General features: G+C 42.9%; 5 protein-coding genes and 2 long non-coding RNA genes across 17 annotated transcripts; 4 read left to right on the top strand and 3 right to left on the bottom strand.

Annotated features, from left to right (window-relative positions):
* Window positions 1-35496: 35496 nt before the first annotated feature.
* LOC310663983 (proteasome subunit beta type-5-like) lies at window positions 35497-36393 on the bottom strand. The gene has a single exon (XM_083412482.1). It carries the CDS (start codon window positions 36390-36392, stop codon window positions 35538-35540), a length of 855 nt encoding a protein of 284 aa, XP_083268608.1. The 5' UTR covers window position 36393; the 3' UTR covers window positions 35497-35537.
* Window positions 36394-43436: 7043 nt separating this feature from the next.
* On the bottom strand, window positions 43437-47156 carry LOC310663984 (noggin-2-like). Its single transcript, XM_083412483.1, has one exon. It carries the CDS (start codon window positions 45348-45350, stop codon window positions 44700-44702), a length of 651 nt encoding a protein of 216 aa, XP_083268609.1. The 5' UTR covers window positions 45351-47156; the 3' UTR covers window positions 43437-44699.
* Window positions 47157-102928: 55772 nt separating this feature from the next.
* Window positions 102929-129239, top strand: LOC310663988. The gene is made up of 6 exons (XR_014504719.1): window positions 102929-103683; window positions 108788-109062; window positions 122333-122492; window positions 123212-123507; window positions 127344-127563; window positions 128292-129239. It is a non-coding gene; the product is annotated as an uncharacterized lncRNA (long non-coding RNA).
* On the bottom strand, window positions 122599-451306 carry LOC310663962 (ankyrin repeat and fibronectin type-III domain-containing protein 1-like). 10 transcript variants are annotated; one of them, XM_083412404.1, is made up of 26 exons: window positions 451098-451306; window positions 438549-438696; window positions 402600-402854; window positions 385400-385520; window positions 384329-384522; window positions 380509-380738; window positions 246011-246051; window positions 190568-190696; window positions 157104-157305; window positions 156388-156595; window positions 153534-153728; window positions 151519-151632; window positions 147708-147805; window positions 144548-144638; window positions 140645-140752; window positions 137877-137976; window positions 137478-137610; window positions 136959-137078; window positions 135200-135415; window positions 133592-133758; window positions 132650-132800; window positions 131707-131875; window positions 130822-130988; window positions 128201-128411; window positions 125604-126259; window positions 122599-123491 (listed from the first exon to the last, which is right to left on the bottom strand). In XM_083412404.1, the coding sequence occupies exons 5-26, from the start codon at window positions 384399-384401 to the stop codon at window positions 123204-123206; spliced, it is 3867 nt and encodes a 1288-aa protein (XP_083268530.1). In that variant the 5' UTR covers window positions 384402-384522; window positions 385400-385520; window positions 402600-402854; window positions 438549-438696; window positions 451098-451306; the 3' UTR covers window positions 122599-123203. The 10 variants fall into 10 exon arrangements, with proteins under 10 accessions (XP_083268530.1, XP_083268528.1, XP_083268526.1 ...); XM_083412402.1 differs by lacking the exon at window positions 385400-385520 and adding an exon at window positions 431879-431970 and having other exon boundaries at window positions 438564-438696; window positions 451098-451248; XM_083412400.1 differs by lacking the exon at window positions 385400-385520 and having other exon boundaries at window positions 451098-451300.
* A 14-nt stretch (window positions 451307-451320) lies between these two features.
* Window positions 451321-454770, top strand: LOC310663992. The gene is made up of 2 exons (XR_014504724.1): window positions 451321-451440; window positions 453297-454770. It is a non-coding gene; the product is annotated as an uncharacterized lncRNA (long non-coding RNA).
* Window positions 454771-482474: 27704 nt separating this feature from the next.
* Window positions 482475-492942, top strand: TEDC2 (tubulin epsilon and delta complex 2). 2 transcript variants are annotated; one of them, XM_083412455.1, is made up of 10 exons: window positions 482475-482647; window positions 483156-483254; window positions 483630-483685; window positions 484460-485138; window positions 485503-485547; window positions 488485-488569; window positions 489470-489578; window positions 489977-490090; window positions 491121-491338; window positions 492619-492942. In XM_083412455.1, exons 1-10 carry the CDS (start codon window positions 482622-482624, stop codon window positions 492766-492768), a joined length of 1581 nt encoding a protein of 526 aa, XP_083268581.1. In that variant the 5' UTR covers window positions 482475-482621; the 3' UTR covers window positions 492769-492942. The 2 variants fall into 2 exon arrangements, with proteins under 2 accessions (XP_083268581.1, XP_083268580.1); XM_083412454.1 differs by having other exon boundaries at window positions 485503-485556.
* Window positions 492943-510245: 17303 nt separating this feature from the next.
* Window positions 510246-513914, top strand: LOC310664121 (transmembrane protein 100-like). Its single transcript, XM_083412704.1, has one exon. The coding sequence runs from the start codon at window positions 510477-510479 to the stop codon at window positions 510849-510851; it is 375 nt and encodes a 124-aa protein (XP_083268830.1). The 5' UTR covers window positions 510246-510476; the 3' UTR covers window positions 510852-513914.
* The last annotated feature ends 11906 nt before the right edge of the window (window positions 513915-525820 follow it).

Genomic DNA, 525820 nt, shown 5'->3' with positions numbered 1-525820 from the left:
TTTGGGAGCATTGCTCCCTTTAAAACAGCCATCCATGGCAAAACTTAACCTTTTGCCATGATGTGCTACCCTTCCATTTGCTATGATCTAAACCACAAGAAATGCCACACCACCTATAGTCTCCCAACAAGCAATATATGCTCACGATCAAGATAAAACTATGAGACAATCTGTCAACAACAATGAAATGATCATGTCGTAGGACTCGAAAAGTCACACTATCGTGGATTTGGTGCCATGTGACAAACACAAATCCCTGCGGATGCATGGAGGAGAATTCAACATGCACATCGAATAGCAGCTTCCTATTTAAATTGCACTGAGCATTCCACAAGTGGTCAGCCTTTGAGCACAGACCTGGATCTGACAGATATTTTAGCTTACTTTCGTTTTGCTGCACACTCAGGATCTGGAATCAACAGCCAGATGCTTCCTCCTTCACACCATACAGAACTACAGGATGTTGCAAATGCTGCTACAACAGTCAAAAGTTCTAAAAGAGTCACACGAATTTGATCGGTGACAAGTAAGTTAGCAAGGAATGGTGCCACCACATTCAGGTGCAATATATCCTGTCTGATGACCAGATACTGGAGGTAAAAAAAACAAACATAAAGGTATAATGATCTCCATTACTGGCACCAGGACCTGGCATCATCAGGAAGCTGCTGGGGCCTCATTGACACTGAAGCCTTCCTTCTAGCCCCCTTGCCAGGTGGCAAGCAACTACAAATGGCCATTTTAAATTTTAGACATTGTGGGAATTTTTAATGGTGGCCCCTACTGGAGCATTCCAGGGCATTTATGGGAGAGTTAAAATCAGGGGCCAGCAACCTTTTTTCAGCCATGGGCCGGTCCATCGTCCCTCAGACCATGTGGTGGGCAGGACTATATTTTTTTTGGGGGGGGAATGAATGAATTCCTATGCCCCACAAATAACCCAGAGATGCATTTTAAATAAAAGCACACATTCTACTCATGTAAAAACACGCTGATTCCCAGATCCTCCATGGGCCGGATTGAGAAGGCGATTGGGTCGCATCTGGCCCATGGGCCTTAGGCTGCCTACACCTGGTTAAAATGGTAGCTCGTTGTTGCGTTACCAAAGCGGAAGGCACAGATATACAAAGGAGTCCATGGAGGGCACTCTGCCAAGATTGGAAGCAGCCCTGACTGTCCTACATGGAACTTTGGTCTGGCTCAGTCTAGCAATTCTTAAGACACCAGCTAGCGAGGGGGGGGGAGGGGGAGTGGCATTTGAAACCATCTAATAAGAACCCCACTCAGCAACTGCACCAGTTCTGAAAAAGCTGTGGTTTTCCAGAAATCTGTTGGACTCTCAACTCCCATCAGCCTCAGCATGGTCAGTGATCTGAGTTGATGGAAATCAGTGTCCAGCAAAGTTTGGAGGGCCACAGGTTCCCTATCTCCAGTAATTTACATTGTTGAGGTTTGCTCCAAGGTAAGTAGATACAGGACTGCAGTCTTAAGCTGCAACTCTATATACACGTACTTGGAAGATACTTCTGAGTAAGCATGAAATACAAAAACCATGTGTATGAAGGATAGATGATGGCTTCATCAGACAAGCCAGTCTGAGAAATGTAAGAGTCTCTTTCCCAAATTGGTGGCACATTGGTTGCCAGAACTTATAACCATGGGGTGGAGGGGCAGCTGTCATTTCCATGTCTTACTTCGTCTCTGACAAAACTGTAAGTCTTTTCGCAATGTATTTTTTCCAAATATACTTGCAACTACCAGGACTACAAACTTGCATTTAAAAGAAGAAGAAGCTATTCTTCTCAGGGTTGTAGCTAAAATCCAGGGACTCTATTGTGCCTTCTAATGATTTATGAAATGAAAGAAAGAAAGAAAGAAAGAAAGAAAGAAAGAAAGAAGACAGAAGATACCAGTCCAGGAAAAAAGAGAATAGGAACTATTAATCTACAACTGAAATTATTATAAATTTATTAGTAGTTCATTAACAATACAATCCAAATAAGGATGGGGGGAGGAGAAATTCCATTCAGTTTGTATTTAAATCTACCTAATTCACAAGTTTACAAAACAACATGGGAACCAAAATACAGCCAAACTTTGAAATTCTCACTTTTCAGAATATTGCACTGCAGCTTTCCAGTCATGTAATATGTATTTAAAAGGTGTAAAGGTGGCAGAAAAATTCAAAGATTAGTGAAAATGACATTGGAGGAGTTGCTTTGCACAAATGTGTGTATTAGGCAATACAACGTAACCAAATGTGTATTTTAGGAGAATTTTGCACTAAATTGCTGATTTATTTTCAGGAGGGCTTCTTTTTTACAACAAAACAAAACAAAACGCTAATGGATGTGGATATGCAGAGAACAAACCTAAAGACTGAAAAATGAGAAACTGTAAGAAACCGAAATTGACATGAGTCACCTACCCCTATGCTTCACACAGTGCATGACTGAATGATGGGATTCACTACCACAAGGTGTAGTGATGCCTGCCAACTTGGATGGCTTTAAAAAGAAGGTTAGTCCTCCTCCAACCCTAAGCAGCATGCCTTTGAACACTACTAGCTAGGGAACAGCAGCAGGAGAGAGCTATTGCTCTCATATCACATTGTGGGAGCTGGTGTGGTGTAGTGGTTAGAGTGTTGGACTAGGACCTGGGAGACCAGGGTTCAAATCTCCACTCAGCCATGCAACTCATTGGGTGACCTTGAACCAGTCACCATCCCTCAGCCTGACCTACCTTATAGGGCTGCTAGGGGATTCATTGAAGGGGGAACCATGTACGCCACTTTGAGCTCATTGGAGTAAAAGGTGGGCTTATAAATGCAATGAATCAAATAAATAAAGTTCCTGTCTGTGAGCCCAGCAGAGGCTTCTGGCTGGCCACTGTGAGAACAAAAAGCTGGCCTAGGTGTGCCTTTTGATTTAATCTAGCTACTCCTGATCTAGAAGCACTGCCTAAAAACGTTTTAACCAGATCTGTCCTTCAGAGCAAAAAAAGGATACCCTGAAAATTGAGGATTTCTAACATGGTTATCTTCAGAAATAATATTCATAACGCAAGTGGTCCCCTCCAGTGGATCTCAATCCATGTTTTCCCCCTTCTCTCCCTCTCCCTTCTTCTCTTCCTCCCTGTTCTCATCCATAGATGTAGGAAGTAATTTAATCAGCTGTTTCTGCAAGTGAAAGGGGGATACAATGCAAACTGCACTTTCTGAACATTCACTGAGGCTGAAATGTTAGCTAGGCATTAGGAAGGGGCTCCTGTTGACCTGACTGCTGCTGCCACCAGCTCCAGATTCAACACACACACACTCTTTCCAAATCCTGCGTGAGATTCTACTACAAAACCCCTGCAATCAGTATCACATGAAACAGGAGCTGGAAAGCACGAGAGGTAATTTATATAAGGCACTAGAGGACTGCTGGTACCACCAGCTCCATGGATTAAGGGCGCACACATAATCTGCTCCAGTTCTACCAAGGCCTCTGAGGCCAGGATAGAATCCTCCCCACCAAGTGCTACTGTGTTCAGAGACAGAGTTGTCTAAATTCCCTCCAAAATCAGCCATTGAAAGAAGAAACGAACCTGGCTGAGGTTCCCCACCTGTTAACTTTCTGTCAGCTCATGGAATCGGGAAGTTGGGAACAGGCTGGACATCCAATTGGGAAGTGCCTATGGAGGAAACAGGGGGAAAGCATCAGCGGGGGAGGAAAAGAGGCTAGGATATTCTATTGTTTGGGGCTGTGGCTCAGTGGCAGAACACCTGCCTTGCAAGCATAAGGTCTCGGGTTCAATCCCTAGCATCTCCAGGTAAGGCTGGGAGAAAGCCCTGCCTGAAACCCTGGAGAGCTGCTGCCAGTCAGTGTACACAATACTGAGCTAGGTAGACCAATGGTCTGCCTCGGTACAAGGAAGCTTCCTATTTTTCCTATTTGTTTTCTGCCCTACTCTTCCTCCCAAATAACCCCCGGGCAGGGGGCCTGCATACACACACACAAAGAGAGATAGAATCTTAAAGAAAGATATTGAGATTCCCCACATCTTCTCAGTTCCCTGTACACTTATTTCAAGAGTCTGGAATTAATGGTTCAGCATTCACATATCTCCTTCATAGAACCATAGAACTGTAGAGCTGGAAGGGAACCCCAAGAAATCTTTTGCCCAACGTAAGGCGCAAACCCATGACCCTAAGATTAATAGTTTCATGCTGTACTGGCTAAGCTACGCACAGGTTCTTTCCAGAGGAACTTAGCAGCAAAAGCTCATTGAACTGAGTTGCAAGGGACATTGGTGCAAGATCTGGCAACTACAGCATCCTTAGCAGCTGTCCAGCCTCACATTAAGAGCCCACCACTTCCAGAGGCAGCCAGTTCCACTGTTGAACAGCTGATACTGTTGGAAAGTTTAACCAAAACTTGCCTCCCTGCAATTTTCAAACCCTCTGAAGCAAAAATAAGTAGAGAAGGTTGGTTCATTTGGGCAGATGGAGCACTGCCCCCACCCACCTCAGTCTGCCCTTTGTCTGCCATACCTGCCTGCTTTCTTAAATGCATCCAGTCGAGGGGGTGGCACAAGCCATCAGCTTCTTCCTCCTTAGTCTCAGTGTTGCCCTTGTAGAATTCAGCAAGGAGGAGAATGGGTGGGAGGGCACTAGAATTAGCTGGCTCTGCCTGTCATTGGCTCTGGCGCCACCTACAGTTCGCCTCCCAGCCTTCTGCCCTACCAGTGCCAAGGAGCACCAGCCAGAACTGGAACAAGCCTGTGCCATCTTAGAGGCTGACTACAAGAGGTATGCAAGTCGGCAACTCACAGGCTGTGTGTCACTCATACACTTCCAAAAGTATCCCTGTCCCAGGACCAACCATATGCTGATACGCTGCTTTCAACCTGCAGACCACTGCCATGTGCACACACATAGACACCCTTTTTACAGAGATGTCCCACTGCTGTATTCAAAAGGAAGAAGGAAGGAACCGATTTTCAACTCTCTCATCAACTGATGAGACATGTATGTATGTATGTATGTATGTATGTAGGCTCCAGCTGGTAAGAGGGCACTGCAATGGCAAAAGCAAAGGACAGAAACACCTTGGGTGGCAGAGCGTAGGAATGATGGGAGGGCAGGTATCCAAGACTAAACTGAATCCTCTCACTCAACTCTAAAGACAGACAAAGGGGGAACCCAGCAGCGGATTTTGTGATACAGAAGCACAGAAGCGTATGATACGGTATAGCAGTGACATGAATAAGGCCGAACCTACCATTAGGCAAAGTGAGGCAACCACCTCAGGCAACATATGTCCCCTCTGTGCTATGTACCTGTTCCCCTCCTTTGACCTGATTTCTTTTGCTGTTTCCGGTATAGTGGACGAAGCTGATCCATTCAGCAGGTGTCCAAGCGACTGCCAGGCCAGTTGGCTTCTATATATGGAACAAAGCGGGCAGGAGGCATCCTTCTCCTTTGTCTCAGGCGACAACATTTCATGGGCTGGACTTGAGACACAACTTCACTGTGGCAGTTCTGTGGCTGTTCAGTGTCCCCTCACTCCAAGACACTCAGGAAATATCAACCACGCCAACACTGAATATAAGCTGCAAGAAAGAGAGTGTGGCATTTTCCAGACTGTCACTATCTTGCGAGTATGAATATGTGATATACTACCAGCAAGTAGTATATAAGGGACGCGGGTGGTGCTGTGGGTTAAACCACAGAGCCTAGGACTTGCCGATCAGAAGGTCGGCGGTTCGAATCCCAGTGACGGGGTGAGCTCCCGTTGCTCGGTCCCTGCTCCTGCCAACCTAGCAGTTCAAAAGCACGTCAAAAGTGCAAGTAGATAAATAGGTACCGCTCTGGCGGGAAGGTAAACAGCATTTCCGTGTGCTGCTCTGGTTCGCCAGAAGTGGCTTAGTCATGCTGGCCACATGACCCGGAAGCTGTACGCCGGCTCCCTCGGCCAATAAAGCAAGATGAGCGCCGCAACCCCAGAGTCGGCCAACACTGGACCTAATGGTCAGGGGTCCCTTTACCTTTACCTATACCAGCAAATTTGTGTTGGCTTAGGTGCTCTTGTGCTACAAACTTACTTAAAAAAACAAAACCCCTGATTTTTTTGCGATAAGATAAGTGATGGGAAAATGCACTGGAATTTGTGGCAATGCTAGGTGAGGTTATAACAACCTCTGTGCAAACAAATCAGAATGAACGTTCAGCAAACAGTGGCTCTTTACAACCTCCCTGCAATTTTTGTACAAACAAGCCAGGATGAATACTCAACAAACAGGTTGCCTGAAAGACCTGAGAGAGAGGAATAATGTAGTTGAGTTCACTCAGATTACTTGCTATGTGCAAGTTTCATTTCAAGAGGCTAGTATGTTGCAGTGCACATGTGTAAATGGGCAACAGTCTGTGCAAAGGCAGGACTGAATGTTTGTGGTGTATCTCCACCTAATGATAGTCTGCCACAACCCAATACAGGAGGCTAAGCAATCTGGATTTGCAACCTGGTACTATCTGCTTTGGGAGCAGTCAGATGATAAGTTTTCCTTATACTCAGTGTCCAACTGATTGCGCTGGTAGAAGCTGCTGTAATAAGAAAAATTAATCCCCTTTACCTTTCTCAGTCACAACCAACAACCTTGAATCAACTAGAAAGGATTTCTGTGAGCTTAGCTCACCCCCTGCTGGTTGAACAAAGATCCTCTGGCAGTTTTTCAGAGCACACATTATATGTATTAAATGGATATTTTATATGAGCCTGCAATATGCGCACATGGCAAATGTGTGTTTCCATTTGCATGTGTGCATTTGTGTGCGTACATCTCAGGAAAGTGAGACTGGCCACCATCAGCAAAAGCAACCTTTCCCAGGCAGTGCTCCAGAAAACACGCCAACATTCTTCCATAGCCTCCTTCCTACCATCTACAGGTGAGCCATTGTATAAAAAGCCATCTTGCTTAAAACTGCATTGATTTGTGTGTGTGTGTGTGCATGTGTGTGTGTAGCATTTTACCTACACACACACACACAAACAAACAGTTCTAAAGCACACACACACAGTTCTAAAGCACACAGAATTAATATTTATTCAAGCAAAGGTGTACGGCATTGGTTTTTTATGCAGTCTTAACCATGCATAAAAGTGCATGCCTGCATCTTGTACTCTGCACCAAGGGAATACTGATGCAATCATGCGTATGATCACATCAAGATTGCTCTTTTGCCCTGCACATTGCTAATGCATGGGAAGGAACTAAAAGCCATGGCAAGGAGTTTGTGCAAATGATTCTACACAGAATTTGAAGGATTTATTACATTCTGGTTCCACTCCAAAACAACCAAATTTCAACTGCCTTTGCGATGGAAATACCGCCAGGGACCACTTATTAAAAAGGTGGTTTGACAAATTATGGGAATTGCTTATAATGGACAAAATATCCATGCAGATTAGAGCTGCTTCGCATCGTCATTTCATTTCACGGATGATTTATTGTGAAATGGATCCTGCCTCTAGGTCCCCATCTGGAATGCTCTCCCTCGGGAAACATGCCTGGCACCAATGCTGCCAGCTTCTAGGCACTAAGCGAAGACATTTTAGTTTGCCCAGGCTTTTGTGGTCAACTTAGCCTCTACAGTGGTGCTTGTCTTTTCAGTGATGCCATGGGGGGGGGGTGTGAGGGGACACAGGAAGGGCAGTTAATGATAGAGTACAGCAATGAGGGGGGAAATTGCAGGGGGTGCTTGCACAAACACCCCCCATCTGGCACTGCCCATGGGTAGGTTAGCATTTGTCCTTCTTGCTGTATTGATGGATGAGCATTTTAGGAATTTCGTATTGTAGGTCACTTTAAATTTGGCTTTTAATTGGTTTTATCAGTCCGAATATTATTTTGTTGTCAATTTGCTTTGAAACATTCCTTTTTTTGTACAAAGCAACTAACAAGGAAGGGTGTGTTGCTGTACATAGAAGCTAGTTTACTGTACGATGTTAAAATTTAGATTTATTGCTCTACTCACTTTTGCTTCCCCACTCTCTGCACTGGCCTGTGGCCTCTGAAAGGCTACCCAGATATAAATGCATCCTTTGGGCTGAAAAATGCTTCCCACCTCATCCTGCAGAGCTCCCCAAAGATCATTCAGCCACAATGAGAATGCTATAGCAACAAAGGCTATGCACACACATTTTATTCTAGAACCAATGGAGAGTACTTGTCTTTTTTTCTGTGTGGTCGATGCACAATCTAGATCGACTGCAAAAAAATAATTAAGTTTATTTGGGTTTTCAGATTTACAAACAATCATAAAGAAAATAAATAAGACAATATCCATAAATCCCCTTTGACTTCCCTCCTCCTGTTTTGTGGGCCTTATGTTCTCCTGCATCTTCTCTGTTAATCCAATTCTATTAAATCTTCCATAAAACCATAGTCCCACTTTTAACTACAAGTGTCATTCTAATCCTGCTAATAGTTTTAATTGCTGCAATTTGTTTTTTGCCCCTAAGGAGCACTTCATTTCATTCCACATCACACAAGTCACAAAGCTTCCAAAAACAAATAACAATAATACAAAAGAACATCACAATTACAACATAAACCATATAAAATAATTAACAAATCATCAGTAAATCAATTACAAATCATAAGCAAAACAACTGCCTTCTATAAAGCACTGTTAACAAAACAAAACAAAACAAAAATAAGCTAAACAGCACAACCTCAAGAAAAGTCATATTATGAAATCCACAAAGCGTTACATCACTCATAATCCAGAAAACAACATTAACAATACTAACAAACTAACTTCTTGAGAAACTGGCTCCATTCAAAAAATAAGAGCTCATTGCAGGCTCGTTCTGCATTACCTGGCAGTGTGTCCATTGAAAACAGATGAAAAGAGACACAAGCAGTTCCCAGCAATTGGAGGCAGAGGGTGGGGAAGCTACCCACACCTGCCTAAGGATGTGGGTGGGCGTATACCAATATTGCAGTCACCACTTCATTCTTGATTTATCTGTGGCATGTTCAGCGGGGAGTGAAAGGTATGGATAATCTAATCAAGGGGAGCATTTTCAAATGCATTATTATCTAACTATATCCCCCCTTGTGGGATGGCAGGATCTAGAAACAATTACAGTGGAAGCAGAACGTTGAGTATGGTTGAGCATGGATGGTTCCAGGCTCAAACCCTACATTTTTGATCCAGAAGTGAGCCAGAGGAGGGCAACGAAAATGGTCAAAGGCCTGGAAACGATGCCTTATGAGGAACGGCTAAGGGAGCTGGGCATGTTTAGCCTGGAGAAGAGGAGGTTAAGGGGTGATATGATAGCCATGTTCAAATATATAAAAGGATGTCACATAGAGGAGGGAGAAAGGTTGTTTTCTGCTGCTCCAGAGAAGCGGACAAGGAGCAATGGATCCAAACTACAAGAAAGAAGATTCCACCTAAACATTAGGAAGAACTTCCTGACAGTAAGAGCTGTTCGACAGTGGGATTTGCTGCCAAGGAGTGTGGTGGAGTCTCCTTCTTTGGAGGTCTTTAAGCAGAGGCTTGACAACCATATGTCAGGAGTGCTCTGATGGTGTTTCCTGCTTGGCAGGGGGTTGGACTCGATGGCCCTTGTGGTCTCTTCCAACTCTGTGATTCTATGATTCTATGATTCTAGTGTGGGCACAGCCCAAAGTTTCCTATATCACTTCTCAGTAAGTGTTGTACGAGCCTTCGTGAGCAATTCTTGCTTATTTCCCCAGATGTAACAGGTAGCATTGTTTGGAATTGTGCTTGACTGCTATAGTTTGCCAGGGAAAAGGCTGGCCTATAAATCAGAAGCTGGAATCCTATTTACACTGATTACTATTGTAAGCACAACAGAACGCCAATGAATTTGCACATGAGTAAACATGAAAAGAGTTGAGCTGCGAAGAAATGGTGGGCAAAGCACTAGCAACGGTTCAGACTTGCTGCTGCACAGCAGTGAGACTGATCTGAGCGGGGATGGTTAGCCTGTGACCCTCCAGAGCACAGCCCTCAACATTCCTGGCCACTGGCCACTAGGGTTGGCGAGAGAACGTCTGGAGGGCCAAAGGGTTCCCCATCCCTAGAGTAAAGAAAGCGTTACTTGGGTAGCAATAAGCATTTTGGCCACTAGATGTCTCTGCCGCTCTGCAGGCAGCAGGATTTCGGCTGAAATTTATCAGCCACTCTTTGAAGGCAAAAGAGATTTCTCACACAAATAGGGTTTTAAACAATTCCGCCCTCCTCCCCATCAGGCTGGATGCTAAACAAACAAACAAACAAACCCAAAACCCAAATAGGGGTGAGGAGGAGGATTTTTTGTCTACTTTAGTACACGTTCAATTTCTCTTCCAAATTCCAAGCAACATTCATATATGGTAGAAATAGCGGAAAAGATGCCCCAGTTGTGCTTTTTGGCACAAGAACTCATTTCTTGTAACAAGGGAATTTGCAAGCCACTGCCTAGCTCTTGTTGCAAAAGAGGATCTTGCAAAAAGTTACGTAAACTTTAAGGGCTCCATACCTGTTTTGCCACAGGAGACCAAGGGTGGAACAACACCAGGGTGTGGAACCAAATCTAGAATGCCACATGGTTTCAACACCAATGCCCACTGTCCCTGACCATTGGCTATGCTGGCAGCCTTAAGAGAGAACGAGATGTGTCATTTCCAGCACACTGGGAAGTTATTAACTAATCACACCCCAAAAACAGTTGCTGGGAGTATCAGGAATTGCTTACAAGCAAACCTCTTTCTCACAAGTAGACCAACAACTCTTGGTTCCTTGACTCGTACTGAGCCGTCACTCTTCGGCTTGAATCTGAAGCTTTTGGAGTGCCAGTGGCTCCACCTCCGCCTCTGATAGTTTCAGTTATCAACCTAAGGGGATCCTTAGCATTGGATTCAGGGGGGCCCTGCCTGCTCCTCAAGGTCCTTGATTTGTAGGGGTGTCTGCTCCGTCCTCTGATGACTCCACGGCCAGTGTCAGGCCAGGACAAGGCAGGGCAGTTTGTTTCAGGCAACTGAAGATGTCTTTCTTCAAGACACGGGCACAGGAGGCCAGGAACAGGTGAGAGTAATGGAGACTTGAGTTTCATTGATTCACACACTGGCACGGAGCATTTATTAGCTCCCACTGTGTGCTGTGCTGGACTCCCGCTGCAGGTACAAGCTGTGATGTCCTATGAATGCATTTTGCCTTTCTGCCAGCAACTGAGACAAGCTGATGAATTCCAAACACCTAAAACACGGAGAAGGGCTCAGAAGCTTAGGCGTAGAGGCAGGAGTTCAGAGGCAGGAGCGGCTTCCTCTACGTTACAGCAAATCCACCTCCCCTTGCTGTTGTGCCTTGAGTTTCTTTTAGCAGAAATAGGGCATTTAAAGATGCTGCTCAGCCTTGTTTATTTTAACATTGGTTTTATTTATTTTACGTGCCTTCCAAGGCAAAGCCTCCCAAGGCAGCTCAGAATGCAGAAATAAAATGCATGAAATCCATAACAATAACAATCCCCCAAATGCTTCGTGCCCAGAATCTTAGTGATACTGGAACATAGGAAGAGGCCTTATTCTAAGTCACTAGTCCATCTAGCTCAATATCTTTTTTTTTTTTTTTTAAATAATATTTTATTGAGTTTTACAACAGAAACTTGAAACAACATTAAACAAACAACCTCAGAAAAACAACATAAAGAAAAAGAAAAGGAAAAAACAGAAAAGATAAGTGTTACAACACACAAACACAAAACAGCAAAATACAACATAGAAAATAAAACATATTAAAAACAATTTTTGTCTCCTTGTATTCTTTACATTAACTTATTTCTCCGACTTCCCCAGACCTTCCTTCTCTGTATTCCAAATCATATATTCTGTCTGCAAATTCTTGTCCTCTATCGTACTTTGATTTTCTAATACTCTTAAAGACTAATAGATAATTGCATTTCCTTAGTCTGACAAAATATTAAATCTTTCTCTGATCACTTTTTCCCAAATACCCATTCATCCTCAATCCGATGTCATCAAATGTTCGTTATCTTATAATGTTTCTGTAAATAATCCTTGAATTTCCTCCAATCTTCCTTCACCGTCTCTTCTCCCTGGTCTCTGATTCTGCCGGTCATTTCTGCCAATTCCATATAGTCAATAACTTTCATCTGCCATTCTTCCAGTGTGGGTAGCTGTTGAGTCTTCCAATACTGTGCGATGAGTATCCTTGCTGCTGCTGTAGCATACATGAAAAATGTCCTATCCTTCTTATGCACCTGTTGGCTAACCATACCCAGGAGAAAGGCCTCTGGTTTCTTCAAGAATGTGTATTTAAAAACTTTTTTCAACTCATTATAAATCATCTCCCAGAATGCCTTTATCCTTGGGCATGTCCACCAAAGGTGAAAGAATGTACCTTCAACCTCTTGACATTTCCAACACTTATTGTCAGGTAAGTGGTAGATTTTTGCAAGCTTGACTGGTGTCATGTACCACCTGTATATCATTTTCATAATATTCTCTCTTAAGGCATTAGATGCTGTAAATTTCATACCAGTGGTCCATAACTTTTCCCAGTCAGCAAACATTATGTTATGACCCAAGTCTTGGGCCCACTTAACCATCACTGATTTCACTTCCTCATCTTGTGTATTCCATTTCAACAGCAAGTTATACATTCTTGACAGAATCTTAGTTTTGGGTTCTAACAATTCTGTTTCCAATTTTGATTTTTCCACCTGGAAGCCAATTTTTCTATCCATTTTGAAAGCCTCCATTATTTGGTGATAATGAAGCCAATCTCGAACTTTACTTTTTAATTTGTCGTAACTCTGTAATTTCACTCGATCACCATCTTGCTCTAAAATCTCCCAATATTTTGGCCAATTGGCCTCCATATTGAGTTTTTTTAGTGCTTTTGCTTCCATTGGGGACAACCACCTTGGAGTCTTATTTTCAAGCAAGTCTTTATACCTCATCCAAACTTTAAACAATGCATTTCTGACAATGTGAATTTTAAACATTTTATGCACTTTAACCTTGTCATACCATAAGTATGCATGCCAACCAAAAGCATTATTAAATCCTTCTAAGTCCAACATGTCAGTGTTTTCAAGAAGTAGCCATTCTTTTAGCCAGCAAAAAGCTGCTGCTTCATAATAAAGTTTCAAATCTGGCAGGGCAAAGCCCCCTCTTTCCTTAACATCAGTTAATATTTTAAATTTTATCCTTGGCTTTTTGCCCTGCCAGACAAATCTAGATATATCCTTTTGCCACTTCCTGAAACAGTCAGTTTTGTCTATAATTTGCAACGTCTGGAATAGAAACAACATTCTTGGCAGTACATTCATCTTTATCGCGGCAATACGACCCATTAACGAGAGTTTCAAATTAGACCATATTTCTAGATCTTTCTTTATCTCCGACCAACATTTATCATAGTTATCTTTATATAAGTTCCCATTTTTAGCAGACATGATAATTCCCAAATACTTCACTTTTTTCACTACTGTCAATCCTGTCTCATTCTGAAACCTTTCTTTCTCAATTTCTGTTAAGTTCTTTGTCAAAACCTTGGTTTTAACTTTGTTTAATTTAAACCCTGCCAATCGACCAAACTCTTGAATCAATTCTAAGACTCTTTTTACACTGGATTCTGGCTCCTGCAGTGTCAAAACTAAATCGTCTGCAAATGCTCTTAATTTATATTGTTTAGATCCGACCTGTATCCCTCTGATCAGTTGGTCCTTTCTAATCATATTCAGCAGCACCTCCAGGACTGATATAAAAAGTAAAGGGGAAATTGGGCACCCTTGTCTTGTACCTTTCTCTATTCTGAACTCCTCAGTTATTACATTATTTACAATTAATTTAGCTTTTTGTTCAGAATAGATTGCACTTATACCATTCTCAAATTCTTGGCCTACTCCCATACCTTGGAGATTCTTCTTCAAAAAGCTCCAAGAAATATTGTCGAAGGCCTTCTCCACATCCACAAATATCAAAACTGCTTTTGTATTTATTTTTTCCTCCAAAAATTCCAATATATCAATTATATTCCTCACATTGTCAGATAGATGTCTTCCTGGGAGAAAACCTGCTTGATCTTTATGAATCTCCTTTATTAATACTTTCTTAAATCTTCTAGCCAAAATGTCTGCAAAGATTTTGTAATCCACATTCAATAGCGATATTGGGCGGTAGTTTTTGAGTTTATGTTTTTCAGTCTCTATCTTCGGTATAAGCGTGACAAAAGCTTCCTTCCACGTTTCTGGTGCTTTTTTCCCCTGAAGTATTTCATTACAGACATCTTTCAACGGCTGAATTAACCAGTCCTTCAATACTTTGTAGTATTTAGCAGTCAGTCCGTCCGGTCCTGGGGACTTGCCTAGTTGCATATTCTGAATGGCACTCTGAATTTCTTGATCTGTTATCCTATCACTCAGATTCAATCTGCTTTCTTGAGATATTTTCGATAGCCCATTCTCTTTCAAAAATTCCTCTATATCTGCTTCATTCTGGGGTTGCTGAAAGTAAAGCTGTTTGAAGTATTTTTGAAAGGCAGTCCTTATTTCCACTGGGTTCTGTATATTTCTTCCTTCCACTTCCAAATTTGTTATCGTGTTCTGTTTTTGTCTCTTCTTTATTTGCCATGCCAATAACTTTCCACATTTGTTTGCTGACTCAAATGTCCGTTGTCTCATTTGCCTTATTTTCCATTCAATTTCTTGATTAATCATTTGCATATATTCAACTTGATATAACTTAATTTCTCTTAAAATTTCCTGTGATTTTGGTTTTACTCTTAGTCTCTTTTCTCCCTCATTGATTTTCTCAAGGATCTTTTCTCTTTTTTCCTTTTGTAGTCTCTTCTTGACCGTGTTCTGTTGAATCAGAAACCCCCTCATAACAGCTTTACTTGCGTCCCATACCGTTCTTTTCTCCACCGTAGTGTTTAAATTTATCTCAAAATAGTCCTTCAAGGTTTTCTGGGCCTTCTTAGTTATTTCCTCGTCTCTAAACAGAGCGTCATTCATCCTCCATCTAAAGGAACCAGTTGGTATTAAGTTCATTACCATCTTAACAGCATTATGGTCGGAACAAGTCTTTGGGCAGATTACCGCTTTTTTTGTCTTCGGTGCCAGTCCTCTCGTGATCCATATCTGGTCGATTCTTGTCCAGGTCATTTTGGCTTCAGAGAAGAAAGTACCCTCTTTTCCTAGAGGGTTTTTGGTTCTCCAAATGTCCACCAAATCCAGGTTATCAGTCAATTCAAAAAAGGTTTTTGGTAGTCTCCCATCTTTGGTGACTACCTGTCGTTGTGCCTTGTCCATATTTGTCGAAACTACTCCATTCATGTCACCCATCAACATCACATTGTATTCCAAATAATCCATCAATGTCTCATGCAACTTCTTGAAAAACTCGGATTTTCCATCATTAGGTGCGTACACACCTACTATCAGATATTTTTGTCCATGGTATTGGATTTCAATTGCCAAATATCTCCCTTGTTCATCTTTGAACATAAACTTTGGTGAGAGGCTCTCTTTAGCATATATTACAACCCCTCTTTTTTTTACTTTATCAGATGAGATAAATTCTTGGCCCAATCTTTTATTAATTAAAATTTTCCTATGGAGCCTTGTCACATGTGTTTCTTGTAAGCAAATTAAGTCCAATTGTTCCTTTTTTAAAATATGAAAGATCGATTTCCTCCGTCGAATCGAGTTAAGACCATTGCAGTTCCAACTTAAAATTTGCAGAGACATGGTGAATTTATTCTATTATGTTCCTCCAGTTGCTCCCAATGTCTTATCCTTATCTGTCGAATCCGGTGGTGTCTTTTTCTTCCGAGTCCTCTTTGGTTTTGCTCCTGTCACGCCTTCACTCCCTTCCTCTGATGATTCCGATGGGTCTGTTACTTTTAAAGTTCCCTTCTGTAGGTCCTCCTCGTAGGTTTCTAGGAATATATTCTTATCCTCCACTGATTTTATCTTTATCTTTCTTCCCTTGATACTGAAAGAAATTCCTTCCGGGAATTCCCACCTGAAGATGATGTTGTTTTTTCTTAGTTGGGTAACCAGATCCTTATAGTTTGACCTCAGGTCCAAAAGAAATTTTGGAATATCTTTAAAGATCTCAGCTTTAGATTGATTAATTACCAAGGGTTTTTGAAAATGTAGTCCAAGAACCTTGTCTCTTTCTTCTTTGGTTCGAAACGTAATCAAACAGTCTCTAATTTTGATCCTTTTGCTTGTTCTTCCCAATCGAAAGGCACTCAAGATCTTGAATTCCTCTTTCTCGGATTCCAAGTTCCAAAATTTCTCAAATTCTTGTGTAAGAAGGTCCCGCAGGCTTCCTTCCTCAATTTCTGGTATATTTCTAATTCTCAAATTCGTTTGTCTCTCTTTCAGGTCCAGCATAGAAAATTTTGCTCTATATTCCTCTAGTTGTCTGTTCATCGGTGGTAATTTCTCCTCAGTGGCAACTGCAACTTCCTTTGCCTCCTCAGCAATTTTTCTTGTCTCGGCCGATACTTCCAGTAATTCCTTAATTGAAGCTGTATTTTGCTTTATATTTGCAGAATTTTGTTCTATTTTTTGGAAGGCCTCTGTTACTCCTTTATTTGTTTCAGTAACCTGGCTTTTTAATTCCGTAACTTGTCTTTTAGTGTCCGCCAGTTCTTCTGTCAGTTTGTCTAAGGATCCCTGTATCCTTGCAAATCCTGCCGTAATAAGGTCTTCTGCTCCCGACATTACTTTAACTTTAGGTGTAACAGAGGCACTTCCTGTAGGTTCTGGGAAGGATCCCCTCCTTCCCGTGTGAAAAGATTTGCCAGATCTTGTTGTTTTGTCTTGGAATTGCTGTACTTTCCCTCTTTCCTCTGCCATAAGCCGACTGTTTCAAGGTTATTCTGCAGCTGAAACTTGTTATCTACTCCAAAATAAACAGTGGAAGTTTTTCTCAGTTATTTTGTAGCTCTGTAACAATTCCAGTAACCACCAGGGGGACCTAGCAGATGTTGCAGCTGAAGGGATAATATGTCTCCCACTCTCCTTTCACAGCAAACTTGTATCAGTAATGTTCCCTCTCAATATCCACAACTCACAACTCCATATCCATTACTCCAGTCCTTATAAAAAGTCCTTTTGAGCACTTCCACAGTCCATATGGCTTAACTTTCAAATTTGACAGATCAGGACCAGGAGTCCAGGCAGTGAGCTTTATAGTAAACTTCTTTCAATGCAGGCAATAAAAAAAAAGTTTTTTAAACTCCCCCCCTCTTTCCCTGCTTCCCGAGGGGGGGGGGATTTCTCTCCAAAGACTTCAGATTTCAACCCTTTCGAACTTTATTTTATAGGGTTTTTAGTCCTCACGTCTTTGCTTTCCAATGTTTACAGGCGGAAGGCTGGCTCCCTGTTTAAACCTTTCCGCTTCGGTGTCATATTACGTTGTTAATTTAAGTCCGATTTAAGTCCAATTACTTCTCAATTCTTGCTTAATTTCATCAGATCCTTTAAAATATTTGTATTTTTCCTACTCACGGATCCTTCTTTTTAGTCCCGATTGCACAGGGAAAAGTTGAGCGCTGCTCTGATCACAGCTGCGCGACGTCACTCCGAAAAAGAAGCGATTGACTCTCAGCACCGCTTCAACCCCCGCCACGCTCCGGAGCTCTTACTGAGCCCCGGAGACGTTTTGGGAGAGCGCTGTTGGTGCCCGCCGAGTCCCACGGACGTAGACCTCCTCCGTCCACGTTTCCAAGGGTCCCCCGCGTCGCCGTAGCGGTAGAACCCTGTTTTTTTCGGAGCTTCCCCCTCCGGTGCTCAGCAGGGGGCCGCCATGATCGATGGTGCTCAACCAGGAAGTCTGTAGCTCAATATCGTCTACATTGACATGCAGTGCCTCTCTCAGGTTTCAGGCTAGGGACATTTCCACCCCATCCAAGGATTGAACCAGAGACCTTCTGAATACAATGCAAATGCTATGCTGCTGAGCTATGGCACTTCAATCGTGCACAACAACCCTGTAAGGTAGACCCACATTTGAAATCCCAATATTGCAGTGGGGGGGGGGGCAGACGTCAAGAGATACCAGGCTTGTCTAAGGCTACCCATTGGGGCAACATTTGAGCCAGGGGCTCTCAGCACACACTCTTAGCTACTATTTTTGGATCAGATTCAATCACATGCCAGCAAACTCTGGCAAATACATATATTTATTTGGAGGGATGTCCATGTTGTAAGGGACGCGGGTGGTGCTGTGGGTTAAACCACAGAGCTTAGGACTTGCCGGTCAGAAGGTCGGCAGTTCGAATCCCCGCGATGGGGTGAGCTCCCGTTGCTCGGTCCCTGCTCCTGCCAACCTAGCAGTTCAAAAGCACATCAAAGTGCAAGTAGATAAATAGGTACCGCTCCGGTGGGAAAGTAAACAGCGTTTCCGTGAGCTGCTCTGGTTCACCAGAAGCGGCTTAGTCATGCTGGCCACATGACCCGGAAGCTGTACGCCAGCTCCCTTGGCCAGTAAAGCGAGATGAGCGCCGCAACCCCAGAGTCGGCCACGAGTGGACTAATGGTCAGGGGTACCTTTACCTTTACCATGTTGTAAATCCTCTATTGCTCCCTCTAACAGTCAACGCAGGTAGTGAGTGTTAACAAAAATGGGACCCAAGTTGAGAAATCTTGGGGGAGCCTAAGAAGGCACCTTCGCCAACAGCAAAGCAGCCAATTGAGGACTGAGCTTAATAGTCACAGAGGTCAAATCTACACCATACATTCAAAATGCATGGCTTCTCCCAAACAATCCCAGGAACTGCAGTTTAGCACGCACAGTTACGTTTCCCAGCACCCTTAACAAAGTACCGTTTCCAGCACTCCCCACATGCATCATATCTTGACTGAGGGGGCACCTTTTGCAACATCTCTTGGGCCAGCCTTGCTTCTGGTGTTCACCCAAGTGCTTCAAGCCATTTCGCTGCAGCATCGGTTTGCTTTCATCCTCATATTTGCTCTTTCAGCAGCATAAAGAAGGAAGGACCGGGAGAAGCGTATGACCTCGTTCCATGATGTCCCCAAACAGATATGTACTGTTGGACTCTCTCTCCTCAACGACTGCTTGCCAAACACTATCCGGTCTCAGATTTCACATCTGCAAAGAGGTCATGGAGAAAGAGAGACAGAGAGGGGGAGAGAGCATCTTCAGATCATCTTGGCTCCTGATCAGTCCAACACAGACATATATATATGCATCAGGGTGCTCCAGGGATATGGTGCTTGGAGCTGAATGCCAGCTGCTTATACACTACCAAGGAGTTCATGGGGACTTGTTTTCAGAATGGTTGTGTCCTTTCACTAGGAGGAAATGTGGCCAGCACCATCCCACTCCCTTTTGTGCCTACACCGCAGATCCAGCGGATGTGAACAATTTCTGGCATTTACTTACATTTCACCCCACATGCCACCAAGTCAGTGAATGGCAGATTAATGCCACAAAGGCATAAGCAGCAAGCAAGATAACTTCAATAAAGTACAATAAATTAATAATCAATCAAAGAAGAAGAAAAAAAGATAGCAGAATTGCAACTTAAGGGGGCAGGAATAAAATCAAGCTTTTTCTCACCCACCCCCACGATAGATAGATGATAGATGATAGATAGATGATAGATAGATAGATAGATAGATAGATAGATAGATGATAGATAGATAGATAGATGATAGATAGATAGATAGATAGATAGATGATAGATAGATAGATAGATGATAGATATAGATGATAGATAGATAGATAGATAGATAGATAGATAGATAGATGATAGATGATAGATAGATAGAGATATATAGGAAAAGGAAGAAACAGTGTTCCTGCTAATAATAAGCTCCACTCCTGAGAGTCTGCATGACAATTTCACCTCTCCTCGGAGAAATTTTTGTAAAACGATTCCCCCCTGCACACAATTTCTTTGAACACAAATAGGATGGAATATAGGAACATAGAAAGCTACCTCATACCAAATCAGAGTGTTGGTCCATCTAGCACACCGTCCTGTTGACACCGACTCATTGGAGGTCCATGAGTTCTAGTGCTATGGGACAGGGAGAGGAAATTTTCTCTATCTGCTTTCTTATACACTTCTATCTGACTTTGAAGAAAGCTGTTTCTTGCCTGCTTGTATTCAGCAAGATTCTGATTTCTCAGCCCATGCAGGGGAATCATTATTTTGCACCACATGTGCCTGGCTACATCAACCTGTCAGGACCCCAAATTTCAGCAAAGCCAAGGACACTGAATCAGAAGCTCTGGTCCTACCAGCTAAGGAGCCGGACCAAGTTCCTGGCTCTGAGCCTGATGCTGGTGATGTAGGGGGCCATTGGCCCAGCCCTAGCAGGCAGGGACCCACTGAACCAGATGCCACAGAACCCTTTGAACCAGAGCCAGAAGTCATCCTTTCCTTGGGCCCAAGGAACTAAGTGATTCCCACAGTTCCTTGCCAGTGTAACAGCACATAGAGTGCACCAGGCCATACACACAGGCGAAGTACCCATCTACACACCAGAGGTTGGCTCTTAAGAGACTACTGGGGAACCTTTGGCCCTTCAGATGTTGCTAAACTAAAATTAGCATCATACACAGCAAGAATGGTCAATGGCCAAGAATGATGAGAGTTGGAGTTAGCAACATCTGGAGGACCAAAGGTTCCCCACTCTTGCTCTAGTTCTCCACAGGGAAAACTATTCTTCCTCTTGTCCCACTGCTTTCCCCCAAGGAAAACCACTCTTTAGCACTTAAGTAGTGCAAATGGCAATTCAGGTTTTCCCCGGATTGCCATTTGTTCTGAACTATCACTAAAGAGCGGGTTTTCCCTTGGAAAGGAGTGGGGCAAGGGGAAAACTGCTCAAACCCATGCCTACAAAGTGTGGGCCAACTGGAAAATTGCTTGGAGCCATGCGTTCTAGGCACAGTACAAGTGGAAGTCAGTTTAGTAAAGGTGGACTGGAGGCAGAGGGGTTAAAAGAGCCACCTCCAGCCCTTATTGGAGCAAGTTGCTCAGCAGGAGCTCTCCATGGTGCTGCAGCCTTGCCCTACGGGCTCCTCTGCAAGACCAGAACAGAACACAACCCCCCAAGTCACATGGCCCTCAATAACAAGACATATTACATGAATTTACAATGGTTCACTCAGGGTACCCTTTCTCTCTCCCCCTCCCATCCCCACGATCACAAACTATTTGGCAAAAGACCTGTGTGTTTGGTGGACATGCATCCTGCAAGCCTATTGTGTGAAATGCAATTCCAAGAAAGAGAGATTTCCTTAAAATGTAAAGGTAACCATCCTGGCCCATCAGGAAAAAAAATTCCAAAATCCTTCTTAGTGCAATGCTTTTACCAGAGCTAACAAAAATGCCACAAAATAGGCACGAAAACTTTCAAGTTCCACAGAGCTCTTCATAAGGCTAGAACACCTGTTGCCAGTTCATTGCCCTCCAGCTGCTTTAAACTATGACTCCTATCAGCATCACCATGCCGCTTGGGGCTCATGGAAGTTGCAGTCCCAAACAACCTGGAGGGCACCAGGTTACAGAAGGAAGAACTAGATGGCAAACAAAACTATAGGAGGAAGAGCTGGGTGATGGCGAAGCCATGGAGTCTGCACCTGGTCACAGTCCGAAGGTGGAACGTGGGAGGAGGTAGCAGCCATTCAAAGCGAAGCACAGCTGGGTGCTACACGCTAAGAGGACGTCCCCATCTCAGTGCAGTTTGGGTTTCCCCCATTTCAGTGCAATTTAGCTTTCTGCCACGAGATGGCAGGTTTATCCCAGGGATGAGAAGCCCACTCCGCAGCTCCGCTCTGGAGGAGCAAGGTTTTCTTCCCTTCTTCTCCACTTTCTCTTCTCCCTGCCCCCACTTTCTGTTGAGAGATACATTCCCTGGGGATAATCTGTCCGGGGCTGCATACCAGCCGTGGGCAGCCGGAGTCAAAAGTGGGTGGTGCCAGGGCCAAACTGGGGCTGGGGTGTGGGTTGCCCCCTTTCTCTCAGCTACTCCTTTTTCTCACTGGTCTAAGCAAAAACCCACATAAAAAGGGAGACTAGACCTAGACATCCGTGGTCCCCTCGGCACCCTCAGTGGGTGAGGAGGGCAGCTCTCCAGCAGGTGTAGCTGGAGATGGGGCACGGAGGTGGCATTCTGCAAGGGGAAATACCTGAGCAAGGGCAGATGAATCACGAAGCAAAGCTGGTGTGGAATAGGCCTGTGGACATAGAATCACAGAATTGGTAGAGTTGGAAGGAGCAACAAGGCCCAGTGGCGTAGTGTGGGTTGTCAGCACCCGGGGCAAGGCAAGTAATTTGCGCCCCCTAACCCGTGGATTTGCGCCCCCTAACCTGTGGATTTGCGCCCCCTAACCCTAACCCCCAGATGTTGCGCCCGGTGCGGCCGGCCCCCCCGCACCCCCCACGCTACGCCACTGACAAGGCCCATCTGGTTCAACCCCCTGCAATGCGATAATCTTTTGCCCAATGTGGGGCTCAAACCCACAACCCTGAGATGAAGAGCCTCATGCTCTACCGACTGAGCTATTATGATGATGGGCAGGCACAGGTACATAATGCAGGCTGTTTCAGAACTGTTGGCAGAAGCAAGGTCTATGATACATCCTTTGCCTGAGGGGCGGGCAAGTCTTTGCAGAAAGCAACTTCGGTGGTTTGTGGCCTAAGAACACAACCTTAAGAGAGCAGTATGCCAGGGACTGCTGAGAGAGAGAGAGAGAGAGAGAGAGAGAGAGCACTGAACTGGTTTGAAACTTCCTCTCACCAGGTAATGGGCAGAGAATTTATTCCTGCTGGCTGCTGCTTTGTCAACTTGTTCCCTGCAGAGAGTCCACTGGTGAGGCAAACCCTACAGAGGCTGCTTCTGCCTCTCCTCCCTGACCCCACTGCCCAGCCACTCCATCTTTTGATGGCCCCAGATCATTTGGGTTGGGCTGACCTGACCCAGGACAACCTGAGGCTGTCTCATCCCGATCCTGTCAAATCCCAGGTGTTTGCACACAGTCAATAGGGTGCCCTTCAGTTTTGCCCCAACCTAAAAGGGACGCCTTCTTCCAGTACTGCACTGAAGTAGTTTTATGTAGACTCTTGGGCTTAACGATCTTACAGTTCTCACCTAAAATTATATCCCGCTTGATGCCAAAATGGACTTCTAAGCAGTTAACAAGGATAAAGAACCAGTTGCATCTCCGGGAAGAACTTCCTGCCTCAACACTCTCGCTTCTGGGTTCGACTTGCCCCGCCTCCAGGTGGCACATCCTGATGAGGTCACACTTGCAGGCGCACATAGATGAGCCACCCATCTCAGTGTCTAATCCCCCTTTAAAGTGATGGTGGCTGTACAGTACCTCCAGCATCAAAAGCTTCTGAATACCAATAGCTGGAGCGAGTGCTGCTGCATCCATGTCCAGCTTGTGGCCTTCCTATGGGCATCTGACTGACCCCATTGGTCTGATCCCTCAGAGCTCTTCTTACGTTCTTGCACATGTTGTAAGACTTGTGAGCAGAGGAAAGCTCCACCTGCCTTAGGATCCAAACCCAGATTCTGCCTGGTCCTATAATGGCAGCATCTTATTTCAGATCATTGAGGTTGCTTAAATCAATAGAGAACAACTAGATTGCATAATGCTCCATTTTAATGTATAATAATAATAATAATAATATCATCCATCTGTACAGAGCCATGATGGCACATCATGGAAGGAAAAGCTAAAAGCACTCACTGTGAAACAGTGAAACATGTTGGGCTCTTGACCCAGTTTCTCCCAAGCGCCCTCTCCGGCATGTGGTGCCCATTCTGCACTTTGGTATACAAGAGGGCAATGAAGCAGGCCAGACAACAGCTAGAGCGCAAGTAGCAAAAGGCACATTGCAAAGCTGACCAAGCCTGGGTGAAGCAACATCACCCTGCTTACTGCACAGGAGTGTGGATGTCAAAGAAGGACCACTTCTCTGCCTCCATTGCATCCCAAAGCATCCCAAACCAGTGGAGCTTTTTTTAATTATTATTGTCCAGGGCTTGTTTATGCTGCTGCCCCCCTCAGAGTAGAATGAACAGGGGGACTTGTTTATATTGACTCTATGGAATGAACCTTTAAAGCCCTAAACGGCCTTGGTCCTGTATACCTGAAGGAGCGTCTCCACCCCCATCGTTCAGCCCAGACACTGAGATCCAGTGCCGAGGGCCTTCTGGCGGTTCCCTCATTGCGAGAAGTGAGGTTACAGGGAACCAGACAGAGGGCCTTCTCGGTAGTGGCGCCCACCCTGTGGAACACCCTCCCTTCAGATGTGAAGGAAATAAGCAATTATCCTATTTTTAAAAGACATCTGAAGGCAGCCCTGTTTAGGGAAGTTTTTAATATTTAATGCTGTACTGTTTTTAACATTTGATTGGGAGCCGCCCAGAGTGGCTGGGGAGACTCAGCCAGATGGGCGGGGTATAAATAAATTATTATTATTATTATTATTATTATTATTAGACGCTTTGAAAGCCCATTGTGACCTTGAGCCAGTCACTGCCTACCTCACAGAAATGTTTCGGGATAAAATGAGGAGGAGAACAAGCTCTTGAGCTCCTTGCAGAGAAAAAAGATATAAATGCAGGAAATAAATAAACATTGCATTTCTCCCTAGGAGAGTTAGGTTGGTTTTCCACCCACATGATGGCAAATGCAACTTTTCTCCCCCAAACAAACAAACCTGGGGACAAGAGTGGGTTTCAGATTTCGACCCTGGGCAACAACAACAAACATTTGCAATAAATAATCATGGGAAATGATTTGACTCATAGCAGAGAGAGAAAAAACTCACCAAAGCAAAAGACTGGTGGTCTGGTCATGTAATTCGCAAAAAGCAGCAAGAGCTTTATCAGAAGTAAGCAGTTAATATAAGATGAGAAGAGCTGCCCCATCTAGTCCAGCATCATGTTCTCACAGTGGCCAACCAGGTGCCTGTGGAAAACCTGCAAACAGGAGCTAAGCGTAAGAGCTCTCTCTCCCCTCCTGCAGTTTCCAGCAGCTGGTATTCAGAAACATAGTTGTTGTGGCTGGAATTCATCGATAGCCTTCTCCATGAATTTCTCTAATCCTCTTTTAAAATCATCCAAGTTAGTCGTCATCACTGCCTCCTGTGGCAGCTAGTGAAAGAAGGTCTGCCCAGCTTCTGAACAAGGACCACACACCTGTGCAAAATCTCACTCGACATCCTAAGCGGGAGAATTTCTTCTAGGGCTGGGATGGCACTTTATTTGCAACACAGCAAACCATGACAAACTGGACAAATTCATATATGGAATCATATGATGATGATGAAGTCTGGTAATGCCACCCCTTTGGTCAAGACTAGATAGCAGAGAGGCAAAAATCCAATGGAGAATACAGTGGTACCTCAGGTTACAGACGCTTCAGGTTACAGACGCTTCAGGTTACAGACGCTTCAGGTTAAAAACTCCGCTAACCCAGAAATAGTACCTCGGGTTAAGAACTTTGCTTCAGGATGAGAACGGAAATCGCGCGGCATGGCGGGAGGCCCCATTAGCTAAAGTGGTACCTCAGGTTAAGAACAGTTTCAGGTTAAGAATGGACCTCCAGAAGAAATTAAGTTCTTAACCTGAGGTACCACTGTAATGTGTTGCCCCTCCAGCACAGTACATCAACAGAGCATGGGAAGTATAGTTTTCCATGTGGTAGTCTGTCCCCTGACCTAACTGAAGCATGTCTGAAGAACAACAGAAGCCTGGGGTGCATAGAGCAATGTACTCCAATGCCTTATGTAATATCTTGTGCTTTCATAAACAGGCCTGCCTCACTCTCTGGAGGACAAAGGCCCTTCATTAGACTTACTAAAATTAAGCCATGCAGAATTTCTGGGGCCTGGAACATAGTTCTCCAAAATTTACCAACCACAGCTCATAAAAGTCGCTGAGCTGTACAAAACACTTATGGCAACAGGCCACAGATATAAATCCCAGTGCACAAGCCATCCCATAAACACTGGACATAGGCTTTCTTCCTTCTCATGAATTTAAAGCATTAAAGATTGAACAGAGGGGAATCAAACATCCAGGGGCAGCCCAAGAGGGGCAGCAAATGGTACCTCTCTTTGCCCCCATCCAAGTCTATGGTCCTAATCAGTTATGCCCATTGAAATTAATGGACCTATATTGGTTGTGTTTATTAACTTTGATAGCTCTACTGCAGCCTTTCTCAATCTTGGGTCCCCAAATGGTGTTGGACTACAACTTCCATCATTTATGACCACTGGTCCTGCTCGCTAGGGATGATGGGAGTTGTAGTCCAACAAAATCAGGGGACCCAAGGCTGAGAAAGGCTGATCTACTCTGACTAGGATTAGCATTGACTATCACCCAAAGTACACAGAGCCCAGCAAAGTTATTCTGATACCTGAGGCAGAAGCACCCTAAATCAGGTGCTCAAGGTGGTTGCCCCTCTCTGCTGAACAGTAGAGCCGGCCAGTCAAATACCTAAGATTCATAGATGGATAGATCCCATCCTGAACCCTTCTCCTCAATTTCTTAATGAGCTTTTATTAATCAGCGGAAGGTCACAAAGCATTGCCTCCTTCATTGGAAGTAAAGATTTGCTCAGTTACCTAGTACCTTCAGAGGTTTTTTCCAGAAGAGTTCTGCATGAGAGTAAATGAATGCCCTGCTGCTGACATGCTATGCTTTCTGCTGCCCTCCGTCACCCTGTGCCACAACTTGATTTGAACCGGGGCTGGTGCTGATTAGAACCCTGTTTTCAGCACCAGGCTTCTGTCCTATGTTACAAGGCACTACAACATGACCGGGGATCCTGCAGGCCTTCCATATGAAGCTGGACTACAACTCCCATCATCCCTGACCACTGGCTATGCTGGCTGAGGCTGATGGGGACTAGCGTCCAGCAACAATGGGACTCCCAACAGCTGATGGGAAATAGAGTCTGACATCAATGAGTTACAGCCAGATCCCTGTTTTCGCTTGAGAAGTGTTGAAGGCTATGCCCCAGCAAAGAGTTCTTTCTTCGCCCCGGGAGTGGGACCAGGCTCCTGATTTCAGACTGTTTGACGAGGAAGTCCTTTAGAAGCCAGTGGGATTGGTTTAAATATTGCTTTTAGCATGTGAGTCCTTCTTTCTTCTTCTTTTTTCTGGGCACCATTCAGGGGGTTGTTGTTCCTTTTAAGTCACTTTCATCCCTCGCAGCCTCTCTCTCTCTCTTGCTCTGTGTAAGTTAGAAGGGGTTAAGCTGCTGATCCTCTAGCTAACCGCCTCATCCTGTTCTGTCGGCTAAGTGGCGCCGCAGATAGCGAGGGGGCTTCCAAAAACCCCTGAGACTTCACCATGTGAGCCAGCCAGAAAAGCCAGGGCTCCCCTCCCCAAAGGCTTTGTTGTTGTTGTCATCGCTGCTGCTGCAGGAAAACACACTTTGAAATCACAGTGCATATTCATCAAGAGCCCTTTCATCCTAAAACAGGGTGGTGTGTGTGTGTGTTTGAAAAGTTGTACTGGAGGGAAGAGAAAGGAGAGGAAGAAAGAGAGGCAGGGAGCATGACATGATGGGCAGAGTCTGGAGAACCAGGGCCTAGAGTAAGGAGGAAACACAAAGGGAGCCGAAGAGGGTGCTTTGCAACATGTGGGGAAGTGGCAGGGGTGTGTGCAATAAAAATGGGCAGGGAAGGGGAGGAAATGAAAAATCAAAAAGGACTGTGCAGCAAATGAAGAGCTGGAGGCAGGCAGCAGCTTTTAAGTGTGTTGGAAGTGATATGTTACAGGTTTTCATTGCCACTGTTCCACACACACACATTTTGCACCAGTGTTGTTTTGTAGGGTTTCCCCACATTGCAAGCCCTTGCAAAGCCTGCCGAAGCAAAGGGTGGTGGTGGAATGAGCCTGCACTCAAGGGGCAGCAGCTGCTGTCTCATAATAACCCACCCTGGTGGGGGGAGGAAACGCTCGTCTGGTTCCAGCTGCAATCTACTCTGGCTAAAACTTACTTGAATACCACCTTCTCTCTGCACCATCTGTATCCGGAGAGGTCCTCCGCTCATGTGCCAAGGTAGTAATGGACTGGATGAGAGATAATACAGTGAAACTGATTCCAAGTAAGTTGGAGGAACTGTGGGTGAGTGGTTTGGGTCCAGGTTTTGTCAAGGAAGCCTGCTGTGGATGGAGTTGCACTCCCATTTGCAGATCAGGTGGGTAGTTTATGGGTGTTCCTCCAACAACTGCTATCTCTGGAGATTCAAGTGATCACAGTGGATAGAAGGAGTTCCTATGGCCGACATCAGCTAGGGCACCAACCATGGCTCTTACTTGGATCAGTATAGCCTGCTAATACTGATCCATGCTCTAGTATCCTCCAGGGTCAGGTTGCTGTAATGCACTCTGCATGGAAATGTAGAGTTGAGAAGAGTTGGGAAGCTTTGATTAGTGCAAAACGCTGCAGCGTTCACATAACACCAATATTGAAATATATGCATTGGCTGCTGGTTATCTTCCAAACAGGATTTATATTCCAAACATGATTCTCTGCTGGATGGGGGGTGATGGGCACAGTAGTCCAACAATATCTGGTGGGCACCCTGTTGGCTAGTCCTGGGATAAGGAATTTGTGACATTGTGTGTACAGAAGCAAAAGAGCAGGGCCAATTGATTCCCACACTTCTGAGCCACTGAGAAGAGAGTTGTTCTGTTGCTCTTGTGAAGCGGCAAGATTCACACTGCCAAATAAATAAGATTTACATTGTGGGGGCAGGGGCGGGGGGGGGGGGCAGACTACATTATTTTAAAAACCAGGGAGCAGCATTTTTTTTTGCTCTGTTTTAAACTTCGCAGGAACTCCAAAATGGAAGGGAGTCCATTGATGAATTTTGTTTTCTCTCAGTTCTCATTGTTGTCCAATCGCAAATTCTGGCTCATATGCACAAATTTTTAAGCAGTTCCCCCTAATATAATTCCTATAATGTTATTTTTTTATTAATAGACACGTTCTTATGTACACTTTCCCTTAAAATACGCATTTTGTACACGCTGCTTGGTTGTGCATCGTGAAATTCAGAAAAGTGTACATTTCGAAGAATATCTCCGTTTCAGTTCACATATTAATTCTAGAAGGTTGTTTCTCATTAAAATGCAAACAGAATCAAATTTCTCCCCCATCCTTCTTTCACCAGCACATTCAGCAATCTGCACCAACAAATTTTAAGGAACTCTTTTGTCTAAGATCACCCTAGTTTCTTATGCCTCTCATTCCTTGCCACTCTACCTTTTTTCCTGCCCTCCTCTGGAGGGATGGTTGCGGAGCGTAGGGGCAAAGCCACAAAGGACCTAGGAGACTTTTAGACTCTCCTATCCTTCTGGCAATCAGCATGCACCAGGGATGGGTGGGGTGGGAGAGGGGAAAGCCTCCACCATCCCCCACAAATAAATGTAGCCATCAATTCCACCCAAGGTTTATTTCCCAGGTTAGCACAATACAAGGGGTCTCTGGGTGCCCCTGGAACCTAGCAGAACAAAACGCACTAAGACGTTAAGGGGCCATTTGTAACCAAATCCCACCACACCAGATACTGCTGGGATTAGGTCAGAAATATTTTCCCAGAATACCCTCTCCGCCGAAAGAAAAAAGGGAAAAAATCCCTCCTACAGATGTTCAGCGTCCACACCACAGATGTTGTTCCTCTTACAAGACAAGCTTCCCTAGTCGTTTGTGCACTGCAATAGAAAAAGTTATATTCCCCCTCTCAAATCTCTCTCTCTCTCTCTCTCTCTCTCTCTCTCTCACACACACACACACACACACACAAACACACACACAGAGCAGTGGGTAAATTCAACCACTTTCTGAAATTAATAGTAAGCAGGGAGGATTACAAATTAGGAACTTCGCTGAAAGGTGCATAGGCTGTTCCCCCATCCTTAGCATGTGATTTTCTTTTCCTTCCTCTATCCTCATTTCTGCCTGCAGTTTTCTGCACAGCTTCTAGCCCCTGCCTCCTCCCACGTCAACATATATCCTACAGAAGCAAGTACAATGTTAAGGGACCATTTGTAACCAAACACCACCACACCATATCAAGATCACAGTTGAGGATCAACCCACCTAATGCCCAAATTGTGCTTTTGTACTGATATAAACCGGATCGGGCCATCTTCAACCATGTCAACAAACGCAAGGCACTTCTAAACTGTGCCTGTCCCATGGGAGGGAGGATACCCAAAATTTAGGTGGGTTTTTTGTGTGGTTTTTTTTTTTTTTTTTTTTTTTGGACAGCAGAAGTTTAATTCTGAACAAGCAAAAAAACCTCAAATACTACATGAAACATGGGCTACATGCATGAGACATCTTTCCAGACAGCGGCATCTGTGAGTCCCGCCCTTCCTCCAGCCAACAACCCTTAAGAGTGTTGGTTTCTGTTTTCCTTCACTGTGCAGCGAAAGGGCTTGTCACGAGACAGGTGTTTACATTCCACAGTCTGTACTGTACTGTTGGAGTTTCTCACGGGAAAGGGAGACTGGATGTGACGTACACTGGTTTCCTGTTTTTCACTGTGTTGTTTCTCTCCAAGCTGTCGAGGAGAGAGGATGCTTTTCTGCTCCGGCAGAGGCAAGATGTCTTTCTGTAATATAACTGCTTTGAACTGTAAATAAAGCAACCAAGAGTATGCAGCACGTACTCCTCATCCTTCCGCTGGGCACGGAACTCTGCTTTAACCAACACGTGGTTATGGGCCCAGCACGCTTCCGCTGCGCCAGAAGTCGAATCGGAGTGCCGGCAAAGGATCGGAATGCAGAGGGACAGATCGGATTGGAATCTGCTCTGCGCATAAACATGATTGATGAGGTATGTTGCTACTGCTCCGGGCAGCCTGCCAGCTTCTAGTTAATGGCTTTATGGCTGGACTTTGAACTGTTAAAGCCGTTTTGCCGGGAATAGGAAAATGGCTCCCAGGCTCATGTTACTATGCTGGGGAAATCGAAAGTAACTTTTAAGTGCGCTTTTGGAATAAAGCAGGTGCAGCAGTGACGCAGCAAGATTTAAAGCAGCATATATGACGCTGAAGGCTAATGCCAGAGTCATGATGGCCCTTCAGGATGCTTGTGGGATTCCTAAGCTCAACAAGAAAAATTATGCCGACTGGGTTTTGTATGCAGAGGCAATTCTGCGGAAAGAGGGTTTGTTTGAGGTCATTACAGAAACCCCCCCAGCTCCAGTTACAGATGCATGGAAAGTTAAGGATTCCAAAGCACGGGGAACACTTACATTGATAGTATCCCCAGAAGAGCTCTGTCTATTGCGTGATAAGACCTCAGCCAGAGAAATTTGGGATTCTTTGAGAGAGGCTCACTTAAGGACAGAAGCTGGATCTACTATGTTTTACTTTAACAAGCTGCATAATATGGCTCTTGCTGAAGGTGGAGATGTGCGTTTACATCTGATGGAGATGCAAAATCTGAGACATGAGCTGCAACAGAGAGGACTCAACTTTCCAGAGGCTGTGTATTCTTTCATGATACTACAATCTTTGGGTTCAGGTTGGGAGTCTGTTGCAACCCAGATTGCTGTGCAGCCAACAGCTCAGCTAACAGTGGACTTTGTTACTGCCGTGGTGTTAAATGAAGCAGATCGCCGGGGTGCTAGCTGCATGGGCAAGGGGGAGTCTTCACAGACGTCATCCCATAGTGCAGTGGAACCACCAGATGGCGCCAAAGCTTTGAAGGCAGTGAAATGCTACTCGTGTGGACGTCTAGGCCATATGAAGAGGGAATGCAGATATCCCAGGGCCAAGACAGAGCAGCGCAGCGAAAGCTCATCGCGTGGAAAAGGCCGAGGCAAAGGCAAAGGTCCGGTGTCTAGGACAACGCAGCACAAGGCTATGGTTTCACGCTTCACTCCAAAGGTTGCAGAGGTCCAGAAGACGTCTAGATCTTTCTTCGTTGTTGATTCGGCGGCGACCCACCACATGAGCAACGATAAGAGACTTTTTGTGTCTTTTACACCGCAGGAAGGTGCGATTCACCAGGCGGATGACCACACTATTCCCAGTAAAGGCTACGGAACTGTTGTTCTTCACAGTTTGGACTTATCGATACAGAATGTCCTTTACGTGCCAGACGCCAAACATAATCTGCTCAGCGTTGGACAACTGAATGAGCGGAACATTGACGTTTCCTTCAAGAACAAGAAGTGCATCATCACAAAGAAAAATGACTATGAATTGCATGCTGAATATGTTGATCGTTTGTTTGTTTTGTATTATGATGATGTTGTGCAGGATGACACTTGTTGCATTGCAGGTTCTAACAAAAGTTTGCATGCAGGATGTATTCATGATTTTCATCGAAAATTTGGTCATTTGCATTTTGAGGCAGTATCTAAAATGCCTGCCTTGGTTGAAGGTATGACTATTAGACCCTGCAGGTACCACATGAAGTGCAAAGCATGCGCAGCAAACAAGGTGAAAATGGCTGCGAAAGGTAAGGTGTCTAGTAGGCAAGCTACGGAACCATACCAGATTATTCATGCTGATTTGGTTGGACCACTAGCGCCCTCTTTGGGTGGAAATAGGTACTTCATGGTTCTCATTGACGCATTTTCTAGATATATTTTTGTGTACAATCTCAAGCAGAAATCAGAGGCTTTTCCTAGGTTCAAGGAATTCTGTGCTTGGTTGGAAAATGTGCATGGTAAGAAGATAAAGACTCTTTTCAGTGATCGCGGGGGAGAATTCACTTCTCAGCAGTTTGAAGCTTTTCTGACTGAGAAAGGAATTCAACACGATTTGTCTAGTCCTCGCTCGCCATGGCAGAATGGACTTGCGGAACGGGCAAATCAGACATTGCTTCAAGGGTTAAAAACCTTGCTGCATGATGCCAATCTTCCAGAGAGTTATTGGGCCGAATCTCTCTCGTGTTTTGTTTACAGTTACAATCGCAGGTTATCTTCAGCGATTGGTTGTACCCCCTATGAGAAGATGTTTGGCAAGAAGCCATACATCAAACACATGAAAATTTTTGGTTCTGACATGTGGGTTCATTCACCACAAAATTCAAAGTTAGACAAGCGTGGATTGCATGGTATCTTTCTAGGTTATCAGAAAGGGTCTTACAGAATAATGATGACTGACTCTAAGACAATTAAGCTCACGAGAAGTGTTGAATACAATGCAAAGTGGGGGGAGAATGTGGGAATTTTCCAATGTTATCCTGATGACAGTGATGAGACTGAGGATAGTCAGAAGCAACCACAACAACCCACACCCACTGATGAAGGTTCTGAGTCTGAATCTGAAACTGAATCGGGTGATTCAGAGGATTTCAAGAGTGCGAAAGCCTCTATGCGACCCTCTGAAAGCTCTGATCAAGAATTGGAAGAACCATTGTTCACAATAGGTCGCTTTTCTCCTAAGAAGGAAGAGGAGAGTGTTGAAGACTTAAGGCTAATTCGTAGGTCACAGAGAGCCACAAAAGGCAAACCTCCAAAGAGATTTGCTGATGAATTTGCTACGATAGCAGTAACAGCTGTTAAAAGCTCCAAGAAGGTATTTGAACCTTCAAGTTTCCAAGAAATCCAGGGTTTGGATTCAAAGGAAGCTGAACCATGGTTAAATGCCATGAAGGCTGAGCTTGATTCCTTGGAAAGGAACAAAACATGGGAGCTAGTTCCAGTAGTTCCAGGAATGAAACTGCTTGGAAGCAAATGGGTCTTCAAAGCGAAGACTGATCAAAATGGCAAGATAGTCAGACACAAAGCCAGATTGGTAGCCAGAGGTTTTGCACAAGTACCAGGTGAAGACTATCACGAGACCTACTCACCCACAGTGAGGTATGAAAGCATTAGGCTTATGCTCAAGCTAGCTGCAGAGGAAAATCTACACATTAGTCACCATGATATTAATACAGCTTTTCTGTACGGATCTCTGGATGAATCACTTTATATGCTTCCACCTGATGGCGTACAGGTAAAACAGGGATTTGTTTGTGCTCTGAAGAAATCCCTTTATGGTCTCAAACAAAGTGCACGGTGTTGGCACACAAAACTCACTGAAGTATTGTTTTCTCTAGGTTTTCAGCAAGGGAAAGCTGATCCATGTGTATTTGTCAAAGAGGAGGGGCAAAAGAAACTGTACTGTTTGTTTTATGTTGATGATTTATTATTCTTTTGGAAAGATGTCGCAATGTACAATAACGCCCTAGCTCAACTGAAAGAGCACTTTGACATGAAAGATCTTGGTGAGGTAAACAACTACCTATCTCTGGAAATAGAAAGAGATCAAGATGGTAACATTCTAGTACACCAGTCACGGAAAATTGCTGATGTGTTAAGCAAACTAAACCTGATGGATGCTAACCCTGTAGACACACCGATGACAACAGGTTATCAGGTAGATGACACTGGAGAAGCATTTTCTGACTCTACACTGTACAGAAGTGTGCTAGGCAAGTTAAACTTCATTGCCAGATGTTCAAGACCAGACATTGCTGTTAGCTGTAATTTGCTAAGCAGACAAGTCAACAATCCTAGTGTCAAGGATTGGAAAGCTCTGAAACGCATAGCGCGGTATTTGAAAGGCACTATGCATTACAGACTGAGATTTAACAATCAGAAGTCTGGTGGTCTTGAGATATTTGCAGATGCAAGTTTTGGAAGTGACACTGAAGACAGGAAAAGTACGTCTGGAGTTTGCTACATGTACAATCAGGGTCTGTTTGATTGGTCATGCAAGAAGCAAACAACAGTTAGCTTAAGTACTTGTGAAGCTGAACTGAATGCACTGTCTTATTCACTTAAGGATTGTGAATGGTTGATACAATTGTGCAAAGATATGAAAATTCCTGTCAAATGTCCAATCCAGGTTTACCAGGACAACAAAGCATGTTTGGCTTTGCTGAAGTCTGAAGGTTGTAAGCAAAGCACGAAGCACTTGCAATTAAAATTGCAGCATGCTAGGGAATGTATTCAGAAGGGACTCGTAACGGTGTCCTATATGCCAGGTAATAAAATTCCTGCTGATGTATTATCCAAGATTGTATCAAGGGATCAACACTGTACCTATGTGCAGAAGTTGGGTTTGTACTGATATTGTACGAACACGCTGCCCAGTGATGTTCACAGAAAGGGGGAGGATGTTGGTTTCTGTTTTCCTTCACTGTGCAGCGAAAGGGCTTGTCACGAGACAGGTGTTTACATTCCACAGTCTGTACTGTACTGTTGGAGTTTCTCACGGGAAAGGGAGACTGGATGTGACGTACACTGGTTTCCTGTTTTTCACTGTGTTGTTTCTCTCCAAGCTGTCGAGGAGAGAGGATGCTTTTCTGCTCCGGCAGAGGCAAGATGTCTTTCTGTAATATAACTGCTTTGAACTGTAAATAAAGCAACCAAGAGTATGCAGCACGTACTCCTCATCCTTCCGCTGGGCACGGAACTCTGCTTTAACCAACAAAGAGACCCCAAATCAGCACCCCAGCTTTCTCCCAAAGTCCATCATCTCAAGCGACTGTTTCTGTGGCTTTGTCATTATATAATTCATGCAGTTTGGACACGTCGTCGCTGGAGACACGGACCCAGCCATCCTGGCGTACCTGGTAGAGGTTGACTGTGCCCCCAGAGTAGGCATCGCGGTATGTAGCCTGGTAGATGGCGCGACGGGCCAGATCACAGGCTTCTTCAATGGTGAGATCATTAGAGTAGCCACGGTCCATTACTCCGTAGGCGTAGACAGAACCGGAGCCCACCGAGAAAACTTTGCCTGAGATGCGGTTCCCTTCACTGTCCACGTAATAAAGGCCTGGCCCTCGCTTGTCCCAGCCACAGATCATGGTACCCATAGAGAGCCCCATTCCCTTGTACTGATACACCATGTTGGCCAACAGCTTTGAGGCAGCAGCCACCGATATCTGCTCCTTGTTGCGGAGTTCATAGATGCGACACTGCCGTGCCAGCAGCCGCTCCCAGAAGCTGCAATCGGCTGCACCACCAGCCACAGTGCCCAGCAGGTAAGGGTTAATCTCGATGACCTTCTTGGCCCTCTGAGAAGCAATGTAGACACCTGCTGTTGCCCGGGAATCCACAGCCACTATCACACCATGCTGAAACTTGAAGGCCAGGGTTGTGGTGCCGTGCAGCAGCTCGATCTTGGCATCCCCCGCGGCGGTGCCTCGGTCCAGGCCAGGACAAGGGGCCGCCAGAAGCAGGGGCATCCTCGAGGCCTGGGCCTCCGCCCCATGGCCGCCCCCACTGCAGGTGCCAAGCGCGGGGAGTCGGAAATTGTTGCCGGCCCCAAAACTGAAGAACCCGGCCCTGTTCACGGGCAGCTGCGGCTCCAGCAGGCTGGCCGGCGCCATCTTGGATAAGGGCTAGTCCAAAATTTAGGTTTGTTCAACCCAAGTGGGTTAAAGGATTCTGCTGCTCTGCAACAGATCTCCTCGAAAAAGGGGAAAGAACCAGACTCTTTGTGACTTGGAAAGTGAAGGGGAAATGCATTGAAAAGTGTGGGATGAATGAATGAATGAATGAATGAATGAACAAATGAATGACTAACAGGAAGATGTATATACCCGCAGGCAAATCAAAGCAACTACAGGGCACATGCTCATTGTTGTCTAACTGCCCCACAAACAAATCAGAACAAATGCTCAATAAAAGCAGGATACAATGTAACCTCCACGTAAGCTTTGTACAAGCAGATTAGGAGAAATGCTCAATAAATAGGGTGTCTGGAGGAACCCCACACGGGCAGATTCAGGTTGCATGGCTGAAGTTGTTTTGATGCTCTTGTTCAGCCCACCCACTTCCACTCAAAAATGGACTTGTTGCCATAAGGAAAGCACATCCAATACCCTTTTAAAATGTGGCTCTTCTTTTGGCGGGGTTATTGCTTTTATTCTTATTTTATATACTGTGATCTTTTTATGTCAGCCACCCTGAGACCTCTGGGTATATGGCGGTATATAAACTCAATCAATCAATCAATCAATGGGAAAGTGCACTGGGAAGTGTGGGATAACATTTGCTAGATACAACATAGTTCTCATCCACACTAAACATTTAAAGCAGTATCATGCCACCTTAAACAGTCAGGGCTTTCCCTAGAGAATAGTGGACGTTGTAGTTTGCTAAAGGTGCTGAGAGTTGTTAGGAGAGCTACAAATCCGAGAGTTCCCTGTGAAGAGGGATTGGTTGTTAAACCACTGGGAACTGCACTGGAGGCTGGTCCATTTGGGCAATTGGGGCCCGACCCCACCAACCCCTCTGCTCTCAGTTTGCCCCCACCTGCCTGCCTGCCTTACAATTCATCCCAAGGTTGACACCACCTGTCAGTTTCCTCCTCCTCAATCTCAGGCTGCATTCACACAACAGTTTGTTCCATTTCCCCATCATTTCCCTAACTGTTAATTTCAACGTTTTATGTGAGCTTCCACACAATGTAAAAGCCACTTCTAGAAAACTAACGAAATACGTTTGGCACTCATTTCTGTGTTATTTGATTCCATTAAAAATCTGTTTGCAGTCCCCTAAGCTGGAAAATCGAGCATGTAAAATGGTTGTAAATCAAAGATTATCGTGACAGTCCATGAAGTTGTTTGAAAAATTGGGTAAGAATTGCGGAGTGCCAACCCGGGAGTAGTAGGTCTGAGATGGATGCACTGATGTATCGTGAAAAAGAAGTGAACTGGTACTCTGTTGAACTCTTCTGCTTTCACATTGCATCTTCCATTAGTCAATTCGTGTGAAACGTCTGGCACGCAACGTACTATACGCCCGTTCTTTCACACAACTTCATAGATTGTCACTGTAATATTCCATTTACAGCACTGTTAACCCGGCAGTGACTGGTGCCCATTGGAACCAGTAAGGCGGAGTGCAGGGAGCTCAACAGCCCCATGTTGTTCGTTCGAGTCTCACGTTGGGCAAAAGATTCCTGCATTGCAGGCGGTTGGACTAGATGACCCTCGTGGTCACTTCAAACCCTATGATTCTATTAATATAATTCCACAACCACCACTCCATTAACAAACAGAGCCAGAAGCAGTGACAGGTAGATTCAGCTAATTCTAGCCTCATTCCCATCCTCTGCTGAGGAGCAACACTGAGACTGGGGGTGAGAAAGCTGACAGGCAGCAACAACCCTTGGATGGATCGTAAGTAAGGCAGGGGAAGTGGGGGTCAGCTGAAAGCAGATTGGGGTTGGCAGGGCAGCGCCCCCATTTGCTGAAATGGCCCAACCTCCACCAGCAGGAGATTCAGGGTCCTGTGCAAGAGGACTGAGGCTCATGATAGTTCACAAAATTATGTATGGCATAGAGAAAGCAGATAGGAAACCGTTTTTCTCCCTCTCTCATAAAACCACAGACATCCAATGAAGCTGAATGTTGGGGGATTCAGCACAGATAAAAGAAAGTACCGTATTTTTCTGTGTATAAGACGCCCCCATGTATAAGATGCCCTCTACTTTTGAGGACCCCAAATTTAGAAAATGGGCATATGCACTATCCGTGTATAAGACACCCCCATATTTTTAGCCTTATTTCAAAGTAAAAAAAAACCCCTAGTCTTATACATGGAAAAGTATGGTACTTCTTTACACTTGTTCCCAGAGGAGGTAGTGATGGCCACTAGCTTGGATGGCTTTAAAAGAGGATTGAACAAATTCACAGAGAAGGTGCTCAAGGACTAGTAGCCATCATGGCTGTGCTCTGTGTCTCCATTCAGAGGCTGCAATGCTTCCAAATGCCAGTTGCTGGAAACGCCCCCAAGAGGAGCGTACACTTGGGTTCCTGTCCTGCTTGTGGGTTTCTCACAGGCATCTGGTTGGCCACTGTGAGAACAGGATGCTGGACGAGATGGGCCATTCGGAGATCCAGCAGGCTCTTCTTCTGTTCTTAACCATCACATCATCATCATCATTTATTATTTATACCCCACCCATCTGGCTGGGTTTCCCCAGCCACTCTGGGCGGCTTCCAACAGATTATTAAAATACAATAATATATTAAACATTAAATGCTTCCCTAAACAGGGCTGCCTTCAGATGTCTTCTAAAAGTCTGGTAGTTGTTTATTTCTTTGACATCTGGTGGGTTGGCGTTCCACAGGGCAGGTGCCACTACCGAGAAGGCCCTCTGCCTGGTTCCCTGTAACTTGGCTTCTCACAGCGAGGGAACTGCCAGAAGGCCCTCGGCACTGGACCTCAGTGTCCGGGCAGAACGATGGGGGTGGAGATGCTCCTTCAGGTATACAGGACCGAGAACATGGGGAAAGCCCGGGTGTGTGTGTCCCAGAGCACAGGTCCTTATATCCGGCACCTTCTTCCTACAGTAGTCTAAGCTCACAAGCAGGGCACAAAAAATCCCCATCCCTCTTGCAAAGTTTCTCCCCAGCAGCTGGTATTCACTGGCATAATGCCTCTGAAACTGGAGGGTGGCTATTAGGATGTGCATATTTCCGCCCCCTCCCCCACCGCTCTATTTTTGCTCTGAGAGTTGGCTCTGCCCCTGTGCTCCATGCTTATGATTTCTAATTTAACCAGGAGCATTTCTAAAATTAATTCTGGGGTTGGAGAATGTAGGGTGTGCTGTACACTTGTATCTGGATTCCTGCAATGCACCCAGTGCTTTCCTTGCATTTGATGCAAGAAACAGCAATTAGTGCAGAATGATGCAGCACGATTGCTGACAGGAGCAAGACCCTGTTAGCTTATAGCACCTCTGCTCAGAGATCTGCACTGGCTGCCAATTTGTTCCTTGGCCAAATTCAAGGTGTTGCTATTAGTATATTAAGCCCTCAACAGTTTGGGACCAGTTTACTTGAAGTACTGCCTTACCCCGTATTGACCCACTCAAGCACTTTGATCAAGTGCCACATAATGTCTGTATCACACTTGCAAGGAATCAGTCCTTTAGTGGGGCAGCACCTACTCTGCAGAAACCCTTTGCCTATTGATATTATGCAGGCCCCTTCATTGTATTTCTTTCAACGCCTGCTGAAAACACTTTTTTGTTTAAGCAAGCCTGTGAAGATATGTGGCTTTCTTATGCATGTTCATTTTTAAACTGCTGATTTAATTTTGATACCTTGTATGTCTACTCGTTTTTAATGTTTGATTTTATCAGTTGAGGTTTCTGCTGATGAAGCGGTACATACATTGTGTTAAGTGAGTCAGTAAGTCTCACCTACCCCACTGCTCTCTGTGTTACTGTGATGGCCACCAAACTGGATGGCTTTGAAAGAGGATAAGGCAAATTCATGGAGCACAAGGCTATCAACAGCTACTAGTCATGATGGTTATGCTCTATGTCCATTGACAGAAGCAGCAATGCCTCTGAATACCAGTTGCTGGAATTATCACAAGTGAGCAGAATGCTGTAGTGCACATGCCCAGCTTCCTGGCTTCCCATAAGCAGTGGCATAGCGTGGGGGGTGCCTGGGGGGCCGGTCGCACCGGGCACAACATCTGGGGGTTAGGGTTAGGGGGCGCAAATCCACGGGTTAGGGGGCGCAAATTACTTGCCTTGCCCCGGGTGCTGACAACCCACGCTGCGCCACTGCCCATAAGGCACCTGGTCGGCCACTGGGAGAACAGCATATTGGGCTAGAGAAGCCATAGCGTAATATGACAGGGCTATTCTTATGTATGTGCACATTGGGCATGTCCCTGAAACCATACAACTAAATAAATAATTTTTGATAAGGTTGTATAGTTAATTGCACCAAGATCCTTGTTGCACAATGTTTGAACAATATGTGCATGCGCTCCTGCCCATGAATAAAATACCACATGAGAAAGAATCATGATACAACCAGTCGTACAATCGCATCAGGATGGTTCTTGTGTCGTATGTTCTTCAACAGGGCTGGACCAAGACATTTAGGCACCTGAGGTGAGCCACAAAATGGAACCCCCACCTCTGCACCAGAGAAGAAGGAGGGTTCTACTCCAAAGCAGTAACTAAGGGGCAATAATGATCTACACCTGAATCTGATGCCCAAGTGGTTCCTGCCGCCTGAGGTGGCTGCCTTGCCTCTTGGGTGGCCCGGCCCTGTTTTTCAGTACATGCAAACTATGTATGCAAGCCTACTTAGAAGCCCGTTCTGCAATTAAGTGGCATATAGGCCAATCAACGATGTGCATTAGTAAAACATGTACAATGGCATCAAGGGCCAGTTTCTTCCCCCTCCAGTGGTTTATCGGTACATGCACACACATTGCTAATACAGAGCTGGGGGGGGGGGGAGAGAGAGAGAAGCAGATGAATGGAAGGAATTGAAAGCCACACCAAAATGTTCACACATTGCACTGTAAAATTTGAAAATAGAACATAGAATTATGGTGAATTCCTAATGTGGCTGGTTTCCACTTCGGAAACAAGAAAGGCTTATTAGGCCACAAGGAAATTCAGATGGGAAGCATTTTAGAAACACCCATGGTCTGTAGAGCCATCATGGCTAATAGCTATTGGATTTCTCCTGTGTGCACTTCCTGGGGAGTAAGTCCTATTGAGCAATGGTGCCTGTGTCTGCGTAGCTTGCACTGCACAAGAGCTGTATACAAGACTGGTAATAGTCATATGCTGGGAGATGCAAGAGGTTACTCAATCTGCAGTAGAACTTTCCCCCAGGCTAACAAATTCCTTCCAAGGATGCAAGTCATTATTCCAACACATGGGCTCTTCTGTTTAGTTTAGGCACTTTAACAGTTCATCAGTGAAGACTGGTCCATTAGGACCCTGTGGAGCACTGCCCTACCAACCAACCCCCCATCTGCCCCCAGCCCCCTCCTGCCTGCCTTCCTGTTTGCAACCAGTCCAGAGTGTGGCACTGGCTGTCAGCTTCCTCCTGCTGCTTAGCCTCAGTGTTGCCATTATAGAACTCAGTAAGGGTGCGGGTGGCGCTGTGGGTTAAACCACAGAGCCTAGGACTTGCTGATTGGAAGGTCGGCAGTTCAAATCCCCACGACGGGGTGAGCCCCCGTTGCTCGGTCCCTGCTCCTGCCCACCTAGCAGTTCAAAAGTACATCAAAGTGCAAGTAGATAAATAGGTACCACTCCAGCGGAAAGGTAAATGGCGTTTCTGTGCGCTGCTCTGGTTGGCCAGAAGCGGCTTAGTCATGCTGGCCACATGACCCGGAAGCTGTACGCTGGCTCCCTCGGCTAATAAAGCGAGATGAGCGCCACAGCCCCAGAGTCGGCCACGACTGGACCTAATGGTCAGGGGTCCCTTTACCTTTAAGGAGAAGAATTGGGGCAAAACTAGCATTAGTTGGCTCTGCCTGTCATTGGCTCTGGCACTATATACTGTTGGCCTCCTGGTCTCCTGGCACAAGTGATAACCCTGTAGCCCAACAGGTGGTCAGCTCCCATCTGCCCCAGCTAGCACGGGCAATGGTTAGGGATGATGGGATCTGCAGATCAGCAACATTGGGATAGCCATTGCTTCTCCTTCCACTGTTCTGCTGCAAGAGGGAAAATGCAAACTGAAGAATCCACTTGCCGAATGCTTCCTCAGAAGTCAGTCTCCCTGTGGAGCTTACTCTCAGTGTTTACAGGGTTGCAGCCCAACTGACTCCAATGGAAAGCACAACAGGGAGGGGAAAAGAGTGCCAGAGATCTGCCAGAACATCACCCTTGTTTTTCCAAAGTGGTGGGACAATGACGACCCGTGGCTCCTCAAGTCCCATCAGGTGGAGCCAGTGGTCAGGGATGATGGAAGTTGTGGTCCAACAACATCTGCAGGGCTCCGTGTTGACTAACTCTATTCTAAATCATGCCTCATCATTTTCTATCAACTTTTCACAGATACAACATTTAAATGATGATAAATTGAGGGTCTGGGACGCGGGTGGTGCTGTGGTCTAAACCACTGAGCCTCTTGGGCTTGCAGATCAGAAGGTTGGCGGTTCAAATCCCCGTGACAGGGTGAGCTCCTGTTACTCAGTCCCACCTCCTGCCAACCTAGCAGTTTGAAAGCATGCCCAAAAAAAAGTGCAAGTAGATAAATAGGTACCGCTCCGGCGGGAAGGTAAACTGCGTTTCTGTGCGCTGCTCTGGTTCCAGTGTTCTGTTGCACCAGAAGCAGCTTAGTCATGCTGGCCACATGACCCAGAAAAACTCTCTGTGGAGAAACGCCGGCTCCCTCGGTCTGTAAAGTGAGATGAGCACACCAACCCAGAGTCGTCTGCAACTGGACTTAACTGTCAGGGGTCCTTTACCTTTTTTAAAAAATTGAGGATCTAACACTTATCTGAGGCCTAAATATACCACACAGATTGTTTAGCATTAATAGATTTCTTTGGATTTCATACCAGCTGGGATCTCTGTCTGATACACAGGGTTTATATAAGACACAACCCGCTGAGACATTTTCTCAGAGATCTGTAGAACATAGTGGAAGTATTTTTTCAAAGACAGAGTTTATTGCTAAAAATGTTTTGATCAGTCATGGTTGATATGTACACTGATATGTTGCAAAAGGAATATTCAAGTAAACATTTTCAATATTTTCTGGCATAATCTCCTGCTTCCCCTCCCCCAACACCTCCTATACACAAACATTAAAAAATAAATAAACTGTACACAAGAAATTTCTTTTTAACGTCTCTACATTACTATATGTATTCCAAAACAAAACAATCCATCACTCTTTCATAACTTCATACATTTTTTTTAAAAAAAATCTCCTTAATCAATATACATATTTTTTTTAAAACCTAGACAACTTTGAATATTAGTCTGAAGATCAGTGACAAGTTCAGAAGATAACAAACAAACAAAAATATACAGGAAACGGAAATTAAACACCTTCCCAAGGGGTTTGTGGGGGAAAGACGGGCATCATAAACCATCTTTCTGGGGAAAATATCTCCCTTCCCTTATGCTGAAGGAAAGTGTTCCATTTTGAAAGGGTTGGGCTCAACATGTGGTCCTGCATCATCACCATTTTATTATTAATAATAATTATTATAATAATAACAATAACAATAACAACAACAATAATTATAATTATAATAAAAATAACCAGAAAAACACAGCGGATCTTTCCCCCCCTTTTAAATTCTCTATATTTACAAAGGATGGTAATTTTCCTCTTGTTAGAATGCTATATATATATATGTGTATAAAAATAAACATCTTATTGTAGTGCTTAGCTTTTCTTGGGCCTGCACTGCAGTTCCTTTCAGGTTTTGCTTTCCCCATTTCAAATAAAATAAAATAATTAAAAAAAGAAATACAGTGCAAGGGGTTGCTGGGACAGGGTGGGGTTAGGACTGAGAAATGAATAAGCAAGGTCTCGTGTGTCAAAAGTTTCTATGTCCCCTTATCTCGGGAGCACAAGGTCCACCAGGAGACAAGCGAGTTCTTCATTCAATCGTAAAATAAAAAAACCCTAATCAAAGTTGCAAGATTACTGACACCTGTCATATCCATCAACAATCTGATTGGAGGTTCTCAGGATGCCAAGGCCTCTTGGACAAGTCCCCCGTGTGAGATTTCCAGAACAGTGTCTACTCCACCCCATCTCAAGGGACTGGGGTTGTTCTGAAAGGCAGTTCTGCTAGAGCTGATCCACATATCCACATGCAACACGCACATATATATATACACACACAGGAGCAATGAGGTCTCTTAGATCCAGCAGGACACCCCAAAGCTGAGGCTAGCAGGAACATTTGCATTCTGAAATCACAGGGTACTGGACAGGGATCCAGGTGCAATATTTCTGCCTCGACCACCCTTGGCAGTACCATCTCAGAAAGGTCTTGGTGACTGACTTGACTGGCTTACAGGACATGCCCTCAGGGAAGGAGCAGGACTTCTCCGCAAAGCAGTTCCCTTCCTTGATGTAGCGAGGCCAGAACCTCAGTCCCAGATCCTTCCAGGTGTACAGCACCGGGCAATAGGTGTACGCCCAAAGCCACTGCAGAAACTTCCGGCGGGCTTTCTTGCCCATCTTCAGCCTGGTCCCATAGGGAGTCTCGCCCAAGTCCAGCTTCTTCAGCTCGTTGGGCAGCGGGCCAAGGCCTTTGAACCGGTGCAGGGCATCCGAAGCAGACAGGTTGTTGGCCTGGGCTGGGGCCACCACGGACATGAAACTGGGGTCAAAGTTGCTGCCCAGCTTCTTCCTCAAAGTCCGCTCGTCCAGGTCTTGCTCCTTGGGGTCATACTCCGGGTCGGGATGCTCGATGATGTCCTTGACGGGCAGGCTGTCGCTGGGGGAGGGCCGGAGCCGCAGGTAGGGCTGGCAGGAGCCCGGCTGGAGCAGCAGTGCTAAGCAAGAGCAGAGCAGGAGAGCTTGGGGGGCCGTCATGCTCTCCTCAGCCCAGCCCAGCCCAGCCCCAGGGCGCAATGTAAGACAGGGGGTCCCCACCAGCAGCCCCAGACAGCACCCAGGCACTACCGTGGACTTGCTTCTTCCTTGCCTGCCCCCTTTCGCCGATTGTTAATACTCCACGGCCCCACTTGCCAAGTCCAGGGGGTTCATAAATAGGCTGAGACAAAGTCCAGCAAGGCCTCTGGCTTTAAATAGATCGCCAAGGGGTTAGATGACAGACGCATGTAAGGTCCCCCTTGGCACTCCCTCCCTGCTACTAATCAAGCATGGTGAGCGGGGAGAGGTGGGGGGGAGAGAGAAAATGGGGTGGCAGGGAAAGGAGAATCGGGGTGGGCGGGAAGCGGCCGCCCCCTCCTTGCGAAACAGCCTCCCCAAAGGGCAACCCAATTCTTTCTGGCTCTTGGCCGTTCCAACCCCCCTGCTTCTCCTTCTCCTTCTCTCCTCTCTCTCTCCAAAAAATTCACAGCGGACCGACCTCCATCCCCATGGTGACAGCTGGACTTAGACCCACGACAACATGTCTAGACGGTATGACAGGGTTTGGCGTGAGACTGGAGCCCAGGAATAAAACCCTCTTTTATAGATGGGGAACTGTGGAAAAGGGGTGGGGGGAGAGCGGGCGTAGCAAAGGGGTGGGAGGTGGAGGTGGGGGCTGGAGGAGAGGGTTTTTTACAAAAAGAGGGAGAGTCACAAGAAAATGGGGCCAATTTTTTGGTGGGGTGGGGGGCTCCCCACTTTTCCCTGTTCTCCCCCGCCCCTTCGAAGTGCAGTCAATTTCTTCTTGTTGCGGTTATTGTTATTATTATCTCCTCAAACAGCCGCAGATCCCCAAGGAAACTGCCAAACGGCCCCAGGAGAACTTTTCTTCATTTTCGACGTCTTTTCTTCGAGAAGGTGCAGCGTGTCCGAGCGCAGTGGGGGGAGCGGGGATCTTGCTCGACCGCCGAGGACAGAGAGCAGAAACTTTCCGCGCTCCCTTAGTAGGATCCAGCTGCCCCCGAACCTATCTCCGAGGTCATCCTCCGCGCCACTCCAAAGCGCAGGCACGCAATAAAATCCCAAAAGCCGCGGGTGGGGGGCGAAGCACGAGCCACTGCCCCAAAAGACGAAACTCAAAAAGCCTCCGAGGAGATCGCCCCCCGATGCAACTCCGAGGGGCGGCGAGTCCGGGAGCCGAGAGAGCGCGAGGATCGGAAAGAGTTGCCTCGCTCGCCTTGGCGGGGGTTGGGGTTTGTTTTTCAAGCCAGCCAATTGGCAAAAGTCAAACGCGTCGCCCCGCCGTCGCCAGGCTGATCTCTTTCTCCAGGAGCTTCAGGATCCCGGGAGTCGGGGGGGGGGGAGCTGCGGGGGGCGGAGAAGCCGCCTGGCTGGGTGCGCGCGGGGGGCTCGCCTCCTTCTCGCCGCCGCCTCGCAACGTGCTCTTCTGCGGGAAGAAGGGAGCGAGCGAGCGAGCGAGGTTTTGCTGCAGCAGCCTCGGCTCGCCCCGTCTCCAAGGCTCGGCTCGGGAGGAATGCCTCGATCCTCTTGCTGCTGCTGAATCTGGTGCGGCGGCGGCGGCGGCGGCGGCGCCTGGCTGCCTCCTCGTGGGGCGCCGGAAAGGCGGCGAGGTCCTTCCTTCGCTCCCTGCCCTGCCGGGGTGGCTGGCTCGCTTCTCCGGCGGAGCGCCTGGTCGCCGTGCGCCTCTCGTGCGCTCCTGCCCGCGCTCTTCCTCGCCCAAGCGCCTCGCTCGCCCGCTCCTGCGCCCAATGGCTCCGCTGCCCAGCCAGCGCGCGACTGCTGCGCTCGCCTCGCTCAATCCCAAATTAAATATCCCCCCTCGGATGGAGCCAAGTGTCAACGGGAACGGCCCACCTCTGTCACTTTCACCACGTTGCCTGATTGACAGCTCCCGCTCGCTCCCTCCCCTCCGCTCCGACGGCCCTAAATTGAAGCGCGCGCGGGACCCGCTGCTGGGTCCTAAAGAAGCACCATGTTCACCGGCGTCCTGCGCTGGGGGCTCCCTGGCTCCTTCTCTCTTGCAGGCTTGCAAGGGAGCACACAGGGGCAAGGAAGGTTACGTGTGCGGGGAAAGCGCGGGGGGGACTGGTTTCCATGCGAAAAGTATTGCTAATGAAGAAGAAGAAGAAGATGATGATGATGATGATGATGATGATTAACATAGGAAGCTGAGCTGCCTTATACTGAGTCAGACCACTGGCCCATTTGGCTCAGTGTTGTCGACACTGGCTGGCAGCGGCTTTCCAGGGTTTCGGGCAGGAGTCTCCCCCAGCCAGACGTGCAGATTCTGGGGCTTAAGCTAGGTGCCCTTTCCCTTCTTAGTATTTATATCACTCCAGTGTTGTTGAGGCACCGATTTCGGATTCTATAAGCGACTGTAGGGTCGCGTTGTTATTGTGGCTCGAGCGCTGGTGGACAACCCCAGTGGGCAGACCCCAGTGTGTGTACAGACGAAGACAGACAGCACACAAACTCGCGCAGAGGTATGGGGGGGGGCGCGAGAAATGCAAGATGCACAGCCTGTGACACGTCTGCTCTGCGTAAAGTTCAAGCGTTTTATTTTGCTTTAAAGAGACTAAGCCGGCTACCCCCTGGAATTTACAAAAAGCACTTGTCTCGCATTTGATGTTCCAGCCAACCTTTGAGATAATAATGGACCGGATTCCGGTGGAGCACTCCAACTGTCAGGATGCAGGGGCGGCGCGGGCGGGGTAGGGGGAAGAGTGTAGGAGAAGCGATTTTTTGTTCTTTGCACGCGTCTGCCTTGTGTCTTTGCTACAACCCTCTCAATGTATCCTCCTCCGGTTCTTCTCCGCTTCTTCCCAATAGAGGAGGCTGGGTGTTTAATTTTCTCTCTACTTTCCAATCCTAGACTAGGAAGGAGAGGGTGGAGACTATTTGTGGCTGAATTCAAGGCACTCTGCACATGCCCTGTCTCCATATAACATCACATGCCCCCAAAGCTGAGCCCTGGCACACTTCCTGGCAAGAAGAAGCACTGATATTACCATCACAGAGGGAGGAGGAATTTACTTAGAAAGATTGATAAACTGCTTAAGCAGTGTACATAATCAAAAATGTAGATAACCCACAGCTAGAATCCACAGAATCATAATTATTAAAACAGATCAGTAAAATAAAAGCTTTAAAAGTGAATATGAATGCAGGTAGCTAAAATGACCTTGTATACGTTGTGGCAGATATGACTTCTGGAAGGCATCTGAAGTGGAAAATTTTGCCGCTGTGTGTTGCTCACACCACATACAACAAGCAATTACTTTTGTGGCTTTCTGGTGAGGCAACAGCCTTTAATTTGCAAGATTTGATTTCCATTAAACGTTTAAATTATGCTTTGGATTTCATGTTCACAAGCCTGTGTGTCAGAATACTGCTTGTACCATTGGTTGCCTCGCCTCAATGTCTCATCACTGTCAAGAGCACTGAAGTGTTATTTAATAATAATAATAATAATAATAAGTATTATCCCCCAGTTTATAAGTCACTTGCTACTTAAATAGTCCCATGAGTGACTCACAAAGTTTTAAAAACATACAGCGTAACATGAAAATGAAAAAGAACAATGCATCACAATAAAAAACGCTACAAAAATCCACAGAACAGATTCTGAAACAGCTGTGAAAGAACCTTTGCTAGCAAAATATTTTGCCTTTGCTTTCTAAACAGTGTTATTTTTTGATGGTTGAATCTATGCTTTAAATTGTGTATACTTTATCTTTTAATTCTTGTAAGCCATGTGTGGTGAAAAGCAGGGAATAATAATAATAATAATAATATCTAGCAGATCAGACTCATTCCTTTTTCAGCCCACCAACACCCACTTCTTTTGCACAACAGCAGGCCACTCTACCAGGAGGCCCAGAGTTCTATCTTCTGGGATGCTGGGTCCCTGAAATCTCCCTGCTTTACCCCCCTTCACTAAATTTGAGAAGTGGTGCCATTTTTAAAGTTGCGTTTAGTTTCACTGCAGTTTCACTCAGATACTCAGAAGTAAGTTCCACCGACAGCAAAGGATTGAAGGTCATGTGTTTAGGATCAGGATGAAATGAAAGAGGGTGACTTGACTGTCTTGAAATCTGGGGGTGGGGGCACAGAGAAGGCTCAGTCCAGTGCATTTGAGCTTACTCCTCGCTAAGTCCTGGGAGAGTCCCATGGTCTTCGCTCTTTCCCCCTCAGCATGGAATAGGGATCATTTTGATAAGCGCATTTCCTAGCCTAGGTTCAGCTCCTGCCTCCACCGAAGCTTGTGGGCAGCAAAAGGGTTAATGGGGGTGTGAAGGAGATGGAGAAAACCAAGAGGCAACAGAGATGAGAAACTCAGCACAAGCTGCTGGCCGACCGCTGGGCGCTGCTGTAGGCACTTGTTTAGAAAAACCAGGCGGGGGAAAAGATGCCTGCGGTCTCGGCTCTCCCGGTTTTTTGTAAGAGGGCCAGCTCAGCAGAGAGCCTCGTGGGCTGCTCGGACTAGGACACTTTTCAGCTTCCTCCGCACCAAGGATGGGGAAGCAGTGGCCCTACGGATATTGCGCGGCTCCCCAGCTCCCTTCCGCCCCAGCCAGCATAGACAATGGCCAGGGTGATTGTAGCTCTGCAACATCTGGAGGGCCACTGGTTGGTACAGCAATAAAACTGCTAGCACATTTGCAAAGCTAAGCAGGGTCCGGTATGGTTCCAAATTGGATGGGGAACCACATGTTGAAATCCCTGCATTGCAGGGGGTTGGGCTAGATGACCCTCCAATTCTCCATCTCTGTGCTGCTGCAACATGGGAGATGCAGACTTGGGAGTCCACTTGTCTCATGCCCGTACATGTTTCCTCAGTAGTAAGTCAAGGGGGCTGACTCTCAGGAAAGTGTTTATAGGACTGCAGCTTGTGGAAGCAGGTTCCCATTGGGACTAGTAGGCTAGAAGGGACAGTAGGTGGAGCCAGAGCTACTGACAGAGCCAACTAATTCTAGTTTTGCCTCCATCCTCCTGCTGCTGCTGCCTGCCCTGAGTTCTACAAAGGCTGCTAGTGCTTTGCCGCAGTATCGCTGCTGTTGTACAAAAGGATCTAAAGCATACATAAGGTAAAGGTAAAGGAAAAAAGAAACATATAGCATTTTCCATAAGTTATAATAAGGGGGTGGTTGGGTGTAGGTGCCTCTCTTTAGAGGTAAAAAGGTAAAGGGACCCCTGACCATTAGGTCCAGTTGTGGCCAACTCTGGGGCTGCGGCACTCATCTCGCTTTATTGGCTGAGGGAGCCGGCATACAGCTTCCAGGTCATGTGGTCAGCATGACTAAGCCACTTCTGGTGAACCAGAGCAGTGCATGGAAATGCCGTTTACCTTCCCGCCGGATTGGTACCTATTTATCTACTTGTACTTTGACGTGCTAGGTTGGCAGGAGCGGGGACAAAGTCTTTGCACTGTTGGCAAATTCTGTTAACTTGTGCCATTAATTTGTTCAGAAGTCACATCCTCTCTGGGGTCAGCTGCTATATCTGCTTGCATGGCACGGTTCAGCTCTGGAAACAGAGAGCGCAATAGAGTAAGAACCCTGGTGCAGCAGAATTAGGACCCATCTCTAGCCCAGTTTCCTGTTTCCAACAGTGGTGAGCTAGATGCCTTTGGGAATATCACAAGCATTTTATATTTGCAAATGGGACCTGCAACAAAGTGTTGCAGTGTGGAGTGCTCTTGTTCAGTGTTCTAGTCTGCCAGCCCTGTCCTGTTCTATCCCCCTCCCCCGCCCCAAAAATATCATTCAGTTTTCAATGGCCACTTGAGCACACTCAGTCTTCATTGGGCTAGGGCTTTTGCAGGGAGCGGGGAGACCTTAAAGGGTTTGTTTTTAGTTTTTTGTTGTTTTTTTTTGAGGGGTAGTTCTGTAAATCATAGGGATCCCCCAACCCTTCTGACACCTACTTCTTATCCACAAAGGCTGCTATTTTTGCTATGTCTGGGTCCACACTCAAATTAGTTGACTAGTATATGGAATGTTGCCTGGATACAGGGATATTTCACCTAGTTGTCATAGCTAAGAACTGTTGACAGATCTCTCCTCCTTGAATTGTGTTCTCAACACGTGTAAATTAGTGTTCTATAAATATCTGAGGTTCAGGGATGCCTTCATGACAGACTCCAATCCTGGCATATCCCAGGGGCACTGGGAAAGTCTAGAAACCTTGCCCCAAATCCAATTTGTGTCTAGACTGGCAAAGGTTTCCTGGTGATATAGGAGGGGCCCTCTGCACGCGCTAAGAGTGGTTTTCTTCTTTTTATTGCATTCCAGGGCTGAGCTCTGGAATTCAAAATTTGTTCCTGGGCTCAGCCAGTTCTTCTGACTTCAAATTAAACCTACTTCTGCTGGGTGTAGAACAGCCGCAGTGCCAAATTTCAGAATTGTGTGTGTTGGACAGTGAATTGCAATTCAGCACTTGTGCCAAACCTATTTAGAATCTGGCTCATGCTACTTTGAGCATCAACCCAAATTGTAAATGGACTCAATTCTACACCACTACCCTTTCTCTTCAAGGTGAGAGTCAGTGCAAAGAGGTTTTGCAGAGACATAGACCTCAATGCACACCAGCATCCAATTCACACCAGGGCGCACAGGACATTCTCATTCTTTCCAGGGCCAGTACACACTGCTGTAAGCATACACAACAGAGACAAGTGACATTAAGAAACATGGGAAATGGCGGAAGTCAAGCCAAGGCCAGCTCACCTATCCCAGCAGAAAACAGCAGTGAGAGTGCTGAGTGGAACATGGCCTATCAAAGACTTTTCATCAGTTTTGAAACAATTACACTGGATGCCCACCCAGTCCTGGATAGGATTCAGATTTATAGGTGCATACCTTTAAATCCCCAAATGTCTAACAGCCCAGGTGTACTTATCTGGCATGCTCTTGCCTGGCTACTGAAATCATTCTCAAAGGTTCCTCTCCGAGTTCCTACATTTTCGGGGGTGAGTGGGAAAAATTGGGCTACCTAGCCCAATTCAGTGTGCTATTATTAGCATATGAAGTCCTAAGAAGTACCTAAAGAAGTGATTTCTGCAACAGAAACCATTTTGGGGCACATGATTAACAAGGGATGCCCTGCAGGTGCCGCCACCTCTGGCTACTGCCTGGTTGGTGATGATTCATGACATGGACTTCTTAGTGGTGGTTCCCCATTTATGGAATGCTTTTCCTGGTGAGGTGTGTCTTTCCCCCTCATTATTGACTTTACCCAGGCATTTGACGGCTGATAGATGTTTACCACTGCACTCTTGACATAAGGAACTGTGCTTGCTTGATGTTTATTTTAATTAGATGTTTTTAATTGTTTTAAAATATGTTTTTATTTTATTTTAAATTACATTATTTTTTTACATTTTGCCTTTTGCCACCTTGGTCTCCTTTGGAAAGAAGGGCTGGATAGAAATGTAATTAATTAATTAATCTGTTGCTATTGAGTCCCAGCTATGGAGCACTCTCCCCACAGAGGCAAACCTGATGCCAAGTTTATTGACTTTTCTGTGTCAGGCATAGATGGTTTAATTTACCAAGGCCTTTTAGACCTGTGGGTTTTAGATTTTCTTCTTTTTTATTCTGCTTTATGCTGAGCGTATTTTAGCACTAGTGCTGTTTTAATTGTATTTGTTGAAAAAACACAAATTAATTTATATGAGCTACTTAAAAAGTACTTGGGGAGCTGTCATTCCCCCCCCCTCCAATTTCATTGTGATTCAAAGTAGGCACACCATGTTGTCAGATAACAGCACTCTGTGAGCCATAGCTGACCTGCGAGTGCCAATTGGCCATTTTTTCTTCTTTGATGGTACAGAACGTTGGTGTGTAGAATAATGGGTACATTCTTCCACATCAAAGGAGATGTTCGTTACAGCAGACAGAAATTTTCCACATATAACAGAAGAATTATGTGGAAAATATTAATTTATCAAAATCAACATTTTTTAAAAAAGCTTGTGGGGAACGTTTAACCAACTGATTGCTTTTGGGGGTTCCCAGTTAAGAAAACATAAACAAGAAACAAATCATTTGGCATTGACGCATTCAACATATATATATATATATAATGTTATTCGTGAGAATATATTGGCCAGGGACAACTGATGCCGTTTCAACATCAAACCTACTATTTTGATAGGGAATGCCAAACAGTTTTGGTTTGTCATATCCCATTAAAGTTGTTCTTTCTTGTCTTTTTTTCTTTCATTTTTCACAATCCTGCCACATTTTTGGGTACCTCTCTACGGTTTCCGCCCTAAACTGAAAAGGAATGGAAGGAATCTGAACAGTGCAACCTCAGATAATCACACATGAACATCTTCCAAAAAAACACTTTCTCCTCTTCACATATTTCTGCAGGCAGTTTCATCAGGCGTGGAGAGGAGAATTACATCAGGTAGGGGAGAGATAAGATTCGTCCCACAGGGTTTTATCCAACGCTAGTCCTACTCAGAGTAGACTCCTTGACACTGATGAGCATGATTAAGGTTAATTCATTTGAATGAGTCTACTCTGAGGATAACTCTGCTGGCTATAACCACATACAGTGGTACCTCGGGTTAAGTAATTAATTCGTTCAGGAGGTCCGTACTTAACCTGAAACTGTTCTTAACCTGAAGCACCACTTTAGCTAATGGGGCCTCCTGCTGCTGCCGCGCCGCCGGAGCATGATTTCTGTTCTTATCCTGAAGCAAAATTCTTAACCTGAAGCATTATTTCTGGGTTAGCGGAGTCTGTAACCTGAAGCAAATGTAACCTGAAGTGTATGTAACCCGAGGTACCACTGTATCTCTGAAAAAGAGAGGAAAATCTAACAATCGCTTTAAAAAGAATACTGTAATACAGTGGTACCTCGGGTTAAGTACTTAATTCGTTCCGGAGGTCCGTTCTTAACCTGGAACTGTTCTTAACCTGAGGTACCACTTTAGCTAATGGGGCCTCCCGCTGCTGCTGCGCCGCCGGAGCACAATTTCTCTTCTCATCCTGAAGCAAAGTTCTTAACCTGAAGCACTATTTCTGGGTTAGCAGAGTCTGTAACCTGAAGCGTATGTAACCCGAGGTACCACTGTAATAAAGTTTCCCATAGATTACTTGGACCAGCTAACTTTTAAAACTACAACAGTGCTGCTCAGCAACCCTCCTCCGTTCCCCCCCCCTTCCTCCTCCAGCCATGACTCTTTGTCTGCCATTTGTTCCCGGGGTGTAAATTCATAGAATCACATTTTCTGGATTACTTCATAATTCCAGGGGCAGTAACTTAACATGCTGAAAGCACCAAGCTGCCCAAAGACCTGGAGATACTGGAACGGCAGCAGCTGCAGACAAAGAAGGGGAGATTTGGTCTTAATGACTGTAAAGTCCTGCCCTTGGAGAAAAGGAAATAAACAACATAGCTACAGTTGTTGGGCGACCCGCAGCTTCAGTCATCACATTAACGTGAGGTTCTTTTTCGCTTCTTCCTTTAATTTGCTCATGACTATCCTTTTTCCAAAAGCCAACTGTGCAGTTGCTGCAGGGGAGGTGAGGATTAAGGGATGGAGAGGAATACATTAAACAGTCTGCCATGGGGATGTGTGCAAGTAGACCGGAGTTATCCAAGGATTGCTTCCTGTACACATTGCTAGGACTATAAAGCCAAATTCTGCATGGCTGGACAACTGGTGTGGATTTGGAATTCTTGTACAATAAATCTGCTTCCCTTGCTCCCCTCCAAAAAACCAGACATTTTGGGGAAAGTGATGGGAAAATGCACTGGAGAGGGTGGGATGACTAGCGCTTGACACAATGTCGTCCAACATCTCTGCAAACAGATCAGAATGAATGCTCAGTTATCTCATCTCCCCACAAAACTTTGTGCAAATGAATCTGGAGGGATGCTCAATTAACAAGTCACCTGGGAGCATCAACTCAGCATACATGGATAATCTTATCACAAGTCTTTTAACTGTCCTCAGAAGTCCAGTAAAGCAGAGGGCCTATAGATTTTGTTGGAATTACAACTTCCATCATTCCTAATCATTGGGCATGCTGGCTGAATTTACCAGGCATGGTGGTTTGGTGGGCCCGATCCATAGGCTTACGATCTTTGCTTTAGATATTTGGGCCCCCAAATCATTTAGAGCATTATGCATGTCAACACCATAACCTTGCACTGGGTTCAGAAGCAGATTGGCAACCAGGACAGGTTCTTCAGAAGCAATGTTATATGGTTCTGGATTGGCCATACCAGTCAACATCCGAACCACTGCATTCTGCCGCTTCAGAGCAGATCACTGTGACAGAGCAATCTCTGTCCAGGAACAGCTGTAGCTGGTGAAGTGGTCAAGGCTCATAACAGGCAGTTCTTGCTATTGACGCTACTTCGAGTTCCAGTGATGGCTCTGGATCTAGGAGCACCCCCAAGCAATGCACCTGCTCATTCAAAAGGAATGTAGCCCCCTTCAGAATAGGCGGCCTACCCAATTCCTGGGTGCAAAAACCTCCAAACTACACCCATAGGCATGTGCAGGGTGTGTGTAGGATGTATTCAAGCACACCCATTTTTTTAACAAAGGGGGATCAGTGAAAGCAGACAGAGACACAGGCAGAATAAAAGGGCTGTTATGGATCTGCAATGTCTGCCTGTGTCTGTCTCTGGAAGCAGCCGTGGAGTGATTGGCTCCAGCAGGGAAATAAGGGAAGAGAGGCTGCCTCTTCTGCGGACATAAGCAGCAGATCCACCCCAGCCTTTTTATTATGCCTGCATTTGTCTCTGCCTCATGGTTGTGTCTCCATCCGCTCACCACCTTTTGTGGAGAGAGATCAGTGGGGGTGAGGGGCTGCTTTTGTGGTGTGCAAGCAAGGAAGAGGAGGAGCCATCCCACTCTCAGGCCTGCCTCTGGTCACCTTGGCACAAGTTTTTTTCTTCTTCTGTGATAATTATTAATTATTATTATTATTATTATTATTTATTATTTGTACCCCGCCCATCTGGCTGGGTTTCCCCAGTCACTCTGGGCAGCTTCCAACAAAACACTAAAATACAATAACCTATTAAACATTAAAAGCTTCCCTAAACAGGGCTGCCTTTAGATGTCTTCTAAAAGTTTGGTAATTATTTTTCTCTTTGACATCTGGTGGGAGGGCGTTCCACAGGGCGGGCGCCACTACCGAGAAGGCCCTCTGCCTGCTTCCCTGTAACTTGGCTTCTCGCAGCGAGGGAACCGCCAATAGGCCCTCAGCACTGGACCTCAGAACGATGCGGGTGGAGACGCTCCTTCAGGTATACTGGACTGAGGCCGTTTAGGGCTTTAAAGGTCAGCACCAACACTTTGAATTGTGCTCGGAAATGTACTGGGAGAGGGGGGAAAGTCTCCTGTTTCAGCTTCTTCTTGTTTTGTTAGCTTTTTATCCTTCGCAGAGGAGAACAAATGACAGTTCCCAAGATTATTTTGGGGAAACGTCGTACACTTTAAATGTGCATTGGATGTACAGTGTGGATCTGCCTTTAGTCTTCAGCACTGGCCTTAATTATGCTTAATTGCTCCTGTTATTTCGTGATAGGCTGCTACGGTATTGCATTTTTGTGCTTTTATTCATGTACCCCTCCCTGGGATCTTTTATAGTGAGGGGTGGGCATAGAATATTTTATATAAATAATAAAGCATTATGTGTAAAGGGCTGAGTCCAAGAGCATGCACCAACAGATGTTTGACATGCCCTCTAGCCATGAGATATCTGAAAGTGGATATCAGCAGGGAAGAAGAGCAAAGTGAAAAATTATGGCTATTTGAATCTACAGGAAATCTTAAATCATTTCATTGTGGGGAGGAGGGGTAGAATATTGAATACAGCTACTTCCTCATTCTTTGCCAGAAATTCTGAAATGGAGAAGCAACAACAATTAATACATCAGCAATAAAATAGATCCAAATCGTCCAACGCTCACATTGCAAAAGTCGAAGCAGTGGCAGTATATTCTGGGTTGCATCCAACTACATTTCCCTCCAAGTAGACCTACTGAAATTCAGGGGCCTAAGCATGTTAAATCCATTCATTTCAAAGAGTCGGCTCAAGAGTATGACTAATAATGGTTAGAACCCTCTCACTGCAATATTTGGGGTGGTTTGCCACAAAAGTGGCTTCATCAGTGCTTCTGGAACCTTCCAGAAGGATCAATCCAGTGTAGTATAGTGGTTAGAGTGTCAGACCATGACCTGGGTAACCAGGGTTCAAACCTTCACTCGACCATAAAGATTGGGTGATATTGGGCCAGCCACTACCTCTCAGCCTAGCCTGTTTCACAGTTTTGTTGTGGGGACTGAATGAGGAGGGGGAGAACCAGTGCTATTTTTCTAGAAAAAGAGGGGCCAGAACTCACCGTGAACACTTCCCTTATTCTCTTAGAATGGCAATGGTGCCCACCTGAGAGGTGCCAGAACTGAGTTCCGGCGAGTTCTGGCTGAAGAAAAGCCCTGGGAGGAACCATGTACACCACTCCTTGGAGAAAAAAAAGTGGGAAATAAATGTAGTTAATAATAAATAAATAATATTAATCCTAGTTTATTCACTAGAGCCATTGTTGAGGCAGCAAGGGTCTATTTCAGCTCGTGTGGGCTGGAAAGCATCAGACATGGAGAAAAAGCATGAGGAGGAAACCCTTTGCCAACTTGTCTTCATGGCACACTTGCCATCATTACAGCACAGAAGTCTGGCACACACCAAAGCCGATGAGTTCATGTTCCAGAACGAAGGACTCTTAAGTCACTTCCTAGAAATCGGACTTTCACGCCACTAAGCAGGTGCAGTCAATCCTGGGAAAAAAGGTGATGTCAGAATATGGCAAACATGGTTCAGGGTAAGCAAGTGTGAAGTGAGGCATGGTGGGGCAAAATATCCGAGCATCACACATGCTCTAATGTCTTTTTTTTGGGGGGGGGATCCTGAACTAGTGGTGGGTGAAAGCAATCTTGGGATCATGGTAGATAACTCAATGGGGGGGGGGGGGAATCTCATTTCAGAGTGCAGCTGCTATGGGGGGGGAGGTAAATCAAGGGGAGGGGCATTGCAAAGATGTATATAAATATGTATGTTGTGGGAAAAGCAGAAATATTTTTTTTCCTCCCTCAATTACTAGAACCAACACATTGTCATCTGATAAAGCTGAGTGTTGAAAGGGTCAGGACAGACAAAAGGACGTTTGCATCGTGCCTCGTTGAACTGTGGAATTTGGTATTGTTGATGATGGTTGTCAGCTTGCCTAATCGCAAGAGTATAAGACATATTGGCAACCATTTACTGGTAGTCATGCTTACTATATACAGTGGTACCTCGGGTTACATACGCTTCAGGTTACAGATGCTTCAGGTTACAGACTCTGCTAACCCAGAAATAGTACCTCAGGTTAAGAACTTTGCTTCAGGATGAGAACAGAAATCGTGCTCTGGCGGCGCGGCAGCAGGGGGAAGCCCCATTAGCTAACGTGGTGCTTCAGGTTAAGAACAGTTTCAGGTTAAGAACGGACCTCCGGAACGAATTAAGTTATTAACCTGAGGTACCACTGTATTGCCTCCAGTATCAGAGTCACTGTGAGAGTATTACTGCGTTCATGTACAGTGTGAGAGTGCCATTGTGTTCACCTGCTTTGTGGGCTTCCCAGAGACATCTGGCTCGCCCCTGTGCAAGCAGATTATTCAGCTAGATAGGCCTGTGGTCCAAGGGGTGGCTTGTCCCCATTTGACTGCCTGAGGTGAAACAGGAAGGTGCCACCCCCCCAAAAAAAACCCCCTCAAAGTCTCATTGTGAGATCTTGCTGGAAGCCACTGCTGTGCAACCCTGGTGGTGACAGCAGGGGTAGGGCGCCTGCCCTGCAGGGTTCCACCACCTGAGGCAGGCTGCTTCCCTCCGCCTCATGGGCAGGCCGGCCCTGCTGTTGTCTCATCCAGGAGGCCTCTTCTGATATTCGCGTACCTCTCTGAATAGACATGACTGAAATGAATAGGAAAACTCCTAGCCAACCGTTCATAGAAAATGGTGTGCCATTACGCATTGTGCTCTGGAAAGAAGCTTACTAACATTGGGGCAATTCTGCCCAAATTCTCAACCAAGAAAAGCAGAAGTCCACAACCTGTATAAAACATACCAGCGGAGCAAAAGGAATTACAGCTGTTTATTTGGCATCGTTTGAACTGCTGCTAATCATGGGATTTACTTATTTATTGCATTTGTTGCTTTTCTCACAGAGGAACCCAGATGGGAGAAATGAAGACTGAGAAACAGGAGTGGGCTAAGGACCACATGACAAATCCTGACCCCTCATATTTCAGATCTGTCCAGCATCAGCACTTGCACATTACATCACTTTCTCACTATTTACTGGAAATTTTGGAAGGCATGATAGAATTGTAGAATCTACTTATGTGGTGAGGACTACCTCTAGCGCTGTGGTGTCCAAACTTTTTTCAAAGAGGGCCAGATTTGATGAAGTGAAGGGCCGACCAAAGGGCTGACCAAAGTTGTTGACCTTTTTTTCAGATTGAAGTTGTTGAGGAAATAAACTGCGACAGGGGCAGGATTAAACCGACCAGTTCCACATGTAAATTATGGAATCATTAATACCTGGCTTCATGATCCCATTGTCATGGTCCGGTTCACAGGCAATCGAAGTCCTGGCTGGGGACGTCGGGACGAGGGGCAAGATGGCAGGGTGGGAGCAGGAACGGGAGTCCAGAAGCCAGGAGTCGGGAAGCCAAGAGTCTGAGGGTCAGAGAGCTGGGAGTCAAGAAGCCAAGGGCCCGAGGGTCAGGAAGCAAGGAGTCATGAAGGCAGGGGTCCGAGGATCAAGAAGCAAGGAGTCACGAATCAGGGGTCCAAGGAGCAAGGAGTCAAGGAACCAAACACAGCAAGGCAGGGAACGTGTTGCTGTGGCAAAGAGCCGAAGGGAAAATGCTGACCTTATATCCCTTCCTGGCTCTTGCCACTAGGCCTCACCTGTGTGGCCATGCCTTGCCTCTTCAGAACAAAGTTAGGAAGGCCCCAGTCCTGCAGAGTCCTATTGGTCACAGGGCCTGGCTCCTGCATGCACACCTGATGCCCATGCTCTTCCAAAATAGTCGATATTCAGGAAATCAGGTGGGCTAGGCCAAGGTGGTTACTTTACATGCTACTGTTTGCATTCCCCTCAAGAAAGAATAGCACTGAATTGGTGCCCAATGTTGGTGCTGGACAAATCAGGGAGACCAGGATTCAAGTGCTGCAGATTTGCCAGGTGACCTTTGGAGCACCGCTGTTTCTGAGTCTTCATTTCTGCTATCTGTGAAATGGGAGTCACCAAGGTTGTCACTAGGATGTTGCTGGCATCCATCTGTCTCAGGAGGCAATGGAGAAGTGTGTCTTTGGAGGTGAGGTAAAACTGTCACTGAGGAAGAAGAAGAAGAAGAAGAAGAAGAAGAAGAGGAGGAGTTTGGATTTGATATCTCGCCTTCACTCCCCTTCAGGAGTCTCAAAGCGGCTCACATTCTCCTTTCCCTTCCTCCCCCACAACAAACACTGTGGGGTGAGTGGGGCTGAGAGACTTCAAAGAAGTGTGACTGGCCCAAGGTCACCCAGCAGCTGCATGTGGAGGAGCGGAGATGCGAACCCAGTTCCCCAGATTACATGACCACCGCTCTTAACCACTATACCACACTGGCGTTCATTGGTGTGAACATGTTGGGAAAGTGGGCTTGGGAGAGCACATCTTCATTTGAAACTCTGTCCTCCCATGCGATACCCCTAATCCTCCTGATGAAAAACATGAAGGCATTGAGGTGTCGTTCCTGATGGTTGTAAGCTGCCTACAACTCACATCCATAAAGCAGGATGCTCAATACGCAAGCTTGATAGACCGTCCTCTTGATATTGGGTGTTAGCATCAAGACTGAAAAGTAAACAAGCCCATTTTAAAGTTTGTCATCCTATTGGTGATACGTTGTGGTAGCAGCTGATCTCTTCAATTAGAGGCATGCCCTGAAATGCCCTTAAAATGAGAACACCGCTTCCTATCATCACCCCACCCCTTTTCAGAGTCGGAAGGTGAGGCTGTAGAAATAAACCTGTCAACCTGGGGGCTCCGTCCTGCAATCTTCGACTCAAGATGTTGCAGTATTGAGGCAACATGTGTGCCAAGACGGGGGGGGGGGGACAAACCCAACCCCTCCTCACCTCCTTAACCTCTGCATTGCTCCCCACTGACATCAACATTGAACGAAATCCAAAGATTAGACACACAGCTGGCTTTTGCTGACACCATAAAGGGAAAAGAAACATTCTTCCCAATGCCAGTCACTTCCTCCAAAAGGCATGAAGTAACCATTCAGCCACCAGGCCAGAGCGAGGCAAGCAAGTGGGGCAGCAGGAAAGGAAAACAGTGCATGATTTTTTAAAAATATGCAAAGAAAGATGCTGGAGCTCAAACTTACTCAGAAAATTTAACTTCTTCCAGGGGGAATTATGACCTGCCTTTGCCCCCACCCCCAGTGCAGCAGCATTTTGCTTGACCAAATGCTAATAGGTGTAGGGAGAGAGTTTTCCTCCTTAAGAACATAAGCTTGCTGGATCAGGCCAATCATAAGAACATCAGAAGAGCCTTGCTGGGCCAAGCCAATAGCAATAGTCCAGCGTCCTGTTCTCACAGTGGCCAACCAGAGGCCCCATAAGTAGGACTTGAGCACAGCAGCACTCTCCCCACTTGTGATTCATGGCAACCAGCATTCAGCAACACAGTGGAGGTAGAACACAGCCATCTCTCATAATACAGTGGTACCTCAGGTTAAGTACTTAATTCGTTCCGGAGGTCCGTTCTTAACCTGAAACTGTTCTTAACCTGAAGCACCACTTTAGCTAATGGGGCCTCCTGCTGTTGCTGTGCCGCCAGAGCACAATTTCTGTTCTTATCCTGAAGCAAAGTTCTTAACCTGAAGCACTATTTCTGGGTTAGTGGAGTGTGTAACCTGAAGCCTATGTAACCTGAAGCGTATGTAACCCAAGGTACCACTGTACTAGAAGGCCATTCAAAGAAGCTGACTGCTGGAAAACACATCAAGGCAAAATAAAGTACAGTGGTACCTCGGGTTAATTTGTTCTTGAGGTCCGTTCTTAACCTGAAACTGTTCTTAACCTGAAGCACCACTTTAGCTAATGGTGCCTCCTGCTGCCACTGCGCCACTGGAGCAGGATTTCTGTTCTCATCCTGAAGCAAAGTTCTTAACCCGAGGTAATATTTCTGGGTTAGTGGAGTCTGCAACCTGAAGCTTATGCAACCTGAGGTACCACTGAAGTTCTTCACACAGCAGGTGTGTGAAGAGGTAGTGATGTGGCCACGATCTTGGATGGGTTTAAAAGAGAGTTAGGCAAATTCAGAGAGGATAAGGCTGCCAGTGGCTACTAGGCATGATGGCTATGCACCACCTCCAGAGTCCGAGGCAGTTCGCATCTCAATATCAGATGCATTCAGGCCCTGCTTACAGGTCCTCAGCTGTAAACTGGGATACAAACATAATGCCGGGGGGAGTCCAAGGGGTGCATTTACTTCTGAGTAACCTTCCAGGGCCACATGGAACATGACATGACATAATCACTGGTGTTGATTTTACTTATGTTTTGATCATTTTATTTATGTATACTGTTTTTAAAGTCTGTTTTTATTGCTTTTAAAATGAACATTTTGTATTAGTTTTTGTAAGACATATAGTTAGTTAGTTTTATATAATTTCCTCCCCCCCCCCCCACACAGTATAATGCATTTATGTTTGTAAATGTAAGTTGTTTGGAGACCTTTCAGGTACCAAGCGATTAATAAGCCTTAGATATAACTGATGATGAATATGACAATTATATAGAAGTATATAAATCTTGCTAGATAAACAAATTAAATAAAAATACACTTGACTGAGATAAATAAACCCCGGCTTGCAGTCGGAAACTAAAGAAGGTCACTGAAGGAAAATCATACTCTGGAAGAATATCTAGCTTAAGCAGCGAAGGAGAGAGAGAGACAGACGGACTGCATGATAAGTTGAGTGAAGCACGACAGCTGTTCAAAAGCACAGTCTGGACGAAGGAGCAGAGCCCAAGAGACACAAGAGGGAGAGGAAATGACAAGTATCATCCTAAAGCAAACAATCAAAGGAGTAAAAATAGATGGTGAGATTTTGGGATAGAAGGGAATCAGATTTACCATCATCTGACTGGCCAGAAAAAGCATGCCGTATATTTTAAAGCCTCTCTGCTCTCCTCGCAACAATTTGCCATTGTGGCAGGGGCCGTTCCACATAAACTTTGGTGCATGCACACCCACACCTCTAGTGCTTAATTTCTGAAATGAGAGGAGCAGGGGCTAAAGGTCATGCCCCTTGACCTGGAAGCACTTCCTTCCAACACCAGGGGAAAGGTCAGTTCAAAGATTTTTGGCCGCCTTAAGGCACATGCTCCAAGAGTCTGTTTATTGGGGTCTAGGTGACCATGTGTCCTGCATTGCCAAGGACAGTATTCTATTTGAAGGAGTCTGAAGGGCTCTGAGTCCATTTTTAAAAGAAAGTACCCTAATAAGGTTGAGCAGGAAGAGCTTTGAAGTTGTCCATCAAACGTTAAGTCCTCTTCTCCTAGTGTGACTTACAGAGACTACCCTTGAATTCATGTCTGTCCGGTTGCCACCTTTTAAAAAATGTAGAACCATGAGATTCCTACCTACCTACTGCAACATGACATCCTCCCCATCACGCATGCTGATACAACATAATATTGCTGCATCTCTGATGCGTTGTGGAAAGTGACTGATGGTCAGCACTATGTGAATGGCATGAGAAATGTTAGTGGAAGATTCCATTGAACAATCAAGTAATGCATCTTGCTGCCAGAGGGTAAATCGGAGTGTGTGAATGTTCACATGAGTTGTTCTGCCCATTGGCCTCTGGTCCCACCAACCACTGGTATGTTCCCCCTCCAGGTGTGGATTTTTGATGAGGAAATGCAGTGGAAAGTGTGGGATAACAAACCAGATTTAATGCCGAATCAGTGTTGTCTAATCTCCCTGCAAGCAAGGCAGAATGAATGGTTGGTCGGTACTTTAGGAGCTGCACAAAGCAACTTTCGGGCAAGCTCCATCCTTACCTACATGATGTCAGATGTTGGAAGGTGTAGGAAGGGTGCCCAGAATGACCTCCCAGGCCAAATGGCGGGCCAAGTCCTCCACCCCAATCTAGAAATGCAAAAATTCACCTCCAGAGTGGAAGTTTGCTTGCCTTGCCACAGAGAGCAGAAAAGCCTTGTTAAGAATTGAGGGCAGACCTGAACACAAAGTGTAAATGAATTTTTAATTTAATTTTTTAAATTTAAATGGAACATCATGAATACATGGAATAATGTCCCTATGGAAAATACGATTATCCTGAAGAAAAGCACAGAAACAGAAATGGCTTCTGAACGCTGGTGTCAGCCAGCAATTTTGTTATTGTCTAGTTTGAGACAGAGAAATGGAAATGAAAGTTTGATGAGCAGGTGATGGTGGTACGACGCTCAAGAATACAAAATCCAATTCTTTCCTTTTTTTAAGGACTTCTGTGGCATTTGTCTTTCCTGCAAAAGATTACAAATGTTGGGTTGAAAAGAAAGAAAACATTAGGGTGTTGCAGCAGCCAAGTGTAAGCTCCTGCAGGCGATACAACTTTCCACATGGACTAAGTGCTGACCTACAACTTGTGAGTACATAGTAAGGAGCCATATGCATAGGGTCTTGCTTTGGAGAGATTTATTTGTAAGTGACTGTCGATGAATTCCACATGTTATGTTGGTCACAGGCAGTGCTTTTTTCTGGGGGTACACAGGGGTACATATACCCCTAAACATTTTGTGAATCTAAGTTTGGCCTCATTGAGGGGCAGTTTTGCCAGAAAACCTTTTCCCCACAGTTTATTGCCACGAATGGATTTTTTAAAAAAATAATTATACTGTTAGAGAAAATAGTCGTCCAAATTACAAATAAATTCTTGAGGTTGCAAACCTGTTACATTGGTCACATTGTTTAAAACACAACAAAAAGAAAGCATTTAAACCACCTGTGGCATACTTCTTGATTATTTTTTTGTAGGGATAATCAAGCCAGTTAACACACAACTAGCTTAATATTGATTGGAGTTCAAATAATAATAGCCAAAACACAAAATATTATGTAAAGAAGCTTACAAATGTTACATTGGTCACAATCTTAGCAAAAATTGCTTAGCTAAAATGAATATTTGGCAAAATTGCACATAATAGGAGAAATTCACTCTAAAATGCTGGTGGGTTTTTGTGAGGAAATAAAAAAAAAATAACAGACTGATGTAGAAATGTGGAGAACTGAACTTAAAAGTGGGGGGAAAATGATAAACCAAGAGAAGCTGAAATGGACTGATTCACCCATCCCTAGCTGTTGCCAATCAGCGCAGGCAATACTGAACTAGATGGACCAAGGATTTGATTCATTAAAAGGCAGCTGCCTAGGTTGCATTTGGTCATGAAAAAGTAGCCCCTAACAGTTCTTGAGGATTCTCAGTCCAGAAACCTCAGACAGGTGGATAATATATGAGAGGCATACTCAAGTCTTTAAAAAGCAACAGCAGGAGCCCAGCTGACTGCAGCTGAATAGATACAGCAAGTTTGATATTTTTGGGTGATAACGAGGTTGATGGCTGGTTGTAAAAAAAGACAAAGTTTCTTTTGTTGTTTAGCTTTCTAGTGCAGAATCTCTGACAAACTCAGGATGGTACACTAGAGCACTTTTGAAATATAAGCTCCCCGACCCAGCAATTTGTGCTCAGAAGGGAAGCTTTCTCTGTGTGTGGATCATCTTGCCAGATGTTCTTTGCCTGTGTCTGCTCTTGCTCCACTTGGCACAATAGAATGCATCTTGACAAATGGTCGACCTGGTCCACGCTTCTGATGGTGGTTACCACCTGATTAGAGGCCAGGGATGGAGGAGAACTTCAATTCAGAACACCTTTTATAGCCGAGGCTATTAAATTCACACTTTGCAAAGCAGGAATGCGAACCAAAACACAGCTCTCCGTAAACATTTCCACTACTCTGAATATTGCAATGCAGTTCTCCAACTGAACAGTATTTACAAAAATGCGTGTATTAGAGGAAATAGAAGATACCAGTGAAAATAACACACATAAATGCATTATATTAGGGGGAAATGCTTCCCAACAAATGTACATTAGTCAAAACTGCATATAAACATGCATTTATTACGATAAATTTGCACCAAAATGCTGCTGAATGTTCATGTCTATATGATCTTTTTTTAAAATTAAAAAAACCACCATAAATTGCTGGGAAATGTGGAGAATTTAATTTAAGACTAGCGGGGGAGGGAGAGAAATGGAGACAACCAAAATGGAGAGATCAATCCCTATAAGAAGCTGGTGGGAATGGCTTTGGGTTTTCCTTTTCTGGCTTGACCCCAGCCAAGTGATATATGCACATAACACAAAAATCAAGGTTTAAAAAAGCTCCAGTAATAAATATTCTGATTCTTTTTACAAAGTAAGCCTAATGGCTAAAATGCAAATAAAAACAAAAATGCATTTGAAAGCTTTTGATGAGATTTAAATTTGACCTTACAATGAATATGAAAATTGGAATGAAAGATGCACAGCTTGGAAAGCTCAGGAAGAACAACCTTGTGCAGAACCATTTATAGTCCCAAAACCTCAGGTCACTAAAGCCATGAAATGAGATTACAATAATGGTCATAATATCAACATGTATAAAAACATTAGAAACTCAGCACACTTGATAAAATGCAATCAATATTATTCAGTGAAGTTCTGTGAACCTGTGGAATACCATGTGATTTCATCACCCTCAAAGTTCCTGGCGCCAATCCCTGGTGCAGCAGATGTGTACATAATGTGCAGATACCATTGCACATTGCAGCATGAGAGCATGCAATTGCCACATGTTACAACCAGCAGATGGAACTTTGGTTTGAAAGAAGATGCTTGCAATCACCCTTGAATAACCATTGCTATCTAGAAACCGGTAACGGAACACATCAGCCTGAAGAAAGAAACTTTCAGACAGAGACTCCAGTGTGAAACGACTGAATTACAATTTATCATTTATACCATTTGTGACTTGGATCAAGATTATGGGTTTTTATCACAGGATGTTAGTTAAGCAGCTTACCAATGTCAGGAAAATTGCATTATCTCCGTCACTACCTACTTAGTCACTTATTTTTGCCTTTACATCATTATCTGTGTCACATTTTGCATGTGCTTCGATGCACACTGATTTCACTTCTTTTCATTTCTGCAGCCTCCCCTTCCCACCAGTCGCCCGTCACCACCCCAGCTTATAAATGCCTCAGCCAAGTGAAGAGAGCACTTTATGCACCTGAGGAGGGGGACGCTGGTCTATGAAAGGTTACGCCCTAATTAAAGTGTTCGTGGCCAAGCTTTCCCAGTCCATGAATGATCAAAGTTGTCACACCAATTTCAATTAGTAAAAAGCAGCGGCCTTCCAGGGTTTCAAAGAGGAGTCTCTCCCAAACCTACCTGGAGATGCCAGGGATGCGACTTGGAATCTTCTGAATCCAAAGCAGATGCTGTACCATTGATTTATGGCCATTTCCTCGCGACGGGGTGAGCTCCCAATGCTTGGTCCCTGCTCCTGCCAACCTAGCAGTTTGAAAGCACATCAAAGTGCAAGTAGATAAATAGGTACTGCTCCGGCACGGCATTTCCGTGCACTGCTCTGGTTCGCCAGAAGCAGCTTAGTCATGCTGGCCACATGACCCAGAAGCTGTACACCGGCTCCCTCGGCCAATAAAGCGAGATGAGCGCCGCAACCCCAGAGTCGGCCACGACTGGACCTAATGGTCAGGGGTCCCTTTACCTTTTTACCTCTAAAGATAGGCACCTACACCGAACCACCCCCTTATTATAACTTAAGGAAAATGCTATATATTTCTGTTTTCCTTTTATTCCTTTTATTTTCTGAAATGTATGCGGTGCTAATGATAAACATGCATTCCTCTGTAATGAATATTGATATGAAACTAACAGGAGGAAGAAAAAAGCATCTGTAAAGCCACCAATGAGGAGGAGGAGGAGGAGTTTGGATTTGATATCCTGCTTTATCACTACCCGAAGGAGTCTCAAAGCAGCTAACATTCTCCTTTCCCTTCCTCCCCCACAACAAACACTCTGTGAGGTGAGTGGGGCTGAGAGACTTCAGAGAAGTGTGACTGGCCCAAGGTCACCCAGCAGCTGCATGTGGAGGAATGGAGACTGGAACCCGGTTCCCCAGATTACGAATCTACCGCTCTTAACCACTACACCACACTGGCTCTAAGTCTACCTAAGTCTAGAGCCTGAAGCACACGGACAATTGCTTTGATCCAGAGGCCCACATTAACCTGAGCTCAGATAAGTGGAGCATTCATGTCAGTGCACGAAGGAGATCCTTGCTTGTTGAGGAATGCACACACACACACTTCATTCTGCCATCATTGAAATAAAGGGTGAACCTGAGAGATCCATGTATGCATTGGAGCAACTGTGCCGCCCATTAAAAAAAACCTCTGGCCTGGAGCGCACACCTGCAAAACCATGGATGCAAATTGTAACACGCACTTAACAACTAAACACTGGGGATCTCCGCATGCATCTTCATTCCTTTGAAAGAAGGCAACTTCCTAATCACTCATCGCCAGGCGCCAGGCCAAGCTGTGATTAATGAATGGCAAATGCTTGTGAAAAATCATGCCAGTGCCATGACAGGATTCCAACAGCCGCAGGTAAATGTCAGAATGAAAGACCAAGGGCACTTGGCAAGCGCCAGGGTTCACAAAGACCTCTCTGCAGGTCAGGTAGTCTTGCCACAGCTGGTATGTAGATTGCCTGCTGTCTGATTGAAGCGTGCTTGCTTTCCCCAGGCAATGAGTCATGCCATGCATACGTTAAAATGAGTTAAAAGGTTGTGGAAACCGCTGCTGAGGTATCACGCACAAATAAACGTCACCATCTTGCACCTGTTCTTCACCCAGGTCTGGTGTCACCATGTGACATCCTCAGGGCCCCATCACACCAGCAGGGCCCCACCCCACCCCCGCTGGCACTCTAATCCAGAGTCAGGAACTTGGTCCAGGGGCCACCATTTCAGTTTCCCACAGTGTCCCTCAACATGGCACCACTCAGGCATTTTCTGGGAAATAAAAATGGCAGCTGCCAGACCCAGCAGTCCAGTCCTGATGGGAACACCATTGCTGCCCAGCACTTCCACAGCTATCAGATGATTTGAAGAGGGATACCCACTGACAAAGGCTGGGACCCACAAGAGGCTACTTTGCCAAGAGGTGGAGCTGTTCCCTGCCTCAGCCCAGCTGGAAAGCCCAAGGCATTTTGATGCCTGAGATAAAACATCCGAATGGCACCCAGGGGCCACTCAAATGGAACAAAGGATACTGCCTTCTACTGAGACCACTGGCTCATCTAGCTCAGTTCTGCCCATGATGACATAGCAGCTCTCAAGGGTTTCGGATCGAAGGACTCTCTCAGCTGTAGCTGGGGATTGAACCTGGGACCTTCTGCATGCAGAGCGGATACTCTATCACTGAGCTACCCAAGGACAACTTGGTAAGCGACAGATTATGTGGGTAGCAGCAAACAGGCCCAGAATCAGCACCTGAACCAGCACAGCATTCCAGAGCCCACCAGGGCTGATGCTGGTCATTGCAGCACCCTTCATTTCCCCTCCACGAAGCATTTTATAATCAAAGGGTGGTGATTTTTGCTTTAAACATATATTATGCTTTTTCCATAACAAAATCATGGTTTTTGGTTGGCTTTAAAAAAGGGATGGATGCTAAGGATTATGGGGACAGAAATTCCAAAAAAGATTGTTAAGTTGTTTATGTATGTAACTACAGCAGCTAGGGACGAGGGTGGCACTGTGGGTTAAACCACAGAGCCTAGGACTTGCCAATCAGAATGTCGGCGGTTCGAATCCCCACGACGGTGCGAGCTCCCATTGCTCGGTCCCTGCTCCTGCCCACCTAGCAGTTCGAAAGCACATCAAAGTGCAAGTAGATAAATAGGTACCACTCCGGCAGGAAGGTAAACGCCGTTTCTGTGTGCTGCTCTGGTTTGCCAGAAGCGGCTTAGTCATGCTGGCCACATGACCTGGAAGCTGTATGCCGGCTCCCTCGGCCAATAAAGCAAGATGAGCGCCGCAACCCCAGAGTCGGCCACGACTGGACCTAATGGTCAGGGGTCCCTTTACCTTTACCTTTTTACAGCAGCTAGGGCTCTTTTTTTCTCAGAAATGGAAAGATGAAGGAATTCCCACCAAATAAGAATGGATAAGTGATGGAATATACTGAATCAGCAAAGTTAACAGCTATAGTAAGAGAACTTAATTATGATTGTTTTATTGGAGAATGGAAGCCTTTTTTGGATTACTTAAAGAAATATTATAACACGATGAATCTGAAAGCAGGATTTGAACTATGAGCAACAGAGAGAATCAGATATTACTGTATTAGAGTTATGATATAAAAGAGGGAAGATACAGTGCAGCAAAGGGTGGAAAAGAAAAGCACCATGGAAAATGGGATGGGAAGTTGATAAAAGAAAAGAAAAACTTATTATAGATTGGATCTTGATGTGGAAATTTTATGTATATATATTTGATGGAACGAATTCACCGAGGTCAAGGCGACTGATGGCTGCTAGCCACAGTGGCTGTCCTGTGCCTCCACAATTTGAGGCAGTAATGCTTTTGAACCCCAGTTGCTGCTAAGCTCAGGAAGGGAGACTGTTCTTATGCTTGAGAGTTTCCCATTGGCATTTGGTTGGCCACTGTGAGAACAAGGCGCTGGACTGAATGGACCATTGGCCTGATTCAGCAGGCTCTTCTAACGTTCATATGGCCTGATTCAACATAAGGCAGCTCTCACCCCTTTCCCTTATTTTATGTTTCTCCTACAGAATCTCTCTCTCTCTCTCTCTCTCTCTCTCTCTCTCTCTCTCTCTCTCTCACACACACACACACACACACTCACTTACTTCTCCCCATTCTGTCCCTCACTTCCCCGCAGCTGGTCCTCTGCCCTCTCTCATTCCGCCTTCCCAGGCCTGGGAGTTACAAATGATTAGATTTTCAGCCCAATTAAGGCAGCCTGTCTCCTGGCTGGAGGAGAGAAAGGGTTGGCTCTGGAAGGTGGGAAACGCACTTTGACAGGCCCTGGCGTCTCCAGCGCCCTCCAATGGCACTGCCTGCTGGGCCCCTTTGTTGGCCTGTGGCAGGAGAACGGCCAAGCACAGTTGGGGGGGTGGAGAGGGGTGTCTCTCTTACCCCTCCTCTTCCCAAGCTGAGCGAAAAGAATAGCTAATTAAGAGGTCTAAATGCGGGCAAAACTAATTCCCTATTCAGGCCACTGATGGGCAGTCAGGGGGCCAGTGGAGTGGGAGGAAGGACAGGCTGGAGAGCATGACATCATGTCTTTTTTTTTTCCAGGGTTCCCCCCCCATACAAGAACCTGGGGACTGAGTTAACCCCTTCCTTGCTGCCCTCCAGGCATAGGCAAAAATGGCCAGTCTGAGGAAAGTCCAGGGATGCTGTGAAAGTAGGCTTGTCCGATGACCTTTTCTGCATATAGGAATGAAAATCATTCCAATCTCGGAGGAGTAAAATAAAATACAATCAGAGGCTCCCTGAATGGGAAGGAAGGACCTCTGCCAGAGACCCTGGAGAATCAGGCAGGGAATAAATAACACGAGACTAAATGGACACATAGTCTGTGAGCTGTTATAAAACCTTTATGAGATGCTTACTTCTCTGGTTTGTGAAGCAGGTAGTGATGGAAGAACCAGAAAATTTTGGCTTCTTGTTCTCCCAATCTTAAATTCAATTCTCCACATTACTGCAGCAGTTTTCAATTTTTAAAAAAATAATAATCCTAAGGAAAACTCATCAACATTTTAATGCAGATTTATCTTAATATACACTTATTTGCAAGTGGCTCCTCTAATATAATGCATTTGTGTATGCTATTTTCACTAACATATGCATTTTTCTACACTTTTTTTTTTACTAGTGTCAGAATTCAGAGAAGTGCTGATTTCAAAGGATAATTGCATTTCAGTTCGCATGCTTTGTCTGAAAAGAATTAGATAATTTCTCATTAAAATGCGAATAAAATCAAATTCCTCTCCAACACAGACAAGATGCTTTATATGATGTGTGAGCCTTGCCTCCCCATGCACACACACAATAAGGGGAAGCACTCAGAATGTATGAGCTGCCGTTGGACTTGAACCCCATCACCTTTCATTTTTAGAAATCGAGAATTGCAGGCTCCACCCTTGTACTCTTTAAAAAAAAAAAGCCTTCATTACGATAACCTTTTAATACTGACTCTATATTTATAGTGATTGGTCTTCATGAGTCTTTCACTGCTCACTCTCACTTTAGGCTGCCAGATCCCAATGAATCCTGAAATTTATCTGTAATTAAATATAGGAATGTGTGTGCATCTAAAAATATAATTAGCTAAATGAAGCAACGCAAATCTCGGGCTCATTGGGAGAGGAAAATTGGTTCCAAATAGCAATCAGGACACACTGGCTTGCCAGATTGTCAAGAGTGCAGTAGCCAAATCAAGGCTAAGGAGATTTCCAAGTCTTTACAAAGCTTTCCAGGCCATCAGTGGGTGAATGTAGACTCCCCCCTCCTTCATATTCCCCACACCAACAAACAGGATTGAGCTGTTTTGCAGTCAGTCCTTCTGGGTTTGCTGGCGTTTCTGGCAAAGAGGAACCAATTTCTCCCTCCCAGCTCTAGATGTTTCTCGTCCATCTTCCCTCTGTCAACATTCCAAACAGGGAAAAGGATTACGTGGTTTTACTCTGAATAGGTGGCACAGACACTGAGCCTCTATATCTGCAAACCTGTTTGCAATGTGCAACGACTACGTTTTATGGATCCAGCAGCAGTCCTTCAGCAAAGCTCTTGCAGGGCCTCCAGAGACCATTTATAGAGTCTCCCTATCATTGAATATGCTGGAGAGGTAACCTTCATGGATGCTTGTATCAAATTCTGACCGAGGTTGCAACAACAAAGGCAACGAGCCGCTGCAAAGATAATGGCTGGCAGACCAATTCAAACCCCCTTTGTACCAAATCTATGCCTCTACCTGCAGCATGACACAGCATCACTCTGTCAGCATTATTCTGCCTGTGCAAAGCTCTCCTTTGCACTTGCTAAATGGGTTGGCAGGCAGAATTGCTGTAATTCGGATCCCACTGGCAGCAGCCAGCAAGCGGCCCTGAAACAGGACATTAGAAAGACGGCGAGTAGGGGGGCTGAGATGGTCTGGGATCTGTTGAACGTGTGGTGGCATCGTCCAGTCACTGTGTTTTACCGCCTTCTACCCCAGCTGGCATGTTTGGCAAGGTCTCCATATTCAGTGGTGGTCCTGCCACTCCATTAAGGCTCACCAGGGAGTGGCTGGGATTAGGATGACATACTAAAACATTATGGCCTTGGCTCAAGCTTGCATGTTACTTATTCCTCCCTCTGGTCCCTTCTCTTCTTTCTTCCCTGGTTTGAGCAAACCATAGTGACTGGGGAAACCCAGCTAGATGGGTGGGGTATAAATAAGAATAGTGACATTCGAACTGGGCAAACTACGGTTTGGCCAGTTTGAATGTCAAAGCAAACTGTGGTTTGGACAAACCATACTTTGCCTCCAAAATATTTGCAGTGATGGCACAAGGGACTATCATGTTAGTTTTTATTAGTTTTAGTATTAATAACATTATGAAATGGAATTGTATTATACTGTATAAAGGTAAAGGGACCCCTGACCATTAGGTCCAGTCATGATCGACTCTTGGGTTGCGGCGCTCATCTCGCTTTATTGGCTGAGGGAGCCGGCATACAGCTTCCGGGTCATGTGGCTAGCATGACTAAACCGCTTCTGGCGAACCAGAGCAGCGCACTGAAACGCCGTTTACCTTCCCGTCAGAGCAGTACCTATTTATCTACTTGCACTTTGATGTGCTTTCAAACTGCTAGGTTGGCAGGAGCAGGGACTGAGGAACGGGAGCTCACCCCATCGTGGGGATTCAAACCGCCGACCTTCTGATCGGGAAGTCCTAGGCTCTGTGGTTTAACCCACCGCGCCGTCTGCGTCCCCATTACACTGTATAACAGCTAGGTATTATGGCGTAAACCTTTTATCAGCTGTTGCTTTGTACTTTTGGTATGTTTACATTTTAAAAAATAACAAATTTTTAAAGAAAAATGTGAGGAAAGGATCCTGAACATAAGGGAGTAAAGAAAATAACATAACATAGGAACACAGGAAGCTGCTTTATACAGAGTCAGAGCACTGGTCCAGTGTTATCTATTCTACACTGAGTAGCAGTGGCTCCCCAAAATGTCAGCCAGGAGCTTTTCCCAGCTATACCTGGAGATGCTTCCAACTGAACCTGGTACCTGTGTACTACATGATGATAACACATGAGCCTAAGGCACAGCCCTGATGGCCAAAATGTTCAGCCACTGCATTAAACTGACCCAATATATCTCTTGTTCCAATTTCCTGCATGCCACAAATATCCTGTCTTTCCTTCTGCTTTTTCTGTAATATGCTTTATTCAGAACAACACAAATCAATACAAACGAAACAGGTATAAAGCAGCATCAATATTACAAATACAGTCATAGAATGGCATCATATTTTCAAGAGTTTCTCAAACTGAAATGTAGAGAGCCTTTTTCAAGGTAATAATAAAAGCAAGTACCCTAGTCTCTCCAGATAATAATACATATCATACTGCTCACATAGTAGTGCAATCTCTTATCTACAGCCCTGGCGGGGGCAGGGGAACCAGGGGGCAGGGCAAAAAAGAGACCACAGGAGACTGGAGGAAGTGGGCCTGCAGGTGGTCATGAAGAACAGATGGTTCCCTCATGGATACGCTGGTCTTGATCATCTATTGCTTTGCTTTCACATGTTGCTGCTCTTTCTCGTGGGCCAGCAAAAATACTTGTAAGGAAGTCAGGAAGAAGACTGGAAGACTCCAAAAGCAAGTCACTGGTCAAATGACTGCCCATGGAATCCACTGCACAAAGGACTAATTCAAATGAAGTAACAGGGACAATGAATATTAAGGAGCAACATAGGAGCCAATATTTGAGGGGGCTGCCCCCCGCAAAGTTGATGGGCACTGCCATTCAGATGGTGTGCGTGTGCCACATCTTGTCATCAATTATGTGGGGCTTACCTGTCCCCCCCCCCAATATTTTATGGTAGTTGGCCCCCTGAGGGGCAGCCAGGAACAAGGATGTAGGGGAAGGGCCATCATAGCTCAGGGAAGCAGCAGGGAACCTACTGTTAGAGGAGGACACTCTCCTATTGCTATTCTGCTCTCCCTTTAAGACAGGTTGGCAACTTCCAGCAACCTTGAGTCTTAAGTCTGCTTTGGGGTTTTAGAGGAGGCCTGGCGAGGCTGTTTTTCCTACAGAAATTCCCAGCCTTTTCTCATCACCGGGAACATAAGTTTCAAATAATATTGTTTAGTCACCTCACTTAATCAATTCTTACACCATCCCAAAGTTTACTTTCTCTCTTATTCTCCCCACCACTCTGTCCCTGCCTGACATCTTTCCCACCCAGAGTCTACAATACTTATCTCTGTTTTGTTTTGTTTTGTTTTGTTTTTTGTTTTCCTCCCCTGGGGTGGCAAAGGTTTCCAGCTGCTGGTCTCCGTAGGCTGCGGAGCCTCCAAATTAGATGTCTACTGGGCCCTCCCCTCTTGCTATCCACAGAAAGAGTGGGGCACACACTCTGATCCATTTCCTGTCACCCCACCACATGAATTTCTCACCCAGCATTGTTCATACCTGGCCACAGTAAGGCCAGGAAAGCCTAGAAACTAGAGTTACTTGTCTACAGTTCATCACACCAGTATTGAAATAAGATTCAGCTGCCGATCCAGCTTAGTTCTGGACACTGGAAGGTGTATGGGTGCCATCTTGCCCCTTGCCTCAGGAAGAAAAAAATGTCTTGGGACAGCCCTGACAAGGAACATAGGAAGCTCCCTCACACCAAGTGAGACCACCGGACCATCAAGTTCAAGGAGTGTGGTGGAGTCTCCTTCTTTGGAGGTCTTTAAGCAGAGGCTTGACAACCATATGTCAGTAGTGCTCTGATGGTGTTTCCTGCTTGGCAGGGGGTTGGACTCGATGGCCCTTGTGGTCTCTTCCAACTCTATGATTCTATGATTCTATAATTCAATATTGTCTACACTGAACAGTAATGGCTCTCCAAGGCTTCAGACAGGAGTTTTCCCCATCTCTATCTGAAGATGGTGGGTATTTAACTTTGGACCTTCTACCTGCAAAGCATGTGGTCTCCCATTGAACTATGGTCCTTCTACTATCTGCTGATGCATTTCTGTGTGCTGTGCATCCAAGTCTTACTGCGCATAGACAAAAGCACCAGGCGTAGTACGTTTTTCCCTAGTATTACTACCCCATGGCCAAGTTGGCAGCCTGGTATCATTACCCCATGGCAGCAGGCACTCATACACCCCTGCATTGAGTGAGGGTATGTGAAGGGTAAAGTAAAGGTAAAGGGACCCCTGACCATTAGGTCCAGTCATGGCAGACTCTGGGGTTGCGGCGCTCGTCTCGCTTTATTGGCCAAGGGAGCGGGCGTACAGCTTCCGGGTCATGTGGCCAGCATGACTAAGCCGCTTCTGGCGAACCAGAGCAGTGCACGGAAACACCCGCCAGAGTGGTACCTATTTATCTACTTGCACTTTGACGTGCTTTCGAACTGCTAGGTTGGCAGGAGCAGGACCAAACAACGGGAGCTCACCCCGTCGTGGGGATTTGAACCGCCGACCTTCTAATCGGCAAGTCCTAGGCTCTGTGGTTTAACCCACAGCGCCACCCGCGTGTGAAGGGTACTACCACTGAAAAGGCCACTCTGTCAAGGTGGTTAGAAGTGATAAGCTCTGCTGTCTCCTAGAATTGTCATTGCTGTCTGTTTCAAGCACCCTGCAAGACCAGCCATAATCTAACATGATACTATTGCTTGTTAAATTGGAAAAACCCTGCAGCAGGAGGGGCAGCTGGAATAGCTGCCAGAGAGCGATAAAACACCATATGCTCAAACCATTCTTAGTTACTAGGCACAGTCTTCATTTTCTGGTCCCTCTCCCTGGGAAATCACTCTTCCTATTCAGACCCTATTTTTGTTTTGGGGGCAGTGGCATAGTAATAAAATTTGAAGTTTAGGAACTCATAACGACAGCCTTCATATCCCTGACCCAAAGAGAGCCCCCAGTTGCAAAGCAACTGTGTTGATCACACACATACATTCTAGGCCTGTGCACTGGATTCAGCCAAAACCAAATTGGACTTTTTTTGGGGGGGTCCAGGCGCTTGGGCTGAGCTGCACTGAGACAGCTCTGGGTGCCGCAGGGTCACCTCAAGGTGCCTGGAGCCATGTGGGGCTGTCAAGAGGTGGAGGAGAAATGGGGTGCAGGGGTCTGCCTTGCCATTGTATTATCTGTGGGGAATGCACTGGGAAAGCAGACTCCAGCAGGATCGAACCCTTCTGCTCTTGGTCCTGCGGGGGAAGCAGGGAGGAGACACAACATCTCCTTCCTCCACCTCCTTCTTGATTGCATGTTTAATTAGGGCTTTTAATTAAAAACTCTAATTAAACATTGGTCATGTCCCCAAATTGATTTGGAGCTGGACCCAGGCTGGGATGGGTGTTCCTACCACATACACAGACCCTGAAAAGCAAAGCATAGAATCACTTGACAGCATAGGAACCCTAGGGGCCAAAGTCCCTTCGGCCCTCCCTATAAAATATTTGAGCCCCCACCCCTAGTTAAGGGGCATTGCCATTCAAATGGTGTATGTGTGTTGTATCATGTGATCTATTAAGGGGGGTTCGGGGCTTACCTGCCCCCACTGCCCAATGTTTCATTCAAGTTGTCACCCGTGCTTGACAGCATGGAGGTGATGTAGTGATTACTATGGATGCAATTCTAACCTGGGCGTAAGCCTCATTGAATTCAGTAGAATTTATTGAGCCGCGGTTAGGATTGCCATGTGGCCTGACTGCAATCCTATGCAGTGAGCAAGCTCCTGGGCATAAACGCCATTGAATGCAGTGCTACTTACTGCATCGTTTCAGCTTGAAAAATGCATGCAACTCTTAACAAAAGATCGTCAACTGGCCAAAATGCAACCTTTAGCTTTTAGTTAGACATGCAAATAGCATTGCAAAGCAGAGTCACCTTGCAAAGAAGTGTCAAGACATTCAAGCAACCTTGTCAGTAAGTGTTAAACTGGTTGCATGAAGTATGAACCGCATCAATGGAAAGAAGTATCCAGCCTTCCTTTGAATATTTTCCTTTCTCACTTCTGTTAGGCTAAGGTAGCCTAAACAACAGTAAAACTTGAAAGACTCGTTATCCCCTCATTTGAGGAAGATCCATCAGTTACCTTAGCGCTCCAGAAGATGACATAATTCCTCCTGCTCTGCATAAAGTCTCAGATCAGCATCCACTACCCTCTCCTGTTCCTTCTCCGCTACACCACTGCCTTTTGTGGGTGTTTTGTATTTAAAAGTTCAGTGTGTGACTTGTTATTCTACGGGGGTCAGATGTTCCTCTCACCGAAGTGCCTAGAAGTTAAATCTCAGGATGCAGTCTATGTATCACATATCTATGGTACACGCATGCACATGAACTCTATGACAACATGTAGCCTACCCAGCCTGCCACTGCACACATTGCTGCTTGTGGGACAATTGTGTTCCTCTGCTAGATCTTTCTGGCTTTGAAAACAGTGAAAGACTGGCTGCTATAGATAAGATATAGCATACAGCACACTTTTTTAGCAGAGCTGCCATTTTTGCATCACCCCAAAATAGGGTGAGAGTTAACATAAAAAATCCATATGCACATGTATGTGTATAGATATAGATCTAAAAACAATTACTGTGATTTAAATAAAAGTGCATCATATATCACACTATCTCACCATAGTGAGAAGACCATGAGCAGGTGACCAAGGTTGGAGGAGAAATTTGATCTTGTTTGCGTTTTGATGAGAAGCTCCTAATTTGCACTTCTTGAACCGTTATGTAAACTGAAACACAGCCATCCTGTGGAATCTGAATTTCTCTGAATTTTGCAGTACGGTTATCTAGCCAAATCATGTGGTACAAAATGCATATCCTGGGGTAAAGTGTGAATACAGGGGTGTGGGTGTGTGGGTGTGTGTGGGTGTGTGTGTGTGTGTGAGAGAGAGAGAGAGAGAGAGAGAATATAAGCTACAAAATGCATTGCATTAGGCAAAAAAATGTGTATATTAGGCAAAAATGTATATATTAGGAGAAATATGCATTAAAATGCTGATACATTTTCATGAGCCCTTTTTTTAGTGCACATAGTGATGTGGAAATGTGGAGAACTGAACATAAGATTGGGGGGGACGGATGAGAAACCTAGAAAGCCCAAGATTGGACACAGTCGCTCTTTTGACAGGAGTTGAATCCTACAGCTCTTCCACTAGACTCAAACCGGGGTACTGCCTCTGAATCACAGCACTGACTTGCAATACATGTGCTAATATATACACTGAACAGGGAAGACAAACAGAGGGGCTGACATCTTTTAACAGCATTCCCAATAAAAATCCTTGTATTCTTAAGGCTCCAGCTTGACCATCCTTTTTCCCCCACGCCCCAATTCTTTTTTTTTTTTTTTTTTAAGCCAAAAGGGAAAGGGGCATAGTGGAAGGCATGGTGCTTCATGCCTGAGAAGATTAGCTCTCCGAATTGCATACGGACCTGCGGTGGGAGTGCAGGCGAGGGGTGGAAGCAGAGGAGGGAAAGGAAGCCAGCGTCCCTTGGCAATAAATAAGCTAGTTCATTTAATAAAGAGGAAGGGGGTGGAGGGGAAATGGCTGAAAGAAAATGAGGTGGGTGGGTGTGGAATTAGCCTTGTCAAACAAGGGGCTTTGCTGTCCCAGAACTACATCTTTATTGTTGCCATTTTCCACGCTTACTTAGTTCTGAATGCTGCAGAAGACAACAGCTCATTACGGGGAGGGGGCTTGGGAGAATGGGAGAGATGATGGGGTAGAAATGCAGCGGAGGTGGGGAGCCATAGGGCCCAGACTAGTCCTGGAACATGAAGGGCCTGGGGTGGAAAATAGGAAACTTCCCCCTAGGGTTTCTTACAGCCTACACAGAACAGTAGCTCATAGGAAGCGGGATGGCTAATGATGAACAGGGCGGAGTGATATTTTCTCACTGAAGCTGTGAACGTGATGTTAATTTTTTAAAAGGGTTCTTTGAAAGATTTAAACTACTAAGGCCCAAATATCTGAAAGGCCATCTCCTTCTCCACAATACCCTCTCAGGTGCTAAGATTGGCAATGGGGCTTTCTAATTTTCTTTTTGTGTTTGGATCTCTGGTGGTTACCCTAGATTAATTATGGAATTACCATGGAGTTCGTTCAGCTGGCTATGGATCAGGTCCTTATACCCTCCAACATTTCTCCGATGCAAATAGGGACATCCCATTCCATAATGATAATTGTACTCTTTATACCCCACACATCTTACTGCGTTGCCCCAGCCACTCTGGGCAGCTTCCAACATATATAAAAACATAATAAACATTAAACATTTAAAATATTTCCCTATATAGGATTGCCTTCAGACAACTTCAGATAACTCTATACCCTCCAACATTTCTCCCCAGAAGCCTAAAACCTATGGAGAGAGAAAAAATAGGTCACAACACAGCTCCTCAGCCAGACCTATAGAGGCTGACAACTTTCCCTCTTCCTGCCCCCCTCCTCCCCCAAATTCCTTTGTTTTGCCTCCCAATAGGGAGGACCAGATTCCTCGGTTCTATGGCTGTGTGTGTTGTGTGAAAAGGGAGGGACTGGAGTCAAGATGGGAGTTGCTCTTCATCTGACTAAGAAGACCATAGAGCCTACGTTCTCGCTGGAAATTGAAAGCAGAAGCCATGGAGCCGTGACAAAAATCTGCATTACGTTATGGCAACTCTTGGCATATATATATATATATATATATATATATATATATATATATATATCACATCGATTTGAAACTCTGCCAGTGATCATCATCAAAGTGATATCAGCGCCTTGGAGGAAGAACAATGGTTCTGGAGCCTGGAGTTTAAAAAGGCACTAGGATGGAGGAGGGAGGGGGACTGGGAGGGCAGCCGGGAAATACAAGGGAAGAAGCCAAATGTTTGTGCCAAATGCCTCCCCCCCCCCTCCACCCCTCCAACTCAGTACCAGCTCCAGAGACAACATGAATGTGGGTGGCTGGGTCTTTTTGTTGTTTTGTTTCAGAAGGTGTAGATGCAATTGAGTGTGGATAATGGGAGCCAGCCAATAACATCAGAGTAGGAGATAAATGGACACATTGGGTTCTGTTAAGGCTGGTGTTGCCATCTCACTGGCCCCTTTCCTGAGCATCCTTGGAGGGCATCTCTGGTCCTAATGGCTGCTACCCGTATCTGTACTGCTTCACAAAGCCCTAAACCAGGATTTGGGGAACCTCAGGATGAAGGTCCAAATCCATTCCTCCAGGTCTCTCTATCTGGCCCTTGGGACTGTCCCCTGGCCCACACCCCCTCCCTGGCCTTGCTTTGCTCCCCAAATATGTTTGCCTGGCTGGAATGTGCCCTTGAACTCTGAGAATGCTGCTGGCATGTGCCCTCCTCCGAAAGTTTCCCAGAAGGAGATGTGACTCTCAGGCTGGAAGAGATTCCCCACCCTTTCTCTAAATGGCTGGGGGCCCAAATATCTGCAAAAGCACCTTGTCCTCTACTCCTACTTGGTCCTTAAGTTCAGCAGGGTGTTTGGTGCTGGTGTGTGAGCTCTGCTGGCAGTCCGCATTGGGATTTACGGGGACGGAACACATAAAATGGCCTTCTCTATTGTGCGCCCGACTCTGGAATTATCCTTCCCTAGACATACATCTGCTGTTGTCATTGCTGGTCTTCAGACATCAACTGAAGACATTTTTATTTCCCCTGGTTTTTGTGGCTTGATTCTGGGGTTTTTAATCCTCAGCAGCAATATTTGCATTTGTTTTTTTGAAACTATTGTTAATATTTCTGTCTACAATTGCACTTTTTCACCATCCTGAGCTTGCTTGGAAGAAGAGTGATCCTAAATATATAAAAGGTAAAGGGACCCCTGACCTTTAGGTCCAGTCGTGGCCGACTCTGGGGTTGCGGCACTCATCTCGCTTTAATGGCCGAGGTAGCCGGTGTACAGCTTCCGGGTCATGTAGCCAGCATGACTAAGCAGCTTCTGGCAAATGGAAACGCCATTTACCTTCCCGCTGGAGTGGTACCTATTTATCTACTTGCACTTTGACATGCTTTCGAACTGCTAGGTTGGCAGGAGCTGGGACCGAGCAACAGGAACTCACCCAGTTGTGGGGATTCGAACCGCCAACCTTCTGATTGGCAAGCCCTAGGTTCTGTGGTTTAACCCACAGCGCCACCCGCATCCCTCCTAAATATATAAATAACATTTAAATAACATTGCATCTGGTGGTACAATTAGGGCAAGTTTAGATTCTGGGCTTAATAATCTTAAATGTGTTTTACTTCACTGACTTCAGAAAGTGTTTGGCCAACCTCACAGTGTTCTGGGGATGATCCTGCTCATTCTGATGAGTGGTGCTAGTGATACCTTGCCATGCAGTACATGGGAGCTGCCTTATACAGAGTCAGACCATTAGCCTATCCAGCTTTAGCACTGTCCCCATTCACTGGCAGTGGTTCATCAGGCAGGAGTCTTTCTCCTGCCCTATCTGGAGATGCCATGGATTGAATCCAGGCCCTTCTGCATGCAAGGCAGGTGCACTGCCACTGAGCCATGACCCTGTCCTAGTACAGGAGCTTTGCTTCAAAGCTGATTCCCAAAGCCTCAGCCTCAAAATACTTATCTATAGCTGAGACACCCCAGGCAGGAAGGCTGCTGGGTGGTTTTCCTTTGAGCTGACTTTTTCATCTTATGGTAGCTATTGATTTAGGAGGAGTAACAGTTTGCACTTTAATTAACAAAGAGAAGCCGGCATAGGGACTCACACATCTTGCACATCTGCTTTTCTAATGTGGCTGGGTTCTGCAAAAACAAATAGACAGCCCTCGTTGCATAAATTTATGCACTCACAAATATGTTTCTCTCCACTTCACCACCACAAAATTCCAACCCTCCAAATGCCGCATTTCCAAGCACAGCTGACAATAAAATTTTCTCTCCTTTTTCAGCCTTTGAAAAGCTCCTGTTATAAATAGTTGAGATGCAATTTTGGAGTGTATCTCTGAATTTAAGGCCCAGCCTAAAGCATCCAGAAAACTAGATAGATTCATCAACGTCTGCTAGCCACAACTGATGTTCTATCTCCCCTGTCAGAGGCACTATGCTTCTGAATGCCAGTAGCTGGAGACTGCAGGAGAGAGAATGCTGTCAGGCTCAGATCCTGCTTTCAGGCTTCTGGGCTGGCCCACCCATGAAACAAGGTGAGGCAACAGGATCTACAGGGGCAGCAGATCTGGCCTCCAAGGAATGCATCACCTGCCACCGCCAGCATGGTGACACGCTCCTTGGAGCTCGGATCTGCTGCCTTCTCAGCATCCCCAATTGGACTTCAACTCCCAACAGCTGCAACTAGCCTAGCCAATGAGGAATCTCCAACAACATCTGGAGGTTCACAGGTTCCTCCATCACTTATTCATTATAGTATGCTGGGAGAAATAGATGTATCCAATCATTAAAAGCTCTTGCAAGCTCACCCAACAGGGAACTGTCCAGCAGATGATGGGTCTGCCCTTGACTCCTTCCAGTGACCCTTCTGTCACTGGGTATATGTTATCATATCCCTTAACAGCTTGGGACCAGCAAGATCACCTTACCCCATATATGCCCACTGGATCGCTTCGATCTGCACTGTTACAAGTGCCACATAATTCTCATTCTACCTTTTTAAGAAATCACTCTTTCGGGGTGGCAACACCCCCACTTTGGAACTCCTTGCCACTGGACATCAGGTGGGTGCCTTCTCCATATTCTTTTTGGTGCCTGCTAAAAACAAATTTGCTTAGGCATGCTGATCCAGACATGTAAAATGTTGACATGTGCTTTAATCCATTTTTTAGCTTATTGTTCTTTTTAATTATGTTTAAATATTTTAAATAGTAGTTGTTTCAATCATTTAATAGTTGTTCCAACTATTCTTTTCATAAATCACTTGGAGCTTTGCTCTTTTTTTTAACAATCATGGGACATAAATTTTATGACATTTTATGAAATACAACAAAAATAAAATATATTTGTACTTGTGTGACAGAATGATTCAGTTAGTTTCCAGAAAATGGTGCAGGGTTCCTCACACACAGAAGGGGCAGCCCAGACCGCTGAAAAGGTGAAAAAGATCACTTGCTGAATGTGAGTCAACCATACATGACGTTAAACACTTTCCTTTATTTTAATTTTGCATAGGAACAACACAGAAGGCTGTCTTACACCAAGACAGACCATGGTGCCCATGTAGCGCAGTACTATCTACACTGACTGGCAGCAGCTCCCCAGCGTTTCCCCAGATAAATATTCTGTCCCAGCCCTACCTGGAAATGCCAGGGATTGAACCTGGAGCCTCCTGCATGCAAAACAGATACTCTACCTACTGAGCTATGATCCTTCCCAGTGGTTCACCGCTGCATTTACCAACCCAGTTCTCCCACAGACAGCTGCTTTTCTTTTCTGTTTCCACAAGTACCCAAGCCTTCCAGTTGGGCAGACTTGTTTTACCCTTGTGCTACCCAGCCGCTAGGTGTGACAGCCTCCAAGCACTGTGTGGGAAATGGTGGTAAAGCATTGTGGGAATCTCATTCTGAAATAGCCTGTCTGTCAGCTTTGCTGACTACATCTGGACTGACCACCCAATGCAAGTTGGGGGTGATCTGATGCACTGATTCCTCATCCGCTCATATAAGCACACAGGCCTGGCATCAGTGCACAACTCCCTTGGGCAGCTGCCTTGGGGCCAGCATTGTGGCATGGCCCATGGCTAGGGTTGGGGTGAATCTGTCCATTTCAGCATCCTTGCAGTTTCTCGTTTTTCCAGTCTTCAATTCATTTTTCCACATTTGTTGTTGTTGTTTAGTCGTTCAGTCGTGTCCGACTCTTCGTGACCCCATGAACCAGAGCACGCCAGGCACTCCTGTCTTCCACTGCCACCCGCAGTTTGGTCAGATTCATGTTTGTAGCTTCGAGAACACTGCCCAACCATCTTGTCCTCTGTCGCCCCCTTCTCCTTGTGCCCTCCATCTTTCCCAACATCAGGGTCTTTTCCAATGAGTCTTCTCTTCTCATGAGGTGGCCAAAGTATTGGAGCCTCAGCTTCACGATCTGTCCTTCCAGTGAGCACTCAGGGCTGATTTCCTTAAGAATGGATGCGTTTGATCTTCTTGCAGCCCATGGGACTCTCAAGAGTCTCCTCCAGCACCATAATTCAAAAGCATCAATTCTTCGGCGATCAGCCTTCTTTATGGTCCCGCTCTCATTTCCATACATCACTACTGGGAAAACCATAGTTTTTACTATACGGACCTTTGTTGGCAAGGTGATGTCTCTACTTTTTAAGATGCTGTCTAGGTTGGTCATTGCTTTCCTCCCAAGAAGCAGGCACATTAATTTCCACATTAGTCTGCACGAAAACTCACATTCTCGCCCCTAATGTACACACTTTAATGCAATTTTTGCAACCCAGGCCAGAGAGTACACACACCATCAGAACTGTTGGGGCAGCTCCTCCCTGACTATCCCTGGGGCTGCCACAGCCCTGCGTGCCCCAAGGGAAGGCAGAAGGAAGGGAGCCCAAGTCAGGGAACACACACACACACACACACACACACACACACACACACACTGTCAGTGCTCAGTTGGCATGAGAGGACTCTTGTCCCTCAACATTTATATAATGGACCTGTTTTAAAAATTCTTAACTGCCTTGGGTACCGTGAGAAAAAAGGTGGTATAACTCAATTAAATAAAGTGATTTTTTTTCTAATATAATTCATTTCTGTTATGTTATTTTCATGCATATATGCATTGTTATGCACACTTTACCACAGCACGTTTATTTTTGCACACATTAAATGGGGAGAGGTGCGAATTTTGAAGGATAGCTGTGGTTCAGGCCGGGCTTCCTCAAAGTTGATGGTCATTGCCATTCAAACAGTGTGTGTGCACCGTGTCTTGTGATTGATTATGCTGGGGGGGCCTACCTGTCCCCAATATTTTATTCAGCAGTAGCACCATTTTAATTTTTTGAAAAATCCCATGGACTGTTTGCCTTGCCTTGGAGATGGAAGTTTGAAGGACCATTGATTCCCCATCCCTGTTCAAAATGGAGGCGAGCAGGGGGGTTGCTGAATGTATGTTTGAGTGTATCCTGTACGTAGCAGAAAGCAAGGTAACAATCACATAAGATATGTGTGAGGAAGAATATGCTTTGGACACCCAAGTCCAGTTAACAACACAGCAGTAGCACCATTTTAATTTTTTGAAAAATCCCATGGACTGTTTGCCTTGCCTTGGAGATGGAAGTTTGAATCACATCATGTCCACAGCACCCAAGAAAACAGTTTCCTGCTTTGGAAAATGAACCACAGTCAGTGAATGGAAAGATCAATGATCTGAGACCACCAACAGCTTTCTGTGGGATGCTAATGAAGCCTGCTGAGATATCTCTGCTTTTTAGGGACAATCCTCCTCAACTAACAGTAGACTGATAATTAAGTTCCACCTTTTTCTACCAAAGCAAGGCCTCTTCAGACCAGATAATCTTGTAGGTAAATATTGTAAAAATTACTTTTGCCATAGCCAGCAAAGGGACCAGCCTGTGAAGGCCAGATTCTCTAGTATGTGATATCCTCAAATCCCAGTCCTGTGCATTAAATCTCTTCTTTCTGGAGAGAACGTGCAACATACCTCTGCCAGATGTTAACTCAGTTGGGGCCAGGGTTGCCCACTTAGTGAGTTGATAAATTCTGAGAAACGCCCAGCTTCCTTTGTGACTGATGCCTATGAAGTGATTTGATCAGTACATCAAGGTGGTCCAGGGAATGGGTGGGAGATGGTGGTCAAGAAATGTTGCAGCCTCTTGTAAAATAGCTCTTCCATTAGCCTTGTTTGTGTCCAAAATTGATTTCTCCCACCCCCGCCCCCCACCAAAAACCAGGGCAGGAAAGAGAATTTTTGTAGGGGCCAGCAAAGTGGTAGGATAATTGCAATTAGCAGCCATAGGCTGAAGGAGAAGACTGGGACCACAGTGGATGTATGGCATCCTACCCCACCCTTCTCAAGGTTCTGATCCAGAATGAGCTCACTGTGCTTGCTATTTATTCTAAAACAGAAAAGCAACAACCCCCATACATACCAATTCTAATTGTGTGGATGGTGCCATGTCTGAGAACATCTGTTTTGAATGCAGAAGGCCACAGGCTCAGTCTCTGGTATCTCCAGATAAGGCTGGGAGATACTCTGCCTGAAACCCTGGAGAGTTGCTGCTGGTCAGGGTAAACAAGACTGTGCTTGATGGAACAGTGATCTGACTCAGTAGAAGGCAGCTTCCTATGTTCTTAATTCACCCTAAGCTGCCTTACACTAAAGCAGGCCATCCACTCCTGCATATCAACTCGTCAGGGAAGCCCTTTTCCGTCCACAGTACCCTAAATATTTTCTAACTGGAGATGTTGAGAACTGAATCTATGACTTCATATGTTCTTGACCACTGAACTACATATGTGTGCATATGTGATTGTGTACATCTATCCCTTCATTTAGACTGGTGATCTTCACACTGGAGACAAACAGCTGCGGGCTCAAAGAGAGGATGGATATTCTGGGTTCTGTTCCAAAGCAGAGCATCCTCAGACCTCTGGTTTCGGTGTTATTTTCAACCCACTTTCAAGGAGTGAGGTTTACTCTAGGAAAGGAGTCCATGAATTTCAGGGGGAAGCAGCAGGTCTTCAAGAGATGCACACAACTATATTAAGTGAAATTCCTTGCAAAAACGTGTATGTCAGTGAAAAATGTTCATTAAGGGAAATTCACCCAAATGATGGCTTCTCATGAGAATCTTTTTTTTTTTTTAAAGAACCCTATAGATTGCTGCAGAAATGTGGAGAACTGAATCTAAGGTTGGGAAAAATGAGAAACTGAATTGAAATTGAAATATTTGTCCATAGGATTATATGTATTCACATTATATTTGCTTAGGATGGCTTGGCCCATGGTAGGGTTGTTGTTTTTTTTACAGTCTATAAATCACCACTAAGCCCCTCACTGCTTTGTATATTTATTATGTTCTATGATTTGGAGTTAATGTTGGTTTTCACCCCCAACTCACCTCATTCTGAAACAGGACAGAACACCCTTCAGAATTTTTGGGCTACACCCACATATCTGGTTTGTTGCTATATTTTGGTGTGCAGGTGCATTATACATATCCACACAGCATTGCAGGATGCCTACTATATGGCAAGCCATTAATTGCCTTGGATACTGTAATGGTTCTAGGGGTTGCTCGTGCGTAAGCTTGTCCCAACGTCTGGCTGGGTTGCCTGAGTGAACCTTTCCTGTCCGGGCAGCCACTCGCCTGTGACCGTCTCAATCGCTGGCAGAATCCGTCAGTGGGCGTTTCTTAAACTTCTTCCAGCAAAGAAGTTCTTTGACGCCAAGTCTCCTCCTACTCTCCCTGCGCGGAAGCCTTCTGTGCAAGGAGGGCGTGGGCAGCGGAGGACCCCTTCTCTCCCCGCTGGTCCCCGGCAAGGAGTCATGGGATCGCCTCGCCGATTCCCCCATCTCCCCCCCTTCTCCACTGGAACTACGCTGATTCTCTCCCCCAGAAGATGGGCTGCCCCTCCCACTCCCAGGACGCTCTCTGGGATCCCTTCGGAGCTTGCTCTCTCCCTCGGACACTGATGGCAGTTCCCTGACAGATACATAGGTAGAAAGGCAGTATATAAAATGGGTAAACATTATTGTGATTCCTCATCAGTTGTTTGTGTTGCAAGCCACTAAAACCAGGAATGCTTTCCCCCCCTTTACTACTACTACTACTTCTTGGCTCAGTCACCTCCAGCCTTTGAAGTTAATGGTCATCACCAGATCCAAAGAGCAAATTCATGGGCCTCACTGCTTCACATTTCAGCGACCATGACTATCTCAGACCCTCCAAGTGCCCCTATTTTCCAGGGACAGCCATTCCGGTTTCTGACTTGATCCCAGAATGTCCCGCTTTTCCTTTAGGACACCCCCATTGTCATCGGATGTCATGAGTGGCAGGACAACGGGGAGCGAAAAGAGGGTCCCGGGGCAAGGGGTATAGCTGGGACTGGGACACACTAGGGAAAACAGGGGATGGAGAAGGAAATACTCATAGGGTGACAGAGAATGACGAGGGAATGGGGGCCAGTGCACAGGAACCAGAGCAGAAGGACCCATCACCAGAGCCAGAGGAGCCCCTGTGTCCACGAACAGGACACTCTAGGGGGCAGAGGCAAGCAAGAGCCCACAACCCAGCTCACTAGCTAACTCTGGGAGGAGGGGTGTGATTCCTCAGCTGGAGTAGGCTTGGAAGAGGTGAGGGTCACATGCCTCATCAAGCCCAGATGCTGCAGTCGTAAGGTCCAAACAATCCACATGAAAGGTTGTTACAGTTCCACAGAATCCTCTGTGGAACTGTAGCAACCTTTCATGTGGATTGTTTGGACCTTATGACACAGACAGGTGGAATAGACACTATTACACGGATGGACCTTATGCATGAACTGACTAAAGAATGATCTGATCCACTGGGTCTTCCGCTTTGTTCATTTGTTGAACTTTATGAGTTAACTTCTGTTGAAAATTATGATTTGATACATGAATAGTATACCTTATTTATCTAAGAACACAGCCGGTTACGTCTCGTGCGTTTATTCATATGCTGCAATCAGCATGCAAAGAATAAAAGGGCAGCAGAGCTGAGGTGCTGGGTCTGTTCAACTGCCCATGTTGATGGATCTCAGCTTGGATGCTTCAGGATTTCTGTGGGACTGTGCTTTGGTTTGGACTTCGGGCATGTGGATTGACCCTGGACTGGAGATTTGATGTACTGACATGCTGCCAGGTAGGCCAGGGGTTCAGGACTTTGGGAAAATGTTGGAGGGTATGGTAGAATGTCCCTATTTTCATCAGTGAAATGTTGGGGGGTATGGAGTTATGCAACCTCTGAGCCACGGAGATATGTCCATAGGGTTGCCATGTGTCCTCTTTTTTCCAGGATGCGTCCTCTTTTTCAGGGGTAAAATTTTTGTCCACTTGGATTTTGAAAAAATTGCCCACACATCTCTTGCAGGGCCGTCTTTACCCAGGGGTGCAAGGCACCCGGGCGCCGAATTCTGGGGGGCACCAAGCACCCGCCACTGAAGCCGCCTAAGCTCTTAACTATCTACCTGTTATGAAATAATAATTTTGATCAAGCTAGAAAAACAAAATACATATATACCTAGGTATTACCGAAATGTATACCTACTATTTCACTAAAGGACTTTAGACTTTGTGCGCTCATTCACCAAAGACTTGTCATTCACAACGGCGGCGCTTGACATTCGCAACAAGAGATAAAGCGTAAGTGTGGTGTCTGACATAAGCATAATAAAAGTTAATTTGGGGGTGCTGGGCGGATCTTTGCCCCCTGGCGCCACATATGCTAAAGACAGGGCTGGTCTCTTGTTATACTTTCTGAATGAGAAATAGTCATAACTAGTGGTTGATGACTTGCTTTCCTCTTTTTTTCCTGCCCTCCTCAACAATATATCACAGCTTCTATAGCCTACATTTAGTAGGGGTATTTAAAATGAGCCGTCATAGCACCCTCGTTTTTGCTGTTCAATATATGGCAAACATAAAAATACAACCTTTAGAAGACATCTGAAGGTAGCCCTGTATGGGGGAGTTTTTCAGTATTTAATGTTTTTGTGGTGAGTCATCAAGTTATAAGGCATCAAGTGATTGCATTCATGTGTGAAACTGCTCCTATACTTCTATGATTAGCTTGACTCCAGGCCTGGGGAAACCTTGAAGCAGTGCTGAGGTTAATACAGTGGTACCTTGGGTTACATATGCTTCAGGTTGCATACGCTTCAGGTTACAGACTCCGCTAACCCAGAAATAGTACCTCGGGTTAAGAACTTTGCTTCAGGATGAGAACAGAAATCGTGCTCCGGCAGCACGACAGCAGCAGGAGGCCCCATTAGCTAAAGTGGTGTTTATGGTTAAGAACAGTTTCAGGTTAAGAACGGACCTCCGGAACGAATTAAGTGCTTAACCCGAGGTACGACTGTAGACAGGAGTGTGTGCATACATACATACATACATACATGCATACATCTATGCTTGATACTGGGAGATTATGGCATAGTTTAGATTTAGAAGGCGGAATAGGGAGGAGGGCAGCAGGGACAATGGACTGTGGGCTCCTCGCAAACCTTTTCTGCTATTGACAGGTGGAGCCTGACTGGCTGCCTGCCTCTATTCAGCTCTGGGAGGAGTGACTTTTTAAACTCAGCAGGGAATTCCTCACAGCTAGCCCGCAGCTCAGATACTAACCAGCAAGCATGCTGTCCTGGCTCAAGCTATGTCTTTCACTTTCACTCTTCCGGTTTTTCCTAGGGCCAGTTATCACAAGTCTACAAAACACACAAAAAAGCATTGTAAAAGCTTCTAAAAACAGTTAAAAATATCATCTCTGCCAGGAACAGTATGGTTCAGCCATCAAATGCCTGGGTATGCCCTTTGGCATTAGGTACACTTGTTTTGCATTGATCCAAATGGGGTTTTCATAACAGAGTAGCCAATGAGCCAAGTAAGCGAGCCACTTCCATGGAGTGTTATTAGGCTTTTTATTTATTAATGCACATTCTGCTTAAGGCCAAAATAGGGTTCTGAGCAGTTTATGAAATGTAAAAGCCTCTTAATGTAAATATTAAAATATAAGCATCCATAATTAATGCATAAGAAAAGATATCCATAAAAACATTGCAGTATAAACACTCATACTTAAAATACACAGTGAAATAATCCCTTTAAAACAGGCATAGGCAAACTCGGCCCTCCAGATGTTTGGGGACAACTGTTCCTACCATCCCTGACCACTGGTCCTGTTAGCTAGGGATGATGGGAGGTGTAGTCCCAAAACATCTGGAGGGCTGAGTTTGCCTATGCCTGCTTTAAAACATAAAGCATTAAGCCAGGGGTGGGGAACCTCTGGCCCACAGGACAAATTTGGTCTGCCAGGCCTCCCCTTTTGATGTACAAGGCTGTTCCCCCCCCCCAATCCACACCCACCTGTCATATGTGGCATCAGCTGTGGGGCAAGTAGAGACATGATTGCTTTCTCTGCAGAAGGCAATATTGATACCCCCTCTCATTGGCTGATGTGTCCGGGGTTCAATGCTGCTTGGTGACTGTATCCCTGGCCAATATTGACAGAAGAGTGAGGCACCACAATGACATCAAAGAAGCCATAGAGATGCGGGAGATAAAGATCTGACCTACAGGGCCAAAAAGTTCCCCTACTTCTTCCCTAAAACCTCGGTTTCAAAATATTATATTCTACAGCTCAGACATGACTTTAGGTACGCATGGAGAGCTTTCCAGCGAGCACGTTTTACATAGCTTGCACTCTTCCCAAGCATTAGCACCTTGTGCCTAGGGATTGATTGGGAAGCAGTTAATGCTTTGGCAGTTTAAGTTAGCAGATGCACTTCACTCCCTTTTAGACCCTTGGGTGAGAGACCCATGTAAAAGCAGGACGCATAACATGTAATTTTGGTTTCTGCCTCCCCTCCTCTAGACTGCAAACTTTGGGGTAGATTCAAACATTACAACATGGGAGGAGGAGGAGGAGGATAACTGCACCTGATCTATGTTTTCTTTTGCCAGAGCTGGATGTAAAAGGTTCCTTCCCTCTGCATTTCATCTGCTGTCTGCAGATTACAGAGTGTGTATGGGCCAGTTGTGATTCTGAAAGGGGCTGTATTGGGAACTGCTGGGGCTTGAACCAGGAGCTTTTGGGGGCTGTGTGCAGCTACCCTGTGTGGTGAGCCGGTGAGTTGCAGCCCCTGTTTTGTTTCCTCAGCAGTGGCGTATTGGCAAATTCAGAAGTGCAGAGTTCCTTCATGATTGTCACAGCCACACCCCCTTCTAAGGTTCTACTGCTATAATTATACAATAATAATTAGGGATGCACCACAATGATCCATATATTGTCTGTCAGCTAGATCTGCTATTTTTTTGTGCATAGGCATGGGCAAATGATTTGGAGTGCTCCAGTATCTTATTTCAAAGTTTTATTCTTGATGTTCCATTGCACGTAACAGAACCTGCACAGCATTATCTAGAAACTGAAGTACCCTGCTTTTTCAGGGTCCCCAAATTCTTAGCTGTAGAGCATACAGAACAACTCCTCCTTGGTGTTCTCCATATGAGCCTTCACCAGAGTGACCCTATGGCTCAATCCTCAGTGGTTGACTAATCCCCTTTCACTCTTGCTCTAGCCAGCACAACAGGTGAGAAGACTTCTTCTCAGTGGCTAAAAAGGACCCATCACGTGTCACTTGGGTGGCTGTAGGACAGTGATTCCCAACTGGGGGCCCTCAGGATATTACGAGGGGGCCATGGGTGAAAATCGCATAAATGGGGGGCCACCTGCCCTCCCAGCTATGCCTATTGGGGGCTACAGGAAGGAAACAAGGTTGGAAGGGTGCACGGTAGGAAAAAGGTTGGGAAACACTGCTCTAGGGTGCTGGAGACAAGGATCCTGCTGAAGAAATAGGACACCCCCCCCAACCCCAGACCACTACACTTCTGATTGTCAGGTCCTGGACTGACCTCATCTATCTAGGCTGGATATTCAGTCCTTCCAGAAGTCGTCTTCTCCCAGTTTATCAGCTCTGTTCTTTTAGTTATCCTTGGGTGCTGATATCTGGCTTGGTTCTCAATCCTGCTTCCTAAATAGCTCTCCCGTCTTGACTTTTGGATTGCTCCATGATTATGCCTGCTTTCGATTTGTCCTTCGGTCCTGGCTATAGGCTTGTTTCATGGTTCGTGGTTTCCTAGCTTCTGCCCCCCCCCCCGACTGCAGCCCTGTCACACATTGAAGCTTACTCCAATTACCAGTAGTACCAGTAACAGCAGTGATTGCACTACCGTCGTTCTGTTGGGTGCCAGTTTTAAACCATTTTCCTTTGTTTCTGTCATAGGATAGGATGACAAAATGCCAAGACAAAGATGCGTTTCTGCACATTTAAAAGTTTAGAAGAGGGTTTGGTTTTTTCAGGTGCAGGTTTTCTCACCCTGCATGACTAATTCCAACTACCAGTATTCCCTCTGTGACCTAAGAGGCTGAAAGCCCCCATTGCATCTGGTCATTCTAGTGAGGAGGACCAGTGGAAATACTTTAAAGGGGGGAGAGAGATGATTAGCTTTAATTAAATGCAACAGAAGGGTTTAGGAGGCAAGTTCTTTCCTCCGGGGCAGGAGGGGTAGAAGAGCTTTCAATGGGGTCTTTAAGTGGGGTGTGTGTCTGACTCTCATTCGAGTTCCTTCTGCTGTGTGCCTGCAATGTCTTCCCAGGCTGGTGCCTTGGACAGGGCCTTTTTGCCAGCTGAGCAGGTCAGGGAGATGAAAGCATGCCTTTGTAGGCCTGCCCCAGGTTCCTAGGCGACGGACATCACTTCACACTGGCACAGAACAATGGCCAGCCCTGGTCCCTTGGAGTTGTCTCTAGCTGATGTCACCATCTATCATGGCCATCATACTTAGGGGAGGGGAGCAAGCGCGCACACACAAGGAGGACTGCTTTCAAGTTCCCCGAAGGAGCGTGCCTGCTGCCTCCGCCCGTCCACAATCTACCTCCCACTCTCAGGGTTGGGAGCAGGGTAGAAAGCATGTGAACAAGGCTTTGACAGTACCATAATGTAGACTTCTCAGTCTCGAATGACCAGGGTTTTTACATTGCATTCTTAAACACACACTTCCTTGGGAGTAAGCTCCAGAACAGGGACTTAACATCTGACTAAATGTAAAGTATTTGAAATACGCATGCACCACCTTTGACAGTGAACTCGTTCAAGTCAGTTTCCAATTCACACACAACACACACAGAAATGTTATACGGTGCAAAATACTGGCAGTTAAACACAAGGAGACTAGCAGCTAACGTGTGAGACAGTGTGATGAAAGTGTTGGACTATGACTTGAGAGAACAGGGTTCAAATCCCCACTAAGATATGAAGATCGCTGGATGACCTTGGGACCCAGTCACTGTCTCTTGGCTTAGCCTACCGCGCAGGTTTGTTGTGAAAATAAAATGGGGAAGACAAGGAGGAGGACCATGTATAAGGAAAGGTGGGCTATGAATGAAATAAATAAGTCAGCCAACCAACCCAACCCAGAATGATTAAAAGATGATAAAGCTCAGCAGCAAAACCAGACCAATAGTTAAAAACTCAACTCTTAAGAGAAAGCCAGCAATAACAGGCGAGTTTTCAAATATTTCTGAAAGGCATACAGTGGTGTGGTCTGGTGGAGCCCCCTTGGCATTGAGTTCCAGAAGTGTGAGGCTGACACAGAGAAAGCCCTCTCTGTATTGTCCATGCCATGAACGACTTCTGGTGGTGGGCAAATGAGAAAGGCCTCGGTTGCTAGTTGAGGGCTGTAGAAGTGGTACTGCTGTAAGCAGTCCTTTGGATAAACTGGACCCAAGTAAGGCCTTTTCAGACTAAGGGCTCTGTTCCCTTCTAGGCTATGGGTCAGAGGTGGATGGGGCCAGAGGCAAAAGTGGGCAGAACAGCAAATTTATATTTTATCTTTATGCAGCAGGGTAGTTTCTACATGCATTCATAGTCAAGCAAGAGGTCTTGCCAGAGTTCAAGTCAGACAAAAACACTAAAGGAGTGTTAGGTATTGTACCTGTGGAGAAGGGGTGTGGTTGTGGTAGGAGTTTCAAGGGCGAGGAAGAGAGACCTAGAGGGCTGCGTTTGACCTCAGGACTGTAGTTTCCCACTCCTACTTTAAAGTTTACAACCAGCCTTTTAAACTGGGCCTAGAAGCATGGCAATAAACAATGCAGCTAGTACTGTAATGGTGCCACACGATCCAAACTGTCTGGCTCCCAGGAAAACTCAAGTGACCACATTCTGGACCAGCTGGAGTTTCTGAAACATCTTTAAAGTCCATTCCATTTAGAGCAGGCTTCCTCAACCTCGGCCCTCCAGATGGTTTTGGCCTACAACTCCCATGATCCCTAGCTAGCAGGACCAGTGGTCAGGGATGATGGGAATTGTAGCCTCAAAACATCTGGAGGGCCGAGGTGGAGAGAGCCTGATTTAGAGCATAGAGCTGTTTTGATGCAGGGTTGCCGTGCTATGAATTTTAGCCACAGCTCAGCCCTGGAATCTGACCCTGGCAGGGCTGGGTGGAATTTCCCCCTGTAAATTTCCGAGTTTTCTTGGAATTCTTGTAGCTTCCCTAGAAATTCCTTAAGAAATGTTTTTTTCCTAGGGATAACACCCCTACCTCCCGCTCACACTTTGCTTTGAAATGTCACTTTGGGTGGCAAGGCTGCCCTGGAACACATGAAGCAATAATAAAGAGGTCACGTTTCTGAATGTTCTCTCAGTACCTTGCAACACAAAGTTGAAACCATCTTTACCTATAACATTATAATCCTTTTTAAAGAAATGGTCTTAAAAATGTTCTTAAAAACACACACACAGCACCACCACCATCATTCTGGTCACCACCATTAACTATGTTGCTAAGATGGTTGTGACCAGAAAGGTGACTTTTTATTATTACCATTCTAACATTATAGTACTTTAATGTTGTAGCATTAACTGGTATGTTTGTAAATATATTCTTGGAAAGGGTTTTCAGTGCTCATTGAAAGATTGATTTTTTTAAAAAAATATAGGCTGTTTTATGTCATTGCAATGTCAGGCAATTAACAGGTGGAAGCCCCCCCCCCCCCTGTCAAAATGAGCCACAGAGATAAGAAGGTCAGGATATGGGCCCAGTAGCTGGATTCTCTTCCCCACTCCTGTTACAGCAAATGTGTATGGCCGCTCTTGTGACCTGGACTTTCTCTACCCCCATAGCTATGTCACATCTGCTGATCTGAGTGGAATGGAACAGAATTAATGTACGAAGAGAGCAATGATTAGGACAGCACTAGGAGCCACCCATTTGGAAGCAGACTTGCCCAGTCAATCTGGTTTTCTATTGGTTTCAAAGTTGAATCAATGGATGGAGGTCAATGTATAGATTCACAAATGCAGGCAATATGGCCCTGATACAATTTAGTGTGAAAGCACCAAACTCTTAATATAGGGAATCTACAGTATGGAATGCCTTGTGACCGTCTCTATTCCATAACAATCCAGTATGGCGCAGGCTGTAAATTGTAGCATCACATCATCTTGCACTCCATAGATAGCATGATGGATGAGTGGGAGGGAGAGATTCTTTCTCTCCTTAATCCTTGAGGCACCTCACTGAACACACACTGGATTGAGCTCGAGATGAGAGAAGATGGGAGAAAGAAAAGCTGCCCTAAAACCCTGGAAGAATTTGTGAGCCTCTCACTGCTAATCCAAGCTGAAGATCAGGAAAGCCAGTGGAATAACTTGTTGATCTTTTTGTTATTTTTATTTTGCATGTGCCTGAGTAAAATTAGTTCCCATAAAAGTGAGGAGTTGTCAGCGCTGACTTTAGAGGCAGGCACGGGGCAGACAGCTGTTATGCAGAGCTTGCAAGACAAAGCCCAGCTGATGCCCCTCAGTCCTGCCCTAAAACATCCCCTGCATTTTCCACCCCCAGCCCTTCTCTCTATAAAACATTTGCTAGAGCTACCCTCTGTTGCTGCAGACTTCTCCCTTCTCCATGGATAGGCTGTTCCTATAACTATGATTCAGCATTGCTATTTAGTACTACTAGGGATGCCTGAACAGCTTATTGTTCACCCTGAAAGCATCAAATCGCAGGGTTGCATTATGGTCAATCCTGCTCATGAGCATTTTGTGAAGAAAATAGATACAGTCATACCTTGGTTCTCAAACGGAATACGTTCCGGAAGTCCGTTTGACTTCCGAAAATGTTCGAAAACCAAGGCTTCCAGTTCGCTGCAGGAGCTTCCTGCACTTAATCGGAAACCGTGTAAGCTGCATTAGACGTTCGGCTTCCCAAAAATGTTTGCAAACTGAAACACTCACTTCCGGGTTTGTGGCGTTTGGGAGCCAAAACGTTCGAGTTGCAAGGTGTTTCAGAACCAAGGTATGACTGTATATAGATCACCCATGTGACCACCCAATAAAAGAATTGGCTGGCTCTCTAGATCCAAAGCATAGGGCTAAACTTTTTAAAATATCCTGTTCTGAGTTGCTACCAGAGCTTCCCCGGTTCTACCCTTTAGCACTGAACAGACCACACATTCCAAAAAGGTTTTTAAAATGCTTTACTTACAAAGTTCCAAAGGCCAGGTTCATGCATTCATCCATGCAGCAGCAAATGAACACAGGCAGAAATCTTGGGATACAAAATATAGTGAAATAGCTGCAATCATGCGGTTTGAGCAAGCTCAGGCATGTCCTATCACATGGTGAAAGAGAACAAAAAGGGAGAAAATTTAACTTACTTACATCCAGGTGAGGGATGTGACCTAGCTGACTCTAGGAACACAGATCTGTGGTCTTAACACCTTCATGCATTAACTACCCTCAAGCTTGCTAGGTATAAAGGTAAAGGGACCCCTGACTGTTAGGTCCAGTTGCAGACGACTCTGGGGTTGTGGCGCTCATCTCACTTTACTGGCCGAGGGAGCCGGCTTACAGCTTCTGGGTCATGTGGCCAGCATGACTAAGCCGCTTCTGGCGAACCAGAGCAATGCATGGAAATGCCGTTTACCTTCCCACCGTAGTGGTACCTATTTATCTACCGTACTTGCACTTTGACGTGCTTTCGAACTGCAACATCCCTAAGCATACCCACTTCTCTAGCCACCATCCCATTTTGAGATCCTGTTCAGTTTCACTGTCTGCCAACATGTGAATTTTGGGGAAGTTCCATTATCCACCAAAATAAAAAATATAGATGTGCATTCACCAGCGGTGCTAAAAGCGACTTGGATGCCTCTTCTTACAAGTGCTTGTTTGTATGCCATTGATTTAAAATATTTATTTTTAAATATTTGTCTAGGCATGGCAGCCCTGCAGCATATGATCTCACTTGATGCTTACAACACAAATTAAAACATTAAAACCATGCACATGCAATTGATAAAAGATCAGGTAAAAATACAACATTGTTCTAAAAAATTATAAAAAGAGGTGGGGAGAGAACCCATAAGATATCTCACCTTCCACCCAAAACAAGGCGACAGAAGCTCTTACTTGTATAGTCAGGCCAGTAATGGTACAGGTTCAAGAGCAGACATAGCAGTAGGAGTCAAGATTAGGAGCCAAGCAAGTATTTCAGAACTGAGTAGAAGCAGCAAAGATGTCCTAACCAGTTCCACATCCCTTTGACTAAGCATTTCAAGTGGAGGCATGGCAAACCTACCAGCAAGACTCGTATGCCTTGCAAGAATGCCAGGTTTGTAAATGCACTCCATTTGGATGGTTGACTCTGTTTCCCTCTACAGAGACTGAGCCTGGATCTTGGCAACAAGGCTGCACCCTACCTTTCTGACTCTTTGTTCAGCCTCTGCCACCTATGGCTCAGCCATTCCCAGCAGGTGGCCAGTGTCCTCCTCAGCCCCCAATGAGGCTCTCCACTCCACAGGAGAGGCAGAACTTCCATTCCTCATTCCCACAGTTTGCCCTGCCCCTTCTGCTTCCTCCTAATCTTCACTAGTCTGAGCCTGCCAGTCCATGCCTGATCCTGACAGGACTGTAGGGCTTGTGTCATAAGAGCTACAAAGGAGGCTCCTAACTTTACACCTGTAAACACTAGCACTAGTCTCCTACAAAAACCTGAAGTATAGGCAGGTCTGCCTGGCACTGAAAACAACAAAATCTAGGCTTATCTTGCTTTCTGGGGGAAGGCATTCAGGCAATGGTGTGCCACCACAGAGAAAGTTTTATCTTGCATCCCTGCATATCACACATCTCTCGTTGGTGCTACAGCAAGAATACAAGTACATGCAAGAGTTGTGTTAACATTTAACTTTTGGACATGCATCACATTATAGGCAGGGGAAGTGTGTGAAATTACCCTTGGGGCTGAACTTCACATTACTAGATGCTGGTCAAGTGGCAGGAACTGAAAGGATTTAGTAGCCCTTCTCCTGTGGCGCTAAAGTATGAAGGTTCAAGATGATTACCATAGGCTATGGCCAACATTTTCAGTCTGCTAGCAGAAAGGCTGTTGTGCTAAGCTTTGTGGATGACTACAACAAAGGCAGATGTACACCCCTTTTTTTGCACTCTTTCCCCTTCTCCAAATACATCAGATTTGTAGACGGCAACCTCTAGCAGGGTTGCCCTTCTGAATGGGCCTAATGTGGTGGCAGATTTGGGTCAGAACTAAAGGGCAGCATATTATGAATTATTTAGTTTATTACGTTTTTAACACCATGGGGGTACCAATCAGAATTTCCACCTCAAACATCACAACATTATAAATGGTGTTTCCACTTTTGTTTTGGTATATTCGGTTCTCAGAAGAAGAAATCCTAAACACATAGGTTAAAAAAATGAAAACCCTTAGAAAATGATGCATGTTTCTTTTAACACTGTCCACCAACCCTGGGATCTTCCTTTTCTCCTCCTAACTCAAGAGAGACTAGATTGTATTTATTTAATTTATATATCTATGGTATTTTTACTCTTCCCTTCAGCCAAGTTGGTTTCCCAAGGGTGGCTTAGTCTTTACAACAATAAAATCCATAATATAAAAATTCAAGACAACACGGTGTCCATTTATTGATTTTTCGAAAACAAAATATGAAATTGAAGTTAACAGTGATATTTGTTTTATTGCAATAATGGATACTCCCTTTTAGTATTACACAATTGTGTACATAGGCTGCATATGAATTAGATTAGATGTATATATTTTCCCTGTTGTGTGTGTGTGTATACCTGTATATATACATATATAGTTAATAAAATGAACTAAAAAAGAATTGGCATCTGCCATGTAGAGAAGGGTGTGCAATAGACAGATATGCTATTGTCAGTGTTCCAGTATGGGCTGGCACAGACCTTGTTTGTTTTATTTGAGAACTTGATCTCACAACTTGGCAAATATAAACTGAATTTTGGCATTCTGAAAATGTTAGGTTTGGAGGACTTAAATCGGCTGTGGGTGTAAGGAAGAATAAAAACGTACCTTTGGGTTGCAGAAAAAAAAATATATTTTGAAGTTAACATCCCCAAAACTATTTAGCAATACGTATTGCCAGGATTCTGCTTGTTCACTGCCATGTTATGAAATATCCTCCGCCCCATTTTCTTAATATAAAAACAAAAGTAACTATTTTTCTTCGAGAATAATCTGTGTTTTAGACGCATACGAAGTAAAGATAGCAGCGTTGCGAGACAAAAAGTCCAGCATCCCACAGTGGGGCCAAAATCTTTATTACAACTGAACAAGATGTCAGTAAAATTGTGTCTATGAAGAAAGATCACAGCATTTGAGACTTTTTAGTTTGGAGAAAAGGCAAGTAAGAGATGAGCTGATAGAAGTTTATAAAATTATGCATGGCATGGAGAAACTGGATAGGGAAGTCTTTTATCCCCCTCATAACAAGAGGAGTCATGGACATTCAATGAAGCTGAATGTGGGAAGATTCAGGACAGATTGAAAAAAAGCACTTCTTCGTGAGTGCATAGTTAAACTATGGAAATTGGTTCCCAGTGAGGCAATGGTAGCAACCAACCTAGATGGCTTTAAAAGAGAATTAGACAAATGCATAAAGGAGAGGGCTATCGATGGCTACAAATAATGGTGGCTATGGTATGGAAAGGGAAATTGTTTTTTTTTTTTGTGGGTTTCCCACAGGCACCTGGTTAGTCACTGTGAGAACAAGATGCTGGATTGATGGGCCATTGGCCTGATTCAGCAGGCTATTCTTATACAATATCTATTCACATATAGGCCCCATTGAGTTCAGCCTACTCCCAGGTAAGTATGCATAAGATTGCCGGCTTGATCTGTTAGCTAATTTGGAGTAGGTTTTTAAATTTTTTTTTTAAAAAACCTCATTGCATTTATTATTTCCTTTTGATACAGCCAAACTACAGGGTGAGTCTTTTAAAAGAGGTCCCGTGGAACATGTGTACTCTGTATCCACAAGGCCTCTTTTAAAGGACTCACCCTGTATAATTAACAACGTTTTGGAGGAGTAAGAATGGTATCAGGCAAAGCTCTCTGAGACGGATACCTTGTACAGCCAATCAGAATCTGAGAAGAAGCAGAGAGAGCCAATTGGAAGCAGACCTGTCTTAAGTCCCAGCCTTCGTGTGCTGTGGTGATTCTGAGGGGAAATTCCTGAGAGGGGAAATCTGCTCTGGAACCTTCCGTATGAAAAAGCTATTTGCTGCCTTTCTGAGGGAAGTGGTGAGCCCCTCATCTAATTGTGGCTGTGGTGAAGGGAGGGCAGCTTGCAGTGCCTGGAAGCAAGTTAGGCTTGTGTATCCACAGCACTGACCAGAAGAGGAATGACCTCTGAGAAGAGGGGAGAAACGCCATGGCGCACCTGTAGCAGCAAAACCAGAGGGCTTCATCTGCCCCAATAAAACATGCCTCTCCTGTCTCGGTCTCTACAGCCACAACCAGTGCTGTAACTCTCCAACGGTTTGACTTTACTCCCGAAGGGGCACTCTTCCATGGTCTTCTGAAGCAGACGGATGCCAACAGCACAAACCCAGAGGCAAAGAGGAACAGTCCCTTTGGGGAAGATAATTGAAATGGGGCCTACCAGTTTTGCATGGCTGCTTCTATCCAGGGGAGAAGTGTGTGACAGACCAGGAGGGAGAGAACTTGCCAGTCGGGCCTCTGTCTCTGCCAGGGTCCTACACGCGAGTAGGACGATCCTAACACTTCCACTGTTCGGATTCCGTTCTTGGACTGAGGTAAAGTTCTCAAACTGGGACACTACTAGCGGTTTTGCAGAGTTCATAAACCGAATAGTTTGTGAACAGGGCTGTTCTTAAACCGAGGTACCACTGTATATTGCAGCCATGTAATATGTTTCAGTGCTATGGAAAAACCCTTGTTTTGGAGATTGTTTATATGGATAAGCCCTGACTTTGCTCCACACATCTGTGTGGAGATGAATTCAAGTAGCTTAAAAATTCTGTCAGGTTCAGGGTATGTGAGAACATGAGAAGTGCCTGGTGAGCAGAGCTGCTTCTCCTTTTTGCATAGCAAGACGTCCAATTTCAGTCCTTGAACAAAGATTCATACACAAAGCCTCACGACAGATATAGATGGTTACAGTGAAAGCTATAGAATATAGATCCATTGGTGTTTATTAAAATTAATCACTTGATCTCCGGCAGTTTCTGCACTAGCAGCTAGTGGATTATATCATTCTTCTAATGCCCACTACCTCTCAGGTCACTGGCAGGTAATATATTTGAGCATTCATCCTGATTTCTTTGTGGGGAGGTTATACAGCATTGTGTCAATCTCTTGCTGTCCCTCAATTTACAGTGCATTTTCTGATCTGATTTTTTTGAGGTGGGTTTGTTGCACAAGAGGACCACAAATCAATTCTGCTAGGAAGCACTTCTTTGATAGTCAATATTTTGCACAATACATTATTTTTGAGAGGTGGAAGGTTTGGTGCTTTACAGCAGGCGATAGTGGTTTGAACTTACTTACTAGGAAGACAAAGCGTTTAAAGTCTTCCTCCGCAGGCTTATGCTCAAATCATTTTTTAAAGTAACAGGGTGTGTGTGCCATTTTGTAGTAATTATTTTCACATAGTAGCATTATATTCAAATCTAGCTTTGAACATTTGATTGGGTCAGGTGATATAGTAGTTTTAACTCAGAGCTGCCAAATGTTGGTATAAAAGGAGGATGCTGGAATGTACTTTTGCTGATTTGGTGTCTGCTAAAAAGATGTTCAAAGGTGGCAGATCTAAAGCAGCCACTAGCTTATTAGAACAAAGCGTCATGTTGATCTGAAAGCCTGATGTTTCTTCAGAACTCAGCTTCGTTTCAGGGGAATAGAGTAACTCTTGCCGATTGCTGGTTCCAATTTATTCACTACTTGGAGGAGACAATAATCAGGGAAGGAGATAAATAATCTTCAGATGGAACAATTAAATTTAATTGTCTGAAGACTATTTGTCTCCTTCCCTGACTATCGTCTCTGCTGCACGCCTAAATTGAATCCAGCTATCAAGAATATTAAGCTTTGCTTTACTTTGAGACTTGTCTAGCTGCTGAGACCAAAACCCTGGGTTAGGATTAAGTGATCATCGTTGGTCTTAATACAGTTTGAGGTCATTTTGAATCTTTCACCCATGGAATTGCCTGCTTTGCAAAATCTTTTTGAAAAACTCAAGAGGCCCTCCTTGGCTGCTGGGTGCTAGTATGACTCAGTTGAAGTCAGAGATTTTACAAACATATGCCAAATAAAAATCTAGTCCTTGGAAGGCTAGCAACAGAAGCAGACCCAGAGAGTGGATCTGACAAAGCAGATTCTTCCCCAGGTGTTTGGGGTTTGGCCCTGTTCAAATTCAGGTTCTATCACAGAATCCTTAGTTGGGCCTTGGTGACTAGCTAGTACATAACCCCAGTTCCCCAGCTGCAAACTAGAATTAAAATGATCTTGCATAGATGTTTTGAGGATGACTGTGGAAAAAATTGCAAAGTATATCAAATGTTAAATGAGGTAGAAATGAATAGTCATTTTAGGACAAAATAGCAACAACCATAAAGTTATTCACTCAAAACAGTTTATTGATTTAATCTCCACAGAATATTGTGATGACCATTAGTTTAGATAGCTTTAGAATGAGTTCTAGATAAATTAATAAAGGAATTAACCATGTCAGCTAATAATTGAATCTCAGTCTTCACATTTAGATCTCTAGTTGGAACTCTTCTTTAATATCTCTGCAGTTAACAGAAAATAGGAGAACTAGGAGCACTAAATACAAGGCACACATTCAACCCCTAGTCAGCATGAAAAGTGCTATCTAATATTAGTACTAAATACATCAGAAGCACTAGATGCCAGGATGCTAGCTTTTTACACTGGCCTTCTTCACTTATTAAATATTAATAACTGGGAAAAGCACAGCAAAATGGTTGCCAGGGCTGTGCTTCCAAGAGGCTGTAGTGCTTGTGGTGGTGCTAAGGATTGCAGAGTTGAACGCAGTTTCCCACACAACCTGCCCCTTGAGACCCTGAAAATAGGTGTATTGTTTTTAATTACATTTTAACCTGATCTGATATCATGTAATGGGAGACAATAAATGAGTGAATGAATGAGGCCATGATCCAAATCTTAAAAAATATAACATGCAAAGCCATCCACAGACGTTTAGTTTAACCTAGGTTAAAATTGTTGGAGGTGTCTATGCTCCTGAAGCAAAATGGGTATAATTTTAGATCACCAGTACCATTCAATGCTCTAACTAGGAACACTGGATTACACAAGCAGTTCTTGCCCTTTATAGCACAAATACTAGACAATCTATTAAGCCTAATCTTTCAGAGTGAGTAATGGGCTGGATGAGAACCAATAATCTGAAGCTTAATCCAGACAAGACTAGGGCACTATTTATAGCTGGTTCCCTAGATTGGATATTATTATTATTATTATTATTATTATTATTATTATTATTATTTCTACCCTGCTCATCTGGCTGGGTTTCCCTAGCCACTCTGGGCGGCTTCCAACAAAACACTAAAATACAATAACCTATTAAACATTAAAAGCTTCCCTAAACATGGCTGCCTTCAGATGTCTTCTAAAAGTTTGGTAGCTTTTTTCCTCTTTGACATCTGGTGGGAGGTTGTTCCACAGGGCGGGTGCCACTACTGAGAAGGCCCTCTGCCTGGTTCCCTGTAACTTGGCTTCTTGTAGTGAGGGAACTGCCAGAAGGCCCTCGGCGCTGGACCTCAGTGTCTGGGCAGAACGGGATGAATAGGATGTGGCATACTCTGGATGGAGTTATGCTATCTCTGATGGAGAAGGTATGTAGCATGGAGTACTTCTGTATCCATTACTGTTGCTTGAGGCCCATGGCCTTGGTGGTATGGATTGCCCTCCATCAGCCATAACTTGTGGTACAGCTGTGCTAGGACAGCTACTTCTGTTGTCTGCTCTGGTAACCTTAGGATGGAGGACTGCACTGTGTTATAAATTGGGCTGCTTATGAAGATAGGTTGGAAACTGCATCTGGTGCAGAATTCTGTGTCCAGATCGTTGACCAGAGTATGATGGTCTAAACATATACTGTAACCTCAATACTGACATGACTGCACTGGCTAGTTTCCAGGCTCAATTCAAAATGCTGGTTTTGAGCTATAAAGCCTTATGTGGTTCAGGAAGTGGTCCCCTCGGCATACCTAGGTTACCTTGTGCACTTAGCAAAAAGCTGTATCCCCCCCCCCCCCGTCCCTTGCATCCTTGGCAAGGAGTTGTATTGGCACTTCCGAAGGCGGGAGAGCCCGTAGACCAGAAACACAAAAAGGTTGCTCTTCATCTATTTTTGTGCTCTGCCATTGACTGCCTCCGCTGCCATCAGGGTCGGGTCTGCCTCCCACCCACCCCATTGGTCCTTCCTGCCTTCCTCCCCTCGCTGTTTTCCTTCCTAGCCACTCCGAGCCAGAGTGAAGAGGCACAATTTTTGCACTCTCCTTGGCCTATACCCTTGGTAAGGGCCAACCTAGCCAACCCCTAGGTACACCACTGCTCCCCCACTTGTAGAATGCTCTCCCCAAGCAGTCTTACCTGACCCCATCTTTATCCAGTTTTAGGCACCATGTGAATACTTCTCTCTCTACCCAGACCTTTGGCCCTTAGTTAAGGGGTGGCATTGTTGCCTCATTTAGTGGGAAAGTAACCTGCTTTTTTCCATATAGCTGTATTTTTTGGTTTTTATTGTTGTACTTGATCGGTTTTAATGTAAGCTGCTTTGGGTTATTCCATAAGAAGAGTGACTGGCAAACATAATAAATAATAATGAAACTATAATGCTGCACGTGGTTTAGATTGCAACTGAGCAGCCAAAATTTTGACCCCATGGTTCATATATTAAAACCAATGAGATAGAAGAAAACAAAAGTGTTACGGTTCTTCTGATGCACACACCCCATTCATTTCATTACGGGGATCTTTGCACACAGATGTTTCTTCCATAGCAATTGATCTTAGGGCAGGAGAGCTGTATGTGCCTTTGAGAACTCCCACATTTGCACAAAGTGGGTTCTCATACTCTGATTCAGGTTCGTATTTGCAGCCTCCCCTTGCTTCCATTTTTTCCATAGAAACTATACACAACCTGACTTTAGCTCCAGCTTGCCCTATAAACTTAGTGTAGAAAAATTATTTCCAAGGAAGACCCATGACCTGTCAGAACTCTGCTGCTAAAACCAGCTGCCACAAGATACTCTGGAAGAAGTATTCCCTGTGTTATTTCAGTATTGAACAATGTAGTTCTGAAGGAATCTAAACTAGTAAAATTGCTTTTGATCTTGAATTCCCATTTTTCATACATTTTTCTATTCCTTTATTGACCAGTGTTCCTGTATTGCAGCCTTATAAATAAGTTCTCAAAAGTTATTAGCTTGCAGAGAAAAGAAAACACTAGTCTGCTGGGGTTTGTAGGAGAGAGACAACAGCCAATTGGATTTATTTGCTGGACATGGGGGAGGCATCTTTCCTCCTTTGGCAACGTGCGTAGATTCTATGCTGAGTGCAGAAGAGCTTCATCCTTTCTCTTCCTGCCTGATGATTTGTCTGTATGCAATAGTAACGTCACCTGTGGCTGTCAGACTAGTATTTTAATGCAAGACTGTGCTACTGAATATTAACCACATTCCATAAAAGAGCATTTCAAAGTTCAGTGCTGGTTTAATTGACATAACTTATATTGTGCAGCAATGAGGCTGAAATGACCCTAAAAATAAAACAGCAAACAGTCCGTAAAAATATACATACTTAATTTCATAACGATTCTGATCTTATTTTATCTCTCTTTTTCTTCTTAAGGCGGTGGAGGCTCCAGCATTTCAAACAGCTTAAGAGACAGTGTGAATTCCTCATGCAGGTGCTATCAATTAATGCCTTCATTAAACACCAAGATCAAAGCCATCCACAGATGGAGCATGATGGAAAGAGAGGCTGTTGAGCCCCATAATGTCACCCACCAATGCTCACAATTTCAAAAGAATTTGACTGGGAGGACACCAGTTAGTCTTGGAAGATGGAGCATATTAATAATATAGAAGCCAGTAAAGAGAAATAACGTTTGTCCAGCATTTCAGGTCAGTTTTGCATGTTGACTTTCCCCTAGTATCATCAGAGATGTACATATGGTATGGAGGAGTAATAAAATAATAAAAGACCCCTTGAATAGATACTGCAATAATTTTCACAACCCAAGTGCATATCAATAAAATCCCTGCTCATGATATGGCAACCTTGAATGTTGCATAGTATATTGTCGGGGCAGGGGGGGTGGGAAGAGTAGAAAAGCAGCAGACATGCAAGGGTAAAGAGCATTTGCCCATTCTGTTCCTAATAAAGGGGCTGAAGAATTCAGGGGAGATTTGAGATAATTCCAAAACAAAAATGCTTTGAACTCTTTCTACCACTTTATTTTTTAAATCTCCCCACAGATCGGTGAATTGCAGTATTTTTGGCTTGACTTCAGCTATGAAGGGTTAAGATTACCGTATTACCTTTGTAATTACCTTCAGTACTTGGAAAATGAACAGATATCCTTACATGCTGAGGATTCTTCCCTAGTGGATGGGTGTTCTGGGTAGTGGCCAATCGGGTAGAGACATTGTGTTGGTTTGTGAGGGGCTTGAATACTGTATTATTTATTAGCATTACTATTACTACTTCATGTATGCACCACGTTATGGTTAAGGTTTCAAGACGACTTGCATAATAAATACTATGAAAACGTACAATAATAACTAAATAATAACTAAATGAAACACCTCCCTGCCCAGTATACATTTGCTGACATTAAATAACCACAAATGATCCCCATAAAACAAGCAGCTAAAAACCATCCTTTGAGTGAGAGACTGCTATCAGCATTCCAATACTTGGGTGTATGAAACTGCTTTTGCCTGGCACTGAAAAGACTTGGGGTCAGGTGCATAGTAACTTTTTTGCCTGTTGTGTATGTTGCAGATGTCACTTGTCATTTAGCCTTTTATACAGTGCTGGGCAAGAGTCAATACTTGCAGTGCATGCTGGTTGGAATGATGCTGAAAAATGTAGTCACATGTTCATGGAAGCAAAATTTGCTAGGCAAGAAGTTTCAGGAACTTCAAAGGCCACTTTCTCTGAAATGCTACCACTCCATGCACTGGGCCAGCTAGACAGGCAAAGTCAAGGAGTTCTAGTGCTCACCTGATATCTGGTGAGAGAGGAGTTTAGAACTAGTAGGGACTGAGGAATGTTTTGAGGCAAGCCTGGCCTGCAAAAAGGAGACAGGATCCACTGGAACCAAGCAGAACCAGACTCTTGGTGCTTAAAATAACAATAAGGTGGAAAAGCAGCATTTAACTGCTGAGGAAAAAGCAGCTGGGGAACATTTGGTTTGGGATAAATTGTCTCTAAGATATGAGGGTGTAAATGTTTGATTGTCCAGATGGAGGTGGGATAGAGCTAGGCAATGGAAGTACAGGAAACACAATAGCCATTCAGTGAGGCTAAAGTGCTGTAGCAAAAGATGCATATGTCAGAGACATTTGGAAAGAGACATAATGATGTATAGATATTTATGTGCTAATGCTAGAAGCCTCTGAGGCAAGCTGAGCAAGCTGGACTGTTTGGTTTTAAAGGAGAGTATAGTTATAGTGAGCATAACAGAAACCTGGTGGAATGGATGGAAGCAGTGGGGCTTGGCTATCACTGGATACAAACTCTGTACTGTTTATATGTGACAGCCTAGTTCAGTAGGAAATATGCTAAGAAAATGTTTACCTTTCTACTGTTCAGCTGTGACTACATTTTTTCAGATTACTGTCCTGATGAAAACCTCATACTCCAAACCTTTTGATGGCAGCTCAAAGTACAGAATAGCTTGAGATCTTTGAGATCTCAGTTCTTATGGTGACATCCAAACAAATATTGATAATGTAAGTTTTGTGGTCTGAGGTAAATGAAGAAAAAGTATTTTAATGCATTTCCTGAGGGCTTTTTTCTGTCTTTACCTCCCTCTGAAGACCCTTAAGTATTATGCAGAAGTTAGGGAGGGAAAGAGAAGTGGGTATAAAGAGTTCTGGCATAGTATTGAACACAGACAAATTTGCCTCTGTCACTTAGCCAACATCTTCTTGGTGTCATAGCATATATATGTTTGGCTTGCCCTATAATGTATGGCTTGTCTCAAAACTTTTGTCATAATGAGCCACTGGCTTGCATGCAGTTTTACTTATGCTGTCTAGAGCATTCATCCTAGAGTTTATAGGAAAGTTACAGTTATTTTGTACTAGGCAAGTGTTAACCCCCCCCCCCAATTTTCCAGTGTATTTTCCTGTCACTTATAAAGTCCAGTGAAATGGGTTTGTTGTGCAAGAATGCCAAAATCAACTTTAATTGTGGAAACCTGAATTTGCTGGTATGTGATTGAATTCCACTTGAAAATATTACCAGTCTAGAAGCATCCTGTATTGTGATGGCCAAAACTGACTGCACCCCTGGGGCCACCCACTCTTTCACAGGAGCGTCCTCGTTTTCATCTGTGAAATTGATGCTACATTTAAAATCCCATAGGAAGGTGACTTTTGCTACCACAAGCTTCCTCAACAGCAACAGCAAACAGGATTTTTCTTTGTTCCTTGCTGAGATGCAATAACGTGAATATTTAGATTCAAGGGGTTCCGATTCTCCCCAGAACAGGATTTTGTTGTGATAAGGAAGCCATGTAGGAGTAGGCCTATTCTTTTGATCTATTTATACTCAATAGCCTATCGTACTCAGAAGAAGAAAAAAGTCATGTTTCTAGATAGGTTGTCAGTGTGCTTATTTCTGGATGGAATGTCAGATGTATGTTTCCATATTAAAATGGAAATAAAAGGATGCCTTTTAAAATATATAGAAGTATGCTGTTTCAAGCTCTTTTGAACAAACAGTAGGATACAAATGCGATAATTTCACATTTGCCAGAAGCTGTTATCTTGGGATTGTTATAACAACATCTGTCTACAGTTTGAGCCACACACTTCGAGCTATTCACAAGCCAAATGCATTTCCCTGGGGAACTATGAACTCCACTTAACTTTGAAAATAACCATGGTTATTTAAAGAGCCACTGATTCTTATGGTGTTTATTTTCTCACTTGCCACAGCTTCAGGATGACTCTTGAATAAAATAAACAAGTATTAGATGCAATATTTAGGAGCTGTTTTCATTGAAGGTCTGATAGGCAGGAGAAGAGTATATTACCAGTTTAGTGTCCTTGGGGGCATTCCCTTTTGTCAGTGTTATTAGCATTGCAGGTGAAAAAATCTAACAAGGCCTCCTGCTGACAGTGCCTTGCCTCCTTGTCCTGCAAACCTACTTGAAGACATCAGCTAAAACCTACTTTCACTGGTAAGGCACTCAGTCGTGGTTCAGAATACATGTGAGATTAAGATCACCCTAGGCATGGTGCACCAGCACAAGGCGTATATATATTGTTTGTACCTGATGAAATCAAAAGGGAGAGCAGGTTTACAGTTGTTGCTGTTGTTGTTGTTGTTGTTGTTGTTGTTGTTTGAGAACCCATCACTCCTTTGAGTCATATAATATCAAGACATAGTGTGCTGGGCTGGAACATGCAAGATGCAGGATTGCATGCGAGAAAGATCTGAACAAAGCCTAGGCTGAGAATGGCGCAAGGCAGGTCCATTTTGTGGGGGATAAATGCAGCATCAAGCCAGAAAAGGGTAATCAGCACCACAGATGGAGTTTAGGCATTGTCACAAGTAGGACTTGTCAAGGGGGAATTCTAGAGTAATGTATACATTGACAGAAATTAAGAAAAATCAGAATCTCTTGTTGACTGCCTCATTTCCTAATTGCTGAAGTAACTGGCACAATGAATGTCTGTTACCAATTCTCCAACTGGATGATTACACTTTTTGCCATCTCTTGCTATGTAAAAGTTATATTCTCCCTGGCCAGTTTGCTGTTTGATCGGTCTCAGACCAGAGCGAGCAGGATAGTGGATTCATGTTACAGGGAGCATATGTTTATGCAAATCTACTTGTTGAGGAGTCCTGTGGTAGGGAACTGATTTCCTCTTATCTGCAACCTGCACAATTGCTGTGGGTTGGAGAGACTCACAAGAACTGTCATTTAATCACTGCTGTTACCCTCTGCTGAGGAGCTATTGCTGTCACAGACCCAATCCACCCATAATAAATCTTTTGAAAGAAGCCATGCCTTGTGTACTCTGGAAGCAGTTGTTTTTGCCTGTTAGGGAAGACAAGCCACCCTGAGAGTCAGCAATATCTTCTAGTGAGCACCCCTCCCTCTCCCCTAAGCAATTTTTACCTGGCTGTATGCATGTTGGGGCAGGGGGAGCATCAATTGTCCTTTTTTTTGGTGTGTCATCACACTGGATTTTAATAAGAAGGCATTCAAATTATGGCAGGGAGAATCAAAATTGGTTAAAGTGTAGAATTTGGAAACTCCCTGATTGTAATCCTGTCTCTGACACTGACTTGCTTTGCCACTTTAGACAACTCATTTAATGGATTTGTGCTTTAACCTGTCTTCCATCAAGATATAGGAGGAAATAGCTGGATAGTGAGTGCAATAGTAAAATCCAGTGTGGTGACTAAGATGTTGTGTTTGGATACAACTTGATTCAAATTACACCACTCAGCCATGAAGTTTACTGAGTGGCTGTAGGTGCATTACTGTTTCTCAGCAGAACCTACCTCATAGGGTTGTGAGGTGAAAACACCACCACTTTGAGCTCCTTGGATGAAGTGCAGGATGTAAATGTGATGTATAAGCACACTTTGATATGGCAATTGAAATGTATGGAATTATTCTACAAACTCGTAGTTTACTTTTGGAGCATTGTTCCCATAAGGATTGTTCTGGTGAGCATTATGTCCTTTCCATAGCTGTTTGGGCTACAAAACAATTTATAAACTGAAAACTAAAGCTGTAACCCAAATAATGTATAAAGCATTTCTGAGCAAGACCACAAATTCATCAGTTTACCCTAGCTGATTTTCTGGTCAGTGCTCTTTGGTGATGTAGGGACTAAATGCTATTGCTGTGCTGTGCTCTTTGTGCTGCATTAAAGTGTTATTGGATTCACTCAGCAATGCTATTTAAAATAACATTTAAATGCGGATGGCTTCAGGCAACCCTCAAGATGGCAGCATGTGCAGACACTATGGCACCAATCCTGCAGGGAGTTCTGCACAGAGAAACTCCAATGGACCGTTTCAGGACTGGAGCCTAAACTACAAATAAAGAGAGCTTGAGCAATTAAAGGGGATAGGATCAATGTTATTTATATACACACACACACATATACACAAGCTCCAGTTGCGGGCTGAGCTCATTTTTATAAAAACTTTAATCGTGCTTGGAAGAAAGGAGACTTGTCAGTTTCCCTGTATGATTATGATTGGTTTCATTTTCTCATCCTTCTGCTCAAGGCCTACTGGCTGTTTTTTTCTGCTCTGAATTCCAGCACTGCAAAAGAGGATCCAGCTCTCTGTCCATGATCTGTTCCTTGCAGATTTAAATACAACAGACTAACAACCCTATTTCCATGCTTGTGCATGGACAGGCATTATTTTTCTAGGAAAGCAACAACATCCTTCAGAACTTACACTTCAGAATTATCTCAGTGACATCGTTTGAAGACATTCATGAAAACAGCATCATGGCACAAGAAGGAAAGATGGGATCACTCTCAGCAGCACAGCCATGTTTACTACAGACCACAGTTTTGATAATAGTTGCAGCTAACAAAGAGGCTTAGCAGCCAACAAAACATCATGCTATTGGATGTACAAGATCAGCCAATCACAGTCATAGTAACAAAACACCAACAAAGGAGAGGAAAGGAAAAGTTAAGAACTAAAGTGTTGTCACAACCAATACCTTGAAGCACACCTATGACAGCAAAGTCAAATTTCGCATGTCTGATTTCTTTTTTTGCTTTTAAAATGAAAGGGAACATTGTACTTACCACAGATTTCTGCTCATATACAAGTGCAGAGACTTGTCTCTATATCTGGAATAGCACCTACTCCTGGTAGGAAGACAGGTTCAACCTTTGATCTCACTAAGGGAAGGAGTTCCCTGCTCTCCCCCATCAAGAACAAATATGGAGACTTAGGGAAAAAGTATTACCACAACCATGCAAAACCAAACAAAGAGAACTGAAGAGTAAAGAGACAGGGCAACTCTATATGGACATTTGTAGTTTCCCCTTATGTGCTTTTGAATACATCATTGCCAGAAGCTCAATCCTAGGTAGGTAGATCAGCTTCCCTACTTTTAGAAGAATGAGAGTTTATAGTAAGTAATTTCTCACTCTGTCCCTCTCAGGAATACAGAGACATGCCTCTCTATCTGAGATGCAGAAAAACTGTAATCTCCTCTGAGTGGACTTATAGTTTGTTTCCGGCATACTTCATGAAATTAGCACCCTCTGCAGAACATTTTGTCCAAAGTCAGCAGCAGCTGAGGACAAAGACCCTCTTTATAATGTCTGGTAAACATGTGAACCAATGATCAGACTGCAGTTCTGCAAATCACTTCCAAGGGGGATTGCCCCCAAATACTATAGCAGGTGGTGCTCCTCATAAAATGAGAAGTAATTTGAGATGGTATAATTTTTCCCAGTGCCTTCAAAGCTCCAATAATGGCACCAAGCAATCTAGACAAAGTACCAATGACTATTGAATCACTCAGGAAGGACTACTGGAAGGATATGAAAAGATCCTCCTTCCCAATAGCTTTCCAGACTGAATAGATATGTCCTTTTGATAAGTTTTCTCCAGAATGGACCATGATGGGGGGCAAGGTTTAGGCAAAGCTAATTTCTATGAAAAATTTAATTGCCCTTCGACATATAGTCCTATTCATATGAACAATACAGAAATCCTTATTTGTGGACAGTGAGCCCAGGCTCTGAGATTCTTCAAGCAAAAGTGATGGAAAAAACTATCTTAAAAGAATCCCCTCCAGGGGAACACTAGGTGAAAATTTGGAGAGGACTGATCAAATCATGAGTGTGTAGCTGAAGTTCCAAGTAGGATATCCAAGTAGGATTACTTAAGGAAACCTATGTATGTGAGGATGAAAATTCTTAGGACTTCACTCAGGACTAAGACCTGTCTCTTAAAGGTATTGTACTGACTCCTTTCTTTAGAAGTTTGTGAAGAAACTTCAGAACATAATTTGCTTTGCCCTTTTTCCAGGTGAAAGCTCTTCCTGGTAATGCAGTTGAAGACTTTCAAAGTACTGTATCTCAATAGTATTTCTATTGGTGGAATCCCTTGCAAAAGAAAAGAGAGCAGAGGAAATTACTCAAATAATTCATGGCCCTTAATGCCTCTTTCACAATGTCTAGGCTGCTAGTTGGTAACAGATTTGGCTGCAGGTGAAATGCGAGCCCTTGCAACAGAAGGCCTGACTTGCTTGCAACTTCCAGGCTCTGCTTATTGACAGAAGGGCTAATGCTGAACACCAAGGTCTCCAATACCAAAAGAAAGTTCCCCAGGATTACTTTACTGTGTCAGATCCAAACTTGCTAAACTGAGGAAGAAGTGGGATAGAAGTAAATGCATGAGGTTTTTTAGATCAATGCAATGGGAGCATCCCACATTAGGGGGACAGTGATTGTAAATAATGTCTAGCAGATTGTTTTCTGAACTTTGTGAAGAGCTTCATCACTGACATCACTATCAGCTGGAACACCCAAAGGAGTATATTCTATTCAGACTGTAGGGTGTTCTGCTTGCTGAGCCAGTCTTCTGTTAAATTAAGAATTCTCATGTATTTCAATCTGGAGGAAAGGCTATTCTCCCATTCAGTCTATTTTCTATAGTCTGGATGTAACGGTGTTGATTGAATTCCTTCTTGCATGTTTATGCACATCTTTGCCCAGTAATTGTGTGGGCATAGGACTGATCTGTATTTGCAGTTGGTCAGTTGATCGTTCTGGGTTCCAGGCTGCTGGTGCTCATTTGATACTCCAACCATGTTCTCTGGGCCATCTTTGGTTGAGCTCCTCAACCAAAGAGGCTCACATCCATGGTGATAAGAATGTGGTGGATTTCCAAGAGATAATCCCTGAAACTTCCATTCCGAAGCCAGTCAATCCAGGCACCAAGCACTTTTGACATGAGCCTACATTGCAATCTGTTATTGGAATAAGAGAAACATCTTATACCCGAGTCCATCATGAAACTTGGTCTATGCTTTTACACCTGGCAGAATATCATGTTCTCCAGAAGTTGACAATTCCACAGAGTCTGCTTGGTATGAGTGTTGAATGGCTCATGAGTGGATGGAAACATCTGGTTCCTCTGGGTCCAAGACAGCTCAATCATTGTACTAGTTTACAAAACCAAACTAGAATTAGAAACTTGTTGAGTCTGTTTAAATCAAGCAAATCACTTAAACTATAAGAATAACTAAAGTGTTTGGGAAAGGAAAGCTGGTTCTATGGCTTGAATGTCTGTGAGTTGCTTCGTGGCTTTGAGAAGTTGTTGATGTTTACTTTGGCTCCTGGACATAGTTTGTTCACCTTTACTTTTGTATTCTACATAATCTTGCCTCCGAGATAGCAGATTCAATGAAACAACCCATGCGGATTTTGAGGAACTCTTCGACATCCTTCTTCCTGACTTTTGTTGGTGCTTAGGTAACTGATGTGGACTTGAATCACCTGGGAAGAAAGTGCCAGAGACCACCCTCTATCTGTTACGGGGTGGGGGGGGCTGGTGGCAAGAAGATTAATATATTTTCCTTCCCCATAGGATATGGGACTAGTTTATAGGAGCGGATAAAATATTTACTTTGTTAGCATGTTTGAAAATGAAGCTTTTAGATTGCTTGGATTTGTAGAATGGCTTGAAGACCTGAAATGACTTGTTTGGGTGTGAATGTTGTCATCTTAGCCATACAGAGGGATTTTGTATTAGCCTTGTCTCAATTTGAGCAGTTTGAAGGGGAGCCCAAACACCATAGAACCCTCAAAAACGATAGCTGGCCAAACATGTTAGAGTATGTATAAACAATGAACTTTTTAAAGTCTAAAGTTCCTGTGCTCTACTATATTGGAAGCATTGCATTATGTTCCAAGTTACATAGCATCTGTGGAAGAATCCATCAGCACAATAATTATGGGGGAGATCTAACGTTCATCCTAGATGGTTTTGAATGTTTCTGTTCTGCAGCAGTAAGATTTGCCACCCAAAGGTGAACTGCTTTGGCAAATGGAATTAGTCTTAAGGCCCTTGATGAAGGCATAGGATGCAGACACTTTGCAAAAGCTAAGCAGGTCTAGGCCTGGACAGGAGAGACCACCTACAAACCCTTTGCATTCTGCCTTTTGTTCCATGGAGGAAGGGTGGGATACATCCAAAATAAATAACATGTTTGTATCATCAAGGCTGAGGCCCCCAACTTTGAGAAGTATTGCTGTGTACTTGTCACTGAAGTTCTCAAGGGACCCCTTTCTCTCTTTTTTGTAAATAATTTTTATTCATTTTCCAATAAAAAAAATAATATTAATAGCAAAACAGACCAAATCTTACCACATTAAAAAACAAAAAAATACAGCCAATTAAAATAATTTCAAAGGGGAATTCCCATGTTCTGAATTTCAAGAGATAATGTCATTCATTTATTTTCTGCTTTCTTCTTGGTTGTTTCCCAGTTTTTTAATCCTGATATTAACTATCCTCATCTCTCAGTCCACCAATTGCTGATATGTGGCTCTCTGTCTTTGTTTGACGAATCCATATTTCTATAATCACAGAGGAGGTAAATTGTATTCCATGTTGTTCTCAGTCATATTATTTTGAAGCACAGTCCTCTTTTGATAGGCCCTCCTTTCTCTGCCATTTCTTGCTCTGAAAGGCTTTGGGCTTCCATCCAAGATTAAAATTAATGACGCCATGTTGTCTTTGATATCTCTTAATAAGCTGATGTTTCAAACTGTATCATGGGATGTATTTGGCAGGCAGTCAGTTATATAAATATTGTTTCTGGTTTCCCCAAGAAATAACCACGCCAGCTTACCTGGACCCTAGAAAAGCTGGCAGGCACCCAGAATTCACCATCACTCTCCAAACCATATATGAAAATATTCCATGCAAGCAAATGCATCTTTTGCAAAGTACATCCCTTTTGTGGTTCAAATAAAAAGTATCTCCAGCCTCCCTCAGATAAAGGAGACTCCTTTTTCTTTCTGCATCACAACTGCTACTGCCGCCATTTCCCCTCCTTAGCCTGAGCCACTTTCATATCTGATTTTACTCTGCCAATTTTGATTAGGGCTCTCCGCTGAGGACTGTGGTGCCATACAGCCAATTAATTTTACACTTCTTTCATTTCCTTGTATAATTAATTCTTTCTTGGCAAGGTTCACCAAATCATGAAATAGCAAATATAACAAATACAAAAGTACGGCAGCCCCTCACCTCATTAATCAACATGCCAAGATGGGAGACTTTTTGAACTCCGAAACTTACCGTAGTTTTCGCTCCATAACACGCGTTTTTTTCCTCCTAGAAAGTAAGGGGAAATGTCTGTGCGTGTTACGGAGCGAATGCTTCCCTCCTCTGTGGTTTCCAGCGGGAGAAGAGCCGCTGAATGGGGAGGAGAAAGGGACAGAGTGCCTGCTTCTTTAAAGGAGCAAAGTGGGAGGGTTGGCTCCTTTAAAGCAAGCAGGCTCTCTGTCCCTCCGGCAAAGGTTTTCAGCTCGCTAAAAGGGGGGGGGGGAGGAGGGCAAGAAGCAGAGCCTGCTCCACACGTGCTTCTTGTCCCTTGAATGCTTTTCCTTCCCTCCCCACTTAAAACGTGGTTACAAAGCACAGATCCACATGGATCCTCAGGATTTTTGCACTGGGTCACCCCAAATTCACCATCAGATCACATAGCATGTCCATGGCTACAGTTTGCACCAAAAAAATCATGCACCCACTGTTGCCTGGGGCTGCAGTGGTGCAAAAACGTGGTTACAAACATGGATCCACATGGATCCTCAGGATTTTTGCATTGGCCTACCCCAAACTCACCGTCAGATCACATGTCTGTGGCCACAGCATGAACCACAAAAATCATACATCCACTGTTTCGTTTAGAATATTTTTTTTCTTGTTTTCCTCCTCTAAAAACTATATGCGTGTTATGGTTGGGTGCGTGTTATCGAGCGAAAAATACGGTAACCTCCAGTGACTGTAGTTTAGCAGATTTTTCTTTTATCTCTTTCCGTCCAGAACACACCTGTTTTTTGTCCAAATCTTTTTAATTTTTAGAAAACAGGTATCTCCTGCTCATGGGATTGACTCGGGGGGGTTCCTAGTTTGTGCTATGCATCACCCAGCGTCCCAGGCCCCACATCTTGTTGCGTGAGGCAGATAATGGACAATCTGAGGGCAGCAAGTCCCCCCCTACCCTGGGGGGGGGGTCAACAGGGCTAATTACACTCATATTAACCCTGAATTTATTGCACTGCTGGGGGTCCAATCTAATGGGAGACAGCCATTTCCCTTGGCAGGAAACAGGAAGTCAAGGGACCCCTTTCAATCACCTGGTATGGTATGGCTGTCATTGACATCAAAGCTGCTATAAGAGCACCCACTTGTAAATTTCTGAGTAGTTTGCAGAACTACAGACATTTACAAAAAACTAAGGAGAAAAACCTAAAGCAAGTAGCTTGATGAAGCCAGAACATGCTCAGTAGTTACAGAATGTTGAGTGGTAGTTGGAAAAGAAAAATTAGGAAAATGCTCTGCTTCAGTTGCTTACAGCTTATAGTATCACAAAAGATATGGCTGGCTAGCTTTCTAAATGCTATTATTTTAGAAAGATCTGGGAAATGGGCAATATTTGCCTGGACGCTGAGGAAAGAGATCAGGTCCCCTTGGGTTACTGAGCCAAGGATCCTGCCTTCATAGATCCACCTCACCCTCTTTTTCTCAGATGAGTGTACAGGTCATTTTTTATTAAAAAGTGAGTAACAGCTCGCCTAGGGACAGTTACACCTGGTCTCAGATTGGGTACCTCTCTCTTCTTTTTAATGTAAAACAAAAGGTCTTTCAGATTGCAGAGCTGATTTAAGCTGTCAAAGTGCTACAAATGATTATGCCCCCCTCCCCGTGTGCAGCCTTTGTAATCTAATTCAGGGTGTTTTTCAGTGAATGGGAATATGCCACTCTCTAGTAGGACAGGAGAACAATCTTATAAATGGAATTTGCCCTTAATTCTGGAGTAAGATGGAGTCAAAAAATTGTGAGGGCATGGAATGGGAACTTAAGCTTCTAGAAGGGAAGCAGTGCATAGTGTCTGGGGAAGCCCAGCCAGATGGGTGGGGTATAAATAATAAATTATTATTATTATTATTATTATTATTATTATTATATTAAAACCTACAATTGGTCCAACTAGCTAAACACTGTCCACATTGATTGGTAGCAGCTCTCAAAGGTTTCAGGCAGGAGTCTCTCCTAACAGTACCTGAAGATGCTGGTGATTGAACCTGGGACCTTCTGCATGCAAGACAAATGTCTCGGGGGGGGGGGGTGAGAGAAAGAAATACGTTCACACTAGATCTTCATGGAACAGCTGCCGGGCAGACATGATCTGCAGCAGAGAATTGGAGAATGTTAGCATTGTTTAACTCTTAATCAGCTGCTTTCCCTCTGCAGCCTCTTTCCTTCAGTGCAGGAAAGTTTTTTGTGTGGAAAGGGGTGCTCTAAGCTTGCTGTCCAGAGATCAGGACTTGTTTGTACTTTCTCCACCCAGAGTGGCTCACATGAACCTTGGGAGAATCATTTCTTCCTCAGATATTCTCTGCTTCTTTCTCATGGGATTGGACAGAAGAGAATCAGTGCCTCCGCAGATGTCAGCTGGTAGGATTGGACAGAAGGGAAAAGAAGGAAGAGAGGATCTTCTTGACTTTGGCACTAAACTTTGTTACCACCTTTTCTAGAGTGGGGAAGGGTACTGTAGTCAATGCTCAATTGCATGGGCTCTATGCACTGCTGTGAGGGAAGGCAGGAATGATCTTTGTTGAGATATTTTCCTGCTTCTCAACTGCTTGGGTGTGTGGTGTGACTAGTCATGGGATTTAGACCAACTGTGCACATATGGGAATGGTAGCCCATGTCCAGTGCTACTTCTGCTTCTGTGGAGGGGTAACATCTGGCTTACATGATAGGTGTTTCATTTACAATCTTCAACTGCTTGCTGGGAGATGGAAGAAAGAAGCATTGCTTCCCTACACTGTAGGGGAAGGTAGGCAAGTGAATAGCTTCCTGAGAGGAGTTAACTCTAGACCTAATATGCAACAATCCTTTCCTTGTGCTCCTTTCTAGATTCTTGCCTAGGTAGAGGAAAGGGGAAAGCGGAAAGCAAAGCTGCTTAAAAATAAAAGAGAAACTATAGGACTGAAAATAAAGAAAGCAGAGTTCTCAGGAACCTTCTTCCAGACCCACAACACAGCCAGCCTGGGGCAGCAGGGAGTGCCTCTTTCTGGTGAGCTCAAAGGTTGGCTTCATCTTACCCCTAAGAGAAGGTTTCTAGTCCAGATGTAAAGTCTTGTCTGTCTCTCCCAACAGTAGAAAGGGCTTTACAGTCCTGCACAGTTTGAACATATTTTATATATTGTGCTGTGTATATTTAAGGTGGAATTAAGAAAATGAAAATACATTTTTCAAAGAACTATGTGCAATTTCATATTTCTCCAGGTACAATGAGAACACAGATAACAAAACATGAAGTCTTTGTGAGCTCCCTGTGCTCCTCCCACCTCCAGGCCCCAACTCTGGGCCCACTTCAGTCAGAATCCTTCAATGTCACATTCTCTCCCTCCCTTCAACATTCAGAATGAAAAATATAATTAAGTATTGCTTCTTTATCCCCAACCGGCTCTTCTCCTTGCAAAAAGTGTCTTCACAAATTTAATTCCATTACCCCAAAGGCTCCTGTACCCCACCCACAGATCTTAGGAGTCATAACAAAACAAATCTTGACATCTTTGGTTAAAACAACACACACACACACACACACACACACACACACACACACCACAGAGCAACACACTGCCCAGTATGCTCCTATTTTGGCCTGTGGTGTCTGGCACAAAAGTTTCTTTTCAAGAAGGAAGCATTAGTGCTGAGCTTTCTGCTCACTGGAAGTTGGATATTCTTCACTTTTCCTTCCTAATCCAATCCATTCCTCCTCCTCTCATACAGTTGTTGCTGGCCCATACTGAAACAGGAGAGGGGAAGTCTCTTTGATCCGAACATAGAACCTCCCATCAGGCCAAGCCTTTTGGAGCGAGAGGGGCAGGAAGTCATTTGGAAGCCACTGCTCAACTTCATCTGACACGAACACTAGTCCAAAGTGTTCCAACTGGTCTTCACTGTAGCAGAAAGCATCTGCATTTCCCAGGACATCGCGTGAGACCTCGTTCATCTCCTGCACCACCAGCTTCACCACATCTTCTGCCGACATCTTGTTGGTGAGGTGCAGCTGTGCAGAAATAGAGGTAAGTAAGAGCAAGAGGAAGGACAAAGAAAGACGAGGGTATACCCAAATAAGCTGGCTCCCCCTAAAGAATAAAGCCAGATACTTAACTGAGAAATTAATGTGTCTTCCTAAACTTATTCCAGTCCCACAAGAATAAAAACTGAGGGCACTGTACTCTAGCATAATTGAATTTGGTGAGCTATCCTAGATTCAATTTGAGATCTGCATATAGTATTGGTGTCCACAGGCCTTCTGGATAAACAAGAAAAGGACTTTTGGCCATGCCAAAAAGAGCAGAACATTGAAGATGTTCTGCTGATGTGGCATAAAAGTTGCCTGATCACTCTTTTTAGGAGCATACCAGTGAGAAATGAGGATAGAAATAGTGATACCATGAAAGCAGCTTTGGAAGATTGCAGTCCAACCACATCATTTCCCCTTGCTTTCTATAGCAAGGAGTATTGTCTAAATGCAAAGAGCTATACGCCATGGCCATATTCACCATGACACCACCACTCCAGAATAGGTGGTCAGGTTTGGCTTAGGTTTGAGTAAAGCTTAGGCCAGGCTTTTTTTCAGTTGGAACTCACCAGGTGGGCACCATTGCCATTATAAGAGAGCAAGGGAGGCATTCATGATGAGTTTCAGCCCCTCTTTTTCTAGAAAAATAGCACTGGCTTGGGCTACATACCAGTCATGGCTACAACCACCAAGAACGATATAGAGTATATGACTGCCACCCATTTGGGCTCTATATGATAATTCTTTAACAAACATTGTCTCCTGTCTATCTATTCATTTGATCCGACTATCCAAAATGTAGACACTGTGAAGCCAGACTGAAGTTCAGCCCAGTACAATCTATGTATCTACACCCGAATGGAATCTTTACAAAGCTCTTTGCTCCAGTGACTGCAGTGTGATTTATCTTCAGAACAAATGCTGTTAGCTAGAAGGGTAAAGTTTATTGGTCCATAGTTTGAACCAATATGACTCGTAATGTGGATGGAAGGTTAATCCTTAACAAGTCAATGGATGCCTATTGTATTCATATTATTACACCCTGAAGGCTACACTGTAATACCATACCGTGTTCAGATCTACACTGTACATTTCCACCCCATTTACTCCATTTGAAAATTTGGCTATTTATGATTCATGAAGCCCTTAGTTAAGAGCATCATAATAAACCACCATAAAAGTGCAGCATTGCAAGCCACAATCAGCATTGCAAGCTCAACAACTGAACCTGGCTGATGTGGAAATGAACAACTCACTGGACATAATCCCCAATAAATAAGGTAAAGGTAAAGGACCCCTGGACGGTTGTCCACTCAAAGGTGACTATGGGGTGCAGCACTCATCTCGCTTCAGGCTGAGGGAGCAGGCGTTAGTCCACAGAAAGCTTTCTGGGTCACGTGGCCAGCATGACTAAACCGCTTTTGGCGCAATGCAACACCATGACGGAAGCAATGACGGAACACCGTTTACCTTCCTGCCGCAGTGGTACCTATTTATCTACTTGCACTGGTGTGCTTTCGAATTGTTAAGTTGGCAGAACCTGGGACAAAGCAATGGGACCTCACCACCATCACGTGGATTCAAACCGCTGACCCTCAATTGGCAAGCCCAAGAGGCTCAGTGTTTTAGACCACAGCACTACCTGCTAATAAATAAATAAATAAATAAATAAATAAATAAATAAGGTACCGGAGGCAGGAACATTATGTTTCGGGACATGTTAGGTTGTGTCTATAGTGTGGTTTTATAGTGAAAAGGATGTATAATCTAATAAACATAATACATATTCTTTTTGCAAGTGCAAAAGTAAAAGTACAGGGAGCTGCTGTCTGAATGCATCCTCAGATCATATGGAATAATTAACAACAGCATTCCAATTCTCTGTGGCCTACTGACACTACCATTGCCAGTTCTGGGACGCAGCCCCAAAAGAAGCAATAGTGAGAAACCCATTTAATGGAAATTATCAGGAAGGGGAAGGGTCACATAGCCAAATCAAGGAAAAAGGAATACATCTTCTTCCTGCAAGTGTTGCCTCCATTTTCAGTACTGCACTATTGTATTGATGAGCCAAGACCAGGATTTTAATGATACCTTAACGCTTGTTTCTTTGGAGAGCCCTGTTTCATACTGAGGGCACACACGTAAGGCGAAGGAGCCTGTTGACTTGACCCGGTTTGCTACATGTCCTGGATCTGCTGCCTCCTGGAAGGTCCGAGTCCATTCCACTGAGCGTGTCCGAAAGACAGGCTCAGAGCTCCCTGCAGGACAGCCATGCCTGGGGCTGAATTCTGAGCCTGTCCCAAGTCTCACAGGGCTGCAACGGCCTGCAGTTCTGCTTTCAGTTGGTGAACTGTCAACAGAGCCAGGGCAAGACTTTCTGGCCCCATGGCAAAGGGGTTTTGGGAAATCCAGACTGCTGGTGCGGACACAGTAGGCCTGCCTCTTCTCTGTGATGCGCAGCAGCTCTATCTGCCGACTAGGAAGCACAAAGTCACTGTCATAAAGCTCTGGGGGAGGCCGAGGCTCCTCTGGAGGAATAGGGGGTGTCTTTAGCTCATGGTTCTGCAGGACGTCAGGGGCACTGTCCCTCAAAGGGCGTAGATTTCTTCTACTGCAGTACTCAGGCCCTGAAGAGGGGTAAAGAAGGTCAAGCTCTCTGGGGCTTTGGGCTCTGCTGGAGTCATAGTCACTGTCTGTAGCTAAGAATACTTCTGATGAGCCCTCTTCATCTGAGATTCCGTGTGAATCTGAAAGAAAATGATAAAAAGATTACTTCTTTATTGTACTAGTGGACCTGAGGGTCAAACCTGCTTCTACTCCAAGCCTGGGAGTTCTGATTGGCTAGAGCAGGGGTGAGGAACCTCTGGCTCATGGTCAATCTTGCTCTGCCAGGTTGTTTTCCTGGTAACACAAACTGAATGGCAGTTGCGTTACCTGTACAATCCTGGGAACAGGATGTAACCTGTTTAAAGCATTTATGGGCAAGAGCACAACATCATCAGTTTACTTGGAAGTGATCATCTGGCCAATGATCTTTGTAAGTCTCTCCCTAATCTAGTCTCCTTCCTCTTTCTTTTTAAGATTGGAGCAAAAGGGATTCTGACACTCCACTCTTGCCACTCCACATTTGCCCAGTTTCTTTTCACTGCCAATTTTTAACCATTTTTGCCTGGAACATGTTTATCCCACAATCCTAAAACAGATTCTGCACATGCCTTCCTCATTTTTCTAGAAAATATATATGTACAAGGGAGGTGAATAGTTTAGGTGTCGTTACTAACAAGTAGCTGGCAAGAGGTACTAGAGATTATATTAAAGATTACAATGCATCAGATTCTGACAACTCCTAAATTGGTGCTGTCAGGATATCTGGAAGGCCTCATCAAGGTTAATGATAGAAGTTTTCTTATTAAAATGCTTGTGACAAAGATAACTTGGTCTAGATAATGGAAGTTGTGATAGCACCTTCAGCTTTACATGCAGTGGTTAAGGAGGGAAAGACTGCTTTCATATGTAAAGGCCTATAAAGTAGATAAATCCAAGGAAATCAATAGCAAAGAAAAGGATGCATTTATTTATAAAAATATTTCTATACCGCTGTATCATAAAATATACATTACAGCGGTTTACAACAATATAAACAGAAAACCAAATAGTAAAATTATAAATGTTAAAAACAAGTTAAAAGCAGAAAGAAGTTAAAAACAAACATCAATAGACCATTGTGGGGATGTACTATTAATTGCCTGTGTAGGCCTGGTGGAATAGAAAATTTTTCAGCAAGCTTTGAAAAGTTGACACATAAGGTGCCCACTGAATCTCTATTGGCAGGGTGTTCCACAAGACTGGACTGAGGACACTGAAGGCTTGATTTCTTGTGGTTATCAATTGAGCCTCATCAATTCAGGGAACAACCATAGATGCTTCTGCAGATGATCTCAGTGATCGAGCTGGAATATAAAGGTTCAAGCGATCCCCAAAGTGCCCTAGACCCAAGTTGTTCAGTGCTTTGTAAATCAATACAAGAACCTTGAACTTGGCTCGGTAATAGGTGGGTAGCCAGTCCTGCACTTTTAACAATGCTGTCACATGTTCTTGACTAGAAACTCCTCATCAGCAATCTGGCTGCAGCATTCTGCACCAGCTGGAGCAGCCCCACATAGAACACATTATAGTACTCTATCCTTGAAGTTACCAATGCATGGACTGCAGTGGTTACCAGTGCATGGACTATCCCTGTCCAGGAACAGCCATAGTTGGCAAACCAGATGAAGCTGGTAAAAGGAACTCATAGCCACAGGGGACACTTGGGCCTCTAGTGACAAAGATGTATCCAGGAGTACCCCCCAAACTTCTTCTGAGGGAATGCAAACCCATCCAAAACAGGTAACTTGCCAATTTCCCAAATGTGGGAACCACCCACCTAAAGAGCCTTTATTCAGTGAAACAGATTTATCTGTAAAATGGATTTTGAAAAACATCTGGGCCAAGAGAATAAGTGAGAATAAGCTATCTAGGGAGATAAAATGGTAGAATGTCCTTGTCAGAATCCTTCCAGAAGAGGTTGTCCAGACAGTTACTGGGGAGGTTTTAGATAAGATACCTTGTGTTAGAGCAGAGGGCTGGACTAGGAGAGGGGATTGATTAGCAGTTTAAAAAGTCCAGAAAAATGCAAAGGAAACTCTCACCAGAGTTGAGCTTGCGGCTCATTTCAGGAGAAGGGGTAGGTGAGGGAAGGAAGTCCAAATGGGAAGAGGTTGATCGTGTTTTCTCCTTTAGTACAATGCTAGATTCTCCAAGAAACCATGTGAGTGGGATGCCACCAGAAGGCTGCTTGTACCGGGCATGCTGCAATGCATCCATCATCCAGCGCATTTCTCGCCAAATCTCCTCCATTTGCTGTCCAAGAGAAAGACACAGAATCAGCTCCTTTTTTGACACTGAAAAATCGTTCAGGAGGCTGCGCAGCAGGCTAGCCACAAGTTTTGCCATCTTTGTATGAGAAGGAGTTGTACACACACATTGATGGATGCTCTTAGAGATCCTCCATGTGGGGTGGATCTGGTTTCTATATACTTATGTTAATACACATGTAGAGCTTATGCACACTGGGGTGTAGTCACTTGGTGTGGCATGGGTAACTTTTTACAGCCCTGAAACTACCCCACACATTCCTTGAAACTCCTTAAGACTGCTGTGCTGTGCTACCAATCTGGATAAATAGGGTTCATTCATTGAACATGTCTCAAACAGGAGCACTTTCCTAGGATTGCGTCATTTCTCATAACTCCCCCTCTAATCCCCACTCCATACTTATTCCCTGAATTCAGGATTTTGCAGAGAGGTAAATTTACCCAAGGCCATAACAGAAGGTGGCATAAGATCAATTTCTTTTTAAACAGTCATTGAAATTCCCTCACATCTTGGCCCTTTGCATTCAAACTGCCAGGCAGTTAAGATCAATCTCAGGCAGGTAAGCTTCATTTTGGTGGTCCACAGCGTGTCTTTAGATTTGTGGTTGAAGACAGGAGATGGCCCATCCATTGCATGAAATATTCAAATTGATTTTTAATTGTATTTTTATTGCATGCTTTCTTATTTTGTATTTTATTGTGTTACAGTTGGAATTCAATGTAATTCAAATTGTAATACAATATATAAAAAATAAAAGAATAAAAATACAATTAAAAGCACAGTGCGTTACAATTGCTACAACAGGAAGAAAAAGCATTAAGTGGTCTGCCAAGACCTTCAGCAATTTTCAAGTGGTCCATGGGGGAAAGGTTTTGGAGTTCTAGAGGACAAATTTGAATTTGACAAGAGACAAGCTTAACACTTAGATGGGCTTGCTGGCTAGAGCTGCTGCATGCCTTTGAGATCCTTCATTATTGACAATAAATAAATCTTAACGCAGCACAACACAGCTGAAAGCATGCTGGCATCACCAGCCAGATGCTTTGACTAGTAAGAAACAAAAGTGGGAGTTCTGGGGTAGGAGCTATCCTATAAAACGATGTTGGTTACTTACTACTAATGTTCTTTCTGGTGTATGCAGCAGGATCCAGTAAACAGTGAACTAACACTCCCACTGCCCTAGAACAGCCAGGATCATGTTGCTATATATTTTCAGAGTGTGGCTGGGCATCTATATGACAGCAGAACAGGAAAGATCTGCTTCAAGGACCAGCTACCAAGCAGTTAGTGTTAGCCAGGCTGGGTCTGGATGGTATATATGCCTCTGGGTTAATAGGTCATTGTTGCCACATACCCTGAAATGCCAGGTGAAGGAGGTTGAAAAACAAAGGTCTACTGGACCAGAAAGGTACTTGCCAGGATGATGTGGGTTTCTTCCTCAACATCTTGGAAATCAGTGGGGTTCACAGAAAGGCATATAGAAATCCTCTTGTCACTGAAGATTTAGGGTGCCCAACCCCTCTGCTCCTTCATCCAAAGACCTGGAGAACTTGTGGTTGTCCATGGTCTCCTGAACCACTGCTGAACTTGACTTAATACTAACTAGGGAAACTCCATTCTGATGTGCTGGTCATTCTTGTAGAGAAGGCTGGCCTCCACCAAAGTCACCCAGCAGGAAGGATTCCTCCTGCTGCTATACAGACCTGTGTGGCATGTCTCTCCTTGCATGTTCAGGTGCACTTTCCCTGTTATGGTGTGGACTAAGCCATAGGTGAAAGTGAAACTGTCATGCAAATGCCTAAAAGGGTGAATAAGATCACTCACAACTCCAGCTAGTCTATGCTGTGAGGTCACTCATGATCGTTTCACATCCCCTGAACCATCCTTCCCCAGCAGAGGAGACTGGCATTGGATGTCATCACTATGGAGGGAGGATTGTGAAGAGGTGATACCTTTGCATGACTGGATATACTTGTCCTTCCCTTCCCTTTTATTTTAGACAATAGGCAGAAAAAAAAGCAAATTAATAAGGAACCGGGAGCTGGCAAAGTAAGAACAAAAAACCACGAAGGAATAAGAAGCAGGATCTGTAAAAAGCTCTGTCTTAAGGCAAGGCCGGCAAGGTATGGAGCCAGAGACTCAAGAGTTGACTGATACAATCATTTTGGTTCCATGTGACCTTGCCTGTCCCAGAGCAGCGAGAATGTTAATCCCCTGTTTACTGGAAACATTTTGCATGCAATCCCAAGGCAAGAGAGCTATATTCCAGCAATTAGCCATATAAAGAAGATAAACTGTATTGGATTGGTTATACAGGGGATCAGCAATTTGTCACCTAGCATATCATGCCGAGCATCTCACACTCAATACTTTCTATTATTCCTCTGTAATATACCTGTATATAGTCCTGAACTTGTTGATGCCTCTGCTTGGCAGTAGTTAATTCTGAGTCTGAGAAGGCCTCCCTGAGGCTCTGTTGAGAGAGAAGTGACTCTAGCTCCAAGAGGGCAGACACTTGGCAATACTGACTAATGAACTCGTGGTCATAAGTGAAAAAATGAACTGGAAAACAAAGGGAGAGGAGAGGGTCAAGGATTACCAGGGGACCATCACAGAAGCAGATCAAATCATTGCCAACAGAACTGGAGCTATATAAAGTAGAAAAAAGCTCACAGATGAATCTGGACTATCAGTAATTGTTTGATTTTATTGCAGTGGCCAACATGTATCTCACATCTACCCCTCCCCCCAAAAAACCTCAATTTGTTACTAAAAGAAAAAGTTAAAAAATATTAAAACTTGAACTTTAAAAAAAATCTCTTTGACTGCTCCTATAAGGTCCCCAGTGTTGTGCCATGATGCTTAAAAAAATGTGTCCACCTTAAAAAGAAATATTAAACTGACTGCTCCCATGGTTCCCCCACTGTGATAATTTGATGGGGAAAAGGTTTAGTGACACCCACCCACACATTATGTCCTTAAAAGGGGACCACACCCACTTTTAAACTGTAGCCACACCTATTTTCATAATTTGGTCCAGAGGGTTAGCCATGGGTCAATGTAGCCCCTTCAACCTGAAAAAAAATGGTATATATGTGGTCCTCAGGCCAGGGCTGGATTAAGACCTTTAGAGGCCCCAATCATTTTTTGATTTTTAAAGTACTTTTTACGAAACTCATTGGATTAAGGATGACATGAGACAGTCCCTTTGTGAAGAAGCAGGAAGCAGAGGACAACAGAATCGATACATCCCAAAGGGTCCCCATGCAGCCATTCTCACCTAGCTCAAAGATCTGAAGTGGAAGTGTGAGAAAGCCAGACCGAGGTGTGTAAGGATTGTTCTGGCCAGGGGCAGTACACACATCCTCGGAGGGAGGCAGAAGAAGGAGAAATGAGACCTGTCCTCCGAAGTCCAGAACTTCCTGACTGTACAGGCGAAAATCTTTGGCCTGTAGAATTCAAACATGAGAAGGCAATGTTTTATTGATGTACAGCCACAACTTAGCAACCAGTTGAACATGTATGGGGGATGATTCTTTGAACTGAAATGGCTTTTTCCTAATATTGGGATATTTCTGGAAGACATCCTTTTAGATCTTTGCCATTGTTCATAGATACATTCTTACTAAGTTTTGGCAAAGTAACATAGAAGGCCAACAGGCTTTACATAAGAAGCAAATGAACTTTTGGGAGGTGGATAGCAGGATCTAATGTTTAGACTGTCATTTCTGCTGCTGTAAGACTCTCCTAATCCTATAGGGTAGAATACCCGCCTCCCCCCGCCCCCTAGATATTTAAACTTTTTTTAAAAAAAAATCACTCCCAGGGGTTCATCTTGCAGGCTTCTTTTGTTCAATCATGCCAAGAAAACTAGGTACAATAGTTTTAGCCAATATTTATAAAGTTGACCTACTTTAGACATTCTCTGAGGTGCAGTCCTATCTTACCGTTTGCACTACTGTCTGAGCAGGGGCTGCTTACACTGCAGTACAGAGAATCTGCATCAGAATGGGAATCATTTCAGTGTAGGGCTCACCCTTGGCTACATTGTTCTGGCTTATAAAGAATAATTTCTATCTGTATATTGGCTTAATATTCATGATATGAAGTAGAAATGTAAAAAAATGTAAACTGGTGCCAGTACATTAATGTTTCACTGAGCTACAAAATCAGCAATACCTCTTTCTCCTCACACACGCAATACAGCGCCACCTAAAAGTTACCTCATGCAGTGGGATATTGACCAATTGCATCAGCTCTTTGATTGCCACTTGAAGCTCCTGAAGGAAGAGATTCTGGGTGGTCTCGAGATTTTGCTCTGTGGGAATTGGCTCCTCCGCACTGGCTTGGTGTTGCAGCCACTCCCATTCCTCCCTTGAAAAGAAGACATAGGGATAAATGCACAGATAACTTACATGCAGTAAATGCCTAGGAAAAAACTTACATGATTATGTTGTTGCTTGCTAGGACATGCATTTTCACACTTCTTCTGGAAGTGCTTTCATGTAGGAAATGTGTGATGTCTAAAGAAGCCCTCAACGTCTGCATATCATCAGGGCATTTAGTATGGGAATGAATATGGACTTTTGACATGAAGCCTGGCTTTTTCACTTGGAAGGTACTAGGGCAAAGAGCTAGGAGCAGGAAAAAAATCATTTTTGGACCACTAAGTTAGGTGGTATAGGGCATACAACCCTACAGTTCTTATATTGGACCCATGAATCAGCAGAGCAGAGAGAGTTAAAAATATCTCACTGCCATAGTCTGAGATCAGAATAGGAACCTGCATTGCTTCAGAAGTCACAGATTGGTTATACCACCCAGAGCTGCTATCACATGATTAATATGCAGCCAAAAGATCTCAGTTCATTATGTGACTTTTCCTTACTTAGTACATATAACATCATTTAATGAGCAATTCATCAGATATCTGGAAATATCTTCTTTTAACATCACCATCTCAACCTGCTGGCAAACCTGTCTGCCCTGTCCATATATTCTCTCTTCCATTTCTCTTGACCGTATCCACTTAGCTGTAATCAAACCAACAAGGGATCTCCCTAACTCTAACCCTCTGACTGAGAGCAAGTGATGTAGAGCACAATGGGATTAAGAAATAAACCTGTCCATCAATTTATGCTGCAGGCCTGGTTTGAAAGCCCTACCTGGAGATGTTTGGGTTGCTTCGTATCTTCACATGACATAATATGTTGGGTAAACGTTCAGGCACCAACACTCGGATCTGGTCAACAGCACTACAGAGCTTCAGATAACCCAAATAGAGACCTGGGGGGAGAGCCTGGCTGCTTCGCTGGTGGTAAACCAGCTTGTCCTAAAGGGAGAAAATGACCATAAAATGGCACATTTTGCTGCAGAAACCTGACAAAATTCAACTGAGAAAGAGGGACCCCACAGCAAGGCTAAGATCCCAAGATGCTGCTGTTCTAGCCAGTAAGGGTTAAAACAGTGGTGGATTTTTTTATTTTTTTTTAAAGAAGCAGATCAAACTTAACAGTTTGTGTGGCTTGAATTCAAAGTTCAGTCTAGCTATTTTGTCTGCAGCTTCCTGGATCCAACCAAGACCAAAAGCCTCAGGAGACAGACTGGCACGGGGCAGGAGGCACCAGAAATTTTACAAAGGAGACTGTTGTTGTCAGATATCCAGACTAGTGCTGCAATCTCCAGGAACAGAGACTGCGTTGAACTGGCCCTTTAGTGGTTTGGCCTTTGCTAATCCTGGCAATGGCTTTGAATAAGCACTTTCAATAGACCCTTGTACAGGTGCTTGAGTGCCTTTTGTTGCTGGAGACACTTGGCTGACTGAGAGGAAATGAAAAGAGAGAGGAACAACTAGAGGAGGGGTCAAGAGGAGGAGGAAAGGCTGGGCACTCACGGAAGGGATTCTTTGCTAAGACCTGCTAACAAGCTGGGAAAACAACTGCAACTGGATGCAAGAAGAGTAAATGTATAAAAAATAGTTATCTGAATCCCTAGTGGGAAAACTTATACCTGGGAAACCAACTTTTCCTTTGCCTCAGCAAAGTGTCACGTACCTTGAATAAAAACTAATCAAAAAAGAAGCTGAACTTCTGCACTCCTAAACAGGGCTTAATGTAGTCACCACAATTTAGCCTCAGAATCCATTTTGAATGCCCTGGAACATGTAAATAAACAACAGCAACATCTGCAGGTTCCATGTATTGCCAGACAGTTGGTCTGTCTAGACCAGTACTGGTTAGTCCAAATATAGGGAACTTCTTTTAACCTGGGGTCCACAGCCTATTCTGGCAACCTTCTGGGGAGCACATGATAGTGGTGGGCAGGACCAGAACAATGAATGATAATTTTATATTTATATAGTAGTCCAGTCTCTCCACATGTACACACCCCTTTCTATCTTACATCCAAACAAGCAAGAGACATTAACAGAATTCAACGACACATTCTTTGTAGCAAAAGCAGCCAAGTAGGGCCACTGAGTGTGGCCTCAGAAGAGTCCTGAGGATCAGAGAGGGACTTGAAGGGTTGCATTTGACCCCTAGGGGTTCTCCATCCTTGTTTTCTCTGACTGGCAGTGGATTTTCAAAGTCTGAGGTAGTGGTCTTTTCCAGCCTGCCTTCCTACAATCCTTTTAACTGGAGAGACTTGGGACTGCATCTGGGATTTTCTGTATGCAAAGTATTTGGTCTGTTACTGAGTGCCTCTGAATATGAGCACAGCCTTTCCATCACTAAACACACACACACACACACACACACACACACACCAGCCACCTGCATGGTCATCAGCAGCACATCCAGAGCTGTAGGCTCTTCTGGAGATGAGATGGACTTGCGGCTTGTCTGCAGCTTTGAGAGGGGGATCCAGTGGACACTTTCAAAGGTCTGGTTTGTCTTCACCTCCTTTAGGGTCACAACTAAAATATTGCCCTGCTTGTCTTTGATGGGCTCAAAAAAGACATGTCCCAGATCCTGAATTCCCAGCAGACCCTTCATAATAATAAAGAGAGGAAAAAGTCATTTATGGAGAGTGGAGTCTGGCTCTAGATACCATATCCTCTATACTCTCCAAGGGTATACAGTGGTACCTTGGTTCCCGAATGGCTTGGCTCCTGAACAAATCAGCTCCCAATGCCGCAAACCCAGAAGTGAGCGTTCCGGTTTGCGAACGTTTTTTGGAAGCCGAACGTCTGACTGAACAGCTTCTGTGGCTTCTGCTTGAGTGCAGGAAGCTCCTGCAGCCAATCGGAAGCTGCACCCTGGTTTTCAAACCGTTTCGGGAGTTCGAGAACCAAGGTACCACTGTAACAGTAAAAGGTATTGAGCATTTAAATATTCAGACAGAAGTGCTCCTTTGCTACCTAAAACCAAAGGCACCTGACAATACATGAATAATAAGCAGGGCTGTCAACAGATGAAAGCATATTTTAACAATTAGCCAATTAAATTTACATATATTTATAAATTACAACACTTTGGCAAAGTTGTTTTTAGTGAATCTGAATGAACACAATGTTTTTTACTCATGAAGAGTGACTAAGATGGCCATTGGCTTCTTGAAATCTTTGCTTTCTGCTGTCTGTCAATGCAAATATTCATGGTACATAGTTAAAAAGTTGCTTGCGAAAAAGCTTAACCACATATGCGACTGGCTATACATGATAGCCAAAAGTACAGCCATTTCAATATGTCACTATCATTTATAATACCACCAGGCTGAATAACCTTTCATCGGGAAAATGGTAGGGAGTACAAAGTCTGCACCACTGCCTCCCCCATCTTCATCAGTCACCCCTATTTTCATATTTGTTACATATTTATTTCTGCTTATTCTCAGCCACCTTGGAGGTCTGTTGTCAGGCAGAAAGGAAAAATAAGTTAATATTTTCTGCAATCTATATCACTTTCCTCAATAATTACTTTACTGGCATTGAAGGAATCTGTTTTGGAGGACTACTCCCAAGTACCTGGTATGCATTATATATTTGCAACTAAACTTTTAACTGATGAATTGCACTAGTTAATCAAGTAAAGCTTGATCTGTTAAGATACTTGTTAAAACATGCAAAATATAGCATAAAAATAGAAATGTTTGTTTGCTCCCAATAATGTAGCACAGAGACAACATAATGGCTTCACAATGTGCATGTTGGGTATGAAACAAATGTTTGAACAGCTAACCATTTATTATTAGGATTTTCCCCAAGAGGTGAGTTTATGTTGGAAAGGAACACAGAAATTGGCCCCTGGCCAGAGACAAACCCAAGAAACTCTGAACGTTATCAGTTGCTTCTGCTTCAAACTCAAATGCCTTCTTAGTGATGGCTATATCTCCTTGACTTTTCAATCCTACTCACCTATCCGAGTTGCTTAGTATATGAAGGGCATTAGATCTATCTAGCTGAAGTTCAGATCTAATGATTTTGACCTAAATATCCATGTATTGAGCATCAGATGTATGAGTGATATGTGCCTGGCTGGCAAAATACCCATCTTTGGCACTCCTGTGCCTTGAAGAGGCCTCTTTTCTTACCTGCATCTGTGAGATGGCCAGAAGCATCTTGAGACGTGTTTGCAGAATGCAGGAACACGATGATTGGGAGACAGTGACACACTGACGCAACCACAGGATTTCATCCCACATGCACGATACCTACATCAAGTATAGCAACAAGCCATTTTAGGATTCTCAGGTCTGCCCAGTTCTCCATACCTGCCCATACAGCAGGTATGGAGTTCCCCAAGTTCAGCATTTTTTTAAAAAATGAATAGAGGAAACATGTTTGTATCCTAACTAGAGTCCCTCTCTCGCTGCAACTGTGCACCTTTTCATATTGTCCTGTGCTAGGTTCCCTCTCCTTATATTTAAATTTGTCTTAAGTAAAGTAACAATATTGTTTTTTATTTACTAGAAATAGGAAGTCAAAGGAAAATGTTTCAATGGACTACAAAATATGTATTTAGATGTAAATTTATTATGTTCTTTTAAACATATTTATTTAACCTTAAATAAAATGACACACATTCAAAAGTCACCCTACTAAGCGGTCACCTTAGTGAACCAGAGAAAGTCCTGCATGAGCAGGCAAGAATAGGTGTCATCTATCTCGACCACAGGGATCTGATCCTCATGCGTGACCAATATGTTGTCATCCTTGTAGAATATTGATGCCAGATACAGGCCCCTGGGAAGATAGAAAAAAGTTAGCTTGGGAGGGATTCATCATCATCATCATCATCATCATTGTTTTTACTGGGAAGGATTCTTTCCACCATGGTGAGGAGTGGGGAATGGAAGAAAGACACAGCAGCTTCCCTCCCTGTTTCCCTTGTTCCCCTGAAGTGCTTGGGAAACAGTGAAGTGACCCACACACCCGGTTTCTGGGAAACTCAACAAGTGTAGCAAGGGAGTGCATAGGTGGACAGATGGCATATTCTCCCCCCACCTTACCTTTTCAGTGTTTTTAAGAATTTGCTGCCAGGGTGGAAGAGATACTTCAGACTCTTGGAGACAGAGTGTTTTCTGCTCTGTGGCTGATTCTTACAGGGTTCTGAGGAGCAAAGCACATGCAGAAGGCATTACACAAACCATTATTTATAATACTGTCAACTCATCCTTTTTCTTATTATCTAGCCTTGTGTATATATCTACTAAAGATTCAAGATAAAATACTAGGCTGGTTAGGTAAAATCAAGAAGATATGACATTCATTCCCCATTTCCCCCTTGGTGCAAACTATTACTCTGCCAAATTCACATAGCTCTTCCTCCCCCTAGCTTTTGTGTGAGGGTTTCCCAGCACCTTTTCCCCTTGACCTCTCTTTTCTTCAGCTTTCTCTGTTCCAGTCCCTCTTTTCTCTCAACACTTTACTATCACCCACATTCATTCTACAGGAACCTGCTGATTTTGTAGCATGCTGGCTATTTTGTCCTATTTTTCAGCCATGCTACCAACTGGATCCCTGCTTTCTTTCCACTGTTCCTTCTGTAACTAAGCCTTGCTCCTCAAAGGTTGTGAACATTCCATCTCTAGGGAGGGCTAGCAGACAAGTGGCAACCAGTTTTTAACCTATTAAATATGTACAGAAGATAAGGATTGTAAAGCACAATTAAAGTTCCATATATTACTTTAATTGTGCTTTATAACTCTTGTTTCACTCATCTTAATAACCCTGTGAGGGATGTCCTAAGTATTTTAATTTAAAAAGCAGAAGATAATCAAAAGATCCAGCAATCTATGTTTGTTTGGGATTCAAAGAGAAGTAAAAAGTTGTAGTTGGATTTGTACCCTTAGATCACATAGATTGTCCCTATAGCAATTGCCTGTAGAATTTGAACTCAGTTCCCAAACACCACTAACAGACCACACTAGCATACAAAAATCAGTTAACCCCAGTGCTCAAATTGCAAGGGAGGTAGAGGTGTCCCAGTCTAATGGTACCATTAGCTATTGTTTCTAGAAGGGTATGAAGTATAACTTAGCTAAAATTTGGGGGAGTCAGACAGCAGAAGATTTCATTAAGATGCTTCATAATATTTCATCCATAATTAAGGGCTGGTTTCCACAGTTCAGTATTATGGCTCTGGTCAAGATTTGTTTATTGCATATCATAGTTATATTAGTCAGCAGATCCAGGTAGGAACAACAAGGAGGAGAACTTCGACCAAGCTGGAGATTCTCATATAATTTACAAACTCATTTTTGAAAACAAGAATATACTGGGACATCAGCTGTTAGCCTCACTCGACCCTGTGGTTATTTATATACACTCTCTTCTTGGTGCATAGGAAGTTGGCTTGATTATTTTTTTTCTGAGGGTTTCAGCAGCTTATTTCCTTCATGAGCTTTTCCATACAGCATGCATAGTTCTCCAAAATACAGCATCTGATTACTACAAAGATTTCAATGATTCTCTTAAAACCACTGGGAGCCTGATACAAGTACAGTAGCGCCTCGGCTTACATAATCCTCTTTACATAAACTTCACATTACGAAAGCATCAAACCCGGATGTATCGGGCCAGGTTTTGCCGCATGCACAGAAGCGGTCTACCGCCCCTAAGTGCATGCGCAGAAGCGGTCTACTGCCACGTGCATGCGCAGAACAGTGATCCTCGGGTTGCGGAAACCTCGGGATCTGGCCGGACCTCCGGAACAGAACCCATTCAAAACCGGAGGTATCACTGTATATTTAAGTCTTTTACCACTTAGTTGGGGGAATAGTACTGGTCAGACAAGACTATAATGTGCAGAGGAATTTCCATAGGTTTCAACAGGAGTTTTCATTTAATATGCTAGCAGTGGCCTTATCTATTCACCATTTCTCCTTCCCATCAATTCTAATTCTTCCTTAGCAAACTATGAATGTGGGATGTAATCCACTGAGAGCAGTCAAATACAACATTCCTTCTTTTGCTAGAGTGGACATGCAAAGGAATGTTTGGACCAGCCAGTTGAAATTTCCTGTTCCTCCTGGCCTGGAGCATCCTTCCTTGCATGTGACTAGTGGGTAGGCGTGACCTGGTAAAAGGCCAAGGTAGGTTTGAATCCCTGTTACGGGGTGAGCTCCCGTTGCTCGGGCCCTACTCCTGCCAACCTAGCAGTTCGAAAGCATGAAGTGCAAGTAGATAAATAGGTACTGTTCCGGTGGGAAGGTAAACGCTGTTTCCGTGCGCTGCTCTGGTTCTCCAGAAGCAGCTTAATCATGCTGGCCACATGACCCGGAAGTTGTAAACCGGCTCCCTCGGCCAGTAAAGCGAGATGAGCGCTGCAACCCCAAAGTTGTCCGCAACTAGACACAACGGTCAGGGGGCCCTTTACCTAACTTTAAGCCTAAAGCCTGCCTTCAGGGATCACACTGTGCCCTGCCCGATCGTGAGTAAACTTTCTTTTTGTTACTTATGAATAAGACTGTGGTGTCTTTATTCTTTTAGGAGGGATTCAAGGGGTCTTACCAGGAAAATCTTAGAACACATTTCAATCTGGACAAGCCAGACTGAATTGTGTATTGTATTAAGAAACCCACACAAGTTTGCAACTAGTTTTTTGCTGTGTAAAGGGGAATGTACTCTGCTAAGTAAAGGAACTTGCTAGTGCAAGTTAGGAAGGATATTAATAAACAACATATCCTTTCCTGCCACTCTGAACATTCCCACAATGAATAGGCTATTCAAGAGAACTGGTATCTAAACTGCCTATGGACACAAAAGTGGGACTCACCGTGACACACACATTGTTGGTGCACCATCTTCACCTGGCTTAGAAGATGGTCCAAAGCTTCAGCTTGACCTCTTCGCCTTGGTGCCCGCCCATCATATTCTCTCCAGTCTGAAGCGGGAAGCAAATAAAATACACAGAGAAATAGCAGCACAAGCTGTTAGCAGTTCCAATCCATTACAATATTTTCCTCTCACAGTTGTTTCATACCCATAGTACACTACGGAACAGCTTTCTGGACAAAACATTGCTCAAAACACAATTGATCTATTGACACTAAAAGCTAGACTTGATGAATGGGTGAAGATCATCACCATTTGAAAGCCTTAGTCTTAGATAGTGGTTTTCAATTTACAGGTCAGACCCACAACTGGGTCCAATCCTTACCTAAATGGATCAAACCAGCAATAGCACCACTACCAACTTTTGTATGACCATTTTCGAGCTTTAGACCTGGTTTGCACATAATACCAAATCACGAATGAGCAAGCATGAGGGTGCCTGACACAAAAGAGTGTGGCTGCAACCCTCTGTCATATAACTGCCATGCTATCTGGGGCTGTGTCATTATGTCTGAACCTGGGCTCATGGTTTGTCTCTGCCAGACAGATCATGAGTAGTAAACCAAGAACAAACCTTGGTTACAGCTTGTAGTTTGTCTGGAGTGAGAAACCTTAAGCCTGGATTTAGACATATTAAGCTACACCATGGTTTAGCCCTGGGTAGCACAACAAGGAAAAGACTGGGGAAGGAGTAAAATCATTACTGGTAACCCACATGTTTGCTTGTTCATGCTAAGATATGGTTTCGCTTAGTGTTACATGCTAAGTAGGTCTTAATTGGTTTAAGATTAAAAAAGAGAAAGGTGACAGTGAAGGGGGGAAGGGGAAGAACACAGAGGAAAAATATGGCTATGTACAGTTAAACATTAACAGCTAGTTTCATAAAGTAGGTTGATGTTTAAAAAGTCCCGACTTTGCAAAGATGGAAGATAACTATTTAAGACTGTATCTGCAGTATGAGTAAGGTTACATATAGTCCTTGTTTTAGAAATCAAAATTCTGCACTGTGGTACTCCAAGTTCTGGAGCAAGGAAAATCATATTATGTATCTTGAATAAATTACACTAATTAAAGAAAAATCAGTATATTTATTTATGTTCTATTAATTATCATGCTGCTAGACATGAAGCTATGAAAAGCACTGCAGCCCCATCCCCTGATAACTGGAAATTGTATTCAGCTTCTGGGATTTCACCAAGCCAACACCAAGCCAAGTATATCACTGAAATCCAGAGTCTAGTAACTGTATTTCCTGTTTTAATGAATGCTGAGATTTTTTTAAAGATGCCGATTCTTTCACTTAATAACAATTTCTCTTATTTAGCACAGAAATGCAGATAGTTCTGCCTAGGATTCCTCCTAGCTTTACATGAGAGTTCAGTCTTAAGAGGTGCAAATCATGTTAGGCAACACAGAAGCGATACCCCAAAAGCAGTAACCACTGGTGGGAACTGCTCATAAGGGTGATGGAATTTAACAGCTGCCGCCAGTAGGAGGAGACGACAAATCATAGTAACAAACAAGGTTGGGTCTGTTGTAGCTCTTTTCAGTATTTCCGCAGCCTCATGTCGGCTGCTGGCCTACAACTGGGCAGAAGTTTCTTCATACTACTGGTGAGAGTTAAACTCACCTAGACAAATAAATAAATAGAACCTCTTCCTTGTGCTTCTTAGTTATGAGGTGGCAGAGCTACTGAGCAGCACAGGCTAGTGTGGGGGAAGCAGCCCTTTTACATTAACTTTACATTAATTGGTTTATACACTCCCCTGTGCTGCTGTTTTCCATGGAAAGATCAGCTCTGTTAACTTTGGCTGGGACCTGGTGCTATTTTTAGGTGCTTTAAAAACACCCAGGGAGGTGCTGCACACTTTTACGTGACAAAAGTTGGTTATTTTTATTTAGGGGAGAAATATTTTCTTTAAAATTTGAAAGCAAGGAATAAATTACTTTATAACTCAGGCTGGAATGTTATAGTTATATGCTATATTATACAACCCAAAGGTAAAGGGTCTAATCCATCGATCTGAGCTCCATTAACTTCCAATTTGGTCATGATGGATTTGCATCCCTGGACCACATGGACTGTCCTTAAAGGTATTGCCTTGTGGTTGATGGAGCAAGATGTGTAATTAGCAGAGGAGAGAATGACATACAGTTGTTGAACTATGAATGTCTCATCGTGTTAGAGAATGACTGACCATGAAAGACACAGTTTACATCTCTTAAGTTGTACACAACAGCAGCATTATTTACAGAAACCTTGTCTTGTCTTGGCTGTTGTTAAAGGGATGGAAATCCTTCTTGGCCTCAATGACAGGAATTCTATGATCTAACTGCATTGTAAACAGGGGAAAATATAACTATTAAGTTTGGAATTTTTCTTTTACTTGAATTCGGCTTTGCTGTACTATGTGCATTTCATATAATACGCTGGGATGAAAATCATACATCACCTTCATTGAGCCTGTGAATGGGGGCATTTTCTGCCACTGTCTCAGGGGAGAAGGAAAACTGATACATTTTAGGGGACACAGGCGTATGTATACCTATGCAAGATGAGATGGCAGAAGGCTTCCTTAAGTATTCCTTTATTTAAAACAAAATAAAGCAAAAAGAGTTTCCACCATTCAGAGTGGCAGAAGAGCTCTAATCAGCTGCCCATTCTGCAGTAAGGGCAGCTGTCTTTCCTTTTAACCAGCAATGCTCCTGGGAATGAAGCTATGTCATGACATAGCATTGTTCCCATTTAGGAATCATATACAACCAAAGTGGCTGCTGGGCCAAATCCCTAGTCCAAATCCCTGCAATACAGGAATTCTGTCCACAAAAGTCCCTGGGTAGGCTCAAACCACCAACCTTTTAGTTGATAGCCAGGCATACTGATCCACTGCACTACTGAGACCTGTATTAGAATTAGAACTCTGATGCTGCTTCAGGGGCAGCAAACCTCTCTTATCTAAAAGGAAGAAAAACTTAGGAAAACTGCTCCCTCAGCCCACCAGAATGTATCAGAGCTTTCATCCTGTAAAAACCCAGGTTACAGGTGAAGTATTAGCTTCTCACTCCCCAAAAATAAACCACTGAACCCTTCAGGTTAGCTGTACGTAGGGATTCTGGTCCCTTCACGACTCACCAAAGCCCAAGCTTATACGGTGTAAAATTTATTTCAGTTGGCTTCTAGCGATAGGTTATATTAAGTATCATACTGTTATACATCTTGAGCTCTTGGGATGGGAAAAGCAAAAAAATCTAACAACCTAAACAAAATAAATATATAAGAGAGTAGAAAGGAGATTAAGGATACCAAAATAATATTTTAAATATATGGGCCTTTTTTGTGTAAGAAAGAAGGATAGAGAACCATTTAATAATTAAAAGTTTAGATAAAAAGAAGCATTGCTATTGCAAATTGTGCTGCCATGGGAATCCCTGAAGGGTATGTTAATTTGTAGGACTTTGGTGTTTCGGATAACCAGAATTTGGAGACACAATGTTCTGGTGTTTGTGTGCTGTGTGCTGTGTGCCTTACAGTATATCCAGGGTATACCTTCTCTTCCATCACCACTGTTGTTACTACTAGACCTATCTGTCCTTGGCACATTTCGAATGGGGACAGCGTGTTTGTAAGTCAATCCTGCTTTTTCTTTAAAAAAAATTGCAATTCTCAAAAAATTATCTTTGAATACCCCATGAAAGTTGGTGCCATAATAATTAGTCTTCAGAATGCCACAGTACCCTTTGTTATATACCATCGAGTGCTCACTAAGCTCTAAAACATGAGCAAGACCAATGAACTAGCCTTACAGTATGAACAATGAGGTGTATGTTTGATGTTTCCACTTACTTGATGGAATAGCAAAGGGTGGTATTGAAGTTTGCGGAGGTCCCCATCCCTTCATGTTGTAGGCAGATACTTGGACGTAGTAAGCTGTACCCTGTAGGGAAAGGAATAAGGAGTCACACGGACTAGAGAAAACCTTGTTGCTCAGAAGGATGAGGGGTGGTTTCAGTTTCCCTTCCACTAATATAGTCACCAGGTGTTCTCCATAATATGTCATTATTGAAAGAGAGGGAGGATGTGGAGCAATACTGCCTATGGCCTATGAACTTGCAGAAGCAGTGCAGGCCATCACCATCTTGCACAATCTTTCTGTCTTTTCCTGTGTCATGGGTTTAGACTAAAGTTGCTGATAAACTGCAGAATAACTCAGATGGTCTGACAGATTTTGGAAGTTCAGCTTTTGCAGATTTAATTTCTGATTGAATTCAGACAAGCTGTAGTCTGTATTATATCTGATTAAAAATAAAATCAGTTAGGGCTTCAGGGTAGCACTGCAGCTCCACAGAAATCTCTAAACCCTGCTGTGATATTTGTGCTGTGTGCCAGGCCAAAAGGACTCAGCATATTCCGCATCCTTCCTACCACAAATGGAAACCCTACTAACCCTCCCATTTCATATTACTTAAGTGGGAATCATTTGTGATATGACGATAGAAGCAGAGTTTAATGATGTTGTCTCACATTAAAAGTATCCAAAGATCATATGCAGATCTAATCCAAGTCCACATAAATTTTCTGGATGTCCAGCAGATACCCAGGAAATAAATCTGAATTCCCCTCTGCATCCAGTGTTGCCCCATAACCTTGCCAAAGAATATTTGTTATGTATTCAGTTCCTGGATGCATAATATTGCCCTAAAATAGGAATGACTGCTGGTTGTGCCCAGCAAAGCAGTGTACAGTGGTACCTCAGGTTACATACGCTTCAGGTTACAGACTCCGCTAACCCAGAAATAGTACCTCAGGTTAAGAACTTTGCTTTAGGGTGAGAACAGAAATCATGCAGCGGTGGCGCAGTGACAGCAGGAGGCCCCATTAGCTAAAGTGGTGCTTCAGGTTAAGAACAGTTTCAGGTTAAGAACGGACCTCCAGAACGAGTTAAGTACTTAACCCGAGGTACCACTGTAGACAGCCTTCAGTCTGTACCAAATTATCTTGAGTCCCAACCCCCAACTTGATTGTTCCTATCAGTTCAGTTTCACATGTGGAGTATGTCTTTCCTATTAAATGTATGATCAAAATCAATCCAAATTCTTTTTTGGGCCACAGCCAATTGAACCATGTCAGCTGATTGTCAGCCTAGTGGTATCACATAACTAGCTTCACAAGCAAACATTTCCATTGGGTATATTGTGTGTAATGTACGTTTTCTTAGGAGGATAAGGGAGCAGAGCAAGGCTACAGGCCATTTGTTGCAAAATCATATCCCTTTGCAGCTCCCAGTCTCGTCTCCCCCATAACTTGCTGTTTGTTCAGAAGTCTGGCTCCTGTTTGAGCTCTTGGAAGCTGTCCACCACACAATGGGGAGGGGACAGCTGACAGGCAGTGTGGGTCCTGCAGTTCCCAGAGAGATAAAACTGCAGGGGTGGGGGGCAGGTCCCAGCCAACCCATGACCTCCATACACTTGAGGGTTGGAGTGGAGTCACTGATTCTCATCTCCAATTAGCCATGGAGCTGGTGGAGAGTTTGATCTTTGCAGGTGGTGGGGGTATAAGATTTATTGGCTTGGAGTGGGGGGGAGAGAAGGAGTGCCATTGGGTAGAAATCACAGAAAAAACTATGGATCACACGGTTTAGTGACTAAAGCTCAACTGCAAGACCCTGAGATTTCAGCCTAGGGGTGGCTGCTCCTTCCCATGCATACACTGAAAGCTATGAACTGCTCCTGGCATTTAGCATGTTGCATTTCATGGGGAAACGGTAACTGTAAACAAATTATTATTATTTTCTAAAGATACTATTTTTATTATGTCTGCATTAAATGTTTCTTAATTGTTTGACAGCCTTATCACATCATTGCAAAATCATATGGATAGCCAGTGTGGGGAAATGAGTGGGGAAGCAGGAAGAAGGGAAGAAAGTGGTACCAAAAGAACAGCCCTGAAATTACAAATATGTTCACAACAACAGGCAAAAATAGTTGCACAAGAGGCACGTCTCAAAACTCATGAAAAGGAACAAAAATTAGTTTCATATCTTGCTAAATTATTGAGACTGCTTGAATTCTTCTTTATGCTCAGGGGCAACCTCAGACATTTTGGTTTCTGAAATATAAGTAAAATATTCACCACAAGCCTTTGTACTGGACTATTTGGCCCAGAAGCCTCATGACCAGGCATGGAAATATGCACTCATTTGTGGCAAGAAAAAGCCATGTCCTGATAAGGAGAAACCTAAGTTAGACCCCCTTCTGTTTCATATATTATTGTTGTATGTGCAGCTTGATTTTCATTAGGAGAGAACAGACAAATATTTGGTCTTTCTTCTGCAGTCTCAGTTGGTACAGCCTAGTCATAAATTTATGACATGTGTCTGCATATCATGTGCCTCATTTCAGACACCTACTTTCTCACACTACAGCAACAAGAAGCTTGTTGCTGGAGCTCTTACCTCAGTTATCTCCCCCACTCCAAAAAAACCATATTCAGTTTTATGCCACACCTCTATTACTACTACAAGAAAGGTATTGTTCTAGCTGATCATTCAGATTTGTGAGTAAACTCTATTTAGACCATAGTTATCTCGATCAGGAAGTATGACAAAATCCACTTAACCAAGTTTCAGAGGAAAAGAATTTGGGGCTCTTTATCCCCTGCTTGCAGCCACTGCTTAGGGCAAATGCTGCATCTTGTTGCCTTGTAATGTAATGATTGGGTCCTAAATAGGCCACACACATTTCAGGGAACTTAAAATGGCTACCTGCATGCAGTTAACTTAATAAGTTCAGTGTTGTGTGAAGAAGTACCAATCCCTGAAATGGGCACTTTACTTAAGAAAATCATTCAGACATCCTCATATTCTGGCTGTGTGGTGAGCAGAGGTTCACTGCAGTTAGCTTGCACTTTGGTGAATTAGAACAAGAAGTATGGGGTGAAGGGATCAATTGGGGTCATTCCCTGAAGTACCCTTGTGGCTCAGCACACAGCACAGTAACTTACTCACCGAGAGGAGGCCATGGATGGTGATATGTAGGTTTTTCAGCTTGTTGATCACCACTTCACCCAGCAGTGGGGAGAAGGTGGGGGAGCAGCTCCATTCGACTGCAGACAAAGGAAAAGCACAGCCACTCCGTCAGTAATTGGGAGTCTTTCATCAGTAAGGCAAAGGATGTAGTGCTTGGCAGTCAGTCAGGGCTAGATTAGAAAGCTAGGCTGCCAGGGATGGTACAGCTGCTGTAAGGGGATTGACTGTGAAACTGAAGAACCAGCTACAGCGGGACCAGCTGTGCATACTGGAAAAATGTATTGAGAAAAAAGGCATGGAAGAGCTGGGGGATGGGGAGGGAAGGTGTCAATTGAGAGAGAGAGAAAGCGAGAGAAAGAGTGCAACAACACGGCACACCTTTTTCATATTCAAAGGACTTAACTCCCTGCCAAATGTGCAATGCAGGAGCTGCACACAGCGCAGCAGAGAAGTCTCTATAGCTAGGGTTACTTCAACTCTTTATCTCAACACAGGAGATGTAACAGAAAGAGTTAAAGGCAAAAAAGGCAGGCCAAAAGATGAACAGTCAAGCTGATGAACCCAGAGATAAAAGAGAGAGCACAACAGATGGACCAAACAAAGGCAACAGAGAGAGGGTGGGAAATAGACAAAGTAGATTAAGTGGCAGGATTTGGTGGAGACTGGTAAAGGAAAATTCTTCTGAAAGCCAAAGTTATGATGACAGGACACAAAGGATTTAAACTGCTGGGAATTCTATGTTGAGGGAGCAGGTGTTGGAGCCAAAAAGGGACGTGCTTTTATGGGATCCAAATAGCCTGAAGATGGGACAGCGTTATGGCATTCAACTTGAGTGAGCACTTGGGAAGACATTTCTAAAACTTTTAGCAAAAAGCAACTTGCCTAGTGTAGAACCAGCACCATTTAGACACTACCATAAATCAGCCACATATTTCCTTCTCACATTACAGAAGAAGTGTAAGGCACTTTCTACCAAATTTCTAGAATAGCAGATTCTGGAGAAGTGGTGAGATTGATTCATGTCACAAGTGGCCACCAACCAAGATGGACTAGAAGAAAGGCATGGAAATATTTCAAATTCAACAACTAGAAAACTTAAGTTCGGTAATCTCCATGAATTATGCAAATTTGGTGGATGCATAATGTCTAAATATTTCAAATGCAAAATCAGTTTGCAAAATTACGAAGAGCTTGGCAGTAACTGAGATGAATCTGCACACAGGAACTGCCACATGAAACCCTGGACTATTTATTTATTTAAGTAATCTCTTAGCCTTTCTTTAGCCAGAAGTCCTAAAGTAGGTAACATAAAATAATTTTTAAACAAATACAATAAACCAAAGAAAACAAACAGTAAGCATATCTTTAAGAATTCAGTTTAAACTCTTGTGTGCCTGTGCAAATAAAATAGATAAAAACAGAGGAAATGGAATTCCAGAGGTGGTGCTTATAACTGAGGCCTTATCTCTTATCACCACTCGTCTTCTGATCCTAGACAGCAGCTCAGCACTTCCACAGCTTCCCCTGAGGTGACTGAACAGGATAAACAGCTGGGTATAATCTGCATTCTGATGACATCTCATCTCAGATCCTGGAATGAACTCAGTGGTTTCATGTATACGTTAAAACAGCACAGGGGATAAAGAAGAGTCCCACAATGCAATGGATCAGACTAATCAAAATGCCATCCAGACTGGAACAGAAGCACGGTGCCCTTCGTTCCCATACTGGACAGTTAGTCCAGAAAGATGTTTAAAGGTACTGAACACCACTGAAAGGTCCAGGAGAATCTACAAGGTCATACTTTCCTGATTTATCTCCTAGGATATCATCCTTCAGGATGACCAAAGGTGTTTCCGTATTAGACGTTAAATTGAAATCCATTTAGATACTTGGTCTCATTCAAGAGTGACTCAAGTTGCCTAGCCAACTCATCTGAGCATTTTGCCCCAAAGGGTCCATGAACAACTAGCTGTTATTTCCTAGGTTCAGTGAAGGTTTTTTTTCCCGGGAGCCACTACACAACTGCCTACTTCAAGGTGACTGAGAATAGCCACTTTTGCAAGCTGGCCTTTATAACATCCAGGAACAAACCTGTCAACCCTCTGCACAAAGCAAACTATAAAGCAAACTAGGCAAGTTATAGTAGACGATACTCTTCCAAGCACCTATCAGTGTCATTGGACCTCAATAATCAAAACTCATCCAACAGTATTTAACTAGATGGTGTTCTGAAATTATGAACAGACTGTACTTCAAGAACTGTGGTATCCAAATTGCTGTAGATGTAAGCAATTTTATCCTCAAAGAGCCTACTACTCTTAGCAGGCATCTAAGTGTTCCTGAACATGGAAAAGGTCTTGGGCTATATTGGGCAGCAAGTTGAGGATGCAATGGGGAAGCAGAAATATTGCTTCATTGCCAAGACCTCTACAGAGTAGGCTTGAAAGCTGGTCCCCCAAGCCTTCTGAAATGGCCCATACATGCTAGGCCAGCACTTCCCCCCAGAAATATGAATAATTTATTTTTATTATGGCTCATCTGGCATTCAGCAACAGCACCATCAGGCCTGATGTGTTGATAGCAAGGTCATGTATTTCACAAAGCCTGGAGGAAGGACTGCAGTGGGAGACGGTCACTTCATTCCTGACCTTCCTTAATTATTTGAAAGCATTTTTACCCTGTTCCTTAGTCAAACAGACTCAAACAGTAGTCTACAAAGATTAGTAGTAGGGCAGTCTCTGCCCTCAGGTTCATAATCTATACATCTAAGTGGCCTTTCTACCCCACCTCATCTTTGCTACAACCTGCTCATAAAGATTTCCACAGGGACATCCCTCACTTTGTTAATTTCACTGCGCAGGAATATCATAAAACCAACCAATCAAGGGCACCAAAGCAGCCTTCCTTGAGCTCTATGAAATAATGGGCCTGGTGTAAAGTCTAAATATATAGCAGCTTTCTATGTTCCAGGAGTAAAGCAGGGAGATGGGTAGGGAGGCCACTGTGAGCCCCATACAGGTTATAGTGCCTCTGCCTTTAAAATAGATTAGTTTGACAAATCTTCAGACTCTCCCAACAACCAACAGGCTAGGACAGTGTAACTTTTGAAACTAGGCCTAAGATTATGCAATCCATCAGACTGGTCTATTATAATCATAATTCATATAGCACCCAAAGTATTCTAGGAACTGTAAAAAGATTTATGACTGGACAATCCCTGCCTGAAGACCTTCAAATCTTAAAAGACATGAAACAAAAAGAAAAAAGGTAACTTACCATATCTTAATAAGTTACAATTGCCTTGAAAAAGATGTATTATATGTTATGCAAGCTCTTCATAACATTAATATATAATTAATAATTTTTAAAGGCAGTGGTAACTGATTAAGGCTTGGAGGATGCATAGATGGATCAGTAATTGATGTCCATCTCCCAGTCATTATGGCAGTTGTACTATATATGTTGTGTGATATAATTGTATGTAAGCAGATTTTAGACCCTGTAAACTACAGTTCAGTACCACTGAACTATGCTGATGCATTCCTTTTTTCTCTTTGGACCTTCACATCTTCAATGTATATCCATAAATTATTCACCTCAAAATGACAGAAAACAAATAATTTAAAAAAGATGAATTTTGCAATTGAATCAGTGGGCCCTTAGGAATTTACTTGGATCAGATTCCCAGTCAAGAAGGATTGTTCCAAAAGAGGCGGGGAAATCTATTCACAGGTCCATGTAAGTTTAATTCTTGGGTAATATGGTTCTGAGCATCCTTTGGATTTACCTTTATATTTGGTGACAATGGCTGAATTGACACTTAAGGGCTCCTGGAAGGAAACATCCACCGAAGTGCTGCTGGCCACTGAAAGGTGAACATTCATGGGTGGATCTGGAACACCTGAGAACAGATAGTACAGGTATAAGGCCTCTGTGGAAGGAATAAATCTTCAATATAAGCCTAATTTACAACTTAACTGCCAACCAGAATGATCACAATAACAGAGACGAGGCGAGGTAGGAAGGTATGTTTCCTTTGCAAAATAAAATAAAATAAATTCTGAGAAGAGATATGGTGGCAATTTGCATGCACTGAGATGGGTTCAATCAGCAGAAGATGCAAGACCACAGAATCCCCCCTTAGGTTCAGTAGTCAGATTATGTGGGATAGGTACGGAACCCTTAATGAAATCCACAAGCTGCACCCTGCCTCCCACAATTTTAGCCAAATCATACTCCTCCAAGTTTGCCTTCGAATGATAGTAGCTAAAAGAGCCATTACAAAACAAAGCCACTTCCACCTTAAGGAGGAGGTGGGGTTGCTGGCTTCACGGCCCCTCCACATGTGCGGTGGGTGGAGGCCAGCCCCGCGCGATTGGGGGGATTCCCGGCCGTGTCACCCCCTAGCCGGCCAATGGCTTGTTCGGGTGTGTGGCCTGCCCTATAAAGTCAGGACGCGGCCGGGGGTCTCCCTCTTTGCCACCCACCAGCTGTTCCTGTTTTCCCCACCCTGTAAGGTTTTCATTCTTTGTCCTTGCTATGGACCTTGCTTGGTCGCTGTTGAGGGGCCTGGTAGGAATTTTTCCACTTGGCAAATTGTCACTTCCACTTGGTTTTTGCCTACCTCGTAGCAAATCGTCACAACTTTCTGGGTATTGGTGGTTAGGCATTGGTATAATTCTGTAGATGGAAGAAGGGAGGTAGCGCCATCATCTGCCCCGCATATTGAAGGGTAGTCTGTTAAAGGATTCGGGGGGGACGGGACGTGGCCCTGTCCGAAGCCTATGGAGGTTAGGGCCTAAGGCACGCCTATTGGTGACCCCAGGGGAGTTCCTAGTTGATGTGCATCAGCAGGACTCCCCCCCTACTGGTGGGTAACCCTTCCCAGACTTCAAGCAGACGGGCTGGAGTCAGATATAGTCAGTTAGGGCCAATGCCTAAGCCAGTAGCGCTCTTCACGTGTAACCAATAACGGGGGGGGGGGGGCGGAAACTTGCCATGCAAGAGACAGACCTCCCTCTGCAAGTCAAGACATTGTAGAGTTTTGAGATTTTTTTATCTCCCCCACCCCGAAGAATCAGCCATTGCTACAAGTGAGAACATGACACCAAAAATAGTCAACTTGTCATAAAGAAAAGTGAGGGAAACATTTTCTTTTGTGAAGCTTAGCACCTGGATTGGCATTCCTAGTCTAGGGGTCACTATGATAATTATATCTGAGCTAGGAAATTAATGCTTCCGAAAATATCAAATGGGTTAGAAAGGTGGCAAAAGGTTGCTTTTATTTGTAGCAGCCACTGATATTTGGGCTATCTGAATATGTTCTACTAAACTCATTAATTACAAGCACCCTCTGCCATGGTGTAATTAGATTTCTCTTATTAATGCACTAAGGCCACTATAGCTTTACAGGATACCTTCATTTATTATATCAACCAGAAAGATCTAGAATATTGGTCTTGGGTGAGAGAAGCAGTTTCAAATCTGCTCAATGAAGGTTGACTAGAACAGCACGGGGAAAGCCACATTCACCTAGCATGGACCTACCGATTTCATTAACTAGTGACTTGCTTCAAGATTCTGTGAATCACTAAATTAAGAACTTTACCATGTGCTGACAACAACATGGGGTTTATTATGGCAGGTCCTAAGGCCACTTCTTCGTTTCTGTTCTGGACTAATTACATATTGTAGGACCCAATTTCCTATCTCTAAAACCCTGCAGTGACATGCCCACTGTTCCCATCCCTGATCTACTTAGAGGGTCAGGGTACATTGCATGCTGCTATTTCAGACACTTACGAGCATGCTCAAATCCAGCATTCATGCGCTTGTATAGCCGATAACGCCATTCCCATGCTTTTAACTGTTTCTCTTTTTCTGAGCCATCTGCACTGGGTAGCTCATTCACCACCTGCGCAGTAAGGTCATTGACACGCTGCTCTGCCTCCTGGACCAGTGTTGACAAGTGCAAAGACCGACTCTCTAGACTCACAACTTTGGAAACGGAACAGAGGGAAAAGGAAACATTTAATACATTGCACAAGAAGAGCAGGAAAAATACATGACCAGGCATAAACCTGCCTGAAAATTTCTGAAGTGTATTCTCTTTGCCTCTACCCTCAGAAAACCTCCCATGCTAAGCAATCCCTCAAGCCGAAGAAGCACAGCTTGATCCTCATTTCCCAAACAGCATGGGATAAATGGTTGGTGCAGCTGGAGTTTGAGCTATTAGATAAAACCACAAAGTTGCTTCTCCACAACTGCTTCTGCAAATTTGTGATTCTGGATCCTCTTAAATGCAGATTTAAAGGCCAAGCTCAAAGGAATCCCAGCCCTCCCTTCCCCCAGAATCTGCTGCTTATCAGGGAGCAGAAATCCTGTCTTGTTACACAGCAGGATGCACCCACCAGTTCAAAGCAAGTCTTCCGATAGCAAGCTAGAACTGAATTCTGAAATTTTGCTTCTAGTACAGTGGTACCTCGGGTTACATACACTTCAGGTTACAGACTCTGCTAACCCAGAAATAGTACCTTGGGTTAAGAACTTTGCTTCAGTATGAGAACAGAAATCATGCAGTGGCGGTGTAACAGCAGCAGGAGGCCCCATTAGCTAAAGTGGTGCTTCAGGTTAAGAACAGTTTCAGGTTAAGAACGGACCTCTGGAACGAATTAAGTACGTAACCCAAGGTACCATTGTATTTTATTTATTTATTCAAGGTATTTTTATTTAGTAGGAGCTAACATACCCTGGAAGACCCCAGAAACCTGTTGGAAAATGGCAACTATGATCCTCTTTCCATTTCCAATACTTAGAGGAAAAGGTAATTAAAGGATGAGCATTCTGCCCTTCACTACCAGAATGAGCCTTAAGCATTACCAAAACAAGGTTTTTTTTTGCATTTTTTACATTGAATGAAAAACCTACATTGACTAAAACATACTGTATTTAAAAATGGGTTTTCTGCTTTTAAACCTGGATTAACAGCATTCACATTTAAATATCTATTCATATTAGTTATCATGATGACCTCATGACTAAAATATGAAAATATCCTCATTCTGTCAGAATATTGGAATGGGTCTGACTTTGTTTCCCACAAGCACAGGGTTCCAAATCTGCTTGCCCCCACATCCCTACCAGGACCCAACATACCAGTGTGTGTGTGCATGCCCCCCCCCCCTTTACCTGCCCCACGGTCGTGCCTTCAGTAGACAGCAGTGTACCAGGGTGGCAAATGCGGCAAGGGACCCCAGCAAACTATTGCTGGATATCACTGCTCACCGCTTGTACTAGGGACAATTTCTTACCATTAAATGGGATGGCCAGGTCTATTACTTCATCCAGCTTTTGTCATGACTGTTTGAGAAGTAACATATGCACAAACCCACAGCTGGAGCACAATCTGTGTGCGGTATTTCCCTTTCCTCAGTCTAGATATGTTAAGAACAAGAGGAGAAGACCCCCATTGAGGATCAGAGTGCATATACTTTATTCACGGGAATCTCTTGGTTTGCCTGACTCCTATGGCTAGGCAGCAAAGAAATACACACCTCTTTTCTATCTCCTTTCACTGAACTCCATTATTACACACAGTGCCAGCTAGGCCTGTGGCTACTCTCTGTGTGGGCCACCCAGCAAGCAGAGACCCCAGTGGCTGCATCTAGCGCAACCTATTTTTGTGTGTGTGTGTGAGAGAGAGACACAGACAGAGAGAACACAAACTTGTGAGAGAATACCCCCCCCCCAATCTCCAGGGAAAGAGTACTAATAAACACTTATTCAAAGTCACTCCCCTTCTGCTCTCCATTCACAGAAATCCCTTCATTTGAAGAAAGGGCAATCTGTTCCTGACCCTAATACCAGAACTGTCAGCTTATTCATGAGGCAGACTACCTGCAAATAACCAGCAGATGAAGATTTTCCTGTTGCTCTTAGCTAGTCATCTGAAATGAGGTGAATTCCCTTCTCATCATTCTATTCACTTCACCTGATCAGGCAACATTAATGCTTCTTGCAGCAAAGCTGTTCTCTTCCAAGGTAACACTCTGGAGGGTAAATTTTGGCATCCCTCGGGTGAGGATTCAAACAGTACAAACGGCTCGGCTTGAATCTATCCTGCAGCACCACTTCTTATTGTGTGCAAATCAGCTGAAATAATCTCTTAGGAACATGCCACAAGGATGTTGTGACTCTTTATGGTTGTGCCAGTGCCAACCTCCTTTGGTATTCACTCTTGGCATCATTCCTAACACCAAGTCAGATTGATAACTACAACTTCTAGGATGATATACTGCTCTGGAACCTTTTAGCTATAGTTTTCATTTTTACCATCATGTTTCAAGAAAACGCTACTGTAGGCACAACACAGAAAAATCTAGCAATGTGATTTTTCCTGTACTGAGAGAACATATCATCCAACTATGAAAGACACAGGAGCACGCTAGGCATCAAAAACCCTAGTTCCAGGGTCCTATATGTTCTCTCTTTTACAGCTAACTCCTTTCAGATGCTTTTCATTTTCCACATTTCACCAAAAGAGAGTAGAATTCCCATTGCTCATGATATCAAGAAACCCAAGTGGCCAGAGTTCCTTAAGCATCCACGGGAAGGGACAAATTGGGTCATAGGATTGGGCCATTGACTGGTTACTTACAGTGAGGGCTTTCTTTGGCTCCAGCCAGCAACAGTGTCTTGGCGATGGGTGCATTGTTGGTCATGATGGCAATATCCAGTGGCAGAAGACCCTCACTGTTTGGGGTGTTAAGATCCAGCTCCTCTAGGCTAAACTGCTTGAGCAGCTCCTGCACCTTATCAAGGTCCTGCAGCTCAACAGCCTCAAAGAGTGCAGCATTGCCTTGAAACTGCGGAGAGGAACAGAGTCACACAAATGTAAGTATGCCACTCATTTCACAGTCTGCTCTGCTCAATTGCTTTCACTACAGTAGCAAGATAAAATTGAAATGAGGGTGGAGTAGATCAGTGCAGAGGCCAAGAGAAGAAGACAACACTTTGCTTTCCCACTGCAGCTCAAGCCAAATTTACCATTTCCATAACGCCTCTAACGAGATAGGGTAAATGTGGGTTGCAAGAGCTCAGAGTCAGGAAGATATGACACCTCTAAAGTTCCTATCAAAGTCCAGCAGTCTGCTTGCCTCCTTTTCTTTACACCAGCTGCACTATGCATTCAGAGTTCATGACACAACAGTGGGTAGGTAGGCAGCCAAAATTCAAAGCTATTGCCACATTGTGGCAAGGAACAGCCAGGTAGTCTTTCAGCAACCATGGTACGGATGGAGCAGAGGTTGTTCTTCTAACATAAAAATTCTAAACACCCTCAGAGCTTTTCAGTTGTTAGAGCAGTGTACTCACGGGATAGGATTTGCGGAGCTTATCCTTTTCACTCCTCCCTGCTATGCTCCCTTCATCAAATGACATGTAGTTAACTCTGAATTTCCCAGAAAGGTTCCGGTAGAGCCTCTTAGCAGCATTTGGAGATGAGGGTCCTGGTTGCTTCCTAGACTGGGCTAGCTGCGGGTCTCTCATTTGCTGTGTCATTTTAGGTGAGGAAGACCTGATGAACAAAAAAGAAAATGACTGATGAATGTTAAATGTCTAGAAATACAAGGAGAGGGTGGCCAATCCAGAGCCATGCACAATGGTCTGATTTGCACATAATGCTAAGCCAAGCTAAGGTTTGGTATGAACAAGCAAGTATGCAGGAGCACAGAGCGAAAATTGTGGTCATTTCATTCCTTTCCTGGCCCTGCTGCTGCCACACTAACAGCAGCTAAGCCGTGTGTGTTCAAATGCGTGAACCTGGGCTTGTAACCTTTATTTTGCTCCAAACAAACCACAAGCTCTAGCCAACAAACCATGACTCTGGATTCACATGTAACATTAAGCCAATGAATGGTTTAGCTCCTGGAAGCATAGCAGCAGCAGGTCCAGGGAAGGAGTGAAGTGGCTGTGATTTTCACTGTGTTTGCTCAATTATGCTTAGCCATGGTTCAAATGAGGCTGCTATAACAAGCTGGCTAAAAAAAGGGGAAACATTTAAACTCCAATAATTCTAAGCTGTGAACAATTACTTTTTTGTCTTAATTAGATTTGTTTAAAATTGTAACATGGAAGAATTGTGTAAGGACACAAGTCTAGGCTTCAAGCTGACATAATTCACATAACAGAAAAAAAACCTCTGAATGGAAAATTTGGCACATGCAGAGAAAAGTGATCTTTATTGATTCAACTCTAGTTTTAAAACCACAAATATCTAAACCATGCATATATTATGCTTAAGTCTATCCTTTACCCTCCAAACTATGAATATTCCCTCCTCACAAATCAAAACACTGACTAAAATAGCTGTCAGTGCTGGCCGCCTCAAGGTAGGCAAAACAGTAGTAGTTCGGTAGAGATTTAGGCAGGGATGCGAGCAGTCTTGGGAAATGGGTGGCGCTGTGGTCTAAATCACTGAGCCTCTTGGGCTTGCTGATTAGAAGGTTGGCAGTTTGAATCCGCGCAACAAGGTGAGCTCCCGTTGCTCCGTCCCACCTTCTGTCAACCTAGCAGTTCAAAAGCACACTAGTGCAAATAGATAAATAGGTATCACTGCGGCAGGAAAGTAAACAGCATTTCCGTACACTCTGACTTCCGTCACGGCGTTCTGTTGTGCCAGAAGCAGTTTGTCATGCTGGTCATATGACCCAGAAAGCTGTCTGTGGACAAACACTGGCTCCCTTGGCCTGAAGCAAGATGAGCACCACACCCCATAGACACCTTTGACTGGACTTAACTGTCCAGGGGTGCTTTAACCTTAACTTTTTTTCAACCCGTCTGTTGGCCTACACAAGTTGCCCAAACCTAGGAATCAGATGAATTATATAGGGCTAGCTAAGACTCTGCTGGTTACTCAGGTCACCTGATCCTGCTGGGCTGACAGCTGCAGTATCTTCTCCAGCCATCTGCAATGCAGTATAGTTCAGACCCACAGTGACATTTGCTTGAAAACTACCCCATTGGCACAGGGAGAAAGGAGCCTCTACCCTGCTGCTTGAGTCACCCAATCAAGACCTTAAAATAGTGTTGCTTTGACAGATGTGTACAGTTCTTGCTTATGAAACCACAGGTCAGAATAATAAACTGGTATGTCTCTGTGGTACTACAGCATCTTTCGCCTTCCTGAATTAATGTGAATTAACATATGATCCATCATGAATGAGGGCTGATCTGTAATACAGCCATTCTGAGGTGGTGAAATATAAGCTGAATGGATGCAGTTTGATTTGTGCCTCCTTTGGGCTGATTGTCTTACATGAATCCAGACTCAATTTTTAAAGCTCCAGACAGATTTGTATCGCCCAACCATCTGTTGAGCTGGCTGGAATGAACTAAGAAATGTAGGTGCTGAAGTGGTTTTGGGGGATGTCCAGTGCATCAATAAATTACAGTTAATGTGAAACAACCTTGATTCAGCTCAATGCTGATGAAGCACATGCTGAACAAGAGCCAACTCTGGCAATTAATATTTACAAAGACAGCCCCACAGAGGGTGTTAATAGCATCCTTACTGACTCACTCAGTCACTTTGATTTTATCTGAGACATTGTGGGCAGCAGAATTATATCAACTATTTTACCTTTTATTATGTTGCTTTCTTAAGAGCTCAGAAACTAAGGAAGATTGGCTCCTGCCAGGCATTCTCATGGGATAGGCTGTGAAGATTAGCATGTCTCTCTACAAATGTGGGTGAGCCTGTGCTGTAAGAAAAGCAGTAATTCTTTTGCACCTAGGTTGAGAGGAATGAAAATTTGTGAGGGAACTTAGGTTTTCAGCAGTTTCTTGCCTAAAATAGGATAGCTCAGTAACTAGATGTCAGGTCCAAGTGATTTGACAGCACCAAGCATATTACTGTATGTTTAATCTGGGTAGTAGTGTATCTGAGTTCATCACTGTCTGGTATTGTTATTGATGTGATCATATGCAAATGGGGCAAGTTTGGACATGTGAAAGATTTGTTCCATTGTTAAATAAAGGGTTGACATACATCTATATCACACAGAAGTTCTGGAGGGCTCATTTCTAATAGCACGCCATCAAAAAGTATGCCATGTGTGCTGTTCAGTTGTGTGATTTTCTGTAAGCACAACAGAAAATGGCCAGAAATTAGCCCTTCAGAATATGCCTAATAGAAGCATGGTAGGGAATGTTCTAACTCCATGAACCATCCTAAAACAATAAAAAGAAGCGTAGGAGTGATATATAGCATCTAATATTCAAATCTTAACATTTGATCTGATACATATAGTATGTAACTGGGCCTTATACCAGGTCAGACTAATAGTCCATCAAGCTCAACATTGTTCTCCAATAGTGATCTTCCACATCACCTTCTATCTGCTCCTTTAACTGGAGAGGCAAGAAATTGAACCTGAGATCTTCTGTCACCTGTTCTAGAGTGGGAAAACACTTGGTGGTTCTCTAACAACATGGCTAGAACACAACAGCCTGTGCATAGTGATCCCCCAAGTTTGAAAGCATACCAGTGCAAGTAGATAAATAGGTACCATTGTGGTGGGAAGGTAAACGGCATTTCCGTGTGGCCTGGCTTCCTTCATGCACCAGTAGCGGTTTAGTCATGCTGGTCATATGACCTGGAAAGCTGTCTGTGGACAAATGCCAGCCCCCTCAGCCGGAAAAGCGAAATGAGCACCACACCTCATAGTCACCTTTGACTGGACTTAACCATCCAGGGGTCCTTTACCTTTACCTTACTAGCTAAGAGTCTTTGTTGATGCCTAAAGGTACAGTGTAGTGGCTAAGAAATTGAGCTGTGAATCAAGAAATTCCAGCTTGAGTAAACCACTCATAGGTTGTTGATTAATTTAAAGCTATATACATTTTGTTAATTAAATAATAATAAAGTGGCATTAGGCAAGCCATTCTTTCTCAGCCTCAGTCCCCACATATACAGTACAACACGAGTGATAACAGCACTGACTTTATAGGGTTGTTGCAATGATTACAACAAGATAATGCATGTGAAACAGTCTGAACACTTGAAAGTGCCATACAAACATTAAACATTACACTGGTCAACAACAAATTTGTTGTCTGCGTTTTTTCAGTTGATTTAGGATGAATCTGATGCGCTGAATCCAAAAATCACATTGGTTTTGCTCAATCAGGTCAAGTTTTTGAGCTATGGCCACATGTCTTTTTTTACGTTTTTGTTCACATGTACGCTTGTGTGGAGCGTTTTAGAAGAAGTTGGTGGGGGTAAGATGCCATGTCGAATAATTGTTTTGATTGGAAATTATTATTTTAATGACAAGAAGTATTCAGGTCCGATAGTTCTGGGTGCTTATGTCGAAAAGGGATCAGTTTGAAGTCATAAAACCTCGAAATCTTCCATAAATTGGTGTGGCGAAGCATAAAGTTGCTTACCATGCTTATTTTGGTATTAAACTTGGTGACCAGGATAAAGCTTGGGCGCCACACATGGTGTGCAAGGCATGCACCGAGACTCTACGTGGGTGGACCAATGGCAAGAGGAGTCTGAACTTTGGAATTCCCATGTCCCTGACTGCTACTTCTGCGCTGTTGATGTGACTGGGATCAACAGAAAGAACTGTAGCAGCCTCAAGTATCCTGATCTTCAATCAGCACGTCGTCCTGTAGCTCATTGTGATGAAATTCCAGTGCCTATCTTCGGAGAACATCCTGACATTAGTGACGAAGATGCCTCCAGCTCAAGCTTGGAGTGCCACAGTACGAATCCAAAGATTGGAGACTGTTCATTGACAGCAGCAAGCGATCACTGAAATGTGTTCTGCTACACAACGGCAACCAGTTTGCCTCTATACCCCTGGCTCACTCGACTACACTGAAGGAGAACTATGAAGCGGTGAAGTATGTGCTGGAGAAAATTGGTTATGATCAGCATAAGTGGTTTATTTGTGTTGACCTGAAGATGGTGAACTTTTTGTTGGGACAACAGTCTGGCTTCACCAAGTACCCATGTTTTCTGTGCATGTGGAATAGTAGGGACCGTGCTCAGCATTACACGAAGAAGGGCTGGCCTGTGCGGGAGGAATTGGTGCCTTGCAAAAAAAGGAACGTCATCAACGACCCTCTGGTGGAATACTCTTCCCACCGCTGCACATCAAGCTCGGCTTAAATCAAGCAGTTCACCAAGGCTCTGGACAAGGATGGTGACTGCTTCACTTACTTGTGCCAGGCGTTTCCAGGATTGACCATGGAGAAGTTGAAAGCTGGCATCTTTGACGGTCCTCAGATCCGTCAGCTCATCAGAGATCCAGAGTTCGGAAACTCAATGAACGAAGTGGAACTGGAAGTGTGGAAGGCATTTGTTTTGGTAGTGAAGAACTTTCTTGGCAACAATAAGGCCAGAAACTACGCAGACCTTGTCAACAACATGCTGACTGCTTTCAGAAACCTGGGCTGCAACATGAGCGTCAAGATGCACTACCTATTTTCACATATGGACCAGTTTCCTGAGAACCTGGGTTCAATGAGTGACGAGCAGGGGGAGAGATTTCATCAGGACATGAAAGAGATGGAGACCTGGTATCAGGGTTGCTGAGACGCAGTCATGATGGCTGACTACTGTTGGACTCTGAAGAGACACCTCCCTGCTGCTGAGTGTTCCTGGAGTTCCAAGAAACGGAAGTTCAAGCCCTGAAGTTTGAAAAATGGTGAAGCAACATGCAATTTACGTGTACTTACCTTCATCAATGCCCACCATTCAGTTTACAGTAAACCTGACCTGATGGAGAGAAACGGATGCCATTTCCTGATTCAACAGTGCAAAAATACCCTAAAGCAGTTGTAGAAATCTAGACAACATTCAAAAAGTAAAAAATTGTTGCCCAGTGATCTATGTCAGTATGGAAGCCCCACACAGTTGTAAGCGTTCTCTATTAGCAGGCGTTGATGTAGAATATTTGGCGGCCACGTGATTTACACCGACTTTCAATAGCTGACCTCTCTTGTTAAAGGGCTGTTAACAGGCTATTCCAAGGGTAGGCAAACTAAGGCCCGGGGGCCAGATCCAGCCCAATCGCCTTCTAAATCCGGCCCATGGACGGTTTGGGTATCATTGTGTTTCTACATGAGTAGAATGTGCTCTTTTATTTAAAATGCATCTCTGGGTTATTTGTGGGGCATAGGAATTCATTCATCCCCCCCCCCAAATACAGTCCAGCCCCCCACAAGGTCTGAGGGACAGTGGACTGGCCCCCTGCTGAAAAAGTTTGCTGACCCCTGGCCTATTCACACAAGCCATGCTCCAAAGATGGGGTTGTGTTAAGTGCCTCAGAATTTTCTCTCAATACTCCGCATGAGCCCCATTTGTGTTATGCTTACTGTGATATCTGGTCCCCATTTCTGCATTGCCATTTACATGAAACCACAAGTCTTAACCTAAGGAGTACCATTTAGGTTCTGGTCACCAAACCAGGAAGCAAGAATCTAAACCTGGTTCAAGAGTTACACAAATAGAAAGAACTGGGTGATTCAGCCTCTAAAGCTACCACACTAGCTATTATGTACTATGTCAAGGAAAAAATCAACAGCCATAAAGTTCAAGAAGCATCAGTTAATAAGGACAGCTCCCTTTAGAAGCTGAAACAGAACCATCAGAGAATAGATTAATCTGGGGCTGAACAAACAAGTCATGGTAATATCACAGAACCAGATCAGAAGAAAAAGAAGCAGGAGCAAAGAACAAATTGGAAATGAGCAAGGCTCAGCAGGAAGAATTTATTGTCTATTCAGGAATTAGTCTGGTCTTGCTGAATCAGGACCATAAGCTGAATCAAGATTTCAAGCTGCAGTTCACCAACTTAGTCACATCACAACATAGAGGCAAAGAAGAACAAGCATCCTAATCTCTCTGAAATTCAATTAGGCAGGTAGCTAGGAGTTAGTTCACACCTCTCTAATGAGGTGTAAATTGCTATGGATTTAGCATCAATTACCCCCAAGTGTTTGGGTTCTCACACTACAGCTATGATTGAGTGACAGACTTGCTGGCTCAGAATGAAGCCACATGTGTGCCCAAGTCCTAGAAGAACTATTAAAACCTACTTAAGTGATTTATGCAACTAACTGAACCATTTGTAAAGAATAGCAGGTTAATTTTTAGATTCAAATTGTAAAGATTTCTAAGATGATCTTGAGGGCATGTGCAGCTGCAGGTTTTTTAAATGTTAAACAACATAATTCAATCAGAAACAATATTCCAAAGATACCTCTAGACCTCTCAGTCCCATAGTAAAGTGAGCCAGAAGACTGTAACCTGCCATGGCCCTGGATCCCAATTCCCCTTCATCCGTACAAGGAACAAAAGACATGGAGGGCAAGAATAACTGGTTTTATGAACACCCGCAGGAGGCAGTCACCAAAGTAAGCATCCCATTAGACTCCCATTAAGGAGGTTGAGCCCAAGGGAACAGTGATGTTTCCATTTGCTGCTGCTGCTACACCTCATCCTCTGACCTGAACTCTTCCCTGGAATGATTTGCAGCTCATGAGGACACACCTCCACAACCATATTGAATCCAAATGCAAAATAAAGCACCTCAGCTCTGCCAAGAGGACATACCTCTGGGAATGGCATGTGGTCCTTTTAATTCTGAACAGTTTCTTCTGTGGATGTATGGCTTGGAACCCAAACTTCACAGCTCAAAAAATTTAGCTCCAAGTCAACTCTAGACCTCTCAGTCCCATAGTAAAGTGATCTGTAGGTACTTGCATGTGCGTAGCCAGGATTTATTGGGGGGCAGGCTTTATGTGGGGAGGGAGCAGAACTGAGATATCTGTGGTGCAATTGGTCAGTTAGTTAAGTATTTCTATTTATTTACTTGGTTGGGGGAAGGCAGCTGCCCACCCTGCACCCCCCTGGCTACTCCCATGGGTACTTGCCACAGACTGTGGTCTTCAGCCAGGAACAAGAAACGACCCCAGTAAAAGCACAGGACCACTACAGTTCTGTTACTGTGCACATTGGCCATTGGCTGTTCATGAGCAGAGCCACAGAATGTATCAATTTACATGAATAATAAGGAAAACATAGCTCAATGAAATTCATTTGCCCATCTGCCTGATTCTATTCATGCAAATTTCAGGACCTCCCCCCCCCCCCCCAAGCAACTAGTGAAGCAAATACAGAAACACCAGAAGTAGAGAATGACCTTGGTTAACTAGAAAATAACAACAACCAATCTGGCATAAGTCAAACTATATATAAAGATACAGAAAACATAATTGTGGGCAAAGAAGCCTAATGCTGAAGGCTGCTTTTGCCTCCTGCACTTGACTAGAAAGAATGGTGGAAAATAGTAATAAGAAAGAACTGGTTAGGGCAGAGTGGGGGAGAAATTGTGTTGTTTTGACTCTTAACACTCATCAATCCCAGCAAGCATGTTAATAGCAAGGGATAATGGGAGTTGTAGTCCAACAACATCTGGAAGGCCATCTACTCACCCTTGGGTTTAGTAGGAGTAACTCCAACTGGCAGTTATACAGTATTCCAATATATTCCACATCTGCCTATGACACTTTTATTTTTATTATTTATTGAATTTAAATACCCCCTATACCCGAAGGTCTCAGGGCGGTAAACAAAACAAATCGGAATATAAAATCAGAAAATATATAATCAAAATAAAAACAACAACCCAATAACCCTCCCCCCAAAAAACCGCATAATTTAAAAGAGCATAGGATTTTATGCGGCATTATACAAAACAGTCTGCTTGTCAGAGTTACTTCATGCATTATTTTTTAACCTTAGACTCGGGGTGATGCTCAGGCCTGGGGGCTGAATGTGACACTCCAGGCATCCTCTTTATCTGGACATCAGAACTTTGTCTATACCAAACGCTTTCTTCACATGCTACACTCCTCATTGGCCCTGCTTCACATGTCAGGTGTTTTTGCTTGGCTGGAATATGTCCTTGAATTCACTGGCGGGGGTGATGAGAGTGAGGGCTCACTCCCATTTATTGTTTCGTCAGGCATGGGTTTGTGTGTGGTCTTGTTTGTCTGGGGAATTTGTTATGTTTTCTGTAGGCCATTTCCGAGGTGAGAGGCTGGATGTGGTCTGGACCGGGGCATGTGAAAGTGGTTTCATGTCCTTGGAGTGAAAGCCCAACCCTGCACTGAACTGTGTCTTTCCTGGTGTGAGACAGGAGGGAATACAGAGTTTTTGTCCCATGTGAGAGCTTGGGTCTCAGTTATGTATGTCTGTTGTAAATGTCTCCTTGTGGATGTTCCCCCAAACACTGTTCTCTGCTGTATATCTATTGTCTCTGAAGTGGGCAAGCTGCCTTGTCCCCGCAATTGAAGAGGATGGGGCTGTGCGACATCAGCACGCCATGCACACAGGGTACGCTGACATTATTTGTGCATTCTCTGCAGCATGCTGCTTTGTTGTGCACATGTGCTGTGGTGTGTGCACACAGCTGCAATTTAATTTTGAGGGGGCCCGGCCCCCTCCTTGAAAATTTTGGGGGCCCTCAGCCCCTTGCCCCCTCCCCCATGACATAACTGGACGTGGGTAGTTATGGGAGGCTACTGTTCAGCACCATGGGAATTGTCCTGTGGTGTCCCACAGGGTTCCATCTTATCCCCCGTGCTATTTTAACATTTATATGAAGCTTCTTGGAGCTGTCATCAGGAGATTTGAAGTGAAGTTACATCAATATGTAGATGACACCCAGCTCTGTCTCTCTGTTCCATCTGAATTAGGAGAGGTGGTTGAGGTGCTGGACCAGTGCTTGGACTCAATGATGAGTTGGATGTGGGTCAATAAACTGACAGAATCAGAAAAATACAGAGCAGTTTCGTAGTTTGGGGATGCTCCTGGATCCAACATTGTTCATCTTAGTGACTAGGAGTGCCTTTTTTTCAGCTCTGATTGATTTACCAGCTGTAACCTCATTTGATGACTTGGGCACTGTACCCCATGCTCGGTGCAATGCACTCTACATGGGGCTGCCCATGAAGATGACCCAGAAACTTCAATTGGCCCAAAATGCAGCAGTCAGATTACTTGCTGGGATTCCATTTAGATCTCATATAACCTAGGGTTGCCATATTCCGAAGAGCAAAAAAGGAGACACATTGGGGGAGGGGTTTGCAGGAGTGCATGCGCACCAGACACGGCATCACCATATGAATAACATTCTATGTTCAACTAAAAACACCATGAACAACAATAATCAATGAAACACCCCCACACACACACACACTTCACCAATCTCTTCATCTGCCTTGCCAGTGGAGCCAGGGACAGCCAGTGTAACATGATGCCAGTATTTTGTTCCAGGGAGCCATCAAGTAAATGCATTTTGCACACGTGGCAGGTTCTGGGCCAACCTCAGGGGTAGCTGCACATAAAGTGCAATTCAGTAATGCAATCAGGAGATCACCAGTATATGGACAACAGTGGTCAGTCTATCCTGGCCCAGGAATAGCCACAGCTGTCTTACCTGCCAATGTTGGTAAAAGGCACTTGTAGCCACTCAGGTAACATGGGCTTTGTGTGACAGAGATGGATCCGAAAGTACCCTAGACTACAGGGGGAGTATAACTCTGTCCAAAGCAGGCAATTGACCTGTTATTCGGACTTTGGAACCTCTCACCCACAGCACTTCTGTCTTGCCAGGTTTCAGACTCAGTTTGTTGGCCTTCATCCTTCCCACCACAGAGTCCACACACTGGTCCATGGCTTGCACAGCCTCTCCTGATTCTGATGTTAGAGAGAAATAGAGCTGGGTGACATCACTGCGCTGATGATAAGGTAAAGGTACCCCTGCCCGTATGGGCCAGTCGTGTCTGACTCTAGGGTTGCGCGCTCATCTCACTTAAGAGGCCGGGAGCCGGCGCCGTCCGAAGACATTCCGGGTCACGTGGCCAGCGTGATGAAGCTGCAGCTGGCGAGCCAGCACCAGCGCCGCACACGGAAATGTCGTTTACCTTCCCGCTAGAAAACGGTACCTATTTATCTACTTGCACTTAGGGGTGCTTTCGAACTGCTAGGTGGGCAGGAGCTGGGACCGAACGATGGGAGCTCACCCCGCCGGGATTCGAACCGCCGACGATGGGAGCTCACCCCGCCGGGATTCGAACCGCCGACCTTACGATCAGCAAGTCCTAGGCACTGAGGTTTTACCCACAGTGCCACCCGTGTCCCGGACAGTACTGGGGACAAGATGGTACCCTGTGGCACCCCATAGCACACCTGCCGGGGGCCTGAAATATAATCAACCAGTGCTGTTATCTGAAACTGATCTATGTAATGTGGATGTATGGCATTAAAATCTATTTTGAAGGCATGGGAAATCTCTATATATCCATGAAAGGCTGGGCTCAGAATTTTGTTTCAAAATCTGGCCTTTACTTCATCCTTCTCCCATTTGGCAAACCATCTTGTTTTGAAAAGAGCTGAAGTTAACATGCATGTTTGGTCTTGTAAGAACAATAACTTAACTTATAGAGCTTCTACTCACGCCAAAAATATTTTTGTTTGTTCTCCTGCATCCCTAATGATGCCAACGGAACTCCAGGAGAAGAGGCCTGCAGTTAACCACAAAGCAGGAGCCAACAGACTGTGGGTTTGTTTGTTTTCTGTTGTTGTTTAAAAGTGGTGTCTACTATAGAATGAGTAGTAATCTTAGCAACATTCATTGTGAGGGAAATCCATTATGAACAAGCTCACATTCCCTTATTCTCAGATAATGAATGAGAGGAAACTTGAGAGACACATGCAAAGGGGAGAGAAAGGGAGAGACGTCTCAAGATCATGCAAGCCACTTGAAATATATTACTTCCAAGAAAGTTGCAATATATTTCCTTACAGCTTTTACATATACACAAGTTATTTGCAACTGAAAGAGTTCATTAAAAGTCTAAGGGGGCATTTGGCAAGTGCGTTCTTTACTGCTTTAGATACGTGTGCCATCTTCATAGTCAGATGTTATCATAAAGCTTAAACCAATCCCAGTTAAACAAAGTAAACTGTTTCTAGTAAACAGCTCTTAAACTGCACAAGATTTTGTACCAAAAGTCTGCACCCATTTTGCCAAACTGGATTCAGCTCTGCAGGCAGAAGAGACTGCAGGCTTTTTGCCTCTACAAGTGTGTGCCCATCTCACATAATTAGCAGCATCACTATCATTGTTAATCCTAATTGGAGGTCTTGTGGGTGGTCTTCACAGGGATGTCAGAGGTTAAGGAGAGAAATCATCAGTGTCCTACACAAATATAAATGAGGCAAATTCTTACATCCCAGAAATATGCTGAGTGTAGGAGAACCTCAGTGGAGAAGGATTTATTTCCTTTCTGTGCATAACAGGGAGGGAGTTGCCAACAAAAAAACAAGTCACTCTCCTTGGAAAACTGGCCTGCTTCATCACTAGCAATTCCTCCCCTTCCCACCAAACCATGCCATTTACTTATGAGACAAAACTGCAAGGAAGTAAATAAACCTATGTTGTCCTCAGGGGTTTTTTAGGGGGTATCTTTAAACATATATAGCATACCATACATTTCCTCCTTGAACTATGATTCGTAAGAATGATGCTTCTTACTAACTAGGTTCTTCTGATTTTATAAAGCAGTCTCTTGAACTGGGATTTTTAGAAATCCTTCCATTAGAAGAAGCGGCAGTACTGAAAGGATTTCTCTTAGAGGCTTCTGGAAACCTGGCATATCTGTCATCTGTGGTTTCTATTCTACATGTACAAACACAGCTTATCAATCATCTCTCTGTCTTCTTAATGAGCGCCTGCAAATGCCAGTTTGCCCTACCCGTAACACTTCTCTCATTTATCAGAGATTTCTCTGCAGCACAAATAATTAAATTGATTTTATTTTGTCATTTATATAAGCTAAATAGAATTGCTATTGCTTCCTGCATCTTCTCTCTCAACCAGGTGTCTGGACGATGCCAAAGGGAATCTCTGCGATTCCTCATTCCCTTTCTTCTTCCCATTGAGGGACTAATTTATAGTGCCTGAAGCTTCAAGAGACAGCAAGGGATAGATACCTGGCTTTAAACCAAACTGACAATTTTACAGGATTCTTATAGCATTAATGCTGCTTGGTCTTTGTCCATCATTGAATGCTTATACAGCTTTACTGAAGAGCATTTGGTGTGCTTGCAACCCAAACGATCATGGCTTGATGTAACATAGCACCATTTTTGTTCATATTTTTATGATGGGAAAAGGAGGAAGTCCCTCTACTACTAGCATTCACTCAGCAAGTTTACACAGTACTTTAATGTTGTCATTATTTGGGGGGGGGAGGTGGACAGGATAAATAGTTCCTCTAGTTATTTTATTCAATAATGAAAACAGCGGTATAATCTTCGGCTAGGATAGAGAAGTATATTAGCATTTCTTGTCTCCGCTGTGCACAACATGCACTGACACTTTGGAGAAAGCATATCTAGTGACAAGTTTCCCCATGAGGCCTGGTGGCTGCCACACCCCATTATGGAAATCTCGCCACCTTAACTTCATGTACTACCCACATTTATGGGATTATAGCCTTTGTTTTTGCAGTGTGCCACACAAACCTAGCTCTCAGTATAACTTTCAGAAATGTATTAGTAGAATTGTCAGGTCCAGGACTGAAACCAGGATGATGTTATCCTGCCAACTAAACAGGTATATTTAGAGACTAAGCTCCAATATTAGGGGTATGAGGTTGGTACAAATCAACAACTGGTATGCACAGGGAAAAAAAGTACTGCACCTATTTAATCAGTATGGTTGAACTGCATGCCATCCTTGCTAGGAGAACCTGGATGGTATGCTTGACGGACTGTCTCCTTCCCTTTTCCTCAAATTAGATATTGGAGAAGCTCAGCGGGTTTTCCCCAGTGCATTCCTCATCGCCAACCCCTAATTGCTGCTTAACATTAAATAACGAAGTGAGGAAATGTTGGGCAAATGTTCTTGCTATGGGAACACACAGTTCCCTTTAATTACATTGTTTTTGTTTGGTTTTTTTTTTATTAGTTGTGCTGTGGGTTCCCCCTCCCTGACAGGGCCAGCAAAGCACATGCTAAATATGGCCGATTTTAAAATCCACAGTGAAACCCGAATCTCGGCACCAGACTGACTGGAATCGGTGCAGCCCAGGGTTACGAGGGACACACATTCCAACCTCTCTACTGTTCTCACTCAGATCCACAGTGAAATAACAGCAGGCCCCTCCCTTCCTGGGTCAGCTGGAAACTGCTTCAAGTCTTTCTAAAGAGACATGCTGCTGTTGGTGGTGAGCCAGTTCAATATGCTTAGCATTCTATACAGACAAAGAGTATCAGCCCTTGCACATCAATTTCCTCTTCAAACACTCTTCCTGACCATTACTCTTACTTATTCCCCCCACCCATCATTTGCCAGACCATATCCCTTAACCTGTTGCTTCTTCTTCCTCTACTCTGTATCAAGTTCAACATCTCAAGTCAAATTCTCTCCACCCTAGAGATAAGTTTTCATCTCAGCCCTTCGTGTATGAAAGTATATGTGCGCACGTGCCCACTCTGATTTTAAAAGTATGCCGACATGCTGTCAGGCTTTGGATGTGGCTTGCTTTGATTATTTGTTTTTGAACGGGAAGTTTTATGATTGCATTGGGAATCTGTCCTAATTGAGGCTGAGTCAGAATTATAGTAAATGAGTATGTGTTTTAGTTTGTTGGATAAGCTTTAACTACTCTATAATTAGTTTGTGGCATGTTGGGATTTTTTTTAGATTTTTTTTTTTTTTTAGGAATACGATGAACAGAGAACTAAGCAGCAAGTCAAAGTGACCCTAACCTATCAAACTATTTAATTAAGTCATTGTTTGGCCTTGGGGGTTTCTGCAGGAACTTGGGGCGGAGTTCTAAGTTTGGGAGGAGACCATTCAGTAGATTCAAAACACCTTTTCCTGTATCTACAAAACTGTAGGTAAGAGACTGGTAGCAATGTCTGAGACAGATGAGAAGCAGATAGTCTTAAATTGTAATTTTACTTCATTCTTATCTTCAGAACGCAAAGGAATCTGCTTTCCTTTGGAATGATTGCTCTCTAAGTCAGCCTTGCAGTGCACCTGTTTTCTCAGCTTGTGACAAATGGATTGTGTAGGTCAGCCTGCATTTATGGGAATGAATGCAAGGTCCAGCCGTGGCAAGGGGGTTGGGTTAGATGGCATTTTCTTCCTTTCTTACTCCATTACTTTTTACTCCACATTTTAAGTGCTTGCCCAAGGGAGGGAAAAGCAGATTTAGGACATACCCTAAATCAGCACTGTATCAGTACTGACCTCTGATCCAATTCAGTAGAATGCTCTCTGCTTTTTTAAAAAACAACAACAACATCTTGACATGAGATCTTTACCAGTGCTGGACAGGGGATTGCACGAACTTCAACAATAAAACTGGTTGAGAAAATAGCAGGGCACTGCTCTAGAACACGCACCCCTTGCTGGTTTTTGCCATTATTTTGGCTAGGGTTTTTTAGCTTTTTCAGGAGCTTGACAAGTACTCCCACAGTTGAATGGTATGTCAGGGAAATGATAACGATTTAAAGGGGGCAAGCGGGCTAATTACAAATGAAAACAATTTTTAACATGAACACAAAATGGTTAAAATAAGCACCACTTCTCTCTGAACCATTTTGTTTTCATGTTAAAATAGAAGTGGTGGGCATTGATTGGTGCCAACAACATGTGTGGGACCACCAATGTGAAAAAAGTTGATATTTGACTATTAAAAAGTTGATATTTGACTATTAACATACTGTGGGCTTGAGTGCTGGGAAAATGCTATATCCTCAAAACAGAAGAACATCCTTGAGGGAAGATGTCAAGATTTTGTACAAGATCCTGCATTTGTTACCCATCTGGTGTTGCCAGGACACCTAGGTCAAAACCACCAAATATGAACATCTGCGTTTCAATGATGAGGGTAAATGGTCACTCCCCACCTGTTCTAGAAAAACTCTTATGCTTTAAATCGAGTGCATTCATTCATTCATTCATTTATACATACATACATACCTCACTTTTATCTAAATAACTGTAAGTGGCATATCTGCAAATGGGATGTTCCAGGATATTTGTTATGAGCTTTCTCTAAATAATAATAATAATAATAAAATCCTATGGCAGAAAATTCTCTGGAAATCCTAGTTACAGGATAAACTTCAAAAAGCAACAAAGTGGGCTTTGAAGTCTTTGAAGCCAGAAAATAATGAGCTCAAAATGCAGAAATAGTTTCCACAAAACCCTCTTTGTAGTTTTAGGGCGTGGTGCATGCATGTGGACAAAGGGATATTAATAATAATAATAATGGCAGAATAAGAAGGGTGTTTGCTTTTATGTGGAGCTTGGTGTCATGAAGTGCTTACAATGAGGGGCATTTGTTATGTTCTCAGGTCCATCATGGTGCAAAGTAAGGGACAATGTCTGAAATAAGGAACAGCGGTTCAAATAAGGTGCATCCAAGGAGAGGCAGGACTGAGATGTGGAGATATGCTTCAGAGGTCCAGACTATGGGGAGCTCCGAAAAATCAATAATTATAATTTGGATTATAATTTGGTCTTTTTAATTTTAGTTTTTTATTTTAATTGGATTATGATTGGATGTATTAATTGGATGTTTTTTATTGGGAAATTAATAAAAATGATTTAAAAAAATAAAAAATAAGGTGCATCCAGCAATTCATGGAAAATTGTGTCAAGATATGTATTAAATATGGCTTTTGCTATGTCATTCACAATTTCTAGAGGTTTCTTGTAGCCTAACATTGTGTAAATTTAGTCATGATAATTTCAGCTTCCTTTGATATTTTTGTTAAAGAGTAAGTTCTAATTTTTTATGTTAGACATGTATCATAATAGTTATGAAACCAGAAAGTACACAAGGATAGGTTGGGGAATGCAAGATGATACAGTATTTCAAGGATATTGTTATAAATTTGTGGAACTCACACAATTTCTGAACATTTGGAGTTAGAAACTGTAGCTGTACTGCTCTGAAAGTGAGGAGAAGGGACAGGCTGTTAAAACAGGTTGTTGTACAAGTTGCTGTGGTTACACAAGCCTGCTTGGAGCCAACAGCTTAATCTGAGAGTCGTCACAGCTTGAGAAGGGGTTTGTGGGGAGGGAGGGGGCAGATTGTGCTTTGACAGCAGGCAGCCAGCCTGAAACTCTGTCGCCAAGTGCCACAGACAAGTACCCGTGCCTTGAGCTAAATACAGGAGACATCTCTGAGATATCAAAAGCCACTGGTTTCTCTCTCTCATTCCTTCCACTCAAAGCCATCTCCAGCTGCTGAATCCATATGCCAAATGCCTTGTTTGCAACAACTGAGGGTACCGCCTTGGGAAGAAAGGCGGGTTTTGCCATAGACACATCTTACTCAGTCAGCTTAGCGAAATCTCCTTTAGTCCAACAGGGAAGACCTCTCACTGTTTGAGATCTGAGACACTGCCATCCATTTTGGACAACAATTCTCTTGCTAAGAGAGGAGACAGTTGAGAGTTTTGTTGCTGTACCAATGCCAATGCTCATTAATCATGGAAATGCAGCTATTCTGGTGCCTCTGTCTTCACTGTCAGCCTAATTAGAGCGACTGTTTCCTATCCTGGCTACTCATGCAGCTTTGGCAAGGGTGAAGCACAGTAAGAGTTTCCTTTCTCTCTCTCTCTCTCTCTCTCTCTCACACACACACACACACACACACACACACACATGCACGCACAGGAATATGTCTCCCCCCTGCCCATTCCTCTGCTTTTGTTAATTACCTGGCTTCCAGACACCCAAAAACATTGCCAGGATCATAACCCTCCATCTTACAGAGATATAGCTACTGTAGTTAGTTGCCACAAAATCACAAACTTGTGCCAAGATTTATTGTAGTAAAATCTTTAGTTTTTCATAGAACCAGAGAGTTGGAAGGAATCGCAAGGATCATCTAGTTCAACACCCTGCAATGTAGGAATCTTTCACCAAATGTGGGGCTCAAACCCACAACCCTGAGATTAAGAGTCTCCTGCTCTACTGACTGAGCTATCCCTTTTGTTCCATATCACAGATTTTCTGAGGTACCTGAAAGCTAAGCTAACACTTTCATATTATAGAAACAAACAGTTCTATGGCTTTTTCTCAAATATTGCATTGGAAGAATCATTTCAAGTTAATAAGAGCAAGAGGCAAAGCTGGCAGAACTGCAGTCTCCGAGGTGAAGATTGGGGCAAGTCGGCATATCTCATGTCTCAGAAGCAAGGAGGGAAGCTGTTTCTGCTAAGACCAGCAAGAAATCTCACATCTCCAAGATACAAGTATTATCTTTGCCCAAGTTGTACCTTTTTTAGTTAGTCACCTGGAGGTAGCACAGGTTCAAAAACAGAATGATGAAAGGGGAGAATAATGCACTGTAATTGATTAAGATGTCCCGAGGAAAGTCTTTGTGAATAGCAATGAATGTTATTTTCTTGATTTACGACTGTCCAAAGTCAGCATCTCTGTTTCCAGCCGCATGTTGGCAGAGGTCCTGTTCATTATTTTACACCCAAAATAGTTTGGCTACAAGTTTCCAGTGTCCCAATTCTTTTCATTCTCACTCTTCTCAGAATTCAGTTCAGAAATTAACTTGGCATTGTCCAAAACCATCTTTGGGTGAGGGGTGGGGTGGGGAATGCAAGTCTTGTCTGGTTTTTAGAGTATTTTCACAAATGAAAATTAAATTGCTTCAGAGTCTCCTTTTGCAAAGCCTATGCTGTAATGCACTTGGAGATTTTGTGGCAATAAAGATGATGAAGGCCTCTGTCACTGTTTGGCTCAGCTGTTGTAATGTAACTCAGAGAAATGGGTGACATTGGCTAAGCGGCTTTGATCTCAGGGTAGATAATAGGCCTTTGTGTGTACCTCTGTCAGCTGAGCTATGGTTAGTGGGAACACAGAAAAGGGCCTTCTGTGTGGCAGCTCCTAACTTGTAGAATTCACTACCCTAAGAGATTTAATAGAATCATAGATTGGAAGGGGCCCTGAGGGTCATCTTGTCCAACCCTCTGCAATGCAGGAATCTCAACTAAATCATACATGATAGATGACCATCCAACCTCTGCTTATAAACCTCCATGGGAGTTCACCACCTCACTGAAGTCTGTTCCAGTGTCAAACAGCTCTTGCTGTCAGAAAGTTCTTCCTGATGTTTAGTTGGAATCTCCTTTCTTGTAACTTGAAGCAATTACTTCGAGTCCTACTCTCCATGTGACAGTCCTTTAGATATCTGAAAATGACTACAATATCTCCTCTCAGTCTCTTTTCCAGACTAAACATACCCAATTCCCTCAACTGTTCCTCATAAGACTTAGTTTCCAGACCCTTTATCATATTTGTTGCCTTCCCCAGCAGCTTGTCAAAGGCTTCTTAAATTGTGGTGCCCAGAACTGGAGACAGTACTCTAGGTGTGGTCTTACTAAAGCAGAATAGAGCAGGACTATTACTTCCCTGTTTCAGAACACAAGACTTCTGTTGATGCAGCCTAGAATAGCATTAGCATTTTTTGCTGCTGCATCACACTGTTGACTCATGTTAAGCTTGTGGTCTACTAAGACCCCTAGATCCTTTTCACATGTACTACTGGCAAGCCAGGTGTCCTCCATCTTACATATGTGTGGCTGGTTCTTCCTTACATTTGTCTCTATTGAAATTCATTTTGTTAGCTTTAGCCCAGTTCTTCAATCTGTTAAAGGACAGTGGTACCTCGGATTACAGACGCTTCAGGTTACAGACACTTCAGGTTTCAGACTCTGCTAACCCAGAAATAGTAGCTAGGGTTAAGAACTTTACTTCAGGATGAGAACAGAAATCGCATGGCAGCGGCGTGGCAGCAGCGGGAGGTCCCATTGGCTAAAGTGGTACCTCAGGTTAAGAACACCAATCTTTGTTGGTACTTCAGCATATGTAGGCTCCACAACACTCTTAATATGTTTTAATAGAAACAGAGATACATACCACATATTTATAGAGCAAAATTTAAAATGAATCAAACATTATTAATAATTGGCTGACACAGAGCTATTAGTATTAATCAAGAGTGGGGAATCTGTGGCCTTCAGAGTGGCTGGGGAAACCCAGCCAGATGTGCAGGGTATAAGTTGTTGTTGTTGTTGTTGTTGTTGTTGTTGTTGTTGTTGTTGTTTGTTTTATTTTGATGGATAACAAGTTCCACAATCCCTTACCATTGACTATGCTGACTGGGGACTGATGGGAGTTGGAGTGCAATAAAATCTAGAGGGGCACTATTTCCTCATCCATGGTACAGATAATGATTAGATAATTAAATGTGGGAAATAGATGTATTTTAACTCCCAAGCAGTTTGCAACAAAGAAGAAGGAAAGAGAACGGCAGTGCATGATTTGAAATCACCTGAAACAATGTGTTAATTTTCCTATCACCATCTAAACATGATGCATAGTAACAAGTTACTATTTTTTTCTCTGTAAGAGATACAAAATGGGCATTAGCCAAATAGGCAACATGACAGCAATCAAATTGCAGAGAAAGTAATACATGTGTTGCATTCAGAGATAATCCCACTGGGGCTCCCAGTAATGTCAGCAACCGTCAGGATGCAACAACTTGCCAGGAACAGTAAGATGACATTGTGTCACTTATAACCTTACTGCTTACTTTCACAAATGATGATTATATGTTTCTCTTTTCTTAATGACAAGTGAATCCCAGAATGGACTCAAGCTTCCAAACATAGAGAACCTGGAAAATATTTGCCTTGAAAATAGTCATTATTGTGATCTGTTATTTTCCCAAATGGCCTATTTTCTCTTGCTGGAGTCAGATGACAAACAAAAGAGATTCTTTTCTCTTTTCTTTTTTGTGGAGGGGAGAGTAATTGTTACACAGTATATCCACTATCATTTGACAGACAGAAATTGCTGCTCATGTTGCAGAAAATGAAAGCCTGTACCACGATGAAGAGTAATGAGTGAACAATCTGATTTTAAAGAGTCTGGCTGCACTAAGCCATCCTGAATCGGTATGAAGTGTGAACATTTGCAGTTTCCTGCAGTGAAGAAAGTATCTATCACACAGATGTATAGAGATTTCATAATATCAATGAACCCAATGTTTCAAAGAAACATCAATAATGAAGAAGATAATGAAGAAGCTATAGGATTTCAGCCCAATAAATGAGGATTATGGGCCCTGGCGTGCTCTGGTCCATGGCGTGCTCTGGTCCATGGCGTGCTCTGGTCCATGGGGTCACGAAGAGTCGGACACGACTGAACGACTAAACAACAACATGGGCCCTGGATTCTGTTTTAATTAGTTAAGATTAACTCCCATTCTCTCCTTTAGGACTCCTACTCATGCACGCATACTAGTCCTCTAAAAGAAGACACACTTGATGTTTAATTTATTTAAAATGTAAAGTAAAGGTAAAGGGACCCCTGACCATTAGGTCCAGTTGTGGCCGACTCTGGGGTTGCGGTGCTCATCTCGCTCTAAAGGCCGAGGGAGCCGGCGTACAGCTTCAGGGTCATGTGGCCAGCATGACTAAGCCGCTTCTGGCGAACCAGAGCAGCGCACGGAAACGCCGTTTACCTTCCCACTGGAGCAGTACCTATTTATCTACTTGCACTTTGACATGCTTTCGAACTGCTAGGTGGGCAGGAGCAGGGACCGAGCAACAGGAGCTCACCCCATCGCAGGGATTCGAACCGCCAACCTTCTGATTGGCAAGTCCTAGGCTCTGTGGTTTAACCCACAGCGCCACCAAATGTAGGGATATTCAATAAAACTGAATATGAAAGGATAGTCGAAACACATTAATCCCAAATTAAGTAATCTTCAGATTACTTAATTAGATTTACAGAAGCATTTGATTGAACATCAGTTAATCTAATTACTGCATTATCCTAAGAATGCCCCCAAGGTACCCTCTACTTATACCCATTCACAGTTTTCACTCCCCACCTAGCAATCTGGCCAGATTAACCAGATTACAGTGGTACCTCTGGTTACGTACTTAATTCATTCTGGAGGTCTGTTAACATGAAACTGTTCTTAACCTGAAACACCACTTTAGCTAATGGGGCCTCCTGCTGCCACTGTGCCACTGGAGCGCGATTTCTGTTCTCACCCTGAAGCAAATACCCAAGGTACTATTTCTGGGTTAGCGGAGTCTGTAACCTGAAGCGTATGTAACCCAAGGTACCAGTGTATACCTAAACAGCTATCATCTCTCTATCAGGACTTTGTCCACAGCATCTCCCTGATCTACCAAGCCTGACTTGTTTTTGAGAAACCCATGCTGGGTCATAGTAATCACAGCATCATTTTCTAAGTGCTCACAGACAGCTGTTTATCTGTTTGAGAACCTTTCCTGGTATCGTCAAGCTCACTGTTTGGTAGGTACCTGGGTCATCTTTCCCTCCCCTTTTTGAAGATGGGGTCACCATTTGCCCACCTAATCTGCAGGGACCTCAGCTATTACAGAGAGAGGGTCTGAGATTACACCTGCAAGCTGCTTTAATACCCTTGGGTGCAACTCATCAGGCTCTGGAGATCTGAATTCAGTTAAAATAGCAAGGTGTTTCCTTACCACCTCTTTTTCTGTATTGGGTTCAGCTCCCTCCCTGCATCATTTATTCTATTATCACCAGGTTGGGCACTGTTTTCCTTTTGAATGAAGACTCAGGCAAGGTATAGCATGATTTTGCCGTGGTGTAAAGAAAGTAAAGTAAGTTGGTGAATCAATAGTTGCTTGTAAGCCTGATTGAGATGCATGTGATGCACAACATGTATTTAAGGCAAGAATCTCCAAAGGGATAACAACAAAGAAAAGAACTGGATGAGCCTGTTTGGACTTACAATCTAATATTTTGAGATGGATATTGCCAACAGATCAAAGACTTCCCAGTTTGCTAAAAACTGGAAGGTGATAAAAGACAAAAGCCTTGCTTTAAAAACAAGACCAGTCTTTTGGAAAGAACGTAGAGTCTGGGAGGATGAGAGATCCATATATATTTATTTATTGGCCACTTTGCTCATCCAGGCATTTCTGCATAATGGAAGCCAATTTTCAATCATTCCAATCCTAAACCATGTTAACCAAGTTTTCAGGATCAGGCCCTGCTCTTTGTTTAGCATTTTGGCAAGCTCTAACCTACACCACAAAGAATCACAAGCTTTGGCAGACCACAAGGACAGTGTCAAAGCTCAATTCCATACAGTTAATTCAATAAGTCACAGATACCATTACTTCATAAGGCAGAGAGACTCCAACGTTATTAAGGGAATTGTAGAAGGGGGAGGAGGGGGGAAATGGAGAACGAAAACAGAGAGGGTGGAGGGCGAGGGGGCGCGTTAGAACAGAGACAAGCAGAAGAACAAAAACATCCCATAAATCATGCAAAGCTGCTGAAATACCAGAACAAATGACTCCTGATCTTGGCCATTGTTCCCGTGCAATGGTTTAATGCACATACACATACAAGCAAAAACAAAGTGCCTTCAGTTTCATTTCAGCCTACTCCTGTGTGCTGGGGGAAGAACTGCTGAATTTGACTTAGTTTGGGAGATGTGTGAAGAATTCCAGAGGAGATGCAGCTAGTTTGAACCAACAGTGGATGGGATTTATAAAACTGCTCAAGTGATTAGGACATTCATTTCCTATTAAGGTGAGGTGACTTTGGAAAGTAGAGCTGATGTCAAACACTTAAATAGGGTCAGGGGCTCAGTCCAAACAACATCCTGTACTCCAGTGTCACAATTAAGTTAAATTAATATCTTTTCCAATTTCTCTCTTGGTGAAGGCCTCCATTGTACATTATGCACAATATTTTTTTTTAGTATAGCAAACACATAGTTTACAGTCTCATTTTCTTCCACCCCCACTGCCTCCGATGATTGTTCAGGGAAGGAATATGACCATGGGCAGTGTTTTTTCATTGTAGCCTAGGCAATATAGAAATGCTTCACTTTCTTCCTGCACTGTGTCTAGGCTACTATGGGATTCTCCACAGCTTTTTGCACTGTGCTATGATCAGCTGGAAGGATAGGGAGTATTGCTCAGTTGCTATGCAGGCAGGCAACTCTCTCTATATTCTGGCATTATGCTGTGTGCTGTTGCAGCAAAGTATGAGGCAACAGCAATAGTTACTTGGTTCCTAGGCAATCAGGTGAGTCTCCCCATCTTCCAGAGATGTTATGTGGCCTTGCTTCTTCTGCAGCTGTGCAAACAGCCACAAAAAGAACTAAGTAAAGGTATATTTGGTGGGGGGTTCAGGGAGCATTTTGTGCCTCATTGTCCCATAAATTGAACCTGAAATCTTGTTAAATAATACTGCACTGGTTTCAAAACTATGTTACCATGTTTCAAAAAAGCCAGATCAAAAAAGTCCCCCCACATTTCCCTTGAAAAAACCTCTGTCACAGTGAGAGTAATTATAGCCCTTTTCAGAGGAGATGTTCAATAAACCCATCACCTCCACTGCTACATATTAATATCCATGAGAAATGTGAGCTGGTTCTAGGAAGTAAACTGACATCCTTGCAAAAGTGGGGCATATTAGAACAAATACAGGGCAGCTTCTTGTATCTGAGCTGTAGTAGGAATTACAAATGTTCTCTGGTCTGGTTTTCTTAATGGATACATTGAAGGGCTCATATGTGTTTGTCAGTTCTTAAGTGAATGGAAGAAGATGGATGAGCTTGTTCTGGTCTACACTTTCATTTTCTGTTGTTTTTGTACAAGGGTGTCAGAGGCCTGACGTAGGCACAATGGCACTCACAGAAGATATATTGGTAGACATGGCTTTCTGTTAACTATCACTACTTCAATAGGAGGCACTTGGTTGCATGCTTTGATACTAGTTTTTCCATTCATATTATTCTGAGAATAGATCAGCAAGAAGAAAACTGCAAGTGTTCTTTAATCATTTCTGTTACATTCTGACAGTTCTCCAACCTTTCTGCATTGAAACTCCTTTTATTAAGGGTAAAAAGATGGCAACGCTACAGTTAGCAAAAATATTACAAGTATAAAAAGAGTGAACTATAATTAATCATTAAATAAAAAGATTTAGAGGAATAAAATTGGATAAGAGGAACCTATCAGTACAGTGGTACATCGGGTTACAGACGCTTCAGGTTACAGACTCTGCTAACCCAGAAATATTACCTTGGGTTAAGAACTTTGCTTCAGGATGAGAACAGAAATCATATGGTGGTGGCAGCAGGAGGCCCCATTAGCTAAAGTGGTACTTCAGATTAAGAACAGTTTCAGGTTAAGAACAGACCTCCAGAAAAAATGAATTTCAATAGCAACAAATGTAATATTCTGCACTTAGGCAGGAAAAACCAGCTGTGGAAATATAAGATGTGAAACATGTGAAAAGGATCTAGGGGTCTTAGTAGACCACAAGCTTAACCAGAGCCAGGGCTTTTTTGGCTGTGGCTCCAATCTGGTGGAACGCTCTGTCACAAGTGACTAGGGCCCTGTGGGACTTGACATCTTTCCACAGGGCCTGCAAGACAGAGCTGTTCCACCAGGCCTTTGGCCAGGGCACAGCCTGACCCCCTCCTTTGGCAATCCTCACATAACTCTAGCTCAATGGTTGCCATTAATCTAATTTGAACTGATTTTAGAATTAAATGATTTTAGAATGTTGTATCATTTTACTGTTGTTAGCCGCTCTGGGCCCGGCTTCGGCTGGGGAGACCGGAATATTATTATTATTATTATTATTATTATTATTATTATTATTATTATTAACCTGAGTCAATAGTGTGATGCAACATTAAAAAAAGCTACTGCCATTATAGGCCGCATCAACAGGAACACTCCCTCCTGTAATGATATGTTGAACACACACAGGATCCATCTAGTCATACCCTCTTAGCATGCTTTAATAAGCCAAGATAAGTGTAGTGGGCTGTATCATTGCAAGCACCTTGTCCAGATCATCAGGCTGCTTCTGAAACTGAAACTGCTCCCATGATGCCACAGCATCCTTCACTGCCATGCAGTAGACACAACTGTATTCTGTTGGTTTTGCAGCACATATTTCACCACTTGCATTCTAGCTATCCAGCCTGTTTCACTGCCCTTAGTTCCCTTTTATAGAAAGAAACAGAATGGGTTCCATAATGCTAGAGAAAGTACTCAGGGAGTTTGTGTCAAAAGCCTGGTGCATGTCACTGTTCTACGGCAAGACAAGAGCTTCAACAGGATTGTCTGCTCTATGCACTGGGGGGGGGGGAGCCTAAGAGCATTCAGGAATGCATTGGGTTCCACTAGTTCCTGGTGTTGGACCATTTAAAGCAGTTCATGAGCTCTGCAAAGAGGAATTGGTGCCATAAATCAAACTACATCAGGAAATAATCTATTCATGAAAGTGGGGTAATATCCAGCCCCTCTATTTCCAGAACACCCCTTCCTCCATATGGAAGAAAGACCAAATTAAGAGATTGCCTGCCCTATGAACTGGAGTGATTACAACTTTTTTTTACTCTAAAATTGAAAATCCACACATCAGTATGCATGCATCTGTGAGCACATGTGAGTGGACAAATCCACCTTGCCCAAAACCCCTCTTAAAAGCATGCAGCTTTTGGGGGGATGACAAACCTTTAATCAACTTTCAGGCCAAAAAAAGTTAGCCATCTTTGCTTTGCAATATTTTTAGAAACAAACAAACAAACAAAAACCCAGACCCCTCTCCCATGTCTATCTTCCTACACATTCATCTAGCAACCAGCTTGAATATCTGGCCTCTGGAAATTTAAGTAACTGCCTTTGCCAAAGGCAAGATCCAAGAACACTGGAAGGACCAAAAGTCTGAGATGGTACAGCATATTCATATGTCCCTAACAGTAAGGACTTTGTGGCACCAGATTTTAGGGGAAAAAACACCTAAGAAAAGTCTAATAATGAAGTACTTATTTTAGTAAATATCATATGAGTGAAATAAGTGTTTCTCAATACTTCAAGTCTCTCCCTGCCATTTCCCCCCATTTTTTTTTTTTTACAAGAGGAATTCGGCAGACTTGTATAGTTCATGCTAAACTTTTGAGGGGGGGAGGAGCTGTTTTCCTCACTTTTCAAAGTACATAAATGTGTGCTGCGCTAGCTAAATAAAACAGTCACTGTACCACAGGAGGGACAAGTTCCTTTTAATGTTCCACTTTTGACAGGGCACAGGCTTGAAAATGTGGGTTGATGCTTGAGATTTTGACCAGATCTGAGAGCTTGAGTGAGAATCTTCACTGGTTCCCAGTATGTTTTCAATTCAAAGTGTTGGTGCTGACCTTTAAAGCCCTGAACGGCCTCGGCCCAGTATACCTAAAGGAGTGTCTCCGCCCTCATTGTTCAGCCCGGTCTTCTGGTGGTTCCCTCACTGAGAGAAACAAAGTTACAGGGAACCAGGCAGAAGGCCTTCTCGGTAGTGGTGCCCTACCTGTGGAACACCCTCCCTTCAGATGTCAAGGAGATAAAGAACTACACAACTTTTAGAAGACATCTGAAGGCAGCCCTGTATTAGAAAGTTTTTTATATTTGATGTTTTACTATGTTTTATATATGTGTAAGCTGCTCAGAGTGTCTGGGGAAACACATCCAGATGGGTAGGGTATTATTATTATTATTATTATACTTAAAAATGCAGCATGGGAGATGCCTCCCAGAAGAACTCTGCTTTGCACACTTTGGGTAGAATGCATTGTCTTCAAATCCAATAAACAGAGCCCCAAAGGGACACTATAACCCAGTGTTTCTCAAACTTGGGTCTCCAGCTATTGTTGGACTGTAATCCCCATCAACCCTAGCTAGCAGGACCAGTGGTCAGGGATGATGGGAGGTGTAGTCCAACCTGTGCCTCCATGTATAGCTGTGAGTCCAAAATGACTGCCAGGCTGCACACCTGGTCATTCAGGGGCACAGTTACCCCGTTCAGGACCAGGGAGTACCCCACACCCACCTACCCCATCCCTCCAAAACAGCATCCTCAATCCGTTAGCCGCCATCCATCCTCCAACTGCCTCCAGAGAATTGTGGTGCAGTTGATAAGACTGTAGCATTTGGAGATGAGAGGGCCAGGCTCAGAGGCCTCTTCAACCCCATGACAAAATCCAGAGCACTCTTGATCATGGCACCTGGGCTCAAAAATCCCCTCCCTTCAGGAGACTCAGGGCCAAACTACATGTGACATTAAATCACAGGGTTTGCCCTGAGTGCATAATTATTCTTTCAGAATAACCAACCAATCTGCATTGGGAACAGAGGATGGGGGGGGGAGGGCTAAATCCCCCACCCAAGGGTCCAGATCCCTCTCTCACACATGCTAGCACACTCAGGGGCAAACCACATGATTAGCATCACCTGCAATTTTGGCCTTTCCCCTAACCCTTCAGAAAACTTGTTAACATTTATTCTGCATTTTGATCCCCAGTCGGTTTTTTAAATATAATGTTGAGGTGTTTAGTAATTTGATTGTTATTTTCTAAATTATTTTTATTGTTTTTTGTTTTCTATTGTATTGCATTTTAATGCTATTTTGTGAACCACATTGAAAATTTTCACTTAAGGAGTGGTATATAAATCTTTTAAATAAATAACATAAAAAACAAAGCAGCGCGTGCACACAAACCCCGGTGTAAATCAACAAGAACATTAATGTTACAACAAATACACTGAAACCAGCATCTTACATTATGCCTGCAGCTGCAAAGCCAGTGTCATGTCAGCATAGTGAATGTTGACAACAAACTCCAAACCGCCATATAACCACACCCAGTTGCTTATATGTGGATTAAAAGGGGTGTATGGAAACATGTTGCAGAACTCTATGGAATTTAGGAATGCTTGATCAATTCTACTTTTGTGAATTCAATGTGAACTAACCTATTCAACACCTCACTGACTAATGTGCTGGCTGGAATATAATTTCTCCTCTTTTTTTTAATCCAGGTAAATGCAGAACAGGCTTATGAATCAACACAAGTGAAATGGCACATAATGATCCATATATCTGTAGTAGGATTCCACAGGGAAGATACGCAATTGCTTATCACAACCCTGCTAGAAACAAGTAGATTAACACTAGAGTAGTCCCACAAATTCTTGCCAGGCCCCACAGTAAAGTGACTAATACCTCATGATCAATGGCATCAAAGGTCACAAAAGGGTCTAACACATCAGCAGGGTGCTATTACCAATATTATTCTCAAGGTGACAGTCACTGATAAAGTGCAGTGTTTAATGGATCCAGAAAATTTTCAGGATTTAAGCATGCCTGAAGCTGGGTACGTTACAACTCAATAATCATATCCAGAAAGGGTAGGTTGGAAACAGCTTGATAGCCAGTTGGGAAATCTGCATTCAGAATAACTATTTTTGGGCCACCAGAATTATTTGAGTAGTAATACCTTATCTCGGTAAACCAAGGAATCCCTACATTACAAAATGTGCTCACTTTCACACACCCCACCATGATTTGTCCACACTGAGATTCATAAGAGCATGCCTGTGCCTTTGGTCTGGTTTACACATGTAACAGAATGAAGTGGAAATAATGTTAACAAGAGTAGCAGAAATATACTTCAATACTTGAAGCTGCTGGTAATGGATCACATTTTTAATGCTTTCCTATATGAAAAAAATCCCTGGAAGCTGAACTCTAGATAAAAAATAAATTGTTAAGCTACAACCTCTCTGCCTGTGCTGCTAGTTTTTTACTTGCACATTAGAGATTTTTTTGTGGAGGAACACTGAGCAACCATGTCATTTCCCAACTGCACTGGTATAGTTCACTCTACGAACTCATAATTCAACCACCTCTTTTTGCTACATGTGTAGATGTTACCAAGATTATAACATGGGGAGCAGTGTTGAAATTACATTTTGAAGAGCTACAACTAAATTTGTTGAATGCTCACTAGTCTCTGCAAAATTTGGTATTGTTTGTGGGATGCTGAGCTTGGAGGTCCTCAGAAATACGAAATTTCTCAGCTTTTATTGGCATCACACATGTTCAGTATCACTGAATACTAGGCCTTGGGAATTTTTTTTGTCTGTCAAAATTAACAGCTTCCATCTCTATATGTCTTAATTTCCATATGGGGAATAAGGAGACACACACTTAATCTACCTAACAGAGCAGGGCAACATTTAATGAATAAATTGTTTATGTGAAGGGCTCCATAGAAAAATATTAACTGAAAGGTGTGTCACAGACTGCTTACATTGATATAGTCCCTTTGACTCCAGTGGCGACCATACTAAAAATAAGTGATTTGTGAATAGACCCTTTTATAGAGCTACTGGGGTGGGACTGCTTACATATATGCATGTGGGTGCGTATTTCAATATTGCTAAGCGTCAAGGCTGAAATTAAAGAAAAGATGGGGCAACTTACAATAGGAACCACCTCCTTATTTATTCTATTAACTTACCACCACAAACACACACATTTTATTGATGACCTAGCTGTGAACACCTAGTACATTTGGGAACATGTACCATCTTTTCCCTAAGATCAAAACAGTTCTGCTTCATGATGGAAGAAGCTGTACAAGGAACTCTGATGAGTGGGGAAGAACTAAGTGGTGTTGGGGGCTGATGAACAGAGTATATGAGTATTCATTTTACAAAACGCATGTGTCAGCTGAACAGCAAAGATTTGGAGGAACCAGAGCACATCCTTCAGCAGACGAACCTGCACTTGCTCCTGTTTCCACACCATTCACTATAGTGGCTTACATATAAAGTTGTCAGGATCATGACTGACCCAGACCCTAGAGAGACCTCTTAGGAGGAAGAGAACTGGGGTTCCATGCAGCACTTTGCTCCCACTCTAGATATGGAGAAACCTGTACCTGTCCAAACATTGATTAAAGGCAGTGGCAGACCAGACAAGTCCGAAGATGCTGTCAGGCAGCTCTATTGACAGAGCTCCAGTTGGGAAGAAGAGTACTCAAAAGGAAGGAGAAGACCAATAATATCATTTGTTATGCACTAAAAGATATTGTAAAGTGACATCCCAGTGGTGATGGTTTCCTAATCTTTCAACCCCTGGCTCTTTTTTTTTTATCTCAGTAGTCTAACCACAAGGCTACACTGCTTCTTCTCATAATAATAATAATAATAATAATAATAATAATAATAATAATAGTTATATTAATTAGGTATGTATGACAAATTTCTGATGAGCTGTCAGTTATAATGATGCTCTTCCAGGATGGCAGCAGAAGGGGTGGGGAAATAATGAGCCTGGATATAGCTGGGGAACCTACCAGTAAAGTGCCTTATATATTTTCAGATCTTCAGCCCATCCAGTGATGTATGAATGATGGGCAATATTTGGAGGCCCCTTGCTTTATAGTCAACCTTCGCTGTAGAATGTGTGGGCTTGTTCACTCAGAAAGTAGAATGTGTCTTCATTAAAAGTTTTGGTGGCACTACATCTATCCTACATAGTTAGCACTCACTCATCACTTACTTCCCCCATGAGCCCCAGACCATGCCTGCTGCACAGGCTAGAGATCAATTCATGGACTATCAGGATAGGCAGGAATAACTCTGCTGACTGAAGCAAGACCTCAAAAGTCTTTTAACTCCAGAGACTCCCTCACATGCTAACAAGGAGGCTTGCTACCCTCCACCATCACACTAAGCAACAGTAAATTCTAAACTGTGCATTTGAACAAATTAAATTTCCCTTGCCGTGCAAGAAGTGGGGATTCTTTGGGTAAGGGCTAGAATTCTATCCCATTCACAGAACCAAAGGCCACCTATATCACCTATGGACTAAGGAAGTCTTCAAATCCAGCATCTTTAACAGTATAGTTGTTATTATGGACATTACAAAGGGCCAAACTAGATGTTATACACATGGCTGCTGCTGAAAAGTGGACACCTATTTGACTTTGTGTTTGTAACCACTGATAGAACTTAAGCATGTCCTGATTTTAGAGCTGCACCAAACCCCTAACCTCCTTGGACCTTTCTTTACAAAAGGAGCGAGCTATTAGGTGACACCCATAGAGAGAAAGCCATTTGATGTTCAGCAGTTATGAGGTAGTCAAAGGTTTTCTTCTCCTTCCCCCATCCCATCTTAAGAAGCATTTTTGTTTAAAGATAAGAGCCATTCCAAGTGGCTCTTAAATAAATTTCTTTTTTTTAAATAGGGAGGAGCCCTCAGACCACTTCCATTTCACCTCCCCCCTTGAAATTCCACCTCCTGGAGCTTCCACTCCCACTGCCTGAACTTTGAAATCAAATATGTGTTTATGGGAGGGAAGTATTGGTTTGTTTTTGTTCCATTATGTATTTTGTGTTCTTATTTTTTACTTTTAATGTTATGAACTGCACCGTGATCTTCTGATGAAGATGTACACATTTAATAATAAATATATATATAAATTGGGAGAGGTTTTTTTGCTGCAGCTTCCCTTCAAACATCAAGAATTTGGGCCATTTTGGTTGACCAAAATGTCCAGCCGAGCCCTACTTGATATTATAGCATTCCATGTTTCTCTGTCTTCTGCAAGCAACAGCCATGAAGTGGAGTAAGGTTGGGGAAGGAAAGGATAGGATATGGGTAAGATTTTTGAAGATGCTATGGAAAGGGAGGGAAGACATAAAGATGTAGTTACTATTTCAGTGGGAACTGTGTGCCACTGGTCTAAAATATCACAAGAGAGAAACTTGTCATTCACGCTCACCTGCCTGAACAACTTTCTTCCTCATTTGGGCCTTGCTGAGCTTGCTTTGTTCCAGTCCTGAGTCCCTCCTTGATAACTTGCTGTCCATCCTGGACCTGATCAAGGCCCAGCTTTGCTTTAAGCTTGGGAAAATCCACACAATCCAGGGATAACTATTCATAAACTGATTTCCATTTTTGATCTTTGTAAAATTTAGATGAGGTTATGTGAGTTGAGAGAGAGTTAGTTATCAGATTCTAGCTTACCACTCTTTTACATTTAAATAAATGACTGTGTCACAGTAGGTGGTGTGGCTAAGGGATCGAAGGATTTTTTATTTTTTTTTGTAATAGACAGGGTTTTCATGTGATATGAACTGTGCAGTAATATCCTCTGACTCTTGATTGTATGAAGAATTTTTTGAACATGGCCAGCTGTTTTATTTTACGGCTTGAACTAAATCTTAAGATGGTGAGTGCATCCTCTGAACAGTTCATCACAAGTACAAATTGCAATTTGGCATGCCATCATGAACCTTTTTAGTTTGAACTGAGCAGCCATGTGCCAAACTGCAGTCTGTACTTGTGATGAATGATTCAGATGATCCACATGCTGTGAATGTGAAGCAACAGACTGAAAAATAAAGTATTCTGCTACAAAGCAGTTCTGAGAATCAACTCTTTGTTTAGCTTGCTTCTGACTGTGTGGCCTGTTAATCTTGGTCCTGTGGTTTAACTTGGAGTGAGTTTGCAGAGTTTACTATTTGCTTTTTGGAACATGTGAAATGCAGACATGCACCTGTTAACACCCTGGGACACTACTGGCAAAGACACATATCTATTTGGAGAAATGCATCTCTGCGCACTAGGTGCATCTTTGAGCTCCACTAGGATCACTGTTGCAAATGCATCAAGGATGTCTGCTGTTTTAAATGTGACTTGCCCTCAGATGGATTCAATTTGCTTTAAATGTGCTGGTTTCTCCCTGGCATGGAAAAGTGTGACAGCAAAAAGGTCAAAGTGTGGTAATGCATGGGGTATGATTTTGTTCTGTCCTGAGCCCAACACTGCATCTCTTACCATTCAATGCTCAGAGACCTGGGACGGAAGGCAGACAGCTCAGCCGAGGCATACTCAGCTTTCCTTCTCTTCTCCTGCTTCTGTTTAATTGATAACCGGTGTGTGAACTTAGAAAGGCTGCCCTCAGACCTGGGGAAGGGGGAAAGGAGAGGTGTTAACTTCATCATAGCATGACAGTAACCAAAGGGAATGGCAGGAGCAAGAGGCCAAGATGGAATGGTAGGTGGCGGAATCTTAGAAAAGGAAGGAGCAGAGCAATGAATTCACAGGACCACCTACTACTATAGGTGGTTCATTGCATGTAAAACAAGCCTGATTTACTCACATAGCTAGGCTTCCATCAAATAAGTGTAAAGTGTGGCTTTCTTCTACACTTGCATGGAATACTGTTTCAAAGTGGAGAAACAATTCAACAATAGCTATTTGAATGCTGGTTCGAAAGCTATTTGAAATCTGCTCTGAGACCCTTTTTGGCTAAAGGGTGGGGTATAATTACTATAAACAAAAAAAATGTTGAAAACTGCATATTTTAACTAGGCAAGTAAAGCATTTTTTTAAAGGCGGCAAGACATTTTTATTAAGGAGTCTGGTGGCATCTTTCAGTCTTAAAGCACAGGTTGAAAGTTTTGAAGTCACCGATTTAAGGGATATTCAGAATGAAGGTGAGGGAGTCAGCAAAGAAATTGCTAAAGGTTAGTAAAACAAAAACAGCAACTTCGTGGTCCTCCGTGTATGCAGCCATATTGGTATTTGCATGTGTGTTACGTATATATCTAAGCCAATACATTTTTGTGACTTACTTTAACCAAGCAAATTACCTCAGAAACATTTCCCAGAAAAGCAGCCCCACTGTCTCTCTCTTTACAATACTGGAATAAACCTCAAATAGCTAGCTATTATTCAGATATGTTTTTAAACATTGGCATCTTCAATTCATTAACTCTGGTTATTGATATATTTTTCAGTTTATAAATTTGCTGTTCTTCATGACAGAGTGAAGGCAGTTTTTTGGAGGAAGAAGCCAAATGTCTAAATATTACCACTGAGAAAGAATAGGCTTGGGCTTTTTAATATCATTCTTTAGAAATAATCATTTATTTATTTTTACTTTGATGGAAGGAATGGGTGATTGCCTTTTTTATGGGGGGAAATGAAACAGTTCTAAAGCAAATACTGGTGGGAAAGATATCTGATTAGGAACAATTACGTATCTCATTAAAGCCTGCAAAACAGAACCCACAGCTCAAAAGCTATCTCTGTCATTAAATTTCTCCCCTGCAATTCCAAGTCAAAGCTCAGGTGGTAATGAGTCATATTTCAATTAACTAGGTCTCAGTAAAACCAAACTATTACCTCGCAGGCTGTTTCTACATTCAGATTCTGAACAGAGCAATGGGGAGATACCCAAGTGATATGGTTTAAAGGCTTAGATGAAAAACTGCTTTCAATAAGCCAGCCATTTCACACACTGCACAGGTAGGTAAAATTTCACTGTAATTTCTATTCATTAACCACACACACATTTACCCTTTATTCTGTTTAACAGCCATTCAGTACATCAGGAAAGAAGGTAGGTTATCTGGCAGCACATGATGTTCTGTGATCAGTCACATCTATCTGTGATCTCCTGAGGAACTGTTCTTTGGAAAAGGTATCGCTGCCAGCATAAGAGCCTGTTGGATCAGGTCAATGGCCCATCTAGTACAACATAATTTCTCATAGTGATCTGAAAACTATAGTCTGAAGTTTACAAGGTGAATCCAGACACCCCAAAGAGGACCCTGATAATTACTGCCCTGTGTGTTTAAGATCTATTACAGGAAACGTTTGTGCCAGCTTTCCATGCAATAAAACATAATGCCTGCATTAGTGACCGTAATAACTTTGGGTGAAAGTAGATGGTGTTTACATCAGGTCACTCTAAACAAGATCACTGCCTAGTACTGTTATACTTGGCAGAGTAATAAAACAAAACCAAAGGAAGACAGCCTGCACTGATTTAAAAGCAACCTTTGGCCTTATTTACTGCCAGAGATTATAGAGCAAACTGAATTAGACTACTATGTTTAAGAGACAGTTGCTGTTGATCCAAGCTTATATCAAAGCACATCAACCTAACTATACAGACGTAAAAGGTAAAGGTAAAGGTACCCTGCCCATACGGGCCAGTCTTGCCAGACTCTAGGGTTGTGCGCTCATCTCACTCTAGAGGCCGGGAGCCAGCGCTGTCCGCAGACACTTCCAGGTCACGTGGCCAGCGTGACAAGCTGCATCTGGCGAGCCAGCGCAGCACACGGAACGCCGTTTACCTTCCCGCTGGTAAGCGGTCCCTATTTATCTACTTGCACCCGGGGGTGCTTTCGAACTGCTAGGTTGGCAGGCGCTGGGACCGAACAACGGGAGCGCACCCGCCGCGGGGATTCGAACCGCCGACCATGCGATCGGCAAGTCCTAGCCGCTGAGGTTTTACCCACAGCGCCACCCGCGCTGTAACTATACAGACATACCCTCACTTAAAGTGTGATCAACTCGTGTGATCGCAGATATGTGTAGTACTGGGAAATAAATAAATAATTCAATTCAAACCTGGAAATGGTGGGAGAGCTGGAAAGTCTTCGTGGCTCGCAAGGAGACCCTTCCCAGAGCCTAAAGGGGATGTCAATGAACCAAATTCCATAAATAAAGGTTTAAAAGGCTTTTTAAAAAAGGAAATTGTGGATTCCAAAATGGTGTGCAGGAGCTCTCACTGCTGCCACACAACCCCATTCAACAGCTGTTGGGTGCAAAGCTGTATTGCAGTGGGCTTGGACACACTGTTCCCTGCCCTTTCTGGCAATCTAGATGCAAAGGTATGAAAGAAAAAGGTACTTCTGGTGCCTCTTAAATCACCCTAGTTTTAGAGGCTTCTCCTCACTTATGCACTTTTTCTTTATGCACACAAGGCCCCCAGAATGTAACTCCCATGTAAGTGGGTAATTGCCTGTGTTGTAGTAACAGTGGTAATCTATTTGTAGTACTTTCTTCCACACATGGAACAAGTCAAAGATATGTACTTGCACCCACTTTATTTAATTTATACTTTGCTCATCTTCCCAAATATTTGGCCTCAATATATTTTCATCCTCTTAAACTAAACACTGCTAAAGTTAACTTCCTGTTATATGCAAATGAGTCCATCTTAATCTTGCAAACCTGGTTATGACTTGCGGCATAGCTCATTGGACTGGCAGGTTAGCATAGGAGAAAATTATAACTATTAACTATGCAAAACGGTGCTTTCAAAAAGGTAGACCAAGTATTCTATGGCCATGGATAGCCACAGATTAAAATAAGATTATGCCTACAGTCATCTCAGGATCTAGTTTCATGACTCTACCAACTGGGCTATGCAGGGCAAATCATCAAAGGTCATAGCAGAGCATATAATAAGAGCATTACTTTGATTTTTCTTCGCAAAAGCAGGTAAATTTGTTCCGGGAGCCAAATGACTATATACTACAAAGGCTGTGAAGCAAATATTGTATGAAACTTCAATCAGATTTCCTTGGCTTAAAATTTCCTTAGAAAAAATCTGAATCATTATTTATGTAGTAGGTACACCTATTTATGTAGTAGGTACACCTAAATGTGTTGCTAGTGACACTAGTGACCTTAATCTGGAAGTTAAGCATAGCTCATTAAGTAGCTTGGCATGCATATACACTATTCATTATTAGCTCCAAATCTGCTCCTCTGCCTCTCCAAAGTCTATGGCACATCAGGTGCTGCTTTATTATTTTGTGTTTGCACTGAAAAGTGTGTTAATGAGAAAAAACAGTGATGCTGGTCTGTTTGTCTCCTCCTTATCTGCTGTCTTTGGATCTAGTGCAAACCAAAGAAATCTGCAGTTGAACAGCGAATATATGGTTATATAAGTGTTATGTTTCACCTGGACCACAGACACTACAGTCACTGGGCCTGACTTGGTCTGCCTCCAACAAATGAATGCCATATCTAAATTTTCTAACAATCTTGAATACAAACAAAGCAGTTTTGTCTGGTGTTGGGGGAGTCATCCACCAAGTGCCCCGTTAGCCAGCTGGGCTCCCCTCTGCATGGGCAGGCAGGAGGCGCAACACAGCCTCACTTGACTCTGGTAGGTGGTTGCTCCAGCAGCGGCAGCAAGGGCTGGGCTGGTACTGTGAGCTCCATTCACCCTCCGCACCCCACCTTCCCAGCACAGCGTGTGCCCTGGGCACTGGTAAACCATGCTACCACTGATTCCATGGCAAGTTATTATTCTTTATGGTCACTGCTTCCTGGTTCTGATGAGTCCAGAGGCAATGCAATAATGAACAAGAACAACTTGATCCAAGAGAATGACATCCACAAGCAGAATTTTGCTATACCTCTCAGGAACATAGAATTATTATTTTCTATGGTCATTCGGTCCTTTATGGCTTGGGCCACAGAAATGGCTCTTATAGAAGTTATTCCTCTGTTCAAATTTTTTATCTGTGCTTGTGAATACTAAAGTGGTGCTTGCTGAAATCTAGTAGAATATACAGCAGTGAGCTCAGTCTAATTCAAGACTTACTTAAGTAACCAATATTTAAACACAGATCCCACAAATTAGTGAGCATATTCAGTAAGAATAATAATTTTACTTTATTACCAAGGAGATGAACTTATCAGAGTTATCAAAGACAAATGTACTCTTTTCTTACGTGGCGCTCAATATACACTTCTTGATCAGCTCTTCTGGCAAAATGGAGAAACCCAGTTTGCCTCTGCTGGCTCTCCAATAATTTGTGAAGGTTATCAACACCTTACTCTAACCAACTGAACTATCTAGGTGGACTTGGGGGGGGGGCGTTCCTATTGGCTGACCTGCACTGGGCACCAAGAGGGCGCTGCAGGGGATACTACAACAGTGATGAACAACAGAAGGAGAGAGGTGGGGTGTGTGTGCTGAATTTTGGTATTGCACAGGATGCCGCTGAAATTTTAAAGCCCGAAGTCTGCCACTGTTGGGGGCTCTCCTCTCTAGGATACAAGGATTGGGACTCTTGAGATGTATGGGAGTTTATTTTAGGAACAAACTCACTGTTGGGTCTGCAGTAGAGAGCATATTTAGGTTTCTGTGGAGTAAGTCTTTACTTCAAGGATATTCCTACTGAGAATATCCTTCAAGGTCCTAATCCTAATAGGAAGCAGTAACTTTCAAGAACAAATAACATGGCTTCCTAAAAACAGGCTTTAGAAATGTCTTTGTCTTTCAAGGGCTTAACATGGAATTAACAGCATGTAGATATGTGATAATGCAGATCATTTACACTGCAAAGAGATTCTAGTTTATATATTGTGAAGTGTAATAATAGTGCATCCAGGATGAATGGGATAACCACATCTTTTCCTCATCTGCTATTCAGTTTATTTATTTGCTTAATGTTTGTATTTGCTGATTTTGCAGTTAGACCCCTACAAACTATCACCCTATATCATAAGTCAAAATTCTGGAATTTATCATCACTCAGAAACACACAGGGTGTTCAAGTAAGGATTCAAAGTACAGTAAGCAGATTTCTGCAGTCATCATGCAGTTGGGACTTTAGTACTACTTTGTTTGTTTTTTTCTGAAGGGGTCCAATACAGGATGGACTTTAAAGCCAATTGTAATTTAAAAGCAATTTGTGTCTAGTTTGCCCAGTTAATGCTGGCTGTGCAGCCTACTGTGTATGTGATTTCTTTAGAAAACTTGTACTGAATTAACAATGTACAGCACCTGCAATAGTGAAAACATAGTGTGAAAAACAATGCATTATAAAACCCAACCAGTCTTTTCTACACACACAATATTTTGGTTCCTTTCCATATAAAAGTGGCTCCTCACATCACAGCTTACAGCTGCGTCCTTCTTAACAATGCCCTAGAGAACACTTAGTATGCTGAGCAGGGGGTGGGAATTATTTCTAAAAATAAGGGTGAAGGATATTATTATTAGTTTGTTATATTGTAATGTCAATGAGGATGGTTCATATGTCTGTGATAGAGCACGTGCTGAGAATGGAGTAAGTTCCAGGTTCAAATGTGGTGTCTCAATTAGGGATGCAAAGATATGTCAATCTATTCTCTTAGTTTCTCATTTTTCTAGCCTTAAATTCAATTCTCCACAATTCTGCAGCAACCTGAATTTTTTTTTAAAAAACCCTCATAAAAAACAACCTACAATTTAATGCCAATTTCTCCTAATAAACACATTTTTGTACACCTTTTGAATAATGTACACATATTTGCAAGCAATTTCACCAAATATATTTTTATTTTTATACATATTTCCCCCCAACATTCTTACATTCCCTAATTTATCAGGGAGGCCCATTTTGTGACCTGGTGCAGCAGGGGAGAGAGGAGCAATTGGCATCTTAGGTCTCCTGCACAGCTGTGAAATGCTTTGTGTGCTTTGCAGCTGTGTAGGAGGCCAAAGGACATGGAGACTTCAGGGAGCCAATCAGCAGCTGCACTGGGCTCCCTGGAGGATGGCATATTGGAGCATCTGGCTGGATTCTTACGAGGAAGGGGCACCCAGCCCCATCCAATAGGAGGTTCCACTTAAAGGATTCTGCTGGGCAGCACTTTCTATCCGGAAACCTAGTCAGGCTAACAGGCCACAGAGCCCTCTATTAATGGCCTAATGGGTACCACAAGAAGTGGTTCATGCCATGGGGGACCCCAACATCAGCCAATCCCCATCTGTCAGCTAACAACAGATCACCCAGTAGGCAGGCTGGGTGATTAAGGGATCCATGCCCAAATTAGTGGCTTTTGTTGTTATTCACCACTTGCTGCTCCACACAGAGCTTCACTACACCTGCAAATGTGTTGTTGTTGTTGTTGTTGTTTTGTAACCATTTAGTTGGATAACTTCATTGGAAAATTCAGATTAGTTCAAATTCCAAAGAGATAGCTGGGTTTCATTTCTCATATTGTTTTGGAAAGTGTGTAATTTGATAGAGTCACCGCTAAATGCAAACCAAATCCCTAGACTCCATTTAAAAGGGTTGGGATGCGAAAGACCTATGGTGTGAGACCCTAGAAAACTGCTGTAAGAGTAAACAGCGCTGGGACAGGTGGACTGTCTGCCCTGGTATTGTGCAGCTTCATACAGAAAGAGGAGGTAACATCGCTTAGTGGTGCAGCATGTGTATGCATTCTACATGCAGTAGGTCCCAGTTTCAATCCATAGTATCTCCAGTAAAACAGATATAGTAGTTGATAGGAAAGTCCCTTTGCCTGAGAATTTGGAGATCAGTTGGCAGTTAGAGCAGACAACAGTGGATAAGATAAGCAAAAAATCTCACCTGGTATAAATTCTTATGTAGCTTTGCATAGGTTTCTGTGGCAAGACTGCCGAAGGTAAAGATGCTCAACATGCTCCCAAATATTTGCTCTTCTTTAGGAGCAAATCAAACTGAAGCAGACTGATATCAGTCCTTCCTAAGGTCAAGGGTTATTAAAGTACAGTGGTACCTCGGTTCCCGAACACCTCCGTTATTGTACGTTTCAGTTTCTGAGCGCTAAAAACCCAGAAGTAAATGCTTCTGTATTCAAACATTTTTCGGAACCCAAACGTGCGGCATGGCTTCCACTGAGTGCAACTAATGGGAAGCAGCCCCTCGGTTTTCGAAAATTTCAGAAGCTGAACAGGCTTCTGAAATGGATTCTGTTCAAGAACCAAGGTACCACTATACTAGTACATCCTTACAACAGGAAATGTGTAAGCGAAGCATTCAAAATGATGAAGTAAACCACAGTTAGATGAAAGCCAAAAAGTAGTTATTCTCCATTTAAAAAGAAGTCAATTTCCTTTGTTCCAAGTATTCTTCAAACCTTTATTTGTGAACAGAAAAATAGGAAATAGAGACAAAGAAACATCTTTGTACCAGCGTTATGCCAACTTCAAAACACTAATTATTCATAGTTCCACAAAACTACCCTGATGTTATAATATTTACATTGTGGAAGTAAGTTGCACTGATTTAAACAGAGCTTACTAAAGAAACATATTTTGTAATGCTGAGCCAAACAAGTGTGGGGGTTGGGTGGGGAATTTCACCTAGCCTTAGCATTTAGCAGCACAAAGTACATCTTTTAATAGCAAGACATTTTGGCAAACAGTATTCACTTGTTTGTTTCAGGAGCTTTGGAATACTGGCTTTTAATTAAGAGCACAAGTTATGGACTAGGTACCTTTTAAGTGCGTCCCTTGCCACTTACAATTCTGTGATTCTGTGATCCTTTACATATTTATTTTACTGCTGCATTTGTTCCATGGAACTGAAAACAGTGTACAGAGAATTTGCAGAAACTTACAATATCATGCACCAGTGACCTCCAGCACAGACTACTGCAATGTGCTCTACATGGGGTTGCACCTGAAGACAGTCTAAAAGTTGCAGTTAGGGCAGAATGCAATTCCTCGATTGATGAGTGGGGTATCCTGATGGGACCATGTGTTGGTACTGCCACTGGGCGCTGCACAGTTGGTGCTCATCCATATTTCCACTTGTCTCATGCCTAGAAAGCATGGGTCCAGGCGGTTTTCAGTTTGCCATTGCTTTCTAGGCCGAGGTCTGAGTGTTTTTCTATTTGTCCTGCCACTTTCCCTAGGAAAACCCACTCTTTAGTGCGGAGTCAGAGCAAACATCAATCCATGGAAAACCCAATCCATATTTGCTCCAATTCACTGGCAAAGATCAGGTTTCCTTGGGGGAAAGCAGAGGGAGAACCAGAAGTCTGGATAAGCCCTTGGTGCTGCACAAGTCTTTTTTTATGGCAGTTCCCTATTTATGGAATACCCTTCCCGGCAACATGTGCTTCTCTCCCCCTTTGTTAACATTCAGAATGAATTTTAAAACATTCCTGTTCACCCAGGCATTTGATCGCTGAAATATACTGTCCCAAGTAACCTTAAACTTATTACCTATGAGAATATTTAATTGTTTTTGTTTTATTATTTATTTATTTCTTAAAAATAAACTGCTTGATTGTTAAAAACCTCAAAAAAGATTTCAAAAAGGTAAACCAATAAAATCAAGAAAAAGTTATGCCCATACTTAGAAGCATGTACAAATTAAAATACTAAAACAGATAAAAATTACCTCAGTTTTCATCTGGGTAGACTTATTTAAACACGAATGTTTTTAGGAGGCGAGAAGAGTACAGTGACGGTGCCTGCTTTATATCAATAGGCAAGGAGTTCCAAAGTGTAAGTGCTGTCACACTAAATTACTGGGTTCATATAAATGCAAAACGTGTATTATGTGGCACCTCTTGTAGTGCCAATTCTGCCAATGGAAGCGGTTGAGTGGGCACATGTGGGGTAAGATGATCTCATAGATACACGAGTCTCAAGTTGGTAAGTGCTTTATATGCTAATAGTAACACCCTGAACCTGGCCTGGTAGCTAATCAGCAACCAGTGCAGATCTCTAAGCGCAGGTGTTATGGTGACAAGGCCTCACTCCTGTCAGCAAGCATGCTGCAGCATTCTGCACTAACTGCAGTTTCTAGTTCAAGCACGAAGGAAGCCCCACATAGAGACCATTGCAGTATTCCAGTCTTGAAGCAACCAGTGCCTCAACTGTTGTGACAAGGCTCCCCCTATCCAGGAATGGCCATAGCTGTCAAACCAGTCACAGTTGTTAAAATGCTCTCACTACCCGAGCCTTCAGTGACAGCTGAATCTAGAAGTACCCTCAGACTACAAACTTGCTCATTCAGAAGGAGTGCAACCACATCCAGGATAGGCAACTGACCAATTTCTCAGACAATACAGCTTCTCACTCACAATGCCTCCATCTTGCCAGGGTTCAAGCTCAGCTTGTTTTTCCTAATTTTGTTTTGTTTTTAAAAATGTGTGTTCTTGGGCTGTTTTATTGTGTGCTACCCTGGACTCCTTTGGGAGGAAGAATGAGCTACAAATTTTAAGGACTGAACCGATAAAAAATACATAAAACACAGATCTCCTTAGCTCAGCTACATCATGTGCATTCAAACCATGCTACCTTTAAAGTTATACTGAGGAGGGCCTGTTAGTAAGCTGTGGCCATTTATTTACAAAGAGTTTTGTATAGTTTCAGTAACCTTACACTGTAACTGACATTTCACTTGCTTCAGATTATTTATTCTGCTTCTGCGAGTCACAGATAGCAGAAAGGGGCAATACAAGGCAGTGAATTTACACTCCTGGCCACTGGAAATATCGTTCAGTAGTTCCTCCAGCTTCCGACATTTCACCATGCATTGCTCATGCATTCTGTACCAAACCTTAAGGACTAGAAAGCCCCACACTGCTTTAAAACAAAAGCCTAACTTTCAGAAAGCCAAATTCTACAATCAGTTCCACATTGTGCAGCTTTTTCAGTGCTCCCACAGAATCAAAGCATACACAAGCCCTGAATTCAGGTAACTGGCTGACTTAAAGTTGCTCTGGAACAAACATTCAGTTATGTGCCTCTATCAAATGGGGAAAGTAGCATTGTTATCTCTTAAGGAACATTCATGTGTATCTGATACACCCTTTCAGCAAAACAAACGCACAAAATACTTTAGAACAATGTCCTACAAGTTGGTTGATGAGGTCAAATGTAACGAGTTTGTCAAGCTTCCTAACTACTTGTGAGCACAGACAGTCCTAGGCAGAAATGTCCTCCTGAGATACATCAAAATATTGCCATGGATGTACAGTGCATGCTCAGGTAGCAGCTATGCAGGCACACCTTTTTTGCAGGTATGCCATTATAAGCATAAACATTTTTAAAGGACTCTTCTTTCAGGAAGGAAGTTCAGATGAGAATTAGTTCCCCTTTCATTCAGCCTGAAGTAAGAATCTTGTGTAATGTGAAAACCCTATCCTCAGAAATCAAACCAAGATATAATGATTTTTGCATTTCCCAGGGTCAAAACAACCATCACCTACCCTAGCTAACTATTAGTAAAGACATATGAAGCCCTGATAAATTTTCTTAATTTCAGTAAAGTTATCTTCAGCTTTCTTTGTAATTACTATAGTTGTTTCACCTGAGCAGAATTCTCCTAATTGCCCTAAATTTTGCTTTAGAATAAATTCAGTGGCAGCTCGGAAATTTTATTTTAAGAAAACTAGGTTTCACTTGGAGCAAAAGAAAATAAAGCAGCTTTTCTATAACACCTTAAAAAGTAAAAGGAGCCAAGGCACCACAACCAAGAAGGCTGTGCTTCAGAATATCACTTCTGAAGTAGGGCATGCATTATTATGGAGCAGGATGCAATCTCTGTCTAACCAAACCTACCTAAATATCATATTGTCTTTGGCTGGTTCATCATGCTGCATTTATTTTTCCACTTGCTCATCTCTCAAAACAAGACAACATATAGGACCTAATATTCTCCTAATTTATATATGTAGAAGGCAATGGAAATTATCTCTCATATCCAGAGTTATAACACTTTTGGTTTTATGAGGATGAACAGAGATTTATTATTTCAGAGAACCCTGTAGTTCTATCCAGCTGAAGTCAATATCACAAATGGAAAATGAAATCTTCCACTCTAAGAAATCAGAGTTGTTATCCCCAAACACCAAGGAACCACAAGCCAATGTCTTCCCATATTCCCACTCCAGGAATTTTTATATGTGCATTATATTTAAGTTACTACCTTGGTATTGCTTCACTTCCAAAGTTATACAACACGTAAATCCATCACACAACCAAAACAGCTGTAAGGACTGATAACCCCTTTTATTACAAAAAACAGAAGCTAAGGAATCCAAAGTCACAAAACTCACAATAAAATCACACTAATTGAACACATTCCTCTGGTGAAAGAACACATAAAAAAATCCTACAAATGATATACCAGGGTCTATCATTAGGCTGCTCTATAAATCATGAATCGGCTAAAAAAAGGCTATGTGTCAGGAAGGTGACACACAAGCAACTAGCCCATGAAGTTATGCATTCATCTGTGCCATTATTACATGTAAGCTTAAGTCATCTGTATGTAAAAGATGCACAAAGTAAGCCACTGTCATATACTTATACATGGACATCGTTCTGCACATAACACTACAGCTCTGGAGTTGCAGTGTGCTTATGCAATGAAAACTGGAAGGATCAGGATGCATGAATGTAATTCTTGAAGTAGACTATAAGTCCCAAGGGTGGGCTTATGTACTTATAAAGGAGTTTTGAGAAGTGCACATGCAACAAGCAAATTCTGAAGGACCTCTCTACTGCCTGTACTCAAAAAATATAGTCCTTTTTAGGCATGAGGGGTACCTACAGCACATACATCTCTAGCTAAAGCACTTAGCAATCTGCATGGCAGTAATACTGAGAGACAAATTGCTGAGGGTGCTGCTGACTTCATTCATCACCAGCCCAGTGGAACCTTGCTTACCATGGCTTCTAGATGTAAATCAGGAGTAGCCATTGTAGTGCTCTCCAGATGTTGTTGGACTGCAACTCCAAACAGCTTCAGTCAACATGGCTAATAGTCAGGAATGAGGGAGTTGTAGCCCAACATCATCTGGAGTGCACCACATTGGTTACTCCTGACATAGATGGATGAAGGCAATAATATCAAGTTGCTGAAACGCAGCCATATGGATCAGAAGCCTTTTGGGTGGGTGAATTGAAGTTCTTCAGGATTTGTACAGGAAATTAGTTAACTGAATGCAAAGATGCTATCCCCCCTTCAAATCAACCTATCAAGAAACAAACACAATGTAAATTTATCTAAGCTAGAACCCTGTCACACAATTGGATGGCCAGGAGTGGCATCATACATGCACATATCTAAATAGTAAGACAAACTGCAGGTAAATCACAATATTCTGTCCCTCATCCCTAAGCTAATGTGCTCAGAGCTTTGGTGGGTTGGAAGTGGGGTGGGAAAGAGAATCAACCAATCAACATCCTGGGGAATGAGACCCCTTGCCAGCTGGCTGCGCCATCAGTAGGGAAAGAGTGCCAAAAATATGGCTAGAATGGGTGTCACTTTAGCTTTCCTCCCTAAGTCCCCCACCGGTACTGCTGCTTTCTCACTCACCTGCTAAATACTTGGGGCTTGTTCTTTTTCTGATGCCTCCTGCTCAGGATGATGAATTCACTTCAGGAAATATTTTGAAACACCTTCTCTCCAAGATGCACACATGCACACGTTCCATCATAGACAATAACCTAAACTGAACTACTGCTGGCCAAAATTCCCATTCAGGGGCTGCCAGTTTTCCCTAACAGCCTATTCTGGCTGCATTTCAACCCCACCCACCAAAACAAGACCTTCCTCTTCATTTGCCACCCATATTTTCCTCTCCCATCACCTTAATTCTCTTCTCTCTCTCTCTCTCTCTCTCTCTCTTCTTTCTCCGCTTGTCGTCCCCCCCCCCCATCTTGTTTCTATAGAAACGAGATTAGCAGAGGGGGGAATAAAACAGCCCCATGTGACTCAGATTCCAACACTAAAGAATCTCTCTCTCTCTCTTTCTCACACACACACAAACACACACACACACACACACACTGGTGTTTTACATAACAAGTCATTGTACAGGGATTTTAAAAAAGAGGGTGGTGGTGGTGAAAGAAAGAGGCAGCAGGGAGTTGTAGAGTCAACAGCAACCCATACTTCATCATTTCAGGATGGGTCTGTAAGGTAAAAGCAGCTACATCTTAACTTCTCAAACAATTTCAATATCATTCAAATGAAGCTACAATCCAGTTTTGCTTAAATTATCAACTAAATCAATCCCATTCCCTGATGTGATGTGCTGGGAGTGTAAACTGTCTCACTCATTTGCAGGTCCTGGGCACCAGTGCCCTAGTCTCAGCTTCTATATTTTGTTGTGCAACTGTGAGAAACAATATGGGGAGGGGACATGTGTTGGGAAGGAGACACAGAGAGGGCAACATGGGACCAGCTTACTGGGTAACACGGCTATAACCCATTATCACTAGAGATAACTTGAAGCTATTCAGTTTCTTAAAATTTCCCTAGCTATGAAGACTAGTTACTAATCATGGGCTCATAGATTTTACAAGTGAGAAAAGTTGGTAGAAAACTACATAAAGGTAAAGGGACCCCTGACCATTAGTCGTAGCCGACTCTGGGGTTGCAGCGCTCATCTTGCCTTATTGGCCAAGGGAGCCGGCGTACAGCTTCCGGGTCATGTGGCCAACATGACTAAGCTGCTTCTGGTGAACCAGAGCAGCACACAGAAACGCTGTTTACCTTCCCTATTTATCTACTTGCACTTTGATGTGCTTTCGAACTGCTAGGTTGGCAGGAGCAGGGACCAAGCAACAGGAGCTCACCCCGTCATGGGGATTTGAACCACCGACCTTCTGATTGGCAAGTCCTAGGCTCTGTGGTTTAACCCACAGTGCCACCCGCGTCCCAGAAAACTACATACGAGGTAATAAACTACATACGATTTTAAGTGTCTTTCGCCCCACCCATTTATGTGTGGGTTATGTTCTGCGCCCCCCCCCCCCGCTCATAGACAAAAATCGTGTAAGGGAGGAGCACCTTTTAATCACCCTCTCTGCTGCTGTCTTTCTCCCACTCTCTCTCCAATCCAGACCAAAAATACTGTATCTAAAAATATTTACAACTAGAATTGAAGTTCATGGGCTGGCTGGAGCATGTGCGGAAAAGTGGCTGCTACTGCTGCTGCTGCTGTGCTACCACATGCATCAGCTGTTAGGCAGAGAGGCTGAGCAGCCTAAACAAAGCCCTGCTCTACCTCCGGTCTCTGGGATTTCCTCTGCTCACATTGACATCCTCTTTGGGTGAGTCACAAGGATTCTCCAACTATCTCCTGTAATTTCTTGTTTTGAATATATTTATTTTTCCGGCACTGTGTATATACATGGTCACGCAAGAGTCAATCATGTGTAAGTGGGGTGCCTATATTATATACCCTCCAAGTGTCCTGATTTTCCAAGAACAGTCCTGGAATTACAAAAGCCATCCTGGCTTCTGATCCCATTGCCTCTCCATGGCTGCCACTGCCGGTAGGAAATGCTCTGGTGGGGGGTGGGGTATTTCCAGGTTTTTGAAAGTCTAGGTACACAGTGTTTACTGTGATCACCCCTATTTATATGCTTGTTGACACTCTCAAAGAACTCTTAGTGAGATGGGATTTACCTTTGTAGAAGCCATGTTGGTTCTGCTTCAGTGAGACATGGTGTATCTAGAAACATTACCTGTTTGTTCGAACTGGAATATGCATTGACCTTGTCTATATGAGGACAATTGAAATCACCCATTACTACCACACTTCTTTCTTTGGATGTGGATGCCACCTTGATTTCATTGTTCATATCAACACCACTCATTTTCAATCTCGATATCACCGTGGGCGTTTTGGTCAGGGAGGGGTGATAGTAAGTCCCCAGTACTAAATTACTCAGCAGACACAAGCCACAGTAATTCTGCCCCATTTGGGATTTCTAACTTGTTGAGCTCTATTTCCTGTTTGATGTATGGAGCCATAACACTTCTCTTATAACCTTCTCTGTCCTTCCTATAGAGCACGTATCCAGAGAGAACTGTCTCCCACTGGTTTTCTCCATTCCCTCAAGCTTCCGTTCCACCCACTATATCTATGCTTCCCTCTAAGATCAAGCACTCTAGCTCACTTACTTTGGCTCAGAGGTTTTATGTATAGAAACACCCATACTTGTTAACGCTCTCCAAAAGTATTTGGCACATGTGTTTTACCCTACAGTGCTTTGGCCTCTTTGAATCTCTATTGCTAGACTCCATGGGTCGGTCCCCCTCCCTCGGATGCTTGCAGGCTCACTGTGGATAGGCCCACAAGCCATGTGCTTTTATTTCTACTGTGCACCTGTGGCACTAGTGCATACTTACATCAAACAAATCTGATCCTTACAATTTATGTTGAGCTCAGACTGTTCTTCCCTGCCTTCAGATCTGCTTGCACGTGTCTCTATTCATTGCATTGTAATGCTTGCCATATAGCATTACAAACTGAGATTAAACTATCTATACCAATGCATTCACTATGCTATTAACCTGTAAATCAGTGGTTTTAGGAATCTATAACACAGAATCAGAGAGTTGGAAGGGGACTTGGAAGTTATCTAATTCTCATAATGCAATGCAGGACCCAACTACAGCATTAGTATGTTTTCTCCTCTCTCCCATATGGATGCTCATTAGACACAGTTATGCTATGTGCATAGGACTTGATAGACAGTGACTTGTCTAAGTAATAACACTTAGAGAATTTACAGCTGAGATTATATTTGATCACTCCCAGATGACAATTTGAACCAATATACTACCTTCACTTTAAATACTTGCCATCTGAAAGAAACTCTGATGAAACTGTGACTGAGAGCGATGGAGAAGTCACTGTGCATTACCAAATACTGAGCATACTAAAGTTTTCTGCCAACATGCATAGCCAATGTGATGGGCCCATCCTGAAAGCTCCTTAGAGAAGTAGGAAGCAGCAAAAACAGTAAGTGTAAAATAGTAGTAGCATCAGCTTCTCCTGCAGATCCTCCACCAGAAACATAAATTTCATTTTCACAAAAAGAATGGCAGAAATTGGTCTAGTGCAGAGAATACTGAGGATAAATGTACAAGATGCTGGATCAATCAGGTTTTGAGCCAAAATTTGTGTTGGCTTATCTGTGTGTAGCAGGGAGGATTGTTCTGCGTATAGGGTGCACTTAAAAGAGTGCATTTTGAAAGAGAACATTGTTTAAGCTTCATGGTTCTATTTCAATTTTAGCAAATTTCAGCACCAACCCTAATTTGAGATGGGCTAAATATGTACAGGTAAAGGACCCCTGGATGGTTAAGCCCAGTCAAAGGCAACTATGGGGTGCGGCACTTATCTCACTTTTCAGGGAGGGAGCCTGTGTTTGTCCACAGGCAGCTTTCCGAGTTATGTGGCCAGCATGACTAAATCGCTTCTGAACTACTTCTGGTGAAACAGAACAGTTTGACGAAAGCCAAAGTGCATAGAAACGCATTTACCTTCCCGCCGCAGTGGTACCTATTTATCCACTTGCACTAGTATGCTTTTGAAATGATAAATTGGCTGGAGCTTGAACAGAGCAACGGGAGCTCACCCTGTCACACGGATTCAAACTGCTGACCTTCTGATTGGCGAAGAGGCTCAGTGGTTTAGACCACAGCGCCACCAGTGTCCCTGGATTAGAGATGGGAAATATATTTGAAGATATATGGAAAATTCACTGTGGACAATGTGAATCAAAACTTCATAATGTATAACTAGAATACACTGCAATGCAGACACCCCTTCAGCGTTCCAGAAACAGCAGAGTTAGATATTGCAAGAATACACACAGGTACTGCACCTGGTGTAGCCAGGTAATTTTAAACTGTGAACTTACTGGACTTATGGGCATGTGTTTCTCTTCTCCACCATCCCAATACTATGTTTTACAACTGCTTCTATATTCCTCATGCAAAGTGGACAAAATGCTTGCTAATCCCAATTTTAAAAGGAACAAATAGGGCTGCAATATATCCAGATTTTCCCAGATATTATCGGGATTTCAAAGGTGGAATTGATATCCAGGGGGAATTTCCAAAAGGCGGCCCTTTGTCCTGGATTTTAGGCAAGTCAAATGAAAAATCACTTTGGGGGGCATTTTTGGGGTGTCCTGGTTTTTACTTTTTCACATTTTAAATTCCCTTAAACTCATTTAAAATCACTTTGAATGGGCTCTGCCCTGATGGCAAACACATTTACTGTATTTTGAAATAAGCACCATTTTTACATAGAAAATGTTTTGGTTTTTTTTAAAGAGGAAATAATAAAATGAGCTGGGCATTTTTGCCCCTGCACATATTTTCTACCACTCTCTAGCTAGTCATTTGAGGAGCTGTGGACTTCAGTCCCAAGGTCCAGCCCTATCTATCCTCAAAATTACTCTTTTAACAGAGAGTTACAATTAACAGCCCTGTGGATATGGTCTATTTTTAAAGGCAGGCACAGAATCCTAGAGCAGAGCCAAGGGGGGTAGGTTGCTGTGGGTTACCTTCATGGGGAACCTAACAAAGGTATTGGAGCAGTTCTTGAGACTTACTGGCAAGCTGGTTTTAACCAAGGGGGAAATTCGGCTTTGATATGTGAAAATATGATGTCTTCTACTAAATCAGGCTCTTGTTAATTGTGTCTGCTCTGACATAATGGCAGCTTTACAAGGACCTAGGCAGAGAGGTCTTTCTCATGTCTCATCTTTTGGTTCCTTAAGCACTGAGAATTGAAACTTGTGACCTTAAACATGCAAAGCAAGTGTTCCAATAGTTAAATGCAAAAAAGGATAGGAAATTGGCTTCCAAAGCAAGCTACACTTAAAAAACAAAAAACAGTTCAACCTGAAGCCAGCCCCAAAGTTCTAGCTAGTTTTGTAGTGCAAAAATAACCATCATAATTTCTGATGGTTTTGGAACAAAATTTTGCAAACAAAAATATATGAGAGTTTTTTTTAATCAATATATGTAATATTTCATATAGTTGTAGGAAACAATGGCAGATTGTCATTCTGACACCAGAAAAAGGCAACCCAAACATCATGTTGCAGTTAAATTGGCTTTTAAAATGGGGACAGCCTTGGAAAACAAACAAGACAGAAATTTGTGATGTGAATATCAGTATTCCTGTTCATTTTATTTTATTTTATCTGAGATCAGAGGAGTTGTACCCACTGCTGTCTAGAACAATCTGGAATGTTTAAAGGTTTGCACATTTCAGAGAAATAGAGGAATGTCGTGGGACTGACTGTAAGCTACTATTGTGTTGTTGCCAGCTCCATTTTCTCATTGTTGAGGAAATATGTTTGTATCTACCCATTTAACAGAAAGCTAACCAAACAGCTCTATGAAGATAACCGTTTACAAAGGTTTCTCTCGCTGATAATTGGAAAGTAGCAGTGAACATCAAGATATAGCCCATGGTGCCAGGTTGAAAAATATAACACCTTTAACAACACTGAATGCTAAAAAAATAGGAAAGAAGTAGAATACTAGCATTTCCTGAATTACAGGCGGCTCCCCACTTACGCAGGGTTACGTTCCAGCACCCCACACACATAAGTGAAAATCGTGTAAGCGGGGAGAACCTTCTTAACACCTTTTAAATGGCCTTTCTGCCACTCTCCCTCCAGTCCAGACCAAAATACTGTATCTAAAAATATCCACATCTAAAACTGAAGCTCTGGGGCTGGCTGGAGGCTGGAGGATGTATGGAAAAGCAGCTGCTGCTTCTGTGCTACAGCATGCACCAGCTGTTAGGCGGGGAGGTTGAGCAGCCTAAACAAAGCCCCCTGTGCCTCCAGTCTCTTCTCCGCCCTCACTGAAGTTCTCTTTGGGCTCCTGAGAGGGTCTGTTCAAGAGCTATGAAGATTCTCCAGCTCTCTTCCTCAATTTCCTGGTATGAACTAAATTATTTAATTATTTCCTGGTGCTGCATGTATATGTGGCTGCACATGAGTCAATTGCACACATGTGGGAGCTGTATTGCTGGACCACTGTTTACTACCTAGACTCTGCCAGAAGGTACCTGAGCACCAGACTTTTTGCCATCTTTTTGCTGCCCTATTTGTCCATATTGCTAAGGTTATTTCTCTTGTGACTACCCACCTTATTTCTGCCTGCAGGAGAACACAGAGAAGCGCCTCTGGTGGTTATCTCAGGACATGGGTAAACAAAGCAAGTAAAATAGTTGAAAGATGACATGTGTTGTAATCAGCTTTTTAGCTTATTGCTCATTTTTATTGTTTCTGAATGCCTTAAAAATTGTTTTTAACAGCTTTTACCAATAGTTTCATTGTTTTATTCTTTTTGTAAACTGCTTTGAGGTGGTTGTTGCTTTAACACTCAAACAACTTTTACAGTGTATTAAACACACAAATTGTATATACATATGGGAAGAGGAATTTCCCTACATGCAGACTGAAGCAGTATAGTTCATTCTACCAGCTCAAGACTGAACCACCACAGAATCATTGCGCTGCATGAGTAGATCTAACCTAGGAGACACAGCTTGGAACATTAAGACTAAGGTAGGAAAAGACTTTGGCTCTGTACTTCGGCCCAGGATTTTGTACAATGCTTGAGAAACACAATTATAAAACTTATTCTTGCTTTGAAACATAAATCACTGTTGTCATTGTTTGAAACATAAATCACTGCTGTTGTTGTAAACATAAATTACAGTTGTTGTGGTGGTGGTGAAGAAGAAGAAGAAGAAGAAGAAGAAGATTTATATACCCCACCCTTCCTCCCAAAGGAGACCAGGACAGCAGACACTAAAATGATTATCAACCATATTATCAACCAATAATCTGAAGAGTTGCTAGGAAATAGCAACTCTGTGTCTTTCAGCCAAAACGTCTTGGTAAATGAGAATGATTTTACATTTCTCCTGAAAATCAGTACTGAGGGAGGCAGACACATCTCACTAGAGAGGGCAGTCCACAAACAGCGAACTGCCACTAAAAAGACCATGTGACAGATCAACCCTAACCGGGCAGCCTCAACGGCAGTGTCATCAACAAGGCCTCACCTATTGATCATAGGGGTCCAAGATGGTTGACACTGGATGAAATGCAGGATGATGTGGGTTACAGGATGCAACAACTTGGCTGAAAGAAGAGTGCCATGCACTAGGAAATATAAATTAAATTATAGAAATAAAAATTATGTAGAACTCTCATATATGGAGAGCACAGAGCAGCCAAATAAAGATAAGAGAAGTAGAAAACAGTGCCTGTTGGTGTAAATTTTCCACTTGGTACATTTTCTCAATTAACATGTCTATTCTGTTGAAGAATATATAGTCTGTTGTCAAGACGCTGTTTCTCAAGAAACATATAAAGCAATGAGAAAGGATAGTGAGCCTGTTAGCTGCTATAGCAAGAAACCTGGAACCAACTGAATAACTGGCAACTCCAAAGAGTCCTAATGATTTAGCTCCATTCCCCATCTCCCCGGAATGCGCAACGTATGCTGCTTCCATTGTGTATGCTAGAGTTCATGCAAATGTGAGCCAGGAACGACTGGGCTGGACATAATGCACTGAACTTTAGAAAAGGAATAATTGTAGTTCAGACTTTTGGCCTTGTTAGGCATTTTTCTGAAGATCACTGCTCTTACCACCCCCCCCCCCCGGCAGCACCATTTCCCCCTATAAAGAGCAGCTAGTGAGAGATTGAACAACATGCCATGAAGATTCAATATTCTGCCAGATGATGTGGGTCCCTTCTGAAATCTGTGGCAAAGTTAAAAAAGAATTTGCTCATTTCATTAATTACTGAATGATGTCTTTTGTAAGTCATTATCTGTCACTCGCATGTTTATAAAGCTGGAATTTGAGTTTCAGAATCAACAATGTACTGAGGAACACGGAGTAACTATTATTTTTATTTTTAAAATATTTGTAAGCAGCATTTCTGGGTCATGTCTGGATTACTTTAATTAATTTATACCAAATGACTGAAACACATACAACATCCTATAGAGGATAGTCAGAGAAGGAATACTTAATTATTCCATTCTGTATAATGGAGATTCTATTGCACAAGCATTTTGTTGCAAAATGGTTATATGTCAGAGTTATTCTTGCAGTTAGACCCAATATTGAGAATACTATACTCAAGGAATTGTAATAAACAGGCCTTGCTGTTACAATACACATTGTCAAAATCAGAAAAATACTAAGAATTTATCAGCTGATAAGGGAAGACAACAAATATATGAAATAGAGATTATGGATTAAATCCATCTAAGCCGGGGGGGACCTGTGGCCTGCCAGATGTTGCTGGACTACAATTCCCATCATCCCTGACCATTGGCCATGCTAACTAGGGCTGATGGGTGTTGGGGTCTGATGATATCTGGAGGGTGACGGGCTCACCACCCAATATCTAAGTCATACTCAGAGCAGACCCTTGAAATCAACAGACATGACTTCAATGGATCTGCTCTGAGTATGTCTTAGTTTAATTTAACCCTGCATGTTTATATAGTAAATTCTCCCAGGATACATTTGGTTGACCACTTCACCTATTTTATTGGCTATTTTATTGGCTTTTAAAATTAAAATACATTAAAATACAGTTTTCTTATTTATACACTGCCTTTCTGCCAATGCATTCAAGGCCATTTACAATCTATTTTACCAAAACTAAAAAATATGACAGACATAATAGAACAGTTACCTCAGGCTGATTTTTTTTTAGGGGGTTGGGGTCCTTGGTGCGTGTGTGTGTGTGTGTGTGTGTGTGGTGGCATGGACACCCCTGGCTTTTCCTCAGTATACACTGATCTAAATGTTTTTTTTCAGAGCAAATCATCCAGATACAACATATGGTTTCCCCAACATATCCTTCCAACAAAATCTTTAGATCGTCACATGCATTGAAAATGCTAATTCTGCTGATCTGTCCGACAACTTAGAAAAACTTTTTGATCAAATTAGAAGAGACTGGAAGTGCCATATAAAGAAATGCAAGTATTCTAGAACAACCTTAACACTAAAGTGAGCATTACATGAGACTTAGGTCACATTCACACCACACATTTTAAGCACTATGACACCAATTTAAACTGGCATGGCTTCCCCCAAATAATTCTGGGAGCTCCCAGAATTATTTGGGGGAAGCCATAATTGTTTAAACAATGTCAAAGTCCTTACATATATAGAGTGACTGTGGCCTTAGTTCATAGGAGCCAACTCCTAGGCTGTCCCCCCCGCCCCCAAGTTGATGAGTATTGCCATTCAAATGGTGTGCATGTGCCATGTCATGTGGGGTGAAGCTTACTCCCCCCCCCCATAATATTTTATTGAAGTTGGCACCCCTGCTTTAGTTTCTTGTGTCCTGTCTATTCAATACATAAATGCAGTGGGAAAATCTTGGTAAGCAAACATCACAGTGTTGGAGACTAACACTGTGAAACCAGCTAGTCATTAAATCATCTAGTTACTCAGAGCTCATCTCCAGCAAGTTTCCTGTTACAGGCCAGAGCCCAAACACAGCTCCAATGATTATCTCTGTCCCCAACTTACAGTGTCACTACCCTTCCTAGTCCTCTGATTTCATCAGCTCCACTGGTTGAGATCCTGGAGTTGTCATGCTGGATGTCTCTGAAATCTAACCTGCGGTAGAACATATGCCTTAAAACATTTCCAATCTTTCTAGGGGAGTTATTCTATTGTTTAGTCTGAGCCCAGTACTTGCACTGGAGCCTGTTCTTGGTTTTGGAGGCCAAGCCTCCAAAGATCCTGTCAGGAATGGAAAACTTTTGTTATTCTGGGCTGCAACTCAGCCAGCATTTTCCAAGTTCAGGAAAGCAGTGATGTGGTTACACAGATTTAGCCACAGAGTCTCAATGGTTTTCCTCTTTGGATGTGCATCAAGATCCTTTAGTGGACCACACTGCCTGATATAACCAGTCACTATCTGGAATTCCAGGCAGGTGCCAGGAAACATGTGCTTGCTTGTGCATAATGTATAAAACAAAAGAATGAGAGAAGAGACAAGCATACTGAAAAAGCTGGAAATCTGATAATTCAGCACACAATGAAACCTTGAATGGGACGGGGCTGCGTGGAAAGGTAGTGGGACTAATTTGAAGGGACTCTTACACAAGGACAGATGGGGTGAACTAAGGATTGAGACAGAACAGGGAAGAAAGGTGCTACTTAGCCTGATAAGAAAAGCAAAAGAAACCAATTGAGAATACACCACACATGCAACAGGTTCAGAGCACTGTCAGACTTGTTCCATGCTTTCCTCAATTCTTTATTTCCTGTACAAGCATGATGAGGCTCTTTTGAGTTATGATGTCATGGAAAGGTAATGATCATACTGGATGTTACTGTTTTTGCTCATGGATAGACCTGGGCAATGTATCAATGCATCACCCAGGACCAGCATGAGGTGCAGATCACAATGGTGACTTTATGTGGGAGTATATTGCAGGTGAAACTGAGGTTGCTCCTGAGTCCCTCTGCTACCAGCACCGCTTTCAACATCGGGTCACCTGTAGCAGAGGGACTCAGGAGGAGCAGCAGTTTCACCTGCTATATACTGCCAGGTAAGGCCACCATTGCTCGGTCCTTCATACCGCAGAGGAAGGAGCAAGCTGTATTGCTGAGCCGAGACAGCTTGTTCTTCCCTCAGAGTCTTTAAACTGCTCCTGCCCTCTAGCAGAGTGAGCCCTGATGCCTTGCACATGAACTGGAGATATGGAACCTTTCCACCCCCAGCTGAGCTGCGCAAAGAAGCTCCAAGGTCCCTCACACTCGCAAGCGAGTTGCAGGGACAATGGGGCTCGCTCAGCTGCGTTCCCGTAGGCTCGCAAGGCTTGCGGGCAGCAGCCTGCAGCCCGAAGCACGGGGCGCGCTCCAGAGGGCACCCCGTGCTTCGCGCAGATGTCCACAAGCCTTGCGAGCCCATGGGAACAAATTGTTTCATGTCTTTGATAAAACTGATGGCTAAGATCTTGGGCATTCACTACAGTGTAGTCTAATTAAATAGAGTTTCACAATTTAATCAAAGAACAAAAATAAGCAAGACATCCACCTAACCTCTTTCCATACTTAAAAAATATATTTGGTTGTAAAGTCCAGTGAGTATGGTTCAGTACCCACAAACCCAGAATAAGACACAGTCACTTTCTGTTGGCCTTTCAATGGAATTCAGTGTTATAATTGGTGTGGCTGATTGGTAGTAGGAATGTGTCAGAGTAAGGAGTTAATGCACTGTCACATAGGTGGACTGTATATACTAAAAAGCATGCCAAATCAGCTACTACACTTGAGATTTCCCTAATTTCTACACTGGTTTTCAGGAAAAGCTGGCAGCAGAAGTAAATTAATTCATGCTGGAATTTACCACTCGCTTACTGCTAAAACGTCTGGTGGATATGCCCTATCATTGTAAGGTTTTGACTTGAAGGACAATATTTTGGTATTAAATTAATAGTGGGAGACCCAGCAGTACTTTATTGCAGTTTACTCTGTAACGCTTGGACAGACAGTGCGGCCAGTTTGGAAGTCAAGTGTAATTACTCCTGCCCTCTTGGGCAAAAAACAGTTGGGTGCCCTTTCTACATGCCAAGGAACATAAGAGAGCAGAAGCTTAATCCTTGCTGCAGTGGACTTGTGATTACAGAAGCAAAATATTGTATTGCTCAAAATGGAGTAGCAGTAGGCTACTGCTGTTTTAAATGATGTGTTCAAATGTACACATTGAGCTATTATAAAAACTGCTATAATACATAGGAATCAGTGAAACATGGAGGCCATTTTCACTCCCTCCTTATGTTTCAACTTCAAATGAGTGCTAAAAAGTTTGCCAGAAATTTCATTCCTCTAAGGATTCGAAATGAGCAAAAATATCTCTGCAATGCAAGCCAGCTCCATGTGTCCTCTCTTGAAGTTCCTTTAGACAATGTGTGTGGGGGTTGGGTTTTTTGTGTTGTTTTTTTTTTGTAACTGCAAATTTAAATGATGTTTGTACTATTACAACAGTTTCTGAAGTCCACTGAGAAGGTAACCAAAAGGAAAATGCAGCTTACTGAAATATGTTCTTCTCTCCAGTAAATCTCAATAGTAAGAGAAATGTTGGGTTTCCAGAACTCTGCCAAATGTGAAAGCCCTATTATGAAAGGCACCAGGCACCCTCAGGATAAGAAGGGAAGGAGGGGAGAGAAATCCTTGACCCCAAAGAACAACTGCCTGTGTGTGGCATTCATTCAGCATCCCATCCTCTCTTCTTCATTATGTCCATAGCTTGAACCTCTGTTTTCTTTCCACGGCTAAGGAATGCCATAGAGGTAGAGAGACTAGAAGGGGATTTGTGATGCAATAAAAACATTCCTGCCTGTAAAGCATGAAACCCCAAAAGTTTATAGGAAACCACTGTCTTCGGATGTCTGCATATCTTCAGGCATCCTGGGAGCTGTAGTTGAAAGAAACCGAGAAAAGCAAGGGGCAGATAATGATAGTTTCTGGATGAGCGCTGTGTGACTATTGGCTCCCACATGAAAGCTCAAAAACTGGGATGCTGAGCATGTTTCTGCAGCCAATTGAGAGGCAAGCTCCCTGGCGTCTAGGTCACAAGAGGCATCTAGAGAAGAGCCTTCATGGAAGAGAGGGAGGGAGTTACAAGCTCCCACTCTTTTTTCTTGATTTTCTGGGAAGTTTTTTCAAGCCTGAAAAAATGTGTGGAGAACCTATTCTACTTAAGGGGAATTTCAGTCTTCTTGTACATAGGATTTAACAGTGCAAAACCACTAATTCACTATACATTTCCAATTATTATTACTATTATTAAGTAAATTGCTGTGCTGCCCTTTATCTGAGGATTAGAGGATGGTTTACAATATAAAAATGTAAAAATACACAGCATAGAAACAACCCCTTTAATAACGCCCCCCCCCCCAAATTTAAAAGGCCATTGATTGTTTAATTAGCCAATGGCTTGGGAGAAGACAAATGTTTTTGCCTGGCACCTAAATATGTGTAATGAAGGGACCAATTGAGCCTCCCTAGGGAGAGCATTCCACAAATGGGAAGCCACGAAAGAAAGAAAAAGCCCATTCTTCTGTTGCCACCCTCTGGGCCTGTCATGGAGGAAGCACACAAAAAAGGGCCTCACATGATGATTGCAGGTTCTGGGTTGATGCATATGAGGAGAGGTGATCCTTGAGTTATTGCAGCCCTGGGCCATTTAAGGCTTTATTAGTCTAAAGCAGTACTTTGAATTGGGCCCAGAAATTAATTAGCAGCCAGTGCATTTGTGCCAGTATTGGTGTTATATTATATAATCTTGCCCCTGTGAACAACCTGGCCACTGAATTCTACACCAATCTTCAGAGGCAGCCCCATATATTTCAGTAACCTAGAGGTTACCAGAGCATATCCCTGTCCAGATAGGGGCATCGCTGGGCCACCAGCTGAAGGCACTCCATGCCACCTGAACCTTAAGCAAAAGCAATGGATCCAGAAGTACTCCCAAACTATGTACCTGCTCTTTCAGAGGGCGTGAAACCCCATCAAAAGCAGGCCATCTCCCATTGATCTAGTCTAGGGAACCACCCACTAACAGTGCCTCAGTCTTATCTGGATTGAGCTTCAGTTTATTGGCTCTCATCCAGTCTATAACTAAGCAAAGACATTGGTCCAGCATATCCACTGCCTCACCTGCAAATGTAAAGGAGAAGCATAGCTGTGTGTCATCAGCATATTGCTGACAAGGTACTCACAAACTCCGGATGAACCCAGTTAGAGGTTTCAGGTAGAGGTTAAACAGCATGGAGGATAAAATCAAACCCTGAGGACCCCACACTGAAGGCTCCATAGGGCCAAAGAGCACTCCCCAAGTATCACCCTGTGGAAACGGCCAACTAACTCAGACAGCCACTCCAGAAGGTCAGTGGTATTGAAAGCTGCTGGGAGGTCGAGGAAAATGAACAAAGACACATTTCCTCTGTCTCTATCCAGACAGAGGCCATTACACAGGGCAACCCAAGCAGTTTCTGGTCAAAAACAGGGCTTAAATTCCAACTGAAATGGATCTAGAAAAACAGTTTCCTCCAAGAGTGTTTGGATCTGGTCTGTGTCTACCTACTCCAGAATCTTACCCAAGAAGAGATCAGCAACTGGCTGGTAATTACTTAGTTTTATCAAATCCTGGGGAAATTTCTTAAGAAGTGTGCTTACCACTGACTCCTTCAAGTAGGCAGGAGGGACAACCCTCTATCACAATGAGGAATTAATCACCTCCTTGGCACAGCCAGCTGTCCCCTCCCTGCTAGTTTTTATCAGCCAAGAGGAGCAAGGGTCCAAACACCTTGGCCACATCCTCGAGCCTTACTAACTGAAACTCATCCAACATAACAGGGTTAAACAATGCACTGAACACCCCTTGAGATTCCCTTGCTATACCAGTGGAGTCAAGATATCAGTGGATGCAAGTAATTTAATCCTTAAAATGCTTTGCAAACAAGTCACAGTGAACTATCCTCAGTTCTGTCACCTTTATCGGACCAGACTGTAAAAGGCCCCACATGACCCACAGAAGCTCCACTGGATGACACAATGAGGATGCAATGGAGGCAGCAAAATATGCTGTCTTTGCTGCCTTCACCTTCAACTAGTTAGGCTTGATGCTGAGCTCTCACCAGTGTTTGATTGCTTTCGACTGGAGTTGTCCTCTACACATGTTGAAGCTGTTTCCCAACTTGCTTCCTCGTCCTAAGCTCTCGAGTAAACCAAGTAGCCAAACAGACTGTAAGAGGCCGCCATTACTGAATAATGGCAAAGGGTCCACTAAACCCCGACTGTCAGTTGTCACTTGGTGTGCTGGTAGTAGGGCATGGCTAAGTAGGCACTGTGCAGCAATTAGGCTGGTGAGTTGCCAGGAGAATCCCACAACAGCAGATATCATCACTGTCCATTCCAGGTACTATCCATTAATTGTACACTTACATGGTACTTCCTGAGTTGTATCTGTCTCTGCTTTCCCCAACAACCACTTGGGGTGGCATCTACTCACTGGTCCCTGCCACATCTTACCGCCTGCCACAGATGTAAGGTGTATTCACACCAGCTATTTTCCCCAACGTATATCCAGTGTTTGTAACACTGACTCAACTGCTGAAATTTTGCACATGTGGACTGCAAATGCAGTGGAAAATGTTCCATTGCTACACGGTGCACATTTTTTCCATTGCTTAATTTTTCCATGGATTTTTTAATTTTATTTTTAGAAATGTTTTGTTTCCTAAAATTAATTAGTAACATAATGACTGAATAAAACAGGAGCCAAATTGTGCAACTGAATGGATATTAAACTAGTCTAAAATAAAAGTTGTAATTACCCTCATTCACAAAGCTGACTATGCCTAGCTGAAGTACAACGCTTTTGAGGTCTTCTAAATTAGTATATTAACAGTTTCAATGCCTTCATCTCTCCCCTCCCCTGCCAACTTTAAAATTGTAAATGAAATCTATACTACTGAGTTATGTCTTAAAATATTTACAAGTATTCTTATAAACATAATTTCCAAGCAAAGTTATAAATTTTTGGGGACTTAACATTTAAACCACATTAAGAATACTATACCGCCTCACCAGATATTTCAGTTCTTTTGACTAGTGAGGAAACTGAGATATTTATATAGCACTTAAGACAACATTTTTCTTTAGCTTTGTTAACTAAAAAAGGGCAAACTTACTAAAATCAGATTTCAATCAAAAAGGGGAAATGGAAAATTTGTTTCTAAATTTTCTGGTAAACCCATTAAGCCCAGGGGCAAGTAACCTACTGGGGAAGCAACAGGTTGCCTCTTCATACCCTTAAAACAACTTTGAAAAGGAGATATAATAAAGACACAGGATAAGCACCAAGAACTGCTAGTTCATTAGTTTGAAAATAAGCGACTCCTAGTAAGTATGGATTGTACGCATTCCCTTCTGTCAAAGTGAATCTTACAAAAATGCAATGAAGTCCCATGTGCCTACTCAGAAGCATCCCCCACTGAGTTCAATGGTACTGACTCCCAGGTCTGTGAATAGAGTATTAGAGACTGGGAAAATGGATTTAAAGTATACCCCAGTTTTTGCCGTAGGAGAAGCTGAAGCAAAAAAATGGAGTAGGTAACAACGATTTAGCAAAAGTAAAAAGCAAGGAGAAGAGAAGATCAAAGAAGTCAGAAGAAAAACCATTGAGGAAATCATGCAGAATTTGAACATCAATGTATTGCAGTGACTGGGATAAATAGCCAGCTCAACAGGCTTGTATGAATCACAGACCCTTGGTATTGCAACTGTATGTGACTCAAACCAAACAAAGTGACCTCCCAACCAGCCTCTTTTCATCAAGGGCCTACGGTTCAATTCACATTCTGAAAATGTACTGTGGTTCTGATGGAGCCACACACATGCACAGCCACTGGGCAATATTTGTATGCCTGCAAAAGCATAGTGAAGAAACGTGATGACACATATATGACGTATGGCACTGCATGGGTAACTCAAGATTACATGGTACGGTATTTTTGCTCCTGTGGATCTAAGGCCTTTGAGGCTACAGCAAGACTCAAAAATCAAATGTTTACCATTGACAGATAAATGGGGCAGTTTCTGGAAAGAATTTAAGCTATGTAGAAAAACCAACAACATGTGACTATTCAAACTGGCAACATTTTTTGTTGTTGCTTGCAGTCTCCAGACTCACGTTAACAGTACAATACCCACACCACTAAAGAAAATTATACCTCTCCCTGAAAAAATAAAGACTTCACAAAAACAATACTGAAAGAATTGTAATATCTTACACAATCTTGGACTGGTCTAAGATTAACTTTAGCTCATTGTTGCTGGCTCATATACCTTGTATTACGCCAGGATTTGTGTTTTCAAATATAAGAGGCAGCCAGAATCCTAGCTTAATTTTGGTACTCCCCCCTGCTTGCCCTTGCTTGTGTAACATCTTGCCTGATAAAGAGTTCTGGAGAACTTATCATCGTATTACAGATTTCGAATGAACCCCAAGGGTCAGCTGGTCCACTTCCCTGCAATGCAGGAATCTCAGCAAAAGCATCCAACCTCTCCTATTCAACTTTTTAAACAATTTTTCATGAGGTCTTTCTGGTGGTTGGCTTTTGGGAAGGATGTTTTGGAACAATGTATGTACAATTGTTACTTGGCATAGAGGAGTTGCCTTTTTGCCCTTTATCTGTCTAGTTTATCTTTCTAATAGCAACAAAATGCTGTGCTTTGGGTAAGGAAGTTGCACATATACATTTTAAAAAAATATTTATTACCTTTGTGGGAAGTTGTGAAAACAGGAATTGTTACAGTGATTTTTTGTTTGTGGCTCCAGATGGAGGACATTCCTCTAACAGGGATGACAACTCCCCCTGGTGGCGAAAGGCAGGGTCCTACAGTCTTCTGCCTCCTCTCCAGGGGGAGGAGCCATCTTCCCCACCACACAAGATTAGAAATGACCCTCCCCCATCCCTAAATGAACTCACTCAAACATGAAATCAACATAAAAAGTACATATGAGAACAGGAAGGAAAGGATGCTCCGGGCCAAGAAAAAGCAACTGGCCAATCAAGATGTACCCAAACAAAAAGTGCAACACCCGCCCCCCCCAACCCATATACCCAGCAGAGGAAGGAGAAGTGGGTGGAATGTACTCCACCCAGATACACAAACAAGAATTCACAGTAAGAATACTCTCCTTTCCAGACAGATACAGATGTATCAGAGCAATACCTTGAAAATCTGGGTGGGCTTCCACAGAAGAGAAAGTGTCCACCTTGTAATGTTGGACAAAGCTGTGGCCAGAAACCCAGGTGATCACCCAACAAGATCTCAAGCACTGGAAACCTCCCTGGCAAGTCGCCAAAGCAGCCATTCCCCACAAATAGTGGGGTAGGAAAGCTGAAAAGAATGCCAATATATTTCACATCTGGCAAACCAATGCCCCCCTTGTGTTTCAGATAGGGTTGCCATACCTTGAACAGCAAAAAAGAGGACAGCCTGAGCTGCTGCCAACCAGAGCCAGGGAAAGAGGTGTGCGGGGGCCGCTGCCCCTGCACGCCTCTTTCCCAGCTTGGGCTGGCAGCAGCCACGGCATGCAGAGCAGCCCAAGCCTGAGCCACCTGAGCCACTAAAAAAACAAACACCCAGACCAAAAAAACCCAGACATTTCCTTCAAAATATAAAAATTCATCTGAGTGGACATGTTGGCACCCCAAAAGAGGACATGTCCGGATTTTCCCGGACATATGGCTACCCTAGTTTCAGATAGTACATGGGTAGACAAGTCTAAGAAGCCCAGGACACAAATTTTCACAGCCCTCTAGTGGCCATGGTGGCTCATTCACCAGAAGTAATGTATTTTGTGTGAACTCAGGAACCATATACTCTATTTTGACAAAACTAAGCTTCCTGGTATATATTGTGCTCCCACCTAGATCGTTTATAGGTGGGACAAGCCAAAAAAAACCATTCTACCCCGCCACAGCCAGAAGCTGCTTCACAGAAATTTGCCTAGCTGGCCATAGTACAAGAAAAAAACACTCTCACCCTCTAGTCAGTCATAATATCCCAGAAGGAATTAGAGAAGAAAGGAAAAAGTTAAAAAAAAAAAGTGGTGAGATAAATATAAAATGCAATCACTCAAACCAAACCAGAAACATACCCACAATAACAGTAAAAAGAGAAATGGGAGGAGATATGGAAGGGAAAAAGGCAGAGAACTTTAAAAACAGTGCCAAAGAAGTAGAAAGCCTCCATGAGAGCTTATCAGGCCCAAACCTTTACTGAGCACAGATAGGGTGAAACTGGTGAGGGAAATGGCTCCACCCCTTGAAGAGGAAGCAGTAGACTGCATAGAACCCTGCCTGTCACCACCAGGGGGAGGTGTCACCCCTATCAGAAATGTCCTCCATCTGAATCCAGCAAAATATTTTTCCATGAATATCATAGGGACCTCCCTTACAGTGAACATCTTTATACATCAGCAATAGGTATCTCCTCCATGCTCAAGACTTTAGTGAACATAATCCATTAAAATGTTGTTGTGTTACCCCTCCCCCTACTTCTTTACACTCACAAGTTTTTCCCTGATGCACCATTCTTAACATGGGGATTCTCAGCTTAGCCCTTGAATCAGCAAACAGAAAAGAACAGAGTGAGGCTTTGTGGCCAATTTAGCTAGCTAGCTAGCTAGTTAGTTAATTAAAGGTAGCAAGTCCACTAGCATACACACATGTATGGGCCAGTATATAGGTTAAGAACTCTTTAAGCATAATGGCAGCTGAGATTATTACTGCCTTGAGCAAACGTTTTTTCAGCAGCATTAATGGAAGAAAGATAATGAGATATTGGATCAATAGCACATTGATGCCTGCTTTTTAATGCATTTTATCTGAATGACAGGCATTTTCTGGATAAAGGGGCTGTGCTATACACATCTGCATCACTATTTTTAATATATAGCATTTTGATTCTTTACCATCTTTATCTTGTCACTACTCTTGCTCTGTATTCTTGTCACTACTCTTGCCTTTGTGTACCTAATGCCATTTGAAAGTCTGCAGATTGCCTTAGCAACATGACTTGGCCTGGGAAAAGTCACTATGACAAGAGTTTCCATTTTTATTTGGTATGTAAAACCTTAACAATGAAGAATAACTGCAGGGCTGAAGTGTTGTCTGTGGACTTTTATGAAGGGGCATTATTAAGATAATGTAGCCGGATTGGCCTCAATAAAATCTCCTATGCTGAAGAAGGATCATCTTTACCTAAATCTAAGTCTTCTTAACACGCAGGATTTTTAAACGTGTCATATACACATAATAGGTGGAATTCAGTATTGTGCTGTGTGGATGTTCCATCTGCATAAACATTTCAGCTTGCTAGACAGAACAATCCCCCCTCTCCTTCCCCTTGCACTGTTTGCAGAGTGCACTGGAGCAGAGAGTAAGGAAGCCCCATTGCAGGGCTTCCACTGACAAGGCTTTTCAGGTGAATCTTGCCCCCAGTGAAATGGATGTTTCTTAATAAATGAGTTTAACAACATCTGTATTAGATGGACACATGCCCAAAAGACAAGATTGGTCACAACATCTTACCATGTGTATATCAAAATAAAATAAATATATAATGTTTTAAGTAAACCTTAGATTATGCTGTATCCTACTGTGTGAAATAAAAAAAGGGGGGCTGCTCTGCTGCAGGTCAAGTCTAAAGTAAAATCACCTCCAAAAAATAGCTGAAAATTGGTAGAGAGAAGAAGACTTGCAAATGTAATTTTTCAGGGAAGCAAAGATTAAAAAGTATAAATTTCATACAAAAACTATTAAATTGCAAAATGGCCTAGTGATAGCCAAATCTCCTGTGGAGCACCTCTGAGCACCCTCCAGACTCTCTTAGCCTCTCTCAGTAGGAGACTGGAAGGTTGGAACCTGTCAAGACGGATACTCTAAATTAGGAATCAAAACATTCCATCTTGCTCAGCAGAATTATAAATTCAAAGTGAGTCCTTGTCTAAGACAGCCAGTGGTCTAAGCAAGACGACGACGACAACTCCTCAAGAGTCCAAAATATACTTGAAACTTGTTTTCAGGTACTTTACACATTGCTTTAAAATTTCCATCTGACCACTCTGCAGGCCAGCTGTTTTATTGTGAAACCAAAAAACAGCTGATACTGACTGTCAGACATTAATTAATTCAGATGCGAATAGTGGGCTGGTTAGGGAAGGTTGAAGAGAAATGCCCGTTTATCTTTTAAAGGGCTTTGTGCTGTTTGTTTCCATCATTCACTCTGATTATCATATATTTTTTATCCATGCATCATTATTACTTATTTGTAGAGTTCTAACTGTCCATGGTGGCATTTTAATGATGTAGAACAATGGTAAATTCACACAATAAAAATCTAACCATTCTTTTCTAACACAGAGCTACATTTCTTGAAATTTCCTATCAAGGTTGCTAGGAAGAGCAAGGAAGATACCAAAATCAGTTTACAACTTTTCTTTTGCTTGCTATGGCCACCCTATAAAAGTTCGTGACACCACTTGATGTGACAGTTAGCAATAAATGACCATCACTTGAGGACAAATTCATTTGGAGGAATAAAACATAAAATAGCTGGACCAGTCACAGAGAGTAACACCTACAGCCCAAACCGGGTGGAACATATTTCATACTCTACCCATTTTTATTATGCCCAGGTCCATATAAAACCCTCAAGCTAACATGAGTTTTCATTAGTAAGAACCATCAGGAAACACAGGTGAAGAAAAGTTCCTTTCATATTTTATTTATTTTTTCTCCAGTATGTATCTTAAATTTTTCTGGGAGTTGCTTCCTACCTGCAGAGTATTATAATTATGGATTCTGAACACCCACATCTCATCGGAATTCTCCATTAGCCGTAAGAAAAGGCACAAAGACTTTGTTGAGTTTCACCAAAGCTTCAGCCAGGATAGCAAACACAGGATTTTCCTCCTTTGCTTGGATTTCAGTCAAATATCCAGCTTCTACTATGAAAGAGACCAGATATGTGCTTTAACTGTTCCACTTAGCCAATTAAAAAACAAAATCCTCCCAAAGAAGCCACAGGGTGGTATAATGCCGTAATCACTAATATCCAAAGTTTATAAAGTGCCATAATGCCAGTAATTCCCAACCGGTGCCTGAGCAGAGGGCATATAACTTAGCAACTGTGACTTCAGATCATTTTACTTTCAGATTGCATAGACATCCAGATAAAATTCCACTGGTACACTTGCTTTTGTAAAAAGTATTTTGGTAACTAGCTTTCCAACCCATATGATGACAAAGGCCACATTCACATCAAACATTTAAAGGACTATGTTCCATGAACTGGCTGGATGTAGAAAAGTGGGGGGGGGGGAACGGACCTGCTGGTGAACCCCCAAGGGAATAAGGCTCAGAGCCAGGGGATTGGTGGTGGGATGACAATGAGTGGTCAGAGGGAGAAGAGGGAGCAGACTAGGAGGAGGAGGTGTCCAAAACTAAAGAGGCAACAGAGTTTAGTGAGCAGGAAGAGGCTGTGGCTGAAAGCAGTCCAGGATCAGAGGCAGAAGAAGAGGGGGACGAAGAGGCAGAGATCGGACAGGCTGGAAAAGCCAGGGGGTCTCCCCAGCCCTCCTGCGACCAGCTCCCCTCCCCTCTGGTCTCCCAGGACCCAAAGGACTATGAAGAAGGCAGAGCAGAGACAGACATGTCAACAGAGTCTCAGGCTGCTTGGGAAGGACCCAGGGGAGGAGGAGGCATAGGCAACTATGGCAAGGTGGGGACCTTCAGTCCTCATAACTGCCTCATTGGGGGCAAGATCTACTGGGAAGAGTTGCTGTGTTCATGAGGCCTCCTGGCCTGTTTATTTCTTTTAATAAAGAGTTAACTTTACTGATGCCATGTTAGTTATTACTGACCACTTTAAGTAGTCATGACTTTCCCCAAAGAAATCCAGTGATTCTGAGTTTGTTAAGGGCACTGAGAGTTGCTAGAAAATCTAATCTCCCTTGACCATTCAGAGCTACAATTTCCAGAGTTCCCTGGAATAAGGGACTGACTGTTAAACCACTATGAGAATTGCAGCTCTTTGAAGGGAACAGAGGTCTCCCAACTACCCTCAGCACCCTTAAAAAAATACTGTCCCTGGGATACTTTGGACAGAACCATGACTAGTTAAAGTAGTTTAACGGTGCTTTAAACCTATGGTGTGAATGTGGTCAAGATGTATGTCTAGGTACCACACTGGAATAATCATTTCTTTTGACCCTCTAGACATGGAAGGGCTTTGGCATCTAAAAACTCAGTGCACCCCAAATATGGTAAGAAATATTTGTTTGCATTGCTTCACCCTGAGGTGTTCTTCACAAAATCCTTTTTCCAAAGGCAGGCTTCTCAAAAGAAGAACTGTATATTGTAATGCCAGGTAAGTCTATAGTGAATGTCCACACGGTCACCATTTATATGTACTCTGCTAGTGTGGTTCTTGCTGTCTCAGAAGGCAGCAGAAATAGTTGATCCACTCATTAAAAAGTCCTGTATGCCTTCTAGCATAGGGAATTCTGATTCCTCTCCTGCTCCCTTCTTTTTGTATGCTGAAAAATTTGCCAATACAGGGAGCTACGGCAGGTATGGCAAATGGACAGCTGCTGTTACTAGTGCCAACAATCTTACCCATCAGCCCTTAGCCTCTTGACCGCATACTCAGTGCTCTATGCTCAGCAAATTAGATGGCCTCCAGCATTCTGACAGTGGGATTTAATTTGCTGTCCTACTTTCTTCTTTTTCATAGGTACTCTATTTCATCTGTTCTGCCTCCACTGCAAATCAGTATTCATAAATTTCTCTCCCTCCTGCACTCCTGGTTTGGGCACTGTAGCGCACACACACTTAGACATGCAAGAAATGCCCCAGGGAAATGAACATTTGGCAAGATGCCTCCCACAATGAATGCAAGCCACCAGTTGTGTGTACTGCATAGCACTGCAGAAGACCAGAGATAACCTTGTCAGTCATAAGGACTGAAAGGTTCCAGAGTAGACTAAAGCAAACAAGAGATCTTGGACAGTGGGTAATGGAAGTGCTGAAATAGTATTTCTGATGCCCAAAATAAAAATGTTTGCCACCAGACTCAACATTACCATCCTAATCCTGAAGAGCATTCTAATGTTCTTCCTAGAACATTGGTTTAATGAGTTAATCTCAGACCCTCAGAGTCCAGTGCAGGATTTAACATATAGAACTACTAAACCCTACACTATTCTCAAACTGTTGTTGTCACAAGGCCTATTAAGCTTAATCTGCCACTGTCTAGATGTATTCAGATGTATGTGTGCGCTCTCTCTTCCTCTCTCCACACATGGGCCTCCCAGGGCATTATGGCATCCTGTGTACATCTAACTTAACTCACAGGAAGCAGAATGACACAATGCAACAAAAGAGTAACATCCAATCAAGGTATGTCTAAAGTAGCTCTCTATGCCTTGGCAGCTTTGGCAACTTGGAAGATTAGGGTGAAATAACCAGGGGACTCAGATATTTAATTTGTACATTTTATATTTAAAACCAACTTTTATTCTATGTAAAAAAGAATTTTAATAGATTTGACTGTGGTTTTAGTGTATATGTAGTGACTGTTGATGTTTTTGGATGATACCATGGCCTTTGGCTAGTGCAATAAAAGTTTAGGGTGATGAATCAAGGAGAGTGGGCTTCCCTTCTTCACTCTAGATCTTTTACCTGGTAACTTGGGCTATCAGGGGAGGAGCGAAATTAATTATGTTATGGAGTTATTTGTTAAAACAAAAGGCAAATACAAAGTGGGGAGGGGGGGAACCAGTCAGGAGATAGCCATACTATTACTGCAAAGATTCACACTTTTCAGTACCAACAAACTACTGATGTAAATGGGGTGATGAATATACTCGGAAGACAATGCAGGATATATGCCATTATGTATTCAACTAACCCTTAGGTTTAAGATAGCACTTCCCAATATCTTGACACCCAAAAGTAGTTTCTTCAGATTTCCTTTCCTTCCTTCTCTTTCCTCTGAATACCATCTGCTTGGGATCACAAGGAGGCTTCCCATGAGCATCTAGTTGGCCACTGTGAGAACTGAATGCTGGGCTTGTTCTATTCTAGCAGGCTCTTCTTATATTCTTATTTACACATGTTGTTGTTGTTTAGTTGTTTAGTCGTGTCCAACTCTTCGTGACCCCATGGACCAGAGCACGCTAAGCCCTCCTGTCTTCCACTGCTTCCCACAGTTTGGTCAAACTCATGTTGGTAGCTTCAAGAACACTATCCAACCATCTCGTCCTCTGTTGTCCCCTTCTCCTTGTGCCCTCAATCTTTCCCAACATCAGGGTCTTTTCCAGGGAGTCTTCTCTTCTCATGAGGTGGCCAAAGTATTGGAGCCTCAGCTTCAGGATCTGTCCTTCCAGTGAGCACTCCGGGCTGATTTCCTTCAGAATGGATAGGTTTGGTCTTCTTGCTGTCCATGGGACTCTCAAGAGTACACATGTACACATCAGTAAAAGAGAATAAATAAAAAGAGGGAGCCAAAAAAATGCAGGACCCCACTTTGTGCCTAGAAGGAAGCCAGTGCCTTCAGGCTAGTAGGTGTATCTTGCAGCTTCCAGAGGATGCAGAAGGCTCCTTGGCAGTGAGGCTGTCAGGGGCATTGTGCCTCTGAATACCAGCTGCTGGGCAGAATGCTACTGTGCTCATGCCCAGCTTTCAGTCTTCCTATAGACATCTGGTCAGCCATGGAAAGAACAGGATGCTGGATGAGATGGGACATTTGCATGATTCAGCAGGCTCATCTTATGTTCTTACAAACGCTTTGAAGTGACCTCTAGGAAACTAGGATTTTTGAAAGGACAAAAATTATGGCCAAGATTAGCTGGGGCATTATCACAGAGGTGAGATTTGTACAGAACAGGAAAAAAATGTAAGCAATGTTAAGTTTCTCTGGTTGCTACATGATAAATGACAGTGATGAGTGTAGAGTCCCTTTGCTGAGAACATACTACAGAGAAAAAGCAGATAGCTGTTCATTAATTGCCCAAAGCCCAGTCACCCCTATGACACTGCTATTTCTATGCTTCCGATGCTTCTACCATCAATGTAGGCTCACATTTCCTACCCATTCATTGAACCCCAAAATGTTAAACCTCAGCTGGGTTACATTGGTAGGTCGAGTAAATCAGTGCTTCTGGTTAGCTGAAGAAATAGAATGCACCAGATTATGTAATGGTTTGGAAATTTAACAATGAATGGTGGTCCTGGTGTGACATAAAAGAGGTAACATATATACCTGCAACACCTACCTACCATCCTGGAAGAGATCCTTAGAAAAATTATTGGGAACCTTTGAGGTAAACAAGCAAATGAAACAATAGTCCTCAACAACTTGATATTAGCAGAGAATGAACAGACCACAAAGAAAGCACAATATCCTAGTCAATGTGAAGAAGGCCTACAGAGAGTACAGAAAGGATGAGTCAGGCAGCCAACATTATCATTATGATAAATAGTTTCTATAGTGCTATAGCTGTACAATGTATATCAAATTCCCCACAGCAACTCACAGTGGGATAGGCTAGGCTAATGATTTGCCCAGACTATTCAGGAGACCGTGTAGCTGAGTCAAGACTGTGAGTCCAGCATCCCAAATCCTTAAAACGATGGCCTTGGCATCCCACTGCAACAGCTTTCTCCAATGTGGATAATAATAATAATAATAATAATAAATTTTATTTATATCCCGCCCTCCCCAGCCGAAGCCGGGCTCAGGGCGGCTAACAACAGTAAAACAGCACAAACAACACTTTAAAATCATTCATTATAAAATTAATTAATTCAAGCCACTGGCAACCATTGGGCCAGAGCTCTGCGAAGATTGCCAATGGAGGGAGTCAGGCTGTGCCCTGGCCAAAGGCACATTTGGCTGACAGATGAATGTACGAAGCACTGCATTTATTTACTTATTACATTTCTATCTCGCCTTTCCTCCAATTTGCTCAGAGTGGCTCACATAGCCCCAGCCTCATTTTATCCTCATAACAACCCTGTGAGGTATAACGGGCCTAGAGATAGTGACTCTGCTTCATGTCAGAGCTTCATTTAGACCCATTATCTTCCCAGCAGCCAGAATAATTTATGCTCAGAGATGGAAAGAAGATTCTGTCCCAATCAAGGAGGAATGCCAGACTAATTAATGGACTCTGCCAAAATGGCAAAACTTACTGGAACAATAAGAAACCAAGAAGAAAGAAAGTTTATCAAGGAATGGGGAAAATTTGTTGAATACTTGAAAAGTTTCTGTATACATTTAAGTTCATTAGCAGGACTGACGTAAAACAAGCAGTTAAATGTAATAGTAAAGAAAAATCAGGAAGTAACTAATAAATGGAATAATGTAGGAAATGAAGTATTAAAAATTAAAATTATAAGAAATCACAAAAGGGGTGGAGGGAAGTAAAAACATATATGTTTATTGGGAAGTTAATCAATTTGTATGTTGCTGTTTTTTAAAAAATGAAAATGAAAATTTATTAAAAAATAGACCCATTATCTTCCCAGACCTAGTTTGAAACACTAACAGCCACACTACACTAGCTCTCATTTAATGTTATCACCTCACATTTGAGCTTACACAAGGTGATATGAGAGTTCTATCTCTAATGTTGTATCTGTCATGGACAACAGTGTAGTGGCAAATTCAGCCATGCCCTCTCACAGCCCTGTTCCACTTCTAAGATTATACATTAATATTTAAATTGTACAATAATAATAATTAAGGATGCATCACAATGATCAATGCAAATCTTCATGTGCTGACTTTCAGAGAGATCTACTATCTCCAGTGCAGCTTCATGGGCAAATGATTTTGAGTGCTCCAATGCCTTATTTCAGAGTGACTTAAGTTGTATTTTCCTTAAAGTTCCATTGTAAATAACAGAACTAGCATACCATTCTCTTGAAACTGAAGCACTTTGTGCTTTCATTGTCCCTAAATACTTAGCTTTGGAACATACAGAACAACTCCACAGTGTTCTTTCCATGCACTATCTCCAGAGTAACCCTAGGAACCTATCATCAATGGCTGACACACCTCCTTTCACTCTGATTGGCTTCAATCAGAAACAAAGGATAAGAAATCTCCCCTTTTATGCTGATTGGGTGGCTCTACGCGGGTGGCGCTGTGGGTAAAAGCCTCAGCGCCTAGGGTTTGCCGATCAAAAGGTCGGCGGTTCGAATCCCCGCGGTGGGGTGCGCTCCCGTTGTTCGGTCCCAGCGCCTGCCAACCTAGCAGTTCGAAAGCACTCCCGGGTGCAAGTAGATAAATAGGGACCGCTTACTAGCGGGAAGGTAAATGGCGTTTCCGTGTGCGGCTCTGGCTCGCCACACTGGCCACGTGACCCGGAAGTGTCTCTGGACAGCGCTGGCCCCCGGCCTCTTGAGTGAGATGGGCGCACAACCCTAGAGTCTGTCAAGACTGGCCCGTACGGGCAGGGGTACCTTTACCTTTACTATGCTGGAGACAGGGACCCTGCTGGGACTGCTGCATAAATAGTAATGGGTCTTTGCCCACTACACAGCTTGTCACAGCCCATTTATACATGCAAGTCACCACCCCACGCCCTAACTGAATGATGAGCATGCATGTGCGAACCAGGCCACAGGGATTAGACTCAACCCTTTCTAGAGATTGCCTTGGAACAACTCAGATGCAGAGCCCTCTAGTAGCCCATGCTTACAGCTTGGGAAAGACCAAATAAATATATTAAAAGAACATAAATAAAGTTGCTTAAGATGGTTGTTTGCCTCCCCTCAATATGGGACCCTCTCCCCCGCCCTCCCCCTGCACTCACACCCTTTCTGTTTAACTTGGCGTGGAAGAGCTGGATAATTTGTTTCCATTGCAATGAAGTCCTAATTAACTGGAATAAACTTTTTACACTAAGTGTGTTTGTTTAATAAACTGGCCCTTTCAGAGCCTTACCGAGAGCTGATTGATGAATTTGAGGGGAGTGGAAACACGCAGTGTGCTTGGACATTAAAGCTGCAGTGTCTGCAGAGGCTAGCCCTGAAAAAAGCTCCCTCTGTGTTTGTGAAATCCAAAATGACACATCAGATGTCTGGCTGGAGATGTGGACTTCACCTTCACTGTGATGTACAAATATTTAGCATTTTATTTTCTTCTCTCTCCCACCACCTATTGCCTACCCTCAAGAACTTTTTTTGGATTTATTTTGTACAATTCAACACTGGTGCTGCCATGTGGTCCCTTTGACTTCCTGCAGTTTTCTTTGCTTGAGTGTTATATTGTACAAACCAGGTATTTGCTTGTAGCTGGATGGTGTCAGAGACAACTCTATATAGCTTCTTCAGGAAGAAGCACGTGTATATTTATTCTACACCTAAAATATCACATTTCTGTGATCAAAATATTCCAAGAAATACTTTGCTCTAGAAGAAATACTGTATGTTGTAAAATATGAAATTTACAAAATATATCCTGGAGTTCCCCCAAAATTGTGGCTTTTTTTTCAAATAGGAAAAAAGAGAGATACTAGCAGGTGAAAAAAACACACCAAGAAGTAGAAGAAATGGCAGAGGACAGGGACAAAAAGTGATGGAAGGAGTAATGACAAGTTGTGAATGGTACCAAAATTTGATCTTAAGGGCTGAAAAACTAGCAACCCACACCAGGTTTCTCAGCCTTTTGGTAGCTGTTGGTTTCTGTTTTCCAAGTGGTCTAAAAACTAGATGTAAAGTTGAAATACGAACAGATTCTCTGTAGCCAAACTCTGCAATGGATTCCAAGTTCTTCCCTGCACAATGAATGTATAGACACAAACACTGTACAGATCTTTGAGAGTAGTTATCTCATGGCCAAGATCAGATAACAATGCCTACTAAGGAGCAACATGCTGCCAGAAAAGGCAAGAAAATGTTTTTCTGAACTGGTTCACACCTCTAAGAGGTGTGCTGTGCATTTCAATTATGGTACTTTAAAGTGCTAAACATTTATTTTTTTTAATATTCTCACAATGGTTAATTAAAATGAACGGTACCCTTTCAACAAATGGTAGCAAAAAAATTCCTTATACCATCAATACACAAAATGAATTGAATCTGCTTAAACCTGAAAGTTCTTTTGTCCTTTGAAAATAAATCCTCTATGGTCAAATCATGAAAATTAGATTATACCAATACCAGAGAGATTTTAATTTCATTTTTTTTTTAAACTTAGGACTCAGGAGTTACAGGATGGTAAACCAGTGGTGACCTCTCCTGGAGAGGAATAGTCTGGCAACCATGATCCATGCTCTTGAAACACCCTTTATGACTGCTGCAATGCATTTTATGTGGTGCTGGCCTTGAAGACAGAAGCTGCAACTAGTTCAAAAAACAGCAGCGAGGTGCTGGGTAAAGCTTTAAAGGCCTTCATGGCATGGGATCCAGAAAACTTGAAGATTGTTTTCTTCCATACGAACAATTGATTTTAATTTATTTTTGCTTGGTTTTGGTTTTAACTGCATAGTATAAACCAGGATAGACATTTTGAAGCGTTCTTTATGTGTATTTTAAATTACATAAGGATACCTATGAAGTTGGTCTCTTGTAACAGGCACCGTGAGAAAGACATCAAAATCTCTCTGTCTCTCCTCTACAGCCTCCCTTCTTCAAAAAGTATCCAGACGGCAAGAGAAAAGCCTTTCAGACTAGCCCTCTGCGCATCTTTAACAATGATGTGGCATAGTTATATTTTGTACTGTGGAAGTGGTGCAATGTCACAGGATTAAGCCTAAGATCAAGGGCAGGGATCATTAGCAGAAAAGTTCTTCCAAGGACCAGAGATAAAAACACAGTCCAGGGCGAGACAAGGTCAGGAGCCAGGGTTAATCAGTAGTGTGAAAGCAAAGCATCTCACATGAAAAACTAGGTTGATAATTAAAGAATCTGTCAGTGAACTGGTGCAAGAGGAGTGAGGAGCAATATGCACGATAGGATAAGCAGGCTGTGCAGAAAAGAAAAGGGTAGCAGGAATATGGAAAACACAGTTTTTTATCCTGCTCTTCATTTGGAAGACTCAAAATATAAAATATCAAACACATTTTAAAAGCAGCAGCACCAGTAATCATAGAACACAACAAAAAACACCAGGTAAAATGAAAGTGAGGCTGCGTACACACCAGTCATTTAAAACACACCCACCTCACCACCACAGTAATCCTGGGAACTGTAGCTTGCCTTAATGGAGCTACAATTCTCAGAACCCCTAAAAACTGCAGTCCCCAGGATTCTTTGAGCAGAGAAATGTGCTTTTAAATGTATGGTGTGTATGCAGTCAGAAATGAACAGCAAGAGACCTGGGTGAATAGAAACAACTTCACTAGGGTAGTAAAAGAACAAATGAAGTCATACCAAAACAGACCTCCCCAGAGAAAGCATTCCTTGGTTGGGACACCACTAGCAGGAAGGTCCTTTCCCAAACCACCCACCTCATTAGACAAGGTAGAGCAACAGAGAAAGGCCTCTGAAAAGGACCTTGATTCCTAGGGCTGGTTGATGAGCCCTTTCAAGAAGCAGTGTCTGAACAGATTAACTAATCTACTGCTTAGGCAAAGGAGTAGGCTGTCATGAAAATATTTATGACTAGTTACAGTGAACAAGCTGAGCCAATCAGGATCTATTGATCTGGGCAATTTGCAGTAGATGAGTAAGAGTGTCTGATTTCAACTGTTAAACAATAAAAGCATTCTTTTCAAAGGCTGCAATTTTCTTGCACGCTTACTTGCCTAATCCACAGCATATTTTCAAGCAGCTCAACTTCAAGCCTCAGTGTTCCCTAACTGTAAAATTGATCTTATGCTTTAGAGTGCTGACACAACTGCTTCAAGAATACACCCATGGCAAAAAGGAGTGCTAGGCCCTGGTGGGCTGCCCCCTTACCCACTTGGCCAAGCGGATAGCCAGCCAATCAGGATTAAAAAAAAACTAAAAAAAAAAACCCTTCACTTCTCTCACTTCCCACTGTGGTCCCCTAGCCTCGTGCTATGGCCCCCCATTTTTCACATGTGGCCCTCTTGGAATATTCGGGGGGGGGGGCGCCAAGGGGCCATATGGCCCCACGTTGGGAAACACTGATCTTTAGTATCTCAGATGCAAATTTGTACTTATGCAGGCGAGTTACTTTTCAGGGTTCAATATGTAATTGGCTATATCCCCCAACTACCAGCTTGCATCTGGTTCTGCACCCCAACCACATGCTGAGCAGTGATTTTGCATCAACTCTGGCAGGCTGACATCAAGCTGCTAATAAAAGAAGATGATTCTGCAAGCCTGGTCTGTCCAGACCTGTTCTAGAGCATTCACACAGCAGTTTATTCAACAGTTATTCCCTGTTTATTTCCACACTGTATTTGAAATTTCGCACAATGTAAAAAGTCACTTCTGGAAAACTTATGGAATACAATGCATGTTGAGCACTCATTACTGTGCTATCTGATTCCAGAAAGAAATCTGTTAACTCCCCCCCAGCTCACGCACTCATGCCCTGCCTGCCTCTGGTGACCTGAAAGTTGAGATGGGGGGTTGGTGGGTAGGTGGCTGGGTAGCTCCTGGTGCTGCGGGGTCTCTCAGCACTCCCCCTGTTAGTCTTGGAAGTTGCTGGAGATGGGTTTTTTCCCTTCACACCAAGAAATAATGTTGCTGCCTGTTTGTGGGGCGGTGAGGGCAATGGCTAGCAGAAGGACTCTTAGATCCTGCCCAAGTAAAAAAAAATATGTCACAAGCGAGTGAGGGAGCAAGGAAGGGATGGGCAGGCAGGCAGAGATGTGATAAACCCACCACGCAATGGCTCTGCTGGCCAGGAAGAAGAAAGCCAAGGAGAGCAAGTCAGTGGGGGCGGCGAGACACTTAGAACAGCTGTGCAAGCTGCTTTGCCCCACTCTCCAACTCTCTCCTGCTTTTTTCATGCTGCTTTGGTGCCATTTCCTGGTTCAAATCAGTTAATTTATTTATTTTGTGGTGACATGAGTAAATGTGGTCACACACAAGTAGCATGTGGGGGGGGGGCACTGTATTTACAAAATGAAGAGTCTCTGTTAAATGAAATCAGAGCTACTCTATTGCAGAACCATTTTCCTACCCAGAGGCCACTTCCAGTCTCATGTGATTCATGTATGCACAACCCACTTAAAGTGATAGTATCCTCATATCTTTCCCTTCTACCAAAAAAAACAAACACAACAACCAACGGAACCTATCAATCAAGAGTTCTCTATTAGCCTCTGGTTTGGCTTCCTCGGTTTTGTAGATCTATGAGGTATAGGTAGCATTTCAGTTTCTGCTTTCCTTTGGTCACTTCTGTCCATGTCAACTGCATGATGGCTTTGATCACCATCAAGATCTTTTGATTTTGCTGTGTCTGCAGCCAATTCTGTTCTTTGATCCTGTTTAGGAATCAGTTGAAGATCTCTTCCGTTTCTCTGATATGTTTGTTCTTCTTCTGTCATCACCTCATAAGATTGAGGAGATATTTCTTGAGTGGCCACATTTTCCCACTATACATATGTACAATTTACATCAACTTTGTGCCTCAACTCTATGTCTAAGTAACCAGGCAACCTGATTCTTACCTTTCCCCCAAACAAAGCTGAGCAGGACAGAGACAAACTTTCAAAGGTGCCATTCTGTAATTCAGCTTGGCCAAGTAAGGATCTGTGTTTGAATTCTCTCATTTTTTTTAGCATTCTTTTGATGATCTTGTCTTGACACTATTTTTCACCAGCCCATTACACTGTGGGTATCTAGGACCTGAAGTAATGTGCCTGAAACCATATTGTTGTGCAAATGCTTTGAAGTCATAGCAATCAAATTGAGGTGCAGTATCAGACATGACTATGGCTTAGGTATCTTGGAAAAAACAGATTTAAGGTGGGAAATGATATGCTGAGCAATGCAATTTTCAGAAAATGAAAATAGTAGTCTAAAACCATACTTTTACCCAGAATGAAATAACAAACAACAGGTTTCTAGAAGCCACATCATAGGTTGCTTTTGCTGATAAACTTTGTATGTTTGACATGCTGCACAGTTCTGAATGAGTTTTTCCATATCCTAGTTAACATTTGGCCAATATAGGACACTGGGAGCAAGCCAATTGCATTTTCCATGTCTAGATGTCCACCATGCACCCATTTCAGCATCTCTTTGTTTAGAGAGCTGGGAACCACCAATTTGGTACCTTTGAAGAGAATTCCATCCATAAACATACTAGTCTGCTTCAAAATGGTTATAAAGGCTTGGTATGTGTTTTCCACATCTATCAGAATTGATTGCTTGTATTACTTTTCTCAAAATAATATCATGAGCTGTGGCCCTGGCTATTATGAACCACATCTGGTCAGAGACTGGGACATTTTATTTAGGCAAATTTACATGTACTACTCCAGAATCAGAATTTGCTTCAACCTCAGTCCCATTATAAGCTCTGGACAAAGTGAACATAATTACTAAGTGTTTACCAGGACTATATTCGAATTGCATATCATATAATTGTAATTCAAAAAACAGTCTCTGCAGCCTAGAGGCATTGAAAATGCACAGGCATTGTGACTGTACATTCCATTTTCGAAGTGTGTGTTCTGTTCAAGTGCTGGTTAAATTGATCATATAATATTCAGCACAAAGACCAGCTGAACACAATCTGAAAACTGCTACCAGTTTTCTGCCTCATTCTGACTTAGAGCAAGAGAAATGAGGATCAAAACTCCCAATGCATGAGTGGATTTATCATTCAGAAATGTGGCTTTTTTTCAGATACAAGAAGGTTGTAGATCATAGAGGTGAACAGAAGTTGAATGGGAGTAAGAGGTGGAAATTAACTGAGGAGATCTATTGCGACCTAGGATAAAGACTACTGAACAATAAAATATAAATGGTTGGGTACTGGGAAAGGAATTTACATGACAGATGGATACACCTGTGAAATTTAATTCTCTCAGTTTTCCATTTCTGCATCATTTTGCAATTTTTTAAAAAGGGTCCACACAAAAAATCATTAGGGTTCCTGTGCATTTTACCCCTAATGTATGCATTTTTGCCTAATATATACATTTTGCAAGTATTATATATCTTAAAATAGTGTATTTTTGTATGTTATTTTCACCAATATAGGCATTTTTGTGTGCATTATTAGGCATAAGTACTGCATTGCAAAACATGGAAAAATGCTAATTTCAATGGATAGTTCAGAAAATGTGAATTAGTTAGGTTTACATTAAAATGAGAACCAAATAAATTGTTTCCCATTCCTAATTGAAATTAGAGTTGGTTTAAAATCTCAGGAGAATTCTAGTCCTGTTTTTTTTCTCCCCAGAACTGGGCAGCAGATTTTTATCAGAAGAAATTACAAAATGTACTAGATATTGTGAATACTTCTTTGTAATTCTTGCACACAGGCTTAAGGAACACTTGTACATGCAAATTTGCCATACAGTGGTACCTCGAGTTATAGACGCTTCAGGTTACAGACTCCGCTAACCCAGAAACAGTACCTCGGGTTAAGAACTTTACTTTAGGATGAGAACAGAAATTGCGCGGCGGTGGCAGCGGGAGGCCCCATTAGCTAAAGTGGTACCTCAGGTTAAGAACAGTTTCAGGTTAAGAACGGACCTCCAGAACGAATTAAGTTCTTAACCCGAGGTACCACTGTATATCATACTGCAGCATGGGATGATTTAATAACCATGGCCAGCCAGCAAATGTTCTAAATTCAAACAGGCCTTGCAGATTTTGACAAAACAGCCAGAAATTTTGTGAGTGATGCTTGGCCCCAGCTCTGCTATTTTCAAATTGCAGCAATAGCAGCTGTAACTTCCTGCAGGGAAAATGAATGCAAAATTCTTATTCAAGTATTTTGTGAGAGGTAGTATTGTTTACTTCATATAGTACTATGTTTTGTTTTGTTAATGTTGATAATCCACCCCACCTAGAACATTTCCCCCTTACAGTACATGGTTATACACAGTGCGGGTATTATTCTCAGTAAGATATGATGTCAAAAACTTATTTGTGTAGAGTCATCATTTCAAACTAAGGGGACTGCCTTGCAAAAATGTCCATCCCTCCTCAGGCAAACTGTCCATATATTTTACTCTCAGCCTCCTGTTCCTTAACCAGTTGCTGATCCTTCAGTTTGGGCAAGTCATTGTCCAGTCCCTATTGACCATAACCTACTTGTTTTTTAATTTAATTTCTATACCACTTAATTTATTAAAATATATCTCTAAGCGGTGCACAAAATACTGAAACAGCAACAGAAAACATTACAAAAATGCAGAGTTTCATATAAAAATGTTGCATTAACACAAAGTTACTAATATATATAAATCAGTATCATTTCATTTTTCTTCTGACATACCCTCTCAGCCTCTGGGTTCTCACCCAAGGTCCAACAAACCCTCAGCTCACCCACAAGTCTCAGCGAGATGTGTTCCTGGAAACAGCAGGCATAACCCTAGGCTCTCACTCTAGACTTGCTTCCTATAGGCAGACAGAAGGTAGATAATACTTTCACCGGCTACCCACAGCTGTGTCCCATTAAGCTGAACTCTCTACACCCAGGTACAGCAGGTTTGTTGAGTTTCCCAGGGTGTCCAAGGGGTGGGAATAGGGTCCTCCCTCCACTCACAGCTCTTTCTTCACCCTCTGTCCTCTCCTCCTCCTGCAGCTGTTTTTTCTCTCAGACCTTCCTGTAGCCATATAGGTTTACAATTTTTGTGCACTCATCCTACCTCTATCCAAGCAGAAAAACAAAGAAAACTACTGTCTGGCACCCCTAGACTTTGCCCTTTGGGTTCTGCTGCACTTTCCCTATTCATAAGGAAATATTTTCCATCACTTAGAGCCACATGGCTTCACTATTGGAAAACTCCAAAGACAATACCTTTGCATATTTCCCTGTAATAAATAGAGAGTAGATGTGAACAGATGTGGCCAATTCTAAACACCAAGCACAATATCTTTACTTTAGCTTAGTATGGACTAAAGAGCACATTCATTATTTGAACGAGGACTTCACTATTTTTCACTCACTGCAGATAAAGTGTGAGCATCACACCCATTACATCCATTTGCTTGATCACTTTAAGAATGAAGTTATGATAGCACTGTCTGCATTAATTTTGGTGGTTGTCAGATTTGACATAGGGATGCACACTTCCCTGCCCAGCCTCTTTTGTAGGCATCAATGCAATTCCTCATCACACAACCCCTGACCCCCTTTTTACATTTTACATTCTTGGGTTTTTTATCAAATACAAATGGTTTTCAGCCATGGCTTACAATGAATTCATGTTGGGGGTATAAGGAATCCACTGGAGTACACCAAGGTCTTTCTGCTAGCCATGCATTCTTTCATTTTGTTTCATTTTGTTCACCTTCAACTGCTCATTAACTGGCAGTGACCAGTCATTAACCACCACCACCAATGACCCCTGAGTCAAAGAGAGGCCAAGACCTGAATGGCCAAGGAGAATGACTTCTCTGTTGTTGCTCTTCAGGGTGGTCCCTTTAGGATGGGTAGAGGGCAGCATGGCAGGAAAAAGTTCACCTTATGGTTTGATAAATCAACATTCAAGTCTCCCTCTCTATGCCAGTGCAGCAAATAGTATTATTATTATTATTATTATTATTATTGAATTGTCCTAGCCACTTATGGCAATGAGAGTCTTGGCCAAGCAGGTTTTAAAAAGTGGGTTGAAATGGTACTAAAATTTCAGAAGAGGCCATGTTTGTTACAAACTATGGAGGGGGAAACATGTGTTTCTATATCAACCAAAGCAGTAAAAAGTATCCCAATGTAATCTCAATCCATTCAAAGCTATAGAACACAAGACAGAGAGAGAGAGAGAGAGAGAGAGAGAAATTGAGCTTGATTAAACTAACAATTTTTGAGATAGGAACCAAACTCTAGGCAGAGATGTGGCCTTGTCTTGAAAATACAATATGATAGAACAATAATAATGATATTATTTAAATTAATAGTTTGCTATGACTCGAGGGTTCAAGGGCTGGCTAAAGACAATGTTCCAAGTTAAGTTTGAACATCATAATTGTAGACATGGCGCAAAAGTTTCAAAATCGTTCTTTGTGCAGTGATCTTGATCATCTCTTCTAGTGCCTAATAGAATGACATGCATAAATTGAACAAACTGTCTCTCCTATACTGTTGGACAGCTCAAATCCGAATACTGCAAAACCAATTCCCATACAGTGTCATTTAAAGCAACAATTTAACTGATGATTAAGGTTTGAGGCAGCCTTGGATATGGCAGGTATGCAGAAAATCCAGGCAGGTTTGATTCAGCTGTCAGTAATAAAAATGTAGGGTTAAGCTTCCAAGTGTTAGAGCCCCTTCTCAAAATGTCTCAGTCTGATTTTATCACTCTGAACAGAAGCAAAAGATTGTGGAGGAAGTTTTTATTATTTCAACTGCCTGTTGAGCAAGTGACACCCTTGTCATGCTCCCCATTAGGAGATGGCCAGGGAGAAAGGGCAGGAGAAATTGCCAGCTGTCACCAGGGACAGCTTTTGCTTTTCTAAATGAAATATTCAACACAGAAGGTATGAAATATGAGACACAGCAGCTTACTTAATTTGCTGACACCCAAGGCTAACCATGCATGCTGTGCTAGACACAGATTGACCTGTTAACTCCTTTGTCCACTGCCTAGCTCAGAGGCTAGGTTTCCTGAACACCTCTAAGTATCTCTCCCTACTAAAGCAACATGTTCTTGACAACCAATTTATTGAAACATACATAAACTTTCAGCTGCCCATTGTCTAACCTAGAAAAGACTTTGCAAGCTGAGGAGGAAAACAAAAATAATGCACCAGGCTTTAAAGAAGACAATGCTATCTTGCCGCTTAACAATTCTACAGTTCAAGGAACAGTACAATCTATGCAACCAAGGTTTGCCCTTCACTAGAACATTCACTTCCAGGGACAGCATAACTACATGTAACCTTAAATGTAAATAAAAACCGTTTGGGTTCATAGATTTGTGGTACAGCACAGATGAGAGAGGATACAGTTAAATGGCAGAACTGCTCTTTACCCCACTCCTGAGGCCAAGATAGAATGAACTACTACTGGCATAGGGAGGAGGGCAAATCCATCAAACACTCCCCTCCACTCTGATGTTGAGGATTCTAATTAGAGATGCATGAGCATCCCAAAAAGGAGGCAGTGGGCAATGCAGATCTCCAATGGAGTATTCAATCCCAGCAGTGAGGGATTGAACTATGTTTTATTTTATTCATTTCTACAGTTTATATACTGCTTAACACCATAGGAAGAAGATAAGAGCACAAGAAGAGCCTGCTGGATCAGGCCAGTGGCTCATCAAGTCATCCTGTTCTCATAATGGCCAACCAGATACCTGTGGGAAGTCTGAAAGCAGAAACGTAGCCATCATAGCTAGTAACTTTTGATAGTATCCTCCTCCATGAATTTATCTAATCATCTTCTAATGCAATCTACTTTGGTGGTCATCACTGCCTCCTATGGGAGTAAGTTCCAGAGTTTATCTATTCACTGTGTGAATAAGTACGTTCCTTTATCTGTTCTGAATCTATCTTCCAACGTTCAGCTTCACTGAATGTTCAAGAGTTCTAGTGTTATGAGAGAAACCTTTCTCCATACAATACATGATTTTATAAACTTCTATCATGTCACCTCTTACTTGCCTTTTCCCTAAACTTCAAAGTCCCAAACTCTGCAACTTTCCCTCATAGAGGAGTCACTCCATCCCCTTAATCGTTTTAACTTCCTTTTCTTAAACTTTTCCAACTCTATAATAGCTTCTCTGAGGAGAGGTAACCAAAACTATACACAGTATTACAAATGTGGCTGCACCATTTATTTTTTATAACAACATTATGATATCAGCAGTTTTATTTTCAATGCCTTTTGTCATGATATTTAGCACGGAATCTGACATTTTCGCAGCTGCCACACACTGTGTCAACATCTTCAATGAGCTATCCACTATGACCCCAAGGTCCAATTCCTGGTCATTCACCACTAGTTCAGACCCCTTAAATCTATATTTAAAACGGAGATTTCTTTTGTGGCAACATGCATCCCTTTGCCCTTCCTTACACCGAATCGCACCTGCCATTTTACTGTCCATTGGAGAGGTCCTTTTGGAACCTCTAAGTGGTGTACAGTAAGGTTACAAGATATGATAAAGATACAATAAGTTAAAATGAACTTTGACTGCACAGTGGGAAAATAAGGTTATTGTGTCAATTTTGCCACCAAGCATTATTTATTTGTTATTGCTTTTAAAGAAAAGAAAAGGGAATACCAGAAATAAGAGGTGACAGAAAATGTGGATATAGTAGTGTGTGTTGAATGTTGCAGGATGAGACGAAAGGTGGGTCCAGTATATGAAAAGGTTGAACACTATTGCCATATACAGATGTCGGATGTCTATAGGATAGCTGCAAGTAGCAAAGTCTTGCTAAGTAGGTAGGTATATAAGCTTGACTTACTGGGATGTGCAGGTCTCCTACTTATAGAAAAGACCCAGTTCTGCCAAGAGCAGAACCATTCTGAATAAGCACATCATTAGGATCAGCATTTATTGTACATATTTAAAATCTCAATGTCATAGTGATGCTACATGACTCAGCAAAAATGCCAAGACTGACTAATGTAGTTCACATCACTCAAGACAGTGTACCTTAACCTCCTGATGGAACCATGCTGCCAGCGGCATAGGAAGGGGAGTAGTTGTGAAAACTGCCAAGTTCTGGAAGCTCTCACTCCCTTTCCCTGAACTAGCAATTAAAAAATGCCCCGAAGCAAGTAGACTAATAGTTCTAAATTTAAAAAATCCAAATGCTGATTTAGAAGCCTAATCTTATGTAGGTGGCATTTTTCAACAGCATGATAATGGCTAGTTAGCAAGAATATTCTGAGGGGTAGGGAGAACCAAACTCAGGTGTACCTGCACTCACACCAAGTGCACACTTATGCCATAGGTGCCTGCGTGGCATTGTCAAAGGACAATGTGCCCTATTTTCACATTTCTCTGCTACATGTTTACATTTCCCATGTGACAAAGGAAGACCCAGAACAAAGAGTACTGAACAAAAAAGTAGATAAGAATATGGATAGTTGGGAACCTCTTGTCATGCACATTTGCTTATGCTCCTCCACATATGTAAGAAATTGACTGTACAACAATATAAACATTAGTTCTATGCATTTAAATATAGCTGTTGTTATTTGAAGATTTAAAAAATATGCGACAAAATAAATTTCCATGTTATTTGGGGCAGCAAATGGATAACAGGCATATCCAGCAAAAGTTGCTCAAGTGGAAACATTAAAAATCCAGATTCATTTGCAATATTTTAGGAACATACTGTTGCATTTACATCTGTATTCCGCCCTATATCCAAAATGTCAAGCAAACATTGTGTTTAAACCAGACAGAAAAAACAAATCTTAAAGGGCAGTGAATTAAAATAATGCCGCTAAAGGACTCTAACAACTTCCTTCTCTATTACCAAGTATCAAAAAGGAATGCGATACTTTCCACCCGAAAATACTGTAATGAATGACCACAGGAAAGAAGCTTCATAGCTGTGGGCCAATCTCTCTTGACAGAACTCTTCTGGTTAAATATCACACCACATCACAAATGCAAGGCAAGAAAGTTGTGCCCTGCACGTGCAGAAGGAACTGGGAGCTGCCACAAGAGCAGTCCTGAACAATCAGAACACTGAACAATTGTTCTGAAGAATCCTTGTTTGTGGTGATATGTTGTAACGGTCCACAGCAATTACCAAAGCTTGGGCTATTTTTTTTTTTAGTGCTGGGTACTGAATTATGGCTGCTCAGGTTGGCTGAACTAAAAACAAACCTTTTCAGACAGCAGCTACATGAAGATGGCATCTCTGTGGCATCCCTGATTACAACAACCACCTTGTGTCATTTATGGTAAGGTTATCACGTTACTATCATGTTCACTGTGATAGATTCTAGTTGGCTCTCCTTCCTCTAATCCAGAGGTACCTAACCTGTGTCCCTCCAGATGCTGTTGGAATAGTCAACAGGCAGGGACTCTGAGAGTTGTGACTTAACAACTGGATAGCCACAGGTTAGCCATCGCTGTTATAACATATCAGAGACAAACAATGCAGAAGAAAAACAGATTTTGCTTATACTATTAAGATTGCAATTATTTAAATTTAAAATTTTAAATCCCATTGAAACCACACACAAGAATATAAAACTTACTTTGATGGATACAAGTCCTTCTTGTCTGCTGATCCAAGGCTCTGGAAGACATAAAAGGATTCAGTTAAGTCCTACTTTCTCCCCAGGTTCATGGAACACACAAAGCAAAGCATTACACAGTATTGTTGGGGCTGGTAGCTGTTAAGCTTTTATCATTAATTCTTTGATTCACTTGTGTCACAAATAAATGAGTGCTACTTCATGGAAGTATAATGAGACATTAGTGTGCTCTCATATGAGGAATTTTTCAAGTGCCTATGGTTGAATCAGCATATCTGACATATGCAAAGCATGAGGAGAATGTGCCAATACCTGTGGCCATATAACTGCAAGTCCGAGTTGTTCACTAGAGACTAGCAGGATCAGCATGAGATAAAAAAAAATGGCAAACATGCAAGGGGAAGGGGTGTAGCTGAGGGGAAGAGCATATATTTGCATGCAAGGAGCTTCATTACCTGGTATTATCAGTGTAAAAAGATTTTAAGAAACTATTGCTAGGAAAACAGTTGTCTGGAACCCTCTACTAGTCAGCAGAACCATTACTAGTCAACAGACATACACTACACCAGACAGAACCAATGATCGTATTCAGTATAAGGTTTGAATAATTTCATGATTTATGCATTTGATTCAGTACTACTTATCACCTCTTCTTTGAGCTTCTTCCACTTCTGGATTTAGTGCTACAGTGTGAATCTAGCCATGAGGAAAGCTCCCTTCTTCACAAGTCCCAAGTCTTAGTTATTCCTAACTGTATGTTAGACCTACTACAAGTCCAGTCTTGTTTTGGTGCTACCAGCAAAGTCAAGCCTCCTATTTCAGTTGGGAAATTCAGCTTGCATAATTGCCAGTACCTCAACTGCACCTATCCTATAGGAAATGGGGTACCAAAATCCATGCCAAGCAAGCCACCTTGTTCACTCCAAATGTTTCTCAATGCACTGAAAGAGAAGGCTGAGTGGAGAGACAGGAGGAAATCTTGAAAATGCTACAACCATAAAAGCAAACATGGCTGCCAAGCGCAAACTATACTGAATCACTAGCTAAATGAATGCACTTTCTTCAAGCACTAAAAACTGTCAGAGACCTCAGACATGAGCAGTATGCCTGCAAGGTTGGGAGAGATTCCCATGAGGTAATCTACCCAAAGTGAAACTCATCCATCATCTTTTTGCAGGCTGACATCACAATGCCCAAGTAACTTAAGTCTTTGATAGAACCTTCAACTGCCAGTCAAAGAATATATATATTTCTAAATGCAAACCCCAATTGGGAGTCCAAAAAGAGAACATGACAGATTGAATTCCTTGGAGGCCTGGAAATTTGCATACACATTAACCATTCATTTGCAAAGAAGTAACAATTCACTGTGGACTCAGCAAGCTGTTACTCCCAGTTTGAGTTATGAGGATGTACTAGGTGTATACACACATCTGTGCACTTCCTTTTTGTGCACTTTCTAAAACAAGCAGAAATAGAAAAATCACAGCAATTTAAGTTTGAAAGAATGTACCTGGGTACCTGTGATATATAAAAGGTTTATATTCTTTATCTTTGGCAACCTGTGTCAGTCACAAGAGACAGCTGATTTGTGGTGCACAGAGTCATACATCTTTAATCTCTACCTACAAATGAAACCGGGGGGACGTGGGTGGCACTGTGGTCTAAACCACTGAGCCTAGGGCTTGCTGATCGGAAGGTCGGTGGTTCGAATCCCAGCAACGAGGTGAGCTCTCGTTGTTCGGTCCCAGCTCCTGCCCACGTAGCAGTTCAAAAGCACATCAAGTGCAAGTAGATAAATAGGTACCGCTCTGGCAGGAAGGTAAACAGCATTACCGTGCGCTGCTCTGATTCACCAGAAGTGGCTTAGTCATGCTGGCCACATGACCCGGAAGCTGTCTGCGGACAAACACTGGCTCCCTCAGCCAGTAAAGCGAGATGAGCGCCGCAACCCCAGAGTCGTCCGTGACTGGACTTAACAGTCAGGGGTCCCTTTACCTCTACAAATGAAACCAGGGAGCAACTGCTCCCAATGAAGTTTCATTATGCTTATTAGGTGAGGAGAGGTCATGATGCCACTGGAGAGGTCATGATGCCACTAGGGTGAATGGGACACTCAGTCTCAAACTGCCTGCAGCCACACTGCATCTACCTACCTTCTGACTTACAAATAGTAAATGGAATGATACAGGTTATCAGTTTCCTCCTCTGTAGTCTCGTTGTTGTCTTTGTAGAACTCACCAGAGAGGATAATAATAATAATAATAATAATAATAATAATAATAATTTATTTATTTATACCCTGCCCATCTGGCTGAGTTTCCCCAGCCACTCTGACTGGCTCCCAATTGAGTGTTAAAAACAATACAGCATTAAATATTTAAAACTTCCCTAAACAGGGCTGCCTTCAGATGTCTTTTAAAAATAGGACAGCTGCTTATTTCCTTGACATTCCACAGGGCGGGTGCCACTACCGAGAAGGCCCTCAGTCTGGTTCCCTGTAACCTCACTACTCACAATGAGGGAACCGCCAGAAGGCCCTCGGCACTGGATCTCAGTGTCCGGGCTGAATGATGGGGATGGAGACAAAACTAGAATGAGTTGGTTTCACCTGTCATTGGTTCCAGCTACATGCACTTTTGGTCTCTTTGCTTTCCACCCCACCAGACACCACTATTTTATGCATCAATTCTCTTCTGCTGAACACTATCTACTCTGCTTGTGAGAAAGAAGTTTGGGAGGAAATGTTTCCCCAGAAATAAGCATACCAGAAATAAACATGCAGCTGTACAAAGGCCATGCCCCTGTTGCCCTGAGAAAGGTGGCTTACTGTTATTTGACCTGAAGATTTACGGGAAAGAATGGGGAAAAGTCAGAAATAGGAAAGCAAATCTACGCCTGGAAAGCTCACTTCCAGAAGCTTATTGAATATTCTCACCAACACATACTTTACAGGGTGGGAGGAGTAAAAGGGGAAATATAAAACAGATAGACCAAACCTTAGTTCAGGAAGCCCAAATGTTCCAAAAGACCTAAAGGACCTTCTTGTGCATTCAACCTGTAGTTCTATTCTCTCCTTGTTTTATGTGCCCATGTGCCTTCTTTTAATCCTTCTTTGCCTCGCAGGAGAAAGATGAGGCTGAGAGTTACTTGCAAGCAGCATGTTTGCACTCCAGAGCTGCTGTTGTACTTTTACATTGTGGTTGCCAGGCAATGGCTACAAGCTGACTCCAAAGCAGTAGGCAGCAACCAGGCAGAATACTAATCAATGGAGCAATAAACCTGCCCTCCCCAATGCTCACAAAAATGAGACCTGCCCCCTAAAACAGCAGCTTAAGCAACTAAAGCTTTAAGATTACCTATGTGCAAAGTAAATTGAAAAGCAAAACCTCAGGCTTCTATTCTGGAGGAATAGTAAGCTTGTGGGCAGGCCTGTGGGGGTTGTTGGGTTTTCAAAAATCATCATTTGTGTAGCATTGAGTTTTCCTGTAAGTGAACAGCTTCTTACAACAATTGCAAATGAGCCTAACATTACACTAATACCCACTCACCTCCTTATTTGCGCACTACTCAATTGGTGTGGGGGAGGGGTTTATTGGTGACAATAATCCAGTCGGGATTCAGGCCTCATCACGGGACTGAAACTGCCTTGGTCGCACTGGTTGATGATCTCCGGCGGGCTAGGGACAAAGGTGAGAGCTGTTTCCTAGTTCTGCTGGATCTCTCAGCGGCGTTTGATACAATCAACCATAGAATCATAGAATCATAGAGGTTTAGAGGCTTCTTGTTGTAGATTTGGAGCTGGAAGGGAAATGACCATCTCCACCATCTGCAATCGTCTCCCAACTCCTCTGGTTGTAAATCCATTTATCTCTCCTGGCATGACAACAGCTTCCTTTGTCTGTCTTGGTCTTCTGGACAGCTGCAAAGACACACAGCCTGATCCATCATCAGCAGGTGTCTCCCACTCAGAGGTGTGAGAGGTGTCAGTTCCTCTCTCTGACAGGTCTTGTGTATTCTCCAATCTGAAATTTCTCTGATGCAATTTCTCTTGAAATTCTCCACACAGAGCTAAAGTTCCCAGACTGGTTTAAGAGCCAATCCTTAGTCCCAGGGAACTCTGGGAACAGTAGTTCTTGCCTACCGAGCTCTGGGAAGGTCTCACAAGATCTGGTGGGGCTGTCCAAAATCTTGCAAAGACCTCCAGAGCCTTCACAAGACCTTCCCAGGTCCCATTAAGCAAGGCAGATTGCTTAAATCCCCTTTCTGTGCCAAGTTCTCGCATTGTGAAGAAAACTTTTAAGCTCTCTGTGCTGTTGTGTGGGCTCTAGGAAGTCTCATGGGAACCTTTCAGAGCCCACTAATCAAGGCAGAGAGCCCAAATCTCTCCACCATGCATAGGTGGCAAGGCCTGCTTGGCACATAGGTGCTGGGATGGTGCCATGGGAGTGGTTCCCGGGTTTGTTCTGGCTATATGCAATTTTGGCTTCATGTGCAATCCCTGGAACCTAACTCCCACATAAGTTCCAAGGTGACTGCACTTCTATAAAGATTTATGAATGTCACAAAGTAAATTTCATTAGCAAAGGCATGTTTTCTCTTAATTGGAAATTCCCAGTCTTATTTTTAAATCAGAACTCACCATCTGACACTTCAGCTACTGTAATGATGATCAAGTTGCTATCCCTCACTAGTGCTGCTCTCAGAACAGAACAGGACCTTATAGCAAAGTCTAGGGTTGCACTCAGCCAAATGAGCAGGAGGACCCCCAAACACAGCAGAGCTAGCTTTTCACATTTTGAATCAAGCAAAATAATACTTCTTACCATCTAAAGAGGGGTCCCTGTGAAACTATTACATCCAGAGTTTAAAATTACCAACAACACAACTGTACCTCTTGGCTGAAGTCGAAAACCTACATATTTGCAGGCAGGTGTACCTAAATACTTACATAGAAACACTTCTGTTTCCTCAGTTGTGATTTAACTAAATATCTGTTCTCATTCAGTATGGTGCAGTGACAAATTAACAATATAAAAGTTCTACTATCCAAATGCAATTTGGAACAGGAAGGCAGAAAGTAAAAAAGTCAAACTTCCAGACTGGGCTCTAGTGGCCATGTATGAGAAATACAAAAACACCCTGCATAGATAAAAATTACTCACACGTATATAGAGTTGCTTTCAAGGCGGATAATTTTCAGCAGGGGAAAACTAATACTATTGTACCAGGGAAACACAAAAAACCTGTATTGGAATATTTCTCTGCAAGCATCTGGGTAACACGTGGGAGTAGGAGAAAGTTCCTTCATGAGGTTAACATGTTGTAGCCATCAAGATAGTCGTTTCCCCAAGAAAGCATAATTTAGGAAGCAACATAAGGTTTATCTACACATGCATAAAAAGAACTCAGTATAGCCCTCCTAGGAAAGTGTCACCTCAAAATGTACATAAGGAAACCACATAAACCACTGTGTGTCTGAATGCCCCTCATTTAAATCCCAGGCTCTGCGTGTAAAACATAACAATGCCAGGGAGAAAGGTTATAATCTACTAGTTTCATTGACATGCTAGTTTTCAATATGAAGTAGGTAAATTAGGGGAATAGGCATTCAAATATCTGTGTTGGCATTCTGATTCTAAACTCATAAATGAGCTCCAAGATTCTGATATTTTTTAACTTTGGAACTACTGAGAATTTACAGAGCATCTGAGGAGCTATCTGGGGATTAGGTACTTTGATTTATTTCTCAACTTCCCCCTTCTGAGCATTCAAGCTCCGCCTCTGGGTTCCTTGTGGCTTCTTATGACTCACTACCAAGGTTCTGCATGTTACTTTTTGATTACTCACCTCATTGATGAATCAGAGTGTAGGAACCACATATTAAATCATTTAACAAAATAATGGGGAAGGGAGTCGTTTTTATTATGCTGTGGGTATTTTCATAAAAGTATATTTCTGGATGATGCATTTGCCTGCCTTCATAAAGTGATTTTGCCTACTTGGGAAGAGGACAGAAAGTTTTCCCAATAGCAATATATTGACTTCATGTGTGGCACATAGGGAAATAAAGTGTCAGTTGCTCGTAGAGGCAATAGGTACAAAACACTTGTCTTTAAGAATGGATAATTCTGTCAATTTTGGTTTCTCTCAATTTATCATTTTTCCAGTCTTCAGTTTGAAAAACTCCCACTTCAGTGAGGTTACAGGGAACCAGGCAGAGGGGTGCCTGCCCTGTGGAACGCCCTCCCAGCAGATGTCAAGGAATTAAACAACTATTTTACTTTTAAAAGACAACTGTTCAGGGAAGTTTTTAATGTCTGGTGCTGTATTGTTTTTAATATTCGGTTGGAAGCCGCCCAGAGTGGCTGGGGAAACCCAGCCAGATGGGCGTGGTATAAATAAATTATTATTAGTAGTAGTTGTTGTAGTAGTAGTAGTTGTTGTTTAGTCATTTAGTCGTGTCCGACTCTTCGTGACCCCATGGACCAGAGCACGCCAGGCACTCCTGTCTTCCACTGCCTCCCACAGTTTGGTCAAACTCATGCTGGTAGCTTCGAGAACAGTATCCAACCATCTCGTCCTCTGTCGTCCCCTTCTCCTTGTGCTCTCCATCTTTCACAACATCAGGGTCTTTTCCAGGGAGTCTTCTCTTCTCATGAGGTGGCCAAAGTATTGGAGCCTCAGCTTCAGGATCTGTCCTTCCAGTGAGCACTCAGGGCTGATTTCCTGAAGAATGGATAGGTTTGATCTTCTTGCAGTCCATGGGACTCTCAAGAGTCTCCTCCAGCACTATAATTCAAAAGCATCAATTCTTTGGCGATCAGCCTTCTTTATGATCCAGCTCTCACTTCCATACATCACTACTGGGAAAACCATAGCTTTAACTATACTGACCTTAGTAGTAGTAGTAGTAGTAGTAGTACAGTGGTACCTCGGTTTAAGAACGATTCGGTTCACAAATTCCACAAAACCAGAAATAGTGTCCCGAGTTGAGAACTTGTAACTTGGTCTAAGACAAAATCCGAATGGTGGAAGGGCACTGGCAGCAAGAGGCCTCATTAGGGAACTGTTTAAATAAGGTTTCAGTTTAAGAACAGACTTCTGGAACAGATTAAGTTCGTAAACCAAGGTACCACTGTATTATGTCCTCAAAAATAGTGGGACACAGAAACCAGCCTTCACGTTGATAAAGCACTTTTCTGCATTAGTGCTGTTAAATTCATGTTCTGATGATTTTCTGCCACCCTGTGCATTCTAAATGTGACCAAAAGAAACTAAGCATGCACACACCAATAATAAATGCACAGTTGTGTTGTAGCAAATTACAAAATGTTATATACCTCATGCATGAATTATAACATGCTCCAGCAAAATTCCTGGGGCCCCACAGAGAGAAAATTTCTGGATTCAACCCTAGTTTCAACACAGAAGACATTATGCAAATGAATGGTAGGACATACTTGGGATACCAGTATGCGTGCTAGCAATGCTGCCAACACACAAAAGCTCCATTTAAAACAAAATTAAGTGAATGCTGCTGATACCCATAGAATGGAAGGTTTTTCTCCAAGGTGGTCTTCTATGAAACAACATTGCACAGTCCTAGCGCTAACTTGGAGTGGGCCATGACTCAGAAGGGAGTCTGCAAAAAATGACCTGGTTTTGGTTTCATAATTATCTCAATTTCCACATTAAATTCACTCCATTAACAAGTCTTGTTACAATTTCTTTAGCTGCTTGAAATACAGGGTTGGCAGCATGAAAAATTAAACTTTGGAAAGAGGGTTTTTTGCCACTTTTAGTACAGCCAGAAATAAAGATTATGTAATATGAATTCAGCTGACTCTGCTGTCAAAGGCGCGTGAGGAAAATCACTATATTAGCCTCGTAGAAAATCTGAAGGGGAGAAAAACGAGTTTGTTTTGGTCAGTAAAGTGAGTAGATGTGACTCAGCCTCAGAGGGAGCAGAAACACTGAGTAAGAAGGCACTATTTATACCAAAGGCCCTTTATGGATCTTAACCACTAAATTATACAAAAAAATCTGGTCATGACTCCACAGGAAAGAATGAAACTTAAGGACTATTTTTCTCACACTTGCCACACACACGCACACACATGCACACACATGCCTAATAAAGTAAGCCCTTTCAGGCTGAAATATTACTATGCTTTTAAAAACAGGCCCTGAAATCCAGCTCAATATTTTAGAAGAGGGCTTTTTAGGAATGGTTCTATGACTTACCAAGCATGTAGCTTTAGTTCTTTTTTCAAAGCTATCATCAGAGCAGAAGGGACAAACTAAACATTAGAAATACCCTTTGCTACCCCCAAAAAAAATTCTTCACAGAAAAAGCAATGGGGAGATGCAAAACAGCAGATGAGGTGTGCTAAATTCTCTTCCTATGTTCCACTTCTCCATCCCAAAACACCTCTGCAGCTGCTTTCATCGCTACTAAGTACAGTGGTACCTCGGGTTAAGTACTTAATTCGTTCCGGAGGTCCGTTCTTAACCTGAAACTCTTCTTAACCTGAAGCACCACTTTAGCTAATGGGGCCTCCTGCTGCTGCCGTGCCGCCAGAGCACGATTTCTGTTCTCATCCTGAAGCAAAGTTCTTAACCTGAAGCACTATTTCTGGGTTAGCAGAGTCTGAAGCGTATGTAACCTGAAGTGTATGTAACCTGAGGTACCACTGTACATGCCCGTAAGGGCAGATTTGAAACCTCATAGAGGGAACAGCTTGGAGGGGGTTTGAAGCAATAAACAGGGTAGGATTTAAGCATCAAAACAGATTTGAAATCCATAAAGGACAGAGGTTTGGGATAAGATTTGGTGGGGAGAAGCAATGGGTGGAAGGCTTTCATCTCATCGACCATAAAAATTGGTCCACATATCTAAAATATACGCTTCACTAGGATCAAAACATTTGCGTGCACAGGTTCAGGAAGCACGCAGCATGTGGGGGGGGGGGGCAACCAAGGGTAGAAATAAGATATAGGACATTGGTATTGGGTTGAAATAGGGCACAACTTTTTATTAATAACAGATGTAAGTGGGTCTTGGCGAAGGCATTGGATATGTATCTAGTATCAAGTAGTCCACCTGCTGGCTGATCAGTAGGATGGATCAGCCCTGGGTTGAGGATTGCCCCTTGACATACATCAAATGTGATGATCCGATCAGGGCCGCCTCTTGGAAAGGCCCATTGGAACAGGCAGATTTAGGGAAGCGTAACCTGTTTGGCTGCACTGGGTGCCGAGCCAAGAGGGTGCCACAGGAAGCACCACAACAGACTTAGAACAGAAGGTGAGAGACAGGCGGGCGCTCAATTTTGGCATCACACAGGGTGCTACTGAGATATGAAATCCCAAAGTCTGGCACTGCCATTGGCCCCCATGTGGACTTCCAGACAGAGACACCCAGGCCCATGCAGAGCTTGTCTGAGGCCCGGGGCGGGAGTCTTGTTAGAATAAAGTTATAAACTCAAACAAAAAAGCAGCTGATGCCTGGCAGGGTCCCCCATCCAGCTTAGCCCTTCAAGACCCAGGGCAAGTGTACCCGCTCCACCCCCCTGCACAGGCCTGGATACACCTTTTCCTGAACCCCTTTAACAGGGTACCCAAATGGATCCAACCTAATGCCTTAACCATTATGCCCAAAGTTACTTGCTATGAGATAAGCAAAAAACCTGCAGAATGGCTAATCTGAGTGCAGGAAAAACTACTTCCTTGCCCCAGATGTGGAAATTGAGTATTCCATAGCAATGTCTTCACACTGACCTGACCGCTCACCTTCGGGCAGGACACATATAAACAGGGCAGGAGGGTGGGGGATCTAACACAGGAGGAGCAGGGTGTGTATAAGGAATCTGCCTTCTTATTGGGCTGTTTGAATGAGCTTTTACGCTGAAACCCCACAGCTGCCAAGGAAGGTTGTGGCATTTCCGAAGTGCCATGTGGGAAGAAAATTATCCAGAGACCAGGCCACAGCCATGATGGGCAGATGAAGAACAACTGATGAAGGCCAAAGCTGAAACATTTTGCTATAAGAATTTCTTTTTTATTATTTACTGTAATAGACAGACAGACAGACAGAATTTCCACTGACAAACTTCAGCCATTTGAAGTACACCAGGATTCAGCTTCTACAAATTCAGCACAGACATAGCAGAGGCTCAGTTCTCAGAACTCTCCAACATTGCCTCTCGCAATATAAACACCAGGCATTTGTTATACAGTGGGAAATCGAGTGCTCTGGGTTCTGTGAGAACTTTAGAATTTGCTTTGGGGGCAACTTCAAAATGTAGTGGATTTATTTATTTGCAGCATTTATCTGCCATCCAATAGCAAGATCCCCAGAGCTGGGTATGAATTGATAAAATATAATAATAAACCTCATAAAGTAATAAAACAGCAGTTTTAAATGAGTTTTAAAAGATTTAAGAGATATTAAAGTATCTTAACAGGTCTGGCATTTATTTTTATTTTTTAAAGATTTCTTCCTTGCACTAAAATGGCCCCAAAACAAAGGACAGGCAAAGCTCATCAGGAAGAATACTCCACAACCAGAATCCATGGTAAAAAGACAAGTCCATGTAGGAGAGGAGGTGATCCTTCATGTAACCTGGCTACCGGATAATGAGTTTGTACACTAGGAAGGCCAGTAAGCACATTAACTTGGATAATAAGCTATGGACCAGAACATCCCTTGTTCAAATATCATCTTAACAATGAACTGGATCCTCTTATGCAAGCCAGCCTCAGACTCCATGGTGATATAATGAAGAGAATGACTTGCCTTATGGCTGTTGTATTGGTTACTGACACAGATACATTAAGTTCTTTGAGAATCTGGAAAGCACTACGGAAATACCAGAGATGAAAACGACAGCTTTAATAGTTCATATTCTAAAGAAAGTCATAGGCTTTGGCCTGTAGCTTCAGACTGAACAACAGCTCCCGCCTAAGAAGAAAAAACTTATTCACATTAAGACTTGGAATGATGGGAAGGTGGATCATCCTGACAGAAGCGGGGTCCCCTTGGTAACTGTATCACTTTAAAATTGTGCCTCGTTTCTAATCTGAATGGGACTAGCTTCAGCAGTTTATAATCTGCAGCCATTTATTTTCCTATAAAGTGCTGTACTGGCACATAACCAAATCACCAATATACCTGTATACACTACATAGCTTTTAAAACAGGAATGGGCATATTCTGTGACTATGAAAAGTAAGTTCAGCATTCACAGCAAGTTATGAAACTGCATAAAGTTCACGGATGATGGGAGCTCTACTCCAAACAGTTGGTGGGCCACCAGGGGTTTAGTGAACAATGGCACAGAAAGCCAAATTCTCAAGAATTCTCAAACTGGTTTTGAGTTGTAAGCGGCTTAGTGTTCTTATTGTAAGAACAGTGAGTGTGAAGCCCTGGTGGATCAGACAAAATATCCATTTCGTTCAATATACCACTAGATGCTGGTCCATTGGGGATAGTAGGCTACCATACCATCAACTTCCACCTTCCTGCCTTCTTACTCACAATGAGTGCAGATCGACCCTGGCTGTCAGCTTTTTCCATCTCCTTACGGGGAAGGGGACAAAACTAGAATTAGTTGACTCAACTAACTGTCTGTGCTCTCTGCCTTCTGACCTACCAGTCCCAATGTACAGCAGCCACCATTACAACATCCTCTTTCACAGTGTATTCAACAGGAAGTCCACAAGCACAGTTTTAAACAAACAGATCTCCCTCACTGCTGTTCACCCCATCCCATCTCCAGATATTGGTATTCATTGGCATGCTGCCTCTGAAAATGGAGGTTCCATTTAATTAGTAGGCAATAGATCTAGCCTGCATGCGTTGTGCCTAATGCCCTTTCAAAGTCATCCAAACCAGGGGCCATTAGCTGTCATTTCTTGGAAGAACAGATTGACAAAGTTATCTATCTAGTATGTGAAGAAGTACCATCTTCTGTCTGTCTAGAATCTATTGTTTAACTACAGTGGTACCTCGGGTTAAGAACTTAATTCGTTCTGGAGGTCTGTTCTTAACCTGAAACTGTTCTTAACCTGAAGCACCACTTTAGCTAATGGGGCCTCCCACTGCCCAAGCCCGATTTCTGTTCTCATCCTGAAGCAACGTTCTTAACCAGAATTACTATTTCTGGGTTAGCGGAGTCTGTAACCTGAAGCATCTGTAACCTGAGGTACCATTGTATTGTTAATCAACTTCATTGAGAAACAAAACCAAAAATCCCTTTTATTTGCTTTCTTCATGCCATATCACATTTTATAAGTGTTAATAGTGTCCCTGATCGATCTTTCCTTGCATGGAAGGTGCTCCAAGCCCTTGATCCCTCTGGTTCCCTTTTTTGCACCTTTTACAGATCCACAATCTGCATTTTCAAATGTGGCACAGAAGAATGCATTGCATTAATAGCACAATCATATGCATATCTATTCAGAAGTAAGTCCCAGTGAGATCAATGGGGATTACTCCTAGGTAAGTATGTACTGGATTGCGATCTAATATATTTGGCATTGTTCTATATGTGTGTCCCTGTGCAATCTGCCCCAAATCACAAAAGTAGACTATGGCACAGCAGGGTGCTAAACCAGACCTCCTAAAACCCTGTGACATGAAGCAAGTATGAAATACTGAGTTGTACTGTGCTAGATGAGGTATTGGATGGAATTTCAGCCTCACAGATATCAAATTGCTCTTCCAGGCTTGTAAGAGCTTATCTAAAACCTTTTGGCTATAATCCTATGCACACATCCTTACAAGTTAAGCATCACTAAACCCAGTGAAACTTACTTCTGAGTAAACATGCATCAGATTCCTCTGTTATGTTGTTAATGACCCCAAATCCTATTCACTGTCCTTTTTTAAAAAAGGCAGAAGTAGACATTTAGCATCAACCAATGGCGCCAAGAGCAAATGATTTGCTATTTATACAGGCTCCATTCTCTATTAAATATTTAGGCACCAAACTGTAAAAAGGAAGCACAAGACATACTAGTGAATAATTTGAGTGCATTATAAAAAGCCTGGAGGGGGAAAGGGATTTTTTTTGGGACACGTTCCCAATCTTATTAATTGGGAAGACAGCCTTGAAAAAAAATATCTCTTTTTCCCTGAATCATTATCCACTCTTCGGAATCTATCATATGAAAACAGTTATATAAAAGAATAAATTATATTTGTAATGGCAAGAACCCCAGAATAAAACTAGAAACTGTGATGTTCCCATATAAAGATAGGAGACAGCTATCTGTTCCAAATTTTAAAAGTTTACTACTGCGCCAAATCAAATTCACTACATACCAATATTGCCATATAAAAGGGGCTCCACCCAAGCAATCTTGGAAATAACTAATAATCCCTCCCCCCCCCCAAAAAAAACCCCAACCCTACAGCTAGTCAACTTAAGAATGCAGGAACAGTTCTAATAACTCATTAAACACATGGCAACAACCAGCAACATGGAGATTGCTAGAGGAATGTTAAAGTGTTACTATCATTTATTTATTTTATTTTATTTTAGAAAAACAGATTTCCCAACACAGGGATTCTGTTTTATGAAAAGATAAAGGATTTCCAGAATTCTGGAAATAATTTTCTTATTTGTATAATCAGCTTATCACCTCTTCAGCAGAGACTGTGCATTCTAATTTGTTACACACTAGCTGCTTGTGTGTGCTTAACTTTCAGGTTTTCAAAAGTCTGATAGATCTCAGGAAATATAGAAAGTAATTGCATATAAACAAAACTGATCCAGGGAAATGAATGTTCATTGAAAGTCTGGGAAGAAATATCTAATTAACCTTCTAGCGGAACTCTGATTACCAACACTATACTGTACTGAAGTACCTAGATTATATACCGTATTTTTCACTCTATAAGACGCACCAGACCACAAGACGCACCTAGTTTTTGGAGGAGGAAAACAAGAAAAAAAATATTCTGAATGTCAGAAGCCAGAACAGCAAGAGGGATCGCTGCGCAGTGAAAGCAGCAATCCCTCTTGCTGTTCTGGCTTCTGGGATAGCTGCGCAGCCTGCATTCGCTCCCTAAGACGCACACACATTTTCCCTTAATTTTTAGGGGGGGGGAGTGAGTCTTATAGAGCAAAAAATACGGTAATTTGTAATGTTCATCAATAGGAAGTCAAGCAATCTACCCACACATTTTAAAACTTGTCTTGCTCTTAACTTATTTAAGAATAGCATGCAATATGGGGAAAATTACAGTATTCAGCTGATACATTATAACCTATGGAAAATGTGGCTCACTCTTTCTATTCCAAATCAGGGCTCATGAGACAGTGTGCTAGGGAAATGCATTTAGAAGAAAACAGATGCCAAGATTGCATTGAGGGGAATACTATGAAGATTACTCCCCATTATATTTTTATACATAATGTGTGGATTCCCATAAGTCATTCCCATGTTTTAAGGGGGAGGGTAATGAAGGAAGAATTCATACATATATGTATTTCCCATATAGCCATAGGTATCCATGGCTTCCAGAGTGGCTTCACAGACCTCTTGACTTTCTTGGGATTAGACATGTGAACAAACTCCATCCTAAATTACACTTAGAAACATTCCCATACTGAAATGCTCCTCTGGCTTCAATGGGAAGCATGGGCAGCAGCCCTGCCAGATATTTATTTATTCAACTGAATTCTTTGATTGTTTATGGGCTTTATTTCTTTATTATAAATTTCATTTATATCCTCCCTTTTTCAGCAGAACTTCAAGCAGCAGTGACCAAACAAGCTTAAACTCAGCATGGTCCTAGCATCAGGAAGAAGGATAAGGTTGCTTTGGGTAACTGATTTTGAGTGTCATTTAAAGGGTAACAAATTGCATTCAGCTTATTCTCACTGTACACTTACTCTGGAGGGGATTTATGTCTCAGAAGCCAAAGTAACTTAGGCACCTTGACTTGGGATGAGGCACACTATGTACTGTTTTGACTCAGGCAACAAAATGTCTTAGGCCAACCTTGTTGGTTCTAATTTTATTCTATCCCAAGTAGCCTATAATACTTTTAAATATGTTTTAAAATGTTTTAAACCATAAATTTAAATTATAAATTATTATAGAGGGAAAGTGACTTAACAAAGGCCTTCTCAGTAGTGGCACCCACCCTGTGAAAAGCCCTTCCATCAGATGTCAAGGACATAAACAACTGCTTGACTCTTAGAAGACATCTGAAGGCAGCCCTACATCAGGAATTTCTTAATGTTTGATGTTTTACTGGGTTTTTATATTTTGTTGGAAGCCAACCAGAGTGGCTAGGGCAATCCAGTCAGATGGGCAGGGTATTATTATTATTATTATTATTATTACTCTTTCATTGGCCAATGACTTAGCAAAAATGAGCAAGTATGTATAACAAGATTAATAACAAGATGATAACAAGTTTTAAAAACAAAGTTTACCAAGTCGATTGCAACTTATGCTTATTTTACTTATGGCAATCACAACCTTACGCAGATCACAAATAAATAAATTAATAGGGGCAGAAGTGTTGGCTTTTCGCAGTAAAGTAACGCTGCAGAGCTTGCTGGGGAGAGCTTGCATTAAAAAGAAGGGACTCAAAATTAACTCAAACAAGGTTTTAATAAGAAAAACAAAAACTCCTTATACACCAAATACAACTACAAACAAACACGACCCAAACACCAACCCATCCCCAGGGTGAATGGCAGAGCTAGGTGCTGCTCCTTATATACTGTGGCCAATTCCCAACACAGCTTAATCAATGCAACTCAGCAGCACCTGCTATGTCTCACAGCTGTGAAGCTGGATCTCATTAGTTTGCTCTGGCCCTTGCTCTGGCCCCTTAAAGGTATACACATTGGGTGAAACAATGATGAACCTTTAGATTTAAAGAAACAGTTCAACAAGAAGAACCTTTCTTGCCAGGCTCTGGAGGCTCTTCTGAGATCTCACGGGGCTGTCTGAGAGCTTGCAAGATTCTGTGGGAGCATCCTGTGGCCTTGTGTGACCATCCCAGGTGCAAGGCTTAAAAGGCTACTCCCACAAAGGGTTTTCCTTCCCCAAAACAGTTTTTTGAGTCCTGTGCCCTGCTTGAATGAATTGGTCATGAAAGGCCTCCAGGAAGCTCCTGCGAGATCTCAGGCAAATCTTGTGAGATATTGGACTGCTGGGGTAGATCCGGGGGGAGGGGGGGTGTTCTGACTTTGCATGATTCTGTGCACAAACCCCTGTAATGTAACCCAAGTTGAGACCTGTTATTACCATAACAGTTTTGGCACAGATGTAGTTTTCAGTGATGTATTATGTGTACTTGAATAGTGGACATAAATAATTATTTACTGATCTATATTTGCTGTATACATTATGTACCATTCTTTTTGTTTGATGTTTAAAATATTGATTTCTTAATTTTTGGTTCAAAAAAATAGGGGTCGTCTCATACATGGGGGCATCTTATACAAGGAAAAATACAGTACTCAGTATTTGATGTTTTTTAGCAACTAGATGTCAAGTGTGTTTTATCATATTAAAAATGCCTAGCTGTTTGTAATCTCAAAATCAATTTCAATGAAAATGCCATTCACTACACACACACACACACACACACACACACAAAATATAAACACACTCACCATAACTGTTCATTCTATTAAGTTGTTATAACCCCATGCAGAATTCAAGTGCTCCGGAAACCTTTAAAACTGTTACTGCAACAGATCAAAACACACCCAGCCTTTATTTTACTGGCATTCGTTACTGGCTGAATAAAGGATAAAAGAATTTGAATATGGAAGTTTCTGCCTACCAAACAGTTCTGCCTGAAATTCTAATATTGTGTGTTTCACCCAAATAAAATCTACTGAAAAGAATAAATGTGAATGCATTCTGCATTCTTTAGGGCTTGAAAAGTTTTTCTCAACTTCCTTGAGCCTGACACATTGATCAAGTACCTGAGACCCTAACACCAGGGAAATGCCAAGTTTCCACTGCCACAACACAGTCAATGAGATATTTGCTCTCTGGAGTGCTTCTGCTCACTGAACAAACAGTGGGAACAACAACCACAAATAGGCATGTGCATGTTTACTACATATTGTACAAAGGTCCTTGTCACATTAAGGTTTGACTGGGACACAGGGACATCCAATACAGTCCAGTGTGGAGACAGGTCTGAATTTCACCTTAAGAGACCTGTGAGCATAGCTGTTTCCTTGTAACTGATATTTGAGTAGCCTCTCCTATACATGCATGATGCCAAAGGTAGAACTGCAATGCACAGCCATCACAAAGGACAGTGCATACAGTCTCTTTGTCTCTGAAATGAGTAACTGTTATGGACATCTACTGAATAGTGACTCTTTGGGGAGATTAGCAACTAAACCTAAGAAATGAATATTCTTGCTAGTTAGCATGAAAAGGGATGGACACTCTTTGTTGACCAGCAGGTAATGGCTTTTTCCACCTGCCGTGCTCCACCCTCTAGCCCTAAGAGCCTTCATAAGAGAGCTGTTTCCAGAGGGAGAACTGTGAGGCGGGAGATACTCTGCCATTGGGGTGGAATGGGGATGGATTCACCTGTGCTGCCCCACCTCCAGTCCAAGGAACCTTGAGAATGGAGTTGCTGCCACGGGCATTATGTGTATATGTATTTTAATGAGCTGAACAGAAGAAAATATTATGAGTCATGGGGGTGTGAAGAGTGCTTAACAGTGCTTAGTTTATTTTTTGACTGCTATTTTGGTAAAGTTGTTAATATTGTTTTATAGATTTGATTTGTTAATCATAGAATATGATTTTTGCGTTAATTTGAACGTTTAGCTTATTTTTAGTTGTTGCTTTGTTAACAGAGTTTAATAGATTGTAATTGTTTCACTGATGACTTGTTAATTATTCTATATGATTTATACTGTATTTGTGATATTCTATTATGTTCTACCATGACTGCCTGGTATGATACCACTTTAAGTATACAGGGGCTTATGTCTCAAAGCCAAAATCTAGGGAGCTCCCTGAATTGAATATTTGCATGCTATCAGAATAAAAAAATCTGAATAACTGCAAGCTATGAGTTGTGTGTGTTGTATGTATGAATTTTGTTCTTATATTAGTTTGCATCTATAGAATTTTGTCCTGAGAACATAAGGTTCTTTCTATTTGCTGGCTTTATTTTCTGGCTTTTTGGTTTTGCTCCAGTGATTTAAGCTATTATGTTTAATATATCAAACTTGCTGTTTTATAACAAGATACTCCCACCTGCTTCTGTTCCTTCAACTCCTAAAGCTCGTCGTTATAGCTTTATTTATTTTGTGGTGGTTGTTTTCAAGTAGGCTTAGTTGGGGGATGGGATACTATTTTCCTTAGATTCAACAAGATGTTATTTATGCTTTTGTCCTTGGCTAATCACATATTGTTTCTTCCTTAATTTTGCACCATTATTAGAATTATACTTTCTACCATGAATTGTATTTTATATCAGTTGTGCTTCTAAATATTCTAACACTGTAACTCTAGAATGCAAAATCAAACTTTGAGAGTTCTTTCCAAAATGTGTTAGTTATGTTACATGGTGTAGTGAAATGGGGGGAAGTGAATTGGTTCCTCCTCTTTTGGTAGCTGATGTCAGAGGCATTGAAAGATTCAGGTCGTAGGCCTCTGAAACAGATACAATGTAAGCCAACTTTCAACCGAAAAGCTGCCCTGTAAGCAAAGTTTGACAAAAAATGGAGATGGGGGGCAGGAGGTGAGGGGCCTGCAGCAAAAAACCTTGTGGTTCAGACCCCCACGAACCCTAACAATGCTATTTGCATTGAGGTAGATAACAGTCCTTCTACTTGAGGTTTGTTGGCATCCGTCTGTCTCGAGAAACAATGGAGTGCACCTCCGGTGGTGAAGTCAAACTGCTCGGAGGTCCTAGGCTTCCCAGATGACAAGACCTCTGTCTCAGCCTCACTTATGTGGTCCAAAAGAAAGCAGAGCAAAACATTTGGCACCAGCTTGGCTGCAGGAATTGTTGGAAGGAGGTATACAAGATGCCATCCAACCATCTTAGGGAGTTCACTCAGGTTACTAGCACTGATGATTAAAAGAAAAAGTAAGTGTGTGGCAGGCACTGAACATATGCCCACCAAGCAAGTCCATATCCGCCCCCCTCTCTCCAGGGATACCATCATCTCTGCCTCCCCAGCTGAAGCTTGACCAACCAAAACTGTGGCTTAGAATAATTTAATATTCTAGTGTTGGAAGGGACCACAAGTGTCATCTAGTCCAACCCCCTGCAATGCAGGAATATCCTGCCCAACATGAGACTTGAACCCACGACCCTGAGATTAAGAGTCTCATGCTCTACTGACTGAGCCACAAATCACTCATACACAGCCGGGGAACAGGATGCATAAACCACCCTAACCACCCTTAAAATAATACAAACTCAGTATGAACAGATAAGATTTCCCATCCCACCTGCATTGCCCAAATAGATAACTGAGGGCAAGACTTGGAAGGGTCTGCATCTTAAGTGGAAATTGAAACCAGGTTTCCAATACTACAAACTTCTTCATATCATAGAATCATAGAATCTTAAGAGTTGGAAAGGACCTAAGAGTCATCTAGACCAACCCCCTGCAATGCAGGAATCTCAGCTAAAGCATCAATGAGAGATGGCCATCCAATCTCTGCTTTAAAACCGCCAAGGAAGGAGAGTCCACCACCTCTTGCGGGAGTCTGTTCCACTGCTGAATAGCTCTTACTGTCAGAAAGTTTTTACAAATGTTTAGTCAGAATCTCCTTTCTTGTAACTTGAAGCCATTGTCCTACCCTCCAGAGCAGGAGAAAACAAGCATGCTCCCTCTTCCATGTAACAGCCCTTAAGATATCTGAAGATGGCTGTCATATCTCCTCTCAGTTTTCTCTTCTCCAGGCTAACCATACACTCCTCGAAAGCCTTTGTTTCCAGACCCTTGATAATCTTGGTTGCCCTCCTCTGCACACGTTCCAGTTTGTCAACATTCTTCTTAAATTGTGGTGCCCAGAATTGGACAAACTATTCCAGGTGTGGTCTAACCAAGGCAGAATAGAGTGCCCCTTGATCTGGACACTATACTTCTGTTGATGCAGCCTAGAATAGTATTAGTCTTTTCTTTTCTTGCTGCTGCATCGCACTGTTGACTCATGTTAAGCTTGTAGCCCACCAAGACCCCTAGATCCATTTTACGTGTACTGCTAGTAAGCCATGTGTCCTCCTTCCCATATTTATGCATCTGGTTTTCCTGTCTAAGTGCAGAACCTTACATTTGTCCCTAATGAAATTCATTTTGTTAGCATTTTTAAAAATGAAGTGTAAAAATGGAACATTTCTGGGACATTGTTTAGCTGGCTACCCAGACATGCAATTAACCCACCTTTGGGGTGGGACAGGTTGTGGGTTCTTCATTGCATCTGTAAATCACACTATAAAATAGGCAGTCATGCTAAGTAGTATGCAAAATTTATATATCTCCTACTCTCTATCCCTTTCACTTCTGAGCTGTTTTCTTATAAAAAAATTTTATTTTTAAAAATGTGTGGATGCTGTATAGACCATAACTGGATGTTTTCTAATCTTCCTAACAGTCATAGAATGAAAATCAACCCCAGATGCTTGCTGCATATCTGAATTATAAACCCTATTCATAGAAGGAGGAGTCCTTTCCAATTTTGATGCCAAGGAAGAGGTGGGACTCCAGAATGAAAATGTACACAGGGGAAATGAGGAAAATGAGATGAACACAGAAATGGAACAGGAGTTGTGGAGAAAGAAGAAGAACCCAGACAAGGGCGTCAAAAGCAGAGAGACAGAAGGCAGGAAGTGCCTAACTAGGATGGAGACAGAGATACTACAAACTCATGGTGACGTCATGCTGGACTTAGAGCAGTTTCCAAAACAGTTCCAAACTGTGGGAGATGAGGGGAAAAACTTGAGAAATAATAATGAGATGAGTCTTTATTCTTGGAACTACAGCCTGTCAGATTTGAAGAGCTGACTAACTCTGCTCCAGTTTTCCTTCTGCTTCATTTTAATTGGCAGAATGTGCTCTGGGAAATAGGAAGATGGGGATGGGGGAAAACATGCTGTAAGATTTTGAGGCAAGATCAGAAAGGTAAATAGCTATATGCTATTTTCTTTATCAACATTCATGAGAGGTTCAGTTGCCGAGGAGGATATAATGTACCCCCTGTTATTTCCCCCACCCCAAACACAGCCTGGGTTAAATATATAAATGAAAACTGAGAGCACACAGGAAAGCAAATGAAAAATAGATAAAACCCATACAGGCTAAATAGTTCTGATGCTTGTCATTCTTGTTTCTCAGGCTGTTCCCATTAGCACTTTACTATTCAGTTTTCAGGGAATAACTGGATCATGATAGTTATTAATAAAAATGTGAGGACTGGAAGGATGTGGAAAGTTTTTATTTAAATTTGGAGACAGCAGGGTGGGAGCAACCCTGAAAAGCCAAAAATACTCCCAGATTATTCAGCAGGGATGAGGAACTAGTGGCCCTCTAGAATTTGCTAGATATCAGCTCCCATCATCATCCCTGACTTTTTGATAATGCTGGTCTGGGGCTGATGGGCATTAGGGAGTCCAACATAAGCCATCCAAATATAAAAGAAATATGAAGATGGTCTGAATGTAATGATAAAAATTGTTATTGTTACATGCATGAGCCTCAGGCTTATGCATTCTTCTCTAGCACAGCTACAAGGAAGAAATTGGAAGCTTTTGCTTCTGTTTTCAATTAATCTTTGTTTAATGTTGCATCTGAACCCTAAACTGTAGTTAACTTTGCTTAATTTTAACTATGGTTAATTTTTTAAAACTGGCAATCTAATTAACTGTAATGCTACTAGAGATTCTGTTCACATCTGCACCCATATCACCATGCTATGTCTCTTGGTCTCAGATCTGAGACAGACTGTGTATAATCGTTCTGGACATAGCACTAGGATGATGAATTCATTGCATAGTCAGTAACAGCAATGATTTGTTGCACTGGTGGGTGGGCAAGATGAACCCAGCTTCTATGCAGTTATTAATTTATTATACTAGGTTACTCAGACATACAGAACTAGAAAACAGACCCAGGGATTCTATATCAATAATTAGACAGCATTGACTCACAGACGACTGCAGTTAATGCTCACCTTTAACCATATACTGGTTACACAGATGACTTGACTCAAGTTCACCCCAAATATAGAGTAACAGGTGATTCCGTGAACATGAAAGCAAGCCTCCAACTCCTATTTTACCATTTGCCTCAAGCAGAAACAACAGCCCAAAGATGCTTATAATGGATAGTTCTCAATTTCAGGTTTAAGCAGAGTTACAAAACTATGTCATAAATAATTATCAGGTCCAAGACAATATATGTGCTATACCAAAGCACATGTGAAATAAGTATAATAGCTGAGGGAGCAGTTTTGAATGGGGAAGCAGTGTAAAAATGAACACATCATTTTCACAATATTTTTGCAAACTTTTTGACCAGTCAAAAGCCATTTAGACTTTTTAAAAACCCTACTACTGTTTGGTAGTAGTTTACCCCCTGCTCCTGCACATACACACACACACACACACACACACACACACACAAACCAATCTCTAGCCATACTCTCAAATGAAGGCCAAAATGAAAAATGTCCCCTGCTCAGTGCCAGATACTTCCACCCACATTCAGATTGCCAAAAACCCAAATAAAATATCCACACCTTTTTGGGAGTCAAAATCTTTCCAATTCCCAGCAGTGAAAACCTCCACTCTCCCATTTCCAAAATCACTTTCCCAATGGAGCAGTCACTGCCAATATAAATAATCACAGCATACTAAAAATTGGGAGGGGAAATAACAAATTGAACTTAGTATCAGAATAGGTAAAAAGAGGGGGTCTTAACTGATGATATCACTGACTGTTCAGTTCAACAACATTCTCAGTTTAATATCCAAACCCTCAATCTAATTCATGTCTCCTGGAGAATGAAATACTTGGAAACTGTGAAAGGAGCCTGAAACTTAATAAATGCCATGGTCTCCATCAGCTGTTAACTCTGCATAAATAAGAGAAGCAGTAATCATGTTCAGCACAAGGCAGGGCTCTCCAAACACAGTAGATAAGTTTTGTTATATAATTCTTATTTGTGACAAGTTGAACTGAGGGCCAGGCACCTACTTCTCTAGTCACGAAGCCAGCAAAGAGACAGCAGTTGCCCAGAAGAGTTTATAGGTTGAGACAGACAAAATATACAACCAATGCAAGTCAGCATTTGCTACAGTGAGGAGGTTTATGTACTCTGGTTATAGTAACAACTGTTTTTTGGAGGTGTTTATATACTGTCTGGTATTTTTCTATTAAAGTTCAACCCTAATGCCAGGAGCATGGACCTAGGTGTGGAAGATTATAGTGGTTGAGAAACACTTGGGAGACTACTGCTCCTACTACCCCTTAGGTACTTAACAGGGAGTGGTTTGCACAGAGGCTATTATTGAGGAGGACTGGAGTGGATGAGAAACACCTGGGAGACTGCTGTCTGAAACTGAGTTTGTGCTTGCTCCTCCCACCCCTCAGCTGATTCCTCTTCTGCGAACAAGGTCAGAATACCTGCTGCCAGTGCTTTTTTTCAGGGGATACTCAAGGGTACGCAGTACTGGTACCTTGTTTGTTTGTTTGTTTGTTTGTTTGTTTAAAAGTGTAGTAGTTACTTTAACAACTTTGTGCTAAGTACCGGCACTCTTTTTTTGGTTATAAGTGTGACACCTACTGTAACAACTTGGATGACTGGCACCTATTTTTCTAGAAAAACAGCACTGCCTGCTACTGTTGATGGCATATGAAAAGGTCATACTCTCTTAATTAGGTACTTGGAAATGGGTGGTTTCCAGCAGCAATGAAAGTCAGCAGAACCTCACAACAAATTATAACACTAGAGTTAAATGGTATTTGGAATAAGCTCTATCTGTAACATCTTAATGACTAGATTTTTAGCCAAATTGTTTGTGTAGCTTGACTCCTATTAGGATGTGTTCTTGATTTATTGCTCTTCAGGCATTGGTGGTTTTTTTAAAAAAAGAAAAAAAGTTTTCATGTGATTGTCTGGGATGCTCCCTGTGATGAGGGGAAGATCAAGTGTGCTGGTGGCTGTGCTCAAACTCCCAACTAGATGAGAATCTATTGGTGGGGAAGGGCTCTTTGGTGGGGAATCTCTCTATGAGACAACTGGGGGTGATGATGTTTGCATTGCTCAGGTGAGAGATGTGATGGAAATTAATATTCCCCCCCCCTGCTATTAATGAATTGCTTTTATTCAACATACTGATTTTTCTGTACATAATTATTGGTTGTTGTATGTACTGAATGTTTTATTTTAGAAAGCATTGAGTGGATGGAGCCTGTGGTTAAGGGAAGGAGATGGTGATTGCTGAGTGATTGGGTATGTGGGGATTGTGTGTTTAGATGCATTTTATGTAGTGTGAATGATTTTGATGCTTGTCTTTAATAACATTTATTAGCTTTTCTAGACATATAATTTAAGTTGTATATGATTTGCTTTTGTGGTTTATTTTTTTTATGTACATTTATGTACTTAAGAACTTGCATACATTGTTTTGAGAGAGAGTTTAATTATGTTACTTAAAATGTGGAATTCACTATTAGCAGCAGCACTTAGAATAAGATGTGGAACCTATATCATATTAAGACTTTTTAAAATACATTTTTGTTGGGATATGTAAACTATCTGTAGACTTGTTAAAATAGAAAATTAAATAGTAATTAAAGCATTCCCTGATTTTTTTAAAAAATTGATTTTTCATCAAAGTGAGGATGCTTTCGTTACCACTGCTCCATTGCTGCTGGTGGTTCACCTTTACTAAACATAATGACAGCATTGCTGTGCCATACCATTTTATGATGACATTATGATGCAGTAGAATGTGACTAGTCAATACAGTGCACATGTGTAGAGATCAGTTAGAAAGAGCTCACTGAATAAAATAAACATTTAGCCTGTATTTATTTAATGTCACTTATTTTTGTGGTTGCTGACATGTCAGAAATGAAATGAAAGACCACTGAGAAACTGATTGCCATTGTGGCAACTGCTGAAAGTCAAACAAGCCACTGAGGGAAGTTTAAGCACAGTAATATTTTTAACATACTATATAATCTGGGGATACAATTCTACTTCAACAAAACAGTCTATGTTTCCAGTACACTGGAAAATCTTAACTTTTACATTCCTGAGTGTACTATAGGACAATTTGGGTCAGACTAATGAATGGGACATTTAGTCCATTCTTCTGTCTGCAACAAGCAGATCCAAAGTAAGCATTAGAGCTTTGTGTTGTTGTTTATGATGCTCTTGTTCCTAATGAACGTATTTTGCAGATGATAATATGGTAGCTCAAAAAATCAAAACAATAAGTCTCTTTGGCTTGGCTTTTAGTGATCAGGATTAAGCTGAAGTTGGATGGACTTCCACTGGGCATTTCTTCCTGGCTGCTGCTTGACATTTTTAGTCTTAAAAATGCTGAAGTGAGACTCAGCTGAATTGTTCTTTCAAGGAGCACATTTGGAGTGTGTTTGTGTACACACACACACACACACACACAAACACAAATTCTATCTTTTTATCCTTCTAATATAGGGAACTGAGAAGCAATATGTTCAAATACCCATGATACAGTCCAAAGTACTTACCACCTGTAACTCAAATATATTCTTATATTATATACTGTACTTTTCCATCTAAAAAACGCCCCCATGTATAAGACCCTTAATTTTGAGGCCTCAAAATTTAGAAAATGGGGGGATTGAGCTTTGCGGGGGGGTTATTTGGGGGGAATGCCAAAAATCACTCACCCGCCAGAACGCAGCACACAACTGCTCACGTTTCAGAAACCTGTTTGTCACCATAAGTCCTCCTGATTGCTGCTGTGGCAGCCAATAGACAGCTGCTCTTGTCGCAGCAAGTGGGACTGTGATTAGCGGCAGCAATCGGGCAGCGGACGGGCAGCGGATAGGTGGTTTCTGTGATGCAAGCGGTTGTGTGCTGCATTCTGACGGGTGAACGATTTTCGGGACCCCCCCCCCCAAAAAAACCCAATCAAGCGGCCAATTGCCGCTTAAAATCACAGGCTCGCGCTTCGTTTGGCGGGTGAGCGATTTCCGGCATTGGCCGCTTGATTGCTCCAGGATCCAGGGAATGCCTGCTGCACGCAGCAGCATCAGGGGAATTTGCGCTCCCACCAGCCATCCAGTGGGCAGGAGCACAACCTCCCACGATGCCGCCAGGTGTGGGAAACGACCCAGGGAGTGCCCCCTGCTCACTGCGGCATCGGACAAAGCCATGCTCCCACCAATCTGATGGCTGGCAGCGCACCGCTCCCCCCCCATGCCACTATCCAGTGTATTGGACGACCCCAGTTTTTTAACATAATTTCCGAGTTAAAAAAAAACCCTCATCCAATACACGGGAAAATATGGTATTTTGCTGATATGGTTGAATTTTTGGAAGGTTAGAAAGCTAAAATTGAACATTTTTGTTTCCCTTATTTCTGCCCCAGAATCAATGTAATCCTAGTGAACTCCACTAGATTCATCTGGACTTTGTCACAGCAATTAATGCCATAGCAGAATCAGTAATTCAGCCAAGACTAGGCCTGAGACAAGGCAATTCTTAGGGTTGCTTGCGGTTTATTATAACATTTTGGTGGGACAGTTAAAATGCCAGCTCTGCACAAAGATTTTCAGGCCAAAAGTTGGAATCATCCAAGATCCCCAAAGATCTTAACAAAATTATTCTCTGCCTTCTTATTCTTATCATGGTCAGATACTCTGATATTCAAGGATTAGATTAGGAAACCTGCTCCCTGCTTTGTTGACACATTCCCACCATGTTTGGGAGTGTGGGGCCCTGACTGATTCCAGCTACAGAAGATACTGGCACTGCTAAAGGGACTCAGCAATCCTCAGAGGCTATTAGTGTGGGGTGTTTAGGAGCTTTTGTCAGGGGGCAATATTTACTCTTGGGGTGCTTTATATTTGCTTTCATTGGAATTTTGTTTGTGTTTTATCTTACTGTATATTTCTTAATGAGATGCTTTTATGAACTTTTTCATTATATTTTGTAACTTAGTGAGTTATGTCATCTTTTTCATATTGTGAGGTGCATTGAGGACAGCTTATTGTGGAAAGTAAGCATACAAATAAATGATGATATCGAGGAAAACAAGCACCACCTTCCCGGGGGGGGGGGGGCATCCACATTGCACTTGGTGCAATAAACTGACAACTGTATGCCCTATTGCTGAACAATGAGCAGTGTTTCTATGGTATCCTTGTACGATGTGTTTTATATTTGTGTTTTGCCTTGGGATCAAGTCCATGGTGGTCATGTAGCGTACTTTAGATGAGTCCTCTCTGTTTGAAGGGCTCTCTAGTCCAGGTCCAGTTAAAAGAAAAAGAACCATAAGCATGGACCTTGATACTACTCATTCCACTGTTAGCACAAGGACAGCAGATGAAGCAGGTCACAGTCTTTCCCACCATGGTGTGATGATATTTTTTTCTAGATTTGTATGTATCCATATGCAAATTTGTACATGATATTTGTACATGATAATCACAGAAGAGTTTCCAACATAATATCTAAAAACATAATACAAACACAACAAATCATACCATACCAATAAAATCCTATATGAAACCCTTATAGGTAAATAGCACAAGGTCAAACAACAGAGTAAAAAGAAACTTAAATTCTTCAGAATACATATCCTTTAGGCAGGCACCAGAAGCTTAATAACATTAAAGCCATCCATACTGTAAATGATAGAAACAAGGCACCAATACAAAGAAGGCCCTATCATGTTACTGAACAGTGTCATGCCTCCAACTAAGGCCCATCTACCAACCTCAGGGCCTGAGATAATCTATATAGGAAAATGAAATACCTATTGTTTGACCTCCTTCATTGTCTGGTGCTTCTGTATAGGAAGTTTCAATCACATCAATTGGAAAATTCCCTGCAAATATTTCAAATTCCATAAAACTCTGGGGACAGACCATCTTAATCTATCCTGCACTTCGATGCATTTCCAATTTTTTGGCAACGCGCAAGTGATCACCCTAATTACTTCTAGGAGCTAGTTATCCTTTTAAAACCTTACATTTTCTCTGATGCATTGAGATCTCCTTTGTTTGGCTTATGGGCCATCCCCCTTCCCAGTGCTGAAGCAACAGCTGCTTGAACTCTTCTAATAAACCAGTGTAACCTCTTGCTGCCCCCAGTAGGTCCAATTAACACATCTTCTCTAGGCACGTGCTCAGAACATATTGTGCTGGGCTCTGTTAATTTTATATGCAAGGTTGTTTCCCCAAGCCCTCAAATAACAGTCCAGTAACTTATTTGTAGTCCCACATAAAATGTTGTTACCTTGCACATGTCTGTATTTTGCCAAGTAACTGTTGATGTATTTGCAATTGCACCCTAAGAATGAAACTAACTTTGAAAATGTGCACACACAGATGAAGGAAATGTATAGGGAAGTTAGACAAAAATCACCTTCCCTTTCCTCTGTCACGTGTAGCCACGCTGGCAGTGCTTCAAGCATGTTTTCCTTCACAGAGAAACCTTCATCTACAAAATCATCGTTATGAGGCCACCCTGGGAGTAACTGGCTTCAGAAACCACAAGAGTGTACATTCATATATTGAAAAGGTGAGTAAAGGATCTGGAACCTGTTTACTACATCTAGCAAATCTGTTGGGAACTTTATTCTTAGCTTAGCTGCCTGACCATCACATTTCAAAGCACCAGGCTGTGTTGTGGTATACAGAGGAAGCCGATTCAAACAGAAAGATTTTGCTTGTTATAATGATTGGAGAGACTCAGAATTCCTAGTACAAATCATTCCCAAGTTCATAACACGACACTGAATCACTTTCTATGGACAACCAATAAGAGGAACAGAAAAGCATTCCTAGTTTCTGATGGTGTTACAGTATACATGTGTGGCTTGGGTTTCTAAATACCTAGCATTACTCAACATTATTGAAAACAACAAGATCCTCTTAGTGATGACTATCAAATCAAAGAAAAGTGATTCAAATTTGAGCTAGGATGCCTCATGTTTGAAGGTAGAGTGGTCGTAAGTATTATTCATTTGTAGGTGTTTGTACAGTAGAATACACATTGTGGGGGGATTTCCCCCTTAGGCAAGACAAAATTAGATGCAAGCACCTTTCTCCAGCTTCAACAAAAACAAACAACACACAAGTCTGTGTGTTGGCTTTGGCAAACATTTCAGTTTGGATTGCTCCACCAGTTCTTCTCATATCATCGTAGAACACTCCCTGGACTCCCTTTCTTGGAAGAACCATTACCTCCTTGTTCGAATTGTTTGTTTGGAGAACTGAAAAGCAATAAGCTTTACTCATGAGAACATAAGATGAGCCTGCTGGATCAGGTCTGTCACAGTCTGGTTTACGGGCAGTCGAAGTACCAGCTGAGGACGTCAGGACCGGCGGCAAGATGGCGGGGTGGGTGCAGGAATGAGAGTCTGGATGCCAAGAGTCCAAGGGTCAGAGAGCTGGGAGTCAAGAAGCCAAGGGTCTGAGGGTCAAGAAGCCAAAGGCAGGAAGTGTGTTGCTGTGGCAAAGAGCCAAAGGGAAGTGTTGGCCTTATATCCCTTCCCAGCTCTTGCCACAAGGTGCTGTGAGTTACCAATCGGCCTCACCTGTGAGGCCGCGTCTTGCCTCTCCAGAACAAACTTAGGAAACCCCCAGTTCTGCGAAGCCCTACCAGTCACAGTGCCTGGCACCTGCACACACTCCTGACAAGGTCAACTGGCCTTTCTAGTCCAGCATCCTGTTCTCATAGTGGTCAACCAGCAAAAGAGCACTCTGCCCACTTGTGATTCCCAGCAACTGGTATTCAGAAGCATAATGCCTTTAATAGTGGGTGTAGGCCATCACCATTGTGGCTAGTAGCCATTGATAGCCACCTTCTCCATGAATTTGTCCAATCTCTTTTAAAGCCATCCAGGTTGCTGGCTATGACTGCTTCCTGTGGGAGCAAGTACCTCAGTAATCTTTACAATATCCGAGGAAGATAGGTTAGTATCATCCCCTTATTACAGCTGAATAGCTAAGGTGAAGAAGACAGAGGCCTGCTTAATTCCACCTAGATAATTGAATTCCCACCCTGGCCCCAAACTAAAGGGGAATTTAAATTAGGTTCAAACTTTACCCAATATTACACCTCTGTTCATAATCTCCTTTACTGGGCACTCACTATGTTTCTGGTAGGGTTTATGGGATATTAGAGGAGGGGTAGTGCATCTGGTGGAGGGCATGTCATGATCCTTCTGGGGTAGCTTGTCGACCTTTGGTTCCCACTCTGTACTCAGCTCTCACCTATGGCTCCTAGAAGCTGTCGGCATATCACAGTGGCCACACCTTGGGAAATTGCTTCAACTGGCTGGCTATGCCAGGTGAAGGTAGTTGATTAGTTTCAAACCCTTGGTGAGTTAGGGACTTCATACACGTTTTCCAGAGCTCTTAGTTTGTCCATTTGCTGCTTGATGTGTTCTTTCTCAAACCACCTCCATACCAAATACAGTCCTTAAGCCATTTCTAATCCACCTCTAGCCAAGATGTGAGCATTTTTTGCATAGGGTAGAAATAGCTCCTCCCTGTCAACACCCCTGGTGTTTACATAAACAGAAACAAATTGAAGGCATACTGATGTGAAAAGCTGAGGGGGAAGAGGTGTGAAATGCATGGTGGTGCTAAGGAAACAACTTTACTGTGCTCTAGGGTGGTAATGGGAACACATCCTAAATCAGCTCTCACGGTAAGCTCCTTTCTCAACAGGACCATAATTTGCTATAAATGAGTAAACACACAGTTGCACACTTAACAGACAAAATGCTACATAATTCTTATATTGCTATGTTACTGTAACTGGTGGGTGATGAAGCTCGTATTTACTCCTACTTTACAGAGTTTATAGATGTAAGAACTGAGGAAGGTAGTCAAAAAGTAGATCATTTTTCAATTGGTATCTAAAGCATTGTCTCCTAACTCAAACCTATGCTGTTTTGACTAGAGTTAACAGGACTTGGATGTGGGAACAGGTGCATTTTATCCTGACACCTGCTGTCACAATATCCAAAGTAAAGGCTTTTGACCCAGTGAAGAGTAGTGCTGCTAAACCTGGCTGAGATCCAAGCGAGGGGCTTAATGTTTCTGTAAAGTCCCACCATGGGCCTTTTGTAGGACATTTGGGTTAAGAAACTCCTGTTGTGCTCCTTCAGAGGGAAACTAGGATGTTTCCTACATTCATGAAAAGATGTGTCTTGGATACATTTTAATTCTGATATCCACAAACACCCCATTACAGGCACCCTGCAGGCAAGCAAACAGTGTTGCAGACTGCTGCACATAGAGCACACTATGTGCATTGAATGTAACAGAAATTGAACATTATTCTCTTGAAACTGAAGCACCTTGTGTTTTCAGTGCTCCAAAATGCTTAGCATGGGAGCATATGGAACAGAGCAAACCTAAAAGCCAATCCTAATTGTCTGACACACTTACTTCTACTCTGATTGGCTCCAGTCAGCAGAAAGGGTGAGAAGACTTCTTCTCAAGTGTTAAAATGCCCTCCTTTCATGCTGATTGGGAAGATCAAGGACTTGGGTAGACAGGAACCCTGTTACAGAAACAGTAACAGTAACAAGTCTTTGACTACCCCAGACCTACACCTCTGCTCCGCATGCTGAAAACAGCACAGCAGGCAAGGAACTGGGAAAGAATATCTGATTTGCCACTTTTCTGTTTGCATGAGGTGTTTTGATTTGTTTGTTTTTATATGGAGGAGTATTCAAAACTGGAATCCCCCTGTCCTGCAGTTTGAAGTGACACATTTACCTTCTCATTTACCTGCAAGTGTAACTCAAGCCACCTCAAGGGCCCGTTTGAGGATAGTCCTGTGCATTTGCCAGCTTTTTCAATGGCACTTGAGGTGGTTACAAGGAAAACTTCCTGAAAGGATACTGGGAACTGTAAGCAACCTAAGATTGTATTAGCAAAATTTTGTTTGAGAAGAATGGGTTGTTATGTTATGGTTTACACCAGTGTCTGCTCTATACCTCTTTTCTTTACAGGAGTAAAAAAACCAACCGTAGCAACATCTGACAACTGATGCTGGATTCTTATAATGAAACTGAAGCAGTTGGTGGGCATTTTTATCTATAGAAGGGGGTATCTCTAGGAGTTTAGCTATGCTAATGATTTTTAGTTATATAGATTTTTGATGAGGGAAGGCGTTGTACATTTTAGTGTGAATTTATGTGTTAAGTCTTTTTAAGTGTTTCTGTGCACCTTGGCAAGGAATGCAACCAATTAATTTTAAGAACTAAAAGAATTAGCTGTGCTGCTACTTCCTCATAACTTTGAGGGTCAGTATCTCCCTTCCTACCTGTATTAGATTTCCCACCCAGAGAATAGGGAGTAACAACTCTGAATCAGCAACAATTCTCAGGGACTAGTGGAACCAGGTTTGGTTCATTCATGACTATAAACCATACTATATTATTATTAGAACCTCACTGAACATATGAGAGGAGGCATTCAAAACTACTGCTGACTTGGCCCTATAATGGGGTAGCAGATGGATAAACTGCTGAGAAGCAAACAACTTCCTGCTTTCTTTTCCAACATGCACATGCTTTCTTTTTCCCCTGTTTTATCCCCCCCCCCCCACTCCCTGTGTTAATAGAAGTTTCAGAATGGAATGCCTATTGCACATTGTGGCCAGCCCTTCTGGAGACAACCTCCTACTTGAGGTTGGTTGAGTATGACATGTGTAAAACCACTGGCAATGTTGTTTATTTTGATTCCACTCCTTCATTCAACCATTCAAAATTCTTTAGGAGATCAAGACATTTCACTAAGATGGAATTTTGCAATATGAAAATAAATATTCCAGCCAATGTGATGATGACTGGCTCGGAAACTGGCCAATCAAAATGTTAAAATTCTTCATGTGTTCATATTGTAACTCTAGTTTAGCTCACTCTACCTCCTTCAACAGGTGCTCACAAATGAAGTGAACAGGCAGAAAACTGCTGAGATAATATGGATATAGTGAGGGACAGAAATCAGATGTGCCAGCTATGGAAAGTGGGAGTAGTTACTCCACACGCATATGTTCTGCCAAGGGCAGCTGTTCTTTTAGATTCAGAGTCAATAAGAACTCTTGTGGGTAAAAACTATGGTTTGTATTGGTTGTACTATATTAATGCATAACAAGAACAAAGTGTAAGGCTACCAGTCAAGATCACCATTCTTAAACCCCTTTACTCCATTCCTTGACAGCAGCTGGACTTGGCTGATTCATAACAGAATCCTACAATCTTTCTCCCCCCCCCCTCCGCCCCCCAGTGCTTCCAGCTCTCACGTTTATAGGCCTCACCCTGCTGAGTAAACTAACTGGTGCATTACTCTTGCCTGTGCAAGTCATACATCTGAAGTCCTAAGGTCCTCCTATAACGACCACAGAGATGTGTCTGTAAGGGACTGGCAAGAATTGGAGGATGAAGGGGTTGATAAGAGAGGGGACAAGAAAGGGAGTGAAGTTGATGGTGTGGCAGTGGTGGAATGAGGAGGAGGATCTTGCAGAAGGGACCAGTGAGTTGTGGGGTTCAGTGCCCCCAGCGAGGAAAAACACTCCCCCATCAAGAGTTCCTAGTATCTGCGAGGCAGTTGCTGGTAGAGTCAGAAGACACAGATTGGGGGGCAGGTGAAGGTCAGCAAGAGCAAGGGAGAAGGAAGCAAGGTTCAGGAGTTGAGGGAATAGCCTCCAGGGATACCAAAAGAGCCTTCAGAGCCCCGATATGAGACCGTGCCACCAGCATTCCCTGGAACCCCCTCCTGTCTCCACACTTGAGGAGGCATTTGAAGAGGCACAAGCAGTTAGACCAGCCTCTTAGGAGGAGCCAACATCTATTTGAACACAATGTGTTGCCAAGGGTTTAAAAACAATTATCTTTTCAGTCTAGCATTTTCTTACCTTGTACAAGGGGGGTTCTTATCATCTGGGCAGCCCAGGACCTCTATACACATTGGCCAGGCTTACACCCTAGGGAGGCTACTTTGGTGCTGCTAATGCAGCAGTTTGACTTCACCTCTGGAGATGCACTCCATTGTCTCTCAAAACAGATGGATGCCAACTTCAAATTTTAAATCTTTAACCATGAGGCCACCCCCACCCCCGAATGTGACCATCCTGGGCTAGTGCACCAAGTATCCTCTCCTTTATACATAAATGACTTGAAGCCCTTCTTGATGGGTTTCTGGGAAGAAAACTATGTCTAACTCATTTTGATAATATATGCAAACTTTATAACACTTTATATTATCACCCACCCCCTAACATTCCATGTGCACATACATAGGTCAGTCATTTTGTATAATCAAAGAAGGATATGGGATCAAAAAATAATATGTATCTGAAGCAAAAACGTTCCCAATAGACCAATTCTTGGTCTGCTTCCAGAAAGCAAATCTTCAAGACTCTATCCATGTTCCAACCATTTATAAGTTGTCCCCCCTCTTTCTTGGATAATAGAACAAGATAGCAGACAGAAAAAACAGTAACCATATACCAAGCGCCAAAATAAAGGCACAAAACTTTCTTTTTACCCATAGAGCTGGCTTCCCTCCACAGCCCTATGTGGAGGTTATGTAAAGGTCTCTGAGGCTAGAACATGGATATGGTCTTGAGAATTGATGGGTTTGGAGGAGAGTGTTGTAAGACATTTATGCTTTTGATACACCTTTTCAATAGTATTTTGGAGTGGAGGTGGTGGTCCCAGGGCCATGGCTGGTAGTTAAATTGAAGCCAGGAAGATATTTGGGGTTTCTGGCATCATACTGCCCGACTGCGCTCCTATATCAGGATGCTAGGCTATTTTAGTCTATTTTATCCATGAGATTGAACCACTTTGTGACTAAATGCATAACAGCAGATGAGCTGGGTTTATACCAGGGCGCCACCTAGCAGATTCAGTATGACAAGTTCTTAATTTAATCCATTATAGTGAACAGCAGGAAATTCCCCTGGGTTTGCTGCTTCTTGATGTTTTCAATGTGTCTGCCTGGAATCACCCTTCATGCTACAACAAAAACATTTGCCCCAAGTTTAGCAGTGTCTTGAAGCGACCCTACTCTGGCTCCATAATGCCAGATACCACTGGCGAATTGCAAGAGTTCCAAATTACTAGGGGAAGCTCCCCGTTCCCACTCATTTTTGCAATTGCAATGAAGGCACTAGCTTCTTCCATTGGATCAGACCTGCCCCAAAGCAAATCCAATAGATGTCCCAAGTCACAATTAAATTTGGCAGTTGAAAGTAGTTTGGGATCAATCTCACAAATGATATCAAACAATGTTGTGGCATTGTACTTAAAATGAGTTGTTCCTCAAATTCTCATTCTTATTTCAAACTCTCCTGATAAAAGATTGCAGTCTATGAATTTCAAATATAACAGAAAATGCTGGACTCTCTTAGTGGAAAGGGGAAAATAGTTCGCATAAGCTAAGCTTTGTTTAGAGCTAGCAGTAAAGGCAGAATCCAACATGATATCATACATACCATGATGCTTTTCAAATCTGGCAATTGTTCAAAGTAATAAAAAATGAGTTGGAATAGAGCATCCTACAATTAGGGCAATCCCTTTCTTACCCTCACTGAAAAGAGAACTCTGAGGGATTCAGAATTCCTTCATTCTACCCTCCAAGTGTAGGGATCTTAGTTACACAAACTAATCCCTGAATCATCACTGCTTCTGGATCTTCCACATATTGTGACCACTATGGATACACTCAATATAAGGGATAGGAAGATGACTCATCTTCAATAAAAGATCTGTTTCGGAGGTAAAACTTCCCTCAATCCAACTGTTAAAGAAATTCCCGGAAGCCACATGGTCTCAAAATTACAGCATGTAGTACTGATCAATCTGTTCTCTTTGTATTGTTCAGGATTATATCGTCTTTTATTGTTTATTTCCAAATTTCTTCCCTCTTTCTGTTGTCAGTAGGTATTCCTCAAGAATCCATCCAGGGTGGCTCGCTGTTCTTTTATTTGCTCTTTTTTTCCACTTGGGTCTGTTAAGTCTTTCTTTGAATATTGTTACAGGACACCTGTGGCAATCTCTGCTGAGCTGTGCATGAGATTCCAGGGATATTGGCACTTAGCCATGGTTTGTGTTTCCTTTGGGAAATTAGGCACAGCAGAAGCTTTAGTGTCCTTATGATATATGGTTTATTTGGGATCGAAGCCTGAAGCTTTCGATAAAGAGGCTTACAGCAGCAACCCAAAACGTGGCAGCTTACTTCATAGTAGCAGCATCAGCATCCTTTCTTTGCAGCTTCTCTTGCTCTGCAGGGCATATCCCACCGTCCCTCTCTGCTTTGTGATTACTTCACTACGTACTCCTTCCCTAAACTAAGTTGGCATCCATCTGTCTCAAGAGACAACAGAAGAATACACCATTGGGAGTAAAGTCAAACTGTTGGAGTGTTACAGAGCCTGCTATGGCTGTACAGACCAATACAGCACCTGGAACAGCACATATGGAAGGCATTGAGGTGTCACTCCTGGTGCATGTAAGTTGCCCATGCCCCCCCCCCCATAAAATATTGTGTGCAACATGCAAGCCTGGTAGACCTTCATCTTGGTATTGGTCATTAGCATCACATTCTCCCATATCATTTTGGAAAGGCAAGCCATTTCCATACCTGTCTTATCAATAAACTTGTCCAGCTCAGTGTCAATGGTAAGATTGCTGGTAATGGTGGAGTCCTGGTAAACTAAGCCCTCTACATCTACAGAGGGAGGGAGGATTCTATTCATTTGCATTCTAACACCTTTTTCCTTTGATCATTGAATTCCTAATGGTTAATCCCCCCACCCCCCGCAGTCACCTTACAAAGAAGTTTGCATGGCTTCATTAATACTTGTAGATTTGGATAGAATGTCCAATACACAACCCAGGAAATATTCCAACTGAACTAGCTTTTACATGTGCTAACAATAGAGGGTTAGCAGTGGGTTCACCATAACTCTTACTACCCCTTATACAAACTTCCCGGTTCTAACATACCACTTCTAATTAATTACTCTCATGTATGATTTACTCCTTAGTAATCATACAGGCTTGATTACAGGCAAGACTGTGAAAATTAGATATAGATAGATGATAGATAGATAGATAGATAGATAGATGATAGATAGATAGATAGATAGATAGATAGATAGATAGATAGATGATAGATAGATGATTGATAGATAGATGATAGATAGATAGATAGATAGATAGATAGACAGATAGATAGATAGATTATAGATGATAGATAGATATAGATGATAGATAGATAGATTGATAGATAATGATAGATAGATAATGATAGATAGATAGATGATAGATAGATAGATGATAGATAGATAGATATAGATAGATATAGATAGATATAGATAGATAGATAGATAGATAGATGGATGGATAGATATAGATAGATAGATTGGACAGACGACAAGATAGTCTATGAGGAACTGTTTCATCAGGACTTTCTGTTGCCACTTTTAGCTAATCCAAAGGAATATGAAGAAATCACCAACCGGCCTAAAGCTGGTCAGATTTCAGGATCTTACTCCTCTAGTTTCAACTTGTGCCTTTTTTCCACACTTCCTCACTGCCTTTATGTAGAGTCAGTTTTTCCTGCAGCCAAGAAGGATCACAATTCATCTTAATATTGCTGCCAGGTTTGTTAGCTTTCACCCATGATTCTCCACAATAAAGCAGCAGCAAGTTCATTCCTGTTCCTATATCAAAATTGGCTAGAAGCACACACTGAGGTACAGAGCAGCATGTTAGCTAGCTGTCACACTGAACAGAAGATTATGTTTTCTGCTTTCCAGGCACCAAATTAGATTCAGCACCCTATCAGCCAGACACCAATAGCTGCTATATGCCGTTGCTGTGCAAACTACTACTTAGGGCTGTTCTATTAGGGTATGATATCATTGGGATTTGCAATGTTCCTTGAGTTCAAACTAAGATGGTTCAAGGATTTTCCCTTCTGCAATGAAGGGCTCACACATTACGTTAAACACAGGCACTAAAGGATTTAGTGTACCTGCTTCAATGCCATAACAGATGATATGGCTACAAATCTTTCCCCACCACCACATGCAAAAACAGGAAGCTGTGATGGGTCCCAGCTCCCTGATACATTTTCTACATTATCAGTCTAGTGAATAAACAAATTATGTAGCTCTGTTACACATTATGAAGCAGAAGAATATGTTATGCATATGGAACAGTAATAAATTCCACATCTGCAGACAGAACAATTTATCTCAACCAATCCATATAATTTCAGATGGCATCTTTTTAAAAAAGCAAAGTTTCTAATCTTACCAAGTAAAAAGTTAATACTGAAAACCTGAATTATAAATATACTCTATATGCCCTAGAACCACAAAGAGGCAAATGTGTGTTCAATGGTAAAATTGAATGCTGGTGAAGAAGAAGAAGAAGAAGAAGAAGAAGAAGAAGAAGAAGAAGAAGAAGAAGAAGAAGAGTTTGGATTTGATATCCCGCCTTTCACTCCCTTTAAGGAGTCTCAAAGCGGCTAACATTCTCCTTTCCCTTCCTCCCCCACAACAAACACTCTGTGAGGTGAGTGGGGCTGAGAGACTTCAAAGAAGTGTGACTAGCCCAAGGTCACCCAGCAGCTGCATGTGGAGGAGCGGAGACGCGAACCCGGTTCCCCAGATTACGAGACTACCACTCTTAACCACTACACCACACTGGCTATCTCAGAATGGCTTAAGCCCCACAAAGCTGGGAAATTGAAAGCTAAGGCTGATGTGTGTGCCCCATGATCAGTAATGTTATTAGGCAATGTCACAAATTGTGCCTGCTTATAATTTATGCTTAACATGCCCAGATATTTCCTTGTTCCCCATCATCCTCCCCATCAAAAGTATCTAAGACCAGCAAATTTGCCCTACATTATCCTGGGCCATTATTGTCTTATGAAGCATCTGGGCCTCACTGTTTTAGTAGAGGAATCTTCCTGCGAAGTGACCCATGCCTGTTTGTTGCTTACATCAGCAGCTGATATAGAGCAATAAAAAGTTGAGGATCCTTGCATAAACACATTCATGATTTTGCAGTCAAATTATATGACACTATATAGTATGAATAAAACTCAATCAGGTGGATATTCAAGATTGGTTTTTCTTTCCACTAGCTACAAGTGACTTTTGAAAATACATAATTCCTGTGCTTTTTACCTTGTTTTAGATACTTCAAGTTGTACAGGCAAGTACCAGATAAGCTGCTAGAGCTATAGCCTAGCTGTGTTCCGTATGTATATACTCCTTACATATTTGGTTATATAAAATATAAAGTTATATAATGAAAGTTTTGCAGACTTAAATCTCTAAATACCCCAGACTGCTATCATGTGGACTGCTATTTACTGAACAAAATTCTTATGTTAATAGTATTCCTGTGGGATGCTTATCGTGGGGAGAGTGAGTAAAAAACCCTTTGATTAAACTGAGTCAAGTGTCACCTCCTGTAATAGGAGGGATAGCCCAGTCTGCGGTCTGCTCTCCATTCCTAGCAGCTTATTTTCCTGTGACCCCAGCCAAATCTCAAACCACATTTTTCCTCATTTTAAAAAACTTCAGGCCAAATGGACAATAGACAGTCATAAATCAGTGGTTCCTGGCAAAGTATTCTTGGAGTATCTTCTATTGGACTGTCACTCCAAAATACCACCCATGCAAAGAGACTGCAAAGCCAGAGATATAGATCCAGGTTTTAGCTCATTAACAACCAATTACAGCACTGTATATACATAACACTGATGTCTCCAAAATGGAAAATAATAGAATGCACATAGGCTGTTTGTGTTGCTCATGCATGTGAATAAACCAGCCAAGGACAGAGGCTTGGCTGAACTAAAACAGTGAGTTCAATACAGATTTCACTATTGGTGTGGTGTCTTTCATCAACTGGGGCATCTTCCTCTCGCACAGAAAGCAAATGTGAACGCTCAGCAGGAAAGGAAGGAAAGAAGCTGCTACTCAGATATCAGCTTATGTCCCAAATATCTGAAAGTCCACCCTTATCCTACAGACCCTTCCATGTGTTCAGATCAACAAAGCAAGTCTTCTTGGTGTTTCCACCTCCCTCAGTAGTTTTGAGGGTGTGGCCCAAGAGAGGGCATTCTCCAAAGCAGCCCCTAAGTGGTGGAATTCGTCCCCCACAGAGATGCATCTGGCTTCTACACTATACTGCTTTCAGGAAATACTGGAAATGCACCTCTTTATCCTGACCTTTGACACTTGAGGTGTGTGTTTTCAGGGTCCACCCTGTGACTGTAATCTGTTTTAACTGTGATTAATTTTGACTCCACCCCCACCCTCTGTAACCTGATGGTGAAGGGCAGATAATACATGTAATACAAATATAATAACAGTAGTAGTAGTAGTAGTAATATATCACCAGTAAGATCAGTTGACTCCCTTGGCATATGTGTCTCTAACCATACTGCTTTTTAGGGTACGTGGAATGTAGAACGTTTAGCCAGTGGATAAACTTTGTATCGTGTTTTAAATTTCAACAAGATTTGAAGTCACCAATTTATTTCAAAAAACCAAGCAATGACTTGGTATTTCTTTTTGTCAAGGAGTGCAAGGCTATAAAAAATAATCATAATTCATACTTTATTAATATTACTTTTATAACGCACAACAGATTTTCAGAAAATTTACTCTGATTTTCACAACACAGTGCATAGTGTAGTATCTGCAAATGACAAAGGACTTGGTCTTCCTCAATACTGGCCAGAATTGAGTTTTCCTATGCCCACATGCAAGGCTGAATTTTAAAGTGTTTTTAGGCTACCATTTATCCACCCAAAGTGACTTACAAAAATATACAAGTATATGATATACAACAAAATACAAGAATCATAAAAACAATACTTACAATACCAAAAATTACAAGTATCAAAAATTCCAAAGAGATGACCAACAGCAATACCTAAAGCTGAAATTATTTTTAAAATAGTTCAAGCCCATATTCATGTTTTTAAAACCCACAAAAAGACAGACAGACAGCAGCTTGGTCAATTAAAAGCTACTTGAAATATGAGCCTCCAAAGCCCTTTTATAAAAGCCAAGACATCACAGATGGGAACAAGCATACATATTTCAGAACACTTTTTTATGAATTAGGCGCCAGCACTGAGAAGAACTTACTTCTTATGCTCACTGATCTGATTGATCTTAAAGAAAGGCAAACAAGCAGGGCCTCTGCTGCCAATCTCAATGTATCAGCAGGTTTGTAGAGCTGCAGGCAGTCTTACAAATAACCTGGCTCCAGGCTGTTCTGGTAAGTGAGCAGCTCAGTCATCTAAACACTTTATCAACTTTTTGCCACAAAGAAGTAATCTATCTCCATAAAGGATTGGTGTGCTGGTACATTCTAAAATTTCATTGTTCAAAGTTTAGAAGTACAAAGCTGAAATCCCTTCCTAATTTGTAGTGCATCTTACAACAAATTTCGCCCCCCCCCCCCTCCAGAACATAAAAGAAAATTGGGCATGATACACTTCTACCATGTACAGTAGTATGGTGTATGTACATCAATCACCCTGCTTTTGAGATTTAGTTTATCTAGGATAAATAAATCTTGGGAGAACCCACAAACACTTGCTAAATAACATCATATTGAGTTGATTATTATGTAGTTAAATCACAAGTAAAGATATTTTGGTATATAAGAGAGCATTAATTATCCATTTCTGTAACCATGTATCAAGACAGACCATCAGGAAGCTAAATATTTAGAGTTAATTACTTTGGCTCCATTATTATTATTATTATTATTATTGTTATTATTATTATTTTCTACAAAAAGAGGTGCTAGAAGTCACCATGAACTCACTCACTCATTCTCTTAGAATGGCAATGGTGCCCATCTGAGAGGTGCCGGAACTGAGCTCCAGTGAAAAGTCCAGATGACAATGGTGATGATTTATTAAATTTGTATACTGCCCTTCATCCAAAGATCACAGGATGGTTTACAATATAAAAACTCCAAAATACATACCATAATAACAAAAACAATACCCCACACACTTCTGATGTACCTTAAAAGTATATGCCCAGCCCCACCTAATGCCCCAAAAGGTGTATGAGGTAACAGAACTAACTCACCAGCATAGTTAGTATAAATGCTTATCTGCCATCAACTAAAAGGAAAATATTTTATTTTTCTGCTCTAAGAACTTTAAGAGAAGCCTCCCAAAGTTGCCAGTATGAACATCATAGCCAAATAAGAATAGTGCCCCCTGCTGCAGTTTCAAGCTTAGTATTGAATATGACCCAGTGGACTTGGACAAACAAATAGAGTCAATGTTCTCAATTTATCTGTGATTCTGCCTGGTCTTTCAAAGATCAATAACTGCAGCTGCAATCTCTGCACTAGTGTTCAGTGGTCTTGAACCTAAAAAGTTCTAAATACTTTGCACTCTCCATGCATGGTGATCCAAACTTCTCCCCATATGTGCAATACCAATGTTATGAGATCTGAAGCATGCCATCTTGAATGAACAGCCATGCACCAATTACTAACAGTGTACACACAGAGGGGCACTCTCAGTGGCCACTCCATAGCTTCCATCATTTAGAATCTTTTCCAACACTTAGTATTTTCTGAAAGTGCCATAAGACTTCCTTGTTTGAACTTGCAGTTTTACAGCCCAGGTTAAGCAGACATAGTGACATTTTAATCCATATTTAAATATGTACCATTTATAGCTGGTATAATTTTAATTGCATTTTATTATATGCCCCTGAGCTACAGCACTTGGGTGGAACAGAAGCTAGAATAAATCATATAATTTATATAATTGTAGCAAGACAGTTGACCCGGGAACATTTTAACATATACCCAGGAACATTTTAACATATACCCAGGAACATTTTATCATCTGAAGTTTAACATATACAGTAACATTTTAATTAGATTCTAATGATGGTAAGCTGCAGCACAGATCAAACAGGGGGAAAGTACCTTTAAGGCCATACATGGAGGAGGGAAAACCCCAAAAGCAGCAACACTGTGAAGTGCAGGAAAAGACCAAAGATCCAGCATATGGAACTACAAAACGAAAATCTTAAACATTAACACCCCCCCACCACAAAAAACCCTTGCATTCTGCATTTCCCTTGCATCAGGAAAGGGACAGGAGACTCAATATAACTGAAAATGCCTTAAAAATTCAGAAGTCTGCATCTGTATTGAAATAAATGTTTTTGCATTGTTTTTATATAAGCAACTTTTTATTTGTTTTTGCACTTTCTCGTTTTATGATTGTAACTGTTTTGTTTTTATAACTGTACATTTTATCGTTACAATGCATCCTGGGATCTTATAGTAAAGAGTAGGTAAGAAATCTAATAAATACGGGACCGCCTCTCCTGGTATGCCCCACAGAGAAACTTACGGTCTTCAAATAAAAACATCTTGAAGGTCCCAGGCCACAGAGAAGTTAGGCTGGCCTCAACTAGAGCCAGGGCTTTTTCGGCCGTGGCTCCGATCTGGTGGAACACTCTGTCACAAGAGACCAGGGCCCTGCGGGACTTGACATCTTTCCGCAGGGCCTGCAAGACAGAACTGTTCCACCAAGCCTTTGGCCAGGGCACAGCCTGACTCCCTCCCTCGGCAATCTTCGCAGAGCTCTGGCCCAATGGTTGCCAGTGGCTTGAATTAATTAATTTTATAATGAATGATTTTAGAGTGTTGTTTGTGCTGTACTTTTGTACTGTTTTATTGTTGTTAGCCGCCCTGAGCCTGGCTTCGGCTGGGGAGGGCAGGATATAAATAAAATTTATTATTATTATTATTATTATTATTATTATTATTATTATTATTATTATTATCTTTCTTTTCTGGCAAATGTCCATGTTTTTACTGATAGTTGGATATCACCCTAAGTCATAGCATAATTCCACTGACTAGTACACTAACTTCAGTGGGTCTACCTCTGTGTATGATTAGTACTGGATATCACCCTGTCTTTAACCTCTGCTGAAGGGAGATATACACATTTCAATAAAATAAATGAACAATAGTGTTTTTCCACATTATGAACTATTGCTTATAATCAATTTTTCCATGCAATATTTCTTTGAGTATGTTATGTTTACACAGAAAAGCAACCAATACATTTCCAAATACACACAGATACATTACCTCCTGAGTTCATCTGTTTGTGAGATGGGCCTTTATCCATCAGAAATAACATCACTAGCTCCTACTATGTGAAGAGAGATAATTCCTGGCAATTTCATAGGACAATCTACTTAAGATACTTGAGGGGTTTTTTGTTTTTAAAAAGGTTAAATGTCCCGTGGCTTCCATCTTTAAAAGGAAGGTAAAGAGGGTGATGGGGCTGTTGGAGGTACCATTGCTAGTGTTGGGAGTTGGAAGCAGTCCCCAACTGGCAGTACTTTGTGGTGATTGATGAGGGCTATGGAAGCTTCATGGAGGCCACGAAAATGTGAGCGACAGCTGACATTTCTGAAACAGAATTATCACTATTGTATAAGAAAAACATCTCTGTGAAATTTCTTGTTGGGAGACATGATGCACTTTTACCTGGAACAACACGGACTGGCTTTTAAAAGACAGCCGCAGGATCCCAATGAAGGCTCAGACATTTATTTTCAAGCAAGCACCGGACGTCAGTCCTATTTATAACACTTCTGAAAATATTTGTCATATTTTCAGTGCTACAGCTCTTCAGATGGAGTAAAATAGAAAGCAACAGAAATACAGTATTAATAGTGTTTATCTTGTGTGCTGTGAATGTTTGGTAAAGTTCATGGGGAGTTTTACAAAGTGAATTCATATAGTACAGTCCTTTGCAACTAATTTGAAAACGGTATCTGTGATGTATCACAGGAAAAAACAAAGAGTCCTGTAACATCCTTATACCCCAATGTGTATGTGGACACAGGTGCAGTGAAGTCAGTGAAGCCATGAGTGGGGGAGCAGGTGTTGGATTAAAGATTAGTTTGCAACTTTACAAACTGGTGTGGTGCAGGCATCGCGCACAGAACTGTTGTTCATCCTGCCCAACTACCAGTTGTTATGTTGTCCATAGACTGATGCAGTTGGTTCAGCATGGACAACTTCTGCTGAACCTCATTCAGCCAGTGGGAGAGGGTGTTGTGGCCCATCAGCCCCTGAGCTGGGTTTCTGGATAGGAAGCACCATCGTCCTTTAGCCCTGATGGAATAGGGCAGGGTGCCCCTTGCCAGCCCATTCCTCCTAAGGATCCAGCCCAGTGCCTTTCCTGCCATCAGAAGTTGTGGCGATTGCTATGAGGTAGGTAAAAACCCACAACACCAAAACCAATCTGTCTGCTGGCAAAATCCCTCCCTAGTCCATAAACCACTTACCAACAGTTGTGCATAGTAATGTTGCTAGCTAACAATACCAATCCTGCCAATAAGCAAGAGATAAGTATGGGTGGGTGCAGAGGCGTAGGAAGGGGGTGGGGGGAGGACCACCCCATGTGTCATTGCTGGGGGGGTGACATTTGGTACGCTGCCCTCCCCCGCGACTCCCAAGCCTACCCCAAGCCGCCGATGGGGGGGGGTGACAAATAATTTTTCGCGCCAGGTACCACCTGACCTTGCTACACCTCTGGGTGGGTGTGGTGAGGGAGCCAGAAAGGCCTGCCTTTTAAACCCTGGGAGTCTTCTGTCAGCTTCACTTTGTGGCCCTACCCCCAATGAGCCTAGTAAGGATGCCAACTGGCTCACAGAGATCACATTTAGATATCATACTCCCATGCAGCTAGAAACCATGCAAAGTACCTGCCTGCCACATGGGAAGCCTGCGACTTTGACCACTCCCCACCACCACCATCAAACTGGGCCGTAAATTGTGCTCCCAGTAAATCGAGAATAGGGGATTATTGTAGTTTAAAGCTTTCACAGGCTGCAGCCTACCACTTTAAAATACAATTCAGGATTGAATTTTTTAAAAAATTCATCCCCTGTTAAAACAAAGAGAGATAACCTCCTTGCCCACATATCAATAAGGCTGGGATGGAATCTATCTCCCTGGTGTGTTTCCATGAAGCACTACAATTCACATTTTTAGAAGGCAACAGCCACCATTAGGAATCCAGGAAACCAACCAATTGTTCCCACACAACTTGACTAGACAGGACTCTAACACTCTCCCACCCCGGCCCTGCTCCCATGGTGGAGTTTACCTCTTCCTGAATCTGAGCGACTTTATCTGCAAAAAACTTTGCAAAATCATTGCAGAAGATCATGTGGCCTGTACTGAGCCCCGATGGAGCAGAAAGAAATAAAAAAATCTGACACATTTCTTTTCACATGATTTGAGGACCCTTAGCCTCTACTCTAGATCTACATTAGGCCAGGAAAACAGAATTATCTGTTAAGTGAAGAATATCAATAAGACTGATTTTTATTTATCAAAATGTTAGCATTCAGACTTACAATGCATGATTTAACCATCCAAATAAGAAAGGGAAAGCGATGTGAGATTACTTCCAGAATTGGTAGTATTAGCATATTCACAATAGATGAGGAGTTGCAATTTCTCAAGGATTCACATAGTAATCCAGCACATCTTGGATATTTTAAAAATGAGGATTGTCTGCAGGTAGACTGTGAACTCTGTTGTTCACTGTTGTTCCAGAACCACTGATATGCCTGCCTTCTCTCCCCACATTGCAGCCCTGTAGTCTATTATATTAATAGCACCATGGGCACATTTTAAAGGGTCAGACATTCATACAGAATGGAGGTAAATTTATGCTTCTTTCTGTTACTTTTACAACCCCCTCTTTACCACTTGGTGCACTACCTATCCTTTATTTATAAATTTGCTTTATCATTAAATCTCAGTGGTGTCTGGTACCCTTAAAAAAAATCTCTTACAAATCACAGTTTTAAGAAACAAGCCTACAAGTCCCCCCCCCCTCCTAGTTTTCCCTCCTAAATGCCCACTCTGCCCTTCTTTCTTCAAGTCCTGCTCAGAACCACATTGGTTTTGAACTTATGCTTAAGAGCCTGAAATAGGAGCGTCAAAACTGACTTGAAAAATTATGGGAGTAGGTCAGTCATTGCACCTTTGTGTCCCTGAAGGAACAAGTGTGGTTGGGGAGATCTCCAAAACATTCAGTGGAAAGCAGATTCTAATTAATGCAAATACACACCAGCAAGGAGTTGGACCCAAATGAGTCTTTTCCAACACTGATTTCCATGGCTCCAGCTAAGGTTTATACAGCAGATGTTTCCATGGCTCCCTAAGCAACCGGCACTAGCTGCAAAGGCACTTTTGATATAACAGTGACTTCCTTCACTCTCCCCGCCCCCAAGCACATACCTCAATCCCTGATTAGCAGCATAGGCACCAAAATGGCGCCTCTCTGGGGAACTTGAATCCAGAGATGGAAAAAATACAAGCTGAAGGGAGTGGAAAGGCAGGCAGTTCCCAAGCAGTGGTCTAATCCCCACAAAGCCACTGCCTGAGGATGGAAATCCCATGACATTACAGCACTCTGGACTGCCACAAAGCATTTGTCTCTCTTCAAAGCCTCCTCAGAAAATCGAAGGCTTTACAAGTCATCCTCAGCTGCAGTTGTCAGCTGTATCGGAATTTCCAGATTGCCACCAGCCTATTCTCGACAGCTTTACTGTTGCCGCTTTACAGGCCAAAGTCACTTGGAGCAAAGCCCAATAGCCTTCTCATTTACATCAGCTTACCCAAGTGAAATGGCCACTGGCTTGTAAGGCAAAGACCTGAATTTGCTGCATTCGCCCAAGGGGAAATCCAAAGACCGATAAGCTGAAGTTCAGCAGTGGAATGGGACCAGTCCAGCTGTCGTAGATTTGAACTGGAGATATGAGAGGGTGACTACAAGCTTTCGGGACCGGATAAAAAGGAAGAGCAGGGAGGGGATCCAGAACATCAAGGTGGCAGGTGTTTGCTGACAGAGATGGACTGTAGCTCCATGCTGAGGTGCAGGGCTGGGACAGACCCACATTTCTGCCATATATGTACCTATTTAGATTGGGTTCAGGCCTCCAAGACTAGACTGAATCCCAGCAACGAGTCATACCTGCAAATTTTGTCTAGAAGAAGAAAAAGATCTTAAACATCATGCTTCATCTGCTGATGTGTAAAATGTGTCCTTAATTTATTTGAATAACAGAAAGCAGTAACCTCATATCAGCAAAGAAGAGAATTCTCAAAAGCCTCTTAAAAGTGGCGCCACACATACTACAAGCTGCCTTTTTCAAATTAGAAATGTCTTTTCCAGTTAACTAGTGAGCTGGTGAAAAGAGAGGGGGAGGAGGGATGCGTCGGAGCAAAGCACAGCAACTCGTAAGCACACCCACTCCACCTAGAGGGATTCCACACACAATTCTTTCCAAGTTCCCTTGTTGCTGTATTCTCAGAGCATCCCAAATCAACAGTTTTATTATTCATTTGGATATGCCAGCTAAGTGCCAAAGCTAAGCATGTGAGCACAGGAGTCATAGCAGAGTCATTTCCCCTGAGAGGGCTATTCTAGCCCAATCAGGCATTTAGGGAGAGCCAGGTTCATCTGTTTTTTATCTCACCCCTCATGATAACTGTCACAAACAGTTTGCAGCCAGGGTAAAATATGCCTTTATGTGGCTCACAGTAGACACTCTTTTAGCACCATTTAAAAGGCAAGCTGTAGCAAAGTGTAGTGGGGACTGTCATTAACAGGGATAGACATGCCATATGCATGTACTAGGCTGGCCTCCCTATTCTGCACAGCAGCCCAAATGGGGAGGAGAAGGCAACATTACACCACTTTTAGAAGACATCTGGGCAGCCCTGTATCGGGAGGTTTTTAATGCTTGATGTTTTTATTATGTCTTTAGATATGCTGTAAGCCACCCAGAGTGGCTGAGGAAACCCAGTCGGATGGGTGGAGTAAAAATATTGTTTTTGTTTGTTTGTTGTTGTTGTTAACATTATCCAAACACTGTGTGCTACAACTTCAGAAAATTTATGAGAATTTCAAGTATTAGCACTATGTATGTAATAAAATGTCCCTCCTCAACACTGCAATTCAACCAAAGGACACAGCATAATAAAGAGTGGAAAGTTAGTGGAGCTGCTCCAAGGGGACTGCACAGGGACTGAGCGGCCACGGAGCTGCTCCAAAAGGCACAAAGCCAGGATAGACCAAGTGCCTGACCAGTCAAGGCCTCAAGGATGAGCTCTGTCAGCATGTGGTGTTTGGGGTCAGCCCAGAGCTCCTGGAGGTGGCATTCCAAGATGTGCAGAAATTCACACTGGTGACCCAAGAGAAGATCCCTTCAATGGCTAAGAGTGTGGACAGCTCCTCAGGAGAGGACAGAACAAGGGTTGGTGATGGTAGCTCCATCTGCACCAGAGGTTAGTATAAGGGGGATGCCACCATCAGGGCACCAGAAAACAACGCAAGTTCATCTATTACTTTCATTCATTATTTTCATTCACCCTATAACCTCTGTGTTCTAAAAGAACATGGGCTAGAAAACTTAAAAGATGCTGCTTCAGAGTGATTGTTTACTCTTACAGTTGTATCTTGGTTCTCAAGCAGAATGCATTCCGGGAGTCTGTTCGACTCCCAAAACCATTCAAAAACCAAGGTGCGGCTTCCAATTGGCTCCAGGAGCGTCTTGCAGCCAATCAGAAACTGTGGAAGCCGCACCAGATGTTTGGCTTCCGTAAATCATTTGAAAACGGAACACTCCCTTCCAGGTTTCAATCATTCGGGAGCCAATTTGCTCGGGATCCAATGTGTTTGAGATCCAAGGTTCAACTGTGTTTATTTAAAACATTTTTACCCCAATTTTTAGCCAAAAAGGCTCCCAGAGTGGCTTACGTACAATCAAAAACAAAAGTCTCTACCTGCAGACTTACAATATAAAGAAAAACACAAAACACAAGGGAAAGGGGGCGGGGGAGGGAAGAGGAAAATAACAATCTAGTCTCAGGCACCTTTTTCTAAATAGTTGTTCCTATAACAACCAGCTGGCACAGTAGAGGAGCAGGAGGTACCTGATGATGAGCTGGGCCTCCAGAAAAGCTGGTGAAATGAGCCCTGCTTCCTGAATCTTCCACTGATGCAGTCTGGTGGAATGGCTCCCCCCATATAACTCTTGCCTAGGATATGTCCATAGGGTGGACCCTATGAAACTTGTACCTTTATGGAAACCTGGGTCAAACTTCACACATGCCAGCACTAGCTCCAAGGAGAATGCAACCTTGGGAGTAACAGAAATGCTTGCACAACATTTTTAACTTAAGAGTGTTGTGAGAAGGTGGAGAAGTGGTGAATGAACCACACCCTGATTAGTAAATAATTCCTTGATCTACAGGCATGTGTATGGCATCAAAACATAGCACATCACCAGCTTGCAAAGGAACTGGATCGTACAATGTAGTGCAAAACAAAACATAATGAAACAAAGAGTGTGCATTTGTAAACTCCAATAGAATGATTACATCAAATGTGTATTTGAAAGGAATCCTTTCAAAGAGTCCCATGAGAACTAGTTGCTGCACAAGAAATAAAGCTTGACAAATAGCAAAAGAAAAGGGGAAGAAAGTGCAAAGTAATGCACTCAAGTTGAGCAGTGGGTTTTCATGTGGGAGTCCTAAACTGAAAACTTTGCTCAACTATCAAAACTAACTAGGTGATCTTAGAAAAATATTACTCCTTCAGGAAATTTGTTATGATGATAAAAGGGATAAAAGACCATAAGTCCATGTGTGCTACCCTAAGCCCTTTGGAGATGCATATATTATGAATGTGGCTAAATAAAACACATTCATGAGACTTAAGGCAGATATAAGTGGCAGCTTCCCAGGCTGTATGGTATAATTGCATATATTTTTCCTTTGTGGCACTCTCATGCTCACTTGCAGAAAGCTGAATGGACTGCATTATCTATGGTTGTCATGGACAACCACACTTATAGACATGAACTAGTGCAGACTGAAGTACTCCACAGATAGCAGAGGTGGCTAACCTTTTTTGGCTCCCAGTATTGCATGTCAGCAGTAACCAAGTCCTGTGCGCGTTTGCTCAAATGTGTGCATATACACCACACTTGTGGGCTACAAAAGCATGCATACATAGCCACCCCACCCAGAGGTGTACCTAGGGTCCCTTGTGCCCTTGGCAAGGAGCTATATCTGCAGCCCTGCAATAACTACATTATTTGCCTTAGAATTACTGCTAAAATGAAATTAAATATTGTCCATTTAGTTGTGAATGCTTTAATTTCATTAATTAGATACCTCATGTAACATAGGTGTATAAATAATTAAGTACATAAATCAATTATACACTATAAGCAGTAAACCAATATACACTATAAGCATAAACAAGTTATATTTTGTTAGTTTGGGCCCAGCTTTCTGATCTGTTAAGGTTATTTTGAATTCTGATTCTGTCTTTTGCAGCATTAGCTATCCCTCTCAGTTTGGTGTTATCTGCAAATTTGATTAGCAGCCCCCAATTCCTTCATCCAAGTCATTTATAAAGATGTTGAACAACAACAGGCCCAGGACAGAACCCTGCAGCACCCAAATTGTCACTTTTTTCCAAGATGACAAAGAACCATTACTGAGTACTCTTTAGGTTTGGTCAGTCAACCAGTTACAAATCCATTTAACAATTACCCCACCCAGTCCACATTTTACCAGCTTACTGAAATCAATATACTATGTCCACAGCATTCCCCTGATCCACCAAGCTGAGAAACACATGCTGGGTGTTAGTAATCACAACATCCTTTTCTAAGTGCTCACAGACTGTTCTAGGACCTTTCCTGGTATCATGGTCAAGTTCACCACTCAGTAGTTACTGGGGTCTTCTTTTCCCCTTTTCGATGATGGGGGCAACATTTGACCGCCTGCAGTTTCCAGTCTCCAAGAATTCTCAAACATTATAGACAGAGGTTCTGAGATTACATACACAAACTCCTTCAGTACCCTTGGGTGCAGTTCATCAGGCCCTGGAGAACTGAATTCATTTAAAGTAGCAAGGTGTTTCGTTACCACCTCTTTTCCTATTTTGAGTTTCAGCTTCTTCCTTGCATTTTTTATTCTTTTTATCACCAGGTTGGGCACAGGTTTCCTTTTGGGAGATAAAAAACTCAGAGATATTTAGGTGGTCTTCAGAGGCACATCTGTAGGACCTGAACCAATGGCTTCAAGAAGGACATTCTGACTAAAACATCAGGAAGAACTTTCTGAGTAAGAGTTGTTCGACAGTGAAATGGACTACGTTGGGAGGTTGTGAATTCTCCTTCCTTGGAGATTTTTAAGCAGAAGTTGGATGGCCATCTGTTATGGATGCTTTAGTTGAGATTTCTGCACTGCAAATAATTGGCCTAGATGACCCTCGGGGTCTCTTCCAACTCTACAATTCTATGATTTGTACTACAACCACAAGCGTATTTTTTTCTTTCAGATTTCTTGTCAAGGAACTGTTTTACCTCTTTGTCTGGGAGCAGCCAAATGTTAAGCCTTCCAGATAAAGATTAGTAGTTTTTTTCTCTGTCTCCTTCCAGCATTCTAAACACACTAGCCAATGACTCTCAGGTTGCCCCTCATGGGACATGGCCATTATGAGTCTGTTATTATAGCAGAGCACTCATGAGATGGAACCCTCCCCAAAAATGTCCTTTAAATGCAGTTACAGTGTAGAAGCCAAATAAAGGGAGGAAGATTGAGGTGGATCCCATGAAGTGACTCTTAAGAGGAGGGTCCCCTCTGGGTGGGAGCTTTGGAAGAGAACACAGGGGTCTTGGAGAAGAGGTTGGGCTCTCTAGGGTGAGAGATCTCTCTGCTCCCTACTGCAGCAGGGTTGCTTCCCTGCTCCATACTTACTGGGCCCCAGAGACAATGCAAACCAGAACCTCCATATGTGTAGGGTCCTTTCTTTGTGGAGCTCCTTCTGGGGAGCTTTCTCCTGGAAATCCATTGGACACCATGATATAAACACAGAGAGAGTAAAGGATTTGAAGTTTAAAATGCAAAATAACAGCACATCCTGCCCTTGAAGCTGTTTTGGAGTCAGAGTCCTAATTTTGGTTTTTAGCTGCCAGAACAAACTTTTGGATAAAACAGACAGATTCTTGTTAAGATTTACAGCCCCTTACTTTCCATAAGGTTCTCAGGGGTGCAGAGGTGGATTTAGGGCAGTGTGACAATGTACAGCAGCCAATGAGGCACCTTCCCGCCTCCTTCCCAAAGCCTAGTTAGCACTTCTCAGCTTTGGGAAGGAAACAGAAGGGCTCTAGGACCCTGACAGAGTCTTGCACCTCCCTCCAAAACCTAGCACCTCACTAACCAGGCTTTGAGAAGTTGGCTTTGGGCTGTGGGGTCAGGGGGAAGGGAGTATCAAATTTTGGCCTCATACAGGGCACCATGTTACCAATGTCTGCCCCTGAAAGGACTTCCAGGAATAAGTTTATTCACATGTGACACAATAATGGAGACACCAGAAGAAGCTCAAAAGCCAAACAAAACCCCACACATCTAGTAGGAGAAGAGAGGATTGATAATTCCATTCCCCAAACCTCCTCGCCTGGAGAACAATTACTCTGCCTAAGCTCAGAGGAGGACTGGATGCTCAAGGAGGGGGTGGGGCTTGGGCAGGAGTTTTTCCCAGGGCTGAGTGGAGAAAGTCCCAACAGAATTGGCTGGTGAGGAGGAAGAGAGAACGATGAAGCGCTCTGGTGCTGCATGATAACTGGAAACAGATTTCTGGGATGATTTTTGTGCCCCTGGGCTTGCACCCTTCTGGGACTGCACTCCTGATTGGGGCCAGATTCACCAAATCCCTAGGTATACCTCCGACCCCTCTGACCCCCTCTCTCTCTGAAAGACAAGAGTCAGTGTTTCCTCTCCTCCTCATCATAGCATCGCAATTGGTTTTAGGGTGCCATCTCCTGCTCTTCAGCCAAAGATAGCAGAAGAATCCTTAACAAAGATTTTCAGAACACAGCAGAAGTGTTAGTGAATAAGGAAGTGGCAAGTGGCTTTCTAGACATCATGCCATTGCCACTTATAATGGCTTCTTGGGGGATTTATGAGTGCTTTTGGTCCCCTGGAAAACCCATGGAACTTAGTATGACAACAGGAAAGTTTTTAAAAGTAAAATAAAAAGTATACCACAACTGACAAATTTTAAGGGGTTCTGGGGGACACAAGGAACCGTGTGTGTGCGTGTGTGTGTGTGTGGTTGCAAGTACAACCTTGGGAGACATGTGCTAGCCACCCTTGGAGTATGGAGCCATGTTTGAGCCACATAGCAGGGCCTTATGAGTTGCTTCATATGAAGTCTTGGTAACTAAATCACTGCTGAACACATCCAACCACTCTGTGTATTTTCTCACCCACAGCCCTAGACTATGGACCTACATCTTCACTCTCCCCTGTCAATAGGCCATTTGCTCTTCTGACCAACTACCCAGCTACTTTTGAATCATCTGGAAAACAGCCAGATTTTATAAGCAGCTGTCACATAAAAGTAAACATTTAAAACCATTACATTTTAACAGTTTATATTTAATGCTGCCTAGGTTTTTGACTTTACTCCATTATGATTCAGTTAAATAGTTTCCCTCTGGAGTTGGCATCTCCATCCCACTGCCTGGCATCCACTCCTGGCAGGAACGCACTGAACAATTTCCAGGGCTGTGATATCACCTCATCCTCCCATCCTGAACATAGTTATGAGGTCACTGCACAATAAGTAATGATACAAATATCAAGCACGTTCTCAGGCAAGGAGATTTGGGAACGGTGTAAGAACAGGCTTAGCTTTTCAATAAAAGCTTTCCATGATGAGGGAGAAAAATCTTTCTCTACCCTAGATGCTTCAGGGTTGATCTAACATTTCACAGACATTTCATAGCTAAGTGAAATGAATTCAGTAAGAATTGCAAAGTCAGTACCTATACCATCAGTACATTATAAATCACTTTAGAGAAAGAGTTAAATGTTCTAGGGTGAAGAAAGAGTTCTGTGCATAATGTAATCCAATCAATGAAGCTTAGTTCAAAATTTAGTGCCAAAACTTGACGAGCGTGCAAATCTGCAATCCAAAGGGGGGGGGAGGGATATTAGTGGGAATAACAAACAGCTTAGAGAAGAAAGATGGACGTGAAATATAGACACCTGGCTACACCTTCAGCTCCCAGGTTGTGATCAGTCTTTGTAATTTGGGTCAGAAGATCTTTGTGTGTCTGGCTTTCTCTTCATGTGAATCTTTGCATGACTGTTTATCTGATTGCTTGCACTACTGAAATACAAATTACCACCATCACACCTGCTTTCCTGCTCAGGCAGTGACGTATACTAGGAGGATACAAAGTTTAACCCATGTGCCAAGCATGACAACATGAAATGGCATAAATGTTCCTTCCATCTCTATTTCCACCCAAGCCTCTGTCTTCTGTTCTAATGTGCTTACTTAAGTGGCCAGCCCACCTGCTCCAGCTGACAAAGGGAGAACAACATCTTACAGCTGCTGGACTGACTTCTTTTCTCCCACTCTGCATTTACTAAGCATTATTGCATGCAGCAGCAATAGCAGGGTACTGGGGGAAATGATCCAAATATGCTGGTTTGTTTATAACTGAGAAAGAAGGAAGCAGGAAGTTCTGATAGCCTGATCCCCAATAGGCACAGTAACAGAGCCCAGTTTCATGTTGCTTATTAGCCATTTATCCCCACTATTTTATAAACACCAGCTAATTCAGACAGTGGGTGCACAAGCCTGTGTTAATTTGAGGCATAAGCAATACATATTGGATGAGCTTAATCTGTTCTATTTTAATGGGGCTGGGTGGGTAGTGGAAGCACAGTACCATCACACTGAAAACTGTACCAGCTGAAAGGTTGAAATATCTCTGCTTCTGTTTCTCAGGCTATAAATTTACGGGGCTGGAGATTTATGTGATTGTCACCTGTGGGCAAAACCAATTATATGATTACTTCCCTTGATCCTTGTTTTCCATGCCCATCCCTTATATTTTTAAAAGAGACCTTTAAAAATAAATGATAATAAATTGCTCCATAATAACCCAATGAATTATGGCAATGTATGTAAGAGCTTTTCAACAGTAGAATAGACTCCTATGAGAGGTGCTGGACTCTCCTTCCTTAGAGGTTTTAGAGTAGAGGTTGGCTGGTCTCTGTCATCTATTATCTAGTTGAGATTTCTGCATTGCAGGGGGTTGGACAAGATGACCCTTAGGGTCCCTTCCAATTCAAAGATTCAATGGGGGCAGATTCTTAAGGAAATCAGCCCTGAGTGCTCACTGGAAGGACAGATCCTGAAGCTAAGGCTCCAATAGTTTGACCACCTCATGAGAAGAGAAGACTCACATGAGTGAAATGATTCCATACATAAGTTCACATTTTAAGGGATATTTAAATTAAATTGAAAATCATCATCAAGAAAATATAATTATTTCCCACCCACTATATTTATTTATGCTGGGAAACCACAGGGCAGGCAGAAATGCTGGATGCAATGCAGTTGAGAGAGGTTATCAAGGATATATGGTTTAAGGACTTAATTTCATATTTGATAATTCTAGCTAAACAAACCATCACTTGACAATGGGAACTCTGGAACTTTTTGTACCTTGAGAAAGCCATGATGTGCCTTGTAGATTGCCCTGGTCCTTTTGCAGTATTTTCCCCATTTTTTGCTTGTTTTTATATTGTATTGTTTATACTGTACTGAGGAGATTTGCTTAAAACGTAAACTTGGGTAGTTATTGAACTAAGGTTACTCCTTTCCCTTTCATTTTAACTAAACTAAGTGTAGTCCAATGAGCAAGAAGCCTTGACTTTGCAAGCTTTGTTCTCCCCTTCCTCCATACACTTCTGCTTCTGATTTGCTGCAAAACATTTTTGCCAGGTTTAGGCAATATGACAAACTATGGTTTATTGCAAATTAGAAATGAAAACTTCTTATCATCACCCCCTGCATGCGAAGGAAGGGAAGAGGGAAGCTTGCTAGTTCAAGGCTTCTTATAAATGCAATGCCAAACCACTGCATGACATTATTTCTGAAAGTAGTCTATAGCTCCAAGAATACAGTTGAGCTCTCTAAAACAACACCTTTGTCAAAATCATGAGTGTCAGTGTGGTGGTCAGTGTGGCGGGAAAACCTATAGCCACTTACACACACCCCGCCTGGAAGAGGACATGAAATGAACTAACAAAAAAAAGTAAAATAAGGTGAGCAAAAAATATTTTAGAAAACAGTGAAGTCATCTTGCCAGAACTGTTCCCCTAGCTGGCTCAGAAGGGTTGTGAAAGCAGAAACTTGATCAGCCTTTAACAGTGGAATGCATGGAAATGACAACTGTGCATAACTACTAGAGAATCTACAACCGGTGTTCAACAATCAGCTAGAATCGCACAAATAATCGGAATGTTTCATGCATGAGCTCATTCGCAGGATAATACCCTTGCGTGATTCCACCCTATAGGAATTCATTGTATGCTCAATAAATGCAAGAAACCCCCCCCCCTCACCCACCCGAAAGCTCCTCTCTTCACTGCTCCTTCACAAACTCAGAGCAATTTAATCTGAACTACAAAGTGAGTGTTATGATGAACCAGGAATACTCATGAATGGTGCTCCAGAAAAATAGCTAGTATAGTATAGCTATAGGAATGCTAACAACTTCAGCCACCACAGAAACTAAAAAGATTGGGAGTCATTTTACACAAAACGATGCCATGTTTTCAAAAGGACAAGACTATAGGGATTGAGGGCAAAGCTGTGCCAAAAACTGCTACTGATGCTACCCTTTTGGATACATCATATACAGAAACTGTCATGCAGGTAATGAGCTCTAGAATATACTGAAGAAACCTAATGTAGTCCATACCTCATTCCCGTGACCTAGTACAGGCTATTATTCTGAACACTTTTTTATAGTCTTCTTGAAGGAAAAGAGGTACACATTTTCTCAAATTGTCCATGTCAATACCTAGGCCAATATAATGAGACAATCTGCCATCTTTTCAAATGGCACAATCTGCAACAGCCACAAGCAAGTAGAACACGGGTCAGCAAACTAAGGCCCGTGGGCCGGATCAGGCCCAATTGCCTTCTGGATCAGCCCCACGGACGGTCTGGGAATCACCGCATAGATCGCCAGCACGTGTGTTCTTTCCCTCTCCCTCACACGGCGGAGGCACCTCCGCCTCCTCCCTCCTCCTCCTGGCTTCTCCCTGCCCTGTCTAGAGGAGGAAAGGGGGCTGAGCTTTGCTGGTGCCAGCAGCAGCAGCAGCACATTTTAAGCAGCCCCTCTTTGGAGCCCTTTCGTGCACCGCTCATCATCCCTCTGCTGCCGCCGCCACCAGCCCCTGCCACTTGCAAGACACAGGAGCCACGATTGGCTGAGCGCCCCACTCGAGCGGCCACCATTTAAAGCAGCCCCTCTCCGGAGCCCTTTCCATGCCACTCATCGTCCCTCCACCGCCATCGTCGCCAGCCCCTGCCGCTCGCAAAACACAGGTAACCAGCCACCGGGGCTCGTGGTGCTCTTGCATCATTCCCCCCCCCCAAAAAAAATATAGTCCACCCCCCCAAGGTCTGAGGGACAGTGGACTGGCCCCCTGCTGAAAAAGTTTGCTGACCCCTGAAGTAGAATCATAGAAATGTAGAGTTGTAGAGTTGGAAGGAACCCTGAGGATCATCTAGTCCAATCCCCTAAAATGCAGGAATATGCAGTCATCCCATACAGGCAGATAAAACAATGCATTGATTTAAGTGGTATAAAGCATTACCTACTCACAATAAATATAGTTGCTATTACAGTCAGAATTTGCTATGTCAAATGGTGAGCTCCCATGCCTGCTTGCAATTAACTTTTTGAGAGAGGGGGCACACACGGCATGATCCTTTAAACAAATGATTCTGACCCCTTTTATTATTTTCAAGTTTGATGTTACAAACTCTGAAGTCCTATTTTTAAAACAACAACAGCAACAATCCTCCCAGTCCCAATTCTGTTATTTATGCATACGTAGACAAAGTATCATATGCTAACCCAAGAGTAGTCAACATAATGAACTCCTACTGTTGCTGTATTACAACTCACATCATCCATGTCCATTGGTCATGCTGGCTGGGGCTGATGGGAGTTGTAATCCCAAAACCACGGCTACTGTACTAAACAGTTGTTCATGAAACAGCAAGATACGCACCAAGGGACAATATTGTGGGAATGTCTGTATCAACTTATTTTTACACAATGCGCCTGAAAACATACTTCAGCATGGACATTGTTTGCCTCTCATTTTCTCCTCTTCTCAGGCCACTCCTTGTACAAATATATTGTAAACATGCAAAGAGGATCACAGAAACAAGTGGGAGGGGCAAAGTGGAGTGTGGGCGGGGTTGGGTTTCACCTGAAATGGGCTGCACTGTGATTAATCTCCAGAGTTGATGTCATAATTTTCTTGGGCTAATTCAGAATAGTTGGAGTAACTGTTGACAAGCAAAATGATCTGCAGACTGAGGAACTAAGTGCGCATGGAGGGTCATCAAGCTAGGCAGTCATTTCGCTGCTGAGGGAAAATGCAAAGCAAAAAAAAAAAAAAAAAAACCCATGCCAGGAGCAGGAATTGAGCTGTTTCCTCTGTGAAGTCCCAGTCCAAAAGGAAATCTGCTTTGTCTAGGAAGGTTCAATGGCCAGCCTGGATGGATGGGGCCAGTCTGGAGCTTAAGAACCCAGGAAGATGCTTAATGACGCAGTTTTGGTAGTTAGCAACATGGGGCAGCCCCACACATAGCCAATAGTTCCATTCTAGGACTCATGGCTCCCAACACACAATCTGATCCTAACTTTATACTCTTCTATCTTTTGCAAATAACATTTTAATTACGGAGCTTTAAGAATGTTTAAAACATGATTCTACATTAGCCAATATTCTATGTGGCTCCATCTGCACAATACTTTAAAGTACCATGCCACATTAAACAGTCGTGGCTTCCCTCAGTTTTGGGAATTATAGTTTGTTAAGGGTTCTGAGAGTTGTTAGGTCATCACTATTCCCTTCACAGAGCTACAATTCCCAGAGAATTCCCTGGGAACTGACTGTTAAACCACTCTGGAATTTGTAGCTCTGTGAAGGGAATAAGGATCTCCTAACAACTCTCAGAACCCTTAAAAAAACTATAATTCCTATAATTCTTTGGGGGAAGCCATGACTGTTTAAAGTGGCATGATACTGCTTTAAATAAATAAATTATTATTATTATTATTATTATTATTATTATTATTATTATTAAATGTAATGTATAGATGAAGCCCAACTCTCTGAAAACCCTTTCTCTGATTTCATACGGGAAGCTGTTGAATTAACACACACAAAAGTACACAGCTTCCCCATAAGTCATAATCTAGTATCCACTGTAAAAAAACAACAACAAAAAACCTGCATCCAAATTTGACACTATTTTGTTGACATCCATCGGTCTTGAGAAACTACAGAAGAGTGTGCCATTGGGGGTACAGTCAAACTGTTGGAGAGGCACAGCATGTGCTGTGGCTGCAGAGACCAAAATGGGGAAGGAATGTTTATTTCATCTGGGGCAGATGAAGGCATTCAGTTTTGCTTCTACAGATGCACCACAGAATTTCTTCTCTCTGCATTCCCCTCAGTGATCATTTCTCCTCTGGTCACTGCTGTGGATACATAACCTGACTGTCTTTCTCCAGGTGCTGTGGTTATCTGCAAGCAACTCCCACATGGCAGGGTTAATGTTTGCAGACATCTTTATAACACAGAGTTGGTCTGCCAATAGGCCTGGTGCCTGAAGCCAGCTCCTAAAGCACATCCCATGTAATCCCCCAAAATCTTCCTGATGCAGTGTATATGGAAGGCACTAAGGCGTTGCTCCTGGTGGGTGTAAGTTTCCCATGATTCACTTAACACACAAGTCTGTTAGACCTTCATCCTGGTATTGGCTGTTAGCATCACATTCTCCCATACCTTTTTGGAGAGGCAAGTCATTGCCGTAGCTAACTTTCCAATACACTTATCCAGCTCAGCTTCAATGGAAAGGTTGCAGGTTATGGTGGAGCCCAGGAAGGCAAAATTGTCTACCACCTCAGGCATGTGGTCACCAATGCTGATGTGTGAAGTGCTAGCAACATACTGACCCAAGATGCTGTTCTTCATCAGGCTGATGGTGAGGCTGAACTCCATGAAGGCTTGGGCAATACTGCTGTTGAGTCTCTGTAAAGCTTCCTCAGAGCATGCTGTCAAGGCTGTGTCCTCTGCAAACAACATCTCATGGATAAGAACCTGTCACACTTTTGTCTTGTGTGGAGACGTGCCAGATCTAACAGACCCCTAACACTCCTTGAATGGAAGCACCCACTGTCTTCTGAAGGTGAAGGAGAGCAACAGGGAGAATATGTCAAAGGGTACTGGGCCAAAAACACGGCACTGTTTCACACAACTTTTTATTGGGAAAGCATCCAAGGATGAAGAGTTATGCTGGACAGTGCCATGCATGTTCTTGTGGAAGGACACAATCATCTGGTGGAGCTTAGGTGGGCATCTTATCTTGTTGAGCAATGTGAAAAGTCGCTTTTTGGCTGAGGTCAAAGGCCTTCATCAGGTCCATCAAGGCGATATATAAAGGGTGTCTATACTCTTAGAATTTCTCCTACAACTGGTGCAGTGAGAAAATCATGTCGACTGTTGACCTCTGAGATCTAAAGCTGCATTGTGACTCGGGATACACCCTATCAGTGAGTGACTGGAATCTGTTGAGAACTACAGGTTACTCTATTAAAAATAAACTATATAAAAACTGTGACGATCTCACAGCACATTCCCATTACAGCCTAAACAACATTTCTATGTTGTTCTAATATATATTCTCATCCAATGTGTCCTTGTTAATAGTTATTAATGCATATTATAATGGTTCTAGGGGTTGCTCGTGCGTAAGCCGGTGCAAACACCTGGCTGGATTGCCTGATGGAACCTTCTCTGTCCGGACAGCCACTCACCCGTGGCTGTCTCAATCGCTGGCAGAATCTGTCAGTGGGCGTTTCTTAAACTTCTTCCGGCAAAGAAGCTCTTTGACACCTAGTCTTCTCCTACTCTCTCTGCGCGAAAGCCTTCTGCGCAAGGAGGGCGTAGGCAGCGGAGGACCTCTACTCTCCCCGCTGGTCCCCGGCAAGGAATCATGGGACCGCCTCGCCGCTTCCCCCATCTGCCCCCCTTCTCCACTGGTGCTACGCTGATTCTCTTCCCCAGAAGATGGGCTGCATCTCCCAATCTCGGGATGCTCTCCAGAATCCCTCTGGATTTTGCTCTCTCCCTCTGGCACTGATGGCAGTTCCCTGACACATATTTATTCCAGTTAAAATATGGCAATGAAATATCACTTTCTAAAACAACTTTTAATTCAAGTAACACCACCAAAGAATACACATTAGCTCTGTTCAAGACAGATTTTAAGGCAATTTTTTTCTGTATTTTATACTTTAAGAAGTTATGGCAAACCTGTTCTTCCAGAGAGCCCTAGGACAAGTCCGCCTCTGTGTTCCTAATTCTGAAGTGGGGGTACTACCACACCCCCACATTAATATGTTAAAATAAACAACACAGAGCAGGCAGAGAGGAGCTCAAATAGCTAACCTCATAGGAGAAGATTTGTATTAGCCCGAGTGTATAAATCCTACATCCCACTGAAATACGAATGAGACCAACCACTGAACAAATGGGCTTCAAACTATGCTCTTGTTGCATATTGTTGCAAGTTTCTATACGACTAAAAATGGCTCACCTGCAAATGTCCAAACCACTGTCCCTAACAGCTAACAGATGGGACAACATTTTCCTTTATATACAGCAATTTTGTCTGAAAAAGAAGTGTACACCCCAAAATGTCAACGGTATGTGATAGAGGCCTTCTCCAACTCGATTTACACACACTCCCCATTAGCCAATAAAAGTGGCTGCAAGAAACAATCTATCCAAAGGGGACTGACTGCATTTCACAATTTAGAGAACCAACAGAAGACAAGCACAGAAGGGACCACTGTTACTTAAGTCCGCAATAAAATTGTTCCAAAAAGTACCAGGTGTTGTGGAAAGACAAGTTTGAAATGAGAGAGAAAATTCTAGAGATACAACTTATCAACCCAGAAGGTTAAATTGACAGAAACTACCTTGGTGGACCATGCTATGAGCTCCCCCTAGTGGACAAAGGGAAGCCAGTGACTAGCTGCAAAAATCATTTAAAAAGAATACTGTACCACTAAAGGCATGGCAAAAGGTGTAGCTTTAGTGCTTGCCATTTGTCAATTATCATTCTTACCTCTGTGCTGCTGGGGTGGCAGAGCAGAGAGAACAAATGTATTATCACTGTTACACATTTGAGATACACAACAGGGGGTGAGGTTGAATATGGACCAAGGAACAAGATTGTGGATGTGCATTTCCAGAAATTCTCATTTCATCTCCACTCCTTGCAGGTTGATTTACAGTGGGGAGACAATTTATTACAAAGGTCAGATTTTTTTGAGCTTCATGTCATTTCTTTGTTATCCAAACGTTTGGGACATTTCTCCCCTTTGAGCAATTTTTTCTCCACATTGCTCAAACAAATCCCTCTTCTCAAGTGGTTGTACTCTGGAGCTTGTACCAAAGACACTCACTGGCTGTGCTTAGAAATGCCAGGTCAGGAACAGGATGATCCAGCCAGCCCTAACTCAAATATGAGCAATTTTGTAAGGCAGTACTCATTGCCAAGGCACATGAGGAAAATATAAAGCCAGATCTACTTGGGGGATGGGAGGAGAGAGCAAGAACACAATCTCTGATGGTGATAATTAATTTAGCTTGGCTATTGCTCAGACCAATAATGCTTAACAAAGGATTTTCAAATACGAAATCAACTACAATCATGTTTGGAAAGTCTTCTTTCTATCCTAGGGCACGCTACACATTCTTAGGGAATGGGAACATATATGCCAGAGCAACAAAAAGAAGGGGAAAAGAGGCAAGCTAAAGCACTGGAAAGTGATGGCTAACTAGTGAAAAGAGGTAGCGAGGGCTTATTCAGAGGCTAAAAAGGATCAAAATAAGAAAAAGTCCTCTTCTTTGAAGATGCTTTTTTTGTGGGAGAGAGGGCATTTCTTGGTGATATCTTAGGAACAATCTTAGGAACAATATGGGCTAATTAAAGGCATATTACATGCAAACTGTTATCTTCAAGTATCAATATGTTACGGCAAATTTATTTTATCTAGTAATTTATGAGTTGTGGGTAAGTAATGCAGGGTACAAAGCCCCCCCCCCCCACTGAGAATCATAGAAATAAAGAGTTAGAAGGGACCACAAGGGTCATCTAGTGCAACCCCCTACAATGCACAATTTTTTTGCTCAATGTGGGGCTCAAATCTACAACCCTGAGATTAAAAGTCTCATGCTGTACCAATTGAACTATCTACCCTGGGTTTTACGATGAGCTGATCCATCTCAAAAAGAGAGTTTGGAGGGATCTTAAAAGTATCCGAATATGTGTTGAATATTGCAAAAGCTTACATATGCTGATCCCAGTTTGAAGCCTTGCAAGAAAGGATAGACAATGTGCTAATTCAGTTTAGTTGTGGCTCTGAGGCAAAATTCTGAAAGGCTCAAATGACACACCTAGCCTTTGGGGTAACTTCACTGAGACCATGGAAAAGGAAACAGATATCCACATCAGCCACACGTGATCGTTACTGAAGGGGTGCGCCAGCAAAATCAGACACCTGTCTGTTTGTTGAAGGAAAGGCAATTATAAGTAAGGAGAAGAGGAGAATGGCACACAAATTCTCTGGGGTGAAATAAATGCAGAGGCAAACAAGACACCACCTTTGGAAAAGGCAACAGGTAAACATTCCAAATCCTCCAAGCTGCCTTCAACCTAGCACAATCCCTTTAACTAAAACCTGTGCCACCTTTTCTTAACATGCCATTACTAGGATTCCATCCACATGCCAGGAGATGCTGCAGTCACGGCTTTTCATGAATTTCTCAAAGCCAGACACATCGAGACAGAGTTACTGAAGTCTCCAGAGGGCCAGACGGATAGAGAGAAGGAGGGGGGCGGAAAGGGGATGATACTCTGAGATCCTTGCTGCAGCACTTTCTGTTGCAGTGCGACACCTAAAGGACTCTTTGTGAGGCTGCTCCAAGAAAACATTGCTCAAACATTCTAACTGTCCACTTGTTCAATGCAAATCCATGAAAGACCCAGTCCCAGAGATGCTTAAGGAATTTGACTCTTGCAAATTCAAATAGAATCTGACCTGATCTGCACCATAGACTATAACCTGTGCATCAGAACATCCTTTGGATTTCACATATCTCTGGATTTTGCAATTTAACACTTTGCTCAACGCATATCAAAATTCATATTAATTCATATTTTGAGACAAAGTCCATTTAGACATGCATATTTTGTGATAAAATTGACACAAATGTGATTTTTTAAAAAAATCACTTAAATGTATATTTTCTTTGAAGATTTTTTTTTAAATGGTGGAATTGAATGGGACTGAAGAACAGTGTTCGAAACTTCCATGGTTCTAGGCGCATTTTGTGACAGGCGATTTCATTAGCATGACCAGTTTGTGAGCTCTGGGTGCAGTACTGCGCCTACAATTTCAGATTAATATGCAGAAGAAGAAAAGGAGGACCTTTTTCTGCCTCCCCGCTTCCAGCTACTCTCTGAAGACTGGAGAAGAGACCTTCTTAAGAATATTAGGGGGATGGGCAGAGGAAGGACTAGACAATGTGAAAAATGAACATAATATTTTACCTGTAGTTCATTCATTTTCAGCTTTGTATTCTTGTTATTAAAAAGCGCACCTAGACACTCTGTTGTTGCACCCATAACCTAGGTTTAAGGTGCCATTTAGTTCCTAGTTTTCATATCACAGCTTCTAACACTGCTGAGGAATTAATGTAATATAAAGTTTTTGTTTACATTGATAAATGTTCTCTCTTTGCTAGGGGGTGGGGTGGCCTACCAGAGCAAGCACCACCATTCATTTTTAAGAGTGAAAGGGGGGGCCTTATCCAAACTTGAGGGTATGTGAATCACATTTTCAACTTAATAGGCTTCCCCAAGGATCCTATTCTTGTATTTGATGATTCACAGTGCTAGATACTGTATTTATCACACAAAAGAACTGGGGTTTTCCTTTAAAGCAAAACAAGAAGGTGGCAAACTTTTCACGTTGTGGTACAGAAGACAACCGCCGTACTACTTGCCACTCACCCACGCACATTACCTAGCATAGGACTCTTTCCAACAGACCCATGTCCCTGCTGCTGGAGGATATGTAAAATCTACAAGATAAGGGATGCTCTATGTAGCTTAACTGCACTTGATGAGATGCAGATCAAGCTCCATTGCTGACTGGTGACATAATCATGCATTACTAATTTGATATTGCCTTGACTTTCAAAGGTAGCAAGAATCTAGTCACTAGAGTCCAGTGAATAGTCAATAGGAACTTTGTTCAATATTCCTCTTCTTATTATTAAAGGTAAAGGTAAAGGACCCCTGACAGTTAAGTCCAGTCGCAGACAACTCTGGGGTTGCAGTGCTCATCTCGCTTTACAGGCCAAGGGAGCTGGTGTTTTGTCCACAGTTTTTCCGGGTCACGTGGCCAGCATGACTAAGCCACTTCTGGCGCAACAGAAATGCCGTTTACCTTCCCGCCGGAGCAGTACCTATCTATTTGCACTTTTTTGGTGTGCTTTTGGCAGGAGTTGGGACCGAGCAATGGGAGCTCACCCCATCGCGGGGATTCGAACCACCGACCTTCTGATTGGCAAGCCCAAGAGGCCTCAGTGGTTTAGACCACAGCGTCACCCACATCCCATTATTATTAAGTCACAGCAAATATCTGTTAGCTGTATAATCCAATCTTAGCCACATTTACTTGGAACTAGGACCCACTTAGATCAGAGGGACTTGCTTAGTTCCAGGTAAGTGTGCTTTGGATGCCACCTGTTTGAAATTTTGAAAGAATTTGGACTGGAGCATGTAATAGCACTGTGTTCTCCTCTTGCACAGAAACATATTGCCAAAGTTTATATACATATAGTACATGCATTAGTCATATTTACTGTGTATATTGTGAAGCGATTAACAATTTTTCAAGGAATTAGCAGCTGTCAACACTAAGCACATTTAGTGAATGTGGAATGCACTGTCACATAATAAACAAGAAAAAGACATTCACTTACAGGCCTTTAAAAATATCTCTTATGCAATGCAGGATCAAGTAAATAGTTTTCTTAGATTATGAATGTTCTTAAAAATTCACATTTTTACTTTGGGTGAATCTGCAGACACAAATATATATCTGGGATACTTTGAAACAAGTCACAAGATACATACAATGCACATTTAAAATGCAACCGCACGGTACACAGCTAGCTATGCTTCCACAGAGATCCCCAGTAGCAAAGCCATCAAGCAGAACATTGTTGATTCAAATATAACAGCCACATGTGCAGATTTCAACAGATTTATAATAGATAGCTTTAATTTATTTAAACTGTGTGCAAATGGAATGTAGCATAGACCCATGGGGTTTATTAAAGAGACCTAATGTTCCTTCTATAGCTCCCTGAAGGTGCAACAAACTTTGCCCACCATGATTGTGAAAGAAGTCAACTCTATGTGCACCACTGGTAACGAGAGCAAGGAAACCAGTACTGGTTATTTATAAGGGAAATTCATAAAATGCTGTGACATATGAAAGCTGGATCACCACCTGACCATAAGGCAGTGTTAGAGCATATATGATCACTTACTTTCTTTTCTCCTGCCCTTCTGGAAGCCCTTTCCCCATGTCTTCACACCTTGTTGGCAATTTTGGGGTAAGCAGGATGGAATAAGAAGGCAGCATGTCTTCCCTATTCTCTTAGCTTGCCTTTCTCTGCATGCTTCAGAAAGGCCTGCCATCTAAAGCTCAGATGGGACAAGGGGATATTTATGAACTTATGTGAATATATTCTATGTGTATGATTCCATGGCAAACTTGTAAGCAATGTAATTAAGTAACTTTGCAACTTTTGCTATTGCTTGGTAGAATTTCCTGCATTGTTAGGTATTTCTTGGATTATTAGTGCAGTTGTGGCAGCAGCTATTGTCATATTTGATAATCATTCCAGGTTGCCAAACCTCATGTGCAACTCACTGATTCAGGCTACTGCTCATTTTTTATTTTTTATTTGCCTGGCCCCCAATCCCAGCCCCACCCTGCAGCCTCCAGCAAGCAATACACCATCAATTCCTTCCAACCCTGGGCAAACTGCTCTCCAAGACTAGGGCAATGGAAACGACATATACTGAGCCAGCCTAAAACATTTTCATGCCTGAGTAAAGGAGGGACAATGTCACCTACTGCTATTCCATGTACAGAAGTCTACTGGGCTGGCAATTGAAACTGAGTTTAACACTGGTGTCAGGGTAGCATCTTCCACTGCACCAGAAGGCAGGACACTAGCATAGAGGGCACAGCATAGGCACATATAGCTTAGTCCTCCAAGACCTTGTCACCATTTCCTGTTCCCCAGGATTTGCTGCCTGAAATTACTGCCTCACTCTGCCTAATGGCAAAGCCAGCACTGGATACATGCTGTCTCATTGCTGGACTACCACCAGACACCTGAACAAAGCATTTGTGGGCATTTAGGCAGCTGGGAAACAATGTCTAGAGAGGGATGCAAGATAAATATTAAGACACTGCTTTCCCTCTTTATCTCTGTCAAAAGATTCTTTCCTAACTCTATCATCAGGCCTAGTGTCAAATGGCTTATATGTTCTCTTTGCTACCCTTATTGTGGTCTTTGGTTTCTTTGGGTTGCAGGATTCAAAACCTTTGTGGGAACTTAGCAACAACAAAATGAAAGCTTTATCAGTGCAGAGGACATGTCTCTTATAAAAATGTTACAAATCTAAGAGGAACTGCAAATTTCCATTTAGCCCAAATTTTTCTATCATCTGTATTTGGCAACATTTTTTCTTTATATGAACTTCATATGCATTTTTTTAAAATAAATGCACAAAAATACTATTATAGTCGTTATCAAGTGTTTGACCTGTTTATTCACAGTTATTAGGTATACATTCCTGGGGAGCAGCACATATATTCTGTACGCACACAGTGAAATGATGATGGATATAAGCTGCCACTCACAAACTATAACAGACAGATCACATGGACTTAAACTAGCATAGCCCATTAACTGAAATCCAAGCAATCCAATATATTTGTGGTTTGGGCTCTCTATATAAAGATTCTGCTGTGTTTATATGCTTCTACACTACAGATACAATAGCTTTGATCTGTCTAGCAAAATCTGGCTATAGCCTCCAATTCACCCTGCTGCAAATAAAAAAGAACAATATTTACTTTTATTTACTATGTAACTATGTATAAAGTATGGATTTCAGAAAGAAACAGGAGAGGAGAAAACAAGACTGCTGAGGGAGACAGAGGGAATCTTAGCTTCTCGGCTCCAAGTCTCCTGTTCTTAAACACCTCGCTTTCGGCTGCTGAGGTTGCATCAGCTCCTGAGGTAGTATTTATAACTGTTTTTAAAACCTGATATTCCATTTCCAGTTGCTCTGTGGGGGTGAATTGAATCTGCAGGGCCCCCAGCCAAGCAGCTGCTGCCAGCATGATCCCTCTTCCCTCCACATCCTGCTCAGAAAAGCCTTCCTACCGTCAACCTGGTGCCATAGCTTACTGGCATGGTCTCTTTAATTAGCTGACCAGGGCCCTCATTAAAGAAATAGCTGGTTAAAGTCTGGATGGGGCCAAGGGGAGGATCTGTGCAATTAAGCAAATCATTTGTATGTCAAGGCAAGCTCCCTTCTTCCTTCCCTTTGGACTGTTCTCACCAAGAACTAGAGAATATGGAAAGATTTTTATTGTCATCTTGGCTTTTTATTTGTTTATAAAAATAGTTATATATCTCTATTCACACAAAAAATCAGAGTGGTTTACAACAATTACAAATAAAACCGTGCAATAAAAAATAACAAATTAAAATCGGAAATCAGCCAACTATTGTGGAAAGATGTATTCTTAATTACCTGCATAAGCCTGACGGAACAGAAAAGTTTTCAGCAGGAGTTTAAAAGTTGAAGCAGAAAATACCTGCTAAATCTCTATTGGCAGAGAATTCCACAATACTGGGCCGATGACACTAAAGGCTTCGTTTCTTGTTATTGTCAAATGTGTGTACCACCAATTCAGGGAACGACCAACAATGCTCTTGCAGATGATCCCAGTAATCAAGATGGGATAGAAGTATGCAGGGCAAGAAAGAGATGTAGGGTTCTTCCACAGAACCTATTGCAAACCCTGCTCCTCAGTGACATGAACCAGAATTTCTCCCAGTGTACAAATGAATTTCTACATGAATGGTTTGTGATACTGGTATATCTGTCTGTAGTTTGCATAGGTTTTCAAGCTGGGTGGGGCATGTTCACAGACAAGTGAGATGTGTTCCCATTCAAGAGGGAGAGTAGTTGAGCTGTGGACTCACACCTCACAGTCAGTGCTCAAGCAGAAGGCAGGCACAATGGACTCTGTACATGAGGAGCTCGAAAGAAGGGGTCCTTTGCTTGCTCTTGTGCCATAACTACTCTCCTATTGAGGAGCTCTATATGGTTCCTGAAGGCAATTTTTTTAAAATTCCCTTCACTCTGTGTTATAAATACAAAATGACCTGGTGAAAAGGGACAGCATTACAAGCAACAGCATCAATCACACACCTATTAAATCTACAAAGCAACTTGTCAAAATAACTGCAATTCATAAACTTTGACACCACAGGCAGTTCAGAAACAGGACATTGGATCCTTTACCAGAGTATAAATCCTCCCAACAACAACCCACTGGTATCTCTGTGGCCATCCTCAGATTGTCACCCAGCCATCTCCAAAAATCAAACATACTGAAGGATTTTTAATGAAGATATTTATTCATTGGCAGCACATACTTAATTACTTTTCTGCCAAAGTAAGAATAGGAATTTAACAATTAAAATTACTTCATTTTTCCTCTATCATGCAAAATACCAGTTTCAAAAAATGACATTTTTATTCACCATGTCTCTGCATCATCATTACATTTTCACTTATTTAAATAACCAATGAAATCTAAGACACAGCTATCCCTTAAAGTGATGCAGCTCGAGATTTATTTACATCAGCATTCCTCAACCTGAGGCCCTCCAGATGTTTTGGGCTACGGTTCCCATCATCTCTGACGATGGACCATGTTTGCTAGGGATGATGGGAGTAGTAATCCAACAACACACAGAGGGCATCATACTGGCTACCCCTTTTTCATGTTTTCATTCATAAGTCTGTCCTGCGCCATTTCCTCATTAATCTGCCATTTGTTTTGAATTATGTTTTTGAATGTAGTTCCTATCAAAGTATACATTTTAAAATACATTTTGATTAATATTTTTTGAGCCAGGAATCCCTTTTCAACATTCAGAAGAGTATGAAATACAATGAATAGCTATGTTCCATTTCACACCTGGGTGGTATGGTTCAGGTCAGTTTGCACTGGAATTCACAAAGATCAAGTGTCCCTCAATGCAGGTTCCCTCCTCCTTACATCTATTTTGTATAGGTACTGACCATAGAATCACAATATTTCTACTTACTACACACACTGCTGAATATACACCTCTTTACCCTGGCTTTTGACACCTGAGAAGTTTATTTTTAGGAGTCACTTTATTTCTGTTATTGTAAATGGTTTAAAACTCTTTCCAACATTGTGTTTTGATTGTTCTAACCCATCCATGGATCTTGGGCTGCAGGGCAGTTAAATAATAATGATAATGATAATGATAATGAGGCTAACAGAGAATGGCATATGGAAATTTTGACCCAGGCCTTCAGTAATAGAAAATGTGATAATATTCAATACACGACATCTCTGCACACATTAGAAAGACAGAAGCCAGGCTATAATCAGTTAACTTTGCAAGGATGGAAGAAGATACTGATAGATTTCACTAAGGAACTTTACACTAGACATTTTACAGTGAAAGTACTTCCTCTTCTGAGTTCTCACTGGCATCTGTTCAAATAACTTTGTGGAATATTTTGGGCAGAAAAAGTGGGTTTAAAATTTCTCTTATCTTTTCCTGAGCACCTGCCCCAATTCTCACCTAATATCACAGGATGATGACAGTAAATATCCTTGGGATGGAATTAGATGACAAGTCTTGAATGTCAGTGATAGGAAATCTGTACTTCCAGCCCACATCCACCACAGGACATGAACTTGCTAGAGCCAAGACATAAACTGTTAAGAGCCCAGTTGGGGGAGAGGAAGGCCACATAACTTGTGAGAGAATGATACTATAGGTAACTCTTTCCTCATAGGATCCCAACCACACTACTCATATTATGTTTTTATTGAACTGAATTCATTTTTTGTTTGATTACAGCTGGATCTATGCAAAATGAGATAGTATTTTCATCTACGTCTGTTCAGGATGGTGTACAATAATCACATTTGTTCCTTAAAGTTCTTGCATTTACAAGTGACCACAGTAATATTTCATTACTTTGATTTCACATCCAGACATTAGAACTTCTTCACAGTAGAATCAGATTGGATATTCACTTGATAATCTCAAATTTAGCTTTTATATCATTTTCTACAATTAGTTTTTTGGTGCAATTAATAGAGACCTCTATGCTTGGAAATAGGATGCAACAAACTCATTAACACCATCATCTCAATTTAATTGACTATGTGGCTTATGAGGCACATCTGTCCCACAAGGCATTAGTGTTTGACAAAGGTTTGATTCAAATTACATGACAATGCCATATAAAAAGTTATCTATGATGCTAGCACCATATCTGAGCCCTAGACATACAGCATTAGCATGCCAGGAATCCATAGCCTGCATGCATACCAAGCTGGCAAACCCAGATTCCATATGTAGAAACCAGCTACCTGACAGGAAAAGCAGGAGTTTAGCAAAACTTCCAGTTATCGAGAAAGTAAAAGATTGAAGGGGCGTGTGGTTTGCTTTTGAGCAAAATGGTAGTATAGTGCCAAATCTTCCAAACTCACAGGGAATAAATATTGATTGATGACCTGCTGAGCATAAGCAAATCTTCCTAACCAACAAGATCACATAGGGGATGCAGCAAGGGAAACAGGCAACAATCCCTAAAAAACAGTGAAAATTCCTCCATAAGCCCCAGATCTTCTGACTTCTTTGACCAAGATAGCAACATCAGCAGTGTGTGGAAACTCAAAAGTCAACGGCAGGAAATCAACAAGAGCACTGACAGAGGAGAATTGGGCATCCCTAACATAAGCTGGTAGCATGATGCAATGCACAGCAAATACATGCTTCTCGTGATGCAGAATTCACCTCAAATTTTATGGAGCAGCATAGGTCCTTTATAAAACAGTCCAGATAGCCCTCCAGTCACTCCAGGACAACTTTAGCGTAAGTACATTATTCTCTTACCAGCAAAGACACCGTATAAACAACCTGCTAAGAATATATAGCATTTCTGTAGATAGCTTCAGTGTTAATCTGACTTTGACTCCTACTTGTAGCACACAAGAAACGCAGAAACATATAATACAAGAGAAACTGGTGGAAACTCCCAAGAATAATGAAATAGTCAATAGATAGAGAACCTGAAGATAGAGAACCTGACTAATTATTGAATCTGGAATAAGTTATTCATTTTGTACGCGGGTGGCGCTGTGGGTAAAAGCCTCAGCGCCTAGGGCTTGCTGATCGAAAGGTCGGCGGTTCGAATCCCCGCGGCGGGGTGCGCTCCCGTTGTTCGGTCCCAGCGCCTGCCAACCTAGCAGTTCGAAAGCACTCCCGGGTGCAAGTAGATAAATAGGGACCGCTTACTAGCGGGAAGGTAAACGGCGTTTCCGTGTGCGGCTCTGGCTCGCCAGAGCAGCGATGTCACGCTGGCCACGTGACCCGGAAGTGTCTTCGGACAGCGCTGGCCCCCGGCCTCTTTGAGTGAGATGGGCGCACAACCCTAGAGTCTGTCAAGACTGGCCCGTACGGGCAGAGGTACCTTTACCTTTACCTTTACTAAAACCTTATTTACCTTGTATTTAGGAAGAGGACAGGAGATCATTACCAATCTGAAAAATACTCCCCCCCCTTCAAAAAAAAAGAGTGTTGAAATATTACAAATGAATCAAACTGCTTTGGCCTGAATATTTTACTGGGGAAAAGGAGGTAAAGGCAAAAATCTGGTTCTACAACTCTCTAGCACTTGAGGCCTCTTCCATGCGGTGCCACTATTCATCCATGTGGTGATCACCAGCAGCTGACGACAGCTTAGAAATGTGCATGCAACAGGGTTACAGGGAGAAACGGTGGAAGGAGCAAGAGAGCTTTCAACACTCTGGAGGCACCAATGTGTGACAAATCATCTTGACTTTCAAGAAGACCAGCAGAAACACTGCACCCCTGCTGGAAGGCAAGAGATGAAACCCACAACTCAATTTTTCCTAGCACTCAAGTGGGTTTCTCTGTGGCACCTGCTGTCCTCTTAATTTTTTTTTCTATAGTATGGAAACCCAAAAACACTCAGACTTTTTTTAAAAAACAACAACAACCAAAACCATAGTTCATCCCATCCAGTCCAATTCACACTAGCTTCCCATAGTTAAACTCCAGGCATGGGCAACAAAATATCAAATGCCTACAGAGCAATCCCTGTGTGTTGTGTTAGTTAGATTGTCAGACTTATTACCTGGAAGATCAGGCTTCAAATCCTCACTTGGCCATGATGACCTTGGGCCACTCACTGCCTCTCAACCTAGCCTACTACACAGGGTTGTTGTGAGGAAGAAGTTGCAAGGTTGTTAAATGAGGGGGAGGAAAACTGTGTACACCACCTTGAGCTCTTTGGGAAAAAGAAAAAAGAAAAGAAAAAGGGGGTTCAAGTAAGTAAGTCAAGTTACGTGCTACAGGAATGTGTGAGTGTGGGTGGGTGGGAGAGAGAGAGAGAGAGAGAGAGAGAGAGAGAGTGCAAAATAGCATGCTATAGCATTGTCAAAACTTATCACAGTTTATTTAAAAACATATATTTTCTCCAAGGGAATACAAGGTAGGTTTTAAGATACAATATTTGTAGGAGGAAAATGCAACTTTTCACACTTCTACAGAATTTTTTAGTCATACAGTACCTTATGTATAGGCAGGGACAGAACAACTGTAGCCAAAGGTTGACAAGACTTTACAGTGGCTAAAAAGCTCCCTTTTCATGCTGGTTGGGCGGTTGTAGGACAGGGCAGACCAACATTTCATATCAGGTAGCCTGCAAGAGTACTTTGACATTGCACCCGCAGGCCTCACACTGCCTTGTCACAAAGGAGGGGGGGTGAGGCAAAAATTTGATGCCCTCCCCCAAGCTCTCAAACTGCTTTTCCAAAGCTGGCTAAGCTAGGCACAAGGCTCTGGCATGGTCCTGGACCCTATCTCCCTCCCAAAGTTGGGAAAGTGCTAACTAGGCTTTGGGAAGGTGGAGGGAAGACTCTAGGACCCTGTCAGAGCCCACACACCTTCTTCCCAAAGGCCAGCACCTCGCTTACCCAGCTTTGGGGAGACAGAACAAGGGCTGGGAAGGGGGCATCTAATGTTGCCAAGGGCTGCCAAAAAAGGCATAGGGGGCCGTGTGTGGCCCTCAGACTGTGCGTTGGGCCACCTGTTCTATGACATTAGAGACAGGGACCCTGTTGTGACTGCTGGAGAAATAGTAACAAGTCTTCAACCCCACACCACTACACCTCTGCTCCCATCACAACTACCTATTTCAAGAGACGTCAAGAATCCTACACCTTCACCCTGCAAACTGCTTCATGCTGGGCATATAAGCTACTTAAGTGTACAGTGGCCACACATGAAGGACTGACTAAAACTACTCTACCCACTCCAACTGCACTGAGGTCAAGACATAGTGATGAAGGGCTCCAAGCAAAACTATTATGGGCAACTATATGGTGTCCAATTCCTTTAGCCATGCAGATTGGGAGCTTAAACCACTCAAAGCAGCCAAAACTAAAGAGATTTCTCATCACATTATCATCCACCAAATTTTAAGAAGTGATGAGGGAGAAATGGAAATACTAGGTCTCATAGGGAAAGAACTAGCTTTTTACATTTGGCCAACTTAATCAGAAGGGTATTTGCTCTCAGCTGATATAGTAGAAGGAAAGGAGGATTTAGAATAGGACACACAAACACGCCTGCACTCTGCTTAAAGGAGATAACGTGAATTTCCTGCAGCAGAGCGCTGAAAGGCCAAGCAGTCCAATGTGAGAATGTCAGAACAAAAACAGAGCTGAGCAGCTGCTAAAGTCACAAATCTAAAACCTCCAGGTTTAAGAGGACTGCCCACAGAATTAGCACAGAGCTAGTACAATTACAGGCAGCATTGGCAGGCAAACAGAGTGAATTATACAGGCCATTGTTACCAGCAAAACCCTTCCACATTTGGCAACTGTGTTTAGTTGTGTCGGAATAGAGAGAGGGCTAAATATACATAATCCTGCAGGCAATACAGGCTACTAACAGGACAAGAAGAACAGGTAGGGTGTGAGTATGGATGTCTTATATATGTTTGTGCATGTGAGTGAGTGAGTGAGTGAGCGAGCTCAAGCGTGTGCTATAGGCCAACAGCAGGAGAAGCCTATTCCCTCTGTGCACATGCACACATGCAAGCAAAATAAATAAATAAATATTTCAATCAATGAATACTGTAACAATTAAATTAGCACTTGGAAGCATTCTCTTCACTTAACCCAAGAATGTATCAACTGCCTTGATGCATAATGAATGGGCAGAGTGGACAGGTGAGGGGGGAGGCATTGGAGTTGAGTTTCTACTTCTTGAGTATTTTGTAAAACTAATGCCCTTTCTTTTAATGCTCAGTTCAAGCAACAGAAAGCACAGGCCCCTGCGAAGTTGACCCTGCCCCTGGATCTGGGATCTCAGACTTCATCAAGGAGCTTGAATTTGCAGCTGTGGCACCTCATCAACTTCACATTCAGTAAAGCTTCAAGTGTATGTGACAGTGTATGTGCCTGGTCACCACCCAGCTAGCACTTCTAAGTCTGGGTTCTGCTCCTTTAAACTTCTGCCAGCTCTCAGTTAAGGGCTTATACACACTTACCTTTTGCCCCATGCTTTCTAGGCACTGGTCTGTGTTTTAAAGCTCAGTATCTGAGCACTCCCCCCTCTTTCCCCAGGAAAACCTGCTCTTTAATGCTGAATTGGATTGCTGTTTGCTCTGATTCAGTGCTAAATAGCGGGTTTTCACAGGGAGAGCGGGGGGGGGGGGCACTCAGATACAATAGTTTGAAGTGTGGGCCTGTGCCTAGAAATGCAGCAAAAGAGGAAATCTGGATGAGCCCAAAGTGACAGGCCTTGAACCCTCAAGCAGTGTGCCTTCCCTAGAACCTTCTTCCAGAAGTTGTCCCTACTCTTACATAGTGTGCACTGTTCAAGGTTTGTGCCTTGCAAACCTCATCTTGCATCCTTTAGGATCACAACCTGACCAGAATCAGGTTGTGATTCTGTTGCATCCTTCAGGATCACAACCTGGCCAGTATCCTAGAATATATAAAAGACAGAGCAAATTCACTGTTCATATATCACAAACTCCAGCTGTCCCACTTATTATTCTTTTGTGTTCCACAGTAAAAGGCCATAAAAACTTTCACTGTTACTTACAGGGAAGGTGTTCCAAACCCTTAACACTTTTGCACAAAAACTAATTAGCTCATAAGAAAAATTCCAAAATCCATATTAGGTCAACAGCTGTATTAGGCCAACCAAAATATTACAAAATAGCATGTAAGCTTCTGGGTTCTCCAGAACCCTTCATCAAATAAGATAAAAAGACCCGGGGGCTGGGAGAGAAGAATACAGTATTTGGTTGATGTTACAACCATGAAGTCTGCGTAGGCCCATAGACCTAAGCAACAATTCCCATGGCACTTTTTAAGGAACTATGCAGGTATCAGGTTGCATCAAGGCCTACTTGGAACAAGAGGCATAACTATGGCTAAAACCATGAAAACTGGCTGTTACTCAGCTCCGTCCCCATCCTTCAGAGCAGCATACAGGTTGCTCAGCAGGTAGAAAACAGGAATCAATAGAAACTAGGGAGTCCTTATATTAGCAAAGACATAAGTTAATTATAGGTGGAGCGCTAGACAAAAATTCAACAGAAACCAAATTGGATAACTTTACCTAGCAGTCAGCTTTTCAACAGTTGGAGCCTTAGAAATTATGGTTTTTAGCATCAATATCTTTGGTATTTCATCCCAATAGCTTCTGGCTGTGAAGTCATTTATAAGGCAGGCTAAGAACTTCATATTTAGACAGTCCTTTGAAAACTAGGTGCAGACAATCTTGACAAATGGACTGCTCTCAGAGAAATTTGTATTTTAATGCTGGTTCTAAATGGGTTTCATTATATTAAACTACTGTTTTTAACTTGTTTGTTTTTTATACTTTTAAAAAACATTGTAAGCTGCCTTGAATTTCAACAGGATAAAAATACATTAATTTAAGAATAGTAATTATATATGTGTGTAAATGTATTAATATTTTATGTCACTTGAAGATGCGAGTATATCCTCTTGATGAACCTTCCCTACAACTGAAGTTCTGCTTCATTCAGTGTGTCCCTGTCTGGTGGGAATACGTGCATATAGCAACTAGAGAGTATGGGTGTGGTAACATATAGATAGAATTTCATGCAAGAAGGTACAGGTGCAGGAGGCCACCACATGATCTTGCTTATGAACAAGAATGCGTGCAAAGTAAAGACATACTGGATTCTAGCCAGGAGTATTTATTTTGTTTGGACTTACTAGATGCTGGTGAACAGAATACACTATCAGAAGGTGTAGAAGCCCAGCATGATGGCACATGGCAGTGGAGGGCGAGAGTGGAAAAGGGGTGGGAAAGGGTATGAACATGCTTGTTTTGGTTGTAGTTTGAGGCTTGTCTTGTTGATTCAGATTTTTAGCCTGTGGTCTCCTGAACAAACCACAGACTCATTCCTCCCTGAAGGTTTCAATTTTCATTAACCCCCAGTCTTTTTTGAAAGCTATGGAGAGCAATGACACATGGCAGCTCAGAGCAAAACAGCCAGCCCAGCTTTCCATAAGACTGTGGTGAAGTAAAACAACATTTTACCAAGAACACCACACAGCACCTGTCCCTTCCCATCTCTAGCTCCACATGCTACAATAATATAGAAGAGCTTAGCAAAGACGACACATGGCTATATGTATCCACAGCTGAACCTTCTATCCAAAGATCAGGCTGCGGGTCACTTAGGAATTTAGATACCTACATTGACTGATTAACTGCCAAACGACAGAGAAGATCACAACACAACTGAGCAGTACATAACTGAGCACTATCAACTTGCACAAATGCAGGAGAAAGAATGTTCCTTTCCCTATGTGATGGAGGCGTCCTGTGAAAATCCCAAAGCCTATGGGGTTACTCTCAAAGCAGCCAAGTTTCTCACACCTTCAAAGTGCAAATTTTAGCTCCAGATACATCCATGTTGCTGAATAGTGCTTTGCACTGCTCTCTCTCTCTATATATATATAACATAACATTTCTATGCCACCTCTCCACCTTCTATTTTACCCTCAAAACAATCCTCTGAGATACATTAGATTGAGAGGTGGTGAATGGCCCAAGGTTACCTAAGTGAGCTTCACGGCTAGGCAGGGACACTCAAACTACTACAGCACCCCACCAAACTTTAGTAACTGCAAGCCTCAGTATAACTAAAGCAGAAATGAAAGGATGCTGCAATGTCCAAGTAAACCATTCCCAACATCCTCAAGTAAGTAAAGCACATGAATCAGCACAGCTGTGTTGGCAAACATGAGTCAACAAAGATTTGTGATGAAGATTAGGTGTCCAGGTTGAAAACAATGTCTCACATGAGGCCATTAGAAAACCTATTTTGGACACAAGAACAAATGGGCAAGGACAGCTTCAGTTGCCAGAAGACAAATGCATCATTACATTGCCGTACTGTCTTCAATGCAGTAGTGCACACAATAAAGACAAATATTTAAAAGCAAGCACAGAAGTGGTGGAAGAAAGTGGAAGAAAATGCTAAGCGGAATTGTGCAAAATAGCATCTTCCTTTAGAAATAAAGGGTCTCTCACTCACTCACTCTCTCTCTCTCTCACACACACACACACACACAGAGAGAGAGAGAGAGAGAGAGAGAGAAAGGAGAGAGACTGGCCCATCAAAGAGGGCAGTGTGTGTTGCTTTTCATTTTTAAGCCAATAACAAGATATTACAGCAAGCTGCCTGTAATAACAGGCTTGAAGTAGAGCGTGCAGCAAGAAGAAGCACCGCCTTGAAAGCAGTGCAGAAAAATGACCCTGTAGCTCACACGTTTTTATTTTCTGAGAAAACTTTGGAGTTTAAAGGTGGTCTCAAAGGTTGGCATGTTTAAAATAACAGCTTGGAGGAGCTGCAAGGAGGGGTGGGTGGGTGGGTGTCAAGGAATAGGACACTGCTCCTACGTGTAAATGAGAGTCTGTATTGCTCCTACCCATGCAGACATCGTGGGGGACATTACAGTGAGGTGGGGGGAGTGCCTTTGTTGACATCTCCCCCCTTTCTCTTGCCTCCTTTCCCCCACCCCTGAAAACTTCTGGGTGGGCTGCTGGTTTAAACTGAGCCCCTGTGTTTGAGACAAAGTTCAGTCCCATGCTGGGTGAGGGCAAAGGGATCTCCATAATTTACTGAAATTGCAACAGGCATTTGGAAGAGAGGAGTTGGCAGACAAATTCTGGGTATATTACCAAGACTGAAAGGGGTGGGGGTGGGGGGGAGATCACCAGCATGGAGGTGATGTTTGTAGAGGCCAAATCCAACTAGAATAAATTTATCCTTTTCTCCTCATGGCTCACATACAGTATACCTAAATATATACTTTACAGAAAGTGTGGACTGATTTATTTTTGTTATTGTTGGTCTAAAATTATACCCAGCTGAAATGTCACTAGTGAGTTATTGGACCTCAAGGGTCACTCACAACCGTATCAAAGATAAGTCATAAAATAAACATTAAAAGGGCCAGAGGTAGAGGTTAACATTAGAGGAGCCAGTTGCCAAGCACAGCAGTCCAACAAGCAGTAGCCAACCTGTCAAGTGACTTCATAGGATTTTACGGGCAAGAAGCTCATCTTTATCTGCCAGATAAATCATCACCCAATCAAATAATCAATCAGTCAAATCCAGAAATTCCTCTGAAAGGAAGAGGCAATCAAGGTCTAAATTTGTTAGTCCACCCCCTGAAGGTAAGGGTTGCTTCTCTGTCCTGATCCTAGCAGGGTTTTCTACTGCAAGAGCTGACACGTGGAGCACAAGGCTATCATTTTCCCAAAACATCTTCAAGCAGCTTTTAGATCCAGAACAAGAAGACTCTTACTGACCTATCTCATTAATCAATGTGGATGCAAAATAATTCATGAACCTCTCTCATACTAAGCCCCAAATATACAAGGTTATGAGGAAAGGACCCGGATAGTAACCTTTGAGGGAAGGGCGAAGGGATGTTGCTCAGTGTTTGTCAGGGACTGGGCAGAGGAGGAATGGTGGAGACTGCCTCTCCAACCTGACACTTCTAGAGAAGAAGAAGGCAGTTCAGAATTACAACAGGGGTTTGAGGGAAGTTACAACTCAGAGGAAGATGAGAGGGAAAGTTGGTAAATAATGGGAGAGGAAGAGAAGGCAGAGCCAGAGCAGCTGGCTGACACGTTATCACTAGAAAGCATTCCAGACCCACCATCTCTCAGAAGCCGGCAAGCCTTAAAAGTAGGCGAGCAAAGAGCTTGGAGACAGATGGCCCTAAGTGGCAACCATAAAGGGGGGAGGGTGCTGTTGACGAATGAGGAAGTGGGTGAAAAGGAAAGTGGAGATTTACTTGGGACAATGCCATTATTCCAAGAGGCTGCATTCTCAAGCCTCTCTCTGTAAATATTGAATAAAAAGCAGATGATAAGGACATTTCCTTGTCCTATCCATTTCTGGCAACCTGCCATGGGGATTGGTTCCTCTGCCGCCTGACAGTATTAGAGCAACTGCTTTGTATGCAGAAGGTCTCAGGTTCAATCCCCATTGGCATCTCTAGGTAGAGTTGGGAATGTCCCCTCTTCTTAAATCCCAGAGAGCTGCTATCAGTCAGCATCAGCAGTAATGACCTAGATCAGGGGTCAGCAACCTTTTTCAGCCATGGGCCAGTCCAGTGTCCCTCAGACCATGTGGTGGGCCGGACTATATATTTTTTTTTTTGGGGGGGGGGGGGAAATGAATGAATTCCTATGTGCCACAAATAACCCAGACATACATTTTAAATAAAAGCACACATTCTACTCATGTAAAAACATGCTGGTTCCCGGACCATCTGCAGGCCGGATTGAGAAGGCGATTGGGCCACTTCCAGCCCCCGAGCCTTAGGTTGCCTACACCTGACCTAGATGGACCAAGAGCCTGACTCAGTATAAGGCAGCTTTCTATGTATCCTACTTCCTCTGGCATTCTGGGTTCTACATTTTAATCAGTTATCATTTTCTTCACTTTGCTGTAATTATCTTTCCAAAGTACAGAAGCCGAAGCAATAGTGTAATTACTCTCAGGGTTTATTTTTAGGCCAATGGATATTATGCAAAATAATTTAACCTACCAACAATAATATTCAGTCAGGCACCAATGCAGGAAACATAATTCTGATTCCAGCAACCCCTATTTTTGTGGTGGCTGCAAGTGCACACCAAACTGAATATAAAGCAGATTACAAAATAATAATCTAACTGTGTGGCATTGACAGAGTGCTGTTTTTAAAGCATCTTAAGTGGTTGCATCTTTACTTGGCAGATTTTGCAAACAGGAACTTTGCTCCTGTCTTAAGTTCTGGTGGAAAGAGGATACAACTTCCCACTATAAGATCTAATAGCAAGATCAAACATGCAAGGAACTAATAACATATATTTTCAAAATTAAACTATTTGTACCAACTTTTATGCCCAAGTGAAAACTCAAACATACAATATTTGCAGTACCTTCTATATACATGTGTAATGCACATTTAAGGTAACTAGAGACATGTAGCCTTTTTTATTGTAAGCTTAGAGGCAAGGACTGCCTGGTTTGTTATTGATCTTATGTAAGCAGCTTTGGGAACCATTTCAGCTGAAGAGCAAGGTAAAAATCAGTAATCAGTCAACTGAAATAAAACTAAGAGGGATAGGTCAGAAGAGCTATATCAAACAAGATTTATATTGTTGTGTATGTGAGACAAAATGAGCTCCAACAATATGCCCTTTAGTCAGCCATGAAGTTTTCATTCTAGTGATCTATCACTCTGCACTGCTGCAGTGAGTCACAGAGGTCAGCATATCTTTCGTTTTTCCACTTGAAATCAACACATTTTGCAGCACTGAAGCCTGTCTATCATTTCCCGTTTGTCTTGCTTTAATAGCAAACCACATGAAATCTACAAACTTTTGAATATCCAAGCATGGCAGTTCTCCACCCCAAATTAACACAAGTTTCATTAAATTCTGTAAACAAAGCTCTTTCATTGAAAATGAGCACTGTCCAGCACAGCTGCAAGAGGCTTAAGGCTTTCCTTTCGAATTTTATACAATAAATATTGTGCAACTCCAGATGTTACAAGAGTGGCCAATGAAGTCTCGGAACAAAAGGCTGTAAAAAGAGCCTGCTGGATCACACCCTTCCTGAGGTTTCTAGTAACTGGTATTCAGAAGTGCTACTGCCTCCAACATGGAGGCAGAGCACAGTCATCATGGCTAGTAACCACTGATAGCCTCATCCTCCATGAATTTCTACTATCCTCTTTTAAAGCCATCCAAGTCGGTGGCCATCACTGCTCCTCTGGGAGCAAGTTCCATAGTATAACTATGCAATGCATTATGTATTTTCTTTTATCTGTCCTTACACAGAACTCATACAAAACAAATGGGCAATGTTAAAAAATAGCTTTACGTAGGTCCTTTGCCTTCCTCCACAAGCATCTTGGCAAACTAAACATGCCCACACATGTGGCCTCACAGATACTGTCAGAGCTGGCTCCAGGTCCCAGCTCACAGAGGACCAACGCTAGCCGGTAGTAATGTACAAAGGTCTTTATTGAAGTGCAGTTTCCATTTTCAAGCCGGAGCACCCCAGCTCTACGTCTAGGGTTTAGATCGGCGAAGCTCCATCTGAATCTCCGCCCCCTGTACACCAGTTTAAGATTCTAGCCTTACTCCACCTCTTCCGTCTCTCCTTTCTCCTCTGGGTCCTGCTACCCCCCGGGGTCCCTTCCTTCCTGGATTCTTCTGACGCTGACGTTGACCCCCCTGACTCCTCCCGCTCTTTTCGGCGGGCTTTGGGACCTGGCTCCCTATCCGGGCTGCCAACTGTGCCGCCCTCCTGTACATTTGAACTTGGCGCGCGCCCAGCTTTCAACCTTCCTCTCGACCGTTTCCTCGCTCCCCGATGGAGGCGTGGCCAATCCTGACTCATGTCCTCCCGCTGGCAGTGCGCCGCCTGATCCCGCCTGGGACTCCTCCCCCCTACTGCACTCTGGTGTGGACGCTGGTCCTGATTTCCAACTGCTGCTCTCTGAGTCCCCTCTGGCCCCTTCTTCCTGGGGTGTCCCCCTAGGCACCCCCCTTGCCCTGACCATGGGAGCCCCTTTCTGTGAATCTTCCGATTCGCTGGAAAGACTCAGAGACCTCGGACCGCTGTCATCGCTAACATTTCCTTCGGACTCCTCCCCCTCGCTCTCTATTTCCTCCCTTTCCTGTGCCTCTGCTCCTGAACCCCTGACAGATACCATATGGACATAATCTACGGAGATGAGTGCACACTATGAGGCACTTTATACAACATGGGGTGCTACTGAGCTAGTGTATTCCTTTTTGTCATAAGAACTTCAAATCATTGCCTCTCAGAAGCTTGAAATGAGTTCCAGTGTGTCATATAAAGGTTCAGAAATTTATTCAGCCATACCTTCAGGAAACATGATTCTTTCACCACATGTGGCATTTTGTAGTAGCATAATCACTCCCTTCAACCCATCATATCCCTATAGCTTCTATGCAACAATGCTAATACAGTGGTACCTCGGTTACAGAGGCTTCAGGTTAGAGACGCTTCAGGTTACAGACTCCACTAACCCAGAACTTTGCTTCAGGATGAGAACAGAAATCATGCGGCGGCAGCAGGAGGCCCCATTAGCTAAAGTGGTACCTCAGGTTAAGAACGGTTTCAGGTTAAGAAAGGACCTCCAGAACGAATTAAGTTCTTAACCTGAGGTACCACTGTAACTATAGACAACTGTTGTGTATGATAAAATTAAACAATAACAGAAATGAATAGTCAGCTCTGAATGATGTTTTTTTTTAAAAAAATAACAATAATAATATTATTTCCAAAGCCATTGCCACCATAGTAGATTGACTTACACTGGGATATCTCCCTTGCTGATCCAGGAGCAGGGCTGGACAACAGTTATTTGCACATGGTGAACTTTTCCAGTCAACCTTATGTCAGAAATACACATGGATCCCCCTATTAAGAATGTATAGGTATTGAGTGGCCCACTTGTGGGACAAAGAACATTCAAGAAGTTTTAAAAAATCTAGCTGCTGAAAGTGGTGCAAGACTTTGGGTGATCATGGAACTCCACCACACAAGGTATCCCTAAACTAACATGGGGGGGGGGGTGTCAGTTGTCTGAATTCATGCCTCCTCCCACTGGCCACAACAAGTGACTCCTGGAAGGATAATAAATTACATTTTGAAATACATTGAACTTCAATTTGAAATAGAACAATCAAATCTGGAATGAAAAAGCACATCAGGTGGCTTGTCCTTCCACTCCTGCATTGTACCTTCACAAGAGAACAAAGAGAGTGTTTAGTATGGTAGGCATGGTTTGTGTTTCTCTTTGTTTTAGTTTCAACTTTGTGTGTTTCTGAATGAACTGGTCTCGTGTCTCATCACTGGTTATCCAAAGTCTAACCACTTGGTGTTTAACAGGATCCTTCGCTGCTTTTATGTCCAAATTGTTTTCCTGCAATGCATGTGAATTTGAGATAGAAAAGTATGGTTGTACCTACCTGAGCATAGATTTCGATTCCTAATAAAAGGTCAGCAGATTGGGTTGATGGCTCTGCCCAGTGGTCAAAGGAAGGCAACAATGTTTTGGGACACACTCAAATCAAAGTAACCAGCATTGGTGGCAGGATGAGACCCAATGACTCAGGATTATCGGATGAATTTGCTGGAACAGTGATTGGCATCCTGAGGGAAATGTCACAGGCAGCCATGGATTGCCCTGCCCTCTAAAAGGCTGCGGCCAAAGGGAGAGGAGGCCCTGAGCCACTCCTTCTGGGGCTGCATGGAAGAGGAGGCAAAACAGCTCAGGTTGACCAAAAACATTATGAACAGTTTTCAAGGACTCAAAAGCCTGCTAGTTTCTAGAAAAACCAACTGTTAACTAAGGCACTTATTGATTTTACTCTCTACTGTAAAATCATAGGATCCTGAAGGATTCAGAGGTGTTTTGTTTTAAAGTTTTCTCCTCCTATAACCATATAAACTTTACCTTAAGAAATCCTCTTTCCAAAGCCAAATCTTTTAAGCACCTTTTGATCTTCATCTCTCCTGTCTCAATCTAACACACACAAACTGGAGAGATTTTTGAGTTTCATGTATGGAAGGAAAAAATAAGACGGCAACTTTTTTTAAACTCATAGATTATCTTTAATGGATTTTTCTAAACTGCTTTTATTGGTCCCAGATGGAAAACTCCCATTAGAAAACAAAGATCTATAACAGTTTTCAAAGCTGTATCACATAATTAATGTCACATTTATCTATTCAGCAGCAGAGATAAAAAGAAGCAATTTATCCATGTCCTCATTATTTTTATTCTCCTTTAAACCCAGCGTTTAAAACCGGGAAATGTTTTGACTTTCCTTTACCCCACACCACGAAAACATTATAAGTCCCCACCCCCACGGCCACCTTCTTCCACTGATCAGTTCAGTGGTGGGTAGCAGATGGTTAAGTCTCTATTAAGAAACCCCTCTCTTGGCAAAGACTCTATTTATTCTCTCCCACATAGCCCCTCTCTACAAAAAAGTGTAACAAATGCATCCTCCACAGAGAAGAGTTCAGCATCCAGAAATAGCTTTGTCATGAGTTTATGTTGTTTCTGTTACACGTCTTTAACTGTCAGTTGCGAAGAAAGATTTAAAAAATCTATGTGATCCTCACAGTAGTATGGTTTAAAGTATTTAAAAGTATCAGTTTTGAATCATGTTGTTTACATCATTGATTTTATGCTGAAAGGCATATGCAGCTGTTTAAACTTTCTTGATTAGCCAGTCATTTTAATTATTATTTCATATTGCTTTTATGATGTTTTAGGTTTTACTGCACTTTTATATATTGTTGTGGACCAACTTGATATTGACCTCTAGAGGGAATTTCTGAAAGACGGTGCTTTGTCCTGGATCTTAGGCAAGTCAATAAAAAAATCATATTTTTGTTAGAAGAAAAAGCTCAACAATTTTGGGGGTTTCCTGGTTTGTACTTTTTGAAATATGGCAACCCTAGTTTTACATCCAGTTTTAAGGATTGGCTTTAGCTGTGGCAGTACAAGCAATAATTTATGGTGCCTCTTTTGCAGTTGAGGGTTTAATAGTGACAAGTGACTCAAATGCATGACATGTTGATGATGGGGTTTACCAGAGAACTGTTAATGGTAGGGTCTAGAAAGCTAAGATGTAGTCCTAGTACATTGGTGAAATGAAGCTGATACTTTTCACCTTCTACTCCTGGGGTCAGAAACAATGAGATACGTATTGCATCAGGTATTATTATTATTATTATTATATAAATAAAGTGCTTGAATAATTAAAAAGTGCTGGAGGGGAAGACTGGAGTGAAAGGCAAGTGGAACCTGGGAGACTTCAGCTTGTACCCTAAGCTTGTGTTTATTCCTCACCACTGCCACCCCAACTCTAAACTGTGAAGAGCAGATTTCTCCTCCACAAACAATACAAATAATAGCTGTACTTCTGGGGTCTGTTTTCATCACCAAGCCTCATCCTTTAGGTGCTTCTAGAGATGTTTTAGTGGTCTCTGATAGTGTCATTTTGGTAGCAATATTAATCCTACTCATTCTAAAACGTTATATTTATTTGAAGCATTTTATGTGACTCAGCTGAAAAGGCTCATGAACACACTTACATAAGATCAGTAAAAATAACACAGCCCCCTGCCATAGATTTACAATCTAAATGGTATGACACACTCACAAAAAAAAAAAAAAAAAAAAAGATTAGAAGAGGAGAAAATGATGTAGAAAAAAGCTACACGGTGTACCACAGAAGCAAAACATGTCATGCATATTTACTCAGAAGTAAGACTCACTACATTATATGGCTTACGCCCAGATAAATGTCCCATGGATTAGAACCATTCATTTCTTAAATATTATTAATGCACTATACAGTAGTTCATTTTTTTAGTGGGAGGTAATAACAGAAAATAAAGTCAGATACAAAGCTCTTCAAATCTTATGGCTGTCATAGTTTAAATTTCTGCATTTTGATATATTTCAAATTCCTCTGAAACTTGAAGAAAGGCATCAACTAGGTTTTTCCCCACCCTGCCAATAGACTGCAGGGGTTTTAGTTTCCATACAGATCATCTTGAAAGAAAAAAGTATGCAGCAGCAAGGTGCACAGAAACTGCTGCTTACAAGATATCTCCTCCTCTGATTAACTGCAAGAAAGATAAATAACAATCTCTTCCATGCACAGCATGGCACTCCAAAGCAGAGATCACCCACATAGAGGCCACCTTTTTACAGAAATAGCTTTGGAACAGAATATTAAAAGGTTAGGACAGCAGGGTCCCATCTAATATAGAAAGGGCATTAAGCCCTAGTCACAAGCTCTAGGCACCTATATGTCAATGCACAATGGGCTTTGAGATTATACCCAGCCAGCCACTGCGTGCCCCATCTACATGCTTAAGAATATGTTAAAATAGGACTCTATACACTATCAGCCCAATCCACACAACTGTTACCCCCCAAAATTGCAAAGACTGCTCATACTGCAACCTGATACTCAATGTGCAAACCTTAAAACAGTGTGAGACCAATTTTTATAATGGTCTCACACAGGTCCTACAAAGGCAAATACAACTTTAGATGCGGGGGGGAGGTCCAAATATAATATTGCTCTGAAATATAGACAGGATCGTGAGATCACAGCCTTCTCCCTCTTGCAGACAAATTACAACCAAAACACACAGGTATAAATCTTGCCAGGCGCATTTTATGACTGCCGCAGGTCCAACTGCGACCATGTGGAGATCTCTGGAAGCCAGGTTGGTGAATGGCATCTCCATCTGGCCTCTCCAGCTTTCTTAAGCAGAAGAGCTTATTTATGCAACTGTTCTGCAGCCTATCTCTCCCAGCTTTTCCCAAGCTGGTGCCCTCTAGATGTTGCAGACATCTGTTCCATCATCCCTGACCGTTGGCCATGCTGTTGGGGCTGACAGGAACTGCACATACCTTGAGCAGGAAAGTACCGTATTTTTTGCTCTATAAGACTCACTTTTTCCCTCCTAAAAAGTAAGGGGAAATGTGTGTGCGTCTTATGGAGCGAATGCTGGCTGCGCAGCTATCCCAGAAGCCAGAACAGCAAGAGGTATCGCTGCTTTCACTGTGCAGCGATCCCTCTTGCTGTTCTGGCTTCTAAGATTCAGAATATTTTTTTCTTGTTTTCCTCCTCCAAAAACTAGGTGCGTCTTATGGTCAGGTGCGTCTTATAGAGAGAAAAATACGGTAGCTACTTCTGGTAAACTTCAGAAACAGGCAGGAAGAGAGAAGTATACAAGATCAATTCTGCATGACTTTTCAGCTTTGGTACATATTTTGGGACCCCCATCATCTCTTTAGTCAATGCTTTTAAATTTTCCTTATCTTCTCCCCAAGACATGCTTGAGCAAAGAAACTCAACTTCCCTGGATATGAGCAGAAGGTGGTTTGGAAGTCCATTACCATTTCTGTCAAGCCACTTCCCAATAACTTTGGATATCCTTTTATATGCATCTTCCAAAGTACTCCATAGTTGCCAATTTTCACATTTGGTCTTGAGCCTTGCAATTTTATATGACTAAATCAAGACCATCTGCTGAAACTATGGGAATTTCAGTATTTATCAGGTTCTTGTTTTTTGTTGTGTTTTTTAAAACTGTTTCCAATCCAACAGACATGGCTTCATATCATAGCTTGAATGCTTGATTATAACAGAGCTAAAAGACTGAAAACCACAGCATGAAGACCCAAATTAGTGCAATATTTAAAATCAATCCAATTTTTCAGGCAAGGTAACTGGATTTTGACACCTTGCAGTTAGGCAATTCTCCCTCCTTCCCTCTCTCTCATATAAGATCCTGACTCAAGCTTTACATAGGATTGTTATTCTGCAATTATGTCCAAGAGTGTGGATGTCCCTGATCCCTTGAAATATAACATTACTCCTTCCCAACAAAGAGAGCACTTGATCTTGTTCTTAAATACTTAGGTATGGGCTCCATCAAGTCTCTGTTCATAAAAGTGTAATGGGAGATAATGCTGCATGCATCTTCTGGATAATACCTGTATCCTACCACAGAACCATCTAAATCCCTTTGGAATCTCTGTGGATGAGAAATGCTTCCTACCAAAGGACTTGCATAGTCTGCCTTTATGCTACGAAAGCTAGTACAGTACTGGTATTCCTTGAAAGAAAAAGCCAGTGGAAATTCTAGCAGCAAGCCTAACAAAATATTTCCTTATCTAGGAAAGCAAAACATGAGACGGCCACTTCACCATCAATGACGCTATCACAAATCTACTGTAATCTAACCAAGCCATCTCTCTGCAAAAAGACAGTTATTAAAGCCAGGGCCATCAGGTCACATAATGTCTGTAAAGTTTGCCCTGCTGTTGTTACTGGAATGTGGATAAATAGAGATATTCATCTCTAGAACCACACCAGTAACAACTGCCAGCAACTCCCCTGTCCCCCACTCCACCAAAAAAAACCCCATAACAGTCCTTCACATTTGAAGTCACAACACACTAATCCCCAGACAATCCATTTATCCCTGTATTTGTTGAATGAAGTTATTTATACAAGAGAGTCCAAAGAGATACAAAGAACTCATTTGCAGGGACATCTTGTAGCAACAATCCTTTTATCTCTTTATTTATAGATAGATACTTTATGCAAGGATTAAAAAAACCTAGCTGAGATGCAACGTGTCTTCTGCTCATTCAGTTGCCCTGTTGACAGAAACAGCTACATACAATGTCTCTTAGTGATAAGTAAAATCAAGATATATACACACAAGATTCAACTCCAAGGCCAACATTTTCCAAACTAGATTATGCTTATTTTCCAAACTAGATTATGCTTATTCCTTTTTCCTACATGGCTCATAATGTTCATCATCCAACAGACACCGGGACCTAAAAACAATTATTCAGATTTTACAGGCAATACCTTATGGTTATACTATTGTCTTGCAATTCTAGCATTATTCTTAATTAGCCCTGACTATTGGAATAACTAGGTTTTTTTATTATGCTGAAGTGTGCAGCCTAATGTGGACACGATGGAACATACTGTTTGAAAGGGACAATCTTATTTGTTTATTTATTTATTATCTGAACTTTCATTTTAAAAAATAACAAGGCAAAATAAAACATATAAAAATATTATCAACAAAGATATTCATAAAAATATCCATAAAAGATCAATGCTGATTGGATTAAAAAAATGGAAAGTCATGTGGTTACGGCCCAACTAAACAAAAAAAGGGGGGGTTCAAAAGAGTCCTGAAGGATTGCTCCTACCGAACCTCTACTGGCATGGAGTTCCACAGGGTGGGGCCTGCCGCACTAAAGACTCAGTCCCTGGTGATGGCCAGCCAAACCTAGGGAACCACCAGAAGCAGCTCATCAGAATATCTCAGTGGTTTGGGTAGAGCATGAGGAATCACATGGTCCTTAAGGTACTTTGGGCCCAAGCTGTTTTAAGGCTTTGTGAATTAACACTAGAAACTTGAACCTGACCTGGTAGCAAACCAGCAACCAGGATAAACAATGTTAGACATTATAAGCAATCTGTCCCTGTGAGCAGTTTGGCCGCCGCATTCTGCACTATTTGAAACATCCTGACCAGATATAAGGGTAGCCCCATAGAAATAACATAATACTAATAAAGCCTTGAAGTTACCAATGCATGGAACATTGGGGTCAGGTTGTTGTGGTCTAGGAATAGTCATAGCTTGCATACCAGCTGTTAAAAAACACTCCTAACCACAGAGGTCACGTGCACATCTAGATACAGAGATGGATGGAGTATCCCGTTTAACTGCTCCTGCAGAGGGAGTGCCAACCCATCCAGAACAGGCAGTTTATCTACCGTATCTCCCAGGCACAGGAACCACCTGCTCACAAGGCTTCTGTCTTTCCAGGATTCAAGCACCAGACCAGGTCTTGCACAGCCTCTCCTGACTCAAAGGTACTGGAGAAATAGAGCTGGGTATCATCAGTGTACTGATGACAACTTGCTCCAAAACTTCAAATGACTGCTGCCAAGAGCTTCATATAGATGTTGAATAGCACTGAGGACAAAATAGTGCCCTGTGACACTCCACAGAGTAAACACCAGGAACAGAACTCTCCCAGTGCTACTATATGGACACAGCCCTGTAGATATGGTGTCACAAATATCCATTCTAGAGTCAGGCCAGAAGAATACCTTGGTCAATTGCATCAAAAGCTACTAAGAGATCAGAGCAGAAAGAGCAGGGTTGCACTCCCCCTGTCTTCTTTATAAAAGTCTTGCATCAGGGTGAACAATGCTTTAGGAAGGAATTGTATCTGGAAGGTTACATGAAGTGTTCTCACACTTTCCTTATTGCAAAAAGTCTGAGCTCCTGAGGAATCAGGTTTGTTGTGCCAGCCCTCCCAATCAACTATCATTGTGCAACCTTAAAATGCCAGCATGTGATGGAATCACATTTCCAAAATAGACTGGAAGATCCTGGAGAGTTCAATGGAGCTTACTCACAGGGAAATATGCATAGAATTACAGACATGTTGATCCTAATAAACTAGTTGTTATGCTATGGACACGTGTGTGTGTGTGTGTGTGTGTGTGTACATATACACACACACATACACACAATGGATCAGCACACCTGTCTGCATTTTTGGACTCTCCTTTGGTGTAGCTACAGAGCTGCCACAATAAGTTCAAGCACTTCAAAATTGACCACTACACCACCAAGTATGCTGTACAACTGAACTCTAGGTAGCTTCAGTCTCTTCACATGTACACATACCAAAATGACAGTGCTGACTCCTGAATGGCAATGAGCCTGTTTAAGCCAATACAGTGGTACCTCTGGTTATGAACTTAACTTTGTTCCGGGGGTCCGTTCTTAACCTGAAACTGTTAAGTAGAGGCGTGCTTTCACTAATGGGACCTCTTGCTGCCGCTGTGCCACTGGCACATAATTTCCGTTCTCATCCTGGGGCAAAGTTCTCAACTTGGGGTAACTCTTCCAGGTTAGCGGAGTTTGTAACCTGAGGAGTTTGTAACCTGAGGTACCGCTGTATGATTAAAACAGATGCTAGAGTTGTGTCTATCCTAGAACTTCATATTCTGTAGGTTCACACGCTTCAACAGCCAAAGAAGATGTTGATTCTAGTGGTCTTCCTTGCACACACATTTTGCTTGTTAGCACAGTGGTATGCTGCAACAACAGGCACAAACATTCCTCTGCCTTCTGTTTGTCAGTCTTTTGCCAACTGCAAACAGAAAAGGGGATACCACTAACTAGTTTCCCTATTAAAATGCATCAGTAGGTGGCTGTAAAATGGACTCTTCTTCAAAGTGACAGACATTAGCCAAGTAACAGCCCTCAGCTATTTCAGATGTGCTAGGCTCTAAAGTTTTAAATAGACAAGGCAATCCCTTAATGCTTGTTAAAAGGACTGAGAGGCAGAGCCATACTTGAGTCACAGGCTTTCTCTCCTGGCACAGTATTAAGCACCCATAACAGCTGCCCTTTCATGATGCTACTACCTTCAGAATTATAAATATTCCACAGAAAACTTTGGTTACGGAAGTGTGCAACAGATAGCCAAAACGTAAACACAATTCCTAAAATCAAGACCAGAGGAGCACATAGCCTCAATGCATAATTACTAATATTATGTGCAGTTACATGGGGATAGCAGGGGTGGGCAGGGGGACCAGGGGAGGCAGGTGGGTCAGCTGCCCCCCATCAAGTAAAACAATAGAAATACTGAACTAACTGATCAATCACATCAGGTCTGCCTCCCAGCAAAAGTACTGCACCCCCCCAACAAAAATCCTGGCTATGCCCATATGCAGTTAAAAGCCAGAAACCCAAAACTACTTACCTACTTACCTATGATCACAAATCCCATGGATTTTCCACACAAACTAATCCAGTAAAAATAACAGATATGGTCCAGGGTTGCCAGAGGGCACCAAGCTGAGGAAGGCTGGTGTAACGGTCAATCCAGACAACAATATTCTATTGCCTGTACTTAAACCCCTACTACAAATTTTAAATATTTTGAAAAACAAGGCAACCTAACCTCATTGAACAGGTAACCTAAAGTAATGTTACATGCCATTCCTGTCCACTATTACAATCAAGTTGCTATTTACCTAGTCATTGAGACATTGCTAAACAGGTAAAAATTTGACTATTTTGTTATACTGTGTACAGTCAATGTATTGTATTGCATTGTACTGTACCTGTGAAAGTGTGCTTTAAAATATAAATTATTAGCAATTTTGTTGTTGCCATGATTAAACAATTGCCCCTTCACCTACTAAGAAGACTCAATAAAACTTACTAAGTGATAAATAAGATTATATTTATTAAAATATAACATTAAAGGGTCTGCAAAGTAGCCAAGTAACTGAGTGCGGCAAGGGGAAATCAATGATTATGTAAGAGGGAAGCAACCCCCTCCCCTGGCATGTAAGCTAGCACATTTTAAACACAGCCAAAGATTGGTATAAATGTCCCCCTCTTTGCTGAGTGGGCCTTGGATAATTGAAGTTCATCCAATGTCAAATAATGCCAAATCAACAAAAGAAATGTTCCACCCTGTCAAATAGGTGAAAACAGGGAGTCCCAAATATCAGTGGAAGACTTTGGGCTCTCAAATTTCCCCCAATATACATTAACAGGAGGGAAAAGAAATCTAAGGCTAGGCACCTTACACAATGGAGCTGTCCTAGCATGATCTCAGTTATTTATTGGTTGAACAAGCAAGCAGCTTCTTGGTTCCCAGTTACATCTTTCTTTCTGTATGGATATGGCAGTGCTTCCCATTTCCTTAAAATGTTCTCTCTGAAGTGCTGCTGAAAGAAACACTCAGATTATTATTATTATATTTAAAAAAAACCTCAGTGTTACATCCTAGCACTGCATATAATTACTATGTTGGGGCTGGGGAGAGAATGAGAGAGAAAATTTAAGATGCTAAACACAATACATCACTGTGTATTGCTGGGGAAAGAGGCTAGCTTTGCATGTGTTTTTGGCATTATTGTTTAATGGAGTGGATGTTTGAGTGTTGTACCTTCCAAAGAAAACTTTTGCAATAAGGTCACAAAATGGTGCTGAAAGGAAAGGGGTGATGCAATGCAGACAACCTAACCTAACTTGTACAACACACGTTTGATAATGCAACCAATGGGCAAAAAGGGGAGAATTGCAGAATACAGCCATTTATTTATCTTATTTATTGCATTTATATACCATATTTTTCTCCAAGGAGTTCAGTGTGGCTTATATGGTTCTTCCCTTCCTAATGTAATCCCCGTAACAATCCTGTGATGCAGGTTAGACTGAGAGGCCGTGACTGACTGGCCTAATGTCACCCAGTGAGCTTCATGGTCGAATGGGGATTTGAACTGTGGTTTTCCAGGTCCTAGTCTGACATTCTAACCACTACACCACACTGGCTGTCTCTTAGTTACCGGAAATATCAGACTTCTCTCATGTCACTACAGCCAGTCAACATATTGAGGGCCAAGAAAGTCACAAAAGGAGAGCAGGATACTAGTTTTATATCACCCAAGTGGCAACTTTAAAGATAAAACATGTAGGGGCCAATTGTAAAATTGGACAAAATCTATTTTGATAGTTTACATTTAAGTAATGGCAACTTAAATAATTTCAGATAAATCAAATCCATTCATTAATCCATACCCTTAAACACAAACACAAAAATCTTCTGGTTGTAACATCATTCTTTAGGACACACAAGAATTTCTTCACCCCCCACCACCTCCTTGTTCTTATCTCCATTTTTCACTTACACTAAAGTTACCAATTCACATTAACCATTTTTAGCATGGATAACATATTACTTGTGGTTATTCAAAACTATTTTCAACTTCCAGCATATAATAGTACATAGTACTCAACAAAGTACAACCACAGTGGCTCCCCAACTGAATGCTAATAAGAGGCATTTCTAAATATCCTGAGCTGATATGAGGAAAGGAGCATGCAAGCTTCTTCCCTCCCTGTGTGGTAGATTTCGCAATGACTGCTACCCACCCGCTCTCCTGTCACGCTGAGGGCAAGAGGACAGGCTTATCCACCTGCTTTACCATATATTAACAGCTGTCTCTCTCCCACTGCCTAGGCCCTAACCCTGAAACCAATTCAAACATTTGAGTGATGCAGAGGGCTAGCTGACTGACCTCCGGAAAGCTGCCTACACGTTTCCCTCAGCAGTACCTTCCTACTCAGCCAGAGTGGAGCCTGCTTAAGCAGACCCTTCCAAGGCTGTTACTCAAATAAATTAATTCCTGCTCTCTCTCTCTCTCCCTCTCTCATTCTCCACTGTAGTAGACCCAGATTTAAACACTGACGTGTAAGTTTAAAGTAACCAGTCTGTGAGCTAAAAAGACTAATAGATGCAACTAGATTAAGATGCAAGTGGTCAGGGGCAAAATTGCTTGAGATAATAAAATGAGCAGAAGAAAAAAATATCTGTTACATCCCACCCGCTCCTTTTGTGCACAGGCTGACATCCGGAAAAGCATCTGTCACTGGAGGCTAACAGAGGACCTAGAGTGCAAGATGGTCGGCTTTCACATTAAAGCGTCACAGATGTGGTGATGGAAAGGGAAGGGCTCCTTAGCAAATAGAGAGTGGAGAACAGGGGATTTCTGCAGCTCTCTCTTTATTTATTCCCCCACTCACCCACTCACATAAGGTTGCAATTGTGTAAGTAAAGCGAACACAAGTTGTGGACTTACAGTAGTTTTAAGAGGTGTTTGTGTGGTTGCCACCTGGTGGCCGAAAGGCAAAAGTTAAAACTGAACAGGTCTGTATTCCTGTTGTGTGTGGATCCAAGATGGATGTCAGACTAAAAACTATGTAAAATAAACCAATAAATAAAACCAGTTATTTTACTGCTGTAGCCTACATACATTGTAGTAGTAACACACACACCCGCTATACTTGCTAGATGTAGTGGGAGCGGGTGGTGCTGTGGTCTAAACCACTGAGCCTATTGGGCTTGCAGATCAGAAGGTTGGCAGTTCAAGTCCACTAGACGGGGTGACCCAGAAAGTTGTTTGTAGACAAACGCATGCTCCCTCAGCCTGAAGTGAGATGAGCATCAGTCCAGGGGTCCTTTACCCTTACCTACTTGCTGGATGTCTTCACTATATACAACAGCAGGACTTTTCAGGCCACTTCACATTGAATTAAAATGTTAGAAATTATTCTCTGCACTGGAGACCCCCTGTATCTGTCATCAAGCCACCTCGAATATTTAACAGAAAGTTAGGGAAGAAATGTTTTAAAGAAAAATCTATAAAAATATATAATCTATATTTACATGTGACAACACAAATACCTGCACAACCACTCAGGAGACACTCCCCTCCTTTCCAGAGCCATACTAGTCTTTTGCAGCAAAAATAACAGTCTTGGTGACCACATTTGGATACTCATATGAATTTACTGGAGAGTTTGTGAAAGCCAGGTGCATTTTTTAATTGTTCACCTCAGTGTTACCCAACATCCATTTTTACATGTTTCCCAAGAAATTTAAATAAATTGTTATATATAAATTAATTTCCTAAAAGATGAGAGCCCTAGATCCACTGTAAATAGATCCATAACTAGGCTCTTCCTTATTATCAAACACATAATTTCAATGAACAAAGGAAACATTCTGACCTTGACTGGTCAATGAAGATCTCACAGGCATCTGCAGAGCTACTCCAAGTGCGCCAAATTATTCCCCACGGTCCAATTCCATCCCACCAAATCCAGGTTTCAGACATGGCATATTACAGCTCTATACAGAACAGATTAAATACTTCCTACCCTAAATAATTATCATTACCACCCCCTTTGCTCTATGCAGTTAGGTTTTCTGAAATCACCTTTGCAGAACCCAAGAGAGACCAGTCTCTGTAAAACTATGCTCAGACCTGGTTGATAAAATGAATAATGTGGTGTTCCAGCTTAACAAGAGTGCCTCGAACTATTCGTTCCACATTTGTGCTGCTCTGTTTAAAAAAAAAAAATGTGAGCAAGCATAAATATCTTTTCAAGGCCAAGAACTGCACAAGTCTGGCAGGAACTGATTTACTATCATATCAGCTTTTCATCTCCTTCCAAACAAGCTTGGCAAAGTTATATCATTGTGACTTCCAAGGGCAAATGCACAGTTGGGCTGCTTCCTAGGTCCTGAGCCTGCATCGTTAAAGCTACTTTTCTTCTGTCTTGAATTCTGCAACCCAATATTTTCTTACAAACAATATCATTTTTGCAAAACAATGCTTTATTTTTGTATTTTGAACCAAAAGGTTTTTCAGAAGTAAAGTCATAACCAATGGTTTAAAAAGAGAGAGAGAGAACAGAGATGAGGATGGGGGGAGGAGAGAGGAGAGATTGACTTTTCAAACCTGGTTTATGCATACTGATACAGCAATTGAGGAGAGGGCAAAATTTGCATTAGAGGCATGTGGGTGCTGGTAGCAAAGGAATGTATTAAAAAGTCAAGTAAATGAGGAAGGAAATGTGAGATGGGTGACTACATTTTACCAGTCAAGAATGGGTGCTTTTTTCTGCTGCTTGCTTGGAGCTGGGTGCTACGGTTCATGTGACCATCTGGGAAGTTCTCTGTTTAATACCGGTGTAAGATGCTGAATGAACGGCTATATTATTCACCCAAAAGAGTTGGGTGCCTGCCAGCCGGCTCAGGCCTCTATCATTTTTTTTATTCCCTTCTAAAAGAAAGACAAAAAAGCCCATGAATGAATGTGAGTGATGGCGGTGGCGGCGGAGAAATAGGGAGGGATCTCAACAGATTGAAAAGAATCCGTCTTGGGGGGGGGGGGGGGACAAGAACAAAACACAAAAACCTTTAACCATTTGAAAACTAACACAATTACGAGGGTGACTGGCCTGCTTAATGTATTTGTGATTAGAGAGCAGTGAGACGCAAGTGAGGCTGAGAACCTGCTGATTTATTATTCTAGCAAATGTAGAAAAACACTGCATTACAGATCATTATTCCCTTGAGCCACGAAGAGAAGAGATATGAACGCCAAAAGAATTTCAAGACTTATTAAGAATCAGCTGCCACTATCATAGTAATAATAAAAGAGTTTGTGGATCTGCTAGACTTGAGTCCCCCCTTCTACCTGTCTGTTGGTAACTCTGGTATTAATGAAGACAGACATGGAATCCCGGCATTCAAAACTCCTGAAACCGATTAAGTGGGCTCAAACTTAATTATGTGTTATGTTGCCAATTATGTTCAAAGATTAATCAACTACGCTGGAAAAAGAGGGAAATACAGCACTGGCTCTTTCCTGCCAATTGATTTCTTTCTAACCACATAACTCTGCAGTTACTGGTTATGGTTTCTTATTTTTCAGCTAATACAACTTTTTCTTCTTATGCATTATGTTATGGTTTGGGAGTAGAGAGGTTGAGGTTGAGGTTGAGGTCATGTAGAGCTCCTCCATAACAGTCATTGCCACGCCCCTTCTACAATTATACAATAATCCTATAATTATACAATAATATTATTTCGGATATATTGCAATGGTCAATGAAGACCCTGAATTGTTACACCACTGGTGAAAATGCATCTTTGGGTCATACCTTCTCCAGTCACAGATCTCACCTTAGAAGAAGAGAGCACAACACCAAAAACCTTCTATTGGAAATTTATAGAATTTATAAAATAATAGTAGAAGCTACCTAAGGAAGCACTGGACTCTAAAAACAGACACATGGAATGGCTTCTGGAATAAATATCCCTTTAAATCTGTCTTGTCATGGATAAAATGCCACCAAGCTCACAGTATGATGGTAGCTCACACCTGTTAAACAATATAGAACCAACTATGCAATATCACCATAGTGCTAAAGAATGCAACAATAAAGGAACGTATTTCCGTATGTGGTGGTCTTGCTCAAAAGGGTATCATTCTGAACGTTGGTTTTGGGGGGGTTTTAAGGCCAAATCCACAATTGGCTTTATTGAACACCTATAATGATTCAGTGGGGAAAGTGATGTTCAAAGACTTAGTTCCTATGATGCTGACAGCAGCAAAATTGACAACTGAAAAAAATAGGAAACCCTTGCCTTTGAACTTACTATAATTACAGCATGTGTATCAAAGGAGACAGAAGAATATTCCAAGAGAACATTTCTCTATCTGTGGAAGGCATGGTTGAGGATAGCACACATGCAAGTTATATGAACTTACAAGAGAAATATATTTGAAGAAAATACATTTGAATACAACTATAGAGTGTCGCTACCACAGCAATTTGGATAAAACCAAATATTTGCTATTATGTTTAGCTAGATTTCCTATGAAAGTGACCCAATTTAGGATAGCATATTAGGATAATTCCTCAGATCAGTGACTCTCACTTCTGCTAATGTACACCTTTGCACTATGTTGTACTGTTTGGTTATTGCATGTTTTTCCTTTGGTTTGTATTTGGTTGCCTGATAAACTTGCCTGATTGATTTATATCTGGATTTCTTAAGAAAATCATTCAATTTCATCCTAGGATGTTTAAAGCTATTGAAAGTGACAACCACAGAAGTCCCTAGTTTTGCTTTTGGGGAAAAACTGTATGTATCATCTTTGTTTAAATAATAAAATCTTAACCACTAGGTCACATTGAAATAGGAGAACAGTTACTTACTAAAATAGCAGTTGCTTTAAGCTATATGCTTTTAAATGTTCATATATTGAAAGTTCATCCAGATCATCAGAATGGTTTTCCTGTGTAAATAACCATTTGAAATTGCTATCTGCATTACTAAAAAAAAGCCATGAGACAAGACTGCTGGATGACAAGAGTAAGCTGTTTAGTTTTAACGAGCAACATTCAGCTTCACACAAAAAGTAGAGATCCCAATACCAATCTTTGAGGGACTTCCACAGGCATTTTTAATGTGACGCTGCTGGCTCTGTCTCTGGAGAAACTATGTAGTTTCATTAGATAATCCTGTTAATTGACCTGATGTTCAGGGTGAGCGGTGAGCTAGTTAAGTTGTGTGATGACACCAAATTATTCAAGGGGGGTTAAATAAAAGGGGATTGCAAGGAATTCCAAAAGGATCTTTCCAGAGCTGGGTGAATGGGCAGTAAAGTAGCAAAGCAATGAAAGTAGTGTAAAGTGATGCACACCGGGGCAAATAATCCTAACCTCAAATATATGATAATAGGGTGTGGCTGAACAGGAAGGAGACCTTGGGGTCATAGTGAATAGCTCATTGAAGATGTCAGTCCAGTGTGTAGCAGCTGTGAAAAAAGCAAATTCATGCTAGAGATCATTAGGAAATGAATTGAAAACAAAACTGCCAATATCATAATGCCACTATACTATTTTCAACTGAGGAAAGAATTCTGTATGGAGTTTTGGTCAACTCACCTCAAAAAGGATATTATAGAGATGGAAAGGAGTCAGAAAAGATTAACCAAAATAATCAAGGTGCTGGAGCAACTACCTTATGAGGAAACATATTTAGAACTTTTTAGCACAGGAAAAAAAACGAGAGAGTATCTAGAACATAACAGAGGTGCATCCATTTTTGCATGGCGTGGAGAAAATGAATAGAAAATAGTTGTTCGGGACAAACAAAAGGAAGTACTTCTTTATGCAGTGAATAGTTAAAACTATGGAATTGACTCCCAAAAGTTTTAGTAATGTCTTTATGTCTTTAAAATGGGGTTAGACAAATACATGGAGAATAAGGCTAGCAATTGGTACTAGCCATGACAGCTAGGCCCATTCTTAAATGTTAGAGGCAGCTAGGAACCACAAAAGGTAGCGGACCCTTCTTCTTTAGAGGTTTTTAAGCAGAGGTTGGGTGGCCATCTGTCATGTATGATCTAGCTGTGATTCCTGCATTGCAGGGGGTTGGAATAGATTCTATGATTCTGGGATTCTATGAAACGTTGAATAGAATTACCATGTGTGACTTAACCAGTACACAAGTCAATAGTAAAAGGACCCAGGAGGATGTGGGTTGGGATAAAAGCCTATGTGGTTTCACATGATATTATGTAGGTGGTGTTACGTGTGGCAACTGAAGAACTCAAAGGTCCCAGAAGTTATTTAATTAGAGCAGAGCCAAAAATAGTGGTAAGTATTAGACAATGACATCTTCTGTTCCAAAAGGATATTCTTAATTTTTAAAGGTTTATTCTACTGATATAGACATATGAAAACAACTAGTGCAAGGCAAAGTAAGCCAACAGACTTGTTCTAGAGTTGTCTCAATGTTTATTCAAATCCTTTGCATAGAAGAGACAGTTAAAAATATGTTCAGGCACAGAACTGTTTCTGGTTTGTCATGTATGTGGAGTCAGATATTGTAGATTATCACTCATCATCACTATTTCTTTAAACATTTCTTTAAACTATAGCAAGCATACTGATTTATATTTTACCATAATCTCAATTTAGGAGAAAGGTGGAATATAAATAACATTAAATAAGAGGAGGTGGGAGAGGAGGAAGAAGAGAAAGAAAAACTCTTTCTTTCTTTCTTTCTTTCTTTCTCTCTCTCTCTCTCTCTCTCTCTCTCATATATCATCTATCTATCAGAGGCACCATACGACTCATTACCTACTGTATATTGCCGACTATAATTTGCTGCATTTATAAATCTCCAAATAATGTAGAAAAATGTTATCTGAACCAGACTCTTCTATCTTTGCCTGTGAAAATCCATGTTCTTAATGATAAAAGAACATTTTGCTTATGAAACTCAGCTCCCAACTTAGCTATTGTTTACAGTGAGCTATGTTTCGTTTTTATAACTTATTTAAATTACATAAAAATGTGCAAAGGCATTTTCTGCTGTTTAAACTGCAATCTAAGGCAGGCAGTATATAGCTCTAGGTCTGTTTTCAAGATCTGTAATTTTAACAAGGTTATGTACATTCATAATGCATTCCACAAATATACATATTCTTTAAACATAAAATTTGGTCGCTGTTATGGAAGGATCATTCCTTTCATTTTAAGATGCTTGTGGAACTCAAACTTCTCGGTGTGGAAATAAAACTTTGTAACCTTGTATTCAGCTCACCTTTAGGATGAGAATCACCACTCCTGATATCTTCCCCAGTTCAGATTCTGAGTGGAATATGAGCATAAAAATAAACTAAGTACCACTTTCCAAGAATCTAGTACCAGGTCCCTCACAGCTCTTGGGGCATTCTAGCCTCAAAGATTTATGACATGGTGGAGTATTAGGTGTGTGGGGGGGGGCAGCACTCAATACAGAGTTGAGGAAAGCCCAATGGCTCATGCAAAAAAAAAAAAATGAGTAAAGGCAGGGGTCAACAAAGTTTTTCAGGAGGGGGCCGGTCCACTGTCCCTCGGACAGTCTTGTCTTTGGCAGCATCGTTGTCATCCTCAGTCAGGGGTCCGTGGGGCACAGAGCCCATGCCGCTGGCCTGGGCAGCGGAGGAAGCCTCCCCGCCACCACTGCTTCCTCCCGCTCGGCTCTTGGCCATACGCGGCTGCCTCAGCAGGAAGGAAGGAGCGCTGCCCAGAGGAGCTTCCTGCAGTCAATCCAAAGCAGCGCTAGCAGCGCCGCCTGCCCAGAGGCATCCATGGCTTCGGATTGGCTGCAGGAGCTTCCTGCAGCCAATCCAAAGCCATGCCAGCGTCACGGAAGTCAGCCGCTGTGCCGGTTTAGAAAGGGGACTAACTGAGTGGGCGGCAGGGTCCGCAGGGTCCACAGGCCGGATTTATGAGCCCGGTGGGCCACATCCAGGCCCTGGGTCATAGTTCGCCGACCCCTGAGTAAAGGGAAGAAGAACTGAACCTTTTTCTAATGCTCCTTTAACACTGCAGTACCTGTTGTATTATGGAACTGTGGCTTTCTGACCAATATAGCAGCATGTTGAACTAAATTTCATCCACACCAATGAGCATGGTGCAACACAACAACAATGCGATTTTATGTACACTGTACTATTTTTATCCGTTGTTAGCCACTCTGGCCCCAGCTTTAGCCGGGGAGGGCGGGATACAAATAAATTATTATTATTATTATTATTATCATCATCATCATTGGACAACATCATTACTCCCCCATCCTTTCCATACAAGCACACTTCTGTTCGCCCATAATTCACCCATGAAAGCAGCAGTATGCCAGTATAATGCCCCCAATTTTCTCATTTTACACCTGTAATTTTCCAGATTAAGGGGAACGCAAACAGATTTGGTGGGGGAATCAAGTAATGGAGAATTGAGCACCAAGCATGCACTATATTCCATTAGTTTTCCATAAGTGGCATTTACATCATGAGAAAGTTCAAATACAACGTAGAAATGAACAGGGAAAACACTAGGGAAATTGAATACTCTGCACTATGAATACAGCTGTAGTGGTAAAAAGGAAACCTGGTCCTGCTCTCTCGCTCCACACACACAGTGCTTTTTTTCTGGTGGGACGCAGGGGTACGCATACCCCTAAACATTTTGTGAATCTTTGTACTTTACTTCAGTTCATTTACTGTATTTATTTTCATTCATATATATATATATATATATATATATATATATCTCACATCACTTGTCTCAACCTGTAGCAGCATTTTATTTAAAACTATTCTGTTGGGTAAAAATCCCATAGGAGTAGAGAAATGTCAAGATCACTTTAGCAAATAGTACAGCATTGGATTCTCAATCCCTCCAGTGCAAAAAGAAAAACCAACTCATACAAAATCAATAGCAGTTCCTGGCAATACAATCTATTTGACCAGGACTGAATATCAAAATCCCATATGTGGCTCAGCATCACTAGAACTTGACAGAAATGTATGCCTTATATTGCATATCTGGAACATTTTGGGCTGAGTCAAATACTTGCCTTTTGCAGCAAGAATTCACCTAATCTAAGGCAAGCCCTCACAAACCCCAGGTAGCTAATAATTATAAATGAATACCAGGATAATTCTTAATCCATATTTTTTAAGGGCATATGAATCACAACTCTGATCAGTTTGTGACTAGAGCTGGAGAGCTTCACTGATATAATGATATGAACAATCCAGCAGGTACAAGACTCGCATGTGTGAACACAAAAGCAGCATAAGCAACCATGGGATAGAAGACTCGGTTGTTCAGCATTTTGTACAACATGGACACAATCAGAAAGATCTCAGACTACAGATACTTAAGAATCCCAACAGCAGAATAATAATGTCTCTTTGGTTGGAAGAAGGTGGGAAAGCTGGTAGATTACTTGTAGTTCTGCCTCTTGTATCTGGGCCATAGGATTCAAATGTTTCTCATGCTTTTCCATCACAATTAATTAAGCAAACTGATACAAACAGCCTTCAATCTACCAAGCACTATATAGTATATATACTATATCCTCCAATAATCTGAATGTTTTAATGAAATCAATTGATACGGCTACATCTATAACACAATAACAACCTGTTAAACCTGTTCATAATACACCTTAAGGTCCTTTTTACCACAGAGTGGGACACAAAATATTATAAAGACACAAATACAGAAACACAGAATTTTTCCAACTTGGATTTTTAAAGAGTGTTTCTTTTATTGTATTCTAAACCCTAAAAATTACTTTAAAGTATAGAATTTGTAAACACTCGAAACATTTCAAGGCAACAGGAAGAGAGAGGGGGGAACATTGGCTCTGAGCCTCATGAACTGGCCTGAGTAGGTTCTGAATCTGACACCAGCTCCCTAACTCTCCCCCCTCTCTGGTGTCATGCCGCATGCTGAGAATGCTTTTGCTTAACTGAGAACATATCATCTTCAGAGGAACACGGCCTGGATAACTAGTCTCTCGGCAGCCTGGGAGACGGAAGTCTGCAATTCCTGCCAAACTTTCCTGCAGCCAATCCAAGGACGCACTAACGCCTCTGAAGAAACAGCCCCACATAAGGTTTCAAAATCTAAACATTCTCCTTGTTAAGGGGAAAGTTCATCAGATTCCCATTCTGTCTCATCCTGGCAGGGCCACCGGTATGCACAAACCACTCATGTTTATAACACTGACAAGACATGGCTCCAGGCTGGTGTCTGCAGAACCTATATGACATCTGTACCATACTAGAAATTTGCTTCCCAAATGTCACTTACCTCAGAATGAACAAGAAATGAATGGGATGAACCCTCTTCTTTTTAACTCTTATAAGTTGCATTTTTAAAAAAACAACCTCTTGGGTGCATTTGGGATAGAAACATAGTTACAGATAGATGTCCCAAATGCATCCAATAGTGGATGGGGGTGGATCTACACACGGGGTGGGGGGGAATGTCCCTTTAAATAAGTCAGAAATTACATCGTTATAACAACAACAACAACCACCACCACCACCACCACCACCACCACCACCACCTATGGGGAAATGCTATGGAAAGGTTCTATGCTCTCTGGTCCGATCTGGTGTTGCATGTTTATAACACATTCAAATCACTGTATTTTGACTATTGTAGCTGATGTAATCCCAGGTGACAGTTTCCTGTATAAGGAATGTTTACAAACAAAAAGAAGGTAGAGACTGAAAAACACAATGCATTAAATTATTCAGTATTTTTCAGAGTCAGTACATTTCTCAATATAAAACTCTTCCTCAATTATGCCACTGATAGAAATGTCCTCCAGACCAGCAGTCTGGGAGTCCTCAACACTGCCTCCGGGACCAGCTCTGTCAGCTCAGGCAGGGAGACTGCTGTCCCAACTGCCCCAAGCCAGGAACACACACACTAGATCCTCCACTCCAACCAGACAGAGAGCCCTGATGCTGTGCCAAGTATCTAGGTGGGCACAGCAGGGAGAGACCAATTCCACCCTACTCACCCACCCAAGTCCCAGTGAAACAGACCAGATCTTTCACCTCATCCACAATCAGATCATGGATTGGGTGGGGGTGGGGATCTTACTCCAAGCCAACCTGGCATTCGGCAACAGCAGCCATAAACAAGAGGGATGGATGATACAACAACCACAATTCCCCCAGGTTGGAGGAGGGGCTGGCACAATGGATCCTTTCTCAGCACAAGAAACTGGAGTTGGTGATAAAGATATTTCTCTGTCTTATTTTTTCCTGTTTGCTCTGATCTCCTTCAATGAGTCAAGTTTAAAATATATATATATATATATTTTAAAAAATGCTTTGTACCAATTCCTAAACAGGCTGCTGCTATTCCCAATGAAGGCCACAATGACAATGCTAGTCTCCATTGGGGATGGGGAACCATTCAAAGGCTAAATAAATTCAATCTGCTAATTAAGGAGGGGGTTGTGGCAGAAGGTTATAAGGAGGTGGACTTTGCTATTCACTTCCCTCCAATTAACATTCCATTGGCACTGCACCACTTTCTAACAACGAGAATCTTTTTCCAAGGGGCTGTACACAGAAGGGGCATTAAATGAGATGAGCCTTTTTTTTCCTTTTTTTTTTAAGCATCAAATCTATGCAGTCGCAAAACTAGAGACGTAGTATTATGGAAACTGCTAAACAAAACTAAAAATAAGTTTGCATATTAGGCATTTTCAATCTAAATTTCATCCATATATTTAAGCAAATTTAACTTCATAGCTGATATAAGTATCTTAGAAGTGTGGCAGGAATGAAGAATTACATTTTTATTTTATTTTTTGCTGCCTGCTCCCCTCCCTCCACCTAAAAAATAATAATATTTGCATTGAGAATATATTTGCATCTGGCTGAAAGAAAACAGTTTATGAATATGGCTCATCTGAGTTCTACCCACACAGTGTTTTTAACATCCATCTGTAATTCCAGGTGCAAAATTCTATCTGCAGGGGAAAACAGGTTAGAAAACTTAAAAGGGTACAGTGTTACAAATGAATAAGGTATTACTTGAAATGGTCAGATCTCAAATATAAACAATTAATAAGGAAAAGTGTCATTTTGGGGGGTTTGTCAATCTGTAGGCAACTCCCCTGTTAGAAGAAAACAGATTCTCTCATTCACAACACTTATAGAAAATTCCTGAGTCCTTTGTGGGAATGTGGCTGCCACCTAAGGACAGCAAATCACTTATTCATTCTTTTTACAGAATGAAAACCTCTTGTTATTGTCAATCACTTGTACTGCAGCAACAATATTATAACACATTTAAAAATCATTATTTTTTTCACAGCTTCAAAAATGACAGTCTGTTCCTTCTTTTAGATATATTTTAGAAGCTTCTCTTCTGCTAATCTGTAATACTTTGCCCATATAATTACACAGTCTCAAATTATTAAAAGCCCAAACTCTCTACCCACCCACTTAAGAAAGTACTGGAGCTTTTTTAAGGTCTTAGGCCTTAAGATAAACCTAATTAAATCTGAATGGTTTGGTTGTAATACAAAGGGAGAAGTGAAAAATTAGTTAGCTAAAAAAAAAAAAATTCAATTCCATGGAAAGAAAGACCTATCAGATATCTGGGATGCTAGATAACTTATGATTTGGATAATATGATTGCTTTCAACCATGACAAACTAATGCAAGAAATAAATGATTGTGGTAAATCAGAATAATTTAAAGCTCCACTGGATGGCAAGAAGTTGAGTTATCAAAATAAACATAATGCCATGAGTTTTATTTTTATTGTTAAATATTCCATTAAAGATCACCAAAACCTTACTCAAAATATGACAAAATCTTCTTAAATATTTCTATGGGAAGCTAGGAAACAAACAGTTACAGTAAAAACTCTTTTTCAGCAAAGGGAGAAGAAGGGTCTAGCATTTCCTAACGTAAAGCCAATAGATTAAGTGAACTGAAAGAATGGTTTGTAAAATTTGCAGTAACAAGCATTGAAAAATATGGCCTGTCTGTAGCAATAAATATACTCTTTATTATTGTAAAAAGAGAAAATCTCAGGGTAATAAATGAAAACGTGATTAGTAGAAACATCTACCCAAAGTGGAAGACGTCTAAAAGCAAATTGAGCCAGGATTATCACAATTTGTGGGCAGATATGCAGTGAATCAGGGAGAGGAACAGAACAGCCATGAGATATATCTGGGGTAAAATAAGGGCATGGCATTAATTATTGATTACAGAGAATGGTTTTGACATAGACCTAGTGATTGGATCTGATGGCTAAGCAGCCCAAGTGCTGGTCTATATACCATTTTGGGTGAACTCTTGCAGGCAACCTTGTAGGGGGAACTAGAGCCCATAAGCCCCCAAGTTGGGCTTCTGAATGGAGAGGCTACAGGAGAGCAGTGAGGTGACACAACAAAAGAAGCAGCAATAGTACCTTTGCAATCAGGTAGCCAAAAACCCCGGAGAACCACAGTCAATCGACGTGAAGGTAGAAAGGTCTGCCTAGTGCTGAAAGAGCAACCAACAGCAACACTGCTAATGGAACTTGCCTGTAAAAGGAGATTCCACTATCTTAAACTACATACAGAAAGAAGTGGGTAGGTGGGGAAGCCTCAAAGAACAAGGTGAGGGAAGCAGGCACATAGCCTCCTTTACATTCAGAGTGGACCTGAGCAGTCTTCACAAAAGTCTGCCCTCTAGGACCTGCCCAGAGGATCCAAAGAACCAGCTCTGATTAGCTCCCTTGTGATGGAAGGCCCACCCTGCCAGAGTTGGCCCAAGCATGCCAAAGGAGTGCCTGGACAGTTGGGAAAACGTTCCACTGCCCCCCATGCTGCTGCATATTGTGGTTTCCTGGTGACTTATGTGGGGGGACTTATACTTACTGCTATATTTTATAACAATGAATGTAGAAATAAAAATATAGTAGGAGCCATAACATGGAAGGAATATAACTTACATTAAATTAAGTGAATGTTTTCAGGGGAACAAGTAAAACATACAACTGGTTAAATAAACGTTAGATTGCAACCAACTATCTTTCACCCTGGAGAATGAGGGCAAAGACGATGTGATACTGTCATTGGGAGTACAAGGCTGATATTGCTTAATGATCTTCGGAGAAGATTTAGAGAAGTAAACTGTATCTATGTACTGTTACAGAACATTTTTCATAAACTAATCCTGCTACTACTACAGGTTGCAACTTATAGTGTGGAAGTTGTAATCACATATCAACATTAGTTCCCCCCTCAAATTATACATGTATCTTTACTGGTATGTCTGATATCCTCTACCATATTCCATTTATTTATGCAAGGAATAATCTTCATTCAGTCCCCTGGGTGCTAAACTTTACAAATATACACTCTAGAATAATTCTCTCTTACTTAGTACTCTTTCCTGGCCATTAATCTTTTCCGTGGCCCTAAACTACATCATTTTAAGTACTGTGTGTTTTTCAGCACTGATTATGATGTTGTCTCAAGTATTATCACTATTTTAATTTAGTTTTGTATATAGCATCTGATGAAAGAGATTTCTCCTAAATGCATCAAGCTAAATAAACAGTTGTTTATCAGAAACATCTGAGCCCATCTTCTTCTGTTTATGTCTGGATACTCTCCCATCAACCACCCAGAATTAGTTTACTAAACAGAATATAGCACAAAACCCACTACCACACTATCAAAATTTCTGGCTAGGTATCACCTGTTTCTCTGAAACCATTAAGAGTTAACAAATATGCCTTCCTGAAACTGGGTATATGGAACTTACATTCAATTAATTAATCTTTTAATATGTCCACATTTTAGAATTTTAAGCAGTTAAGAAACATGTCCACTCAAAAAACTGTGTCTTACTGGTATAAATGTACCAACATTCTAAAAAATGGCATCTTTTCGAATCTGTCTGTGACCCAGGGTGCTAGATTTATTTAGCCAGAGTCCATATAATATACAATTATCTAACATGATACAAGAAAGCAAATTACTGCATCACGTCAAGAATGTCACTAACTGAAACTATAGGATAGGGAAAAGAAGAGACTAGCATAATCAAAATTTGACACTTTATAGCTGAAAATCAAACATGCCAAGGGCTTCAACCATCTGCTTGTTACAGCCAAGCCAAACTAGCAGCAACTATTATTCAAAAAAGAAATAGTGCCCAGATAAGAGTATTTGAAATCAGCATGTAGCTTGGAGTCACTCTAGTGACAGAAAGTAGGCATAAAAACAGATCCTCAATTTCAAAGATGGAGGGGGGGAGGAAAGAGAGCAAAAGATAGGCAGAAGTACTATTTATTGCTTAGCCTCTCATCCACAGTAAGCACGGTGCTAGAGAGACCTCTTGCAGTGCACTGCTGATACTGCGACCAGAAGCTTAGAGTTGAAGAACAAAATTAACAATATTACTCTATAAAGGTAAAGCTTTCAAAAATAAAAATTAAAAATGGCTTGGCCTGCTCAATAGACCAGCATCACTGTCAGGGAACTGCCATCGGCAGGACAGGAGGTACCAAGGCTCTCTGAGGTAGAGAGAGACTTGACACCTGAAGAGGGAACCAGTAGGGGGCGAACAGGAACGTCAAGGGAAGGGGAGTCGGAGGAATGGCTCAGAGATGCTTCCAGTGAAAACAGTGGGGAAGTCTCAGGGCCCCCTATAGGAACACCCGTTCCTCGGCGGAAACTGTCACGCAGAGAGTCCAGAAGACGTGTTTCCGTTAAGGAGCTTTTATGTTGGAAACGTTTCCGAAAGCAGCCACTTTCGGATTCTGCTAGCGACTGACGCAGCCATGCTGGAGGGGCTCCGTCACAGGCAGAGGTTTGAGAAGCGGTTCAAACTCTGAGGGATTGCAATTTACACACAAGCAGCTCTTCATCCCATCACAGCAATCCGAAAGTCATCGACAGCTAGCTTGTGCCAGGGAGAGGCATCATGAGCGAACCAGCAGGAACCGGAGGGGCAGCTGGAGGTCCAAGCCTGGAGGAAAGGTATAGGACGTTGGAAATCCAGCTTGCCTTGCAGACGGCGAGGCTGGAAGAAAGGAGGGCTCAGGATGCAGAGAGGGGGAGGGAGAAAGCCACCCCACTCAACAGAAAGATGCCAGGATTGGTGCAGAAATTTGGGGGGGACCCCAGGAACTACCATGCCTTTAGGACAGAGATGCAATATGCTCTCAATCTGCAATTCGATGACTTCCCTGATGAGGAATCGCGAGTGGCTTTTGTAATTAGCCACCTCGAATCAGGGGCGAAGGACTGGGTTAGACCCTTGATGGCAGCAAATAATGAGATCCTAAAGGACGCGATGAAGTTTTTTCGTGCCATGGACCTGATGTTTTCCAGTGACATTGAGCAGGGAGGAGTGCGAAGGCAGTTAATGGCTTGCAAACAGGGAAACCGGACTGTCCGTGAGTACTGGACTGAGTTCACTATGTTGATTCATCGATTGGGGTGGGACTTGGCTTCTGAGCCCATTCAAATGCTTTTTGAAGAGGGTCTGTCTTCGTCCTTGAAAGATGAACTTTCCCGGAACCCCAGAGCAGAGTCTATGGACCAGCTGACTAAAGCCGCGCTAGCCATTGGAGCGCGCCAGGAGGCGAGGGCTTTGGAGAAGCGGGAGGGGAAAGGAGAACGTTGGAGGGAGCTCCGCATTCCAGACATTCCAGAGCAGCCTTTCCCGCCGGCAGAGCCGATGGAAGTGGGAACAGCGCGTGCGCGCACAGTTTCAAACATCGGTGAAGGGCGGAAGAAAGAGGGAAAGGGCGGGAAAAAATGCTATCTCTGCCAACAGCCAGGACACTTTGCCAGAGTCTGTCCACGGAGAAAGGAATGGCAAGGCATGGCAGGAGCTGTTGGGGGAGAGGAGGAGGAAAGCACAGAGCAGGTAAAAGCCAACGCCTGGCTGCCACCGTCGGGGCACAGCAGCCAGGCTCAAAAGCAGTGAGAGTGCCCGCACCAGAACCTCCCAGGCCTGCTCTAGTGATAGAGGTGTTGCTAGAGCTGCCAAATGGACACCCCCTACAGATCAAAGCCCTGCTGGATTCAGGCAGCTCCTGTAATTTCATGAGTAAGGAGTTCGCAGCTGAGCACCAGATACAAACCCTCCCCTTAAGTAAACCCCTGCAGGTAACCACGATTGACGGCAGAGAGCTGTTGGGAGGAGAAGTGAACCAACAGACTGTTCCCATGATAATGAGGGTGGCAAGACACACCGAGAGGATAGCGTTTAATGTGGCCACATTGGGAGGAGCTCCCATTATTTTGGGGATGAGCTGGCTGGCACTTCACGATCCTCTAGTGGGATGGCACCAGAGGGTGGTCTCCTTTGGGTCGGCGCATTGCCTGGAACACTGCAAGCAGGGGAAGGATCCAGGGGGAGCCAAGATCACCTTAGCTGGGATGGAGGTAATGAAGCAAGGGGAGGTGCCTCCGCAATATGCAGATCTGAGCAACGTATTCAGCGAAAGAGAAGCGGACAAACTGCCGCCGCATAGACCCTTTGACTGTCAAATCAACCTACTCCCGGGGGCTCAACTCCCAGTGGGCAAGCTGTACGCCATGTCAGACAGGGAGATGCAGGAGCTGAGGGAGTTCATTGACAAAAACCTGAAGAGGGGTTTCATCAGAGAGTCCCGAGCGGTGGGGGGCAGCCCAGTGTTTTTTGTGGACAAAAAAAACACAGATAAGCCGAGACTTGTAGTGGATTTCAGGGCCCTGAACGCCGTGTCGGAACCCCTGGCCTTTCCTATGCCCCGAATTGATGACATTCTGACCAGGGTGAGGAAGGGGAAGATTTTTACAAAACTGGACCTGCGGGGGGCGTATAATCTGATACGAATAAGGAAGGGGGATGAATGGAAGACCACCATGTTCACCCCTTTGGGAGCATTTGAATACCTCGTAATGCCCTTCGGTCTCCAAGCCGGCTCCGCATGTTTTCAAGCTTTCATCAACCACGTCCTGGGGCCGTTGCTCTACAAGAATTGTGTGGCCTTTTTGGATGACGTGTTGGTGTATTCGGAAAATGAAGAGCAGCATGTGAGGGACGTGAGAGAAGTGTTGGGCCGGCTGCAAGCCAATCAGCTGTGGGTGAAACTGGAGAAGTGCCAGTTTCATGCCAAGGAGGTGGAATTCCTGGGGTACCGCCTGTCAGACCAAGGATTGGCCATGGATCCAGGCAAGGTCCAGGCGGTGCTGGAATGGAAGACACCGAAAACCAAGAAGGATGTGCAAAGATTCCTGGGGTTTGGGAACTTTTATCGGAAGTTCATCAAGAATTTTGCACACTTGACGGCGCCCATCACCGACTGCCTCAGTAGCAAGAAGAAATTTGTTTGGACGGCGGAGGCGGAGAGAGCTTTTGAAGAACTGAAAAGGGCTTTCGCTTCGGAAGAACAACTTCTGCATGTGGACCTACAGAAGCCCATGAGGGTGGAGACAGACGCGTCAGACAGAGCGGTGGGGGCTGTGCTTCTTCAGCCGGGAAGAAATACGTCAGGGTGGAGACCGTGTGCCTTTTTCTCGAGGAAGCTGAATAAGTCCGAGCGGAACTACACGGTGTATGACAGGGAACTACTTGCCATTCACGAAGCGTTCCGGAGGTGGAGACATTTATTGATTGGGGCACAACACAAGGTGCAAGTGTGCACCGACCACAAGAATTTGGAGTATTGGAGAACAGCTCGAGTACTCAACCAACGGCAAGTGAGATGGGCACAGGAATTTTCCAAATTCCACTTTGAGATTTGTTATGTACCAGGCCCAGAGAACGTCAGGGCGGACGCTCTCTCACGCAAACCAGAGTACTTGGAAGGGGAGGGGGCAAGCGAAGAAAGACATGTCATTCCTGAGGACCGCTGGGTGTGTGGGGCGGCGCTGGTGGGGAGACGAGAGCTGGTAGAAGAAACGGAAACTGACGAATATGCCCAAAATAAGCTCAGAGGCCTCAGGGGAGAGGGTGAGAGCCCGGAGGGTTTTGAAGAAAGAAATGGGGCATTGTATTACAAAGGGGCACTGTATATACCAGAAGGTGAATTGAGAGGGAGGGTACTCAAGCAGTTGCATGATAGTCCCACGGCGGGACATTTTGGACAACACAAGACCATGTGGATGGTCACCAGGGAGTTTTGGTGGCCCAAGGTGAGGGAAGATGTAAAGGAGTATGTAAGAGGGTGTGACCAATGCCAGAGGGCCAAGGGGGAAAGAAGGGCGCCGGCAGGGTTATTGGAACCACTACCCACGCCAGAACGGCCTTGGGAGGCGGTATCAATAGATTTTATGACGGATCTGCCCAAATCCAAAGGGAAGACGGCCATCATGGTAGTAGTGGACCTGTTAACTAAGATGTGCCACTTTGTAGCATGTTCACATGCAGTCACAGCGGAAGAAACAGCGAAGTTGTTTGTAGAACACGTCTTCCGGCTGCATGGCGCCCCCTTGAGGGTTGTCTCGGACCGCGGGAAACAATTTACTTCCAGGTTCTGGAGGAAGCTCATGAGCTTGCTGCACGTGGAAGTCAATTTTTCGACGGCCCGGCATCCTGAAACCAATGGGCAGGCGGAAAGAGCAAATGGCATCCTCCAACAATATCTGAGGTGCTATGTCAATGACAGAGGGAATGATTGGGTCGAAAAGCTGGCGCTGGCAGAATTTGCCTACAACAATGCGGAGCATGTGTCCGCAGGGATGAGCCCCTTTTTGGCCAATTACGGGTGTCACCCCAGGGCATTCCCGGGGGAGGGGGGCGAGAGATGGAGCGTCCCAGCGGCCGAACAGTTTGTAGAAGAGATGGAAGCGATCCATCGTCAGCTTCAGCTCAACTTAGAAAGGGCCAAGGCTCAATATAAGAAGCAGGCAGACAAGAGCAGGAGGGAAGGTGAAACCATAAGGGTGGGGGATCAGGTGTGGTTGTCCACCCAAGGGTTGCCGTTCAAAGGGGGTTGTAAGAAATTAAGACCCAAGAGATTGGGACCCTTTGAGGTCATTCAGCAGGTCAACCCAGTGGCTTTCAAACTCCGGTTACCCAACCACATGAAATTGCATCCAGTGTTCCACAGGTCATTACTGTCACCGTACAAGGGGGGAGGTGAAGAGGAGCACACCAGGGGACCGGTCTTGGAGGAGAGGGAAAGCAGTAACCATGTAGCGGAAATCCTCGATTCCAGGTGGAAGGGCAATCAGGTGGAGTATTTAGTGGCGTGGGAAGGGGAACCGGAGTCAGAAAACACCTGGGTGACTGCAGAGGAGGTCAATGACGAGGTTTTAACAGAAACGTTCCACCAAAGATTCCCGCGGAAACCACAGCCGGTAGCAAGGTTTAGAAGGGAGTATTTCGGCACCACAGACGAGGAAGAGGAACTGGAAGGATTCGCGGAGTCGGAGTTGGAAGAAGGAACGGACTCAGATGACGAGGAGTACCGAGAGACTAGGAACCACAACGAGTGGAGAAAGGTGTTCGAAACTACAGACGATGAGGAAGGTTCTTTCCGGGGTTTTACCTCCTCACAACCCGTAGGGGAGGAGACGGGAGGGGGTGAAGGGGGCCCTGGAGGGGAGGTGGATGTCAGGGAACTGCCATCGGCAGGACAGGAGGTGCCAAGGCTCTCTGAGGTAGAGAGAGACTTGACACCTGAAGAGGGAACCAGTAGGGGGCGAACAGGAACGTCAAGGGAAGGGGAGTCGGAGGAATGGCTCAGAGATGCTTCCAGTGAAAACAGTGGGGAAGTCTCAGGGCCCCCTATAGGAACACCCGTTCCTCGGCGGAAACTGTCACGCAGAGAGTCCAGAAGACGTGTTTCCGTTAAGGAGCTTTTATGTTGGAAACGTTTCCGAAAGCAGCCACTTTCGGATTCTGCTAGCGACTGACGCAGCCATGCTGGAGGGGCTCCGTCACAGGCAGAGGTTTGAGAAGCGGTTCAAACTCTGAGGGATTGCAATTTACACACAAGCAGCTCTTCATCCCATCACAATCACTAATGGATGCTGATTCAAAATGTATTATCTGTTTACCAAAATATTTTGTAACTACCTTTATACATGGCACAAAGTCACAGAAGAATAATGCATCACAGAATCTGCTCATGCCATGGAAATAATGTTCAGAAGTTCAGGACCACTTAGAAAGGTCTAGTAATAGTCTAGGCTTAATCCCAAATAACATGCTAACTGACAGAGCACTTCAGGCCTAAAAATCAGCAAACTATCTTTACGTGCTCTCTGATCAAAAACATCACAGAGCCTTTACTCTGGAGCATTTACATGTCCTTCCATCAGCAGTTCTGGAGGAGAGGTTTCAAAAAAAGTGTCCTTGTGAATCTGGAGAGGTAGAACCAGCAACTCATGTTCTTATGTGTAATTTTTTAACAACCTTCTTTAAACCTTGGAGAGAGTAAGTGATATGATATCTAAATAAAGAAAATCCAGAATAGTGAGGTAAATTTCTGGATAACACACCTCTCCAAAAAAAGGTGAAAAGGTAGTATAGGTTCTTCTGGTACAGAATTAATGAAAGAAATGAAGAGAGACCAGTTTTAAAAATTTATCTCTGGTAATATTGCATCTGACTACACTACAATGTTGTGTTCGTTTATCTACAAGTACAACCTTCCAAACCCTATCATACCAATTTTGCATAGTTAACAGGCAATCGCTTCTCACTAAGAATGCAATCTCTAACCATACTGCTACTAGGAAACAGTACATATGTATGGTAAATATAGTCAATATGAACTTACCCATCAACAGTGTTCATGTACAGTGGAACCTCGGGTTGCGAACATGATCCATGCGGGAGGCATGTTCGCAACCCACAGCGTTCACAACCTGCAGCGCCGTGTCTGCGCACGCATGGGTCACAATTTGGTATTTCTGCGCATGCGCGAGCGCCGAAACCTGAAAGTATCCCGTTCTGGTACTTCCAGGTTCGGCGCGGTGCGCAACCCGAAATCACGTAACCTGAAGTGTCTGTAACCCGAGGTACCACTGTACAGAGAACCTACTTTATGTTTCACCATCAAGGAAGGGGCATATTGTGGGGATGCAGGGCAGGGACTTTTTCACTGTGGTGCCCCAATTATGCTACTCCCTCCAACGGAAATTACCGTATTGACCTGAATATAAGCCTCACCTTTTTTTTTCAAATTCTGACTGTGAAAAGTTTAAGTGCGGCTTAAATTCGCAACCTTCCAAAAATTGGCTTTTACGATATCTCTGCTGAAACAACCATACGGTAAAACGTAATGGGTGTGAGTGCCTGCCGAATTTTAAAGGAGAGGCTTATATTCAGGTATTGTCTTTTTTCTTTTTCCCCCTTGAACTTTAAAGGGGCAGCTTATATTCGAGCCAATACGGTAGATTGTCCCTTTAGGCAGGCAGACCAATACATTTTTATTCTGCCAAGCTTCTAGTATATTTCAATACTGCCTGCTGTTTGTTTTAATTGTTATGATGTTTTAATTGTTGTGAACTGCCTTTAGGCCCCTTTTTAGGGCTGAAAGACATTATCTAAACATTTATATAAATAAAAACATTAAATCAAAGGAGCCCCAAGTTCACTGTACATTTACAAATGAACATATCTGTCACAAAGCTAGCAATATTTCCTTTGGAACTTATTTAACAGAAGAATGTGGTAATACTATAAGAAGATAGCAATCAAGAAGCTAGAATTCGATTTATACACTTTTTTTTTAGGTTACTTTAAGAGCTATTTTGTTTCTAATTTGTCAGCATGGTGTTTGCTTGTTTTCTTTCTGGGGAACCTAAAAAGGCCACCTGCCTTTTTCACTGACATTATCAATGTGTTGAACTAGACAAATGTTACTAAGACTTGCTGGAAAACAAAGGAGCAGCTGAAGCACTAAACATTACAGGTTTGCCAGAAATAAAATTCTTAATACCCTTTCTATTTTGGATCAAGAGGCTATTATTCTATATAACTATTTGCTCATATGAATTTTTTAATCTAATTTTTATTTGCAAACTTTTCACTAACAAAAAGCCTTCAAAATTATAAGCACAAATAAAAGCTGGGGTAAAATACCACTTTCAACTTCAGTAAGCCCCTCTATTTTCACCAGGACAATATACATTCTCTATATGCATTTCAGCACTGCCTCATACTAGTCTCCACCAAGCACAAATTGTTCTCAAATTGCAGCATTTTACCCCTCAATAACTGCAGGCAATTTAAGTGTAACTGTGGTGCCGTTTTACCCTTTTAGCATAATTTTTTAAAAATCGGAAAATCAACATTCGTTTTATTCCTCCATGGAATACTGGCACTATTACTAAATGTACCCTGACCACTGGAATTGAAACGAAGCACTGGAATCAATGCATTTATTGCATCTATTTCACACAAGCCCTAAAATAACAACTCAAAATAAAACCATAAAAATAAAATAAATAAACTTCAAATTAAAACTCCTTAAATTGCATTAAAGGTACCCAAGGGAGACGGAAGTTGTCAAGTGCCTGATGGAACATGCCTCAGGAGAATGTTTCATAGTTGGACATGACATGAAAAAAGGCCCTCTAATTTCTGGTCTAATCTCTGACAAAGATGGGTCAACGAAGATTATCTGCACCAACAGCCAGTTTCAAGTGATAGAAGGTGGTTCTTTAGATATCCAGTCCCTAGAAGCTTCTAGGTGGTGGTGGTGGTTTTTAAAAAATGCTCTGAACTGTGCTCAGAAACCAGAAGCTACCTTAAAACTTTCAGTACTGGAGTAATGTGTTTATGGTATCCATGTCAGTTGACAACCTGGTGGTCAAATTCTGTACCAGTTAAGCTGCCAAACACTTTGCAAAGGCAGCTCCATCCCCACATACAACAAATTACAGAAAAGTCTGGGTGTTTTTACATCTGGGATAACTGAGCAGATCCATTTCCCCCCAGAAAGGTATGCAGATGAAGAGATGCATGTGAGTAGAGCCAGGGGCTGGGGGCTGGGGGCTGGGGGCTGGGGGCTGGGGGCTGGCACAGAGCCAATGTACTACAGTAGCTAAGATTCTCAGGTACAAACCTAGAAGTTCCTTGTTTAAATCCTATCTTTCCATTAACTTAGTACAGGCATGTCCAAAATCTATTTCGGGGGCCTAATCTGGCCTGCCAGTTGGTTTAATCCTGCCCCTGTGGCAGTTTACTAAAAGAAGCTCAACAACTTTGGGCTAAAATCCTAAAGAAAGGTCAACAGCTTCAATCCTAAAGAAAGGTCAACAACTTTGGTTGGCCCTTTGGTCGGCCCTCATAGCCCTTCACTTCATCAAATCTGGCCCTCTTTGAAAAAAGTTTGGAAACCACTGATTTAGTAGATAGCTTTAGATTAAGCCAGTTTTTGTCTCTCAGCCTTAAGCTCCCATATGAAAAATGGGTAAATTAATACAGATCTTACCCACTGCCCTTGCTCAGGCCACAGAGAAGTTAGGCTGGCCTCAACTAGAGCCAGGGCTTTTTCGGCCGTGGCTCCGATCTGATGGAACACTCTGGCACAAGAGACCAGGGCCCTGCGGGACTTGACATTTTTCCGCAGGGCCTGCAAGACAGAACTGTTCCACCAGGCCTTTTGCCAGGGCACAGCCTGACTCCCTCCCTCGGCAATCTTCACAGAGCTCTGGCCCAATGGTTGCCAGTGGCTTGAATTAATTAATTTTATAATTGAATGATTTTAGAGTGTTGTTTGTGCTGTACTTTTGCACTGTTTTATTGTTGTTAGCCGCCCTGAGCCCGGCTTCGGCTGGGGAGGGCGGGGATATAAATAAAAAAAATTATTTTATTATTATTCTTATTATTATTGTTGTTGTTGTTGTTGTTGTTGTAAGAATAACACAATAATTGATTTAAGGTACCATAAGGCACTAGAAAATTGCCTCAGAAGAATACAGGATGAATTGTTCTTATTTTTAGTGCTGACCAATCTGGTCAAAAACCAAAGAATACATGAACATTTTGCCCAGTCCATGAAGTACATTCTCTAGCCATGTGAGATCAGGAGCATATTCCCCCTCAGTTTTCTTCTACACATATTGTCTAGAAACTAATTTCTGGTACACAGAACACAATGAGCTGTGACCACAATGCCAACTGCCAGGAGGAAAACAGGGGCACCCTCTAAACTGCAGGCTGTTTCCCAAATCCCAAAAGGGTGAAATCAGAAGTTCAAGAATAGTCATTGAGAGCCAGTGTGGTGTAGTGGTTAAGAGCGGTAGTCTCGTAATCTGGGGAACCAGGTTCGCGTCTCCGCTCCTCCACATGCAGCTGCTGGGTGACCTTGGGCCAGTCACACTTCTTTGAAGTCTCTCAGCCCCACTCACCTCACAGAGTGTTTGTTGTGGGGGAGGAAGGGAAAGGAGAATGTTAGCCGCTTTGAGACTCCTGAAGGAGAGTGAAAGGTGGGATATAAAATCCAAACTCTTCTTCATCATCATCTAAAAGATACCCTTAAGAGGTGGAGTAGGCTTCATATGCACTCATGTAAGTGACATTTTGAGGATGTAACACTCATAATTCCCCTCAAAAAAAAGACAAAGAAGTTATTTCCACTAAGTTGCATTTTTAACACACAGATGTCTGACCTGATCTTGAGCTACTAAAAGGAGGGTATCACTTTAAATTGCTTTACCTTTTCATAAACGTGGCCTCAAATAGTAAGGTCATGCCACCTCAACACAAGTATATCAATTGTTGTTTTACATCTTGTGTTTCATATGAATACCTCAGCTTTGATGCAAGTATGCTGCCCAGGCCGCTTTCCTTAAGGTTATGCCCCTGTAATAATCAAGAGGTAGAATCCATAACATCCCCTTCTGTTTTGTAATCTCTATGTGGGAATCTGGCAGCATATGATTGGCCCTTTGCTGACAAACTACCAGGAAGGTCAGTTCAATTTTAAGTTAAATATCTAAAGCAAGTTAAAAACCCAAAGGAATCACTGCAGTGGCTAAATTTCTATCAGTAGCGGTGACAGCAAGAGATCAGCTTGCCACCTGAAACTGGAAATCCCGTTATCAGGAGCTAAATCAAGATTATTCGAGTTTTAAATGATGGTTGTTATCTTGTACATTAACATTTGTTTTGCTCCAAGATTCTTAGTACACTTATTTCTTTTTGGTCTATTGGCTGTAGTACTTGATTGATTAATATGAATACCTCACTATGCTACAACATACATATGACTCCCCTGCTCAAAAACCAAACAAACAAAATTCCCTCTGCATTAAACACAAGTCTGTTCCAAACTGTTGCAGAATGTTAGCAAAGACAGCCATAGGTCAGTGAAACGGTGTTTTTAAGGCTCAAACCCAACAGAGGTAACACACAGCATAATTCAAGCATGCTGTTCACAGACAACTATCTAATGGAAGGAAAACCTATGAGCATGTTCTGAAAGTAAAATAAATCCTTCTTTTAGTCTGTTCTCAGCTTGCTGTGAAATATCACAGTGATTCAAAGTACAGCTCAAACCAGTGTGCCCCCTTACTCCCCTAGGGAGTTATAAATTGGCCCACTATTCTTGATATTTGTCTTTGTCATTCACACCAGCAAACATTACATGGACTGTCAGTCCTTCTTTGATCTGGGAAACAGACGGACATTTCTAAGACCAACACAACCTCTTTGGTAATTCTCTCTCAACTGCAGTCTCAGCCAGACTGTCTCCTTTCCTCTTATCTTCATGTCCTTGTCACACATAGTCTGCCTGACATTTGAATACTCTCTCTTTCTTTCGGCTGTCACAGACTAGCATGCCAACTGCAGCCTAACTCTCCAAGTACTCTTCCACCAATTCCCCTCCTGTCAAGTCCGCATTTATGCCTCTGCCACAAAAGATGCAGAAAGGGCAAGAACAAGAAAACAAGAACAATCCCAAGGAAGAAAATAGTTCTGCAATACAGGAGGCATTGCAGCAAGTAGACAGATTAAGAGCTAAATGCAGAGTTGAAGCATTTTAATGTTGCTAATATGAGTTACAAGCACCAGACAATTAAGACAGCTGAGACAGGTCTCATTTGTTAAGTGCTTTTTAACCATAAACAAAGCTGTCCCTTCTTAATTACATCAGCTAGATGGGCAAAAATAAACTCTTTCTACATCTTCCTGGCTCTAGAAATTGTTATATTTCTGTTTCCCTATAATATGTTTCCCTATAATGGGAAACATAATAAACTTTTGCTTAACTTCTCACTTCTGTCATGGTGAACAGAGTCTAAGAAAATTGAGTGTTCTAAAAATCTAAGCTTTCTGATAGAATTGAAGCAAGCCTTGATTAGTACAATAAACTTAAAACATATGACAGATGTGCTTGATTCTTTCAGCAGAACCCCTTGATTGTCCCCAATACATATCAGCAATGACCTGGACAGTTCCCTGAACTCTTGAATTTCATGCTCCAGCAACACTGGCTAGAACCCTTTAGGATGTCACAATGCATCATGAAGATAGGTAGGTCACCAATTGGGCAGTCTATGTTGGGACATCCCCAGTGGTTTTCTGATGGAATGATATCCTGATATATCCTCGCCATGAGTGCACCTCCACTAGCAGAAGAATTAAAAACAGTCAGCATCAGGGAAAGCATGGAAGAGGAATGAGGCTTTGTCCCTATCCTTAGTCACAGAGACTACCAAGAAGAAGAAGTGGGATGAAGTTAAAACACCTACCTGAGAGCCAAAACACAGAGAACACCCATCCACTCAATCCACCCCATAGTGAAAGAGCCTAAGATTCAAATCAACTGTGCACAGGAAACCCGTAACGCAGATAAGATACAGGATGTTGACATCCTTCTTTGGCTTTATGTTGTTTACACTTAGAAAGCAACAAGGGGGCTCCTTGGTGGTGGGAAAGATGGAGAAAGGATACTTTGCACCAATAAGCTGGCTTCAGAATACATATATGAAGAGTAGGTTGCAGATCCAGGCACAGCAAAGCCGTGGGAGGGGAAACAGACAAAAAACAATGACAAGGAGTTAGATGCTAGATAAAAATTAGGCCACAACTTTAGTGATGACAGAAGAATAGGTTTGGCATAGTCACTGAAGATCCAGCCAACTTGCTGGTTGATAATCTGTCAGTCAATAGACAGGGCCAACTGATGTTTGGGTCCCCCACAGTGGGAGCCTCTTCCACTGGACCCCAGTCAGCCACTGGTAGGGGAGTACTATGGTCCATCAACCCACAAGCTGGGTTTCTGGACAGGAAGTGCCACCTTCTAACACCTCTTAAGGAGATCTCCTGATGACATGGGGTGGAGTGCCCCTTCCCTGTCCTTCCCTACTGCCATTACAAAGTTGTGACAATAGCTATGGGGTAGGGGGAAACCCACAGGAGCAAAGCAAATCTACCTGTGGGTTAAATTGCTTCCTGGCCTGAAACCAGTGACTGATAGCTGTCCACTGCTATGCTGGTAACCACAAAAATCCTGTTCATGAAAAAACCAAGACAGGAAGGTAAGGAATAGAGGACATATGGGGACGTCCCAATGAAGGTGGACTAGGCAAAGGGAGTCTGCCCTGAAGTCCTGTCTGCTAGGAGTCCAGTGTGGATGCTAGCTGGCTCCCAGGATCTTACAGTATTGTCTTCCCCTGCAGCCTCAAAGTGCTTTCCCACTGTACAGGAGGCCCAAGACACCACCACATCAATCTTCAAAGGCCACTCCTGGTAAGTTGGGGAATGGGGGATTGCCAACCCTTGTCTTCACAGAATTCTTACAGATACTGTGCCTTAGGATTCCACACACACACCAGGAACTTTTACTCCACTACACTAACTGTTGAGGTAATGTCAATGCACAATATACAGGTCCCACACAGGAGATGCATGTTTAAGGGTGAGCTGTGTAGAAAAGGGGAATGTTTTCAGTCATAAACCCCCTCTTGCAGTTAAGCCCTCCACTGGTGAATGCCAGACATTCCAATCCAACCATTGCTGTTGCTATTCTTTTGCCTTACTGGATCAGAGGCTGGCCACATTGTCCTGTATGCTTGCTCTGCTCCAAGTTCCACTGCAACTTCTTACTGAGAAAAGAGTAAATATTGTCACAGCCACTATGATTAATGGGATCAGTTTTGTTGCCTTAGACAGTGGGGGAATGTATGTTTGAGTTGCTACATTCTCTGTCTTGCGTGGTCATTCCACCCCCCCCATCCCCATCTCTGCAGGGAGGCCATGAAATCACAAGTACATATCCTGATGTTTGTTTTATAGTGGCTTTGACTACACAAACAAATATACATACATACTCTGATGATGTGCTCGTGAAAGCTGGCCACCAATGCAGTAGACTCACTGCACTGCCCTACCCATTTCTTACTACTTCAGAAGAATCAAGAAACATCCATTTTAGTAAATACTTTTAGTACAACTATACACACCAGGATATAATCTTGTAAACATTATTTTTTAAAATACTAAAAATATATGTTGTCAAACAGCATTCTTGTTCCATTATGATGATGATGTTGCTTCTCTGACTTAATATAGTTGCAAACCACAGCTTGTCTCACAGTCAGACCTAAATGACTAAATTTATATCTTCAATCATCATTTGACAACTGGATAATTTTTTAGTTATGATAGCTTTAACTTTTCCTACTTCAATTAATAGCAGAAGTCAAGTTATCAATCAGACTCTTAAAGGGTGTTTTTCCAGATGCCTGGCATGTTTTGCACAATATATGCATACAGTACATTTTTGTTGCTAGGGAACTCAACTTCTTCCCCAAAGGAAGCATTTGTGTTGCTGAGATAAACCACATTTTCCCAGCAATATTGATAGTTGGAAAAATAGGATTCCATCTCAGATACCATTTTTAATTCTATTTTTATTTTATGTTCTACATAGAGCAGATGTGCACGAGGGACACAGACATGTATGGGGTATGAAATCACTTGTGACAAGAAGCACATTCTGTCCCTTCCCCACCCCTCACATGCCTATACTGTTTAAAGAATACTGCTTATACTGTTTAAGCAATCAAAGGTTTTCAATATTTTTGGGTCCAGGGCTCCCTTGGCCAACTACCAAGGCACCCCTGTGGGGCTCAGGAGCCCAGTTATGTCACTCCTTGCCTGCAGAACTGGCAGCCTCTCACCATTTTTCAAAGACCCTTCCTTGTGGAGTGTTCCCTCAGCCTCCTCTCTTCTCCCCTCTTCTTGGGAGTCCTCTGGGCTCCTCGTCTCTGAGCTCCCCACCACCACCACAAAGAGAGGTGCCTCCTCCCACTGCCCCACAGGGGCCAGAGTAGCACCCCCTAGTCAGCCCCTGAGGCACCATTCACCTGGAGAGCTTGTTGCCAGGGCTGCTGTAAAAAACAGCTGTACAAGTCTCTGGGAGGCAGAGACTGAGAGGGTATCAGAGGATGGAGGGAAGGATAGAAGAGGAGGCCAGTATTGCCCGTGGTACCCCTGGCCATGATTCAAGGCACCCTAGGGTGCCACAGCACACTGTTTGAAAACCACTGCCTTAAATGTTATCTTTCTGTAAAAACTGTACCACTCAAGCAAGGAAGCCTTTCTGAGGTTCTTAAACAAAACAATGAACTGTGAGCAACAAAATGGCTACCACCCCCACCCTTATATCCATTTCCCTTATATCCATTTCCCCTTTCCCCCTCACTAGTGATAGCAGTGTATCTGGGTTTAGGCTTTAATTAAAGTTCTGTCACAGTAATACTGTTCATTAATGGTAAGCCATAAATCATGGTTTATTGTAATGTGCAAAAAGTCCATTATACTATTTCAAGGAAATATTGCGGTTTGAATTTTGGTAAGGCTACAAACGGGAGTGTGTTCCACAACTATAGGCTATTCATTTGTTTACTATTTTCATTCCAACTTTAAAGGAAACAGATCTGTCCAATGTGGCTTACAAGCAAGTTCAAAACACATTAATACAATCACATTCAAAGATACCTCATCAGGAACCTTATCACAGAGCAAGATGTCAGGTGGCCTGGGAGAGATGGGAGAAAAAGAGCGAGACAGTCTCTAAAGCAGTTCTCACTTGCCTCCTTTGCTTTCCTACATATATAAATTACTACTGGATGAATTATAAAATAGAAAAGAAATCATATAAACTGTCATGTCTTCACTGCCAGCAGCTGTAATTCTGATAAAGGCTTTAGTGAACAAATCAGGTCAGCACATAGGCAAGGCACAAGTTACAAGGTGCAGCAGGTACCTAAGAGGTATAGACAACTGGCCAAGTACAAATAAATATATTGATCCAACAAATGACATGGGCATAGCCAAGGGGGGCGGGGAAAGCCAGCTGCCCCCCAAATCAATAAAAATACATAGCTAACTCAGGTTCTGCCCTCCCTAACAAAAATCCTGGCTACACCCATGCCCCTGCACATTCCTTCAAGCAGGTTACGTCTGTGAGGTATGTTCCTGCTGGAGCTGGCAAATGGAGGCAGTTTTGGCCCTAACTCAGCATCTGATTTACACTTCACTAACAGAAGCAGTGCCAGGGGTGACTCTACAGCAGGAGATATCTAACTAGGGGTGTCCAATATCAAAGGAGCAGAACATTCTTCTACCAACCCATATGGCCCCTCCCCTGGATCAAGTTCTCATTCCCTGGATTATTGGCCTCCCCTCTGGGCTCAGACACTATTTGGAAATCCCAATTTCACCTCCCCAATCCCACTAGGACCCTCCACAGTGTCATCCAGCTCCAATTCCCTGAACTCTTCCCATTTCTCCTCAGGATCTGACCATCATCTCCATGACATCTCTACAGGACTCATTAACATTCCATACAGTATCATATACAGCATTTAAGTTACAGATTGCACCTAACTTACAATATTAGTAATCTAAATACAATTTCAAACTGAATAAAGGGTTCTACTCTATTTAAGGCCCTTTGTCACAATTCTTCTTGTCCCATGATAACGTGGCAAAGAGATTTACAATGGCACTGCTCCTAAGCAAGTTGGGGGTGCTCTCCTAGGGCCACATAAATCATCCCAAGGCACAGCCTCTGAGAAAATTGGCTGCTGTGGTGTCAATAAGCAACTTTCAGAAATTATAGTTCATTTAAAAGACTCATGGAAAAACTTGAAACACCAACTCTGCCTCCTTCAAATCCCTTTTGCATTAGGACCAGGAACATTCTATATTACACCTGGGAGACTAGACAAAGATGCTGCTAAAAATAGTCCAATCTCAGTTTGATCACTGGTATCAAGCTGTTTGTTTATCCTATAAGCCAGTTAAACCTGGATATTTCAAAGGCATTGAAGCTTTATCAGCCTAAAGGACTGTGGAGTTGACAATGACAAAAGCACACATGCTGAAAAAGGACTGTCACACAAGCCAGTCCTATTGCTGGAAGCTTAGAAAGATAATGCAGAATTATCCACCATGGCAATACCTAGAATCACTGTAACCTGTTGGGTGCTTTGCACATAGTGAGAGACCACAGCTGAATGTCTTTTGTTCCTCTTTCTGTCATTCTTGATAAATGTCTTAACAGTTCAAATATAATTGCCAATGCTACTTCCTACATTTTCAAACCGAATTGGAAGAAATTCATTTCAATCTAGTCAACTACAGACACTGTCTATACTAGTTCTCTACCCCACACCAGGGTCAAACTGAAACACTTTCAAGCTGCATTTGCACATGTGAAGATGTTTTCACTGAAGGTAATTTCCAGAGGGATAGTAGTATTGATCTTTTGTAACAACAAAAAAAGAATTTTGTAGTATCTTAAAGGCCAACAAGATTTATTATGGCATTAGCTTTTGTGGGCTATAGGCCACATCATCAGGTGCATGTTGTAACTATTCCTGGGGGCTAGCCTGGCCCTGCTGATCTGGTTTTTTTTTCTTTTTCCAGTTCAGTAGGTGGGTACTGTAGTCTAAGAAACTTCTGGTGTGAATCCTTAAGCTGTGAGACAGAAGAGATGTTGTCTTTAAATAAAATAATAATTTTAAAAGCTCAGTATCATTAGAAGCTCCCAAATTACTCTGTGGTTCGATTAGTATACTTTAGTAAAAACAATACATATTTATGGGGGGGGAGGTACCTAGGAAGTTAAAATAAAATCAAGGATTTTGAAATTTCTAATAAGAGCCTGTGGGTAGCTCAAATTTATCAAGAGTCTAATGTTGCTAAGCTGTATGTATATCCTTGCTTGTGTTAGTTTAATAAAATAATTCCATTTTATTTTAACTGTAGAAAGAATGACATTAATATGCAACTCACTACAGTGTTATAAGTCTATGGGGACATACATTGGAGTTCATGACTGCTATCTGCCGTCACAATTTCCCTTAAAAGTAGCTTGAAATAATTTGTTCCCATGTCTAATATCAATTGCACACTGTGTGGGAAGCTTGTCCGTCTAACTCTTGTTAAACTTCTTTGCTACTTTCTTACACTCTCAAACATTCCTCACAGAAGTAACAGACAAAGCCAAATGAATCCCAGATACTAAAGAGACAGCTATATTCACACAAAAATAAAACAGAAATGTTTGGAAAGAAATTGGGGAAAGATACCCAATGTTAGAGAAATGATACCATAATAGAAAAATCAGGTATACTTCTACAAGTGTTACTTTTTTTGTAATCTGCTTTGAGGGTTTTTCCTGCCCACCTGCCCTTCTTGGTGGAAAAGTTGAATTAGTTGAATAGGTTCATCTCAGGGACAAAGAAAAGAAAACACCAATAGGTTTTTAATTCCTTCTTGGTAGAGCAGGTGGTAACAGCCTCTTTAAAGTGAAGCAGTAATCAGACCACACTTGAAGAAACCTAGGCCTGTCCCCAGAACATGTAAACAACTATAAGCCAGTTGCAACATCCCTTTTTCTCGCTTTGTGAGCAACCTAGAGAATTATGGAGCAACTATTAATAAGTAAATAAACTAATTATTAAATAGATTCCTGACCCAAGTGTTCAAACAGGTGATTGCCTGACAACTCTATACACTCTTAAATAGATTGATTAGCCTACTCTGGTATTTTATGTTAAAAGGTACTCCAAGACTCAGACTGATTTCAAGAACTGAGAGGAAGAGGAAATCTCAAGGGTGCAGAAAAAAAAAAAGGTTGTGTTTGCTCTGTGTGCTCCAAAGCACGCTTTTTCTTCAGTGGTACAGTGGTACCTGTGGTCACGAACGGGATCCATTCCGGAGGCCTATTCGCAACATGAAAAGCCCACAACCTGAAGCGCCGTATCTGCGCAGGTGCCCTAAACCTGCTGCATCATGAGGCACATGAATCTTGTAGCTTTACAAAATAGGTATCAATTAACCATTAGGGTTCTAGAAAAAAACACCAAGATTATCAGAAGCCTGAAGCATGCTGATAGTGTCATTAAATAGTTCAGTCACTAGGTGGCACTAGAGTTTATCTCTGGAGTCAGGATGCTCTCATTGTGAGAAATAAAATAAAATAAATTAGTAGTAGTAGTAGTATTTCTAGTTTAACGTGATGTGCCCTCTAGGCATGCCGTGGCAATAAGAGCATAATAATAGAATCATGAATACGGAAGGACCATCTATCTACTTACCAATCAAGATTACAGGGTGCCACTGTCAGAAGGACAGTCAGAAGGACTATCAGTATTAACAAATATCTCTGTAAGCCTGAGAGACAGTGGAAGGAGGAAAACCTTCCTTTCTTCAGAAGGAAATATGCAGGAAAGTGGGTAGAGGGAGATCAGTATCTGTACTGCTTTCTGGAAGCTTAGAATTGAAATTCCTAAAGGGATCTCTCTGCCAGTTTTCCGAGTAGCACACTCAGGAGCTCTTTCTATTTGTTGTAAGCCAAGATGGTGGGGACTTGAACAAATCATAGAAACTGTAAAGAGAAATGTGCCTGTATCCCAGGTACCACTAAAGCACGCCAATGCAGTTTACCATCTGCATACCTGGGCTGCATCCTTTTGTTTGCCCCTGTAGCAATATTACAAAGCCATTATTGCCGTCACTACAGACTATGCTTTCAATTTATTTTTTTGGTAAGGTGTTTTGAAAGCTGAAAAAGGCTTAAATGATCTCAGGTTTAGCCTTTTCAGGTTTAGCCTCATCTTTTCATTTCTTAAAACTCTGAGCTATCTACAAAGCCAGAGATATAACATCTTAGAACCACAGGACAAGAAAGTACAATGAGACCATGTGGTCAAAGGTTTTGTTTGCAAAAGTGAAGCATTTATCCACCTTCACCACAATTTCCCATAAACTAATCTACACTGTCTAAACCACAGCATGCCAGAGGCACAAAGAACAAGTGCACTGCAGGTGTACAAATACATCCAGATAACTCACTCAAGCAAACTAGACCACATATTTTAAGTGGGAAAAGGAAAAAAGCCACCAGAAAATCTAAGCAAAATGAAAATGCCTTCCCAACCTCTAGTGTAGGATAAAACAACAAAAGAAACTGGCAGTCGGTTTCTTACCCCAAAGCAAAACTGACTCACTCTAATCATCAGAAATCCTTTTGATGCTTTCTGCTTCTCACCACAAATGATGGTATCAAATATGGCTGCTTTCATTCAACTGTGGTTTTTTTCACTTGCAATTTGAAGAACCAGGGTCTTAAATCAGAATCCATCGAATTGTCACAGCAGAGTTCTATATTTTATATCAGAATAATCCATGACTAGCATTGTCATTGCGGAAAAATGAAACCAAGATTTTTAGAGACCCACCAAAGTACCCAAAAAAAGAGCAGTCAGACCCAAGCAAAATGAAAATTTAAACAGCAGCAGAGTTATGTACCAGGCAGAAAAACAATATCTAATATCAAATAGAATGGGGGTAAAGACCCCGGCAACGCATTGTGGAAAAACAGGCAAATAGTTTTGTCACTACTGCCTTTCTCCTTGCCCTCTAACGACACAGGTTTGTAACAACTGCTCCTGGTTTCCTCTCATTGTTTCTGATTATTTTCATGTACTTGCATACAAAATGGAATGTCTATCTATGGAAGCATTGTCTGTCAGTGGATCCCTTCATTACACTTGATCCCTTCATTACAATCCTGAAACTGGTAATGAGGTAAGGAAATGAGCATATCACTGTTCAGATCAGGTGTCTCTCAGAAAGTGGTAAATGAGCCCATTAAATTTTAATAACATCCTACTTTACAAACTGTGTTCCATCTGTTATTTCTGCTCCAGTGCTATCTCCTATTAGACCCAAAATAATACATTTGAAAAAATGTTTACAGCTTTCTTCCAAAGTAACCCCGTAAATCAGTAGTTTTGCTGCTATGAGCAAGCCTATTTTGGTCTTTACAACCCCTACTTGCTGGAGGTAGCCCGCTTAAATTATTAGCCTGTTTATCTTAGGGAATAAGGACTACTTTTAAAGGAGACAGGTGAACCTTCCCTTACTCACATCTAGAGAAGTGAAGTCCTGGAAAGCAACATGGAATGGGCTCTTTGGAATTAAACTGACAAACTGAAAAAAAAACGTCTTATGAAATATTTTTCCCTTTCAAGTAAGTGAAAATCCTTTAAGCATTTTGTTTATGTAAGACAATCTACAATGTTAGGGAATCAAAATTCTAAAATGTGCACCACCTACAATCCTTCAGTGTTTTTGAATTGCTTTCTTTCTTCTGGTGACCTTGAGTCTATAGTTTTTAGATACTAGAAGCAAGTTCTTTTGACATGGCACCTCTCTTGTGCTTGGCTTTTTCATCTGTTCTCCTAAATTTATGTGACATAAATTCTGCTACAGATTGGGAAACAAGAAGCTTATTGCTGTTCATTATTCATTACCCTTCAACACACAGACTGTGGGGCTACAATTTCAAACTCATCCCTTCCTAAAACCAGATACATTACTGATACTGAACTTTGAGTTGCAAACCACAACTCTTCCCATGCATCTCTTTCACTCTTCCTCCAGTAACTGGATTGCTCCTGCAATTTTGGCTTAAAAGCACCCATTTCTATTCTAGGTTTCCCCCATATACGGTTCTGTTCAAGTCAACCTGGATATTTATCTCTCATAGATATACTTGTGCTTTGAAGTCTCTTTACCACTTATGTACTGATGTGAACTGTTATTCTACTGCTGCAAGATTTCTGGTTCAAAATTTTTCAGTCAAATTTTGGGAAGGATTAAAATTGGTGACAACAAATGGAAAAGTCTTCTTATTTTCTTGTGACAAATGCAGGGTTTCAACAGCAGATTTCAAAGCTTAAAGGAAAGTTAGATGTACAATATGTGCACACATTTACCCAACTCAAGCGGAGCATATTTCAGATGCCAAAGTTATACGCTTTAACAATGTAGATGGTAGGGAGCTACATGAAGATACTGAATATCAGATCAATAAGTAAGATTCAATACTTCTGAACGGGCCAATGGGGGGGGCAGTCAGGTACACTCATCCTGCGCCTCAGAGGGCTAAGCTTAGAGTTTATAACTTTATTCTAACAAAACTCCCACCCCAGGCCTCAAACTCTGCACAGACCTGTTTCTGATATACTGCACCATCAGTTTCAGTAGAGTATGCAAGCTGTTTGCAGGAATAACTAACAGTGGTGCAAATTTTGAAAATGCATGGACTGCAAGCCTTTCAATAAATGTGGGAAATAAGCCATTTGGTACTCACAAATTGCCTTCGAAGTTTTGTTTTGACCCGCTCTGTCTTGGTTTCTGTGGGGTGGATAGAATAGCTGAGGGCACTTAAGTGGTTGTCCACTGAAAGGCTCTTCCTCATGTAGAAGGACCGAGTTCTCAAGGATCTGAAAGGCGCCTCGTCCATGGCAGTGCACAGCCTTGGCTGAAGGGCAGGATCCCTCGCAGACTCAGCACAATCATCTTCCAGCTGCCATGCTTCTCCTAGGACAGGGGAGTAAGAAAGAGAAAAGGACCCATAGCCATCAAATAAGGATCCAAAATTAACACTTTTGCTACAAGATTTCCACTTCTTGTCAACATTTTCCTCCGAAGGATAAAAACCATGTTTCCATTAATTTAAGCAACTGTGTTTCCTTCTTGGAGTGAAGATTGTCAGCATGAACAGCATGTTTTTCTTGTCCTTTATTAAGTGTGTACTGCCTAGGTGTACTGCCTAGATGAATAAATATTACTGGTGTGTGTACTCACACAGGTAATGTAAACCCTTGTCAGTAGCTGTAAGATGAGGATGCAAGCAGTATATCACCTATCTTTTTGCTAGCATGAAAAGAGGTCAAAATGAGGGTGCAGAGTTAAGTGAACATTCAATGGACACACACAAAAAAACAGTTTGAGAAAGAAGAACATGCGTAAAAAAGGCAATAAATATTTTTATGAGAAAAGACTCAAAAAAGCTCCATTAAAAATTGAAACCTCTTAGCACAGTACACGCTGCACAAATATAAGGAGCTGGTGTTCTAGCTAGTCTACAACAGTTTAACTACCAGAAGCTCTCTAGCATCTCAGGTGGAGAAGTTTCCCACAGCTGCTACCAATGATAGCTGCTTTGCCTACAGCTGTTAAAATACAGAAAATAAAGCAGCAAAGGCCCTGATCGAACCTCTCTGGTAACTGGCACAAGGGAAGCAGGCAGAGGCCCAACGGAGAGCTGTACAAAGGTTATCATACTAGGAGAAGACAGGCACTGTGAGGACCCTCCCCTGCCGTCAGAGGGGTGCCGCTGGCAGCCAGAAACCCAAATCACCCTATCATGGTTCTTCAGAAACACAAACCACCCCATCATGGTCCCTTCAGTCCCATCCTAACCACAAATAAACTAAACTGAGAGAGTCTCACAAAAACTTTCCAAAACTATTTCAAAGCAAATGATGTAGACAATAGAACAACCCCTCTCCTTTGGAACACTATGAAAGCGGTCAAAAATTAGCAAAACAGAACAAGACATCACAACCCTCTCATCATGCTACAAACAAACAGGAGCCAAAGACTCCTTAAACCTATAGAACAAAAAAGGAGGGAACTCAACTCACTAGAAATCAACAAAACAATGATCAATATTCTATATTCAAAACAACACTTTTACAAGTCTAGAGGGAAAAGCTTCAGACTATCAGCAAACAGGCATAAGGAAAACAATCATCATCATCAATCTTTATTACGGTCCAGAGACCCAACAAATTGTTACAAAGCAATGCAAAATCAACCAAAATAAGAATTCACTGCATCACTAAAAAAGACGGCAACATAACAAAGAAATAACCTCAGAATTTGCGGAATTTTATTCCAACCTAACCCACCTGAAGAGGAAATCAGAAAATTCCTAACAGGGCTGACCATGCCAACCTTAACTGATGAGGAACAGAAATTCATTGACAGCCCTATCACCCCAGAGGAAATAGATACAGTCCCCAAAAAACTGAAACCACACAAAGCCCAAGGGCCAGACGGCTTTACAGCAGAATTCTACAAGAAATTCAAAGAACCCCTGATGCCCTACATGACCCGTCTATTTAATGACATCATAAAAGAGGGCCCCATTCCTGAAACCTGGACCTCCTCTAAAATGGTATTTATCCAAAAAACCACTCAAAGACAGCCTCAAAGTAAAATCATGCTGCCTGATCTCATTAATAAACCAAGACTACAAGATATTCACATCAATCTTGGCTAACCACCTAAAAAAAATTCTACATAAATTAATAGCCCCAGACCAGATTGGCTTCGTCCCTGGTCGCAATATAACAGAACCTATTAGGAAACTACTGAATATAATCAAACACTGCAAAACAACAAAACTTCCACTGACAATTATGTGCCTACACATTCTCAAAGCCTTTGATTGCTTAGAATGGAAATGCCTACTAGCAGTACTAACCAACATGAAATTTGGTCCCAAGTTCTTACAAACCCTCAAACAAATCTACTCCCTAGCCTCAGCATAATGCAGGACTAACAGTGTGGACTCTAATACCATAACTATCCGAAGAGGCACAAAACAAGGATGTCCACTGTCTCCCTTCCTCTGAAACCCCTAGCAATCTGAATCTGAGCAGCAACAGACATCAAGGGAGTGGAAACAAAAGGCAGAACCTATAACTTAGGGCTTTTTGCAGGTGGCCTGATGGTCACGCCAGACCCCATAAACACAGTAGCTACCCTAAACAAAGAACCCGACACATTTGCAATGGTGTCAGGTATTTGAGGCTATGTGTTTCAACACACACTCCCTCAAATATCGAAAAAAGAATTCACCAACATCACTAAGGTAAAACTCTGCAGCACCAAGTTCAGATACCATGGGGTACAAAATAACCAGACACCTCAACAAACCATACCTCCACAATTACAACCCCCTGTGGTGACAAATCAACAAAGACTTGAGAAAATGGAACAACACCAACTTCAGCTTCTCAGAAAAAATAGCTATGATCAAAATGATCACCCTCCCAAAAGTAACCTACTTATTCCAAACCCTCCCAATCTGATTCCCCCAACCCAACTTCGCAAATGGCAGAAAAAATTACACTTGTTTATCTTCTCACACCAAAAACCAAGAATAAACACAAAAAACTAGGGGGTACCCAAATGCCCTGGCTAATACATCACCAATTACATGTCTTCATAAACAATCCAGTAATAAAATCAGCACCAACGAGGCCTACAACAGTTGGATGGCGCCTTGTGCTCCTCCTTCCAGCAACTCCTGCAGTCAAGCTGGTGCCAAATGTATCGCTCTGCTTTCATTTGGACCACATCAGCAAGACCAAGAGGGTGGTCTTGTTGTCTGAGCAGTCCAAGACCTTCATACACACTGCTCAGGGTTATGCCCCAGAGAGTTTACTTTGGTGCTGCTAACAGCAAAAACAACATGGGAGGCAGCAGTTACAAGTTATCCATCTCTGTAGCCACAGCAAGCACTGTGATTTTCCAGTGGTTTGACTTCGCGCCCGGAGGTACACTGCACTGCCTGCTGAGACACATGGGGCAAGCAACAACTCTGACACACAGAGAAAAAAGAAACTGAAAATGAAGGTGCGTTTGTAATACAGTATATTAAAGTGGAAGGTAGTTTTCTAAAGGTAGTTTTTAACTAGAAAATGTTTAGAACCATGTTTCTTAATGATTTAAAGCCAGAGTCAGCAATTTTTTTCCAGCAGGGGGCCAGTCCACTGTCCCTCAGACCTTGGGGGCGGACGGCGGACTATATTTTGGGGTGGGAAACTGAACGAATTCCTATGCCCCACAAATAACCCAGAGGTACATTTTAAATAAAAGGACACATTCTACTCATGTAAAAACACTCTGATTCCAGGACCGTCTGTGGGCCAGATTTAGAAGGCGATTGGGCCAGATCCGGCCCTTAGTTTACCTACGCATGATTTAAGGAGTCTCCTGAAAAGGTGGCTGCAAAAGAGCTGTCCTCAAGCTTTTCTCAAACCTTTGGCAGAACATAAATTTAATTAATAATAAAAACATAGTATACAGGATTACTTACATTTATTGAAACTTACCTGTAGAGGGCACTGTACATCCTTTTTGACAGTCAGGGGCAGAGTGATTTCTGTAATGCTTCTGTTCTGGCATATCTTTCTTGTACAATTTTGAATCTAGAAGTGGAACGCGGTTTATGATTGGGGACTGAGGAATGCTGGGAAGAGTCCTTGACTTTCCTAGTACAGGTCTCTGTGGCTTTCTGTCTAATGACCTTTAAAAGGAGAAAAGAAAGAGATTGCAATCAGATGTGCCTATGATTACATTTTTTTTATTCCTACTAGTGAAGTAGCAGATTTTTGAAATTAGGTGAGTTCAGAACACAAGACCCACCTTGAGTTGAAAACAGTTTTTACTCCGTATTCCAAAACCCCTTTGAATTTAGCTATGTTCATCATGAGTAAATCCCAACACCATCTCCAGAACTTACATTCAAGAAATAGTAACAAGATGAAGGGGCAAGGGGGGGGGGCGCTACTCATTTATATTTCCATTACACCGAAAAGCTTTACCAAAGCTATTGGCACAAAACATAGTTTCAGGGCCTTTAGTAAAGATCCTGGACCACTCAGAACTACAAATCCAATAAATCTCATGCTAATGAAAATACAAAGATAAGCCTTGCATTTCACCCTGCCACCGCCACCAGTCACTGCTTCTGGAAGGTACGGTAAGTCATGGAGATTCCAAAAGGGGGAGGCAAGCTAGCTGCAAAGATCTTTACTGAGCCTTTTTTTGCAGACATTCCCAGACAATCAGGTGCATTTTATTTTTATTTTTTTATTCCTTTCAAATCAAAATGTGGATTCCAGCTTAACTTCAGTAAGAAATTTCTGACAGCTAAGAGCTGTTGGATGGTCGCCTGTATGTATGATATTTCTGCATTGCAGGGAGTTGGACTAGATGGCACTTGGAGTATCTTCCAACTCTACAATTCTATGCTTCCAAGATTCTAGGGTGGCTAAATATTATGCTGTTTCTCCCATACCAGTCTCTACAACCACAACAGGCACTGTAACTCTCCAATAGTTTGATTTTAGCCCCAAAGGCACACAGAGACCCAAAAAGCCAATCCTTAATGACTGACTCACCTCCTTTCACTTGGATTGGCTCCAATCAACAGAAAAGGCGAGAAGTCTTATTTTCCAAGGCCAAAAAACTCTCCTGTCATGCTGATTGGGCAGCTCTGGGATACTGGAAGCAGGGACTCTGCTGCAGAAATAACAATGGGTCTTTCACTCCCTGCAACCCTGGACCACTACACCGCTGCTTACAGATAACCGTCACTGGAGTCAGAGAAAAGAACTCACACTTCTGGGGAACTGATGTTTTGATCTGCTCAGCTGCAGGCAATGATTTATTAAGGATGAAGTAAAGAACAAGGGATACATGAAGAAGCATGGAGCCCAGTCTCAATTATTATTTCACAAAGAATTTTGGCCTATTTTGCTTTCCAGTTCTGACAGTGGAATATATTCTCTGGGGATTTGCAGATCTGTGCTTGCTTTCTTTCTTTATCTCTCTTTCTCTCTCTCTTGCCAAACTAGATGATATTTAGAAACACGTGAAATATCTCCATTAAGGAAAAATAAGTAAAGCACAGCATCAGATGCTACAATCAAGAGAGGCACAACAGAGGGAGGGACTGGGCTAGATGGGCAAATATTGTGATTTTTAATTCCTCGTAGAAGGCAAAAGAGTCACCCAGCATCTGCAAATCCCTCCCAAAAGCATACCTACCACACAGCCTTGCTGCAGGAGGTGACATTCCACTAGCAAAGGCCCTCAAGGAGACTACATGAAGATTGAACAAAGGTCAGTTATAATCAACTGCACCAAGGCCTATAAATAACTGTTGTTTTGCTTTTTCAGCTGTGGAACTCATAATCAATGTTTGACAAGGATTTTCAAAATTCTTCCACCTAAAGTTATTAACTAGTCATTATCAATGCCTACCTGCTGAGCAAACCATAAGGGTATGGAAGATTGTATTGCTACTAAATTTTGCCCAGATGTATTTGCTGCTTGGGAATCAAAGCTATGACATGAAGGGGTGCTTGCCAATATTAAAAGAATGGCCACAGTATACAAACATTTTGAGTTGGATAATTATTTTAAGTTCCAAATACAGTATATAGGATGGATAACGTGTTTGGATCGGACAAACCACTTGTGCCCTAGATCCTTGCCCCTCTTGACTGATAAAAACTAGCAGGGATGGGATAACTTACTGGGCTGGGGAGATGATTAATGCCTCCTTCTGAGAAGGGGTAGTGCCTGCCTGCTTGGAGGAGGCAGTGGTAAAACCACTCCTCAAGAAACCCTCCTTGGCTTTGGAAAATCTAAGTAAGGACCAACCAGCTACTAATCTCCCCTTCTTGAGCAAGGTTCTTCAGCAGGTGGTTGTGGACCAGATCTTTTAGATCCCTTTCAATCGGAGTTTTGGCCCAGTTTTGGCACAGAATATGCTTTGGTCACCCTATATGAAGACTTCTGTTGGAAGAGAGACCTCATTGACCTTTCAGCAGCTTTTGATACCATTGACCATGGTATCTTTCTGGAGCAGCTATCCGAGTTAGGAATGGGTGGCACCACTTTGTGGTAGTTCCAGACCTACTTGGATGGATGTTTCCAGAGGGTGTTGCTTGGGGAGTATTCTTCAGCCCCTTGGTGCCTTTAATGTAAGGTTCCTCAAGATGTGATTTTATCCCCTATGCTGTTTATCATCTACATAAAACCCCTGAGTGGGGTTATCTGGGTGATTGGAGTATGCTGTCACACATAGCTGATATGCTGATGACATACAGTGCTACTCCTTTAAATATGCAGGTGAAGCAGTGAATGCACTGAACCATTTTCTTGCCTTGGTAATGGACTGGATTAGAGCCAACAAACTGAAGCTCAATCCATGTAAGTCTGAGGCACTGTTGGTGGATGGTTCCCTAGACCAGATGGATGGAAGGTGGCCTGTTCTTGATGGGGTTACACTGCCTCTGAAGGAGCAGGTACCCAGAGAGACTTGGGGGTACCTCTAGATACTTGGGGGTACTTCTGGACCCATTGCTGTCATTTGAGGCTTAAGTAGCCTCAGTGGCACAGAATGCCTTCCATCAACTTCGGCTGGTGGCCCAGCTGCACCCCTTTTGGACAGGGACAAACTACTGTTGTCTATGCTCTGATAACTTCTAGGTTAGATTACTGCAACACATTATACATAGGGCTGCCTCTGAAGATGGTAAGGAAACTAGTGCAGAATTCAGCAGCCAGGTTACTCGCTGGGGCAAGACAGTCTGAGCATATTAATGTAGGGATGAGCAGCCTGCAGCCCTAAATATGCTGCTGGACTACAACAACTTTTTTTAGAGGGAGAGCATTTCCTTCAGGGCTGCAGTGGGAAGGATAGGCTACAACTCACTTCCCCATATAATGCAATTCTGAAAAATATTGCAGCCTCAAGCCTGCTATTATTAATTTTCAACTGATGTGGCTGTGTCATGCCTCGTTTGGCCTTGAGCTAATTTGAACATATGCCTGGCTATTCTAAACAACCAGGAAAACCAAAGTCTCCCAGATTTATTTTGGTGACCCACTTAAGGCAAAAGCTCTCAGGTAAGTGTAAAGAGAGCTGCAGGCTTACTTTTCCACCTTCAGCACAAGCCAGAATTAAGTGCAGGGTGCACCTATACGTGCAGTAGGTGTGGTCAGAGTGTAATCCACTGTGGACTTCATGACAAATGTCAAGTAATTCATCCTAAAATTCCATTACAAAATATTCCACTGGATATGGGGCCGTTCTAACATTCAGAGTGGCTTCTGGTGCAGTTCAGAGTCAGTGTGCCATTAAAATATCCACTGGTAAATTACTTTTCTTTAGAATCATCCCCATATCAGAATTCCTGGGTGGATATTTTACATGAAAGTGCTAGTGCTTTCAAATAAGTATGTGAATTTTGAGATCATGCAGTCATGTAGAAGACTGTACACCATAGCTTGATGCCCAGCAGACACCAGTCCTAGATTTTTCTGCATGGTATTCAACTAAGTTTTAGTCATAGTAGACCCATAGAAATTACCTAAAATTTCTGTTATTTATGACCATTGACCATGCTGGTTGGGACTGATGGGAGCTGAAGTCTAACTAAAACTGGAAAGTCACAGGTCAGCCACCCCTAAATGCAAAGTGGACTAATTGTACTTCATTGAATTTTCACTCATAATTAAATCTTTCCATTCAACTACTCTGGAGCAACTTTTCAGATTTATTTAGTTGTCTTATTAAATGCAAACCAGACAAACATTAAAACTCATCTCTATAGTTTTGGGGTGTGGAAAAGAGTAACACATATCTACTTCCTCCTCAAGAACTCCTTCCTCCTTTTCTATTGTACATTATAATAAGTTGATGGATAGTAGTTTTATTGAATTAAACTAACTGGCATTTGCTTGTCTATAACATTCTTTTAGCAATGGTCTAAGACCCAAACAAATCAGAAAGTTTGATTCTTAATAATATTTAAATTGAGACCACTGGAATTCTTTCATCTCTAACACTCATTCAAAAGAGATGTCTGAAACCAGCTTGAAATGAACTATACAGTCTTTTCCCATATAGCTGGAGTTGCATTTTCACCTATTGGACACCGTCACCTCTCAATTCTTGAACTGAGGATCAGCAGCAGTAAGCAATGCGGCCAGGTACTAATAAAGACTGTTTCTTAAAGATCCATCTATTAATTTAAACCATGCAACATTTGCTCATTCCCCCCACATGCGATATACTGATAAGATCATGATACGATCATGAGATAACAGTAATTACCCAAAAGATAGCTATCTCACAAAGCTGTCGTCACGGCCAGAACTCTCTTCACACAAATGCAATTACGTATACATCAATGGAAGAAAGCTTAGCAGTTGATATTTCTATCTCAATATATTAAGTATGATGATGAACACAAAAGAATAATCAATTCATAATTGGTATTCTCTTTTGCTAGCAAAAAAATGCCCCCAAAATACCTTGGTTTCTTTTGGAATTTCCCTAGTAAAATAAGTTAGAAACTCTGACATGACCCAGCCAGAAGCTACATGGCAACATGGAGAAATTAACAGCCACAGTACTTCTGTGCACAGAAATCATATCCTCCAGCACAATCACATTTCCCTTCCCCCGACCCCCGCTTCGTCATGTCTCATGCCAGCTGCCTGTTTCTAGGAGATAACCTAGCAATACTCTGTGATGGCACCGATGCTGGGATGAAGTGACAATGCATCAGGGTGCACAGTTTTACCTCTCAGTCTCCTGTATTGATCACATCTAATTTCGCTTGTAATAAGAGCTTGACTAGAAGGGGGGCTAAAAAGAAGGCAAAACATGGGACTGAGAGGGCTTTCAAAAAAGATGGGGCATGGGGACACAAACCAAGCACCATAAGAAGAAGATGAAGTCATGCAAAGCACAGAAGTCCCATCCCCTGACAACAGGACATCTACTCCAATCCACCCTTTAGTCTACAACCTCAGTGGATGCTGCTCCCAATATATTCAAAGGAGCTGGGACAGAGCAACAGGAGCTCACTCCATTGTGGGGATTCAAATCACCAACCTTCTGATTGGCGAGCCTAAGAGGCTCAGTGGTTTGGACCACAGCACCACCCGTGTCCCACTCTGGGGGATAAAGAAAGAGGGAAAGAATCATATACACAACCTTGAGCTCCTGGGAGAAAAAGTGTGATATAAATAAATCCAACAAATAAATAAATCATGGAAGTCATTTTTAAACAGGCCTCTGAGAATTGTTTTCCCCACTAGAAGTTAACCCATATGCTTCCCCCCACTCTCAGTATAGCATAGACAGATAGTAGCAGGCTCAGGAGTAGCTGTGCTATCTACAAAAGCCAAATAGCAATAGTCTGGGATTACAGCTACTACCTTCTTCCTTATCAGTGCCAACTGACACAGGAAAAATGCTTGTGTGGACACACCATAAAATTATGCTTACAGGCTGAATATTCATGGTGAACCTGTCTGGGAAAAATTTGAATTTGTATAAGGATAACTATGAGAAAATATGGAATGAAATTAAAAGAGATTTAGAGGTGTGGTCTAACTTAAAATTGTCATTAATGGGCCGGATTTCTGTGATTAAGATGAATGTGCTGCCAAAGATGCTTTTTTTGTTTCAAGCCCTCCCAATTATAGACAATGTGAAATGTTTTAAAGAATGGCAAAAAGCTCTTTCTAGATTTATCTGGCAGGGGAGGAAACCCAGAATTAAATACAAATTACTTACGGATTCCAAAGAAAGTGGGGGATTCTCTGTGCCAGACTTAAAAATCTATTTTGAAGCTGCCACACTTTGTTGGATTAAAGAATGGATGAAATTAGAAGATACAGATTTACTAGATTTGGAGGGATTTGATAATGTGTTTGGTTGACATGCATATTTGTGGTATGATAAAGTAAAAGCCCATAAAGCATTTAAAAATCATATAATTAGGAAATCGTTGTATAATGTTTGGATAAAATACAAAGACCTTTTAGAAAGAAAGACGCCCAGATGGCTTTCACCAATGGAGGCAAAGGCCCAGAAAAAAATTAAATATGGATACCAAATGGTTGAGATATTATGACTTATTAATAGAGGAAGAGGAAGGCTATAAATTAAGACCATTTGAGCAAATTAAAGATAAGCTAAATTGGCTACATTACCACCAGATTAACGAATTGTATAAACTGGATAAGAAAAATGGTTTTGCCTTGGAAAAATCTAAGTTGGAGATGGAGTTGTTAGATACTGAAGGTAAAAACTTATCTAAAATGTACAAGCTTTTGCTGGACTGGCATACGAAAGATGAACAAGTTAAATCGGTGATGATAGATTGGGCAAGAGATTTAGGACATAACATAATGTTTGAGGACTGGGAAAGATTGTGGAAGAAAGGGGTGAAGTTCACCGCATGTACTTTGTTAAAGGAAAATATTATGAAAATGATGTATAGATAGTATTTGACACCTGTAAAATTAGCAAAGATGTATCATAATTGTGATAATACAAGTTGGAAATGTAAAGAAAAGGAAGGAACATTCTTTCATATGTGGGGACCTGCTCCAGGGTGAAAGACTTATGGGAAAAGATTTATAATGAATTGAAAAAAATGTTGAAATACACATTTATAAAGAAACCAGAGGCCTTTCTTCTTGGAATAACAGGTTCGGAATTGCCCAAGAAAGATGTTAATCTATTTTTGTATGCCACAACTGTGGCTCGTATTTTGTTAGCTAAAAAGTGGAAAACTCAAGAATTACCAACAGTAGAAGAATGGCAGATGAAGATGGTGGATTGTATGGAGCTAGCCGATCTAACCGGAAGAGTCCGCGACCAGAAGGAGGAGGAACATCACGAAGAATGGAAGAAATTTAATGATTATTTAGTTAAATTTGTTAAGCTAAAATAACTGGAAATAGCGTCCAGATACTTAAAGGGCTTAGGATTGTATCTATGTTAACTGATAAAATAATATGTTTAATACAAGAAGGAGAAGATTTAAAGATATACAGTTATAAGGATATGCAATGAAATTCAACTAAGGGGAAACGAGGAAGTCGTTTTACAAAGTAAATAACTGTTATTTTCAATAAGGTTATGATTTATGTTTGTTATGTTTTGTTTGTTTTATGTTTTTGTGTGTCATTGATATTGTAAAAACTAATAAAATGTTTGCAAAATAATAATAATACAGGCTCAGTATTCATATCACATTAAAGAGGAGGGTTCCAGACAAACACTTTCAATACATCATATCTAGATTTTACATATTTCCCCAATGAGCAAAGAGACAAGTAGAATTCTTAAGTAAGCTATTTTTAAGTGAGAAGTAACAATTATTAATTATGGTCTTGACAATCGTATTATGGAAACCTTCGTTTACATATGTGGAACACACATGAAAACTATCATCTCATTAAACAGCAAAAAAGGGAACTAAAATCAGGGAATGATCTAAAAAGAGAGAACACTACTTATGCCACTCTCAACTCTATGAAAGAAGCATGAGATACAAATATAATCCAATATATTTTCAGCAACCACTGTTGACAGTAATTTGTGCCTTCACATCCTTGATTATCACAATTTCCTAAGCAGAATGACCCCAGAATATTGCTCAGAGTGTCATGGTGTAAAATGAAATAACTTTTCTCCACCAGAGAACAGGCAAAAATAATTTTAATGCACTGATGTTCTATGGTCTAATGAAAGCACTTCATTGCCTTTCTGACTTATTCTGGTTTTTTACCTATGTACCCCCTATGGATCTCATACCTTGTGCATCAAAAAAGTCAACTATTCCAATACAATTTAAAACTGGCCAGTATAAACTTTCCTTTTAGAAATAACAGAAGTGGAATGAACAGTTTGAGGAATCATAAGCTCTAAATCATGCTAAATTTTCTGCATAACTAATAAGGTGCTTCCCTAATCTATTCAAATATTTGAATGAGTAGATGAAATATGGGCCAGAAATTACAGTTTATGTGATTGTTAAATGTTCAGAAGCAATATATTAAAACAAGTTTGTTTATAAAAGACAGATAAACTGGTCTGTCTCAAACTTCGGTTTACATAAACTAGCAGTAGAGGACCACAAAGCAAAGTGACTGCTGCTTCTCTCAATTAGGCTAGGGAGAAGAGAAAAGTACTGGAACGTTCCCTTTCAGGATCTCCTTCATCCTGGACACAGTACAATACAGGGTGTGACTCTGTGATCTGGCTTTATCAGACCTCAGGAGGAGACTCTCAAGGGGGCAGGTAGAGTGCTTGAGGGCCTCAAGAAAAGTGGAACCTCAGACTCTCTGTACTTTGAACAGCTAGCCTATCAAAGGGGACAAGTGGGATGGGTGCTACTCTCATGGTATATGAGGCAGCTGTTGTTTTTTACTGTAGGCAGGTGTTTGTTTTCAAGTAACAGGTGGGTGGAAACATACCCAACACACCAAGTTCAAAACATTAAATTCTATGCAGGCTGTACTGTAGCTTATAGCAGTACAAAGAAGCAGCCTGACCACTCCAGCACTTAAAATTCAAGTTAATGTGAATATATTGTACGGAACAGAACTGTGGAATTAAAAAGGGCCTCAAGACAGGAGTTGGAAACCTGTGGCCATCCAGATTTTGTTGGACTCTAACTTCCTAACTCTAACTTCCTAACGCGGGACTCTAACTTCCTCTAACGCGGGTGGCGCTGTGGGTAAAACCTCAGCGCCTAGGACTTGCCAATCGCATGGTCGGCGGTTCCAATCCCCGCGGCACGGTGCGCTCCCGTCGTTCGGTCCCAGCGCCTGCCAACCTAGCAGTTTGAAAGCATCCCCGGGTGCAAATAGGGACTGCTTACCAGTGGGGAGGTAAACAGAGTTCCATGTGCTGCGCTGGCTCGCCAGATGCAGCTTGTCACACTGCCCACGTGACCCGGAAGTGTCTGCGGACAGCGCTGGCTCCCGGCCTATAGAGTGAGATGAGCGCACAACCCTAGAATCTGTCGAGACTGGCCCGTACGGGCAGGGGTACCTTTACCTTTAACTTCCATCAGCCCCATCTAGATAACCAATTATAAAGAATTATATTGTAAGTTTAATGAAAGGGAAGGGTTCTCTACCTCTACAGCCCAAAATCCAAATCTTTTATTGACGTTCTATCCTTGCTTACCCAGGTAGCAGGGAAATAATCTAACTCAATATATAAATCTTATCGACTGCTGCTACTTTTTTATTAATTACTGAATACAGACCCGGGCTTTCAAATTTCACCACTACTGCATGTAGAATATATATATATATTAATACACATTCTAGTTTCCATGATATAGCACTTTGTAATGGTTTTAATTTTTTTAATTTTTTAACATTTATATCCCAAGCTTTCTTCTGTTATGGAGTCCAAGGCAGCATGAGTGATGTTTCTAGGCAGTTGCCCATGCAGACACTGACGGCACCCCAGGCCTGCTTAGCTTCAGCAAGGTGATGGTCTCAGGAGCCTTCAAACTATATTTTGGGTTCAGAGCAAATCTGCAGAACCACATAAGTGCAGACACTGCATATTCAGCTCTCTAAATGTAGCCTAGTGCCCGTCTACAGGATCAGCCTTTCAATCCTCTCAAGTCTTAAATTTGTACTGTAATTTGCATTTTAAAATAAATGATGAGTGAATTTGTTCAGATTGTCACCACCATAGTACTGTTTCTCCAGAAAGTATTTACACAGCTAATTGCCCATTGCTCAGGACTTAAAAATGCATGAAAAATCCAAATACAGTGCCCCAACTCTTGTCAAAAAAGTCTGCCCTCTCCTCCCTTGTTAATTTACTTTGACTCAAGGGTAATGAACAGGACATGTTTATTCTTCATCCATTAGTCAAAATGGAAATAAAATTAAATAAACACCTATATGTTTATTCTGTGGAACTAGATACACTTTATAATTTCTTACTCTCACTTTGTTCAGCTGGTGATGAGTTACCACCTTCAGCACTCAAGTTTTCATGTTTCAAGTACAGAGTCTATCAATCATTCCCTTAGCTTTTCTCTCAGACCACAGCTTTCACATTGCTTATCAGCTAAAACCACAACTGCCTAATGAAAGTAACATCCAAACTGGCTGGTATTCACCAAAAACTCACTAAATAAATATGACATGCCTCAATAAATCAAACTCAAATTCATCCATGCCAATAATGCAAAGCAAAACACACACGAAGCTGTTTCCCACATAGCAAGCATTCAGAATATGGGAATGGTCGAATGAAAAAAATCTTTTTCAGCACAGCCTCTGGCTAGTGAAAGCACTGAAATATGTAGCCACAGATAGGAATCCACAGGGTGTCACATTAGGAATCATTGTCTGGACACTCAGGAACATGCCATGGACCTCCTCCCATGAAAAGGATTTATATATACCAAATACATGTGGAATTTTACCTGCTTTCTAGGCATCCTTTCAATTTGTGAAGCAATAAATAAATCTAACTAATCCAAACAAAACAAAACCATTTCTATTTTAACCCCAATTTAAAATATTTCATCAAAGCAGTGTGAAGTTTTCTGCTTACTGATCTCTATCAAATCTCCTACTAATCCATTTAAACTAAAGTAAGAATAAGCTCTACTGGCTTCTGCTTTGGCTTAGTCAAATCTTAGTTTCCAATGATATCTTTCTGTAAATCTACATTGCACACAACACTTCTCCCAAAGTGCGTACTACCTATGAATAGCACATTTCTTGTCTGTTAATTAAGGGCCAGTTCACACAACCTTCAGTTGCAAGGGCAAGAATCAATTTCTGGACAAAAGGTGAGCTGTCAACTTTCAGCAAAGTAGCTCTCTGACTTTAAGTGGCTGATCTACCATGTGTCCAAATCTATGGAGTGTGTATTATGAGCTGAGTGCTTGTAATTAGGCAACACTCACAAACTCTAGGCCACATCCAACACTGCAGCTCTGTTGGTGGCACATAAGACTACAATGAGTGCAACAGAAGTTCCTTTTCTTCTTCTATCCCTCCTGCTCTGACCATCAACTTCATAGGACTGGGGGACCCTTCCTGGGGGGAGCAGGCAGGGAAGAAAGCAGAAGTCCCATTGTGCCAATGGTGCCGCCCTGGCAAAGCACTGGATACAACCCTCTGTGAATTTATGGTGAATCCACTCTGCACACTACTCCTTCATGAAAGTTACTAAATTGTGTATGAAACAGTGAAATTTACAATTTTCATTATCTGAAATGGTTGCCCATTTCCCCTTGGAAAACAATACACAAATGAAAAGTTATTGCCTTTTCTTTCACATGTCTCTGCATTTTATGCTATTTTATTGTTTGCATCATTTAATTTTTTTGCAATCCCCCTGTAAGGAGGTATCATAAAATGAGGGATATAAATATATAAAATATTAAATATAAGGATTGCTCCCAGAATCACAATACTGAAGGCATCACTCCTAATTAGAAAAATTCAATTAGCATTAGAATATTGGATTGGATTGCACTTCCCACAGAAACTTTTCAGCACACTGAGAGTGTGACTTCTCTAATAAAGGGGAAATTTTACTCATCTGCTTTATTCAACCTCTTTCCCCTTTCTTTTTGCAAAGCCACATTAGAAGAATCTCCTCCAGTCACAACATCTAATAAGAGCTCTTATTAGATGGAAAGAAGCAATTTTTAGAGTTAAAATGTAAATATTATTTCAACTCTAAAAACTGCTTCCTTCCATCAACTTGCATACAAAATCAGGGTGATGACAATTTTCCATCCACCCTACAGTGACTCAGCAACGAAGCAGTGGGTGGGTGGAGCATAAAATACTCTTTCAAGCATTGATGACTCACAAGTCAAAACTTCCTTTTCCTGAAACAAGAACCAGGTTTTTCACCAATCATCCTGTGTGTACAATTTCCCTTAATACCAATATGGCTTCCTGTTCCAACAACCTAGAAGCATAGTAAAAGGAACTCATGTTGCTATCAATCATCTAGTTCGGGTGTGGGGAACCTCTGGCCCTTTGAACCACAAGCATGCATGGGCAATGACCAGAGATGGTGGGAGTTGTACATAATTCTGTGAAATAAATAACACAATGCTAAAAAAAAGTGAAAACCATAAATCAGAACTCAGTTTAAAAGCCTGTATGGATAAAAATAAGTCTACAGCAAACACCTGAAGGTCAAAGGCTGGGGGTGGGCATTGGGATTGTCTGACCAGGCCCAGACAGAGGGGGGGCCATACTGGCCACTTGGCCCGGGCCTCCAATTGCAAAAGGGGCCTCGGTCAGCATACATTCCCTATGTATTTTTAAAAAGCACTATTGTATATCTATATTTTCCATTTTGTCTTTATATGCAGATACGGTTCTAGCCTTGAAATAAAATTATTTGTCAGCATAACTTTTGTGAAAATTGTTTATATACTTACTTATTTATAAGACTTCAGTTATCCCCAGGGTAAAAAAAAAGGGGGGCACATTATCTACCTGGCCCAGGCCTCTGCCTTACTCCGCAAGGCCCTGTGTCTGACCACAACTAGAAGGGAGATCTACAAAACTGGGTCTACAACTCTGAATGCATGGGTCCTGGTGGATACAAACTGTGTATCCACATTCTAGACCAGCTTGTGCAAAAGGTTCAATCAAAACATTGTTCAGTAGTGGGTCATTTGATTGGCACTCGTGGTCTTCAAAGCTTTTTGAATTTGAGTTTGCTTATTATATGAACATACACTGAAACATTCACAAAACCAGGCTGCACACATAACCAAGTACAACATCACTACACAACAGGAAATAAACAAGTTTATTTTGGTAAGTCTGCTTGCCTCTTATTGGGCAGGAAGTGTTGCAATCTGGCACTGTCCCCACTGCGCAATCCCATGGCAGTGCTGTGTGTGGGGTCTGGTTGGATCATAGCTGGCCTGCAAATAGGCCAATCACAGGCAGGTTACTGTGCAGGACCTCCCCAGGGGCGGGGCCAACTGCATCAGCAGGCGTCACTTGGATCCACACTCGGAATAAATACATGGCCTACCCAGGCTTCTTCATCCAGTTTGTCTTTATAACTTTGTATTCAATTTTGTATCTAACTTGTATCCACCCATTTTCAGCAGCGGTTGGTATTCCCAAACTCAGCAGTTTGGTTTTGAAACCTTTTCCAAATCTAATCTGCCCAAGGGGCATTCCCTCCTCTTATCTTTAATGTATATATTGTTAACTAATTGTGCAATACTTTCTTGTGGCATGTAAAACTGAATGCATGGCTGTTTGCTGGTTATGACTCTTTGTTGCTGTCTACAAGGCTACCCTTTTTAAAGTACAGATCTCCAAAGAATTTCCATACCCTCCAAGTATTTGGGCATCAGGACCATGCAGACCATATCTGGCTAGTAAGCTGAAGTCAAACCACAGTGTCCAAGTCCAAATGCAACAGCAAACTGTGGTTTAAACTGAAGCTGGCACACAATGATGGAACGGATGCAGAAGAGCAATGGGGCAGCCCAAAACTCATTCTTAATTATACTTTCTATAATGTGCTATTGCCAGAATGGTACATTAAAGGTCCTTTCTCCAAGGGCATCCAGTCCATTCTAACAAAGCCAAAAAATATCTAATACTCAAAATCAACGTGGTGTAGTGGCTAGAGTATTGGACTACAACCCAGGAAACCAGGAAACTCAGCCATGAAGTACATCTAACTGACCTTGGTCAGACAGGTTCTCTCAATCTAACCTTCCTCACAGGGTTGTTGTCAGGATAAAATATGGCTGAGAACCATTTACACCATTTGGACCTCCTTGGAGGTAGGGTGGGATATAAATGAAAAAATAACTACACATTAAGCATTTACCAGGTTTCTTAACATCACCAATTATAGACTGCTATCCCTAACACATAATCTCTTTGTTAAACATATGGTCCTGAGGACAACATCACTGCAAGACAATCTTTCAAGATAGTTCCAGAATATGGCCTTCAGTCACATCTAATCTTATACCAAACGCAATACTTTCTTCCAAACCAAATAGTATTTGAGAAATACAACTAATTCTTTTAAAGTAACTCCATTTTATAAATTTCACCCAAGGGGTTTAAGACAGCCATAACTCTGTTTTAGGACTACTTTGCAATTTACATTTAGCAAAAACTGTCACTCATTATCAGAACGAAAGACTATCATTTAAATCTCTCTCTCTGTCTCTCTCTCGCCAAATAGAAATAATAGTAAGCATATGATTAACCCCTTACAGCCTTGGTTTTGTTTACTAAATACCAGCAAGGGATCATCTTGATCAGGATCACAGCTTGGGACAGGGGGAAATTATTTGACTCTTTCACCCTGCTATGATCCTGATTTAGATGCCCAACCCCCACAGCTGCATTTTGCCCAAGAAATAAAGCTACAATTAGTTCCAATAGAGGCCTTCCCCCTGTGGTCAAACAGCAGCACAGGTCTGATCCCAAATCTACCTCCATCCCTGTAATTGCTGTTTAGTAAACAAAAAGCAAACACGGAAGTCATCACATCTAGTTTGGTCTTCAGATATGGGGAAACAAAATTGCAGGAAATGCACACCTCCTTTGCAATACTGCAAAATAATTTACAATTAAGATGAGTAGTACTACATACAATGTCACAATGTTTAATACATTGTACTGTGTAGCTTCTAACGGTACCCACATTCTTAGGCAATTCCTAAAAAGTGCTCTCTGAAGTGGGGAACAAAAGACACCAATAAATTTCATGGAGTTTTTGGGAGCAGGAAGAGCTCCACCCCTTTCCCTCCCTTCTCTCAAAATATCATTCATGAACTGCTGGTGGCATGTACCTATGGGTATAATTATGACTTGTCTCCCGTTAAAGCAGTATTGCTGAGAAGCACAGCTTAAAAAAGATTCTGCAAAGTCAATTTTATTTCAGCCAGAATGAATGTGATAAGTGATGGCCATAACAGAAGCCTTTTCATTATTATTATTACTTTTATTATTATTATCCTCATTATTATCATCATCATTATTTTATTTATGGTATATAACACCTTATTAGCCACAGGTCTCAGGGCAGTTCACAAGTATTACTTTGGTAACACCAATCTACCCTTTGCCCTACCTGTGTTTCTCCACCCCAAAAATTATTACCTAAAACAAGGTAAATCAGAATAAGCACATTTGAAAGAGAATGTGCATTTCAGCCACATCATTTTTATCCCATCCCATGATTTGCATCTTCTAGACTGCAATTGAGTGATGCAAAAAACATGAGACAACAAACCATGAGGAAAAGCCTCCATCAAAGAGCAGAGTTAAAGCTTCTTGTGGTTTAATATGCAAAGCCTAAGCAGCTCAATCAAGCAACCAAAGCTAAATGTCATTTCCTCCCTTGACACAATCACTCTCTTGTTAAAATAGGACATATTTTGTTTGGTGGCCCATCAGGAAAAAATATATATATTATAAGTTACAAAAGAATAGCAGGATCAGTGCATACACTGTCAAATATGAGAGACCAAAGGTTGATGAATGATTTCTTGTTTGAATCATGTACTCCAATTCAAAAATAAACTGTGATGAAATACATAAATATTTAACAAACTGTATCCTTGCAAAGTACTAGAACTTCAGGTCCCTTGAGTAATCATGTTAATTTTGTATCCCAAGCTGTAATTTAAAAAAACACCAGTGAAGGTTATGGAAGCCCATGAGAAGAAGAGAAACAGTGGTCTACATCAAAGAAGATGGAAGTTGTGCCTATAACAAGTTTTTCTCTGCTTTAATGGACAGAAGCTAACTAGGAAGACGACCCCAAGAGCTTTTGTAGGGGTGGATTATGTTGTGGCAGGAAGAAAAAAAATACCTGAAACACATGAAAGCTCACTGAAGTCGACCAACTTTTTGGACTTTAAAATGGCAGCACTGGGCTTGTATATTGTTAAGCATACTGTAATAAATAAATTAGCTATAGAGAAAAAGCACTGTGTTAAAAGGTTTCAGTCTGTCTCCAAACATCTTGAGATGATCCAAAATGCCATCTACCAGTGTGATTCACAATAACTACTGAGTCTCTGAAGATTGAGAGGCAAGGAAAAGCTCATTAAAAGAAACCTATTAATATCTATAGCTATTCTCTTTATACCGAAATAAACGTAATCCAGCAGCACACAAACTATGCACTACAGCATCTGTGTGAGCAATTCCATGGCACAGATTTATTTCTCCTGCGTTACCAATTAAATCTTAAAATAGATGGTATAGATAAACACTGAAACACAAGTATCTATAGTAGGGCATGTAATGGTTACACAGATAAGTAACAGTAACACTCCAGTTTCTATTTTGGAGCTGAGATACAGCAATAGCTGCCATGTTCTGTAATGGCTATTGTGGGTGCTCAACATTCCTACACATACAAGCTGGAAAAACATTCCTACACATACAAGCTGGAAAAATTCAACAAACTAAGATAACAAAAAAAAAAATCAGGAGAAAAACTGCAACAGTATGTGCAACAGTATGTACAAACTGTCCGACATTCCTTAACTTTCGGTGGTCCTACAGACCAGCTCTGAATTTCATCATCCTTGGAAGCTTATGACCAATGTATCTAGCTGAAAAGTGCTACTTTGACTTTTAAATAATCTGTGATATTGCATGCCAATATTAGCATGTACAACAAATATTCTGTTTAATGGTAACAAAATAGGCTGATCCAAGAGAAGCGAGCAGCCACCTAGAAGGCCCCTTCCCATGGTGGTGGAACTGAAGTAAAAGCCTCCCCCAAAGATCTGAGAGCCATATAGGGGCATGAAACAATGGGGTGGAGGGCACAAAGTCTATAGAACTCAGGTAGCTCTTGATCCCTTTAGGATGGGCAGCTCCCAACAAAATTTCAAAAATGCAATAAAACCTCAAACATTAAAAACATCCCTGAACAGGTCTCCCTTCAGATGTCTTCTAAAAGTCATGCATGCACATGAAAGCTTATACCCAGAACAAACTTAGTTGGTCTCTAAGGTGCTACTGGACAATTTTTAAATTTATTTCTAAAAGTCAGATAGTTTATCTGATGGGTGGGCATTCTACAGAGCAGGTGCAACTACCGAGAAGGCCCTCTGCCTGGTTCCCCGTAACCTCACTTCTCGCAATGAGGGCACCACCAGAAGGCCCTCTCAGCCATTCCTCAGTGTCTGGGCTGAACAATGGGGGTGGAGCCAAAGTCATTTAGGGCTTTAAAGGTCAGCATCAACAATCTTACTTGTGCTCAGAAACATACTGGGAGCCAATGTGGGTCTTTTAGGACTGGTGTTATATGGTTGCGGCGGCCACTCAGTATTTCATCTGAACTTCAAAATGGGACCAGTAATATCAATGGAACAACCATTCAACCACCTCACGATCTCAATCTGGTGATCAGATCAGATATTTACAAGGTTTAGTACCAACATTAATAACCTTCCTTGAAATGTTGGGGTGGAAATGTACTTAGAACTGAAGTACAACCGCTGGTACAAGTTATGAAGATAACTATATATAATACCAAGGAAAGTTGAATATATTGCTTGGGTGTGCTTGTAATCAGATACTTTCCTATAGGAATGGGGAGACCTCAGTGCTTAGATGTACTCCTGTTTTTCAGAATTCCCGTTTTAACTGAAGGGTTATCACAGAAAGTGGGAGCAGTTCACTTTTCCCCTATCCCAGTTACCCTGGCATATATGCATGCTAAAGAATTTATTATTATTATTTATTTTTGCCCACTACCTGCATTCGGTGATACTACAGCAATAGCTGCCACTCCTCCTGCTACTCCGCCGATCTGATCGAAATTCATTCCTCGACTTCCTTAGGCTGAAGTACTCTGTAAGCTTTCCAAAAGACGACATGGCACCAGCGCAGTGTGACCTTCTACCATCTGCATACGTGTGCCTGAATCTACACACAGGTTCATATGCTAGAGCCAGTGTGTTTGCATTTCTCAGGATTTGTCGACAGTGCTTCCTGTGCTGAGCAGGTGTGCTAGGAGAGTTAGAGAAACAGAAAGCAAGGAGTTTAGGAAGGGCAGACCATGATTTTTCATGCACTGATATTTTTCATACAAAAGAAACACACAGCATATAGGAATTAAGTACACACTCATGAAAGCAGTACTTCCCGTGTGTGTGTGTGCGCGCGCGCGCGCATGCGTTTACTGCAGAACTGAATTAAGAAGAAAAATAATCCCATCTGGGGAAAGGGGAATCCTTTAGTACGGAGTGGTTATATTTCACAGTTCCTACTGTGTAAGGTTTTCACAAAGACATGCCTCTACATCAGAAATGGAGAGCATTTGGCCTTTTAAGATGCATTTAATTAAGGGGGAGGTATATTAAGTCTCCATCACTTTTCATCATGGTACAGAGAAATAAACCTTTAATATTAGAAAGCTAAAAAATCATTACATGTCCTGAACAACTGGGCTGTGTGTAGTCAAATACTTCTAACCCTAGTGACCCAAGTACTACACATATACTGTACTAATAACAAGATCTTTGGACTCCTCCTGTACACTGCTGTGCTTTAGAGCCAGCAGCACCAATATCCCTCTCACATAGCAGCCCCTTTCCTACTCTATCATGCTAAATCTTTATTATTAATTAGGTCTCAATTAATTTAGAAATTATTTACAGTTATCTGCACCCCAGCACTCTGTTTCACCACTTGAAAATACAACCAGCATCCACCAATGAGCAATTCTGCATAGCAGAATACAATTGTCCCTCTTAAAATCCTCAGCTAGTCAGCTACACTCATGCTTATCAGATCTCTAACTCCCTTGATCAAACTGCTACCATAGAGGGGATAGCAAAAAGAGGCATTGATGGGAGGTTGATGTGTCTTCATAAACTCATTTGAACCCTAATGAGCATGTAGGTATTAAAGTTCAGTTGAGAAGCAGCACAGCAGGATACAAGAAGCAAGAAAATACATGATAGCAACACATTTAATTACCTTTTAGACAAAAAGGACAAGAGTAAATGAACAGGAACATCAAATTAACAAACTGTTTTGTATTCTTTTCCAACCTGCTGTGGGTGCCATATTAAAAATTAAATGTTAACTGCTATTTTTCTGCCGAAAGCAACCACACACAATAAAGGAGCAGTCAATACTGCAAGCCTGTCACATAATTTCCCCGCAAACAAATTCTTTTTCTGTATCTGTTTTTATTCTGTTTTATTAATTCCATTAGTTGGATTTCCATGTTTCAAACACAGCATCCAGTATCAACAGTATTTTTTTTGCCAGCTGCTTCCAAAGGAGGAATGAAAAGAGAAAGAGGGTGATTGCCCATGATATGTTTGAAAATCTCAATGCTGTACTATTCTATGCTGTGCTTTCACTGGTATATCAGAAATTTTTAGAGGCAACTATCACTATTTCTGTTTCCTGTATCCTCATCTCTGCAAACAGGATTATTCCAAGATATCATAAACTGCAAAACCTGCATTCAGTCAAATTTGTACAAAGCAGTAACCACTAGCACACAATTTCTCTTCTCATGCTCCAGCACAAGCAAAAGTGGTGCAGATGCCTAAACATCAAGTATAGCAGAACACAAAAACACAGGAGAGGCAAAGAGGGCAGAAGACAAGGGGGTGCAAGGAGGTGAACGATGACAAGAGGACAAGAAAAACAAACCCAAATTAGACCAATTTATGTGCATAAGACACCTGCTGGCTTGTTTCAGCTGAACGGCTTTAGGAGGTTCTGTTGCAGCGGCGGTAGCAGCAGCAGCTCCCTGCAGTCTTTGAATGAATCTCTTTCTTTTCCCCCTTCAGCTGCTCGGCAGCAGGTAGAAAACCTCTCACAACACCTTCTTGTTTCCATTAATATTTTATGAGAAGAGAGTGCAGCCCTGAGACCCCATTCACCTTTGGATTAAGTCCGGGCAATCTCTCCTCCACCCCCCTCCCCAAATTCAAATAACTCCACGTCTGCCTTGATGGTGCATTAAATTTTCTTCTTTTCTTTTTGCAATCAATTCACTTGCAGAGAGATGGATCAAAACAGCATTCACTCCTGCTCTCGGTCTTCTCACATGTACATTCAGTCTCACATTCCATCCCTCATCTCTTATCAGGCACAGGATTGCCATCCAGAGATATGCAATATTCCAAATGAGGTCAGGAACAACAGAATGGAATCAGGCACCAAGGCTGGGGTGGGGGGAGAAGAGGAGCAGCAGTTTATAGGGTGGGCAAAGGACACAGTGAGAAAGGGAACAAACACACACACACACTTTATCAGCATTAAGCATCCAAACCCTATAATGAAGCTCTTTGAGATGCAGACAGCATTTTTAGGAATCACAGACACCTTGGGAGGGCTATAATAATTATTACCTGACGCAGAAGAAATTGTTGGCTACTAAGCAACACAAGGGAGAAAGAGGAGTTAACATACCACAGACTTGCAAGGCAAGAGGGAGAGGTCTGAAGAAAGGGGGAGCAGCAACATATCGCCTCTAAATATTCCATGTAACAAGAGATAAGAAAGAGTAAAGCAAAAGCTTCTCAGGGTTTGCTTGGCTGCACTTTCCTATCGACTTGAGTGAACTACAATTGGGACTTACAGGTGGGGAGCTGTAATATATTCTGCAGCACTATGATAGGAATATGAAAACATCTCTTTCTACATGAGTAGAAGTGTGTTTGTGATCAAATACTAGCACCTCACCACTCATGTGTTAAAATGGCCACCAGTTATCTCAATTCCGAGCAATATCCAGTAGCATAAAATTCCACTTTTCTCTCGTGTTTTTAATGTTTCAATTTATATGATACAAGCATCAAAATGTACAGAAGTTAAAAATATACATATAAAAGGTCAGCATTTCTGTAAGATAAAATATGTTTACAATAGACAAAATATTACCCTCTATATGGGGGACTAACCATTCAAATTGGTAATAACCCATTCTCCAAGAGTTCTTTATAAAACCAAGTTCAGGCTTGGGGTCAGAGGTCCAAACATATGTACTGTATATTAGAAAAACACAGAAGAGGCAACAGCAAGGAAGGGGAAAGAATATGAAATAAATCACACCCAAAAGTCTGTTATTGAATAGAGATGCTTGAAGAATTTCATATTTTGAAATTCTGGAGCAAACTGGCCTAATCCACGAGCTTAGGAATCCATCACCTTTCACATTGCCAAATGTCCCAAATTAAGTTATTTGCTTAAAAAAATACAACACACATAACTTTAAAATATGTAAAGGTAAAGGGACCCCGGACCGTTAAGTCCAGTCGCGGACGACTCTGGGGTTGCGGCGCTCATCTCGCTTTACTGGCCGAGGGAGCTGGCGTTTGTCCACACACAACTTTCGGGTCATGTGGCCAGCATGAATGAGCTTCTGGTGAACCAGAGCAGCGCATGGAAACACTGTTTACCTTCCCGCCGGAGCGGTACCTATTTATCTACTTGCACTTTGACGTCCTTTCAAACTGCTAGGTTGGCAGGAGCAGGGCATCAAAATGTACAGAAGTTAAAAATATACATATAAAAGGTCAGCATTTCTGTGAGCAACGGGAGCTCACCCTGTCACGGGGATTTGAACCGCTGACCTTCTGATCAGCAAGCCCTAGGCTTTTTTAAAAAAATGGTAAATTAATGAGGAAATGGGATGGGATCAGAATGGGATCAGACTTATAAGTGAGCAAATGATCGACACTGGCTGGAAACAGACTGACTCATCAATCCCTATTCTGGAACACATACAAAAGTGAATTTATCTGCAAGACACTGTTTGACTGCACTTGCCTATTTTTCTAAGTACTTTAATAAGTCGTGGCACACTATGGTAGAAAGGAAAGTCTCATATATAAAAGTGAGATTAAGTTTTGATATACTGTAAAGAGCCTGAAAAAAGTTTCAAGCAATGTCACTGAGGTACAAAGCTCAGCTACCTTTGATGGGCTAAATGGTTAGTTTGGGGATTAGGGTTGCAATCCCCTAACCCCATTTATCTGGGAGGAAGCCCCACTGAATTCAGTATGGCTTACTTTTCAGTAAATGTGGTTAGACCTGCACTGTTAGGACTGCACTGTAAGAGAAGGGTGGCCTGGCCACTATTATAAACAACTTTACAAGTCAGTTGTAATGTGCTCTACATAGGGCTGCTTGAAAAGACTGTTCATAACCTAAAGCTGGAATATAATGTGGCAGCCTGCTTGTTAACTGAATTAAGCTGATTCCATCTGACTCAGGAGAGGGAATGGCAGAGACAGGACTGCAGAGCCTCTCCATCCACTCTACTTAAAAACTAGTGTTTGGCTGCTTCCTCTCCAGTTAAGAAATAGTGCCAGAGTTTGCTTTTCTCCTCCTACATGACAAATCCCTCTTCTTTTGTGTCCTGTCTTTTAGATCACTAACCTGAGGACAGAAGCTGTCTTATCAATGACATTTGTAAGTGGCTCTAGGAATCTTCTTGGTTGAAGAGCAAGATAAGAATGCTTTAAAATAAATAAAGAAGCAGGAAAAATGTTGCACCTGGGTGTTTAAAGAACTAGTGTAGTGGATGCTAATCAGCTTCCAGGCACAATTTAAGGGGCTGGGTTGGACAAATCTATGCCTGTTTATTGAGAAGTAGACCCTACTGTGTTCAGTTTATTCCCAGGAAAATTACCGTATTTTTCGCTCTATTGGACGCACCGGACCACAGGACGCACCTAGTTTTTAGAGGGGGAAATCAAGGAAAAAAATATTATCCCCCCCCCCAGCCCCAAACAGCAACGGACAGGCTGCGTGCAGCCTGTTTGCTTCTCCCAGAGCTTCTTGGGGTGCGGGGGAAGCCCGGGTTCCCCCAACAGCCCCAAAGGGATCCACAGCCGCTCAACCTCTCCAGCCAGGAGCTAAACCTCTCCAGCGTGGCTAAAGAAGAAGACAAGGCAGTGAGCGCGATCCATCCCACTCGCTGCCCTGGCTTCCTCTTTAGCCTTGTGCAGCATCTTTAGTCTTGCGCAACGGGATGGATTGCGCCCGCTGTGTCCACCGGGGCTGGACTAGATGACTCCTAGGGTTCCCTTCCAACCCTGCAATTCTATGACCTCGGAAGGTGTTTGGGGTCTCCACCACTGGAGGCTTTTAAGCAGCGGTTGGGGGACCATCTGCCTGGCGTTCTTTAGCTGTGATTCCTACATTGTGAGGCGGCTGGGCTAGATGACCCTCGGGTGGCCCTCCCAACTCTATACTACAGTTCTGCAGCAGGAGATCCACAGCCACTTCACACAATGCCCACTCCCAATTTTCATCTGAGAGACATGTAGCTTCAGTGTCTAGTTAGGTACCCCCCTACCTGCCACACTTCCCCCGCCCCACTTAAGCTGAGGGAATTCCTGCCCAGAGAAGCTCCCAGGTGAGGCAAGGGTTAAGATCTACCTCTGGTAGATCTCTTACGGTTGGCGCAAGTCTAAAGAGGAATGCCAGGGCAGCAAACGGGATCCTGCCCTGGCTTCCTCTTTAGCCTTGCGAAGCCTCCCCCCCCCCCCCCGAGGCGCGCAAGTCTAAAGAGGGAGCCAGGGCAGCGAACGGGATGGATTGCGCTCCCTGCCCTGGCTTCCTCTTTAGACTTGAGAGGCCTCTCCCCCCCCCCCCTGGAGAGGCGCGCAAGTTTAAACAGGGAGCCAGGGCAGCGAAAGGGATGGATCGCTCCTTGGCTTCCTCTTTAGACTTCAGAAGCCTCCCCCCCCCCCCCCCCCGCCGCTGGAGAGGCGCGCAAGTCTAAAGAGGGAGCCAGGGCAGTGAACGGGATGGATCGCGCTCCCTGCCCTGGCTTCCTCTTTAGACTTGCGACGCCTCCCCGCCCCCCCTGGAGAGGCGCGCAAGTTTAAACAGGGAGCCAGGGCAGCGAACGGGATCGCTGCCCTGGCTTCCTCTTTAGCCTTGCGAAGCCTCCCCCACCCCCCGGAGAGGCGCGCAAGTTTAAACAGGGAGCCAGGGCAGCGAACGGGATCGCTGCCCTGGCTTCCTCTTTAGCCTTGCGAAGCCTCCCCCACCCCCGGAGAGGCGCGCAAGTTTAAAGAGGGAGCCAGGGCAGTGAACGGGATGGATCGCGCTCCCTGCCCTGGCTTCCTCTTTAGACTTGCGACGCCTCCCCCCCCCCCCCCGGAGAGGCGCGCAAGTTTAAACAGGGAGCCAGGGCAGCGAACGGGATGGATCGCGCTCCCTGCCCTGGCTTCCTCTTTAGCCTTGCGAAGCCTCCCCCCACCCCCCCACCCCCGCTGGAGAGGCGCGCAAGTTTAAAGTGGGAGCCAGGGCAGTGAACGGGATGGATCGCGCTCCCTGCCCTGGCTTCCTCTTTAGACTTGCGACGCCTCCCGCGGCTGGAGAGGTTGTGCAGGGCTTTTCTAGAGGAGTCAGTCCCTTCTCCCTCTTGGGGAAAAGCCCGCAAGAGCCGCGCGAAGCTTGTGTGGGGCTCTTGGGGGCTTTTCCTGCCTGCCTCCCCCCCTGCATTCGCTCCATAGGACGCACAGACTTTCCCCCTTAGTTTTTAAGACGGGAAAAGTGCGTCCTATGGTGCGAAAAGTACGGTATACCTATGATTGCAGCCTTAAGCCACTAAATAGTTTGGGCTCATTGCGTGGAATTCAACTAAGTTTTACTCAAGGTAGATCCACTGACTTTAATAAACATGACGAAGTTGTGTCCATTGATTTTAATTGATCTACTTTGAGTAAAACTTAGTCGAATGCCACCTGCTGTATCTCATGGAATGTTTCCTTCCACACAGCCTCTTCCTGTGTGCCAAAATTATCAGGTGAGGCCATGCTTTGAGTACTGATTTTATTTAGAACAATGTTTCCCAAAGTGGGATTTTCCTCTCTTCCAAGGCAAACTGCAGTCCCACAGGAAAATCACAATGTTTCTTTTCTGCAAATCACTCAAAAGGGTGAGATCTGCAATGATCAAGTCTCTTTGATAACTTTGCATTGAATTCAGACCTCAGGCTTCATGACTCTTAAATCACTAAAACCTCTAACTGTAACTATTGTCACTCTGATTTGAAATACATTACATACAGCTTTCCGCCCAACACCTGTTGAACGGGGTAGCAGGGTAACAGAGAGAGTTCCTGCACACCATTTTGGAGAACTTGGAGTCTTTTTTCTAGACATTTGGCTCACTGACATCCTCTCCAGGCTCTGGGAGGGTCTCCTCAGATGCCACGAGGACTTTCCACCTCTCTCCTGTCATTTCAGATCAGAATTATTTATTTAATTTCCTGGTGCCACACATATACTGTACGTGGTTGCGTGCATGTCAATCACACATATGTATGGGGAAGCCTGTACTGGAAGGCTGGTATGAAGTCAGCAACAGTGTTGCCACCAATCATTCATTGACACAACACACTTCCGCTTGCCAGGTACAGAGCTCAAGACTATAAAATAGTTATATCACCTCAACCCCTTTTTCCCCTTCAGCATCTATTCATTTATTTATTGCACTTTCAGCCCACAATTTTCTCCAAGAAGCTCAAGGTAGCATACATTGCTTCCTCTCTCCATTTAATTCCCTCAACCATTCAGTGAGATAGGTTAAGCTGAAAGAGTGCTACTGGCCCAAATGTCACCCAGGCTGAGTGAAGATTTGAACCCTTGTATCCCAGGTCCTAGTCCAACACACTAAACCACACTAGACCATACTGGCTCTCAAATTAACATCCATTTCAATTTGAACTTGCAATCAATGTGCCTGTACCACTAACACACACACACGAGAGAGAGAGAGAGAGAGAGAGAGAGAGTGTGTCAACACTTTCCTTCAAATTTCTATTTACTCAGAAAGTCTCCTATTACACGCATCCAAGCTTAGTATTTACATTAGGCTCCAAAGAGCACTTCACAGTATGTTCTTCACATAGCCATCAAACGCATAACCTACTTGCTTGAAATCTCCAGCATTTATTAAGCAACCTTCAAAGCAGAAGACAGTCTGCTTGTAAAAATCATGACCCCACTTTTTTGTACTACTTGTAATTAGCCAGAGTAACATTTACAGTGGTACCTAGGGTTACAGACACTTCAGGTTACAGACGCTTCAGGTTACAGACTCCACTAACCAGAAATAGTACCTCAGGTTAAGAACTTTGCATCAGGATGAGAACAGAAATCACGCAGCGGCAGCGGGAGGCCCCATTAGCTAAAGTGGTGCTTCAGGTTAAGAACAGTTTCAGGTTAAGAACGGACCTCTGAAACAAATTAAGAATGTAACCAGAGGTATCACTGTACTTCCATTTACTGGAACTTCTAACTGACAGGCCAGAACGTACCTGCAACAGAATTTCATCCAGCCAACAACTACAGCACACTTCAGCACTTCTACCCCTTCAGATGACAAGACAAGCAACCATGGCTGGCTCTGAATCAAATACCTAATAGCAACACTGATACTAGAAGGTGCTCCTAGTTTGCTGCTGCCTTCTCCTCCAACTAGGCAGCCATCACTAAGTTGGCCTTGATGCCCAAGAAGGTTGACAAAAAAATGAAACATAATCAGTCCACTAGCTGATTTCATAAGTAAGTTATTTTCCCCACCAGGTTTTTGGAAGTCTAACAATATGTTGTGATTCAATACCTTCTTTCCATCCTCAACAGAAATAGGTGCACCGCAGGCATAGCACGTGGCATTCCAAACCCTGGTGATCTATGCTGTGTACCGTCAGCTTCTGACAAATGCTTTTTGACAGTCTGGGTAGCTGAAGCGGCAGTTACAGGACAAGATGCTTAATGCTAAAAACAGCAAAAAATGAAGCTCCTTTGCCTTTCAAAAAGTACAGCAAGATTGTCCTTCCAAAGTACATCTCAGATACACAATATGAGGTAAAGCACAAAAAATTCCTCCTGCTGCCATCCAAGTAAGTGTATTGAAGCATTTTACTTCTTTGCAGAGAATCCACAAATGCTAACGAAGCTTGGTCTTTACACATTAAGGACTATTTATATATTTTTCAAATTGGTTTCATTTTGTGCACATTTTAAGAAGTTTTTCATGACCATATCTTAGAGTAACTTGTTTCTAGACAGACATGTGAATAACCACAATGGATGTTTAAATCCTGAAACTCTGCTTTTATCATTTTTCACTCATAATCGTCCAGCCATCAACTGGAGAAGAAATCATAGCTTGGTGAGAGAGCATATGCTTCACATGCTGAAGGCCCTGGAGTTGGCATCTCCAGTTAAAAATAGCAGGTGGTTTACCCAAAAAATAAAACAATCCAAAAATAATGAAAATCAAAGGTAAGCTTACAATCAAATTAAAACATATTTCAACATTCTACACGTCTGGATAGGCTTGCCTTAACAAAAAGGTTTTCAGCAGGCACTGAAAAGAGTACTGTGAAGGCACCTGCATGATGTCAATAGACAGGGAGTTCCAAAGTGTGGGTGCTGCCGCACTAACAGAAACATTTCTCTCCCCATTTGAACTGACCCCAGATCCTGCAATCATCATCTGATGCCCTTCTTCATGTACCTCCAAGAGGTCTGGAGGGTGGCAACACAAGCATGGATCTTTTCTGCACTGGCTTCCCACTTGCAAAATGCTCTCCCCAGGGAAGCTCACCTGGCATTTTCCCTATCTTCAAGCTCTGGACAAAAACATTCCTCTTCTCCCATGTTTCTGATTAATGAAACAATCTATGGCCCTTTAAACTGGGGTGGGTGGGTGTATTGTTTTTGTTATTACGGCACATATTTTTGTGTTTTTATATTGTAAACTGCCCTGTGGTCTTCAGATGAAGGTTGGTATAAAAATTACTTAACTGATTGATTAAATAATTAATTAAAATGTTGAAAGAGCTATTATATGGCACCTATAACTGCAAGTTCTACAGACTAAAGTTTCAAGTGGGCATATATGAGATAAAGTGATACATTAGGCAGCTTCCTTCCAAGGAACAATCCTAAAGTCTTTTGCACACATTAAATGTAAAGTACAATGAAACATGGAAGGATCTATCCTACCTGTCAGGAACTGCCATCAGTGCCAGAGGGAGAGAGCAAAATCCAGAGGGATTCCGGAGAGCGTCCCGGGATTGGGAGAGGCAGCCCATCTTCTGGGGAAGAGAATCAGCGTAGCACCAGTGCAGAAGGGGGGCAGATGGGGGAAGCGGCGAGGCAGTCCCATGACTCCTTGTCGGGGACCAGCGGGGAGAGTAGGGGTCCTCCGCTGCCTACGCCCTCCTTGCGCAGAAGGCTTTCGCACAGAGGGAGTAGGAGAAGACTAGGCATCAAAGAGCTTCTTTGCTGCAAGAAGTTTAAGAAACGCCCACTGACGGATTCTGCCAGCGATTGAGACAGCCATGGGTGAGTGGCTGTCCGGACAGAAAAGGTTCACTCAGGCAACCCAGCCAGGTGTTTGCACCGGCTTACGCACGAGCAACCCCTTGAACCATTACACTACCCAAAGCTGGAAAGTCTCTAGTCCTTGCCTTCTTAATATCCTTGGAATGCTACAAATGTTTGGTACACAGTAATATTTATTTTTGAGTTCTATTTGAAAATTATTTTCAAAAAGTAATAAAATGATCAAATAAAACTTTGTACTGGGCAATTGTTTCCCAAACTAAGGGGGGGGGTTGCGGGCTCACGCCCCCATCCACATTCTCGCATTAGTATTCATCTTCTGCAGCTGAAGATGGGCCCACCTGAGGGCACTTAAGGTCAGGGCAGCCCTGGTTCGCCCCTTTTCCTCCTTTGCAGCAGCCGCGCTTTGCACCAAAAGCACTTGTTCAGTCTTTCCCAAAACTAGAAAGAAGACCTAAAAATCATTCAGTTGGGCAAATCATTCAGCTCTGATCCCAGCCGCACCAAGCAGTGCAGGGCTGGAAGAGTGGCAAGAGAAGGACACAACAGCCAAGTGCCCTTCAATCCCAGCCTCATCCTCCTTTTGCGAGGCTGGAATTGAAGGGCACATGACTGTTGCATCCTCATAGCCCCCCATGGGCATCTGGGGGAGGGGTTCACCCACCAAAGGCTGCATCAGCTGGCTGGCAGGTGGCACAGCGCAGCCCCACTTGGCTCCATTAGGGGGAGCTGCTCCAGCAGCATCGGCAGCAAGGGCTGGGCTAGTGGGGCGGGTTCCGCATGCACACCCCAGGCGCCTGCAAACCATGCAATGCTGCTGTATCTAACTAAATTTTACTTAGAGTAAACCCACTGAAATTAATCAACCTAACTTAGTTGTGTCCATTAACTTCAATGTACCGTATCTACTTTGAATATGACTAACATTGGCTATGACCCACTGTCTCAGACTTAGAATTATTCAGATCAGGATCAGAGACAGAATCTGAGATGGAGTGGGTCCTGGAGAAAGGGGAGGGAGCATATAGGCTGCCTTTCTTGAAAACTGGGAGAATAGCTTAAATGTGGGGCTTACCCTGTCTGCAGAAGATTTTGTATTTGCCCATAGGGTCTCAGGGCCCAGACAGGGTAATGATGATATTCCAAGAGACATTATACCACACTTTGAAAGGTACAGAGTTAAGGAGAAAGTTTATAAAGAGCTTTATAATCTGAAAGAGATTCACTATGGTGAGGCACAAGTGGAACTTTATTAGGACATCTATCCAAATACGCTAGCCCACGGAAGGGTGTTTAAGCCTTCTTTCTACATCAGAACTCAGAGAAGCTGGACACCAGTATAAGTGGGGATATCCATTCAAGCTCCTGGTACATTACAGAGCGGAAACTCTTTCAGCATCTGATGAAACCCAAATGCTAAACATCCCTAAAGATCTACGGGTTGAAGCACCAGAAACTAGCAAGTTGCAGCAAGCCACAAAGCAGCAATGGGAACAGATAAATAAATGTACTGCTACTGAGGGCAGAAGTGCCTGAATATTCAGGGTATGCTTAAGACTTTAATGTTCATCATCACACCTTGTCAACAAGTTCTGCTAGTGATACATTAAAAAAAAGACTTTATGCTATGTTGTTAAGTTCTGTGTGGGAAGTGAATCCAGTAATGGAGTCTCGATTCCTACCAACCTCCAAGTTTCTCTGTGGCTGGGTGCAGTTCACACCACCCTGTGGTATCTCCCGTCAGTGAAGGTACTCCCAAAAGGGGAGTTAAGTGTCTTTGTTTATCATAAGTGTTAGGAGTACAACAGTTACTAATTTGTTTATGTCTGCAATTACTGGACCTGACGACGTCCAGTCTTTATCCTCATGTGGCTCCACTTTCACAAATAATTCCCAACTGCTGAGACTAGCATCTCTTGCTGTAAAAGATCTAGGAACTGTGGTAAAGAGGGCAAGGGCAGAGTCAAAGGCTGGGCATTGTTATGCTGCAATAGACCCACCAACAGAAATATTTTTGAGGAAAATTGTTTAAAGTGGGTGGTTGATTGTTCATGTCTGCGCAGGAGGCTTCCAACATATTATAAAGCCACAGTAAAACATCAAACCTCCTGCCAACCTAGCAGTTCAAAAGCACGTCAAAGTGCAAGTAGATAAATAGGTACCGCTCCAGCAAGAAGGTAAACGGCGTTTCCGTGCACTGCTCTGGTTCGCCAGAAGCGGCTTATTCATGCTGGCCACATGTCCCAAAAGTTGTCTGTGGACAAATGCCGGCTCCCTCGGCCAGTAAAGCGAGATGAGCGCTGCAATCCCAGAGTCGTCCATGACTGGACTTAATGGTCCAGGGTCCCTTTACCTAAAACATCAAACATTAAAAACTTCCCTATACATGACTGCCTTCAAATGTCTTTAAAAAGCCAGATAGTGGTTTCTTTCTTTGACATCTGATGAAAGGGCATTCCACAGGGTGGGCACGAATACCAAGGCGGCCGTCTGTCTGGTTCCCTGTAACCTCACTTCTCAAAGTGAGGGAACCACCAGAAGGCCCTCAGAGCTAGATCTAAGTGTCTGGGCTGAACAATGGGGTGGTGACACTTCTTCAGGTATACAGGGGCAAAGCTATTTAGGGCTTTAAAAAGTTAACACCAGCAGGATGTATTTGGGTGTGAATGGGGCATTACTGGGTGAGCATCTGACTTTATGTTCAGCTTACTCTCCAAATGACAAATCAATTTTTTGACAAATATTTTACCATTACTGCACTCTTCTGTGATTGGTACCATCATCTTAGGCAGAGATTTGAATGTTTGTAACAATTGAGTCATGCACAGGAGCAGTTCTGTAGGATATGAAGGGTCTGGTGACGGCAAACTCTCATGGAGAGTACTACACCACACAATAAATGATATTACAATTTTTCCCAAAGGTCCATCACTCTTACTCCCGTATCAAGCATCTCCTTTTGTCTAATTCTTTATGGAGGAGGGTATGAGATGAGGGCATAGAACTTATTACTGTTTCAGACCATACACCATTTATTTATTTTTTGTTTCAATGGATGTTCCACTCCAGTTTTCTGAGTGAGGAGAGGGCACTCAACAATATAAGAGAGGAATAAAGACCATTGACACTCACTATTAGTGAGGAACAGGACAGGGTTGCCCCCTGCCTTCTGTATTGTTTGAAATGGCAGCTGATGTCCTTGCTATTATGCTATGTTAGAATAACAACATTAAAAGGGTCCAAGGAACTTAAACTGAGCATGTAATGTAGTCACAGACATGCAGCTTCATTGCTAGTAAGCAGAGCAGTAGAGAACTTTCTGAATCATTGTTTTCAACACCATCATAGCAGCGTGGGAGTTCGGCACAAAAATTTGAGAGACAAGTGGTACAAACATTCAGGAAAGAAAAGGACTATGTTCCTAACAATTAACAAACACTCAATTAATCATTGCTAACGAAGCTACAATCCCGAGATATTTTAAGGTTTCTGAGACAGCACTGCTGCTGGTGGAAGGTATTTTTAAAACCTAATCGTCTTATGGGGGGGGGGGGCACAAAGAAGGGAGAAAAAGAAAGAAAAGGAAAATAAAGTGAACGGTACAGAGTACTGCTGACTTGTTCAACTGCTTTTTTACAAATAGCATAATTCCACACAAAGTTGTCACTTCCTGATATCACCCAGCAGGACAGATATATCTAATTTTATCTAGAAAGGGCTCAAACCTATAATGGGAATTGTATAAATTTTCCTTAACTCTCTACGCTCCTTAAGAATAAAATCTTTAATAACTGTGCATTTTACAAATCTATCTTTTCTAGTGGAATTGAAGCACAACCTGATTAGTATAATGAGCATCAGTAATGTGATGGAGGAGTCAAATTCAACTGGAAAAGTCTCTTCATTGTCCCCACTACATGAGTGAGGATTCACTACACTACCAGACAGTTCCTTGAGCATCCATATCTGGAATACAAACCTCTTGCTTTAGAGATAGAGCTAGGGCATTTGTACTTGGATGTTTGGTATTAAAAGATTGCCAGAGGCATAATTTTAAATTGTGAACCATTATTTGTCCTCAAAAGTACAAAGTGATGCCATGGTAGCACAGCAATCACTCTTTCTGCGGGAATATTCTCAGGGAGATAATACTCAAAAACATCAAAAATAGGAAGTCTTTTCAGGCAAGTAGACCAACTACTAGCATTTACTACTGATGGTCTAGTAATTCTGTGTGGGTTCAGGGCTTTCATTCATAGAGGACTACTAAACTGTCTTATGAGCTTGGGGCTTGAGACATTTTGCAGTGCCCTGTTGAGATTAGTGAATATTTTCTGAAACATGCTGCCATAGGGCTGTTGGAATAACTATTCAGGCTTGACTATATGAATTATTGACTATATGAAGACAATTTCACTTGTTAATATTTATCTAGTTTGAAGTTGAAGTTTTTCTGGTGACCACCAATACCACCTTTCTTTCTTTTTACTTTGTCATACAGAAGATCAGCCTCCTGTGTTTCTAAAACCCTCATCTGTAGAGATAGATATTGGTATCTCATCGACAATGAAATCTACAGAGACAGTAGCTTCTTGTTCTTGAAATACTTCATCTTAAAATAATAGTCTCTGTATTGATACTCATGACACAGTATCTACTACATTGATTCTTTTTCATGGATGTATTGAAAGTGAATTTTGTGATCCTGAGACAAAAATCATTGGACTCTTGAAGGTAGCTCACCCTGTAGTTTCCCTCTTAGAAGGGATATAAGGAGGTTGTGCTCTCTTTACAGAATGAATGTCAAGTCAAAAAGATATGTTATTACACATTCACCTGTTCACACCACTGCCAGGACATCCTTTTCAATTTGCAGATGTCATGTTTCTGCTGGTGGGAGTGACAGACACAAAGCAACCAGGTCCTAATATCCTGTGCAGTGTTGTTTGGTAACATCCCTCCATCTCCTGACCCCCATTGCCAGATGAGGAACTTAAACACCCGGTCCAGTTTCTGCCAAGAACTTTTAATATGTAAATCAGACTGGTACATAGGGCAAGGAATAGGTTCCAGCACTAGGCACTCAAATGGGCACTCCTTCAAGTGGGTGGAATTTGTGAGTACTTTCTTCATGTGCTTGGAAATGGAGGTGGTGTCAGTATCAACCCAACATCCAATTTACTTTTAGTTGCTTCCCTAAAACGAAGAGGCTCCTCAATGACAGACAGAGCCACTGGAGACAGCTCCACAGCAGGAGGTATGTGACATGGGGAGTCTGATCCACAGCAGCAGAACACTGCCAACCAGTTTGGTCCTTCCCTTGAATCCAGCTCTCTGCCCTCTTCACTGCTGGTCTCCTCCCCAGGCTCAAACAATTGGGGTCCTGATTTACTTCCCCCCTCTTGGATAGGACCCTCCCCAGGCTTCTTCAACTCCAACTTTTAACCTCTTCCCCTCAAAATCTGACATCCCCTCAATGACTCAACACTCCCAGTTCAAAAGGATAAATCATCTGAAGCAACTAATATCTCCCAACTAGAGCCCTATGGGCTAGTACAAGAATAATCTAATTATCATTTTAATCCTACAACATTAATAAACAATGTACCCTTCTGTTTTCAGGGCTCTTGGCAAAATATCAAGTCAATATAAAATACATCTGAAAGCAGATGTGGTTCCATATGCTATAACTATACCCAAGCATGTACTCTTACCATTGATAGGCACAGTAAAATACAAGTTGAAAAGAACGGAAGCAATGAGAGTGATTACAAGGGTGTGTGATGCTGGGATGGTGGCTGTGTCAAAACTCAATGGAAGAATTGGCATTTGTTTTGTATCGGACACACAGTGAAAAAAATATGTTTGTCAAGAAAGGCATATCATACCTTGAATAGAGCAAGCACCCTTTAGCACTCTCTGGAGGAACCTCAAGAATCCCCAAATCTTTTATTAAAATAAGGGATTTCACAAAATGCATTGCCGTTCATCGGACATTGAGCTTCACTTAAGAGAATATTTTCCCTATTGTATACATGGATATAAGAAACAAATAGGAGCAAAAGTTCCTCAGCTAACCAAGGAAATAAGAGATGTGCATGAAATAATGGTCAGGCTTTTGAATATCTACTAGGTAAAGGTAAAGGACCCCTGGATGGTTAAATCCAGTCAAAGGCGACTATGGGGTTGTGGCGCTCATCTCACTTTCAGGCCAAGGGAGCCAGCATTTGTCCACAGACAGCTTTCCAGGTCATGTGGCCAGCATAACTAAACTGCTTCCGGCACAACGGAACACCGTGACGGAAGCCAGAGCACACAGAAACGCTGTTTACCTTCCCACTGCAATGGTACCTATTTATCTACTTGCACTGACATGCTTTTGAACTGCTAGATTGGCAGGAGCTGGGACAGAGCAATGGGAGCTCAGTTTCACAGGGATTCGAACCGCCGACCTTCTTATCGGCAAGCCCAAGAGGCTCAGTGGTTTAGACCACAGGGCCATCCACGTCTCCTAACTTCAGCTGAAAAGAACACACTTTGTGGGGGGGGTTTTAAACTATACTGCTATAGTTTTAGTAAATGTTTCAGTGTCCATATATCACATCTTGATATTTTACAGAATTGCAATATTTTTCTAAACACATCCTCTGGAGACAATGGGGTTTGTAGATTTTTTTAAATGATAGAACTTCAATGAATCAAGTGTTGGGACTAATTATCCAGGAGAATTTAAACTGTCAGACACCTTTGATTCATTAGATTCCCTAGCCAGATCCTCACAATGCAATTACCAGTGCAAGAGTTTTAATTATGAAAGCGATTAAGAGGCAAATATTAGCTCTTCACAAAGGCTAGAACAGATGATATCTGTACCCTAGTGTTCCCAGAACAGGTGCTGTCCATTCCCTAGGTCAGGAAAGGTGGAGCACTGAACTGTTGCTTCATCAACAAAGCAGCTCAGACTGAGAGTTTATGTAGGAGTTGGATAAGCTCTACCCCTTTCCTTTCAGCCAAGGCCTAATCCAGACAGGTGTTTTTTGTGCTTCCTCATTCTCTCAAGTAGCCTCACAGGCATGTAGGAGGCAGTTCTGAAGTTTCTGCCTGGCATGACAACTCCTCTGCTCCTGTGTTCCTGCAGGAGATAAGAGAAGGTCTCAACCCTGTTCCTGGCTGGCTATCTCCAATCCTGGGACAGTGATATGTGGATTCACTGGCTTCTCTGGGATCCTGAAAGTGTGGCAATCGGCTAGAAGTCCTGTTCCCCTTGTTTCTTCTCAAATTTGCCCCCAGATTTGCATTCTTGTTATAAAAGGCACACCTAGACATTCCGTTGTTGTGCCCATAACCTAGGTTTAAGCTGCCATTTAGCTCCTAGCTTTCATATCTCAGTTTCTAACACTGCTCTAGCCATATTTATTTATTTATTTAAATAAATAAAAATATATATCCAGAATTGGTAACTGACCTATCTCCTGGACATGGAAACCTCTCACCCACAAGGTCTTCTCCTTTTCAGGACTTAAACTTAGTTTATTGGCCCTCTTCCAAGCTGGGAGCAAACCATAAGCAATTGTCACCACATTACTGCAAATAATGTATACATTTTGATTACATAATCAGCAGCTGTGGAGAAGCCTGAGCAGCCTCACAACCATTGTAGCTGAGGAGGGGAAGTTTAACTCTCTCCCTACTATAGCCCAAGTTCTCTTGAAAGCTAATATTGCAATCCAAGGGAAGGCCCCACTGGTGCCTCTAACTGCTATGTACTTTTAAAACCATGCATATTAACTGCATTCATGCAATTAATATTACATCTAGCTTGGACATCTAGTTTGGCCCAATTCACCTTTTACAGATGGCTGTCTTTATAAATTTAAATCAAGAATACTGCCAACACAGTCAACTGCTGTACTGCTCATTGAGCATGAAAAATGAATGAGGCTTTTCTACCAAATCACTCACTCTCACAAGGAGAGATAGGAGGGTGAGAAGAGAAAAGAGCTAAGTCATAAATCTGCATCTTGGGCACCTCTGTGCAGTCACTGCTGCCAGGAGTAGAAAAGATCAAGCTGTGGGGGTGGGGAGTTAATAAAGCAATGGAAATTTACATTTGTACGTAAGAGGGGGGGGAGAGAGAGTAAACCTCTCCTTATTCAAATGCAAGGTTAAGTATTGGTCTAGTTACCAAAGATGTATTACTGTTTGTAAGTAATATAAATGCAAGCTGATGTGCATCCAACGTCTTGTATAAGTCAACCACAAAAAGTGGATTTGCTTGCACATCACTTTAAACAATAGTTAAAATAAACTATAATTTAATGGGAATATGGAATTGCTAGAGTCCTATTCTAACTTAACATTGCATCCAAATGTAGACTGAGTTTGCTTGTTAAACTTGGGAAAGGTAGATTAGAGGAAGATATTTACAAGGCCTCACTACACCTCCAGCAGCCATCAAGAGCAAGTTGCTCACTCAGAGCCATCTTTGGTACTGCAATCACTGACCTGCCTTACCCTCGTGTAGGTGGGCTGACTGGTCAGAACTGTTGCAGCATCTGCCTCAGCCAGAAAAGGGGAACCTGTGGCCCTCCAGATATTATTGGACCAAATGATTAAGAATGGTTAATGATTAGGAATGATAGTAGTCATAGTCCAGCAAGATCTGGAGGGTCACAGGTTTCCCACCCCTGGCCTACTATCCCCTACCCTATTGGATCCTCCTAAACAGAACAATGAGAGAGCTTTATGTTCCAGCTAAACCTTGCTGGAGCAACAAGATCTTTCTGAGCTCCAGCATGTTCCTGTCTCCTACAGTCCCAACCTCAGGTTGCTCTTCAGTTTTGTTTCCTGGCTTGTCTTTTGTTTCTGACTTACTCTACAATTCCAACAACTGACTTCTCCACAGGAACCGATTCACCATCCAGACCTGACACATGTTTACAAGTCAGCAGTATGAATATGTTGTAAGATCAAGTGTTCTTTGCCAGAGCAAACTAACAGTTTTGGTGTCTTTTGGTATGCCAGAAGACTGCTGCCAGAATTGCCTCTGATCAAATTGGGTGTTTTTATCCCTTCAAATCAGTGTGCAAGAATTACCATCTTAGGTGTCTATTAGTACGACAAAGTTAATGCAAGATGCTGAAGCAGCTGAAATGACTAGTTTCTAGACACCAGCATATAAAGGTTCACTACTGTAGACTAGCACACATGACAAACTGTGATGTTAACGGCATAGTCCAATACATGACTAGTCAGAAAAAAAGTGTTTCTTGTGCATTAAAGAACCATTTCAGCTAAATTCTTCAACACATACCACCAGCATATAAAGGTTCACTACTGTAGACTAGTATACATGACAAACTGTGATGTTAACGGCATAGTCCAATACATGACTAGTCAGAAAAAAAGTCTCATTGCATTGAACGGGGCTTATTCCCAGAATGGTAATAATAATTTTATTATGTGTACCCCACCTATCTGGCTGGGTCTCCCCAGCCACTCTGGGCAGCTTACAGCATAAACATCAAATGTTAAAAACCTCCCAATACAGGGCTGCCTTCAGATACCTCCTAAATGTTGTGTAATTCTTTATCTTCTCGACATCTGAAGGGAGGGTGCTCCACAGGGAAGGCGCCACTACTGAGAAGCCCCCCCCCCCCCGCCTGGTTCCCTATAACTTTGAATTGTGCTCAAAAATGAGAGCCAATGAAGATCCTTTATATGGTCCCAGTGGCCACTCCCAGTAACCAGTCTAGCTGCCACATTCTGGATTAGTTGTAGCTTCGGGGTCACCTAGATCAAGGGAAGTAATAGTACCACTGTATTCTGCTCTGGTCAGACCTCACCTGGAGTACTGTGTCCAGTTCTGGGCACCACAGTTCAAGAAGGACACTGACAAACTGGAACGTGTCCAGAGGAGGGCAACCAAAATGGTCAAAGGCCTGGAAACGATGCCTTATGAGGAACGGCTAAGGGAGCTGGGCATGTTTAGCCTGGAGAAGAGGAGGTCAAGGGGTGATATGATAGAGCCATGTTCAAATATATAAAAGGATGTCACATAGAGGAGGGAGAAAGGTTGTTTTCTGCTGCTCCAGAGAAGCGGACACGGAGCAATGGATCCAAACTACAAGAAAGAAGATTCCACCTAAACATTAGGAAGAACTTCCTGACAGTAAGAGCTGTTCGACAGTGGAATTTGCTGCCAAGGAGTGTGGTGGAGTCTCCTTCTTTGGAGGTCTTTAAGCAGAGGCTTGACAACCATATGTCAGGAGTGCTCTGATGGTGTTTCCTGCTTGGCAGGGGGTTGGACTCGATGGCCCTTGTGGTCTCATCCAACTCTATGATTCTATGATTCAAAGGTAGCCCCACATAGAGCACATTGCAGTAGTCCAAGCAGGAGATAAGCAGGGCATGCATCACTGGTAAAACAGTAGGTGGGCAGATAGGGTCTCAGTCTGCGTACCAGATGGAGCTGGTAGACAGCTGCCCTGGACAAAGAACTGACCTGTGCCTCCATGGACAGCTGTGAGTCAAATGACTCCCAGACTGTGCACCTGGTCTTTCAGGGAGACCCTCACACCCACCTGCCCCCTGTCACCCAAGAACAGTACCTTCTGTATTGTCAGAATTCAACCTTAATCTGTTGTAGCTCACGCATAGGCAATTTTAGTCTTTCCTTTTTTTCCAGGGTTGCTTCTTTTCTGCTTTATTCTCTGCTGACCCAGTTCCATCCTCACAAAATAATAATGAAATGCCCATGGCTAATTGTTAAAAGTATGGTCTGATGGTTACCAGGCAGACTAGGGCTGTTTGGTTTTCATTAAGTGAAAGTGAATGTATCTCCAATAGGAAGACTCACAGGCACCAGGTTCTGCGAAAAAGGGAGGGGCATGTGTGTGTGATGTCTCATGGTCGGAGGAGGCCCAACAAGGTCTGTTGTGACTGTGGGTAGGCCCCATGAGGCCCACCACAGCCTTGGGTAGGTCCATCATGGTCGTGGAATATTGAGGGGGCCCGGCCCTCTCCTTGAAATTGGGGGGGGGGGCTTGGCCCCTCCTAGGTAGACTGCAAATATTCATATGTGAGAAGTGATTCAGCTTGTTCTTAATTTACATTTAAAAAGTGTCCTTTAACTCAATATGTCTGGTAGAGGCATGAGGAATACAAGAAGCTGCATTATACAAAGTTATGCCTTTTTGGTACATTTAGTTCAGTACAGTCTATGCTGACTGGTGGCGGTTCTATTGGGACTATTGGTACACAGCGTGCACAAAGTGTGGCTAGAGAGTGGACTTTACCTGTTGCAATCACAAAGACATATTTGTAAAGTAAGAAAATAAAAAAGTTGCTTATTACAAGTAGTACATAACTTGGGTACTAACCTAAAGTTAGTAATCTAAAGAAGACAAAAGCAGCCACGCTTCCTCCTTTGTTTGCAGAGGACAGATCCAAGACAAAATTTTATTTTGTCACCCAAGAGGGAAGTATAAAGAGAGGAGAAGGAATTTCCAGCAGGGTCTTCAGGATTTCAGACATGGAATCTCTCACAGTTCTATCTGGAGATTCCAGATATTGGGACAGGGATCCTCCGCATGAAAGATGAATGATCTACCACTAATTGATGACACTTCCCCATAGTTTAGGAATGAACTCTCCATTGGTCAGTTTAGAAATGAACTGTAGAGTCTAGCATGCTTATATCCAGATTTAACAACATTATCATTTGAAGGAAATTTTGTATTTGCTGCTTCTTATTTTTAAAAATCACAATTTTAGTATCATTTTTATCCATCCTATCTGCAATAAGAAATTAAAAGGGACTTCACGAAAAGGGCTTCTCTAATGGTCATTATCATTTATTGCCTTTCAATAAGCATCTGATTTTATGTTGCCCACAAATTGTTGGTTCACATTTTTCCTCAATAAAAATACAGAAAATTACCTGTTGCACAGGTTGTACATACAAAATACAATTACAGTGGTACCTCGGGTTACAGACACTTCAGGTTACAGACGCTCCAGGTTACAGACTCCGCTAACCCAGAAATAGTACCTCGGGTTAAGAACTTTGCTTCAGGATGAGAAAAGAAATTGCGCCGTGGCGGCGTGGCGGCAGTGGGAGGCCCCATTAGCTGAAGTGGTGCTTCAGGTTAAGAACAGTTTCAGGTTAAGAACGGATCGCCAGAACGAATTAAGTTCTTAACCCAAGGTACCACTGTAATTGCCTGGCTCAAAAATGAATTCAGGGAGGTGGGAAGGAGAGGAGAAGACATGCAAAGACATTTACCATCATGAACAGTCAGGAACTTCTGTATTCTACCAACATGGAGAAAAAGCCTTCCAGCATGTCAGCGAGTATTAGTTCAGTTGCCCACGGGCAAAGGATTATAAAGAGAAAAGCATCAAGAAACTCTTTGTCTACAAATGTGTCAGCAAGCAAAGCCTGAGTTTCCTGAGGAGTGCAAGGGGGGAGCCTGCAAATCAAAGATGCAATTTCTTCTCATAGCATGATGCTTGCTCTCTGCCCTTGTTTTCTATTTATTTGTGCTGCTGTACAAGGAAATTTTTAATACAATACCTCTTGTAAATTTGCCTGCAACCTAGAAGTCTCTTCCTAGGATCAGAGATTTGATCAAAAGGATCTTACCCAAAGCAATCCTATATCAAGAAAATCACATCTGTTTGCATTTCTTGTTTCTAATAGCAGTAGTAAATATAAGAAGTACCAATTTCTCCTATTTACAACAGAGAAATATTTTACAGAATCTGCTAAAGAAAAAGGAGACAGCAGCTGGAATGCAGACAGAAAATAAGTACTAAAATAAATCAAATAAATGCACAGAAGGTATAAGGATATAACTAGGATCTAAACCAGCATAATAATGTTCTCTGTGCCAAAGAAATAATACTAGGTCCCACTACCTATAACAAATTGAATACTGAAAAAGGCCTTGGTGAGTTTAGCTCATCTGGTTAGTGTGGTGCTGATAATGCCAAGGTTGCAGGTTCAATCCCCATAAAGGACAGAGGCATATTCCTGCATTATAGAGGGTTGGATTAGATGATTTTCAGGGTCTCTTCCAACTCTACAATTCTATGAAATATTGTTAATTTCCTTTGCCTGAAGCCAGTTAAACATCTGATTAGCACAACCCTCATAGTAGGCAAAGCTCCACAAGCAGAAAGCAATGTGATATATTGCCCAGCAGACAACATTATCTTCTTTGTTGTGACTTTGCCTAAGGGCACAGTACCAATGGATACAAGGAAAGAGGGAGATGCATGGTTCAGAAAGGAGCGATTAAGATGCTGAAGCAACTCCCCTATGAGGAAAAGTTGCAGCAGCTTGGGCCTGATAGTTTAGAGCAGTTTTTCAACCTTTTTGGGTCCACAGCTTTCTTGACCAACTACATTCTCTCTGTGACACCTCTTGGGGCTCAGGAGCCCAGCTGTATCACCCCTTGCCTGCTGAGTTGGCAGCAATCACACCCTCCCTTGTGGAGTGTTCCCTCAGCCTCCTCTCCCCTCTCCTTAGGAGTCCTCTGGGCTGCTGCTGTTGCCACCCCTGGTCCCTGAGCTGCATCCCCCCCCCCCCCAAAGAGAGCTGCATCCCCTCCCTGCCCCACAGCTCCCCTCACACTGCCCCACAGCAACCCGGGAAGCACCCCCTGGCCAATCCCAGAGGCACCATTCACCTGGGGAGTTTGTAGCCAGGGCTGCTGTAACAAACAGCTGTGCAAGCCATTGGGAAGGGCATCAGAGGAGTGAGGGAAGAAAACAGGGACAGAGATCAGTGTTGTTGCCTGTGGTACCCCTAACCAACATTCAAGGCACTCCAGGGTGCCACGGCACACTGGTTGAAAACCACTGGTGTAGAGAAAAGGCGAGCAAGAGGTGGCATGATAAGAATGGGAAAAGTACATAAAGAAAAGTTTTTCTCCCTTTCTCATAACATCAGAACTAACAGAAATCAAACAAAGCAGAATGTTGGAAGATTCAGGACAGAGAAAAGAAAGTACTTCTTCAATCAGCACATAGTTACAGCAGTACCTCAGTTTACGAACTTAATCCATTCCAGAAGTTCATTCTTGAACCGAAACTGTTCTTAAACCGAGGCGCGCATTCCCTAATGAGGCCTCCCACCACCAGTGCCCTTCTACCGTTCTGATTCCGTTCTTAGACTAAGGTAAAGTTCGCAAACCAGGACCCTACTTCCGGTTCTGCAGAGTTTGTAAACCGAATTGTTCACAAACAGGACTGTTTTTAAACTGAGGTACCACTGCATATGGAACTAGCTCTCACAGGAGTGAAGGATAGGCATCAACTTGAATAACAATAAGTGCTAGAAGATGCCTGCTGCACTGAGAAAGGCAAAGAGTGATGCCTAGTGGATTGTCAGACAATGTGCCAATGACTACTGGCTAAAGCTGTGTCAGAGTATTCAACTCACTGCTGATAGTGGCAGCACTCACAAAATGTACAAAGGCATGAAGACAGTCTTTGGACGAACAGTCTGGAAAACTGGACTGCTGAAAATCTTGTCTGGAACGATCATCAGACTGCAGCAAGCAGATGAAACAATGGACAGAGCACTATCAAGAACTGTACTCGCAGGAAAACATGGTCTCTGGTACAGCAATTGACTCTGCCTATTTTGGAAGAGCTGGATCTCCCTCCTTCCCTCAACGAGCTAAAGAATGCAATCAGCTTTCAGTTACAACAATAGTTTGAACGCACGAAGGTCATAACCCACTGCAGCCATATGATTCTATGGATATTTCAAAAACCTACAGGAGAACCCAGGAACCTTAGTGGTGTGGCAATAAAACTGCTAGCACATTTTCAAAGCTAAGCAATGTGCAGTATGGTTTTATTCTGGATGAATTCTGTGTTGCGTTTTCTGCATTGCAGGGGGTTGGACTAGATGACCCTGGGGATTCTTTCCAACTCCACTTTGTTTCATTTCTGTTAGTTCTAATTTTGAAACTCTAAGGTTGAAATTGTACAAAAGATCTGAAAACACTGACCAGTTAAGATTGAAGGATCTGGGAAATAACAGGGTCTTCACCAGGCGCCAAAAACATAGCAACATAGACTACAATTGTTCTCAAATCCCTCAACAGAAGAATTTCCTGCTCTCAATATATTTGAGAACAGAAGTGTTAAAAATTTAAATGAACAATTTAACTAACATAAAGGTAGCTGTGTCGGTCATAGGAAAAACTCCAAAATCCACAGAAAGGCAATGCCTTTACTAGAACTAATCATCAAACCTAATAGTCCTGGAAATCTCAGAAGCTTGCTTACTATTTTGTGACATGCTGATTGGCCATAATAAAGATGTTGCCCAATTGAGCAGAAAAGCTATCAAATGTGTTTTTAGCTCAAAAGCTTGCCTTTGGATAAGATTGCAAGCTTATTCCAAGTAACAAAAATTCCCGAGCATTTTGCACTCATGCTTTCTTTGCATTCAGTTGGAGATACACAGTCAATCATGAGCTTTCATGCCAGGTCTGGCAGCCTGCACCACAACACTTGGCTGTCTCCCCAAAATACTGGCAATGCAACCAATACTGGTTTGAAGAGTTTCATTTTCTTTCCCACAGCATTTCTGAAGACAAAACTGAGTGGCAATTGTAGACAAATCTTTTGATTCTCAACCCCAGGACACTAACCACCTTCAAACTAGTAACACCAGTATTTAACCAAGTTCAGCATTAATGAAGGAGTATCTAACAAATACCAACAAATGCACTCTTCTATACAAAAGTGATTTTGAAAGGTGAAAAACGTCTCCAGGAAGGAAGCTTGAACTGCTTTCCTTCTGAAGAATTAACAGAAAAACTCTCTGCTTGCCTACTCTTCCTAGGGAAAGAAAGGACAACATTCACTTCCTACCTCATCACTGGCAGGATGCCCTCTCCCTTTTAGATTAATTATGCAAAGTTTCCAAGCATGTTCTTCTATAGGCCAAGAACATTATGCCACTTCTAGCTATAATCCTTTCAAAAGCTCATAAACAAAGGCTTAGCACTTGAATAAAGAGACTGCAAGCAAAAAGTCCATGACAGCACAGAGTAGAGCTAGGAGCGGCACACGTTCACATTCTTCTCCGTTATGAAAGCTAGCATTGCAGCAAGCGAAGACAAACACTTCCCTATTAAAAACCTCAGCTGGAGTGTATTAATACAACATAATTTTGAGTTTCACATAAAACACCACGACACCACAAACTCTGCATATAAATTCCCCTATTTCAGCATACAAGTTAATGTAAACAATGTATCTTTCAATACAAAATTTCTACACAAACTGAAGAATTATGCAGCTCTAAAGGAGAATAATTTCATCTACAAAACGTATATTATTTTGATGCATTTTAGGGCCCAATTGAAAGTACTGCTTTTGACTTTTAAAGGCCTAAAGCAGGGGTAGCCAACATTATAGCTATTTAACATAATATTTTATTAAAATACCACATTATTGTGTTTTTATGTTTATATTTTGTTCGCTGACTTCAGTGGACTTAAAAGGCAGCTTATAAATATTTAAATGCACTTGGAATTGGGTTGTACCACTTCTGACTGCTGGTGGAGCTCACAAAATGGATGTTCTTACACACATACAAATTTTTTGCACATAGAAAACCCAAGCATGTCAGGGAGAATAGCAAACTTCCACCTGGCATGTCAGCTTTCAAGATTGAGGCAGTTTGGTATGGGGAAGCATTCAACCACATAAATCCCCAGTCTAAAAGCATACAACCTAGTCACAGGTTTACAGCCTAAGTGCAACTCCTGCAATCTGAGGATGTATCCTGGAAATGATGAAAATCTCAATTGTCATGCCAGCCCTCATGGTTGGCATTCACGTACTGGCAACAATGTACTTTTGGCTACAGCAGTTTCCTTAATAATAATAATAATTTATTATTTATACTCCACCCATCTGGCTGGGTCCCCCCAGCAACTCTGGGCGGCTTGCAACAAGGCTCCCAAATCAGAGGACACATCCCTAGAAGATATCTCTGAACAAATTTAAGATCTGCCCCCAAATACATACAGAATTGCATTTAATGGCACATAACCATATGTAAAAAATACTGTTCCTTCTTCCTATTTAGTCAAAGAAGCAAAAATAACCAGCAGCCATAGGAGTGTTAAGCACCTTGGAGAAATGTAGACTGGTAATTCAGAGATCTCTGTATGAAAGGAAGTTGAGCTTAGTTTTAAAGCACTTTACAAGTGAATAGAAGGTGTGCTATGAAGATGTAGGGAGAGTGAGATAAATTGAAGGATGTAACTGGTGAGAAGTATACAAGATAAATATGGGTGAAATTGGAAAAGGATAACAAAGACAGTCCCCATCTTCTAGTAATAAACTACAGAAGTAGTTACAAAGGCACTACATACAGTCTCTCCTACAAACACAGAACATCATCATCATCATCATTATTATTACTACTACTACTACTATTTGTATACCGCCCTTCATCTGAAGATCACAGGGAAGTGATCAAAATAAAAATCACTTGGATCTCATCTGCGACTACTGGCTCAGGGACTTTGCCCATGAAGGGGAAATTGGCAACTGACTGGCAATTACTTAGATTTTCCAAAAGGTTTCTTGAGAAGTGGTTTTACCACTGCCTCCTTCAAACGGGCAGGGACCACCCACTCTTGCGGCATCACTGCGGGCCCCTGGGGGCAGTTCGCCCCACCCTCGTGGGCAGCTCGCCCTGCCCCCACCACTCTGGGTGCCGGAGCAGTTAGCTACACCCCTGCCTATCCCTGGCCCAGACAGCTGTCTCCTGCCTGCTAGTTTTTATCAACAAGAGGGTCTAGGGTCCAGAGTGCAAGTGGTCACCCTGACTGATCCAAGCACCCTGGCCACATCCTCATGCCTTACCAACTGAAACTCATTCAGCACAACTGGACCAGACAGTGCTTTTGACACCCCTTCATCTGCTTCATCTACAAGTTACAGAGAGCTACCGTCAATTCTGCCACCTCCTTTGGGCCAAATTGCAAGAGGCCCTGAACCACCCAGAAAAACTCTGCTGGATGGCACAATAAAGATACAATGAGTTCACTGCCACTAGGTAGGCTCAATGATGAGCTCTCACCAATGTTCCATTTCATTCAACCTGAGTTTTCCTATGCTGGTGTTTGAGCCGTCTCCTAGCTTGTTTTCTCACACTAAGCTCTGGAGAATACCATGGAGCCTAGCGGGCTCCATGAAGTGGGAGAGGGTGCTCTTGTCCATGACCTAAGCCATTCAGATGTTGCAGCAAGAGCTTCGACTGAAGTGCCTGTTATAATAGCTAGGAAATTTCTCAGTCTCATCTGGACACCCATTGGATCTATCAGCCTAAAAGGTCCCTTGGGTCTGCAAAGGGGGGAAAGGTGCTGAATTCCTAAATCTCAACAGGAATATCCCCTACTTTCAGATCACTCTCTTCCTGTCCAGTTGAAAATACAATGTCCAGAGTGTAGCCTGCCACATGTGTTGAGCCAGTGACATGTTGGGGCAATCCCATGCCAATCAAACCAGGGTAAGTATTTTTGAAGAATCCACTTCTATTTTCTCACACTGCATACCTGGGAAAGTACTTTCTGGCCATTCTGCTGTGCATATAGAAAATAATGGGATGTTAATGAAAACATAACTTGTGTCAAAGCATTAAAATACCTGTCTTGATTATCTCCATTCTTTTATCAGGGTCTATTTGTCAGCCTCTGTAGTGAGAAGCAGCCTACCTCACAGATTTGTGGAGGGAAATGCTTTTCTGTTAATGTTCTTTTTTGTTAACATTTGGAAAACGATAGCAAACATCTGTTTTCATTGACCCTGATGATTAGGCAGTGTTTTCTTCTGGCAGATAGCTAACCCCAGTTATCCTCACACTTTCTTCCATTTCTTCAAAAAATATTCCTTACTTCCTCATTATTCTGAAATATGAAGACATCAACTATTAAGTGTTGGACATGGGTGGTCAATACAAAGTGGGGACTGAAAGAAGAGGATTCTGCTTTACAGCTCCTGTGAGAGAAATGATGGCTGACATCCCAGGAAAAAAACAACTGGTTCTATTGCTAATAAAACACAGAACTGCATTGTTACTAAATTCAAAGATTTGCATTTCCACACAAAAGCACTTGCCTTCATCAGAACTGTATTTTGCTTTACCCTTTGACAAAGCACGTGCTGATCTTTCAGGCAGCTTCAGTACCTTCACACAGGACTATGAAATTTACTATTGCCTTGAACTCTATGGTGCAGGTATAAAACTTGTTGTGTAGTGAAAACAGCCTTCAGTAACTACAAATGCAGTTACATCACCGGCTTATTACAAGCTTGTCCAAGAGCCATAGTTTGAGCACAGAATGGTGTCAGATTGTTTCTCTCAAGAGATAACTTAGAGTAGACCCACTGAAATTAATGAGCCCAAATTAGTGTGAGTAAGGCTAACATTGGATACAACCCTTTGTTTGCAAACAAGGCAGCATTCCTAAGAACTGCTGCTTCCAAATAATTAACTGAGAACTGCAGTTAAACAGATTAAAAATTCAAGATACATACACAGTGACATTTTACTTCAAAGTGATTTTACAAAACCTCTATCACCGCAAGGTAAGTTAATCGCATATTCCATTCATTAGCAATGGGTGCAGAGGTTAACTTGCACTTAATTAGAATTAATTTTAATTTTACTGGAATAAGAAAGGCATATTATACAACATCGCTCTTAACATTGTATCATATAGCTATGAACAGTAGTTCTTTATGCAGATTTCACCAGTCTCACATCCCCTCTTCCCCCAAACACTTGAGCAGGAAGCATCTGCAAAAGGGAATATATTCTGGGAACGATGAGGCGACATATCACTGGAAACAGAGGATGTAAAAATAAAAACAGGAAAGCATATTAGGCTAATGTTTAGAATTCTGCTGTCAGTCAGATAAAGGGAACTGAGAGAAATGGGGGAGGGAGGAGAAGCATTTGATGTGAAGCAAATCCGTGAAAAGAGAAGAGGGGATACCTTTCATTAAACGAAGCTTGTATGTAAGAATGAGCTTCCTTGTCATGAATAATTGGGTTGCCAGTTCTAATGCTCAAGCTCAGCTTTCCTTTTGAAAAGGGTGCAAAATTCTTGGCAGCCAACTAGAGTCACCCTAAAGGCAAAAAAGGGCAGAAAACCAGCAAGTAAAACAACCTCAACATTCATAGGAATTTAAGGAACATCTTGTTATTTCAGAGCCTCTCATGAAAAGGACCAAGGTGGGGGCTGAGCAGGCTTCTGCATGTGTCAGTAGCACTTCCATGCTTCAATAGTCCCTAATCATGATTACAATTATTAGATCATCTTAAGTAATGGACAAAGCTCCCTGGCTCCATAGGTCTCAAACAAGCTCATATGGTCATAGCTATTGAGTTTTTTCTTCTCTATAACCTCAAAGGCAACTATCCCAGTCACATGCTTTGCTGTCTTGCATGTAACTAGCCAAAGCAAATGACATATTTAGGGCCAGCTGCAAGACTGCTGCACTATGACCACACTGAGCAAACCTAGCTTGATAACTGCTAAGCGCTACCCAAATGCAGTCTAGATAGAGCATGTTGCCAAGGCCATACTCACTGATCCCACTATTCAGTGCTTTCTTATGGCCATCTCTGAGTTTCTTAGGACAGAATTTGAATCTGTATATTGTTATGATATTAGTCTAAACTCAAATTTAGCAAAATCTTTCCAGGTTTCTGTGGAGTCAACAAGTACATTCAAGACCTCTGAATTGCCATTTCCTTTTTGGTCTGACCACCTACCTAGACCTTAAGACTGGGTGTCCCTTTTTTCTTTTATCTGTATTATCCGGAAAACTGTCTGTGGACAAACACTGGCTTCCTTGGCCTGTCGCAAGATGAGCGCCACACCCCAGTCATTTTGACTGGACTTAACTGTCCAGGGGTCATTTACCTTTACCGTTATCTGTATACCTGGGCTATTACATATAAATTAATATAACTTGTGAATAATTTTGTATACAACTCTCTGTATATGTTTACTGTGGCTGCAGCCAAGTGGAAGCCGTGGTGGATGTTTGGCTTCCGAAAATCGTTCGGAAACCGGAACACTCACTTCCGGTTTTTGATCGTCCGGGAACCAAAACGTACGAGTTCCAAGGCGTTCGGCAACCAAGATACCACTAATTTCAAATTATCTCATCCCCCCATACCCACATTTTAGGAAGGTTTCCTAATAATTTTTTGTATTCTGCAACCTTGGGGGCTTCCTCAAACCTGCCAGCACTCCCCACCCCATGCTATTTTAGTTCCAAAAGGATCTACACTTAGAGGATGAGTTTACCATTAACAAATGGGATCATTAGGTCACCCATATCAAGTGGTTCCAGTTCATACACAGTAAATAAATTAATTACACTGCAGCATCTCTTAATGTTAGGTTTAAAATGTTTAAACAAGCTGTATTAATATCACAGCAGATATTCTACCACAATTCTCTCATGTTTCACCAAATTGTTTATTTTATTATTTTATTTTATTTTATTTTATTTAAGAAACTGTAACTTTAGTTATAACATCTCCTATTTACCTGGTAGATGGGAGCTCTGCTATTCAGTTTCCAAAATCTTGCAAATATAATTCTAGCTGCAGTCAATAATTTGTACATACTTTGAGGTTTAATATCCAACAAAATCCAGCTGACCGATTTGGTTTAGGTATGGATTTTACATATTTATTATCTTTATAGCCATTTTCCAAAATTTTATTTCACATAACCAGCAGATGTAGGAAAATCCATACACTGTACTATTTAGCTTGGCATTCTGAATTGACAGTAAACAGGAGATCCAATATTTTAAGATCTAAACTTCAGCCAGCATCCTGTACCTCACAAAAGAATGTACACTAGAATTGGACAACTAAGTCTTTCACATAAATGTTAAACTATTATCCCCTATAGATAGATATAGTTGAATAGCAAGAAGAAAAGTGTTGTTTCACTGATGAAGATAAAAGCAATCCTCCACAGCATTATTACAGGAAAAAAGCCAAGGGTGCTAGCTAGAAATTTTAACACCCATACTTAGAATACATAGTGCAGGTGCTAAAGGTTAGACTTCTGTCAGAATGTTTTAACACTGTGTACAGTTTGTTTCAGGCAGATTATGCTCCAAGAACTTAAACCAGATGGCCACAGGCTCGTAATTGCACTCCAACTACATTCATCTCCTTCACCTATACAGCAGTTGACATGGCAAACCATGAGCCATTAATTTGAGGGTGTACAGAAACAACATCAAACCGTAAAAGCACATGTAAGCTGAGGAATAGTGAAGGAAAGACATTTATTGTGTGGGTCTGCATTCACATTACTTAAGGCACACTTGCAAACCCTGGTAGTATGCCTTTTCCCTGCCTTTGTGGGCCTTCCTTCGCTGGACCACAGCCTTCAGCTGTCAATCATGAGCACCCAGAGCAAAAACATAAAAGCATACCCCAATACCCCCAAATAATAATCATATCAGCCATCCTGTGACAATGAGGCTAGATAGCTGGTGTGACCCACCCCCATCAAGTCTTTGCTACGCTACATCTTGCTGTGAGTGCTAGAGAACTCACTCCAGCTACAAAAAGGCTGCTGCAGAACAAGCTGGAACAATCTCTTGGGTTGGGGTATTGCCTAGGCCTTTCGGATGGGGGCTCTGCTACTGTTTTGAATACCCCAACTGTTTAAAATGTTTTAAATTGTTCTTAAATGGCTTTAACATGTGGGTGTTAAAATTTGGAGGTTTTTTCCTTTTTAAATAAAGGTGCATAGGATGTGCTTGAGAAGCGAGGAGTAGTGAGCAATCACAGTGGTTCAGGGCGAGGCCAGGTAAGGGGAATACAGCACATGCAGTCAGTGACTGCATCATGTGCCAGCCAGCCCCTCCTCCAACCTGGGGAATTGCAGTTGTCCTATCAGCCAGCCCCCAGGTCTACTGTTTCTGAATGCCAGGTCAGCTCTGAGTAAGAACTCTCTCATGATCTGAATATAGATGAGGAGGCCGTTCTGGTCTGTATCATTGACACCTGGATGGTTGAACAGGACGGAGTGGATCTCATCCAGCTGTGCCCACTTGAGTACTCAGGGCAGACTTGAGGATCAGGGAGGGGGAGTTGCTGTAGTCTATGTAAATTCCCTTTCTCTCTCCAGGCTCTTTGTCCAGTTGGGGGTGGAGGGGGGGGTTAGAGTGTGTGTTCCTGGCATTGGGTAGTTGGGACAGATTAGGGATTCTACCACCTTCCTTGTAGCCCTGAGCTCTCCCTGCCTGCGCTGACAGTCTTGGTGGTGTTGAGGACTCTCAGGCTGCTGAGTCTATATAAGGGTGTTGAGCAGCGAGCAGAATTCAGCAAGGAGCTTCTGAAGCTGAGCACAGTGAGAAATGCCTGCAATCTGGCTCAAAAGAAACTAGCTGAAGTCCACCTGGTGGTAAGAATGACTGTGAAAGATGGACTAAGGGTAAATGGCATACAAGTTAAATAGTGTTAAGAACTACACTTTGTGAACCAGACTTATGTAAACATCTGTTAACTGTCATTTAAAGATACAAAGGCCGGCACTTCCATGAGGCAAGGTCAAGCAATTTGCCTAAAGCAGCAGATCCAGTTCCTAACCCACCCACCCCATTGCACCGCTGCCAGCCCTGCACACCCATACCATAACTGCTGCCACCACAGCACTCCTGCTCTCACTGCTAACACTGCAGAGCTGGTAGTGGTGCAGCCATGACAGCAGGGGCAAAGAGGGGGCCTGGATCTGCAGGTGTCAGGGTGTCAGGAGGGCAGCAGTGAAAGGGCATTTTGCCTAGAGCATCAAAACATCCCGGGCCACCTCTGAAGAATACAGTGGCCTTATTACAGCAAACATAAGTCTTAAATGTAACCAACTGAAGTACAGATGAAGGCTTTTGTAAACAGAATAATATCAATTTGTGGCAGTGGTTAGAAGGTTTTGAATGTATGTGCATGGTGGGAGTGGGAGAAAAGTAAGAAATGCTCCACAAGCATTGGTGAATTAGCAAAGTTAAATAAAAGCTGTTTCTCTATATATAAAGAAAAGGCAGACTCACCATAGTATTATTTTTACTCATAGGAGTCCATCAGCAAATCATTCCCATGAGTTATTGCAAGGCAGTAAGATGTATTTCTATGGGATGCCTCCAGATTTTAGGCACTCATGTCTGATTTTAATTAGGCATGGGCATAAATCCTACCCAGAGGGGTGACTTGTAGAAATGTTATTTCAAGTGCAAATTGCATCATGGAAAGCAGTCCTCATCCAGTAAGTGTCTGCAAGGGTAACATGCCCTTTCAATTACGGTTTTTGTCTTTAAAAGGGAACATCTCTTCCTGTATTGATCTCACAATTCAAAATGGTAACTTTGCTGCCTGTATTATAGCATTAAAAGATGCTACCTGTGATCTATAACAACAGTGCCTTTAACATGATAGGTAATTCAGTTCAAAACAGAAATTAGCCACGGACAGCCTCTACATCATGTCTGGCTCCTAGCTGACAACCCGGGAGGAGGAAGAGGAGAGGCAAGAACTTAAGAGCTGACCATCACCTCCTAATCTTGCCTTCTCTTCTCTAAGTTGCATCTTTCTCCTTCCATTCTACTACAATCTCTCTCACACTAACAACATCCTGAAAATCAGTTGATCCAGAAGCTGTACTACAGTGCATGAACTGTTACTAGGCAACTCCTCCATTCTCTCCACCCCAGAAACATTTAATGCTGGAGGGGTGAAGGAAACAACAGTGGCTGGAAGGGGCAACAGGTCTTTGCTGGCGGGGGGGGGGGGGGAACCAGGCATAGGAAAGGGAAAGCACAACCTGCCACCTCCACTTACTACTTAAGATAGCACTCAGGAAATCCTATTGCCCACTAGGTTTTTTTTTAAAGGGGAGGATTTGCAGTGCAGAAAAGTACTGGTGTTGATTATTCAATAGAAATCTGTAGTAGCACCTTGATAGTCTAAACCCTGTGCTCTGAACAGATTTTAAAGAAGGACAGCTTCTTTTACAACAGAAAAGTCATTCACCCTTAACGGCCCATGAAATTCCTATGTTACAATGGGCTCAGATAGACATTTTAGCAAGGCATGTAGGAGCCAGCTGTGGAGCAAATTGCAAGCCTCAGTCTTGAACTCAAACCAGCAGGACCTGACACTACAGAGCAACCTATTTAATACGTTTAAGAATGTGCTTTTATATGGGGGGGGGGACTTCCTGGGGTTGTTTTTAGTTATATAAATAAAGTAATGTAGTGAACCACTTTTGGAGAAACTTACCATTAGTGAGGAAACATCAAATATTGGACAGCTCTTTCTGGGGCCACTTGTGAGGCTCTACCGAACAAAATCCTTCTTCTGTAACAGCAAGAACATCATTCTATGAAGATAGCATTAGATGCCACTTGGAGATGCAGCCAGATGTAATCTACAGATAAAGAAGAAGAACATGTTTTATACAACAACTCTCATTACAACACTCCTAAATCACTGACCTTTTACTTAGCTTCAAGAGAGAATAGTAATAATTCTTAGTATTTACATCACACTTGCAGTGTTCAAAGGGCTTCACACGTGTAGTCCTGCTAAGCCTTACAATAAGACCAAATGGTAGGTCTGTATTATTTGCAAACTGAAAATTGGAGTGAGATGTGAAGTGGCAAAGGTCACTCAGTGAATTCAACCCTAAGTGTAGAATTGAATAGTGAATTCTCAATTCTTGGCTATCACATTGGGCAACAGAGTCCTGCATTGCAGGGAGTTGGACTAGATTACCCTTGTGGTGCTTTCCAGCTCTATGATTCTATTAATTTGTCTAATCCTCTCTCCTGGGACAACCATTTCCACCACAGGAAGGACTAGGATCATCAGTCTTATCAAATCTAATGAAAAAGCATTATTCACTTAAATTTCTACTAGAAATGCCAGAGAGTCCAATGACCTTGTCCCTTGTGGGAATAGTCATTTTCCCATTAGGGATTCTGAAAGTTGAAGTCCCAGTGCCCTCTCTAACTGGAAGTGATGTTCCACAATGGAGCTGGAGTATCCTACCACCCACTTCAACTGTCTTCCCTGGCACCACAGGTAGGTTGTTGGGATGCTAGCTAACAAAGGAAGAAGGCAGAAGAAGAGAATGCAGGCTTTTTGTGGGCACGCAAAAAGACTTGAAGTTATTAGAAGGCTTAACCTGGGTGCTTGTAAAAGTGTGAGATTGTTTAACGAGTGTCCATGCAACCTTTATTTTATTTTGTCAGAAAGCATAAATTAAGCACAGTTCCTAGTACAAACGACATGTCTCTGGATCTCACAGAAATATGTCCCCTCCTCAATTTTCATTATCAGGCTACCGCAGCTATTAAAACGCTGCTTGATTTTTTAAGTATGTTCCAGGGCTCCCTCTGCTTAAAAGCCACCCGGTGTGCTAACTGTGGAGAAATGCCCTCTGCAAATTCTTTATCATCACTTCTTCTTCCAGAGGTAGGCCATGGCTCAAATTAAACTCTGCTACTTGAGAAATTAATTCCTTACCACCTCCCTTCAAACTCTCCACAGAGTCACTACCTTGCAATTCCCTGTCCCAAGAAAACCATATGCTGATAATTACTGCACAACACCCAAGCTCTGAAATTATCATTGCAGCTGGCTCATAAAAACAATTATTACAGCTCTGAGAGGAGCATGAATTTAGTCCTGCTGAATGACATATTTCTGAAGATGTGAACTTTGTACATAAGACAGCAGCTTATATGAAGATGAGCCTTCAGTACATTTCATGCTTTCTGTAGCGTAGCTAGTTACTTAAAGGCCACCATTTAGTCCTCTTACATATATACCGGTAACTTCAAGGATTAGAGGGGAAAGTACACAAAGTGCCATCCATGATAGAAGCAAGTTGATTCAGTACAGAACCAATGCCACCAAGCTCTAAAGGCCTCTTGGCTCAAAATTACTTCAGCAAACTACAGTCATGTTCTGACTGTGGAGCTATGCAAAGCAATCTTTACTAGAAATATGTCCTACTAAAGCTTACCTCAGACAGGTGTTGTATAGGACTCAAGGCACTATGTTCAATACCATGACAGTCCAATAGCATGCATACCTAATTGCTAGTAACACAGAGACCCTATGCAAAGTTGGCACACCTAAGGCCATTGACTACCTCCTATTTCATAAGTCCATCCATATTGATCTTTTAAGAGTTGCTGCTTCAAGTTGCACCACCATTTGGGATGCAGTGGGTGGTTAACACAGGGCACAACCATTTCAGCATTAACATCAAGGCTGTGAACCTCCCTGGAGGTTAAAGCAGGGGGTTTTTCAGAGCCTATACAACCTGCTCAACATCTGTGGGACTAGTTTTTGCCAATTTCACTCCTGTTGAATTGAGCTGTTATTCTCTGTCTTTAGTTTCTGCTTATCAAAGGTCATGCTTCATTGTTTCAACTATTGTTTTTCATTTTTATTGTGGATTTTTGCTATCATTGTTGCTATAACAATTCATTCCATTTTTGTTGGCCTACGTTCTGACAGTACAGTATGGGTTTTGCTACTGCTCATTTTATTAACTGCATCCTGCAATTCTGTTTCAGTTCATTTTTATTTCCATATGAGCAATCCATATTTCCAGTGCAATCCTAAGCATGTTAATTCAGAAAGAGATCCCACCATATTAAATGGGGCTTACTCCTAAGCATGCATAGGATCTGAGCCTTATCTGCTTCATAGGAAGTAAATGCAACTGAACACAAGTGGACTTACTTCTGTGTAAACATGCAAAGGACTGGTTTATAAGCTGCCTTGTAAATCAAGTTGGCTATATAAATAAAATAAACTGATTAATTGCTAAATAAAATAAATTAATGACCTTAGGCATAATTAATTATGCATAGAATTGGGTTTCAAGTCCCACCACCTTAGGTGGAATTTACTACCAGACAGATATGCATATGGGTGCAGCCTAAAATTGTACTTTAAATGAGGCTTACAAAATCATCAAAAGGTATTGAATCCAGATTCATAAAAATGTACTAGCCCACTTACATATTTACTGACCCATTTTATATTTGGCCCGTCATTGCATAGTGATCTCATCTGCTGCTATATTAATATATGAGAGACAACAATAGCTTAAACAAGATAAAACAGTAACTCATTTTAACAGCTATTCTGGTTTATTGCATGAAAGAAACAATCTTACCTGCCACAGTGTCTAGGTATGCAGCTGCTTGCAATACAATTTTAAACAAGCAATCAAAAAATAATGGAAATATGTCTATCAACATAACATTTCAAAGAACCAGGAAGACACAACCAAGTTTATTTGGTGGGCATCTCACAATGAGGTAATACATACCTCATTGTGCCTATAATATTTTAGAAGCTCCACTTGCATGCCAAGAGTCATCAAGATGTTAAGGTGCACATCTATTTTTATTCACATCTCAGTTTCCAATTAGAGGCAATTTGGTTGGGGGCCCATAAGTTAAAAATAGTCATCTCTAATGATGCTTGCAAACCCATTAGGAATATTTCCTCCCCTAAAAACCCTGCAATTTTGTTTTCACAATTTTTCAGTAATATACTTGATTCCTAGTTTCCCCACTCCCATCACTTTCTGTCCTTATAAAAAATCCATATTTTGACTATCCCTGATACAGATATCAGTTGTGCATTAACCCCCCTGGGCTGCATTGTTTTCTGCTCTCACTTCTGCCAGTCTAGCAACCCACTAATAAAGCCTCTTATAATCTGCCTTTTGGAAATCACTATAGAACTAGAATGGGCAATATCTACTGCATTAGCAAAGCTGTTTTAGAAATTTTGGTTTCAAGTTATATAAATCAATAGAAGACATTATATTCAAGTTTTTTAAACTAAAAAATGTTTTGAACAGTATGCCAGATCTCTAAGTAAAAGGAGCTAGAGAGTAGACACTAATTTTTTAAAAAGGCAGAGACACAAATTGCACCCTTTTGTACAGACAAATTAATTTTGTCCTAATGTCAACTCTAGTCCCACAGGTTCTAGAAGTAATAAAAATAACTTGCAAAAGCTGTTTACCAGAGGTAAATGTGGGATTAATGTACACACTACAAGCAACAATACTCCCCCTCCAAAAAAATGTTTTACTAATGGGGGGGGCAGCAATTTTCTACCACCACCAACTGCCTTAATACCCTTGAGTTCAAATAATGTCATTGAAATATAGCAAAAACTGGCAATGACAAAGCATTGCTGAGTGTGAAAAAATGATGATTGACTTCATAACCATTCTAAGCCAACGGTTTACAAAACTGTAACCCAGAGTTCCTTGGAAGCTTATCAGAGGTCAAATAATGGCAACTTCCTTGAATGACAACTTGTCTGCAACAACGCATCTTCTCCTCCAACATATAACGTAGTTGCAAGTGAACAAAAGCACAATTCTCTGACATACTATCATTGCAAACAGGTAGTGAGGAGGTCCAACAGGTCTGGTCAGTACCCTACTGTAATCCTCTACATTCTACAACATTCCAAGGTCAGCAAGCTAGCAAGCTGGTCAGACAACAGCCTGGTAGCACCTTGGTGTGCAGAATTCAGCAGAGGAAGCAGGCTAGGCTGTGAGGCAGAAGCTGGCCCAAACTTACCCAGTCAACTTGATGGCTGAGGATTTGAACTATGTTATCCAAAATCCTGATCAGACACTCCAACCAATACACCATACTGTACTAGTTGTTTTTTTTAAAATGTAAAATGTGCAGGGATTTTATGAGAAATGTTTAAAGGTTCCCTTAAGGAAGTTTGAAACCCCCTGATCTAATTATCTTTCACATAGTACATATAGAACTTGTTTATCTGTGGAAGTTATACAGGCAACACAACAACAAAGGTCATCAGGGGGCTCATAAAATAATAAAATACAGAAAACAAATTTCAGCATAAAACAGTCAGCAATCCAGTTTCACAGCATAACTAAAAATACAGAAAAGATAGGCAGTGGATTTAAAAGTGAATACTGCAGGTTTTTAAAGGCCTGAAATCATCATCATCATCAGGTGCCAAAATGACCATAAAGGAATCAGCAGTCAAGCCTCTCTATGCAGGTGTTCCACAACAAAAAGCTACCTGACTCATATAATTTGGTGGAGGCACCTGGAACAAGAGCTCTGAATAATATCTCAAAGTCTGAGTAGAAATATATGAGAGGATTATCTTTCAGTTACCCTCATCCTAAGCCAATAAGGGCTTTAAAGATTAAAAACAGCCCTTTGAATTGGGTTCAGAAATAGACTGGAAGCCAGTGCAACTGATAAAGCATTGATACAATACACCAAATCAACCAGACCCAGTTAAAAATCTTCCAGCCTTATTTTTTGATGCCATTTTCAAAGGCATTCCCATATAAAATAGACTGTTTAATTTGAATGAGAGGTAACTGTGGTCATGCCATCCACATCCAGAAAGGGTCATAGCTGGTATATTAGCCACGGGAAATAAAAGGTGCATAGAGTGACAGAGGCCACTTGGGTCTCAAGTGATAATGCTAGATCAGTAAGCAATCCTTTCCAGAAAAGGTTAACATCACTCACTTGGGTGGATGAACCATCCACCAGGGGTAGACCAAGTTTCACCTTATAAGCCCTCATCCTAACTGTTACTGCACACACTCTGCAGTTCAGGAGACCTAGAACCTCACCTAAATTTGATGTGGAAAAAGATACAAAACTGGCTCTCAGTGGTGGTGCCTCAAACCAAATCTCGGGATGAACTCTTCCAACTGTTTTATGCAATTGTTACACAGTTAGAAGAGTAGAGAATCGTAGGGCATCCCAAAGCCTAACTGCCAAGAAGTCAAGAAATGGTCCCCAGCACCAACTTCTGGAATCAGTTATCCAAGTAGTAGCAGAATCACCACCAACGGCACCTTGAACATCCAGCTCAACTAGTCTACTGATAATTCCATGGGCAATGCTATTGAAAGCTACCCAGAGATCCAAGATAATCAATACTATTGTTATTGTTAATATTTTCCCTCCCCACCCCCAATTTATATCCTACCCTGCTTCCCAAAGAAGCCCAGGGCAGCAAACACATCAATATAATTACAAACACTAAGTAAAAACATTCCAAAATATTGTACCCTCCCCATCAATCATTCCCAGCAAGATCACCCCACAGGGCAGCCAAGGCAGCTTTTATCCCACAACCAGCCCTGCAGCACAACTGAAATTGATTCAGAAAAATCCATTGGCACCTTAATTGGGAGCTACATCATTTTTTCTTCCATACAAGTTTCATTTACTACCACAAACTAATTATCCTCATCTAAATTTCTCATCCCTGAAAAATTTATCCTGGCATATTATCCATAACGAACAAAAAAATATCTTTCTAGTGGCCAGAGGCATCTAGAATTCAGGTTTCCTGATTCTGGCAAATGTCTAGCTGACATTTGATGACTAAGAGAAAGGCCATGTTTTCTTTGCTCTTTACAGAAGCAATGAAAAGTGTCATATCATAGTAACTCTAGCTAGGCAGAATTATATAAAACTTTTCAAGAACACTCTTGACACAAGCCTTGCAGCAGAAGCCTTATTTAGATGCTATGGCCAGATTTTATGTAGAAAGTTGTACTGCAGTGGCGTAGCATGGGGGGTGCAGGGGGGCCGGCCGCACCGGGCGCAACATCTGGGGGTTAGGGTTAAGGGGCGCAAATCCACGGGTTAGGGGGCGCAAATTACTTGCCTTGCCCCGGGTGCTGACAACCCACGCTACGCCACTGTTGTACTGTACTATATTACACTAACTTTTACCCACAGAAAACCCATCGAAATGGCAAACTGACTTACTTTCAATGGATCTATTCTCCATATGTTAGTGGAATACAACCCCAATATATTTTACACAGATTCCCTTTTAATAAGTAGGTGCAGTACATTTATCAGCCACGTGTATGTATCAAATTGTGTTTTTTTTTAAAAAATTACTTTATCCCTTTCTCAGTTTAATCCCAGCAACCTGCAATGTTGGTTAAACTGAGAGGCAGTGACTGGCCCAAGGTCACCCAGTGAGCTTCATGGTTGAGTGGTGATTTGAACCCTGGACCAGACAGTCTAATCACTTAACCACACTAGTTCTTAATGTTTACATTCTTATCTCTTCACCCAGAAATTACATAAATGCTGAGAAAGTCATTAAAAACAAAAATTAACCCTCTCTCAGTATTTTCACATTAAGGACTACTACGGTGTAATATTTTAAGAGAAATGAGGGAATCTGTGACCCTCCAACTGTTGTTGGAACTCCCATCAGCCCCAGCCAACATGATCAGTGATCAAGGATCATGGCAGTTGCAGCCTGAAACTATTGGGGGAGGGGCACAGATTATATGGCCCAGCCTTATAAAGTCAATTTCAAGTCATAAACTATTACTTCCCCAAACCATTACATGTATATCACCTGAAGTGACAGCTTTAATTGGTCTCAAAGCAGCAGGTGAATTGACAGACACAAACGTGAGAGTTGAGAAGTACTTGACAAGATTCAACCAGTTTTTTTGAGACACAATGAAATTCTATGTAAACTACATTGTAAAAGTGATGAGTTTTTTGGTGTGATTGAATGAGGTGCCCTAATGTCAGAGTGGTAAAGAGTAGAAGCATCTGTGGATACCATTAGGAATGTAGGAAGCTGCTTTACACCAAGTCAGACCATTGGCTTATTTGGCTTTATGATGCATATACTGACTGAAAGCATCTCTCCAGGGTTTCAGGAAGGAGATGCCAGAGCTGAAGCTAAGGCCTTCTGCATGCAAAGCATGTGCTCTCTTACTCAGCTATGGTTCATTCATCTGAGGTACTCTGATTCAGAAGAGATACAGAAGGGTCTAGGAATGGAGGGTAGAAACTGGGTCTATGAAAACAGGAGATAAGAAGGCAGCAAGCCAGTGGGAACCAGTAGGGTGTGGGAGATTAACTCCTCCATCTGGCCTCTTCTTCAGTCCTCTGAAGTGTCCTGAGAAGACAGAAAGGAGAACTGCATTTGACCTGGAGCTGCAAATAAAGGCATAGCTAGGGGGCAGGGTACACTTGTCGCCACACATCAGAGGGTGGCACTTATTGTAGGGCCCGCAGCACGCCCGGGCCACACATCTCTCCTGGGAGTGACGCAGTGGCTCAGGCACCTGCCGGCTCTGCGCTGCCCAAAATGGCAACATGGAGCTTGTGTCTGCCCGATGCCTCCCCCTCAGCTACCCTACAGCTGAGGGGGATGCGGCAGACAGACTCATTGTAGGCTCCGTGGCGCACCCTGCCCTGGCACCTGAGTGGCTAGCTATGCAGCTGGCTGCAGAGTTGAGAAACTGCACTTCATTTTGAAATAGCCAGCTTGACAGTTGACTGCATGCATACCTCTAGTAAGCACTTAACATCAGTATTTTCCCAGGTAGATGGGGAAGAAATACAATCCTAGATTAATAGTGTAATCCTATGTACTCAGAAGAAAGTGCCATTGACATCAGTGGGGCTAGCTTCCAGGTATGTTTGTCAGGAACTGCAGCTTTGGATGTTTCGCACCACAAACTTAGTACTCTAACAACATTACTGAACTTAACCCTAGGCCCCTACATCATGGGCTGATCCCTGTTCCCACTGTCATGGAACACAGTCCTGTTACAAAAGGAGCTCATCTTTCAAGAAGCTGTTTGAGATGCACAGCCTTGCAAGCCAACCTATATGCCAAGGTTAGCCACTGTGTTGTACTCCAGAAGATGTGGGGATATAGTTTCCATCATACTTGACCACTCTACCTGCTGGCCAGGGCTAATGGGAGTTGTTTAGCCCAACAACATCTGAAGGACACCATGATGGTTACCCCCGATATAGCCATTTTGGCCTACAAGTCATAGAGGCAAAATATGTGTCAACCACTATTAATAGTAAATGGGTGTTTTCTAATTAGGAAGGCACAGAGGCAACTCTAAGGTAAAGGTAAAGGGGCCCCTGACCATTAGGTCCAGTCGTGGACGACTCTGGGGTTGCGGCGCTCATCTCGCTTTATTGGCCGAGGGAGCCGACGTACAGCTTCCGGGTCATGTGACCAGCATGACTGAGCCGCTTCTGGCAAACCAGAACAGTGCACAGAAACGCCGTTTACCTTCCCGCCAGAGCAGTACCTATTTATCTAATTGCACTTTGACGTGCTTTCGAACTGCTAGGTTGGCAGGAGCAGGGACCAAGCAATGGGAGCTCACCCTGTCATGAGGATTCGAACCGCCGACCTTTTGATCGGCAAGTCCTAGGCTCTATGGTTTAACCCACAGCGCCACCCGCGTCCCTGATGAGGCAACTCTACCTGACTGCAAAGTACCAAAACATGTTTTAACTTTGAAGGCACAAATAATTATGCTGCTGGATACCATAGGGCTGCTCAGTAACCCAAAGACAGTGGGTATGTTTGCATGTCACGCTAAACCAAAAGTGAGAAACCTGAGGCTCTCCAGATGTTGTAGGACTCCAACTCCCATCAGCCCCAACCAGCATAACCAATAGTCAGGGATAATGGGTGTTGTAGACCAACAACACATGAAAGGTGTGAAGAGCTACACATGCCTAAAATATGAGAGCACACTGACAAATTCAGGCAGGATGTCACTTCAGCCTGGAGAAGACACATCCAAAATGGTCCATTCCACTCGAGTGAAAAGTGTGCATAATCAGGAATAAGCTGTTGAATACAAACATTTATTACTGAAGCTTCTCTTTAGAAGGCCTAATATTTTCAAGAGAGATTAAAAAAAGAAAAAGGTGAGAAGAATCACCTCATAGATTAAAAAAGAATCTATTAGTCTAAAATATATACTGTGATTACTAGTGAACCTGTTTCTATTCAAGCTAAATCATTTCAGTGCAAAGCCTATTTTATAAATGGATAATTAAACCTTCCTTAATGGGAACTTAAAATAATGATGCTATCTAAGGAATGAAATTCCCAGGACAGTATATGTCAATTCATATACATAACACACTATGGCTCTTGACTGTTCAAATAAGCAGATTCTGTTAGTACAGAAGAAGCAGAGCAGCAAAAAATCATTACAAGAGCATTAAGTCATCCTGTTTCATCAGTGTTTTGCTACCCAATTAGCTACTTCAAACATAACAGGAAAATCTCTCTTTGAAAACCAGCAAATATCTGAAAAAACAACACATAACTATTGAAGAAGCACAAGAACATCAAAGTGATCAGAGGCACAGTACCTGCTGAAATCAGCTTCTGGGTGCAGAACCAGGGAATCTACATTCCATTTTAGGTACAATAGGGGTGTTTGGAGATGCCTGCTCTTCTAGCCCTTTCTAGCTCTTGCTTCCAAGTACGTGCATGTACTCAATTTCTGTTTTGATTTTTTAAAAGGTTCATATAATTCTGGTCATCTCTTTCTCTTTTTCCCTGTTCCTTATTAAACCAGCAAGCTTTGCTCACTTGTTCCATGAGCTCCGGACGAGATGTTCCCCACTGAATATTTGGACAAGAAAGCAGGAAGCCTGCCTTCTTACAGGAGCCCAAAGGAGCATTCCAACAACACAGACCTAATTGCTGGGGAAATGGAGAGGGGAGAGGGAGAAAAACTTCGCACTTTCAGGGTTTGGGGGCGTACATTGGTGTGGAGAGAAATGAGATAAAAGTAGTGGCTATCAACAGCCCACCAAACTAAAAATACGTATTTGCTAAAAAAAAAACCATGTAAAATGCTATGGCTGCAGAAGGAGAGAGGTTTCCAAGGGATCAAAACAAGTATTTCTCTGCTTCTCTCCAAAGCTTCTGCAAAGTAAACCAAATCGCACACACCATGAAAGTAAAAGAATTTACACAGAAAGGAAATGCATGTACTTAGTGCCAAATAGCAAGAGCCAAGGCACACACAAGCAGCATGAAGCAGGCAGAGGGGATAACCAGGCTTGCTGGGAAAGAGAAGAAAATTGGCTTAATATCTTCAACCACTTAAAAAATGCCCAAGGATCAAAACTGCAAAAAATAAAACAAAAAATAAGGTACACTCCTGAGCTTTGAAATCTACATCAACTGGAATGCTTTGGAATGAGACACAAGCTATTAAAATAAACAATATGGGGCATCTATAATAGTACAGTACTTGCTTTTTCAGAGTCCTGGATTTTAGCCTTGCAGCTACATGATTTCCAATTGGTAAGATCTCTCCTCCTCCCCCCACTCCCCCCCCAAAATGCTGGGTGAGGACAGATATCTTCTGTGGGAGGGAAAAAAATGAAGTTTTTTTAAGCCTTTGTTAGATTTCAACAGCTGGGCAATGACTAGAAGCACAGAGGGGCATGGCATGGCTTTGGGAAAACAGCAAGCAGGGTGAGGGAAGAGAGTGGAACAGAGACCATGGAAGTCCAACATGTTTGACTGCTGTTAATGCCCCAGGGACCTAACAGAAATCTGGCTAAAGGGTTGGGGACGGGGGTGATCTGGCAAGCAAAATACCGGTACATCAAGTGCACATCTAATGGAGACTCCATGAGATATGATGCCCTGCTGGGCACCCTGCCAAAGATGCTAATAGTCAAATGTGGGCTGGGAAATAATTACTTTGTGACATTCTCCATCTCTCTCCTCCACATATAGGCTCAGAAAAGCAGGATTGTGCCACTTAGGCCATAGTCACCAGGTTTCAACCTGTGAACATATTGCCCTCACACTGCCACCTCAATGAATTCAGCTGCTACACCATTAAGACACTCTGCTTTTAACTCACCTACTGACAAAACTTAAATGAGGAGTGGAGACTTTCAGGCCCACAGGCAGAATGTGGCCCTCCAAGGCTCTTCCCCTGGCCCTGCTTTCCACCCTTTTTCTTTTTCTTTCACCCTGGCCGGAGCATTTTATTTACTTACTTTTACATTTCTGTTCCAACTTTCCTCCAAGGACCTCAAGGTTATACACACAGTTCTCCTCCCTATTTAATCCTAACAACAACCTTGCGAGGTAGGTTAGGGCTGAGAGTCAGTGACTGTCCCAGGGTCACCCAGTGAGCTTCATGGCTGTGTGGAGATCTGAACCCTGGTCTCCCCAGTACAACACTCTAACCACTACACCGCACTGGCTCTTGAACTCTGATAACGCCTCTTGCTTCCATGGATGGAGGATAAACAGAAGTGTTCAAGCATGTGTAGCAAGCTGGCCTGCTATACCGAGGTAAAAATTCACATTCTTTGCTCAGCTCACATTTCCCTCGAGGTTTGCCAACCACTGGCATGTGCCCCCCCCCCCCAAAGCCTTGGGCTTTAAAAGCTTCCCCACCCCAAGGCTCTGCCCCATAATTTATTTTGCGTTAACAGGTCTGCCGAAACGCGCAAAAAATACTGGAAGACGACAGTGCCTCTGAACATGCCCAGAACGCTTTCCACCACAAAGGAAGCAGGGACCTCCTCTTGAATCACGAAAAACGCAAACTCCTGCCTTGGCATCCCTACCTCCAAGCTCATACCTTCTGCTTTCAACCAAGAGGAATTAGTCTATTCTGCCTTGAGCGAGAGACCAAAGACGCCTCTGACCATGTACAGAGCGCTTTTCCCTCGCGGCTGATGATACGGATCTCATATTATACCCATGGTAAAATAATCACCGGCCAGCCAAGAGAGGGGTGGGGGGAGAGACAAGTTTCAGGAAAGCTGAATTTAGAACCGATTTTAAAAGGCAAAAAAAGGCGGAGGGGACAGTAGCACCATCCCTCCCGCCGGGATGAGCGTTCATGGAAGCTGCAAAGCCTATTCTCGCTTTCCCTCAGGCGGGTCTGGGGACGTGCAGACTGAAGGGACGGCAACATACCCGTTGGCACCACAGACTCCTCCTCCTGCTGCTTCTCCTACCGACTGAGGAAGAATTCACGGGGGGCGACACCCACCGCCTCCTTTCTCCATCCCGCCAGCTCAAGCCGTGTTGGCGGCGGCGGCAACAACAGCTTTGCGGGCATGAGGAGAAAACGAGGGGAAGGGAAAGAGGCGCGCGCGGCCCGGCCCCCCTCGCTCCTCGGCCCGCCCTCAGGCCCGCCCAGCGCGAGGCAGGGGGCGGTTTGGGCGGGAAACTCTTCTGAGGAAAAGCTGCCGCGGCTGCCGTCCTAATTTGGAAGAAGCAGAAACACCCCGCGAGTGAGCGCGAGGTGGGCTTCCAAGTAAGCATGCGCGGAGCTGGGGGGGATTTGAGGCTGCCGTTCTACGCATAGGAGAAAGATCAGCTGAACTCCCTTTTGGGGGGGGGGGGCGCAAAAACTGTGGCTGTGTATATCGCGCGGGGTGGGGGAACAGCGAAGCAGCTGTGCTTAATTGTTATTAATAACGCGGGGCTGCAGTCTTAAAAGCTGCCTTTTCTGCGGTTGGGTGTAAGCTCCCCCTGAACTCCGTGGAGCCCTGGCTTCTGGGAAGGCAGAAATAGGATTGCAATAACAACAGGGCCAAGGCGGGAAGGCAAGATTCAAAGGGATGCTCTTGGGCATATTAAATACTGCACTGCGAAGTGCGCATGCAGGAAGGATGTGGCTGAACAGCTCTTGCACGTAGACCCCTCATGACAACCAGGAAATGGCTATGGGTACTGCTGACCGGTGAAATGACAACTGCAGTTGGTCTGAAGTGGTGCAACACAAGAAGGTCGCCTGCACTTATTTGTTTTATACCGTATGTATCTTGGCAGGCTTTTGCCTCCAGCAGCTTCAACACAGCTCATATGAATACAGTGGTACCTCGGGTTAAGAGCTTAATTCGTTCTGGAGGTCCGTTCTTAACCTGAAACTGTTCTTAACCTGAGGTACCACTTTAGCTCCCACTGCCGCTGCGCAATTTCTGTTCTCATCCTGAAGCGAAGTTCTTAACCCGAGGTACTATTTCTGGGTTAGCGGAGTCTGTAACCTGAAGCGTCTGTAACCTGAAGCATCTGTAACCCGAGGTACCGCTGTAGTAAGAATAAAAAAAAACCATTTAAAGCAGCAGCAAATAAAAAGCAGCAGAGACAACAGGTACAAACTATTAACAGTCTGAAATGCTAATAAAAGCACATAAGATTAGCCATCCTCCACTCTGTACGAGAACATAAAAAGTTCTTGTGGGATCAGGCCAATGACCCATCCAGTCCAGTATCCTGTTCTTACAGTGGCTGACCAGATGAGAAGCCTGCAAGCAGGACCCAGACTTTTCCTAAATGGATTCTACACGCTAGAGAGCATTTCCCTCATCATTACCCCCATTGCTGAGATTTTCAGTACCTATCTATTTTGGATGTTACCAGCACCTGGAGGAACTCAATGGTGGCTGGGGCAACCCATTCACATGGGCAGCATGCAAATGTTGTTGTTGTTGTTGTTGTTACAAAAGCCTGCCTTCAAGACCTGGATCCTAAGTCATAGAGGGTTTTAAGTGCAAGCACCAGCACCACAGAAACAGCCTGGAAGCTAATGAAGTTCTTTCAACACTAGTGAGATAAATTCCCATCAACCAGTCCCAATCAGTATCCTGACAGCTGTGTTTAAAGTAACTGTAATTCCCGAATGCCCTTCAAATGCAGCCTCGCATATTACAGTAGTCAGTCCTTGATGGATAGCTGTGGCCAGGCTACCATTGGCGAGACCTCAAGTGAAGTTCTTGTCTCAGCTGATGAAAGGCACTCATTTGGAAAGAGGTGGCCTTTGGTTAAAATGAGGTGGGTGCCCAAAATCTGAACAGTGGACTAATTCAGCTAAATTCATTGTTACTATTTTAATTTACAGTATATCCCAACCTTTCTCCCAAAGGAGCCTATGAAGCAAGGGATATCCAGCACACACCCCTCTAGATCTTGCTGAACTCTAGCTCCCATCTTCCCTGGCCATTAGCTGTGCTGGCTTCTTGTGAGATTTAGAGTCCAGTAACATCTGGAATGGCTACTTCTGTGTGATGTATTAAGATACAAATATAAGTTTATGATGGGCAGTTGCCATCATAAGATAACTGGCGTTTGTTGGTCCTTTTCATTCTTATTCTAACCATGTTTATTCAGAGCAGAAATGAGGATGTCCAGATGTTGCTGGACTACAGCTCCCTTCATCCCTGACCAAGTCCCATCAGTTCCAGATAGCATATTCAGTGGAGTCTAACATTATCCAGTGGTCACCAGATTCTTCATATCCAATTCAGACATTAGTCTAAGGCCAATGGAACTTATGTGTTTCCAGCTAAATGGGCTTAAGAAGCAACCATGGAATTATACTTGATTGAAAATTGTGGGTAGTAGCTATCTGAATTAACTGGTAGCACATTCAATAACATGTGTTTATTATGTATTTTCCCATTGGATTGCATTGACCTATGAATACATGAGAAACAGATTTGTCTTCTCCCCTGCCTATCCCCCCTTTAGGGCAACAGCACTGCAGAGTCACTGTTCTCATATTTTAAGAGACTACATTTAGTCTCTTCTAATATGTAATCAATTTGTAATTGTCTAGGTCATTTTGAGTTTTAATCCAATCCTCTTGCAGCAGCTCTTAACTTTGCTTCTTATGCAAGCCTGAGGGGGAGGAGCAAAATTCAGCAGATCAGATAGAGGCTGCTTGTTACCTTTGCTTCACCTGATCTATTAACCACGCTCTTCATCCTACTGCATATCTCTTGCATAATGCATTAGCAAATCATAAGTCTTTGCAAGATCAAGCCCAAAGAGTTTCTGCGTGGCCTGTTGTTCCAGTTTGACTTAATTGATGAAAAAACATACCTTTCTTTAAATGGGTGTAACTTTGCATGTGAAGAGCCCTTCAGCAAAAGTAATCATAATAATAATAAGGTACAAAATAAACTTGGACTGAAGAGGGAGTACAATGAAGAATACAGTTCTTAATGCAACCATAAGCAGCCCACAGAGTTACCATAGATTCCACTTATGTCATTAAATGTAACCTTACTATGCAATGGGCCTGTGATGGTAGACTGAAGCTGCACACTGAATTCTTACCCTGTTAGCCATGATACTTAAGAACAGCATAAGAAATAATATCCCAATAAGGACCATGATACAGGAGTGAATATAACCAAATAAAAAAATGCCCATTTTATTATTCCTGGCTTCTTAGCAGCTAACTTTTTATGTTTCAACAGCAAAAGAGGATATACACTATTTGCAAAAGATGGGTAAAGTGGTGTTGGTGATAGTTTAAATATTAAATATTAAACTACCTTAAATAACTCCCATTTTCAGTGCTCTACAAATATTGAAAATATCATGTATCTAATAAGACAAATATTAACACACAGGCTTGATACTGTTGGGAATGCTGATATCCTCATAATAGCAGTAAGATGAAAGAAAAACTAGCATTCAACGTCCATATATTTAATATACGATTCTCCCATCTTGTAAATTAAAGTGTTTGCAATATATTTAATATTAATATTTAATTGGTATTTTTCTGTAAACAAACGTGTATGTATGCAGCAGAACCAATATTGCTAATAAACATTTATGTAAATAATTAACTACATGTTACCAATAATCAGACTTTGATTTTTAAGGCTTTAAGAGGGTTTTTTTTTTAATGTTGCCCAGAGCCTTGTGGGCTCAACCTCCCTGGCATAGAACATTCAGTGTGTGATTTAAGGAACTGAGAGACTCTGAATGGTTGGCAGTTCTAATAAATGGGAGTTGGTAGTCAGTGAGGAAGACCATTGAGATTTGACAGCTGAGAAGAAAAGTAGTTCTGAATGAGTTTTCTCCTGACCTCAGACGACTTCCGTTCGACTTCCAAAACGTTCGGAAACCAAAGCGTGGCTTCTGATTAGCTGCAAGAAGCTCCTTCAGCCAATCGAAAGCCCCGGAAACCCCATCGGATTTTCGGCTTCCAAAAATAGTTTGCCACTTTCGGGTTTGCAGCGTTTGGGAGCCAAAACATTTGAGAACTAAGCTGTTCGAAAACCAAGGTACGACTGTATTTATTTCTCCTCAAGTTACCCCCTTTTTTCAGCTTATCCAGTAAATAATTGTTATGAGTTGGAGGGGGCAGATCCTCCTAAATTCTTAAATTGAGTAAATATTATAATTTGGCTAACATTTGGACTATTAAAGGAAGATGCCAGGTGCAGTGTAGAAATACAGGCTATACCGGGTTTTCCTGTTCAAGAGATGGCTAATAGAGGGGCCATTAAGGAACAAAGGGATCAGAGTACCGGGCCATTAAGAGCGATTGAGAATGCAAATGCTGTCCTTCTGTGAACAGAGACAGTAAAATTGGGAGGGGGAGGTTGTCAGGGTTACAGGGGTGTGATGTCACCACAGGAAAAAAAATATCCTTTTGCAGAAGGTTTTTGAAAAAGTGAGAAGTAAGGACAGGCAGCACTCATTGCAGGCTGGCTGGCAGGTGCTGCACCCAGAGAGTGGGGAGCGTGGCTGGCTTCTGCTTTGGACCCAAACTTGCTGAAGCCATGGGAGAAGCAAGAAGAGACTATCTAGGGATGGAATGTTCTGCAATACAGTGGTACATCGGGTTAAGAACTTAATTCGTTCCGGAGCTCCGTTCTTAACCTGAAACTGTTCTTAACCTGAAGCACCACTTTAGCTAATGGGGCCTCCTGCTGCTGTCGTGCCGCCGGAGCACGATTTCTGTTCTTATCCTGAAGCAAAGTTCTTAACTTGAGGTACTATTTCTGGGTTAGCGGAGTCTGTAACCTGAAGCGTCTGTAAGCTGAAGCGTATGTAACCTAAAGTGTATGTAACCCGAGGTACCACTGTACTTCCATCAAGGCTCAAGGGTATATATGTGTAAATAAAATCATATATCTTAAAGACACTACAGTCTCTGCTGTGCCTCAGTTTTACAATGGAAACACAACCCTGGGTAAGCAACACACACACACAAATCTTGCTACCACTCGGCAGAGAATGGGGTTGGCATGTAACAATATTATCAGTTTCTTAACTCTCTAGACTACATCTGTGTTATTTGACTCTGCTGACAGGACTGCACTCCTCCGAAGGCTTATAATTTCCAAATAGGAAATCTGCCGTGTTTTCTTGTGCGTGGATATGAGATGAGAGAGGCATAGTGTTGCACATGAGAGTTAATGGTTTTCCTAATAAATCTTGCCATGACTCCCTGTGTAGGTGGTTATGCAATGAAATGGGAGCAGCTTTTTTATGAAGGGCTTGGTAGGAGTGGCACAGGTTATAAGAGTGCCACGAGTCGTCCCCAACCAGCACAACAACCACACTCAGTATGGCAAAAAGAAAAGAAAAGCATATGAGCAAAATTAGCATGTTGTGCTAAAAAAAACCAACCACAACATACATCAGCAATATGAAAATATTCTCTGTATAATCATACCGAAGAAAAATTGGGTGTTTGGAAATTTTTAAAAAATCAAAAGGGGGCAGAGGAATCCTACGAAATTTCAAAACTGATGGGGCAAACAAATTGTATGTAGTGAATCTGAAAGCTAAAACACTCCAAGTCATGCTCCGAATCCAAAAGAAACCTTGTGGCCAAGAGCAACAGAATCAAACAGGAAGAACTAGAAATCTCTCTTACCCTTCGGGCACTGGCTCCATGGGGTGCCATGAACACTTCTGTAAACTTAGCATGAGATGTACATTCAGGAGAGCAAATGAAAAATATGCTTCAGTCTCACTGATGTTAAAGGCAAGTCAGCATTTTTCAGCGTAAATTAGTAATTAGTCACAACTTTGGTGTTCACTGCCACAAATGAGTGAAGGGAGTTTCCATTGCTGATAGCAATCTGACCTCAGTAATAAATGTTGACAGGATCCAAATATGGGCCAGGTTAACTGAGTCATTCCCAAAGGTGACTCAAAACATGGGTTACAGGAGGACTGGTGCTGGGTTTCTATAATGCACAGATGGGGTGGGACTGTTAGTAAAGGACAACCGTATTTTGGAATATAGACCCTTAAATCACTGGTTCACCTAGCTCAGCACTGTCTACACTGATTGGCAGCAGCCTCCATGGTTTCAGCCAGGGGCCTCTCCCAGCCCTAACTGGAGATGCCAGGAATTAAACCAGGGCTTTCTGCTTGAAGACAGAAGTGAAAGAGAAATCCAAAACAGCTGATGTGCCACTTTGGGAGGAAATATTGGGCTATATTACCCTAATCTCTCTTTGAAACATCCTTATCGAAAACCTCCCAGATGTTTGGTATTAGAAAAATCTGGCCTACATATGTACTTTTAAAGTATCAGACTTGAAAGTTGTTCTGTTTTTTAATGAAGAAAATCACATAGTCTGATGCAATACTTGGGAAAGTAATCTATGATATATACACAAAATATGATGCCATTTATGACTAATCCACATATTTGTCGACTATGTAATTAGCATAAGCATAAGAGATTAAAGTCATCCAAGGACAGTGCAAGAAAATTGCTTGCACTCTAGCTTTCTCTCCTTTTCTTGAGACCTGTGCTTTTGCTATTGAAAACCTTTCGCAGCTAGTTTTTTAAAAAGATAACCAGCTGCACTGGAGCAGCTGAAACCAAAGCCACATTAATGATGTTCACATTATGAAAACGAAAGTTATAGTTTATATTAATCCTAGTGGTGAAGCAATAAAACTGCTAGCACATTTGCAAAGCTAAGCAGGGTCTGGTATGGATTCAAATTGGATGGGGAGCCGTGTGTTGAGATTCCTGCATTGCAAGGGGTTGGATTACACACACACCCATGGGGTCCCTTCCAACACTCTCTTTCTATTATTCTAATTTGTATGCAAATGGGACAAAACTGAGTAAAATGCCCAAAAGCCTTACTACTGTACACCGTAGAAAGGATTGTAGTGCTATTCTTGACTCGTGGACTCATTAATATAATCTGTGGTTGCTTGCTTGTTTCTTTATATTCCACCTTTCAGGGGTGGGGATGTCCTCAAATGGAGCAGAGTGTTCTTCTTTCTAGAAGGGAAGCAAGTTCCTTGCAGTTGCTCCTTCTTTGGTCGATGGATGGGGCCATGCTGATCTTCCTTTGCCAAGAGGTTGATGGCCCCCAACTTGGCTAGCTTTAGAAGAGGATTAGACAATTTCATGGACGACAAGGCTATCAATGGCTTCTAGCCACAATGACTGCTTTGCCTCCACCGTCAGTTTAATAAAACAACAACAACCTAGCAGTTTCATAATTGTATAAAATGTTATGAAATGGCTATTTTAAGCAAGCTTACCTGATGCTGTTGAAATAAGTGAAATCACTTTAAACAGTGGTTTAAATCCTTTAAACGCTTCTCTCAAAGAATACTAGGAAGTGTAGTTTGTTAAGGGAGCTGACAGAGCTACAGTGGACAGAGTGGTTTAACAAGCAATCACTCTTCCCGGGCAACTGGGAATTGTAGCTTTCTGAGGGGAAGAGGGACCGCCTAACACTCAGCCCCCTTAACAGAGTACAGTTTCCAGGCTTCTTTGTGGTGGGGAAGCCATTACTGTGGTCTGATACTACTTTAAATGTATAGTGCAGATAGGGCCTTTGAGTGCTGCTCTTTTGTTGTTCCGAAACTCAAATCAGTCAGACTTTATAGACCCTTCAAGTGTCTCTATTTTCCAGGGACAGTCCCTGATTCAGAGAAGCCATCTCGGCTTCTATTTTGATCCCAGAATGTCCCGCTTTTCTTTAGGATGTCCCTGTTTTCATCAGAGAAATGTTGGAGGGTATGGAGTTATCCAACCCCTCAAGCGGTCTGAAGGCAGCCCTGTGTAGGGAAGTTTTATTAATGTTTAATGTTTTATTGTGTTTTTATAAATGTTGGAAGCCGCCCAGAGTGCTGGGGCAACCCAGTAAGAAGGGTGGGGTATAAACAGCATAATTATAATTATGGAATGGGACATCCCAATTTTCATTGAGAAAATGTTGCAGGATATGGACGTAGCATAGACCCATTGAAATTAATGGGCATTGGTTCTAATTCCAAATACATGTGTTTTGGTTCTAAAAAAGGATTAAAACTTTTGTTGAATGGTCTCTTCATGGAGGCCCACCTAAACTCAACCTTGATATCTTTTCAATACTTGAAGACCTGTTAATTTACCCATGTTTTCCAGAAGGTCACCTAAGCATGCTTTAATGCTACTGACAACATTTTACTAGCTCTGCTGGTTTTACTGTTTTGATATGTTTTACTACTGCTGTTTTAATAGTTCATCTTTGTTATGTTTTTAATTAAGCCATCTGTCCCTGAAGCTGTAAATCTAAAGGGTGGCATATACACGATTAAGTAAACCAATAAAACAAAACCAGCAAGCAAGCTTTCCTTGTAGACCAGACATGGCTTTGATATTTTGTTAAGACATAATTTGGAATTAGATTGAACTGCATAGGAATATATATATATAAATAGGTCAACATGAATGGTCCATAACAGCATAACTTTTAAAAACTGATGTGCATACACAATCAGGTATTCAGGGTATGAAACTGACAACAAAACCCTCGGCCAGTTAGCTAAACACTTTCCCTGGTGCTGCTTTCAGCTAGGGTAGGCATGGTATGGAGAAATTAGATAGAGAAATGCTCCCCCATAACACTAAACTCCAACGAAGTGGAAGAGTAAGGCAGATAAAGTACACGGCACATAGTTAAACTATGGCATTCGCTCCCACAAGAAGTAGTGACAGCAACCATTAATGCTTTAAAAAAGCATTAGACAAATTCACGGAGGAAAAGGTTGCCAATGGCTACTAGCCATGATTGCCATTCTCTGTCTCCACTGAATGCCAGTTGCTGGGAATCTCAAATGTACAGTGGGCGCTCAGGTTGCGACCATTATCCACGCAGGAGGCACGTTTGCAACCCGCAGCGTTTGCAACCCACAGTGCCGTGTCTGTGCACGCGCGGGTTGCGATTCAGTACTTCTGCACATGCACAAAGTGCGATTTAGCGCTTCTGCGCATGCGTGAGCGCTGAAACCCAGAAGTAACCCGTTCCGGTACTCCCGGGTTCAGCGTGGTGCACAACCCAAAAACGCGCAACCTGAAGCATCTGTAACCTGAGGTATGACTGTACTCAGGTCCGGGATGCTGGACTAACTGGGTCCTTGGCATGATCCAGCAGACTCTTCTTATGTATCCTCTGTCTTCAGAGCGGCTATGAAAGGACAGCTGTATTTGAAAGATGCCTTTATAGGAGGGGAGGGAAACTTTTGGCCACCTGGACTAGTTATAAATAAGTAAGAAGGCAGGCAGATGGGGGCTGGCTGAGGGGGAAGGCTGAGTTTGGTGTGGCAGTTCCCCACTTGCTCTAATGGACCATCCTCCGCTGGTTAGGCTCTCCGCCATGCACAACATTAACAGCTTGATGCTAATGATGTGATAAACAGTTATGTATACTGTTCGTGTTTTAACAATTAAATCCCCATTGTTATCAAAAGGGCAGCAGTGGGGAGGGGAGATTTCAAATTCAGAATGTCTGCCTTTCAAGCAGAACTGACCCCCACCCCCGGCAATAAGTCTTATTTTACAAGGAAAGAAAGGGTGGTTTGGGGGGGGGGGTTGAAAATTACAAATAATGTGAAGGCTTTCAGCTGGAAATTACTGCTGGCAGCTTCCTGCCTTATCAAAACACCTCTGGGCATGCTTCCCATTTTGGAGCTCTCTGGCACCTTGTTATTTATTTTTGTTTCAGCAGCAAAAAGACAACAGGTGAAATGGTTTCTATTAGTTTTATTTGTGCATTAGCCCCTTTTCTGAAGAAAATGCAGGTTGATGGGTAGGGGAATAAGTGGCAAGCCCTTATTGTGGCGTAAGTATGTTCAATGCACCTTGTGTATGGTCTTTTACCATCAATCAGTTTCCTTCTGCCTGTCTTCAGTGACAAAATGAAGAAACAATGGTGTTTTCAGGCTTCAGGCTTTTAGCATTAACCAGTCATTGTACTTCTGCAACAAACTATATGGGCAGCAGTTTTTCACCAGTGCATCTTTGGGTGTTATGTCCACCATATCAGGCATTACTTAGTGGTGTGGGCAGAGGAGTAACAAAGCACCAAAGCATGCCATTGTAGCAGCAAGTTAATTTTTTCATGTATATTTTAATTTGCATTAATACACTTTTAAATTTAGCATTTTGTGTGAACACTTCAACACAACAAATATAGGTTTCGTTTTTGCCGACTTTTGTGTCAGGATTTTCACTGTTTGAAATATGGCAACCTTTCACCATGCAGAGGATAGTTACAAGCAGAGAAAATTCTAATGAACCAGTGTGAACACCAGTATCTCCTATGGTATTCCTGAAAGTTATCAGAATATCCCCCACAACCCACCCCCCAAAAAGCTAAAGAACATTTTGTCAGAAGACTTCAGAATTCTCTTCACTCTGGGATTAGGGCTTTGTGCACAGCATACTACACTTCCCACAATTCTTTAGGTGAAGTCTTGTGAGAGCCAGTGTGGTGTAGTGGTTAAGAGCGGTAGTCACGTAATCTGGGGAACCGGGTTTGCGTCTCCGCTCCTCCACATGCAGCTGCTGGGTGACCTTGGGCCAGTCACACTTCTTTGAAGTCTCTCAGCCCCACTCACCTCACAGAGTGTTTGTTGTGGGGGAGGAAGGGAAAGGAGAATGTTAGCCGCTTTGAGACTCCTTAAAGGGAGTGAAAGGCGGGATATCAAATCTAAACTCTTCTTCCTCTTCTTCTTTTGCTTTAATTGAATGGTATGTTTTCAACCATGCACCTAATGGTAGGGCAGGCACCAAGTATGAAGACTCACATGCGCTAGTACCTGTTCCTGACGCCTCTACCACAACATGCTTTCCGAAAGCTCCTTTCTCATCTCATTGCCACATGGAAGAAGAGAAGAAGAGTTTGTATTTGATATCCCGCTTTATCACTACCCAAAGGAGTCTCAAAGCGGCTAACATTCTCCTTTCCCTTCCTCCCCCACAACAAACACTCTGTGAGGTGAGTGGGGCTGAGAGACTTCAGAGAAGTGTGACTGGCCCAAGGTCACCCAGCAGCTGCATGTGGAGGAGCAGAGACGCGAACCCGGTTCCCCAGATTACGAGACTACCGCTCTTAACCACTACACCACACTGCCTCTCACATGGAGAAATCTGTCCCTTTCTCAGTAGTGAATCTGGAACAGAATATTGTGCCCCCCCCCACAAGGTTGAAGTTGTCAATGCCATCCAAGAAACTCTTGCTAGAGCTATTTATATCGCTGAATCTTAAAAGTGTTTATAGTTATTTCTTCTGGGCACATGCTGTCCTTGATTTTAAAGGATAGTCTTATTTGTCTGGCATAAATCGGAGCTTAAGAGGGAGGGCTTTGAGCTGAAGGTCAGGGGGAATCTGCTGCAATTTGCTTGATGTGAAAAGAAAGCTTGTCAGATACCAGTGCATTTGTGTCTGTAATTTTAAAGAAAAGGCAAACTGTTTTAAGGCGAGTGGAATGCATGTGTTACAATTTGAGCATAACACACTTTAACCACGTCTTCCATGTAGAACTGTTGAGTTGGAAGGGACCCCAAGGGTCATCTAGTCCAACCTCCTGCAATGCAGGAATCCCAACTAAACAGAATAACATTGCAGAGCTCTTTACAGCCCAGAAGATAACAAAGAAATTGGTTGTATCCAATGCAGCAATAAATTAAAGTCACTTAGCAGCATATTTGTTCTGCTGGTAAAATATACAGTAGTACCTCGGGTTAAGTACTTAATTTGTTCCGGAAGGTCCATACTTAACCTGAAACTGTTCTTAACCTGAAGCACCACTTTAGCTAATGGGGCCTCCTGCTGCTGCTGGGCCACCGGAACACGATTTCTGTTCTCATCCTGAAGCAAAGTTCTTAACCTGAAGCACTATTTTTGGGTTACCTGAAGCGTATGTAACCTGAAGCGTATGTAACCCGAGGTACCACTGTATTGCACCAGCTGAATGTTGCTGGACAAGAGAATGCATGAGCAGGTTGCTGGTAACTTTGCTGCACAATAGACTGTACAATCTGTTGTACAATGAGCTTCCACTGGCACAGTTGTTTCGCTGGGTCTGTCTGTTGTGCAACATTAAAACTCAATGGTCCACTAGTACAAGAGCCAGCACTCGCAGACAGAGAACCTTAGATGCAGTACAGTATGCCCACCCTATTTTCCACTGGCAATCTCAAAGCTTGGTTTTCCTTACAATTGCTTAATTTTCATATAAATACATCTGCCACAGTTCTTGGTGTGTTATTATAAAGCTCAGTTATAATAACATAAAGCCCCGAAGACCGCACCAAAGGTCTAAGATTCTGTTTCCTACTGTGACCTAGAGCTTCTTCATTGATACTTGTTGACACAAATGAACCAAATGAATTCAAGTGTGGGTTATTTTCAAGTAAATGTCCATGTGATTTCAGTCTTAGTGCCTTGCTTTGCTGCAAAATTCCCCTTTGTATAATCTCTCATTCATTGGGATCCCAATTCCAAGACTGCAGGGCAAGCTGTCTGAATTTCAAGTTTGTGTTTTAATTAAGAGGCCTTCTAAAGAGCGAACACATCTGATAGCATGTGTTAAAAATAGCTCAGATCAAAGAGCTGGCATGTCAGGCCCTGCGGCGGTGCCTTTTTGTTTGGCTTTGGGATTTTGTTATATTTAATTAATAAATGCAAAACAAAAAAATATGTCAATGTGGTTGTATGATATGACTAAATGGGCTTGTCTACTCGTGACAGGCTTTGAGAACTGAGTGCACCAGATACATCCTTATATCTGCATTAACCACTGTACATTGCATGAAACTGGGGCTGATGGAATTTGGGAGTCCAGGAATATCTGGACTGCCATAGGTTTTCCCTCCTGGTTCAGATTAGGCAATTAGGGCTACATAGCACACCATGATGTCACTTTAAATGCCACTCCCCCTCCCCAAAAAAATAAAGCTGTAGTTTGTTAAGGGTGATGAGAGTTGTTAGGATACCCTATATTCCCCACACATAGCTAGAGAGGAATTGATTGTTAAGATGCTGTGAATTGTCCCCACACCAAAAATACTGCCCAACAGGTTCCTATGCAACAGCTGAGCATGCTTCCAGGAGGACATGCATTAAGGAATGCAGGGGCAGCTTGAAAAACAAGAATGGAGATCCTGACCTGCTAGAAGTTGCTGAACCAAAACTCCCATCAGCTTTTAGCAAGCATAGCCAATGGTCAGGGATGATGGGACTTGCAGTTCAACATCTGGAGGACCAAAAGTTCCCCACACCTAAAAAAGGTTCCCCACCCCATTTGAGATTTAGGAACAAACCTTGATATGACCTTCGGGTATAGGGTGGTCTAGAAATAAAATAAATTAAATAAATTAATTTTTCACAATGAATCAATTTAAGAGAAAACTGTGCATATGACACACACACCCCAAACAGTCATTTAATGTCCCAAAATAGCTTGGGCAGTAGAGCATAAGACTCTTAATCTCAGGGTCATGGGTTTGAGCCCCATGCTGGGGCAAAAGATTCCTGCATTGCTGGGGGTTGGACTTTGTGGCCTCTTCCAACCCTACAATACTGATTCTAGAGTCAATTATTCAACATGTTGGCAGTGTACGAACAAAACAGGAACATCTCCCCATATATGGTGGGCCTGTCCAGAGTTACAAGAAATATTGGTCTAACATAAGGAAGGCAATTGATGGAATCACAGAGGACATTTTGTACATTTAGATCCTACTTTTATTGGCTTATACAAGCAGATTTAACCAGAAGTTATAAAGAACTATTATCATACATGATTATTGCTGGAGGGGTAACTAGATGCAAAGTACCGAAGATTAGACAAATGACCTACAATAGAAAAATGGGAACAGAAAGTACATGAATATGCTATCTTAGCCAGAGTTGGCCCATTACAGAAGAATGATAGACTGCAGTGTGTCCAAGGCACTGTGAGTTGACTATACACGGACCCTTTAAGAATAGTTCCAACTCCTCTCTTTCCTTATATAAGAAAGAAAAACCTGCTGAATAATTCTGCCAAGAAGCTTTATATAAAATTAGTTAAGCTAGTTAAGTTACAAGCATGTTTGGAGCCTGAATGCAATAAGACAACACTGTAAGTATTTATTATGAAAATTGTGAGCCTTGATTGGACTAAAAAAAACCCACCCAAGAACCTTTTTTTTAAAAAAAAAAACTTGAGGCATAAAGAAATTATTATCCACCTTATGTCAGCTGCAAAATATTGGAGAACTCTGAATGCTGAATTGATGGTGGACTGGTACTAACAAATATGGAACTAAGCATCAATGGGGAAAATAGCCTACTGACGGTGGGCATATAGCAAGAATCAAAACATAGACAACTTTTCTACTATTTGGTTGTAGTTATGCTGCAGTGCATGAGCGCCTGGTACTCATGGACAATTATGGAACAATATTTTGATGTGAAAAATATGATAGTTTGGTGCACTTCTTTCTGAATTGATACTTGTATTCATCCTTGATTGTCCTTTGCTGTGTTATCTTAAAAAATAAAAATAAAATAAACATTTTTTAAAACCTCTCTTGTAGATCTTGTACATTGTAGATCAGTGGTTTCCATACTTGCCCCACCCCCACCCCCCATGGACCACTTGAAAATCGCTGGCAGTCTTGGTGGACAATGTAAATATTTTTTCTGCAAGTTATAGCAATTGTAACGTATGCAAGGTGCTGTATGATTCTTAACTGTACAGTAGTACCTCAGGTTACATCCGCTTCAGGTTACATCCGCTTCAGGTTACATACTCCACTAACCCAGAAATAGTGCTTCAGGTTAAGAACTTTGCTTCAGGATGAGAACAGAAATTGTGCTCCGGCGGCGCAGCAGCAGTGGGAGGCCCCATTAGCTAAAGTGGTGCTTCAGGTTAAGAACAGTTTCAGGTTAAGTACAGACCTCCGGAACGAATTAAGTACTTAACCCAAGGTACCACTGTACTTTCATTGCTTACTTTATATATATTGTATATTGTATTTTATCGTATTACAATTTGAATTCTATATAATTCAAATTGTCATACAATAAAATACAACATAAGAAATACAACAAAAATGAATAAAGATTAAATGTCTTAATTAGTATAGCTTTTGCTCCTCTCATTTAAGGTGCCTCCTCTCCTCATCACTACTGGTCTGTTTCGCGCATCTTCCGTGTGACCTGCGGGGTTCTAAGACTGTCAGAGCAGCCTCTGAACCCACCATTCTTCACAGACACACTGAAGAGCTCCTTATTGAAGGTCATGGACAACTATTTGGGAACCACTGTTGAAGATGTTGTATACGATTTATTGTAATTGGATGCTGTGTATACTTCATAAATTATATAACCATTTTTTAAGTGTAGACATTGGAGGGACAAGCAGCAAATCAAAAAGCCAGATGTCCTTTGTTATGTACTGAAGTTCTCACCCTGGGCCAGCAGGGGGATACTGTAGATAGTTATGCAAATGAAGGATCGAAAAGTGACGTTCAGTGATTGGATAGTTTTGTATGCAAATGAAGGATTGAAAAGTGACATTCAGGGATTGGATAGTTTTAGAAAATGGCAACAGTTACAATTGTTCTGGAGCTCTATATAAGCAGGCTGACTGAGCCCCTCAGCTTAGTTCTGTTCTGACATCTGAATAAAGAAGAGCTGTTTGAAGAATCGCTGTCTCGTCTGCTATGTTCGCCCACAACATCCTTAACATCCTTTAAGAAACAAAAATCCTCCCCACCCCCCATTGATCAGCAAACTCTTTTTTTTTTTCTTTTTTCTTTTTGCACAGAAGAGGATGGCTTGCTGTTTATCAAAACAGGGGTGGAAGGAGGCTCCAATCGTTGGCTGTTCCACAACAGATGATTGATAAATCCCCTATGATAGGCTTTGCTAAGACAACAAGCACATAAATACACAATTCAAATGGGGTTCTAGATATGCTGCAACAGCTGACAGCCATTAAACTCTCATTTGTTAGGCTGTGTCGGGCTCAGAGAGAGAATTGCTTCTTCCAGATGTGGAACTGGATCTGAGCTTTGAGTCAGGTGTCATGCTACTCTGCTAATATATATGATCCCTCAGTGAATTGCCTCTTCCTGTGATACAGAAGCAACCCCAAGAGCATGACTTTCAGGTTGTGACTGACTGCATGCCAGAATAAGGCATTGATGCATCCTTTCTGTTGCAGCTGGAGGAGCAGAGCGGCTGCTCTGTGATCCTGTAGGAATATCATATCGGCTGAGAAGTCAGCAAATATTGGAAGACCCCAGTGGGGCCGCCAGCCTGTCAACTTTGCTGGTGAATCGTAACAGATGTTTAAGGAAATATGCTCTCCAGAGCATTCCAACTTTTCGTTGCCTTTGGCTCTTGAACTAATTTTTCTGCAGACTCCTTGATCTCTGTGCTAATCTGCTTTCCTCTTCCCTCCAAACAGGCATAGTTTCTCACTTCCTGACACCCACACACGCAAAAACAGCACCTCCTTGGAATCAGGAAGGATCTGAATAAAGGGAGCATAGAAAGACCACCTGCCACTAGGTCAAAATTCACACTGCTGGCTTTTGAAGGAAGGTTGTTTTCAATGTGTCCCCTGCCTCCCACTCTTCCCTTCATTCAGTGCAGCAGCTAGAGGCCAGAAAATGGGCTTCACCCTTACTAGCACAGCTTATGTGAAAGTGCATCTGTGGGTTGATGGTAGTGACCCATAGTGTAACTGCGTTCTCTATTTCCTGCCAGCCTCTTTTCTGATCACTCCTGCCAGATGATTACTTTAAACAATTGAAGGGTTGTTCTATATCAGGCATCCCCCAACTCGGCCCTCCGGATGTTTGGGGACTACAACTCCCATCATCCCTAGCTAACAGGACCAGTGGTCAGGGATGATGGGAATTGTAGTCCCAAAACATCTGGAGGGCCGAGTTGGGGGGGTGCCTGTTCTAGATTGTATTTGTGGGTGTCTTCCAGGCCTGTGATCCTGCATCTGTGAGTTTAGATGAGGCATTTTTACTACAGTGGTACCTTGGGTTACATACGCTTCAGGTTACAGACTCCACTAACCCAGAAATAGTACCTCGGGTTAAGAACTTTGCTTCAGGATAAGAACAGAAATCATGCTCCAGTGGCGCAGCGGCAGCAGGAGGCCCCATTAGCTAAAATGGTGCTTCAGGTTAAGAACAATTTCAGGTTAAGAACGGACCTCCAGAACGAATTACGTACTTAACCCGAGGTACACCATATTCTTTTTTCTATTACTGTTCTCTTACTATTTTTAGCCTTGATTGCAGTTTTATTGCTTCCTTCTTAGGGCTGCTGCTGTTTGTTTAAAAATCCAGACCTATTGTTTTTAAATTTCTAACTTTTGTTAGCTACCTCTGCTTACTACCTTACTATAAGCTTGGATATAAATGTTATAAATTAATACGTAGGCACACGTCTCCTCCTGTTCTTAGCTCTTATAGATGAAAATCAGCCTTTAATTTTTGCCATTAGTAAGCAATCATCTTAACTAAGAATTCTCAGCCAGCATCCGTAGCATATTAATTTATCTTGTTACATTACCAAGGATGATTCAGACACATGGATTATTATATTAAAATATGACTACTTTGTGAGAATGAGTAAACACAGTTGGTATTAATATCTTTCATGGCCAAGCTAATGGTAATTCACTCATAAAATTTGAATATAATAAAGCTATTACATAATACCACATGAATACCCGGTGCTTTATTTCAATTGGAGGAAAATAAATTCATTGTTCTGCAACTGAGTTCCACCAGGAGTGCCATACGTGCCATAATTAGGGTTGCCATACGTCTGGAATTTCCTGGACATAGCCGTAATACTGCAGTCGGAAGCAGTGTCTGGGCAGAAATTGCTGAAATGTCCGGGGAAATCCAAATATATAGCAACCAATGTCGGAAGTCTACATTTTGGTGAATTTCCTTTAAAATAGCTCAGAGACTTCTCATTTTTTTTAGATTTTGCAAAGAAAGCTCAACAACTTTGGCCAAAACAACAACAGCCCTAACTATGATTATATTTTACATTTCCCCCCTCTTTGCCACTGATTGTCAGGGAACAAACGGAGATATAAAGGGGGGGGGAGACGTAGTGTTTGGAGCTGGGCAAGAGAAGTATCAAATAGCTGCCTCTGTTCACTTGTGGATCAGCAGCTGTAATGAACATCTCCCTAGGCAAGAGTGGAAGAAGAGCAGGAAAGAGAGGCCAAAACTTTTGGGTTCCATCTGGAAAGTTGGGCTTAAAAGTGGGTGGACCTGGGAAAGTGAAAGATCATTACAGTAGGGTCACTTTGAAATACCGTACTTTTCATATTGCTATGGGTTTGTGGGTGCCCTGACTCCCCTGGGTTTCTGGGCACCCCGGTTACTGGCTAATTGGGTTTAAACAGTGTTTGGGGAATTAAAGTGAATTAAAGTGTGCTACCAGCAGGGGACACGAGTGGCGCTGTGGGTTAAACCACAGAGCCTAGGACTTGCCGATCAGAAGGTCGGCGGTTCGAATCCCCACGACGGGGTGAGCTCCCATTACTTGGTCCCTGGTCCTGCCAACCTAGCAGTTCGAAAGCACGTCAAAGTGCAAGTAGATAAATAGGTACCGCTCCTGTGGGAAGGTAAACGGCATTTCTGTGCGCTGCTCTGGTTCACCAGAAGCGGCTTAGTCATGCTGGCCACATGACCCGGAAGCTGTACGTCGGCTCCCTCGGCCAATAAAGCGAGATGAGTGCCGCAACCCATTAGGTCACGATTGGACCTAATGGTCAGGGGTCCCTTTACCTTTTAACAGCAGGGGCAGATCTACTATGAAACCAATGAAGCTTAAGCTTCAGGGCCCTTAATCCTGAAGGGGCCCAGAATCAACTTTAGTTCATGATCCTTCAGCCAGTAGCACATATGTTGTAAAGGTGTGGTGTATATAAATAATTAATAAAGAGCATAAATAAACAAATAATAATAATCATAATGAGAAAGTGCTCCCTCACTAAAGGCATAGCTATAGGAAAGGTAGGGCATACGGTTGGCCGGAAACATCATTCTTTTTGAAAAAGGCTCTTGCCTTTTTCCTGCCACGTTCCAGCACTCATGGCAACTGATAAAATGAGTGCCTCATCAGAATAACGTGCTCTAGTGCAGACACAACATGTAGTGCTCCTTTGGTCTGGTCAGTCTTTGCTGGAGTCCAACCTTCCAGCAACAGCTTTGTAGCAACTCACCTGAAATGGCCTTGCAACCCACTGTGGGTTCTGGCCTGCACCCATTGGTTGCAGACCTTTGGTCTAATTCATAAGGATCTACATTTGCTGCTGCTTGATTGGCTATTACAAAGTTTTAGAAAACTTCTACCATGCTATGTTTGAAATTTTGTACCAACAGCTTTAGTTTCTAGCACTAGTAATGGTACATTTGGTTGCAAAAAAAAGCACACACAAATAACACTCAAACTAGCAACTTCAGTGTGAAATGGTACAGTTTTATTCCATACCTGCAGCCTCATACCCAGCATTGCTCAGGAATTCTAAGGAACCAGTGTGGTTTAAAACCAGTGGGTTAAAATCAGTGCAGATTTGAAAGGTGCAGCCTACCATCTTGATTCAAAATGGCACCTTGCTCCTTCATCTAAAGAGTATTGCTGCAAAAAAGGGTCATGATCTCTTAAGAGGTATCCAAATGCATAGCAAACAAACAGCTTTCCAAAATATATAGATTCAGCCACTAGATAAACATGGATCATTATGGCAAAAACCCTTGAGATAATCAAAATATTACACACTTTACAGCATATTGTAATCAGAAAGAGACTTTCTCAGCAGACTTCACCACAATTAGGGCTGTGAGTTCTTTGTTCTTTGTTGTTCATTGTACTTGTTTGCTTTGTTGAAAGTCAGTAATATATATATTTAAAAAACCACAGTATAATCAGGGCTTTCTCAGGTTACAGAAGTGACCCATCTTTCTAGTGCTTCCACATCAAGAGCTCACGTCCGCAGGCATCTCTTCCATTGTACCAAGTGATGCCAATAACTATGGAAGTATAGAAGAATACAGGCATCTATTTATGATGACACCATTTTCCAGGGGCCATTTTGCTTGGAGTCTTTCACGTGGAAAAGTTATGATGAGCTAAGGCATTCCAATGTATACACATTTTCTTAGATGGCGCAAGGCAACACCTGCAGACAAGCCCAAGGGTTAACTTTGATTTGTTTACTTTTAAATGAAGTTTTAATAAAGATGATTAGTGCAGAACTCCAAGGATGCTCAAAGGGAATCAGCTCTATAATCTGTGACAAAATTGTGGAGTGACTTATGTAGAATTCGAGGGCAGGAGCAGACTATGAAAGTAATTAAAAAGCATAGCGAAGAAAATAAGACCTGCCCTACACATGCAGATAGATCATTACAACACATAAGAGGTGCAGGCAGGGTTTTTTTTATGTAATAATAATAATAATAATAATAATAATTTTTTATTTATACCCCGCCCTCCCCAGCCAAGGCCGGGCTCAGAGCGGCTTACAAGCAATAATAAAAACAAGATGAATGATTACAACTTAAAAACAAAAGTAAAATACAACATTAAAATAATGGAACATTAAAATATTAAAATGTAGCCTCATCGCAGGAGGAGAAGGAAAAGAAAAGAGAGGGAGGGAGGGAATCAAACTGGCTCCAAGCCAAAGGCCAGGCGGAACAACTCTGTCTTACAGGCCCTGCGGAAAAAAATCAGATCCTGCAGGGCCCTGGTCTCATGAGGCAGAGCGTTCCACCAGGCCGGAGCCAGAGTTGAAAAGGCCCTGGCTCTGGTTGAAGCCAATCTAACTTCCTTAGGGCCTGGGACCACTAGGTTGTTGTTATTTATGGACCTTGAGGCTCTCCATGGGGCATACCAGAAGAGGCGGTCCCGTAGGTATGAGGGTCCTAGGCCGCGAAGGGCTTTAAAGTTCAAAAGCAGCACCTTAAATCTGACCCTGTACTCCACCGGGAGCCAGTGCAGCTTGAAAAGCACTGGGTGAATATGCTCCCATGGCAGAGACCCCGTGAGGAGCCTCGCTGCAGCATTCTGTACCCGCTGGAGTTTCTGGGACAGCTTCAAGGGCAGCCCCGCGTAGAGCGAATTACAGTAGTCAAGCCTGGAGATGACCGTCGCATGGGTCACTGTGGCCAGGTCGGGGCGGGAAAGGTAAGGGACCAACTGCTTGATGCGGCGAAGGTGGAAAAATGTCGGGGTGGAATTATTGAAAGCAGTCTGATGGCCCTTGACATTGTCTTTATTGTTAGCATGCCATATATACAATAAAATTATACAATTGTAGGAAGCTGTCTTATACCAAGTCAGACCATGGGTCCATCTAGCTCAGTATTGTTTACACTGACAGGCAGCAGAATCCCAGGCCTTCAGGCAGGAATATTCCCTCACCTTACCTGGAGATGCCAAAGATTGAATCTGGGACCATCTGTATGCAAGAGAGATTTGGTTTGACCTTTGGCCAGTCTTAGTTTATATGTTAATCTCTCTACTGACATGCTATTCCAGAGGTCAGCAACCTAAGGCCCATGGGCCAGAAGTGGCCACGGAGGTCATTTGACCGGCCCATGAGCCACCCCCGAATTGAGGTGCCCGCTCACGTGCTGCACTAAACCGGCACAGCATGACGCGGGGACTTGCTTCCACAGCGCTGGAAATCGCGTCTGCACAGACATAGATGCAGATGCTGAAAATCGCAGGCACACGCACTCATGTGCGCACACGATCCAGCCCACGGAGGGATCTCCGCAGGACTGATCCAGCCCAAGCAAGATAAACCTTGCGAACCTGTTATTCCATGCCTTGTGCCAGTACTTCTTTGTGGCCCTATTTGCATACCTCCAAAACCTTGCAAGTGGACAGATGCTAAGAGCTGGCCAATTACATCCTTACTTTTCAGATCCGTGTTGTGTTCAGTGGAAGAGAGTTTCTATCTCTCATGTGCTAGTTTTCTTTTCTTTTTTGTTTTTGTTTAATCTGCAGGGTGAACTTTCAAAAACGACACCCCACACCTGCGTTTTAAAACTGATATTGTCCACTCCATTCTGTTGCCTCCAGGTTTTTTTATTTCATTTTGCTGAACACATAATAAACCAGACCTTAGCTATTAGGCTCTTGAACTAGATAGTCAGGTAAATAATATATGCCTTGTATATGTTCTTCCAAAAGCTTCAAAGCACTCCACATATGCTATTTTGTAATCTGTGTAACAGCCCTGTAAGGTATGTCAGTATTACACTTAGATGGCAAAAGGTAATAGAGGCTGTGTACACATTACCATTTACTCTGTATCCAGTGCACTCCCTCTACTGGTGTTTGAAGCTGTGTACATGTGACATTAGCCACAATCCATATCTGTCCTGTAGGTTCTTAAGAAATACTGCTCTTTGGTGAGTCTTCCCTCAGGCCAGCTTCTGTCCAATTTGGAAACAAAAGTCACATTCATTGTGCAGTCAAGCGGAGGTGTGCACAGTTGAGATAGCCATTGTGCATGCAGCAGATGGCTGACCAACCAATTGACTGACCAAATTACAGCTTCATGAATATGAATTCAGGCTGCAGTGTGAGGAAACCCAACAGGTAATGCAGTCTGGGTGAAGCTATCTTGCTGGTGTACGGCAACATGCAAATGCTACAACTGTGTGTGTGTGTGTGTGTGTGACCTCGCTGCATTTTAAGCCATTAATGTGTACATAACTGATGTCTCGGCAGGGGAAGTTTGTTACTTCATTCTGTCATTCATCTTGTCATTCAGTGGTTGGTTGCTACGCACCTGAAGGATGGCTTCTTGGTTTTCTAAATAATATCTGGATCACCCTGGGGCTCTGCCAAGGCCACAGCAAAATGTCCACGATACTATGACACTACTCAAGCCTCTTAGGTACATTATTGTAGGTGAATTCATTGTCAAGTTCCACCCATCCCTAAAGCCACAGAGTTGGAGGGCCCCCCTCAGAGGACCAGAGCTCAGTGGCACAGCAAATGCTTTCCATGCAGAAGCTTCCAACATCTTTAGGTAGGGCAGGGGGAGAACCCGGCCTGAAATCCTGGAGGCCAGCTGCCTGTCAGTGCAAACAATTCTGAAGATGTACCTACATTATACCTATACTATGGTGCCCATAATTCTTTGAGAAGAATGAAAGTGCTTCAGAGGTATAGTGTGTACAAAGCTTAAGCTAGGTGGACCAAGAGGTCTGGCTCAGAGTAAGGATAGTTTCCTATATTCCTGTGCTCCAAACCAACCTGAAATTCTCGTAACAATGGCTTGCCTTCTGTGCCATTTAGTCGTGTGCTGCCAGAAGCTCCTCTTCTTTTGAGAGATCAAGGAAAATTGTGTGTATTTTCTTTATTTCAGAATCATTCACCTAACCAGCTAATAAGAGTTTCAGGTGGTCTGTTGGAACAAATGACTTGCAAAAGGAAGTTGGGCAGGAGAGTAAGGCTGTGCAATGGGTGTATTTTTCACTCAACCACAGTAAAAATTACTGTATGTGGGAAATGGGGGTCTAATGCTGATTATGTTTCTCACAAAACCTTGTGGTGCCTCGCATATTTTACTTGTGGAAAGCAGCCACATTGTGGGAAAACATTGTGGAGGGAAGTTTGTCGTGCGCCTAGGAGCAGAAAGTGTTTTGCCTCTGTGGAATTTTTTAATGAGATTTAATTATGTCCCGGTTTTCTTTCTCTCTGGCTGTTTTCCAGAGTGAAGGCTAATTTAATATTCACCTTCATACTGGTACTTAAGGTGAATTTTAGAAAAATGTAGTGGGACTTGTTGAAGAGCTTTTTAAAAAAATAAAATAAAACCAAACTAATTGCAAGAGGATGCAATCATTCTCCAGTGCAATTGCCCCCTCATGGTTTCTGTTTCTCCAAAATGTCAGGCTCACAGCTTGTCTGCTTCTATGTTAAGTGCACTGATTCGGAAGTACAATTTAAATCAATGGGATTAGTTTCTATATAAGTGTGTCTACTTTTTTAAAAGGAAAATAAACTTAATTGCCTACCTGTAAAAGGGGGGAAAGGCCCATTATAAAAAGAACCTAAAAGCTTATCCACACTTACTTTTCACCCTGCTCTTTTCAGGCACAGATCTGCACTTAAAAGTTTTGTTTCTGAGCAATCTTTTTTCTTTCTTTCTTTTTGCCCCAGACCTTCCCCCGCTCAACAAATGGCAGTTGGGCCTTTCTATAGCTTGTCGTTTGCTCCGATTCAGCTTTAAAGAGCATGTTTTAGTGGAGAATGTTCTGGAGCAAAAAAAAAAGAGTGCTCAGACACAGAGCTTTAAAGCTGTTCTTACAAAGTGCAGAGGTAAGCCCTAAGATCACATTGAAGATAGTTTGTACCAGTACATTGAAAGAAAGGAAGCTGAGTCCATCTACTTCAGTATTGCCTACATGACTAGCAGCAGCTCCTCAAGGTTTCAGGCAAGGAGTCTCTTCCATCCTGGAAATGCCAGGAATTGAATCAAAGACCTGCATGCAAAGCAGATGCTCTACCAGTCTTTTGTGGTGCTCCACTCACACTGTTGCCCTGGTGCAACAGCTGGAGACTGCTTAATTGTCAGTTGCAATCAGGGCCATCTTTACCTGGGGGTGCAAGGGGTGTGGGGCACCCAGGCACCGAATTCTGGGGGGCACCAAATGTATACCTACTGTGTACCAGTCCCTCTCAATTGGCAGCAGGGAAAAGCAACGGAGCGAAAGTTCCCGTGCCCCTCCTCCGTCGCTCTGTTACTCCATAGCGTCAAAAGCAGTTATTTCTGCTGCGTCTTTGTCCCTGGTGAGCGATTTTCCTCCCCCCAAAAAGGTCAACAACTTTGAGTCCCCCCCCCCAAAAAAAATAGGGGCGGCTAAATTTGGGATGCTGGGTGGATCCTTGCACCCCGGCGGCGCATATGCTAAAGACGGCCCTGGTTGCTATATATAAAATTATCGGATAGTCCAAATTTTTCAGTATTTACCGGTATTTGTTTTATAACATCTTACTTGCCCTGCACTGTGAAGTCTCAAGGTGTGTTGCAACAATATAATCATAACTTGCTCCTTCTGAGTCACTGATTGTTTCCCCTAGGGAAGGATCATAGCTCAGTGGTAGAACATTTGCTCTGCATGCAGAAGATCCCATGTCCAGTTCCTGGCATCCCCAGGTGGGGTTGGGAGAGATCCCTGTCTGAATTCCTGGAGAGCCACTGCCAGTTAGACAGCATTGCATGTTCCTGTGTTCCAGGCAGCCTGTCTATTGAATATTCCTCCTGATATGTTTGCAGTTAGATTAGACAACACTGACTCTTTATTGAGCATTTACTCTGATTGGTTTGTGCAGGAGTTATATGATGATGTGGCAAGCAGTATCTCACACTTTCTGCTACATTTCCCATTCGCTTTCCATCTTGCAAAAAGTCTGATCATTTGGGGAAGCGTAGTAGGGTTGCCATATCTGGGCACAGTTGTTGAGCTTTGAATTTGTTGGCTGAATCCCCCACAAAAACAACAATGGTCAGAATGCTCCCATTGTCTCTGTTTTTGCTTTGGGGGAATGTCTTGCTAAAGTATTACTACAAGTTCCTACAGTCATCCTTCATAAGCGTGCATGTAACTTTTATAGGGAATCCAGATGTTCTGCTTTGAACGTGGAAGGGTCAGCTGGGGTGACCTGTCCATTAGGCAAAGTTAAGTCATTGGCTTCAGGCAGTGGATCCCATCCCCACCACCCCCACTGTTGCACTGCTGCCAGGACTTTGCCTCTGCCAACACAGCCCCATTTCCCTTGCTGTTGCTGCTGTGTCATTGCAGAAGTGAAGGCACAGCTGTAGGTGAGGGTACAGTTGCAGTGATGGGGCTGGCAGCAGTGCAGGCTTGATGGTGGGAGCAGAGAGGAGGGACCCAGATCTGTGATGGGGGAGTGTTGTGGGAACAATGACAGTGTCAGGGGATTTTGCCTACAGGTGCAAAACGTCTCAGGCTCGGGTAAACATATTGGGGTCAACACATGAGCATTAACACTAATGCACCATCCACCACACAGCCTATCATTTTATGCACCAAAGCTGATGAGGAACATAGGGTACCGCAAACACAAAAATAACCCTGTTGGACCAGACCAGAGGCCTATCTCAGCAGTCACCAGTGTAGAGCTTTTCTGGTATTCAAACAACAGTTTTTCTGATTTTCAAAAGTTCCCATGTTCCCAAAAGGTTGCTGACTACTGGCCTATCTAGTCCAGCATTCTAATTGCACAGTAGTCCACCCAGCAGATGCTTCTGCAAAGCATATAACCAGGACATGAGTGCACCTGCATTTTCCTGCTTGCAATTCCCAGTAACTGGTATTCAGAAGCACGCTGTCTCTGATACTGGAAGTAATACATCATAGCCATTCGCTACATCTTCTGAAATTCCTTATTTTACAAGCTCATTTCCCCCCCCCCCCATCCAACCACCATAGCCATAAATATCCCTTCAGTTAGATATTTAAATTGGATCGACTAAAAACCCTCAAAGGGATATTGGCACACAGTATTGGCACACAAATTAAGTTGTTGCCTATGAAAGTTCATGATGTAATTTAAAATAATAATAATAATAATAATAATAATAATAATAATAATAATAATATTTTTTGTTTATACCCCGCCCTCCCCAGCCAAGGCCGGACTCAGTGCCCCAGTACCTGACATGACATTTCCAGAGTGGCTGGGGAAACCCAGCCAGGTGGGCAAGGTATAAATAATAAAATTAAAAGAATGGTTATCTGTCTCAAATTCAGGCTAGCTTTGCCATTGGAGAAATACATCACTGACTGTTTCTGCAAATAACTATATGCAGATACAGTAGTTTCATGCTCTCAGTCTCCTGGTAGTTTTCTCTCTTATTACACTGCACACAGTATAGTCTTATGTGTAGACACATCATGAATCAATGTTATCTTATAATATTGCCTGGTTGTAATATTAAGTTTGCCTTTCAGAATTTGTGCTTAAGCTACTGTAACCTGAATTTTATCAATGAGTGACACAAGGAAACAGGAACTGTTACCATGGTCTCTGTGTTGCTTAGCATCCAGCTCAGTAGCTCCTGGGCTTTCAGTCTTTACAACCAAAATTTTGAATAAAATGACATTGATGAACTTCTGCAGGATGACTCTAGAGAACATTTTTATCCTCCTGAAGACTTTTTGCTCTTCTCACACAAGGTGTCTGCAGACATAGAGTAATCCGAGCAAAGGGAGATCAGCCTCAGTGACAGCTCATTGTTTATTGTGAAAATATACTGCTGCCAAGGTTGGACATCACCCCTAATCTCTGCTGAGCTGTAGCAAGATTCCAGGAGGTTACAAGCGCTCACCCAAGGTTTGTGTTTCTTTGAGAATCAAGATGCGGTGGAGGCCATTTTGAATCAAGATGTGTTGGTGCTTTAAAAAATATGATTTTTTTCCAAATATTTACACCTGAGTTTAGATGGATGGAATCAAGATCTTACAGCAGGGTCATCCCAGTGCAGCACAGGAGTCCAAGGCATCTCTCCCAGCCTGTTTCAGCAAGCCTGCCAAGATGGTTCTGGTCATCCAGCCCTGCATGGAGTTCTGGCCTTTTCAGCAGCTCAGGGAAGACTCCTCTGTCCCCCTTTCTTCTTCCCAGCACACCTTGCTAACAAACCCAAACCTCCTGTAAAGAACACTCCTTCCTGTCACCTCATACGCACACCTGTCACCTTGGTAACCTCTGTCTGCCCAGGCTCCAACACCTACTTTGATATGGGTCATCAACACCTTTTGTCATGTTAACAGGCTGCCTTATCCCCAGGGAGGTATGTGAAGCTGCCTGGGCTTGTGATCCTAAACTGAAAGCAACAGTGCTTGGCTCAGTTTTAATTAACCAACCTTTGCTTAATTTATGAGTTTGCTCCCATTATAGCTCTTTACCGAATCAAGAGATTATGGAGAGTCTGCCTCTCCCCCAAACTCTTAACATTTTGTCACATTTTCTTGCATTTACAGGCAGATATTTGCAATGCTAATGCAGGATGTATTCAAATAAGTTTCAGAGCATTTCTGCATAATGCATACACTGAAACCACAAGTGTTCCCAATCCCAGAGTTACCTCTTTATGTTCTGCTATATAAGATGAATAGCTGTCAATTCACTATTTGGGAAAAGTAAAGCAAAACATTATTAATATTATGTTGTTATTCTTATTTAAGGCTGTTATGCTGCAGTCCTATACACACTTGCTGGGACTAAGTCCCACTGAATTCAGTAGGACTTAATTCTGAGCAAACATGCCTAAGATTGCACTATTACCCTAACCTCCAGTAAGGTCAGGTTATGGATCCATTTGCCAGCTAAGAGCAATGTGTTTCTAATAAAATTATGAATGACTCAAGTACCTAGGAATATTAAGTAGCAACATATTACCCATACCATACTTAAACGTAATTGGCATTCATAATGCAATTCAGCATTAAGATCATAGCAGAAGTTGGCCCTCTCCTGGGTGATTTTATAATTACTTCTCTATAAGCAGTTTCAGAGAAACTAGTCATATATTACATTTCATTCTGCAGAATCCTTATACCAATTTTGGGGACTTCTCTATTTGTTAAATAATTCACGATGCCTCTCTGATATTTGTTTTACTAACATTAAAACAATTAATCTATTGAAGAATGTAGGATTGTAGGATTTTTTTTAGGTTATAAAGGTAAAGGTACCCCTGCCCGTACGGGCCAGTCTTGCCAGACTCTAGGGTTGTGCGCTCATCTCACTCTATAGGCCGGGAGCCAGCGCTGTCCGCAGACACTTCCGGGTCACGTGGCCAGCGTGACAAGCTGCATCTGGCGAGCCAGCGCAGCACACGGAACGCCGTTTACCTTCCCGCTAGTAAGCGGTCCCTATTTATCTACTTGCACCCGGAGGTGCTTTCGAACTGCTAGGTTGGCAGGCGCTGGGACCGAACAATGGGAGCGCACCCCATCGCGGGGATTCGAACTGCCGACCTTTCGATCGGCAAGTCCTAGGCGCTGAGGCTTTTACCCACAGCGCCACCCGGGTCCCTTTTTTTAGGTTATAGGGAACCCCAAATATTTTTTATTTAATATATTTCAAAATGTGCATGACTGAGACTTGTGCAGTTTTGTGTAGAAATCAGACTCAGTTCAAACTGGGCTTAATGGTATCAGTTAGTCTTAAAGTGTTCCTCTCTATACCATCTGTACATATCATAAGGTATTGCTATGCTCCCCACATTTGTCTGAACAGTGAAAAGTCCAGAGGTGTAATGCTTATCTCACTTGGCTTAGTTTCTTTTGGAAGTTCGCTGGAGGCCTAAGGTATTTTGCAGCATTTGATTTTATTTACAAAGATGAAAGCTGAGCCAGGCAAGTTCCTTTGTGAGAAAAGTACCACCTAAGTACTGTTGTTAGGTATAACAAAGTTGCTCTGTACCAGAGGACAAATAAGTGGGCACCCTCTTTCACTTGGCTGGTAGTGAGAAAGAAAAAGAAAGTGGGATGTGTGAGCTGGAAGCAAGAAGCAGGCAGAAGCCAGACTGTTTGTTTGTTTGCTTGTTTAGAAGCAAGACAATTAGGGCTATGCTTGATTTCTATTTGATTCCAAGGCTGTGACTGAGAGAAGCAAGACCTTCTGGTGTGTCAATTAACACCGCAGACTCAGATTGTATATATGTGTAAATGAACCATATATCTTAAAGACACCACAGTCTCCGCTGTCCCTCATTCTAAGGAAACCAAATCCTGGGAATCTCACACCGCTCAGAGACTGGGGTGGCATGCAACAGTATGTTATGTATGCCATGTAGTTGAAACCAAGGCAGATGGATTTGGAAATGTACCCTGACGATACATCTCACTATTTTAGATCTTCTCCCAATGGAATCCTTTTTGCCTGAAAAGGTCCTTTGCTTACCACAGAAATAGATTACTGAAACCAAGGCCATTAATATGTGAAAACATGCCCTCCTCCCAAGCAAACAGATTTTGCAAACGTATTTACTTGTGACTTTAAAGTGTACTGTGCAAAGGAACCTAATAAGTTTGTTTCATTTACCATACGTAGCAACATACAAAGTTTCCCTAAAATGCATAATTTTATACATACAGTGGTACCTTGGGTTAAGAACTTAATTCGTTCCGGAGGTCCGTTCTTAACCTGAAACCGTTCTTAACCTGAGGTACCACTTTAGCTAATGGGGCCTCCTGCTGCCGCCGCACGATTTCTGTTCTCATCCTGAAGCAAAGTTCTTAACCCGAGGTACTATTTCTGGATTAGTGGGGTCTGTAACCTGAAGTGTCAGTAACCTGAAGTGTCTGTAACCTGAGGTACCACTGTACACTTCTGTCATGTCACCTCTTAGCTACCTTATCCCTAAACTAAAAAGTCCCAAATGCCGCAACCTTTCCTCATAGGGAGGTTGTATTGAGTACCATGACAATGTGATTTCGGATGAAACAAATCCCGACATGTCTGGCAGCAGAATCAGAGTGAGCCTTTCTGCAGCCGAGAAGGACGTTAAGAACTGAAGAGAAGGAGGCGGCGGCGGGGAGGGGGGGGGGGAGCCACGTTGCAATCTAGCTCACTGCGTAGCTGGACACGGTGTGTTAAACTGGTGTAACTAGCGCCTAAATCAATGTCCCAGGCCCAAGCGTCTTCCACATGGCAACCGTTGTCAAGGGCTTGCTGCCGTTGATCGGGCAGGTCCTGGCAGGGGTGAAATAAATTAATCAATGACAAAAAAAAAAATCTACAAAACACCAGGATGATGGTAGAGAAGACGGCGCTAAAACCAGAAGCGGGAAAAATAATAATCCTTAGTTGTCAAAGCTGCGGGGATTGCTCGGAGATTACAGTAGCTACGGTTCCTCCCAGGTGTTTCACAACAAACCTGTCAGGACCCGGCAGCGCGGGTCTGTCAGACACCCAGACTATAGAGATAGAAAGATATAGCAGGGGACGTTAGATATTAAGAAATGGCTAGTTAAGATGGAGAGTAGTAATTTTAAAAGTTGTTTTTTTAAAAAATCATACAAAATTAAAATTGCCTACAAAAAGATATAGTGAGGTCCATTTGTCTCTTTATGGATAAACTATGGCCGCGGAATAGATGTGTGTTTCGCTCTGTTCTTTGGCACCTCTATGGTGAAAACTCTCCATCCTGCGCTTTGGACGTTAGGTTGGAAAAAGCAGTTCAGCGTGAGACCGGAAGTGCCCCAAAGGGTGCAGGAAGTGGCTAAAGTGTGTAGTTGGTGCTTGTGCTTCTTTGGGTGGGAGCGAGGGGCTTTACTGCCGCCGCCGCCGCTGCTGCTTGCTTTAATTGCCAGTTTGCGGATTTTCCCTGGCTGTCCTCATGCTGCCCGCAGACTGTGCCCACAGGTGATATTCTAGTAATAGTAGTAGTAGTAGTTGTTATTATTATTGCCGTTACATGATCAGCGTACCTGCGATTTATGGAGTAGAACTGGAGAGGCCCCTCCTGTCCCGGCGCGTTTACTATCTAAGTTTAAATTCAGGAGGAAGGGAGCCCCGTCCCCCGCCGGCCTTGGGACGGGGTGGCGGGTCCAACCCCAGAACCTATTTGTAGGGTAAAAGCCGAGCCCTTTCAACAACTGAGGGAAGTAGTGTCTCAGCTCATTGTTCAGCGGTACCCAGTGTTTCGTTTCTAAAATGAGGCGAGTCTTGGATTACAAGCCTGCTTGTGAGGGATGCCTAGAAATTCCATACACACACCCATAATTTAATGTCAAATTTTGTATGGGGCTGTCAAATGCTTCCTTATCTCCCCATGTCTTTTCCTAGAGAACAGGCCAATTTTAAGAATGTTGATTATATTGTTTCCAAGTTAAATAGCAACATTTTCTTGTTGTACCATTTGCCATTTTAGACTGGTTTCTTTACTCACCCAAGCCTTGGAAGACTGTGCTGAACAAAAGCAGCAACTGCAGCAGAACCTAACACAATGCCAAGCTATTCTTGGAGACTGGTAAGCTGGAGGTGGGGAAAGAGGAATATGTGCCAGTCCTATCCTAAAGTTTCAGAGAATTGTTTTTTCTTTTTAAGTGAGGAGGAAGCAAACTGTGTTAGTAAAAAAAAACCACAACAAAAACAACTGTATTAGTTAATTCTCAGTTTTTCCATCTCTCCTTATTACCAAGCAGAAGAGATGAGTCCATACAGATTTTTTTTTTAAGTTAAAAGCTAAGAACCTTGTTGTTTCCTCAGGATGTCTGGGCAAAGAATATTGTTATTAATGACAATAACTGTCTTGTGTGCTGTTTGAAAGGATGACAGCTGTGGAAGAATTATTGGCCATACCTGTTTCTTGCTGAATGCTTGCTCTGTGTTTCCTTTCTGCTAGGAACTCAGAAGCTCCTGAATACCCAGTCCTTGATGATGGCAAAAATGATAATCAAGGTAAGGGAACAACAGTTCTTTCCCAGCCTTTCTCTTCAATTAAGTGTTCTCTCTTTCCTTTGCCTACATGCTAGCTACTTTTGTCTGTGTCTTCAGACTTAGAGGCACTTCATTGTGGGATCACACTGGTATTCAGTGTGTTTTGCACTGGTAAAGGGGTGGAGTGGAGAGAGAGAGAAAAAAAGTGGGGAAAGAAGCAAAGTATGAAATTTATAAAACAGTAAAAAAAAGCCCAAAGCATTTCGGTGCAGATTTTATTTAAGGTCTCTTCCAACCCTACAATTTTATTACTCTCTTATTCTAATAATAATTTTTTCCCTTGTAAGGCTTTACATCTTAAACTTGGCTGTGGCAGTTCCTGTGCATACTTGGGTAGGATCAAATCCGATAGCTCTCATGATACATAAAACTAGGCTTCTTTGCATTACAGGCTCAAAATTCTGGATCCAAACATTTGGAATATGCCATAGACTTGCATTTTTGTTAATTGTGGTCTGGTTCTACCATAACCTTTTCAGCATTGTCTTGAGACAGTCAACATACTCGGTCTTCATGGTAGGCACATTCAAATAAAGTTTAAGGTGGTGGTGTGGAAAACATAACATATCTCATTGTCCATAAATGACTTTGTGCTTTAAAAAAAATCTGCATCATTGCAGGGGGATTGGACTAGATGATCCTATCCAACTCTACAATTCTTCTAGTTTGTGATTTGGATCAGAGCGAGACAGCACTGAAAGACCTTAATTAATATATTATCTCTTTCATTTGTAGGAAGTGAACCCTCAGCCAAGGAGCTTGAGGAACTGGAGCTGCTTAACAAAGCCCTGGAGAAAGCATTAAGGATCCGAGCAAAGTTCCAGCAGGCTCCATGTGAGCTTATAGAAAGTGCCAAAGCTGCAGAAAAGAAGGCTGTTAGTAGTGCTGATGTAAAACAGCAAGTAGATCATTCTAAGGAGAGCATCTCGAAGACAGTAAAAGTGCAATCTGTGAGCAGAAAGCCAGTGCCTTCCAAAAAGCCTACAGCATACATGCTGAAAGCTCCCTACAGGACTGACTTAGATGTGAAAAGGTCACAAGTGAAAATGTCAGGCAGACTGAGCTCCAGAACTTCAAAGATGCCAGGGAGGAAGAAGTCAGCCAAAGGGGCTGCCTCTCCCAAAGCCATGTTGTCTGCAAAAATAACCCAAATGGGTCATGAAAAGGTCTTTGCCACTGAAGAACCCAGAACACAACATGAATTTTCTAAATCTTCACATTGTGCAAAGCTAAACCCTTCATTTGGGAACCTTGTGGGTGGGGGAGACATTGCAGGTACCGATGTGCCTTTTTCTGAAGCAGAGCATAATTTTGTTGGTCCTGCTCCAGAGTCTGTAGCCACACAGAGCCATATGGAAGAAGGCACCCCAGGGGCAGACACAACATCCCATATATCTACTCTACAGGAAAAGGGGTAGGTTTCCAGGAGTTAAGCCTTTAGCTGGCTTAACTTGCTGCTTCTTGTTTCCTCCTCCATCAAACACATTTTGGACCTGTTGAAATTTCTGAGCTGTTTGTAAAGACAGTGGTTCTGGCTAAATGTCCTTGACCTGAACTAATTTAATAAGTGGCAATACAAAAGAAATGCTTGTGGGATGGGTTGGAATTGGCATGGTGTGATAGCAATGCCTGGGTTATGGAAGGGCAGCTGGTGTCCATGCAGCTAGTAACTTGCTTTTTGATATCTAAAATTAAAGAGAAGGAAATGAAAACATGTATCCAGATTTTGAATATGTGTGTGCTAAGTTTTATAATGCAGTTCCATTTATTTTTTACAGATCTTTGATGAAACTGCCACATCCTTATGGGAAAGCCTTTTCCAGGTATACCAGGTAACCTTATGCTAATCAAAAACCCTGCAAACGGATGGGGGAAATTTGAGGGAGGAATCTAAGCCTTTATGGTAGGATGGCCTAGATTATTAGTAATTTGCAAAATGGAACTGGGATTGAAGGAGTGTTCTGTAGTCTGTCTTCTGGCACATCCACAGGGGTGGCACCAATTTGTGTTGTCTGGATGGGTTGGCTTTAGAGACCTTAAGTCAACTTTTCATATAACCATGGGTGTACTTAGTAGCCTCTTATTCTTATGGCCTTTATTTGCCTTCTGCAGAATGGGTATAGGAAGCTGCCTGATACCTGGTCAGATTATACATCCCTCTAGCTCAAGAGCAGGGGACCTGCAGCCCATGGTCTAATTAGACCTGTCAGACCTCCTCATTTGGCCCACAAGGCCATTTTGGCCAGGACATGCCCATTATAAGCTGGTGTGGGGCAGACAAAAAGCTGGCTCAGACAAAAAGGAGGCCTGCAGGGGTTTCCTGAGGTCACTGTGACATGGGGGTCTTTGCCCATCAGTCAGACTTGGGCCATGGGGGGTGAAGGTGATAATGGTTGTGCCCTCTGGCCAGCATTGTCTGCTCAAACTGTCAGCAACTTTTTGGCACTGTCTTGGGCAGAGATGGTACCCATAACCTGATTTCTGTTATTTCTAACTGGAGTTGGTCAAAAATTGAATATGGGACCTTGTTCATGTAAAGCATGTACCTTACGTAATGCTAGTTTGGATAAACATGGGTTTCTTTAGGCTGATGAATGATAGAACCTCCCCCACACCGACACCTTGAATGGTATAAATCAGGCTTCCTCGACCATGGCCCTCCAGATGTTTTTGGCCTACAACTTCCATGATCCCTAGCTAGCAGGACCAGTGGTCAGGGATGATGGGAATTGTAGTCTCAAAACATCTGGAGGGCCGAGGTTGAGGAAGCCTGGTATAAATGATGTACTGTTATCCTGTTTCTTTTAGACATGGATTACGCTGTTTCCCTCTTGGAAATAATCAGTCTCTTCTGGTTTAATGCCAGTCAGTGATTCTTGGAGGCTATAGGTGACCAGGAGAATTGCTGTTTACAAACCTGGGTTAAAAGCTTATCATGTGACACCATCTATAACTCTGTGAGGAAAGTAGTTCTTTGTGGTCACATCCACACGATGCACCTAAGTGCATTTAAAGCACATGACTTTCCCCAAATAATCATGGGAATTGTAGTTACCCCCCCACATAGTTACAGTTTCCAGCACCCTTAAAAGCTACAGTTCCCAGGATTCTTTGGGAGAAGCCATACATTTTAAATTTACATGTGGATGTGACCTGTATATGCAGTTTTAACACTGTTCAGTGTTTCTTTCATTTCCTTTGACATCTGAACAGCCGCAAAGAAATGGGAATATATGATCAGAGACCATATGTGATTGTCTTCTGATGTAATACTACTACAGTCATACCTCGGGTTGAAGTAGCTTCAGGATGAATATTTTCAGGTTGCGCTCTACGGTGACCTGGAAGTAATGGAGAGCGTTACTTCCGGGTTTTGCTGCATGCGCAGAAGCGGCGAATTGCGACCTGCGCGGACGCGGGTTGCATTTGCTTGAGGATGCGAACAGGGTTCCGGTACGGATCCTGTTCACATCCAGAGGTACCACTGTATTACATTTTATGTCATTACTGTATGGCTGCTGGTTGTCTGAATGCATCCAGAGCTAGAGTTAATGGCGTGACTAGGGCTGGATCTAGACACATCAAAGAAGTGTTTCAGTTAAACATGTTGGAAACTTTGTACTGTATGAGAAATCTAGTTAGCAAAAACGGAACTCTACAGCGCTATCTGGTGTCAAAGTGTTAGAATGCACCAACAACGCATATAAGGCACTTTTTCTTTGCCAATGTAGCTGAGTCCAGAGTCAAAAGAAAAATAATTAATACATCTCTATAGCTGCATCTGTCATATCCTATGTATAATATATACTATCATGTTTTTAACAGAAACTAAAACAAATGGCATCAATCTGTGTTGGCAGGAGGTTCTATCAAATTGTAGATTTGGATGACATAGTTTTGTCCTGCTGTTGAACTGAAACCACATGTGGTTTTCAAGTTTCAAAGTAAAATAGACACACAAATAAAATGCGTATGTGTTAGGAGTCAAAATACGTATTAGGAGCCAAATATTTCCTCATCCTTGCAGCTTGAAAAGCATCAGTCACTAGTGTCTAACAAACGTCTGGGATCTAAATGCCAACAACAACTTTAATTTGGAACAGGCAGAATAATACCTGCCACATGCTAAGTAAATATAAATCCATTGTTCCACTGAGTCTAATCTAAAGAGTCTAACCTGGTAGAGAATACTTTCCACCAATTTAAAGTGTGAGTCTCTGAATTCTGCAACTGCTAGCAGATTTTGCAATGAAGACCATATTCTGCAGTCATTGCCATGTAGATTTCTGTATAGCTTGGACAGCAGACAAGGGTATCTGTTCTGCTGTGCTTTCTCATTGTTGATGATGGTCTTGATTACTCCAGTGGAAGCCTACTGTGCCCTACTGGAAACAAGGCTTGCATCTCTCAAGTAAGCAGATGCCCTTCTGTGGCTTTAGCTATCTGAGAAGATGCAGTAAGTCCATCCAGCAATTTAGGATGTTATTCTCATCCTTGCCTATAGATGGACCAAATATCCTAAATTTGATTACTTTCCAATAGGAAATCCTTCCATCTTCCTTAGATTGTTTTGGAGTTTCGGTGACAAAGTTCTGTTGATACACTCAGTGTTTTGGGATCCTGCAGTGTAAGCAAATAAGTGTATTTGACAGAAATACGATTGGCCCTGCTTCAGGAAGAACTGTAATGTGTGAGGTGTGGATTTCAGGCTAAGCCCAACTCTTGCTAACTGCTTGTTCCCCTCCTTTATAAATGCCTAGGCTGGGAGAGAAATGCCGTCTTTGCAAAACAAGCCCAGAAGCTGTTGCTGCAAGGAATAGTTTTATGGAGAAGCTACAAGCAACAGTATCCTTTTCTGGCTTTGGCTTTATAATGGGGGGGGGCAGGGGGCAGCTGTGGCCTTCCAGATGTTGTCGGGACTCCAGTGTCCAGCAGTTCCAACTAGCATGGACAACCACCAGGGCTAATGGGAGTCTAGCAGTATTAGAAGGGCCTCAGGTCCCCCAGCCATGCTTTAGAAGAAGTAAACATGTGTCTGCAGCTGTGGCTTGATGAGTGCATAAGATTGCCTATGTGGAAAGAGCCTTTTGGGCACATCCAAGACCTTGGGGGGAGTCCATTCTGTTTCTTCCTTTTGCATATTCCCATTTGGAAAACGTCAGTATTTTTCAGTAGTAGTTTTTTTTTTTTTAAATGTGGCCTTCAGTTTCAACTTTTAAACACCTGCTGGAAAGTTTTCTGTTCTGTCAGGTGCACAGTTAAGAATGCATCTTTCCATAATAGCTGGTTTTTAATTTTAATTTTAATGTTAATTTTTGCCATTGTGTGGTTTTATATTTAATTGTTGTAAACTGCTCCGATTTTTTAATGAATAGTGTATATAAATATTTTTTATGAACAAAATAAACAATATAGCATGTAAGATGAAGGAAGGAAAGTTAAACTATAGACAATATCATGCCTGTTCTGTATTTTTGGATAAAAATAGCTTTGAATAAAAGTTTGAAAAGGTCTGAAGATCCAGTCCCTCTTCTCCCAACCCACTTTCTACCTGCACAGAACTTGGTGAATGCACCTGTGTGGAATTCCTTGTTTCCAGGAATGTTGCTAAATGCAAGGCCAGTTTTGGCCCTGAAACATTTGACCTTGCTATAAATCTGGCAAGCTAGCCAGTAGGATGGTGACCCTAAAAGCCTTTATTTCCACTGTCTCCACTAAGCCTTATTGACTTAAGCTTATGGTCAGTTCTGCTTGCCTTCACTAGCCTTAAGTCCAGTTGAAGTGAAAGAAGAGTTTAAGCACCTACGTGACATTCACTCCCATGTGAGCCAGTGCATGGAAGCTGAGACCTCAGGTAAGGAAGGTGATGATGGTAGCTAAAATGCTTTGGGAATGTAATTTCAGTCTCAAAAAATTGTGGTGAAGATATCCATACCCACAGCTGTGAACAGATTATTTGCTCCACAGATTACATTGGCAAGAAGCTACGGTTTGGTGTACACCACCACCCCAAATTCTCTATTTTGCCTCTAGTATGTATGATTGATGCATGTAGTTTGGAACACAATATATCTCACAAATGTTTCATTTTTGAGTGTGCACTAATGAATGGTAGCTATCAGAACATAGCTTTCATTTCTTTATTTGTGGGTCCCCCGCGCTTGCAACTTCTCTGAGGTGCTAGACTTGAGGCTGCCTTCTCCCGAGTGATTCTGTGAGACCCGAAGCCTCTAACTCTCTTATTCCTCTTAGAGTCTCTTGGAGAAAACCCAACTTGGCAGAGACAGTACGAAAGTCTTCTGACTCTGGAGGGCCTGCAAACGATAGTGGGCCAGTGTCTGGACAAAGTGCACCAGTTAAGAGAAGGTGAAGGATATGACATAATAACATTGTGTTGTTGTTTTTGAAAAAATGATGCATAGATATAACCAATTACAGATAGATAAAATCAGATTTGGGAGCTGCAATACCACACACTCATTCTGCATGCTTATCCTGGATGGTTGAAAATTCAGCACTCGTTCCAGGTCTCCACCTAGGCGTGGGCCATGTAGGGTTAGGACATTTTGTCATAATCCTGCTTGGCCGCCTTCTATGGCACTGCAGCTTTCTCAGCAAAAACAATCAGATCAGCCTTATCCTGTAACTAATTGCTCAGTTCCTAGCAATGTGTGGCTTGTTTTCTTATGCAGATACAGTAAGCAAATTGTGTTGCAAACAAAAGGTTTATTATAGAACCATGGAGTTGCAAGGTGTCTTTTATGCCATCTGGTTCAACTCCCTTCTTAATGCAGGAGATCAAGAGTATCCCCAACAGGCATCTGCCTGGAGACCTTGAGCAAGGGAGAGCCTGCTAGCCCTCTAATAGATTGGTTCCACTGTCAATAAGACGTTTCAGTTCAAATCTTGCCTTATGAACCTAAGAAGAGCCTGCTGGATTAGGCCAGTGGCCCATCTAGTCCAGCATCCTGTTCTCACAGTGACCACCAAGATGCCTGCGGGAAACCTGCAAGCGGAACCAGAGCACAACCCATCCTGTGGTTTCCAGCAACTGGCCAGAAGCATTATCCCTTCTGTAGGAGCGCATTCCATAGTTTCACTTGAGCCCATTAGAGTTCTAGTCCAGGTGTAGGCAAATTCGGCCTTCCAGATGTTTTGGGACTACAACTCCCATCATCCCTGACCACTGGTTCTATTAGCTAGGGATGATGGGAGTTGTAGTCCCAAAAACACCTGGAGGGCCGAGTTTGCCTATGCCTGACCGTCCTACCTTCTGGGTCAGCCGAGAACAACACTTTGTCCTCTTCTTCTGTGTTCTAGCCCTTCAGGTATTGGCAGAGTGCTATCACTTCCCTCTTGGTCTCCTCACTTTTGTGCTTTGCTAATCCCCTGACAGCTATGGAGTCCCATTCGAAGCTGTTCCCTGCTAACTCCGCTTGCAGCGAGGGATGCTCCTCTACATGGTGTGCCTCCCCTGGAAGCCAGAGGTGCTGGGATGTAGAAACTGTTGGGCCACCGCCACTGCTTTCTTACTCCAGCTTGGAGGAGTTGAAGGAGATGGAAGCCTTGAGACTGAAGGTGGCGATGCTGCGCCAGCAACTTGAGATACAGAAGGTAACTTGGCAGTAAGGCTGCCTTTTATGGTGTTGGGGTCCAAGCTCTTTGCTCACTTTGTTCAGACATCCTGGTCAGGTTCAGCTGGTGGGGTGTAAGTCTTAAGATGTATGCTTAAGATAAATAAAACATTTAATAAAAATAATAATAAGGTGATTGAGGTCTTGGAGGAGCCACTGTTAGTCGTCCCCCATGGCTTGGATACACCAGGAACTTTGTGTTTAGTGTTGTAGACCCAAGTTTATGGAACTCCCTTCCAGCTGGAGTCAGACAGGCACCTTCCCTGCTGAATGCTGAAGTTTGATTTTATAGTTTTAATTAATTTTTACTGCTTGTATTGTATCGAGAGACTATTGCAGTTAAGCAGTATATACATTGTTTAAATAATAATACAATAAAGATCTAAGGGCTGTAGTTCAGAAGTAGAACATCTGCTTTACATGTACAAGGTTTAAATTCCCTATATCTTCAGATAGGGCTGAAACCCTGGAGAGCTGCTGCCAGCCAGTGTAGACAGTATACCGAGCCAGATGAAGCAATGGTCTGACTGTATGAAGCAGCTTCCTGTGTTCCTAAATCTGGCTGTTTTATAGTCAGAGAGATTAATTGGCTATCCTGCTGCATAGAACTAAAAGCGAGTGGATGAAACAGAAGGCAGCTAGGTAATATGCTCTCACAACTGGAAACTGGCCAGATGAAAACTCAGTTTTTACTTAATGGTAGCTGTAGAAAGCTTTTCTATTGAGCTTGAACCAATTGTGCTAATTTATTGATAGTATGAGTTCCGGAGTGGGGTATCATTCTAATATAATGCATCCTATCATTCTAATATAATGCATTAAGTTTGCCGTAGGAGCAAAGTGCCACGTTTTAGCCAACCATTCACTTGGTTTTTCATCTGTTCTCTTTTCCCCGGCTTCGGTCTGTAGCTGCCCCTGAGGTCATACCTCCTTTAGCATTAGGCTTCACTGGCTGTCCAAATGAGCCTCATTGCTGTGCTGATTAGTGGCTTTTTTCTTTTTTCAACATTGCAGGTTGCTTGAGGGACTCTGCTTTGTGGTTTCTTGGTTCACACTGCAGAAGGCACCACAAGCCAGCGCAGCTTGCTGCCTATGCATATTAGCAGCCATTTACTGAGAGCTGGAAAAGGCAGTCAAGGGAACAATTATACAACTCTTATTTGCTTCCCTGATTCAGTATATCACCTGCACTCCTCAACTTCTGAATGGTCTGTGTTGGAGATACTTTCCCTCCCCACTAACAGGTTGTCTTGTTCCCAGGCCATGGAAGCTGAACTTCTCCCTCTTCTAGAACCTGGACCTATTCAGGAAAGCTCCAGAGCATCACTGTGCCGTGCCATTTACACCTTGCTGTGTGAAGGAGGTGAACGCTTCCCTGTTCTTGTGCATGATGAGGAGTTGCCCAGCTGACTTGATGCCTCAATCTGACATATGACAATGTGCATAGAAAGCATTGAACTCTGGCTGCAGTCTTTAAACCAGTGCACATCCTTGGACTGTTCTGTGAATGATCAAGCTTAATAGTACTCTAAGGGGCATTGCCTGCATTCATAAAGCAAATAAATTTATTTTATACCTTTGAAATCTTTCTCTTGCACAAATTTCTTTCAGCCTCATCTGAAACCTCTCAAACAGGTTCTGATGGACTCCACCCCCCTACTATAAAATCACCTTTCTCATTGAGAATGGAGGGGTGGGCTGTTAATGACCAAAGATTCTGGTGCCTGCCATTTTGGCCATGCATGTGGCCCATGTTCAGGCTCCTGAGGACCTGAGACCTTCCTGTGAGCAGATTTCAACATGTATCAAAAAGTGCAAGGTTCAGGAATTTAGAGAGTGATCGTACCTTATTAAATACACAGTTGCATGGGGGGGGAGGCAAGCCTAGTGCAAGAACTGGTGTCACAGCGCTGTCAGGCAAGGAGTGTCCAGAATGAGGGACTCACTATTTATAGCCAGGAAGTAGACTTAGAAAGTTAGGAAAAGGCATGTCCATCAGTTCTATGTCTCTCAGCTACCGCTAGGACTGGTCCATTACAAGTTGGGTGACTTCTTGAAATCCTCCTATGAAAGCCATCCACATAATTCTTAGTCTTAATCTTGATTTGGTTTCCGCCCCCCCCCCCCAAAAGTAGTGATGGCCACCAACTTGGATTATTAGAAAATGGCTATCTCCTATCTCCACTGTTGGAGGCAGTATGTCTGAATACCAGTTGCTGGGAACCAGAAGTGGGGAGTGATGCTGCTGTGCTCATGCCCTACTTGTGGGCTTCCCATTGGCCCCCGTTTGGCCCCTGTGAATACAGCCTTCTGGATTAGATGCCCCATAGGCCTGATCCTGCAGTGCTCTTCTTGGGTGCCAAACCCAGTTCCAAAATTGAGAATCTTCAGCACACATCAGCAAACATACCCACCTACATTCCTCAGATGAAAATAGGGACAATCTTTTCTACATCAATATCACTCCTGGAGGTGGGGGGCTTTTTCTGCATGTTAAGATTTTTTCATGATACAGAAAACCCTCCTCGAAGCCCAGCTAGGTTCAGCACCCACACTCGACCCCCATAACTTTGGACCCCACATCCCTCAAACTACAGCCCCCCACATGCTTGGCTGCATCCCGCCAGCCATACCCTTCCCCTTCCCCCCCAGGGCCTTCTGCCCAGGATTTCCTCAGGCTGCTGCCTTCTCTTCAGGCCTGACCTGGCTCACTTTCTCCTCCTTGTTTTTATTCAGCATGGCCAGCTGGATGGGTGACTGGGGGCTCACCAGGCCAGGCAGTCACAGTCAGTGGGACAGTGGTGTTGGCATCCCCAGTGCCTTGCTCCTCTTTCTCCTCTTCCTGCTGCTACAACTAATGCTACTCTTCCACCAGCCTGGCTCCCTCGGACACAGCGCAAGAGTCTTTGTGGGCAAATGAGATGGAGGAGCGCAGGAAGGCAGCCTCAGCCAGCAACTCTCTCTTCCCCCTGCTTCCTCCAATGTGAAGCCATTTCCAGTTAGCATACCTCAACAAAGATGGGAATTCAGGACTCGGCATGAGAAAGTGAGAAACCGTGATAGCTTAAGCGTTTTCGTGACATTTCTGGGACAGTTGGAGTCTATGATGTCCCTCTTGGCATGTTGAGATATTCATCAGATCAACATTGCAGGGTTTGGAGATGGAAAGACCATAAAGCACAAACCACTACTGAGTTTTTTAAAAGGTTGAGATGGATTCACAATATATGATCACTTTTTGCAGATTTAGAGGAAGGTGGGTTTTTTTTTTAGCTGCTCTAGTTGAATAGCCTGTTCCGGCATGGTGCCCTATTAGAGCCTGATTAGAGCCAGGAATATAGCAGCAAGGACCTGCTGTCTTTGCGAGGTTTGGCAATGACAGAGTTGTGACATTTTAATCAGCTCACCTTTTCGCCTTGTTATTTCTATTCAATCCCCAGGAACTGTCAGTGTTAATCTAGCAAAAGCAGTTTCCCCATCAAACATGGGAATTTGGGAGTGGGGGGCAGGGAGCTGGCAGCAAAATTCCAATTGTTCAACATGTAAGGTTGCTGGCTTCCAAGGGTTCAAATAATTTTGCACCTCAAAAGAGCATCAAACTGGTTGCATACTGTTCTGCTGAGAGGTGATTTGCTCTTTTATTCTGTGCTCCTGAGGCCATGTTTTTTAAAAAACTTTTCAGCCTGTAAAGTAAGCAAAGCAAGGCCTACTGACATAGTGGCAAAGAGACTGATCTGTGAACCAGAAAATCAGTCCCCAGTTCAATGTTTTCCCTCTTGCATGAACTTGCTAGGTTCCTCTAACTTAGAAGGACATGGGAAGGACTGCTGAGATAATGGTCCGGTTCACAAGTCACATTAATCTGCAACTAAAAGAAACATTAAACCAGGAATAGGAATTGTGGTGCTCTCCTGGCATTTGTTGGACTACAGCTCCCATAATTCCTGACCATTGGCCATACTGGTTCTGGCTGATGGGAGATAGAGTACGACAACTTTGGGAGGATACCATGTTGACTATTCCTGCATTAGACTATAAAAATAAACTATGGCAAACTAAGAGGTAAATCAGTGGTAGAGCATTTGCTCTGCATGCAAAAGGCCCTGGGTGAAATCACATCTTGAGGTATAGCTGGGAAATGCCCATTTCAAATTTTGGAGAGCCACTGCCAGTCATTGCAAACAGTATGAAATCAGATTGACCAATGGTCTGACTCACCTGAAGACAACTCCCTATAGTCTGTTGAATATTGTGCTATTATTTCCATAGCAGTCTTATTTCTGGTCTGTAGACTATAATAAATGGGTGGTGGTGATCCACGTGGCTTGAAATATCATGGGCATGTTTGCTTTTGAACATTAGACATAAACATGTGTTACATACATTCGCTTAAAAACAGTTTGCAAATTAAAATATTCAAATGCTCACAGCCAAGCCACAACAATTCTTTCATCCTTGCCCTGCTAATAGGTTTGCTGCCAAAAACCTACTGTTTTTTAATGTTTTTCCTTAGGACAAATCTTGGCACTTGCAAATTTGTTTGACATTACCACTTAAGCTGAAAACTTTGTAAAATAAAATGTGAAATTTGATTGCCCACGAGGGGAATAATACTGTAAACCAGGACTTGAAAATATTGTTTGAATAATGCATGTTGTGGAGAAAATGGATAGAGAGATGTTTTACTGCGTCTCATAATACTAAAATCCAGGTTCATTCAACGAAGCTGAAAGGTGTGAGATTCAGGACAGGCAAAATAAAGTACTTCTACACACAGTGCAAAGTTGACAATGGAATTTGCAATCACAAACAGGAGCTGCAACATTTTGTTGCTATTTTTAAATGACAAAATTGTCTCTTTCTTCATTGCTATGTACCCCGTTCTTGCAACTAGGGCTATTTAATTGCAAGTTAAGTCCAAGATGGTTATGACAGAGCTTATTTCCCATTAAGTATACTTAGAAAAATTGGTTCAGATTTTCAACCTGCTTTGCCCTCAAAGGCTCAGTTTCAAAATGCTCTGCATATAATGGCCTTAAGGTAAGCTGTAGTAGAAGTCACTGTCAAGGTTATTAGATGTAGATACTTAAAACACTCTACACAAATTGTTTAATGGGGGCAAAAGGCACATACTGAAGATGGAATATCTCCTTCTCAGTAGAGATACCTTCCAGACTCAGTAGATGATAGATAGATAGATAGATAGATAGATAGATAGATAGATAGATACAGACAGACAGACAGACAGACAGACAGATCTATCTATCTATCTATCTATCTATCTATGAATGAATGCTGGAAGCCAAAGCAGTACCATCCTCAGATAAGAAGGAGGCATCAGCAGGCCTTGGGGAACCCCAAGGTTTGCAGAGGAGGGAACCCCAGAACCCCAGCCCAGTAAAGGCTGAGCATGCTCAGTGACCACAGAATGCAGAGTGGCTGGCTGGCACTGTGAACAGGAGGCACTCCACACTCCAACATTTTGTTCCAAGTTCTACTTGTTACCTCCAGTTCTCAGGCAGGTCGTGAGCACCTGAGATTTACCACTTCAGACTGCAGGTTGGGGCTCATGTGGCAGGACCTGTCTATACAAAAACTAACAGATCTTTCTCGCTGACAAACTAGTTTTCCACGAGTCGTGATTTTTAATTGTATGGAAAAGCATTCTATTGTGCCTCGGTATTCTGGCTACCATGGTAAATGGAGGCTAACACTTTGGCCCTGTTTGCAGGGGCTTCTCAAAAACTGCATAAATGGAGACCTGTGTGCAGCTTGCAAATAGTGGTGAATGTTTATGTGTGTGTGTTTGTATCTTGGCTCATACCTAAGCTATGTTCATGTTCCACAGTTGGCAATCTGAAAATGGGTTGTTATTTCTGCTGCCTCCTTCTTCACCTCTGATGACTGAAGATGTGGGAATTCTTTGACAGCACTAACCAAGGAGGTGTGTGAGCCTGCCATTGAGCTGAAAATAGGAGGGAAATGTCACCTAGCAACTTGTCACTATCCAAGAAGCCTTTGTTGGTGGGAAGGAATGTGACATTTTGATGCTATTTCCAGAGCCATATTTCCGGAAGCTGCTATGTTATTAAGGCAACACTGTAATTTTTCCCACCTTGACTCATCAAAGGCAGAGGAAGGCCTTCTAAGACCATGCCACATGAGTCAAGAATGGTGTTCTCTCTTGTCCCAGGTCTTCAGTATGTGCTTTTCTCAGCTTCTAACTGTGCAGGCTTGCAAGGACCATGGCTGTGGGATGGAGGCAGGAGTCCAGATAGGGCAAAGATGGGCATCCGCACACTCCAGGGGTCAAATGTGGCCCTCCAGGCCTCTCTATCTTGGGCCCTCAGCAGTATTCCCAAGCCACTCCTACCCCCTCCAACATTTTTCCGATGAAAATTGGGACATCCCATTCCATAATGATAATTTTACTATGTATACCCCACACATATTCCTGGGTTGCCCCAGCTTCCAACACACATAAAAACATAATAAAACATTAAACATTTAAAAAACTTATCTATACAAGATTGCGTTCAGATAGTTTGGGGGTTGGATAACTCCATACCCTCCAACATTTCTCCAATGAAAATAGGGACAACCTAAGGAAAAGGAATCAAATCAGAAACTGGGGTGGCTTCTCTAAATCAGGGATGTCCCTGGAAAATAGGAACACCTGGAGGGTCTGCTCCCCTGCTCTCCAGACCTTCACCAGCCCTACTTCATACCCTCCAGTGTTTTTTGAAAGGGGCTTTCAAAGAGCTCTGCACTGCACTTTGAAGCCTCAACAATCAGCTGAATGTTGGGGGGGGGGCATTGTTTCTAAGCTCCACAGAGGGCTCTTTGCTGTGCTTTGAAGCGGCAACCGTCAGAGGATTGGTGGTGCTTCAGAAGCTTTTGGCCAGGGCAGCTGCATTTTTACTTGTCCCAGCCTGATGTCATATGAGATGTCAGGTGATTGGCAGGTGAGCATTGCTTACCTAGAATGGCCTGGCAGGTCAAATGGAGAGGCCTGGTGGGCCTGATTAGGTATGCAGGTTGGACGTCCCCCAGCTCTGCATAACATAATACCCAGATTCCCAGCTTTCATTTCAAAAAGAGAGCAAGTTTCCAACATTTATAGAACCTGAGATATGAGACAAGATGCACAGACACTATGCTCATTTTTAAATGAGTCTGTTCTGCAATGTTTTACTTTGTCCCCCACCCCAGCAAAAATAATAATAATAATAAAAAATCCTGTGAGGGTTGGTGCCTCTGAGACCCATGGTAGTGTGGTGTGGCCACACCCATTGCTGATCTGTGGCCCCTGGATGGTTGCTTAAGGGTCCTAGGGATGGGGGGCGGCGGAATGAGAAAATAGCCACTCCAGTGTAATGCTTAAAGTGTAGAACTAGAACTGGAGAGGTCGCAATTCAAATCCCCATCCAGCCATTCATCTTACTTGTTGAAATTAAAAATGGAATAGCCATGTTCGTCTGCTACAGTAAAAATAAAACAAAAGAGTCTCGTGGCACCTTTAAAGACCGACAAATTGATTATGGAATGAGCTTTTGTAGACCATATCAATAGAATACATGAAGAATGTTATGCTATTTTAGATTTGTAAGTCTTCAGGGCTTGCAACAAGCCTCTGTGGCCAGCTCTGCCATTAGGCAGAGTGAGGCAACTATTTCAGGTGACAGATGGCGGGGGTGGGGGAGGGTAAAACAAAGGTAAAGGTAAGGTGTTGGGGAACTGTGCTACAGGCCTTGCCTTTGCCCCCTGAATCTAGTCTGCTGCCCTCAGGTGTGACGGAAGATGCTGCCCAGTCACCCATGCTTAAGTGAAACTCAGTCTGATCAGCTTTTGTATGCCTATGTCCTTGTGGATGTGTAAACCGTATGTCTGGGCCATGGGCGGGGTGTCATGAACAAGGAAGACTGCAGTGAGCAGGCATCAACTGGTCCTTAAGGTATCCTGGACTCAAGTTGTTAGTGGCCTTGCAAATTAATGCTGGCCCAGTTGCATATGGGCAACCACTACAACCTTTCCACGTAATTTGATGCAATTTACATAGAAGCAATCTACAGAATTGGACCCACAATACTGTGCAATTTACATAGAAGCAATCTACAGAATTGGACCCACAATACTGAACATATCCAATCCACGTGTCTGAGTCATAAAGGTAAAGGTAAAGGGACCCCTGACCATTAGGTCCAGTCGTGGCTGACTCTGGGGTTGTGGTGCTCATCTTGCTTTATTGGCCAAGGGAGCCGGCGTACAGCTTCCGGGTCATGTGGCCAGCACGACTAAGCCGTTTCGGGCGAACCAGAGCAGTGCACGGAAACGCTGTTTACTTTCCCACCAGAGCGGTACCTATTTATCTACTTGCACTTTGACATGCTTTCGAACTGCTAGGTTGGTAGGAGCAGGGACCGAGCAATGGGAGCTCACCCCATCACGGGGATTCGAACCGCCGACCTTCTGATCAGCAAGTCCTAGGCTCTGTGGTTTAACCCACAGCGCCACCCGCGTCTGAGTCATGGGAGACCATTAATTTACTTTCCCAAAGATCTTGGCCATCAGGCAGGGATATAAGGCACCAGGTGGTAATCCTGGACTCATCAGTACACATTGGAGGTTTTTAAGGACTGAAGTTATGTGCTGGAGGTAGTCTGCCCCCAAAAACAGTCTAGTTACAACATTTTGCGCCAGCTGGAGCTTCTGGACCAGTCCCAATAATAGCAGCACCACATAGAATGCATTCCACTATTCGAGTCCTGAACTTTCCAGTGCACGAATCACCACAGCCAGGCTGTCACTGTGCAAGAATGACTGCAATTGGTGTACCAGCTATAGCTGGACGAAGGCACTCCTAGCTACTGACGCTACCTGAGACTCCAGCAACAAAGATAGATCCAGCAGCAACTCTAAACAGCAAGCCTTACAGAGGGAATGCAACCCCATCCAAAATAAGCAACTGTCCAATCTCCGAGATGCGGGACCCCCGCCCCGCCACCCACACTGTGCCTCTGTCTTCCCAGGGTCTAAATTCCGTTTATTAGCCCTCATCCAACTCCCAAGTGCGTCCAGACACGGGTCGAAATAATGCACAGCCTCTCCTGACTGATGTTAATGGAGAAATCGGGTTGCTTGGCAGCAGCCTCTAGAGGGCAGCAGAGCATCGTTATTTCTTGCCGTTCCCCCTTCCATTATCTCTGCCACGTAGGTGTAAACGGAACCCCCCGCCGGCCCATCCATCTCTCCCTGAACGGTGCTTGCAGATGAGCTAAGGTATTGGCTTCTTTAGCTTTCTGCAGAATGAGTCACCCTGGCCCAATTGCCCCGATCTGTCTTTTGCTCTGTGCGGGGGACGGGAGCGAGATGCACTGTGAAGAATATCACAGAGAGTATTATAATAAGAAGTACATCTTTACAATGGTCGCTGCAGCAAATGAAGCGGCAAGATGCAAAGATGGGCAGGATTCCAGATGCGTGCCATGTCTTTTAGACTGCAATCCTGCCACCTGCACGGACGGTCTTATTATTTTATCCAGTCTTTTCAGTCGAAGAAAAACTGGCATTAAACTAAACTCCTCTACTTTTTAATAACCGCCTATTACAGGGATTCTCCCCCACCCCCAACACTCTGACATGACAGGCTTCACCAGCTAAAATGATTTCTGCATTTCTACCAAAGGAAACCTAACCAGCATGAACTGGGAAGGAACAACATTTGCCGGCTGCAAAATATTCCTCAGTGATGTTGAGAGCTGTATCCTATACATGATTACTCCATAACAAGGCTCACTGAATTCCGTGGCATTTCTTATTTCTTATGTGTTCACTCAATGCTTGTCTTGGTGTTAAATAATACCACTGGAACCTGCAACAAAATGTTACAGCATGGAGTCACTTCAATTCCATGTTCTAGCCAGACACATCTTCTTTTGTTACGCTATGTTCCGTTCCCTCCTCCGTCCTACTTTTACACACACACATTCTGTGTCCACTGAGCATACTCAGTCTTTATTGGCTGTTTGTGTGTGTGTGTGTGTGTGTGTGTGTGTGTCTGTGTGTATCTGTGTGTGTGTGTATGTCCTACCCTGTAGCCCCCTCATTATTTTTCCTTTTGAATTTCTGAACATCCTGTATTCCCCTCCCCACCCCCAAGCATGCTGATTTTACCCTCTTGTGCACAAGAGATGTTGTTTGGTTACCTTGGGGAGAGATTGATGCTGTGTGCACACACCATCTACTTAAAACACATATTCTCCCACCAGCTCAAGAGAATCCCGGGAACTGTGATTTACCCCCAGAGAACTACAGTTCCCAACAACCTTAACAAAATGCAGTTCCAGGATTCTTTGGAGGGAAGTCAGCTGCTTTAAATGTATGGTATCAGTATGCACAGCCTCTGTTCACTTGCCCCCTCCCCCACTTTGTAACATAGCTTTTATTAATTGTCACCTTTAAACTGTTTAACACGGTTGCATCAAAATATATATTTATTTACATTAGAGCATATGACATGCAACAATTACATAAAAATAAAAGAACAGTAAATTGTCATGAACTGGCAGGACAACAGGAAGGAATAATAATAATAATAATAATAGTAATAATAATAATAATAATATTTTTACCCTGCCCATCTGGATCCTGGCAAGGGGTGGAGCTGGGACTGGGACACACTGGGGTCAATTGTGGGTGGGGAAGGAGAGGTTGGTGTAGGAAATACTCATGGGGTGACAGAGAATGACGAGGGAATGGGCCCCAGAGCCCAGCTCCCTAGCTGGCCAGGTGGGGCTCACTAGCTCTGGGAGAAGGTGTGTGATTCCTCAGCTGGAGTAGGCTTGGAACAGGTGAGCTTCACATGCCTCATCAAGCCCAGATGCTGCAATCAGCATGCAAAGTATAAAAGGGCAACAGAGCTGAGGCGCTGGGTCTGTTCAATTGCCCATGTTGATGGATCTCAGCTTGGATGCTTCAGGATCTCTGCACGACTGTGCTTTGGACTCTGGACACATGGATTGACCCTGGGCTGGGGACTCGACATACTAACTTGCTGCCAGGTAGGCCAGGAGTTCAGGACATAAACACTCTGATAAACATTTCTGAATATATTAACAAAGTTGTGTCAAAGTGCATAGACTGTGAAGAAAATTACCTGTTAGTTCCTGCAGTCTAAGTTCCTATTAAAGGCATGGGGGCTGGTCAGGCTGGGTTTTCCTCCCAGATGAGTTGGTATGGTGGGATGTCCCTATTTTCATCAGAGAAAAGTTGGAGGAGATGGAGTCTTCATCAGCAAAATGTTGGAGGGTATGGAATAGGGTGTCCCTATTTTCATTGGAGAAATGTTGGAGGGTGTGCAACTCTCATGTTCATCACTAGTTTGTATTGTTTGCACAGCATCGTAAAGCAAATTCTGGGTGACAATCGCAGGCCACATTTAGCTAGAGCAGAACCTGTGGCCCTCCATATGTTGGGAGCTATAATTTCCAGCATCTTTGGCCACTGGCCGTGCTGGTTTGGGGCCGAAGGGAGTTGGAGTTCAACCGTATTCAGAGGGTGGTGGGTTCCTTCTTCCTCAGAGTGTTGCTTTCCCAAGGCATCCTCCTCCAAATCCAATTAAAGGGATTATGCGACAGCCACAGCTGCTTCAACAGAAGGATATCGGAGCTCCTAGTTCCTCTTGCTTTGCCCTTATGCTAGTGATAATCTATGAATATTCTTAGCTAGGCGAAAGGCAAGAAAAACCACTGAGCTTTAGTGCCCTTTGTTGAAGTAGCGGTGTTCACCAGAGAGTTTAAGTACTACAGAGATCAACCTATTAGATGCAGAAGTCAGCACTTTGAGAATTATTAGAAGAAGCTGTCTGGTGCATCTTGCAAAGTATTATCTCTTCTGAGTTCTGACTGGCAGTGGCTCTCCGGAGCCTCAGGCCAGACGCCTTTCCCATCTATCGGTTCCTTTTAATTGGAGATGTGAAAACTGGAGATGATACCTGGGACTCTGCACACGAAGCATTGTGCTCGGCTGCTACTGAGTCCTGGGCTCCTCCCATGGCTTCCATACATTTATGAAATGGGGAAGTTTTTCGTTCTCATTACTGCAAGAGTCATGTATGTCTGGTGAAATCTCAGAAGCTTGCAGAAGAATGAGTGAGTCTTTTAATGGCCCATGGGTGAAACTTGCGTTCTTTATAGAGTTTTCTGCCTCTCTCTATGACTAGCAAAATCACTTATCTATACATGAACAAATGTATACCTGTGTGTATGCCTCATTCAAATCAGACTCGTAGAATTGGAAGGGAACCTAAGGGCCATTTAGTCCAACCCCCTGGAATGCCGGAATCGCAGCTAAAGAGTCATTGACAGATGGCCATCCAACCTCTGTTTAAAAACCTCCAACAATCATACGGTCTTATCTACCTTGTCTTTGAATTCTTCTTCTTCTTCTTCTTCATCATCATCATCATCATCATCATCATCATCATCATCATCACCATCATAATATTTCTAAACTCTGGTCTCTCAGGACAGTCACAAAAGGACGGGGGGGGGGGGGGGAGCAAACGCAGGCACCAATTATTTAAGAGAGTAGTTTGTATAATGAACCAGCTGGAATGGAAATTTTGGATTTTCCGAGTGTACATTGCCTTTTTTTGTATTCTGAAACACTTGGCCAGAGAAAAATAAGTCTCCAAGCTAGACTTCTTTACAAAGGGGATCATGGGAAACTCCTACCCTCCCCACATCATTGGATGCTTTTATTTCTTTCGCACTCTCTCATTCTACACAAGAATTAAATAGGAGCTTCTTGCTTTCTTTTCCTTGTCCTTGAATGGATTCAATTAAGCTTGTGAGACCCCCTCCCTCCCTCCTGGGCCATCCTCCTCCTCTCCCCCCCCCCCGTTACTCTTGTGGCGTCATCGGCATCGATTGCTTTCGCAGACCTGCTTCTGCCCTATAATGCTTTCCTCTGTCACTTGCTAAAATGGGCTTTGCTTCTAGAAAGACAAATGGGAAGAAGGTGGTGACAGTTGTAGTGATGGTAAAGCGGGGAGGTCAATAGCACCCCCACTCCACCCCCTGTTATTTCTATCGCCAGGAAAAGCTGAGACTGAAGCGCAGTGTCACAGAGGCTTCCAAAGGATGGAGAGGGATGAAGAGCTGCATGCTGATGGGGCCAGGCAAACACAGTGGCCATTGTGTGGCCTGTAAACTCCTGCATGCAAAAAAGGAGGCAATGGCCTCAGAGTTGGCAGCTCAGAACTTCCCACTAGAAACACTAAATTCTCCAAAACCTTATTTGGAGTGTTTCTAGTGGGAAGTTCTGAGCTGCCAACTCAATTGGCAGACACCAGGAACTCTAGAGCCAGCATGTTAGAGACTGGGGATAGGGAACGTTTTCCAGCCAGAGGCTGGGCAATCTTCTGGGGCCCCACTAGTGTGTGGGGCCAGAGGCAAAAGAAGGTGGAGCAACAAATGCAAATTTTGCCGCTGTACAGTTAGGTTAGCTTCTGCTAGGGTTGCCATATTTCAGAAAATGGAAATCCGGGGCTACCCACCTGTCAATCACATGGTGTTATTGTGACATGACAGGTGGGCAAAATAATTCTGCCAATATCCTCTCTGGGGCTTTGCTGTGCCTGTAGGTCCAGTATGAAGACATGCTGGTTTATGGATTCTTTCCCCTTAAAGGGGTTTGGGTGGAGAAGGCTTTGCTATATTTCTCCTTTAAGCAGGTGGGTGACAGCGGTGGTGGTTCAATCTTAAATCCTGCCACCTAGGCAGTGCAGCCAATGCAGGATTGAGCCCTGTCCTCTTATCCATAGCCAGTGATATCAGTTGATGGGCAGCTGAATGTGGTTTGGGGAAAATGCGTGTGATTAAGCCAAGATTGGCCAAGGGCAGGAGGTTCCACACCCCTGACTTTCTCCATACCACCTATAATCCTATATGCTTCTATCCTGCGGCCCCCTATTTACCTGTTTCCAAAGATAAAAAGCCCCAATGCTGCAACCTTTCTCCACAGGGGAGTTGTGCCATTGATCATTTGAATTTCCTATTCTGGACCTTTTCCAACTCTACAATATGCTTTTTGAGGTGAGGCAACCACAGTGCTCCCCATGGGAGGGATGGGGCCTCAAACTGGGGGCTGAATGCAACCCTCCAGGCCTCTCTATCTGGCCCTTAGGGCTCTTTCCCAGCCACACCCCTCCTCAGCCATGTTTCTCACTGGTCCTGTTTTGCACCCTCCTAGAATGTTTCTGAATGGGACGCGGGTGGCACTGTAGGTTAAACCACAGAGCCTAGGACTTGCCAATCAGAAGGTCGGCGGTTCGAATCCCTGCAATGGGGTGAGCTCCCGTTGCTCGGTCCCTGCTCCTGCCAACCTAGCAGTTCGAAAGCACGCCAAAGTGCAAGTAGATCAATAGGAACCGCTCCGGCGGGAAGGTAAACGGCATTTCTGTGCGCTGCTCTGGTTCGCCAGAAGTGGCTTAGTCTTGCTGGCCACATGACCTGGAAGCTGTACGCCGGCTCCCTCGGCCAATAAAGCGAGGTGAGCGCCGCAACCCTAGAGTTGGCCACGACTGGACCTAATGGGGCCCCTTTACCTTAGAATGTTTCTGCCTGGCTACAATGCACATTTAATCATGCTGCTTGCTTGCTTGCTTGCCTGCACAGAGGCTAGAGAAGAATGTGAGAGTAAATAAAGGTTTTGTTGACCCACCTACTTTCCAGATAGGGAGACTTGGGAGGCATATGTGTCCCCAATTCCTGGGGTTCCCCATCTCTGATCTAAGGAACTTCCACCCGAAGGCTCCCCAACCAGAAAATCCAAATGATAAAAAGACTTGATTTATTTTACAAACTGCAATGAAAAAGCTGAATAGATGGTTAAGTGGGCATTTAGGGGTACTGTAATATTGAATAGCTTACGTAGCTCTGAAGAAGTGACTCACCCTTGACTAGGAGCACTGTTCCATTTCTTGTTGCTGACTGCTTTCCTGTATGATTTTCACCCGAGTCTTAATGATGCTGCAAGTGTAGAAGTACTATCCATGCAGCATCATTTACACTGCTGCAATGTCAAGTGTCAAAGGACTCTGTGCTGAGCTGGAATGTTCCAGATATGAACGACTGCCTTAAAAAGCCATGGAAGAAGAAGAAGAAGAGTTTGGATTTGATATCCCACTTTATCACAACCTGAAGGAGTCTCAAAGCAGCTAACATTCTCCTTTCCCTTCCTCCCCCACAACAAACACTCTGTGAGGTGAGTGGGGCTGAGAGACTTCAGAGAAGTGTGACTAGCCCAAGGTCACCCAGCAGCTGCATGTGGAGGAGCGGGGAAGCGAACCCGGTTCACCAGATTACGAATCCACTGCTCTTAACCACTACACCACACTGGAACATGCCCCAACATGATCTGAGCGCAGCATTAATGATGAAATGCCATTTTGGGCAAGCAGTCAGACTCTTGGGAACTTCTAAGCCTTTGTCACTTAAAAGAAATCAGTGGGACTTACCTCTGAGTCCAAGTCTGTCTGGGGGCTCTGATAAAACCCTCAAGCCTCACCCACTGACTCCTTCCAGAGTTTTCTAAAAGAGTAGCTAAGGGGAGAACCCATAAAAGAAAAGGGAGGGGTGGAAAGATGAGAATGCATACTATTATGCATCAGGACAGGAGTGATATATTCTCCAAGGAGATGGATGTCTAACTCATCTCCAAGGAAGTAACACACTGCCTGGGTCTTGTTCCTGATCAGTAGGAGAAGCAGAATCAGGGAAGTAGGAAACCATTATGGGAAGTCTGAGGAGCTCACCAAGCCAGATGTGGTGTGTGAGCAGCATTTGCATGTTCCTTTTGGAAACGTCTCAGCCAGCCAGGAGCCAGGTGGTGAAAAGGGTAGCACAAAACCCATGGTCTTGGTACTCTGGACAGCTCCCTAGTGGTGAAGGCCAAATTGTGCATGAAAGTAAAACCACATGCAATCTGATCAAAGCCTGGCAGAGTCCTATTCGGGGGGGGGGGGCAGGATGGAACAGAACAGGACACAACAACCAGTGGCTGGGTTTCTCAAGGGCTGTTAGATGAGCTGGGGGGGGGATGTTAAGAGGTGAACGTTTAAAACCCCAACTGAAGTACCCCCTTGGATAATAATGATTGTTTATTTTTAGGAACAAAGGAAGCTGCCTTACACTGAGCCAGATCCTTATTCCATCTAGCTCTGGACTGTCTAGACCATGGGTAGGCAAACTAAGGCCCGGGGGCCGAATCCGGCCCAATTGCCTTCTAAATCCAGCCCGCAGGCAGTCAGGGATTCAGCGTGTTTTTACATGAGTAGAATGTGTGCTTTTATTTAAAATGCATCTCTGGGTTATTTGTGGGGCATAGGAATTCATTCATCCCCCCCCCAATATAGTCCGGCCACCCACAAGGTCTGAGGGACAGTGGACCGGCCCTCTGCTGAAAAAGTTTGCTGACCCCTAGTCTAGACTGACTGGCAGCAGCTCTCCAGAGTTTCAGACTGGGAGCTCTCCCAGCCTTGAACCCGAGACCATGAGCTCTGGGATCTGCATGTAAATTAGATGCCCTACTAATGAGCCACAGCCTCTTCCCTTTTTATAACTTTTCCCTTTTACTTAACTGATCAATAGTGCTTTGCATTGCCAGAAAAGTGGGAAGGAAGCTCTATAAAAATAACCTGTAATGTTGTTATGCTTGACAAAAGACACCAAATGTATACACTCCAAAAACCCGACAACGATAGCAACAATGGAGTTGTTTTATAAATGTATATGTAGGAGGATTATCATCTTTATTCAGGTTTGTTTTACAAAGCAGGAGAACAAAGAATTTAAAAAATGACTAACAGTTAAAAGCTTTTGGATTGCAGGTCAGAGGGGGAGGATTAATTTTTCAAAACATACTTTGCATGGTGCTTTCATGATTTTATGAACCATAATAGCTATATGCTGCTTCCAAATCCATGGGCACCATGTATACCCCAAGCACAATCCTGTCATTACTAACTTAATGGCAGTGCTGGGTGGGGTTATCTGGAGGTTTGGAGTACGCTGTCAGCTGTATGCTGATGACACTCAGCTCTGTTTCTTCTTTACATCTGCAGGTGAGGCAGTGGAAGTGCTGGACCAGTGTCCTGCCTCAATAATGGACTGGATGAGAGTCAACAAACTGAAGCTCAATCCAGATCAGACTGAGGAACTGCTAGTGGGTGGTTCCCTAGACCAGATGGGTGGGAGATCGCCAGCTCTTAATGGGGTTACACTTCCTCTGAAGAAGCAGGTTTGTAGCTTGGGGGTACTCCTGGATCTTTTGCTGTCACTCGAGGCTCAGGTGGCCTCAGTGGCCCGGAGTGCCTTCCATCAGCTTCGGCTGGTGGCCCAGCTACGCCCCTACCTGGACTGATATAGCTTAACTACTGCTGCCAATGCTCTGGTAACCTCAGGGTTAGATTACTGCAATGTGTTATATGTAGGGCTGCATCTGAAGATGGTTTGGAAACTTCAGCTTGTGCAGAATTCAGTGGCCAGGTTGCTCACCAGAGCAAGTCGGTTTGAGCATATTACACCAATCCTGGCCCAACTGCACTGGCTACCAATTAGCTTCTGGGCCCAATTCAAAGTGCTGGTTTTGACCTATAAAGCCTTAAATGGCTCAGGACTGCAATACCTCAAGGACTGCCTCTTTTCATATGAACCTACCTGGACCCTGAGATCATCTTCTGAGACCCTCCTTTGTGTGCCGCCTTCTTGAGAGGTCCGGAAGGTGGCAACACAAGAACGGGCCTTCTCTGCAGTGACTCCCCGTCTGTGGAATGCTCTCCCCAGGGAAGTTCGCCTGGCGCCTTCATGACACATCTTTAGGCGCCAGGCAAAAATGTTCCTTTTAAACCAGACCTTTGGTTGATTTGATTGACATCCTATGCCCTTTTAAAATGTGGATGGGGGGGTTATTGGGTTGTTGTTGTTGTTTGATTACGTATTTGGTTTATTCTGTGAACCGCCCTGAGACCTTCCTGGCCTCTCTAACTGGCCCTCAGAATTCTCCCCAGGCCACACCTCCTCTCTCCAGGCAGGTGTGCCAACTTGAATAAAATATTGGGGGGAGGGTTCCTCAAGTAAGCCCTGCCCTGCTTAATTGGTCACATGATGCAGTGCACGCACACCATTTGAATGGCAATGCCCATCAACTGGGGGGGGGGGAGCCACCTCAAATATTTTATTGGGGGGCAAAGCCCTCTTGGCTCCTAGAAGTTGTCTCCTATGTCTCCAGGTCACTGGCTCTGCTTTCCAGCCCAAGCCTGGTCAAAATGTGTCCTTGAACTCTGACAATGCCCTTTGTTTGTCTAGATGGAGGATAGAGCATAAGAAGAGTGTGTATGTGTTTGTGTGTGTGTATAGAAACCTGCCTACTGTACAAAGGTTAAAAACTACATTTCTTGCTCCAACCACTTGTGCCTCTGGCCCCAGCTACCACTGGCATGTGGCCCTCAGAAGGTTGCCTAGAGGAGAATGTGGCCCCTTGGGCTGAGAAAGTTTCCTCACCTCTGAAATAAAGCACTAAAGGGGCCAAAGTAACTTACAAAGGTGAAATACATCTGAAAAACGATAAGTCAATAACACTTAAAAATAAACAAACTCCAGATACAAAGCAAGTGTTAAAATCTGAAATGGGGGGGGGGGGGGAGAGGGAATCTAAGCAAACTGGAATAAAATCCTAGAAGCCAGTTAGCATCAGCCTCTTCCCTGGGACTCTCTCAAACCCAGTGTTTGCCCGCAGTTCCTCTGAAACAGTTAACAGGCTCAGAGTTCCCGCCCACAGGTATGATATCACTGCTCCCATCTGCCAATCGCCTCTTGATGTTGCGGCAAAAGAGTCCTCCAAGCCACAGCTCAGAGCAGAAAGCAAACAGCGGCAACAGCAGCCAGAGCCCAAAGAAAGAGACCGAGGAAGACAAGGAAGAACACAGGACTTTGCTTTTCTCACTTCTCTTCTCCCTTGCAGAGAAAGCTGTGCTGGGGGCAGGAGGCTGCAGCCCATGCTGTGACTGCAAACTCTCCAGGCTCGCGTGGGCACCTGCCCCTGTGCACCTTGCCAGGATGATGGGCTGCAAGTCCAACTCGCTGACTTGCTTGCAAGGAGGGAAGCCGGGTCTGCCTGCAGTGGCTGCCACCACCGACTCCACGGCCACACTCAACAAGCTGGCGCTGGCCACGGGGGGCACGGAAAAATCCTGGTACCGCTGCGTCTTCCCCTTTGGCATCGTCTCCCTGGTCATTGGCATTGCTGCCACGTGCATCACCTTCACCATCAATGGGCGGCAGATGGACATTGCCAAGGTGGTCTCGGTGGCCACCCTGATCTTCGGGGTGGGCCTGCTGGTGGGCGCCTTGGTCTGCTGGCGGGCCAAGAGGCAGCGGCAGCGCAAGAAACAGCAAGAGGAGCCTTCTTCCGTCGAACAGGGGGCTTTGTGATGCAGGCACCAGACCCAAACCCCGGGAGGTAGACCCATGGCTGGCAAGAACCCCACCTTTTTCTTGTACTCCATGGCAGAATGAGGGGAGCCAGGAAGGGGGCTTTGGCAGTGCCCTCCAATGTTTTGGGAAGAGAGGAAAAAGGACAGTGGAACCTGGCAGTGTGGGGGAAACTTTTGTCCTGTTTTTACTGAATGTGTTGAGCGATGTTTGGAAGAGTGAAAGGGAATTGGCCCAATCCAGGAAGGATGATGAAAAGCCAGAGGCAAGTGGCAGGGCTGGCTGGCTGTGCGTCAGGCTGTTCCCCTACAAAAGTCGCCCTGACCTTGGGTTTGCGAGCTTCTTTGCCACACAGAACTGTTTGTTTACAAAGAGCCCCGGGAAAACCTCCTTTTTAAAAAAAAACCACCAGCAGAATGAGAGCAGGGAAGGCGTTTCCTCCCACAAGGATGCTTTCTGCTCGTCTCCCAACACAGCTATGCATATTGTTGACTGATCACAGAAAGAGATACCTATTTTTTTTTAATGAGGATCCTGGAGCAGCCTTGCCTAGTGAAACATGAGTGGAGCCAAAAGTTCACAAGTTTCTGCAGGACAAAAACAGTGCGATTCTGCCGGCTGAGAAGGATGATGGAGCCTGGGGGTTCCAGCAGGTGGTAGCTCTAGAATGGTACTCCTTTTCCAGGGTGGAAAGCCCAGGTCAAAGGTTACTGTTAGGATGTTTTTGGAATAAACAGATATCGCCACTTCTTGCAAGTAAAAGTGAAGAAATACCGTTTGATGGAGAAGGTGCACAGTGGTAGCAAAAGAGCCCAAGACAAGTTTCAAGATCTCACAAGACATGGGACAGTTGAAACTGCAGCTGAAGCTTACAAAGCGGTACAGCTTTCCTGTGGGGATGGCGGGGCAACTGTTCATTGGGAAGTACAGCCCAGATTATGAAAGAAGAGGCTGGCCTAATCTGCCCTTCAGCGCAAAGTGCTGCAAACTAAGGAAGTTTCTAGTGCTGGTGGAGCTTTGCCCACCTGACTATAAATTCAGCCATGTGCCACCAACCCATGCAGTCTGCATTGTGCCTCTGGTTGGTTGCACATTGGCAATATACTGACGCAGGAGTGCGCTGTGAGGTTGTCCACCACAGACGGTTGTTCCACTAGTTTTCCAAAGCAATGTATCAGGTATTCTTGATAGAATTAATGTAACCTGTAGCTTGACAGTTGCTGCATCAGAGCTGTGGTTTCAGAGGATGCAAAGGGCAGGTCGTTGACAGGGCCCCGGTTAGGACAGGATAGCAGCTGAGCTTGTAAGAGGCATGAGAGAGAGAGAGAAAATATATCATACATTAGATGGCTACATTAAAGGGTGTGGGGGCCAAATCTCAATGTCCTGGTTTGATCTTTCAATGTTTCTCCTTGGGAAGTAATAGGATCAGAACAAGGAATGTGTGTATTCCTGACTTCTCTAAGCTTCCCCCCTTAACCTGACTCCTTTGGCCTGGTTTTTTCTCCCGCAGGGTGGCCTGCAAACCACAGCTGTGTACCAGCAATTCAAAGGAGGTCTCCTTTCTCCTTGCTGTTCATTCTCAGCTGAGCTATAGTAATACCAAGGCTGGCTGATAGCTATGGCTGGAAGAGTGGGGGGTGGGGGGGTAGGGAACAGCTGCTCTCTTGGCTCCTCAGCACCTGGAGCTCATCCACATCCACACATGCAGCTGGAAAGAAGTGAAACCAGACTCTCTGTAAGCCTAGGAGCCGGAAAAAGGCAGCGGCCAGGACTGGCGTGGGGGTGGACGAGGCTGGGAACGAAGGGTGTGCACACATACATCACGTTTCCTGGCTAACTCCTTCACAGTATGCTGTTGGATTAACCTCCCCCCCCCCCGGGGTGTGTGTGTGCTGCTGTTATGTCTGGCCCAAGTGTAACATATGTGGAAGTGCAAACTTGACTGAGCAGGAAGGGAGACAGACCAGAGGCAGCAGCGCTTTGGGGCCATATCCAGATGGTAATCTCCTGTGCTCCTTGCTGGAGTTCTAAAACAGGGATGACCCACATCTATTCACTTGGGGGGGGGGGCTGCTCAGTCCTCCAGACTTTCCTCTGGGGGAGGGCATAAGGAAGTTTGTTGCAAACATCTGAATGGCTGATAGGTAACTCAGCAGTAGGGCATTTGCTTTGCATGCAAAAGGTCCCAGTTTCGCTCCTGGGTATCTCCAGGCAGGGCTGGGAAAGACTGCCTGCCTGAAACCCTGGAGAGCCTCTGCCAGTCAGTGTAGGCAATATTGAGCTAAATGGCCCAATGCCCTGACTTGGTTTAATGCAACTTCCTCTGTAGACATGCTTCATAATAAAGGTATCATTGTTATCTTTTTATTCTGCCTTTCTCAAATGACAGCATGCATAATTTCTGTCTTTTATCCTAAGGTAGGCTAGGTTGAGAGATGGTGTCTGGCCCAAAGTCATCCAGTCCGTTGCCAGAAATTTGAACGTGGATCTCCCTAGAATAAGTCTGACACTAGCTGCCATTGCACCGCACATTCTGCATCTTGCACATCACATACATCCTTTTTTCGTCCTTGTGTATGTAATTTCTGTGTATTGGCATAGCTTTTGTTTCTTGCAAACATTCCTCTTTTCTCCATGAATGCAACCGTGAGCAACCTTTCCCCGCCCCTCAATTAGATCTTGGTGGGGCTTCCAGGGGCCAAATAAAATTGTCTCAGGGTTGGCTGGGCTGAATCATCTCAAAGGGTCTAGTTGCCTACTACCACCCCATTCAACGATAAGGTCTCAAACCCGAGAAGAGGCAGGCACCTTTTTGTGTAAGAAACCAGATGTGCTGACCGTACGTGTGGTGCTGAGCCACAGGGAGGCTCATTCTAGCCATGGCAAGTGGACCGGTGCAGGTGGAAGCATTTGACATAGGAAGTGCTGGAAGATAATGCCAGATCCTACTCAGTGACAGAAGTGAGGGATAACTGTTGCTTCCTTGGAATATGGTAGAGCACATGCTGTACATGAAGGAAGTCCCAAGTTCATTCAAAATAAAAATCAGAGTTATTTCCGGACTAGTTTGCTGAGCATACATCCTGATTTGCTTGCACAAAGGAAGTGGGAAGGTTTGATGATGATGATGGGAATTTATTTAGCGGTTTCTGGAGTGTTTCCCCGTCACTTTCCTTATTGCAAAGAGAGAGATAGAGAGAGAGAGAGAACAAGTCCAATATTTGGGAAGGGTTGGGAACGTGTTGGACCACCCTGCCCCAGAAGTACCCCAGGGAGCAGGGGAAAGGAAAGGATCACCTGGGCAGCTCTTGCTACTCAGACTAGAGAATACTATGCTAAATGGACAAATTGCCTGACTTCATTTAAGGCAGCTTCCTCTGCAGCATAGCTCTCACTTTTAATATATGTGATCCATGTGTTTCAGAGAGACAGACCTCTCAAGCATTTCCATAACTTTAAATGAAAACCATGCCTGTAACAAAGCCAGGATTTCCAACTCCCCTCCCTTCTCCAGGAAGGATCTTTTGTCAGTTTCTAATGCTTTGTTCTGTAACTCAAGAACTCAGAGCTGCTTTCTTTGCTTTTTGTTAGTCTCTGTTTCCATTGAGGGGTTTGGGGGGGGGGTTAAGAGAGAAGAAAATAGACCTTTGCTCACCCAGGAAGATCCTTTGTTTGCCTGCATAATAGAGCAATAACCTGCCACGGTTAACCCCTTGCTGTTCCACTGTTGCAAAAGACAGGCGGACTTTCTATAATTAGGCTGCCAATAGCAGGTCTGTTTTCTCTATTTCTGGGCACCGGGTAATCAAATATGACCCCCCCCCTCCAGCAGCTGAGTGCAATGCATGGCATTTCCTGGGCTGGAGAGATCTGTATACAGTTTTGTTGACATCCCTGCATGATCTTCAAGTCCACAAGCCAACAAGCAAACTTCAAAAGACTTGGGGGTGCATACAGATATGCCCAGCTTTAGGATCTCATGCATTTATCTCTGCTGTGGGGTGAGCTCTGCTATCTTCCACTGCTGATGTATGTACATGTACTTGGCTCTGAATTTGGGCAGTACTTAATGGCAAAACACCTGTTTTGGATGGCGATTCCAGGTTCAATCTTTGGGATCTCCAGATACGACTGGGAAAGATTCCTTGCCTGAAACCCTGGGGAGCTGCTGCCAGTCAGTGTAGACGGTACTGAGTTACCTAGACCAAAAGTCTGACTTAGTATGAGGAAGGATCCTAAGCTCTTGCAGCAAAAGCCCCTTCTAGAAGTTACCGTATTTTTTGCTATATAAGACTCAATTTCCCTCCTAAAAAGTAAGGGGAAATGTGTGTGCGTCTTATGGAGCGAATGCAGGCTGCGCAGCTATCACAGAAGCCAGAACAGCAAGAGGGATTGCTGCTTTCACTGCGCAGCGATTCCTCTTGCTGTTCTGGCTTCTGAGATTCAGAATATTTTTTTCCTTGTTTTCCTCCTCCAAAAACTAGGTGCGTCTTGTGGTCTGGTGCGTCTTATAGAGCGAAAAATACGGTACCTTGTTTATTTGGATTGGTTTGGTTCATTGCTGCAACACATAAGCAGTGCCGTTGGAAATATATCATCTGTACAAGCATTTATAACTTCAGTGAAGGACACACAAAAAATATGCCAGGCACTGTGGAGTTCAGCTAGGAATTTTTTTGGTCAGGTGCCAGTTCCCTGTGCCACTGCAGCTGTTGCCTTGAGGGCAAAACTGCAGGTGATTAAAGTTGGGCTTCATCATTCTGGATGATTTATGAACATAGAAAGCTGTCTTCTGCTAAGTTGCCACACCCCTCACTGGCCCCATTTTGCACTCTTTGGGTGGTTTTGTTTTTGCCTGGTTGGAATGTGTCCTTGCACACATGGAGGCTAGAGAGGGTTTGTGTGTGTGTGTGTGTGTGTGTGTGTGTGTGTGTGTATAGAGACAAGCTTACCATGCACAGGTAAAATTTATATTAATTGTTCCATTAATTGGTCCCATCCTGCACGGTCATGTGGCCTCCAGAAGATTGCCCAGAATTCGCCCCCCTACCCCCGGCATAGAGGAGTGCTCTGGTTGAAACCAGAGACTCACCTCTGACTCCCAGGCTACAACATAGGACCCATTTTCACATTTGATTTATACCTTACAGAGCTGATAAGGCACGTGATGAATCCTAAAATGGCAATTCACAGAGCACAGTGTTCCCTTAGCATTGCTACTAAATGCAAATCAGCCCTGCAGTATGGCAGGAGAAGGGCACAAGCATGTGGGTGGCAGGAAATACGTACATTATTATTATTATTATTATTATTATTATTATTATTATTATTATTGGCCCATTCCATTCCCCTGCCACTTTGCAGTGCTTGTGGATGTTGATAAAATGAGCATCTCATTAGAAGAACACATCCTTGTCCAGACACACATGTAGTGCTCCTTTGGTCTGGCCAGCCTAAGGTGGAATCCAACATGGCGGCAACAGCTTTGCTGAGATCCACCTGATGTGGCCTTGCTCCCCATCTGCAGGTCCTGATCTACTGGCCTTGGGCAGCTGCTAGTAGTCCTTCCTCTGCAGGGCTGGCATAATGTACCGTAAGTGCTGCTGCAGGCAATGAGGCTGGCAATGCACTTTCTGCCAATCAGTGGAGGCCGTAGTGCTGAGCTTGACCTTCTAGCTTGGCTGAGTTCCTGCTTCCGATCACACCTTTTCTCTCTGCTTCTAATCAGCTAAATTTGGCCATGTTCTTGGAAGGTGGAACATTTTATGCACAAACTGTGGTGTGGTTTCATCACACTGGCCTCCGTTGCCATAGCTTGGCTTAATGGAAACTACGGTAAGTTGGTGTTACCTGCAAATGACATCTGCTTCCTAGGTTTCCTTCCTCCAGCTGGAAAAAAAAAAAGCATCCGCTTGGACCACTCCAGCGGTCATCACTACTACATGGGTCAAAAGATCGTCTGTTTGCTTTCCAATACAATCTCCTGAATCAAAGTTCTTAACCGTCTAGTCCTGGCTGCAGTGGGAAGCATCCAGGTGATGAAGCTCCACATTGGTGGGACACAGAGTGATGCTGGAACATGCAACTCTCCAGACATGATGTAGTAGTTAGAGCACACTACTCCCAGCATCCCAGACCACTGGCCATGCTGGCTGGGAATAGTGGGAGTTGCAGTCCAACAACATGTGGGGACCCAAGGTTGAGAGTGGCTGGGTTATTGTTGAACTATGACTTGGTGAGACCAGAGTTCAAATCCCTACTTGGCCATGGAGCTAGCCATTGGGCCAGTCACCAACTCTCAGCCTAAGTTACCTTACAGGGTTGTTAAGAGGATAATACTGAGAGAGGAAAAACCATCTTGCCCTGGCCTCTTTTGGGAAGGAGGGTGGGATCTAAATTTAAGAAATAGATGAAATAAATGCACCACATTGAGCTCCTTAGGGAAAATGCAGTAATGATACAGCCCCCCCCCCCCACTTACACAGGGGTTACGTTCTGGGCCCCCAAACACATAAGTGAAATTGTGTAAAGTGAGGAGCACCCTCTAAACACCCTTTAAATGCCCTTTCTGCCACGTTCTCTTCAATCCACACCAAAAAATATTACATCTAAAAATATCCACAACTGAAGGTGGAGGATGAGTGGGAAAGTGGTTGCTGCTGCTGAACTATCCCCCGTCAGCTGTTAGGTGGGGAGGCTACACAGCATAAACAAAGCCCCACTCTGATCCAGGGAGGGTCTCCTTGCAAGTCACGAGGACTCTCCAGCTCTCGCCTGCCATTTCTGGGTTTGAAATGAATTATTTCCCAGTGCCACACATATATGTAGTCATGCGCGAGTCAATTGCAAATAATTGGATGGACGCTTGTAATTAATTTTGCAAACACTTTCCCTAATATTTAGTGCAGTCTGATCAGAACACAATAAGAACCTGGCTGCTGGGTCAAACCAAAGGTCCATCTAGTCCAGCATCCTGTTCTCACAGTGGCCAGCCAGATATCTCTGGAAAGCTTCCAATCCTAAGTAGGGCTTCAAGGCAATTGATCTCTCTTGCTGCTGCTCCCCATCAGCTGCCTCTGAACCGTCCAGCAGCCGTCATGACTATTAGCCATTGATTAGATTTCTCCTCCGTTAATTTGTCTAAACCCTTTTAGAAACCGTTTCAGCTAGTGACCAACAGCATATCTTGGTTCTGTGAATTCCATCAAGTTATTTATCTGCTATGTGAGGAAGTTCTTCATTTTGCTTGATATGATTCTCTTGCCAGTCAATTTCATTAGGCGACCCTGAGATGTAACGTTCTTTGTCAGAGGAAAAAACATTTATTTCTATTCATAGTCTCCACGCCATGCATGAGTCTTTTAAAAATGCAATAATGTCTCTTTGTTAAATTGTCTTTCTCCCCACTCCAATGCTATAGCCTTTCCTTCAAGGTTCTGATGCCCCGACCCACTCATCCGCCGACCACATTTTTCTTTTGGTTGCTCTTTTTACATCTTTATGAGTTAAATGATACCCTTTTTTGAGATGGTGTGACCACAGCTGTCCACACTAAAAGTACCCATTATGGTGTCTTTCCAATTCAGCATCCCACCAGTTTTTGGGTGGACAAAAAGACAGCAATTAGCTTTCCGCCTCATCTGTTTTCCAGCCTTCTCTTTTAAGAGAATAACAAAACCTGGTCATGGTTGGGACTCTAACAAGCACTGTTCCCCTGTTACTCTTGCAAATCTTTTAGCAGAAAGGAAATGCAATCAGAACTGGAGTGGGCATTCCTGGCACCAGCTGGACCTCTGCAAACCAATGTTGACACCAGTGGTGATCTACTTGGGCAGACAGGAAAGGTTGCAGCTTGCATGGTTGAGCTGGCTGCAGTTATATCTGCGTCAGCTCTCAGAGTCAGTCCTGATGTATCTGAAGCTGCGACACAAGGAATATCATAGCAGCCAGGGGTGGCCCTGGTTTAGACAGACTAAGGCTACTGCCTCAGGTAACCAATTTTGGCTGCCATTAAAGGGCTTGCTATTTAGTTTGTTATGATTGTATGTTGACTCTCAAGGAGTCCAAGGAGTGGGCAAGGTGTTTGTGGGATTTTCAAATGCCAAGACAAATTGTACCATTCACTTGGTGTGTGTGTGTGTGTGTGTTTTGTGGTGGGTAGATTTGCTGCTCCAGCTCAGACAGCAAAATGCATTCGGCCAACATGGGGGGGGGGGCACATCTTGTAATTTTGTCAAGGTATTGGAGTTGTTTCTGCAATCTTCTATGAGTCCCAACTTCAGATGTTACACTGCTTTATGACACTGGCAGTCTGGGTTTATAGGAATTAGACAGCTGCAGTAACACCTTCACTGGATCACACTGTCTGTTTTACACATGGAAATGTGCCAATTAATTTTTTTTAAAGATTTTGACTCCAGAGTTGCCTGCTCCTCTCCCCTCTTCTATTTGCACAGACCCTTTAAAAAACCACTTTTGCATTTCTCCACTCTGCCAGCCTGTTGCACAATTTCTCCTGAAATGACAACGATAACTACCCTTGTGATGAAATTCTTTATATCAAATGAGGAATGTTTGGGTGTGTGTGTGGGGGGGGGGGGAAATCAAGGATCTGTAAGAAGTTGGCGGTTTCTGTTATCAAAGTGCCATGAATACAATCTTTATACATATATATTTTTCTGTTTTTCATATGCCCTCTCACTAATGTTGCGCTGGAACCACATTTCTTGGGGAGGGGAAATAAAAATCTCTTCTTTACTGAGATGTTTTTGTTTTGCATTTGTGTGACTACAGATGGATTTTCCAAAAATCATCACAAGAAAAGGGAAGAGAGTGTGTGGGTGTACAGGAGGGTGTAAGAGACAAACACACAGAAAGATTTCTAGAGGGGTAGCCATGCTAGTCTGTTACAGCAAAATCAACAAAGAAGCTTGACAAATGTATTATGGATGCAGCTTTTGCAGTCCGGGTCCAGTTCGGCAGATACATGAAATGATGCAAAGGAAGAGAAGAACAGAGGTCCCCAGAAGCCATTTGCCATTAATCTATTCACTGCTAGGGTACCTACCTGTCCTACTTTACCATAGCTGTCAACCGTCCCTTATTTGGCAGGAAACTCCCTTATCCCAGCGCCATGTCCCGCTGCTGTCCCTTATTGATGATGTCCCTTAAATTTCCTGGGTTTCAAAGGAAGCAGCTCCTCTCCCTCCCTCCCTGCCAGCCAGGGTGAAGGAAGGTCCCCTCCCTGCCAGGACTGGTGGGAGCCTTAGGCCCTTCTGCTGCCATCCTCCTTGCTGCCGCCGAACTGAGCGTCTCTGCCTGGGGCCTCTGCTCTGCCCGCCGCTGCCGCTCCCACTAGGCCGTACTGCAGCTGCACCTCTGAAGAACCCAGATGAAATGGGCAGCATGGCATGGCCTATGAATTGCTGAGGAGCCTTGAGAGGTGAGCGAGGGCAACCATAGAGAAAGCAGTTCAGAAAGAGGAGGAGGAGGAGGCGGAGGCGGAGGTGCGGGCAGGTGTTCCAAGGGCTAACCATAGAGGGGGAAAGTGGAGGAAGGACCGCAAGCGCTTCTCCCATAGATTTGTAGTGGTAGACTAGCATAGATGGTCTGATCTGCGGGTTTACTTTGGGCGCTATTCCCCCCCCCCCACCCGCCCCGCCTGATGGAACTGAGAGCTGCAGATGGAGCACGAGAGAAAAGATACAGAACTGCAGCAGCATCTTCGTAGCTTGGACTTCGTTTTGCGCGAAAAGTGGTTGCTCCTTGTAGTTATTTAATTGCAGTGTTTCATCAGCTGGTGTCTTGAGCAGCAACCTCTGGAAACGAAGGGCTAAAAACCGGTGCTGCTCTCCCAAATTATCTGGTCCGTTTTAACTTCGCATTTCAGCTGGTTGACTAAAATCCCTTATTTTGGCTGCTGATCCATTCTTTTTGAGGCTGCTGGTCCCTTATTTTCAAATCTGTAAGTTGACAGCTATGCACTTTACACAGAACAGTCATCTGTTTGAAGGAGTTTATTTGAGGAAGGGCTGTAGCTCAGTGGCCGAACATCTTTGCATGCAGAAAGTCCCAAGTTCAATCCTTGGCATCTCCAGGACAGATACTGTGCCAGAAACCCTGGAGAGCCACGTGCCAATAGACAGGTAAAGTAAAATTAAAGGATCCCTGGACAGTTAAGTCCAGTTAAAGGCAACTATGAGGTTGTGGCGCTCATCTCGCTTTCAGGCCAAGAGAGCTGGCGTTTGTCCACAGACAGCTTTCCGGGTCATGTGGCCACCATGACTAAACCACTTCTGGTGCAACGAGACACCGTGACAAGAGCCAGAGCACATGGAAACATCGTTTACCTTCCTGCTGTAGGGGTAGCTATTTATCTACTTGCGCTGGTATGCTTTCAAACTGCTAGGTTGGCAGGAGCTGGGACAGAGCAATGGGAGCTCACCCCATCGCACGGACTTGAACTGCTGACCTTATGATCGGCAAGCCCAAGAGGCTCAGTGGTTTAGACCACAGCCATCCACTTGCTAATAATAATTGCCAATAGACAATAGTGAGCTAGGTAGGCCAATAGTCTAAGTTTGATGTTGGCTCCAGATCTAGTTTCAAGAACCATAAAAAGAAAGGAGAAATCTTGTGCGTTTCAGGGCACAGCCCTCCACTCCACCTCAGATCAGTAATGTTAGTTTTATTTCAAGGTACCGCATTTTTCGCTCTATAAGACGCACCAGACCACAAGACGCACCTAGTTTTTGGAGGAGGAAAACAAGAAAAAAAATATTCTGAATCTCAGAAGCCAGAACAGCAAGAGGTATCGCTGTGCAGTGAAAGCAGCAATCCCTCTTGCTGTTCTGGCTTCTGGGATAGCTGCGAAGCCTGCATTCGCTCCATAAGACGCACACACATTTCCCCTTACTTTTTAGGAGGGAAAAAGTGAGTCTTATAGAGCAAAAAATACGGTAAACACATTTTTATGCCTTTCTCTATCTAAAAAAGAAAATGAGATAACAATGGTAACTTCTCTAGCCTGGCTTTCTATTCATAGAATCATAGAACTGTAGAACTGGAAGGGATCCCAAAGGTAATCAAGTCCAACACCTGCAATGCAGGAATCATAGTACAGAATTCCTGATAGATGGCCACCCACCCTCTGCTTAAAAACCTCCAGTGAAGGAGAGACCACCACCACCTGAGGGAGTCTGTTCCATGGCAAGCTGAGGGTTAATGTTGATAGTCTTAAGGTCTACTTTGCTAAATGTCTACATATATAAAGGTAAAGGGACCCCTGACCATTAGGTCCAGTCGTGGCCGACTGGGGTTGTGGCGCTCATCTCGCTTTATTGGCTGAGGGAGCCGGCGTACAGCTGGTCATGTGGCCAGCATGACTAAGCCGCTTCTGGAGAACCAGAGCAGCGCACGGAAATGCTGTTTACCTTCCCACCAGAGCGGTACCTATTTATCTACTTGCACTTTGACTTGCTTTCGAACTGCTAGGTTGGCAGGAGCAGGGACCGAGCAACGGGAGCTCACCCCGTTGCGGGGATTCGAACCGCCAACCTTCCGATCGGCATGTCCTAGGCTCTGTGGTTTAACCCACAGCGCCACCCGCGTTTCTCTCTCTCTCTCTCTCTCTCTCTCTCTCTCTCTCTCTCTCTCGTCTAAATACATATATCCATATATGAATTTGAGCCGAGATAGGCAGCAGTTCCTTGTGCCAGGCAATTTCTCTCCAGCTCCTGGAAAACCCTCTTTTTCTTATGTAAAATATTACCTTTGGAAGTAGATTTACCATGGTCTGTGTGTTTGTGTTTGCTTGTGTTTGCCAATAGGGCCTGGGGCTTAATGTCTGACACCAGCCAATGGGGAAGCCAGCTTCAAGTCTCTCCTCCAATATGCTATGTTTATTACTAAAGGCAAACGAGGCAGCAAATTCATGTACTAAGACAAGAGGTCAGCTCTTCACAGGACATTTAGTCTGTGGTTTCAGTGGGGAGGCAAAACACAAGCTGTGCTGAAGAGACTGACAGTCAATTTAAAGCACATGACTTCTCCCAAAGAATCCTGGGAGCTGTAGTTTACCCCTTACAGAGCTGGAGTTCCCAGCACTCTTAATAAGCTACAGTTCCCAGGATTCTTTGGGGAAGTCATGTGCTTTAACTGTTTGATGTGTATGCAGCTGAAGGGTATGAGACATCTGCTTAGACCAGGGGTCAGCAAACTTTTTCAGCAGGGGGCCGGTCCACTGTCCCTCAAACCTTGTGGGGGGCCGGACTTTTTTTGGGGGGGGGGAATGAACAAATTCCTATGCCCCACAAATAACCCAGAGATGCATTTTAAATAAAAGGACACATTCTACTCATGTAAAAACACGCTGATTCCCGAACTGTCCACGGGCTGGATTTAGAAGGCGATTGGGCCTGATCTGGCCCCTGGGCCTTAGTTTGCCTACCCATGGCTTAGGCAAACACTTGTGGAAAGGGTCACATTTCAACCGTTGCTCTTGAAACCAGTTCAAATTTAATAGGTAGGCAGCTAAGATATCCAAAAAGAGGCATCACTGTCCTTTCTGCAATGCCAGCAATAGTGGGATTAAGGGAGGCAGTCAAGTTTCCCAAGGCTGGACATTAAACAGGAATGAGACACGCTTAGCTGCAGCAGTTGATAAGAATTGTGACTCTGCCTGCAAAGCAGCTTTCAGCAATTTTTCTGGAAATGAGCCTAGCAGAAGCTGCACCTGCTGAAGATGCCCTAGGACCTCTGCACTGGACAAGGGCTTAGATTAGATGACCTCCAAGGCCCCCTTGAGCTCTATAATTCTATGTATACACATAATTTGCTAACATGGAGAGAGTCACTATGTAATTTCCCCTACCCTCTTCTCCACTTGGCTGAAATACAGACAGAGCTAGCAAATGGATGTGGATTAAGAGGCTTTGCCTGGCAGCTGTGCTTCCTGTTTTCCCAGCCTGTAATGTGCCTTAATAGCCTTTCCAGACGTGCATTATTGGGCTGATCACATCTATCTGATGGGCAATTTTCTGCTGTGATAGAGACACAAAGCAGCCCTTTGAGTCATCTGAGTACCTGCCACTCTTCACCTTGGTCTCTGCTTCATTCAGTCAAGCTTCCTGTTGTTTTTCTCCCTCTGAGACTGCTCTCTGAGAGTTGGTGCACAGACTTTTTTGGCTTGATCCTGCAGAAGCCTGACAATCAGAGCATGATGGTGAAGTTGGACTACACGTAGCCTTGGCCAACAGTTCACATTTAAAGGTGAACTTACCTAGTTCGAGCTTTCCAAAACAATACAAAGCCCAGCCATCCTTTCAAAAGTCTCTCTTTCCTGAATTTTGCAATGCAGTTATCCAGCCTAGTAATGTGTACAAAAATGCACATAATAGGGTAAAATGTGCATATAAATGCATATAATGGTACAAAGAACATAACATGCATTCTACCCAAGCAAATTGCCCTGCAAAAATGTGTATGTTAAGCAACATTTGCCCTGATTAATTTTCATGAGAAAGAACATTGCAAACAGGTACGGAAATGTGGAGAACTGAACTTGCAGTTGGCAAACTGGAAAACTGAGAGAAAGCAAATTTGACTTATTTGTCTAGCCCTAGTGGGGACAAGTATCTACTTTGTTTGTGAATGCTGTTCTCCACTGCTTGGAAGAAGATAGCAATAAGGTTCAGACAAGACACAGTATTCACATGCAGCAAGAGGTGGACTCTGCCCGCAGTCTAGGGGTAGGCAATATGGTGGACTATAATTTCCATACCCTCTCCTCAAGTGCTTTTGCCCTGATAGAGCTCCATCTGCTTCTTGATTACCTGGATGGAGAGGCTGTGTGTGCTCTCCTCCTCTAGAGCCGGCCCACCCATGAGGCAGGGTGAAACAGCTGCCTCAGGTGGCAGAAATGCAAGAGCTGGTGCCTTCACAGACACCCTGCTTGCCCCACCGCCACTGGAGAAGAAACCCAGGTAAGGTAGGCTGTGGCAGCGGCACAGTAGCACAGAGTTCTGCCGCCCAGCTTTGCTGTTTGTCTCCCCTACCCCCAGGGGCAGAGAGGGACCAGCAGCAAAGCTCTGCCAGCTCAGCAAGAGGGGAGGCATTTCACAGCCCAGCATTGCTGCTAGTTTCCCACCTCCTCCACCCAACAGGGTGATGAGGCTTTGCCTGGACTCCTCCTTGAGGGGAAGTGCTTGCAGTTCCATGCTCTTCCCAGCGTGGGGGAGGCAGTGAGGCATTTCTCCCCAGGGACCAAAACATCTTGGGTCACCCCTGTTCTCCCTGTGTTCTCCCAATCCTGCCTACATCTCTACCCTATTGTAGCGGTTGCACTGGGGCATTATGGTAACTGGCATAAAAACCAGAGGGTCCTTCCAGTGCCTTTGTGCACTCGAAATTCCCCTAGCCAGGTCCTTTCCCATCCATGGGGCTGGGAAATATGAGTTCCCCATATTATATTTCCCAAAAAAGGAATATAAGCTGGGAAAGTAAGTGCTCTTGAGCCAACCCATAGGTCCTTTTATTGTGATTTTGTCGTGGTTTGTGCTCATGATGGTACACATGGTTACACATGATCCCGGTTGCAATACTATTCTCACCTGCAAAAGTTTTAGGGTGGACATACCCTTTTTTCCAATCAGGGAAGAAAAGTTTGCTGCTAAAATCCTGTACATATGTTTTTATAACCCAAATCCTCCCACTTTTTTCTCACTATATGGTACTTTAAGAATGCCCCTCCCAATGGCAATAATGTGATAACACTGGGGAAGCATCGCTGAGCAACTACTAAAGAGGCATGCCATGTGAATGGTCTAGTTTAAATTACTGTTATTGCATCAATTATATATTTCAGAATGCACCCACACTGTGGTTTACCCCTCACAGAACTACAGTTCCCAGCACTGCTTGTTGAAGTAGTATGAAAATGCTTTAAATGTATGGTGTGGGTATGACTC

This window comes from Podarcis tiliguerta (genome assembly GCF_965153285.1).
Source record: "Podarcis tiliguerta genome assembly, chromosome: 14".
Lineage (NCBI taxonomy): Eukaryota > Metazoa > Chordata > Lepidosauria > Squamata > Lacertidae > Podarcis > Podarcis tiliguerta.
Note: the sequence above shows the minus strand (reverse complement) of the source record. Positions and strands in the feature narration are given on the sequence as shown.

Bases quoted from the DNA above. Each gene is read 5' to 3' on its own strand.
- LOC310663984 (XM_083412483.1), bottom strand. From the start codon at position 45,350: ATGACGGCCCCCCAAGCTCTCCTGCTCTGCTCTTGCTTAGCACTGCTG.
- LOC310664121 (XM_083412704.1), top strand. From the start codon at position 510,477: ATGATGGGCTGCAAGTCCAACTCGCTGACTTGCTTGCAAGGAGGGAAG.
- LOC310663962 (XM_083412400.1), bottom strand. From the start codon at position 402,721: ATGTCGTCTTTTGGAAAGCTTACAGAGTACTTCAGCCTAAGGAAGTCG. The intron at 190,697-246,010 runs GTAAGTTTTATA...CCCCTTCCCCAG, and splicing joins AAGGACTTGTATCCATCAAA to GTCTGAGGGCAGCCTTTCTA. The intron at 157,306-190,567 runs GTAAGAGATGCA...TTTGTTCATCAG, and splicing joins AGGTCTCTGAGCATTGAATG to GTCTTCCTCACCTAAAATGA.
- TEDC2 (XM_083412454.1), top strand. From the start codon at position 482,622: ATGCTGCCCGCAGACTGTGCCCACAG. The intron at 485,557-488,484 runs GTAACCTTATGC...ATAAATGCCTAG, and splicing joins GCCTTTTCCAGGTATACCAG to GCTGGGAGAGAAATGCCGTC. The intron at 489,579-489,976 runs GTAAGGAAGGTG...TATTCCTCTTAG, and splicing joins CATGGAAGCTGAGACCTCAG to AGTCTCTTGGAGAAAACCCA.
- LOC310663983 (XM_083412482.1), bottom strand. From the start codon at position 36,392: ATGGCGCCGGCCAGCCTGCTGGAGCCGCAGCTGCCCGTGAACAGGGCC.